The 571992-nt window shown below is 41.4% G+C and overlaps 8 protein-coding genes and 5 pseudogenes across 66 annotated transcripts; 6 read left to right on the top strand and 7 right to left on the bottom strand.

Annotated features, from left to right (window-relative positions):
- Positions 1 to 1356: 1356 nt before the first annotated feature.
- Positions 1357 to 81685, top strand: GTF2E2 (general transcription factor IIE subunit 2). 2 transcript variants are annotated; one of them, XM_072776333.1, is made up of 8 exons: positions 1383 to 1553; positions 11126 to 11295; positions 34198 to 34289; positions 47654 to 47761; positions 49333 to 49515; positions 57458 to 57551; positions 79796 to 79911; positions 81168 to 81685. In XM_072776333.1, exons 2-8 carry the CDS (start codon positions 11130 to 11132, stop codon positions 81282 to 81284), a joined length of 876 nt encoding a protein of 291 aa, XP_072632434.1. In that variant the 5' UTR covers positions 1383 to 1553; positions 11126 to 11129; the 3' UTR covers positions 81285 to 81685. The 2 variants fall into 2 exon arrangements, with proteins under 2 accessions (XP_072632435.1, XP_072632434.1); XM_072776334.1 differs by lacking the exons at positions 79796 to 79911; positions 81168 to 81685 and adding an exon at positions 60823 to 65413 and having other exon boundaries at positions 1357 to 1553.
- LOC140604501 (large ribosomal subunit protein eL32-like) lies at positions 5731 to 6284 on the top strand (annotated as a pseudogene).
- On the bottom strand, positions 19972 to 29571 carry SMIM18 (small integral membrane protein 18). The gene is made up of 3 exons (XM_072776335.1): positions 29472 to 29571; positions 20894 to 20949; positions 19972 to 20503 (listed from the first exon to the last, which is right to left on the bottom strand). Exon 3 carries the CDS (start codon positions 20464 to 20466, stop codon positions 20170 to 20172), a length of 297 nt encoding a protein of 98 aa, XP_072632436.1. The 5' UTR covers positions 20467 to 20503; positions 20894 to 20949; positions 29472 to 29571; the 3' UTR covers positions 19972 to 20169.
- LOC140605361 (tetraspanin-17 pseudogene) lies at positions 68208 to 79851 on the top strand (annotated as a pseudogene).
- On the bottom strand, positions 69223 to 69300 carry LOC140605552 (U4 spliceosomal RNA; annotated as a pseudogene).
- A 10423-nt stretch (positions 81686 to 92108) lies between the features above and the next one.
- Positions 92109 to 265317, bottom strand: RBPMS (RNA binding protein, mRNA processing factor). Of its 50 annotated transcripts, XM_072776299.1 has the most exons (16): positions 265038 to 265317; positions 264801 to 264939; positions 263394 to 263720; positions 189754 to 189831; positions 186764 to 186802; positions 186394 to 186425; positions 185840 to 185893; positions 185429 to 185491; positions 177286 to 177328; positions 155896 to 156046; positions 116658 to 116788; positions 106001 to 106134; positions 104690 to 104810; positions 104107 to 104176; positions 97788 to 97891; positions 92109 to 92326 (listed from the first exon to the last, which is right to left on the bottom strand). In XM_072776299.1, coding segments are annotated over exons 8-14 (645 nt in total). In that variant the 5' UTR covers positions 185431 to 185491; positions 185840 to 185893; positions 186394 to 186425; positions 186764 to 186802; positions 189754 to 189831; positions 263394 to 263720; positions 264801 to 264939; positions 265038 to 265317; the 3' UTR covers positions 92109 to 92326; positions 97788 to 97891; positions 104107 to 104113. The 50 variants fall into 50 exon arrangements, with proteins under 50 accessions (XP_072632400.1, XP_072632424.1, XP_072632380.1 ...); XM_072776323.1 differs by lacking the exon at positions 177286 to 177328 and having other exon boundaries at positions 265038 to 265315; XM_072776279.1 differs by lacking the exons at positions 177286 to 177328; positions 185840 to 185893; positions 186394 to 186425 and adding an exon at positions 257379 to 257441 and having other exon boundaries at positions 265038 to 265315.
- LOC140604785 (uncharacterized) lies at positions 217853 to 414770 on the top strand. 7 transcript variants are annotated; one of them, XR_012007595.1, is made up of 7 exons: positions 217853 to 218006; positions 227820 to 227908; positions 231204 to 231300; positions 356146 to 356263; positions 367038 to 367152; positions 404312 to 404430; positions 414668 to 414770. XR_012007595.1 is itself a non-coding variant. In XM_072776329.1 (5 exons), the coding sequence occupies exons 1-5, from the start codon at positions 217853 to 217855 to the stop codon at positions 367060 to 367062; spliced, it is 483 nt and encodes a 160-aa protein (XP_072632430.1). In that variant the 3' UTR covers positions 367063 to 367571. The 7 variants fall into 7 exon arrangements, 3 of the variants coding, with proteins under 3 accessions (XP_072632430.1, XP_072632429.1, XP_072632431.1); XR_012007596.1 differs by lacking the exons at positions 404312 to 404430; positions 414668 to 414770 and adding an exon at positions 376908 to 377681; XM_072776329.1 differs by lacking the exons at positions 404312 to 404430; positions 414668 to 414770 and having other exon boundaries at positions 367038 to 367571.
- LOC140605360 (spermine synthase-like) lies at positions 359881 to 362023 on the bottom strand (annotated as a pseudogene).
- Positions 414771 to 423810: 9040 nt separating the features above from the next.
- DCTN6 (dynactin subunit 6) lies at positions 423811 to 448573 on the bottom strand. Its single transcript, XM_072776331.1, has 7 exons — positions 448460 to 448573; positions 440337 to 440401; positions 431653 to 431758; positions 429720 to 429808; positions 428627 to 428674; positions 426587 to 426729; positions 423811 to 424291 (listed from the first exon to the last, which is right to left on the bottom strand). Exons 1-7 carry the CDS (start codon positions 448480 to 448482, stop codon positions 424193 to 424195), a joined length of 573 nt encoding a protein of 190 aa, XP_072632432.1. The 5' UTR covers positions 448483 to 448573; the 3' UTR covers positions 423811 to 424192.
- Positions 448574 to 454158: 5585 nt separating this feature from the next.
- On the top strand, positions 454159 to 461662 carry MBOAT4 (membrane bound ghrelin O-acyltransferase MBOAT4). Its single transcript, XM_072776270.1, has 3 exons — positions 454159 to 454327; positions 457398 to 457622; positions 459788 to 461662. The coding sequence occupies exons 1-3, from the start codon at positions 454209 to 454211 to the stop codon at positions 460749 to 460751; spliced, it is 1308 nt and encodes a 435-aa protein (XP_072632371.1). The 5' UTR covers positions 454159 to 454208; the 3' UTR covers positions 460752 to 461662.
- A 19962-nt stretch (positions 461663 to 481624) lies between these two features.
- On the bottom strand, positions 481625 to 492844 carry LEPROTL1 (leptin receptor overlapping transcript like 1). Its single transcript, XM_072776269.1, has 4 exons — positions 492691 to 492844; positions 486863 to 486938; positions 484744 to 484930; positions 481625 to 483903 (listed from the first exon to the last, which is right to left on the bottom strand). Exons 1-4 carry the CDS (start codon positions 492704 to 492706, stop codon positions 483787 to 483789), a joined length of 396 nt encoding a protein of 131 aa, XP_072632370.1. The 5' UTR covers positions 492707 to 492844; the 3' UTR covers positions 481625 to 483786.
- A 5662-nt stretch (positions 492845 to 498506) lies between these two features.
- SARAF (store-operated calcium entry associated regulatory factor) lies at positions 498507 to 517045 on the top strand. Of its 3 annotated transcripts, XM_072776267.1 has the most exons (7): positions 499459 to 499484; positions 504063 to 504142; positions 505760 to 505938; positions 508261 to 508678; positions 510897 to 511026; positions 512120 to 512274; positions 514095 to 517045. In XM_072776267.1, exons 2-7 carry the CDS (start codon positions 504133 to 504135, stop codon positions 514118 to 514120), a joined length of 918 nt encoding a protein of 305 aa, XP_072632368.1. In that variant the 5' UTR covers positions 499459 to 499484; positions 504063 to 504132; the 3' UTR covers positions 514121 to 517045. The 3 variants fall into 3 exon arrangements, with proteins under 3 accessions (XP_072632366.1, XP_072632367.1, XP_072632368.1); XM_072776265.1 differs by lacking the exons at positions 499459 to 499484; positions 504063 to 504142 and adding an exon at positions 498507 to 498847; XM_072776266.1 differs by lacking the exons at positions 499459 to 499484; positions 504063 to 504142 and adding an exon at positions 498560 to 498847 and having other exon boundaries at positions 512180 to 512274.
- An 18742-nt stretch (positions 517046 to 535787) lies between these two features.
- LOC140605504 (PIN2/TERF1-interacting telomerase inhibitor 1 pseudogene) lies at positions 535788 to 537000 on the bottom strand (annotated as a pseudogene).
- Between the last annotated feature and the right edge of the window lie 34992 nt (positions 537001 to 571992).

The following is a 571992-nucleotide window of genomic DNA, read 5'->3' as shown; positions in this document are numbered from 1 at the left end:
CTAATTATTGGGAGAACTTAACATGGATAGAGGGGAAAAAAGACCTTTTTTTCTTTATGGGATGAATGCCTGAGAAGGAAGCAGGGTCCTGGAAAGATATTTACAGAATTGGGTAGGCTACCTAAGAAGTCTGGGGAAAGGCTCTAAGGGAGCAGAGAGCATCAATGCTAGGGAATAAATTGATACAAAACTGGCTCCTATTTCTCAGGACAGGGTAATTTTAACTTTTGGGTTAGTATTTTTCATTTGCTGCCTGCCCCTTCTCCCCATTACACTTCATCAGTTTTTTTTTTTTTTTAACCAATTTCTGACTTTACCGGGTTGTAAATATTCCAGCAAAGTTACATTTCCTGAAGGTGTCACATGAACATCAAGTGAGTTTATTAGGAAATCCTCCAGAATGAAACTAATTTCAAAAAGGTACACATCAAAAAAAAAAAAAAAAAAGCCACACATCAGTTATCTTTTGGCTTTATTTCCAAGTTTTGAATAAAAATTTATTATTTCATCTAATCTGCACAACAGCCCAATGCAAATACCTTATTTTGGTAGTACAATTATTCCCATTTCTCAAATGCAAAAACCGAAGCACAGGTTAAGTAACTTGACCAACCAGCACTAAGTAATTAAATAACAGCGTTGAGCACTGGCTTTGCTGCCACCTCCGGTAGTAAGAGAAAGGACAGCCGCGGGAAATATGACACCCTCCAATACCCTGCAGGCGGTGGGCCACGCCAGTTATCTGTTTCGTAGCATTCATTCATTACTCCTATCTCTTCATGCTGCCTTTTAAGTCTAAATCCTCGTCTAAGGGGGTTCACAGGTGTGGTGGTTGGGGATTTAAGCTGGGCTCCACGCCCGTAACTGGTTGCGCGCTGTGCCGTCTTGAGCAGGTCATGGCGCTTCACCCGACTTCTGTTTCTTTTAAAGATTTTATTTATTTATTCATGAGAGACACAAAGAGAGGCAGAGACAGAGGCAGAAGCAGGTTCCACGCGGGGAGCCCGACGTGGGACTCGATCCCAGGTCTCCAGGATCACGCCCTGGGCCGAAGGCGGCACCAAACCGCTGAGCCACCCAGGGAAAGGACAGATTTTTGTGTTCCATTTTAGCAACCGCTCCTCTTCCTACGTAAGCCTCATTCTCCGCCTCCCCCCTTTCCCGCCCGCCCGCCCGCCCGCCGTTGTCATGGAAATCCGGGACGCCCCTGCCGGCCGACTCCCCTCCCGCGGGACCCCGGGCGGGGCACGTGACGGCGCACGCGCGTTCTCGCGGGCGGGGGCGCCGCGGTGCCTGCCGGGACGGAGCTCCTCGTAGCCTGATCAGGAAGTGGCGGGCGGAGTTCCCGGCCGAGTCGCGCCGCCTCAGCCGCCGCCGCCGCCGCCAGTGCCGAGACCCCGACCTGGCGGGGCTGCGCTGGGCGTGCGTGCGGGCAGGCGGGGGCGCTGCTGACGAGGAGCAGGGAGCGGCGGCCACGCGGGCGTGGGCGGCTGGTGGAGGTGGAGGCGCTGGGAGGCGGCGGCCGGTCGCGTGGGGCGGCCCTCCTCGCTCAGGTAGGGGCCGCGGCCGCCGGGTGTGGGGAGCGGAGCCCCGGCCTGTGGTTCCTCGGGAGCGCCTCCTCCTGCGGGGCGAGCCTGTCTTCCGTCGGTCTCTCGGGGACGCGGGGTCTGCGGTTCTCTGCGCGAAACGCCAAACAGTACCAACTTCTGGGGCGCATTGTCTTTTAGGCCGGAGGTCCACTGAGCAAACTTTTGGGTTGGAAAGGGGGAAATTCGCCGTCAGGATGCTGACTGCCTGTCTTCCTGGCCCCCGACCTCACAGGAGCCGTAACTGAGCGGGACGTGTGTGGAGTTGAGGGAACCACGGGGTCCAGCTAAAGGCGGTGATTTAGATGCACCTCCGAGGGCTCTTTTTTTTTTTTTATTATTTTTTTTTAAGCCGCGTTTTGGAGACTCGGTTTGTACTGATTCCCGAACTTTAGTTATTATAGTCGATGTCTGCAAAGTCTTAAGACCTGCTCCAAATCCAAACACTGGGGTGTACCTTTTCGTCCATCTCCCCGGTCCTGAGATTTAGGAGGTAAGCGGTGTCGTTTCCTACCTTGCCGGCTGTTCCTGGCAATGTTCTTGGGCTTATGCAGAGAAGGAAGCAAAGGAGAAGTAGAAAGGTTGAAAAATAAAAGGCGAATGGTAGAGGGGGAAGAACGTGTGCTCTGGAGCTAGATTTTGATTTAATTTTTGGCTGCTCAGTGACCATGGAAGAACACGTGAACTCCCTGAGTTGTGATGATTTTTTTTTTTTTTTTTTTTTTAAGTGGGAAATGGGCATAGGTCTCCTGCGTAGGTCAGTATATGTGAAACTGCAGATTTCTGAGTAGTCTGAAAAAAGAGGTGGAAAAGTTAAGCGGAGCATGCGATGGTGGGAGAGAGAGAGAGAGAGGGAGACCTTCAGCCTTCTGCTCCTGGGTGCCATTGAACGTTACCGGTATCGCACAGGTCGCCTTTGTTTTATTAGAGGCCTTGACCAGCATTTCAGGTCTGGAGTAAGGAAGCTTTTGATTGAGGAGGCCGAGTATTCGTGTCCTGACCTAGGTACTTAACAGCTGTGTGACCCTAAGGGTCCCTCCTCACTTCAGATTTCACGTATTAAAATAAGGAATAAAACTAATACCTATCATTTCAGAGAGTTGTGAGGCTCAAATGCTGTAAGCATTTAGGTTTTTGTAAATTGTAAGGCTTTTGTTTAAGCCTGTGTTAAAATCATGGTTAAAAGCCTGGTTTGATTACCTGTCTTAACACGATGACTTAAACAGCTACAGATGTTTCCTGTTTTAGGTGTGTTGCCCCCATTTAATCACTTGTGATTTCTACCCCCCCACACACTTACCCTCCCCCCACGTCTGCTATCTTTCCAATACCCTAGCATAATCCTCCTGTTATTTTTTCTTTTCAGATCCAACTCAGAATAGTAGCAGTGAGGTAACATTTGTATATAGCTTTATTACTCAGAAAATTGCTTTTCACAAATATTGTCTCATTTTAAAGTTGGGCTAGATGGAGATAGCATTGACAGTATCTTCATTTTGTTTATAATAAAATTGGATTTAGTGAGGTCTATGGATTGCCTAGGTCATGTTGCAGTTACAGATTAGTACTGAGGATTCCAGAAGTCAGGTCTTTGATAACAGTGCCAGTGGCTCTTACTCATTCAAGTTTACTCTGATTATTTTTTTTTTATCAGTGCTTATATTTTTGACTTTTAGCACTCTGAGTCATATTTTATTCATTTTTTAAAAGATTTTATTCATTTATTAATGAGAGACAGAGGGGGTGTGGGCAGAGACACAGGCAGAGGGAGAAGCAGGCTCCATGCAGGGAGCCCATGGGGGACTCGATCCCTGGTCTCCAGGATCACGCCCTGGGCTTGAAGGCTTCGCTAAACTGCTGAGCCACCCGGGCCGCCCTTATTCATTTCTTTTTTTTTTTTTTTTTTAAATTTTTTTTAGATTTTTATTTATTTATGATAGTCACACAGAGAGAGAGAGAGAGAGAGGCAGAGACACAGGCAGAGGGAGAAGCAGGCTCCATGCACCGGGAGCCCGACGTGGGATTCGATCCCGGGTGTCCAGGATCGCGCCCCGGGCCAAAGGCAGGCGCTAAACCGCTGCGCCACCCAGGGTTCCCTATTCATTTCTTTTTAAGCAAGATGCTCAGTTCTTTCAGATTTTTCAAATGTAAGCTGCTTGAAGGCAAGGGTTTATCTTCTCGAATTCTTCAAAACCTGGAGTACATGAACACAAGACAACTATACAAAGCTTAGAGTCACAAACACAAGACATTTAATAAAGATTTGTGAAACCTGTAACAAGGCTAAAGCCACTTAAAGATGTTTTTGTGTTCGTTATTCATTTAACAAATATTGAGCTATTCTCTGCATGAAGGCTTTCAAAGTTCAGATAGGGGCCCCCCGGGTGGCTCAGTTGGTTAAGTGTCTGACTTGAGCTCAGCTCTGGTCTTGATCTCAGGGTGGGTGAGTTCAAACCCCATGTTGGGCTCCACACAGTGCAGGGAACCTACTTAGAAGCAAAACAAAACAAGAGCAAAGATAGGATCTTTTTCCTCCCAGACCTTCCTTCCCTGCTTGTGAAGAATGCAAAAATCATTTACATGGTCAGCTTGTTGTGCTTCCTAGACTTTCCACATATTCTGGGAGAGTTCAAACAAGAGGGGAACTTTTTTCTTTTTTGGAGTGTATTTTACACACAATTTTACATTAGTTTCAAGTATACAAAATAGTGATTTTACAACTCTATACCTTATGCTATGCTTATCAGAAGTATAGCTACCATTTGTCACTGTACAATGCTATTATGATACCATTGACTTTATTTTATTCCCTGTGCTAAATCTTTAATCCCCATGACTTATTCATTCCATAACTGGAGGCCTGTATATCCCACTCCCTTTCATCCATTTTGCCCATCCCCATGTCCCCTATATTCCCCTCATCCACCTCCTCTCTGGCAACCATTAGTTTATTCTGTGCTTACTGGTATGAAGAGAGGAATTTAAAAAAAAAATTTAATTCCAGTGTAGTTAATGTACAGTGTTGTATTAGTTTCAGGTGTGTAATACAGTGGTTCACCAATTCGATACTCCTTGCTCATCAAGATAAGTGTACTCTTAATCCCCATTACCTATTTCACCCATCTCTCTCACCTCTCCCCTGGTAACCATCAGTTCTCTATAGCTAAGGGTCTGTTTTTGCTTTGTTTTGTTTCTTAAATTCCACATATGAATGAAATTATATGGTATTTGTCTTTCTCTGATTTATTTCGCTTAACATTATACTCTCCAGATCCATCCATATTGTTGCAAATGGCAAGATAGCATTCTTTTTATGGCTGAATCATTCTGTTGTGTATATATTCCACATCTTCTCTATCCATTCCTTTATCGGTGGATACTTGGGCTGCTTCCATAATTTGACTCTTGTAAATAATCCTGCAGTCAACATGGGGGTGAATATATCTTTTCGAATTAGTTTTTGTAATTTTTCTTTCTTTTTTTTTTTTTTAAAGATTTTATTTTTTTATTCATGTGAGAGAGTGAGAGAGAGGCAGAGACACCAGCAGATGGAGAAGCAGGCTCCTTGCCGGGAGTCTGTTGCAGGACTCAATCCCAGACCAGGATCACGCCCTCAGCCCAAGGCGGATATCAACAGCTGAGCCACGTAGGCATCCCGAGTTTCTGTTTTCCTTGGTTGAATACCCTGTAGTATGATTATTGGATTGTAAAAGAAAAGAGGAACATATTCAAATACTTGTTGAGGGTCACCTGGGTGGCTTAGTTGGTTAAATATCCGACTCTTGATATCAGCACAGGTCTCAATATCATGATTCTGAGTTCAAGCCCCTACTTAAAAACAAATGAATAAAATAAAATCCATGAATGATCTGTGGCTCTTGGTTGTACTGAAGTTGCTTAGAACTGGAGTTTTAGGGCAACCTGGGTGGCTCAGTGGTTTAGTGCCGCTGTTGGCTCAGGGCGTGATCCTGGAGACCCAGGATCAAGTCCCACATCAGGCTCCTTGCATGGAGCCTGCTTCTCCGTCTGCCTGTGTCTCTGCCTCTCTCTCTCTCTCTCTTTCTGTGAGTGTGTCTCTCGTGAATAAATAAATAAAATCTAAAAAAAAAAAAACAAAAAAAAAACTGGAGTTTTAGGGCAGCCATTGATGCTGGGCATCATGGCTGCCCTCAGACCTCTGGTGAAGCCCAAGATTGTTAAAAAGAGGACCAAGAAGTTCATCCAGCACCAATATGTTCATAAGTTCATTCAGTCAGACCGATATGTCAAATTTAAGCACAACTGGTGGAAACCCAGAGGCATTGACAATAGGGTATGCAGAAGATTCAAGGGCCAGATCTTGATGCCCAACATTGGTTGTGGGAGCAACAAGAAAACAAAGCACATGCACATGAAGCACCCAGTGGCTTCAGGAAGTTCCTAGTCCACAATGTCAAGGAGCTTGAAGTGCTGCTGATGTGCAACCAGTCTTACTGTGCAGAGATTGCTCACAATGTATCCTCCAAGAACCCTAAAGCCATTGTGGAAAGAGCAACTCAGCTGGCCATCAGAGTCACCAATCCCAATGCCAGGCTGCTTAGCAAAGAAAATGAATTGACATTATGTGCATGTCATATTTGTGTTAGTAAAACCATAAAACTACAAAAAAAAAAAAAACCTGGAGTTTTAGGACTGGGGAAAAAAACAAAAGAGGTCTAGTCTCACCACCTTCTGAATCAGGAATTTTCTGTAGATATTTTTAACTAATTTTAATCCAATTTTTTTAATTGGAGTAAAATTTTTGATTTTACTTAATAGAGTTCACCAGTTTTTTTTTTTTTTTTTTTTTTTTTTTTAAGATTTTATTTAAGAGAGAGAGAAAAGCAGAGACACAGGCAGAGGGAGAAGCAGGCTCCATGCAGGCAGCCTGATGTGGGACTTGATCCCAGGACCCCGGGATCAAGACCTGAGCCAAAGGCAGACACTCAACCACTGAGCCACCCAGGCATCCTGAGAGTTCACCAGTTTTAAACCACACCTTTTCGGGGCCTTCTTTGAAAAAAAAAAAAAAAATATATATATATATATATATATATATAATCGACTCTAGGTGTCTACAATGTTTTATTAGGTTTAGGTGTACAACATATTGAGTCAACAATTATATACATTACTCAGTGCTCACCATAAGTATAGTCCCCATTTGTCACCATGCAACATTATTATTGAGTATATTTGGTAATGTACTTTTCATCTGCATAACTTAGGTATTTTAAAATTGGAAGTCTGTATCTCTTTATTGTCTTTACCTATTTTGCCTATCTCCCCACCAACCTCTCCTTTGGCAACCATGAGTTCTCTGTATTTGAGTCTGTTCATTTGTTTTTTTTTAGGTTATACATGTAAATGAAATCATACAGTATTTGTCTCTCTGGTTATTTCACTTAGCATTGTATCCTCTAGGTTTAGCAGTGTTGTCTCAAATGGCAAGAACTCTTTTTTATGGCTAATATCCCTTGTGAGTGTGTATCACAGTTTATCTGTTGACAGATGCTTGGGTTGCCTCCATATCTTGGCTATTGTAAATAATGCTGCAATACACATAGGGCTGCATATATTTCCTTGAATTAGTGTTTTTGTTTTCTTTGGGTAAATGCCAGTAGTGGAATTATTGGATCATATGGTATTTCTAGTTTTAATTTTTTGGAACTTCTGTACTGTTTTCCACAGTGGCTGCACCAGTTTGCATTCCTATCAACAGTGCATGAGGGTTGCCTTTCTCCACATTCTTGTCAACACTTGTTCTTTCTTTTTTTTGATATTAGCCATTCTGATTAATGTGGGGTGATATCTTTTTTTTTTTTTTTAAGATTTTTATTTATTCATGAGAGAGAGAGGCAGAGACACAGGCAGAGGGAGAAGCAGGCTCCATGCAGGGAGCCTAATGTGGGACTCGATCCGGGTCTCCAGGATCACACCCTGGGCTGACGGCAGGCGCTAAACCACTGAGCTACCCGGGCTGCCCACGTTGGGTGATAATCTTACTGTGGTTTTTGATTTGCATTTCCCTGGATTAAGTAATGTTAAGCATCTTTTCATATATCTGTTGGCCACTTGTATGTCGTCTTTGGAAAAATGTCTATTCAGATCCTCTACCCATTTTTTTAATCAGAGTGGTTGTGGATTAAAATTTATTAAAAATATCTACAGAAAATTTCTAATTTAGAAGGAGGTGGAACTAGAGCTCTTTAAAAAAAAAAAGATTTTATTTATTCATGAGAAACAGAGAAGCAGAGACACAGGCAGAGGGAGAAGCAGGCTCCCTGTAGGGAGCCCGACTCGAGACTCATTGGGGTCTCCAGGATCACACCCTGGGCGGAAGGCGGCGATAAACCACTGAGCAACCCAGGTTGTCCAGGACTCTTGTTTTTTTCTTTTTTCCCCCAGTTGTAAAACACCAGTTCTGAGCAGCTTCAGTATAACCAGGGAAGCCACAGATCATTCAACAAGTATTTTATTTTATTTATTTGTTTTTAAATAGGGGCTTGAACTCCATGGTTGTGGGTTTTTGTTTTTTTGCCTTTGGTGTTAAATTATATAAGTTCTTTTTTTTTTTTTTTTTAAATATTTTATTTATTTATTCATGAGAGACACACAGAGCGAGGCAGAGACACAGGCAGAGGGAGAAGCAGGCTCCATGCATCGGGAGCCCAATGTGGGATTCGATCCCGGGTCTCCAGGATCGTGCCCTGGGCCAAAGGCAGGCGCCAAACTGCTGCGCCACCCAGGGATCCCTATAAGTTCTTTATATATTTTGGATATTAACCCCTTATCGGGTATATAATTTACAAATATCTTCTGTCGTTCAGTAGGTTATCTTTTTGTTGGTGGTTTCTTTTGCTGTGCACAAGCTTTTTATTTTGATGAAGCCCCAGTAGTTTATTTTTGCTTTTGTCTCCCTTGCCTGAGAAGACCTATCTAGAAAAAATGTTGCTAAGGCCAATGTCCAAGAGATTACTGTCTATGTTTTCTTTTAGGAGTTTTATTAAAGTTTCACATCTCACATCTGGTCTTGAATCCATTTTGAGTTTATATTTGTGTGTGGTGTAAGAAAATGGTCCCGTTTCATCGTGGTTTTTTTTTTTTTTTTTTTTTTTTGCATGTAGCTGTCCAGTTTTCCCCAACACCATTTGTTGAAGAGCCTATCTTTTCCCTGTTGTATGTTCTTTCCTCCTTTGTCATGGATTCATTGACCACATAGGTATGGATTTGTTTTTGGGATCTCTGTTCTGTTGATCTAGGTGTCTCTTTTTGTGAGAGAGCCATACTACATAGCTTTGTAGTATATCTTGAAATCTGGGATTGTGATACCTCCAGCTTTGTGCTGCTTTTTCAAGAATACTTTGGCTACTCAGGGTCTTTTGTGTTGTTTTCTTTTTGAGATTTTGTTAAGAGAGAAAGACAGACACCAAGCGGGGGGAGAGGCAGAGGGAGAGAGAGAGAGAGCAGGCTCCTTGATGAGCAGAGAGCCTGACATGGGGCTTGATCCCAGGATCTCGGATCATGACCTGAGCCAAAGGCAGATGCTTAAGGGACTGAGCCACCCAGGTACCCCTCTTTTGTGATTTTATACAAATTTTAGGATTATGTGTTCTAGTTCTGTGAAAAATGCTATTGGTATTTTGATTGGGATTGCATTGAATCTGAAGATTGCTTTGAGAAGTAAGGACATTTTAATGATACTCTTTTAATCCATGAATGTGGAATATCTTTCCATTTATGTCATCTTCAGTTTCTTTCATCAATGTTTTATAGTTTTTAGAGTGTAGGTCTTTGTGGTTAAATTTATTCTTGGGTATTTTATTCTTCTGGTGCAGTTGTAAATGGGGTTGTTTTTCTTAATTTCTCTTTCTGCTACTTTGTTATTAGAGTATAGGAACAGAACAAATTCCTGTATATTGATTTTTATATCCTGCAACTTTACTGAATTCATGTACTATATTTTTTGGTGGCTTCTTTAGGGTTTTCTGTATATTAAGTTATGTCTTCTGCAAATAGTAACAGTTTTATGTGTTCATTACTAGTTTGCCTTTTAAAAATATGTATATTTTTTAAGATTTTATTTACTTATTTGACAGCACAAGCAGGGGGGAAGGGTAGAGAGAAGGAGAGGGAGAAGCAGAAGCAGGCTCCTTCTGAGCATGAAGGTTGATGTGGGACTTAATCCCAGGACTCTGAGATGGCGACCTGATCCAAAGTCAGACACTTAATTGACCCAGGTGCCCCACAAGTTTGGATGCTTTTTCTTTTCTGATTACTACATCTAGTACTTCCACTGCTGTGTTGAATAAAAGTAGATATCCCTGTCTTATTCCTCATCTTAGAGGAAAAGCTTTTACCACTGAGTATGATGTTAACTTTGAGTTTTTCATATTTGGTTTTAATTATGTTGAAGTATGTTCCCTATAAACCCACTTGGTTGAGAATTTTTATCCTGAACAGATTTTTATTTTGTCAAATGCTTTTTATGTATTAGATGATCATATTGTTTGGGGAAATTTTTTTTTTTTTTAAGATTTTATTTATTCGAGAGAGAGGCAGAGACCTAGGCAGAGGGAGAAGCAGGCTCCATGCAGGGAGCCTGATGTGGGACTCATCCTGGGACTCCAGGATCACACCCTGGGCCGAAGGCAGGCACTAAACCGCTGAACCATCCAGGTGACCTAATTTTAATATTTTATTTAACCTAGTGTATCCAAAAAATTATCACATCAACATGTAATCTAAAATATCTCATCAGGAATGCCTGGGTGGCTCAGTGGTTGAGTGTCTGCCTTTGGCTCCCAGGGTGTGATTGTGGAGTCCCAGGATCGAGTCTTGTATCGGGCTCCTCGCGAGGGGCCTGCTTATCCCTCTACCTATGTCTCTGCCTCTCTCTGTGTCTCTCATGAATGAGTTAATAAAATCTTAAAAAAAAAAAAAAATCATCAGTAATTCCAAAAGTTCTTTGTACTATGTTTTAAATCTGATTTGTATTTTATACCTAACGTACATCTCAATTCTAGCCCCATTTCAGGTGTTCCATAGGCACATGTGGCCAGTGGCTATCATATTGGACAGTGTAGTTCTGGAGCTTTAGAGAAGAATAATTCTTTTTACTAGTGTCTAGCATAGTGCCTGGCACACAATAGGCACTAATTAAAGATTTTTTTTTTTTTAAAGATTTTATTTATTTATTCATAGAGACACAGCTAGAGAGAGAGGCAGAGACACAGGCAGAGGGAGGAGCAGGCTCCATGCAGGGAGCCTGATGTGGGACTTGATCCGGGGTCTCGAGGATCACGCCCTGGGCTGCAGGCGGCGCTAAACCGCTGCACCACCGGGGCTGCCCTAATTAAAGATTTTTAAGTGAGTGACTAAATGAATAAATACAAATGCTGGAGAGCTGGTAATAAAAGGTAATTTTGTTTGGAAGTAATTCTTCTTGGGAACTAGAGATTTGGTCTATATGTTTGAATGATTAGATCCTGTATTAAAGATACTTACTTATATCTTTGCAGAATTATGGATCCAAGCCTGTTGAGAGAACGGGAGCTGTTCAAAAAACGAGCTCTCTCCACTCCTGTAGTAGAAAAACGTTCAGTATCTTCTGAATCATCATCATCATCATCAAAGAAGAAGAAAGCAAAGCTAGAACATGGAGGATCATCAGGCTCTAAACAGAATTCTGGTTAGTAAAATTGACTTTAGGATTGTTTAGTTTTTATTTTTCAGAAAACCATTTAGTCATGGCAAGTTCATTTTTTAGTCCAACATCCATCCGTATTTATTGTTAAACACTGTTAAGTATAAGGGAATGTAATGATAAGAGAATATATAGCTTTTAAGATGTTAATAGTCTTGTATTAAAGGTAGAATTTAGGTTATTACCTTTTCAGAAATTAACTTTAATTTGTATACTGTTTAGTTCACTCGTTTAAAGTGTACAATTAAAAAATTTTTAGTAAATTTACAGAATTGTGCAATCATTACTATAATTGAATTTTAGAACATTTCCATCATCTCCAAAAGATCCTTTGCACCCATTTGCAGTCGCTTCTTGTCTCCACCCCTGCCCCAGATAAACAAGTCTTTTTTTTTAATAAACAATAGTCTACTTTCTGTCTCTGTATATTTGCCTTTTCTGGATATTTCATATAAATGGAATTGAACAATATGTAGTCTTTAGTGTATGGCTTCTTTTATATAGCATTTATTGAGATGATTGTGTTCTTTTTTGTTGTTTATGCAATTAACATGATATATATCACATTAGTTGGTTTTTCAGATGTTAAACCAGTCCTTGCATTCTTGCAATAAATCCTACTTGGTTGTGGTGTATAATTCTTTTTATTTATTGTGGGATTCAGTTTGCTGGTATTTTTTTGGTCCAGGATTCATCTATATGTAGCATGTGTCAGTATTTCATTCTATTTTATTGCTGGCAAGTAATCCATTGTATGGGTATACTACAATTTGTTTATCCCTTCATCAGTCAATGGACATTTTGATTATTTCTTTTTGACTGTTATGAATAGTGCTGCTGCTATGAACATTAATGTACAAGCTTTTTTGTGCACTTTTTTTCCCTCTTGGATAGAGTACCTAAGAGTGGAACTTCTGAGTCATGTGGTATATTTATGTTTAACTGATATTTTATTTTATTTTATTTTATTTTATTTTATTTTATTTTATTTATTTTATTTATTTTATTTAATTTTATTATTTTATTTTATTTTATTTTATTTTATTTTATTTTATTTTTTATATGTTTAACTTTTTAAGAAACTACCAAAATGACTATACCATTTTACATTTTACATTCTCACCATCAGTGCATGAGGGTTCTATTTTTTTCATTCTTGTAAATCTTGTTATTACTTGTCTTTTTGATTACATTCTCACCATCAGTGCATGAGGGTTCTATTTTTTTCATTCTTGTAAATCTTGTTATTACTTGTCTTTTTGATTATAGGTATTTTAGTAGTTATAAAGTGATATCATTGTGTGTATATGGTTTTAAAAATATTTTTAATTTTTTTTAAAAATTTATTTATGATAGTCACAGAGAGAGAGAGAGAGAGAGAGAGGCAGAGACACAGGCAGAGGGAGAAGCAGGCTCCATGCACCGGGAGCCCGACGTGGGATTTGATCCTGGGTCTCCAGGATCGCACCCTGGGCCAAAGGCAGGCGCCAAACCGCTGCACCACCCAGGGATCCCTAAAAATATTTTTAAATTTATTTTTATTTTTATTTTTATTTTTTTTTTTAAATTTTAATTTTTATTTATTCATGATAGGCACACAGTGAGAGAGAGAGGCAGAGACACAGGCAGAGGGAGAAGCAGGCTCCATGCACCGGGAGCCCGACGTGGGATTCGATCCCGGGTCTCCAGGATCGCGCCCTGGGCCAAAGGCAGGCGCCAAACCGCTGTGCCACCCAGGGATCCCTATTTTTATTTTTTTAAATATTTTATTTAGACAGGCGGAGAAACAGGCTCCATGCAGGGAGCCTGATGGTGGGTCTCGATCCCGGGACCCCAGGATCATGCCCTGAGCCAAAGGCAGATGCTCAACTGCTGAGCCACACAGGCATCCATGTTTTTTTTTTTATTTTTATTTAATTATTAGTATTTTTTAAAAAGATTTATTCATGAGAGAGAGAGAGAGAGAGAGAGGCAGAGACACAGGCAGAGGGAGAAGCAGGCTCCATGCAGGGAGCCTGATGGGGAACTTGATCCTGGACTCCAGGAGCACGCCCTGGGTCGAAGGCAGGCGCTAAACCGCTGAGCTACCCAGGGATCCCCTATTTGTGATTTTTATAGGGATTGCATTGAATCTATAAATCAATTTGGGGAGAATTGCTATCTTAACAATACTAAGTCTTCCAGGCAATGAACATGGATATCTTCTCATCAATTTAGGTTTTTAATTTCTTTTTTTATAGTTTTATAGTTTTTATATATAAGTGTTACATTTATGTTAATTTTTTATTTTTTAAGATTTTATTTATTCGTGAGAGACAGAAGCAGAGATACAGGCAGAGGGAGAAGCAGGCTCCATTCAGGGAGCCGGATGTGGGACTCAATCCCCGGTCTCCAGGATCCTGCCCTGGACTAAACTGCTGAGCCACCGGGGCTGCCCTATGTTTATGTTATTAAATTTATTCCTAAGTAGTTTATTCTTTTTAATATTATTGTTGATGAAATTATTTTCTCACTTTGATTTTTGGATTATTCATTAGTTAGTATATAGAAATACAATAGATTTTTTTTTTTTTAAAGATTTTACTTATTTATTCATGATAGACATAGAGCGAGGGAGAGAGAGGCAGAGATACAGGCAGAGCGGGGAGAAGCAGGCTTCATGCCAGGAGCCTGACGCGGGAATCGATCCCAGGACTCCAGGATCAGACCCGGACCAAAGGCAGGTGCTAAACTGCTGAGCTGCCCAGGGATCCCCTCAATAGATTTTTATTTATTTTTTTTTTTTTAAATTTTTATTTATTTATGATAGTCACAGAGAGAGAGAGAGAGAGAGGCAGAGACACAGGCAGAGGGAGAAGCAGGCTCCATGCACCGGGAGCCTGACGTGGGATTCGATCCCGGGTCTCCAGGATCGCGCCCTGGGCCAAAGGCAGGCGCTAAACCACTGCGCCACCCAGGGATCCCTAGATTTTTAAAATAATTTTTTTAATGAGATTTGAGAGAGAGCGTATGAATGGGGGAGGGGCATATGGCAAAACAGATACTCTGCTGAACAACACCCTGGGATTATGACCAGAGTGAGGCAGATATTTAGCCACCCAGGTCCCCCAGAAATACAATAGTTTTTTGTACATTGATCTCGTATTCTACAACCTTGCTGAACTTGTTCATTGTTTCTAGTTCTGTGTGTAAATTCTGTAGGATCTTTTTATGTACAAGATTATGTCATATGTGAAGAAGGACAGATTTACTTTGTCCTTTCCAAATGACTTTTTTTTTTTTTTTTAAGATTTATTTTTTCATGAAAGATAGAGACAGAGACACAGGCAGTGGGAGAAGCAGGCTCGATGCAGGGAGCCTGATGCGGGACCCGATCCTGGGACCCCAGGACCACACCCTGAGCCACCCAGGGATCTCCAAATGCCTTTGGAATGCCCTTCCTTCTTTTCCTCCTTTCCTCCTTGGACTATATGATGTTGACTACAGATGGTGAGCGTGAACATCTTTCCCTTGTTCCTGATCTTAGGGGAAAGGCATTCAATCTTCCACCTTTATGTATGATCTTAGCTGCATAGATTTTGTAGATGTCCATTATCAGGTTGAAGTTTCTGTCTACGTCTTGTTTGTTGAGAGTTTCTAATCTTAAATGGATATTGGATGTTGTCAAATGCTTTTTCTGCATTTATTGAGAAGATCATGTTGCTCTTGTTCTTTATTAATATTACATTAATTGATTTTCAGATGTTAAGCCAATCTGGCATTCTTAGAATAAATCCTACTTCGTTATGATATGAGGTATGGAATTCAGATTGCTGGTATTTTGTATAGGAATTTTGTGTTTATATTCATGAGGTTTATGATTTGTATAGTTTTCTTGTGGTGCCCACTAGGGTATTTCTGGCCTAATGATTGGTAAAGTGTTCCCTTTTCTACTGTTTTCTGGAAGAGTTTGTGAAGGTTTGATATAATTTTCCCTTTAAATGTTTGGTAGAGTTCACGAGTAAAGCTATTTTGGCTAGAACTTTCCTTTGTGGGAAGCTCTTGTAGAAATTCGGGTTATCTGTTATCTTCTTGAGTTAATTTTGGTGTTTTGTATCCTCTTAGGAGTTTGCCCATTTCATTATCTACATTGTCTAAAGTTTTCCAATATTTTCTTGGAATCCTTTGATTTCTGTGAGGTTGGTAATGATAATTCCTCTCGACCTTCATTTCTGATGAAGGAGTTTGTGTTTTATTTGTTCTTTTCAAAAAGCCAACTTTGGTTTCATTTATTTTTCTTTTGTGTTTTTCTATTTTTTATTTTATTTATTTCTATGTCACCATTATTTCCTTTTTTTCTTATTTTGAGTTTAGTCTTAGACTGTTACCTTTTTTTTTTAAAGATTTTATTTATACATTCATAGAGATGCAGAGAGAGGGGGGGGGGGCAGAGACACAGGCAGAGGGAGAAGCAGGCTACATGCAAAGAGCCCGATGTGGGACTTGATCCCAGGACCCCAGGATCACACCCTGAACCGAAGGCATACACTCAACTGCTGAGCCACCTAGGTGTGCCTACTTTTCTGAGGGAGTTTGGAACTGTAACTATTGTGTTATATTAAGCACCAATTTTTAAAAATAAATTTATTTTTTATTGGTGTTCAATTTGCCAACATACAGAATAACACCCAGTGCTCATCCCTCCAACCAGTCACCCCCACCCTCCGCCCTCCTCCCCTTCCACCACCCCTAGTTCGTTTCCCAGAGTTAGGAGTTTAAGCACCAATTTTGGAACTTGGTCAAAGTGACATGAATTTGGGTCTGTGGGTTTCTTTTTTTTTAAACACTACAAAATTTCAGTGGCTTAAAGACGAAGATTTGTTTCTCTTTCATACCACGTGTTTATCATCTGTTGGCAAAGATGTTAGCTCCTTATAATCACTGAAAGGACCCAGACTCATAGAGTATCTGATATTTCAAAAGTTGTTGGTTTCAGTGCCAGCAGGAAAAAGAACTTGAAGATCTTGCCTGGCAGTTCACATCCTCTTGCCTGGAGAGGAGACACCACTATCTCTCACAACTCATTTTCTAGAGCTAGTCACAGGGCTGTACCCAGACACAAGGAGTTCCAAGTTCTCTAAAAAGGGAGAGCTGGAAATACTGGATATAAACACTGAAGATTGCCGTACTACCCTAGATTGATTGGGTCACTATCAGTGGATTGATTGCCTGATTAGGTACTTACAGGGTTTCCTCGCTTAACTTCTTGATATCTCTCTACAGCAGTGATTTTTCTTTTTAAAAAATTTTTTAAAAGATTTTATTTATTTATTCATGAGAGACATAGAGAGGCAGAGACACAGGCAGAGGAAGAAGCAGGCTCCATGCAGGGAGCCTGACTTGGGACTCCATCCCAGTTCTCCAGGATCACACCCTGGACCGCAGGCAGTGCTAAACCGCTGCGCCATCGGGGCTGCCTAGCAGTGATTTTTCTAATCCACAGTCTGATGATGTGACTGTTTAAAGCTGATCGTCATTCCTTTTCCTTTCCTTTTTCCTTTTTCCTTTTTCCTTTTTCCTTTATCCTTTTTCCTTTCCCTCCCCTCCCCTCCCCTCCCCTCCCCTCCCCTCCCCTCCCCTCCCCTCCTCTCCTCCTTTTTTTTTTTTTTTTTTATTTATTCATGAGAGACACAGAGAGAGGCAGAGACACAGGCAGAGGAAGAGGAGCCTGATATGGGGACTCGATCCCAGGACCCTGGGATCACGCCCTGGGCCAAAGGCATATGCTCAACCACTGAGCCGCCCATGCATCCCTGATCATCATTACTTTTCACATGAAGTCCATCTTTTCCTGCTGTCTGCATGCCCTGCATGATCTAGTCTCCAGTTCCTTTTATACCCATATCTCACTTTTTTCTTATACTCTGTCCTGCGACACTGGCCTGGAGATCCTTTAACATGCTTTACTCCCTTTGGCCTCTTGACCTTTGCCCACATTATGTCCTCTTGATGGAATATTGTTTCTTAGCTTCTCTTTCCTTAGGCTAACTTCTAATCCTCTTTTAGGTTGGAGCTTAAAAGTCCTATTATTTCTACTTTCCTATTTGAATTCAGAGCTTAGCCTTTGATTCCCATAGCACTCATTATTTCTGACAAAGCTATTGTGTGTCATTGTAATTACATGATTACTTGTTTGCCATTGTAACCTAATCTCTCACACATAGAAGGACTTGATACATGTTTGTTGAGTGGTTAAATTACAGCCTACATAGGGAAAAGTTAGTAGTGTCCATTATCAAGAAATTTAGTAATTAAAGGATCTGTATGCTTCTCATTTATGGCAAGGACTCCAAAGTTTGCCATTTATGAAAATGTGTTATTTTTTTTTAAGATTTTATTTATTCATGAGAGACACAGATACAGGCAGAGGGAGAAGTAGGAGGGAAGCCTAATGGAGGACTCGATCCCGGGACCCTGGGATCATGACCCGAGCCAAAGGCAGACGCTCAACCACGTAGCCACCAGGCGTTCCTGAAAATGTGGTTTTAACAGTGCTTGGAATATCTCCTGTTACCAAAAATATTTTGTATACCACATTTCACAAGTACTTTGAAAATTGGTTACATTATCTTTTTTTTTTTTTTAAGATTTTATTTATTTATTCATGAGAGAGAGAGAGAGAGAGAGAGAGGCAGAGTTAGAGGGAGAAGCAGGTTACATGCAGGAGCCTGATGTGGGACTGGATCCTGAGAGAGAGAGGCAGACACACAGAGAGAAGCAGGCTACATGCGGGAGCCTGACATGGGACTGGATCCTGGGACTCTAGGATCACGCCCTAGGCCGAAGGCAGGCATTAAACTACTGAGCCACCCAAGGATCCCCTGACAAGGTTCTCTAAGTTTAAAATGATGGATATGTATTTTTCTTTTTAAGATTTATTTATCTGAGAGAGAAAGAGAGGGAGAGCTGGGGGAAGGGTAGAAGAGAGAATATTTCAAGCAGACTCCCTGCTGAGCCCCACGTGGGGTTCCACCTCACAACCTGTGAAATCAAGTCCTGAGACCCAAGAGATCAAAGCCTGGGCTGAAACCAGAGTCAGACAGCCAATTGACTAAGCCACCCATGCGCCCCTAGATATGTATTTTTTTTTTAAGATTTTATTTATTTATTCATGAGAGACAGACAGAGAGAGAGAGAGAGAGAGAGAGAGAGAGAGATAGGCAGAGACACAGGCAGAAGGAGAAGCAGGCTCCATGCCGGGAGCCTGACATGGGATTCGATCCCAGGACTCCAGGATCACGCCCTGGGCCAAAGGCGGGTACTAAACCGCTGAGCCACTGAGGGATCCCCATAGATATGTATTTTTCACTTCATATATCAGATATTTTTTATTGTGCCTTAATTTTCAGTAGCTTCTTAATAATCTACATTGTTATATTTAAAGGCTGTTATTTCCATTTTTGGTTATTTTTGAGTAATGCTTTTAGATATCTCTTTGTATCTTGAGCCTTTTCCTTTCGAACTAGTTTCTCAGGGTGAATTCCCAGGAATGATATTTCTGGTTAAGGGCAGTTGTAGTGGTTAAGAGCATGCTTAGTTTTGTTCATGGATGGTAGCAAAATAGCATTAGGATTATAAACTATATCTGCACAGCCCTTGTTATTCCAAGAAATAAAACTGCAGTGTTTAACATGTTTTGTGGTCCTGTTTTTCACTTTTTTGTTATTGTTGTTATCTTTTCTGCGTTGGGTACCTTAGCCCTTGAGAATATGAATATGAGCAGCAAAATGAAAGAATAGGCTCAGGAAATATAATTTAGGGAGTATACTAGTTAAGTTTTTTTTTTTTTAAGATTTATTCATGATGGGGGGGCGGGGCAGAGAGGCAGAGACACAGGCAGAGGGAGAAGCAGGCTCTATGCCAGGAGCCCAGTGTGGGACTTGATCCTGGGACTCCAGGAACATGCCCTGGGCCAAAGGCAGGCACCAAACCGCTGAGCCACCCAGGGATCCCATAGTTAAGTTTTATTTTGAAAATAGCCTTGCTGGGGATCCCTGGGTGGCTCAGCGGTTTAGTGCCTGCCTTTGGCCCAGGGTGTGATCCTGAAGTCCCGGGATAAAGTCCCACGTCAGGCTTCCTGCATGGGGCCTGCTTCTCCCTCTGCCTGTGTCTCTGCCTCTCTCTCTCTGTGTCTCTCATGAATAAATAAATAAAATCTTTAAAAAAAAAAGAAAAAGAAAAAGAAAATAGCCTTGCCCTTCTTATACCATGTGTTTCGTATTAAACAGTAAGTCAGTTTTATGAGATTTATATGCAAGTATACTTACTACCTTTCTATTTTGAGATTTTTTCCCCCACACTAATCCCCACATAAAACTAAATTTTCAAAAAAATGTATAAGTTGTCCTGTAAACTAGAAAATAACTGCTTTTTAATAAGTAGGGATTTTACGTATAAGGGGAATTATTTTATTTTGGATTTAGGTAGTCCTTTTAAATAGCATTTTTATTACCAAAATACGGAGGGTAATTCATTTTTTAGTCCACATGGTTTGTTTAGGTCAGAGTTATTTGATCTCGCTTATGTTTTCTGGCTTACCTTTTGTTGTTTACTATTGAAATCTAGGGATCTTTTATTTAGTTTTTGAATTGTCATTTTAAGTAAATTGGTAACTTATTCACATTTGTAAAGTTTTACTGTACATTTAATGAAAGGGATACACACACAGAAAGTGCATATTTGACTTGTTTTTCCCTTCGTTTAGAAATCTTTTAATCATTCAGAGTCAATTTTCATAACAACAGTTTGTCTCAGAAAATTTTCCTTTTTTCTCAGTAGTTGAAAGCTGTTTCCAGAGATTTGTTCATCCTAGGTAGAGTTCTAGACCACTTCAATTTCACGTTTTCTGATGTTATCCATCATACTTCTAAGAGGGTTAGGTTCACTTTTCAAGTCTTTCACAGTTTTGTTTTTTACACAGCAGCAACAGTCAAGCACTTCATAAAGGAAAGCCAACACCACTAAAGATACCACTGTAAATATAAATAAAAGCAGAATGACAAAGCAGGCAGTGTTCCAGTTATCATGAAAAGGGTAAATTTTTTGAACTTGAAAACCAAGGTACTGATAAACAGATGTAGTGGTTTCATTCCAGAGGCTGGAGCTTAGGGAGGCCATTCTTAGGGATTCTACTTCTTTTATTTCTCTTTTGAATCTGTACAAAGGTAGAAAATGAATAAATGTAACCAAAGTCTAAAGATTTGTCAATTCAAGTCTCAGTACAAAGGTTTGTTATTAAATTTTTATAGGTAATGTGAGTTGTTTTCTGCCAGAATTAATGCCCAAATGGTATTTTGAATTTTTCTGTATCTTATGGCAGTGTACCCTATAAACTGTACTATATATTTTTATGTGTATCATTTGTTAGACAAATATGTAAGTTTAAGATTTCTGAACAGAAATTAATGCTAATAGAAGCAGAAAAAGAAGCTGAATTGGGTTACAAAAAAATCTTAGTGTTTTAAGGTGGTGTTCTTCACACTATTCTACCCCCCCCCCCCCCCCCCACAAGGCTTTTCTCATTACCTTTGTGGATCCTTCTTACCTTGTTGGCTCGGTGTATTTTTATTTCCAGTCCTTAAAACTTCGAGGACAGGTGACCTAAATCAGGAAATAGTGGCTAAGTGAAAAACCTTAGAGAAAGAAAAGCTAAATAATGACAGTTTTCAGAGTAAGTTCAAGTTGCCTATGAAAAGACCTTAATCTTAGGATTTTTTTGTTATGTATATGATAGTATTAACTGTTTTATATAGATGAATGGGGTATGGAGATGTTTTAAAGATTGATTTATTCATCAGAGAGACAGAGAGGCAGAGACATACGCAGAGGCAGAAGGAGAAGCAGGCTCCTCACAGGGAGCCTGATGCTGGACTCGGTCCCAGATTCTGGGATCACGCCCTGACCCGAAGGCAGATGCTCAACCACTGAGCCACCCAGGCATCCCGTAGATGAATTTTTTAAAAAATAATTAATTAATTAATTAATTAATTTATTCATGGGAGACAGAGAGAGGCAGAGACACAGGCAGAGGGAGAAGTAGGTTCCACGCGCAGGGAGCCCGACGTGGGACTCAATCCCGGGTCTCCAGAATCACACCCCGGGCTGCAGGCGGCGCTAAACCGCTGCGCCACCAGGGCTGCCCCCGGAAATGAGTATTTTAAATCAGTATATTTATCTCAGGTATATTGATTATTAAATTATCATTCCATTTTACAAAATTAACCAGTGAGTTAAGATTTTAGTATTCTTTTTTTTTTTTTTTTTTTTAAGGATTTTATTTATTTATTCATGAGAGAGACAGAGAGGCAGAGACACAGGCCGAGGGAGAAGTAGGCTCCATGCAGGGAGCCCAACGTGGGACTTGATCCCAGATCTCCAGGATCACACCCTGGGCTGCAGGCGGCGCTAAACTGCTTGCCCAAGTTTTAGTATTCTTGCATTAAGATTTACTCTTTTGACCTCATGCTTGTTAGCCTTTAAATGAGATTGAAGATTTTATTATCTTGATCTTTCAAAAATATCCTTTAAACTTAAGAAATTATAAGATGCTTTTATACTAAGAAATTTTTGGAAATAAGAGGAAGAAGTTCCACTTCCTTAATTCAATGACTGTTGTCAGTTTGCTTTACTAGGTTTTCATTCATTCTTATAAATGTGTATCAAATAGTTTTCTAAATGGCGATATTTGTGTGTGTATATTTCAATTAAAGGAAACTTAAAGGTAGTTGAAGAGTATGAGTATAATGAGGGGCACCTGGGTGGCTCAGTCAGTTGGCCGTCTGACTCTTGGTTTTGGGTGGGGAGACTGAGCCCCATGTGGAGACTATGTTGAGCAAGGAGTGTGCTTGAGATTCTCTCCCTCTCAATCTCCCTTTGCCCCTCCCCCTGCTTGCACATGCATAGTCTCGCTCTCTCTAGAATAAATCTTTAAAAAAAAAAGTGGGATGTTTGGGTGGTCTATCAGTTAAGCATCTGACTCTTGATTGTGGCTCAGATATTGATTTCACGATTGTGAGATTGAGAGCCCTGCATATTGGGCTTTGTGCTTAGTGCGCAGAGTCTGCTTGGGATTTTTTTCTCCCTCTGTTCCTCCTATTTGTGCTTTCTCTCTCTTCCCACAAAGTAAGTAAATAAATCTTTATAGTGTATGTTAATGAAATTGAATTTAAATTAAAATATTTAAAAATAAAAAAATGGGGGATCCCTGGGTGGCTCAATGGTTTAGCGCCGCCTTCAGCCCAGGGTGTGATCCTGGAGACCCAGGATCCAGTCCCACATCAGGCTCCCTGCATGGAGTCTGCTTCTCTCTCTGCCTCTCTCTCTCTCTCTCTGTCTCTCTCTCATGAATAAATAAATAAAATCTTAAAAAAAAAAAAAATGAAGAGCTGAGAAGGCCTGAGTAGAAGCCAAATCAAAACAGAAATAAATAAATCAACCTTTAAAAGATAAGAGTATGATGAGCCCTTCCCTATATGGTCAAAACATAGCTTCACTTATTAATTCATCTATACATCCACCCATTTGCTTCCACCTGTAGATTATTTTGAAGCAAATCCTAGACATCATCACTTCATCTAGACATAACTCAGTGTATATCTCTTAAAAGGTAGAATTCTGTTTTTAAATATAACCACAGTATCATTTTCACACCAAAAATGAAAAAGTGACTTAAGAAAACCAAAGCCATAACAGTATAATTCCTTCAATTTGTCTTCTTTATAAATGTAATTTTAAAACTTTGATGTCGGTAAGTTAATATTTTCTAAGGTTTTTGTTTTCTGTGTTATTTTTTAAGTATAAACTGCCCGACAATGGGGCCTGAAACTCAAAATCCTAAGACCAAGAGTCACATGCTCTACTGGTTGAGCCACCCAGGCTCTCCAAAGGTTTTTGTTTTCTATCTTAAATCACATTTGCTTGGCAAGTAACTTCACCTCTCCGGATGGACTTGGTTTCTTCTTTGTATTTTGAGGGTTAAATTAATGCTCTGAGGCCAGAAGTAAGGCTTAAATTCATTTTTTCTTTTTGAATTTAAGAATCCTTCAGTTTCATGGTTTGTGGTGATCCTTCATCTTGAAATGAGGGACAACAGACTAATGGACAGTAATTGAATCAATTGCTTTTATTAGTTCTGGGACATATAAAAATATATTGTCCGGAACACTGGTATGTGAGGAACTTCCCAGTATATTACAGTGTTTTCAAACTGTTTGGGGATCTAGCCTTTTAGAGTTACCCTTTTCTTTCCTAAACATTTTCTCTTCCTAGTGCATTTTTATAGAAAGAAGGGCTGCTATGTTGCATCCTTCGAGGGAGCACCATTCATATTGTATTGTAAGGTGCCATTCACGTAGAATACACTGTAAGTGGTGCCCCTTCAAGTCTAATGTGGATGTCCTGATAGTCCACTTGTCCAGCTTCTGCAGTGTTTCTGCCTCTGATTTTAATCACCACACACCCAAGTAGTCATGTAACCCTTAGTAACCAACTCAAATGGAGAGAATGTTAGTTCCTTTTGACCAGCCTTCATCACAGGGTAGTGATGGGTGTGTACACACTTGCAAATGCCTAAAAAATACTCAGCTTTGGAACTCCTTTAAAATTTTTTAGTACAACAAAAATACGCTACTCCTGGAAAGGGTAGCACACATTGTTAGTTATTTTTACTTCAGTGTGAATGAGTTTCAGGTCCTTTTTGAGAGACCAAGCACATAGAGGAGGAGAGGAAGAATAGGATCTTGAGGAATGTGAGAACAGTGCCATTTATTATATTGGTAGGTAGAAAGCATGGGAAGAATCACTGGAGGGCGTACCTTATAATTTTACCTGGACTAACCTAGGACCTCTCCAGCATTAATGCTTAATATTCGTTAGACTTTCTGTTAAGGCTTTTCAGGTTGATTCTTTTGTTGTTTTGTTTTATAGTAATCTCTCCACCCAGTGTGGAGCTTGAACTCACAAGCCTGAGATCAAGAGTCACATGCTCTACTGACTGAGCCAGCCACGCAGGTGCCCTAGGTTGATTCCTTTTTAAAATCTGGGGATTTCCTCCCACATTATGTCCTTTAATTTAATGTAGGGGCACCTGGATGGCTAAGTGGGTTTAGTGTCTTGACTTGGTTTTGGGTCAGGTCATGATACCTGGTTCTTAGGTTGTGAGATTTTGCCTCTAGTGGGGCTGTGTGCTCAGTGGGGAGTCTGCTTGGGATTCTCACTACCTACCCCGTCATGTGTGCACTTGTGTGCTCTCTCTCAAATAAATCTTAAAAATTAGTTTAATGTGCCTTATTAATTAATGTTAACTTAAAATGTCATTTCATTATTGATTTCAGAAACTTGTAATTTTATTTTCTTTACATTATGATTTTAAATAAAAATTAAAAGCTTCATTAATACTGTCTCCCTAACATATCAAACTTTTGTTTCTTTTCTCATGGTAATTGGCTATATAAATCTATAACTCATACTTCGTTGAAATTATATTGGAGTTATTACTTTGTATTTTAGCTTTTTATGAGTAGGGATTTCTCATTTGTATTGACTTTATTTTTTTTTATTTTATTTTATTTTTTTTTATTCATTTGTATTGACTTTAAAACTGAGGAGAAATTGTAAAGACTAAGTTTCGATTTCAAAATAAAAGTTTAAAATTACCAGAAAGTTGGTTTAAGAAACTTTGTTCTATTTATTTTTGAGGTGCAAGTGAATTAGTTAAAATTTTAACTTTACATTCTATTTATTTTTTTAAAAAGATGTATTTGAGAGAGTGCACAAGTGTGAGCATTGGGTGGGGGAGGGACAGAGGAAGAGAGAGTCCCAAGGAGACTCCCCACTGACCATGGAGCCCTCTCTCTGGTCGATCCCATGACCCTGAGATCACCCAAGCTAAAACAAGGAGTCAGTGTTTAACCAACTGAGCTACCTACGTGCCCCAGTATTCTATTTATTTTTTTGGGAAATCAAGTGAACTTTTTAAAAATTTTCAAGCCCTCTCATGCCTCACTCCCCCCCTCCCCCAGAAAAAATGGAGGGGGAAGGGAGAAGGTGGACAGACACAAACAAAAATTCAGTTATTTGAAGTTAACTTGTACCTATCAATGAACTATTCTGGTTAAAATTAGTATAGTGTATCCATACAATTGATTATTACTGTGAGATAACTGTGTAATGATACTGAAAGATTTCTAGGAGGGCAGCCTGGGGTGGCTCAGTGGTTTAGTGCTGCCTTTGGCCCAGGGTGTGATCCTGGAGACCCCGGGATCAAGTTCCACGGTCAGGCTCCCTGCATCGAGCCTGTTTCTCTCTCTGCCTGTGTCTCTGCCTCTCTCTCTGTCTCTGTGTCTCAGATGAATAATAAATAAAATCTTAAAAAAAAATATTTCTAGGATCTGTTAAGTGAAAGACCCAAGACACAGGACAGTTTGTATAAGAAAGGGGGGAAATATATACCTTTTTATTTGCTGTATCTGCACAAAAGTTTTGGAAGAAGATATACAAGAAACTAATAACAATGATTACTTGTGGCGTTTGGTTGGAGAGTAGAGCTGGGAAGCAGGGAATCTGTGTGAGATTTCTCAAGATATATCTTGTTATATTTTAGTTTTTGAACTATTTGAATATAGTACTTACCCAAAATCCAGACTAATATATTTTATTTTATTTTTTAAGATTTTATTTATTTATTCATGAGAGACAGAGAGAGAGAGAGGCAGAGAGACACAGGCAGAGGGAGAAGGAGGCTCCATGCAGGGAGCCTGACATGGGACTCTATCCCGGGTCTCCAGGATCATGCCCTGGCTGAAGGCGGCGCTAAACTGGTGAGCCACCACCCAGGCTGCCCTGGACTAATATATTTTTAAAAGTATTTGTTGCCTTGGTTTTATGTACCTATTGTGTTATATATCTATTTGTGTTAAATATCTATTAAAACATTTATTGAGTTTTCTGGATACTTCTAAAAAATTAAAACTAGAATCTGTAAACACTGTCATTTTGATTAGAAATGTTTAAGCAAAAAAAAAAAAAAGCAAAAAAATGTTTAAGCAGTTTAGGAAGAGTATATACACATGTCGTAAATGACAGTTTGGGTTGTAAATGATGACAGTTTGCCTTTTATGTGAGTGTATTGATAACTGATAAACAACTCAAAACATTCACTCTTTAGTTAGCTTCTGGGCATATCTGAAAAAAGTAAACCCTGCAATATGGAGTCATTTTGTACCTTAGATTTAACGTGATTTATTCTTTTTATGTACAGTGAGCTAGCAATTTTTTGTGCTAAATTAAGGGTAAAATCTAAAACTTAATTTGATGGAGTAGACACAATTAGACATGCAGGAAGATGATATTAGGATTTTCTCATATTCTAAGACTATTTTTGAAATTAAGTTGTAAGTTTCTGTCAAATACCTGCTATAAGCATGCTTTATGAAAAAAAGACTGGTAAAAAAAAATAGATTGTATACTGTTTTTGGATCACCATCCCCTTTAAACTTTCAGTACAGGGGCACCTGGGTGACTCAGTTGGTGAAGTGTCCACCTTTGGTTCAGGTCAGGATCCTAGGATCCTGGGATCGAGCCCCGAATTGGGCACCCTGCTCAAAGCAGTCTGCTTTTCCCTCTCCTGTCCTTCACTCTCCACTCGTGCTCTCACTCTCTCACTTGTGCTCTCAAATCTTAAAAAAAAAAAAAAAAATTTCATTACAGAAATGGGGAGTGTTAAATACCATATATATAATATATATATATAAATATATATAATTATATTTTTAAAAATTTTTTTACTTATTCATGACAGAGAGAGGGGCAGAAACACAGGCAGAGGAAGAAGCAGGCTCTATGCAGATCGATGTGGGACTTGATCTCAGGTCTCCAGGATCAGGCCCTGGGCCAAAAGCAGCGCCAAACCGCTGAGCCACCTGGGCTGCCCCTATATATATATTTTAAAGTTTATTTTTGATATATTCTCTTCACCTATTTTTCCTCCCATTTCAGAAGGCCCTAGTGAAATATTTATGGAGACAGAACTTAAAACTGTTTTGGGGGCAGCCTGGGTGGCTCATCGGTTTAGCGCCACCTTCAGCCCGGGCATGATCCTGGAGACTCGGGATGGAGTCCCACGTCAGGCTCCCTGCGTGGAGCCTGCTTCTCCCTCTGCCTGTGTTCTCTGTCTCTCTCTCTCTCTCTCTCTCATGAATAAATAAATAAAACCTTAAAAAAAAAACAAACTTCTGGAACAAAAAAACTTCTGGAACCTTGAATTGTCAGATCAGAATAAAATTATGCTTTTGCTCTAATTAAGGTAAAAGCCCTTGAGTTGAATTCTCTAGTGCTTTTTTAAACACACCACTTTGAAATATGATCAATTAATGATATTGGCCTTTAAATATAGAGCAGCTCACCCGGCCCTGGAACTGAGATGCACCAAGCGTTTAGTCAGGTGAAAAAGCAATGAACCTACTACATCTGTGCTAACTCTACATATATCAGAAAGATGTAGCCTGATTATAGTGCTAATAATGGGGGTGGTAGAGGTTTTTCTGTTTAGAGTTTACCTGAAATTTCAGTTCCAAGTTAACAGTTTTATTTGACAAGGTTGTTTTTATCTGAGACTTTTTTTTGGCTCCCATACTTTGTACAGCAAGCAGGAATATTTTCTAGGTAATTAGCCTCATTGTTCTGAACTTGGAGAGCTCTAATATCTTCTTACAGCAACCTTTGGGCTTTGTAAGGTATGCTTTGGTCATGCTGACTTAATGCTGAATAAGAAATAGAAGGAATAAAAGTTTTGAAAATAATCTTTTAAAATTTAAATAGATTTATCAGCAAAGAAAAGGTCTGAAGTTGGATCTTTAGGTTGATATGTCTGAGTAATACCCTGGAACTCTAGGATCTTCTACATAATTATATTTTTATGCTCAACTCTTTATAAAATTAGAGATTTGGCCAGTAGTTGTACAATTTTTAGTGGACATGAATAGTTACTCTGAGCCATGAAAGTGATCTTACTACCTACGTTGAAAGGTACTATACCTTCTTCCCTAACCAGTTCTTCTTAAAACCTATTTTTATTTTAAAATGCAATTTATCAAAAAGACTTAATCGGTGTTTATTTTGAGGAATCAGTTGGAGAATAATTTTAACATTATATTGAAATATGGTTAGGGGATCCCTGGGTGGCTCAGCGGTTTAGTGCCTGCCTTCAGCCCAGGGTGTGATCCTGGAGTCCCGGGATCCAGTCCTGCGTCGGGCTCCCTGCATGGAGCCTCCTTCTCCCTCTGCCTGTGTCTCTGCCTCTCTCTCTGTCTCTCATGAATAAATAAATAAAATCTTTAAAAATATATATGCTTATAGGCATTTCTGTGGCATATAAAAAATGAAAGGCTATTTAAGAAGGTTATCATTTAATAATAGGATGACTTGTATATTACAGAAATACAGGTTTTAATATTTATAAGAAATTATTTTAGGTAAAATGTTAGGAAAGTCTGAAGCTCTGCAAATGATCTCTCTGGTTATAGGATAATGCAGCCTATATAACGGTACCTTTATGGTCTTTTTATAAATCACAGTCATTAAAATTTCTCGGCATTCTTTGCATCTACACTCAAAGTCAAATAAACCGTTTTGAACTATTTTCTGTATTTGTTAAAAAATATAACAAACTTTCCTCTAAGTAACTGCTTTTTACCAGCCAATACAATTTGCACATATAATCAGAAAGCTTTAGTCCAGGATTCGTTTTTAGTCTAGATTTTTCTTTAAGAAAAATCCTTTGTTAAGGCAGACCAATTTGCTGAAATGAAATAGCTCAGAGAAAATAAATTAGCAAGTAACCACTTAACATTAAATGCTTATGGCTTACTCTGAGGTCTGGATATAGATCAGGTTCATAGAAAATCTCATGAATTTTCCATAAGGCACAGATGGCAAGGGTGCTTATCAAATAGCACAGGCAGTCTTCACATTTTCATAATAAAATCCTACCAAGCAGTGAAATGAATACATTGCTTTTTTTGATCTTTATAGGAACAAAGCTTTCTGCTTGGTTTTTATGGTAAAATATTTTTATATTACATCATAAGGACATGTATTACTAAATGAAAAAGATTGTATAAACCTACCTCTTGTCTGAAGGCTGCTGTTGAAGCGATGGTATCGTCTGTTTGTAATGCAGTCCAGTGCACATCCAAGATGGAGCTGTGCTTCTATTGGTTGAACCACAGTGCAGCTGACAGTTTCCTCTTCGTTCATTTGCATTAAGTCCTGCCACCCTTAAATGTAAATCATTCATAAACTTGAATAGAGCTGTCTGGGATATCAACTGTCACCTCTTTTTCTTGCCTTATTTTTTGTCCTTAAGCTAAATTTCTGTAAAGGAGTTTGAATTAGTAACAAACTGATGATTCCTTAATGTTTAATGGTAAGGTTTTGGATCCTTCAGTGAATATTTCACTGCTCAGGCTAAAAGGTAATGTCGAGAGAGGTAGTAACCTAGGAAACAAACAGTCCAGGTTTACCAGCTTGATACTTCCTTTAGGAAGTGGGCATAAAATCTCATAAATGATATTTTCTTTCCATACTTGTGTTGTATAAATCTTGCCCTCTGGAAGTGATTATTTCTATGTGGTGGTTTGATTTAAGAGAAATTCTAAGGGAAAAGAAGGTTTTCAGTTCTACTAGTAGGGAGAGGGTTAGTTTTGGTAGATATACTATTGACATTAAAAAGCAGTGTGTGAAATTTAAATGGTAAAAAAGAGAATAAAAGGTATAGCATAGGGAATATAGTTAATAATGTTATAATCAGGGACGCCTGGGTGGCTCAGTGGTTGAGTGTCTGCCTTTGGCTCAGGTCATGATCCTAGGGTCCTGAGATGGAGCCCTGCATCAAGCTCCCAAATGGGAGCCTGCTCCTTCCTCTGCCTATGTCTCTCCCTCTCTCTGTGTCTCTTGTGAATAAATAAATAAAATCTTTAAAAAAAAATGTTATAATCGTGTATGATGACAGATAGCAGCTACGTTTGTGGTGAACATAGCATAGTCTATAGAGAAGTTGAATTCTGTGTTGTATACTGGAAACTAACATAAATTTTTTTTATAAAGATTTATTTGAGAGAGAGAGAGAGACAGAGGATGAGTGGGAGGGACGAAGGGAGAGGGAGAGATGATGTCAGGCAGAGCCCACACGGAGCCCGAGGGCTCTCCAACCCTGAGATCATTGTTTGACCTAAGCTGAAACTAAGAATTGGCACTCAACTGACTCTGCCACTTAGGCACCCCTCAAAAAAAATTTTAAAAATATTTTTAAAAATGACAAGAATCCTCAATGAATGTTTGAAACTAGAATATTTTTTATTCTGTCTTCTATTATTTAGAGTTGTTTGTGGTTCAAGATAACAGAATCGAGGTTTTAAATTATAAAGTGGCTATTAGAGCAACAGTAGACTGAGTAAATGCTTGCTGTGCAGACTTTATTTTATAGTTTTTTTTTTTTTTTTTTTTTTTTTTAAGACTGAGAGAGTGCAAGCAGGGGAGGAGCAGAGGGGTAGGGAGGGGGAAAGAATCTCAAGCTAACTCCATGCTGAACCAGGAGCCCAGTGTGGGGCTCGATCCCAGGACCCCAAGATCATGACCTTAGCCAAAATCAAGAGTCCCACACTTAACCGACTGAGCCACCCAGTGCTACTACATTATTTTAAAAAAATTACAAATTAGCATATTGTTTCTAGGCCCATAAAGGGGTACATAGGAATATTCTTACTATCTTCATTTATTCATTCAGCTAGTACTTACTGAGTATTTACTCTGCCTGTCATTGAAATAAATGTTCAAGACTCCATGATACCTAAAACTGCATGTAGTTCATGATTGAGCATTTGTATAGTGCCTATCCTTAACATAGTGTCATCTGCTTTTCATAGTTTTTCCAGTTGGTTGTTTATATAAGAGTATAGGATAAACAATATTTTACTAAATTAAACAAGAAAACATTAAATCTGCATTTATGAATTTTTATACTCTGACAAAATAGTAGCCAGTTTCAGATGAAATAGTCTGTATTATATTAAAGACTAATGATTCTTATACAGGCAGTATCACACTGTTTACAAACGAATTTGAAACTGTATTCCTCTACTTAGTGCTCTCACTTTCTTTTTAGTATATGTGTTGCCGAAGCGAGCACTGCTCTCACTTTTCTTAGGTTTAAAAGGGGACAACGATACTTCCTAAGTAGGATTTTTTGGAGGAATTAAATGAGAAAATCAGATATTTAGCATGACACTTAGCAAATAATAAATGTTCAGTAAGTGTTATTTTTTAAAAAGATTTTATTTATTCATTAGAGACACAAAAGGAGAGGCAGAGACATAGGCAGAGGGAGAAGCAAGGCTCCACCCAATGCAGGACTGCATCCCAGGACCCCAGGATCACCACCTGAGCAGAGGCAGAGGCTCAGATACTAAGCCAGCCACCCAGGCCTCCCCAGTGTTACTTTTATTTACTTATTTTTAAAATTTTTATTTTTTAAAGATTTATTTATTTGTTCATGAGAGACGCACAGACAGGCAGAGGGAGAAGCAGGCTTCCTGCAAGGAGCCCGATGGTGGGACTCGATCCCAAACTCTGGGATCACACCCTGTGCCAAAGGCAGACGCTCAACCACTGAGCCACCTAGGAGTCTCTTTTAGTTACTTTTATTGTTGAAATGTCCTGAACACCTTGGGAAAATGAACCATGTAGGTAGTATTTCATAATTGAAATAATGAATATGAAAGCATACTTGTAAGGCATCCATAATATTATTTTTGGAAACGTAGTAAGCTATAATGTGCCAGTTCAGGTGTCAAAATTGTAACAGTGCTTTTTGAAGGAAAATTGCAAATCAAATCTCATTTTAGTCTCAAGAGAAAGCATATAGTGAAGCCTTTTCACAAACTAATCTCTAAGAAGTATTATGTTGCCATCTAAAAGCTATTCTTTTGGATCTCTGACAATTGTTACATTTGACTGCATTGTTCTAATGCATTCTTTTGTTATTACCAAACTGGTGCCAGAGATTACTCTCCCTCACCCCCACCTTTTATTTAACCTCTTCCTTTGTGGATCAGCAGCTGCATGGGAACTTTATAATAATCTGAGTTGATGATTTGCTAATAGGATGTATACTTCAGAAATATTTTTCTTTCTTTTTTTTAAAGATTTTATTTATTTTTATTTATTTATTTATTTTTAAAGATTTTATTTATTTATTTATTCATGATAGAGACAGAGACATAGGCAGAGGGAGAAGCAGGCTCCATGCAGGGAGCCTGACGTGGGACTCGATCTCGGGTCTCCAGGATCACGCCCCGGGCCGAAGACAGGCGCTTAAACCGTTGAGCCACCCAGGCTGCCCTAAGATTTTATTTATTTATTAATGAGAGACACACAGAGAGAGAGGGGCAGACTCAGGCAGAGGGAGAAGCAGGCTCCATGCAGGGAGCCTGACGTGGGACTCAATCCTGGGACTCCAGGATCAGGCGCTGGGCTGAAGGCGGCGCTAAACCGCTGAGCCACCTGGGCTGCCCCTGAAATACTTTTCTAGTATTATGAGGTTTTTTTTTTTTAAACTGTTCCTCCTTCTGACTAATAGAATGCTTTTGTTATTCATGGTAGCATTAGGATTTCTGCCTATAAAATGCAACAAAATGATACAAGTTCTGAAACAAATTATCTTCTGTTCAGATTGCTCCTTGTTTCACACTCTTATCCCTTTTTAGCATCCATGTTTATGTAGTGGAAGTGCCTATGAATTTTTTCCTTTTTTTAAATGAATTTTTACACTAATCTTTAAAGTTTAATTAGTTATGATATTTCTTTTACTAATTCCCATTAGTTCTCATTTGTTTTAAGTTGTAAGGCAGAAATTGATGTAGTAGGTGATAAATGGAACTTTTTATTCCTTGGAAGTAATTGACTCATTTCTCATGGTTTAGCTTTCACAAAAGCTCTGTATTATCAGTTTGAGATTTGTATTGTCCTCTTGTTTAAAAAGCATGCCTTAATCTTGGAGATAAATCTAATGATAATTAAGGGAACACTGAAGCAAAGGTACTTAAGAAATGTATTTTATCTATTTTTTTTAAAGCAGGCTCCACACCCAATGTGTGGCTTGAACTCTTAACCCTGAAATCGAGTTGGAATCTCCACGGACTGAGCCACCCCGGTGCCCCCAGAAAAAGAAAAAGTATTTTAATACTGTGTATTTAAGTTTATTTATTCATGAGGGAGACAGAGGGAAGGGTAGAGACATAGGCAGAGGGAGAAGCAGGCACTAACAGGGAGCCTGATGTGGGACTTGATCCCAGAACCCCTAGATCATGACCTGAGGCCAAAGCAGACACTCAACCAGTGAGCCACCCAGGCGTCCCTGTTTCAGTACTTTTTTTTTTTAAGTTTTTTTTTTTTAAATTTGTTTATTCATAGAGACATAGAGAAAGAGGCAGAGATACAGGCAGAGGGAGAAGCGGGCTCCATGCAGGGAGCCCGATGTGGGACTCGATCCTGAGTCTCCAGGATTACGCCTGGGGCCGCAGGCAGCGCTAAACTGCTGCGCCACTGGGGCTGCCCTGTTTCAGTACTTTTGAATTATTTAGACTTTATTCCTATCCATGGTGGAGAAAATTGTTAAGTTTATTATATACTTAAAGATTTGAAGTTTCACCAAAATTTTACAGGGTAGGATTCACTAGATGTAAAACTCAAAACAAGAAATACTTTACTAAAGTTAAAAATTATTTTAGCTGCTTAAAAGTCATAATCAAATCTAATATGACAATGTTATAATTGTTTTTTGGACCTCATTTCCAGATCATAGCAATGGATCATTTAACTTGAAAGCTCTATCAGGAGGCTCTGGATATAAGTTTGGCGTTCTTGCTAAGATTGTGAATTACATGAAGGTAAGTATTTTTCTTAAATAACACACATCCTATTTAACTTTTTGGCAGAGGAAGAGGATTGGGGTTTCAGGAGTAAGTTTGTATATACATGTCAAAATATATCAAATTGTGTGTTTCAATATGTGCAGTCTGTTGTATCCCTATTACATCTCAGTAAAACCAAAAAATACTTAGTATTTCAAGCCTTTTATGTTATATCATATTAGCACTACAGTGAGTCACCTAAGTATGTTTTTATTCAAGTATATAATTTTAGTCCACCATTTCACTTATAAATTATTCCAGTAGGTACAGTCACTTCTTAATTACTCAGTACTTGTTGGGAAAACCAATGGGAAGAGGTGAATGATTTGCAGGCTGTTATTCTCACTATATAGTTGAGGCATATGGTGGTGATGGCTTTTCTGGATCTTTGGAGGAGAAAACTAGAAAATTACTGAGGGTCTTAGGAAAACGTTGACTCACAAATGACTTAGAATTTAAGATTTGATAGAAGATTTACTATTTTTTGAAGTAAGATTTAAAATTTTGAGATATGGCATTTTGGCTTTACCAAAGACTTTGAATAATCCTAACCTATTAAAGTGAAATTTCATTTATAGTTAAATGGCTAAATGATTTCAGATTTGTTCCCTTCTTCTGCCAAACTCATTCCTGTTTTGTTACTAGTTGTATCTTTTGAAAAAAGTCAAAATGCTGTATATGTTATTTCAAATTTCAGCTATATATTGCTTAAAATGTAAATTAAGTTTTTATGTTAGGGCTTTTTTTATTTTTTTATTTTTTATTTTTTAAAAAGATTTTATTTATTTATTCATCAGAGACACACACAGAGAGGCAGAGACACAGGCAGAGGGAGAAGCAGGCTCCACGCAGGGAGCCCGATATGGGACTCGAATCTGGGTCTCCAGGATCAGGCCTTGGGGGCACTAAACCGCTGAGCGACCGGGGTTACCCCTGTTAGGGCTTTTTTAATTTAAGAGACTTAATGTCTGGCTATGTCTGAAATCTTGTAGTTTGATTTGTAGAAGAAATCTGTTAGTTTATAATTTCCCATTATCAAATAATACACTTTGACACATATTCCCAGTTCATTCATTCCATCCACCCATTCCCCCATATTGTAAACAATTATTAAAACCTACTATATGCTATTTATTATAGCACTATTGGTGGGACTACTCAGAAAAGCGTTTGCCCTCATAGCTGTTAGTCTGTTGAGGGAGATTGACACTCAAATGTCATGTTTTTGCTATGCTACTAGTACAGTCTTCACTTACTCTAGATGATCCTTAACTTTCTTTAGGACTGGGGGCACCTTGGTGGCTCAGTAGTTGAGCATCTGCCTTCAGCTCAGGGTGTGATCCTGGGGGTCCTGGGGTTGAGTCTTGCATCAGGCTCCCCTCAGGGAGCCTGCTTCTCCCTCTGCCTGTGTCTCTGTCTCTCATGAATAAATAAATAAAATCTTTAAGAAAAAAAACAACCCTCCCCCCCAAAAAAAACCCAAAAAATCTTTCTTTAGGACTGTAATCTTTAAATTTGTGCTCAATTATTTCCTAGAACAATTTTGAGAAATTGTATATCCTTTTGCACATGTTTAAATGACAATTACAGTTTTTTTTGACAATTACAGTTTTTTAGCAAAAGTTGAAATAGTGACAAAGAATGGAATTTCTGACATTGTAATATTTCAACCAAATACCTCACTCTTTTTCATTTATCTGAGGGGATCTAATAAATGCCATTATTAATTAAAAATATAAAAAATTGCTCCTGGGTGGCATAATCTGTTGGGCAACCGACTCTTGGTTTTGGCTCAGGTTGTGATTTTAGGGTCATGAGATTGAGCCCAGCGTTGGGCTCTATGCTCAGTGTGGAGTTGGCTTAAGGCCAGCTCTCCTCCTCCCCACCACGACATGTGTGCATGCTGTCTGTCTAGAATAAATAAATCTTAAAAATTTATATATAAATACAAACATATGTTTGGAAATTTTAATTATTTTCCTTTTGAACTTGTATGTCTGTTCTGTTACTCCTATGGCATTTTAGCTAATGTTACATATTTTTATGCTTGAAACTATTTTAGTCCTCATCTATCAAACTTCTTTGCCACAATAATATATATAAGTTGGAAATAGAACTGTTTTTCTTGTGACCATAAGCTTCTAAGTACTATCACAATTATTATTATCAGCATACAGCTGATTAGAACAACTCACATTAAAATTTTGATAAAATTCACTTTGTATATAATAATTACTCCACAGAGGTCCATTTTAATTCATTTTTTAAAAAAGATTTATTTATTTAGAGAGAGTGCATAAGCAGGGGGGAGGGGCAGAGGAAGAGAATCTTCAAGCAGACTCCCTACTGAATGCAGACCCCCCCCCCCCCCCCCCCGCCCGGCCCGAACCACCGCCACACAGTGCTGATCCCACTGCCCATGAGATTATAACCTGAGCTGAAACTGAGAGCCAGATGCTTACCTGACTGAGGCACCCAGGCACCCCAACAGATGTTCTTTTTTTTTTTTTTTTAAGATTTTATTTAATTATTCATGAGAGAGAGAGAGAGAGAGAGAGAGGCAGAGGGAGAAACAGGCTCCATGCAGGGAGCCCGACGTGGGACTTGATCCCAGGACTCCAGGGTCAGGCCTGGGCCAAAGGCAGGTGCTAAACTGCTGAGCCACCTGGAAATCCCCAGATGTTCATTTTTTAATGAAGTGAATGCAATTGTCCCATCTCTTCCTTTAGAAGTTTTTGTATCTGGATATACAGTGTATATTATGTACTGATGGAATGAAACAACTTTTGGTACCAATTACTGGCATTTTTAAGTTTTATAGGTAGATTTATTAAGAAATGAATGTGCATTTAAGTTCATTCTACTGGAATTTTTGTGGTAGTGAGAAAATTAAAGATTTTTCATCAGGTGTCCATCAATTGACAGTTGTATTATGTTCTCCTTCAGTTTTGTTGAAAGTGAAAGAACAAGAACCACCTAACTTGCCAAGGATTTGTTACCTGGTCCTTGCTTTTTAGTTTCTGGGAAGTATGTCATAAAGGCTTTACCAAGACTTTGCAAATGTCTGTCAGTTCCCCCTTCTTCCTCTTTTTTTTTTTTTTTTAATATTTCATTTATTTATTTTTTTTTTTTTAAATTTTTATTTATTTATGATAGAGAGAGAGAGAGAGAGAGAGAGGCAGAGACACAGGCAGAGGGAGAAGCAGGCTCCATGCACCGGGAGCCCGACGTGGGATTCGATCCCGGGTCTCCAGGATCGCGCCCTGGGCCAAAGGCAGGCGCCAAACCGCTGCGCCACCCAGGGATCCCAATATTTCATTTATTTATTCCTGAGAGACACACAGAGAGAGGCAGAGACACAGGCAGAGGGAGAAGCACGCTCCATACAGGGAGCCTCATGTAGGACTCGATCCCGGGTTTCCAGGATCAGGCCCTGGGCTGAAGGCAGCGCTAAACCGCTGAGCCATCCAGGCTGCCCAAGCACTTCAAAATCCTAATACTGACGACATATGGCACAGGGACAAACTGCCTGACACATCTCACTAACTCCTGGGATGATTATTATTATACCATAGCCTAGTAGCTTACAGTATAACTGTAACTGGGACTTCAAAATGATTAAGTTTAGGAGGCCTGCTTGAGAAGATAAAAGAATTTCATGGTCCATTTTAGAAGGATTTTAATAGAAACAATTTATGTAAAACAAATTTCATTGCTTAAAAAAATAAGTCTAAAAAAAACCCACTCCAAATTATTCCTTTATGAAGGATGCCTTTTTCTCCTTATGAGACGCTGGTAGTCCTGGTATAGTATTTCAGTTGTATACTTTTTTTTTTGATAGAATGATTTTTCTCTTGATTCTTACTATTAGCCCTTTCTGTGGTTTTATTTATTTTTTTTAAAGATTTTATTTATTCATGACACAGAGAGAGAGAGAGAGAGAGAGGCAGAGACACAAGCAGAGACACAGGCATAGACACAGGCAGAGAGAGAAGCAGGCTCCATGTAGGGAGCCTGACATGGGACTTGATCCTGGGACTCCAGGATTACATCCTGGGCTGAAGGCAGGCGCTAAACCGCTGAGCCACCGGGGCTGCCCCTTTTCTGTGGTTTTATGTGGATGTATCTCAGTTATTTAAAACATCATGTTAAAAAATTTGGTTAGTTTGGTTTTGCCTAGCTCTGTGGTCTTCAGAGTGTCATTCTCCAATGAGTGACATCAGCAGCACGTGGGTAGTTACTTAATTTTTTTAACCTGGGAGCTTGTTAAGAGTGAAATTTTCAGGGCCCCTTCCTGTATCTGTTCAGGCTGAAACTCTGGGAGAGCAGCTCAGCAGTCTGGTTTAATAGCCCTTCATGTGTTTCTGATTGATGCAAGCTAAAATTTGGGAATTAACTGGCTTACCTCCTGTCTGATTTCTTTAAAGATTTTTTTTTATTTATTAGAGCAGGGGCAGAGGGAGAAGGAGCAGTAGGCTCCCTGCTGAGCAGAGAGCCCAGATGAGGGGCTCTTTCCCAGGACCCTGAGCTTATGGCCCAAGCTGAAGGCAAATACTTAATCAACTGAGGCACTCTGGTGCCCCTCCTTCCTATCTGAATTAATTCTAACAATTATATTTGAATTTAGAAACTCTGAAGTCCGGAGAAATTAAATGACTGGCCTATAGGCACAGTTCTGTTTGATAGCCGGGATGGGTCAAGAACCTGAATTATTTTATTTTATTTTTTAAAATATTTATGAGAGACGCAGAGACATAGGCAGAGGAAGAAGCAGGCTCCCCACAAGCAGCATGATGCAGGACTCCATCCCAGGACCCCAGGATCATGACCTGAGCCAAAGGCAGATGCTCAACCACTGAGGCACCCAGGTGCCCCTATTTAGTTTGTAAACAAATTTTTTTTTAATTTACAGTTTTAAATTATTTAAATTATATATCAATATTTCTCATAAATTCAGACATAAAAATCCTTACAATGTATGAACAAGTGGAAATTACTCATGAGAAGGATAATATATTATGATGAAGTATAGTGAATTTTAGGAATGTAGGGCAGCCCAGGTGGCTCAGTGGTTTAGCGCCTGCCTTAGGCCCAGGGTGTGATCCTAGAGACCTGGGATCGAGTCCCATGTCGGGCTCCCTGCATGGAGCCTGCTCCTCCCTCTGCCTGTGTCTCTGCCTCTCTCTCTCTCTCTCTCTCTGTCTCTCAATAATAAATAGATAAAATCTTTAAAAAAATTTTTAGGAATGTAGTGGTTAATATCTGAACATCAGTGTAAGTCATATTGACAGAATAAAGAAAATCATAAGATCATTTCAGATACAAAAAAAAGCTTCTGAAAAAATATTTTTTTAAGATTTTATTCATTTATTCATGCTAGACACACACACACACACACACACACACACACACACACACACACACAGGCAGAGACACACAGGCAGAGGGAGGAGCAGGCTCCATGCAGGGAGTCTGATGTGGGACTTGATCTGGAGACTCCAGGATCATGCCCTGGGCAGAAGGTAGGCGCTTAAACCGCTGAACTGCTCAGGCTGCCCGCTTCTGAAAAAATTTAACACCAATTCATGATGAAAACTTCTAACAGACGAGTAGTAGAAGCAAACTGCCTTAAACCAGTAGAAGAGCCTTTTGTCAGTCATATTACCCTGAAAGAACCCTTGAAATATTTTCTTTTTATTTAGGTCTCAGAGGACCTTTGTAATAATTGTTATATCTAAAGTTCAGGTATATTATTTAATCAATAAGTTGTAGATATAATAAGCCAGTAATTGTCAGTTTTCTTTTGAGGAGAAAATAACATTTTTCTGTCTTTGTAGGTATTTTGCCCAGGGTCTGTCTGTCTGTCTTTCTTTCTTTTCTTTCTTTTTTTTTTTTTTTTTTTTTTGCCTATTCTTTGTGTGTGGTTCCTCCTCCCCAGAAAAGTGTATCAGTTATAATGCAAATCAGTAGTATAGGTAAAATTCAGTTTTTTCTATGGTTAAAGATTTTAAGTAGTCCTCACACCCAACGTGGGGCTCGAACTCATAACCCTGAGATCAGGAGTTGCATGCTTCACCAACTCAGCCATTCAGGCGCCCCATCTATGATTTTTTTTTTTTTTTTAACCTTATTTAAGTAGGAAACTTGTTCTCTGATGAACAGAAGAATCAGAGGAAGGGGCCTTCATCCAAGGTGTACCTTTGTGTTGAAAGGGAGGGGAAACATTGTTTAAATTTGTTTTCTTTCATGTTCTTCTAGATAGTTTTCAGTAAGGCTTGAGACTTGCTGGTATCCTTTCTCACTCTCAAGACCAAATAGCATTACAAAATTTTCTTTTGTCACATGATTTCCCAGAGATTGTGTTTTCCTTTGGAATCTAGAAGTCTTGTCACTAAAAGCATTGTTTCATAGGATTTAAAAAATGTCTGCTAAGAAAGCTAGCTTCTGCAGTCATTCTTCATTTTCAAAGCATTCAGTATAGTGTGGCCTACTATTTTCTTGAAAGCACTTTGGTAATTCACCTTTCAGCATAAATGTTCTTTGAAGGACTCCTCTGCTAAGCCTCTGAATTTCCGTACGTAGCAGATTTCTGTGGTGATGTGCACTGGTCTCTGTTTAATAAAGCAGATCATTTTTATAGCATCGTTTGGGACATTTTTCATTTCATTTCCAAGGGTTTTTGATACTAGTACCTCTCTGAAGAAAGCAGTGTTTTGTGACCTAAGAATGTTCTTTTTTTCACAAGAGTTAAAACTTTGTATTGAGCCATTCATTGATGGGGCACATATATCAGTGAAGAGAACAGAGCAGTTCCTCCAAGACAGACCTTTGTTTCCAGATATGAAGGCACAACATTAAATATGCCCTACTCTTTGCTTTTTTGTGGCAGTTCTTTGCAGAAGTGTTTCTTGAAATTAATCATTTAAAAATTCTGATATTGCTACATGACATTTATTAGTGAAATTTGTTAGTCAACCTGGATAGACAAGCTTTTGTTTCTCAGTTCATTAAACCTCTTGCAGCATCTTGTGACATATCATCAGTTTGTCGACTTATAATTCTCAATACTTTTCAATTTCTTATGCTGTGCATTTTACTCACTATCTTTTGACATTTGACATTATTAGGTTCCTACCAGCTGTGATTTCCCTCCACTCAGCCCCCTCTTTTCTGGATAATAAGTTCTATCAATAACTTGCTTCCTGGGCTTTTTTACTGAATGTGACTTTTTTTTTTTTTTTTTTTTAAAACAAAAGCTTACTCTGGATTGACATTCCAATAGCTATTTAAAATACTGTATGTACGTTGATTGTGTCCAGTGCCTGTGATTTATATTTAAGAGTCTTTTCAGTTTTGCTGGAACCATTTTATGTTGTTTGCCACAGACAGTGTACAGTGGAATAGGACATCTTGGATAACCAGCCCATATAAAATTGGTGAGTAGCTTTCATTGTAATGGTAGGCTTCTTTTTTTTTTTTTCTTCTAAATTTCTTGTTGCACTGGTATAGTGAAATGGCTCAGACTGTTACAGCGTTTTGTTTTTTAAAATATTTTATTTTTGAGTAATCTCTGTACCCGACATGGTGCTGAAAATTACAATCCCGTGATCAAGTCACATGCTTACTGACTGAGCCAGCCAGGCACCCCTAGTTTTTTTATTAAGTTTTTAATTCCAGTGTAAACATACAGTGTTATATTAGCTTCAGGTATACAGTATAGTGATTTAACAAGGGATTACAGGTTTTTGTTTTTGTTTTTGTTTTTACTAACCTTATTAGAATTGTTTGTGGGTCTAGGCTTAGAATCGTTTTCTGTCACTAATCTCATCCTAAATCATTGCACTGCATTGTCAGACATGTGTATGCAACAAATGTTAACAAATTATAAAACCCTGGGGAATTACTCAATAGAATATTGCAAAAAACACAAACACTTCACATTGTATTTTACTTTTTTTGCTACGTGATCTGTATTTTACAACATTTACAACAGAGCAGCCTGGGGCAGTTGAGTCCTGGTGTGTAAAAATTCCTTGTTTAGATTGAATGTTTCCCTCAGATTTCCTTTTTTGCCAGAAGAGCTTCTTTATTCCCTAAGTCAGTTGGCGGCATGGTATAATGGAAGATTGGGGGAGATAATTCGGAAGAGAATTGCTGACATTGTCAGCCTACTATGCTTCCATTGTGCAATATAGAGCTTACCAGTTATTGATGGCTTCTCTATTTCATCGAAAACTAGTAATGGACTTAGCCAAATGAACATAGTCCTACTTACTACATGGTGCCAAGACTTCTAATGAAAACGTTAGCGTGGCAGCTTGGTAGTTGCCTGTTACTGGGAGCATTCAGGTTACAGGGTATATGCAGTTGAAAAATTGAAGTTTGTTTTTAGAGTCATAATTTCTTTTTTTTTTTTTTAATTTTTTTAAATTTTTATTTATTTATGATAGTCACAGAGAGAGAGAGAGAGGCAGAGACACAGGCAGAGGGAGAAGCAGGCTCCATGCACCGGGAGCCCGACATGGGATTCGATCCCGGGTCTCCAGGATCGTGCCCCGGGCCAAAGGCAGGCGCCAAACCGCTGCGCCACCCAGGGATCCCTAGAGTCATAATTTCTTATAATGCCCCTAGTGACCTCTTATGGAACCCTAGGGTTCTGTGGAAAACTGGTCGAGAGACCCTGTGATAAGAAGGTATCTATGAAAATGAGGCTACTTAGGGTAAAATGTTGAATGTTTTTCTCTTGAGATCAGAAAAAGACAATGATATTGTCACACCAATTCTGTGTTACACTGGAAGTTCCACCTAGTGCAGTAAAGCGAGAAAGAAGTAACATAAAAATTGTAGAGGAAGAAGTAAAACTATAGATGACATGATTAAGTACATAGGAAAGCCAGGAAAATCTGCAAACTATTAGAATTAAGGTGTATTGAGTAAAGTTGCTAAAAATAAGGCCAATATAAAAAAAAAAAACAGTTTTCGTAGACTTAAAAAATTAGAGAATGAAATAACATGTGAAGTGCCATATACAAAAATCATCCAATGACCAGGAAGAAAATTAACAAAGATGTGTAATTTGTTTTTCACTGAAGACTGGGTAAAGTCTTTAGCTTTAGAGTATTATGTATTCTCTCTGTCATCCTCCATTTTTTTTTTTTTTTAAGTCTTCCTGATTCTTTTTATTTTTAAAGATTTTATTTATTCATGAGAGACACAGAGAGGCAGAGACATAGGCAGAGGAAAAAGCAGGCACTCTGCGGGAGCCCAATGTGGGACTCCATCCTGGGAACCCCGGATCACACCCTGGGCCAAAGGCAGGCTCTAAACCACTGAGCCACTCAGGCATCCCAAATCTTCCTGATCTAAGAGCAAGAAATAAGGAAGTAATTTCAAGTTTCTCAGGTTTATCTCTTTTTCTTTCTTTCTTTTTTTTTTTTTTTTTTTTTACTCATTTTGTTTATAAGAGCTTTTCACTTGACAATTTGACAGCTGTATTTTTGGCTTCTCTGTTTACATAGTTCAGTGAAAATGATGAAGCTTTCATACGTTGAATATTGTTTTTGAGCTTGTCCTGATTCTAAAAATCCCACTTTTAAAATTAAAAACTAATAAAGACAGAGCTAGTGCTTTTTTATTTTTCTTGAGCTGTATTCTTTTTGCTTTTATTTCCTGATAAATTGACCTTTTGATAATCTTATATTTAACCTAATGAGGGAAAAGTTGTGTTTTTTTTTTTTTGTTTTGTTTTTTTAAGGAGAGGGATGGAGGGGAGGGGCAGAGGGGAAACAGAGAGATTGAGTGAGGCATGAGTCTTTTTCTAGCAGGCTTCAGGCCCAGTGTGGAGCAGGACTTGGGGCTTAATCGCACAATCCTGAGATCATGCATGACCTGAGTGGAAACCAAGAGTTGGATGTTCAGGGCAGCCCCCGTGGCTCAGCGGTTTAGCGCTGCCTGCAGCCCAGGGCCTGATCCTGGAGACTCGGGATCGAGTCCCACGTCGGGCTCCCTGCATGAAGCCTGCTTCTCCCTCTGTCTGTATCTCTGCCTCTCTCTGGGTCTCTCATGAATAGATAAATAAAATCTTAAAAAAAAAAAAAATTGGACATTCAATCGACTGAACCACTCAGTTGCCCCATAATAATTTTCTCTTTCTTTTTTTTTTTTTTTTTTCTCCTTTTTAAGAGAAAGGTAGAGAGTGGTGGGGGAGAGACAAAGGGAGAAGAGAATCTTTTTTTTTTTTTTTTTTTTTAAAGAGAGAGAGTGGAGGTGCGGGTAGGGGGTAGGGTGCAGAGAGAGAAATTTAAGCAGGCTGCACACCCAATGCAGAGCCCAACATGGAGCCCAATGCCAGGCTTGATCCTACAACACGAAGATCATGACCTAAGCCAAAATCAAGAGCTCGACACTTAATCGACTCGGCCACCTGGGCACCCCAGAAAAGTTTTTAACAAGAAAACTAAGACCTATATGTTAGATTTGATAATCAGTGATAATGAAGGATACAATAAGTATTTTGAAGACTTGATTTGGCTGTCCCTAGACAAGTAAAACTAAACTCCTTTTTTCCTTCAGTTTAGGTTGTGCTCTTCTCAGGTCTATATATCTAAAATTTGCATAAATATATTGTGTATTTCCAAAATGAGCAGAATACCAGACAGAGGGAGCACAAGTGGGGTGGAGGGGCAGAAGGAAAGGGATAAGCTGCCTCCTCGATCAGTGTGGATCCCAGAACCTTGAGATCATGACCTGAGCCAAAGTCAGATGTTTAACTGACTGAGCCACCCAGATGCCCCATGGCTCTAATTTTTTTAAAATCCATCTCACAAATTAGCAGTTTGGTGAGGTAAATTTCCATTTGTCCTTATGCCAGTCAGTTCATGCAAATGTATCAAAAGGTTTTATAATTTTTAATTTTTTTAATGAATTGATTTTAAACTTACAGGAGGGGTTTACTTGGAAGACTTTTAAGAATAAAAGATTATTTCTGAATTTCCTTTTTTTTTTTTAGAGAAAGCACAAGAAGGGGGGGGAGAGAGAATCTTAAGCAGATATCAGGAGTCAGATGCTTTTTTTTTTTTTTTTTTTAAAGATTTTATTCATTCATGAGAGACATGGAGAGAGAGGCAGAGACACAGGCAGAGGGAGAAGCAGGTTCCTTGTGGGGAACCCAATGCGGGACTTGATCCCAGAATCACTAACCAGGATGAAGACAGATGCTCAACCACTGAGCTACCCAGGCATCCCAAGAGTCCGATGCTTAACCCACTGAGCCAACCAGGCTCCTCTCTAAATTTTTTAACATAGAAGTGAGAGTTTTTATTGTATTTTAAAACTTAAAATATTTTCAAAATACTCTTTTCATAGCATAAACTTTTTTAAAAAAAACAATTTGTAACTGACACTTAATATTCTAGTTTGACTTTGAAGGAATAGTTTTCTTTTAGAGATTTATTTTATTTGAGAGAGTGAGCACTTGTGAGTAGGGGGCAGAGGGAGAGAATCCTCAAGCAAACTCCATGCTAATTGAAGAGCCTGACTTGGGGCTTGATCTCTTGAGTTCATGACCTTGAGCTGAAACCAAATAAAAATATATATTCATACATTGTTTCTCCATAAGGAATCACTAGAAACAGAAAAAAGAGATTGTAGGAAACAGGGCAGGGGAGAAAATAAGTAGAATTAGATGTGAGAACAAGACTTCTTCATTTATATCTTCTTCTATTGTTTTTATACCTAGAGATACAGTACACTTACTCTAAACTCCATGCCTCTATTTCTATTTGTAAATTTGTAAATTTGTTTTGATTTCACATATGAGATTCTGTCTGACTTGTACTTAGGGTAATTCCTTCAAGGTCTGACCATGTTGTTATAAATGGCAGAATTTCCTTTCTTTTTATGGCTAAATAAGGTTCCGTGTGTTTGTGTGTGTACACCACATCTGTCCATCTATCTATGGATGGACACTTGGGTTGCTTCCCTGTCTTAGCTGTTATAAATAATGCTGCAGTAAATATAAGGTGCATGTATCCTTTTGAATTAACATTTTTGTTTTCTTTGGGTAAGTATAATTCCTGGCAGTGGAATTACTGGATTATATGGTATTGCTAACTTTTTGAGGAACCTCCATGTTGTTTTCACAGTGGCTGCACATCTGCATATGTTTTTTAACTCAATACTTTGTCCTGGACATCTTTCCCTATTAGCACGTAGAGAACATTTGCATTTTATTTTTTTAAGACAATATTTATTTTGGAGAGCGAGAGTGCATGCGCACTGGCACAAGTGGGATGAGGGTGGGAGGGAGAGAATCTTCAAGCAGACTTCCTGCTGAGGGCAGAGCCCGATTTGAGTGAGGTTCAATCCCACAAGATTATGACCTGAGCTGAAACCAAGAGTTGAATACTCAACTGACTGAGCCACCCAGGCGCCCCTGCATTTTCTTTTTAAACATCTGTATAGTATTGTAGTGGTGCTATAGTTTATTAATTAGTCCTCTGTTGATGACCATGGGTCATTTCTAATGTTTTCTTTTTGCAACCAGGGCTGCTGTGACTGTGTCACTAATTGTGAGTTGTGTGGGCATATCTATCTGTAAGGTACATTCCTAGAAATGGATTGCTGGGCCAAAGGGTTAAATGCATTCTTATTGGCAAATTGTGTTCCCTAGGAGTTGTATTAATTTGCGTTTTTACCAGCAGTGTGTTGGGAGGGCGTGTTTCCTTATAACTGACAGAGTCATCAAACATGGATTTTGCCAGTGTAATAGGTTTGAAATATTTTGGTGGAAATTGAGTATCTTTTCATATGTTTATTTCCATTCATTTTCTGTGATTTTTTTTTTTTTTTAAGATTTATTTATCTTAGAGAAAAAGAGAGGGCTGGGGGTGGGGTCAGAGGAAGAGAGTCCTAAACAGTCTCCACACTGAGCACAGAGCCCAATGCGGGGCTCAGTCACCACCCTGAGATCATGACCTGAGTTGAAACCAAGAGTTGGACACTTAACTGAGTCACCCAGTGCCTCTTCCTTTTCTGTGATTTATGTATGTTCTGGTCCGTGGGTCATTTTCCTGTTAGGGTTTTGGGACTTTTAAAATATTAGGAGGATTAGCTCTTTGTGATACAAGTTGAGAATATTTTCTCTCAGTTTATCATTTGATTTTAAAGAGCTACAAGTTTGAACCTGGTTCTGATTTTATAGTCCCATTTTCTTCATCACTATAATTGTATTGTCTCAAATAATACATGTTCTACATTCCTGAAAGATTCATTTACTTCTATTACTTAATGCATCTAGCAGTTTAAAACTGTCTCCTAATAACAGTTTCTTCTCTCAATAGACACGGCATCAGCGAGGAGATACACACCCTCTCACTTTAGAAGAAATTTTGGATGAAACACAACATTTAGATATAGGACTCAAGCAGAAACAGTGGCTAATGACTGAGGTAAGAATAGGCTTAAAATGGAGTTAAAAAAATTAGTTGGTTACCATGAAATATTTATTACAACTAAGGTTTTTAATATACTGAAATCTGATAATTATTTTTACTTATTCTTAAAAGAATTGGTATAGGGTCTTTGTTTTTTAAACATACACATTTTTTAAGGTGGTTTGATTTGTTGATTTTCTTAAAAATTTATGTATCTAAAATGTCAAAGACCTTTAGCATGGAATTATAAAGAAGTCAGTCATTGTACTGGTTCCATTTAAGTTTTTACAGATAATTGATATTTTTTTAATTGCTAAATTTAGAATTATATTGTTTTTATATATGTTTTAGAACATTTGAATTATGAGGTAGTGTAGGGCTAGGGAAATATTTGTTATGTTCTGACTACTATTATGAGTTGATAGTGATGTTACTCTGACAGATTACTTGGAAAACTCATCCTTACATTGTGTATGTACACACATTATTGGAAAAAAAGAAACCCCACAATAATCACTGGCCCTACTAATTTGGAAATAGCATTTTTAAAAATTCACACATTTCAGTCTTTTCTTTTTCAGTATGAAATGAAAATTAGGATTACTTTCTGTGACCCATGTTGTATTCTAAAGATCAAATGTAAAATTCCTAAAGTATAATTCAGTAATTTTACTGAGCAAAGTATTGTTCTTAATTTTTATAATATAAAATCAATGGCTAATCAGTAACATTATAGCTTGTTGTGGTTGTGATATACAAATAGTTGTCATCCACATTTGAATTCAGTTGCTTTACCTAATCTTGAAATTTCATAGGCTACCAATAATTAGTTAAAAATTATTTTTATTACTATTCTGTTCTCCCTCCTTTCTTCTATGTTTCTTTTCTTTCTCCTTTTCAGGGTCAGGCTGGCAGCTGCAGAAGAAAATAAATAGGGTAGCTCTTCCTTGAAGAGCTTTCCTTCTGGTAGTAGCTGTACAGCAGAACTGACTAGGAATATAATTATATTCAATAATTCCTGCATTCCTACTCAGTTTCATTCTCAAGCTGCCATTATAGGTAAATTTCTTGTATGCACTAGTCTGGTGCTTTTCCGTTCCTTCCACACCTGTAATTGCCATCTGATACCAGGTGGGGCAGACTGTTGGTATATTCATCCCAGGGTGATGTTTACACATAATGTCAATATATAATAAACTGTACTTTGAGGGTGGGATAGGCAGTACCCAGTTCACTTTGTCTATTAATGTTAATTGGCATTTATTGATTCTTTATCTTCTTTTATCTTCCAAAAAATATGGGTACAGTTTCTTCACATCAGTTGTGATGAAATGGTTTTTCTCCTTTAAAGAATTAATGTAATAATAAAAAGTATCATCATAAAAAGTGAGTAACATGCTGCTCTCTGCCTATTGGTTTTTGGATCCTGGATGTCCAGTATTTTAGATCTGCTAGTTGATATTCATAATATACTTTTTAATTTACAATTGTATTGGGTATCGGTATTTTTTAAATAGTAGAATTTAAGAATGTGTATATGAGGTTTCTCCTTTTATTAATATATCCAAATTGTGTCACTGTTACAGGCATTAGTCAATAATCCCAAAATTGAAGTAATAGATGGGAAGTATGCCTTCAAGCCCAAATACAACTTGAAAGATAAGAAAGCCCTACTTAGGCTGTTAGATAAACATGACCAGCGAGGCTTAGGAGGAATTCTTTTAGAAGACATAGAGGAAGGACTGCCCAATTCCCAGAAAGCTGTCAAGGTAACTTCTCTTTTCTTTCTAAGCCTTAGTATAATTTGAATTAATAATGTCTTGTTTTAAAAGAAACAGCAAGTGTTTTTAAATTTTTTTTTAAAGCTTCCATTATAGGGAATCCCTGGGTGGCTCAGCGGTTTAGTACCTGCCTTTGGCCCAGGGCGTGATCCTTGGAGTCCTAGGATCGAGTCCCACATTGGGCTCCCTGCATAGAGTCTGTTTCTCCCTCTGCCTGTGTCTCTGCCTCTCTGTCTCTGTGTCTCTCATGAATAAATAAATAAAATCTAAAAAAAAAAAAAAAAAAGCTTCCATTATATATATTTGGGGTTGCGGTGAGCCAGCTGAAGATTTGATATTTGGGTTCTGTGCTACAGAGCAGGACAGAGCATACACATTTTTGTATAACTTTGACAGCTCCTTTTTGTATCATTTTTGAGTATGATTGTGTTTTCAGAATATTTCTGGTAAGTTTTCCTCAAAGACATTAGTCTTTTTCTCAGAAATTACGTTTGTATAGAGGAACTGCTTCAGCAATGCTTGCGGACACTGCTAACCTGAGGAACCAGAGGTATTAGACACAAAACCATTGACTAATAACCTGGCTGTTTTGAATTCCTAAAAGGCTATCTAGTGAAAGCCATAGATTACATTTCCAGTTTAAATTTGGAGCTCACTTGGAAAGACTGCTCATCTCTGTTCCCTACAGTTGCTAATGATTGATTGCTAATCATTGATAGTTCATTTGTTTTGCTACCTATGGAGTAAAACTTGCCCCTTTCCTATACTTCTTGATAATGAAGTTACACTTGTTATCCTACAGGTCATTGAGGCTCTGTTTATTTTTTTCAAGGTGTTTTTGTTTTGTTGTAATCTGTTGTCAGGTTCATGGATTTTTTTCCTTTACATCTAATTTGTTGTGAATTCCTGTTGGTGAGTTTCTTATTTTAGGGATGGTGTTTTTCAGTTCTAGGTTTTTCATTCTTTTTTTATGGTTTCTGTTCCTTTGCTGAGTTTTTGTTTTTTTGTTTTTATTCATTATAAGCCTGTTTTCCGGTATACTCTTGAGTATAATTTCTTGCAACTGCTTTAAAAATCTTCCTTTTCTAATTCAACAGCTGGGTCATTTTGAGACTGATCTGTACTGACCCTCTTTGTCTCTTGAGTATGGATCATGTTTTCCTGTTTCTTTGTAGGTCTAATAAATTTCTGTTGAGTCTTAAATATTGTGAATTATATGTGTAATAAAGACTCAGGATTTTGTTATATTCCTCCAGAAAGTTTTTGTTGGTTTTATGTTTTTTTTTTTTTTTTTTTTTTAAGATTTTATTTATTTATTCATGAGAGACACAGAGACATAGGCAGAAGCAGGCTTCCTGCAGGGAGCCCAGTGCGGAACGCGATCCCAGGACTTCAGGATCCTGACCTGAGCCAAAGGCAGACACTCAACTACTGAGCCACCCAGGCACCCTGGTTTTATGTTTAAATGGGTAGTTAACTTGGCTAGACTCAAACTCCAAACTTTCTCTTCTTTGCAGTGGGTGGCATATAATACATCTTCTTTCTTCTTTTAATGCTTTTAAAAATATCCAGAGTTTACAGTTAAGTTTTCTGTGAGAGAATTGGTTCCTTAGGAGGGACTTGGCCATTATCCGAAGCAGAACCTTATTCAGATTTGAAATAGGATTTATTTTAAAGTACATATTGAACGAGCAACTCCTCGGGTTGTTTTTTAGTTTAAAAAAAGTTTTTTTTTTTAGATTGCAGTAAAAACCACATAAGGTAAAGTTGGAGATATTAAGCATGTCTTAAGAATACACCATCAGTGTTAAGTATGTTCACATTTTTGTGCAAAAGATAATCCAGAACTTCTATATTTTGTAAAACAGAAACTCTAAATCCATTAAACACTTTTCTTCATCCTGCTTCCTAATCCCTAGCAAGTAACATTCTACTTTATATGATTTAGACTACTCTAACTCAGCGAAGTAGAATTATACCTTATTGATTTATAATTGGCTTATTATACTTAGCACAGTATCTGAATTTCCTCTGTGTTGCAGCATTTATAAGAATTTCCTTCCTTTTTGAGGTTGATATACTGCATTATGTGTACACACCAGTTTGCTTATCATTTTGGTTGCTTCCATTTTTAGCTATTGGGAATAATGCTACTGTGGATATGGTTGTAAAAATCTTCAAGACTGCTTTCATTTTTTTTTTTTTAAGATTTTATTTATTTATTCATGAGAGAGACACAGAGAGAGAGAGGCAGAGACACTGGCAGAGGGAGAAGCAGGCTCCATGCAGGGAGCCTGACATGGGACTCGATCCTGGGACTCCAGGGTCACGCCCTGGGCGAAGGCAGGCGCTAAACCGCTGAGCCACCCAGGGATCCCCTTTGAATTTTTTAAAAATTTATTTTATTAAAAAGCCAAAATTTGGGGATCCCTGGGTGGCACAGCGGTTTGGCGCCTGCCTTTGGCCCAGGGCGCAATCCTGGAGACCCGGGATCGAGTCCCACGTTGGGCTCCCGGTGCATGGAGCCTGCTTCTCCCTCTGCCTGTATCTCTGCCTCTCTCTCTCTCTCTCTCTATCATAAGTAAATAAAAATTAAAAAAAAAAAAAGCAAAAATTTATTTTTGCTTTTGCCCTAAGTTTTCTTCTAGATTTTTATAGTTTCACATTTTACATTTAGGTCTTTAATCCATTTCAAGTTAATGTTTGTTTATATATGGTGTTAGGTAAGGGTCAGATTTCATTCTTTTGTATGTATATCCAGTTTCCTAGCATTTTTTGTTGAAAAGATTGTCTTTCCCCATTGAATGTCCTGGCACTCTTGTCATAAGTTGTTTGACCATAATATGTGTGATGATTTATTTTTGGACACTCTCTTCAACAGTGTTTTTTTGTTTTGTTTTGTTTTGTTTTTTAAGGTTTTATTTATTTATTCATGAGAGACCCAGAGAAAAGGCAGAGACATAGGGAGAGGGAGAAGCAGGCTCTTCGCAGGGAGCCCAATGTGGGACTAGATCCCAGGACCCTGGGATCACTCCCTGGGCCTAAGGCAGACACTCAACTGCTGAGCCACCCAGATGCCCCTCTTCAACAGTCTTTATGCCAGTATTACACTTTTAATTACTATAGATTTGTAGGAAGTTTATTGTAAAGATTTTATTTATTGAGAGAGAGCATGAGCAGGGGGAGGGGCAGAGGAAGTGGAAGAAGCAGAGTACCCTCTGAGACTGGACCCCAGCGCCCTTGATCATGCAAAGGCAGATGCTTAAATGACAGCCTACCCAGGTGCCCCCTTTCAGCAACATTTTACAATCTTCATGGTGCAAGTCCTTCACCTCTTTGTTTTAGTTAATTCCTAAATATTTTATTCTATTTGATGCTTTTGTGAATGGAATTGTTCTTGTAATTTCCATTTCAGATTGTTCATTGTTAGTATATAGAAATGCAACTGATTTTTGTGTGTTGACTTTGTATCCTGCTACTTTGATGAATTCTTTTATTCAAACAGTTCTTCTGTTTTTTAAACATGTAACGTTAGGGACGCCTGGGTAGCTTAGCAGTTGGGCATCTGCCTTTGGCTCAGGACGTGGTCCCATGGTCCCAGGATCGATTCCCACATCGGGCTTCTGCATGGAGTCTGCTTCTCCCTCTGCCTGTGTCTCTGCCTCTCTTTGTGTGTGTCTCATGAATGAATAAATAAAATAAATAAGAATAAACACATAACATATTTTAGGTGTATAACCTAATGGTTCAATATTTGTATACATTGTGAAAATGTTCACCACAGTAAGTCTGATTAACACCTGTCACCATACATAGCACCAAATTTTTTTAGTGATGAGAACTTTTAAGATTTATTCTTTCAATAGCATTTAAATCTGCAATGTAATATTATTAACATGTGGTTACCATGCTGAACCTTACATTTCTATGACTTATAACTTGATAGTATGTACTTTTTGACTACTTAATGCATTTTCCCTATCCCACACCTGTTGTGCTGGCAACCTCCAAGGCTTTGTTTTTTCTTTTTTTTTAGATTCCACATAAAGATGAAATAATACAAATACAGTATTAGTCTTTCTCCATCTCACTTATTTCACTTAGCATAATGCCCTCAAGATCCATCCATTTTATTACAGAGGCAAGATTTCACTCTTTTATAGCTAGATAATATTCCATTTGTGTATGTATATCATATTTTTTATCCAATTATCCATCAGTGGACACTTAGGTTGTTTTTGTTTCTTGGCAATTGTGAATAATGCTGCTGTATACAAGGGGATGTATATATCTTTTTAAGTTAGTGTTTTTGCTTTCTTTGGATAAGTACCAGAACTGGATTATTGGAGCATATGGTGGTTCTATTTTTGATATTTTGAGGGGCCTCTGTATTGTTTTCCACAGTGGTTTACCAGTTTACATTCCCAGCAATAGTACTTGAGAGTTCCCTTTTCTCCACATTTTATCCAATAGTCCTATCCTAGCTTTTTAATAATGGCTGTTCTGACAGGTGTGAGATGATATCTCATTGTGATTTTTGCATTTCCCTGACTGTGATGTTGAGTATATTGGTGGCCATCTGTAGGTCTTCTTGGGAAACATGTCTGTTGAGATCCTCTACCAATTTTTAAATTAGATTGTTTTTTATTATTAAGTTCCATGAGTTCTTTATATATTTGGGATATTAACCGCTAATCAGATATTTGAGTTGTTTTTCTTTTTGTTATTCCAACTGGGTGATTTCCACTATCCTGTTCTGATCCATTCTTCTGTATCATCTGCTCTGTAATTAATTCCCTGTATTGTATTTTTCCTGTCAATTGTATTCTTTAGCTCTGATTCTTCAGGTCTCTTTTTAAATTTCCTCTTTGTTGAAGTTCTGTGTTCCCCTATTATTCTTCTGAATTTGGCGAGCATTTCATTGAATTTATAATCTGGTAGATTGCTTATCTCTATTTTGTTTAGGGTTTTTTGTTTTTGTTGTTTTTAGGTTTTGTTTTGTTCCTCTGAAATCTATTCCTGTGTCCCCTTACTTTGCCTAGCTGCGTTTCTATATATTAGATCAATTGCATGTCCTTGTTTTGAAGGAGTGGCTTTATGCAAAAGGTGTCCTGTGGGGCTCAGCTGTACAAACCCAAGGCAGGTACCCTGGGGGTATCCCCTTTGTGAGTTGTATATATGTACTCTTCTTTTGTGTCTGGGCTACAATTGGGGTGAACTTGTTGATGTGCAGGACTGTCCTTTGTGAGGCCCAGTGGCAGCTGCTAGTGGTTTACTGGTGAATAGAGCTGGCCTCTGACCTATCTGGCTGAGAGACCTGCCTGCAAATAGCTGCAGGCACTCTCTACTGTGCATGGCTGGAATCCCCAGAGTACGGGCCATTTGAGAGTGGATTGCTGGTGCTATTGGAAGCTGCCTACTGGGTGGTGGGTAGATGTGTTGTGGAAGGGCTCCAATGCATGCAGAGGCTGCTTGGAACTTCTTTCTTTAGATTGCAGAGTTTAATCTTTTTATATTTTAATTACTTCAAGGGGATGTCATTTTGCTATTAGTTTTCTATATGCCTTCTTGCATTTTTGTTCTTTTATTGCATTATTTTTTCTTTTTAAAGATTTTATTTGAGAGAGAGCAAGAAAGCACAAGCAGGGGGAGTGGCAGAGGGGGAGAGAGAAGCAGGCTACCCTCTGAGCAGGGAACCCCATATGGGGCTTGATCCCAGGACTCTGGGGTCACGACCAGAGCTGAAGGCAGGCAGTCAACCAACTGAGCCACCCAGGTGCCCTTCATTACTGTTATGTTTTGTGTTTATTTATTTTTGTGGGGGAGAGAGAATCTTAAGCAGGCTCCACACTCAATGTGGAGCCTGATGTGGGACTCTATCTCATGACCCCAAGATCTTGGCCTGAGCAGAAATCAAGAGTCTGATGCTTAACTGACTGAGCCACCCAGGTGCCCCTTGGTGCTTTTTAAATACTGAAATGTTTAAGTTCTTTTCTCTTTTCCTTCATGTATATTCTATAGCTATTTTCCTTGTGGTTACTATGGGGATTATATTTAACCTCTTAAAGTTATAACATTTTTATTGGTTTGTATTTATATTAGCCTAACTTCAGTAGCATATTAAAGGTTTACTGCTTTACAGCTGCATTCCCACCCTTTTTTTTTGTTGTAAGTCATAAAATTACATTTTCACACATTGCTTGAAAACATAAACTAATAATTCTTTTATTATTTATTTATTTAAAGATGTATTTATTTATTTAAAGATGTATTTATTTATTTATTCATAGACACAGAGAGAGAGAGGCAGAGACACAGGCGGAGGGAGAAGCAAGCTCCATGCAAGGAGCCGGATGTGGGACTCGATCCCAGGTCTCCAGGATCACACCGTAGGCTGCAGGTGGCGCCAAACTGCTGTGCCACCGGGGCTGCCCCCTAATAATTCTTTTAAATCTATTCACTTTAGCAAAGTGAAATGGTAAAGGCTCTTATCACACAGTATTCTATGGCGACTTCCTTCCTGTTGAATAACTTAATGAAAATACCTCAATTTTTTCCATTCTTAGAAATAGGTCATTAAGTCATTGATTTTTTTTTTTTTTTTTAAGATTTTATTTATTTATTCGTGAAAGACACACAGAGAGAGGGAGAGACACAGGGAGAAGCAGGCTCCATGTAGGGAGCCTGATGTGGGACTTGATCCGGGACTCCAGGATCTCGCCCTGGGCCAAAGGCAGGTGCTAAACTGCTGAGCCACCCAGGGATCCTAAGTCATTGATTCTTAAGCTTGAGATTGTTTCATCTGAGCTATTATCTAAAGACTCATAGTTTTAGACTTTATTCCTGTGATGCATTTCACCGTTAGAGTCTAGAGTGAGTGCTACTATCTGGCTTTTTGCATTTTTTTTTTTTTTTAAGAATTTATTTATTTATTCGTGAGAGACAGAGACATAGGCGGGAGAAGCAGGCTCCATGCGGAACTCCAGGATCATGTCCTGGGCCGAAGGCAGGTGCTCAACCGCTGAGCCACCCAGGCATCCCAGGCTTTTTGCATTCTTGTTTTCATTTATTAATAATAGTGAAGTATCCTTTGTCAGTTTTCTTGTCATTGCTCTGAGAAGCAGGAAATAAAAAATTTAGAATTGTCTACTGTATATAATGAAAGCTAAAAGACAACAAAGATCACTCTGTGGTCTTTTATGTCTTCTTGAAAGATGATACAACAGTTTGGGCAATGCAGTAAGAAAATTGAAAGGTGGCTTTTCACTGTTGCGTCACACTTCTAGGTGATTTAATCATTCTCTCATTTTTAAAAAAAATACTATTTTAGGGCAGCCCCGGTGGCACAGCGGTTTAGTGCCGCCTGCGGCTCAGGGTGTGATCCTGGGAACCTGGGGTTGAGTCCCACATCGGGCTCCTTGCAGGGAGCCTGCTTCTCCCTCTGCCTGTGTCTCTGCCTCTCTTTCTCTCTGTGTGTCTCTCATGAATAAATAAATAAAATCTTAAAAAAATATATTATTTTAGTTTTATTTTAAAGCCTAATGGAAATAATTGATGGATAACGATAAATAAGTGGCACAGTATTTTAAGGTAGAGGAAAAGAACACTAAGATCACACAATTTTTCTTAGATTTTTAGACACCAGTGCACTCAAATCATAATTGCAACATAGATTGGGTTTTGTTTTTCAAAAATAAGTAATTTTTTTTTGTACTTTGGAAGATGTCTAAGATTTAGTCTTGAAATATCAATCCATAAAAGTAGTAAGACTGCTCATGAAAGAAACTCAAGAATTAAAATTGGGTGCAGTAGACCCTAACAGTATACTGAAGGTTAAAAGAAGTGGGAGTCCTTTGTTGTTTAACAAAAAATCTTTTGGGGTGATGTAATTTTGGAATTGACTGAAAAAAATTTTTTTTTATCATTTAAGGCTTTAGGGGACCAGATAATATTTGTAAATCGTCCTGATAAGAAGAAAATTCTTTTCTTCAATGATAAGAGCTGTCAGTTTTCCGTGGATGAAGGTGAGCCTTTCTGTTATTTTTCAAGTATGTTACAAATATAGGATGACACAATTTATAATCCAATTATAACTTAAATTTTATAGTAGTGCTCATTAGCTTTATCATCTCTTAGAGCGTAGCTAATAATCTTAGCACTAACAGTGTTTCTCAATGCAATTTGAAATACATAATTTGAAAGATTTTAGGTTAATTGTAATCGTATAGTAGGTTATGATATCTTATGCTTATAGCTCAGCTGTACTAGTTTATTTCTAATATTCTACAAGTATTACATCATATCTTGATGTGAAAGCTTGATACAGGATGGGAAAAAAACCTTTTTCTTGATGACTGATATTCTCAAGTAATTTTTGAGTCTTTTGATTATCAGATTGGATAGGGAAAATGACTTTTTTCTGACTCTTGTCGAGTCAGATGCTAATAAGCTTCTGAGGAGTCTTGTACTAAATGTGTGATGCCTGTATTTTGGATTTTAGTTAAAAAGTATTTCAGGGGCACCTGGATGACTCAGTTGATGAATGTCTGACTCTTGATTTTGGTTCAGGTCATGATTTCAGTTCCTCCTCTTATGCCCCTCTCTTCCCCCTTGTGTGCAGGCCCTCTGTCGCTCTCTTTCTTTCAAATCTTTAAAAAATATTTCATCAGTATTTGTCAGATAAAATAGTAAACAAGAGTTTAGTCTTGGGAAATCTCTAGCATACAAGTAGAAATTCTCAATTAGAAAAATGTGATATTGTACTGTAAATCTGTAGTAATTTTAAACTGAAAGGCAAGAAAATAATTAAATGCCGTATTAATTATAAAATTTGAAAAGTAGTACAAACTCATACCAAAAATTTCTAACAGTATAGAATTACATAAAGTAAAAAAGTGACACTAGATTGCAAATAGTGAAACTAATTGCTATAACTGGTAGTGCTAGTGACTCTTGTTTATTGTATCGAATAAAAGAGATTCTATTGCAGAAATAATGTGTTAAAAATGCACATAGAATTCTTGTCCCTTTAGTAGCCCATACATGTCTTGATTATGACTTTGTAATTTGTACAATAGCTCTGAGATTTTTTTTTTTTTTTAATATGTTATCTGGCTGTAGATATTTGGGCTTGTGGTGCTTGTAGATAGGAGTTCAGTCAACCTGAAGTCACTTTAGATGACCATGATTTGTTTTAGGAAATAGAATGTTGTGTTTTGGTGGAAAATTGTGCTTGAGAGTACTTTGCGTGTAGTTGGTTCTCAGTAAATGTTTGTTACTTTAGAAAATTTTTTTCAAAGTATTCCAGTTATTCTGTATTGTACTATGTAATAAGGTAAGCTTTTTGTATGTAAATTAGGTAGAAGTGAACTTCTTTAAAAATTTAAGTTTGGGCAGCCCAGGTGGCTCAGCGGTTTAGCGCTGCCTTCAGCCCAGGGCATGATCCTGGAGACCCAGGATCGAGTCCCACATCAGGCTCCCTGCATGGAGCCTGCTTCTCCCTTTGCCTGTGTCTCTGCCTCTTTCTCTCTGTGTGTCTCTTGTGAATAAGTAAATAAAATCTTTAAAAAATTTTTTGAAAGTTTAAAAAAAGTTAATTCCTTTATTCTTTGACATAGTTAATCCATTTGAAAAAAAATGTACAGTTTTAAAGAACATTGAGTATCACCTATTCAGGTGGGAAGATCTTACAGTGAAAAGTGTATATATTTTTTCCTTTCACTAATTTGAGTCCCATTTGTGGCAGTACTTAACTGGTTTAATTTTTTTTTTTTTTAAAGATTTTACTTATTTATTCATGAGAGACACACAGAGGCAGAGACATAGGCAGAGGGAGAAGCAGGCTCCATGCAGGGAGCCCGATATGGGACTTGTTCCTGGAACTCCGGGATCACGCCCTGAGCCAAAGGCAGATGCTCAACTGCTGAGCCATCCAGGTGTCCCTATTTTAATTCTTTGGGTGGTTTTTCCCTTAATGTATTAAATAATATGCTTGTATTTTTAGTTCTTGATTTTTCAGCTTGAAGTATTAGAATGACTTACTCTTTTATTGCTGATTAAACCTTCTGTCTCTCCACTTTCTAATACAGTATAGCACTTGTTTTAGTTTCTCTACCATTTTTCTGGTATCTTTAACAATCAAAATAATTGTTCTTTGGGAAGTTTTAGCATTAAGTCTGCTCTTCAGATGGCAGCATAGTGTAACTTATCTGTTCTGTTACATAGATGTTCAAATTGAAGCAAATATTGAGGTTACAGTAGCTCTTTAGGAGTAGTATGGAACTCTAGGATTTCTTGATAATATTTATTGGAGAAATTTTAAGAGTATACTTTCTGGTCTGTAATTCTCACACTAATCATTATACCAAATCATTAGTATTTTCTGTCCCCAGTGTGATTTTTCTGTGGATATCTGTGTTTTAACTTTGCTCAGCCTTTTCCTGTTTGTGCATCTTTTTCTGTATTTCTATTTCTTAATATTACCCCTGTTTTCATTTGCCATTTTTTACGGGCTTTGTTGGCTTAAACTTTTCCCATCTCCTCATTACTTGGTTTATAAGGACAGGATGAGGATTAATTTTCTTTCTTTCCCTCCATCTCTCCCTTTCTTTCTTTAATTTATTTGAGGGAGAGAGTGGGATGGGAAGGAGCAGTAGGAGAGGGAGAGAGGATTTTAAGCAGACTCTGGGCTGAACAGGAGTCCAATGCAGGGCATGACCCTGAAATCATGACCTGAGGTGCAACCAGGAGTCAGACGCTTACCTGACTGTACCACCCAAGTGCCCCAAGATGAGGATTTTCACTTTTTTCCACTCAGATGATAAGTAACCATATATGCTTGTTAGTAAAATCCCACATATCTGGAAATAAATTATATAAGTTGATGTTTATTTTTTTTTCTATTAGAGATATTCTATAATGCTATGTGGCTACTTAGTATTCCATTATGTGTGTGTACCTGATGAATGGATATTTTAAGTACTTAATGCTGCAGCAAATATTCTTAAACCCTTTACATGCTGCATGTGTGTATGCATTCTTTATGTTAATGAAATAGCTATATATATCAGAAGGTATTGGGAAGGGAAATTGATAAGTTATTTTTGCATCTATTAAGTCTTTGTTATTAGCTTATTTAATAGGTGTTGAAATGTATTACTAAGATTTCCTAAGACTGGCTGTCCTTATATGCCTAGAATAACCCTTTTTTAACTTTATATATCTCTGGACTCTTTTTCTATGTATTTAAGGTCTTTTGCTTTAGTATCCAGTTTCTTTTTTTGTTTACTTTCTCAGGGTTTGGTTTGTGTGTGATGCTGGATACATCAAAAGAGAAGTACAGTTTTCCCTTCCTCTCTTCCTTCCTACCCTTTGCCCTCCCTTTCCATTTTTATGAGAATATGCAATTACTTGGAAGATTTGAACACAGATACCCATGCGTAGTATATTTGTCTTTGTTGCCTCTTTGACAGTATTCTTTATCTCTTCTTTGGTTATTATTATATATATATATAACTTTCCCACCTTGTGAATTAATTTTGGTAATTTTTGTTTTCCTAAAATCATCCATTTTTAATTTCAAATTTAATAACATGTTTTTTGGAGAGTATGGCCCTATAATTTAATTTTTTTCTCTAGTTTTCCCTTTTTATTGCTAATTTTTTGTATTTGGACTTTCTTTTCCTTATTATACTGTTGGTTTATCTATTTTACTTTTGTTTTTTTTTGTTTTAAAGGAAAATACAATCTGTCAAATCACCCTTTATGTACTAGTTTTTGACTATTTGGTATGAGTAGTGACTGAGCAAACATTAAAATCTGCCATTACTTTTTTGTTATGTTAATTTTGCTATTCCTTCCTGTATATGTTTTCCTGCAGAGTTTTTGGTTTGTTAAGATTTTTGACATTCATAGTGTAAGGATTGTGTTTAAAATCATTGTAAAGCATCCCTCTTGGTTGTATTTAATGTTCTTTTACTTTGTTTTTTTTTTTTTATTTATTTATTTGAGACACACAGAGAGAGAGATAGAGAGAGGCAGAGACACAGGGAGAGGGAGAAGCAGGCTCCATGCAGGGAGCCTGATGTGGGACTCGATCCCGGGTCTCCAGGATCACACCCTGGGCTGCATGTGGCGCTAAACCACTGCGCTACCGGGGCTGCCCTGTTCTTTTACTTTGAAATCTCTCATATTATTCTTTTAATCCCTTGCCCTTTTTTTGGGACTCCTATATTTTTCCCATTCTTTTACTGTATACCCTGTCATCTTTTGTTTAAATAATTACTTTGTAATTGGCAGAAAGTTGGTTTTAACATTCCGAAGCGTCATTTTATATTTATTATCTTTATTACATGATATATTCTCCTCATTATTTGGTAAGTGTATAATTTTGGGAGGTTCTCATATACAAAGTGATTCTCTATATCTCTAAGTAATTTGCTTAAACTTCTAGGTATAATTTTATCAACTTCATTTTTATTTCCTAGTTAACACTTTCTGGGGACTTTGGTAACAATTTATTATTGTGTATTCATGAATTCACTTATTCAGCACAAATTGAGATGTCCTGTTATATGCCCCAGTCATTTTGCTAAATGCAGGGGATACAGTAATGAAGGAGGTATGCAACTCTCTGCCTTTGTGGAGTTTATTACATAGTTTTGAAGGATAAAATAGACAACATAAAAAATAAAAAATGATGACAGATTGTATCAAATTCTAGGAAAGAGACAAATAAAGTAGTGCAAGATAGTAAATCCGTAGGAGGGGTGGAACTCAGAGAAGACTGCTGTGGAAAAATGAGATGGAACTAACCTTGCAAAGTACCAGAGTGGTGTCCATGTATGTGCCATTGTGGAGTTCAAGCAGAGAGTAGTAAAGGCGAAGGCTATAGTAAAGATTCTGATTTTTTTCATAGGTTAGTGGTTTTTAATCATTAAATCTGATTCAGTGCAGCCTGAGAACAAATATTTTGTAATCTGTTCGTTAGTCATATATAATTTCTGGATGATATAGCCTACTTTGAGACATAATTTCTTAAGTCAGTATAATGCAGGGAGGCCTGGCTGGCTTAGTCAATAGAGCATGTAACTCTTGATCTCCAGGTGGTGAATTAAGTGCCACATTGGGTGTAGAGCTTACTTAAAAAAAAGTGGGGCCCCTGGGTGGCTCAGTCAGTTAAATGTCTAACTCTTGATTTTGGTTCAGTTCATAGTCTCAGGGTTGTGAGACCCCACACCCGGTTCTGCACTGAGTTTGGACCCTGCTTAAGATTCTTTCTCTCCCTCTTCCTCTGCCCCCCACCCCCCCCGGAAGTATAATACTCTAACTGTAATAGAAGGAGAAATAAAAGGAAATTGATTTATTTTTTAAAAATGTATTTTAGTATTTGTAATTATTCAAGCATGTTTATATTAGAATATAAAAGATATAAATAACAATTGTTTACATTAATATGTAGAGTCACCATTGAATGTGATAGCTACAAATGGATCAGTACAGGTGTGATGCATTGGCAACCTATATAGCATAATTGGTGTTTTCCATAAGTGATAAAGAATTCTTGGCAGAGGTCTGCAAAATACACAGTGAAGTTTTTCTGAGGTTTTCAAAGGTTAATCATACTGTATTCTCTCTATATTATACATTGTATGTTCCTAGAAAATCATGTGTGTATTAAACCAGTATAAAAAGTCGTTTGTATATGTAAACAGAATTTGGTTCTAGGCTCAGTTTTTCTTTTCTTTTTTCTTTTCTTTTTTTTTTCTTTCTCTTTTTTTTCTTTTCTTTTCTTTCTTTCATAGGACTTTTAAAGATTTTATTTATTCATGAGAGACAGAGAGAGAGGGAGAGGCACAGACACAGGCAGAGGGAGAAGCAGGCTCCATACAGGGAACCTGACATGGGACTTGATCTCGGGTCTCCAGGATCAGCTGAAGGCGGCACTAAACCATGAGCCACCCAGGCTGCCCTCTTTGTTTCTTTTAAGGATTTTATTTATTTATTTATTCATGAGAGACACAGAGAGAGGTAGAGACATAGGCAGAGGGAGAAGCAGTCTCCCTGCAGTAAGCCTGATGCAGGACTTGATCCCAGGACCCCGGGATCACGACCTGAGCCCAAAGGTAGATGCTCAACTACTGAGCCATGCAGGTGTCCCCTAGGCTCAGTTTCTTCTCATCAGCTGGTGTTTTTTCATTAATATCTTTACTTTCTAAGAAAGATGGCTGGGAGGAAGAAAGATTTTTCAACAATGACAATATTGATTTGGAGCTGGATATATATATATATATTTTTTTGGTGTTGGGGTTGTCACTATTTATTGTAGATGTTTAACAGAATCCCTGGCTTCTTCAGATGCCAGTAGCGTACCTTTCCCCACAGTGTGTCACAACCAGAATGTATCCAGACATTTCCAAATGTTCCCCATAAAACGAACTATCTGGGTTGAAAATTATTTTAAAGATACGATTTATGTTTATAAAATAGACAACAGTTAATTAAGACATGTTGTCTTCATGCTTCTTTTCTTGAATTCTTTCATTCAACACATTCAGTGATGCAAGAATGTCAAAGTGAATAAGGTCTCTGTTCTTGAGCTTACCTAAGACTGAGGGAAGATTGACACAGGAACACAGTGGTTCTTGCATACTATCATTGTGCTGTTTGTACACTATAGACACTGAGGGAACAGTCACAACCTATAGGAACTTTAAGGTTGGGACACTATTGTAGTTGAAATGGTCAGTATGGCATAAATCACTAGTTTTTAAAAAATGAGTTTTTGCTAATGATATAAATTGTGTTTCCAGAGAATATCCACTGAAATTGATTCATATTCTAACATTTGTCTTCTCTCACTTTCTTTGTTCATATTTTACTCAAAATGCTTTGTCCTGATTGCATTGATGAAGATGTTTGTTTTAGCCCAGTAGGTGGCAGTCTTAGCTAAAGAGGAATTACTGAGTGATGAAGCTTTCCATCAGGCTGAGGATAGCCTTCATTTTATCTGTAATAGAAGCAAATCTTCTAAAATGAGATATAGCACAAAACGAGAGAGTTTATTTGTAATAATTTAGAAAGTCAAATAGGGTAAGTGAACACAGTAGTTGAATTTAGGTATATATCTTACTTCACAAAGCCATTTATTTCCTTTTATCAGGATCTTATTCATTTAGAGGCAGTATAAATGCAGTGGTCAAGAGGATGATTTGAATAGTTAATCTGTAGGTGTATATGTTACCTTTGCTCCTTATTAGCTTAGGTGAGGTACTTCTGAGATTTCTCATTTATAAAATAGGAGTAATGGTATCTGTCTCATGGTCCTTATGAGAATTAAATGAGTTAAAAATAAATGTGCATAGAGCTTGGAACAGAGCCTGGCACATAGTAAGAGTAATAGTAATATTAGCTATTATTAGTAGAATTCAAAATATCAAATAGTATCAAAATACTAGGTGTTTAAATCTTAAATCTATTCTAGTTATTTATTCACATTTACTGAGCTCTCTGGTTATTGACTAAGTGGATCTGTAGTTTTGTGTGTTGTTAGATAGCAAAGAACCAGAGCCAGTTTAGCCATGTGAGGTCACATTTGCAGTGATCTTTTGCAGTTTTGTCAAGTTTGTGGGCATTCCTGGTGAGAAGTCCAATAACAGTCTGACTTTTCTTTCATTGCTGCTAATGATTTCAACTTTATCCTTAGAATACGGGCTTCTCCCAGAGCTCCTTTTCATGGGGCTCTGATGCTGTTTTAGTTAGTTAATTTTTTAATGGCTTTCTATTTTATGGATGTACCTTAAAACAATTTTTTTGATGCTCTCTCTAAGAAATGCAATTTTTGGTTTTGTTTTGCTATATGCTATTAAAAATAATACTTGCACATAAATATGTGTGTCCTTGCCTGATTATTTCCTTATTGTAATTCTTTAAGTAGAATTGCAAGATCAGAAGAGAAGGCGTATTTTAAAATTTTTCAACACTTTGCCTTTTATGCCTTTTGTAAAGTTTGCACCAATATTTTGGGACCCATTTACCCTTTACAGCAGTATATGAAAAAGTATCCAATTATTTACCATCACCAGTACCAGATATTTTTAGTTGACTTTGCCAGATTCATAGAAAATAGAGATTATCTTGAATTTGTATTTTCTTGCACTGACTTTATGAAATTACAGAAAATCAGATGATTTTGTACCTCTTTCAACTCTACATTTTTTGTTCCTGCATACATTAAAATGTAATTAAATTTGGGATCCTGTGAGATCATGCCTCTAAAATTAGGCACTGCTTTTCATTGTTCATCTTAAAGTATTTATGCAGCTGTGATACATTTATATAGTACATGTAATATTTAAATACTGTAATAGCACTAAGCTAAGGAAAGGCAGGGATTAATGTAGAAATGTTTTATCGCAAAACAATGATATTTAAAAAAGATTTTGGGGAGGGTGGGGGATAGAGGGAGAGGGGAAGAGAGAATCTTAAGCAGGCTGCATACCCAGTGTAGAGCCCTATGTGGGGCCCAATCTCCCAACCCTGAGATCATGACCTGAAGTCAAGAATTAGATGCTTAACTGACTGAACCATCCAGGCGTCCCCATTGAAGAGTTCTTTTTTCATGGATTTTCCTCAGAAAATAGTTTTAGCAAAAGAAAGTAGTTAAATTTAATTTTAATCTACTTTCAGTTCCATTGTGCCGTTACAATTTATATTGTGTATTGTTTTGGTGGTACTAGTATACATATTCTTACTAGACCATTCTGTCACTATTCCAATAGGTATTATTGCTTCTGTGATTGTATCATAAGAGGCTTGAAGTCTATAAGCTTTCTACATGTCAAGTAGAAAGTCACAGTAGTTTCAGTCTTCAAGGAACTGAAATTTTGGGCAGCCCCAGTGGCGCAGCGGTTTAGCTCTAGCTGTGTCTCTCTGAATAAATAAATTAAAAAAAAAAAAAGGAACTGAAATTTTGCGGTGCTACTAATACAGATGCTTGATAAAGAGTGTATTGACTGAAGTTACCTCTGAATAAAAGATGTCTTTATCATATATGTACTTTTATTCTTTTTGCTTATACAGAGAAAAGTATACAGTTGTTATACTGTATCATAGTATCATGTTCTATTATGTGATGCTTATTCTAGATACAGTTATATCATGTGATACTTAACTCTAGATAAACGAAGAATAGTTAGAATTTAACAAGCCATGGGTTAAAATGCCTGAACTATTCTTTTTGGTGTGACATACTTCAACAACTGTGGTAAATTTGACGAATAAAATTCTGGTTTGGTATATATTTTACTTATTTACCTATTTGTGTTTAAAGATTTATTTATTGGGCTGCCCAGGTGGCTCAGGGGTTTAGTGCTACCTTCAGCCCCGGGGCATGATCCTGGGGACACAGGATGGCGTCCCACGTTGGGTTCCCTGCATGGAGCCTGCTTCTCCCTCTGCCTGTGTCTCTGCCCCCCTTCCCCGTCTCATGAATAAATAAATAAAATCTTTTAAAAATATATTTATTTTAGAGGGAGAAAGTGAGCAGGGGGAAGGGCAGAGGAGAGGGGGAGAGAAAATCTCCAGCAGACTCCCCACAGAGCATAGAGCCTGACACAGGGCTGGATCTCACGACCTTGAGATCATGACCTGAGCTGAAATCAAGTTGGATGCTTAACCAGCTGAGCCACCCAAGGCTCCTCTGATACATATTTTTTAAAAATATTCTGTGTTTTCTTGGAATTAGAGTCATGTTATTATTGCTGACTTGGAAGTTTGACCTGAAACTATTTTCTCTCACACAAGCCCAAAGTGAGCAGAGCTAGTTGCATTAATCCCATGGTTCTTTTTTTTTTTTTTTTTAAGATTTTATTTATTTATTCATGAGAATACACAGGAGAGAGAGAGAGAGAGGCAGAGGCACAGGCAGAGGGAGAAGCAGACTCCATGCAGGGAGCCTGATGTGGGACTCGATCCCAGATCTCCAGGATCAGGCCCTGGGCTGAAGGCGGTGCTAAACCTCTGAGCCACCTGGGCTGCCCAATCCCATTGTTCTTTAGCCAAAAAGTGGGGATAGTTGGGGACTTCTGGCTTCCACTTAAAATGGAGAAAGCTGGTCAAGTATTGTTCTACTCTTAGAGTAATAATAATAAGCCCTAAACAGCTGCAAATTTACAGTTTTCTTGAATCTGTCAGAGACCTGAGGTTGCAGCTCTTTCCTGAAATCTAAGGAAAAACCGGCACCTCTGAAAAGATGGGATGCAAGCACTTGTTTACCTGGGACAGACAAAATGAACACCACTCGACAATTATAAAGAACTGCTAAGGGCTTAAATTGTATTAGTAAGAAGATGCAGAATCCTTGGGAGCTGAGAACCCATAGGAGAGAATTCATACCTACTTGCAGGCTATCTTCCATAAATTTTCACTGGATGCTTATGGAAAAGATATAGGGCTGGGTACTGTTGTCTTTAGGCAAGTCTGGAGGAAGGGAATGGTAGATGCTTCTATAAAGACATGAAGCCCTGTCTGAGTCCTTCTGCCTGTCTGCTGTGAGACAGAAACCTTAAACTGCAGAGGTAATGGAACAGAAAGAAAGCCTTCCACCCTGGGGAAGGGGCAGAAATATGTGCTCGACCCCGAACTTTAGCTTAGGGGGTGGGCAGGAACATGGAGAAGGCTACATGCCAGATACCAAGAACATAGTACTTGTCTGTGACCAAGGCTTGATCAGAATTTCAGAGAATCCCACTCCATACCAGGGGAAGAGATGGAGAGGAATGGGTAACTGGAATTCTGTGAGAGTCACAGGAGCTTGGAGGCAGAGAGACCGTATGAGATGCAGCCTAAGTGGAAGACCTAAAACCATAGATTGAGTAGACACTGAGAAAAAAAAAACTCTGTGGCAAACAAGCCTCTTCCCTAAACACAAGGTATGGCTAGAGCAATTTGACCCTGTGGTGCATTATGGGTATCCACAGCAGCAACAGATTCCAGACCAAGCTCATATTCTGACAATAGAATGACTCTACATCCACACACTAAAGGCCTAGCATAAGGAAAGATATGGTCATATCCAGACACAAAGACTATTTATCTCAGTCTCAGCTGTCCTACAGAGGATGTCCTGCGTGCACACATTTACACTCTCTCTCCATGAGGTGTAAAAACAAGGAGAAAAGTGATATAGTATTGAGATGGGAGTTAGAATCCTCAGGACCCAGTTACTGGAAATTGTTAGACATGGAATTTACGATAACTGATTTATATGTTAAGGCCTCTGGTAGAAAAGGCAGGTAACATGCACAATCAGGTAAGATATTTCAAAGGTAGACATTCTAAGAAAATGAAATGAAATTTTTATTTCCTTTTTTTTTATGTCAAAAGACTTTAAAAAAAAATTATTTATTCATGAAGGACACAGAGGGAGAGGCAGACTCCCTGCCAGGAGCTGGATGTGGGACTCGATTCCAGGACCCCAGGATCACACCCTGAGCCAAAGGGAGATGCTCAACTGCTGAGCCACCTGGGAGTTCCTATTTTAAAAGATTTTTATTTATTTAGAGCGAGCACAGAGGGAGAAGGAGGGGGAGAAACAGACTCCTTGCTGAGCAGGGAGCCTGCTGTGGGTTTGATCCCAGGACCCCGAGACTGGGAGCTGAAGGCAGATAGTTAACTGACCGAGCCACCCAGGTGCTCCTGAATGAAGTTTTCAATTAGCAATAATCACGCCTCGGGTAAACCTCATTGGCTACGATACTGCCACTGCACAAAGCTGGTGCTCCTGAATGAAAATTTTAGAAGTGAACAACACTGTAATAGACAAAGAATCCCTTCAATAAGCTCATCATATACTTGGCATAACCAAAGAAAGAATCTGTCAACGTTAACATAGGCCCATTGCAAATTATCTGAACTAAAATGCAAAGAGAAAACTGAATAATAGAACACCCATTGTCTATGAGGGAATAATATCACATGTTCTGAATGTGTAATTCAAATCTTAGAAGGAGAAAAGAAAGAATAGGACAAAAGAAATAATGGTCAAGGATTTTGAAAAAGTAATGGTAGATACCACACTAATAGTCCCCCAAAACAAATAGCAAATAGAAACACCCATGTGTTAATATTCGAACTGGCTGAAAGTTGATGATTAGAAAATACTGAAAGTATAGAGGAAAAAAAGAATTGCTGCAGACTTGTCACTTAAACCTACGGAAACCAAAAGACAGTGCAGGATCAAAAGAGAAAAACTTTCAACCTAGAATTTTCTACCCAGCAAAATCAGTTTTTTTCTTTTTTTTTAAACATTTTATTTATTAGGGAGAATGAACAGGTGAAGGGAAGGGCAGAGGGAGAGGGAGAAGCAGACTCCCCACTGAGCAGAGAGCCCGATGTGTGGCTCTATCCAGGACCCTGAGGTCATGACCTGAGCTGAAGGCAGTTGCTTAACCAATTGAGCCACCCAGGTGCTCCACAAAACCAGTCTTTTAAAAATGAAGGAGAAATGGTTTTTCAGAGTAATATTCTCTGGGTATCACAGAAACGGAGTTAATTCATTGTCATTAGACCTGCGTCACCAGATTCACTAAGGAAATTCTTTCAAGCAAAAGGGATATGATATTAGATAGTAGCCTGAATCTATATAGATAAGTAGGTGTGCTGTAAGTAGAAGATGAATATAAAATTCATGTTTTTCTAATTAAAACTCTTAAAAAATATAATAAAATTTTTTTCTTATCAGTTGAGCTCAAGGGACACCTGAGTGGGTCAGTTGGTTAGGTGTCCCACTCTTTTTTTTTTTTTTTTTTTTAATGATAGGCATACACAGAGAGAGGGGCAGAGACACAGGCAGAGGGAGAAGCAGGCTCCATGCACCGGGAGCCTGACGTGGGATTCGATCCCGGGTCTCCAGGATCGCACCCTGGGCCAAAGGCAGGCGCTAAACTGCTGCGCCACCCAGGGATCCCTTTTTTTAATTTTTTTTAATTTTTATTTATTTATGATAAGTGTCCCACTCTTGATCTCCGCTCAGGTCTTGATCTCAGGGTTCTGAGCTTGAGCTTCGCATTGGGTTCTGGAGCCTACTTAAGAAAAAAGAAAAAGGGTGCTTGGGTGGCTGAGTCAGTTAAGCATCTGCCTTAGGCTTAGGTCATGATCCCAGGGTACTGGGATCAAGCCCCATGTCATTTCCTGTTCAGTGGGGACTCTACTTCTCCTTCTGTGCCGCCCCTACCCCTTGTGCTGTCTCTCTTGCTCTCTCTCTCTGAAATAAATTTTAAAATCTTTAAAAATAAAAAGATAGCAGTATAAAGGAAAAGTAATAGAAATGTATTTTATGTTTACAGCAAATATAGAAGTAAAATTTATGATAGCTGAAAGGTCAGAGGGAAAGATACTATTATAACATCTTTTTATTTTTAAAGATTTATTTATGTTTTAAAATTTTTTTTCTCCAAGATTTTATTTATTTATGAGAGGCACAGAGAGAGAGAGAGGCAGAGACACAGGAAGAGGGAGAAGCAGGCTCCATGCAGGAAGCCCGATGCAAGACTCGATCCCGAATCCCAGATCACGTCTCAGGCCAAAGGCAGACGCTCAACTGCTGAGCCACCCAGGCGTCCCTGTTTTTAAAGATTTTTATTTATTTGAGAAAGAGGAGGAGAAGCAGAGCCCCTGCTGAGTGGAGATTCCCCTCCCCCCCATGCAGGGTCCATCCTACAACCTCTGAGATCACCTGAGCCAAAGGCAGACACTTGACTGAGTCACCCAGGTGCCCCAAGGTTGATTTATTTTAGAGAGGGGGTGTGTGAGTAGGACTGGGGTGGAGGGAGAGGGAGAGAATCTCAAGCAGAGTCCCCACCCACCAAGCATGGAGCCCAACATGGGGATCAGTCTCATGACCTGAGCCAAAATGAAGAGTCAGACACTTAATCAGCTGTGCCACTGAGGTGCCCCCAGTATTGTATATAGCATGTTTACATTATATGTGAACTGGTATAATTTACTTGCGACTAGGCTCTGATTAATTATATATGTATTATAAACCATAGGACAACCACTAAAATTGTTTTCAAAAAAGAAGGAACTATACTTAAAAGTACTGTATTATACATTGGAAAGAGAGTAGATCTTAAAAGTTCTCAACACACAAAAAAAAACTGTGTGTGATGGGTATTACTTTGGTAATCATTTTTTTATATATGTCTATATCAAATGATTGTGTTTTACACCTAAACCTAATACAGTGTTAAATGTCAGTTGTATCTCAATAAAAAAGTATAGTGTGCCAATAGCAAGTATAAAATGTAATCAGAAAAAATAATCCAAATGAACACAGAAATGGAAGGAAAAAAGCAGAAGAGTACCTGGAACAAATAGAAATGGTAAGATGATAGATTTTATTCCAACCATTATTAATAATTATGTTAAATCATTTAACATACTAATTAAGACTTTAATCTGTTTAAACATCCAAAATCATCTGAATACTTTAAATTGTTCAAACATAATAATTGAGACAGATGTAAATTGTCTAAACATAATAATTATGACAGATTTGCAGATTAGAAACAAAAGCAGGCCCTAGTATATACTGTCTATTAGAAACTCTCTTTAAATATGAAGAAGACCTGGGTTAAAAGTAATGTGCTAGCACAGCCCCTGTGGAAAGCAGTATGGATGTTCCTCACAAAGTTAAAAACAGAACTATGTTAGGATCCAGCAATTGCACTACTGGATATTTACCCAGAAGATACAAAAACACTGACTCAGGGGTACATGCACCCCTCTGTTTATAGCAAGATTATTTTTACAATATGGAAGCAGCCCAAATATCCATGGATTTTTTTAAAAAATTTATTCATTCATGAGAGATAGAGAGAGGCAGAGACACAGGCTGAGGGAGAAGCAGGCCCCATGCAGGGAGCCCAACGTGGGACTCGATCCCAGGACTCCAGGGTCACGCCCTGGGCCAAAGGCAGGCGCCAAGCTGCTGAGGCACCCAGGGATCCCCACATACATGGATTGATGAATGGATAAAGAGGATGTGGTATAGCCTGGGCAGCTCTACCCCAGGGTGGCTCATGGAGGGCTGACCAACCCCAGTTCCGGTTGCCGGGCAAGCAGCATCACTTCAAGAACCAGAGGTCGATTGCTATGGGAACTACTTCCTTTTTGGCTTTGACATCTTCTGGGTGCTGGGAGGCCCTGTTCCTGGCCACTGGCCTCTGGGCCTGGGGTGAGAAGGGTGTTCTCCCAACATCTCAGCACTGACCCATCTGGGAGCCCGTGACCCCACGTGGCTGTTTGTAGTGGTTGGAGGCTTTGTGTTGGTGCTGCGCTTTGATGGCTATCTTGGGCTCTCTGGGAGAACACCTTCTTGCTCAAGTTCCTCAGCCTCATTTTCTTCCTGGAGTTTGGCAACAGGGATCCTGTCCTTTGTATTCAAGGACTGGATTTGAGGCCAGCTCAGTTTCTTCCATCAGTAACAGTGTCAAGCCCTGTCAGGAAGACGTTAACCTCTACTGTCTCTTTGCTCCAGAATATTGGTTTTGCTCTGGAGCCAAAGGGCCTAATGGCACTTCAATATCTGTTTCAACTGCACTGACTTGAACCTGAGCGGGGAGCACTGCAGGATCCCCTTCTGCTGCGTCAGGGACACAGCAGAAGAAGTGCTCAGCACCCAGTGTGGTTGCAGGAACCAGCTCAGGCTGGAGTTGGAGCAGCAGGGCTCCACCCACACCATAGGCTGCACGGGCCAGTTTGAGAAGTGGCTGCAGGACAGCCTCCGTGTTGGGGCCGGGCTCTTTGTGGGCATCGCCCTCCCCCAGATCTTTGGTATCTGCCTGGCCCAGAACCTCATGAGTGACATCAAGGCAGTGAAGGCCAACTGGTGAGGCTGCCACACTAGTGCACAGGGAGCTGCCATCTCAGCTATTGTTGGGTGGTAGCTCCTAAGGGCACCAGGAATGCTACAGCTAGGAGGGTGCAGGCCAGACAGAGTGGGAGCTGTCTGCCGTATCCCTGCCCAGGCTGGGACACACTTCTCTGTGCTGGCTGTGTGGGGCAGGCGTGGGGCCTGCTGTTGCCTGGGACATGGCTTCACACAGCTGCAGAGCTGTCTACTCTATTACCTCTGACCTTGGCCCTACCTGGAGCCCACTTTGGCTTCACTGCTTTAGACTTAGACTCTAAAGTGGGCCCAACGTGATCCTGGAGTCCTGGGATCGAGTCCCACATCGGGCTCCCTGCATGGAGCCTGCTTCTCCCTCTGCCTGTGTCTCTGCCCCCACGCCCCTGTGTCTTTCATGAAAAAAATCTTTAGGGGCGCAGCTCCAAGGCGGCTCCAGCAGAGGAAGAGACCCCACGCGGAGGGGACTGCGTGGCTCTGGGAGCAACTCTGAGGGGCTCGGGCGGCGGCTCCGCGGAGGGGGCTGCGCGGCCAGGAGCGCGAATCCAACAGCGCAGCCCCGGGAGCATTGGGCACCGGGGACACAGCCCAGGATCTGGCCTCCCCTCGGGACAGGCAGAGGCCAGGAGGAGGGCCCAGGACAGCGAGGACACTCCTGCCCCGAGCTGAGCAGATCAGTGGTCCCGCCGCCCCCGGAGCATCCAGGCCTCTGCAGACCGAGAGCTCTGGAGCTACTGTGGGAGCTGAATCCGGGGCTCTAGAGCTGGCCGCCGCCACTGCGGTTGTTCCTCCTGGGGCCTCACGGGGTAAACAACCCCCACTGAGCCCTGCACCAGGCAGGGGGCAGAGCAGCTCCCCCAAGTGCTAACACCTGAAAATCAGCACAACAGGCCCCTCCCCCAGAAGACCAGCTAGACGGACAAGTTCCAGGGGAAGTCAAGGGACTTAAAGTATACAGAATCAGAAGATACTCCCCCGTGGTTTCTTTTTTTTTTATTTTTTATTTCTGTTTGCTTCCCCACCCTTTTTTTTTTCCTTTCTTTCTTTTTCTTTCCATTTTCTTCTTTTTTTCTTTTTTTCTTCCTTTTTTCCTTTTTCTTTTTTCTTTCCTTCTCTCCTCTCTTTTTCTCCTTTTCCCAATACAACTTGTTTTTGGCCACTCTGCACTGAGCAAAATGACTAGAAGGAAAACCTCCCCTCAAAAGAAAGAATCAGAAATAGTCCTCTCTCCCACAGAGTTACAAAATTTGGATTACAATTCAATGTCAGAAAGCCAATTCAGAAGCATTATTATAAAGATACTCGTGGCTCTAGAAAAAAGCATAAAGGACTCAAGAGACTTCATGACTGCAGAATTTAGATCTAATCAGGCAGAAATAAAAAAATCAATTGAATGAGATGCAATCCAAACTAGAAGTCCTAACGACGAGGGTTAACGAGGTGGAAGAACGAGTGAATGACATAGAAGACAAGTTGATGGCAAAGAAGGAAACTGAGGAAAAAAGACACAATTAAAAGACCATGAGGATAGACTAAGGGAAATAAATGACAGCCCGAGGAAGAAAAACCTACGTTTAATTGGGGTTCCTGAAGATGCCGAAAGGGACAGAGGTCCAGAATATGTATTTGAACAAATTATAGCTGAAAACTTTCCTAATCTGGGAAGGGAAACAGGCATTCAGATCCAGGAAATAGATCCCCCCTAAAATCAATAAAAACCGTTCAACACCTCGACATTTAATAGTGAAGCCTGCAAATTCCAAAGATAAAGAGAAGATCCTTAAAGCAGCAAGAGACAAGAAATCCCTGACTTTTATGGGGAGGAGTATTAGGGTAACAGCAGACCTCTCCACAGAGACCTGGCAGGCCAGAAAGGGCTGGCAGGATATATTCAGGGTCCTAAATGAGAAGAACATGCAACCCAGAATACTTTATCCAGCAAGGCTCTCATTCAGAATGGAAGGAGAGAGAAGGAGAGAATGGAAGGAGAGCTTCCAAGACAGGCAGGAACTGAAAGAATATGTGACCTCCAAACCAGCTCTGCAAGAAATTTTAAGGGGGACTCTTAAAATTCCCCTTTAAGAAGAAGTTCAGTGGAACAATCCACAAAAACAAGGACTGAATAGATATCATGATGACACTAAACTCATATCTTTCAATAGTAACTCTGAACATGAACGGCTTAATGACCCCATCAAAAGGTGCAGGGTTTCAGACTGGGTAAAAAAGCAGGACCCATCTATTTGCTGTCTACAAGAGACTCATTTTAGACAGAAGGACACCTACAGCCTGAAAATAAAAGGTTGGAGAACGATTTACCATTCAAATGGTCCTCAAAAGAAAGCAGGGGTAGGGGATCCCTGAGTGGCTCAGTGGTTTGGCTCCTGCCTTTGGCCCGGGGCGTGATCTTGGAGTCCCGGGATCAAGTCCCGCATCGGGCTCCCTGCATGGAGCCTGCTTTTCCCTCTGCCTATATCTCTGCTTCTCTCTGTGTCTCTCATGAATAAATAAATAAAATATTAAAAAAAAAAAAAGAAAGGGGTAGCCATCCTTATATCAGATAAACTAAAATTTACCCCGAAGACTGTAGTGAGAGATGAAGAGGGACACTATCTCATACTTAAAAGATCTATCCAACAAGAGGACTTAACAATCCTCAATATGTATGCCCCGAATGTGGGAGCTGCCAAATAAATCAATCAATTAATAACCAAAGTTAAGACATACTTAGATAATAATACACTTATACTTGGTGACTTCAATCTAGCGCTTTCTACACTTGATAGGTCTTCTAAACACAACATCTCCAAAGAAACGAGAGCTTTAAATGATACACTGGACCAGATGGATTTCACAGATATCTGTAGAACTTTACATCCAAACTCAGCTGAATACACATTCTTCTCAAGTGCGCATGGAACTTCTCCAGAATAGACCACATACTGGGTCACAAATCGAGTCTGAACCGATACCAAAAGATTGGGATCATCCCCTGCATATTCTCAGACCATAATGCCTTGAAATTAGAACTAAATCACAACAAGAAGTTTGGAAGGACTTCAAACACGTGGAGGTTAAGGACCATCCTGCTAAAAGAGGAAAGGGTCAACCAGGAAATTAAGGAAGAATTAAAAAGATTCATGGAAACTAATGAGAATGAAGATACAACCGTTCAAAATCTTTGGGATACAGCAAAAGCAGTCCGGAGGGGGAAATACATCGCAATACAAGCATCCATCCAAAAACTGGAAAGAACTCAAATACAAAAGCTAACCTTACACCTAAAGGAGCTAGAGGAAAAAACAGCAAATAGATCCTGCACCCAGCAGAAGAAGAGAGTTAATAAAGATTCGAGCAGAACTTAACGAAATCGAGACCAGAAGAACTGTGGAACAGATCAACAAAACTAGGAGTTGGTTCTTTGAAAGAATTAATAAGATAGATAAACCATTAGCCAGCCTTATTAAAAAGGAGAGAGAAGACTCAAATTAATAAAATCATGAATGAGAAAGGAGAGATCACTACCAACACCAAGGAAATACAAACGATTTTAAAAACATATTATGAACAGCTATACGCCAATAAATTAGGCAATCTAGAAGAAATGGACGCATTTCTGGAAAGCCACAAACTACCAAAGCTGGATCAGGAAGAAATAGAAAACCTGAACAGGCCAATAACCAGGGAGGAAATTGAAGCAGTCATCAAAAACCTCCCAAGACACAAGAGTCCAGGGCCAGATGGCTTCCCTGGGGAATTCTATCAAACATTGAAAGAAGAAACCATACCTATTCTCCTAAAGCTGTTTGGAAAGATAGAGATGGAGTACTTCCAAATTCGTTCTATGAGGCCAGCATCACCTTAATTCCAAAACCCCACCAAAAGGGAGAATTACAGACCAATATCCCTGATGAACATGGATGCAAAAATTCTCAACAAGATACTGGCCAATAGGATCCAACAGTACATTAAGAAAATTATTCACCATGACCAAGTAGGATTTATCCCCGGGACACAAGGCTGGTTCAACACTCGTAAAACAATCAATGTGATTCATCATATCAGCAAGAGAAAAACCAAGAACCATATGATCCTCTCATTAGATGCAGAGAAAGCATTTGGCAAAATACAGCATCCATTCCTGATCAAAACTCTTCAGAGTGTAGGGATAGAGGGAACTTTCCTCAAAATCTTAAAAGCCATCTACGAAAAGCCCACAGCAAAGATCATTCTCAATGGGGAAGCACTGGGAGCCTTTCCCCTAAGATCAGGAACAAGACAGGGATGTCCACTCTCACCACTGCTATTTAACATAGTACTGGAAGTCCTAGCCTCAGCAATCAGACAACAAAAAGACATTAAAGGCATTCAAATTGGCAAAGAAGAAGTCAAACTCTCCCTCTTCGCCGATGACATGATACTCTACATAGAAAACCCAAAAGCCTTCACCCGAAGATTGCTAGAACTCATACAGCAATTTGGCAGCGTGGCAGGATACAAAATCAATGCCCAGAAGTCAGTGGCATTTCTATACACAATGAGACTGAAGAAAGAGAAATTAAGGAATCAATCCCATTTACAATTGCACCCAAAAGCATAAGATACCTAGGAATAAACCTCACCAAAGAGGTAAAGGACCTATACCCTAAAAACTATAGAACACTTCTGAAAGAAATTGAGGAAGACACAAAGAGATGGAAAAATATTCCATGCTCATGGATCGGCAGAACTAATACTGTGAAAATGTCAGTGTTACCCACGGCAATATATACGTTTAATGCAATCCCTATCAAAATACCATGGACTTTCTTCAGAGAGTTAGAACAAATTATTTTAAGATTTGTGTGGAATCAGAAAAGACCCTGAATAGCCAGGGGAATTGTAAAAAAGAAAACCAGAGCTGGGGGCATCACAATGCCAGATTTCAGGTTGTACTACAAAGCTGTGGTCATCAAGACAGTGTGGTACTGGCACAAAAACAGACACATAGATCAATGGAACAGAATAGAGAACCCAGAAGTGGACCCTGAACTTTATGGTCAACTAATATTTGATAAAGGAGGAAAGACTATCGATTGGAAGAAAGACCGTCTCTTCAATAAATGGTGCTGGGAAAATTGGACATCCACATGCAGAAGAATGAAACTAGACCACTCTCTTGCACCATACACAAAGATAAACTCAAAATGGATGAAAGATCTAAATGTGAGACAAGATTCCATCAAAATCCTAGAGGATAACACAGGTACACCATTTTTGAACTCGGCCACAGTAACTTCTTACAAGATACATCCACGAAGGCAAAAGAAACAAAAGCAAAAATGAACTACTGGGACTTCATCAAGATAAGAAGCTTTTGCACAGCAAAGGATACAGTCAACAAAACTCAAAGACAACCTACAGAATGGGAGAAGATATTTGCAAATGACGTATCAGATAAAGGGCTAGTTTCCAAGATCCTCATTAATTACACGGGGAAAAGAATAGCTTCCCGATGGAGAAATCTGAGAGATACCAGCTTAATCGCAACCAGTTTATCAGCCTCAGTTAATGAGACCTTGACATCATGTACCCTTTGGGCTGAGAAGGGCGGAATGTCATTTCTGTGGCCTTATTGTCAAAAATTTATAACCTCAGTTTAATCATGAAGAAGTATTAGACAACCCCAAACTGAAGGCCATTCTTTAAAATGACTGACCCCGGGCAGCCCAGGTGGCTCAGCAGTTTAGTGCCGCCTTCAGCCCAGGGCATGATCCTGGAGACCTGGGATCGAGTCCCATGTCAGGCTCTCTGCATGGAGCCTGCTTCTCCCTCTGCCTGTGTCTCTGCCTCTCTCTCTCTCTCTATGTGTGTCTCATGAAAAAAATCTTAAAAAAAAAAAAAAAGCCCAAACTGTGTAAGAGTTTTTTTGACGCCTCAGTCACTCATCTCCAGATTATTTGGTTTCAAAAGTCTCGTTAACTCTTACAGCTTCTTATCTCCATATACATCTTCGGTCCCTGTCTCCCTTCATGTTGTTCAGAGAATGAACAGGAATTTGTAACTATTTCATTGGAGAGAATGGAGTTTTGGACTAAAAAGAGAATGGCCACTGCAGGGAGTTCTCAGGGACCTGGGCCGGCATCACTAGACTAAGATTAGAATATGACGCTCTGGTCCGTGATGACGTAGTTTGTAGTCTCAGGCCCTCCTGCTGCTCACTGTCCAGCCTTTGAGTGTTCTTTTCTCACTGCCTGTGATTTTAGAACGAAATCTTAAATGTGCTACTTCAGACCAGAGATCATCGTGAGTCCTGGATTCAGTCACAGACGCTATAGCTTGTAAACATCTGTTGTAAAATAACTGCTGTCTTGTTGGTAGAGTTTCAGAAACTCTGGAGGAGTGTCACTGTGGATTCAATGGATGAGGAGAAAATTGAAGAATATCTGAAGCGACAGGGTATTTCTTCCATGCAGGAATCCGGACCAAAGAAAGTGGTATGTAGTCTCTTGGGGGGAAAAAAAAGTGATCCTCTATTCTTTGAACTGTGAGCCTCTCTGAAGAGGAGGTAGTCAGTTCTCCCTTCTAGTTTTTTCTGTGTCCTAATCAGTGATCTTGGTCAGATGTAAACCAGTTCCTGTCTGATGTGTTGGGGGCCAGTGGATCTCTGCCCCCGGATGCTGCTACCCAGGCACGTGGGAGCGTTCCTCGTTACCCCTCCAGCCCTTGTCCCAGCAGTGAGTACTCAAGTCATACTGACTGTCCTCTAGTGCCCATTTGTTCCCTCCTGGTTTCTATTCTAAAAGGACTTTGTTTCATCATCTTGGCCTTAATGGCACTCCCTTCCCCCTCGATCTACCACCCCTGTGGCCTCTATGCCTGGCTCTGCCTTAGCCCCTATCACAACCCCTGTTGTCCTTGTCGGCTTTTAGATTCCTTAGGAACCAGTTACCACGTAGTCCGAAAGCCCCATCAGTGGAGGGATTTATAATGGAAAAACTCGGGAATTGCCTTGTACCTGCTAATTGGTTGTCTGTAGTCCAAGGACGAACCTGGTTTGGGGAACACCCTAACTGTAGCTGCTCTTCCCCTCTCCCTTTCCCTTTTCTACTCTCAGTCTTTGGAACTTGCCTTCTTTGTGATTTTGTGTGTGTATGTGTGTTTATTTAATGAATTTGTAGGACTTCTTAAAAGGCAAGGTGTATTGCCCAGTGATCTCCTTGAATTCGTGGAGTTGTAGCACTTTATGAGCTCTTTTCCTGTTATTGCTTAGTTTGTTGATGTTTTTTTAATCATGTGACTTTAAATTTCAAGTACACAGAAAAGAATGGGGAATAATATTTAACAAATCTTTGTGTGCCCATCCACTCCCCCATTTGGTGTAACTCTGTGTTTAGCCATATTTATGTCCGGTCTTTTTTATTGGTAATGGAGGATGTATTTTTAAGCCTAATGATAGAAATGAAAAAGAACTTTATTGCCTCTTTTGAATCCACTTAGTGTCAAGGATAGTTGTGGGAGGTTTTTGTGTCTGCCTAGTTATCCCAGTGGAGCTGTGCTCGGCACTGTCACTCTGGCCTCGTTTGTGGCTGGGAAGCATACTGGGGAGAGTGGGGAGGCTGGGGTGCATGGGAGGGATTGGCACATGAAGCTGGTCCACCAAGCAGGAAAAAAGGTTTCTGCTCATTGTTAATAACATCCTCACTATTCTGCCCTTCTGAGTAGCTGTTTCTGTTTTTACCTTTTCTTATAGGCCCCTATTCAGAGAAGGAAAAAGCCTGCTTCACAGAAAAAGCGCCGGTTTAAGACCCACAACGAACACCTGGCTGGAGTGCTGAAGGACTACTCTGACATTGCTCCTGGCAAATAGGGAACAGTTTTGTTCATGAGCCAGGAGTTAATAAGTACAAAGTCAAGATCTTTCTTGTTGATGCTGGGCTCTGAGGACGTCTCCCCATGCTACTTAGGACTGAGGGGAGAAGCTGTTCAGTTTACAGAACAAGAGCAAATTACCAAACTCAAAGCTTTCTTTAATTGAATGGGCTAATGAGATATGTGATATTCCCTGTTAACCTTCTGTTACTTCTGGGGGAAAGGCGCTTAGCATGGCATGCAGGTGTCTTTGCTACTTCTATTTCTAAGTGGTTCCTGGTTCCATTTTTCTTCCTTTATTACTTTAGAACAAGTTGGCAGATAAATAGTCTTGAATGCAATATTTGTTTATTCCAAAAGAACATATTTATAATAAAATCATTGTAGAAGGAACTCTAAGATGTTCGTGAATTCAGTTTGTTTCTTTCTGTCCTTGTCAATGGCAGACGGCAGCTCCGGTCTTTAACTCCCACAGGATGCATGTTTGGGATGTTGTTGGAAGACTGATTTGTGCTGTGGTGCCAAGCATGTGGATCTCACAATTGGAACAAAAGACGTGCCTCTTGTTAGCAAATGTGATAATAAAGATACACTATATGTAATTTTTAATATTTATTTTTAAAAGCATAAATTAGTATTTAGCTTCTTGGATTTTGCAAGTCATGGGCTCAAGCCATCTCCAGCAAAGATGGATAGAGTCATCTTGCCAACTTGAACATCATCTGTACACCCTGCGCCAACCCTCATGGAATTTGACCCTGATTTTTTTGCGGGGGAGACTCCCTCTGTCTTCACCTGCTGAACTCATGAGAGCCATTATCAAATATGTGGGTTCTTAGCAGTCATGGTGATTTACAGGAGGGAGGTCTGTGTGGTTATTCCAGCCTTCTATGGCAAACTACAAACTACTTGTTTTCCTTATCTCTGCTTGTCACTTGGGATGGTGGTCCTTTGGGTTGATTCTTACAGTCCTCATATCATAAATTGAAATTGCAGAGGATTATAAAAAAAAAAGATTCAGTGTTCTCAAGAAAGGTGTGATGGTAACCCAGAGCAGGAAGTACTTTATGTAAATGAGCTTTTTTGCTGTTTTAGTTCTTTTTATCCTTTTGATTTATTTCTCATCCATTTATATAGTCCTGTCTTTGTCTCCTCTTTCTTACATCCCAGCCCCCAGACATGGCCCCAGAAGATGTAAAACTGAGGCTCCCCACAGTAATTTAGATTATGGAATGTTCAGTGTGTCTTTGTATCAGGGTTTTGTTTTTTTGGTTTTTTGGTTTTGTTTTTTGCTTGTAAGGAGGAACTTTTAATGTCTAATGACATAAGACTAGTTTTCTTTCTTTAAAAAAAAAAAAAAGGATTTAATTTATTTATTCATGAGAGACACAGAATGAGAGAGAGAGAGGCAGGCTCCATGCAGGGAGGCTGATGTGGGACTCGATCCCGGGTCTCCAGGATCACAATCTGGGCCGAACGTAGTGCTAAACCGCTGAGCCACCCGGGCTGCCCCAAGACTAGTTTTCTTGTAAAAATTCTGAAGCTAGCTTATCTCTAAGTATGCCTACTTTTTGGTCTATAAACACCATTCTGTTGTATTTCCCTGTTATATTAGGTATAGTTGACATAAAGCAGGAGTTTATTTTTTAAGATTTTATTTATTCATGAGAGACAGAGAGGGGGAGTGGCAGAGACACAGGCAGAGAAGCAGGCTCCCCACAAGGAGCCTGATAGGGGACTCGATCCCAGACCACAGGATCATGCCGAGCCAAAGACAGACACTCAGCTGCTGAGTGTCCAGCGTAATGATTTCACTTAAAATATATTAGGAAATGATAACCGCAGTAAGTTTAGTTACCACCCATCATCTCATATAAAAAAATAGAAAATTTTATCCATATGGTGAGAACTCTTAGAATTTGCTCTTAATATATACCATATACATCTTTCATATATACCACAGAGCAGGGTTAACTATCATCATGCTGTACATTACATCCCAGTACTTACTTGGAACTGAAATTTGTACCTTTTAACCACCTCTGTCCAATTTCCGCTGGCCCAAACCTGCCTTTGGTAACCACAAATGTGATCTCTTCTGTGAGTTTCCGGGGTTTTTTTGTTTCGTTTCCCCTCATCTCTCTTTTTTTTTTTTTTAAGATTTTATTTATTCATTCAGAGAGAGAGAGAGAGGGGGGCAGAGACACAGGCAGAGGGAGAAGCAGGCTCCATGCAGGGAGCCCGATGTAGGACTCGATCCCAAGACTCCAGGGCCACGCCCTGGGTCGAAGGCAGGCACCAAATCGCTGAGCCATCCAGGGATTCCCTCCACTCATCTCTTAATAGACGTTTAAGTTATTTCCGTAGGGATGCAGATAGCTCTTACACATACTATTCTCTTTTACTTCAGCTATATTACCAAAAGTGAAATTGCTAGATCACTTGGTAGTTCTACTTTTTTTTTTTTTTTTATTTTGAGAAACTTCCATGTTTTCTATAGTGGCTGTACCAGTTTCCAATCCCACCATTAGTGCACAAGGGTTCCCTTTCTTCCACATCCTTGCCGGCATTTGTTCATTTTTTTCTGATGCTAGCCATTCTATTAGCTAATAGTAATTTTAATTTGCATTCCCCTAATGATTAGTGATGTTGAGCATCTTTTTCATGTGCCAGTTGGCCATTTGTATATTTTCTTGAGAAAATACAGGTTTTAGGGATGCCTGGGTGGCTCAGCAGTTGAGCATCTGCCTTTGGCTCAGGGCGTGATCCTGGAGTCCCGGGATCGAGTCTCACATCAGGCTCCCTACATGGAGCCTGCTTCTCCCTCTGCCTATGTCTCTGTATCTATCTTAAAAAAAAAAAAAAATACAGTTTTTAGTTGGATTTTTCTTTTTTTTTTTTGCTGTTGTAGTTTAATATTTTTGAATGTTAACCTCGGGCATCCCTGGGTGGCTCAGCGGTTTAGTGCCTGCCTTCGGCCCAGGGTGGGATTCTGGAGTCCTGGGGTCGAGTCCCCCGTCGGGCTCCCTGCAGGGAGCCTGCTTCTCCCTCTGCCTGTGTCTCTGCCTCTCTCTCTGTGTATCTCTCATGAATAAATAAGTAAAATCTTAAAAAAAAATGCTTTTGCTGTATCCCATAAGTTTTGGTAGATTGGGTTTCCCTTTTGTTTGTCTCAAGATACTTTCTGATTTCTCATTTAATTTTTTTCTTTGATCCATTGGTTGTTCAGGAGCGTGTTCAACTTCCATGTATCTGTGGTTTTTCCAGTTTTCTTTTATTGATTTCTAGTTTCATACCATTGTGGTCAGAGAAGATAACTTACCATGATTTCAGCCTTCTTAAATTTACTGACACTTATTATTTGGCCTACCATGTGGTTTATCCTAGAAAATGTTACATGTGTGCCTGAGATGAACGTGTAGCTTGCTATTGTCAGATAGAATGTTCTATATGTGGTTGTTGGGTCCATTTGGTCTATAAGTATTGTTCAGATCTGTTTTCTGTTGGTTCTCTGTCCGAATGATCCATTCATTGTCGAGAGTGGAGTGTTAAACCCCCAACTATTCATGTATTGCTCTTTATTTTACCTTTTAGCTGTTAGTTTTTGCTTTACATATTTGAGGGCTCTGATACTGGTGCATAAATATTTTTTTAAAAATATTTTTGAAGATTTTTATTTATTCATGAGAGAGAGAGGCAGAGACACAGGCAGAGGGAGAAGCAGGCTCCCTGTAGGGAGCCTGACGCGGGACTCGATCCTGGGTCTCCAGGATCATGTCCTGGGCTAGAAGGCAGGCGCCAAACCGCTGAGCCACCCAGGGATCCCCTGGTGCATAAATATTTACAGTTGTCATATCTTCCTGAAGGATTGACCTTTATCATTATATATTGACCTTTGTATGTTTTTACCATTTTTATTTCAGGTTTATTTTGTCTGAGATATATGTAGCTACTCCTTTTTTGGGGGATATCATTTCTTTGAAGTATCTTTTATCGTCCCTTCAATCTTAGTCTGTGTATGTCTTTAAGGCTAAAGTGAGTGTCTTGTAGGCAGCATTTCATTGGATCTTATTTTTTAATACAGTCAAGGTGTTTTCTGTATTTCAATTTTTTGATTTAAAAAAAAATTTATTCATGAGAGACAGACACAGAAGGAGAATCAGGCTCCCCGTGGGGAGCTCAGTGTGGGACTCAATCCCAGGACCCTGGGATCACGACCTGAGCAGAAAGCAGATGCTCACCTGCTGAACCACCCAGGTACCCCAAAAAAGTCCTCTAGTATTCTTATGTGGGTTCCTTTGCATGTAATTTCTTTTGCTGCTTTCAAAATTCTTTCTTTGATTTTTTAAAAAAGATTTTATTTATTCATGAGAGACACAGAGAGAGAGGCAGAGATACAGGTAGAGGGAGAAGCAGGCTACGTGGGACTCAATCCCGGGTCTCCAGGATCATGCTCCGGGCTGCAGGTGGCGCTAAACTGCTGTGCCACTGGGGCTGCCCTCTTTCTTTGATTTTTAACAACTTTTTTTTTTTTTTTTTTAATGTGTCTTGGTGTATCCCTATTTGGGTCCAACCTAATTGGGGCCTTTTCTTTTGGGCCTCAGGGTCTGAATGTCCCTTTTCTCTCCCAGGTTTGGGAAGTCTTTTGCCAGTATTGCTTTACATATACTTTCTCCCTTTCTCTTCTGGAATTCTCATACCATGAGTATTGTTTCTTTTGATTGTCCAGTAAATCCCACAGGTTTTCTTAATTCTTTTTCATTCTTTTTTCATTTTGCAACTCTGACTGGATGATTTTTTTTTTTTGACTGGATGATTTTTAATCCCCAGGTTGCTGATTCCTCTACTTTTGAAACTCTTTATTAAAAATTTTTAGTGCAAAAAAATAAAATTTTTCAGTGTAGTCATTGTATTTTCAGCTTTCGAATTTTTTTTTTAGTGGTTTCTATTTCTTTGTTGAACTTCTCATTTTGTTCATTTATTGTTTTTTGACATTGTTGTCTGTGTAATTCACTAAACCTGAAAAGGATTATTTTGAATTTTTTGACAAAGGTCATAGATCTCCTTTTCTTTCAGACTGTGCACGTTTACTTTAGCAGAGACATTCATTTGTGAGCTTACTTTGGGTTTCTGGAGCTGTCTGCTAGTAACATCATTGGGCAGGTAGGGTTTCCTATCAGGTCTGTATTTTGATGAAGCCACTGCCCAAGTTCCGAGGTCAGGGGTTGGGGGGTAGGTATTACTGGCTGAGAGCAGTTGGATAGGACCACTGGCTTGGTTCCTTGCCAGAGTGAGTCTGTAGGGTGGACTCTCCAATTGCCTGGGTTCTCTGGTCAGGTTTTCTAGATGGTCAGGACTTGGTACCGTACTCAGTAGGTGGGGCTATGAATTAGCCTCTCTACCATGGTTGGGCAGCAGGACAGGCCTCAGGGCCTGCATGGCTCATTGTCTGGGTACCCACATCCGGCATGACTGTACATTGAATTCTCTGCTTAGTTAGAACCCATGATTTTGCGCTACACGTGGAGAGTATGTGTTCTGTTCAGGTGCTACCATAAGCAGGGCTGTTAGGTGATCCACGCAGCTCCCTGTGTGCTCTGGTGAGGCTCCCTGGCTGGCGGGGCTGAAAGCCGTATTCAGCAGTGGGGGAGCTACAGGTCAGTCTCCCTGCCCAGGCTCAGCAGAACCAGCTTCAAGGTCAGTAAGACTTGCCTTGATCTAAGCCAACCCACATCCCAGATTCTCTTGCTGAACTGGGCCACTGGCTTTGCTCTACAGACTACTGAAGTCTTCCTGCCACTCTGCTTGAGCGTCTTGGGCTACGCCGCTCTCCAGATGTTCTGGCCAGGCTTTCTGGTCAGGCAGGGGCCTGAGCTATACTCCTTCCAGGGCTGGAAAACCTCTTCACTTGAGGACTAAAATCAGGCAGCTCTACACCCCACTGGGTTCCCTGGTCAGACTGGATCACCTACTGACTTCTGCAGATGAACAAAGCCACTGGTTGGAGCTGCTGCTTGGGTGCTACGGGTCAGAACCCAGGCCACTGCGGTCTGCGTGCTGGCTCCTGCGAGCCCTTCCTGCCTTCTCTGTCACGGTCAGATTCCTAGTGGTCAAGCTCCGCAGATTCCCCTGAAATCCTGGTGCGGCCACACCAGAGTTGGGGCTCCTGAGAAGTGACCCACAATGTTGGGAAGCTTGATGGCCACCCTGGCTGTTCTTCCCACTGGAGGAGCTGTAGGCCAAGGGGGGCAGTGCAGTCAGTGAGTTGCTGCTCCTTTTATTCTACTGATAGGGTGTGTCTTGGTCTCCGTGGCACAGGAGGGTGCTTCAACCTCCCCTTGTGTTCCAGAATTTTCTCTGTAGTCTTGGCCTTGTATAGTTGTTCTTGTGAGGGGAGCAAAGTCAGGAATGACCTAGGTTGCCATTTTGGTGGTATCACTTGTCACCATCCTGTTGTATTGATTAGGTCTGGAAATGCATTTCAGACATCTCAAACACTTCATCTGGTTTTGCAAGGAGAAATACCTGAAGGCCGCCGTCAGATTCTCAGGTGAGCTACCCTGCTTCCAGGTATGTGCTATTAGTAGTTTCTAGCTAGGCCTGTGCTCCCGGTATTGTAAACCGGCTTGTTGATTTCTTTTGTCTAAGCTCCTTTCAGAACTAAAGAGATTGAGATGTAGAGAAATGCAGTATTTTGCTAAATGGTCATGCTTGCAAATTCTGTAGCTTTACCTCATTTACTTGCATTTTTTAAAAAAGATTTTATTTATTTATTCATGAGGGGGGTGGCAGGAGACACAGGCAGAGGGAGAAGCAGGCTCCATGCAGGGAGCCCAACATGGGACTCGATCCCGGGTCTCCAGGATCAGGCCCTGGGCTGAAGGCGCCGCTAAACCGCTAAGCCACCCGGGCTGCCCAGTTGCTTTTTTTTTTTTTTTTTTTTAATGTTATGCCTTGATCGCCTCTGCCCAGTATGTGGGAGAGAGATTTCTCTATCTACCTGTTCTTGTGGTATCGGGATTGGGGCACCTGGTGACACATGGGGAGAGATACACCTTTGTGGGAAGTTGTGAGAGGGACCCAATTGTGTCACAACAAGAAGGCTTTTACCTTCTTGGTCTAAAAACAGCCACTAGAAATTCAAGTTCAAGGTGGAGTCCCGCTCTTGCCTCAGCCCATTTCTGCTGGGCCTGCTGGCCATCTAGAAGCAAGTGGGAGTGGGCATGGCTGGGTGATTTAAGATGTGAAGACAACCCGCAGTGCATTTTATTCTATAATTGATGACATTTGAGGCTTTTAGGGGATAGAGAAGAGGCAGGTGGCTGTGCCTGGGCAAAACGTAACGAACATACGGCTGCTGCTGTCACACCCTAGATGACGGAGGGGCACCTGTTGCCCGAGCAGCAGAGGCCCAGCTGGAAGGCAGTGCGGGGGACACCCACCGTGTCCAGTCCGTGTTCGTGGGGAGGGCACTATGAATACGCCGTCCGTGATTTGTTCGGTGAGCTGTTTGAAATCACCAGCACACATGTTCTGAGTGTGGGATGATGGCATTTGGATTTGTAAATTCCCCATTTCCTACCAGCTAGTGACGATTTTCTGAGGCCGGAGGGTGAGACTCAGTGTCCCCTCTTCCTTGTAGCTGCTGATTAGGTTTCATTTGCCAGGAAGATAGGGGGTTTTGTGAGGCTTTTCCAGATTGTTCTGAACAAGCCAGGACCAGCAGTCAACGGCGTAGCAAGGCTGGAGTGGCGCTGCGGGGACAGCAGTGACAGGCCGGCCTGTCGTCAGCGTAGTGCTGTCCCTGGGGCTTCATGTAGGACATTATGTTCTTGCCCAGCGTGTCTTTTGTGAGCCCGTCCTGAGCTTGTCCTAATAGGTGTTCTGTGGGAGCAGAGGGTGGGCTGCAGATCCTAGGTCCTCTAGGAACCCCCCTTGCACTAACTGGACCTTGGAACGTGCCGCCTGGCCTGTCGTGGGAGTGTCGTGTTGAGTGAGTGCAAATTGTTTAATCTGTATGCCCTACTTGGGGCTCAGACTCAGAACCCAAGATGAGCACAGTGGGTTTTAGTGTAGGCGTCTTGAGGGCAGTTTCAGGTAATATCTCACCAGTAACAAGTATTCTAGGGCCTTCTGAGGATGTTGGAAGTGTGTGGCAAGAGAGGGTGCGGGATTTAGAGCTGGAGCTTCAGGGCAGCCACATGCCGCCGCTCTTCAGGCCGGTAGGAATGCCCTTTTCACCCAACTTTCAGATACCCCAGTGGTGTGGAGCACGGGGAAATCTGAACGTACTCCTCGGGCTCAGCGTTCCCTGCTCAGAGCCCCCAGGAACAGCTAGCGGATTGGTCACCCCAAAACCAGCTGAGTAGATACGGAATTCAGAGATGAGCCACACCTCCTCACGCTCAAGAATGTTCTTTATGCCACACAAGTCAGGACCCGAAGATGCCATGGGGTCCTAGGCTTTGGGTGAACCTCAGAGGTGAAGGCCGGGATCGCCCAGTTGGTCCAGCATCTGTGCGGTGAATCTGAAGCCCATGAATGATCACCTGGAAGCGTACCTTTCATTTTGCAAGTGTTAGGGTTCTTTTCCAAATTAATTTGTAGTTTTGTCTCAGAGATGGAAGGCATAGTATTCAATTTCAGGTGTCAGCTTTATAGCCAGCCCTGTGCTCACAAGTGGCCCAAGTGAACACGAAGGGTCACTTGGCAACCAGACAAAACCAATGACTGAGTGGCCGTGTTCCAGGGTGACAGAGAATATGGATTTTCATACCGGTCAGTGGGGACATACTTGATACTCCCACTACATCAGTAAATACCATCCAGTGTGGCACGTGTGTGTCTCGATGGTCACCAGCAGAGCGCTGCCCGGGCCCGGGGGACACAGTGTATGGACGTGCTGGTGCTGAGCTGCTGGCTGGGATGGCGCGTCCCAGAGCAGCACCTTTGGGGCCAGCTGCCCTCCATTCCCAGACCGCCCAGTGCCCCCCGCCTGTGGTCATACTGATGCTCCAGGGCGTGCGCAGGCGGGACTGGGACCTGCTTTGGGTGGGTGGTCCCTCCGCAGAGGGAGCACTGAAGGACACTGGGCCCTCTGCGTCAGCGCCCACCAGACTACTGGATAGGTACTCCTGGTTGTTGCGGTTACTCAGAATGGAGCACTGTGGGTTCCTCCGCCCCTGGGGTGGGGGGGGCAGAAGCGGTGGCTAAATGGGTCTATGAGTCACTGGCCTCAGGCTGTCCCTGCTTTGGCTTGCCACTTAAAAGCTTCGCAGGCTGACTGGGTGCGAGGTCTGTTGGGTGTGATAAAAGGCATCCAGGAGGGAGCGGACCTACCTGGAGATCCTCCTCCAGGGTCTAGGGCATCAGCGGGTCACCCCGTGCCCCCAGCTGAGCAGTGGCAGAGGCTGCTCTCTGGCTGTCCCATCCCATCCCCTTTCCTCAGGCCTTCTGGCCTCAGCTTTGTCAGCACCGAGAATGGGAAAGAACCTGCTGGGCTGCAGGGTGGGAGGCTCTTGCTTGATCTTGCAGAAAATAATTGGCCAAGCAATGGTGTGACAGCTGGAAAAAGCACTTTATTTAAAAATGACAATAGAAAAGTACCTTTAAACAGTTTATAAAAGTATAGTAGGCTGTGTGGCAGTGTGTTTTCCTTAGAAACAAGAGTATAGAAGTCTCCCCAGGAGCCGTGTGGTGTGGAAGGCATAAGCAGGCTTTGAAGGGGCCCCCCTCGCCACCCCAAGTGTCGTTCCCCGCCCCCCAGCTCTTTTGTTGTCTCTTTTGTGAGGACCTTTAGAAGCCGCTTGATCTCTTTATTTCTAGTGGAAAATAGCCAGCTCCCCACCCCAGAACCAACCATGTCATGGTTCAAACACGGAAGTCTTCAGCCCAGCGGGAGAATAAGCCGCCAGCCAACTGATGAGCTCCATCAGCAGATGAAAATTCTTAGGTCAGTTTATTTTTACACAGGCTCTTCCACCACAAGGGGGGGAGGGGGAGACTGAGCTGTCACCGACTCTGGGAAGGCATCCGCTTCCAGCACCAGACTGGTTTTGAAGCAAGCTGAACAGTGTTCCCTGCAAAGGCCCGGGGGCCGCGCCCTCTCTCTCTCCGGCCGGTGCAGTGGGTGGTGTCACCGTGGGCGCACAGCCTTCGAGAGAGTGCTGTGACGAGGCTTCATCTGGTGTGGTGCTGCCCCAAGCCAGGACCAGCAGCTCAGTTCAACCAAGGTTTTGAAAAATCACTTGGGCGATAGGAGCTGCCTGTAGCAGCCAGCTAGCTGTGTACGTGTGTGCCTCCCCTGGGGGAGGTGTGCGCAGGTGCGTCTCGCACGCAGGGTGAGCCAGTGGCAGGATAACTCACCTCAGACCATAGCAAAACCCACCAAGGCAGTTTGCATGGGCTCCTCGGGAGCTGCCAGGGCTAACGGCGCATGTGGATCTGGAGCGCGAACCGATGAAAGGCTCGTCTAGCTATCAGCGTGTCATCGTGGGAACAGCTCCTGCAGAGTGTCCTCGTAGACCTGGGGGTGCGTACCCAGCCGGGCCGCAGGTCGCCTGCTCCTAACCTCTGACACGGCTTTCTTACATTACCCCGGATCTAGCCAGGCAGGCAGACTGCCAGACGTTCACCATACGATTCCAGAAATTTCATAATATTTAAAGACATGCTTCGAACATGCATCTTGGAGGAGAAAAAATAGATATTTTTAATTACAAGCATTCAAAAGTCAAGCACAAAAATTGTGATCCAAACCAGTGTAAGATCATCCATCCTCTCATACTTAAAATGTTTGGTATAAAAATACTCACTCTCTTGGTTTATTGTTGACATCTTTTATGTTTTGTTTGAAAATATCTCCAAACTGTACAGAAATGTCAGACCATGCGTTCACAAATAACACACTATTTCTTAAAATTATACAGTGTAAAAGAGTAAAACATTTTTATTATATTTTTTCTTCGAGAAAAACAGATGTGTGATAGAGGCTGTGGCAAAGTCTTGAAGGGACCAAAACTGGGCAAGGTGTTTTCAAGCCTGAAACAGAAAGAGAACGTGTGAGGGGAGAGCTCACCTCCCGGGGAGCGGCTGGGAGCTTCCCTAACCCAGCAGGACGCGTGGACGCCCGTAGGACGCACCAACTGACCCTCCAGAGACCCCTCCTGGGAGCAGGGTTCTCACCGTGGACACACGGGCAGTGTATGTATTTCTCGCCACAGACGTTTCAGGAGCTGCTTCCTGGCATCTGCAAGGAAGTGCTCACGTGTGTTTTGCTTGGTGGCAAACAAAACAAGCCTCTGACTCCTCCCTGAGATTTTTCCTGCCACGTGCACGGTCCCAGTGTGGTTCTACGGTTTTCCTAACTTCCATCACGGCTGCACAGTGAACCTCTACTGTTCCTCTGTCCCTGTTTTCCTGCCGTCTCACCAACACGCTGGACTCATAAAGGTGTGGAAAGGTCTCGGCAGGAGTAACGGCAGGCACCAGAATGCTGTGCAGGGCAGTGCTTATTTGGGCGCGGGAGGAAGCTATGAAGACAGCGTTAGTAACACCCATCTAACTCTCCCAAGTGAGCCTTATTTGGGACGATGTGTATTTAGCCGTGAATCTCGAGGTGAGACACCTCCCGCGAACAGTCCGGAACATCACAAACGGGACGATGCTGGGAAATCCTCCTCCTAAGCCAAGCCTGCACTAGTGCTGTGACCCGCTACACCGTGGCACAGCCTGTGAGCAGGTGCAGCAGAAAGATCGGACCACGAGTCGGAAGATTCAGTATCATCACCACAAACCTATGGTTCATGGAACACTCTGCCTCGGGAGAAACTGGGGTGCGCTTTCGAGCACAGGATCTGGACATTCAGAGTCTCACCTGTGACGTCAGTGACACTTAACCGGTCCCTTGAGCCTGTTGCCACTATTCGCTAGCTCATCAGTTTAACTCTGCTGCTCCTAGCGAGGCCCGGCCGGAGTGCCCCGGGGTGGGAGACGCGCTCCCGGGTCAAGGTCAGGGAGGCCCGGTGCACACAGCACCCCGGTGACCCCCGCCCGCCTCACTCTCAGCAGAGCTCTCTGAAATGCCAGGACAGAGATTCCGCCTGGGAATCTCCCCTCGGACTGTGTTGCCTCCCTCTGGTGCCCAGCTAAGGACAGGGTCCTGGTCGGCCTGGCAGGTGCCCGGACCCATGCACAGCGCGTCCCGGGCACGCGCCGCACAGCCGAGATGCTCTGAGCGGGGTCGGGCCGGGGGCCCACTCCTGAGCGGCATCTTTTTGCCACACCTGGACTCGGACCCAGCGGGACGCCGGGGGTGGCAGGGCCGGGGCTCTGGGCGTCGTCTCGGGCTGGCACAGCCCACCCTCCCGTCGAACCCAGGCCCCATCGGTCCCTTAGACGCCTGAGCTGCTGCCCTTGAACCACCAAAGGAGCCTCCACCCTGGTGCCCCCAGGAAACCCGCTGCCACGCGGGGGCCACAAGCCACCTGCCCCCACCGTCCGGGCTCGTCGGGCCCCGAACGACAAGTCCCACATCGCCCAAACCCGGCCACAGCCAGCATCGCGAGCTGGGTGCCAACTGCAGGAGCTGGGCTCCGAGGACCCGCAGCCCCTGCGGCTGCTCCCAGTCGGGCACAGGTCACGGACGGGCTCGTGTGGGGACACAGAGGAGAAGGGGCTGGCTGCTGTGAGGGCCCCTGCCCGCGGGCTCAGGGGGGACGCAGTCCCTGTGTCACCCAACCCCCTCCCGGGCATCTGCTCTCTTCCTGGGGCAGGCACACGTCGCTACCCGGGCCCTTCTGGCTCCACAGCCAGTTCCTGGACGGTCGTCCCCGTGCCTATCAGCTCTGCCCCGGCCATTTCTGCTGGGACCCCAAAGGCACAACAGTCTAAACCCCGGCTCACACCTGCCCTTCCCACGGCTCCAGCCCTCCCGCAGCCCCTGGTGACGCGGACACGGCCCACTCCCTCAGGTGACGCTTCCCACCAGGCACCTCCGGCCCCATCTTGGGCTCACCTCGCCCAAGGTGGACTCACCTAATCCGAGTCTTCACTTTGCTGGGGCAGCAAGAGGACAAAGATTCTGAAAACACCTGCCCTGCCCGCACCGCCCCCCCCCCACCCGCCGAGACCCAGATCCCCAGCACATCCCTCCAGGCTCTCGGCGGCTTGGTCATGATCCGCTTACGCCGCGACGCCGGTACATACCCTTCCTCCTCCTGTTCCTGCAAACCCTGAGCCCCGGCCAAGAGTCCTCCCCGGCCAGGCCACAATTTGGGTTTCCCAAAGAGCATCTTGGACGACTTTTGTCCCTCACGCTACCTTCTCCAGCCCAGACACAGTCCCTTGTGTGTAGCAGAAATTCCGACACCTGCACCCTGCTGCACCCTGGGGCAGTAACGGAAATGGGGGCCACGGACAGCCCGGGGCACATGGCACCGAGGCTCGGTTCCGTAGTCTGGATAAGGCCCCTGGCTGAGCCTGGGACACCCTCAGCACCCGCCGGGGGCCTTCTAGAGAAGCACGGATGGGGGAACAGGAAGGTGCCCAGCAGCCCCCCTGACCTCCCAGTACCCTGTCCCCTTCCCTGGACTCCAGAGCAGGGAGCAAGGTGCATGAGGCTGGCCAACTGTGGCTGATCAGAAAGGCTTTGAAGTGGAAACCGTGGAGAGGAGTGGAGAGAGAAGGGGGGACGAGAGTGGACGGTTTCCCGAGCTTTGCCGTAACTGCGCTCTGTAGATAGAACTCTCACATGGGAAAAGAATGCGTCCACATGGCCATAGAGGTTCCCAGACTGAACAGAAGGTCAGAATGTGGCTATTTCAGTCCCTGTAAACAAGGAAGGGGTTTAGTTAAGAACGGAGTTCAAACCTTGGAATGTATTAACAAGGACATTTTAAACAGAATACGGAGACATCCGGGAACACATAGCACCGTGGGGGTGGGGTGGGGGGTGGGGAGGGTGGGGGGCCCCGTTCGCAGATCGGCTCCTCCTCACAGCCTTTCCTGACGGCGGTGGACGGACAGACCGGGGAACACAGATACAAAAACAGCTAGTCGGAGGTAGGTCACAACCATCCCGCTGGAGACCATGGACACTGTCGCCGTCTGAAAGGATATTCTACGATTCTAAAACATGTCAGTTGTCCTTGATCAAAAGATCAGCCTGTGGCCCTGGGGACTGGGCACAGCTGCTGCTGCGTATGGGGCGGGAACCCTGCCAGGCCTGGCCGGTCTTTCTCCACTCAGCTCCGGCAGGAAGAAAGTCCTGTTTCCCCCATCCTACTCCATACACTTGACCTGTTTACTAGTGTAGTCATTTATACCCAAGTCAGATAAGGAATATTCCCCTCTCCTCAGCTTCCAATACACACGTAACATATAGTTTTCATATTATGCCTGTTAGCTTGATCTTTTTAAAAATCAAATACCGATATTAATTTGTAATAAAAGGCCTACTTAACAGTTTAAAAGGTTCACAGGCAAGAGTCTCCAGGGAAACAGTCTTCTGTAGTTGGAAACTGCTCCCCCCTGTTCTATATACACACCCCCACCTGCCCCTTTATGTGCGTGCCCATTGGCCCCAGATGCTAGCACAGCATTGGCAGCAGGCCACTGCCCTGCGTGGGTTCCAGCTCCCACTCCTGGCCAGAGAAGGCTCGGCCTCCTCACAGTCCAGGCCCATGTCCACCCTCCAGGGGCAGGCCAGAAGCAGTGCTGAGAGTAGGCCTCCTCCAAACCCGTTCCTGTACCCCATGGATGGCCCCAGAACTGGTGAGCCCCAAGCTGGGCATGGCTAGTGCCAAGGTGCCCACCACCTTGTCTGGCCCATGCTGGCCGGCCACCTGTTACCAGATTCTCAGCTGCCCCAAGTCCCAAGGTTGGCCCCTACCCCTTTTTTGCTCCAGGTCCCCAGGCCATTGTCTAAATGAAGTCACCGCATGCTCTAGCTGCTACTGCTTCCTGACTGGGCTCATCTGCATTTGCCCTGGATTACTGATGTTTGGGTCAATTTATTACATTAAAAAAAAAATCCTTATTTTAACCTGCTTCCAAAAAATTATATGGGTAGCTTTCAACTGGTCTTTTTAATTTATTTTTAAAAGATTTTATTTATTTATTTATTTATTCATGAGAGACACACAGGGAGAGGCAGAGACAGAGGGAGAAGCAGGCTCCCTTCACAGAGCTTGATATGGGGACTCTGGGGCCACAACCTGAGCCAAAGGCAGATGCTCAACCACTGAGCCAGCCAGGCGTCCCCCTAATTGGCCTTTAAAAAAAAAAAACAAAAAAAAAACAAAAAAAAAGATCTTATTTACTTATTTGAGAGCGAGTGAGTGCACACACAAGCAGGTGGAGGGAGAGGGAGACTGACCTGGGGCTCAGTCCCAGGACCCTGGGACCCTGACACCTGAGCTGCAGACAGATGCCCAACTGACTGAGTGCCCAGGTGCCACTTAATTGGTCTTTAAAATGTGCCAGAGGGGGAGGAGAAAAAAAAACAAAATCTTGTCCTTTAAGAAAATTTTACCAGGGGACGCCTGGGTGGCTCAGCGGTTGAGCATCTGTCTTTGGCTCAGGGCGTGAGCAAGAAATTACCTAAGTCCCAAAAATGTGGTAATGACCTCCTTGGCTAGATCTGCCTGGTTCTCTGTCCTTAGCAGGAATCTTGCCCTCTGACTCATCTTTTCTTCATAGGCCCCTTAGCGATGAAATTCGCCACCTTATTTGGGCCGAGACCTAACTGCTATGGGCCGAGTTTTCCAGAGAGATTGGAAGCCCCTCTGTGTGGCAGCCCGCAGGCTGGTCACCTGTAGTAGTAAGACTATGCTTACTACTACAAGCTGGAGGAAGACCAAAGAGATGAACAAATCACCAAAACAATACCCAGCAGGAAGGCCCAGGGTCTGGAGGAATTCAGTGAGAACCCTGCGTCATTCGGCTACGCTCAAGGGTAACCATGCTTATTCCAAGAGGCTTGTGAAGATGTCTGCATCATCGAGACACAGCTAAGGTATGTGCAGTACGACTGGATTGGCAAGTCAGAAGGAATATACATACTGCATCTAAAAGATTCTCACCAAAACAGTTAATTTCCAAAAAAGGCTGACGGGTTCAAAGGGGAAAGTGTCATGTATGTGTAAGTTCCTGTCCGTGGAGTAGTCCTTTGGGTGTTGTGGCACGAGCAGGTACTGGGCCACGTGCTCCGAGGGCCTGCAGAGCCCCCGGTCCTCCCAGGACACCCTGACCTCAGGAGCACGCTGTGGCTGGAGGAGGTAAGGAGGAGCAAGCCCCGGACTCCGGCACGTCTCACCTAGAGCGCCCCCTGGAGTCATCGGGGAGACGCTAACAGCTAGACAGCGGGGCCCCAGCCCCAGAGGCCCAGGACTTCCTCCCACGGGATGCTGGGATGCTGGTGGGACCTCCCTACCTACATCATGGTGCCCTGGTGCCCTGCCCAGAGCGCAGAGGGCCTGCTCGGCCTCTGACTGGAACTCACCAGCACGCTCCAGTTTTGCAGAACAGCTCGAGAACAGTAGCCACCACTGAAGATTGCATTAATACCCACAAGACAGATTGCAGCCACCATCACACACCTGGAACCTGGGATGGAGAAAGAAATCGCCCATTAACAGCATGCAGGAATTTCCAACCCCCAGGGCCAGTCTGCTGCTGGGGTTCCCTGGGTCCCAAAGGGCAGCCTGTTCTGCGAGCAAAGAACAGAGACTCAATGGCAAAGGGACCAAGGCCTCCCCTGCAGAGCTAAGGACAAGTGCCCAGGGCACGAAGCAGTCCACGGGGACCACGAGCCTAGGGCCTGGTCGACAGGAAGGACCCTGGCCGCATAGTGTGGCTCCCAGGGGCTCCCTGGCCCTGGGGCAGGTAAGGGTCGGGGTTGGGAAGGGTATCTGGAGAAAAGGGGGCTGTGCGAGACGTCAAGCCGTCTTCACTCGGTCTCCCGAGTAGGCGTGAGTCGGTCATTGGGGCAGGGCTGCACAAGAGGAGGCCGCCTGGCCAACGAGGCAAGGCAGCCGTGCAGAGTTCCAAGGGCTGGATCCCCAGGGCTGTTTGAAAGTCCTGTCAGGAAAGGCACAAGACCTGAAGCCGCCCCCAAAAGAGGAAAAGCCCCGAACCTAACACCTCCAGGAGCTGCCTCCCACCACAGTAACAACTTTGGTCAGCGCAAGGCCACAAAAGCAATTATCTGGGAGGATCCTGTGCTGTCACGTGCACCCACGAGCTAAACTTTGCTCCAACCACCTTCTGGAAAACAAAAACTAAAAGGAACATCTGTGACGAAATCCCATTCCCTAGGGTCTGAGAATTTTGAAATATGAAGGTGCCGAGACCCAGCAAGTCATGAATTTTTTATATTCTTTTGCAGGCACAACTGCCTCTGAGCCAGCTGGTTTTCATGAGAACTCCCGGAGCCAAGGAGGGAAGCCTGCGTCCCTGCACATGCCTGCCAGTGGCCCTGGGCCCTGTGGACATCTCTTCTAGGTGTAGCCCCGGCCGTGCTGCTCTGCTGCCTGCAGACAGGGTCACGGACTCGGGCATGTGGGGCTGCGTGAACAGGAGACCACAGGGTGCTCTGCGAACCCCGAGGTCCCCAGAGGCCCCACTGGTCTGCTGGTATGGGAAGATGCCCCCTGGGGTTCAGCAGGGAGGCTAGGCCTGAGTTCAAACCCTCTGCCGGGATTATGGGTGAGGCTGAAGGCAAGACCACCTGCCTAGGACATCTCTGTTCTCAGAATTAAGGAAAAAGAAAGTTTCTCCCAGATTTTCATTTTAAAAACATCAAAGGATGAGTACATGTAATCCTATTTTCCTAGTAAAAGTTGGGTCATTTGAGGGCAGGAAAAGAAATAATTGTCTTTGCAATAAAACTTGTCAGCTCACCCGACTTCTCCCCATCCCACCCACTCCTGCCAAGAGCTCTTGGGGATGGGAGCGCCCACCGTGCGCCTTCCTGGGATGGCCAGGCCAGTGCAGCACGTCCCACCCATATGGCCACATCCCTCCAGACTGGGCTGAACCCCTTTGGGATGACTCAAGACCAGTGGATGAAGAGCATGGGGACCATGTGGCACCCACCCTGGGTCCTGGGAGTAGGGTGCATGGTCACCGGACTGCTCTTTGCTGCTCTGACAGCAGCAGCAGCAGCAGCAGCAGCAGCAGCACCTGTCTGCGCACTAGGGCGGCCCCCATGAGATGACTCCCCAAACTACAGAAAACACAGAGGCAAGTCCGAACGTGCTCATCTTTAACCTTATAGCGAGCACACAGGCCTTCTGAACTTCCCTTTCCAGCCGGTTGCATGGGGTGTGGGGTGGGGCAGAGGGAAGGCGCTCAGACCCCACAGCCTGGTCTTCATACTTGGCCACCCTCTTCTACTTCTTCCAGGGACCAGCTAGCAATTCTCCTGGTGCATCAGCTCGGGGATCTCGAAGGCTCCCTGCCAGACCCACAGAAAACATGACAGGCAAATCCCAGCCTGGACGGCCCTGGGGTGCCATACCAGTGTGCTTGTGTGGCCAGCAGGTGTCTGTGGTGTTTCACCCAAGGAGCGTGGAGGGCACAAGAGTGGCTGCAAGAGGTGCCCCCCACAGTGCTGACACGGTGCAGGTGTCAGGCCCATCTCCACCTTTACAACTCATCCAGGAGCCTAACGGACCGGGGTTCAGGGAATCCGAACTGGGGCTTGTGGCTCAGCTCTGGGGAAACCTGACAGGTGCTCCTGAGGAAGCATCAGCACCCAGGGTGAAGCTGTGCTGGCTGCCTGGGCGCGCTGTGCTCCCCTAGCGCCTCGCCCAGTCTAGGCCTGCTGCACCGCAAGTTTGTTTACTGTGACTTGGCAAAGGGGAAGGCAAGACGATGACTGGAGAACTTCAATTATCCTCTAAGCTCGAAAGGGAGTCTGTTCTGAAAAAGGAAGCCCGTACGGATCTGGGAAGCTTTGGGTTTCTGCTTGAATGGGAGGTGCCAAGTTGATGCCGACCCCTCTGCTCCCCCATGTCACTCATGTCACAAGAAGCGCCTGCTAGCCCCGAACACCTAACCCACCTACCTTGCTTTGCTCTTTTTCCCTTAGCGCTTCTCACTGCCCTACCTCTCGTGTTTTATTATCCATATTCTCCCTGTTATAGACAAGGCTTTTTGTCTGCTTTTCTTACTCTTGTATCCTTAGCAGCCAAAACAGTCTCTTGCTGATGTTCATGGGATAAAGACGGTGCCAATGAACTTGAGACACAGAGACTGTGGTTAACAGGAAACCGGGAGTGGCAATTCAGGTGCAAGCACCGCCCAGGGCTTTTTTTTTTTTTTTTTTTAAGATTTTATTTGAGAGCGAGCCAGTGAGAGAATACACGTGGATAAGGGCAGAGGGAGAAGGAAGCTCCTGGTTGAGCAGGGAGCTCGATGCGGGGCTCAATCCCAGGACCCTGGGGTCATGACCTGAGCCGAAGGCAGAAGCTTAATTGACTAAGCCACCAGGCGCCCCTCTCAGGGCCCTTCTAAAGACAAGGCAGGGGTGCCTGTAGGAGCCACCACCATCTGAGCTCCCAGCTCTGCCTGACATACAGCATGAGGGGGTCCCCGAAAAATGGCTGCACCCCAAGGCCCTTGTATTCATAGCCAGAGACAGACGAGGCTGTTCTCGCCCAAAACAAAACATGGGGAGTACATGGCTTTACATTCCGGCCTTATTATCGCCTGCTGTGTCCTTCTCCCATTCGGTGACGCTGTTAACTGCATGTGCTTATAACTGCTGTTGCAGTCTTGGTCCATGGCCAGGGAAATTTTCGGAGTTCTTAAAGAACGTCCTCCCATGTCAACCCTTGCTCCTAACTTTTTTAAATTTAACTACATTTGGATACCCAACAAGGAAGGCTGTGTAACTCTCATTCCCTGTAAAGAGTTACTAGAAACTTGCTCATGCTTTCCTGTTTTCCACGCGTCTGGGAAATGGATCATTTTCAACGATTATCATGTAATCTGGGGTTGTCTGCCCCCTGGCAGGACTGTTAGCAAAACTCCAGTGATACACAGAGCTTGTAGCCAGACTAAACACCATCAAGCAAGATGCTGAACAAATTAAAACTCCAATGACACCCACCCCTCTGATGGTCTTACTTATGCCACCGATGATGGTAAATACACCCACACTCCCACCTGCCTCTGGGGCTTTCCTCACAGGCTCATCCTGTGAAGGTAGGATGCATCCTGAGTGGTAGGCTCTTTGTCTTAAAATATGTATCCATGACTCCCACTCATAGAACTGGAGTTTTAGGGGCACAGGCCTGGTCTGCACATTTCTGTATTTAGCAACAGCAGACACATGATATAGTTTTACTTAAATAAAGAGCTTGCTGACTTTTCTAATCTAGTCACTGATTTCCCAATAGGAATTCAAAGTGAGTAAATGAAAATCCCCTGGAGGGCCCCAAGGAAACCGGCCCCGACTATTCAGAATTCGGATGGGTGGCACCCCAGAGCTCCACATGTTGGAAGGGACGGCCAGTCTGGATCTGCGTATGGGTCATCATGTCGGGACACCAGACAGCACTCCTGTTCTTGTCTTCTATCCAGGTGCCATCTTTTCAGAGAGGAAGGAAACCCCCCCACAATGAACAGAGGAAGGCCACGCCACGTGAGCTGGTGATGCCACTGGTGGCACCTAACGTACATTTGGCCTTTTTGAACTAAAGTGTTTTGTTTGTTTTAATTCGTGAAAAACAGAGAGAGACAGAGAGAGAGAGAGAGAGAGAGAGAGAGAGGCAGAGACTTAGAGGGAAAAGCACACTCCTTGCAGGGAGCCTGATGTGGGACTCAATCGTTGGACCCCAGGATCATGACCTGAGCCGAAGGCAGATGCTCAACCACTGAACCACCCAGGCGTCCCTGCACTAAACTGTTTATTATTTCACCAGAACCACTGTTCTCAATTCTGATTTACATTTCCCTAGGATTACATAGCCTGGATCATTAGCTCAAGGACCTGATCCAAGAGACTAGAAGGAGCCAGAGTAATGGATCCACACTTGAACTGGTCTAAATTCAGGCAGGACGGAGACCACAGTCATCCATCCTCCTGCCTAGCTACCCCTCCTCTGCTTCCTCCAGACCCCGAGCAAGGAGTCTGGCTCATGGCTTAAGTTGCGCTCAGAACAAGTGGTGCATCTACAGGAGGTGTTCCATCTGCATGGGATCCTATAGCTTCACAAGCCACACTTCGGAAGGGGGAAACTGCTACCCCTCCTTTGGTAGCCAGGGCTGCCTCTAGTCCCTGGTGGATAGGTCTGTGGGGAAGGAAGGATGATCTGGAACAACTTAGGAGAGCAGATATAAACAAAGCGCAGGATCTGACCGGCTGGAACCATGCAACTGCTTAATGATCATGCCTTCCTTTAGGCCTATGTAAATGCTTAAAAAAAAAAATCCTTCCTTAGGCCCTATGCCACCACCATCCTCGGTCAAGTGAGACTGCCAAATTCGGAGGTCTTCTCTCATCTTACTCAACTTTCCTATACCATTTGATACTGCTGAACCCAGCAACTCACCACTGCCCTTCAGGCTCCAGCCCTCACCCACCCCTCCGGGCACCGTGCCTTCTCCACAGGCTGCTCGTCCTCTGCGGACTCTTTATGTCTAGGTGAGCCTCAAGGCTGCGTCCCACTCACCGCTCTTCCACTTTCAACTTTCTCAGCTACCCCCTTATGCCAAGTGCCCAGATCTACCTGCATCAACTCTTCTATGAGCTTCAGAATATCCCACTTACCCAATCCTAGGTACCTTGGGGTGAACACCACCAGCCTCTGGAAACAGGAGCACACTGTCGTGGGAGGCAGAGTACATCGACCATTCTCCCAGTCCTTCCCCCATGAATGGTCTGAAACTGTTCCCCCATTTAAGCTGAGCCTAAGTCAACCGGAGGCCAGTTTTCCCGATATACCTCCTTCAAAAGATCAGCATCAAGTAGAGGCAGGCACATAACTCTATATGACCTCTCTAGCATCTCTAAAGGGATGAAGGTCTGGTCCCTCCCTATTCTCATTTCTCTTCCTGTCTTGTGAAGGAATGATATAAACCAAGAGAAGACCATAGGAGCAGAACACCTCAAAGACTTTCCACCACATTAGAGTTCAGAGTAACAGAGCTTTCTTTGTATTTAACAGAAATCCAGTCAAGATACTGAATTAAGGCATTTAGAATTTTACACATATTATACATTTATAGAAAAAAGATCCACTCAGTGGTTCCCTGAAGCAAGGTTAAGTCTAAAATCAAATGGCGCAGAGATGCCAATGTAGCATATTGTTTCCTTTGAGATGAGAAAGTCTAAGGAAAGCCTGCTAGAAACAGCGCTCTGTCTGCCTTCAATTGAAGGATTAGGGGGATACACAGATCAGAGCTTACCTAAAGTTCTAATGTGTTCGCACGCAGGAAGTTAATTCTGCTAAATGGCTAGGACTCCCGTGACATTGCCCCCCCTACGTGTGCTGGCGGGTGCTGTCCACCTGGAGCCAGAGGATGGTGGCAGTTTCATGCTGGCTGCACCTGACACGGAAGCTGGCACTAGCTGCTGATTTAGGAAGTGTAAGACCACGATCTGGGGTCTCAAGTTAGACTTGGACAGAGCACCATCCCCTGCTTCTCCCTTAGTCCCAGGTGACAATCTCCCTGGAGCGATGCACCACCTCAGAGGAGTTCCTCAAGTGACAGGCAGTGACGGGACACGAGCCGCCCACATCCCGGACATCTGCTTTGTACTGGGCCCGTTAAGGCACCTGATGCAGCCGTCCCTCGAGCCAAGTACTTACGTAGTATTCAGCAGAACTGACGGGACTTCCAGCCCTGAGAAGTAGCCTCGGAGGGAGGGAGCCAGCGCATCTGGAAAGACATGTGGAGAGAAGGTTGTGAACCAGGGCTCCCACTGGCCATCCTCATCCTGGGAGTATCCCAACGGCTGATGGAGCCGGCTCACACATGCTCTCGAGTGCTGGCGGGGGGCAGCTCCCCCAGGGCCTCCCATGGTCCCGACAGAACGCCAAACCAAGCCCCCAGCAAAGCTACCCCTGGGAGAGCACACCAGGCCCAGCAGCTCCCTCGCTCCCGCCCTCCTGCCAAGGTGATGGCCAGCCACTACTGCGGCCCACCTGGCCCAGCGAGTCCCTTTTTCTGCGCTCACTCAGTGACGCCTAGGCTAGGCAACAGGCCGCCTCGTGGTTTTCTAAGCAGGTATGGAAACATGCATCTCCTTTGACAAAGAAGGGACAGCTCAGGACCCATCTGTGCCAGTAAGCTGGCCAGGAGAGCTTTGAGATCCTGCTCCTATTCTTTTACAAGAGGAGTTCTGGCTTCTTGGCACTGTGGGGTCTCCGGTACCCCAAGCCCTCTGCTCACTCTGCTGAGGAGGACCTGTAGCCCCATCTTTTTCATTAGGTTTCCAAAGTGGAAGGCCAGTGACAAAACAAATGGATTGAGTGATGCTTTGTCCACTTGATTGAAGGTTCCCAGTTCTGCGCTGAGGAAACGTGAAGACACAAACCAAAGAGCAAATGTGCTTTGGCTTTAAGAAATGTCCGCCCGTCGGCAATGTTGGTTTTGCCTCTTAGCCTTTGGATGGAAGAAAGAAATGCCCATTTACCACTGCTCCTCTCATTTTCATGGAGGAGGGATGGCCCCATCACCCCAAGGGCAACATGGGAAGCTGGGAGTGCGGGAGGGAGAGCAAACTACATCAAAGGGAATCCTGCTCAAGAGAGCTGGATGGCTCCACGGGGACTGGCATCCCCCCAGTGTGGCAGGAGGACAAAGATGGATCTTTTACCTGGGGCTGGCCCGAAGTGCTTCTAGAGTAGAATGCAATGCTGGAAGGAATTTTACCCTGGCACACCTACTTTGATAGTTTAATAAAATAGATGTTACAGGTGAGGAAATCCACTGAGATCTGGGTATTGTGAATGACATCCCCATGGGCACAGAACCCCACCGGGTCAGGCAGGATCCAGGGCCCAGGCTCTACTTGCTCTCGTAACATGTCTAGGAGGGGGCCCCAGACGGAGCTCACACAGGATCCCAGCCTTCGGTCTTGGCGCACATGCAGAAGTCCTCAGCATTTCCTTGTACTCCATGGGCCTCCTTCACAGGGTGGCTCCAGGGTAAGGGGATACACTGGGGCACTCTATCTCAACCTCCTTACTTCCTCAGGAAATGAAGACTTAAAAGGACCACAGATTCGTTTTGAGCTTCTGCCCATACCAGGAATGCGGCTCAGGGACCTTGGGCCAGCCTCCCATGAGGGATCTCTGGTGGGGCGGGGCCCACACTGGATATTCCTAGAAATCAGATCACCAGCATGAAGGGGTCCCCTGCATTGAGAGGGCGAAGCTATATTCCTCGGTAGCTGGTGGTGGCTGAAGTTCACCACACTTCTGGTACTGAAGTTCATTTAAGGCAGGGTCAGCTTCGTCTTCAGCATTCAATAGCAATTAAGGGAAGGAGGGACCAGAAACTCTTTGCAAGCAGGGAGGCTACCAAACATGTCACTTGGGGAATTTAGGAGTATATGCAGGATAAAGAAGAGAAAAACAAAGAAGGTACGTGTGGGAGAAAGGGAAGGAAGAGGGAGAGAGGAGTACAGATGCTTAGGGGGAGGGGCAAAAGTGAGGAGAGGGTGGGTAAGAGAAAGACAAAGAAAAATTTCATACCTACCCATGGCTTATGGCTTTGTGCATCTGAATCCACTTGCTCACTAAGCAAAGGGCAGAGTTGGAGCTGCCTTCCTGGGACAGGTGGTAAAGGAGGGGACGGGGGCACAGCCTCACGGCAGGTGAGGGGCTGGGAACCTAAACACACAGCAGGAGGGGATGGGTCTGTGTGCACTGGAGTCGCAGGGAGCGCAGTGGTGGCGACTGGTGCTGCCTGGGTGTAGGGCTGGGGCACTGAGCCCCAAGAGGCCAAGACATGTTGGTGTTTCAGAGACACAGGAAGAGGGGGTCTGACCAGGGGGTGGGGGCGCAGTGGATGGCATGACTTTCAGTGACAGTGACTGAGAGAAGGAAGCCCTTCATCTCCCACACCTACCCCAGCCTCAGCCAACCTCTTGCACATGCTGGCCTCTTCACCCACACCGTCCTCACACCCAAGCCCTGCAGTCAGCCTGGTCTAGGACACCCGAGCACCCCAGGGCGAGAAGCAGGCTGACTGGGCTGTGGGGTCCAGGGTAAGTCGTACTTAGTTCAGCTGAGCTGAACCTGGCCCGCTGGCTAATTCCTGGGGATGATGTGGTGGTAATGGAATAAACAGAGGCCCTGAAATTCATCACTCTGCGCCCCGTGGCTTGGACACCACTGCCCCTGCCAACAGGGTGGCTCCTCTCACTGCATTCCACAGAACTCCAAGCCTGCCTAGCCACCTCTTTCAGGTCTGAGAGGTGCAGTGGAACCCACTGCCAGCAGAGGGCAGTGCCCCCCCAAGACCAAGCCTGAGCTCCTCCCACACATTTCTGCTCAGCAGAGCAGATCAGTAGAGCTCCTGGGCAAAACAGAGTTCAAGCAGCAAGCAGCTGGTCCGGGTGAACAAGCAGTTTTGTGCTAACTACTGCTGACCTCCAGGGTGTGGGGGGTATGTGACACCCCACTTGGGCTGCTTGTTCTGCTGTGCTTTCTGGCCCCAGGTCACCCACAGCCACTCGTGCCCATTGCCCAAGGGGCTGCTTTAGTGCATCATAAACACTGGGGAAACCTGTGGTTCTCTTAACTCCTCCACAATTCAGCAGGGATCAATCTAGCCAGTTGACTTTCATGTAAGACATGATCCTGTCTGTAGAAAAATGCACGAGCTGGCCGGTACCCTCACACACGCACACACTGCATACCTACAATCCTGCATACAGTGTCAGGAGCTTCTGAAGTCCCTATAAGAACCTCTAACAACATATGTGACCCAAACCAAAACTGATACTTAGGAAGACCCTGAATGAGCAGCACAGTGTAGAGCACTAAGAGACGAATTATCTGTGCTGTGCCCCCCACCCCTCCCTTCTAGTGGCTGCCTGTCATCACTACACTGGCCCTTAGAAACAGGCATGGGAAGTGCCTGCCAGGTGCCTGCCTCAGTTAATGGCAGCAGTTATTAGTAAATGCTCCTTGGTTCAGCTATTTTCTTCTCCATGAAATAAAGGGATCAGTCTAGACCAGTGGTTCTCAGAGTGTGGTCCGTGGCCCATGGTGTCACTGAACTTGTCAGAAATGCAGAAGCTCTGGGAGAGAAACCCAAGCCTCCCTGCATGTCCCAAGCCCTTCCAGAGATGATGATGCACATGTCCAAGTTTGAGAAACACTGCTTCCATATGAGGTTTCCAAAATGTGGCAAGTACGCTGTCTAGAGATGCTCTGTGGTCAAGGAGGTTGGAGAGAAATGCAGTCTCTGCCCCTCTGGTGGATGCATGTTAGACTCTGAGAAGTTCAACACTGTCTGACTTAATTTAACTCTGGGTTTCCCAAGTGTATCTGCCCACAGAATCTTTTTATTATGTTCACCTGTAGGTGCTGAGAAACACTGGTGTGGAAGGCCCCTTCCAGTGGTGATTCTGGGAGGTTGTCTGTCATCACCTGGGAGGCTCAGGCATGTGAACGTGGCATCCAACTTTCTAGCTCTTAACAAAAGTAATCAGAGCTGGAAGATCACCAGACCAGCTGGTGCCCTGGATGTCTGATCTAATCTATAAGCAGCAGTGAAGATTTTCTTACCTTTCCTGATGCAGGTGCTGTACCTGAATACAGATTTCCCCAGCACCATCTATTCAGAGGCGGGCTCCCCCTTTAAGGCATGGATATTCAGGTTTCTATACGTAGGGTCCCTGACCTGAGATGGGGGCACTGTCTACCCTGCAGGGGCTTTCCCAGCACTGAAACAATAGCAACCAGCCACTCACACATTCTTTAGTTATAACCAAACCGGGCCCACTCACTCCAGGCCTAAGGATTCACTCTGAGCAGCAGAACCAAATAAAGCATGCCAGATCCTATGGCAAACTTTGCTGAAGGCTGCCAGGCTAAGGAGAGGCTGCTAAGCCAGAAGCACACTATGGTCCAAGAAATTCCAAACTCACCAAAGAGACTAGATTGATCTGCAATACAAAAATGATCTTTATGGGACGATCCTGCAGTTCTTTAAAATTGCACCCCTGCCCCATCTAATACAGTGTTCACCAACACGGGAGAAACACTTTTCAGGAATTTCTGTTTCATGAAATGAGGCCCACTGAGGATCACTTTGAAGGAACATCTGCTCTCCTGTTCCCAACCCCACCCTCAAACTGCCAGCCCACCCCCTCGCTCAGCAGACATAGGGCACAAAATATAATCACCATTCTCTCCTCTTTGGCATCTAATACTCCTTGTTTGGGGCAATTAAACAAGTTGCCATTACGTAGGCAAAACATCAAGATCTATGTGAACTGGTCCAAAGGTTATGTCGGCCATCTGACCTACCCCAATTGCCAGAAAGGAAGGGAGCTAGTCAGTCCTGGCCAGAGAAAGTTATGCTCCGACGCGGCCTTCTGCCCCTACAAGATCTCCCTCTCTGGATAGTGGCACACCACTGAGGCCTGAGCCCAGGAAGTGACCAGGTCTAGACCCTGTAAACACTTCCTGCTAAGATTGGTTAAAGCGGGGCTTAATTAACCATAAGCCTTCAGGGATAATTTTCTCTCCTGGGCTCTTAACACTCTGTCTGTCCTAAGCACAAGCCAGGTTCTTGCTTCCAAACAGGCATGTGAAATGTGCTCAGACATCCCAGAAGTTCACTCAAGACGCCACTTGGGTTGAGGGCACCCAAGCATGTAACATCCTGTGTCAGATTAAGTCCATAGTGGCTGCTTGTCATCCATATTTAATTCTGTCAGTCTGTTAATTTTTAACTATGTTTGCTATCAAGGACCATTAGAGGTCCCCAGGAGCCGAGCCCAGTGAAGCGCAAAGTACTTCATGGCAGAGTGGATGAGGCTTGAGGTTGGGGCGTCCCACTTTCCCATCCTGTCACCGAGCTCTGGCCTTCCCCACCGACAGCACAAATCCTGAATAAAACATGATCCCATTTGGAGTTGATTTGCCTTTTTTTCCCCTGTCAGAATTGCTTTTCTTCAAGGAGAAGTTCACTTTCTTTTTATGAAGGCTACATTTTATATTTCCCAACTTTCTTTGTAGCCTTGGTTTTGTCTCCAAAGCAGTTAGTGAATTCTGACACACTTTTAGATGGTATCTGGGTGCCGGTTCCTAGGAAAGAGGCCCAACCCCGGGTGGATGGCCAGCTGGCTGAACCAGAGCCTCACCTCAGCACACACCATAGCCATGGGCCACCATTCTTGCAGTGCCACCAGCGGCACTCTTCACTGAAGAACAGAGGCTGGGCCCTTGGTGTTCTCTCGGTGGCTGCTGGTCTTAAGTCCCTATAACTGCTTCTAATGCTACAGAGGGAGGGCTCAGGAGCCTGTGGGCCATGCTAGATCATGTTCTAACAAAAAGGAGGAAACAGAAGAGCTAGGTTAATAATTATGACTCCATGCTAATAAGCATTTTACTGTTTCCCTCCAAATGACCCCATCAAGTAGGTACTCATTCTTCCTACTTATAGGTAAAGAAAGTGAGCTTCAATGAGGTTAAAATAAACTTGCTTAAAATCCCAAACGTAGCACAGTGGGTGGAAACTGTTATTAAAACTGGCCTGTTTGAATTTAAAACATCGAGGCCCAATTCCGTGCCACACCCTCTACACCATCCTACTCTGACAGTCAGACCACCTATTTTTAATCTCAAGGGCAAGGCAGGTCCGTGGACTCAGGAAGGGGCTCTCATTGCGAATGAGGTGGGGGTGGGGGTGGGGGTGGAGAGGGAGTCCTAGGCTCTAGGAAGTTTAGCCTTACAAAGGACAGAATGAAACATGCTTAAAAGACCTGAAAGACTGCGCCAAATGAAGGAAACCCTGTGGCCCCCCTCCCCCCAGCCAGAAGAGGCCAGCTATGAGCCGCTCTCAGTCACAGCAATGGGGAATTTGAGAAATCCTGTTGGGATCCACAAGCAATGGCTAGGGCCACAGCACTAAGGCTCAGCAGTAGCAGCCCTGACCCCTGGGGAACGCTGGCTGAAGGATTTGGGACTGAAGACGCCAGTGAGGGCGGGCCCAACGTTTCGGGCTCTCACTGCCTTATAAGAGCTCCCTCATTCTCCAGATACCAAAGAGCAGAGGAGGAGAGGAGGTGATAGAAAAGGTAAAGAGGTCATTTGCTTGGTCAGGGTGGGACCCCCAGGGCTCAGCTACAGGACTATGCAAAGAGTAACTTCCCAAGGCACAAGAGGTACCGGTGCCACCTGAAGTAAGGCTGCAGAGAATTCTAGCAGATGGACTGTGGGAAGAATGAGCCCAAGAGTCTGGGCAGGAATGGGCAGGATGACTCACGGGTCTTTCTCTCTCCTCCAGTTTCTCTGATAGGGAAGCAAGATAAGGCAGCAGCTGGAAAGTTCGGGGACAACGGGTTTGAGTAAAAGCACACACAGGAACCATTTGGTCTCTCTGGGAATTCAGCTGTTTCCCACTCTTGATCTACTTCCTGTCAGGGAGAGGTTTTCTCCTGACAGGCGTGTCCGGGCCTGGCTGTGGGGGGAGACTTTCTAAGGGGACAAGTCCTCCCGGTACTGGCACAGGCTGCAGAGACCTCGCTGGTGGGTATAGGGCAGGTGCTGTCACTCTGGGGGCTGTCCCCTGATGCCTCATCTTGCTCATCTGTCCCTCATTTATTCTTTCCAACCTCTAGCCCTCCATTTGGCTGCAGCCATGAGGACTCTGCAGCCGCCTCAGTGTTGTCAAGACAGTGCTGGATGCCCGTAGCACCGGAACCATCACAGCCGCGTGGGTAGCTAGTCCTAGGTTGCCTTCTCCTTGTTAAAAACTCACATGGCTCCTTAAAAGGCTAACGTCTGAAGCCCTTCCTATGTGCCAGGCACGCTTTCTTGCTCTACATGAAGGATTATTAGGCTCACTTTACTGAAGCCCAGAGTTTAAGGAACTTGTTCTGTTGTGGTCACGCAGCTTGAAAGTGGCAGAGCCAATGTCTGACCAAGTAGCTCGCGGCCTGCACTTCCAACCCTATACTACAGCCAGGCTCAGTTCTTCTGAAGGACTCGAGTTCCAGCACAGGCCAAGCCTTATGACTCATGAGGCAGACACAGAGACAGCCCAGAGATGGTGCTGGAAAGGGAGAGGGGTCTCTGTGCTCCCTGCTAAGTGGGAGACACATGCCCAGGGCACACAGGAGGCCGGCGTTGAGAGCACAAGGCCTGGCTGGCCTGCCCTGACCTGGCCTCCTATGGGAGTTAAGCCAGGTGGCTCCCCGACCCGAAAGCTGAGCAAAATCAGGAACTAGACGGGACTAGCACGCTCAGGAGACAAGAGCACCCAGGGGCAGTTTCTCCTCACAGTCTGACCTTCACGGAGCTATAGGTTTAAAGGGAAAGGTACATATCAGAGGATTAACAGTTTCACAGATGTCTAGAGCCTTGAGCCTACAAAGGCAAGCTCTGGAGCCCCTCAAAGCTATGTGCTTCCAGAATGTCACAAGCCCTGGGCTGCAGGGAGACAGTAGCTACTGGACAAAGCCAGGCCTCAAGGACCAGGTCTCAGGCGGTAAGAGCTGATGCCATCCAGGAGGCACAGAAGCAAAGGTCCCAGGTCTCCCAAATCTTCTTCCCTTACTTTTGCAAGGCTGTGGTGCTGAACCCCCCTGCCCAACCTGGCTTTCATCCACCCGACTGGCTGCAGGACCTGCCACTTCCAGCACTGGCTGGAAGCTGAAGTGGTCTTACTGTGTGAGTCCCACCACGTGCCTGGGCAGGAGGCATCACTGCCTTGCTGCTGGGGGCTGTGTGCTCCCTCGAGTCCACACTCACACCTGCCCTGCTTCCCGCCTCCCTCAAGACACTCCCTTGAGCCAGGAGCTTCAATTATACCCCGTGCCAAACCAGATGCTCTTGTGTCTTATTCTCTATGGGACAGAGTTAGTGACATAGGAGACACTTGGTGAAATTAGTTTTTAAAACAAAGTTTAAAGATTCAGTTTGCAGTTGCCTTTTGCTGCTGGGTCAATGCCTGGATGTGGTGGGTGGGTGTGTGGCTCTGCTGTGGGCCCCCACATGCCGTTCCTGGCCCTTCCCTGCCCCATGACCTCTCTTGCTTCCTCATGTGGGATCACAGTTCTCATGGTCCATTTCTATGCTGATTGTAGGTTTAGCCTTCACAGTTTTTCCACTGTGTCACAAGGCACTTCTCAAGGGGCAAGACTTGCCCTGGGGAGTCTCTCAGGCTTTTAAGACCTTCTGTCCTCTCACAGGTAATGGGCTCTGGCCGGAAGCTGGGCAGCATCCCTGGAAGATCGTCTGCTGTCACTCAGGGCAAATGAGGCCTTTGAGAAAGAGATAGGTGCCCAGGACTTGCTCTCAGGACTACTTACCTTTATAAGATTTGGGCCTAACAAGCTGGCTCTGGTCAAGGGTAAATGGCATTCTGCTTCTAGAATGTGATGAGAACAGTGCACTTTATTGGTTTTCTCTCTGCATCGTCAGCAACAAGACTAAATGGCAACAAGTAGCACTGAAGGGGCTGGAAACGGCTGAGATGTGTGGGTACAACCTGGCAGGACTGCTGCTCTCTGCTCGAGAGGACGACTTTCCTAAAAGCCACGGGTGAAACCTTCCCTCCTGTTCACAGGGACTCACAGAATATATGCAATAAATTTCAAATACCAATGACCTGGAGAGTAAACAGGATGACCAGGTCTAAACATGTTCACGATCTTCTTGGAAATCAGCTGTTTGCTGCATCAGATATTTCCTTCATCTTTACGAATGACACAGCAGTAGTGCAGTCTTCAATCCCACTGCCTCAGGCGATAATGTCTCAGAGATAGGATGTGGTGTCAAATAAGCATCTTCAATTTAGAGATGGAGGCACCAGGCTGGAGCTGAGCTACAAGACGAAACTCCTGATCTTCAATGACAGTCTCTGCCCCCTGGGTCCTCTCTGGATCAGGGTGGATAGACTGGAAAACACATCTAATTTGCTTCAAATGGGCTTCTGATGGCGAGTCACACTATCTCTGCTGAAGCAAGATCTCCTGGGAGCGGTGACCCACAGACACTAGACAGAGAATCTTCCAACGTGCAGCTCTTGATGGTTTGGGAGCCCAAGAAGAGACCAGCAGCAGTAGTGAGGCCTCAGCTCCAGGCCGGGTCTCCCCTGGAGACTCTGAGGCCACCTCCCATGTGGTATGTGCTCAGCGTCACAGACCCAATTATCCCATAATCTCAGAGATAACCTCTCAGCTCCAAACTCGCATCACCATGAAAACAAAACGCTGCAGTCTACTTGAGATAATTTTTGCTCTGATTAAAATTTTTATTGAAATCTCTCAAATGTTACCAAGAAATAATTTTTGCAAAATGGGGGAAAAATAGCTAACAAGCAAATTCAACATGGGAGCTCCCTCTGCTGGTCTGCAGTAGGTTGGTATGTTACAAACACATTCCCAGAGACAAATCTAATTTGCTGGAGAAGTGGACAAAAGACAGGTGTGTTGGGCTTTGCCTCAGGAGAGAAACACTAGAAGAAAAAAAAAATCCAAGTCTCAAAACAGAGCACAACATTGCTAAGAAAAGCAAAATAATATAAACACTTCTCCAAAAACATACAGTAAGCTCTCCAAACAAAACCAGAATCATCCACTAAAGGGATGCTCCATTTTAGTCTTCCCCACTGCTCTATTCTCTCAGGCCCTTTAGGTGAAGGTTAAGCTCTGATTCCCTTGTCTTTGCCTCCAAGTCTCTTCTCACAGGCTTCTCATCTACTTAAAGAAGAAAGATCCAAGGAGTCAGTAGAGCGAGGCCTTTCCAAAATTCCAACAAAGAATAAGTCTTTGGTGAGCCAGCACTGAGGTGTGGAAACAGCAAGGCCTCGGATCAGGTGACCTGGCTCCAGTCACAGTAGAGCCACTCACGACTTTTGAGAACTCTCCATCTTCTTTGGTCTGTCTCCTCAACTGTAAAATGGGCCAGACCTGCTGATCGGGAAAGCCTCTACCAGTTCATTCTAGGAGTCTCATCTTGGACAAAGAAATTTAAATAACCATATCTGTTCATGAGCCTTTAGAATACAGAACCCAAGCTTGCGCTGGGAATGACTCCAAACAAGCTGTGGGGTTGAGCACAAGGATCTCTCTGATTTCAGATGAAAGTTCCACCAACTCTAGGACCGATGTGGCGGAGCCAAGTGGATTCCAGGTTGAGAAAGTCTCAAGATCAAGGAAGAACTCACAGGGGAGGGTGCCACCATGGGCAATACATCCCACCAAGTTCTTGGTTGAGTCCATCTAATCTTGGCACTGTCTCTAACCTTTCTCACAATGGGCATGGGTTTTCTAATCCCTTAAGACTCTTCAATTCCTTTTTCCACCTACCCCCAGACATACTTTGGATTTCACCCACCATATGAAACAAGAGTAATGTTATTAAGGCCCAAAAGCCATCATTCCCGATCCTTTATGGCCACTGTTAATTCTTGCTTTTCCAGGGCAATAGTGAAAAGCTTTACTGATTAACAAAGCCACCAACACTCAAAATACACGGCACACTTGGCACTGTTCCACGGTACTAGCAACATTTGCCTCAAGTGTCTGTTAATCTGTATTTAGGCAGTCTAGGAAGAGGAAAGGAAGACCAATCCATGGATGGCGGGGGCGGGCCCAACAACAGGGAGGGCCTCTCTGAGTCATTCCCCACCATCTATGAAGTTACCCCCAAGGCCACCGCAAACATTTCAATGACTCAGCAGAAGATATTCATGGGCTCATATTTTGTCCCTTCTCCCTCCCCCTTGCCACCTACAAGGACACTGAGCCCTGACAAGGACTGAGGTGGAAGCAGCAGTGAGGGAAGGGAAAGCAGAAAGCACAGCTGATATGGTCACTGGGCATCAGGCTCTGAATCCTGCTGCTACCATAGGTCACGTTCTGTGCTAGGTGCTCTCAACCACCATCATCTACTTTTCCCTCACCATTGATTCGACTTTCTACCTCTTTCTGCCAACACCAGGGGTCATCACTTCAGGGGCCTAGGCACCAAGGCCCTCTCTTTGTAGTTTGCCTGTGCAGCAGCAGGGAAGCTGGGCTGTCCGTGTGTGCAAAGAGCAATGACAACTCAGCTGGAACAGAATGGAAGCATACACAGCCAGCACCACACCTGACCCCACAGCCTATAAGGATGTTAGCCAGGGGGCTGCCTGGCCGTGTTTTATAAAACCCTGTGTGTTCTGTACAACATGAAAGAGTTTTAAGTCAGAAGGAAGAGTTTTCTGGGAAACTATATTTCATCCAGCCTTGTAAATAAACACTAAGCAAAAAAGACAAAAATCCCCAACCTGCCTGTCTAGGCCAACTGTTTTTTTCAGAAATGAGGCTTTCCTGCTTTTAGAGGAATTTCACGTGCATTAAGACGAATGAAATTTCATGCTTTCTTATTTGCTATTGATCATCACTCTGAACCCTAATGGTTATCACTACTGTTTGTATTAAGAGCAACGTTTTTCTTTTCACAGGGAGAGGAGGGGCTGCTATGTAGATCGTAATCTTTGTGAAGAAACCAGGGAGTTTATAAAACTCAGGCTATTATTAACTCAGAAGGAAAGTAAGTCCAGAGGCCCTCAGCTCAACCTGTAATTACATTCTCCACACTACACTGTCCCTCCTTTTTCTACAGGGCTTCCTTGAGGTGGCAGAAAGGAACCCCTAATCTCTCCTGTAACAAGTGTAAGCTATCCTGGAAACTTCCAACTTTCCCCCAATTTTTCCAGTTTCCCCCAACTTTTTCAGTCACTGAATCTCCTAGAACACGAGAGCAGCAATCTCTCAGTACACAGGTACACACAGAGACATGTAACTCCCGCACAAGTGCACACCTTCCTCCGCAGCCCTTGCACACGACCAGGCACACACACACGACCGTGTTCTAGTGACGCCCTCTGGCTGGCTGGGGGCTGGGGAGGGAACCTGTGCCCAATCTCTCGTGTGTGACATGAGGGTGAGATCATTAAGGAGGAGAGAGGTGTCATCTGGGGCAAACATCAGGCAGTGGGTGATATCATTGCTGTCAGACGGTCCTCAAGTCCCGGAGGAGTGTCAGCTTGATTTAGAGGGGATCATTAATCTCCTGAAGGTGGGTCTGTTAGCTGGATAGGTGTTAGTTGTACGGTGTGCTCTGGGGAACCGAGTTGGAAAGGACTGGTGATGGGGTGAGTGAAGTCGTGGCCGATGGGTATAAATTACCTGGGCATGCAGTGAAGCGGGATAGGTGAAAGCAGGAGGAGGTAGAGCAGGCGCTAACTCCGCTGGGTACAGAGGGTACGGGGCCCACACTTCAGGGCTACTGGGGTAAAGTGCAGGCACTGTGAGCTCGTCTGCAAGAAAAGAATAAGGGAAGAGTTAGTGGTTACAAACAGCTACTTTCAAATCAGAAACAAACCACCACAAATAACCCCACACCCCAAACAATGTCAGAAGTCAAATTACTCTCATTCTTTTAATAACCTGTTGGTTTGGGTCCTGAAACTCTAAGCAAGGGAACGGTAAATACAAAGTGAAAAAAAGCAACAGGCATCTGCTGCCTGTCTGGCCTGCTGGGACCTCAGGCCTGGGATCTGCCCTGGACACTCTGATGTCTTTCCAACTACAGTCGGGGGAACATAAGAACAGTGGGGATTTCCTGCACAAAACCGCACACGTGGCCCTCTAAGAAAAAGAGGAAGAAAGAGGACGGGTAGGAGATATCCCATGAAAATCCACTGCAGAGAGAATTGGGAGAACAATGGTTTATTGGCAGGGCCATGACAGGCCAGAACGACTATAGGACTTCTGTGATTATCAGAGTAATTACTACTGACAAATAGATCATGGTCACCAAGCACTTCCCATTTAGCCCACGGAAGCACAGGGCCAGACACTGTGCCTACAGGGCATTTAAGATGTCAAAAATGCAGAGAACAGAAGTGAAAAAGCCTGGAGTATCTTGATTAAAGTTAAGCTCCACAAAGATGCAATTTAGAACATTCCGTAGTTGCTGCTTACACTGGTCTAAATTTGATTCCATTCAGGTCAAGCTGCAGTTTGCCAGATTGAAGGGCAAGTCCCCAAGGCTCAGAATGTATCAGGAAGCAATCCATTAAAGTAACAGAAAACACATGAGGGAGCGTCTCCGCAAAGAAAAAAAAATCATCAATCGATAGTTATGAATCTGGACTCTGTGAAGCAGCAATCTCAATATGTGCTTTTATCACCTGTCAAAATCTGAAATCAAGTAGGCCAAGGATGCTAGCTGGGACTGCTGAAGGAGTCAGGAAAAGGCGACTGTCATAAAGCCATTAGTGACTCTGCCATTCAGGACTTTCCAGAAGTCCAGAGTGCATGTGACCCAAGGTCAACAGAGTCATTTCACTCCTTCCCACATGTAAGAAGCCACCCCAGGGCTGCTCATTCTGGGTCTTCCTCATGCTCCCAGCCTCCCCCCCTCCCAAACTGTGGCTGTGGGCAGGGGGCTAGAAACAGAAAACCTATCCTGAGTGTGATGTGGGGAGTGCTCTACGGGGCAACCGGAAAGAAGCTGAGCCTGTGGGTGCCTGTGGACCCCTGGTGAGTTTTTCCCACAGTCAGTCAGCATGGCAAGAGCTTCTGAGAAGATGGTGGGAGTCCTGGGCTGATTGAGGACTATCCCTTCAGAGGGCTACACTGTGGCTGGATGGACTCCCTGACTCCCTCCCTCAACAAGGCAGTTCAAATGTCCTCTTCAGACCTGGTGAGGGGAGTGCAGCCTGCTTGTAGATTAGGCTGGAGAGTGTAGCCCAAAGAGGAGACTCACAATTATTATTTGAACAGGTACACACAGTAACATCCTAAGTTTCTTCAAATGATCAGGTCTATACCATCTACCTCCAGTTCTAGGGTGTGTAGGTGTTTCTAGTTTCGGTCAGAAAATTCCTTATGGAGGGGTCAGGAGAACACTTCACAGACCCCTATGTTTCCGGTTATGACAAGACCAGACCATATGATTTCTATTAGAGCAAATCTTGTGGGAGCCCCGCTCGTGGAAACTAACTGCTGCCAGAACCCAGGCCTCGGATTTTAAACAAACAACCGTTCTCAGGAATGGCAAGCTATTACTGTTGTTGTTGGTACTATTATTTCAGCTACCGTGCTATTTTAAGACCTTCTGAGTCTTAAAAAAAAAAAAAAAAAGTCAAGAGAGTCTCAGGACCTAGCATGTGAATGTCTCAGTCCAAGCTCGCTCAGCCCTACTGTGACAGCAGAGGACTCTAACTGCCATCAATGGGGGTGCTATGCAGCACTATGAGGGGGCCTGCAGCCTGATGGTGGCACTTCCTCATCCTGTTACCTCACAACAACTGGCCAAGATGGGGGTACTCTTATCTGATAGATTTTTCTCTAGCAAGTTTTAGAAATGAAATGAGAGGTTTTTTTAAAGATATCTGATCCTAAAGAAATAAATAATAGAGACAGGTGGAATCAGGGTTTCAATCTCAGCCTCAACTGATAGGATTTACAATTTCCAGATATTTCCAAATTTCTATCCTAAAGCATCAGTTCCCATTGGGTCTAGACTGACACTTGGAAACTATTCACTAACATGCACAAACCTAGCCCAGCAAGATGGGGCATCTGCTTCCAAATCTCCCACACCCAAAGCTGCTGAGTTAACAGCAGAAGTCAGATAGTGAAGTGGAAGCCTAAGAGAGATTGGAGTGAAATGAGACTTGATCAGTTCTTTCATACCTCTCATCATCTCTCCTGTCTCCCCTTGAGAAGGAATTTAGAGTTACCACAAATGTCAAGAGACATGCAACATATAGTGGGCTCGTCAGGAGGAGAAGTGGAGGATGAACTCAAAATGTACCAGTGGAGATGTTCTAAGCTGGAGAGTACTAGTTTAGAGGAGGGCAGTTGAGGAGGATTTCTCACAACCAAGTTCCCAAGGGTTGGCTAGTGAGAGCCCAGGAAGGGAAGATCCAGGTCTTAAGTCTGCACCCCTGGGGCCACCTCTGAGACTAGCATTTAGTGTTTAATAATGTTTCTTGGATTAAATAGTACCTGGTGGAAAATTCTAAAAATTGTTTAAAGATATACCACTGTTTTGTTAAAGGAGTTTAAACTATCCATAGGAACCAGATCTAAAATTTCCCAATCCTTTCAGTATTTATCACACTAAAACAAAAATGAAACAAAAAGCAAAAAGGAGGCGCAAACCAGAAGAGTGACTTTCAAAGTTCAAAATAAAAGCAATGCAACCCTTTCTCTTCAAATGAATTTTTCTCAGAATCCCTTTTTAAGTAGAAGTGTAGCAAAATTTGGTTGCTTTGATGGCAGTGGTGGTGGTTGTGGTGGCGACGGTGGGGTAGCTGGAAGATCTCAACCCCTACAACAGTCCCAAAGGTCTGCCAGGGTTCCAGAGAATAGTCTGAAAACTGTGTTTACAGCTGCGCTCACCCACAGACCGGTTTTTAAAGTAAGCTCCTCTTCCACGTCCTCTGAAGGAGCGCATTCCTCCGGCTCCGGCTCCGGGAACCCCACCTGGGGGCAGGGGTGTGAGCTGCTAGAGCAGGGGGAAGAGACAAAGAACCCTGGACCTGGGATAGAAGCAGACAGGCTCTCCTGACACAGGCTTCAGTGCCCAGAGTACCATGGACTGCAGAGGCAGTCCTCCAGGGAGTGTTTAGGGCCTCAAAAAGTATAGAAAAATCTAAGCCAGAAAATACAGCAGGTGACATGAAAGGAAGAAACGTGAGTAAACCAGGGCAAGCTATTTACTCCTTCCTCCACACTCCTGGATCCTGGCCCTACCTTCGCATCTGCACTGTAGCCCTGAAGAGTCCCTTACAGTACGGCGTGTCCTGAGCAGCATCAGCATCCTAGCTCCACTGAAGACCTACTGAGTCAGAATTCGGCCCTCTAGGTGAATCTGATGTATGCCTCAGTTTGAGAACCACTGCTTTAAGTTGTCTTCTTGTCTATCTTACTGTATTATTTGATGCTTGTGCAAATTATGCATTTTGCCTTCAGAGAGCTTACAGTATGTTGTTACCTGCTATATAGCAGTTTGTTCAATGAGTGGACGAAACACCCTAGGAAAGAAAATGCAAATGAAAGCAATAATTCTAGATTTGTTTTGTGAGAGAAATTGGAGGGGACGAGCAGACCCAACCTGACATCCTTTGTTTGGCTCAGAACCCCTAGTAACAGAGCACTACAGGCACAATGGGGACCGGCAGACCAGGTAAGGATCACATCTGTGGTAAAGCAGCCCTCAGAGACACCTACATTTCACTAGGAAGCTGAGGACACTCTGAAGAGTCACATACTTTCCTTTGACAGAAGAGGATAGTGAGGTGAATGAGCTTTTGCATTTGCATACTCCTTCCTGGTTGCCAATATGGTCTTAAGAAAATTATAGCAGCTGAAGGGACAGGCTTTCCCTAACTCAGGACCTTCACACAGATTCCCAACTGAAGGAGCAAGCCACAGCAGGGGAGCAGCATGGCTCAGGTGGGCTTCTGGCTTCCTCAGTTGGCCTATCCTGCTAAAAACTTCCTAAGATGGAAAAGCTGAAGAAAGAGAAAGTTTGCTGCCCTGGGCCCATTAGAATGAGTAGAGTTCAAGGAGGGGGTGAGACTCCCCCTGACAAGAGAGGCTCCTGACCACCCAGAGTGAGCCAGGCCTCAGTGAGCAGAGGGATCAGCAGGCCAGAGCTTTTTGTCTAGGCCTAATCCGACCCTCTCCTGAGAGGGTGGGTCAGGCCTTTCCCACTGCCCTAGATCTGGCTACATCCTCTCTCCTTTAGCATGTCTGAGGATGTTTTTGAGGGCTCCCAATATACATCTGAATAAGCCTTTTTCTTAGCATAAGAATATGCAATCAGAAGAGCTCAAACTAAATTCTGACAAACAAGACTAGAAACTTCCCCAACTCCACCTTTCAATCCCTTTGGAAAGGAAAAAAACTGCAGTGTCTGATGAAGGTTTAAACTGCAAGAGCTCACTAAGATCAGCCAGTCTGCCTTTTCATTTTGGATGAGAAAACAAACATGCAGAAAGGTGAAGGTTCCAGTCTAACGTCACACTGAAACAGATAAACGACTCTCAGAAACGAGAGCAAGAGGAACAAGGACAATCTTTAATGGACTTAACCTGTGTACAGCTGAGAACACAAGGTCTAAGAACTTTAAAGTCAGTATTTACTTTGCTTGCCTCTTGGATATTTTTATTTGGAAATATTCCACAGCAATCTCATACTCAATATGTCTGAAACTAAACAAAGTCCCTCCAATGGCCTTTGTTTTCTCTTTGGTTCCTGATTTCGCCAAGCCATGGTGACCTGGTAGTTTTTCACCAAGGTCCTACCAAATTCGGCCATCATCCACTTTGATCTTAATTACCATTGCAGGATTACCGAAAATGCCTCTCTTTACAGTCCTCCTGGCAGCCATGCTTCAGCCAGGACAACTTTTAAAGTACACAATTTTGCAATGTCACTCTCCTGCTTAAAACCCTTCTATGATTTTGCCTTGCTCTCAGGACAGCGTCTGAACTCCAGGTATCATGCCCAAGAAGACTACACATGATCCTGCCCCTCATCTCAACCTTTGCAGACCTGCCTCTCACCTGGTTCCCCATCATGGTCTAGGATTAAGTCCTTTTAATTGCTTGACTGTGCCTGGTTCTTTTCTTTCAACTGGCTTAACCCTTGCTCATTCTTCAAAGGACTCCATTTAGATGTCATATCCTTGGGTAGAGGGGAGGGGGCAGGGAGAACCTTCTCCATGCTCTACTGGGTCTTTTATCTCCTGGCCATAGCACTTATCTCCAGGACTGTAAGTTCTCACTCTTAGCTCATCATATGCCTAGCATAGTGTATCAGAAAGTATCAACAAGTTTCAGAAAGTATCATTTGCTCCATACTGGATAAAACCAAGGGAGAAAGAAGGTAACTTCTATCTTGCCCTTCAGAGGAGGAAATGATCAAATTGTAGGTTAATTCAATTCTATGTGGGAGAAAAATATACACAAAAAGGATAGATGTGAGAGCATGGAAATGTGACTTCTTAAATAAGATTACATCTCAACTCAGTCTTAATAACACATATTTGCATACATTTTTTATCTACAGCTAAGACCATGTATATCCATTATCATTCTGGACACTCCTTAGAAGCTGTGGAGAAAAGGGTAAGAATGGGTGGTCTCATTTTAACAATAAGAAAAAAAAACCTATCCAAGGTCTCATAGTTAACTGGTCTGAACTGGGACCAGAACCCTTGTCTGTTGTCTCATGGTTCAGGGTCCCTTCCATACACCATCCTGTCCCCCCACTACCCACTACTTGTGGTGGGGACAGGCCTTAAGAGTGCAGATGGTCTTCATCTCTAGTTTTTAGCATACTCAGTTTACTAGAATAAATCTAGGGACAAAAGTCCTTCAGAAGAGCTTGCCTGACAGAAAAAAGAACTTGACCAGAAAACACAAAAAGCCCAAACGTAATGAAAAATTCCATTTTTAATGAAAATCAATTTTGAAACAAGAAAAATAAATCAAAGGCTGTTCAACAACCAACTCCCACTCACATACCTCACAAGTAGCTGATCCATGTCTGTTAAGTAAACCCCTCAAAAATCAGTGTTATGAGGCCAATTCTTCGGAGGACTATCCAATCAGGACACACTATCTTCTAATATCAGGGCTAAGAATGCAGCACATGCCAGCTTCTGTGGCACAGCACACAATGAGTGGGACAGTATCCTCCCCCAATTCACATTCCTCTGGAAACTTTTTTGAAAACAGCAATTTTGCCAGTCTACTCTGATTATTTAAGGATCTTGAGATGAAATCATCCTGAATTTAGTGAGGACACTAAATCCAATGACTGGTGTCCTTCTGAGAACAGAGGGCACAGAGGAGAAGGTGATGTGAAGATGGAGAAAGAGACTAGAATGACGTGTCTACAAACCAAGGAATGCCGAGGATGGCTGGCAGCCATCAGAGTTAAGAGAGGCACGAGATATTTTCCCTCTTGGAGCCTCCACAAAGAACAAGCACTGATGACACCTTGATTTCAGACTTCTGTCCTCCTAAACTACGAGAAAACATATTTGTTTTCAGCCACTCACTGGTGGTAATTTATTACGGTAGCCCTAGGAAAGGACCGGTCCCAGGGAAGGCCACACACTTCACTGGCTCCCCAAGAAAAGAAGTGTAAGCGAAGAATCAAAAGGTTTGTGAAAAGCTCAAAGGACGTCCTCAGCACCACCCAGCACAAATCACAAAGGCAATTTCTGCATTCTACACATTCTGCTAATTGTAGCAAATGCTGCAGACATCATGAGAAATCAAGTCTGTGCTCGGCTCTCCTCCACTCCTACTTTTTTAAAAAAATATTTTATTTATTCATGGGGGGGGGGGCGGGGAGGGCCACGTAGAGACATAGGCAGAGGGAGAAGCAGGCTCCACACAGGGAGCCCGACGTGGGACTCGATCCCGGTCTCCAGGATCAGGCCCTGGGCTGAAGGCGGCGCTAAACTGCCAAGCCACCCGGGCTGCCCCATCTCCTACCTACTCCTTATGATAGCCCTTGGCCACTTCCACTGTTTCAGTTATGAATTCTGTCTACAATAACTCATTAAACTACAGCTTTGGTTTCTACTCCAATGTCAATATTCCCAACTCCTCCAACTCATCTACAAGCAAACTGTCACTCACAACCAAGTCCTCTTCTCACTTCCCCTCATTTGCCTTTATCCCATGTTTTCAGGTTCAGAGTTTCCTTCATTTCCCATATCCAAACAGCTGCTAAAGCCTATTAATAGTAAAGATGACAAAGATACTGATAACAATGACTGTAATCAGTAGTAACAGAGCAGGTTTACCAAGCACGGAAAGTGTGCCACACGCTGCGCTAGTGGCTCCTCCTGGGAAATATGAACATTTGCTCCTCCTACACAGCGAGGAAGCAGAGGCACACAGAGGTTAGTAAAGAACTAGTACATGACTCACGGAAAGTGACAGAACCAGGATGTGAATCAGTCCTCTCAGTCCAGAATCCAGCCCCTCACTTCCCTGCCTCTCCACACCGATTATGTTTCCTCCAGGCCTTTCTCACCATCTTTTCCTTTCCACTTCTACTTCTACCACCCAATTGCAGGTTCTCGTCACCTACACTGATTTCACAGCTGCCTGACTTTTGAACTGGCTTCCTGCTAACTTCCACCCTCTCTCCACTCCCTTTTTTCCTCCTGGAGCAACCCTTCAAATCTGCAGGAAGGCCAATCCAGACCCACAAATTAAGTATGCCAAGGAAATTCCAAAACCAACTTGGTCTTGATTCAGCTGGCCCAGAGTCACTTCCTCTCTAGTTAATGGTTTTTTTTTCCGTCAAGCCTGAGCCGTCACTGCTCTTAAGGGTCCCCCTTCTTTTGTTACTGTCCAGCTGTTCCAGGCCAAAAAACCAGCCAATACAATCCGTGATTTTAAATGGATTTGATTCCTGATCTGAGAGCTAAAGGGTACCCAGAGCATAGGCTGGAAGAAAACTGCTCCTCTGGGGACTTAATTCAAGTCACTACTATTATGCTTCTCACCACCCGACACATTCATTCCTTTTCTGTCCCAAGACCCACAATTACAGGGGTGAGGGTTCCCCAGCCCTTCTCTTGTCAGTTCCTTTCCTAGACACGGGCAATTGAACTTGGAGGGTATTTTGCCAGCCTCTCTGAGACCTTGGATTTCTTAACAACTGCAATCAAATCGAGATGTTTAACAGGAGCTACATTTCCAGAAAGTGCTGGCTTTATATTAACAATACAAAAACATGTGCCCAGCTCCGCTCTGCTCAAGACCTGGCTAAGCTTCACAAGGCTGGACTCACAAGTGTGCCTTTTCAGTGTCTGACACGAAGTAGGCACTCAACAAATATTTCCTGAATGAATATACATACCGTCCCTTTTGCCTAACATATCCACTTCCCCCTCTTCTTCTGTTCTATAACTGTATGGTCAGTTAAAGCGTGTCTTCTGCCTCTTTGTGGCCCAAATGGCCTTTCCATCTGTAGTAGAGAATTTAAATTGTAAAGGAATTTCAGTACTGTACATATGAGTGGTAACATGGCTAGCCTATGGGGCTATTCACATACCAAACATCAATAGTAAGGATATTTGTAGGGCACATACTTTGTGCAAAAACACTTCACAGACTTTAACCTATTTATTCTCCACAACCTCCTTCTGAGGTAGGTACTGCTAGTATTATCTCCCTGTCCTGAATGGAGGATGTTAGGGGCTTGGAGAGATTAAATGACAGGCCCAAGGCCATGCAGCTGGAAGCCAAGCCATGGCTCCAGAGCTCATGCATTACCCACCAGGTTAAGATGGTGATTTTGTCCAGCCAAACGCCTTCCCTCAAAACGCTAAGGTTTAACTTCTTAACCCAGTTAGAAAAGATAGGTCACTAACTTCAAAACCAAAACAAAACAAATATTACTTTAGGATAGTGAGTAACATAAGAGGTTATTTTGAAAACATGACAATTCTGATCTGCTTTTCTGAACCATGATGATTTTTAATACTTAAGTTTAATAAGAAAAACGTGCCCACAGGTGATTTTCATATATGTTTTACAAAAACTAGTTAAAAGACCTAATGGTCTATGAACATGGAATAAAAGAAAGAGGAGGCATGAGAAATTGCAGGTTCAGATCCCAGAGAGGATAGACTAGAAATGTCAACAAGCTGTGCTGTACTGAGAATCCTAGAGGCAACAGAAAAGAAGAAACTTCTTCCTTATCTAAACAACATTTAGCCTTTTCCTAAAACTTCCAGTTGCCACTCACCTTTTTTTTTTTTTTCCATTAAGGAGGAAAGCTAAAAAGGGGAGAGGGGAGGTGTTTTCAAGAACAGGGAGAGGCACAGGTGTCTTTTTAATGAAACTGCTACTTGAATAGATCTCTATCTAGTCCATTAAAATGGATCATCAACAAAACCATTTATTAAACTAGAAGCTGCTTGAGTGGGTAGCCCGTGTCTATTTTCCTCACCATTAGATTCTTAGTGCCTAGTGTAGTACCTGTTACAGAGCAGACATTCATAATTTTTAATAAGTGCTGTGTTAGGCATAAATCTTTCAGTACATCTTTTTTTCCTCCTTTGAGATAAATTATAAAAGTAGAAAAACTATGTCTAAAAAAAAAAGAAAAGAAAAACTATGTCTAAGGTGATAAACGTTTTTAAAAAAAGATTAGAGAGAGTGCATGCATGCAGGAGAGCATGTGGGGGGAGGGGCAGAGAAAAGGGGAATCTCCAGCAGACTCCCTACTGAGGGCCTAAGAACTCAGGACCTTGAGATCACGACCTGAGCCAAAATCAAGAGTGGGACCTCAACCAACTGAGGTGATGAGCATTTTAAAGACCCTGATACATCTTACTTATTGTGTTGAACTGCTTCCCTATTACATTCCCAACAAAAATAGATACATTTATACCAACTTTTATACACGACAACATTGGGAATCATCCTTAAACACAAAACTAAACAAAACCTAACAATTCCATAAGCAAACCATCTTTCCATTATTTTAATGTATATTTCTTTCATAGTTAACAAAGCTGAAGTGATTCTCTGAGTCAGAACAGGTGCTGCCTAGAGAAGTCTTCATTAAGGCCTGTTGATCTCTTGAAAACCCAGAACGGACAACTTTTTTTAAGATTTTTTTTTTTTTTTTTTAAGATTTTTAAGATTATTTATGAAAGACGGGTGGGGGGGGAGAGAGGGAGAGAGAGGGGGAGAGAGGCAGACACACAGGCAGAGGGAGAAGCAGGCTCCATGCAGGGAGGCTGATGCGGGACTCGATCCCGGGTCTCCAGGATCACAACCTGGGCTGAAGGCGGTGTTAAAGCGCTGAGCCACCAGGGCTGCCCTTTATGTACCATTCTTATTTCCTAAATTGTAATCTCCTACTCCTAGCACCTGGATTTAGCACATAGAAGATATTCAATGAAAGTTTATTAAATTTAACTGATATTACCAAGTGGCTGCAACTTCTTATGCTATCAAAAGCATGTAAAATTGAGAAACATTTAATCGATCCAGTGATTTCTAGTCTACCACCTTTTCTTGACTTTTATGAAACTGTCAGTCTAAATCTGTACAGGTTCCAGTCTGGATAAAAAGGCAGAAACTTTAATAACTTGTCACAATTATCAGGTTTAAAGAGATTGAAACTTAGGGAACTGAGGAGTCAGAACCTCAAAACATGCCTTGCAGTACAAATAACAAAAATCCAGACATACAGAAGTATGGCAGCCTTACGGGCCCTGTGGAGTGTGTGTCTTCACTGAGCTCCTGCTCTAGGAGCTCAGCAACCGTCCTCATTTTGTCTCCCCAATTCCCAATCTATGTTCACTGGCTGCCCCCTACTATTTACACCTTTGCTTCATGGACAGGTAATGTCAAGAATATTCACAAGCCATTGGTAGACAATAATATACTGGCTGCAGAACCTGCAAAGATGAGAGGTGGATGGACCACATGGACAAACCTGTCACCCTTGCTTCCCACCTTCTTGGTTTTCTCTCATGCCAGTTTAACCCTGGTCTATATATAGTCTGTTCCTAAAAGAATTCTGAGATAAATAGGAGCGGCTATGTCAAAAAGTTCTATGCATACATTCTTCAACTCAGGAAAATTTATCAAGCTTCATGGAAATAACAACAACAAATAGGCACCAGCTTATGCTAATATTCTGTAACCCAAGAGGCCTTTCCAGTCACCAATAAGAAAGAGCCTATAGATTAAAAAGTGTCAGTCCTATGTAGATGATAAAGACCTAATACAGTAAAATGTCATCTCTAGAGTTGAATAGCTGAGAAGTTTTACTCTTCTTTCTAGCTTCTCAGGTGGTCCTGTAATTTGGACTCCTAGAAATTCAAACTAAAATTTCAACTGTAACATTGAACAAATCCATTAACATAGAGGAGTTGTATGTATCATTTATCATCTTCTTGAGGGAGTGTGGGCACTCCATCCTCCTGTCTGTCCATGCACTGAGAATGATGTACTCAGAGAATGCACCATAGCCACAACCGGGATCCATCAGTGGCCCAACTGCATGTGTCCCAAAGCATTAACATGCTTTTCCCAACTATCCCTGCCCTAGCCTCTAAATGGTACTTGGGGAATAGGAGGAAGACACAAATAACGAGGACATCTATCCCTCATGGCATTGTAGTGATCGTTATTTGAAACAGTATTTCAGTATTTCATTTTTATTTAAAAGATTTTATTTATTCAGGAGATACACAGAGAGAGGCAGAGACACAGGCCAAGGGAGAAGCAGGTCCCCTAAGGGGAGCCTGATGCGGTACTCGATCCCAGGACCTAGGGATCACGACCTGAGCCGAAGGCAGACACTCAACTGCTGAGCTACCCAGGTATTTTATTTATTTTATTTTTTTTTAAAGATTTTATTTATTTATTCATAGACAGAGAGAGAGGCAGAGACACAGGCAGAGGGAGAGGGAGAAGGAGGCTCCATGCAGGTAGCCCGATGCGGGACTCAATCCCAGGTCTCCAGGATCACACCCCAGGCTGCAGGTGGTACCAAACCACTGCGCCACCAGGGCTGCCCTACCCAGGTATTTTAAACAGTATTTTAAAACTGTCCTGAATGTCTGATCATCATCACCATCCTAAAGAAAGTCTTCCTAAGCATATCGAATGCCTCAGCACCACAATGCTGACAGCTATGGCAGAGGCTGCTAAATGTTGCCCTGTGCTGAGGTGTTTTAAACATGTCTTTCAGGGAGGCTAAACAGCCAACACCTAAGTACAGAAGTCTCACATTGCCAACCACTGGGGATACAAAAAACGATAGGAACAGAGCCATCAGGAGACCTGGAACCTCCGTCTGCAGGTAACAAGGTTGCTAGCACCCAGAAAACTCAGAAACTTTCCCCTTTCCATCTTCTCCAAACTCCTCCCTTGCTTTATTCATTCAGTTCTACCATATGGTGGGGCAGATTAAACTCTGAGTACGCAGCCAAACTCCACTTGTAGAAACATCTGTTGCTGTCTCTGAGCTGCTTCCCTTCGTCCCTCTAGGCTCTCAGAGACAACACAGGCTTCAGATTACCACCGAAGGACAACTCTACCTGCATACTCTGTGACGGCACCAAACAAAATGTTTTTTGAGGGTACTGAACCATGAGGCCACGAGATGGATGAAGAAACTCGGCAGTCACCACTTAGAATAATGAAAAGAGAAGGAGTTAGGTTCTTAAATTAGGCAGCTCAGGGCCAGCATGAATGAAGCAAGGCCACAGTATCCAAAGACTTAGTCAAGACTACTTTCTCCCAAATCTTACTTCTCTGTCACAATGTTTGTAATGAATATTTACTAAGTACCTACTGTAGGCTGATGCTGGATGAATACCAACATCTTTTATTTCTCCAGCCCAAATTTGGGGCAGTGATACAGAGCCACAGAAGGACCCCATTCTCTATAGACTTAAAAGAAATTCCTATTTAATTGAATGTATCTGGGCAAGCCCAGGGTAGGGTGGGGAGAAGAATGTACTTGAGAAAAACTGTGTGGAAATGGAACTCCTTATTAATTTCATAATGGCAGGCTGTTAAGGAAGATGTGATCTGTCATCCGGAAAGGGCTAGAAGAGCCATAAACTCTGCAGGGAGCCAGCAAATGGTCACTGAAAAGAAAACAGACAAGAGAATAATGACTGGCCTTCTTGTGCATTACACATGAGGTAATTCCAGAAATGTGGTGAAAAGTGACTCAGTAAACATCTCACCCAAAAGTCAAACTGGTGTTTCTCATCTTTACATCTTTTAGTAGTACAATGCAGCTAGCTGGAGAACCTCGGACAACCTGCACAATCTAATTTCTTTGCGCCTTGGTTTCCTCAGGTAAAAATACAGACTACTGCATAGTTTTATTATGAAAAGTAAACGAGGGCAGCCCGGGTGGCTCAGCAGTTTAGTGCCACCTTCGGCCCAGGGTGTGATCCTGGAGACCCAGGATTGAGTCCCACATTGGGCTCCCCGTATGTAGCCTGCTTCTTCCTCTGCCTGTCTCTGCCTCTCTCTCTTTCTCTGTGTTTCTCATGAATAAATAACTAAAATCTTAAAAAAAAAAAAAAAAAAGAAAAGAAAAGAAAAGTAAATGAGAATCTGAGAGGCAGAATGAGTGCGTGGTATCACAACAGTGTCTGTTAGCGAACAGCAGCAGTGACCAATGCTTATGTACAAAAGCCGAGGACACAATCTGGGGGTGTAAATAATGTGATCTTTGTGACAGGCAATCTATCCTTTCTAAAAGAAAATTCCTTGTCTCACCAAATGTCTGGGGCCGTACCTGCGTGGAGGCGGCAGCAGGGAGTGGAGCTTTGGAATGTATGCCCTCAGCCACTTCTCCAGTTTAACCCTGTTTCTTCCTCATTCTTCTGTGCCTCATACTTATTGTTCAGTTTTTTTTTTTTAAAACTAGGAATGAATTGAAGACCACAGGAAGATAAAGCTTTGTTAATTACATGGGATTTTATATTTTTAAAACAATACTCTTTTAAGAACAGAAGGCTTTCTTTAAAAGAAGTCTCACTGCCCTTCAGCTTCTCTAAGGGAATCTGATCTGTTCAAAAGGCCCGTTTAACTTCCTAAACACAAGCAGCCAAGTACCTTTGCAGCTGATCTACACTTCCCTGACCACCCAATTCCACAGATTACCAGACTTCCAAGTTACAACAGCAACTCCACGTGTTGATCCATTTTAGCCCCTGACTGGCCAGATTTTCCCATTTTCTCCCCATCTCTTTGCCTCATAAAAATCAGGTTTAACCACAAAGTTTAAGAACAACCATAACAAAAAGCCTAGATGTTAACTGTGTAGGAGGTTAACAGTCACACTGTTGACTTTCCAGTAAGATAAACAGTGCAAACTTGGCCAGCACTAATGTATACAACCCACCCTCTCATTCCTACTGAAGACTGTACTCATTCTTGGGATGTGAATGACAGCAAAGGGTTCACTGGTGAGAACAGGGCATCCTAACCTGTGAGAAGCACTGAAATACCAAAAGAAAACCAGAGGAGTTTAGGCTGAGCTTCTCGATTTTGGGGAATGATAAGTAATTCTATCTTACGAAGATCTTGGGTCTGTGATGAACAAATTACTCTCAAACTCTAAAAGACTGCCTGTTGGGATAAGGCTTTTTCCAGTCCTCTGCCTTGCAACACCAGGGAGATCTGCATGACAGAGTAGGAAGGCTGGATAGCTCTGGCAGGACTTCTCACCCTCAGTGGCACCAGGGGTTTGTGGGGGTGGTTTAACTCCCCAAAGCCAGATATGAGAACATCTTAGAGTAGAAAGGGCATGCCCAAGTCATCCTATGTCAGCAAGATCCCTCAAAAATCTAGAACTGGCAGCTTGTTAAGCATTATAAAGATGGTTATACAAGGTTTTTAAAAGAAGAATCACAGAGGAGAACCTTACTGTTCAAATCTACAGACTGGTTAAATAGTTACAAAACATGGGATGCCTGGGTGGCTCAGTGGCTGAGCATCTGCCTTTGGCTCAGGGCATGATCCTGGGGTCCCAGGATTGAGTTCCATATAGAGTTCCCCACAGTAAGCCTGCTTCTCCCTCTGCCTGTGTCTCTGCCTCTCTGTGTCTCTAGGAATAAATAAAATCTAAAACAACAACAACACTACAAAACAGCATCATAATATAGCCACCAAAAGGGATAATATAGGAGATCTGTATGAATATGGGAGTTAACGAAACACTCAGTGAAAAAGTGAATAGGTTACTGAACACTATGTTTAAGTACAATCCCATCAGTACAAAGACACAGACACACAGACGCTTTGCATGAGTGACTGCCATAATGCTCTGGTTGGTGGCCCTAGGTTTAAGCCAATCATCGGCTATGTGACCTGGGGTAAGTTTGTAACTTAAGGCCAAATTTCTTCATCTAAAAACTGTTAAAGAGGAAGAAGGGGAAGAAGAAGGGGAAGAGGAAGAGGAGGAGGAGGGGAGGACGTGTTCTTATAGGCTATCATGAAAATTTAATGAGATATATAAACAATTTTTTAAAACTCCTTGTGATAGGGGTGCCTGGGTGGCTCAATTAAGCCTCCGATTTCTTGATCTCAGCTCAGGTCTTGATCCCAGGGTTGTGAGTTCAAACCTTGTGTTGGGCTCCAGGTTGACTGTGGAGCCTACTTAAAACAAAAAGCTCCCCCAAAACCAACCCCCCCCCAAAACGCACAACTCTCAAAACGCAACAATTGCCCCCACCCTGCAAAAAAAAAACCCTTGTGATGAAACACATTAAAGATTTTATTTTGAGAGAGAGAGAGAGAGAGAGAACACACATGACTGGGAAGGGGCAGAGGAAGAGGGTGGCAAGTGTGGGGCTCATTTTCATGGCCTGAGCTGAAATCAAGAGTTGGATGCTTAACCGACTGAGCCATCCAGGCTCCCGCTGTGATATCACACATTTAATAATATTACTATGATTTATCTCTGGATGGCAGATTCTGTGGATAAATATATCTCTGGATTCTTTTTTGCTCATTATGCTTTCTGAATTTCTAGCATACGTATGTATTTTACCCATAGTGATTTTGTTTTTTTAAACGGATAAAAATATGGGGCACTTGGGTGGCTCAGTTGATCAAGCATCTCCCTTTGGCTCAAGCCATGATTCTGGGTTCTTGGGATGGAGCCTGGTGTTGGGCTCCCTGCTTAGCAGGAAGTCTGCTTCTCCCTCTCCCTCTGCCCCACCCCCACTTGTGCTTTCTCTCTCAAGTAAATAAAATTATAAATAAATGAATAGATAAATAAGTAAAAATACAAAGAGACATAAGGACCACTTGGGGAATGAAAAAAAAAAATCCCACATTGTTCCAATGTTATAACAACACACATAGGAAATGGAGTATGAAAACCAAAGATTTTCTTCATTTCATACTTGTGAAATTTCTTGTCAGTAAAAGCATACAGAAGAAAAAATATCTAAACCCCAGCACAGGAGCCATTGAAAAAAGTCCTAACACATGTTATACAACATGGATCCCAGGGCTGGGAGTTCAACCTGAAAATATAAAGAGAAAGAAGCCAGACATTAAAGGACACGTGTTGTATGATTCCACTTTTATGAAATACCTAGAATAGACGAACTCACAGAGATAGAAAGCCAATTATAGACTACTGGGGAGTGTAGCAGGAAGGGAGCAGGGAGTTACTGGCAATGAAAAAGTTATGGAAATAGCAGTGATGGTTGCAAAACACTGTAGATATAAGTAATGCCATTGAACTGTACACTTAAAATGGTTAAAGTGCCAAAATTTATGTCATATATACTTTACCACAAAAAAAGAAGATTGACAATATACAAAAAAACACGATTTGTATAAATTGTACAGTATGTGAAAAAATTTTAAATTATATACATATATTTTTAAAGATTTATTTATTTATTCATTCATTCATGAGACACACAGAGAGAGAGAGAGAGAGAGGCAGAGACACAGGCAGAGGGAGAAGCAGGCTCCATATATAGGGAGCCTGACGTGGGACTCAGTCCTGGGTCTCCAGGATCACACCCTGGACTGAAGGCAGTGCTAAATCACTGAGCCACCGGGGCTGCCCTAAATTATATCTTAATTAAGTTAAAAACCCAAAACCACTTTGGGTTCTGTGGCCAGACAGAACGACCTGGCTTTTGAATCCTAGATGGGCAGCTTATCAACTGTGACCCTAGACATATTTTTAGACTGTGAGCCTGATTCCTCATTTGTGAAATAAGGAGAATAACTATAAATATACTACAGATTGTTTGGAAGAGTGAGGAAAGAGAGTTGAATAAAATGCCCCAAATGAGAAACAGTTGCTATCATCATCTTTAAACTTTTCATACTTCAAGATTCCCAAGAGTCAAACATGCCCTACCCATTGACTTCAGGTTTTACCAGCTCTCAGAATGACGTAAAACCTAATGACCCACCATTGCAGCAAGAAAGAATCTGGATGTCTGTCCTGGTTCTGCATCTGGGACCGTCAGGCAAACGCTTTAGGAGTCTTGCCCTCTGCATCCCACCAGTTCCATGTAGTGTCCGCTACCCCTCTCAAAATCAAAACCTCACAGCAAATCAGAGGGACAGAAAACACTCGAAGCAATGTCTCACTGCAGAGACTGAGCACTCGGATCACTCATCCTAAGCAATGGAACATTCTCCACAAGGAGAATCCATCACTAGCAAGGATTTAAAAAATTAAAAACATCATTATGAGGGGGCCCCCCTGGGTGGCTCAGTAGGTTGGGTGTCTGCTTTTGGCTCAGGTCACGACCCCAGGGTCCTGGGATGGAGCCCTGCATTGGGCTCTGTGCTCAGCAGGGAGTCTGCTTCTCCCTCTCCCTCTGCTCCTGCGCACGCTCTCTCAAATAAAATCTTTTTTTTTTTTTAAAGATTTTATTTATTTGTTCATAGACACACAGAGAGAGAGAGAGAGAGGCAGAGACACAGGCAGAGGGAGAAGCAGGCTCCATGCAGGGAGCCCGATGTGAGACTCGATCCTGGGTCTCTAGGATCACACCCCAGGCTGCAGGCGGCGCCAAACCGCTGCGCCACCGGGACTGCCCTCAAATAAAATCTTAAAGAAAAAAAGTAAGTATTATTACAGGTAATATTATTAATTGTGAGGAACATGAAGAAAGGCAAGGGACCTTCTCTCTCAACCTCTCTCTCCCTATCTCTTTCCCAGAGCTAAACCTACCCAGTTCCTTTATCCTTTTCTCACAGGAATGCCTCTTTCCAATCTTTCAATCATTTCCCTCAGGCTGGATCCCGTCCAAGTTTTCCTTTTCTCACACAGCACTGAGGCCCAGCACGGGATGCAGGGGCTGGGAACGGTCTGGTAAACAGATCATAGAGCCTGCAGTACATTCAGCCTGGGGCTTGGTCAATTCTGAAAAGATTAGGTTGTGTATGTAACCAATGGCTGTGAGCCAGCTAGTGGGTAACGTGACAGCAGTTTACAAACATCCCACAGAGGGATGAGAAACTGAAGAGCTGTCTCTGGACCTTTCATGAGAAGTGATGAAAAAAGAGAGGAGCACAGGAAGTTTAGCTCAGAGACCTGGAGAACTGGTGGTTGGGGGAAAGGAGGACAAGTCTCATCCAGAGTGAGGCTAGGAGCCCCAGAAAAGACCTCCCAGGACAGCAGTGAGATCAGGGCCAGGGCAAGGCTTCCACAGTGTGGAGACTATAACACTGGCTCCCAGGGCTGCTCCATATGCTAATTTCTGCCCCAGCTGCAAATATAGAATGAGAAGCCTGCCTGAGGGTTTAGAGAAACTTATCTCAAGGTTCTGTTGGAAAAGTTACTTTTCCCACACTCAAATATCTTTAGAGGAAAATCAGGTTCAAAGAGGTAAATGGTGCTGGAAACAGAGGTGGGGGGTAGTACTGGGAAAGTTTATTGGGAGTATGTGTCTGAAAAACAGGCTAACGTGCCCTTTTTAGGATGGAGCCACAGAGCACCATCTGAATCATCATCCTGGCACTTTTGGTGATGCATTTGTAATCCTTCATTTAATTTTTATGGGAAGAGAAAATAGCTAAAACAAAGCCACATCTCCCTTAAGATCCATTGCTAAGTTCTTTCTGATAATGTAATTCTTCTTCTTCTAAATCTCCAATAGTTTCCAATTCCTTCTGAATTAAAGAGCTAGCCTAACTGTAATAAGGGTTGTGATACCTTCCTTCCTTCCTTCTCATACCCATCCAATACACCAACAACTCACCTCTAGTTATGATTTTTGTGAATGGAGTTACTTTAAGACTTGTTCTTCCTCTGGCCTGGTGTGCAATTTGTCTAAATCAAGGGGTAGCCATATAGCTTAGAATGGTTTCCCCAAGGCTATGTGGGCTTCAAGAGCCAACTTCAGGGCTTTCCAGCCTTCAAAGTTATTAACATAAAATCAAGCCCCCAAATTTGATCACGGAGGAATGTCTTCACTTTAAGAACTTCTCACACTTATTCTTAAGTGTAGTCATTATCTATGCTATGAACAAAAATTCTAAGATCTCTGCCTACCATTTTTAAAAAAGATTATTTATTCATGAGAAACACAGAGAGAGGCAGAGACAAAGGCAGAGGGAGAAGCAGGGTCCCTGCAGGGAGCCCGATGGGGACTCGTTCCCGGATCCCAGGATCCTGACCCCAGCCGAAGGCAGACACCTAACTGTGAGCCACCCAGGCACCCCTGCCTACCATTCTTTGAAAGGAAAGCTTTAGTCTTCTCCTCATGACAGATGGTCCATAAGCAAATAAGCATGCTCTGACCAGGGATAAGAACTCACTCGTTCTGGACTATCACATTCTTTCTGGGGAACCATCCCTCAGAAATCTAGATTCTGAGGGGCTAGCACATAAAAATCAGATCAGACTTGTTCCATGAGGTCCAGAGAGTAAAAAGAGGTGAGGGGAATTTTCAGGGTATATAGATTTTGACTATATTATACTAATCTCCACTAGATTTTGGAGCAAGAATGAATTTATTCAGCAAGCATTTATTAAACACCTACTAGGTGTCTAACTATGCAAAGCCCAGTCTTAGAGACTTCTGCAAGAAGCTAAAAGGAGACACAGCAGTAACTGGCAATTTCAACAGTGTAGCAAAGAAGAGAGTTCTACAGCAGCTACCAACCCAGTAGGGCAATTAATCTACTTTAAAAAATTTTATTTATTCATGAGAGAGACAGATAGAAAGGCAGAGACACAGGCAGAGGGAGAAGCAGGCTCCTCACAGGGAGCCTGATATGCAAGGCTTGATCCCGGGTCCCAGGATCACGCCCTGAGCCAAAGGCAGACCTCAACCACTGAGCCACCCAGGCACCATGCATTTAATCTACCTTAGGAGAGTCAGACAGACAAGCTTTCTGGGTGATGAGACAGTTAAAGTGCCTTCTGAAGACAAGCAGCTAGTTTGCCAAAGGACTGAATTCATAGTCATGGGCACTATGAGTGGAAAGGTCAGAGGCAAAGAGGGCACATGACATGCCAGCAAAGACTCCCCTGCAGCAGAGTGCGCTGCTGGAGGCTACTGTTGAGGAGGTCTCTGGCGGGGAAGAACACAGGTACAGATCACAAAAGGCCTGTACACCATACTAAGGAGGTGAGACTCTAGCCAAAAGGCAATGGAGCTTTTCTCAGCCACTTGCATCTATTTAAAATATCTTTTCATCAAAATGTCTGTTATCGTAACTGCCACTAATCTGGGATTTACATGCATCAAATATTTTAAAATAAATCAGCAGATTTTGCACAAGCAATAAGGAACTCTTTCATACACCGTGTAATGCTATTCAGGGGAGAATTCAAGAGAGCGCGCCAGAGGCTGGGAAGTCTCAGGGAGGCAGGGCTGTGAAAAATCAGCTGGAGGGGCTGTCCTCAGGGGTAGAGGTGGGAGCTCTATCCGGTTGGTCCTAAGACTGGCGACCTGGACTGGCGACCTATCTGGCCTTAGGGTCTTTGCCTCATCAAACACCTTTCTATATCCCAGGATTTACCTACCTGTAGTACCCTCAAGGAGTTTCCATTCTCCTCAACACTTCACTTAAACAAGTAACAATTCTTTCTAAAAACTGGAAAAAAAATGGCTCTTGTAGTTCCACTTCATCATTTTAAGGCACTTAATGTTTCTCAAGTATAGTCTCACACTTTTATCTGATGGTTTGTATTATGGCTCCAGAATTTTAGATGACTTCAGAGAGGAAACCCGTGAACTTTGAAAGGACATAATTTACATTTGTTTGCCATATCAGGTAGCACTTAAAATATATAAATGGGGAGATGTGGGGAAGAAAAACAGATTTCTAAGGTTTCCACAAGATTACTGTAGATCTTTTTATTTTGTGGGGGGTAGGAGGATCAAGTGGAAAAATGATTACAGAACTTAAAACATTTTTAAAAAGGATCACATAGTTTCCTGTTTGCACATCTCTTTTGGCATTTGTTAATATCAGAGTCTAGGTCTTGGGAGAGGCCAATATATTTTAGACTTTTAAAAGTTCACTTGAGTTTAAACTAGAAGTGGGAGACTGCTAATTGCTAAATTTAGCTTCTATACAAAATTACCACATTCAAAACTTAGCTCAACCTTTGAGGGGTAACTATTTGCCAGAAGTCAAATTAAATTGGTAAAGTTCTTTTCTTAGGAAAAGAACTTAAATTAAACAAGCTTGAGAAACTTTTACTATATAATAAAATGGCTTTTGAAATACCTTATAACGACAAGGTTTATCAAACACATCCAGATTGAGTTTCTTCATGAATATACCACTGATAAATTAAGAGAAGTGCCAGGAAAAATGGTATGTTTGGGTGAATGATGGACTCAGTTTAGAATGTTCCCACAGGATCCCAGCTTTGGTACTTTTTATAGTGTTAATAAATGGTCTTTAAAGGGCGCAGAAGAAAGTGCTACAAAAAGGCAAGTCTTCTGGGAAAAGTTGGAAATTAAGATGCAATGATGTTTGGTCAGTGTATTTTGCATAGGATCAGGTAATGACCTAAGTAATGATAATCGACGGCTGAATCATTATAAGCATCAGCGAGTCAAAATGAGAAGAAACTGGGGAATAGTCTGGAAATCATTTTTATGTCCTGAACTCTTATCTGAACTGTAAAATTCCTTCCTTTTAATCTCTCAACTCACCTTCTTTATTTCCTCCCTTCTGCAGTTTCTACGTGAAGATGAGCAACTGTCTGGGGCTATGCTGCAAGGGAAGGAAGCTGCTGTTTTCCTGTACCAGACTGAGCACTCCCTATACTGTGTGGAAAACTAGAACCCTCCTTAATCTTCAGATGCCACCTATATAAGAACACTGAAGTGCTCTACTATGTGCCTATTGGCTATGTAAATTGGTATAATCTTTATACAAAGCTATTTGGCAAATGTATAAATTTTTTTTTTAGTTTCATGAAATATAATGAAAAAGCTGAATAACAAAACATAAAAAGGAACGGATAATTAACCAACAGATCTAGGTAGAGACTTTTGATGGATGTTAACATTACACAGGGTGAGAGAACTAATCATTATGTGTCTTCTGATGGAAGTACATACTGCCTTCCATTCCTGATTCTAACCTGAATCTGCAACTCTTTGTAACTTACAGAGAATTCAGAAACAGGACCATGCTAAGCACTACCACAGAGATGCAGTCAGCAACATCCATACTATAGGAAATTACGGGACAAACAATCTGGGTTCTTCAGCAAATACACGGCAAAGAAAAAAAAAGAATGAGAACACAAAGATCACTGTAAGAGATGGACCAAATGTAGAGATGCTACAGATTTGGACCTTGATTCAACCAACTGTCAAAAAAACCCAAAATATTATGCTAAGAATCTATTTCTTTATGGTTGAAATTTTCCATATTAAAGGTTCAAAAATCAGGAGATTACTACTAAAAATGGTAACCTGGAAAGATAACAATCAAGTTGTAAACGTGAACTCTCTTTTCTTATTTAGCCTCTTGGTTATTGATTATTCCTCCACTCACCAGAAAGTAACAGACCAAGAGACAGATTCTACAATTTCTGTCTATATTAAGTGTAATGCAATCTACGGACTTCGTTAAGAGCCCAGGAACCAAGAAAAGAAAAAGGTACTTATAGAGGGATCGGATTCCAAATGACAATCCAAATGATGCTACATGTAAGCCTTGAGCTTCATGTCCTTCTGGTACCATTTGTAATGTGCCATTATGAAATGCTTAATATATTTCAAAGCACATTATCTCATTTTACTCCTACTACAGCTCAGTGAGGTCAAACAAAACAGAGAGTTCATCATTATTTTAAAGAGAAACCACCAGCTGTGAGGGATGCTCACATTATTAATTTTGAGGGGGAGGAAAAAAGAAAGCTCCGAACTATCAGCCTCCCTCCCTTTCAACCAAATGATGAAAAAAATGGCCACTGAAAACAAACCACATGAGTCAAGAAAGCACTGTTCTTACATAGACACATCAATAAAGAAAATAAGAAACAGATAAATGGAGGTGGGGGCTGGCTCAGTTGGTAAAACATGTGACTCTTGATCTTGGGATTGTAAATTTGAGCTCCACACTAGGTGTAGAGGTTACTTAATAATAGAATCTTAAAAAAAAAAAAAAAAAAGGAATAGACAATGGAAAAATACCTCAAATTAAGTGACCAATGACAATAAATTAACTTTATTAATAAACCAATAAAACACCATGCCATTTTTGCCTATCAGACAGAATGAATCCATTTATATACAATAATATTCCCCAGCTAAGGGGGAGAGACAGGAAAATAGGCATTCTTATACAAAGTGCCTACAAAGTTTCCATGTTTGTACTAGGCACCATACTTCCTGAAGGAAGTCTACTCCTCATGAACAAAAAACGAAAAGGGCAGTGAACCCAATTTGGATCATAATGGAATGATAGATCCATACTGTCTTGATTCTATAGAGCCACCAAACTTTCAACAGTATGGAGACTGCAAAGAAACAACTAAAGGGCTTATACAAAGAGAAAATGTCAAACAAACCCACCCATATCACTGAGTATCTTCCCATCTATACATTCCATTCCAGAGACCGAGGTCAGGTGTTAAAACAAGCAGAGGAGACACGTTCCAGGAATACTCCCATCAATGGCACACTGCTACAAAGCGAACATTTCACACTAATCTAAATATTTAACTTTCTGTTCCCTGAGCTTATTTTTAAAGTGTCTAGTTAAAATAATTGGTCAGTCTGTTTTACGTTTATTTTATGTGCATAGTTCAAAAACACTTTTTATGAAATTTCATTTCTTTTTGATGAGCATTCTGTTACATGTCCCACCTTTCCATTTTTAGTTTAATTTAATTGGGGGATGGGATGCCTGGGTGGCTTAGCAGTTGAGCGTCTGCCTTTGGCTCCAGGTGTGATCCCCGGATCCTGGGATTGAGTCCTGAGTATCGGGCTCCCTGCGAGGAGCCTGCTTCTCCGCCCCCTGCCTATGTCTCTGTCTCTCATGAATAAATAAAATCTTTAAAAAAAAAAAAAAATTGGGGGAAATTACTGGGTGCGTAGAACTATTTTTCATTACTTTTCTGTCCACATATTCTTAAAATTAAGAAGGAAATTACCAATCCTTTATAACCACTAATAATCTCAGTGTTCTACTGCAGTTCCTAATTAGAATTAGAATTTTAAAAACTCCAAAATACAACAATCTATTTTCTAAAACTCAACCTCAGCAAGGTTGTAAAAGTGGCAATTTGTTATCCAAAAATGAATAAAAAGTTGCTTTGGCCAGATAAATAGCCAAAGAAACTCATTATATTCCAAGAACATAGGTCCTATCCAAGCACTTGGAAAACACCCAAACAAAGGCGCAATGCACAGAGCCTAAACCACCAGCAGGAAAACCCCATCACTATATGAAAGATGGAGATTCCAAAGCTCCACCTACCCAAGGCAATCCTGGGATTTCCTTCCTTCAAAAAGATGCCTCGGGTTCCCTGCCCCCACACATCACAAGTAATGACTCGAACTCCCTGAAACACAGAAACCTGAGTTCATTACAATGCTCAAAAGCAGGGAAAGTGAAAGAAAAAGTGATCACCAGGAACCAATCCCTTATGTTCAGAAGTGGCAATGAAAGGGAAAGAATCACTTGTCTTGCCCTCAACCTTTTTTTTTTTTAAAAACTACTTTAGGTTAAACATATAGGATTAGGAATGTGGTCAAGATCAAAGGATAAAGCCATGAAAATGAAGCTGACCGGAACCTTTACAAAGGAGGCATCACACCATTACTACCTCAACACAGCCCATCTTCATCCACACAGAATGACCCAAACACTGGTTACTTCATATGGAGTGCCACGGGAAGCACAGGGCACTACCCAGGATTCTTGACCAAAAAGGTGACCCTGAATTTAACCAAACTTTCCAAATCTAATCAAGCTTTTTTAATCTGCAGTAAATAGAGGGGACGCCGGAAAGTGCAGACAGATACACCTAAAGAAAGCAAACGACAAAAAAATAACCAGGAGGGTTTTTTCTCAGGAAGGCAGATCCTTTTTCTTTTCTCAACAAAACACTGGCATTGAAAAGGGACAGGAGGGGGAAGGGGACTGCTCTGGTAGAAAAAACACCTGAGAGACATAACTAAATGCAATATATGGCCCTAGTTTGAACAATTAGACTAAAAAGCCTGAGGAGGCAGAGAAAAGCTAGAGATTTTAAAAAGCAAACAAATTGTGGTGTAATCCTGATAACACTTAAATATGAATGATGAGTTTCTGGGGTTGATTATAGGATTCTCTCAATGTTTTGGTATGTTGAAAACAATAGAGAGGGATACATACTCCCCCCCCCCCCCAAACAGAAATAAAACAAACCTTCAAGACACCAATCTTTTCTGTATTGTGGCCAAAAAACAAGTTCCTTCTGTAAAGTTGCCAAGTAGACACAGAGTCCATGGAGATGGGATCCTAAGTGGTAGGTGATTTAAGTTATCCAGGAGATGTTTTCATCAGAGTTTTGTTGTGCAAACATGCCTACCCCTGCCTTAAAGTCACAGAGAAATGAGATTTTTTTAAAAGATTTATTTATTCATAGACACACAGAGAGAGAAGCAGAGACACAGGCAGAGGGAGAAGCAGGCTCCATACAGGGAGCTCGATGTGGGACTCGATCCCGGGTCTTCAGGATCACACCCCAGGCTGCAGGCGGTGCCAAACCGCTGCGCCACCAAGGCTGCCTGAGAAATGAGAATAAAGGTTTTCCTTTTCAAATAAATTCAGCCTTCTAAAGCCAAAACAAAACAGCATTCCACTCCTTCTCTGCAGGCTTTTCTCCATCTGTCAAATGGAGACAATGCTGCCTTGAAGTTTTTACAAGGGTTAGCAATAATGCACACATGTGCCTTCACTTGGCCCATGGCAGTGACTCAATTAAATGACAGATTAAAAAAAAATCATACTCCTAACCAATTACTCATGACCTCAAGACTCTGAAATCTACCAAACCATGTGGGCATAGAAGGTAAGGTGCAACTGCAGACCAGCCAACACATTTATTTCAGCTTTGTGAGACCATGACCAGGGGACCCATCCAGGAAACCTGTGCCTGGAATTCTAACCTATAGCATCTGTGAAACAGTAAGTGCATGTCATTTTAACCCCCGCCCCTAATCCAGCCTCCTTTATCAGCTTGCTTAAACCATAAATGTATATCTGGGACGACTAAAGCATTGTGCTGGTAAGATGCCTTCTGTGAAGGACTAAATAACCAGAAACAGTCTCATCCTGTTCACCTGGTACCTATGGTTTTCCTGAATTTGGCACAATAGCCCACTCCAGTCCAGTGTGGTCACCCTCTATTTCCTTCTGTGTACCTCTCTGGCCTCACCAGACCGCAAGCTCTTCTTCAATCCCTTCCTTCCTACACTTTCTGGTCTGATCTGCACAGAAGCCATTCCTTCAGTCTGCAGATTACTTCTGCATAATCTCTTACTGAGATGTTGCTCATCTTCAGATACAAGGTTAACACACCTCCAGATCATTCCCTTCTCCCTAATTACCAGCATTATCAAGACCTTCAGAACAGTTTAGCACTTGCTCTGCCTTCCACTGCAGTCATTTACAGGCCTGTCTCCATTACTAAAGCGTGAACACCTCGAGAGCGAACTGTACCTTATTCAGCTTTTTATCTCTCACCTCCAAGTGTTTGCTAAACTCAAGTGAGAAAACTGAAACAGGAACTCACCATAATTTCCTGCACTGAGCTGTTAATGTTTGACCAGCTTGATCTCCTTGACCTCTGGAGAGATATTTAATTAAAGGATAGAAAGACACTCCTTCACCCTCAGCCACTAATTAGATTATTTTGTTCAAACCAAGATGCTGCTTCTGGCTCTAACTCCATAGTTTCTCAGGATAGCTCAAATTCTAGTGGCTACACATTGTGGAATGTAAAGATGATAGAGGACATGCATTTGCACCACAAGCCTGGATTTTCACTTCTCTTACTCTCCAAACCACCACCACTTTTGCCAGACTTTTCCCCAAGGAAAAGAACTTGGTTTCATGTTACAGTCAATTCAGCTATCCGTCTACTGATACACAAAAATGAGGCCTTGAGTGGAGAATGAAAGCAGGTATAAGAGCAGCATGTAATGTATAAACCCAGTCAAATATATAAAATGTGCATTTTTTTTTCTCAAAGATTTTATTTATTTATTCATGAGAGACAGAGAGAGAAAAGAGAGAGAGAGAGAGAGAGAGGCAGAGGGAGAAGCAGGCTCCCTTCTGGGAGCTCCATGTGGGAGCTGATCCTGGGACTCCAGGATCATACCCTAAGCTGAAGGCAGATGCTCAACAGCTGAGCCACCCAAGCTTCCCAAACATGTGTATCTTTGTATGGCTATTCATCACAAATGTTAAAATGCTTATCTCTGGGGTGCAATGTGAAATAATGTTTTGCATTCCATTAAAAAATACACATACTAGTGTCCTGGCTGGCTCAGTTAGTTAAGCATCTGACTCGATTTCAGTTGGGGTATAGATCTCAGGGTCATGAGTTCAAGTCCCTGGGCTCCAGGCTCAGGCCAAACAGATATTATGTTACATTAAAAGTTATATTATTAAAAAACCAATGAGGGCAGCCCAGGTGGCTCAGCGGTTTAGCACCGCCTTCAGCCCAGGGCCTGATCCTGAAGACCCGGAATTGAGTCCCATGTCGGGCTCTCTGCATGGAGCCTGCTTCTCCCTCTGCCTGTGTCTCTGCCTCCCTCTCTGTCTCTCATGAATAAATAAAATCTTTAATAAAAAATAAAAAAAAAAAAACAATGACTGTTAAGGTGCCTTAAACCTCTATTTAAAAATATATCTCATCTGTAAAATTGCATGTTAAAAAAAACACAATGCAAATACAATAGAATAGCACGTGTCTTTAGGTTTAGAAACTTAGAAACATTAATCTGTCCTGTTTTTCATCTTTTCCAAGTTTCTTGAAGTGAACTTGCATTCCAGTTGGTAATGGGGTTGGGGGAGGGTTAGACAGTTTTGAAAGGTACTCAGTCCAGATCCATTTCCCCAAGGAAGTTCTCTGAGAAATGAATGGGAAGCATATCATCCAGCTCTTCAAACCACCACACATGCAGCTATTCTTGAGATGGTCTCCAGAGAGTAAGTGGCATAAATAGAAGCCTGCAGTCTAGTTCTGAATGGCTTCAGCTGCTGTAAACTTAAGTCACCTGTCCCACAGCTATAGTAGCCATTCCATGACTGCAGGTTCTCCATGCCCAAAAACTATTAAAGACCCAAAAGAACTTTTATGTGGCTTCTATCATATTAAAAATTCAAACAATTTTTAAAAACATTTATCAATTCATTTAAAAAACCCCATTACCTATTAAGATAAATAGGGTATGTTTTGTGAAAAAAACTACGTACACCAAAACAAATAAGCAAACACTTCAGTCCTACATTATTGCGAACCTCTTTAATATCTGGTGTAATAGAAGACAACTGGATTCTTTGATTGGCTTTTAATTCAATCTGTTGCAAGGTATTGTATAGGTTGTAGTGTATTAAAAAGAAACCATGGCTTTACAGGTGAGATCAGTGGTGATTATTAGTGAATGAGTAGACATCTGGAGTATCAGCAAAATTCAGTGAACAAATACTTTCCAAATGACCAATGTGTTATATTATAAAATCAAGCATGGGTAAAAGATCCATCTAAAATAGAATTTAGGGGCAGCCCCGGTGGCGCAGCGGTTTAGCACCGCCTGTAGCCCAGGGCGTGATCCTGGAGACCCTGGATCGAGTCCCAGTCAGGATCTCTGCATGGAGCCTGCTTCTCCTTCTGCCTGTGTCTCTGCTACTGTCTCTCTCTCTCTGCATCTCTATGAGTAAATAAATAAAATCTTTAAAAAAATAAATTAAAAAAATAGAATTTAATGTAACTATACAAACAGCTCAAAGTTTCAGATTTCACTGTGTAACAAATCTTTTGGTGTAATGTAAAAAAGGAGTATCTGCAATTACCTGTAAAAGATATTAAAATACCCCTTCCTTTACAACCTACCTAGCTCCATGAGGCTATATTTTTTAAATGAATTAGTAAATATTTCAAAATTTTGTTTTAATTTTTAATATGGTAATATGTATCCTTCCCATTTTGTCAAAAAAAAAAAACCAAAAAAAAAACACAAAAGGACTTGTGATCAAGAATTGAGATTGAATAAAAATATTTTTTACTTCCTCATCAAGGACATTCTTAGGTGAAACTTTTTTTTTTTTTTTAAGCAGAGAGCATGGGACAGTGAAGAATACAATAGCCATTAGTTTGCTGCCACTGTCTTGACATGGGCTATGGTGCCAGTCGTTGTGCCCACTGTTATGCAGTAAGAAAAATCAACTATTTTCATGAAAACAACTTGGACCTTGGGGACTCCCTGAAAGGGTCTTGGAGATCAACCAAAGGTTGGCAGACAAATACTTTGAAAACTGCTGTACAAGAAAAGGCACCTCTTTATCTGAGGATTTACAAATGTGTGAAAAGGAAGAAGGGAAGAAACAGGGAATCTGCATCAAACTTTAACAAAAGTTAAGAAATGCCTTCCTTTTAATGAGTGAGTAGAGTACATGGCTTTAAAAGAATTAAGTCTATGGTAGCTGTTTCTTCTGGAATGTCCCAGTAAATTAACTCCTTTATTCTTTCATTTCTCTGCAGATGTAATGAATAATTTGAGTTTACAAAACATGAAAGTTGAGGCAGTTATTTGCATTACAGAAGAATTCTGTGATTTCCAAGGAGATTTGACTTCCTGAGTTCTTAAGGCCTTTGTTTATAGCTAATCAATGATTAAACAAGAAACAAATTCAAAGCAAAATGTTAATAGCCATTGCTAATCAAAGATAGGCTCCTCATTAAACTGTAATGTAAATAATTGGATCAGACTCGCTGATCTGCACAGTGCTGCAATAACTCACCTCCCACATAAAACCGTATTTATCTATATGGAAACCATTCCTGGGCAGCCCAGTTGGCTCAGCGGTTTAGCGCCGCCTTCAGCCAGGGCCTGATCCTGGAGACCTGGGATGGAGACCTGGGATGGAGTCCTACATTGGGCTCCCTGCATGGAGCCTGCTTCTCCCTCTGCCTGTGTCTCTGCCCCTCTCTCTCTCTCTCATGAATAAATAAAATCTTTAAAAAAAAAAAAAATTCTTACCACATCCATTACCTAGGTATTATTTTAATACTATTGTTAAATTTGGTTATTAAAAATTATTCACACTGAGCAAAAACTAGGAATGTGTGCAGGTTCAAAGAGAAGATCAAGGCAAATGTGGGCTGTCAACATTGGTGCAGTAATTTTTTTTTTTTTAAAGGAAAACAATAGTTTTGCTTTGTCAGAACGGGTCATATGTGGAAACAAACATTAGTTAAGGTATCTTGGTGTCTAAGAGTATTTTGCTGTCCTCATAGACTGCAGTTTTATTTCATGTTTCTATTTCTCAGGATGTCCAGGGACCTAATCACCCGGCACCCTTACACACACCCTGAGTGTTAAATTCATGTCCTGATTCTTGACAGTGGGCCTTTCTCAATCATGGGAGAATCGGGCCTGCAAACACCCGGTGGTGGTGGGGGTGAGAGAATGCTCAGTGGGTCACTCAATCATAATGACGTGATATCCAGAAGGGAAACCACTGGTATGTTTCTATGAACATCATTTCTGGTAGCTTCAAACGGATGCACAGCCAAAGACAGAGTCCCTCCACAGGCCTACTGTGGAGCCACTTCAGAGGGAATGGGGCACATGATCTAAGCAAACACGATCCTGCAAGCTCAGCTTCCATACTTTTTTTTTTTTTTCCAGCTTCCATACTTTGATGCCCTGGTTTCTTTTCTAGTTAACAGGCAACTGCCTCCTGGTTTCTTCCCTGTGTCCATCTCCTGGCCCCTCTTCCTTATTCCACTTCCCAATGCCTCTGACCACCCAAAGACTCCCCATTACTGCCATCATCCACAACTTCCTTTTCACATTTGGGCTCTCCCTCCCATCAAAACCCTTACCAGCAAGGACTGGGTAAGAAAAATAGGTGAAATAATAACTTGTGACTTCACTACCATGGATTTCTTTTCCCAAAACTTGGCAGAAGTGAGGTGGGGGCTTGGGGAAGAGGGAAGCTTCCTTCCTAGCAGCACCACATCCCTATGGTACTTCCTAATGACATTTCAAGTCACTTAGGGTATACAGCCCTGGATGGAAAACTGGTCATGAGATAAGTGAGGTATGAGGACAGTGTGATTGTCTGTTGTAACCAAACTAAACCAAAGATAACCTGACACACACTTTATTTTTTATACACATCTGTATAAAAGGATAGAAACGTATGTAGAAAGATAAATGACAGAACATTAACAGTAGTTATTTCTAGATGGTAGGAAAGTGTGTACTTTTAACCCATTAAATTTATGTATTCCTCCACTAACACCACAATGGGATTAAGTATGGTCACTTTACAAAGTGAAATGAAACTATTTTGCAAAGAGAAGATTCAAGGGAAAAAAAGGATATTGAGCCTATTTCTCAAATGCAGATAAACCCAGATTGTGATTCACATGGTCAACATACCTGTCTCCAAGGATTTTCCTTAAAAGGGACTCAAACCTTTTATCTCCCTAAATAAGAGACCCAATACCAGTCAGACAATCCCTCCTATTTCTGTTTTAGTTTTACTTTCAAACAATTGCAGGACCAGGCCTCTCAATCCCATCCTTTATATAAAGAGCAGGTGAGGTCTGATTTGTGTGAAAATTTTATGTGGACTGCTCATCAGTCTTTTGGGACTTTACAAAGGGGGACCACCTAGTGAATACACGGTCTACTTAACCATAAATTAGTAGGGATATATGCTGATTTCATACTATCACTGTTTCAAGAAGGTTGAGCAGATGAAGTCTTAGGATCTGAAACAATATAAAACAGAGCTGAATTGTTGCCTGTTTCCATTCATGCCCATTTCCATTCCATTTCTATCTGAATGATGTGAAACACTTGAGTAAACGGCATGTCATTCAACTATAGATTAAAGTCAAATATCCTCATCTTTGCTGATGATGCAATTATTCATTAAACTAAAATACCTCAACTGTTGAAAACGGTCACTCATTTTCTGAAATAACTCAGAATGAATTACACCAAACTAAAAGCCATCAGTAGTTCAATTTGGTCAACTTTACAGTTAATGCATGTTGGCCATCAAAATCTTATGCTTTACAGGGATGCCTGGGTGGCTCAGCCTTTGAGTGTTTGCCTTGGCTCAGAGTGTGATCCTAGAGTCCTGGGATAGAGTCCTGCATCAGGCTCCCTGCACAGAGCCTGATTCTCCCTCTATGTCTCTGCCGCTCTCTCTCATGAATAAATAAAATCTTAAAAAAAAAAACAAACAAACTTATGCTTTACAGAGTTATATGGAAGCTTGACTTTCACTGAGTAGTGACGTGATCTGAAATCTTTTCCTTATAATCTCTTGCAGGCCTCAGGGGTCTCTAATACGATCTTCTCTAAAGACTTAAGTGAGCTATTTGTTTTAGAGAGAGCATGGTCAAGGAGGGCCGGTGGGGAGGGAGAAGGCAAGGGACAACTCCAAGCAGGCTCCATACTCAGTGTGGATCCTGATTGGAGGCTTGATATCTCATGACCCTGAGAATAGGACCTGGGCTTAAATCGAGAATCAGGCACTTAACCAACTGAGCTGAGCCACCCAGATGCCCTTCTGTATTGTATTTTAAAGAAAAATTTCAATTAGTTACTGACATTTGAAAATGAGGAAACTTTATTTATGCATTCATTTTTTAGTAGGCTCCACGCCCAGTGTGAGGCCCAACATGTGGCCTGAACTCATGACCCTGAGATCATGACCTGAGCTGAAATCAAGAGTTGGAGGCTTAAACGACAAGTCACCTGGGTGCTCCAAGGCTGGGGTGAGTTTAAAACACCCCCTAAGGAATACCTTAAAAACAAATAGAGCCGAAAGCACCTGTGGGCTCTAAGTCAGAAAGTGGTGCAGTGAGACCAGCAATTAGGCCTAAAATGAGCTGTGTGATTTGGGGGAAGTTAGAATAGTAGCTCAATAAATAGCTATTTCCTTTCTTCCTATCCACTTAATAAAATCCCAGTTTATTCATTCAACCACCTGAACTCCAGGAGCTAGCTGGCTGTGCTCACCTGGGACATTAGATAATCTACCAGTGGTCTACCACCACTCCTCCTGCTCTAATTCTAGCAAAGGATCTGTGTCACTGTGAATTAGTATCCTCCAGCAAAGGCAACACAGAACCTGTGGCAACAGACCATGAGAGTCCAGGTACTATTTTTGGCCCTACAGGCCATTTAATCTCACTGAATTTTATCTTAAAAGGATAAGTTAAATGATTCTGAAATTCAAAAACTGGATAGAAATCCATTATTTTATTGAATGCATACTAAAAGTTGTGGAAGGATATACACCAAATTGTTAATGGTGGTTATCTCTGGTAGAATTTGATGAATTTTCTTCTTTGTATTTTTCTGAACTTCAAGAAATGTTTCCCTTGAGAAGCAAGTACAATTTCTATCTTCAGAGAAAACAAACTATTTTGCATCGTGTAATATGAAACACAAACATCTAAGGAACTTGCTTTTCATAAAAACAGTCTTGCCCTCACGCCCACAGAACACCTACAACTTTGTCTTCACCTTGCCTCCCTCTAACCAGCTTGATCAAGCCAGCCAGTCGCTGGCTTTCTAAACGACCTCACTTGAGGAAGGCAGGTATGGGATACATAGCACCTGCTGCTGGGGCAGGGTTGTGGGGGGAGGGAGGGAGACACGACACAGGACCCCAGACCTGCACATTTTTGAGCAGAGCCAGGGACTGGACAGGCACCTGAGTCTTTCAGATGGCTCATGCTGTGTATGCTTCTTAGAAAAAGGCAGGTACCCCAACTCTGTTTCAGGGGCACATGGAGTTTCAGATAAGGCCCTGAATGGCCTTATCCCACAGAAATGAAAGTTATCACATTTCAGGCTTACAGAGTGTTGTCCCCAGGAGGCCCTTGCCCTGGTACTTTACGTAGTTTTCTAAACATTCAGATAGAAAATTCACTTCCACATAGCCAGGGTCAGTACTGGATAAATGGGAAATTCCAGTGGTATGGCAGGAAAACAAGGAAGTGATTTGATTATTCACCAAGAGGTGTGTGCTTACCAGGTATTTAATAAGAGTATTAGTTAAATTTTTTTTTAAAGATTTGAGAGAGAGAGAGATTAAGTAACTAGACCAAATACACAAAACTAAAAGTAATAGATCGGAATTTCAATCCAGGCTCTATCACTTGACATATTAGTCTGCTCAGGCTACCATAACAAAATGTCACAGACTGGGTGATTTAAACAATAAAAATTAATTTTCTCACAGTTCTAGAGGCTACAAGTTCTAAGACCAAGGTGGGGACAGGTCTGGTTTCTCCTGAGTCCTCTGTACCTTGGCTTGCAGTTGGCCCTCCTTCTTGCCATATCCTCACCTGGCTTTTTCTGTGTAAACACATCCCTGCTCATCTTTAAGGAACCTAGTCATATTGAATTAGGGCCCACCCTAATGGCCTTGCTTAATTTGATCATGTCTTTAAAGACTTTATCTTCAGATACACTTACATCTAGATCCACTGGCAGCTGGGATTTCAATATCATATATAACATCCGATGACCAGGTAACCTTAAAATTACTGGATTTTCCAAGGCCTGCTTTTCAACTGTAAAATAGTGCTATTGAGAATCCAATTCACATAAAATGTTGCAGTGTCTGGCACAGAGTATCGTCATTTTATAGATGAGAAAAATAAAACTCAAAGATACAGTCACTTGCTCGGTTTTCATCTCTAGAGTAGAGTTCAACTACAGAACACTACTCTGCTGTATCAGCAAAGGCATAATTGAGAATTTTATATAATTTACAATTTTTCTAAATCTCTTACTTCCTACTTTTTCCACAGTATTTTTCTTCATTATATACAAGGGAACAAGAAGTTGAAACTAAAAAAAAAAACTTCGTTAGAAAAGTATAACACTTTCCTGAGACTGCGTATGACAGTTTCATTCATCCTTTCTCCTAATTTGCAAAGACAACTGACTACAGTCACAGTGATGAAGCCTCAGAAGGTCAATGCCTACTTTTAACTATTAGGAGAAAAAAGCAACTTTTTTTTTTTTTTAATTAAGATTTTACTTTACGTCTGACTGGTGCTCTACCTATATCCATTACAGCCACTTACTCCTCAACACAACCTTAGGATCTTACTTTATTTAGCTCTCATAAGAAGCATGTGAAGAAGGTATTATTCCCGTATTATAGCGGAGAGAACAGGAGCATGGCAAAGGTTCAATGTGTTTCTTTAAGGTCAAATTTGACAATGATTTGACAAGCATGATAATGACTGGCAGGAGCAGAATTCTGACATCTTCAAGTCTAAAGCCAAGGTTCTCCACTCTAAGTCATCATTTCCCTTGGCAAGTACAATCCCTAGTTTTCTCATTTGTCATGCTCTGCAGAAACAGAGCAGGTGTGTGGCAAGTAAGACAGTCTGATCTGCGGGACAAGCTGCAAAAAAAAGCTTTTACATCCTTTATATGGGCTAAGTTAGCTGACAACTTTGACCACTACCAATCCCTTGGACTGCCAGCTCTTTTAAGGCAGCAACCAGTTCCCTTCTTCCCCAGTTTCTAGCACACTGAGAGCTCAGCAGAGTTCAACAGGTATCTGAGAAATGAGAGTTCAAGTATTTGTTGTATAACTGAATCTTAGCACATTCTTCCTTTAGTGACAGCAAATAGGTTTCAGCTACAACTGTATAAAAACATCAACAAAATGAAATATTAAAAACCTCTACAATAGAAAAGTCCATAGGGTTTTTTTCTTTTTAGAAGTATTTTAAAGAAAGACAGCATGAGCGAGTGAGAGAAGGGACAGAGGGAGGGAGGGAAAGAATCCTCAAGCAGAGTATGGTGTATGGAGCTTTGAGGGGCTCAATCTCAGGACCCCTGAGATCAAGACCTGAGCTGAAATCCAGAGTTGGACACTTAACTGACTGAGCCAACCAGGCAGTCCTATAGGGTTTTTTCAATCCCAAAAATTGAAGATTCCACTGCAGTCTACTCCTACCGGTGATTGAACTACCACCTTGAACACCGATCAACTGGAATTGCCAGTAAAGAACCACCAGTGTTCTTAGTCTGCAGTGTGCTTTCAGGAAAACAATTCTGCATATGTGACAGGGAAGTTTATAATTCCCAAAGGGAACTGTAATGGATGATAAAGTCAATATGAGTGAGAGTGCAATTGCTGTTCTTCAAGACCCCTATGCCGTAAAAAGGAGCTATGTTAAGAGAAATCATGCTTTTATTTTCTCAAGAATATACTGCTGTTTTTGTTTGTTTTACACTTCGTTTGTTTTGCCACGAGCAGCCCAGGCGAGTTTTGACTATGCCATGGAAATTATCTGACCACTTCTGAGCTGTTCTGTGCACAGGGAAGGGAGGTGGGTAGAGCTGGCCAGAGCTGTGTTCTAATAAATGTTGCTCTAAGCTCTCCTACAACTCTAGAGACTTATGGATTCCAGTTTGTTCATCTCTGTTGCTTTTGTGTACCCTGTTGTGAACTGGCTATCACTTCCCAGACTACCAATTTCAGAGCTTCCCAGATTACCAATTTCAGAGCTTTTGAAACAGATTTAAAAAAAAAAATTGAGGACCCAGAACAAAAGTATTCAATAAAGAATTGAAAGGATCAAGTATTTTCAGCATTATACTTGATGTCTAAATTAATCTTTTTAAAATACTCTCAGATCTGAGTCAGAAAATTCACTAGAAAACTAAAGAGGTACTCTAGGTTGCCTTTTCTAAATCAAGGTATCTTACAAATACTCTTTTCTGATGTCTTAAGAGCGAAGACATTTCAGAGGGAAATGAAGAGGCATACAAATGGAGCAATTCTGCAAATAACCAAATTAAAATATTAATCTATCTACTTATCACTATTATTTATTAAATATATGCAATATACAAAAGGTACTGTCCTAGATGCTTTAAGGATACAGAATTATGTAAGGAATGTCCACTCATCTTCCTGTAGTGCAACTGTACCATAAAATGAAACTTCTGTTTAGAAAAGGTTTCAAGTTTCCCTAGACCTAGAAGAACAAATATTTTTTTCTCTATTATGACTTCTGGCTTCACAGAAAAATTTTAGAAAATGCTGGGGGAGAAAACTCTTATCTGTTAGTTTCCACTGACAAGCAGCAGCTTTCTCAAGAGTTATAGGGCTACATAATGGCTCTAACTTCCACAATAACCTGATTAAATCTGACACACACATGACATGGGGGAAGAAAGAAACTCATGTGCCCTTCAATTTCAGTACGAAAAGTTGAACATACTGCATTGTCAAGGAAAGCAGGAAGATGATCAAGATCATGTGGTTTGGAAAGAAGATCAAGAACGAAAGAGCAAAAATATTCCAAATAACAGCAAATCACTTGGGATTCCTTGAATCCCCTGCCATATTAAATCACATATAGCTATGCAATGAAAGGAAAAGTTAAGGCCTATCTCACGCCTCACTTATGCTGATTGAGCTTAAGAAAGAAAATTAAGACAACCTTTTCAAGTTATTCAATCAAAGGCAAAACCATAGCCTGGCCATTTAAGGGAATAAGCTCATTAGGTGGGGTAAAACACTTGTTTAGCAATTAGTCAGTATCCTTACCCAATTACTTTAAAACACAAAGCCCTAGATTTCCTTAAATTCACCAGTATTAGTTTGCTAGAACTGATTGTTCCAACATACAAATTCTTCGTGTATGTTTACTTTTCTCTCTAGATTTATAGGCTCAATTCTTCTCAAAAACAGAACTTAGTATCTGCTTCTTTCACTTTTAATATTTTCTTTTCCCAAGCCACAGAATTGATGTTCTTCAACAAATGGAGTAGATGTTGAGAACCAGCCTTCCTGTCCAGGGATGGGGGAATAAAGGAGGATTCGTACCCCAGGCAAACAGAACACCCTCATGATAAGGTCAAGATGACATTAAGAAAATCTACAAAACATCAAACGAAATTCTGTAGTAGTTACAGATTTAATCTAACCGAACCACCTTTCGGGACAGTCAATCATCAACAAGATTACTGTATTTGGAATTCAGACAGCAAGAATCCACAGCCTCTTCACAGAAACGGAAAATGACACTCAGCCAGCTCTATGTCCTGTGGTGTAATTTCACGTGCAGCACACAAACAATTCTCAGTTATTCTTTTATTTTTTTTTTTTAAATGAAAAGTAGATCAACTTACATGGCTCTCTGGCAATGAACTGAGGTACAGTGTTGGGAAGAGGAGTACTGGGGTTTGGAGTCCCTACTAATTTGTTCTTGGCCATCTTCGTGTTTGCCTTAGCAAACTCTAGTCGTAGTGTTTGCGGAATTTCAGGATCGAAGCGGATGCCCTTTGGAAATAAAGAACAAATGGAAGATGTTTTCATTTCCTTAGAGTCAAACCGGAATGGTGACAAAATAAACACACCAGTAAATCCTGGTCTTTCAGAAAAAAGGTCAGCAAGAGCCCTGGTTCTCACTACTTACACAGAATACATGAAAACCTGTAATATGACATGTCCAGAAAGTTAGGGGAGATTTTGTTTACTTAAAACATTGTTACATGTTTAATTATTTTTCTTCTTGAACAAAAACATTCAGGTTCAAGTTTTCAATATGGACCAGCAAATTCTTAGCATAGCGAAAAACTTCAATGAATGATTACCAATGAGAATAAAATAATTCCTGTAAAGCTCTGTGCAATACTGGAAATTATGGACATCTAGGTCCCACCCAATGTTCTGACACTGGCCTGAAACAATGTCATTCTTCAATGCCTTAGTGTCATCACCTAGAAATGGAGGGAGAAAATCACCTCCTCTTTTAAAGATTTTATGTATTCTTCTGATAGAGCATGCAGAAACAAGGAGGAGAGGGAAAAGCAGACTCCTCACATTACCAGGGAGCCTGACATGGGGCTCAATCTCAGGACCCTAGAATCATGACCTGAGCTGAGGGCAGATGCTAACCCACTGAGCCACCAAGGTGCCCCTTTCCCCTCCCTTTCTAACTGGAGAGTTTTCTTAATGGTGATACATGTATTGAGTTAGTAAAATAGGAACCAAGATTTAAGATTTCAATGAACAAGTATTTAATTCTAATTAGCTTATAAGTTTATATAAAAATCTTAAAATCCTGATGTGGTAAAGTCCTGGTTTTGATTACAGCTGGCCTATTAGCTACACAGTTAGGCAACAGGTTATATGGGCAAACGCAAAGACTGGGTAGTAATTTTAATTACTCTTGACCCTATTATTGCAGTTTACTTAAACATATTCAATAACAAACATTATAACACCACAAGATTTAGGGCAAGATAAGTCTATTTTGAAACCTTCTCACCATTCAAAAATGCCTCCACTGGGGCGCCTGCCTGGCTCAGTCAGTTAAGCATCTGCCTTTGGCTCAGGTCATGGTATCAGGATCCTAAGATCTAGCCCTGAGTTTGGCTCTCTGCTCAGAGGGGAGTCTGCATCTCCGTCTCCCCCACCTCCACCCCACTTGTGCTTGCTCCCTCAAATAAGTAAAAAAAAAAAAAAAAAAAAAAAGCCTCCATTACTAAATGTAATGAAAAATCTCATGATACCTATTTTCCAATGCTATGTGTTCCAACAACGGCAGCAAAAAAATATCCCAGTATAGTGCATAAGTGTGCTCCAAAATGGCTCGGATCCTATGTTTGTCTGTATGGTATGTTCCGAAAAGGGGGTGGGGTTCTGAAAAGGAGTATCCTAAGAACACAGGTTTTCCATTTAGTGCTCATGTGGGCCTATGGGCCCCAAAGTCCCCGTTTGACTTAATTAGCTTGACGAAAAGAGCAATTTTCATAAGAAATTAGTAAGACTCTCTCTGTAGAGCAGGATGAACAACTCTGAACTTTACAGGCTCAGCTCCAAAGATGGGAAGAAGAGCCTGTGACTAGATGATAGCAGCAATGAAAAAATATGGGGGGGGGGGGGGGGGGGAAGGAAAGAAGTCCTTGGGGAGCTACAACGAACACCACAGAGCCCTGACCTACACACATCCTGGAGTGGGTGGAATTTCTTTGTGAGCCTGATTTATCCATTCTCTGAGCAGAAACCAGCTGAAGGTGGCAAACGGGTGGGTAGGAAGAGAAGGAAGCCACTTTGTACAGCCCTAACTGACAATAAGCAGCAAAAAGGGGGGTGCCAGTTATAAGAAATGCAAAAAAAAAAAAATTCTTTCCCTGGTATCAAGTGTTTGTTTCAACTTATGAAACTTCAGTATTATCTTGCCAAAGATGAGGAAAAAGAACAAAGCAGCATTCTGAAGCGGAGTCTACTTCCATCCGCTTCCACTTAAGAGCATTTCACTCTATCAACGAGAATATCACAACAGAATAAATATTCCCAAATATGAACCCAGAGAGCTGTGGTCTTTGCTGGGAGACAAAAGCAGACAGTCTCTAGCTATCATTTAGAAGGTATGCTGTGAATGGACTTGCGTATTCACATACCCATCAGCTACACAGAGTAACAATCTGCCATCAATTTCAAGGTGTCCTCCCTGGCACTAAACTCCCACCAAACCTGTGAAGAAGCAGCTTTCCTAAACCTGAGCCCACATCAACTTGGTGACTGTCGTCCAGCCTGTTGTAATCTGAGAAGAGCATCCTGGGACTTGTTAGTGGTCCTCTGGAGCTTCTAGCCTCAGATGATAATTAGGTGGCACATCTGATTTCTGTGCCTCAGCTCTTTCCACTGGTGTTCCAGAGTCGAAGAGGCTGCATACAACATGCTGCGTCTTTATACCGCCTGGCCTGGTGGCTCAGGGCCTAAAACATGCTGAATTAAGTCTCCCCCCACTCTCGACCCCCCTCTTCACATCCCTCCTCCCTATGTGAGCTAAAATACCACCACCATGTTCCAAATCAAAGTTCCAGTTCCTTATTAAAAAAAAAAAAAAAAAAAAAAAAAAAGGGCAAGCTCAGAAGTTAAAATGACCTAATTTGTTTGGCAGCTTATTCAGAGGCCGGAGGCTTAGAATACAAGCCACATTCCTCTAACATCTTTAGCAGCAATACCATATTTGGTAATCAATATCCTGCTCAGCTCAGTTTCTATCCAGAGGGATCAGCCAAGCCAAAAACGTTTTAAATGTTAAAGGATGGTGAAGGGACGGGCAGGGGAGGGGGAAGGGCACAGGAGGGTGATCATGGGAGTAGAAGGAAAGAGGAAGATAGATAAGGAGACATTTAAAAAAAAATCCAACACCTTGTGCTTTTAGTTAAAGCCCTAATAAGATTATTCTCTGGCCAAAGTGATTTCACATTAAACTTTGATAGGATAAGATTACTGTTAAGTGAAGGGGGGAAACTCCGTGCCTTTCAAAATCAATTTTCCTTTTTTGCCTGTAATTCACCAAAACTCCTCCTACAATGAAGAGAAACCCTTCTTTTATACCTGTAAATAGTATTTTATTTACATGGTGATCAGAAAGGACAGTTTCTGGCTATTAGTATGATGTCAAGTTAAAAATAAAATTATTTAGAAGCAACCCAATCTGACAGACCACAGGGACAGCCAACAGTTTCTTCAAGGTGGCCTGAAACACTGTGGCCAAACCAATACAGGTTCACTGTGATCTACAAAGACTAAAACCCCTACCCAGGACAAACTCTGGGAGGTATAAAGATAGTGTTGATGAACAATGTACCTTAATAGTCTCATATTCTTAAGAATGTACCAGGACAGTTCCATATCCTATACTTCAGTGTCATGGACTGAACGTTCATGTTCTCCCCGAAGTCCTATACTGAAGCCCTAACCCCCAACACGACGGTATTTGGAGGTGGGGTCTTGGGAGGCAATTAGGTTCAGATGAGGTCATGAGGGTGAGCCTCTAAAATGGATTAGTCTACCCTCAGAGATGAGGAGGAAGAGACAAAAGAGATTGCTCTCCAAAAGTGCACATGGAGGAAAGGTCACATGAGCACACAGTGAGGTGGTTACAAGCAAGAAAGAGGAGTTCTCACCAGATACTGAAACGGTTGGTAATGTGATCTTGGACTCTAGCCTCCAGAGCTGAGAGAATTAAATATCTGTTGTTTAAACCATTCCAGTCTATGGTATTTTGTTATGGCTGTCCCAGCTAGTCTTGCTAACATGCTAACACAGTTTTCTTTCCCAGGCCACAGTTTCTAAAATAATTCACAGTACTTTTTTCTGAACCTTCTGTAGCCTCATTTAGGTAAGTTTCCCCCTTTTCACCAGCCCCATCTCCAATCTTACCTCTATCCACATCACAGGTGACTCAATCCACAGAACAGTCTTACTCAACTGGTATATGGCTTGGTATTGTAATCACTAGAAATGCTAATAATTCTATCTCAAAAGCTACCAAGAGCAATTAGCAACTCCTAAAAGAACTTCAGACTCTGCATTTACATACTGTAGTGCTTTAAACTGAGTTACTACATTCAGGACTCTGCTGAAGAATTTTTAAAATCCTCTTTTCCCTTTTCTCCTCTATATAAATAAAGGTTAAAAAAGATTTTTCTGAATTCTAGGCTTAAACCTCCAAATGCAAATTTGTATGTCCTATTGATATTAACATTCTAACTTAGAGAGCTTAAAAATGCCATTTTATTGCTCAAAAACCCTACCAAAGCCCAGAGTCCTAAAAGGATAAGAAAAAAGCTAGTAAAGAATGAAATACAATGAAAGGGCAAGTTGAAATTACCAAATCCCGAACACTCAAGTCTACAGAGATCCAGAGTCACTGTTAAATGAATTCTAGCTCTTCCAGTGACTTTCTGAAGAGAAGATGGAGAAGCTATTAAGCGAATATGCACAAAGTCCAGATCCTAAATAGCTCTCCTGTTTCTCTAGCACTTGTGGCACTGGCTTCTTCTGCATTCTGGCTGGTGCTGGAATGATTGATTTACTGGCTGCAAATCATGGATTTGAGACCTTACAAGCCTGAATTATTCTGAACAGAAAGAACATTCCAACTCCTTAGTAGCAAACTAGTCTTGGACTTCTGTTATCCCACATAAGAATAAAGATTAGCTAGGAGTTTATTCACTGAATAAGGGAAAAAAGAGGAAAAGGACTATTCTAGAATGACTAAAACATCCTCAAGGGCCTACCCTCACATGAGATGTGTGGTCCTTGATAGAACAAACCACATGTGAAAGGCCTTTTGTGGAAAAATGGAGAAAACCAAATACAGCATGGGCAGAGGCGATTTTGGGGAATTGTCAATTTTATTAAGTGTAGTATTATGGTAACCCAGGAAATATCTTTAGCTTTTGGCACTAAGATACAAAGACTGTAATGAGGGCAGCCCCGGTGGCTAAGCAGTTTAGCACTGCCTTCAGCCCAGGGTGTGATCCTGGAGACCCAGGATCGAGTCCCATGTCAGCCTCCCTGCATGGAGCCTGCTTCTCCCTCCGCCTGTCTCTGCCTCTGTGTTTCTCATAAATAAATAAATAAATCTTAAAGAAAAAAAAAAAAAGACTATAATGATGAAATGTCATGATATAACATCATGTATTTAAAACACTTAGGGGAAAAAAAAGATGCAGCAAATGTGGCAAGATATTAAGTTGGCAAATTCTGGTGATGGGTTAATGGATGTTCGTTACTATATTCTCTATTTTTTGCTTGGCTTGAAGTTGCATAATAGAAAGTAAAAGGGGGGGGGCAGTGGGCTGGGCAGCTCACATCATGATCCCCCCAGGACCCTGGGATCAAGAGCCAGAGAGCGGCCTGTCAGGTTCCCTGCTCAGCAAGGAATGTGCCTCTCCCTCTGCCCCTTCCTCCTGCTCCTGTTCTCTCCTGCTCTCAAATAAGATCTTTAAAACAAAACAAAAACACCACTACCAAAATTTAACCAAGCATATAATTCTTGTGTGTCAGAGACATAAGAACCAATGAAATCCCTACCCTGAGGAGCTCAGAGCCCATACTCTAGCGGCCGAGCTATACAGGTAAACTAATGGTTAAACGGATCAACACAATACTTAGGACTTTGTGAGAAACCTATCCAAGGCAGAAAAGGGACTGGGGAAGAGGGGAGGCGGAGGCATCACAGAGGAAGTGACAGAAGAGCAGAAATTGACCAGGTGGCAGTCCAGGAAAGAGCTCAGCAAAATTGTGTGTGACAGGATGTAGAGGAGGGAGAGTGCACACAAGTACACACACACACACATGCTGGGGAGGTGGGTAAATGACTGTACAAGCAGGCTGTGGTGAGATCACAGGACTTTTTATACCATGAGGAAGGACTATGGAATATGCGCATAGCTGAGCTATTAAAAAATTTCAAACTGTATAATATGATCAGGTTTAGCAGGGCTGAGATTCTCAAATGTTAGCATGCATCAGAATCATCTGGTTGACTTCCCACATAGAGTGCGGAGCACCACACACCCAACTTCCTGATTCAGGAGGTCTAGGATGGGACCTGAGAACGGGCATTATTAACAAGTTCCCAAGCTGATGCTAACACCATTGAGACTCACTATAGTGAGGTTATCTCTGGTAGCACAAGGGCAGCTGGACTGCAAGGAGACACACAACAGACCAGACACGAAGCAGGTAGGGGAGACCTGGAAAGAGAAGTTGTTTGGGATGGCTGCTCTGCTGATCCTCCTTCTCTGGGAGGGCACTCAGGGGCCTGTGTCTACCTTCCAAGCCCTTACTTCCCTAGCGACAGCTCTCACTATTCAAGGGACTATGCTGCTCCAAATGACCAAATGGTTTTTTTTTTTTTTTAATTTTTATTTATTTATGATAGTCACGGGGGGGGGGGGGAGGTGGGTGGGCGGCAGAGACATAGGCAGAGGGAGAAGCAGGCTCCATGCACTGGGAGCCCGACGTGGGATTTGATCCCGGGTCTCCAGGATCACACCCTGGGCCAAAGGCAGGCGCCAAACCGCTGCACCACCCAGGGATCCCCTAAATGGGGTCTTGTATTCTGAGGATTTCAACCTCAAGTTTTGGAGACACAGAAAATGGAGGTGGTTGGCAATAAGTCACTGGAACAGTCTCCTACCCCAGAAAAGGTCCCCCAGTTCCTGTGACCGCGGTTTTCAGAGGTGTCCCAATGCCTGATGGAGGCTGTTCATTTGGTACATTCTTCAAGCCTGTGAGCTAGCAGCTACCCCAGTGTCTTTACAATTTAAGTAGCTGGGTTTGTCAGTCCTTGCCAACTCATTTTATGGACAATGAAAGCCTTCATTTAGAGAAAATTCTGGTAAAGAACAAAAGCAAAGCTATACACACACATGTCCACAGCAACATGAGGCTAAGAAAAAAAGATCATCAATGATGCTCAATAGTCTGGCAGGGAGAGGAGACTTACAAGTATGACCATACATACTGGTCAGTGAGCACTACCTGGGCAAGCCCAGCAATGTTCATGGTGGGACCAATTAACCTGTAAATAGTGGTAACTTTGGTGGTGATAGTAGGGAAGGGGGAGAGAACTTGTGTTTTGTATAGTTCTGTATTGAGTTTCTTACAAATAAGTTTACTTTGTAAAGTTTTAATTTATAAAATCTGATTAAAAAGGAGAAAGGGAGAGAGCTAGTGTAAGTGGTTCCCTATGGAGCACCAGAAGACGACCACCTAGCACACAACCAGCTGTATCAGGATGTTCTGTTCAGTTTTTTAAAAATATTTTGAAGTAACTTCAGATTCCTAGAAAGGCTGCAGATGCAGTACAAAGAATTGCTACATGCCCTCTGCTCAGCTTTCCACCATGCACACTTTTTCCTCCCTGAACTGTGGAAGAGTAAGTTGAAGCATGATGCGCCCCTTTAGCCTTTATACTTTGATTTCCCAAAAGCAAAGACATCCGTTTTCCTGATCCAGGATCTAATCCTGAATCGTACATAGCATTTAGCTGTCACCTCTTTAGTCTCCTGGAGTACCTCCTCTGTCCTTGTCTTCGGTGACCTTGACATTTTTTTTTTTTTTTTTTTTTTAGGAGTACAGGCTACTTTGCAGAATGTCCCTCAATTTGGGTTTATCTGATTTGTTTCTTGATTAGATTCAGGTTATGCATTTTTGGCAGCAATATCACAGGAGAGATGTGTCATTCTCAGTGTACCATATCAGGAGGCACATGATGTCATCTCTGTCCCATTACTAGTGATAACTTTGATCACTTGCCAAGTTTCTCCACTATAAGGTTACTTTTTTTCTTTTTTCTTTTTTTTTAAATAAAGATCTCATAGGAGATACTTTGGACTATATAAATATCTGGGGGATCCCTGGGTGGCGCAGCGGTTTGGTGCCTGCCTTTGGCCCAGGGCGCGATCCTGGAGACCCGGGATCGAATCCCACGTCGGGCTCCCAGTGTATGGAGCCTGCTTCTCCCTCTGCCTATGTCTCTGCTTCTCTCTCTCTCTCTCTCTGTGTGACTATCATAAATAAATAAAGAATTTAAAAAAAAAAAAAATAAATAAATAAATATCTGGTTTCTCATCAAACTTTCACCCACTAATTTTAACATCTATTAAACATTCTTTCCTGAAGCAATCACAACTATTGTGGCTGTCAAATGGTGATTTGCTAATCCCATCATTCCTTCTATATTTGTTTTCTACTCTAAGGAAAAGCTTACTTTTCTGCTCCATTTATTATTCATTCATTTGTTCATTTATGCATCAGTACTGATTCATAGCTTATTTGATTCGATTTATAATTATTAGTTCTTTTAGTACTCAGATGGTCCCAGGTCTGTATTCTGTATGTACATGCACACACACTTCCACATTTGTATCTATTTCCCTACATCTTTTTAGATATGTTAAAAACAATAACAGTAAGTATGTATTGACAGCTCCAATTCCAATCTAACACCACTGGCTTAATTTTAGTCTTCCCGTTCCATATTTCTAACTCCTCATCTGCATACTAGAAACATTATCCATTTTACATTTACTTATTTCTCAACTAAGCAGTTATGGAATTGCTACAACAGTATCAACATAAACTTATTAATAACTAAAGTTCAATATTTACAGTTTTTTTCTTAGCCTAAAAGAATACAGCCAGTATACTGGAGAATAATTTAGGTTAGTTCTCCCCACTTCACTCCCCTCCGCTTCAGTGTGGTTATATTACTCACCTGAAATACAGTCAGATTCACTTGTTTTGGTTTGTATTCCATTTGGGTCCCTCCCCAACCTATGTATTCATAGCAGGTAAAACTGTTTTACCACTTAAAAAGTTAAAGTTGATTCAACAACCCATTCATCAGTTTTATGTATGGTGACTAAAAAAGTTGAGGACCTAGAATTTTAACATCCCTTGCTACCTGTTGTGACTAAGATACTGAACCTTTAAAAGGAAGCATCTAAATAACCAAAAGTTTCTAATCAAATTTATTGTAGTTCATTTTTACTTTTCAACTTCTTACTCGAAATATGTTGAAAATTTTTTTAAAAGGGGGCAAGAGATGGGTAAAGATAATTGAACTGCTCTAGTAAACTTTTTTTTTAAAGATTTCATTTATTCATGAGACACAGAAAGAGAGGCAGAGACAAGGCAGAGGGAGAAGCAGGCTCCATGCCGGGAGCCTGATGCGGGAGACGATCCCAGGACCTCAGGATCAGGCTCTGAGCCTAAGGCAGATGCTCAATCACTGAGCCACCCAGGTGTCCCTAAACACTGCTTTTATAAAGGATCAATAAAGTTCATGGCCTGAAGCTGGGGAGGAAGCATTCTCAAGGCTGAATTGTTCTTGATGCTTGGTTTCTCCCATTAAGTACCAGATCGAAAGCTTCACAAAGTCCCAATATGGGCAAATTCAAATGTTTAATATTATTCCATTTGGATGATATGAAGCTACTGGAAAATAATAGGCTGCCTCTACCACTTATCCCAAGGTCAGCAGACTCTGCTCTCCTCTGGGAGACGGTCACAAGCCATCCGGTAAGCCACTCAGTACTTTTAGGCGTTTCACATACATCTTTTCTGATAAAGCAATCCAGTAGGTCTGTAATGGATGTACTAGATCAGATGAAACTTTTTTTGGGGGGGTGGGGGTGCCTAATAAAGCAGCAGCCATTTCATAAGATTCAACATCATATGTTGAGTTTCCTAGTTGATTTTTTTTTTTTAAGGTTTTATTCATTTGACAGAGAAAGGGGGCGGCAGGCAGAGGGAGAAGTAGGCTCCTCCCTAAGCAGGGAGCCCTATGTGGGGTTTGATCCCAGGATCACGAGCTAAAGGCAAACGCTTAACCGACTGAGACACCCAGGTGCCCCTCCTGGTTGATTCTAATAAGCTTTTTACTGCCCCTTTCACCATGGCCCAACTCCAAATGAAAACCCACTCTTACTCCAAAGTAACGTGAGGATTCCAGAAAACCCTGCCTATCCAGGTGTCTAGGCTGAAGAGGAGAAATAAATGCCCTTTAAGTTATAGGTTTTAACCAATTCGTTCATGAGAGTGAACGGTCACCAGCAACTAAATATATACAATAAAATCTCAGTGTATAAAAATCCATTTTCTTTTGTAATAATCTGTTCACTGTTCTTCCTCAGCCTTGAGAATCTTCTAACCTTTACAAACGAAGTCAATGAAACCATTCTGTGTCCAGGAAATAAACCTGAGGCAAGGAGCTCAAGTCAAGGTCAAACGAAGTAGTGACCGCTCTCTGACCTCATAATCTAATCTCAGTACCTGGATCTTGTCTTCTCCCCACTCCACACCTCCCGCCCTTTTCTTGGTTTCTGGTACTAAACCACAGATCTTTTGAGAGCTGGAGTTCTGATGTGCCTCTTCAGATTTATCGAGGCAGAGACCCCCAATAAATCTCCAGGGCTACTTCATAACCTGCTGTAATAAACTCTAAGCCTCAGAGCTCCACCAGGTGGTAGCTGATCTACCTGGTGTCCACTGCTGGACTTATCACTCACTGAGCCTAATAAGTCAAAACTTTTAATGCTTTTAACTTCTCTAAGGTCACGGTTATGATCCCACAAAACAAAAATCTGTGTGGCAGGACTGGGGTATGGGGCAGCAGGGGGTGGGTAAGCACTGATTTCGTTCTAAATTTTCAAGGATCAAACATTAAAGTTGAACTAATATTGCTAATTTCTGTCAACAGTGGTACATTAAACAGTAGTTATGGGTAAGAAAGAAGGCATTCAAATATCAGGAGTAGAAAGACTGGTATACTTTTTTTTTAAGATTTTATTTATTCATGAGAGACACAGAGAGACAGACAGACAGACAGAGGGAGAAGCAGGCTCCATGCAAGGAGCCTGACCTGGAACTCAATCCCGGGGCTCCAGAATCACACCCTGGGCTGAAGGCAGCACTAAACCGCTGGGCCACCAGGGCTGCCCAAAAGACTGGTATACTCTTGATGGCATGCACGTTTGTAAAACATTTATATTTTAAATTATTGAGTTATTGAGATCAAGACTTCGGTTGAGTTTTAACAACTATCCATTTTCTCAGCAACCTCTTCCTAATAAATCAGAGAATGATTCTTATTACCTGTATTTTGTACTTCAAAGATTTCTAGTCACAATAGTATTGGGGGGGGGGGGGGGAGTGTTGGCTCTTGATCCAGAAATTGGAAGTGGCTTAATTACACTACCCTCTATTCAGAAGATTTTTTTCATCCCACCATAAAAATGCATTTAAGTTCTTTCTTGCTAAATGATCAAATATAAAAACCTGCTTAGGACTTCGGTTTCTATTTAATGTTGACTTACCTAAAAATTAAATGTTATTCTTAAAGTTGCTAGAATACCATATGTTTTTAATAGCTTTATGAAATGTGCTTTACATAACCTAAAATCCACCCTTTTGGGTACAATGGTTTCTGTAGTCACTGAGTTGTACAACCATCACCAACAGAGCTTAGTCCATTTTCACAGCCCTCAAAAGAAACTCTGGACCCAGTAGCAGTCTCTCAAACCCCCCACTTTCCCCTCTCCAACTTATCCCTCCAACCAATAATCTGCTTTTTATTATTCCTTCCTCTGTGCCTATTTATTCTGCATATTTCCTAAAACAGATTCATACAGTACACGGTCCTTTGTGACTGGCTTCTTTCACCCAGAGTAACATTTTCAAAGTTCACTCATACCACATAGGAGAACTTCACTATTTTTATCAAATAATCATCCATTGTACAGTTGTATCACATTTTGTCTATCCTTTCATCAGTTCATGGACATTGTTTTCATTTTTTCTGGCTGCTATGAACATTTGTGTACAAGTTTTTGTGTGAACACAACTCTCTAGGAGTGAAATTACTGAATTCTAGGTTTACATTTTGGAAGAACAGTAAAACTGTTTTCCAAAGTGGCTATATCATTTCAAACCTACTATCATTGTAGGGGTATCTCAATTTTTTCACATCCTCATCAACACTTGTTAATGCCTTTTTTATTTTAGCCATCCTAATAGGTGTGAAGTGGTATCCTCCCTGTGGTTTTGATTCACATTTCTCTACACTTTTTTTTTTTTTTTTTTTTAAGATTCTATTCATTTATTCATGAGAGACAGAGAGAGACACAGGCAAAGGGAGAAGCAGGTTTCATGCAGGGAGCCCGATGCGGGACTCGATCCCGGGACCCCAGGATCACGCCCTGGGCTGAAAACACTGAGCCACCCAGAGATGCCCTATGCTGTTACCTTTCCAATTTTCAATGAGCATTTTGGCTACATGAAAGTAAAACCTTGGGAGCACAAATCTTGATATATAAAAAATGAAGTTGAAAGAATTTAACCTTCTAGAAGTTAAAAACAAAAGTTAGAAATGCAAATAGTTTTCTGAAAATTGATAGACATGTCATTTCCATCAGAAACTAGGAGGTAAATACATACTTTATAGAGATATTCTGAAGTCTGAGGGGACCAAGATTTATTTACAGCTTTCTGAGTATTGTCAAGCTTTCTCTTCCACAAGCAGCATAAAATATTCAGATTAGAAACAGACTCTAGGCAAGGTACATGTAAGAATTTCCCTAGTAGTCTGAAAACAATTGTTACATTCAGTTGGAGCTTTAAAATGACTCAAGACAAGCCAAAAAGAAACCTGCATCAGGGAATCTGTTCCGGTTGGGAGAGGGGGCTCAGAAACAATATGTGGAGAGAAGTTAGAAGACCTGCATATTATATATAGAAAAGATGATATAAAGGGAATAGTATGAGGGGGAAATCAATACCACAATTTCGAAAATTTCTTCCTACATACTATTTCTGAAAATGAATGAGCAAAAATGTTCTATTAACATTTATAGAATGTGGGGGGAGAACCCCAAAACTGAGTAAAGATCACAAAAGCACGCTGACAGAGAGGTCTGGGTTAGGTTCTCTGACACTATGTTGTAAAGGGCTATCTACAGAAGGCATAAAATTCACAGAAATTTCAGGGTTTAGTTTTTGGGACCACCTAGCCTAGTAGTTTTCAATTGTAAGTAGTACTCCACTGGCCCTGGCCCCCAACTTCCCCCGCCCCACTCCATAGGGATATTTGGAAATGTGTGAGGGTGTTTTCGGGATCTCAGAAGACCATACTAGCATTCAGTGGGCAGGAGGCAAGGATATTAGAATCCTGATATAAGGGTAGTCTGATACAATATAAATATAAAAGGCCAATGACTTCTGCAATATAGACAGAGAAATTAAGACCCACCTAAATTCACAATTGACTGGGAGAATCCAGAAAGTAATCCACCTAAATTCACAATTGACTGGGAGAATCCAGAATTCAATTTTGATTCTCATGATTGTGTGCGCGTGTACATTACAGTCCTTTGAAATTCTTTTAGCTGACAAAGACTACATTATATTCTGAAAATAATGGAGGTGGTTGTTCATTTTCCACTGTGTTGAAATTTAGGTAGACGGGGGATCCCACAAGGAACGAACAAGTGCGAAGAAGCTGTCACATGTAAACCATATTTCATATTTTCTCTAAATAAAGACATTGCTTGCAGAAACATCAGGATTGTTAACACAATAGCCTGTGCTTCTGGGTCACTGTCCACTGAGAAACTATCAAAGCAGTTATGCCTTGTTTTTTTTCTTAATCCAACTACCTCAAAATCCTTGCTCTGGATTTACCTAAGAAGAATCTGATTTACTACTCATTATCCTCCTTCCCTAAACAATCATTTGAAAAGAATGTGTCTCTCTCTATTGGTAATATATCTCAATTATACTTGAAGAAACCCCTTTCCAAGGGCTCTGTAGATATAAGTGGCTCTTGGGTTGAAGTCAAGCTATAGACTCAGGTACAATTCCCTGCTCTGTTGCCTAATATAACAGTCTTCAAGGGAATATTAAGTTTTTAGAGGCCACCCATTCTTGTTTTTAACCCCTTGAAAAAAAATGTTTTTGTTTCTAAACCAGATGTTCCATAAAACACAATGAAACTAACCTTTGAAAGTTTTAGTGACAAAGGAATATGCATCCATACCCAACCTGGAAGGTCTCTAGAGGTTTATCCTTGATTTTTAGCCTATGTAATTTCTCCTCTGATAACACTGTGCCAAGCTCAATTCTCGGTGTTCTAACAGCCTGGACACAATAGAGAAACACCTATTATCATCCTTCACTAGCCATCCTGGGTCTGGAATAAAAGCATTTTGATCATATGCTAAGCCTAGTGACTAGGCCACTTCCTAGAATATAGTTTTTATCCTCGGCTTCACTTTTATTCAGATCAACGAACTACAGCACTCAAATTCATACCCTCTTACCACCATCCCATACTCTTACGGTGAAACTTACAAAGTAGTTAAAATAGGATATTAAGCACTCCAACAACAAAGTTAGAAAAACCTTGTTTCTGTCCTCCAAGTCCAGGACTAGAAAAGAAACTAGAAGATGGTCCCAGTGGATTCCCCGTCCACTTACTGGTAGGGGGGTGGAGATTTGGTTCTCCTGAAACATCAGCTAGAGTTATAATGACAGTTACAAAGGAGACCTCCCGATTCAAGGTCACAACCAATTTTGGATGAAACGTCCTCCCAAAGAGGTTGTAACTGACAATTAGGAGCGTGTCCTTTGGAGTCTGCCTACATTCAAATCTACCTTCGCTGCTAATCCTGGGAACTTTTTTTTTTTTTTTTTAAGATTTTATTTATTTATTCATAGAGATGCAGAGAGAGAGGCAGAGACACAGGCAGGGGGAGAAGCAGGCTCCATGCAAAGAGCCTGACGTGGGACTCGATCCAGGGTCTCCAGGGTCTCCAGGATCACACCCTGGGCTGCAGGTGGCGCTAAACCGCTGCACCACCGGGGCTGCCCGTGGGAACGTTATTTAACCTTTCTGTGCCTCAGTTTCTTTAGCTATCAACTGGAAATGAAAACAGTCCACATCTCAGAGTTGCTTTTATGAGAATAGTTCACGTCAATGGTTAATGTTTGGCATATTATAAACATTCTTGTGGCCCAGTGTTTATTATTAGTAGCTGTAGCTACCACTCCTAAGTATGGACTGCTGAGGATTTCTTCTCTTGGCTTTTCTGAGAAGGTGCTTCTACCACTTGTAAAAGAGGAGGAGATTCATAACCCAACTGTGGGATTCTCACACAACTGGAGAAGGCAGCAGGATTATCTGAGCTGTTGTCCAAACCGGTGCTGTGCAGTTTCAAATTATTCTCTTATTCCACCTGGCTTCATTTCTCCCAAACACCAACACCCCCATCCAACCCCCTTTTTCAAGGAGCTGATGTTGTATGTCCTCCTCCTATTGCTCCTTTTCTGTTAGTTCACACGGTCTGAGTAGCTCTTGAGGGCACTGTCTGCTAACTGCAGAGACTGGATCCACCTCCTGGGAGATTTAGATGGAAGTACTTCAGAGATATCTGGGGCTCCATTTGACTCGGCCATCCACCCCAGCTTAATTTAGTTCTTTTCTACTAAAGCACACTTTTTGTTAGCCAGCCCCCCTCTGTGTACATAACCATGCCCTAGGAGAATCTGCTTTGTATAGGATGACTATAAAGTCATGACACGGTCTTTGAAGAAGCTATAAACCCAATCTTAAACATGTCAACAGAATCCGAGTCAAACAGAGTTTATTTTCCAAAGGGCTGAGAGGGCTTGATTGTTTGAACTTTTGCCACTATGTTCTCAAACTGTCCTAAAAAAGATGATTGAAAGACCTGGGCCCTGACCATGTTAGGAAAAGGGTGTCTCCACTTCAAGCATGGTCAGTTACCCATTAAAGCAGTATTTTACAGGGACGCTTTGAAAAAGATAGTATTATGTGGAAAGAAACAGAGGCCAGAGAGCAGATAGTATTCTTTCATTCAGGAATCCTGACATTAACATTTCTACTCTGAGGATTTTGAAGGTAAACGGAGGTCAGCTGTTCCGGTAGTGACCAAGGCTTTCTTAGAATCCTTAACACCAGATGTGGCTGGTGCTGCCAGCTGTGCTGTTCACTGTGTAGTCCTAGCGTGGCCTCCTCTCGGGTTTTCACTGCTGGGACGACTATGCCATAAGCATTCTCCTTTCCCCTTTCCAGGGGGAATGGTCATAGCTACAGGACCATCTTTTACCTTTTGGTCCCGTTCCCTACTGAATGGCACTACCAATGAAAGCTTAAAAGGAAGCAGATCCTAGGCAGGATCTTCATTTAGTTAAGGTTTTGACCCTAACGAGATATTGAGGGGATATCAAAACAAACTTGTTGACGGCCTACATTTGCTTAATGTTGACCTGTGACAATCTCATCTGATGTTCATTGCTCTACTGGACGCTGAAAACCCTCAGACTTCTAATGGCTAACTGCACATATTTGGGAAATACAGAAAGACAAAGAGAGGCTCTCTGGTTACCAGTACCTCCCTGTACTGGTCTAGAGCCTTACGGGTGCCATGACAAACATTTCTGAGTGACAGAAAGTAACGTGTATCAATGTAAGGGATTTCTAGGTTATATGCTTTATTGCTATAAAGCCTGATCATGGGCTTAAATCAGTGTTTGGCATAAAGGGAAGAAAACAAAGAAACCACAACCCTATTCCTAGCCATAGTTTGTATTACTAAACCATCGATCTAGACAATATACTTCTTTGGTTACGTAGTATATCTGATGAGACAGCAAGGGTGTTTATGTTTGAATTTATCAGTTTTAACACAAAAAGATTAAATCCCTAATGAGAATTAGGAGCATCACTTTTATAAAGGCCACACATGTGCTTCTACAGCTTTTGCCAAGGATAGAACACCCAGGATAAAACAGGGAAGGGAGTAGTTTCTAAAAATCTGATTTCCAATGTATTATTAATAGATGACTGTATGGGTCCTTCAAGATAAAAGGACTACTGGTGCTGAGACTAATTTCAAGGATAGTTTCAGCTTTTTAAGGAAAAAACTAATTATACTCATTACAAACTCATTTTCTAATTATCAAAAAGGAGACCAATCTGCTGCCTCTGTATCTAACACATATTAGGCACACACCAGGCAAAATAGAGGTGTGTGGGTCTGCATGAAAATATACTATGAATCCTGAGATATGTTAGACAATTAACGCTGTGCCATATAAGGAGTCTTAGAATTATAAAAACTAAATATTCTGGGTCTATGTAGAAAAGCATATGAAGAGTAAGTCCCACTTGTAAGGCAGGCAGACAACAAAGAAAATGCATTTAACACTCTCAGGTTCACCTAAGGTGCTTGTTGGATCATCTGAGGTACCCTCAATTTTCTGTATCTCCTTTAAGGATATTCCTGCAAATTTCCTTTGAGCCTTTATTAGTGGCTGATGTAGAAGAAAAAAAGACGAAGGAGATAAAAACAAGTGCTGATGTAAACAAATTCTACAATTGAAAAAAGGTGCCTCAACTTTCCAAAACCATTTTGGAAAGACTTCCATTTAAAGATCAGACACAACAGCCCACAAACAGGCCTCCATGCACATTTTTACAGCCCAGCCCTGTGTCTGTTTCCCAGTTTTTCAGCAATGACCACCCCTCCTCTAAACAAGAATCAGGGGAGTCTCCTACACGGTGTATGCATAACTTATGCATAACCAAGTTTAGGTCATCTTAAAGCCAAATACCAAGAGGAAGCAGAACACATGTATAAACTCGTTACTGATTTTTAGGCTTTACAACAGGATAATGGCAATTCTTTAGGAAGGCAGACTGTATTATGTTTAAAAATAAGTATTAAGGGGATCCCTGGGTGGCTCAGCGGTTCAGCGCCTGCCTTTGGCCCAAGGCGTGATCCTGGAGTCCCGGGATCGAGTCCAGTGTCAGGCTCCCGGCATGGAGCCTGCCTCTCCCTCTGCCTCTCTATGTCTATCATGAATAAATAAATAAAATCTTTTTTAAGAAGTATTAAAAATATTTTTGAAGTCAAAAATTTTATACCCTCAACTTTACTGAGGATAAAAATGAGTGCCTTCTACACCAATAAATTATTTGGCTTTCAAAGTCACTTATTAATACCACTACAGATCAATCAATCCGTGGGTTGGGAGAAACTGTTCTCTGATGAATATGGTAAAAATACAGAAATAAGGAAAGAGGTATCATTTGCTCCTTAAACCTGTTTTTAAAAACCTATGCGAACTCCTTCCAACCAAGAGTTTGGGGCTTAGGCAGAAATTAGTTGTAAAGAATGTAAACAGTGAAGTCTAAGTTTCAGAATCTCATTGCAAAGTACTTCCTGTGCTGCACAGAGCACCAAAGAAGAAAGGAGTCAAAACGGATCTCACTGCTGAGCAACTTAAATCATAGTGCTGCCTCCATTCTGATGCATCACCTCAAGGCCACTTACTGGTGACCTGCCAGGGCTGAAGCTAAACTTCTCCCTACAAAAAGGGTTGTCTGACAATCAACTCAGGAATCTCACTGGGTGCTAAATAAAAGACTTTTTATATGGAATGGACGTGGGGTCTTTGGCTTTAAACAGATTCAAATGGAACATGAAATGGACAAAGGAATATGCATGATTAGTTTGATAGAATAAAAGGAAGAAGAGGGGGTGTTTGTTGGACTTACTATATCTTGGAAGGCTGAAAAATATTAAGGACAACGCTGCAACTTTGTTTCCCAAAAAAGCTCCAATAAAGGACTGATGAATCAATTTACCATTAATTACACTGTAATATAAAGTTCATGAGTACTCTGAATCCAGTGGAATTTGGAATTCCACATTTTAAAACCAGACTGCAGCAAAGTGGTCTTAAGGAATAAAAACCAGTCCTTTGTGAAGATCACCCCAATTACCACAATTTTTACATTAAAAATTGAGTACTTAAAAACCTATCTATCTCATTTACTTTGGTCCTTATGCCCTTTGAAATACGTATTATCAACAAAATATTAATGGGAAGAAAACAATGGTCCAGAGAAGGGGTCTTCAAACAATAAGCAGCAAAATCTGGATTTTGAACCAGGTCAGCTTGATTGACACCTTTATTACGGTGCGTCTGACTAGAAAGCCTCCCAGACAGGATAACTGGTTACCAAGAAACTTTCTCTGTTCTCTCTCACCCTCAATGTAGAGATTTAGTACCTTTACACAGGTACCAACACAGTAACGTCCAATGTTCTGCACAGACAGAACTACCCTAATATATCAAACATACAGTATGTATTTAATATTAATGAATTTCATTTTTAAGATTGTTTTAAGGACGGTTTTAGAATTTGGTGAACACCCATACAGATAAGCGAAGATGAGGTGGTAAAGTGTTGGAAAAAATCAGCATCTTCCTACCATATAGTTACCTAGGCCCTTTTTAAACCTAAAAACCTTCATTAGTTTTGTCATTCATTTATTTAGCATTCTAAGATTTGTAAACAGCCTGATTTTCTTTCATAACACCTTGTTAATTGCCCTTTTTTTTCCCATTGAGGTGTATCCATAACCTGTAACCTTGAAGAGTTTTTTCTGCCTTAATGTTCCTTTGCGCATTACACTGGTCTTCTATATAAATACTAAAATTCTATGAAAAATTGTAGTATTGTGTGAATTCTAACTTTTATTCCTATGTTTGAAAGTATAGAAACACTTTTATACTTTGCCTGGTTTTGCTCCATTATAAACTAACCTTCTGCTTGAGAACATGATGTGAATTCCATTCCATTTAAATTTATTTTCATTTCCCATAATACGTTTCCAAATTTACTTTTTAAGTTCTGTGTATTTATTCATCCATTTACTTTTGAGTGATGTCTTATATAAGGCAAACAAAGGACAAAATGGACTAAAGTGATTCAAAATAAAAGAGAACCACTGGTTACCAGTTTATAGTAGGAATTTTCTACCCAACTGCATTCTCTAGGGGAATTATTTAGATCTTTTAATTTGAAAACTTTAGTCTTTAAAATTAACTTCCCCACCTGGGTGGCTCAGTGGCTGAGCATCTGCCTTCGCCTTGGGTTGTGATCCTAGGGTCCTGGGATTGAGTGCTATATCCTACTCCCCACAGGGAAGCCTGCTTCTCCCTCTGCCTATGTCTCTGCCTGTGTCGCTCATGAATAAATAAAATCTTTTAAAAAATAAAATAAAATTACCTTGCCCCACAACGGCTAGAAGACAAAAACTTAGAACCTTTTATTCAATGTCCAGGTAAACTCAAGGTCCCACTTAATTTTTCATTAATTCTCTACTGAAACTTCATTTTTAGAAATATTAGTCCTAAAAATGTATTTCATAGTTTCTCTATAAATATCAGCCTGTAGACAGTATTATTTTTAAGACTGTTGATTATTAAGTATAATCATGTTTATTATAACTGTTGTATTTCTGGGGCACCTGAGTGGCTCTTCGTTTCAGCTCAGGTCATGATCTCAGGGTTGTGAGATCGAGCTGCCCTCATTGGGCTCCACCCTGGGCATGGAGGCTGCTTAGGATTCTATCCCCACACCTCTGACCCCACTGCTCATACGCAAGCATAAGCTCTTTCCCTCTATCAAAGAAAAAAAAAAGAAAAAAAAAAAACACAAAAAATTTATTCCCAATCCCGTATTTACCATGCAGATATATATATGTTCATATTTCAGAAGCATTTACTGTTTCTTCTCCCCTACTTATTTTTATGTATATAAAAATCCTGGACTATTGTGGTTCTGTAATTTAAGTTTTTTATATTTCTATGTAATAATTATAAAGTATCCATTAAAAATCGCATGAAAAGTTTACACTAAAGAATGAAAATACCTCATACTGTATATTCTTGTAAGAAAATAAGAATACAATCATTGACAAATGTCAAAACACCCTACTCCATTTTAAGAGAGGAAGGTCAAGTCCCATCCCTATTCCCCAATTCTTCAAAATGTTCTAAAGCATTCCAGTTAAAAAATAAGATAAAAGCTTTGTGGACTGAAAGTTAAAATCTGTGCAGATTACCAGAAACACAAAGCCAGTGTGGAAGGGAGGTGTGTGACCCCTAGTCATTAGGATGGTATGATCATTCACTAAAAAATAAAAGTGATTTTACAATAGTGATTTAAGGGGCCATAATGTGCTGCCCTGCAAAACAATCAGCAATGTGAATGGCCTAGAGAGCTTTCATTCTAAAACTGGCCTGGCTTCTTAGCAAAAAGAGTTCTAGCAAATAACTTACTCTTTGCACTTCATGTTCCACAAACACTAACTACATTTTCTACTTACATTTACAATAGAGGCAAATAGATTCTCAGCATTTCTGAAATACCTGAAGAACCATGGAGAAAGGTCAAGGTCAATACAAGATAACATTTTTAAAAGGAAGTTTAAGTTTAAATATGTTAGAGCCTCAAAAAAAGGCCACAATGCAAAGTCTGAGGGCTTTTTCACATAGCCATGTAATATCTGAACTTGAGAGTTCCACATATACTTTTTTCCCCCCCTACATATACTTATCATGGAATACAAACCAGTTTATTTGGGAGAATCCACGGCTCTTCCTGCTTGTTTTCTTGGGGAAAGGATGATGCTAACTAACATTACTGGCTACTTTTCTTTCTTTAAACCTCTTTAGGATTTCTTTTAGTAGCATTATGTTTTCAGTTTCTCATGTGAGTGCTTAGATTTAAATAAACTACTTTTCTTCAGGCCAAGACTCTCATTAGAAATTTAACATTCCTTGCATTCATCTTCATGAGTTGTTTTTCATAATTACTTTTAAATTATGTGCTGCACCATCCTAGGAAGGTTGTAGAACCATTCAAAAATGCAGGACCATCATAGAGAAAAGCACAGAAAAATAATCTAACAGATCCTAGAACTTATTAAACAATCATACACTGGGCATTTACTACTTTTATTTTTTTACATTGTATTTGGGTTGTGAGTCAGTTTTGGTAGTGTAACTCATGGAAGTCTACTTCAAATTTCATTGAGGGGGGCTAGCTTGATTGAGCTGTTTGTCAAGCCCCAAACATGTAGTCGTTGAGGGAGAAAAAAAAAAAAAAGAGTCCAGTAACTGCATCATGGCAGCTCTATACTGACTGGCACAAGCATAGACCCCAGCTCAGTGACGTCAAATGGCTGCTTTAGAACTTTGCAAATCAAGAGTAAGCAGTTATAAACAGATTTAACAGATAAACATTAGATCGGACTCATGATCTCATCTGGCAGCCTTGCATATTTCCCATCCAAAAGTCCCAGCTGGGATCACACTAATTGGGCCTCTTCAACCGCATTGAGCAATAGGCTAAGAGAAATTTAGGGAGAAAAATTTAAAACTGATAAGAAACATATTGACATAGTGCTTGGTGAGGGGGGAGCTGAAATAGGCCATCTGGATCCTTGTGTTTGTGAAAACTTTTGTTTAGTGGAAATAATTCACCTAACTCACAAGCTGTACAAATATTAAGATCAAAAGTCCCAACTTGCACAACCTGTCAGGAAAACCTGTGATACAGGAAACAGAGACTGCTGTGCAGACTTCTGTCAAACCAAAGCCAAAATGTCTTTGTGTTGTCAATGCCTATCTTGACTGCCCTGGTATTGTTCTCTACTCAGTAAGTTTGTACCAGTACCTTATGGCCACACCTTTTGACTAAGAAAATATACCTCATGGTAGAGGTTCACATTTAGAACACTTACAAGTGTTTTTGTTTGGGGATTCCCTTTGAACACTTTTGGAAATAAACAGTACCCTTACCTGTGATGAGGAACCTAGTATAGAACTAACTAATTACACCATACTGTTCCGCGCTTCCATAGTTAGAGAGCTCAGGCTATTCAACAAAATTCAAGTTACGCATAAGGCTGGAATCATTGTGATGTAAATAACCATACTGTTTACTACAATGCCAGGAATTTATGGAGTTGGAAAAGCCAAAGTTTCCCTGATTGCCTATTTTTACAACATGTTTATACTATCAAGTACCTTTTCAGCATGCTTTATGAATTATTTAAAGATTTTTCTAAAAATTCTTATAATTGACAAAATTCTGATACCTGAAATTGATAATTTTTCTCAATCATAAAGAATTTAATACTACATATCTTCAATTTCTCTTCATTTTCTACTTAAGGCTTCTTGGCATTGCAAGTGTACATGACTGCCACTTTTTCCTCTTAAAAACCAAACTCCCTTTCAATCTCTATTCCAAAGTCTTTTTAGACCTTGAGAAAATACCTTTCCTTCATATGTTGCATATTATATATAAAAAGAATACAAAACAGTCATATTAAATGAATTACCCAATGGTTGGCTTTTTTCCTTTTTTTAAAAAAAGAAAGATTTTATTTATTTGAGAGAGAGAGAGAGATAGCAACAGAGATAGTGAGAGACAACAAGAGTGGGAGAAGAGGGAGAAGCAGGCTCCTCGTGGAGCAGGGAGCCTAGACACAGGGCTTGATCCCAGAATCCCCAGAATCTGAGATCATGACCTAAACTGAAGACAGATGGGCTTAAATGACTGAGCCACTCAGGTGTGCCCTCCACCTTCATTTTATTAGCAGGTAAACTATTTAATGGTAACAGTTCTATTAATTAGAATTGCCATCACACACAGAAAAGTGTTCCTAATCCCTGTTAAAAGAAACATTTAAGTCATGTGGGATTCCAAAAGAACCCAGATCTACTACTGCAATCAAAGTATTTATCAAGATCTCAATGATGGCTTCATACCTACTAGGATGATCATAATTTTAAAAATAGTAAGTATTAGTGAGGATGTGGAAAATTTGGAACCTTGAATATCTTCCTGGTAGGAATGTAAAATGGTACAGCCTCTATGGAAAGGTCTGGAAGTTCCAAAAAGCTCAAGTTCCCTGTCCTAGGTACATAACTAAAGTAACTGAAGACAGGAACTCAAACAGAAATTTGTACACCAATGTTCATCGAAGCATTATTCACAAGAGCAAAAAGGTAGAAATAACCCGTGTCCATCAACAGATGAATGGATAAACAAAAGAGGGGAATGGAATATCAGCCAAAAAAGGAATGATACATGCTACAACACTGATGCATCTCGAAAGCACTACACTAAAGAAGCCAGACACAAAAGGACAAACATTTCAATATTCAGAATAAGTGAATTAATAGAGACTGAAAATAGACTAGAGGTTACCAGGGGCTAAAGGAAGAAATTGGGAAGTTCTGATTAATAGTTACAAAGTTTGTTTGGGATGATGAAAAACTTTTGGAAAGACATAGTGGTGATGGTTGCACAACATGGTGAATGTAGTTCATGCCACTGAATTATGCACTTAATCATTAAAATGGCAGATTTTTTTAGTATATAATTTAAAAAATAATACTAAAATCATTAAATTGCACACTTTAAATGGGTTATATGATATGTGAGTTGAAACTCAAAGTTTTAAAAAGAATCCAGTGGAGTAGGGGTTGCAATGATAGATTTATATCAAAGAGTCTATCGAATTTGAGAGTAAAGCAAATCACTGTGCTTATGCAGGCAATGTTTAGTTGTGAAGGCAACTTGTAGTGATGTACATAGTTTGATTACATCAGACTTTTCAAGCACCTGGGTAGCTTAGTGGTTGAACGTTTGCCTTTGGCTCAGGTTATGATTCCGGGGTCCTGGGATCAAGTCCCTCATCAGGCTCCCTGCAGGGGAGCCTACTTCTCCCTCTGCCTATGTCTCTGGCCTCTCTCTGTAGGTGTCTCATGAATAAATAAAATCCTTAAAAAAACAAACATCAGACTTCTCTAATTCTGATAATTTACAATACAGTGTATGATAAAACCTAGCCCAATAACAACTATTTAAAATTAGGGGAAGAAGGATCGCAAACAAAACGGCACATATACTCACTCCAGAGATCATACATAACCTTTCAAAGTACAGCTGATGCTTGAACATGGATCTGAACAATGCTGTCCATAAAGATTTTTTAAATAAATGCAGTACTGTAAATGTACTTTCTCAAGATTTTTAACATTTTTTTCTCTAGCTTACTTTATTGTAAAAATACAATATACAACATATATAAGGAGTTAAATATGCATTAATTGACTAGCTTCTGGTCAACAGCAGGCTATTAAGTTCAGGGGGAATTAAAAGTTTTATGTATTTTGACTGGAATCCACCACCCCCCTCACTTCAGGGAGTAGTTAGCCCCCCTGCAACATTCAAGGGTCAACTGGACTTTAGATGAGTGATTCCCAAATGCCAAGGTAAGACAATGCCTACAATGGAAACTTAAACAAGGACCATGACAAGCCTGTTAATTTGAAGAGTTAACTACAAATCACTCTTATTTATTACAAGATTTCAGCTAGGCAACAGTAGCAATATTAGGGTCTTCACTGTTGGTAGGAAGCCAAGGGTGGTTTATTCTTACTTCTACTCAGGGTCTTTACCCTTATATCTACTCTATTTCCTTTGTCTCTTTTGAAAATTTCCACAAATTTTTACTAAACCAGGCTAACTCTCATTATCACTCATCATATTTGATTTACATTCCAAAATTATAAACAAATCCTAAAAATTGGATTCTTTGCATAATGAACACCCCCTTCTGTTAGCATGGAAAATAGAAAACTGCCAGTATGGAAATTACAAATGTGTATGAAGGGTGAAGGATAGGCCAGATATTTTGTTGTCAGGTTAAAGAATGAATGAGGTTTCTAATCATGTGGATTAATGGGACCATAGATAACCTGAAGGGAAGTCTGGTTGGGGCTATTTTTAATTTGGGAGGTTTTGCTGAAAAAACAAAATATACTGTATTTACTTTAGAAGATTTAAGTAACCTCGTGATAAAAGTTCAATGTTACCACTTAATTCAATCTGAGCAGGTTTTTCCATAAAATTATCAAATAGACTGAAGCATAATACAAAAATGGAAAACAAACAAACAAAAAGCAGTAATTTAGGAAGAGACTAATTATTAATACTAATAACTGAACCAGTAACCCAAGACAGAGAAATAACAAAAAGCAGCATGGAGAAGTGGTTCATAACATAACATGTCAACTATTCTATACAGAGGGACTTACTGGATTGAGGCTTTAGTTTCTCAATAGCAGAATAAAACAAAACATTACAACATGGAAATTTTTCCCAAAGGAATGTGAGGAAAAGCTTTTAAAAGAACCCTGGAGGGCAGCCCGAGTGGCTCAGCAGTTTGGCACTGCCTTCAGCCCAGGGCAGGATCCTAGAGACCGGGGATCGGGTCCCACGTCGGGCTCCCTGCATGGGGCCTGCTTCTCCCTCTGCCTGTGTCTCTGCCTCTCTTTGTGTGTGTCTCTCATGAATAAATAAAATCTTTTTAAAAATAAATAAATAAATAAATAGATAAATAAATAAATATAAAAGCAGCCTGGAAAAATGATATTGAGGAGCAAATTTTGTAATGGCTATGAGCATCGTATGTTTTCAATTCACCAATTAAAAAATATGACCCTGAAAAGAGCTTACTTAGTATGTTGGGTCATAGAGAAAATGTGTCAGCTTCATGTTTAAGTACATTATCCTGAACAGGCCCATTTTCTCTAGAGAGAAAAGAAACTCTGCTCCATTGTTACATACACCAAACTTTATCATGCATGGCCATTTGTCTTGGACAATATGAATTAAGTATCTGTCACTGCCACCAGGAAAAATGCAGCAACATTCCATGGACCAAGCAAATAGCGAGACATTGTACAAAATAGGCATGCAAAAAAATGCAAAAGGCTTACTTCTTAGTTGTAGCTTTAAACCCATGCTTCCTGAGCCATCCAAACTTTCCAGCTCTCTGTTCCCAGAATTTTAATAGCATGGTTTCTAATAAGGTACAAAGACCTGTAATATCTTATATATTAAAGTTAAAAATGTCAAGCAAGAAATCAACCATGAGCCAACAAATGCCCAACAACCATGGGTCAGCCTCTGAGCAGAAGCTCAGTTTCAATAATTCACGGATAAATATTAAGAGTTACCCTTAAGTCCACAGACTAGAACAGAATTTGAATGGTTTCACCTGGAGTTCTTCCCAAGTTATTAGTACATGAGCAACAAAGAACAATAATGATTAAGGAAGGGGATGCTGCTAAAGGAAAGCTCACTGCTAGTGAAAAAGAAGAGCTGAACCTAAAACCAGATACCAGATGTCAGGACACGAAAACAATGATCTGGGGCTAACCGGCATAGAGATGGACATAAACACCTCTAATGTTATGGTACTGTGGGCTCAAAATCTGATCATTGGTACTGATATAAATCCCTTGGGCACCAAGAAAAATGGAAATTGTTTGCTATATCTTGCTTACTGAAGCAAGGAAACACAGTTTAGGACTTGACCATTTAAACAGTTTAAAGGGATCCCTGGGTGGCGCAGCGGTTTGGCGCCTGCCTTTGGCCCAGGGCGCGATCCTGGAGACCCGGGATCGAATCCCACGTCGGGCTCCCGGTGCATGGAGCCTGCTTCTCCCTCTGCCTATGTCTCTGCCTCTCTTTCTCTCTCTGTGACTATCATAAATAAATAAAACTTAAAAAAATAAACAGTTTAAAAACAAACTTCTATAAAACCAACACAAACCCTAGCCCATAGGGAAAGTTGACTTCATCGGCTGAGAGAAGTCGCTATAAAAGCCTAGTGTTTTTCAGACAGTCAAGGCAGGCCAGGGAGAGCCCATTCTGTAAACAAGTTTCAATTGCTGCTACTTCCTTTAGAAGAACAATGAAAAAAGAACATGGTGAAAACTTCACCTAACATAACTCTGAAAAACCCAGAATAGTTCTGCAGTTAGAAACCTGCTATCTAGTATGGATGAAAGAAAACCACTATCTGAATAGAATCCTAGGGAGTTTTTTGTTTTGTTTTAAGATTTTATTAGAGAGAGAGAGAAAAGAGAGAGAGAGAGATAGCACACAAGCAAGGAGAGGGGGTACAGGCAGAAGCGGACATCCTGCTGCACAGGGAGCTGGACATAGGGCCTGGGATCATGACCTAAACTGAAGGCAGACGCTTAGCTAAATGAGCCACCCAGGTGCCCCTGAATCCTAGTTTTATTGATAGTTTAAAATTTGGTTACACTGAGAAAATTCTGGCTAGATCTGTGTAATGATTAAAAAAAAAAAATCAAAATTTTTATATCAAAATATTCAATTATAACTGTGCTTCAGAGTATACAACTGGTACACAAATAAATGATTTATATTCTGTTCCATGGAAGAGAAAGAGTAAGAAAAGTAGTTTTTCTAACCAGAAGGCTATTTATCCAAATCTAGGAAAATCCTGAGCTCTTTCAAGCTCCAGGATTCCAAAGATATTCATGAAAAACCAACCGTAACAAGCAAATCATTTCTTCTGAGAGTGTGTACTTTTTTTTTCTCCCCTCTAAACCAAAAACCTTTCAAGATTGTGTCACAATTACACCATTATGCTGAATAAACAGACCCCTCTGGAGAGGCCCTTTCCTTTGGGCCTCCAAGTCTCCAGGATACCAGGTCTCTCCTATAGCCCTCCGTAGCATGGTCAGCCTTAGCAGCGGCTCAAAGGAGCAGCCAGGAGGGGTACCTATCGGTTCCATAGCAACACAAAGGCCTACACCATGACACTCAGATTGCAACCAGTCAAGTGGCCCCTTGCCTTTTGGGAAGTACCCTAAACCCTTTTGGCCACTTTCATCAATCCTTATTCATAGCCACTTAGGCTGACTGCCTGGAGCAAGATGGAGCCCAACTTTTCACTAAGACCCTTCACCTCAGGTCAGCCCTCAATATCTGGAGCTCAAATTCTGCTTCCCTTCGCCTTCTCTCAGTCTTGGTTCTCCTTAAATTATTTTGCTTTTCATTTTCAATATACTAAAAAGGGAAAATATCTTCTAAAATGAAGCTGGCAACATATGGCAGACAAGTTGCCTACAAACCAAATACATTGATCTACACTCAATGAGAGTTGAGAACTATTTATTATAGGCACAATGCAGAATGTCTTTGGGGAAAACAAGGAGAATGAAAACTATAACCTTAAATAAATAACCCAAACAAACCCACATACCTAAATGGAAGACTCATGAGAGAAGGAAAGCCAAATTTTGATCTAGTCTTGGGTTAGACTTAGCCTTTGAGAGTATAATGATGGCCAAACTAAGCTTCACATTACCATGGGTGGTGAATAGGCTGAATTAGAATAAGACATTGTTAGTTATTTTGAACATTACAGTAAAAGCTGGAGAAGACCAAAGCAGTATTCAGTAGTTTGCACATCTGACCGTAATTCAAGGAAAAATCTCTTTAGATGGCAAATTGATGAATCCCTATGAGAATGAGCAGTCATATTCCCTCCATATGATTTCCGGTCCAAAAAGGTTCTATTGCCTCCCACCACCTCACAAGGAAACATGAATGATTATATCACTACTTACATTCAAAGCATTCTTTGCAGCTTCTGCTTCTGAACGACTGTCAAAACTGACAAAACCTACGGGCTGAGGAAAGAAAAAAATATGAAGAAAAAAAACCAATCAGGAGAGATCTATTTTTCTGGATCAAAGGTGATGTCAAACTGAAGAGCTAAGATAAAGAAATGACCACAGGCAATGGGTAGAAATAAGAAAGCCAGTTTAAAAGAATCATGACGCAGTGGCTTAGCCAAATTTCTAACATGAATCAAAAGGGATTGTGAGGGTGGTTCTTCAAGGGCACAGCTGGGGATTTAGAGAATCATAAAAAAAAAAAAAATCTAGAAGGGGTTGGAAGGTGAGCAGCAGTGAACAAGAGAATAGAGGAAAACTTGGGTCGAGAGGCTCTACTTTCCTAAATCAAATTCACTGTACCTCAGTTTCTTCATCTTTTAAAATGGAAAGAGAACCGAATCACCTTTTGGTACACTGTAAGTGCAAGGAATACAATGACACAATGATAAAAGCCCTGTACTCTCACTGCATGATCAAAATTATAAAATGAACATTTCCATCTCAACTCCCAAAGGATACCTTTAAAAAGTCCTGTGTTTAACTAGGTATGTAAACCAAATTGTTCTAAACAGAGAGAGGTGATAATCCCTTTGGACTCCATCTTTTAATCCAGAAAGATGCTTGCAACCTAGCTTACTCCTGATGAATCAGAGAACACCTTACTGAGAGATGAAAAGTAACTGAGATGTGAGCATGCTAGATATTCAGCATTGGGGGGGGGGGGGGGGGTAGGGTGGCGCGGGCGGGAAGGAAGCATACAGCCAAAAAACTTCAAGAAACTTGTAGAAACTATCAGGGTCATGGATTACCACTCTCCATTCTGCACATTTTGTGCTCCACTCTAGACTTGGCACTTGGCCTATGGTTATTAGAAGTTTGAAACACAGCATGATTCTTCAGCAACAGATACTTACATTGATTGTGAAAGTTTGTCTGTTTAACCTTACTTTAAAAAAAAAAAAAAAAAAAAAGGAAGAATCAGGAAGGGGGTTAGATAATTTCTGTTGAATATACAGAGCAATCCCAATATAATCCTATTGGATGCACTACGTTTGCTGTTTGCCTTCCTCAGGGACAGTCTCAGACATCCTGGCTGGACACAATAGAATTATGAATCATTTTCCTGTGATAATTCCTATCCAACCTCACAATTTTAAATCAACAAAAATCAAATCCTAATGAGAATTTAAAAAGAGAATGCTGAGACCCAGTAACATTCTTGAAGAAAGTCAATTCAAATTTATTATGGAAGTGATCATTTATATTCAAGTTTGAGGTTCTTACCTGCTTAGATGTGAGCTTTATAAGAGAACCCTCGTAGCCCTGAAAATTAAGAACCAAATTTAGAACAAAAAACAATTACTAGGAAAAAAAAGCAATTGTAATAGTATCTTAAGTAAAAATGGGTCTGTTAGGACTACTAACTCTTCTTACAAATGCCATAACCGAGAAAGCAAATTTTATACACGCATGCACATATGCACCTATGCTTCCTTACTTAAGGCCTAAAACAAATCATACCTTGAAATTTATATATATATATATATATCTAGCTTTATTTTCCTTATTTGTAAATGGTAGGAAAATGGGTTCTTCTTAACAGATCTTTTTCATTTTTACAGAACTAGGAGAATGGAGTAAACTTATTAATAAGATAGATAAGTGTGTAATGACTTAGTCATGTACTTGCTATAAAATAACATTAAATCATTAAGAATGTACTACGTAGAACTTATTACTCAAAAACCTCAAAATCGCCAGGCAAAGTTATCCAGGTATTGATGCTAGATTCTATTGAGTTATTTTGCTTACTTATTAAAGCAGTTTTCATGTTTACTCTAATGGAAACATAAAAGAATTCCTTGTTGGGTTCTTACTCCAGCTCATCCTTAAGGAGGATAGAAACCCTCCCTTTTCACTCCCTCCTTTGACCCCTCCTGGTTCCTCAGGATAATAAAATGTGTTTATTTCTGAAAATAATCAATGGCTGGTGGCTTGCATTGATGGATGACACAAGGGGAAAAAACACTAAAAACACTACTTGACATGATTGACCACTGCACATATCAGTGCTAAGACAGATTTGCAGACTAGGGTCAGCCTCCGGGGACTTTAATTAAAGAGGGTGGTTAGGAATGTACCAGGGTCCTGACTCTAGTGTTGAGATTTCTAGGCAGGATGCTGGGATTGATTCATCCTCATATTTTCCCAGCAGAGAACTATGTTACCAATTAGCTACTGTAAACATTTTACCTCAAAGGCCTTGAGCTCTTCTGGCCAGAAAGGTCATGATTCACAGCCCTGTCTCTTTCTTTTTCAAGGTGTGCGCTCTTTCCCTCTGAAAAACCTGGAGGTTTAAACATCCTGATGGCCTCAGAGGCAAAGGACAAATGGATATTTCACTCAAGTACACCACCAATGGTAGTAATATACTGTGTTCTCGAGTCACAAACAGAAAAGTAGTATCACAGTCTAGTTCAGAACACAGATGACAAAGTCAGATTGCTTGGGTTTGAACCCTAGCCTTGCCATTTATTATGCTTGAACTTGAGCAAAATTTATTCAGTTGCTCCAAGTTTCTTTTTTTCTCATTTGAAAAATGGAGGCCAACTGACTTCAAAGGGTTCTGAGAATTAAATGGGATAATTCATGAGGGGCTTGCTGGCTAAATCTCTCTATATACATACAGAAACATCACAGTATTTTGTCCATCAGTAAGATCAATTTGCTTATAAATTCCTCATCCTATGAAAGGGACAGACAGTACAAATGGCAACCCTGCAGCAGATACTCAGGAAATTCTATGAGGCTGACACGCCCCCACAACATCTTCTTTCTTTCCCACTTCCTCTCAGCTGACCTCATGTCTAACCCTTCTGTTTCCCTCTGTACTGTCATCATTGTTACTGTAAGGGTATGGCTGTTAGAACAGAGGTAGGTCTATTATTACATGGTGCCTTCCTGGCACATAAGCTAGACTCCTGTCTCTGTTGGCTTTTAACTGGCTGCCCCTTCAACCTTCTTTCTTCCTCCTACCCAGCTGTTTTCAGCTGTCACCGCTTTCTCTCCCTCTGCCTGAAAAGCTAGTTCCTGTCCCTCAACTGGTCTTGCCTCTGTGGCTGGGGTACTGCTTCAACAGGATGAATCTTTAGTCATCAAGATGGTCTGCCACCTAATCCTAAGGGTGCCCTTGGCCAGGCATTGCTGTTATCCTGTTCCAGGGACCAGCTCAGACACTAGCCCTTAATTTATCATGACTTCCGGGTACTCTCCAGAGGGCCTAGACCTCCTGCCCACAATCTACCAAATCCCAGCTTTCTTGTATTCTCCACAGGCTGGCCTTCAACCATCCTTGGCAGCATGGTAATTTCAGCTTTAGTCCAATTTCCCATGAAGTTTCCCATTCTAGCAACATCAACCATCTCTAAAGTGATTTTTACCTCAACAGTTCTTGACAGGCAGCTGAATTAAGTATTGTATTATGTACCAGCATAACTCCTTAAAATTTTGTTTTACTTTGTTTGAAATTTAGGACATTCTTCCCACAGAGAAAGTAATGGTGGTTGGGTTCTTAGTCTAGTTCATGAAAGTGTAATTATACATATGCAAAGAAGAATATATATGCTTATTATATATGCAAAGAAGAATATTAATAATACTTCAATAAGAAACCCTGTAGGAACAGGCCTTGTTATTTCACTAGAAATCTAAATAATGGTAATTGGTAAGTATTTTTGGTGAGCTGTCCTCAGAATACTCCCACTGGCAAATGATAAACAGGGGGGACCCCAAAGCTGTTCTACATGGAACAAAGCCAGGTGCATGTCCCCACTAGTAAGGAAAGAGACTTTTCTAGCTTAGCACTGGGGAGGACAAAAGGCAATTTCAGTTTTTTCTGAGACTGCACACTGGAATTAAACTGTTAAATCTCCTTTACTAACTAATTTTTTTTTTTAAAGATTTTATTTATTTATTCATGAGAATGCACAGGGAGGAGAGAGAGAGAGGCAGAGACAGGCAGAGGGAGAAGCAGGCTTCGTGCAGGGAGCCTGACGTGGGACTTGATCCATGGTCTCCAGGATCACACCCTGGGCTGCAGGCGGCGCTAAACCGCTGAGCCACCGGGGCTGCCCCTAATTTTTTTTTTTTTTAAAGGTCATTTTATAAGATGCTTTCTCAAACATACCATTACTTCCTGCAAGAGGCCCCTATGAAGCTTATTTATACATACATTTTTTGATCTCCTTTTATAATTTCTGAAAGGAAAAAGGTACCTTAAATGGTCTGAAAAGCAGGTAGAGTTCCCGAGGTTTGATATCCAGAGGGAGACCACTGACAAATAGGGTCCGGACCTGGAAAATAAATATGAAAAGTGATCAAGAGACTGTACCATCTGGAGATCAGCTCTCACTTGTAATCTCAAAAATACACATCTTCACATATTTCACAAACCGTATCTAATTCATGTTTTTTTCCGTAACCCAATGTACACTCATGTTAAGATGTTATTAGACCAACTCCTGGATATTTCCATAGGATTACTCAGAGTGAATTACCTCTAGCTGATTTAAATTTAATTGATTCTCCCTTCCCCATTACCTGGTTCTGACACAATGAAGGGAAGAGAAGGTCTACAGTTAAAATATCAACTTAAGAAAAAAAAGTTATGAGAACAGTAAATCTACCACTTTTCTGTTCTAAATCAAATGAACACAGAACATGGTTCAAAAATAAAATCAGAACAATTTGTTTTTCCTGCTTATTTTGTCTTTGCCTCCCTCGTCGGCATATTTTTAGAAAACATTTTTAAGGAATCTCTACACCCAACGTGGGGCTCAGACTTACAACCCTGAGATCAAGAGTCACAGGCTCTACTAAGCCAGCCAGGCACTGTTAATTAATTTTAATACATGTAAAAGTTCAATAAACCGAAACACACCAAAACAGTAGCCAAAATGCATAACTGTTCATCTGCTCAGTTCCAGAATAGCAGAGAAAACCTCACTGACCCATACCCATAAGACCTAAGACACCAATTATGCGATTAGGGTCTACTAAAATACAGAACACAGATGACACACTTCCATTTGGGAGGATCAAAGAAAACATGTTAGCATTCGATTGGGAACTTAAATACTAGGATGAATTTCACTACAAATATATAAAGGTTGAAGGGAAATGGAAAAGACTCAGAGGCACAGAAAAGCATTAACCAAAGCAGTGAAGAGGGGGAGATAGTATGGTGTATTCTGGGAGAAGGGGGAACCAAGACAGAACAAGCAGTTGAGGATCCAACGACATCACAAGTCACTGGCTCAGGAATCTCGTCTTCATTCAATAGGCAAGGAGAAATCACTGAGTTATCACCATGTTTTCTTTCTACTTATTTTAGCATGTTTCGTGTGCATTTAGTCAAAATTTCCACCCTCCCCTCCCCAAACTTTTAAATATAATGGACACATAACACTAAGATGTACAACATATTGATTCATTACTTATACACTGCAAAATGATTACCACCATAGTGTTAGCTACTGCCTTCACTATGTCACATAACTAACCATTTATTTTTTGTGGTGAGAACATTTAAGATCCACCTTCAGTGACTTTTTTTTTTTTTTTTTTTTTAAAGATTTTTAAAATTTATTTATTCATGAGAGACAGAGAGGCAGAGGGAGAAGCAGGCTCCATGCGGAAAGCCTGACGTGGGACTCGATCCCGGGTCTCCAGGATCACACCCTGGGCTGAAGGCATTGCTAAACCGCTGAGCCACCAGGACTGCCGTCTCAGTGACTTTTGAGTGTATATAATACAGTATTGTTACCTATAAACACAATGTTGTGCATTAGATTCCCCCTAGGTTTTTCAACTTCTAACTGGAAATTTGTAATCTTTGACCAACATCTCATTTCCTCTATCCTGATCCCCTGGTAACCACCATTCTACTGTTTCTCTGAGCTTGACTTTACCCCCTCATTTTCTATTCCTCTTCTCTACTCCAGGCTAATACACGATTGAGTTCCTCATTAGAAATTATACTGCTACTTAAAGAAAAATTGAATGCTCAATTGTTAACCATCTATAAATCTAGAAGAATTTTACTCAGTGTGAAAAGGGAGATTTTCTAGAACCCTAATGCTTTCAAGTTGATTCTAGTCGTAAAGAAACACAAATAAGCAAGGCGCTTTTATTGATGCAGCATAGAGTAAAAGGTCATGCCATTTACATACAGGTGTATAACCAATACTATGATATAAACAGCCTCAGAATCATGAAAGCCTTACTGTTGTTCATAATTTTAGATAACTTTATTGTGCTATAATTGATAAACAATCAATCCCTAAATACAGTTTAGAATTACATGGGTCCACTTACAGGTAGCTTTTCCCAATACAGTACTGTATTTCTCTTCCTTATGATTTTAATAACTTTTCTTTAGCTTATTTTATTTTAAGAATATTGTATGATACAAAATATGTGCTAATCAAGCATTTATGTTAACAGTAAGGCTTCCAGTCAACAGTAGGCTATTATAAGTATTAAGGGAGTCCAAAGTTATATGTGGATTTTTGACTATGCAGGGGATCAATGCTTCCTAGGTCCCATGTGGGTCAAGTCAAATGTGTTAAGAAACTGCACTTTGTTTACATGTAACTTTTGAGATATTTAGTCTGTGAAACCATCACAACCATCACAATAATCAAATCAACCTGTCTACCATCTCCCAAAGTTTCCTGCCACCGTAGTTCTACCATCCACATTCCCAGGGCAATCACTGATCTGACTTCTGCCACTATAATTGGTATATATGTTCTAAAGGTTTATACAAATGGAGCCATAAAGTATGTATCTTTTCTGTCTGGCTTTTAGCCCTTTTTTTAGTAACTATTTTGAGATTCATTCAACATTGTATTAATTATCTATTCCTTTTTTATTATACTTTGTATTCTATTATATGGATACACCACAGTTCATTTATCCATTAACTTAATAGGACATTTGGGTTATTCCTAGTTTTTGGCTTTTCCAAGTAAAATAGCTAGGAGCATTCCTTTCATCAATCTGTCAAAGTCTTTGTAGGGATGTAGGTTTTCTTCTTAAATACCTAGCAGTGAAAGGACTGAATGATATGGGTAGGTATATGCTTAAGTTCTAAACAAAACAAAAAAGGCCCTTCATTTACTTGTTTTATGGCCCAGAACATGGTAAATGCTGTGTACTTAAAAACAAATATGTGTTCTGTTGCTCCTGGATAGAGTTTTTTGTCGTTGTTTGTTTTTTACACAAATGTCCATTAGGTCAAGTTTGTTGTTCAATCTATCCTTTGCCTTCTCCCATTCTCCCTCAACTTTGCCAGGGATAAAGCCTCTTTCCAGAACTTCATTTTATCAAAGCTAAAGCCGAATTATGGAGAACTGCCAAAGATATAGATGATGAGGGAATCCTGCTATGCAATGTGCCCTCCCTGCCATCCACAACTCTCTTCCCACTCAGTCCAAAAAAAGTAAACACCATCTGTCCTTGGACACTCTAGCCAGAACAACCTGAGCCGAGAGGGAATCCCAACTCCCATTCAGATTTTGCTGGGTACCCAATATGTCTGACACCATGCCAGGTGCTGACTGGATTACAGAGACTTCCAAGGAAGTAATGCAATAAGCAGATCCTATGGTTTAAACACTGGAGTACTATTTGTCCATCAGGGAAGCTTAGCTGCCTAACAGGTTATCAATTAAAATTTAGGGAGTTCACTTAGAAAACAACCTACCATTTACAGTATTGTTCTAAAGAAAAAAACTCCAAACTTGCATGTCAAACAATTTACTAATACAATAGCAATCTGAAGGTTATCAACACAATATTACTTGATATAAATTAAGATTCAACATCAATAAAATGTATTATGCAACCAGTAAAAATTATGCTGAAAAAAATTATTCAAACATTTGATGATTTTAATATTTGCTTATTTGTATTTTTTATAATATACATGGTATTGCATACTGTATTTTGTTAGATTGAGAATTGCCTTTTATTGTTTTCTTTAGGAAACTATAAATGTCAATGTATACATTAATAAAAACTTTAAAGTTTATATAGGAAACAATATAAATATTTCAGAAATAAAAGTGATTCTTATTTTAGTATCTCAAACTATTATACATGAAAAAAATTGAGCTCCTATTAGCCCTAGGTTAGCCATTTACTCATAGATAACAAGAGGCTCAAGGCAACTATTGGTTTTATCAAACTGGAGGAAACCACAATGTCTGGCATTTTATTTACACATAGACATGAGTTAATTTCCCATGATCTAGTGAATCTCATGATCTCAAAAACCTGCTGGGATCTCTCATCTCTCACTGAAAAGATTCTCTCCTCTGACAACAGGATGACTAGGAGAAATAATTTTTAAGTACTTATGTGTTTATAAATACAACCAAGGGTCACGTAAATCCAAGTGTTTGGAATCTATGTACTTTGAATCCCTCCTCAGACTAGGAAATTTCATTAAGTCAAAAAAAATCATGGATAATATATGGGAAAATCCTCTTCCTGAATACCTAATTCATATTTTTCTATGGTGACTGCGACCTAGGTTATGAAGATATTTGAAAACATTTAGTTTCCTCAGTCTTCTCACCCCCACACTTCTTATCTTAGCCATTAAATGGAGAAACACTTGCAAGTTTTGTCTTGCTATGTCTGTGGAAATCATAAACGTAGGGAAGTTTCAGTGAAGGAAACAATATCCAAATGACCTTCTATGAGAACAGAAAGCTTAGTTCATTCACAAAATAATCAGTAGAGAGAAAAATTTGAGACAGGTAAATAAATAATCAAATACCCAGGAAAAAAATATCCCCCCAAATAAAATGAATGACACCAAATGAACTTTGTGGCAGGTCAATCATTATCCAGAGCAGCCCTTAATTTACCAGCATTGTCTATGGACACAGATGTGCCTGGCACTATGCCTTTAGCATCACAGATGTTTACTTTATCAGACACATGGGGAAACACATTTCTTAGTCAAGGACACAACATGCCTCATAAAAGATCAAGACGTGAAGCTGCTGACAGCTCTATTCCAAAGGGACTCTAATGGATTCCGTGAATGTACCTCCAACTTCATTTTTACCACAACAGAACTGAAAGAATAAATGCTAGGGGAAATTTCCAGGGCTAGACAGAAAGAGCAAGGAGAAGTCTTTGCTCAGTCATTTATCTGGCATCCCCTACAGAGGCTGCAGTTACATTTTGGATAAAACTAACCATGTGTTATTCCGCGGCACTGCCAGGTACCACCGAAAAAGTTGAGCCACGTTTCAGTGATTTTTTTTTTAAGATTTTTGAAAGTAATCTATACCTAACATGGGGCTCAAATTCATAACCCTGAGATCAAGAGCTCACATACTCTACCAACTGGTAGCCAGCCAGGCACCCCTCAGTGACTGACTTCTAAATTTAATAAACTCTAAAGTCATTGAGTTAGTCTTGAGTTTTCTTGGAAAGGTCAAAACAGGCTTTGAAATGGAAAGATCCAACCGTTTCCCCCCCCCCCCCAAGATTTTACTTATCCATTTTATTTGACAGAGAACACTAGCGTGTGTGCACATGCGCACGAAAACACACACACACAAACAAGGAGAGGGGGTAAACAGAGAGGGAGAAAATCCTAAGCAGATTCCACCATGGGCACAGAGACCAACATGAGGCTCAATCTGACAACCCTTAGACCACAACAATCTGAGCCAAAACCAAGAGTGAGACGCCCAACTGACTGAGCCACTCAGGTGCCCCCAGAAAGGTCCTACCTTCAACAAAGAATACACATTATCTTGTAGGTAATCTAGACATGAAAACATAAACCAAATAGATAGATACATGCTTAGTTTCAATAGAGAATAATCACACTTTTCAGCCAGTGGTTGTATCTGGTAAACACCACAGTGTCCAAACACTATTGGCCTATCTATGGGCATTTTCTGTGCTTTAGTTGTTATAAAAATATGTTGGAGATCACTTCTAGCTGCTCTGAGCTGACTTCTTGAGGTTCATGTTAAATTCACAGGATTGGGAAAGGCTATTTCTCATGTTCTAAGGACTCAAGAATAACTATGTAAGTGACTCATTTGAAACATTCTAATGAGTAAAGCCCATGGACCTGCTTCCATGATAATCTATCCTCTGCAAGTTTTCTCTCCATCCACTCACTTTCCTAAACCTATAAATAAGTGTAAACTCCAAAAGGAGCTTTCAAACATGCTATATGTTTAAGTCATTCTTTTGGAGTAACTATTCTTTGAATCATACAGATATATTCACAGGTAAGAGCTTTAAGAGTGTTTTAGAGTTTGAAGTCTCTTCTTTGGTACTGTGTAAGCATAATCCTAGGCAGAGTGTACAGTCTATAAATCTTTATTTAGAAATCTAAGTAACATTGTGTGTTCATGGAAGGCAGTGTTTGCTTGTCAACACCTCTGGTGACAATATGGCAAACAAAATGAGGCAACCAAATTTCCAAGAACCATCATATCAGCAACACCAAATGATAAATAGGACAAAAAGGCAAGAAAGGTTAACATAAGACACAGAAATTTAGAAGAAATGTGACAAAAACTGATCAGAATCAAGGGAGAAAAAAGACTGAAATTCATGTAGACCGAAAGATCACAAAAAAATTAAGGACTATACGCTCATTAACATAGCAAGAAGGATCAATATATAGTTACTAGTAAAAATCACATTTCAATTCAGAAGGACTTAAACATATTTATGTAAAATCCAAAATTAACAACTACGAATGAGTAATCCAAAGTTTTTTGAAAAGCTACTCAAACTCATTAGTTTGTACACTTAAAATGCCAAGTAGATATCCATGTCTATTGACAACAAGGTTCCTATTAAGTCCAACACAAAGCACCAGAATTTGCCCATAACCCCAGTTTAATTCTTTCAAGTGGTTTTATAAGTTAGTATATGCTCCCAAAAAGGGGGAGGGGGGGTGAGTAGTATTGAAAGAATATTTACCAAATTACTGTTGTATTAATAGCAGGGAGGGAAGGCAGAATTAGAGAACTTTCATTTTATATATTTATACATGTAAGTATTTAAATATCCATAAGGGGGATCCCTGGGTGGCGCAGCGGTTTGGAGCCTGCCTTTGGCCCAGGGCGCGATCCTGGAGACCCGGGATCGAATCCCACATCGGGCTCCCGGTGCATGGAGCCTGCTTCTCCCTCTGCCTGTGTCTCTGCCCACCACCCCCACCCGTGACTATCATAAATAAATAAAAATTAAAAATAAATAAATAAATAAATATCCATAAGGATAAACCATTTCTTAAAGAACCCAAATCCAAATAGATCTCATTCATCTGAAAATGTGACCTTGGGTCCAGTCTCCTCTTCTTTGGTGCTTTAGAGTATCTCATTTTTCTGCCTATTGCTCCATAGGGACAAGCTTGACCTAGCAGAAATATATAATAATGTAATTTGCTTCATATTTCAATTCTGACTATGAATCTGTTTCTTTGTACCTTATACCAAAAATAGGCATCAATGACTAAGGCCCTAAGGGCAAGACCATCCTGGTTTCAGTCTAAGGGATCTTCTTGCTTTGTGACCAACCTAACTCCCCACCTAAGAACAGAGGGATCACACACTATCCAACCCCCAAGGAAGTGCCATCCTTTTTCTGATAGACCATGTAATACAAACTTGGTTTCAGGGACAGAAAAGTGAAAGAGCTCCACATATCTGTGGGAGCATAAACCCCATAGCACTAGATTTCTTTATTTTTATTTTTAAAAGATTTTATTTATTCATGAGACGGGGGGGGGAGGGGGGGCAGAGACACAGGCAGAGGGAGAAGCAGGCTCCATGCAGGGAGCCCAATGTGGGACTTGATCCCGGGACCCCAGGACCACACCCTGAGCCAAAGACAGACACTCAACCACTGAGCCACCCAGGCGTCCCTAGCACTGGGTTGTTTTTAACACAAAAGGCAATGGGCGTGGGTTGGGGGTGGTTCAGAGCCCTATTTGTAAGTTTTACACCCTGATTACTCTTTTTAAATTAAGTATGGATGGATTTTGTTCTTTGCTCATTCTGTAAGCATCACCTAAAACATCAAACTGCAGCAACGAACCTGAGGATAGTCCATCAACTCACTCCCAAAGATGGCTTTATTGCATTTGTGATTTGTGTCTTGCCACTATGAAAATGGATTACAAAAAAAAAAAAAAAAGAAAAAGAAAGAAAGAAAGAAAATGGATTACCACAATTATTAAAATGGTCTGCTGCCAGGAATTTAATTCTGGTTGCAGCTTAACAAACTGACCAGCGTTTGGTCAAGCCCCAGTTTCTTGTTGGCACTGATTTCAAGATGTAATAGGTAGTTGAGTTCCACTCTCCTGGCCACTTACTGAACTTGAAGACACTCCATTTCCAGCTCAGGAAAGAGAGGTTATGTTTCAGAAGGCCAGGTTGCTACAGACACTATTGGCTAACTATAGGATAAAAAGGGGTCACTTACCTTGTTATGAACTCCTAGGTTTAAGTTTTAAATTGATAATCTAAAACATAATTATCCACAAGTAGGCCTTCTTAGTTCTGAGAAATCTAACTATTATCTGCCCTAAGTGATATTCAGTTGTAGAATATCACCATCTGTAGGATAACCAAATTTATACTCTTATTTAGGGCCCCTGGATACCAGACTGACTTTGCCAAAGTCATTAGAAAGTTTTCCGTAGGAGTAGGGGAAGAAGCTAGAAGACTCATGGGAGCACGGATAGAAGAGGGGCCGCCATGGTTCCATAAATTCATATGTGCAGGGCTCAGAATGTGCATAGGAAGTAAGAACAGCAAGTTAGTACTGGGTATATATACCACACTGCTATAGTCACTGAGACAGCTCAACCCAACCTAATGTCATTTTATAATCCATCTCCTATCTCCCAGTTTCATAGAAATGCTTTAGACCAAAGTCCAACGTAGTCCATACCTCAATGTCTGCTATAGATCTAAAGGATAAGAGACAAATTGAGAATTTCTAGGATGTGAAACCACTCAAGAATAGGCAGATGTGCCTGTACATGTGGGCCCTTAGCCTCATTATTAAATTTCCTTAGTGCTTAGTGCCAGATACAAAGGGAGGTGGGTACCAGAGGCAAATCAGGAATTTAGGGTTTGAATTAGCCTACATAAGAAACTAGATACATAAACATGTGCATGTAAGAACTTAAGTTCATTATTAGGAAGTTAACCAAACACTGCCAAACATAGTACATGGCTGTCAAGTTCTTAGAATTCAGTAAGAAGCTCCCTATAAGAAGGACATTTTACCCCCTTAACTCTAGTCCTTATCTACCCTGGTTTCCCTTAGTCCTGTTAAGTCAACTTCTGATGGTTTACTCTGTTTCAACCCTGGATAGCCCATGGAATCCTACTCTTCATTCAATTACATTGCCTGTATTGCTAAAACAAAGATTTTAAAATGTATTCATTAATGCAGTGTATTGTAAACAGAAGTTTGCATTCTAATCTCCTAAAGTGCATTTGCCCTTAGGATTTTAATCCTATAGCGTACCCTGAAGTTGAATGTCCAAAAGATTATCTGAGCTATCCACATAGACTTCTCCATGCACTGACAAAATGAAACACAAGCAGAAAAAGAGCGTATCAAAATCTCAAGTCTTTTCTTTCTCCTTCTGCAGATTTTGGGTGATTGAATAGATCTGCTTCACAAAATAAGAAAAAAAAAAAGTCATTCCACTTCTCCTGACTACACAGGAGGAAAAAAAAAAAAAAAACTATCCCCAACAGTACAGTTTTTCATAGTCCTACAGGATACCTTTAAAAAAATTAGACATTGGCAGATTATGGTCCCAACATTGTCCAGGGCTCTAACGTTATGTTTGTGTGTGTGTGTGTGTGTGTGTGTGTGTGTTTTTGATATTAATAGTGGATAAAGTTTATCTGAGGAACTTCATCACACTGCAAGTTTCACACTGCAAGTCTGCAATGTATTCTAAATAACCATCCACAATGGACCATAGCTAACATAACTAGAAAGCTGTGGTGAAAATGTTTGTTTCCAAATATTTAGCTGTGGGAGATAACCCAACAAACATGTTCAAATTCTTTGATGGTAGGTCAGCTCACCTTCAAACTGAATATTCTTCCCCAAGATTACTGGTGAGCATCTTAGTACTACACAGCAGTAGATGCTAAGTATCCTACAATGAACTATTTGAGTGAATAAAAATTGAGTCACAGTACTAGGATTGAGGCATAAAAGACAACCATAAAATTTATGAACATCCAGATCTGAAGGAGTAAGAAGAAATAAAGTCATTGTGATTTTTATATGCATTCAAAAAGGTTAAGTACTCAAGGCAATAAAAATGATACATAGTAAAAAATAAATAAGCATTCATGTGGAACCAGGCTGCTGGGATTCAAATCCCAGTTCTGTAACTTACTAGCTACGAATCTTGAACAAGTCCTTTAACCAGCCCATTCAGAAGTTTCTGCAGTCTGGGAAATGGAGATAACATTTTTGGCAGCTACTTATGGCAGTTTTTAAGTATGTCCACAAAATTTCTTGTACTCTTCCCTTCAAGAAGTGGAGCTTAATTCCTGTCCCCTTCAGGGTGGGCTTCACTTAGTGATTCACTTCTAACACACACACAAGGGATAGTGTGTAACTTTCTAACCCTAGGTTGCAAAAGGCATGGTGTCTTCTTCAGCAGAAGCAGGCCCTCTTGGATCATTTGCTCTGGGGGAAGCCAGCTACTATGTCACACTGATACTCAAGAAACAATATGGAGAAGTCCACATGATAGGAACTCATAGGTATCTGGCCAAAAGCCATGTGAGGCAGCCATCTTGGAAGGTCTTCCAGCACCAGTCAGTTCTTCAGATAACTGCATCTCTTGAGACCCTGACTGAGCTAGATCAGATCCACCTAGCAAAGCTTCTCCTAAATTCTTGATCCTCAGAAACTATGAAATAATTTTGTTTAAGCTGCTAAATTCTGGGGTAATTTCTTACAGATTTGTTGGAAGGATTAAATAAATTAATAGATGTGAAATGCCTCAAGTTCAGGACCAGGTTCCTAGAGTAAGGGCTCAGCAAACGCTGAAATGGCTTACCACATTCAAAAGATACATTTTCATGCTCCAAAGGCAATCCTACGAGGCTGCAACTGATAATATTATCATGCAACTTTTATACAAAGGCTTAAAATGGGCAAAAGAAAAAGTTTGCATAATAAAAAGAATATTAACATGCCTAAGTATTTTCCATATTATGAACCTCAAAAGTGTACCTCGGAGTCCCTCCATTACTATTTCTCTACTTCTTTAGAAGGCCAGGAGCAAATCCCACTCTAGCCAGGACCCCACCCTCCTGCTGCTCATGCATCCTCCTCATCTTTTTTCTCATGTGACAAGAGTTGAATAAAAAAAAGGGAAAATCTCTTTATTCTTCTTGATATTTAAAAAAAAAAGGCAAATGGTTTAGTATTCCTAATCAAGGAGAGTAACAAATGTTGAAGTGATATTAGGCAAGTTATCAATCCCTAAAATAGCTAAGTAAATTTGGACATAACATCTGCCCTCTTTTAAACAATAATTAAAAGCATGGATTAACTTCTTAAGCATCATTCAAGGTACATGAAAAGTATATTTTACTCAATTTGACATTTCTGATTTGTTTAATCACTACTTTTTATTGTATATATTTTAGCTACATTATACATTGATTGGTACCCCATAACTCAATTAAATCACCCACTTGATTAATATCCATTTTGGATTGTAGGATCTTATAGGATACATAAATAATGAGAATACCAACACTGGAAAGGATGTGAAGAAATTAAATCTCTTATATACACTGCTGGCAGGAATTTAAGAAAGATACAACACTCTAGAAAGCAGTTTGGCATTTTCTCATAAAAAAATCCAGTTACCGGGGGCGGGGCACCTGGGTGGCTCACTGCTTGAGCATCTGCCTTTGGCTTAGGTCATGATCCTGGGGTCCGGAATGGAGTCCCACATCAGGTTCCTTGCAGGGAGCCTGCTTCTCCCTCTGCCTAGGTCTCTGCCTCTCTGGGTCTCTCATAAATACATACATAAAACAAGAAAGGACAAAAGAAATGATGGGACGGAAAGAAGGGAAAAAAAAGAAAAAAGAAAAATACAATTACCATACAACCGAGCAATTGTACTCTTGAGCACTTATCCCAGAGAAATGAGTTTATAATCACAGAAAAATATGTACACAAATATTCAGAAATGTCTGATTCATAATCACCAAACATTGGAAGTAAGCAACTGTCCTTCAATGGGTGAATGGTTAACAAACTGTGGTATACCGCTACCATGGAATATCACTCAGCAACAAAAAACTATTAATACAAAAAACATGGATAAATCTCAAGGGAATTATGGTGAGTAAATAACAAAACAATTCTGAAAGATTACATACTGTACAATTCCTTTTATAGGACATTCTTGAAGTGATGAAATTATAGAGATGAAAAGCAAATGAGGGGTTTACAAGTGTTATGGACAAAGGAGGAGTGAGGAGTGGAAGAGAATACACCTTTGTACAAAGGCAATGACAAGGATCCTGGTGGTAATGGGATTCCTTCTATAGCTTCCTCTCGCCCCAGAGAGTGGGTGTGGAATCAGAAGCTTGATCTCACAACCCTAAGATCACAAACTGAGCCAAAATCAAGAATGGAGGGCTTAACTACTGAGCTACCCAGGCGCCCCCAAGGGACTGCTCTAGGTCTTAATTGTGGTATATATACAAGCCTGTATATGTAATAAAATTATACAGAACACCACACATGCAAAACTGGGGAAATCTTAACAAAGTGGGTAGATTCTCAGTATTCATTTCTTGACTGTGATATTGCACTAATTTTACAAGATGCTACCATTAAGGGAAACTAGGTAAAGGGAACAGGATCTCTCTGTTACTTCTTTTAATTGTAATATGAACCTACAATTATCTCAAAGTGAAGTTTAGTCAAAGTGTATACTTAAAAATAAACCTGACAAATAATTACATAAACATTAAGACATTTATATCAGCCGGCAAAACTGGAATGAAAAACTATACTAGTTATGGGTTAGTATGCATTTCTATCATAAAGCCCTGCCAGAAGATTAGTCATTTTCCCATTAAGTTTTTAATTGGTAAGATTCAGAATTATAAGAGACATTAGAACAAAATAAATCCAATTTTTAAAAAGGTAAGTATGTTTTACTTAGATTATAATTTTCTTGATTTAGTCAATCACTACCTTTTATTATAGTATAGGATATCTTAGTTATGTTCCACTTTAATATCTATAGCTCACTCCAGACAGAGCTCACACGATACAGGAAATTAAAAAATATTTTAAGTTTGGGCAGGCTGGGTGGCTCAGTGGTTTAGCACCACCTTCGGCCCAGGGTGATCCTGGAGACCCGGGATCGAGTCCCACATGTCGGGCTTCCTCCATGGAGCCTGCTTCTCCCTCTACCTGTGTCTCTGCCTCTCTCCCTCTCTGTGTCTTTCATGAATAAATAAATAAAAATCTTTTAAAAAAATCTTTAAAAAAGGTATTTTAAGTATGTATTGGCTATTTTTCACTACCATCAGAGAAAAGACTAAGAGGGTCAAGCCCAAGGAAATTCAGAGGACAGACATCTATGCAGGCTACATTTTGTATTAACCGGGACTTGGTAAGCTCACTACTTAATAACCACCCACTTTTCTAAACCTGTGTTTATGTGAAAATTCATTCAGCCAAAATTTGTTTGGCTGAAATACTTAAAATACTACATGACTGAAAGATGAATATTTGGAATACCACCTACTTTAAGTTGGCTATTTCCTGTAATTCATAAACTAGTTACTTCCTTTAAACACTGCAAAGCCTACTGCTTATAACATGTTCTTCCAGTAAAAGAGCAAACTTCCATTTTTAAATTTAGATTATCACAGCTTTTCCAATTATAGGAATTTCCAAATCCAGAATAACTTCAATGTATTTAAGCTACAACTAATAATCCCCCAGCCTACCAGAGGCACTACCTCTCCAGCAAGACATGGTTTTGATAGCTACCAATGTCTGTAAAATTTATGTGGTCATTCGAATCAAGTCAGTACTTAAGGTTATATGTTACTCATATGTGTATGTACTTATGCAAAGGGATGCAGGTCTCAAAAGTTGGCATGACTCACAAGTAGGACTATATGTGTTAACCTAGGCATAATAAAAGTATAACCGGTGTCAGAAAAAAAAGGAGTGAAGTTTGAGGAACTACCTACATTAACAAAAGTATTATAAATATGCTTTATAAATGGATCTAAAATATTTAAGAACAGGTTAGATATTTAACAGCATTCTAACTTTTCAACTACTATAATGGATGGAAAATACTGCTACATTCAACCTAATGGTGTAAATTCCATTTCTGCTTCAACACTAGCTGTTGAGGGCTTGGGCACTAACCTCTCTTGAGCTTCCATTTTCTTATGTATAATGTGGAGGTGTGGAAGAGTTGGTCTCCAGGTTTCCTCCCGACTCCAAAAGTATAGTGAAAGGACAGGTTTTTGGTAAAGGCATACCAGAGTCAAAAGACATCAAGTCAAGATGATCTAGAGTTCTTGCCACTGAGAACCTCTCAATCAAGCCATTGAAATCTATTTCACTAGAGATATTTACATATTTATGATCCTTATAGTAAAACATAGTGACATCTTAAACTACAAACTTAAAGAATCTGGCAGAGTTGTCAGTGCAAAACAAGGTAAACAGGCTCCAGAGTTACTAATGTGCAATCAGATCATCATAAACCCTGACCTAACTGTCACAATTAAATCTATTTGCATTGGATTTTCTCCCTTGCAAGCAAGAATTACTTCACAGAGCAGCAGAGTGCTTAAGCACACAAACTCCAGACCCAGGTTGCTTAGATTTGAACTGTAGCTCCAACATTATCTGATTAATCTTGGACAACTTATGAATAAACAGAGCCTCAGTTTCCTCATTTATAAAATGGGAGACATAATACCTACCCAATAGGCTTGCTAAGAGGTTTAAGTAAGTGTTGGTAAAGCATTTAGAAAAGTACCGCACATATTAAACACACAAGTTTTTATTAAATAAACAGAGCCCTTCAATTGCTGATAACACTTCTTGCTGATGAATACTATACTGAATGAATACTATAGAATGAAATTATTCAAGTCCTAAAACCTGGGCCTTTACTTAGCCACCTAAAGAGAATTTGAAAAGTTACCCATATTAAAATATTGTACTCCAAAATATCTATTAAATAAAAAGCATGGCCACTGAACTGCGTATCACTTAAGAGAAATATTTTATTATTAATCCTGGATTTCCAGAGTGAAATGTTACTCACACTACCTCAACCACTTTCACTCCCCTTCAGAAACTTGGAATTCCTCTGCAAGTTTAACATGTGAACGAGAATATACATTTGTAACATAACATACTCAGAGTACACAACAGAATATTTTACAGAAACCAGCTCATTATTTTCCATTTTGTAAATTTCAAACAGCTAAGGCAATTTCCAAAACGGTTCCTCTCCAACCGACGAAAAATTCTCAAAAATTTTCAGAGAACCTGGGGCATGTGAAGGATCTTTCATAGTGGACATGACTCAACTTGTCAGTGATCTCCCTGGAACCTGGCTGTGCCAGCCCAGCTCTAGCCAGAACACAGACTAAGATATGCACATCCACAACAGTTACTGCAGTGCCAGAGAGTCTGTGTTCTAATATGACCAAATAAAGATACAACCAACATCCCAGATATGCTGCTCTGTTGTGCCAAAACTTCTCGATCATTCTTCCAAATGGCCCCATCTAAGCTATTTATTAAAATGTAATTTATTTGGAGCCTCATGAAGAATTTCCAAATGTTCTGAATACAAGAGAATATAAAACCTCATCACAAGGTTTTACATTCTAAGACAATGTATGTATATATTGAACTACAACATACCCGTGACTTTTCTTTTGAGAGAGCGCACAAGCGAGTGAACACAAGTGCACAAGCATGAGGGTGCATGCGAGGAGACAGGGACGGGGGTGCAATGGCGGGGAGGGTGGAGAGAGATTCTCAAGCAGGCTCCACACTCAGTGCAAAGCCCAACAAGGGTCTCGATCTCAGGACCGTGAAATCATGAGCTGAAATCAAGAGTTGGTGACTTAACCAAGTGAGCCACCCAGGTGCCCCTGACTTAAAAAATCTTTTAAGTATGGTTGACACCACATACAATATACTTATTTTGCTAAATTAAATTGTAGCACAGGTACCACGGACCCAGGGAAGATGCACATGTATCCCTGACCTCATACTTCCTCTGACATGGTACCATCCAGGTGTAAGCAGCACTTGGATAGCAGGCCCATAACCTTCTGCTAGCACAGGCATCATTTTTTTCCCCTCTGAATGTCTTAATCAGTGCTGGAGAGTATATCATTCATCACAAATTTTAGATTTATGAAATTAACCTTATGGCTCAAAGATTTTTAAAAACAGTAAATGGACATACACAATTTTGGAAATGCAATTAAACACATCCCTGAAACTACGAAATCAGCGCTGCTAACATGCATTAGTTTCCTCCTACCACATAACAAAATTCCAGAGTCCCTCACCTTCAAATGTTCCATAATTATGATGCCCTTCTCTTCTGCCACTTTTCTTCCTTGGGGTCTAATGGGTCAGTCTTAACACCACGCTTTGCTTAATTTCAAGCTAAAAACCTTTCCTTTTATACTTCCTCTTTACTTGTGTAGAAAGCTCACTTCTGGACTTAGAAGCCCAAATCAAGTCTACTTTTTCTCCAAGGAAGCAGCCTCCTACAATTGCTCCAATTCTTTCCCTCCTTTGAACTCCTGTTGCACTGTTGGTACTACAGTCACAGGTCTTATTCTGTTCCCTATCTCATAGGCTGTAGTTAAGTTCTTTCCAATTAAAGCATAAATTCCTTGAGAACATGTACTGTACCTATCACTATCATCTTGAATTAGGGATCTAAATCGTCTTAGATTAGGGATCGAGCTTTCCTCCTTGCATCTGACATTTAAAAATGACATTCACCTGGAAAAAGGCATGACTGGATAGTATTTAAAGTTGCACAGAAATGTCAGGTTTTATCTCTAAGAGGCCAAGGTTCCTTTTCCTATCTATCCATCAAAAACAATTAAGAATTTAAAACCATGAAAAGATTGATAAAATACAAGAATTTGAGATCCCAAACTAGGTAACACTATCTAGTTATGGATTTACACAAATAATAGATTCTAAAAGTTCTCATAGCTATTATCTTTTCATGTTAACACACAAGATACAAATATGACTCTAATCCTAAATTAGAGGTCAACACCATTTCTAAAAACCAGGTTTCTTCTGCAAAATTCAGAAAAGATGGCCCATGAACGGTTTAATTACAAGGAAAGGGAAGCATAATTTATTTCTCTAAATAGTAAATTATTATTTACAAGTTTTACCTCTGAAGTTGAAGCACATTCTAGCATTAAATGTGAAGGAGTTTTAGAGATGGCAAAGCACACATTTAATCCCTCATCTCCTCCATGCAATAGGCGTGTGTATGTACAACACAAACACACCCCTCAAGTATCTCTAGATGCTGGTCATCTCACCATGTTAGATCTGTTTCCTCCCTTTACATATGGAAGAGACAATACTCCCAACTTTAAGAGATTTTTAAAGGAATATAGAAAGTTTGAAGTAACTAATCAACTATTTTTAAATGCCTGACAAACAGTATCCTGCAGTACTTAGTGATCTCCATTTCTGGTTTTCAGTACTCAATTCACAAATCCTGAACTACCTCTCTACTGCTCTTGGGGCACTGTATGCCCAAGAAAACCAAAAGGGATGAGGTTATGAGCTCCTAAAAATCTATTCAGAAAGTTAATCTTCTGGAGAAAAGATCACATAATTCAGCGTTTCTTAAATATGCCTGATAGCAAGAAAGTCTAGGGCGTTGATCAAAAAATAGACTGCACTCTTCAGAAATTCTGATTCAGGCTTAGGACTCTGAATTTTTTTTACAAGCAACAGATGATTTTCATGATCAGACATATTTGGGAAATAGTAATATAGCATATTACCAAATCCACAGGAAGGTTTTCTAGTTTTGAAAGAACATACAAATAACATTCAATTGTACTTACTCCCACTGAGATGAGGCTGTGGCCCCTGAAAGCTCCTCACTGCCAAATGCCATAGGGCCTGGTGCGAAGACTTTGCTTGATCTTGGAGCAGAGGCCTTTGAGCCAGACCCAGAGTGAATCTCACACAGGCAGAGAGGATTAGACCCTTTCGTATGAGAAACAGATTTGCAATTATATTTTATGAGGTACTTCTGCATTTATTTAGGAGGAAATCACTAAGGCTGCGCTTAAATTGTGACACAATGAATTCTTACTATGATTCTTCATTGAAAATGAGAATAATTCTCCAGACACACTCCCTAAAGTTCTGAGAAGCTAAAAGCTTGTGGGTGGTTTGTTTGTTTTTTAAAAAAAGAATATCCAAGATGCAGATCAATGAACAGGCAATACTGATTAACAAGAACTTACTACTTGTAAGAACTTGAAAAGCAGTGTTCAAACTTGAATGTGCATAATGATCACATAGAAATTTGTTAAAATGTAGATTGATTCAGTAGATCGAGTGTGGGGCCTGAGATTCTGCATTTCTAGCTAGCTGCTAGGTTCACAGACCACACTAGAGACATTCTACAGGAACAATCACCCAAACTTTAACATGCCTAAGGAAGGATAAAAAAAGAGAACATGATTATTTAAAATGAAGATCCTTGGTCTCCATTCCTGAATAGTCTGATTAACTAAGGCCAAGACTCTGGAATTTGCAATTTTATCAAGGGCTTTACAGGATATGGATACAGGAAACACACAGAACCCACACTGAGAAATACTACTATAGAGGTCACATAGATTTGGTAAAGCTTGGTATCTCTGAGGAACGTACATGGTAGGGGGAAGAAGATACCCAAACCAAACAGCCATGCTTCAAAGGCAGTATGATATGTTTAAGAAGAGTACTAATAATTTTTTCTAAAAGGAGATACTGACATTTTGGAAGGGAGATTTTGAAGTTTTAATTAACAAACAATAACTATTAAATATGAAAAAGATAGTTTTTAGATGAAAAGAGTAAGTATCCCTCACATAACATCAACAAATGCCAGAAGTCAGCCTCCCACAATCGGATATAAATAAATGATTTGATGCTAAAAGCTATTTGTCCTGGTATATGTCCCACAGTAAATACTATAAACATCCCATTGACTGGCAGAAATTTGTGGAAGAACCATTTGGCATCTTTACCCAGCCATCACCACAGAAGCTAAAGATGACAGAATTACAGGAACGATGTAGAAAGAAACAAGAGAAGGATTATTCCTAGGCACTAAAAGAATAGAAAATTCTTCAGGGCGGGTGGAGCCACAAAGAAAAGCTAATAAATTTTAGATGCCAACACAGTCATGTTTATCTAGTATCTGCACAAAATGCCAGTGATGAACATTTAACTCTAACCTAGAGATTCTCCATCTCTCCTTCCTCTGCATGACAGCTAATGTTTTGTTTATTATGGTTTGGATGAATTCTTTGTCAACTATGATGCTCAGTACAATCATGTCGGCACATCAAACATCAACTACTCATTCCTTCTTGCTTTCCCTAAGCTGAAACTTGCTGGAACTTGTTTCCTATATTCTAGAACATGTAGATTTTTCATATCTAAGCACTGTTGACCATAAAACACATTCTCATTATCACCTTTAAGTTCAACCTATAGTGAGTTAGCAGGAATGCAGCCTTGTTGAGGCAACTCACAAAAGAGGAAGATCACTATATTGTACACCTACTATTAATAAAACATTGTATGTTAACTATACTGCAATTAAACTTAAAAAAAAAGTTACGAAGGAAAAAGCACGTAAGAATAAGTTCTGTATTTTAGCACTAATAACCTTTGACCACTATTTCACTCCTAGAAGCTGAACAGAGAGATGGGACATCTGAGAAAGCCTGAACTACTACTGTAACTAAATGATGAAAAAGAAACAGAACCAAATACTTTATAGTAGTTATAGAATAATGAGTGACTGTTCCTAAACTAACACCACAAGCAGCAAACTATTCTGTGGTACCCAGGACATATATTTATAGAATTAACTATTTGATTTTAAAAAACAAGCAGGGGGATCCCTGGGTGGCCCAGCGGTTTGGCGCCTGCTTTGGCCCAGGGCGCGATCCTGGAGACCCGGGATCGAATCCCAGGTCGGGCTCCCGGTGCATGGAGCCTGCTTCTCCCTCTGCCTGTGTCTCTGCCTCTCTCTCTCTGTGTGACTATCATAAATAAATAAAAATTAAAAAATAAAAAATAAAAAACAAGCAGGTAAGTATTTCCAGGAATAAAATTAGCCTCCAAACTCTGCAAAAATCTCTAGTTTTCCCACTTGTTTTTCATTCTCCTCAGTCTATATCCATCACCGACACTGTTTCTTGCTGGGAGACATTAGTAACATGGCAGCTTTCCCTGAGAAAGGACCCTAGCCTTATTCACACTTCTAGAGAGTCTGAGATAATGGGAGCTAATCATCTACATCTATCAGACTCTCAACTTAATTCCTGTGCAAAGCAATCTTGCTTTGCTTGACAGCCTCCTCAAAACCATTACAAAAGCACTCACAAAATAATGGAGAAACAGTTCACTCTTGCTAATCAACAAAACCCCAGGAGTTAAAGACCCTGTGTCAGTGGCTAAAAACCTGATGGATATCATTTTATATATGAAATCTATCACACATTAGCTTAGGAAAGTATGGGGGGAAAAAAATCTTCTGAGGCTTAGGGCCCTGGGATGGCAGGTGTGAATTTGAAGATCTCAGGAGGCTAGGCCAGTGAAATGTGTTGTGGCCTGCCTACTTCTGCTACAGAGCTGGTTAAGAGAAAAAATTGCTACATTCAAGCACCCAGGGCCTGTTCAAGACCCAGACTGGAACCTTTCTTTTGGCAAGCAAGTGATTAAATATTCTACCTCCAGGACTTTTAAAGCAGTAGACTTTTAAAAAAATATTAAATGATGGCTAGTTATGCTTATTGATGTTTCTTCTTATTTTAATATATGTAGTAGGATTTTTACTAAAGAAATACACCTGGGCAGCCCTGGTGGCTTAGCGGTTTAGCGCTGCCTTCGGCCCAGGGTGTGATCCTGGAAACCGGGGATCCAGTCTCCCTGCATGGAGCCTGCTTCTCTCTCTGCCTCTCTGTGTCTTTCATAAATAAATAAAATACTTAAAAAAAATAATAAAGACACCTGCCTTTCATCAGTATCATAAAAGGCTAAAGAAAAATAATTTTAACTCCAAAGTTTTTCTATTTTCAAATGAAAGGTTATCTCTCAGTTTAAGAAAACATTTGGGGGTGGGAGGGGGTAGGAGGGGCTGGGTGGCTCAGTCAATTGAGTGGCCAGCTCTTGGTTTTGGTTCAGGTCATGATCTCGGGGTCCTGGATCAAGTCCCCCCACCCCCTGCCCGCCCCATTGGGTTCTGTGCTCAAAGGGGAGTCTGCTTAAGAATTCTCTCCCCTTTTCCCTGTGTTCCCCATCCCCCAACTCACGTACACGTGCTCTCTAAAATAAATACATATTTTTTAAAAATTCTAAGAAAACATTTTTATTCGCTTTCAGGCAATGAGAAACCAAATCAAACCAGAAGTGACAGATCAATAGCTACATTTACCTATATTGTTATAGAAGACTATGCCAGCATTTACAACTCCAGTTATTTTTTCATAGTCATGCAGTTCTGGAAATACTATGTGGCATTTTAGGTGATGACTTCCTATAATCCAACTATCATGAATCCCAAGGCAGTAACTAGGACTGAATTGGGTGGGACTTAAGACCTGAGCTGGTTGGAGGGAAACTACCAAAAGTTGCCATTCACTGAGCACCTTGGAGTTTCCAGCTAACATCACAGGTATGGACATGCCATCCTGCTCATACCCTGTGGCCTCTACTTACAGTGGCCACCCACGGTGTCTGTCCTACCTTCTTTGCGAAGTCTCATTCTGGGTATAAGGAATAAAAAGCCAACAGATCAGGTTGTAACCATCTAGAGTTGCCACCAGACTGAAACTAAGGCTACTCAGAAGAGAATATAAACCCCAACATTGTCCATCTATAAATTCATTTCATGCTGAATGGTTTCATTATTAAATCTCAGGAGCTACCATGCAAGTGGTTGAATATTCTACCTCCAGCGCTTTTTAAAGCAGTCTATTTTAAAACCGGTATTAAAATGCTGGCTAGAAAAAACAAAATGCTGGCTAGTCATCGTGCTTCTAGATTGTAAAATGACTAATCTAAAATTTTGTAATTTTAATCCATTCTCCCACCCCTCATTTTAAAAGGGAAAGTTATTTGGGAGAAGGAAACCGTGCATTAATTTATTCTGATGTGGCAACCTGCCTTCCATCTGTGTCTCTTATACCTCCATTTGTTTAAAAGAAAGATAAACTGTTCTTTAAAAAGGCTTGGAGCCTTGCTTCTAAACAGGACATCCTAGTTGACTTAGAGTGTAACTAAATGTAAATTGTAATTTTTCATGATTTTCTGTTGAAACCAAATTCTGCCCATAAAACTGTATATTCTGATCCTGAATGAGTTCATTCCAAAACAATGGAAAAGTACTCAGAGAAAATGCTGAAGAGACCATCAGAGGAGCAGGAATCCCCAAGAATCTGACCTCCCTGTCACATCTGAACAGTTAGGCTCCTCCCTGAGGCCCAGTTTCTACGTGTGTGGGGTAGAGGTGACAATGCTTGCTTCTGTCTCCTGAGAGGAGGTGCTATGTGAAGAGGACAGACTTGATGACCAAAGAGCTAGAGGGAGAAAGGGAACTATTCAAATTCTTTCAAGATCAGAACATTTTCTTAGTCCCATATGACCAAGTCAGAAAAGTAAAGTTATGTTAGAGATCTCCTGTTTTAACTAAAAACCTCAAGTTTAAAAATGTTAGGAAGTTGGTCTTTCACATTTTCCTTTCTCTTCCTATATTTCTTTCCATTTATTCTTCACTAGGCTCAACATATGTAAGGAATACATGCCAGAATGGTAAACTTTTCAAAAGCCTCATAATGTGAAATTAACACTGTTCTAATCATTGTTTCCCCCCCTGCAAAAGTTCTGTCCTCCTCCAGAATTACTAGCTGGGTGAATATAATATACAATGGGCCACATCCCCCAATTTCTAAGCCTAACTTCAACTCCAGAGCAAGGGCAGGCAGGATGACCTAGGATTATGGTCTCACAAAATTTTGATAAATTAGGCATGCAGAAGAAACAGTATATAGAGTTGTATATGAGACTTGCTAAATATACTATCAAGCACTTTATTCTATGCATTAATTTTATCTGAACTTCAACCAGATAAACTAGGTCTTATTTCTGCCTGTTTTATAAATGGGGAAACAGGTTCAGAAAGCTTCAATAACTTTTAACAAAACTAGAAAAGTGACAGAACCAAGACTTGACCCTTGAGTATCAAGTCCTCAGTTCAAGAGCCCTAAACAATTACATCTATTTCAACCCATTGCTCACTCTCTATACTCTTCCAAATCCTACTAGCCACCCTTTTCCTTCAATGTACTTCTACTTCCATTTCAAATTCTATACTTGATAGATAAGGTACCCTGACTTGGAAAGGCAACATAGAAAAGAGAAGGAATGGAAAAGAGTGGGAGTGCTGATCTCATGTCAATGACAGGGCACAGAGGCCAAATACTCAGAATGCATCAGCTTGCAAGCATCCTGAAATCTTCCACCAAGAACATTACACTGTACACTAGGCTATGCAAAGGAGGACTTCACACATGCTCAATACTACAGCATAAAACGGTATGTGAGAAACAAGTACAGGTTAGTCTTCTGCCTTACTGACATGCAGCCAATTAGTTAAGTCCTAGTGTTCTAATTAACAGAAAAGAATTATGCAAAAATTATCTATAATCAGAAAACATCGGGACACCTGGGTGGCTCAGCAGTTGAGCATCTGCCTTCAGCTCAGAGCGTGATCTTGGGATCCAGGATAGAGTCCTGCATTGGGCTCCCTGGATGGAGCCTGCTTTTCTCTCTCTCTCTCTCTCTCTGCATTGGGCTCCCTGGATGGAGCCTGCTTCTCTCTCTCTCTCTCGTGAAAAAATAAAATCTTTAAAAAACAACATCTTTTTAACGTTTCATTCTGAAGTTAGTAGTGGGCACTGTAGTTGTAAACCATTTCATTTGTTTGTTCCTTCTTCTTGGCAGAGCCCACTTACTTCTAATAGCACATGTGTATGCTCAGAGAAAACTTAGGAACACCAGAAGACTATAGGTTTCTGAGGCAAGAGGACAAAATGAACTAAGAGGCTTTTCAAATCTCCTGTTTATACCAGGGAGCTATCTATAATTCATCATCTGGCAAAAAAATGTAATCACAAATGAAGTATGTGACAGTTATATTAATAGCAACATTAAAAAATTCCCCCAAATAAATGCTTCATAATTCTTTTTTAAATGAGGTCGATCTATATTGAGGATATAGAGAAGGGTCTAAGACACATTACTTAGTTGAAAACACCATGCAGGTGCAATTTTGTATACTTGACACAATAAACTTGTAGAAGTAGCCCAATGAAAGCTGGATACAGGACTTTTATTTTCTAACCTTTTTGTTTTTTAACCATCTGTTTCACTTTTTAAATAGTAATTTATCCTTACAAAGTCTTCCTTAAACTAAGAATTAGGAAATATCTCTCCATATGTGACAGATTGGAAGGAAATTTTTTTAGGGCTACCCAAGGCTAGTAATTTATGGATCCCAATGGCTGAAGAGAAGGTGAATCTTTCCTTCTTTGGGTAAATATTGATAACGATAACTATTCACAGTTAACTAAACACTGCATTTAATATACAGTTTAGCAACAAGTGCCCATATTCTCCAGTATCTATTCTTCCTATTTTACATTTTAGCTGGGCACACAATTTCTCAAACTCGCTTACTAGTTAGGACTATATTGCAAAAGTCTGGCCTGTGATGTGGGGAGTGACGCCTTCAAGTTCTAAGTTGTGCCTATATAAAGGGAGTACATCTTCCCTCTCCCATGCTGTCAAGATGACATGATGGTGGAAACTGGAGCAGCCATCTTAGACCAGAAGATGAAAGCTACCTTTTCAAGATGGCAGAGCAACAAACCTACCACCAACTCCGGGTTTTCACGTGAGAAAGGTGTTGTGTTTAAGCCACATCTTGTTTTTTGTTGCTGCAGTTTAATATCCTGCTGCATGCATGTACACATACACACCAGAAGTTATTCTTATAACTACATATCATCCCCTTTTAAGCTTAAGTTTATTAAACTGACTGAAAAATTAGTCTACCTGTACTAAATCTTTAAATAGAAACTAGAAACAGAAGCACCTAAGATATCTTACTTTCTTCCAGAATAACCTCTTTGGTTTCTGAGTAGCAATCAAACAAAAATAGCTCCACCTTATCAATTGCTGTTCCTGTTTCTTGTTATAGGACTAGAAGATTTTTAGCAGTCTCCTATTTTCAATGTACTAAATGACCTAAATCTACCTCACTAATTAACCATAATGAATGAAAAAGTGAACTAGAAGGAGTTACTAAAAATAAAGTCACTTTCAAAATTAATACACCAAATTACTATAATGTAAGGCAGTAATAGATTAATTATATGAAAAAACAAGACTTACTTCAAGTGGGTGATCTTTGATAATTCTGACCTAACTTTCCAAGTAATGCTTAGTACACCACATTGGTATGTCTTAACTGATTTCACTGCCTCTTTAACAAAGTCCTCACACAAATACAGTTACAGACAAACTGAAAATAAATTATAAATATTAGGGAGAAAGAAGGAAAAGTGAAAATCTTAAGGATGTTTAAGTTAGGGGCTCCTGGGTGGCTCAGCAGTTAAACATCTGCCTTTAACTCAGGTCGTGATCCCGGGGTCCTGGGATCGAGTTCTGCATCTGGTTCCCCAGAGGGAGCCTGCTTCTCCTTCTGTGTCTCTTATGAATTTAAAAAAAAAAAAAAAAAAAAAAAAAAGAGTGCTTAAGTTACTTAAAACTTTAGACTTTTCTATACCAACAAATATTCCAGAAATGATCCATCAACAGCAAAATAGATCAAAGGATTAAGATCCACAGGATAGCTTTCAGTGTGTGCATAACTTAATGTGTGTGTATAAGAAAGGCAAGTCAAGGCAAAAGTCACAACAAAACATTTCAGAAGTTATATGAAATCTTAGAAGTAGATGGTCTTAAAAAGTTCTATGAGGAGGTGCCTGGATGGCTCAGTCAGTTGAGGATCTGCCTCCATGTAGAGTCATGATCTCCGGGTTCTGGGACCCAGCCCAGAGTTAGGAGTCCCACTCAGCAGAGTCTGCCTCTCCTGCTCCCACCTCCATTCCTCTCTCTGCCTGTGTTGTCTCTGTCAAATAAGTAGGTAAAAATCTTTAAAAACAAAAGCAAACGTTCCATAAGGAGGTAGGAAAGGCCAGATGGAGTTAAGAGGAACAGAACTTTTATGCCCCACTTTATCCTTCTTGTCCTTTCACAACTAGAAAGAGTGGTCTTGAAACCCAAATAAAACAGCGATACGTGAAAAATACCTACAGTTACGTGTGGCTTGCACTGTGTCCACTTTAAACCACAAAGATTTAACATTCGCATAAACGACAAACCAAAAGTCATAAAGTATAGAAAGAAATCAGTTTTGCACACAACTAAAATTTATGTGGTGTTTACAAATGCTTCCATCCACAGATCCACAGATCCTAAATCCACAACTCCAAAACCTAAAAGCTCTCAAATCCTAGTTTGTGATGAGCGAGGAGGGGTCGTAGGTGCAAACTCACTGGGCAGTAGAGCACAACTCTAAATGATGTTTACTTGTTAATAGTCTTGATTTATCCCACTCCATGTAACTTTCACTAGACTATGCTTAATTATCAAGGTGCTGCTACCTTAGACCCTACAGAGCCTGCTGTCTCATCTGTGGGTTACAGGCTGTGTTACCTTCTAAAATCTGAAAGACTCTGAAGCACGTCTGGTCCCAAGGTTTTCAGGTAAGAAGTATAGAACTCTCTCAACTCAATTACCCACACCACAACCCTATGAGAAAAGAGCTCTTTTGCAAAAGAGGAAACAAAGGTTCAAGGGAGTCTAGGGTTCAAAAAAAAAAAAAAAATTTTTTTTTAAAAAGCAACTCAAGCAGTTCATAGTCTGGACTCTTAATCATTACCTATGCAGACTTTTTTTTTTTTTTTTTTTACATCACATATTATGAGGTTTTTGGTTTTCCAGCTATGATTACCAAAATTAACCTGAGTCCTCTTATTACCCTTTCCAATTTTTTAAAAACCACAGTCAGGCTTCAGAAAAAGAAAGTAACGCATTTTTAGGAAAAATAAGACTTTGGGCAAAGTCGGGCTATTATTTTTAAATATCCGACATCCGGGGCAGCCCGGGGGGGCTCAGCGGTTTAGCACCTGCCTTCGGCCCAGGTCCTGATCCTAGAGACCCGGAATCGAGTCCCACGTCGGGCTCCCTGCGTAGAGCCTGCTTCTCCCTCTGCCTGTGTCTCTGCCTCTCTCTCTCTCATGAATAAATCTCAAAAAAAAAAAAAAAAAAAGACTGGGGAGCTCTGCTACCATTACGAACAAAGGCGTCCAAGGACATGCCGTTTTCACCGTTCTTACGGTCACAAGGGGACGTTTCAAGGAACATACTAATACCAGGGTTAAAAAAAAAAGTTATAGTGTGTGTGTGGGGGGGATAATTAAGAATAACATACCAGTATGGTGAGCTAATCGCCAAATCTTTCCTTGGAAGCCCACAGTTCAGTCACTAGTATCCCCCAAAAGGCCACCCTCTGCCTCGTCCCTCCTCCCGCGGAACAAAGTTCCAACAGAACGTTTCCAGGTATCCGGGCTCTTCCGGTGATGGCGGCGGGCGCAGGCCACGCTACCGGAAGTGAGGCTGCGCACCAGGCCCCACTTCCGCTCCCGCTGGAGCGCGGGCCCGCAGAGCGTCGGCCGGAAAGCACGGAAGCAGCCAGGGAGATGAAGACCTAGGAACAGGCCTCCCCGCAGGACAGGAAGCTTTCCAGGAGGACGCAGGGCTGGGAGGGGGGAGGGGGAAACGTAATTAAAATGGACAAGGCTGTGACTGGCCAAGAAGGTTCGGAGAAACAAGATGAAGCACCACAAAACCCGCTGTCTGGAGCTGTCAGGGTCCGAGGAGACAGGGCGAGGGAGGAAAACCTTCCAGGGACGCGGTGCTGCGAAATGGGGGATAAAGGCGACAAGTGACTGCGACCTGGAGAGGAGGAGGAGAAGAAAAATGGAATGTAAGGAATCTGAAATTTGTTGGCATATTTTTGGCTTACTCTGCCTGTATCACCAGAGGGAACTTCCATTTGATGTAGGTAAAGGCCCAAAAAAGTAGTGTTTAAAATGGTTAGTCCCTGCATGCTCTTAGGTCAGACCTTTCCTGGGGGCATCTGGGTGGCTCGGTGGTGGTGGAGCGTCTGCCTTCGGGTAGGGCGTGATCCCGGGGTCCCGGGATGGAGTCCCGCACGGGGCTCCCTGTGCCTAGGTCTTTGCCTCGCTTGTGTCTCTCATAAATAAAATCTGAGCAGCCCTGGTGGCGCAGTGGTTTAGCGCCGCCTGCAGCCCAGGGCGTGATCCTGGAGACCCTGGATGAGTCCCACGTCAGGCTCCCTGCATGGAGCCTGCTTCTCCCAATGCCTGTGTCTCTCCCTCTCCCTCCCTTCTCTCTTTCTGTCTCTATGAATAAATAAAAATTTTTGAAAAAATAAGTAAATAAATAAAATCGCAAAAAAAAAAAAAAACCCGCAGAAACCAAAACTTTCCAGCGCCTTTCTATATAAATTCACTTGATTCTCTTACACACACGGTCTGCAGGAGGCAGATTACAAGGTTATTTCTGATACAATTTATTAAGAGGATACAAACTATTGATGACATATCAAACATAAAACATTTGATTTTTCGCCCTCATTTTTTTGGAGGGTTCATCGCTCAGATCTTATTTGAGAGAGAGAGAACACACAAGGGGCGGGGTGGCCAGAGGGAGTGGGACAAGCAGATTCCCTGGGCAGGGAACCACTGGTGCTGGATCCTAGGACCCTGGGAGGAAGACCAGAGCTGAAGGCAGATGTTTAACCAACTGAGCCACCCAGGTTTCCTAATCGCTCAGATTTACCAGCAAGGAAACATTTTGCTACTACCTAGATTATGAAACAGAAAGGACGGAAATTAGGCATTATGACAGAAAAAGTGAAATACTACAGAGTCGAAAAGATTCACCACCTTATCCATCTTCCTTGATTATACAGTCTCTGGAGCATTTCCATTAATGGGCAAGAAACATCCCAGTGCGTTGAGTAGGTTCACCTGTTATTTGTGAACTCTTAGGACATGAATAATGCTATCACCACAATCTGTTCTACTGAACTTTTTTTTTTCTATCAGCCTAATAGTTGTGCCAAGTTTGAGATCTGCAACTTTAGCTACCATAATGTTCCAGTTTTTTCTACCTAGGTTAAAAATTCCCATACTGGCTGTGCTGAACATCAAGAAACAATGATAGTCTACAGCAAACCTATTAAAAAAGTGAAAAAACCATTTAAAACTCTAGCTTTTTAGATTGCACACAAATCTATCTGTGCACCCCTGGGCACTTAAATTATTTAATCATTACAGTTAGTGTTAAAAAACTAACAGTTACTTTATAACAATAATAAAACCAGAAAACAAGGGTAGCTGGAGAGAAATGGGAACCCTTATGCAGTGTTAGTGGGAATGTAAAATGGTGCAGCCACTATAGAAAAACAGTATGGCAATTCTTAAAATTGAACCTAGAATAACCCTATGATCCAGCAATTTCACTTCTGGGTGTACATATGAAAGAAATGAAAGCACAATCTCAAGGAGATATTTGCACATTAATGTTTACAGCAGCATAATTCACACTAGCCAGGAGATGGAAGCAACCCAAATGCCCATCAACGAATGAACAAAGAAAATGTGGTATATACATACAATGGAGTACTATTCAGCCTTAAAAATTTAGGAAGGAAATTGACATATGCAGGGCATTATGCTGAAATTAACCAGTCACAAAAAGGTATACTGTATAACACCACTTTGATATTTACAGTAGACAAATTGATAGAAACAAAAAGTAGAATGATGGTTGCCAGGGGCCGCGTGGGAAGGGAAATGGGGAGTTAATAAGTATAGAGTTTCACTTTTGCAAGAAAAAGTTCTGGAGATGTTGCACAATGTGAATACACTTAGTACTAAACTGTACACTTAAAAATTGTTAAAGATGGCAAATTTTTTAAATCCTAATTTTAAAATTTTAAGTTATATTTTAAAAAAGGAACTGACAATTAACAAGATAGAAATAAATGGGAGATTAAGGAAGAACTTTTTTCTGTTTTTACAAAACCAGATTGGGGACCTGGGTGGCTCAGGGCATCTGGCTCTTGATTTCAGCTCAGGTCGTGTTTTCAGGGTCACGGGATCAAGCACCATGTCAGGCATGGAGCCTGTTTAAGATTGTCTCTCCTCTCCCTCAAAAAAAAAAAAAACAAAAACAAAAACAAAAACAAAAACAAAAAAAAAACAGATCTTCAGAATGTCAGATGATTTTCTTACCACTACATTCTTTGAGACAATCACTACAAAGTCAGCCTACTTAAGGGTCTCTTTCTCAGGTGCTACAAGATTCTTTGTAAATCAAAGGTCAGTGCTTCCACATCATTATGCTACCCTGAGAAAGGTCTCTTCAAAGGAAAAGATTTTGCTTTATGATCAAAATTATTCTTCATTTCTTGGAATTTGCCAATTCATGACTCCTCCAACTCCGTTTTAAGATTCAACAGGAAACATGGAAAAAAGAACACATCCTTTCCTTTTGGCTTTATGATTAAAGAGATTTGCTTTGAAATGATGCAAACAAAGTTTATCCTCCAAACATTTCCTTGAGGATGGTGACTATACCTCATGTTAACTTCATCTAAAATAAGAAAGGCCAAAAAGTCTTTGGCATCAGACTATTTTTGATACTTCTAAGTAAATTCAGATATTCCTCTGGGGAAGAGAAAAAAAAAACAAACAAACATTTAAAATAAGACCACATCTTCCTAAGCTCTAGCCCTGGCCTACACAAACTTAACCTAAATTGTGACACATCCAAGCTATCTAACACAACTAATGCAAAGGGAACAAAAAAGATAGGCTAATACACACAGTATCTGTACTTAAAATGCCACACCTTTTACCCTCCCATGTGTTAGGGATTAAGAACTAAGTAATTTCAATTGCCAAAATAAATAGTTATTCTCGTATTCCTCCATAAGAGATAATCGAACTTCTGCTTGAGCAAGAGTATGATCAACCAATTCATTTACTTAAAAGTTTCAGGTAAAATGGTATTCTCATTTCAAAAATGACATTTACCTGAATGTCATTCAGCTAACATGACTGCTCTCATTTTCCTTAATCTTTGCAATAATGACCATCACCAACTTCTGGTTCTACATACAGTATCAGTCAACCTCACAGCACAGGTAGGACAAAAGAGACGAATCTAATTATATTCTGTACCTGATAAAGGTTATAATAACCATCCTAAAACTTCGAAAGAAAAATTGTAAGACTAGCAGTTGGGTTAGAAATTTTACAGACTGTTAAAGAATTCTGTTAATTAACTATTTTACCAAAAGCCATCAGACTATCAGCAAGGAAAGAGGAAGATGGGAATGAAGACTATACTTGTGCTCGAAGACAGACTTGAACAGGGTAAGTCATTTCCTCAGTAAAAACAATTTTTTAAGTGCATATTCAAACAAAAACTTTAATGCAAAATTTTTCTGAAGTAAACTTGTTTATTCAAATGGCAGGCTTTGAGAAGATCAGTTTTAATGTTTGACCTATAAGCCTGGCAACTCTAGGTCAAACTGCTACACATTTAATAAGGATTGTAAACATTTAAAGGTTCATTACATACTCAATTACATTCAGGAAACATTTATGAAGTGCCCATGAGCAAGGATCTCTGCTAGTATAAAACCCAATCCTATTATCAATGTAACACCATGAATCTCTTTTTTAAAAACAAAAACACAGGCAAACTGTAACTGCATGAAAGAATGCGAGGGCATGAGGCAAAGCTGTGGCAAATCACACATATCCCAGCCTTGGAGAAGCAGGGAAACGGGGGGACATGTGCTAAAAAAATTAATGTAGTCCTAAGTAACAGTAATGTTCAAGAAACATGATAGCTGCCAATCTGTTCTGCATACGAGGGCTGTGCTCAAGACCACAAAATCCTATCTGCAGACTGGCAGAGACAAGCTGGAGCCCCAGATGTGTGCAATCAGGTCTGTTAAGAAACTTGGAAACTGGGATCCCTGGGTGGCGCAGCGGTTTGGCGCCTGCCTTTGGCCCAGGGCGCGATCCTGGAGACCCGGGATCGAATCCCACATCAGGCTCCCGGTGCATGGACCCTGCTTCTCCCTCTGCCTGTGTCTCTGCCTCTCTCTCTCTGTCTCTCTGTGACTATCACAAATAAATAAAAATTAAAAAAAAAAAATTTTTAAAGAAACTTGGAAACTGGGCAGCCTGGGTGGCTCAGCGGTTTAGCGCCGCCTTTGGCCCAGGGCATAATCCTGGAGAACCGGGATCGAATACCGCGTTGGGCTCCCTGCATGGAGCCTGCTTCTCCCTCTGCCTGTGTCTCTACCTTTCTCTGTCTCTCATGAATAAATAAATAAAAACTTGGAAACTATGGCATATGTAAATGGTTGAAGAAAGTAGAGATATTTAGCCTGAAAGGGGGGTGGGGGAGTGGGAAGCAAGGCTCAGAAGAAATTTGACAGCACATTTAAAATATTTTTAGTTTCCTTATCTAAGGAGTAAGTTTTTATGTAGTTGGCCAACTAGGGAGAAATAGTACCAAGCATAGAAGTCAAGAGGTGGTCTTGGAAGTGTATAACCATTAGGACCATCCATAGTAAAACAGGCTGCCTTACAGCATAGAAAGCTCCTGGTGCCAAAAACTGTTCAGAATTTTGGAAAAGTGAAAATATGTCCTGACTTGAGGGAGAGACTGAACTAATTAATTTTTCGAACCTCTAAACACTTCCTAGTGCCAAGAGCTTTCTATCCTCCAAGGCAGCCCATTTTACTATGGGCAATTATCTTCTTTAAAAGAAAAATAGGGATAATTATTAGAAATTCCAAAAAAGGATTCAAGGAAGTGTTGGAGAAATTGTTCCCTTCTTGTATTTATCCATGTTCCAAAAAAATTTGTCCTGGATCAATACATTACTGACTTAAATACACTCATCCAAGGTTCTTTCTTCGTCTCTTAATGACTTACCTCTGAAATCTCTTCAAGATCATTCTTGATGTGATGGTCTTCCCTAACTCATCATACCCCCCCAACACACACTCACACAGGCTGCTGTGTCCCCCCTCCGCCCCCCGCCCCCGCAGGTCTATCAACACAGTACTCTTGCTTCCTAAGGATTATTGATAACAGAATTCTAAATTCTAGGAAAGGCTTCAAATCTATGAAGTCATGTATCGTAAAATACTAGTACTACTAGATTACAAAGATCTATTATGTGTGTGGAAGAGTTAACCAAGTCAGAGAGCAACACACCTTCAAAGGCCTCCAGGGAACATATATTCTAACTTAGCACCTTGACAAGGAGTTAGCAACCACTAGGACCATATGGAGGTGTGTCCCTTAGAGGTTTTAGGACATTTTCCATTTGATAGCATCTAGTCTTGCTTAGACTATAAATTCCTTGAGGATGGAGAGGTCTTCCTTTCCCTGTTCCATAAGAGAGAGCCCTTAGTTGTTGGTTAAATGGAATTCTATAAACTACTTGCCAATAGAAAAAAAAAGTTATACTTCGAGAACTAAATTGTGTGTGTGAAAGAAAGGAGTTGTGATTCTTCTTTTGCAAATATGGTAGAATCAAACACCCAACTTCTTCTGTTTTTAGTGGACACAAAAGACCCCTACTCTCATAATAATCCTTGATACATCAACGGTTGTGGAAATTAAAAGATCCCATTTCTATTACTAGGCTTAACACCAATCACTGAGTTCTAGAGTTAGTAATTTGGAGACCATCTAATGTAGCTCCCTCATTTTACTGCTTAGACAGGTAGTGACTTACTGATTCAAGACTCAGTTTTTTTACGTTTCCTATTTTTTTAATTTTATTTATTCATGAGAGACAGAGAGAGAGAGAGAGAGAGAGAGAGAGAGAGAGAGAGAGAGAGGCAGAGACACAGGCAGAGAAGCAGGCTCCATGCAGGGAGCCCGATGTGGGACTTGATCCTGGGACTCCTGGATCATGCCCGAGCCAAAGGCAGATGCTTAACCACTGAACCACCCAGATGTCCCTACTTTTCCTTTTTTAAACTGCAGACAAAACAGGCTCAATCACCTCACAGAAGTCACTGCACTAGTCTAGGACCACCTGATATTCATGATTGCTCAGTCATTTCATTCTTGAAGTAACACACACTTGGAAGGCATCACGTATAGAATATATAACCATGACAAGACTCATGTATACAGTGACAAAAATTAGAACATGGAAGATTAGGTCAAATCAGTATTTATAATGACAATTATTAAAACAACTACTAGGGCGCGCCTGGCTGGCTCAGTTGGTAGAGCATCCGACTCGATCTCAGGGTCATGAGTTCAAGCCCCATATAGGGCATGGAGCCTACTTTAAAACAAAACTACCATTTCAGGAACTCTGTATCAGACAGTTGATCTAATCCTATGTATACACTAGCCATGCAGTCATTCCAATGATTTTGTCACTACAAATATAATTATCCCTGGTTTACAAATGAGACAAATAAGGGTCACTGTACCCAAAGAAAAAGCTTCAAAGCAGAGTGTGGATTTAAACCCAGGCCTGAAAAAAGAAAAAAAATAAATAAAAAAATAAACCCAGGCCTGTCTGACATCAAAGCCTGTGCAACATTCTGTTGTGCTACCTTAAGTACTGTCTTACGGATCCTCAAAACTGTTCTACTTATCTAGGATCACATTTCTAAATTTTTGGAAAGGTACACACAAGAAGGGAGGTGGTATGGTTCGGTGCAACAAGTGAGAGCCTAGAAGCCAAGCCCACCAGAGTTAGTCCTAGAACCATCATTCAGTGGTTCTGATAACCAGGGCACATAGAATAGAGAGATAGTAGAAAAAGCCTAACAAGGCAAATTCTAAGAAATGAAATATTACCATTATTCCTAAATCACTGCCTTTAAAATTCAGAGTATAATCCTCAAAGCCAGATCAATTATTCCAAACTATGTATGACAACCCTAGAAACAGAAAACTCACCCTCCAAAAAAAAAAAAAAAAAAAGGGGGGGGGGGGGTATTTTAAAATCCAAACACGAAGAGCTCTAGATTTTGCCTCCCTTGTACGTGTTTATTTTGTTTCACAATTAAGCAGCCATTGGAAGAATAAGTTTTTTCAAAGTTCTGGAAAGTCATCTTAAATTAGGCCCCGGAAAGAAATGGAATCTCTTTTAGTCATGACTCTTGTTTTCTTTGAAAGTTCATGTTTGGGTCAGCCAAGTTTCAAACGGTAAAATTATATTGCTGTGTTGTTAGTCAAGTTTGGGGATGGGGTGGGGGTTAAGCCGCTAGCTATTTGGATCACTGTAGGACAGCTTATCTGGTTTCTATACTGAAAGAAGCATCTGTCTATTCTTAGGCAAAAGACATCATCATTTTAGAGGAGAAGCTTGCACTGGATTTCTATTGAATGATCCACATGGGAAGACTCAAGAAAGTCTAGCTCTCCAAATAAAAGTTGTTTTCAGAGCGTGTGTGATTTTTCTTGGGTCAATGGAATGTCTAAGCTAAAGGGTTTTTCTTTTGTTTTCTTCCTGTGTTGCAATTTAGCCAAATACAAAACACTGGGTAGTGATTTTTCCCATTTATTCCTTGCCTTATAACGAGAATAAAACAGTGAATTACGAATCATGAGTTTCGACTCTTGCTATATTACAAATGAGCCAGAAGTTGTACTTGCTTTTATTATATAATAGCTATCATTCTGATTGTAAACTATCTTTCATACAAACCCGCACACCACACTCTCACTATTAATGAAACTGTCACGTTACCATCCAACTGTCACGTTACCATCTTTCTACTTTAACTGCCTTCGTGAAGATGGTCGTTGCAGTCACAGGAACTAAGGAAGTGGTTTGGTTGGTAGGAAGGCAAAACAGATCAATGACAGAAGTGAGAGCAGTAATTCCTGTGGGATAAACACATTCCACCCCAGGAAGGAATTAAGTAGCCCCCGCTACCAACACTCCCAAAGGACCCTGAAAGACGTGAGCATCTCTGTGGTCAGTACCAGAATCAGCAGAGGTCCAGCAAAGGATCTCTTGCTCTCTTGCTGAAGAGTTAAACAAAATAAAACAGGGCGCCTGCCTTCAGCCCAGGGTCTGATCCTAAAGACCCGGGATCGAGTCCCATGTCAGGCTCCCTGCATGAAGCGTGCTTCTCCTTCTGCCTGTGTCTCTGCCTCTCTCTCTCTGAATAAATAAAATCTTTAAAAATATAAAAACAAAACAATGCAGATGAGATGCAGGCAAAGGGTCTACCGTTTTCCATCCAACCAAAGACTCGGAGCATCTCATTAGATGGTAGGGGTTCTTAAAAAAAAAAAAAAAAAAAAAAAAAAAAAATTTTTTTTAATTGGAGTCAGGTTTGAAGAAGTATAAGACATTCTGTCAAATTATGTTAATGGGGCCAGTTCCCCCCGCCCCCCAAAAAAGTGATATTTGGGAAGTCTATTTAAAAAATAGTTTTAGGGACGCCTGGGTAGCTCAGTGGTTTAAGCGTCTGCCTTCCAGCTCAGGGTGTGATCCTGAAGTCCTGGGATTGAATCCTGCATCAGACTCCCTGCATGGAGCCTGCTTCTCTCTCTGCCTAGGTCTCTGCCTCTGTGTGTCTCATGAATAAATAAAATCTTAAAAAAAAAAGTTTTAACTCTTACTTGATGCAACAGAACTGTATGATCAGTAGTAAGTATACTGACAAGCACCATTACTGAAAGAGAGAAGAGAGATAAGTTAACGGGAGCAGGCCTTGGTTAATTTAAAACCACTTTTAAGGGCAGCCCCGGTGTCCCAGCGGTTTAGCGCTGCCTTCGGCCTGGGGCGTGATCCTGGAGACTCCAGGATGGAGTCCCGCGTTGGGCTCCCCGCATGGAGCCTGCTTCTCCCTCTGCCTCTCTGTGTCTCTCATTAATAAATAAAGTCTTTTAAAAATAAATAAAACCACTTTTAATTTATATATATGTATATGTAAAAAAAAAAGTCACAGCCATGAATAATTACTTACCTACTGCATTTCAATTATCTGCTCTACTTTTCACTGCTCACTTAAAGAGTCTTGTTTTGTCTTATTCTCAAGCACATATTAAAGGATTGTTGCTCGGACCACCCCACCCTAGTCAATTAATAAGAGAGCTACTCAAACTCGAGCATGAGTCTCTCAATATAGCTTTTAAACACCAGTAATTTAAAAAAAATGCTGTCACTCTAACATTTCTGTTCTTTGATGTATTTTGTAATGTACTTTGGGGGAATGGATCAAGAATTAACTCCTGGGATCCCTGGGTGGCTCAGTGGTTTAGTGCCTGCCTTTGGCCCAGGGTGTGATCCTGGATACCCAGGATTGAGTCCCACATCAGGGTCCCCTTAGGGGGCCTGCTTCTCCCTCTGCCTGTGTCTCTGCCTCTATCTCTCTGTGTCTCTCTCATGAATAAATAAAATCTTTTAAAAAAAATTAACTCATTAAAAGATTGGTTTTATTTCTAAGAGCTGAGAAGTGTAAGGACGCCTGGGTGGCTCAGTGGTTGAGAGTCTGCCTTTGGCTCAGGACGTGATCTAGGGGTCTTGGGATCACGTCCTGAGCCTGCTTCTCCCTCTTCCTATGTCTCTGCCTCTCTGTGTCTCTTATGAAGAAATGAAGTCTTAAAAAAAAAAAAAAAAAAAAAGCTGAAAAGTGTGCCCCAAAAGTACATTTCAGGGATACACATAACGAAGCTTTTTTGCTTTCAGTTCTCAAACATCTTGATTCCACAAGAGAGCAGAGAACCATGATGTGCAACTTGTTCCTCCTTCTACAGAGATACTATAGGCATATAGCGGTAAGTAAGATTCTCTCCCACGTCATCAACAGCGACAAAGGGACATGGGCAATTTCACGTTTTTTAAATTTGTCGAGTTTACACACAGGGTCCCTATATAGTTACAACCTAAAGTACTATTTTAGAAATCAAAGTGGCAAGGGCATTTAATTTATAAATTACTACTTAAAGGCACCCTTTCTCTTCCACTTTAAAAAAATAATGTAGAAAGGGGCATCTGGTTGGTGCAAGTCGGCTAAGCATCGGACTCTTGATTTCTGCTCAGGCAGTGATCTCAGGGTCCTGGGATTGAGCCCTGTGTTGGGCTCTGTGCTCAGCAAGCCTGGTGGAGATTCTCTTCCTCTCCAACTCCTCCTCACTTGCGCTAAAATAAAGGTCTTTAAAATAAAAAATAATTTAAAAAGCACAAATTGACCTTGACCTACATCTTGAAAAAGGAGACAACAGCAAATGTATGCCATTTTTAAAAAACATGGAAACCTGGAGAGAATAGTATAATTCACTGGGCTGCTAAGCTTAAAAACTTTGTAGACACCAATAAGCCAAAACCTGAAAGGCGATGACTGCAAGAAGTTGATAAATGGGATCTTGCTGACTTGAGGACCCAATTGCTTAAGGATGTACAGAGATCTACTATAACTGGTTAAACTTTGATTACAAAATGAGATTATAGGCTGTTTCTGTATTTCACTACAAAAACTGGGGGACATATATCAGTCATTAGATGGTATGTTTAAGGCTTCCAACACTGTTATTAGCTTAATTGTTTTGTTTTGTTTTTTTTTAAAGCGGGGGCGGGGGGGGGGGGGGGGGGGACTAAATACCCTTCCAGGAGGGCTGGATTTCACTGCTTTTAATTTAGGCAAAATTTCGTTTTAAAAGCACAAAGGAGATACTGCCCAGGGAATCCAAGAAGGCTTTCTAGAAGCCAACCATGTGCTTGAAGCCAGTTAGGCACTCCTGCACAGAAAGCAGGTGCAAAGGCACCCTGGTATGTGCCCCCCACCGCCCCGGTCCACATCCAGGACACAATGTGATATGGCAACTCACTCCATCGTTTCTGGACCTCATTTGTAACAGAAGAGGCTGGATGAGACGAATTCCTTCCAGTTCTAACACAGGATTCATTACATTCATGACTTCAAGCAGGATGCCTCTATCCTGCCTACAAAATAAAACACCCTGAATGGAAGAACTCCTTGAATGACCTTTTTCTTATCACCTTTGACTTGTCTTGAAAGCAGCAGCAAATGCATTTGATGGTTTCTTACAGAACTGAGTTAGCTGTCGGGCAACACACATGGTGGTGACCCCCTACTCTTCCCAAAGCTTGCTGCGGTGCTCCAAAAGGGATTTGAAAAATACAAGGTTTTTGAACACATTTAAATGGATTTAAATAGTACAAAATAACATACTTATTTCCTTTAAAAAAAAAAAAGTTCTATTCCCACAGTACCCACTTCTAAATGGCTTAAGGCCCTCAAATAGATGACAGTTAACATTAATACAGAGATGAATAATAGGCTGCAGGGAAGTATACTACACTAAGCCTCTTGGGGGGGGGGAGCTTACAAATGTTAGATTCATTTATCTGATCTATGCTGGGATTTAAACTTGGAAAACACAGAATCTACTAAACTTCTGTAAGTCTAGTGTTAAAACCTCCAATTTTGCTGGATTATTAAGAGTTTTTCCATTCACTCAATACTACTTAACATTATGATTAAATATCACAACGATTAGCACTTGAATATTTTGCTGTATGCCAAGCATGACATACATTGACTCTACCCTCTACCCCTCCCTCCCCAAGTCTCCAGCTGAGGAAGCGGAGGCACAAAAAGACCAAGTAACTTCATCACAAAGTCAGGAAGTTGGGGTCTGAATCGTGGCATCCTAACCCCATGGCCCACCTGTTTAAATGCTGGATGCCAAACCTATCTAGCACCTGACAATCCTGGGTGATCAAAGACGATTAAGACAAGCACTTGGTTTACACATGGTGGAGTCTGCCAAACATATAAAAAATAATTACAACATGATATGTGTGCTTTAACCCAGGCCTTTAAAAATTGCTGTGGCAACGGCTAGGGCGGCGTGGGCCAGGGAGACTGCCAGGGGAGTTCAGAAAGGCTTGCATTGAGCTGGGTACTGAAAGATGAGCAGGCATTCCTGGGGTGCAGGAAGAATGGAAAGGCATTCTGGGTGAAGACAGCATGTGCCAAGGTACATAAAGGTGAGTGAGCTTAGGGAATCCAGTGTGGCAGGAGGGGAGGGAAGGCAGGGCAGGAACGGGGAGCTTTTACAGGTTAGCTAACTGGACCCCCTTCAGCACTGGCTCCTATCTGGCTTATTATGGTGGCTAGAAAGCAGGATCCACTTGCCAGCTGTCTCCTACAAGGACAGTATCTGATAGGGTTTGATGGTTTTTCCTTTTCTTCTGAGATTCGCTTCCCCCAAAGTCAGGAAGACTTTAAAAGACAAATTGTCCTGGGGCGCAAGCAAGAATGTGAGTGTAATAAACTAACCAGTTAGCCAAATTTTAGAGCCAGGCTATCCAGGCAGAAGAGAGCACAGAGAAGAAAGGGTAGTTAATCGGACTCCATGATGAACTGCCATAGGCTCTACAGTCTAGGTTTGTGGCCCTTAAGGGGTTATGAACACAATACTGTGAGAGTGAGCATGTGTGTGTTTTCTAGGGAGAATACCTGTACGTTTCACCAGATTCTCAAAAGGATCAGTGGGCCGAAAAAACAATCACTGCTTTCAAGCAGGCTTAAAGCCAGACCTCCATGTAGCTTATAATACCTGCGCAACCCTTAAGACACTACAAAAACAAACAAAAAACACTCCATTGCAAGCAAAATGAGAAAGCCTTCCTTCCCTCTTGGGCCTTACTCAAACACATTTTAGTTTCAGACTGTTCAAAAGGCCTTTAATATCCAAGATCCTTATTGTTTCCCTAACATTGTTCAGGTCACATTATGCAAGCCCACCACTAATTCAGAACCCCAGTTGTTCAGGATTTACCAATAGGTTTAAAAACCCTCCACTATCTAATTTTCCTAAGGAAAACCTTCCCTATAAATGGTAAAAACAGTGAAGAAATGCCAGGAGCTGGATCCCCAGGCCAGGTACTTAATTAACTTCTCAACTAATATTTAAAAGAAACCTTAAAAATAAACCACCCTTGGTGAAACCCATTTTAATTTTCTACCACCAGATTAAAAGGATGACTGCCCCCTGAGGGGTAATCATCACCCTGGAGTCTGAACACAAGAAATCTTATTTACAGGTTGGCAATTTGGTCTCCTGGTGGAACACAAACAGCAAATCCAACATCTGTCATCATCATCATCACATGACATCACACGTCACCAGCATTTCAACAGGTAATTCTTCTGTTGTCAGAAATCACTATTGCTGTTCAACTCCCTGGCCGCCATGTGTAAAGCAGTGCTCAGGTCAAGGCAATATAGGCAACGTTATCATGAAAGAGGAGCCTTTGTGTACTTGGCATGGTAGGCAGCAAGGAGCAGAGTTGTGGGGAGCACCACCAGTGCTGGCATCAATAGCAGCCCAGGTTCAAATGCCTACCTTATCAGGAAGCTGTGTGAGCTCAGGCAAGTTACTTAGCCTCTCTGCGACTTCTTCAGGTATAAAAAGATCATAACTATGCCTCATTATAGGACTGTTAGGGTAATCTTAGTAACAACATTTGTAAAATGAACAAACATTCCAGAACAGTGTCTGGAAAAACCTAGTTCATATTTGACAAATACACTACATCTTACCAAAATTCCTTGGTTAAGGGAATTCACTATTTCAACAAAACAGAGAAAGAAAAGTCATGTTCTTTAAACAGGCAAATATCCAGAGTTAATTTAATGTTCAATGTGAAATAAGACACCAGAAATAATCACCACAGGGCAAAAATACTTTAACTGGCAATAGAACGAAAAATACTGTAAATTTGGGAAAAATTAAAGAGACATTTACGGATTCTCCTACCACACATTCATCACTGTGCTGGATGTTAGTGATAAAGAAATTAAAGTCATTCTACATATATATATGTTTATACCATAGGAGCAGAGAATACTGACAGTTAAGACTCATCTAATATATTGGGGAATGTAGTAGCCTTAACTTTGAAGGAGGACAGAAATTTCTAAAGTAATAATGGACTAAAGCATTACTATTTCATAATCGGCTGATGCTACTGTTCTGTGTCTTCTCTGGGAAAATAATGCAGGAAGGTCAAAAATTCTGTCAGCAGAACAGTCATGGTTCCAAGGACAGAGGGTGCAATAATGCAATCATTATTATAAAATAAATTGCTGCTCATTTTACCATACCTTAAGGTTTACTGAAGAGTAAAAATAAGAGCTTCCTTTCTAGATCAAATTCTGTGCCAGACACTGTGCCACATGTTTTGTATACATTACCTTATGATCCCATGAAGTAGGATTTTTTTTTTTTTTAAGATTTGAGAAAGAGATACCAACAGAGATAGAACTTGAGCAGGAAGGAGAGGGAGAAATAGGCTCCCCGCTGAGCAGGGGGCCTGAGGCAGGGCTCTATCCCAGGACCCTGAGATCATGACCTGACATGAGCCGAAGGCAGATGCTTAATGGACTGAGCCACCCAGGCATCCCACATCTTATTTTAAAAATAAAGAAACTTAAAGTTTAGAGAAGTTAAAAGGCACCAGCCAGCAAGCATCACTCTGAATCTATCGATGAATCCCACATAATCATGTACCTTAAGTAATGGATTTATAATTTGATGTCCAATGTCATAAAATCCAGGCTTATTGACTGATTTCTCAGTAATCTGTCCTCATCCACTTTTAAATGATAACTGTGCACACGCGGATCAGGATAAACCCTAGTGGGGCACGCTAATTATTGCCACAATCTGAGTACAACCCTACATTGTAGATCTTGAAATTCCCAATTTACACAGGAAGAACGGACCTCAGAGAAATAAGTAGCTTGCCCAAGATAATACAGCTCAAAGGAGAGCCAGAATAGGAAACTCGCATTCAAAACCTACACTGGCGGACTCCCAAGCTCAAAGCACCGTGAAGCAATGGAAAGAAAGCTCATCTCAATTTCCTGAATGCAGATCCAATGGACAATCTTCACCATCAGGCAGGTCTTCTCAACTGACCCACATAACTTTGTTCCTGAAAATCCAAACCTAAGATAACTCTCTTTCTGGGAAGTCCCTCACTCCTCGACCAGTTGAACGTCACAGATTCTGTGGTCCCACTGGGCACCAGTGGGCCTAAGAAGCAGAAATGAAGAACTAAAAGAAAGAAAAAAGGAAGAACGAGTGCAGAGAAGCAATGGAAGAAATGGCCCTTCCTCCAACAGTGGGTTTTCCCCTCAGCCCCTTGAAGCCTGGCTTACCCACACCGGAGAACCCCTCCTAGGCTTCCCCCAGCAGACCAGTCCTCACCAGTCCCCTCACGGGTCACCAGGCAACCAAAGGCGACATACACAAAGAGTAGAGAGGTGCCAAGCGCTGCCCTGCAGGTCTTCAAACTGAAGCAGGACTGGTGACCTATAAATATCCACAAGGTGACGGAACACATGAACAGATAAGGGACTCACTGCAGAGGTTTGAGAGTTCGGATCTGCAGGCACAGTGAGAATCGAGAGAGCCCTGGTAAAGGCCCAGGGACCAGAATGGCTGGGAAGCCAGACGGCAGAGCTCTGGACAACTCAGCCCCCAGAATAAAAAGGCAGCAAGAGAGACTGAACAGTTTTGTTTTAAAGATTTTTATTTATTTATTTATTCATGAGAGACAGAGAGAGAGGCAGAGACACAGGCAGAAGGAGAAGCAGGCTCCATGCAGGAGCCCGATGAGGGACTCGACCCTGGGCCTCCAGGATCATGCCCTGGGCCGAAGGTGGTGCTAAACCGCTGAGCCACACAGGCTGTCCCTGAACAGCTCTTAACGGCTCCAGAGGTCTAGGGCAAGGAAGGAATCATAATATATATTTCAACTGGTCTAGGGCATGGAATCATAATATACATCTCAACTGCCTGCAGGCCTTCTAGCCAGGCCCTGGTTCTCAACCCTACTCTGGCTAGTTGACATAAACAGGTAAGTCACCTCTACAGAATGAGCTGCGAATTAAAAAAGGGCTCACCACAGCAAATAGGATTCCCTGCTGTACTGAATTCACCCAGCACAAGTAGTAGGCAAACAAATATTGGAAATGTAACTGTTTCAGCAAAACATAACCAGAGAATGCCATTGAGAACCAGTGATCTAGGGGTACCTGGATGGCTCAGTCGGTTGAGTGTCTGCATTTGGCTGGGGTCATGATCCTGGGATCCAGAAGTGGCATCCTGCATGGGGTTCCCTGATCAGCGGGGAGTCTGCTTCTCCTTCTCCCTCTGCCCCCTCATTCTATCTCAAAATCTTTAAAAACAAAAACTTGTGACCTTTCAAAGCATTTCTTTTTAAAGGTACATTTTTTTTAAGTTCTTCCTACAGCTTCCTGGGTGTGTGTTTACATAAAGTGAAGACAATGAGCCCAAGTGGAAGGATTTCCAAAAATCTACCCTCAGGTGTAAATTTGTTCAGAAACATACAGGGGTTTCTTTTGTACAGGAAGTTCCTCCAAAAGGAAGTGCCAAGGAGCACTCACACTTTAGCAAAGCCTAGATTTGTGTATAATACAACAGTAGATAATCTTACACATCCCAGCCCAAATGCTACTGCTTCTAAGAATTTTTCTTCCATCTCCAACCCAGGGAGAGCTCTTTATTTTTATCTGTTATAGCAATTAGTCTCTTCTAACTTTGTGTTTCATGCTCTACCACCTGGTCCATGAGTTGTCCAGGGCAGACTACACATAGTGGGTACCCAAAAATTTCCTCAAAAAATCATCAATGTGATGTTGTGCTTTCAAATATAATACCAAACAGTATTATACCAATAGGGCATTTGTATTTCAAGGAATCCTTAATGACTAACACATATGCACACACAGAAACACAATGGAGGATTCATGAAAACATCACCTGAAAGGAGAAGCTAAATAATGCCTACAACTTAAGAAACTTACTTTAATAAACGATTGCCACAGATGTGCCTGCCCAGAACTAAAGTTAAATTAGCCTGGGAGCTGCTGTCTGGTGATAACTTTCTTACTGCCAGGAAGTTGGGGAGTATGTGATTAAACATGTTTCCGCCCTTAGCTCCACCCTAGATGGTATCAGTTCACTAACTGAAGGTTCTGCAGCTGACCAGCTCATACCACACTCAAAAAAAAAAAAAAAAAAAAAAAATCTAAAGAACAAACTGTGCCAAATTCTCACAATTAAAACTCTACATCCCCTCCCATGTGTATACTTTATACTCATCTTCACAACATAAATTTAAAACCTAGAAGGAAAATAAGTTAAAACTAGGTTCATGACTTCAAACACAAATATTTTAAACTTTTAAATCACTAAAATATTAACTAGCCTGACCATCGGTTTTAAGTTTCTAACACATTCCTACCTTACTGTCCCCTAGATAAGCCTCAGGACTCTCTTCACCTTCCACCCCTGAACTATTTGGCTACATTCACAGAGAAAAATGACAAGAGTATGAAACACACAAGCGGTTGACAGGTTTGCAGGAGCATTTTCCTTTCCTAACCTTTATTCAAGCCTTAGTCAAAGTCCCTAGGTTGTTTCCTTGAGTGCATAATTTTCCCAAAATACACTAGCTTTTTAGTTGACAAAACGAGAAATCCCCAAATGTTTTTTTGCTAAAAGTTAGACTCACAATCAGTTCAGAAACCGAGAAATACTTCTATACTTCATGAAAGCTCTATGACCTCAAACCAGTCATTTCACACCTTTCGGGCCTACAGTCTCCTCAATTAGTGATTTGTCTCTTTCAACTACAACATCATACATTTTTTTCAACATTATGTTTAAAATTGCACTATCTTAAAACATTTTTAACCTTTCTAGTTGGGCTTTGATAGCTGGTGAAGAGTCCTCCTTCATAGTTCTTTTTCAAACTTTTCTTGGCTTCATGTACATTAAGTCCAGCTGAACTTCAGAACTAGTTTATAAACTTTTTAATATTTTACAAATTTTATTGGAATTATACTTAATTTGTTAATTAATTTAGAAGAAATGGACTTTATAAATACCCATCCAAGAACATAATTTATTTACTCAGGTCTTTTACATCTTTTCAGTATTCTTCAGATAGTTCTTGTAAATTTGTGTTTACTGCAGCCAAGAATACTATGTTTTTCATTATGTTTTCTAACTGATTATGCTAGTAACGCTGTCTCCTGTGCTGGTTTTTCTTTTTTTTTTTTTTTTTTTTTTTTTTAAAGGCACTGATTTTGTTTATCTTGTCTGCCCACCTTACCGAAATTTGTCATCAGTTCTAATTTGTGTTTGCAATTGATAATCTTGGATTTTTAAGCACACAGTCCCACTGACAGCAACAATGACAATTTGGGTCTCTCCTTAAAAGATAAGCAAAAGGGATGCCTGGGTGGCACAGCGGTTGAGTGGCTGCCTTCAGCCCAGGGCATGATCCTGGAGTCCCAGGATCGAGTCCCACGTCGGGCTCCCCTCATGGAGCCTGCTTCTTTCTCTGCCTCTTTGTGTCTCTCATGAATAAATAAATCTTTAAAAAAAAAAGATAAGCAAAAAACCAGGGAAGTATTTCCAAAAATACACATATTAGACAATGTTTACAAAAAAAACTGCCTAGGAATCAATAGATACCTCTAATAGAAAAATAAGGAATTATTTGAATAAACCAAATAGTTTAAAAAACAAAAAACTGGTGAACATATTAAAATGGTAACCTCATTAATAAAAATACAAGTTAATGAAATAAATATATTCTTTCAGCCAACAATTGCCAAGTAAGCTATATAATAATATCTAATGTTGGAAAGCATATGGCAAAATGAACACTCCAGATGGGGTTATAAATTGTTAAGTCTTTTTACATGGCAACTCAGCATTACCAAAAAATTAAGTGCACATACTTTCATCCAGAAATTTTGCTTCTAGGAATCTTTACATTATACTCAAGTTCTAGAGTCAAAAGGGTAAATTATACAATACTTAACGGTTAGAAAAAAAATCTTTAATGATCCCATAAACTGTTCAAGTACATGTAGTTCATTTATTCAAATATGCATAATATACATATAAATTATATTTACTGATGTGCATATATCCTGAATACATGGACAAAATTTTAAAAAAATTTTTTAAGAGCAAGAAAATCAAGCAGGCTCCATGCCCAGGGCTGAGTCTGAGACAGGACCCAAAATCATGATCCTGAGATCACGACCTGAGCTTAAATCAAGAATTGGATGCTTAACCGACTGAGCCATCCAGGCGCCCCTAAAATTTTACAGTTTTAAATACGTTAAGAGTATATGGTTTGACAAATCAAATGCATAAAATGCAACTCTACAACTTTATTAGAAATACCAGCACACCTGTTTCTATACACAAAGAATCTCTCAATATCATTAACAGCAAAAATACTGAAAACAATTCAAAATGTCAGGAAATAAAAATTATAGTACATCCCTACAATGTAATACTATATAGTACTACACAGCTTTTTAAAAGATTGAGCTACTGCTATATATTCTGACATGGAAGATTTATGATTTATTGTCAAGTTAAAATAGAAGGAATATATCATGTATTGCATATATCTAAGCACATATTAAACCATTAACTCTGATTACACTTCTGGAATGGAAGACTGAGAATATTACATTATTTGTAGCAAGGTATATTTTTAGACCTTAAAAATTATGAGTCCTTATTACTTTGTAATTTTTTTAACAGAAAAATGGGGAGCCATGGTATTTATGGTTCCTTGCAACTGCTTTCTAAGTTTATGAGAAACAGGTGCTCTGAGGAGTTTCCATGTTGATCTCAGCTACTGATAATCAGTTATCTGGGAGTGTGTAGTGAAGATTCACTATGCTGGCCACAGAGAGCAAAAAAAGTAAAAACAGAGATGGCATCCAACAATTCCAAACATTCTGATAAATGCTTAAATACCCAGTCAACATGATCTGCTTTGTTTTGTGTCTCTATGAAAGTAAACTATCTGAACATTTTAACAGCCTTTTCAAGGATCACAAACACAAAAGATTTTATTGTATTCTTAGAAAAGGTAAAAAGATCTATGTGTTTCTTTGAAGAACAAGCTTCCCCCACTGAAGGAACAATAAATGGAAAACATCAAGAGGGCAGAATGAGGATAAAAGAGTGGATCTGGAAGACTGGAGAGGAACATCATTCTATTTCCTAGGGATTAACATTTATACAAACACTGACTACAGTAATGGAGGGCCTTTTCCACCCTTTATCATTTTGTTTAGTTTAGCTGGACAATGATGCAAAACAAACCCAAAACGAAGCAGGGGACATGGCTACTATCTATGCAACTCTTCCAACTCATAAGTCACCAGGTTATCCAGATACCACTCTATGTCCTGGCTCACAGGGATTTCCCAACTCTGAAAATCCCACATTGCAATGTAACAGGACTTGAAACCTTACAAAAAGGACTCATTGTGTCACTTTAATATTTAGCCCTATACAGTCACTTTAAGCATAAAACTAACACAAAGCCAACCTGAAAACCCTAGAAGCACTTAATTTAGATGAAGAGATCAAATGTTCTTTCCCTCCGTGCAATGTGCTTCCCACATGGTTCAATTAAGGAGCCACCCTTCAGAGTCCAGCAGAGAGGCAAGCTGAAATACTGCAGGACTTACAGGCCAAACATCAAGCAAGGTACGGTGTACATGTGCATCATCATCTAACACACCAAGGGGTTAACAACTGCATGGTCCTGGCCCAGGTTCTCCTAAAGACAAAGCCATTACATCCTCCCAGGTACACCTACTCCTACTCCCAGGTCTGTCGTCCTCCCTCCCCATCTTCTTGAAGTGGGTTCCCAGAACTTAGCTTCAGACATAGTAAGTAATAAAGCTTAGAGAAGTGAACCAAGCTCAGAATGACAAAAGCAGAGTCTCCAGGAACAAGTACTGTAGATGAGGCTATCTGGTAAGGGGGCCAGTGAAAGGTTTTAAGCAGAGGGACAGAGCACATTTCCATTTTTTCAAAGGTTACCCTGGCTGACCTGAAGAGCAAGGACTATGGGGAGGGACAGGCAGCCCAGCAGGATGAACAGCTTCATTGAGAACCTGAATAGGAGGGTAAGGGAGACAGACGGAAAAGTGCACCTGGGTGGCTCAGTGGTTGAGCATCTGCCTTCGGCTCAGGTCATGATCCCAGAGTCCTGGGATCGAGTCCCGCATCAGGCTCTCCTGCCTGCTTCTCCCTCTGTCTAGTCTCTGCCTCTCTTGTGAATTAAAAAAAAGTCAACGGATTTGAGGGAGGCAGAGTTGTTTTTAGTGAGGAACTAGTTAGGGAGGGAGCTGGAAGAGGTGGACACCTGGGTGAAGGGGGACAGATGTGGAACGCAGGAGGTTTGGAGGTGAGCATAAGGACATCAGTTACTGAACATGTTGAGTTTATTAAGGTGGATGGAAGACATCCAATTGGAAGTGGTGTGGACACTTGAATATTTGCATTTGAAGCTCAAGGCAGAACTCTGGGACAAAAGATATCTTCCATGGATATGCAGGATATGACAAAATGAAGCCACAGGACAGAGGTTCTAAGGTATACTTTGATTGGAAAGGACCAAATCAACAAAAAAAAAAGATGAAAAAGTGAATAAAGAGAAGGGGTTGGAGAGGAGGAGAAAAATCCGTAGTAACACAGAAGCCAAGTGAAGAAAATGTCAAGGACAGAAAAATCCAGAAGTAAAACTGGTCAGAAATGGGGGTAACAAGCAATTTTTCTTTCTTATATTTTACTATATTTTCTTAGGGTCTTTGATAGACATGTATTTATTACTCAAAGAAAAAAAAACTTTAAGTAGGCCCCAAGTGTAGAGTGGAGCCCAATGTGGGGCCTGAACTCATGACCCTGAGATGGACACCCAAGCAGAGATCAACAGTCAGACTCTTAAACCAACTGAGCCACCCAAGGTACCCCTCACAGAAAAGTTTTTAAAAGAAAAACTATACAAAACATCTGCTATACTATCTTATACGTTTAGGAGCTATAATCTATGATCCACAGGACATGTGTTTTGAGTTCCTCTACTGGGTCTGGTGATCTATTTGCTCCAGCTTTGTGACTAGTGACATACATTTATTTGCTCAGCTTCCTGGCTAAGGCCTGGAATCCCAGCAACGTAGAGCTGGCTGGCCTACAGAAGAGTGGTTCAGTGACCTTGGGTTCATTAGCATACTGTTCTAATCAAATGAGCTAACCAGCAACAGACCCTACCTACTTTGTCCCACTTTCTACAACTACTAAAGCCAAACCAAAGTTCCCCAGTTCTGTACCATTTCCCATCAACAAGAGATTGCCTCTAAACATTCATGTAGGGGTGCCTGGGTGGCTCGGTCTGTTGAGCATTTGCCTTCTGCTCTGGTCAGGATCTCAGGGTCCTGAGATCATGTCCTACACCAGGCTCCTTGCTCAGCGGGGAGCCTGCTTCTAAGTCTCCCGGTGCCCCTACTCCTGCTTGTGCTCTCTTGCTGTCAAATGAACCAATAAACTCTTTAAGGGAAAAAAAAAAAAAAAAAAACATTCACACAAATATAGAAGGTCCAAGGCTCACCAAAAGTATTTTTTTATTGCCTCTAAAGACGACTTATGTGACTTACAAGGTACTTGCCCCAGCAAACAAAAGTGTATCATTAATGAAAATGAGGGTAGCCCACAGAGCCAGCATTGATAGTAACCAATGACCCACTGTTCTGATTACACAAAAAAGGAAGTATGACCAAGATACTTCTAAGTAAGAAATAATAGTCTACTCCTCTCTCTTGACCCACACCACCATCCTGGCCTATTTTACAGCACTTACCTTCTCAGCCTACCCCAAGAAGGGTGCTGTTAAGATCTCTCATTCTGTCCGCTTTTTAAATTCACACAAACTACAGGAGTAATTTACTTGACACATCTGGGAGCCAGAAAGAGAGGACAGCTCTTCTTCCAGGGAGAGAAATAGTGATTAACTAGAACAATATAGTTTTGGATCTTAAAATATAGTTTAAGATTTTATGAGACAGGGCAGCCCCGGTGGCGCAGCGGTTTAATGCCGCCTGCAGCCCAGGGCGTGATCCTGGAGACCCTGGATTGAGTCCCATGTCAGGCTCTCTGCATGGAGCCTGCTTCTTTCTCCCTCTGCCTGTGTCTCTGCCTCTGTGTGTGTGTCTCTATGAATAAATAAATAAAATTTAAAAAAATTTTTTATGAGAGAAAAAAAGAAAGAGAAAGCGCGCACAAGCAGGGAGGGGAAGAGGGAGAAAGAATCTGAAGCAGACTCTGCAGGGAACCACGAAGTCACGACCTGAGCCCTGAGCCTGATCCTGAAACCAAGAGTCAGATGTTCAACTGCACCACCTCAGGTGTCCCCCTGCAGCTTCCTTCAAGAAAGGAATGGGCTCCAGGCTCAGCTGCCACACTGCTCGAAGTTAGGGTACTGAACAAAAGCAACTCCTAGGTCCCTTTCAGCTCAACAACCTAAGATAGCATAAATATCTGTGTCATTTCCCTGACAACCAGGAGAAGGAAAACTCTTTAAAACTGGATTTTGAACACGTAAATTTCCATGTTTACATGGTACGGTCTGAAAAGAAACGTCTGGTTCATGAAAGGAAGCGGAAACTTTTGTAGTCCTCTCTATATTGAATATTTATACATTTTCATTTTTTTTTTAAATGGAGCACAATTTGAATGTTGCACCTGCCTTTTTAATTAAGTAAACTCTATCCCCAATGTGGAGCTTGAACTCCCCACCCTGACATCAAGAGTCCCAGGCTCCACCGACAAAGCCAACCAGGCACCCCTGCCATTTCTTTTTTTAAATACAGCCTTTCAAAAAAGAATGCATCTACTTCAATAATTCTTCAGATAAGTAGCTTACCTTCCCAGACAATTTAAGAATTTTGGATTATTTTGTTCAAGGGGATTTTTACTATACTTGGTTTTCAGAGGGAAAGAATCACAGAGATGCGGTGGCTAAAAATAGATGCTATAAAGTGGAGGGAAAAGTACTTGTGAGAGCCGGATCAGCAATTAGCAAAAAGTGGTATCGCCAGTATTAAAATAGGAAATCTGAGCCCATTCCTGGAGCAAGGTCCTGAGCTGCCACAGCCATCGAGCCTCACAGGCTGGCCCAGCTCCCCAACACAAGTCCCTGGGCCCAGTGGACAGCCTTATAAGGCAACCATGCTCGGAGAGAAGATAACAACAACACTGAGTACTTAACATTTCCACAGGCCTCTACAAATATTAACCCGTTAGTTCTCATGGCATTCTGAGAGAACTCGGCTACTATCCTTTCCAAGAGACTGGAGAAGATGGATACCTGACGGACTACAGTATCACGCCAAAATGGGTAAGGAGGGCAGCCCCGGTGGCTCAGCGGTTTAGTGCCGCCTTCAGCCCAGGGTGTGATCCTGGAGACCCGGGATCGAGTCCCACATCAGGCTCCCTGCACGGAGCCTGCGTCTCCCTCTGCCTGTGTCTCTGCTTCTCTCTCTCCTCTCTGTGTATTCTCATGTATAAATACATAAAATTTAAAAAAATGGGTAAGGAAGCAGCAGCTCTCCTTGGGTGCTTGGTTCAGCGCCAGACAAGCCTCAAATTGTGTCAGGAACCCAGTAAACGCTTTCCTACTAAGGAACAGGAAGGAGGAGGAGGAGGATTTTTCAACTTTGACAGCAAGGAACAGGCTCCACCCGCCTCCCTCCTCCATTTCCCACAGGGTCTCCATAAGATTCCAATGCTCGGAATGATTAAGACTCCTACGTGAACAGTCTAGGCAAAAGCAGCAAGATACAGGCAAGGGTGTGAAGACATGGCTTGTGTGATAGGAGATCTGCTCTCCCTGCGGTGGTTTTCATTTTCTAAGGGGACACTTAATAAGTGAAGACATCACTTCACTTTTATGAGTAAATTTGGCAACCATAATTACAGGGCCTGTAAGAAATCAGGTAGCCATCTATACAGCTTGGACAGGATTAAGGGGTCTTGTTTTTTTTGTTTGTTTGTTTTTCTTAAAGATCTTACTAATTCATAAGAGACACACAGAGACATAGGCAGAGGGAGAAGAAGGGTCCCTGCAGGGAGCCCAATGTGGGACCTCAATCCCAGGACCCTGAGATCATGACCTAAGCCAAAGGCAGATGCTCAACCATTTTAATTTTTAATTAAGAAAATTTCAATGTAATAGTTATCAAATAAGTTTCCTGAGAATTTACACTGTAGGACATCTGATGGCCAGGTGCGGGAAATACACAATAGCAGTTAACTTTGTGTGTATAATTTTTAAATCACCTAGAATGTAAGCTCCACTAGAATCTAAAGTCTCCACAAGACCAAGGCTCTTAGCTTTGTTCACAGATTATCCCCCATACCTACTATGTATGCAGCACAAAGTCAGTGCTCCATATGTATTTGAATGGTCTTTAAAAACAGAAAAAAAAAAAGCGAGCTCAAGGTCCAAATAAACATGTATACACGAAAGGACGGAAAAACATATACTAGGTAGTACATTCAAGTAGCCAAGTCAGAGACTGACATAATAGTCCTATGGAGGGAAAGCTCTATAAGCAACTAGAAAGGCCCAGAAGGGGAAAAAAAAAAAAGAAAAAAAAAAAAAGTAAATGCAAGGAATGAATGGAAGAAAGCACTCTGCAAAAAAAAAAAAAAAAAAAAAAAAAAAAAAAAAAAACAAATCAAAGGTTTGGAGGTGGAATGCCTTTATAGGAACAGGGCATCCAAACAGTATTAGCAACTTAATATTCAACTGATGAATAAACCAACAAAATGTGGCCTATAGCCACAAAAGGGAAACACTACAGCGATCAAAAGGAACAAAGTACTAAGAGTGCCCAGTTGGCTCAGTCAGTAGAATATGCAAACTCTTGGTCTCAGGATCTTCAGTTCAAGCCCCATGCTGGGCGTGGAGCCTACTTAAGAACAAATGAACACTAGACTAGCTGCTGGATTGCAGGCTGAGGAGATAACAGGAAGATGGTAGAGGAGTTTGGAAATATGGGAAAGGGCCTGGGAGGGGCTTTGAATGTCAGCCAAAGAAATCTGGATCATGGGGCACCTGGGTGCCAGTCAGTTAAGTGTTGGGACTCTTGTTTAGGCTCAGGTGGTGATCAGAAGGCTCCACGCTCAGCACAGCCTGAGATTCTCTCTCCCTCTGCCCCACCCCATCCCTGCTCATGAGCACTCTCTAAAATAAACCTTAAAAAAAAAAAAAAAAAAAGAAATCTGAATCTTACCCACTAACAACAACAAACCGTGGCCAGTGCTCGCCTGTCTTCAGAGCACTTTCACATACATCAGACACCTTTGATCAAGGAATCTGCAAATGTTTTCAGGTGCTAGCTGATTTGTGAGAGTAACACCTCTGGAGAGTTATCTGCTCTGAGTATTGAAAGGACTAGAGGGGAGAGAAAGGCAGCAGAGATTGGTGGAGTAATTCAGAGTCCAGACAGGGGGGATGGAAAAAGAAAAGAACAGATGATGACGTGAAGTCCAAGGCAACCCAGAATTTCTGAAACTAGCATGCTATGTATAACTGGGTGACTCACCTCCTTGAAAAGAAGTTGCCACATTACTGATCCCCAAGGACCTGGGCAAGTCCCATATCTCAAATTCCTCTGTCAAAGCAGAATCCCAGGAGGCACTAGGCCCAAGAGACCTCTTGATCTCCTTGGAATATCCTTCTCTGAAGGATACTCCTCCAGACCAGCATAGAGGTTAGCATAAGAGGACAGATTTTGAACTGCCCAGGTTCAAATCCAGGCTTTGGTATTTATTAGTGACCTAGACCAAGTGACTCACCTGTCTGAGCCTCAGGTCCTCACCTGCACAGCAGGAATAATGCTGGTTGGTACTAAAGGACTTAACATACAAGAAGGGATGTAAATGATGCCTAGAACCAAGTCAACAAGGTCCCCTTGTTACTCATCAATTACAGTTCTCACATCAGCTATGCTTCTTTATAGCGCTTGGCAATTTGTGAGCTTATATTTACTTGTCCTTTTATTTGTACAATACACACTTCCACACTACACTGAAAAGTTCCAGGAAGGTCAAGGACCAAGTCTGTCTGCTGCCCATTGTGTCACCAGGGCTTAATACAGCAGGCAGGCAGTATTACCGGAATGACTCTCACCTAGGAAATATAGGTTTGGTTTCTAAAGCCAAGAGCCACTGTGACTGATAAACAGCCGTGCCATCCTGAATAGTCAGAATGGAGAAGCAAAGAAACAAATGTAGTCATGGAGTAAATAGCTTCATCAAGAAGCAAAAGGGGAGAAAACAAGGAGGAAAATATTTTTCCAGTATGCTGATGAACATTCTATGTGGCCTTGCAAGCCTAGTTTAAAAAAGAAAAAAAAAACAAAACAAAAGGCAGTTTAGCATATGGACATTGGGTTCATGCAGGTCATATATCTATCATCTGTGGAACATGCCTGGTTGGGGAAACCAATGACAACTGACAAAAAAGTCTTTAAAATATCCCTCTCTTGGTCATTCATTTACTTATTTATTCATTAAAAATTAACAGTCAGTTAGGCTTCTCCTTGCCACAGAAGGACACCCACATTTACTCCCAACTTCCAAACCTTTATGATGGGGACACTCCTACCCCAGTGCCCATTTCTACATATTTCAATCTTACAAGCTCATTAAGCCTCATTATCTTTCTTCCACAATGCTTATTTTCCACTTATCCACACTGATCTCTTTGAATTTCTAGGCCCTGTCTATATAACACAACTTGTCAATTCACCTAGGAACTCAGTATTATTTTCCCATTGTTTTCTGCGTTGACTAGGTCTTTCCAAGTAGGAAAGGAAGCAAGCAGGGAAAGTGCTTCTTGGTAACCACCTCTACATCCCTAACCGAACAGCCAACAAAACACTGGGTTCAAGGCCTGTCTTCAGCCAGGACTAATGACTGTATCCCAGGGGGAGCTGAACCTCTTCACCACTAAACAATGTTCCCCTCACAGACTCCTTCACCAGCTGTCAACTGAAATCAAGGACTCCAGGGAAAGAAGGCACGTTTTTATTTGCAGAAGAGCTTCTAGCCCCTTTGAGAAAGGCACGACGTGCATATAAATTCAGTATTTCATGACCTCCATGGGAATTTACCCTGAAAGACTGTTAGATTAAAGCTAAATGAGATGCAAATTCCATTCATATGTAAGAGTCAGGGTGAGTCAAGACTGAGGTTTCCATTACATCTGCTCGTTTCCTCGAGTCACACTCTAAGAACATGTGTGTAGGCTTTGTGGAGGGTGTGTGCTCTGCAGGAATGTTCTGTTAACAATTAAGGAGGCCTTGTGGGCTGGGGTTGCCCGCCGATACAGGGAGACCTGAGCTTTCCTTTTCAGATAGTTTGGCTCTTGCTACGCTGTGGGCACCCACCGTGAACACAGCCCCTGTGGGGAAGAGGAGGTACCCTGATGGTCTGTCACTTAGACAAAGCAATACTTGTGCCAGCTCTGACACTGGCACTCCAGGCCCTCCTCAACTCAGAAGAAAACATTTCTACTAGTAGATATACTACACAGTCCACACCTAATAAAAGGCATTGTTTTAACTTTATAAAAGCCCCTTCCATGGATGTAATTCATTAGCTGTCCTCCAAAACTGATGTCAAACTGAGCAGTGTGGCCAAGAAGATCTCTCTTCTCAAGTGCAAGCCCATGACATGACCAGAAAAGCAGAGCTAGGATATACAGGTTCTGAAGCACAGGTTTCCACAACGTAACATCTCTAAACTCGAGATACATCTTACAACTGCTTTTAATTGGCAGGGTTATTGGCTCACCTGAATACCGCTGGAACCGAGTCACTGAAACTATGTGCATGCACACAGAATACCTCAAGTATGGGTCTCCATTCCCAGTCATTAGGTTTATAGCCAACAGTGTGTGTATATATCCATATCATATATCAAGGACCTATTACACGAAGATCACAAAATCACTTTTCATCGTGTTCAACTGAACTTGCGAAAGACACCTCCTAAAATTATTTTAGGGCCAACAGCAGTACAAGAAACAACTGGGAGAGGTCTTGAAATGGGGTGGGGTTTTTTTTTGTCATTCCAGTCAATATGTAACGTCCAAGTGTTGTACAGATCGGACTGGAATATTAATTATGAATCACCGAACCCAAATGTGGCAAACTTTACAGTAGAGGAGCAACCTTTGAAAACATTTTAAAAATGGCAGTGGCAGAGGATGCAGGAAAAAGGGGCCTGCTGATAGTCTTGGTGGGAGTAGAAGTTAGCACAATGTTGCTGAGATTTGGCAATAAACATCAAATGTCTTAAAAAGAATGCATGCCCTTTGACCCAGAAATTCCAGTTCTAAGTGTTCAAGCTTAGGAAATCACTAAGGGTGTACACAACAGATTTAGCGAGGAGGATGTACAGCACTGTTTATATGCAGCTTTGGAAACAGAAGGGATGGGTAAAATATACCAAGGCACATCCCTCATGGCATAGTATGAAGAATTAAAAACGAGACAGCACAAATGTATCCACTGGCATGCAAAGATGTTCATGACATAATGCTGAGTTTCAAAAAAAAAAATTGAATGTAAACACTTGTATAGTATGATCTCATTTTTGTTAAAATAGAAGGGAGTGTGCTTGTACACAGAAAGGGAATTAAGATCCACTGCACTGGTTGCAGAGAAAGGAATTGCAGAATCATGGGTGTGTGTGTGTGTGTTTTATTTACCTATATTTCTATATTTGGGGGGGAGGGGGAAGAGAGGAAGAGATAACAGAGGTGAATTTATTCTCCAATAAGAAAAAGTGAAGAGAAACTTGAGACACAATGTGATCCAATTATGTGAACAAACTGGCTTAGGAAAACTTGGAAAGGAATCTCAATCCTAAAAAAGATAACTAAAAATCAAAGAAGTTAAAAATCCAATGGATTTATTACCATTATTTTAATCTCTAAAAATAGGAGAAATACATTACCACTCTTCCTTTGAGGAATGTTGGGAGAGAGGACCGATAGAATTAAGTGCATAATGGGACTTAAGATATGCAGAAATATCCCAGGAGGAAAGCTCTGCCACACGCTGACGCTTTGCTCCAACGTGGCCCAGCGCTGAAAGGAGTGGATACCTCTGGCATCCAATATAGCAACCAAAAATCACAATATCCCAGAGCTCCCACAAAGGCAAGCCACCTCAGGACTTCTCAATGAACAATAGGCTTCCTCCATCTCATCCCTTGTAGGAAAAATTTCATCCGAAAAATAATCCATTAGAAACGGGGGCAGCAGTATGCCTGGATGGCTCAGCGGTTGAGCCTCTGCCTTCAGCTCAGGGAGTGATCCCATGACGCGGGATCAAGTCCAGCATCGGGCTCCTTGCAGGGAGCCTGCTTCTCCCTCTGCCTAGGTCTCTGCCTCTCTCTCTCTAATAAATAAAATCTTAAAAAAAAAAAAAAGAAACAAGAAATGGGGAGGGGGGGAGGTATTTATGACAGGGTTTCCAAGGAAAAGGGCTGCAACTTCAGTTTGGAAAAGATAGTGCATATTAGTTTTGTAGAGAGCTTTCAGAGAGTACTGGAATGAGTAAGAGAACCAGGGCACACTACCAGATTTCTATACCTGGGGCTCCTGGGCTGAACAGCACCCAAGTTTTACTTGGGCTGCCTTTACTAGTGAATAAAGAAAAACCACACTTTTTTTGTTGACTTCAGGATAAGCTCCCACCAACAGGATTCCTCTGCATAATCATGCCCCTTGATTTACAACAACAGAAACAAGAGCAATTTTCATGTTGATTAAAGGCCTGTGAGGCTTACGGAATGAAGAAGGACAGTTTAATAGTTAAAACTTCTCCAATGTAAATTTGCCAAAAAAATCAGAAACTCACGATATTCCAAAGCCCCATAAGCAGTTTTGAGGCTTCACCGCCTCCCACCTCCAACTTTTGTTTTTAAGATACAGAGTCCGCAGGCTGGGCGCACTATGACCAAATGGCAACAGATGCTGGTCTTGCAAAGGGCAGGACACTTCCCTTTGATCATCCAGCATCATGGAGAGAATGAACAAACATTCCTGATCAGGGCACTTTCACTTGACTTCAAGGTTTACCAGGAGCTGCACGTGAAGAATTAGAGAAAAAAGCCGCTCCTCCACCCAGGCAAAAAAAAAAAAAAAAAAAAAAAAATTCAGATCCACGCCATTCCCGAATCCATCCAAACTATACAAACCAACCTAGGTGAGGTATACCAGGTTGGGAATGTTCCGTCTTCGTCACCATGCTTGGAAGGCTGATGGTGCAGAAACCGTTCTCAAGGCAAAGCATTCCAGCCCCATGCATTGCTTAGTTATAAGCAGCTTAAAGGCCGAGGGTAGATTATCACTGGTATTTTTATCTTTGTAAAAATAAAAGTGATGTTACTATAGATAATAACTGGAAAACAGAGGATACTTTAAAAATGAAAAACATACCAATGTATATAAGCCTCCAAAAGAATCTAAGTCAGTACATATTTCCACATGTGTAAATTAATAACACTACAACAGTAACCTTTCTCCAAAGTTTACGTATTAAGAAAATGAGAAACCCTACCAACACATCAGACGCTGGAATTCTCGATGAGAATCATTTTTCCCTGTAAGCCCTGGAATATACAATGATCAGGCCTCTTTTTAAACAGTATGGCCCCTAGTTTCATACTTAAAGATAGTCTTCCAACACATTTAATACATGAACAAAGTCCTTTCACACCGGGATCTGAGCAGCAACTTCAATCTTCTATTAAGTCTCTGGTGCCTTTCTCTCCCTCTAGCACACCAGTGTCCACCAAACACATCAGCAGGCCTTTCTAAAAATATAGTTACAACATAAAGCCTAAAAATAGTGACGCAACAATGTTCTTTGGAAAGATGTTTGTAGTTTTCAAGTGTTCTGAAAACTAAGTAAACCACAAAATCATTTTCAACAAAATGTGTGTTTCTAATTATTAGTGGGAAGATTTATATTCCTGAAAAAAAAAAAAAAAAATCATGTTCCTGGAAGAGAAGAAGTTCATTGCAGCAAGTCAGCAAGAATTCGGAAAGGCAAAATAATTCTGATAAGACATAACTACTTTGCTAGCAATATAAATTCAGCATCCTGCTGTACAAATGGTGAGAATAATAAGCAGTCACTTTAAAGTGCAGGAACATTCCAGAGCAGGGGCAGGGCCCGACATTTCTTCATATGGGCCCGCTATCTAACACAGCAATGATTACAAATCCCCTGTTAGTCAAGAGGCAGAAGTCACTAGCTATTCTTGGATCGCCCGTTTAGACTTAGAAGAATGAAAACCGTTAACACAGAAATTCAAACCTTTGATTCGTTTTTAAATCCATGTTTACTTACAGAGACCTAGATCATACAATATAGGTTTCTCCCCCTTTCCTCAGTTGTCTCTGTTTTGCTAGGGATGGGTTTTTCAAGAAGTCCAGATTAAAGATGAAGGTCACAGAGCGTGTAGTTCTGCTTGACTTGGTTCCTTCTTGCCCCCTGGGGGTACGAAGCCAGGCTATCCCAAAGGATAGGCCATACTTTTAAACCACTTTGGCACTCCCAGTGGGTTCCACCTGGTGCCTGGAACACTTGGGAGGGCAAGCAAGAAAGGTATTTTCTTTCTACCCACCCCCCATTAGGATGGCTAAACAGAGATTAATTTTGTAGCTCAGGTTTTCTGCATAACCCCTTCTCAAAACACAAAGACTCAGGATGGGCCTTAAAGAGTCCTTTTGTTTAGAGAGGGTCATTTCCTGCCGTTAGCTCACACCCAGAAACTCCCACCCATTCTCAAGGAGAAGCATTGATTTTCTTAGTTTAAAAAAAAAAAAAAAGACAAAGCAAAACAAAATTTCAGGCTTAAAACCATCCCCCCCCCCCCCCCCATGGAACTTGGCTGGCGTGCCACCACGGCAGCATCCTATACCGCATCCTATACCGCGATTCAGAAACGGAAAAATGAAGCAGAAACACGGGAGCGGGAGTGGAGTTAGGATTCTTTCCATGCACAGCAGGCATGGTCCGTCCAATCCCCACAATTTAGTTAAAGAAACCAAGCAGCTTAAATGGCATGTCCTAGGTCCCCTGGCAAAGAAATAGAGAGTATCGATGATTTGGTCAGGAACTGACAGATCAGGGGGCATATATTCCACTGTCTATAAGCCATTGCCTCAAAGACTCACGGACAATGGAGAATGGTTAAGAAGTTCACTTAAGGTCAAGTACTAGGACATAAATGCCATAAATGGGGATAAATCCAATGGCCTGCATTTTCACGAGTGCATTAGTTCGCTCAGTTAACAAGCAGTCTGATGACCAAAGTAATGACGACTTACATTCTTTTCTTCCCGAAATGTCATCTCCCCTGCTTTACGATGAATAAAAGCCGTTGGGAGTCTGTGAGGCGTACATGGAGGTAGAAACTGGGGCTGTAAGTTGCCTGCTCCATAAGGCTCACAGAGCCCGATTTAGGTACTCCCTCACAGCAGTCCGTACAGGTGCCATAAAGGCTGGATTCATCCAGCTAACTCTGGCCTTATCCAGAGTTATGCCATTTGTAGGCAAAAGGAGCAAAGCACGTTGAGCTGGGGGCTAGACTAAATCAAAAGGAGAGTGCTAAGCCTATCTCCAAATCAATTCCACCTGGGTTATTAACATTAACCCTTAGCAACCCAACCGTACGGACACATCTGCAGAACAGGAATCCAATTTATCTTGCCCTACTTTTACTAAGCACGCCAAGCCAGGGCCACACTCCTGGTTCTATGAAATTCTGTGCTAAGTTTTCATCCTAACTGGACAAAAGCAAGGATTCCTCTACACGTGCAAACTACTACGTACCCCTCCCCTCCCCCCGGGCAAAGGACCTAAACACCATCTAAAATGTCTGGCTTAGAAACTAACACTGTATGTTAATTAGCTGGAGTTAAACACTAAAAGCCAAAAAGATAAATAAAATTTCTGGCCTAACAAAGCATGTGATGATTTTACTTTCTGATGTAATTAAGGGGAGATAGGCATCCAGAAATGATCACCTCGAAGGCAGCAAGAATTGAAATGAAATCTAAGACTGCTGGAAAAGGTTTAAGACAATGTGGTATATTGCACAGGCCCCAAATTTGACAGGTTGGTTCATATTCCACTCATTTAACAAATTTATTGGGCAGTTCCAGGCATTGTTCTAGGCATTGACAGTTTCAGCCTTAAGACAGAGGTCCCGGCTGCCATGGAGTAACATTCCAAGAGGATAAGTACCATTAAGTTATGTCAGTGAGTAAGATCTATCTGGAAAATAAAGGAGGGGTGGGCCAGTGTTTGGGAATGTGGGCTTCTTTAAACCTGGAGATCAAAGATCTGAGTAATATCTGAGCCGAGATCTGAATGAGTGACGTCTGAATGAGTGACGAGGATGAGGCTGCCATGTAAATACCTGGGTGTAGGATTTTTTTTCAGGCAGACCCAATAGCACACACAAAGGCCCTGGGGCAGGAACAAGTTTGGCAAGTAGGAGATACCTAATTAAGGCCCAAGCAGCTGAAGCATAATGAATGAGGTTGTGATTCCTGGTAGATGAGGTCAGAAACCAGCTGGGCCCTGATCACATGAACCTCGTGCACCACTGGAAAAATTTTAAGCTCTTACCCACCAGCAGTAAAACTTCAGACAAATTACTTAATGTCTCAGAGGCTCCGTTTTCCGGTACCTAAACCATGGGATGATAACACCTCATCTGATTTGTTAAAGTGCAACATTTAAAGACAGAGTAGAAATTGTTCAGTAAACGCTTAAGGAATGTGCGCACAAACACACACACACACACACAAAAAAAATCCTTAAAAGTTTTCTACAAGTTTGATTACATTTGGATATGCACCTGATCTTCAACTCTCCAATTTTCTTACATGCAAGATGGAAAGGGAAATTTCTGCAACCAAAATGGTCTCAGCATTCACTAGCTCTAACAGTTCCTTATGGCGAAAGAGCTAGGAGACCCTTAAAAAAATGAGGAACTGGCTTAGAGTGGAATCAGCAAAGGCGGAATCAGAAAACAGGGACGGGGCCTGGTAGCAGCCAGCTGGACTCCAGAGGTCTCCCTCTGCTGATAAACAAGGCTCTAAAGAGAAGCGATTACCAGTGTCTTCAATCTCCAGTCACCCAGCATCCCTGGGCAGGTATAGGATGGAAGTGTGTGTGCATGAGAGACCCTGACCCAGCCCCCAAACACATCCTGTTGGCTTCGAGGGATACTGTATTTAAAAACAGATGCCTCTTTGGAAACTCACACATTTTTAAGTCCTGTAAATCACACATGCTGGGTAAAGTAATTACACTCGTATAGCACTTCCCCTCAGAGCACAAAGGAAATTCTGGTACTTCTGTAATAAGGTAGCACTTTCTGTGCTGTGCCTTCTCTCAGGAGGGCACAACTGCCCATCCTATACACAGGCATTAGAGAAATTCTAACAGAATCCTGGGGATTCAAAGAAAAGCAGCTTGTTTTTTTTTTTTTTTTTAATATTTATTTACTCATTAGAGAGAGGCAGAGACATAGGCAGAGGGAGAAGCAGGCTCCATGCAGGGAGCCTGATGTAGGACTTGATCCCAAGACTCCAGGATCACGTCCTGAGCCAAAGGCAGATGCTAAACCGCTGAGCCACCCAGGTGTCCCTTGTTTTTTAATCTCTAGGATTTCTCTTAGGATAATGTTGGCCACCTACCAGGGTATCTACCTGGTGACATTAAGAATTCAGAAAGAGCAGAGGAACATCATTTTTAAAAATCAGGGGGGACACCTGGGTGGCTCAGTGGTTGAGAGGCTGCCTTTGGCTCAGGTCCTGATCCTGGGGTCCTGGGATCAGTCCCCCATCTAGCTCCCTGCAGGGAGCCTGCTTCTCCCTCTGCCTACGTGTCTGCCTGTATCTCTCATGAATAAATAAACTTAAAAAAAAATTGACTCAGGAGAAATACACAGGAGTTGAAAGTAGAAACAGGTCTCTAACTTACTTGCATGGGTTGGTGAGATGCACCTCAATTCTCAGACTCCCAGATTTCTCATAGTCTTTGCAAAAATCCTGGGGGCCCACAGGATTGAGGCTAGGCGGCTTCCGCATTCCTTCCGCATTTTAAATTTGTGAAACAATACTGTATTACAGCCTGGAATTGGAACTATCTTCCCGGTGTGATTGGCATTCATTACTGCCATTTCCCTTTTCCCTCCAGTATTCTACATAACGCCCATCATAATGGGTGCAGCAAGGTGAAAACCTAGTAGGAATATAAATGCAGGTGGTTGTTTTTCTTAAATTCCCAGACCACCTTCCTTTCAAGGGTTGACACTTGACTGTGAGCAACAAGGGCCACAAACTTTTAGGAAAGCACTAAGTGAATCAGTGGAAAATAGGACCCACAGAATAAGAGGAGTTTGGGGTCTGGCAAAAGAGACTCCTCTTACTCCCCACCCAATAAAATAAAAAAAGAACCAAAAACCATGAGGGAATGTTTTTTTATAAAAACACTTAAGCCAAAAAAAAAAAAAAAAAAAAAACACTTAAGCCTCTCAAGGTATTCCATCTTTACCTTCCAAACTCCCTTACAAAAATCTTGTGGCAGCTTGATTTCGCCTTCTAGAGTGCAGCGTTGGGGAAAAGGGAAAAAAGCTTGAAAAGCAAAAGTCTCAGAATTAACTGCAAATAGTAGAGGAAGACAATTTCCAGAAACCGTTGATGAAAGCCAAGAAAAAAAAAAAGAAAGAAAGAAAAAGGTATATATACCTAGATTTTTCTAAGTTCCCCACCTTTCAAATAGATGAGCACACTGAACACTATTAGCTTATAAACTAGCAGATACAGAACACTCTTATATTCCTAAATTTAAAAGTGCTTTAAAAACTTTGCTTCCACTTTTCCCAAGAATTTCCAGCTCTTCCCCTTTCCTCCAAGTTCTAGGTCTCTACATACCTTCAAGTGTTAGGTAGGTTTTCTAGCTCTTTTGTTGCCTACCCTCACAAAGTTCCCTAGGAACCAGAGTCCCACGCCTCCAACTCTCCAGGCACTCACATCACCCACCTTTTCAGTTACCGGCTATAGACTCTTACACAGTTCTGAAAATTGCTTTCAAGATCAGACCTCTCCTCTCTGCATCTCAAACCCTACCATCCTCACCTCCTCATGGCCTTTTCTCCCCGTTTTCAACCATTCAGTGTGCTCTTTCTACAAACATGACCACCATTTAGCTGGCCACCCAAAGCAGAAACCCAAGAGGCTTAATGAAGGAAACTCCTAGTCTTTCCTCTGCGCTCGGCCAGTTGCCGGGGCCCTGGAATTTCTCTGGCTGAGTCGCCACCCACAGGCACTACTTTGAGACTAGGATTCTTACAATATTAGCCTCACTCTGCTCTCTCAACTCTTCCCACACCTGCTGCAACCTGCCTTTCTCGCTGGTAGAGAGTCCCAGAGCGCCAGGTCCCTGCTGCACAGCATGGCAAGGCAACTCCAATCGCAGAGTGGAGTCTGATTCCCTGGCCAAAAACAAGCTCCTCCACCTTCTCCCCCCACCAAAGCACCCCTCTCCCCCAGCCTCATCCTTAACTTCCCTTCCTCCCCTGCCATGCCTTGCTTGCTCTTCCTAGAAGTGCTCTTTTTTTGTAAGTCATTGGATTTTTTTTAATATCTTTTTTTTTATTGGTGTTCAATTTACCAACATACAGAATAACCCCCATTGCCCGTCACCCAATCACTCCCACCCCCCGCCCTCCTCCCCTTCTACCACCCCTAGTTCGTTTCCCAGAGTTAGCAGTCTTTACCTTATGTCTCCCTTTCTGATATTTCCCCACACATTTCTTCTCCCTTCCCTTATATTCCCTTTCACTATTATTTATATTCCCCACATGAATGAGAACATATAATGTTTGTCCTTCTCTGACTTACTTCACTCAGCGAGAAGTGCTCTTAAGCCTGTGTCTTCACACAGGCCAGTCTTCCACCCGTGGTATCAACCTTTTCCTCATCTGGCAAAATCTTAATCAAGAATCTTCACTCAAGGGGCACCTGGGTGGCACAGTGGTTGAGCATCTGTCTTTGGCTCAGGTCGTGATCCCGGGGTCCTGGGATCAAGTCCCCCATCAGGCTCCCTGCAGGGAGCCTGCTTCTCCCTCTGCCCCTCTGCCTGTCTCATGAATAAATAAAATCTTAAAAAAAAAAAAAAAAAAAAAAAGGACAAACCAGGCAACAACTTTACTGCGATAAGCTCAAACCTTGGGTATGCAGTCACCCCTCCAACTATGCACTGAAATTGTTTGGATTATTCTCCTTTAAATATTCTCCTCTTTAAAGATAGGGATGTGAGTGCAAGGAGTCCTAACCCAAGTCTTCCTCACACATCAGGTAAACTCATCCCCATCTATGGAGGATATTCTATCAACAGCATTAATTTAAATACCTGGTCCCAGCTGGCCTCAAGCCCACTGAGCCATGCAGCTTCTCTGCTCCAGCTATTATTAAGGTTCATTTCCCTCATTCCTTCCTAAGTTTTTTCTTTGACCAAAGCAAGCACTGTTCAAGAGGAACATTTGCATTCCCTTTCCCCTTCCCCCAGGCAGACACTAAGGTGCCAAATGAAACTGAACACAAACATTCCAAAGTGGCTGTCACACAGAGCAGGCTTGTTTGGAACACAGGGAGATCCCCGCTCTTCCACCTAACCAAAGCTTTCAGCAGCCTGCGTCCAAAAGGTCAAATGGAGTACCACGGCACAAACCAAGTGCTAATGGTGAAAACCAAAATGCACTTCAGAATGAGCAGACCTGCAGTGGGGCAACCAGATGCACTGGGCACGCTCCACCTGTGCACTTTAGGGGAGGCAGTTCATTTCCCGGCTGATCCATCCACTACTTCCCTAACTTCCTGGTGGGCAAGTAAACATTTGTTTACTGTTTACCTCAACAGTAAACAAATGGCTCCCTTTTAAACAGCCTACCTATACAAAGTCATCACCAACCCTACTAATAAGGATATTTCATGTTGAGGCACCTGGGTGGTTCAGTTGGTTGAGCATCTGCCTTCAGCTCATGTCAGGATCTCAGGGTCCTCAGACTGAGCCCCGCATGGGGCTCCCTGCTCATCGGGGAGCCTGCTTCTCCCTCTGCCCTTCACCTCATTTGTACGCACACGTGCACGCTCTCATGAATAAATATTTAAAGGGGGGTATTTTGTGTTTACAAATTATGTGTTTATAAAGAATAATACAGGTAAATATGTGTAAGTGTGTGTGGTACTCACCTGGTACTGGAGTACTACCTTTGGGTAGGAGTGTTGGGAATACTGTGATAAGATGGCATCGATCTTTAAAAAAAAAAAAAAGTTACATGAAAGAAGATAACGGGGGCAACTTGGGTGGCTGGCTCAGTGGTTGAGCGTCTGCCTTGGGCTCAGGTCCCGATCCTGGGGTCCTGGGACTGAGTCCCGCATCAGGTTCCCTGCAGGGAAGCCTGCTTCTCCCTCTGCCTAGGTCTCTGCCTCTATCTCTCACGAATAAGTAAAATCTTTAAAAAAGAGAAAGACAGACACACACACAGACACATAGACACACAGACAGAAGGTAATGATCCGGGAGTTAAATGAACAAAGCAACTTCTACTGGGATTCTGAGGACAACCATCTTTTTTGGGAGGATACCTTCGGGTGACAGGAGCCTGAACAACTTACGCTGAAACTTGGCTCCTGCCTTGAAAGGAGGCTTTAGAAAGGATCTAGCTCAAGTTAGATCAAGAGGGAAAAGATGGTTGAAGCCAATGGTGTACAGAGCAAGGGGTACAATTAAGGCAATCTTGATGTCAAGTTTGGGCTTTGTTGTACAGAGAACAGATCAGGGAAGGACCCACCAGAGGACAGAGCAGTATGGTAGAAGGATGCATTGAGAAAGCACATCAGAACAAGGTAAGCAGCTAAAGAGCACTAGAATGAGCCAGGAAAGTGATTAACATTAGGAAGAGGAAAGGCTAAAGAACAGAAGAGTCCTGGTTCCTGCAACAAGGCTTGTAAGCAAAATGAAGCGAGACCAACCTAATGGTTTTAGGACTTCTACAGATATGGCAAAGAAATTTCATGAAATACTCAGAGAGGGACGCCTGGGTGGCTCAGTGGTTGAGCATCTGCCTTTGGCTCTCCCTGCAGAGAGCCTGTTTCTCCTTCTGCTTTATGTCTCTTCCTCTCCCGAATAAAGAGAAAGACATTCGGGTTGTTGTAGGGTTTGTTTTTTTACCATTTTATTCACATGTTTATTTTAGAAAATTTAGAAAGCACAGAAAAGCACTGGAAAGTTAAAATTATCTGTAACCTACCAGATAATTTTTAACCCCAAATGGCTAATATATATATATTAATAAAAATTATCTGTAATATACCAGATAAATTACAAATAAAAAATATAGATCAATAAAAACTTTTAACCCATTTAGGGTTTTTTTTGTTGTTGTTTAAGAATTGGCATCACATAGAACTCTTAATCTGTTTTTTGGGGGTTTTTTTGTTTTGTTTTTTAATTCATGAGAGACACAGAGAGAGAGAGAGGCAGAGACACAGGCAGAGGGAGAAGCGGGCTCCATGCAGGGAGCCTGATGTGGGACTCGATCCCAGGATTCCAGGATCAGGCCCTGGACTGAAGGCGGCACTAAACCGCTGAGCCACCCGGGCTGCCCCCTTAAATCTGTTTTCATTTAATGTCATAACATTGACAATTATGCACTCAATTAAAATGTTGTCAGAAGCTGGGAAGAAAAGGTCAGATTCTCACATACAGCTTTCAGAGGCAGCGTGGCAATGTAGACACCTTGATTCTACATTTCTAGCCTCCAGAATTGTGAGAGAATGCATTTCTGTTGCTTTAAGCCAATAACAAAACAAAAAAACAAAAAAAAAAAAAAAACAAATACATATAGATCTTAAAAACATGGCTTTTCATGGCTGCCTACTATTCTCCTTCAGAAATCATAACCATGATTTACTTAGCAATTTCCCTGGTAAGACAATCTTTATGAATGTTCACGATCAGAAGTAACTAATTCATGAACATATTTTGCCATAGGTACTGCAAGGTGACACAAATTAATGCAGCCTTCTGGAGGACTCTGGTGTTCTAAGTGCCCACTTTCTTGCCCATCACCGACACTGAACTCTGTCCTCCAAGCACAAATTAATATGAACCCACAAAAACCATATGAAAGCAACTGCAAAAAAGAACTCCTACCCTACCAAACAATCCATCCAACAAATGCCATGGGAAACAGACTGCACAAGAGCACAAGGGTTCATGAGCGAAATTTTAAAACCGCTGCTGGAAAAACAGCTTAGGAGCACATGCCTTATTTGCAGTGCTCTTTTACATCTCACTAAGAAGTTACTGTGCCTTCTTTTTAAAACACTATCACCAAGGCCAAAATAGTTTTGTTGTGTTAGATTTAATTTGGAATAACAGACTCCAGACATGGTTGAGCCATATAGAACTTTCTGTACTCTGCCCAAGTCATAAGGTAGATTAAACTTAACGCCCAAGTGAAAAATCTGAGGTTGCCACATCAAAAGGACCTGGTACCCTTTCTGTGGGCCAATTGGAGGAAACCGTTTTCTTCTTGACCCCAATATTGGAGCAAGATTATGAAGCATTTTTTCAGGATTTTTTATTTTTCAGTTATCTCTAACCCAATTGAGATTGGGTTTGAGGGGCTCAAACTCATGACCCTGAGATCAAAAGTCATATGGTCTTTCAACTGAGCCAGCCAGGCGCCCCACTAAGCACTTTAAAAGAAAAGGGAGGTAAAGATTTGTATTAGCTTGTAAAGAATCAACTTTACATGATTCTTGCCCAACATCTGCCAAACATCTTTTCAGTCAATATTCCAACAATGCCAAGTTTTTTTGCTTTTCCAGTTTTAAGTACAAAAAGGCTCAAGTCAATTTAAGGAAAAGTTGCTATTTACCATTCGTGCTTCAACATAATAAAACACCTCTTAGAAAGGATTTGTGATCAACCTGAAAAATACTCAATGACCTGGATAAAAGTAAAGACAAAGCCAAACTACATATCTCCTTTCAAATAAAAAAAAAATCTATTTTGAAAAATAAGTAACCAAAAATAATTTTCTATCTACTCCCAGATAGAAAAAGTCGATATGTAAATCTCAACAAGTCTGTTATATACATATTAATATTAATAAAGTCTGGTTCAGTATAAACTGCCAAAAGCATTTAAAGAGGATACTGACTAGTCCAAAGTTAGATGAAAAATTCTAGGATTTTATCAACTAAAATGATGTTAGAAATTATCTAACACCCTATACATAAGCCCTATAAATCTCAGATCCCAGTAAGATTCTGACAACTGGTTTTTCTTTAAAGGGACATCTTGCAGAGAAACACACATGTATAGCACACTACAAGCTAGAAAGCCAGATGTATTATCTCTTACAGTTAACTAGTCAAATCTTAAAAATTTTTCCTCAAAGCTTTAAATACTCTCCAAAGCAGAAGTCTATGTCCTGTCCAAGTTCTCAAACATCCAACCCCCAAAAAGCTGCAGAAATTCTAAATCCTGGACTGTTCAGTTTGTACAGTTGGAACCAAATAAGTGTTTCAGTATCAATTATTTCAGAGTAACCTTTAAAAGCTCTCAAACAGGGCTAAAATGTACTGGAAGATAAAAGGAACCTATTTTTTAAAAATAGAGGAAAAAAAAAACCCTCAGATTCTATGAAGTGGTAGAGAAAGCCTAAATTGCCCTGATGTTCTAGGAAATAAACTATTTTCTCTTAATGATGATTGGACTTGTTTTTCCAAGTCAGCTCAATGGCCACCAGAAACTACAACAAAACACATTTTTCTGTCATTATGTGTATATACATTTTATATGTGTGTGTTCTGTTTACTGGAGTCCTCAGCCAAAGCTTTTAAATGTGTTTGAGAACAAATTGCTGATCACTGGGTGGGCAGGGAAAGGGTCCAGTGCAGTGGTTTTGTATGATGCTGAGTACATTAATGGGGACTCACCAGATACCATATTTATTTTACTTGTGGCTTTCAGAGTTAGAAGAAGAAAAAAAAAAAAAAGAGGTTAGAGTTTATCAAAAAAAAAAAAAAAAACATACTCAAAACAGGGAATTAGAGGAAAACTACCTGGATCACTCCAGGCCTATTTCCTTTCTTTTCCTGAATCTTTAACATTATAAACCCTCTCTCTTCGTGGTGTATCTGTCTTTATCCTCTACCTCTTACACGACGTGGGTTCTCAAATCTTCCTGTCCTCTTACCTTTAAAAGAGCTGTCTTGCCAAAACTGATACACCACAGAGCCACATGCCATTCCCTCCGGAAGAGGAACATTGTCAGGGCAACAGAACAGGTTAAGAAGCAGTAACTGTACTTCCAACTCCAATGGAAAGCTTCACACATTAAGGGGACCCAGGACCAGGGCCGACACCACCAGTCCTGGGGGCTATGAGGCTGAGATGGGTTAAGTAAAAGAAATGTGATTTTTCTCTAATTGTATCAAGTTAAGTAGGTTATGGTTTTGGAACGCGTACACCTCTTTTGCTACCTACAAAAGCAAAAAAAAGAAAAAAAAAAAAAAAAGCTTCTGGTTTGCCTGATTAACTTTTTCCATTTACAAGTGTTCTCAACTAGGCAAGCAGAAAAAGATGGTTTCACACAATACATTCTTACCCTTAGAAATAAATAGATTGCCCATTTAAGTAAAATAAAAAGGTTTCTGAAGCAATTGGTGTGTTAGGTGAATTAGTTAAGTATAACAAGTCCTTAAAGGAGCACACTTGTCATTTTTTTACATGTTATCTCAAGGGTAGGGAAAATAAATAGCAAAGCAGCCAGTAAGAACAAGACCAAAAGTGGAACTTGCAATTCAGGTCTCCCCCCTCTTTGAAAAGAGGCATGTCAGTGGTTGTAAAGAACTAGCATGTAAATAACCTTTTTCAAATTAGTTTATAATAAAATGCGCAATTATCTTCAGGTGTGAAGGCAATTTTCAGCTTACTGCAAGTCAGGCGGGTTGCCCCATACAAACGTGCTAGAAGTAAAATCTTGTGTTTTGCATGGACTTACATGGTCTTAGGTCCTTCCATCTTCATATAAATAGTTCCCTTTTCACAAGTGGACTATGTGCCGAGGTCTCACAGTACTAATTAAATCCTCCCCCAACGTTTGGTTTCACTATCGGAATCTTAGTTTGCACGCAACAGATTATCTCCAGAATAATCTCAACATCTTGACCGCTTTAGAATTAGTTTGCCATTCTGTTAGCCTTATATGCTGGAATACAATCCCTCTAAATAATGCCTCACAAGTCCTACTATCTAGGTGCATACTTCCTTGCACATACACACTCAAGCTCTTTTTAGGACGTTTAAGAACTCAGCTATGGGAGAACTTAAAAAGCAGGCGAAACATGTACTGTTTCTTGGACTCCAGGTAACATACCTGCAGGAACAAAGCCACTTGAAAGAATACCACAAATATCCTAACTACAAAATTCTGAAACCGTCCGTTCAGGTGTTCCCTCCCACGGATAAATGGGGTTTCTACCCCAAGGAACGCTCCGCCGCCGCAACGTTTTTAACTTTGTTACGGACGCACCACATAAAATTCACGCTCAGGAGTCAAAGTGCTATTAAAACAGCCAAGATGATCTCTTGGCGAGTTGTAAACTCTCAAACTCTTTTATTCGGCTTCCCCCACCCCACCCCAGCCGCATCGCCCCTAAAATTTACAAACCCTAATCACCCAGATTCGAGGTCTTTGACTCATCAGAGAAGAATGCAGCTGATGAGTTATCTATTAATCCAGAATGCCTCAGCTGGAAAGAGATCTCACCGAGAACTTTTAACACTGAAAAGGGAGGGGGAGGGGGCAGGGAACTGAAGGTGTCTCCCCGCCGAGAACTTTCCCCGAGTTCCTTCCTTCCTCACGCCGCACGCACAAACACCCCCCACTCCCAGCCCCGGTCGCAGACTCGGTCCCGACCCTCTGGGTCCCAGGAACCGGAGGTCACCCGGGAGTCAGCTCTCGATTCCGCTTTTAAAATCCCACGCAGACAAAGCTGAGCATTATACTTAGCAAACTCCGAAAAGTCCTCAAAGTTACGCAACTTTAGAAACGCGCTCTGCGAAGAGACCCCCCCCGCCCCCGCCCCCCCCCCCGGCCCGGGGCCACAGGTCGCGGCGAGGGCCGTGCCCAGACCCCGGACTGCGGCGCCCAGGTCGTGCCCCCGCCGCAGCGAGCCCCCCGGTACCTCTTCCTCCTGAAGGTTGGCCTCGCTCGGGGTGTTCTCCTTCTCGGCTTTGCCGCCGTTGTTCATCTTCCCGGTCCTTCCTCGCCGGGCAGGGCTGGGGCGCGGGGCTGGGGCGAGGGCGCGCTCGCCCGCTTGTCCCTTCCCCGGGCGCCGGGGCTCCCTCGGGCGGGCGCCGCGGGCTGCGGGGGCTGGAGCCGGGGCAGCGGCGGCTCGGGCTCCGCGGCGAGGCGAGGCGAGGCGAGGCGACCCAGGAAGTGCGCGGGAGACACGGGGCAGGGCGAGGCGCGGGCCGGCGGGGACGGAGACAATCGGGACCGGGAGGGAGACCTGGAGAGCGCGGGCGGGCGGGCGCGAGGGAAGGAAGGAAGGAAGGAAGAAAGGATGGGGCGCGGGCGCGCGTCCCAGGAGGGAGCCCAGAGAGTTGGGGATGTGGCCGCGTCGGGGCTGGGGGCGGCCGCTGCCCGAGCCTGGCGGGGGCCGGAGGGAGGGGGCGAGGGGTGCCCAGACCCGAGGAGGAGGAGGAGGAGGAGGAGGAGGAGGTGCGGGGCGCGGCTGGGACGCTGGGACCCGGAGAGCCGCTGAGTGCGCGCTCCAGGCAGGCTCTGAGAAGTACGGGATCCAAGCAGCTCCCTTTCTCTCGCCCTCCTCCCTCCCCTCTCTCCTCCCCCTCCCCCTCCTCCTCCTCCCCCTCCTCCCTCCGCCCTCCCTAGACGTGGGCTGCCGGCTTCAGCCCGGAGGGACGGGACGCGGGACGCAGAAGCCCCCCTCGGGAGGAGGGGCCGCCCGCGGCCGGATGGCGCGCGCCGGGGAGGGGCGGGGGGCGGCGGGCGGAAGCGGCCGACCCCAGCCCCCCGACTCGGCGGGAGGTCGGAGGGCAGGGGCCGAGGCGGACGAGGGAGGGAGGCCAGGTCCTCCCGCTTCCCCGGCCCCCGGGGGCCCCCGGAGCTGGCGAGCTCGCGCGGCGGTGCGCGCCCGCTTGGAGAGGGGCTTCGGGGCGCCGGGCCGGGCCCGCGCGACGCCCGGGACGCGCCGTGGGCTACCGCCGTGGGGATCGCGCCCCCGTCGCTCAGCCTGCCCTGCCTCTGCAGCACCGGCTCAGACCTATTTCCTCCCTTCCTACTTGGCAGCTCGAAATGACAGGATGCGAGAGAACGAGCGAGGTCCGGGGGCAGCCGGCTCGGGGCCGGCGTTTCCAGGGCGCAGCTTCAAACCCACCTCCCACGCCGGGCCCTCCCAGGCTCTCAGCCCCGGCCTTCGCCCTCTGCTAGGCTTCGCGCCCCCCTCTGCTCAGGCCCCTCTCTCGGCCCTCAGCAGACCGTCCTGGAATTGCTTACCTGCCTGCCTCCCTCACCCTTCCGGGGGAGCCTCCCCACAACGCAACGCCAGCCTCACCGTGTCCTTGTTTACCTTGATAATCCCACGGCTAGTTAAATACGCTACCGGGTATACAGTAGGCACTCAATAAATACTTGTTGGCTAAGTGACTGTTGCTCACGGCGAGCCGAGCTGGAGGCCAACCCAGATGATCTTCGGAGGGTCAAAGCCCCTTAAGGAAGAAAAAGGGCTCAGCATTCTGGGAGGGGGGCACCCAGTACCTGTTTAAGCACCACGCGCCAGAGGACTGCCTGGGTTCCGTTTCCTCACCTGCGAAATGGGAGTAGTTATAGTTACCTCCCAGGGGGGTTGTAATTAGAGGAGATTATAGGTTGGTAGAGCTAGAGCACCCAGCACTCATTCCTGCCCGGTGTAAGTTTACAGAACAGGGAAACTAGCATTATTATTAAGGAAATTTCCATTTTCCCGGGGCCATAGAGAGCTTCTCCATTCCTGTATCATAAACACATAAATTTAAAAGGGCCTCTATCAGAAGATTCTCCCTCACTTCCCACGCCCAGGAATTCTCTCACACGACATGCTGTTCCTTTCCAGCACAATACCAATCACAACTTCTATTTATTTGCTCGCTTCACTGTTTATCTTTCTCTGCTCTCCCCCCTCCCCGCCAGACATTCTTCACCCTGTACTGGTTTAAGTGCTGCTGGGGGTGGGGTGGAGGTGGGGGTGAAGATAAGGCTCCTGCTTCTAGGGAGTTTTAACTGGTGTTGTGGAGACGAGACACCCAAAACAACTCCATGGCCACATGATCAGCGATCCTGGTTCAAATTGCAGAAAGCAGAGAAAATACTTGTGTGACGAGCGTTGTGAAGAAAAACAGAGTGGTAATTCTTGCATTCACTTACTGGGGTTTTCTTGGGTTGGGGGTGGGGGAAGTCTGAAGCTTTTGATAAATAGGTTTAATTGCTGTCAGGATGTCATGTGCCTCTGTGGGGGGGATGGGAGGAAAGCGTATCCTGGATGAAAATAAACCAAGAAACTGTTGAACTTGCAATGGAAGTTCAGAAGAGGCAAAGGCCACCACGATTAATCTGGAAATTTGGAGAGCCTTTCCAATCCCAGTCCCTCCCTCAATTACGTAAAGAACCACGAGGGGGCAATGTGTTCCTGAGCAATGGCTGCGTGGTGGTCTTGGGCCCCTGCGCCACCAATAAACACAGGCCCTTTGCCCTCCTGGGCCATTGCCAGGTACTGAATACACTCCACAGAAAGATATTGTCTTGCTGGAGCCTGGCAAAGGCCCAAGAAAAGTGACAGTTGATCTAGTCATTGATGATTCCAGTCAGACTCCACTTACGAGTCGGTGGAAGGTGCTGTATGATTCCAGGATGCTGCTGCTACCTCCGTCCAGGGAAATGTGGCCTAATTCCAAATGTAGAACCTGATTCTTTTGCCAGCACTTTGTCCATTGTTAAAAGTCAAAGACATCTGGCATAAAAAAAAAAATAAGGGCTAGAAGAAGATCTTTGTCTGATTTGATCGTTGTGTCCCCAATATCTAGACAGTGCCTAACACATAGTAGGCTCTCGGTGAATATTTTTGAATAAATGAACACAGTCTTATCAGAGATTGATTTTCAGCCTTGAATGACATCACATCTTTACAAAGCCCCTGCAGGAGGGACTGAATAAGTGGAAGTGTCTCAGCATAGGGAGCCACCACAAGGACACTAGGCAGATTCATGGTAGTAGTCTTTAGGCATTATTTTGCAGGGGAGACCCACCTAGATAGAGAGCTTGCTCAGAATGAGACAACTGATGAGATTTCAAAAATAAATAAAATTGCAGGTATTTGGATGGCTCAGTGGTTGAGCATCTGTTTTTGGCTCAGGTCATGATCCTGGGGTCCTGGGATCAAGTCCCGCATCAGCTCCCCTGCCTGCTTCTCCTTCTGTCTATGTCTCTGCCTCTCTCTCCGAGTCTCTCATAAACAAATAAAAAAATCTTAAAAAAAAAAAAAAGAAAAGAAAATTGCACCACTCAGTCACCTAACATACCAGACAGTTAACAATACAGCAGGGAGGACTAGGATATGTATCAGTGATGAGCATGAAATTCAAGGTGTTTTCAGAAAAGTATATAAGGAGGAGGGTAAATACACCATGAAAAGAGGGACTCCGTTTTCTGTCCTTTCCATGAAAAATGGTGTAGGCTTACTTTGAAGAAAACAAGGCTATACATTACCAACAAACCCACTGGAAATCTGTAAATAGACTTTAGCTGTTTATAAAACCTCAGTAAAAGAAATCATTCAGGATATAAATGATCTTTATGACCTGTTTGCTACTTTAAAGAAAGAAAGTTTCAAAAGTAAGATCTCAGTAGCACTAGTTTCCAGACTACTCCTTATAAAGCAACAAAGGGATTTTTACATCCTAGAAAAATAGGGTTAATGACCATGAAACATCTGCTTTCTCCCTGCCCACCACTTGACCATACTGCTTCTAGCCTAAAAGGTCACATGCTTGAAAGGGGGAATATTGTATGCACCTGTAGTTTTATTACTTATCTCTGTTTCTCTGGCAGTATTCGTTTGGAGGCTTGCTTTAAGAAAGCTCAAACCTAGGGGCACCTGGGTGGCTCAGTGGTTAAGCATCTGCCTTTGGCTCAGGTCATGAGTAATCCTGGGGTCTAGGGATTGAGTCCCACATCCGGGCTCCCCCCAGGGAGCCTGCTTCTCCCTCTGCCTATGTCTCTGCCTCTCTCTGTGTGTCTCTCATGAATAAATAAATAACGTCTTTAAAAACAACAAAAAACCCAAACCTATAATGACATTCTCAGTGTTTGTCTCTGGGAATTGCAGACATTAAAGCTCTATTCTAAGGTAGTTTGCATGGCATGGCTTTGGTACCTGTGTTAGCCCTGCAGCACAAAGCTAAAGTATCTACTATGCGTTGTGACTACCTGTTATGACTACCTGTTAATGCTTCATCCTTTACTCAACCCAGAAAGGTCTCAGGGCCAGAGGCTATTTTGGGGGGTTTTGTCCTCTTTGACATCTGTCTCTCCAGCCCCACCCATCTCTAGGCCATCAACATCCTCCTCTGATTTTATTTATTAGGTTTTGTGGCTTAAAAAAAAAACCCAAAGCACTGTATTTACCGTTCTGCAGTGCACAGTTCAGTACCATGAAGTAACTCACATCGTTGTGCAACGTCCTCTTGATTTTTACCCCCTAAATAGTTGTGAGATGCAATCACTTCCCTCTAATCATCTGTGGAAGCCCATGCAGCCACGTGGAGAGGTCCACGTGGAAGAGAATTAGGTCCCAGACTCACAGCTCCAGCTGAGCTCTCGGCAGACAGCTGGTACCAATTGCCAGCCTTCTGAGTGAGTTCTGTTGGAAGTGGATACTCCAGCCCTAGTGGAGCTGCCCCAGCTGACGCCACACGGAAGAGACATGAGCTGCTCTCAGAGTCATGCCCAAACTGCAAAATTGTTAGCAAAAAAGTGAATGCTATTGTTTTAAAACACTAAGTTTTAGGCCGTTTTCTTATATAGCAATAGAGAACTGAAACGTAATGCATACCTAGAGGTGAGGTCCCAGTGTATAGAAACCTAGAACATGTGGCAGTGGCTTTGGACCAGGTATAAGATGGAAGCTGGGAAAACTTTGAGGAGTCTACTAGTGAAGAGCATGACTAAGGGGGCAGTGAGTATTGTTATTACAGGCTGGAGAGAGGGGGACTCCATTTATCTGTTGGAAAAACAGTTAGCTAAACTAGCTTGCCGTTTACATGAAAGATAGAAAAGATACCGAATGAACATGTGGATCTGGCTAAGGACATATCTGGATAGGTGTTAAAAAGGTTGAAGAATTTCTTTCAGATGCTTATGATATAGTACAAGAGAAGTGAGATGAGCCCCCCCAAAAGGGAATTGTTCTATTTTCAATCTGAATTTAGAGGACGCATAAAGAAGCCAGGACTTGCTGGGTATGAAATAAAACTGTTATTCCTAGCTTCTCCAGAGGACAAAACTCTCAAAAATAGAAATGGCTTTAGGGACAAGGTCAGATCCAGGGTGCTATCAGGGAAAATATGGCCTTAGGTGAAGTTCAAGACAAAAGTATAGCTGGAAGAGCCTGTGGTAGACAACCTCTACCATGGCCCCCAAAGATGCCCACTTCCTGGTATTCAAGCCCTTGTGTAATACATAGAGTATGGCAAAAGTGATGGATATCACTTTCAAGATTAGATTACAGGGACACCATGGCTCTCTTTTTACACACCCTCTCTTTGCTCTGTCACTTACTGCCTTTGGTGGAAGCCAGCTACTATGATACCGGTGGCCCTACAGAGAGGTCCATGTGACAAGGAGCAGTGGAGGCTTCCATCCAAGTGCCAGCAAGGAAATGGTACTTTCAGTCCAACAACTCACAAGGGACTGAATCCTGCCAACAACCATGTGAGCAAACTTGGAAGTGGATCTTCCCTAAGCACAGTCTTAAAGGAGACCTCTTATGGATTGAATGTTTGTATTCATAGTATGAAGCCCTTATCTCTAGTGTGATGGTGTTAGAGCCTTTGGGAGGTAATTAAGTTTAGATGAGGTCATGAGGGTAGAACCCCTAGGTTGGGATTCGTGCCCTTCTAAGAGATACAGAGGCATCAGGGTTTCTGCTTTCTACCATATGAGGATACACTGCAAAGGTAGCCATCTACAAGCCAGGAAGAAGTCCCTCGCCAAGAACAAAAATGGCTGGCAATTTGATCTTGGACTTCCCAAGAACTATCCAAAACTAGGTTATTTTGTTATGGTAGCCTGAGCTGACACCTTGGTTCCAGCCTTTGAGAGAGACCTTGAGGCAAAGGGACCCCACTAAGCAGAACCTTGGATTTCTCACCAACAGAAACTGTGAAATAATGACAGATTGCTATCTTAAGCCATTCTGTTTGGATAACTTGGTATGCAACAATAGATAAACTGATAACTCAGAAAGATTTAAGGTGGTACCTCATAGATCCTCTCAGCTAGATAGCAGAGCTTCTAAGAATCTGGATGGTATTGCCCACAAAATCTCACACTGACTCAATGCAGAGAAGGGCCTCCCATGGAAAGAAATGGGAGTATGGCTTCTCCCAAAAGGAGTTGATTAAAACCTGAAGTATAGGGATCCCTGGGTGGCGCAGCGGTTTGGCGCCTGCCTTTGGCCCAGGGCGCGATCCTGGAGATCCGGGATCGAATCCCACGTCGGGCTCCAGGTGCATGGAACCTGCCTCTCTCTCTGCCTGTGTCTCTGCCTCTCTCTCTCTCTCTCACTGCGTGCCTATCATAAATAAATAAAAAAAATTAAAAAAAAAAAACCTGAAGTATAAGAAACCTATGGCTTTTAAGGGATTTTGACTAGTTTGCACAGCCAAAGAGGCTGTGTGTGATGAAAAGAGGCCTCTGGAGCTTCAATTTCACAGGCAGAAAGCAGGTTGAGGAAGCTACTCATCTGCAATTATGGGCTGTTTCCAAAAGGGGAGATGACTGAGATGGAGCAAAAAGCCCCTGAAAATCATTTCCAAAGAGAAGGAGTGGGCCAAATTAAGGAACTGGGTAGCTCAGGTGAGTAAGCATCCAACTCTTGGTTTTAGCTCAGGTAATGATCTCAGGGTCATGAGATCAAGCCCTGCATCAGGCTCTGTGCTGAGAGTGGAGTCTGCTTGTCCCTCTCCCCCTCTGCTCCTCTCCCTGCTCACTCTCTTTCTCTCTATATATAAAATAAATAAATACATAAATCTTAAAAAAAAAAAAAAAAAGGAACTGACATCATTTGCCCAGTCTGATTTCAGAATTGCTATGGGCCACTTTCCATGTCCATCTTGTTTCATTCCCTTTTTGAATGGGGGTGTCTATTATTGGTTTTCTGTCCCTACCTTACCATTAGATGTTGGGTGTGTGAGAGAAACATATACTTTGTCTCTTTAGTTCACTGGTCTTCAGATCAAGAGGATCCATGTCTGAGGAGCCATAGTAAAGGAATGACACTCAAGGAGCCACATCTGCCCTTAGACCCCGTTTAGAAGCTCATGGTTTAGACCAGAGGTTGGCAAACCTTTTCTGTATGGGACCAGATAGTAAATATTTGAGGCTTTGCAGGTCATGTTTATAATTGTTCTCACATTTTCTTGGTTTTGTTTTTTTATAACCCTTTAAAAATATAAAACCATTCTTATCACAGGGGCTGTACAAAAGTAGTCCACAAGTCGGGTTTGGACCTCAGGCTGTGGTTAGCTCACCCCTGTCCTAGACTGTGAACTGATGTTCACAATAGGATGGATATTTTCATAACTTTGGAGAGGAGATAAATGTATTTTTCACATTGGGGTGGGGGACATGTATTGCTGTGGCTACTAGGTAAATGGCATAGCTAGTCTTCAAACACAGCCCTCCCCCCCCCATAATTTCACCTTTTTGTATGTGCATGCCCCTCTTGCCATCAAGAGTTATAGCTTATGTGCCCTCCCCTTGAATCTGAGCTGGGCCTGTTTCTGCTTTGATGAATAGAGTGTGGAGGAAATGACATTCTGGGAGCTCTGAGCCCAGGCACTAGAAAATTCTGGCAGTTTCTGCCTCCTTCCTCTTGGAACCTGTCTTTCATGTAATGAGAAATCCCAAGCAGCTACCTGGAGAGGCCTACATGGGAGAAAGTCAAGCCCTAGCCATCTCCCCAAACCCCACCACCCACAGCTTCATCTGAGCTCCCTGCAACAGCCAGCACCAGCAGCCAGCCTTATTAGTGAGCCATCTTGGAGGTAGGTCCTCCCTCCTGAGCCACCCCAGCTGACACCACATGAAACAGAGACAAGCTGTTATGTCAGAATCCTGACCAAACTGTAAACACTCTTCTGAGCAAATTAATGATTATCCTTTTAAGCCACCGGGTTTGAGGGAGGTTACTTATGTAGCAACATATAATGAAATCACTGGCATAGGGAACAAGAAAGCAAGGCTCTGGAAACCAGAAAGCCCTGGGCATTCTCAAGGATAAGCAAGGAGAGTAACCCCTGATGCAAGAGCTCTATCTATAAAACAAAAATCACAAATGCCATTCCTAGCATAAGACTCTTCCTTCTGGGAAACAGTAAAGTGGAAAAATATAGATAGTCCCTCAGAACTTTAATAAAATTTGCTGACTACAATGAGGATAAATAGAAATCAATAAGGCCAGAGTGAGGTGTGGCTGTGGGGCAGATGGCAAGGCACTCTTATAATTAAGTGACTTTTCCTGTCACCAACTTTATAGCATATGTAACTTGAAGTTGTGCTTCAGGAAAATAATAATTAGCAATGCCTCCAGCCTTTTGGAAAGTCACTTATAAACAATCAAAGGTCAAATGCTAAATTTAACATTTTTTAATGTCTACTGTAGTCTAACTTGTCTGGAATGTGGAGAGACCGTAAGTGAGGGTTAGAAGGTAAGGCTGAGGACTTCATTAGGTCATCATTAAGAATTGCCCTTTAGAAAGAGATCTTAATGGCTAATGAAGTAGATTTGAATAACGTATATTTTTTTTCCACTAGACAAGCAGTAAAAAGGATGTGGAAATGAAAGCCATTCCCAAAGGGGAAGCTACATAATTTGACAAATGATTGAATGTAGAGGGTAAAGGAATATAAGGCATTTGAACTAACAGCCAGGTTTTAAGACTTCAAGGATTTGGTGATGCCAATTCCAAAAAGAAAGAAAAAAAGAAAAAGAGATATTCAAAGGAGAAGACCTGGTTGTATGGATAGATACAGAGCTCAGTATCAGGCATATGAGATTTGTTAGTGTCAGAATTACGCTAATGGTTGGAAAATGATCAGCCAGAAGAAATAGGAGATAATGTATATATTTGGGCACCATCCAAATTGAAATCATAAGTGAGTTTTAGCTTCAGAGAGTAGAATCTTTGGAAATATTTATGCTGAGACAGGACAAGGAGAAAGACTTGCCAGAAAATAGACCAAGTAGTCAGATATAAGAGAACAAGCCCACTAATATAAATACTAGCAGTTGAAAGCATTGACCAGGGGACCGTGATCCAAATTTTACATGGATTGTCACATTTTATTGTTTTAAGATGGCAAGCTACACATACGCATTTCTTTTCTTTTTCTTTTTTAAGATTTATTTATTTTAGATTAGAGTACGTGTGTTTGTGTATGTGTGTGTGTGTGTGTGTGTGTGTGAGGAGGGGCAGAGGGAGAGACTCTCCAGGACTCCGTGCTGACTGCAGAGTCTGCCATAGGGCTCCATCCCAGGAACCTGAGATCTTGACTTGAGCTGAAATCCCAAATCCAATGCTTAATCTACTGAGCCACCCAGGCGCCCCTACACATTTCTATCCACTGTGTTCCAAAATCTCTCATAGAAACATGAAAAGTATTTGTTGTTGTCATCGTCATTATTTTAAGGCATAAACTAATAAGGATAAAGAGAATGAAAGAAAACAGCAGCCAGTTTGGGTAGCCTCAAAGCCTATAGATAAATACCGAGAAGCTCAATCCTAAGTCTGATGGGAAAAAACTGAGAAGCAACCATACACTGAGGAATCCCCCAAAGACCCAAGGCTTGACACCAGCTGGCACCTCACAGATGACAGTGAAAATGGGGCTCTTACCTGGAAGCTTGATGGAAGATGTGGTTTGCACCCAGATTCCTCTTTTTTTTCCCTACATTTTATTTTTCAGTTAACATCTTAAATTTCTCCCTTCTTTTTGGGACTATCCAACAGGAAAAAGAAAAACAAGCATTTCTTCATTTTTATTAGTTTATTTCTCTTCATATGAGAAGAATCTTATCAAATCAGCTAAAGTATAATAAATCCATAAATTTTTAAGAGGCAAAAAATAAGACTAATTCGGTGAGATAAACATTGGTGACTATAAAGTTGCAAACCAGATCTTTGTGTGTGTGTGTGTAAATTTCAGGTCCCAGTAATCCTAACCATTGCCATCATTTTACCCTAAGTGGCTCACTTTACAACTTGTGCCTTTTTTTAGTATGATTGATTGTTGTGAATGTAAAGTGAACATTCTCTGATTGAAAAGATTCAAAACTAGTGGCTGGATATGTTCATCTTGGTCCAAGGTGTTCTTTGGATGATTTGTTTCAACCGATTTATCAATTGGTTTAATGGTTTTAAATTTGATATTTAACATGTATTTTAAATGGCATTGTTATTTAATAATACTCTATACTTGCTTTTTGAATTGAACATGTCTTATGAACATTTATCCATATTGAGACAGCTCAGTTTTTCCATTTTTATTTATTTTATTTATTTTATTTTTTAAAGATTTTATTTATTTATTCATGAGAGACACACAGAGAGAGAGGCAGAGACACAGGCAGAGGGAGAAGCAGGCTCAATGAAAGGAACCTGGTGTGGGACTCGATCCCAGGTCTCCAGGATTCCAGGATCATGCCCTGGACTGAAGGCGGCGCTAAACCGCTGGGCCACGGAGGCTGCCATCTCATCTTTTTTAAAGCTTTGTAGAATTCCAGTGTGCGTGCCCAAGTTCTGTATGGGAGTCCATTTAAGCTGCTTACAGTTTTTTAGTGTTAAGCAATGCTGTGGTGAACATCCATGTACAAACATCTTTGTACATTGCCCGATTATTTTCTTATAATACATTCTCAATAAAGTACTAGGTTAGATGGTAGGTGAGTTTAAGTGTTGATATTTATGGTTAGAAAGCTTATACAATTTACACTTGCTCCTACAATGTATATGAGAGTACCTATTTCACTGCAGCCTTTCCAAAATGGGAGAAACCTTTGTCCATTTTGCCAATCTACAGGTGAAAAATATTACTTTTTTTGTACATTTGTTTGTTTACTTATTTATCTAAGCAAGAGAGAGAGCACATGTGAGTGGGGGAGAAGCAGAGGGAGACAGAACGCTAAGCAGGTTTCACGCTCAGCACAGAGCCCAACGTAGGGCTCAATCTCACTACCCTGAGTCATGACCTAAGCTGAAATCAAGAGTCTGATGCTCAACGGATTGAACCACCCAGGCACATCATTATTTATTTATTTTTTATTTTTTAAGTTTTTATTTATTTATGATAGTCACAGAGAGAGAGAGAGAGGCAGAGACACAGGCAGAGGGAGAAGCAGGCTCCATGCACCGGGAGCCCGATGTGGGACTCGATCCCGGGTCTCCAGGATCGCGCCCTGGGCCAAAGGCAGGCGCCAAACCGCTGCGCCACCCAGGGATCCCTATTTATTTGTTTTTAAATAAGTTCTACGCCCAACATGAGGCTTGAACTCATGAACCCAAGATCAAGAGTCTCATGCTCTACCAATAGCCAGCCAGGCACCCTGAAATATTATTCTTTTATTTTGTGTTTCTTGATTGTTACAGCAGCTGACCATCTTTTCATCTATTTATAGCCATTTGCCCATCATGTCTTTGTGCATTTTTCTAATCAGATGTTTGCCTTTTCTAATTTATATTTGAAATTATTTTGCTTCTAATATCCTGCACCCCATTCATGTGTTCCACAGATATGATTGCTAGGTGCCATGTAGATTCTTAAGATTCAGTAATAAACAAGAGAGACACAAACCCGACTTGCATTAGCCAATTTTTTAAGCAGTTATGATAAAGTGGAATATGTGCTCTAACTATGGAAGTTCAGATATCTAGGGACATCATAAATGTGGCAACTGCATACTCTGGGTGGTCAATAAGTAGAGGCTTCTAGGAGGATGTGACATTTCACCAAGTCCTAATAGGTAAGCAGTAAAGCAGGAATGGTAGGAGTGGAAAAGGTTCCACTAGAAACTAGCTTGAGAAGAAGAGAGAGGACGTTTGACTAGAATTAAAAAAAAAAAAAAAAAATGAAGAGGAGTGCCTGGCTGGCTCAGTCAGAAGAACATGTGACTCTTGATCTCCAGGATCATGAGTTCAAGCCCCATGTTGGGTATTGAGATTACTAAAGATGGTAAATAAACTTAAAAAAAAAAAAAAAAAAAAGGAAGAATACAAAAGTGAGAGACTAGCTTAGAAAGGTAAAGGTGCCAGATTATTCAGATTTTAAAACCTTTATAAGTTATAGGAAATAATTTCAGCTTTATCTAAGGCAATAATAAAGTATATTCATTAGAATGTTTTCAGCTACAGGTAGCAACAAAAAACTTGACTAAAAGGGACTTAAACAAGGACACCTGGGTGGCTCAGTGGTTGAGCATCTACCTTCGGCTCAGGTAGTGATTCCGGGGTCCTCAGATCGAGTCCCACATCAGGCTCCCTGCAGGAGCCTGCTTCTTCCTTTGCCTATGTCTCTGCCTCTCTCTATGTTTCTCATGAATAAATACATAAATAAATATTTTTAAAATAAAAATAAATAAAAGGGAAGTACTTAAACAGGGAAAACTTTTTAATATTTCACATAATGAGAAGTGTGGTTCTTGGGTTGGTTCATCTTTTCACTCTGCCATTCTCAATGTATTTGACACCCCTTCTTATGGTCCCATGATATCTCCTCTTCTAGCCCCCATAAAACTGCAGCAATTCCAAGCATCACATCCTTACACAGTTATATTCAATGGCCTGGAAAAGGTAGGTAGAGTCTGTGCAAATAGAGAAGAAAGTCTTTTCCAGAATCTTCTATTGGAATTCCCCAGTTCTCATTAGCCAGAACCCAGTCACAGGGAATCACATAGCTGGACTAAATGTTGGGAAACTGTGTAGTATCTGGCATTTTCACCCTTTGTGATAGTAACTTCTATTTGCAAGGAGGGAAGGGAAGAGTAACAGCTATTTGGTAGAAGACCATCGGTGGTGGTCTTAGCATTTGAAGGTTTTTGAGTGAACAAGTGATGTGACCAGGTTTACAGTTAGCTTTCTATTCCTTTAGGTCTTTTTGCTTCTTCCACTCCAGCGTCCATTTCCTCCATCCTCTACTCTCAACCACCGCTTTTCCATCTAGTTCCCCCATTTTTTTTCCAGGCATAATCATCTCACTCTTTACAACATCTCTAAACATTAATGACACTGTTTAATTTAATTCTGATAAAATTACTTAAGAGAATTTTATCTATTGCATTTGGCATGAATATTTCTTTTTTCTTAAGATTTTATTTATTTATTCATGACAGAGAGAGAGAGAGAGAGAGAGAGAGAGACAGGCAGAGGGAGAAGCAGGCTCCCCACAAGAAGCCTGATGTGGGACTAGATCCCGGACTCCAGGATCACGCCCTGAGCCAAAGGCAGATGCTCAACCGCTGAGCCACCCAGGCGTCCGTGGCATGAATATTTCTGAAAGTGCCTTAGTTGATCTAAAAAAAATGTTCTAAAACAACCAGTATTTGGGGTTTCAAGTATGCTCAGGTATGCTTGGTATTGCCACTGGTATGTTAGCCAAAACTTACTTAATTTCCATTATTAGCATAAGAAAATGATACATTCACTTAGATTGTGTGCCAGGTACATAGTGGATAAATATTTGTAGAATGAATGGTTTTTAAATAAATAATAGTCTCTAATTCACTTCCTTACTTCACCACCTTTAAAAAACAACAAACAAACAAACAAACAAAAACAAGAGTGGGGACGCCCAGGTGGCTCAGCGGTTGAGCGGCTACCTTTGGCTCAGGGCATGATCCTGGAATTCCGGAATTGAGTCCCACATTGGGCTCCCTGCATGAAGCCTGCTTCTCCCTCTGCCTGTGTCTCTGTGCCTCTTTCTGTGTCTCTCATGAATAAGTAAATAAAATCTTTTTTTAAAAAAAGATGAGCAAGTATATGAATTTTGCTGGAATATGTATTGGCTTTTTTGAGAGAGAGACAGAGAGCAAGAGTTGGGGGTGAGTGGGCACCAGGGGAGGGGCAGGGAGAGAATCATAAGCAGGTTCCACACCCAGTGCAAAACCTTCCTTGGGACTCTATCTCATCTTCCTGAAATCATGACCGGAGCAGAAATCAAGAGTCAGACACCCAACCAACCAAGCCACCCAGTTGCTTCTGCTTATTGACTTTTAAAGACTAACTAGGGAAATAGTCTCATCTGACACTTCCATTATATCTGCTTATACCTATTTAAAGCATGTGAAAATCATTATAGGCAGACTTGGCTAGATGATTCTTTTCTTAAGCCATGATGCAAATCCACTGAATGGTCTTTCAAGTTTGATGCCACTACCAGTTAAGCATTCTAGAAAATGTTTTTTTTTTTTTTTTTTTTTTTTTTAAAGCATTATTTGTTTAGAAAATGTCTGGAACTTATTTTCTGAGCACTGGTCTTGATTTTTGGCTGACTGGAGATAATCAGACGTGCTGTCACAGGTTCTGGACTACAACCAATAACCTGATCTGATTCGACAAATTTTGTCTGCATCTTGAATGTCAATTTGAACAGTACCACAGCCAGTGAAGAAATATGGAGGAGTGTCTATGTGGAGGTTACAGAAATAGCTTTATGCTTCAGCTTCTATAACATAATCACTAACAAATGCTTTAAACACTTGTTGATACTTTCAATAATAGAGTTTAGAAATGAATTATAAATGAGTTCTTTATAGGAGCTATTACTGAAGACATGAGCTTTTTTAGTTATAGGTGATAAAATATGAACAAATGATTTGAGATCACGGACTTACACCTTAGTGTTGATTTGTGTTTCTTCGGGTGAGACTGATGTCATGGAAATTCCAGCAAATTTCAAGACAAGGTATCTATGTTGAGCCCAAGCTCTGCCCCTTGTTAGGTATCAACTTTGGGAAAGGCACTTCATTTTGCTTACATGTGGTTTCCTTATTTGTAAAATTGGACTAGTGGTGATGGTTTACCTCTGACCAAGAGCTGCTGTCAAGATCCTATGAGAGACTGCACATATTCATTTTAACAGAAGTATGAGCATAAGTTAGGACATAAGTTGCCAGTCTGTAAGCTCCTTGATTGATTTGCTTGCACATGACCACATAAAATAAATTTGCCATAAGCAATGTTTCTACAACATGTGATGCAATGTCAAAATAGAACCTGCTTCTCGGGTGAGTACTCAGCCAAGGGCATGGTGTACTTCTTCCATCTTTATGATGAAATACAGACTTCCTATTAAAAGGTATCTCTGTTATTTGAAAAGGTTGAGTATGACTCTTAAAAAAAAAAAAAAGAGAGAGAGAGACAGCGTTCCAGATGGTTAAATTTAGGTCTAAAGCCCATCCTCAGAATGTCCTCTTGGCTCCAGGCCCACAGTACTATATATATTTTTTTTCAGTACTATAATTTTTATTGGATTTTGAACTACACATGCAGTTTCTTCACTTTAAACTCTTGCTTTTCAGGGCGACTGGGTGGCTCAGGAGATAAGCATCTGCTTTTGGCTCAGGTCATGGTCCCAAGGTCCTGGGATTGAGCCCCACATCAGGATCCCTGCTCAGTGGAGAGTATGCTTCTCATGTGCTCTTTCTCTCAAGTAAATAAATAAATGTAAAAATAAATAAACTCTTGCTTTTCACTATGCAGTTGTTTGTGAGGTAATGACAATGATCACATCAACCTGACGGGTCTGTCACCTTTCCTGATTGATTTATTTCTATTATATATTGTTTTTTTACAAATATTTTTTAAAAATGTATATGAGAGAGAGAGCTTGAGCAGGTGGTGGGTGGGCAGAGGGAGAAGAAAAAGTGGACTCCTTGCTGAGCAGGGAGCCCCACAAGGGGCTCTATCCCAGGACCCTGACATCATGATCCTGAGCCAAAGGTAGATGCTTGACTGACTGAGCCACTCAGGTGCCTCTGCTATATTTTTGTTAATACAAATGTTATGCACTGAAGTATTTTCACTAACAAACTGAAAAAAATCATATTTTATAGTCATATAAATCTTTTCTCCTTTCCTTTATGGGTTTTTTTTTTTCTCATTCACCACTAAGAAGAGTTTTTTTGAGGATTCTGTCCTGTTCTCACATCTGACTATAAATTCAGCACTCTTCTTTCTTTCCTCTGTTTATAACTTTTTTTTTCTTTTTCTTTTGAAATAATTTTAAACTTATGGAAAAATTACAAGAATAGTACAGAGAATTCCCATATACTGTCCATCCAGAAATGTAATCAAGTTTCACCAACTATCTCAATACACAATGTCCTTTAAAGCAAAAGGATCCAATCTAGGGTATACATATATAGCTACATGTCTTTGGTTTCCTTCAATCTGGAATAGTTCCTCAGTTATTGTGCAGAACTGGTTTTGTCTGATGTCTCTTCTTTCATGTTTAAGGTTGCATATTTTTGGCGGGTATATCACAGAAGTAGGAGATGTGCTTTTCTTACTGCATTCCTATCAGGTAACACATGATGTCAGTTTGTCCCAAACAATGTTAGTAGTATCTAATGATAAAGTGACTCTTTTTCCTCTTACAATTAATCACTATTTTGTGGGGAACTTAAGAGGCTGTGTAAATATCCTGTTCTCATCCAACTTTCACCTGCCTGTTTTAGCATCAACTGATGCTTCCTGCCTGAATAATTAATTAATAACAATTAATTGTAATGATCAACAAATGGTTATTTTCTAATTCTATCATGCCTTTTAAACTTATCAGTTGGCCTTCCACTCTAAGGAAAAATTTTTATCTTCTCCCCATGTATTTATTCATAGTCTATTTATATCAGTGTGAACTCATGGATTCCTATTCTACCCAAAGAGATATAATCTGTTCCTATCATTGTTTATTTTGATGCCCATATTGTCTCATGTTTAGCCCAGATTTGAACCCCCATTCAAGCTAAATCCTGTGTCCTTTTGATATGTCCCATTAGTCTCTGAGCACTTCCTTACTTTTTAATACAAGAATATTTATCTTGTTATTTTCCATGCTCCAGACCTAGAACCAGGCATTTCTACAAGGATTCCAAAAGTGGAATTCCATTCCACTTTTTAGAGAGAATGGAATTTAGATACCAAGATCTGGATATTACGTATGTTTATTGCCATAGGTCCTCTTAGCAGACAGAGCTAGAGAATATATAAATGTGTATACGCACATGCACATACACACTTTTTTCCCCTCATATATACAGTTGACTCTTGAACAACATGTGGGTTAGGGACACCAACTCCTCTGTACAATGGGAAATATCCATGTATAAACTTTTGACTCTCCTCAAAGGTAACTGCTAATAGCCTACTGTTGGCCAGAATTCTCAGTGATAACATAAATGATTGACTAACACATATTTTGTATGTCATACTGTAGTCTTACTATAAAGTAAGCAAGAGAAAAGAAAATATTATTAAGAAAATCATAAGGAAAATACATGTATAATAACACTATACTCACAATGGTATTAAATCCCAATAAATTCATTGTAAGTTGAAAATAACATAAGTCAAAAATGAACTGAATTCATTTAACTGATCAAACATCAAAGCTTTAGCCTAGTCTCCCTTATATGTGCTCAGAACACTTACATTAGCCTACAGTTGGGGCAAAATTATCTAACACAAAGCCTATTTCCTAGCAAAGTGTGCAATATCCTACATAATTTATTGAATACTGTACTGAGGATGAAAAACAGAATGATTGTATGGGTACAGAATGTTTGTAAGTGTATCAGTTGTTTACCCTCATGACGGCATGGCTGACTGGGAGCTACAGCTCACTGCCACAGCCTAGCATCGTGGGAGAAGATCATACCACATACCCCTAGCCTGGGAAAAGATCAAAATTCAAAATAGACCTTCGACTGAATATGTATAACTTTCATACCATCATAGAGTCAAAAAATCATTAAGTTGAACCATTGTAAGTTGGGGACCATCTGTATGTACATAAAGATATATACTTGTTTCTACATCCCTGTATTCCAAACCATCAGTTCACATCAATCCCTGTAATTCTAATCCAATACTCAAAGATCATTTGAGTTTTTTTTTTTTTCTTTTCCATATTTGAAATTCCCTTCTGTGAGAATTCTGGCTCTCCTTATCCTCAATATATTTACTTATTGCTTAAATCCCCTGTACTTTTTCTAAGGCCTGCCAGGCTGTCACCCTGCTCGGCTGCCTTCCTTGTGTGAACTCCAACCACTTTCAATGCTCAGACCTGCATAGTGTTTTTTTTACATTAAATTATAAAGAAAGAAAAGGAGGAAGAAAGGAAAGAAGGTTGCTCATGATTATTAAACATTTTAAATTAATTAAATATATTTAACATCACTTATATTTAGGGTGATTTTCAATAATTCAATAGAAGAATGGGATCCCTGGGTGGCGCAGCGGTTTGGCGCCTGCCTTTGGCCCAGGGCTCGATCCTGGAGACCCAGGATCGAATCCCACGTCGGGCTCCCGGTGCATGGAGCCTGCTTCTCCCTCCGCCTATGTCTCTGCCTCTCTCTCTCTCTCTGTGTGACTATCATAAATAAATTAAAAAATTAAAAAAAAAAAAAGAAGAATGGCCAAAGGACACAAAGGGACAATTCACTAAATCTAGAAGCACCTGGGTGGCTCAGTTGGTTAAGCATCCAACTCTTGATTTCAGCTCAGGTCATGGTCTCAGGGTGGTGAGATCAAGCCCCTCATCAGCCTCTGAGCTTGGCATAGAATCCACTCGATATTCTCTCCCTTTTCCTCCCCACATGCTCCTCCCCACCCCAGCTCACACACATGTGTTCATATGCTCTCTCTCTCTCTCAAATAAATAAAATCTTTTAAAAAAAAGAAATGTAATATGTAGATGCTACACACAACCTAAATATTTACAAGTAGGGGATTGAATAAATAAATTACATTTAACACACAATACACTGAGCAATCATTAAAAAGGATTAATATAGATCATTATTGATTTGAAAAGACTTCCATGACATATGAAAAAATTATTATAAAATATTACTTATATCATATCCTAGTTTGTGTTTGTGCATAGAAAAAAGCATGAGAAAAAAAGAAAAAAGCATGAGAAGTATAAAGGAAAATATTAATGATATTCCTGAGTCTTATAATAATGAGTATTATGAGAGATTCTTAGAAGATCCTCTGAAATCACCATTTAATGATATTTTCCCCTCCCTTTGCAAGCCACATAGATTTAATACATTTTGACTATTTAGGTAGATCTGTGTGTCCTTAGCTGAAAGTTTGTATTCTTTTACCAACCTCTCCTTATTTCCTCCCAGACCCTCAGGCCCTGGCAACCACTCTCTGTTTCTATGAATTTGACTTGTTTGTTTTAGATTCTACATGTAAGTAATACCATGTACTATTTGTTTTTCTCTGTCTGGCTTATTTCACTAAGCTTAATGTCCTAAAAATCTATCCATGTTGTCCTAAATGGCAGGATTTTCTTCTTTATTTCTTATGGCTGAATAATATTCCATTGTATATGTATGCCATATCTTTATTCATTCATCCATTGTCACTTAGGTTCTTTCTATTTCTCGCTATTGTGAATAATGCTGCAATTAACATGGAATTGCAGATATCTTTTTGATATGCTGTTTTCATTTCCTTTGGATATATACCTAGTAGTGGAATTGCTGGCTCATTTAGTAGTTCCATTTTTTATTTTTTTAGTGTGTTTACTCCTTTGATTGCATGGTCCACACCAGTGTGGAGATCCTAGACATAGGAAGAAATCCCACCCATAGCCACTCCCCCCCTTCACTCTTAAATAAATAAATAAATAAATAAATAAATAAATAAATAAATAAAATCTTTAAAAATGGTCTAAACGTTTGAACAGATACTTATGCGAAGGAGATATATGAAAGGTGATTAAGCACCTGAAAAAATTCTCAATATAATTAGTCATGGCAAAATGAAAATTAAAATCACAATGAGATAAGTTTACATACCTATCAGAATGGCTAAAATTTAAAAAACTGATAATACTAAGTACTGATGAGGCTATGGAACAACTATAACTGTCATGCATTGCTGGTTGGAAAACAATTCAACAGCTTCTTAAAAATGTACCATACAACTCAGCAGTCCCACTCCTAGGTATTTACCCAGGTGGAATAAAAACTTACATTCACTCAAAAGCCTAACAGCATTATGTATAACCTCCAAAGACTGGAAACAACCCAAATGTTCTCCAACTGGTAGATGGTTAAACACGGTGTGATATATTCATGTAATTCAATACTATTCAGCAATAAAAGGGAACAGACTACTGATCTGCTTAACAACTTGAATGAATCTCAAATACATTTTGCTAAGTGAGAGGAGCCAAACTCAAAAGGCTATATAATGCATGATTCCATTTATACGATATCCTGGAAGAAAGACAGAAAACCGATCAGTGATTATCAGGAGCTGGGTATAGAGGGAGGGTTGACCATACAGGGGTGCCAGGGAATTTCAGGGAAGGAGGAGAGTGATAGAAATGTGGTGGTATTTACTCAGTGTGTCTCTCCTTTATTTTTTAGAGTTTTTTTTTTTTTAAAGTAAGCTCTATGCCTATTGTGGGGCTCAAACTCATGACCCTGAGATCAAGAGTTGCATGACCTACTGATTGAACCAGCCAAGTGCCCGCCTTTTGCAGAATTGTTAATTTTAATTTTTACAATCTATTATATTTTATTTGAAATATAATTGACATGGGGTGCTTGGGTGGCTCAGTTGGTTGAGTGTCTGACTCTTGGTTTCAAGTCAGGTCATGATCTCAGTCAGCGTCATGAGATTGAGCCCCAGCTTGGGCTCTATGCTCAATGCGGAATCTGCTCAAGATTCTCTCTCATTTCCTCTGTCCCTCCCCTACTTGCTCATGTTCTCTCTTTGAAATAAATGTGTGAATCTTTAAAAAAATATATATATATATATTAAATTGACATATAACATTGTGTAAGTTTAAGGCGTACAGCATGTTGATCAATTATGTCTTTCAAAACTTATAGAACTATACTCCAAAAAGGTGACTTTTATTGCATTTAATCATACCTCCATCATCATCATCATCATCATCATCATCATGTTTTAGTTCCTGAGGATCTGGGTATAAGTAGTTTATTAACAAAGAAGTATGGGGCAGCTCAGGTGGCTCAGTGGTTTAGCGCCGCCTTCAGCCCGGGGTGTAGTCCTGGAGACCCAGGATTGAGACCGGGGATGGAGTCCCGTGTCAGGCTCCCTGCATGGAGCCTGCTTCTCCCTCTGCCTATGTCTCTGCCTCTCTCTCTCTCTCTCTCTCTCTCTGTGTGTGTGTGTGTGTCTCATGAATAAATAAATAAAATCTTAAAAAAAAACAAAGAAGTATGGATAGGGAATGGGGGGATTCTGGGAGGAGATGAAAGAGTATGCTAATGAGTAGTCTGTTGTTCATTCCCACTGGGGTTTCTTTAAGACAACAGAATGCACCTCAGAATTGTCCTACCAAGGGATGAGAACACTGGGGGTTGTCCTTCCCTGGTACTTCCAGCTTGCCTGGTACATAGGCTGAGCCGTATTCTGTAACCAGAGAAAGCATTCGAGAAGAGACTCAGGTGCAGCTGGTGATCTTAGGGGTGGATTGGGAGGATATTTGGTGAGCACCAATAGCATCTGCTACACTATTTCAATTAGTTAACACATTTTAAAGAGAATGCTCTCTTTCCTTGAAGCAAGACTTGAGAACTGTATAACCCTTGCTGTCTTAAGATAATCCAATTAAGCCCATTAACACCACATAATCAGCCTATTGTTCAGTTTCCTCCAGCAAGGCTAGGTTTGTGCCTTTGGGGTTCCTACCCCTTTCTTTTTCCACCCATTCTCCATGGTTCCGTGGAGCCAAACTACAAGTATCTCTTTGAAACAAAAAGGTAGAAAGTGTCTGACAAGATTATACCTGGTTGTGGATTAGAGCATCCTGTACCCTTAAAAGAACATTACCACTTGGGGGCAAACTCAGAAGCAACCATTTCTCCAAATTCCCATTATGCTGGTTTGATGATACTTCTTTTTTTTAAAGATGTCATTTATTTATTTGAGAGAGAGAGAGAGAGAGATAAACATGAGCACAAGCAGGAAGAGGGGCAGGGGAAGAGGAAGAAGCAGATTCCCCACTGAGCAGGGAGCCTGACATGGGAATCAATTCTAGGACCCTGGGAGCATAACCTGAGCCAAAGGCAGATGCTTAACCAACTGAGGTACCCAGGCACGATAATACTTCTGTAAGGGAAAGAGTAGATAGATGTCAGCTGGATTCACTAGGTTGTGGGTGACAGACAGTCAAGGGGACTTGATTCAGATGGGATTTATTGTCTCTTGGAATACAAGAAAGTTTTGGTATATCATGGTGAGTAAGCATTGACAAACAGGCCTCAGGAACAACTGGAAGCAGCACCTTAAATGTCTCTGCTTGCCTGTGTCAACTCAATCTTCTCGCAGACCTGCATTCTCCAAACATCAGAATGTGGCTGCTGGCAGCTCCCAGTTTTATATCCTAGAGCTCCAGTATATAAAACTTTATATCCAATCATTAGGAAAGTCTGAGCTGACTCTTTTGGTTCCAAGTCAAAATTAATGAGGAGGAACTCATTGACTTAGCTTGAATCAGGTGCCTTGGGTGGGTCAACTGGGAGCTGTAAGAAAAAGCCACTCCCATGGGATCATCCCTCTGGAATAGGGGGTATTGTTCAGAATATGGAGTGGTGGTGCTTGGCAGGCAAAAATAATAAGAGAAAGAAAAATAATGTTAGAGTTAAGAAACAGTACACTTCTATATTGTCTGAAGAAATGAGGTCTGCATGAAAAGGATAGGCTAATCAATGGTACAATAACAAACCAACTCTCAAATTCTAGGGTTTATTTCTCCTTCACATAAAGTTCAGTGTGGGTAGGATGGTTCCCTCCCCTATTGTAACAACCCTGTCTAGAACATAAGGTTGCCACAGCAGTGGCATCAAGCAAAGAGGAAAATGACCACTTCCTAACTGCCCTTGGCCCATTGACACATATCACTTCTCATAGTCCTCTGGCCAGAACTAGTCTCATAACCCCAACCCACTGCAAAAGTGGCTGGAAAATGTGGGGTCTCATAGCCCCAATCCACTGCAAAAGTGGCTGGAAAATGTCACATGGGTATTTGGTGAGCACTAGCTGTTCAAAAGTCATTGCTTCTACTCAATAATCAAATAGTTCACAAAAAAACAGGAATGGTCAGGGGACACTTCACAGAGAAGGGAGAATTTGTTTTGTGTCTCAGAGACATCTGGCTTGGATAATTGGAGGGAAGAAGGAAGGCAGTCGAATTTCTTGGTGCTCTTAAAGGACAATAACAAGCCCAATTTAGTAGAGTGGAAATTTGCAGAAAGGTGAGGTCAGAAAACTGGATTGGAAGACAATTGCAGCCAAAACACATGGATATTAATATGTAGACATTGGGGTACTACCGAAAGCTCATAAGCCAGAGACTAGCATGAACAAGGTGAAATTTTTAGGAAGCTTAATCTGGCAGCAATGTGTAACTTGGCTTGTATCATTCTATATACAGTCTAATTGCAAGCATTCTGTTGACCTCAAAAACATTCTTTGGAGGACTTCCATTTCTGGTAAAATGGCAGGCGAGATAACCTGAAAAAACATCCCATTACAAAACACCTCAGATATAAGGAGAGACAAGTCCAGATGGCACTGGAGGCTCATTTCCTCTCCCATTTCTGTAGCTTAGCAAGCAGCTGCCTCAGCAAATCTATGTGAGCTCAGCAGAAGGACAGCCTTGCCAGTGGCTGAGCTCCAGAGCTTCCTCCTTTAGAAAGAGCTAATTTCCTTGAAGCTCCTATTGTCATATTCTAATTTCCCTACAAATTAATTATGCCTTATTTCAGCACACCTACCCACAGGATAGTGAGAGGATGGAGGGGACCCACACACTCTGCTGATTCTTTGCCTGTAAGTTCCCCAGCAAACCTCATATTACATAGTCACCACGTGTAATTTGCTAGTGGTGTATATCTATACCCTTTACATGGCCAAATGAACATTTTAAAAAATGTATATCTAAGCTGATAACAAAGTAAGGGATATCCTCAGAAGCCAAAGTTGAATACCGCAAACTGGGAGGAGATATTTACAACCAACAAAGAATCAGTAACCAAAATATGTGACCAACTCTTAAAAATCAATAAGAAGAAGACATGCAATTCAATGGGGGAAATGTACAAAAGACAAGGACAGGCAAGAAAGTTTTTCTCTTTCACAGAAGAAAAAATGAGACATGAACATTTCATTAGTAATCAAGGAAATATAAAATTTAAGCCACAACATCATTTAATTTTTTATCTTGATAGAAATTTCAAAATCTGGCAATTTCCATACAAATTGCATCTCAAAGTAACCAAATAATGGGTGAGGGAGATCTTCCCTGCAGAGAAGTATCCTAGCTAATATATGAAAAAGGAAGCATCTCACAATTCACCCTCTAATAAATTAATGACCAGTGGTTATCAGTGATTGCTGCCTTTCCACACAAATTAGACAAAACCAAACATTATGTGCATTCTTATAGAAGAATACACCACCACTTATAAAATGTTCTTGTCAGAAACTTGATCCTGAATCTAATGAAATCTCTGGACTTACCAGACACATTAGTGTAAATAGAGAACAGAGGAACATGTGAAACAGCACCAGGAGAATGCATTCACATGAACCCAGACTGTGGGAAGCTGCTTTGTTCATCATATAAACTGCAAGGAGGGGAGAAGTATGGCTTTTATTTGGACCTTGATTTGAGCAGACAATAAGACAAGCAAAATAAAAACAAAAAACAATGTATGTTGCAATTAAAGAAATTACTGTTAAAGTTTGGGTGCGATAAGCTATTGTACTTATGTTTCTATAAGGCCCTATGAAGGAACCTTCTTGGCAGAGAGGGGCTGAAAATACTCTAGATCTTTTTTAAAAAATATTTTACTTATTTGTTGATGAGACACACACACGGGGGGGTGGGGGGCAGAGACATAGGCAGAGGGAGAAGGGGCAGAGAAGATGTGGGACTCCAGGATCACACCCTGAGCTGAAGGCAGATGCTCAACCACTGAGCCACCCAGGTGTCCCTATTCTAGATATTTTTTTTCCTAAATATTTTATTTATTTAGTTGAGGGAGAGAGAGAGGGAGAAGGAGAGAGAGAGGGACAAACAAACTCCCTGTGAGTGGGGAGCCCAATGTGGGCCTCAATGCGGGGCTTGACCCCAGGACACCAAGATCATGACCTGAGCCGAAGGCAGATGCTTAACCAACTGAGCCACCCAGGTGCCCCTGTAAATGTTCTAGATCTTGATCTAGGTAGTGGTTACACAGCTGTGGACATGTGTAAAAATTCACCATACATTGAGCTATACTTTTAAGATTTGTGTACCTGACTATGTAAGTTTTATCACAATTTTGAAAAGGTAGAGTCCATTTTTTTAAGGATATGTTCTGAAGTTTTATTTTATTTATTTTTAAAGATTTTATTTATTTGAGAGCGAGTGAGAGAGCAAGAGCGAGAGAGAGCATGAACAGAGGGTGAGAGAGAGGCAGATGAAGAGGGAGAGGCAGACTTCCTGCTGAACAGGGAGGCCAGTGTGGGGTTCGATCCCAGGACTCTGGGATCACGACCTGAGCTAAAGTCAGATGCTTAATAGACTGAGCCACTCAAAACCCTGTTCTGAAGTTTTAAAATATGAAGTGATATTGTGTCTGGGATTAGCTTTAAAATAGTCTAAGACAGGAATCCCTGGGTGGCTTAGCGGTTTAGCCCCTGCCTTTGGTCCAGAGTGCGATCCTGGAGTCCCAGGATCGAGTCCCACATCGGGCTCCCGGCATGGAGCCTGCTTCTCCCTCCTCCTGTGTCTCTGCCTCTCTCTCTCTCTCTATGTCTATCATAAAAAAAAAAAAAAAAAGTCTAAGATGGCCAATGGAAGATTGGTCAAGACTTGGTAAGCGTTGAAGCTGAAGGGTGGATCATAAGACAATTCTAGCACATGTTTGAAATTTTCCATAATATATAGTTTCTTTTTTTTTAAAGATGTATTTATTTATGATAGACACACACACAGAGAGAGAGAGAGAGAGGCAGAGACACAGGAGGAGGGAGAAGCAGGCTCCATGCTGGGAGCCCAACATGGGACTCGATCCCGGGACTCCAGAATCGTGCCCTGGGCCAAAGGCAGGTACTAAATCACTGAGCCACCCAGGGATCCCCTAAAGTTTCTTTTTAATGTCTGGCAAATAATATTGCCAAGGACATGGAACAACAGAAACCCTCATACACCACTGGTGAGAATATAAATTGTAAATTGAACAGCTATTTTATATTATTCAGTAAAACTGAAGATGAATATATCTTAAAACTCAGCAATTTGTCTCTGAGGTTATAACCTAGAGAAACACTAGCAGTGTGCTCATACACATGTGTACACATAAGGCATTCATAAACATTGCTTATGATAAACCAAAAAAAAAAAAAAAGGGAAGAAAACAACTTAAATATCAATTGACAGGAAAACAAACGAATGAATTGTGATATATTCACATAGTGGAATTCTATATGATGAATGAATGAATCTCACAGAATTAATGAGCAAATACTTCCTATGTTGCATAACTTTAGTAAAACCATTAATTAAATGTTCAAGGTAGGGATGCCTGGGTGGCTCAGTGGTTGAGTGCCTGCCTTCTGCCCAGGGCATGATCCCGGGGTCCTGGGATCGAGTCCCATGTCGGGCTCCCTGCATGGAGCCTGCTTCTCTCTCTGCCTGTGTCTCTCTCTCTCTCTCTCTCTCTCTCTCTCTGTGTGTGTGTGTCTCTCATGAATAAATAAATAAAATCTTTTAAAAAAGTGTTCAAGGTATGTACAATGTAAAGATGTATTTTCGGGGCATCTATATATGTGTTAAAACTGTAAAGAAAAGCAGATGAATGATAAACACAGGGTGGTACAATTGGGAAGAGGCCTAAAATGGCTTCATTGATTCTGATAATATTCTTCTTCTTGGGTGGGTGATGGGTGTTTGTTTCAATATTGTTTTTAACTCCACATATATATTATTGAAAACTTAGATGTGTAGAAATATTTTATAATCAAATTATTTTGGAAAGCCATTTCTGTTGCATTCAGAAAATGGGCTGATCTGCATTTCCCAACTATGTTCTTCAGAATACTAGTTCTAAGATATGTTAGGTATTTTGTGGCAAAAACAATAACAAAACTTTGTAGTCAGATTAGTCTGGGGAACTCTAGATTAAACAAAACTAGGAGGGTTTCCCCATAGCAATACAGGATTTTCCAGAGTAGTTTACCACAGAATCATGTGTATCTGTGTGTACAACAGCTCTTATTTTTTTAAAGATTTTATTTATTCATGAGAGACACACAGAGAGAGGCAGAGATATAGGCAGAGGGAGAAGTGGGTTCCCTGTGGGGAGCCTGATGTGGAACTTGATCCCAGGACCCCGGGATTGGAGCCAAAGGCAGACACTCAACCACTGAACCACTCAGGCACCCTGGTAGAACAGCTCTTAAAAGAAACATGGTTTGGGAAATCCTGGAATAGTGGCTTTCTAAGATCTCCTTCAACCCAACCTTCAGAGGTCTACAATCTCAGATAACCCTTACTGCAGGATGTACAGCAAATTATTGGAAAAGACATGGGAGCTGAGGTGTGCCCATGGGGAGATTCTTGCAATGGTCTAGGCAAGGTAGCTTGATTACCTTAATAACAGTGTGGAACAAGGATGAAGAGGGTAGGCATAGTTAGGAAACATCGTGAAGGAACCATGAGGCAGGGCTGAGCACAAGGCCACCCCTTGCCTGGTTAAACTCTATACATCAATGCTGGTCAAACAAAACCACAGTGGTTGATTGCTGCTGTAGTGACCAGTTAACTACTCGGAACCTAGCTGTGGCTTTGCAACACATGGAATATTTTTAGAATAGGAAAGTCTCTTAGAGCTCCTCAGGTCCAAATCTTGCATACACAGTGAGCATATTTAGTTCCAGAGTGACTTAAAGTGACTTCCCCAAGGTCACATAACTCAGTAGAGTCAAGAACAGAATGGCTCAGGCCTCCTAATTCCCAGACTAGCCTCGGCATCATGACACCCTGACATCCAAATATGTGCAGGGAGCATGAGTAGCCTCACCAGGACCCAACCTAGTTTCTATTCGCTTCGATTTCAAACATGATCTTATGCCACACAGCATGTATAAGGTGAGGCGAGCGTTATGAAATCAAGTGTCTCAGAACCAAGCAAGGATAATGGGTGCTTTCACCATTTCACTAGATAACCATCTCATAACTGCCATTAGTAACATTTGAGAATGTGGATATATTAAAGAAAATCTGTCATAACCACTGCTCCTACCAAAGAAAATACTGATGTCACACCTATATATAGTATTTTGAGTTTTTTTTTAAGATTTTTATTTATTTATTCATGAGAGACACAGAGAGAGAGGCAGAGACACTGGCAGAGGGAGAAGCAGATTCCATGCAGGGAGGGAGCCTGACATGGGACTTGATCCCGGGTCTCCAGGATCACACCCCAGGCTGCAGGCTGTGCTAAACCACTGCGCCACTGGGGCTGCCCTATTTTGTGTTTTTCAAAATGCTTTCACATACTTTATTTCATTTGATTCTCATAGTCCTGGATGGGAATTATTATTTTCATTTTAAATAACAAATGTATTTCTCCAAGGGTGAATAACAAATTAGTAACAGAAATAAAACCTGAATCCAGGTTTCTTTATTTTCATTCCAAGACTCTTTCCATTAAATCACACCTGAACTTCAATGTATTTATTAGTTTACCATCTTGAATCAAAATAATGATTAGGCAAAAATTTCAAATGGGCGTATGTTTTATAAACAGCAATAAGTTTCAGCTGGCTGAGATCCATAGATTTTAGAACCCCTGATTACCATCAATGTTAGCCAGATGAAACCATGTGGTTTGGAAATACAATCAAGAAGTACCATGAAGGATACTTACCATCTACCTGCATCATTGAGTAATCCTTGAGTTCCATTTCAGTCAGCCAGATTAATGGGAATGCTTAGTGTATTTTATCAAGCTGAAAGTCATGCAATCTTCCTATTCCAGCCCTTTCATCAATTATAGTACTGAGATAACACTCATTTTCAGAAGGTGGTACAAAACTTTCTTTCCGGACCACGTAGTATAGATCCATTTCCCCCTGTTCTTCATTAGGCACAATTTTAAACCCAGAAATACCACAAGAGACCAACAAAAGAGATCTATGGACAGTGGTAAGTAGAAAGTGAACTAATCTGGGACTCTGAAGCTAGAGAAACATACCTAATATATATTCACCCTACAGAAGACAAGCCAGACCTGGCATTCTCTGACTCCTTGGGCTGGTAACAGAAGGCAGCCCAGACAGGCTCATTCTTCCCTTCTGATCGACTGAAATCCTTATATTAGGTGATCCTAACACAACCAGCAAGGGGACTCACTAAGAGGGCACTAGTTTGGAGCCTCACAAAAATAAGTGGCCAGGGAAAGCATTCTTATTCCCTGATGGGCCCAAGACTCCCCCTTTCTGCCAAGAGATACCAAGACAGATGGAACTGGCTAAAGAGGTCCAACTACAGCAGGTAGATTAGTCCCAAAAGCCTTTGTTCCTGTGGGCCCCAAGTCCTTCTCTCCCACCCAGAGTCACAAAGTGTTATGGGGCTGATGTTTGTGTTCCTCACCTCTACCCCAACCAAATTCACATATTGAAGCCCTAGCCACCAATGTATTTGGAGATGGGATCTCTAAGGAAGTAATTAAGTTTCACTGAGGTCATGAGGGTGGGACCATATCCAATAGGATTATTATCCTTACAAGAAGAGGCAGAGACCCCAGAGAACAGAACCCTCTTTTCTGTGCACTAAGAAGAAAGCCATGTAAGGATATGGGGAGAAGGGAGCTGGCTATAAGCCAGGAAGAGAAGCGTCACCAGATATGGAATTTGCCCATACCCTGATCATGGACTTCTAGCATCCTATCTTGGTCTGTTCAGGCTGCTGTAACAAATTGCCACAGATTGGGTGGCTTATAAACAACAGATATTTATTCTCACAGTTCTGGAGTCTGGAAGTCTAAAATTAAGTGGCCAGTATGGCCACACTCTGGTGAGGACCCTCTTCCTCGTTCATAGCTGGTGCCTTCTACCTATGTCCTGCGGGACCTCTTTTATAAGAACTCTAATTCCATTCATGAGGGCTCCACCCTCATGGCCCAAGCATTTTCTAAAGGCTCCCCCAATACCATCATCTTTGGGAGTTAGAATTTCAACATATGAATTTTGGGGCAACACAAACATTCAGACTCTAGACTGGAGAAAATTAATTTCTGTTTGAGTCACCCAGTTTGTGGTATTTTGTTGTGGCCGACCAAGCCAACCTATTTATGGAGTCAGGGCAGAATGGACAAGAAGAACCCAGCTATAGCAAGTTGTAGCCAAAGGGGTCATGAAGCTGTCTTTTTCCCTACAGGCCAAGACTTCCTTCCTCTATCCAGAGAGTCTGGAGCAGCTGGGGAGAAACTGATAGGAGATCCTACCACAATGAGATATACCCAGAAGGGAAAATACTTTTGCCCTCTCAGGAGGCACCAGGGACCAATGGGAGTCCCAGTGACACTAGATAAACTACTGAATAACAATGCAAAGTCTCTGGAAATTAAACTGCCATTGGAACCCCAGTCCAGAACATAGGCCAGGACCATACACTAAACCTAAACAGAGGGAAGCCCAGGTGGCTCAGCGGTTTAGTGCCACCTTCAGCCCAGGGTGTGATCCTGGAGACCCAGGATCAAGTCCCACGTCGGGCTCCCTGCATGGGGCCTGCTTCTCCCTCTGCCTGTGTCTGTGCCTCTCTCTCTCTCATGAATAAATAAATAAATTCTTTAAAAAAAATACCTAAACAGAGTGACTGCTTGTTAAAATAAATTAAATAGGACATGAATCACTTACATAAGAGACAAAATATCCACAATGCAATTGAAAATCACTTGTTATACTAAGAGCCAAAAAAAAAAAAAAAAAGAAAAAGAAAAAGAAAAAGAAAACAAAAACCAGTCACAAGTTGAATGAGAAAAGACAATCAACTAATGCCATAGCAAGTTTAATCAAATGTTGAAAACGGGTGCTTGGGTAGACTCAGTCAGTTGAGGGTTTGCCCTCGGCTCAGGTTGTGATCTCGGGGTCCTAGGGTTGAGCCTTGCATTTGGCTCCCTGCTCAATGGGGAGTCTGCTTCTTACTCTTCCTTTACTTCTAACCCTCTCCCCCAACCCGTTTTGTTCTCCTTCTCTATGTCTCAAATAAATAAATATTTTTTTAAAAAAAGGCCCTCCTACAAATGTTGAAAACATCTAACAAAGATTTTTCTTAAAGATTTATTTATTTATTTTGAGAGAGAGAGTGCTCACACAAGAGGGAGGGGCAGAGGGAGAAGGAGAGAAAATCTTAAGTAAACTCCCACTGAGCACAGACCCTACAGGGGGCTCCATCTCACAACCCTGAGATCACAACCTGAGGCAAAAGTAAGAGTTGGACACATAACCGACTGCCACCCAGGTGCACCTGACACTCCCCAAATTGGACCAAAGATACAAGCCTACAGATTTAAGAAGTTAAGCAAAACCCAAACAGGCTAAAGCTAAAGAAATCCATGCCAAGACATGTCAAAATTCAATTTTTAAAAAACAAAAACAAAGAAAAAAATCCATGAAAGCAGGTGGAGAAAAACAGTCCATTATCTATAAGTGAACATTGATTCAAATGACAGCAATTTTTCATCTGAAATCATGAAAACCAGAAGGAAACGGCACATTAATTTTCAAATGCTGAAAGAAAAGATCTGTCAACTGAGAATTCTATATCTGGTGAAACTCTCCTTTAGAAACAAAAGGAAATAAAAACATTCTAAGACAAGGGAACACTGAAAGAATTTGTCATTGTCAGAACCACCCATTAAATTGGCTAGGAATGCCTGAGTCGCTCAGTTGGTTAAGTGGTTAAGCACCTGACTCTTGGTTTCAGCTTAGATCATGATCTCCTGGTCATGAGATGGAGCCCTGTTCCATCTGTGCTCAGCATGGAGTCTGCTTCAGATTCTCTCCCTCTCCCTCCAGGTTGTGTGTGTTCTCTCTCATAAATAAATAAATAAATCTTTTAAAAAATTGGCTAAAGTAAGTTCTTCAAACAGAAAGGAAATGTAAGAATGGATTTGGGTTCATCAGGAAGAAAGAAGGAACAAAGAAGAAAACAGAAATCGGGGTACATACAACAGTCAATTTTTTTCCTCATGAGTTTTATAAATCATATTTGATGATTCAAACAAAATTATAATATCATCTGATACTCAAGGTAATGAATATCATTAGGTCCCCAAAAGGGGATGGAGGTGAGGTTTCCATATTTTGCTCAAAGTGTTAAAGTGTTGATAGAAGTCTAACCTCTGCTGTGGTTTGCAGGACAACCACTGCCAAAACTATACTAAAAGACATACCCAGAAGTACTATAAATATAGTATAGGAGCACCTGGGTGGCTCAGTGGTTGAGCATCTACCTTTGGCTCAGGTCATGATCCCGGGGTCCTGTGATTGAGTCCCATATGAGGCTCCGTGCAGGCAGCCTGCTTCTCCCTCTGCCTATGTCTCTCATGAATAAATAAATAAAATCTTTAAAAAAATACTATAAAGAAATCAAGAAGGAGGAGCACCTGGGTGGCTCACTCAGCTGGGCGTCCGACTCTTGATTTCCGCTCAGGTCATGATCTCGGGATTGCAGGATCGAGCCCCACATCCCACTCCATACTCAGAGAGGACTCTGCTTGAGGTTCTGTCTCTACCTCTTCCTGTCCCCTTCCCCCTGCTTATGCACTCTCTTTTTCTAAAATAAATAAATAAATCTTAAAAAAAAAATCAAACGGGAATCCTAAAAAATATTCAAATAACTTGCAGGGAGAAAAAAAACCCCAAAAAACAACACCCCCCCCCCAAAAAAGAGAGAGAAATAGAAGAAACAAACAGAAAACAGCAAATTAGTAAACTAAGTAGTAACATCAACAGATACCTTAAATGTAATGGTCTAACTATACCATTTGAAAGACAGAGATTGGCAGAATGGATAAATTCATTCCAAATTCAACAACACAGGTAGACTGAAAGTCAAAGAGGATGGGAAAAGATGTATCATGCAAACATTAACCAATAAAAGCAAAAGTGATTCTGTTACCTGATAACATAAATGTCAGACATTTGAGACAAAAGAAAATCACCAGAAACAGGAGGGAAGCTTACATAATAATAAAAGGATAGATTCTCCCAAGAAGACACAATTATCTTAAATATATAGGACCAAACAACAGTGCCTTAAAATACACAAAGCAAAAATGGACAGAACTGAAAGGAGAAACAGACAAATTCACAATTCTAGTTCAAGACTTCAATCTTCCCCTCTCAGTAACTGATACAACTATTGGACTGATATAAAATCAGCCCAGGATATAGATTGGAACAACACGATCAACCAACAGGATTTAGCTAACATCTATGGAATACTGCATCCAGCAACAGAATCCAAATTTTTAAGATATATTTTTTGGAACATCTACTAATATTAGATTACAGCCTGGTCATAAAACAAACTTCATAAAGACTCCTAACTCTGGGAAACGAACTAGGGGTGGTGGAAGGGGAGGAGGGCAGGGGGTGGGGGTGAATGGGTGATGGGCACTGAGAAGGGCACTTGACGGGATGAGCACTGGGTGTTATTCTGTAAGTTGGCAAATTGAACACCAATAAAAAATAAATTTATTATTAAAAAAAAGAAATAAAAGAAAAAACAACAACAAACTTTAGTGAAGTTAAAAGAATTAAAATCATACAGAGTGTATTCTTTGGCCATAATAAAATCAAACCATAAACCAATAACAATGTCTTCTTTCCAAAGAGTGAAGTATAGAAAGGGGGGACAAGTAAATTTATAGTGGAGAATCCTGATAAACAATAGCTCAGTCAGGAGATTAAGGTCAACATCAACAGTAATAATTCACGTTGGTAGTTTGTCTTTGATATGATGTGATGAGAGTGGCATTTTACCTTTGTGGTCTTCCTCCCTCAAACTGTTAACCACAGTCTAATGATGAGAAAAACATCAGACACATTCCAGTGGAAGGAAATCTTGCAAAATACCTGATCAGTATTCCTCCAATCCATTAATGTCATCAAAGATAAAGGAAGTCTGAAAAACTCACAGTCAAGAGGAACCTAAGAAGATATGACAACTAAATGTAATGTGGTGTTCTGGATGATTGATTCCTGGAACAGAAAAGGGATATTAGGTAAAAACTAAGGTAATTTGAATACAATATGGACTTTAGTTGATAATAATTTATCAATGTTTTTCTTTAATTATACTAATTTAAGATGTTAATGATCCAGAAAAATAGGTACAGAATATATGGAAACACTCTGTGCCATCTTCTCAATTTTCCTGTAAATCTAAACTGTTCTAAAAAAAATAAGGCCTATTATTTTAAAAACTCCCCCCACCTCCAAAAATACCTTCAGGCTCAGATAGGTTCACTAGAGAATTCTATCAAATGCCTAAAGAATTAGTACTGATTTTACACAATATCTTCCACGAAGAGAACATATCCCAACTAATTTTATAGAGCTAGTATTACTCTGATAACAAAACCAAAGGTAGTAAAAGAAAAGAATACAATAGACCAAAGTCTCTCATAAAAAGAATTATGAACCATGATCAAGTGGGATTTACTCTATGTATACAAGTTTGGTTCAACATTCAAAAAAATCAATGTAATCCACCATATCAACAAACTGAAGAAGAAAAATCATAGAACCATATTACTTTGATGTAGAAATCCAACACTGATGTATGATAAAACTCTCAGCAAGTTACAAATAGAGGGGAAATACCTAAACTTGGTAATAGCATCTACAAAAAACTTTGGAGCTAATATCATACTTAACGATGAAAGAATGGATGTTTTCCCCCATGACTGGGAACAAGGCAAGGAAGTTATATTGTCCAACATAATACTGAAAGTTCTAGCCAGTGCAAGAGGGAAGAAAAAGAATTTAATGTAGACAGATTAGAAAGAGGAAATAAAACTATATTTATTTGCATATAACATAATTATCTATGTGGAAAATCCCAGGAAGTCTACAAAAAAATCTCCTAGAACTAATAAGTGAGTTCAGCAAGGATTTAGGGTGTAAGATCAACACACACAAAATGATTGCATTTCTACTTGACAATGAAGATACAGAAATAGAAATTAGAACATATGGCCACTTACAACACTCAAATAAAGCAAAATGTTTAGACATAAAATATGATATGTATGGTGAATATTACAAAACCTTGATGAAAGAAATCAGAGATTTAAATAAGTGGAGATAGGTTTGAAGACCCACTATAATAAAACATCAATTCTTTTCATGTTGACCTACAGATTTAATAGTATCCTATCAAAAATCCAGAAAGTTTTTTTGCATACATAGACAAGCTTATTTGCAAATTTATATAGAAAGGCAATAGCTAGAAGCATCCTGACAAAGAACAAAGTGGGAGGAATCATTCCCCCATTATTAAGGCTTACTACATAGCTATAGTAATCAAGACGTTGTGGTATTGGCAGAGAGATAGACACATACATCAATGTAACAGAAGATATTCCAGAAATAAATCCATAGAAATATGGTCAATTGATTTTTTAAAAACTAAAGGTACAAAGCAATTCAATGGAGGAAGGATAGCCTTTATGCTAAAGCAATCGGTCATCCATAGGCAAAAAATCTTGACCTAGACCTTATGCCTATACCAAAATTAGCTCAAAATGGATCACTGAGTTAATGTAAAATGTAAACACTATAAAAAGATATAAAACATAGGAGAAATTTTCACGATCTAGGGCTAGGCAAAGAGTTCTTAGATTTGACCTAAAAGCATGATCCAGGGCAGCCCAGTGGCTCACCAGTTTAGCACCGCCTTCAGCCCGGGGTGTGATCCTGGAGACTCGGGATCGAGTCCTACATCAGGCTCCCTGCATGGAGCCTGCTTCTCCCTCTACCTGAGTCTCTGCCTCTCTCTCTCTGTGTCTCTCATGAATAAATAAATTAAATCTTAAAAAAAAAAGAAAACAAAGAAAAAAAAACAAAAGCATGATCCATAAAAGGAAAAATTGATAAATTGGACTTCATCAAACTGAAAACATTTGCTCTGCAAAAGTCTATGCTAAGAGTGATGAAAAGAAAGCTAAAGACTGGGAATGAATATTTGCAAACCACATACCACATATATGACAAAAGACTGGTATCCGGAATACATAAAGAATAAGTTCAACAATAAAGAACAAGTCACTTAGAAGGGCAGCTGGGTAGCTCAGTTGGTTAAGTGTCTGCCTTCGGCTCAGGTCATGATCCCAGGGTCTAGGATTGAGCCCCACATCGGGCTCCTGCTCCACGGGAAACCTGCTTCTCCCTCTGCTACTCCCCCTGCTTGTGCTTTCTTTCTCTCTCTGCCAAATAAATAAAATCTTAAAAAAGAAAAGAAAAGAAAAACAAGGAAGAAAGAAGCTATAAGATGCCTGTTTGCACCTCTGAATTTTGCAAGAATGGATAACATTCTAAGTTGCTAAAAGTACTGAAATTCCCTCATCATGTATTGTCTACATTTGATTTTTTTAAAAAAGATTTTATTTATTCATGAGAGACAGAGACAGAGAGAGGCAGAGACATAGGCAGACTCCATGCAGGGAGCCTGATGTAGGACTTGGTCCCAGGTCTCCAGGATCAGGCCCTAGGCCGAAGGCGGCACTAAACCACTGAGCCACCTGGGCTGCCCTACATTTGATTTCTGATTCTTAAAGGAGCTGGTCTATTTGTGTTATACAGGTATAGAGCTCTAGAAGCATCTGGATCTAATTTGATGGAATTCTCTCCATTTTAAGATGGGTATATTTTATTCCCCCAACTTTCAGTGGACAACTCAAGCAGTTTTAAACATTTCTGGCAATGATTAATTGACTTTTGATTTGTCGTGTGCAATTCTGTAATTATAGATTTCCCTTCCAATCTTTTGACTGTGCTTCTTGACGTAAATGGTTTACCTTGAAAATTGTCCAGTGTTTTGTAAATGTATCCACATAAGGCATGATCAAAAAGCCATGCCTCTTAGTTTTCATCTTCCTTGTCAGTGATCAGTCATTTGCCAAAAGTTATTCTTTGATGTCCCTGAGTCTCCTGTTTCTACTTCTGAGATCTTATCAAAGGCCAATTGTTTGAAGCTGATTAGAAATAGCTCTGTGGCGAAGTGATTCCCCAGCTCAGCTGCATCTCATGATCTACACCCTCTTTTGTTTTTTATATATTTATTTTTATAAGATTTTATTTGTATATTAGTGAGAGTGCATGAGTGGGGGCAGGGGCAGAGAGCGAGAGAATCTCTCAGACTCCATGCTGAAAGTGGAGCCCAGTGTGGGGTTCAATCCTACAACCTTGAGATCATGACCTGAACCAAACCCAAGAAGAGTCAGATGTTCAACAGACGGAGCCACCCAGGTGCCCCTACAGCCTCTTTTACAACATCAGATCTAGGACCTACCTCATGCTTACTAGTAATAATAACTAATTTCATCCCATTAATAATTCTGTGAAGTAGGTCACTGTTATTATCCATAATTTTGTAGATGAAGAGACAGGGCAGAAAAGATAGGTGACTTGCCCAAGGACACACATAGTAAGCCAGCAAGCTGGAATTTGAATCCAGGCAATCTGACTCTAGAATCTCTACTCTTGACCTCTACGCCTCTTGAAGTTCTTAAATCAGAGTCTCTGAGGGGTTGGTGTTTTATAAATCAAGTGCCTCTGAGTTTATAAAACAAACAAATCTCCTCAGTGCAAGGTTTGGGGACCTCAAGGTTAAATACTATTTTGCTAGAAACACTCATGAGTTGAGGGAGGGGTGTGTGCTCAGTCAGGAGCTAAGAGCTTCTTGCTGACTGACTGGTTGTCCCAAAATAGGTACCATCTGTTGTGATTAAATATTTTACATACATCTTTGCCTTACAACTGCCCTTCCAGGCAAATATTATTATCTTTGTGTTATAGATGAAGAAACTGAGGCCCAGGTACCTAACCTGCCCAGGTCACTCTCAGCTAATAGGTGGCAGAGGCAACATTTAAACTCCAAAGCCCAAACTCTTAGCATTACTGCCTCTTCCTCGAAAGATCTACTAGTTAATCTTGATCAACTGGTTAGAGCACTTGCTCTGAGGTATCAGCAAATAAATGTTGCCAGAGGTGCTTTTCACTTTTCAAAGTAGGACCATAAATGTGATTAGGCTTCAAGACTCTCAGGGAGAATTGTAATGGTAAAGCTTCCAGCCCTGCGGTCAATCTACAGGAAAGATATGTGGGGGCTGGGAGGTGTGCTCAGCATCTCTGTGGATGTGCAGCCTGTGGGTACCTAGCTTCTCATCCCACAAAGCTGTCCTCTAGGGACACAGAGAGTAACAAGGAGTTAGCCCTATCTTGGTCTTTCTGGCTTTCTCAGAGTCAACCCTCACTCTTCCTTATCCTTCCTTGGATTTACCACGAAACTTTGCCATGTGCCATAGAGCATGGAGGAGGCTTGAAAGAAAAAATGCTCTGGGTATGATGGTTAATGTTTGCCCAATTTAAATAAAACACAGTTCATTGTATTATATATAATTATGAAACTCATTAACTGCATAATAGCTTTGTGCTCCCTGGTCTAAAATACAGAATGTGCTCAATATTAAAAATTAAAATTAATCCATCAAAAACCTAATGGCTAAGTAGGGATATTAAAAAGTAAGAGGCATTATTTGGATCCATGTAAAACTGTCATGGGATTCATGAAAATAATTGGCAAATTACCTCAGGAGAGAGACTGAGGTAAAAAAAAAAAAAAAAAAAAAATCTTTTGCAGACCAAATCACAGATTTGTGGTGTCCATCTAGTATCAGGGCTCACCTCGTTACACCCGAGTCTCAGTGTGATTGAGTCATGAGTCCCTCCCCACCTGTTGGCCAGCTCTCCCCAAGGTCACCTGAGGCATTTGCACTAATCTGAACAGCGAGCCATCCAGACTGTTACAACAGCCAAGGGCTCCTTGTGTTGACTTTGTCTCTGGCTCTTTGTAAGGTTCTAATCATTCCAAAGTCTTCCTGGTTGAGTTTCTACCTAACCTAGGGAAGCCTCTCTTACTGTTTGTTATTACAACTTGTTTCCGTTTCACAGCAGTGGCATGCCGAGTGTGTCTTTACATAACTAGACAATAAACGAAGTACTAAATATTCAATTTTGGTAGATTTACATGATGTTAGTTTCATACTAACTTCAAGGCTTAGGGTTTTCTCCTTGTTCTTCAGGGAGTTGTAGTTGATGACTCATAAATTCTTGGTCATTTATCACACTCATGCTCCTGGGACATAATAAAAAGAACATACCACTTTTGAAATTAGAAAATCTTTTCTCTTACTCCCTTGTTTGTTTGTTTGTTTGTTTATTTATTTATTTATTTATTTATTAAAGGGCAGATGCCTTTTTGTTGGAAACAATGCCTTTTTTAAAAAAATATTTTATTTATTTATTCATGAGAGACACACACAGAAAGAGAGAGAGAGAGAGAGGTAGAGACACGCAGAGGGAGAAGCAGGCTCCATGCAGGGAGCCTGATGTGGGACTCAATGCCAGGTCTCCAGGATCAGGCCCTGGGCTGCAGGCGGCGCTAAACCGCTGAGCCACCTGGGCTGCCCTTACTCCCTTGTTTAAAACAGGAATATGGATCTGGTCCTTTTCCATTAAAATTTTTATTTCAGGGGCACCTGGGTGGCTCAGTCGGTTAAGGGTTTGTCAGCCTTCAGCTCACGTCATGATCTCAGGGTCCTGGAATCGAAGTCTGAATCCTCTGCACTCAGTGGAGAGTCTGCTAGTTTCTCTACCTCTCCCTCTGCCCCTGCCATCCTTCCCCCAACTCCCCGTTTGTGCTCTTTCTCTTTCAAATAAATAAAATCTTTAAAAAAAGTTTAGAGCGCCTGGGTGGTTCAGTAGGTTGGGCATCTGCCTTTGGCTCAGGTCATGATCCCAGGGTCCTGGGATGGAGTCCCACATTGGGCTCTCTGCTCTGCAGGGAGTCTGCTTCTCCCTCTCCCTCTGCCTGGCACTCCTCTGCTTGTGCTCTCTTCTTTTTCTCTGTGTCAAATAAAAAAATAAAATATTTTAAAAATACAATAAAATAAAGTTTATTCTATTTTATAATTATACAGTAATATATGCTCACTTCAGAGTATTTGAGAAATAGGTAAAAGAGAAAAGAACTGCCACATAGAATTCCACTGCTCAAAAATAATCTCATTTGACATTTTTGGTTTATTTATTCAAAGTGACTTTTTCCTTTTGCAAACTATTTTTTTCTGAGCTGTACTCATAATGGACAGCCAGTTATATTTTATTTATTTTTAAAAAATATTTAATTTATTTATTCATGAGAGACAGAGAGAGAGGCAGAGACACAGGCAGAGGGAGAAGCAGGCTCCATGCAGCGAGCCCGACACGGGACTTGATCCTGGACCCAGGATCATGCCCTGGGCTGAAGGCTAATCCACTGAGCCACCTGGGCTGCCCTGGACTGCTAATTTTATACCCAGCTTTTAATTTTTATTAATTTTTTATTTTTGTTTTAAGATCTTATTTATTTTTTTTAAGATTTTATTTATTCATGAGAGATATATACAGAGAGAGAGAGAGAGACAGAGAGAGACAGAGACACAGGCAGAGGGAGAAGCAGGCTTCATGCAGGGAGCCCGATGTGGGACCAGATCCCGGGACTCCAAGATCATGCCCTGGACCAAAGGCAGGCGCTAAACCGCTGAGCCACCCAGGGATCCCAAGATCTTATTTATTTTTAAAGATTTTATTTATTTGAGAGAGAGAGAGTGAGCACACAAATGGGGTAGGGGGCAGAGATTTTATTTTTAAGTAATCTCTACCCAATGTGGGGCTCAGACTCACAACCCAAAAATCAAGAGTTGCTCTACTGACTGAGCCAGCCAGGCACTCCTATATCCACCATTTTAAAATTTAACGTTATAAAAAGTATTTACCCATATTCTATAAGTAATATATATATTTTAAGATTTATTTATTTATTTATTTATTTATTTATTTATTTATTTATTTATTTATGAGAGATAGAGATAGAGAGAGAGAGAGTGGAAAAAAAGAGAGAGAGAGAGAGAGAGAGAGAGGCAGACACAGGTGGAGGGAGAAGCAGGCTCAATGCAGGGATCCTGATGTGGGACTCAATTCAGGGACTCCAGGATCATGCCCTGGGCTGAAGGTGGTGCTAAACCGTTAGGTAATATTTTAAAGAAATATTAAATATATTTAATATTTAAAGTCACTGCCTATAGGTAATATTTTAAAGAAATAAGATATTCTGTTGCGTAAATAGCAGTTTGCATAAGCATTCAAAAATGGTCAGTTTGGACTAGAAACCATGGAGCCATCTTGAATTCTTCTTGCATATCACCCATCACCTCTGATCATCTAAGGAAGATCTGCTAATTCTTCCTCCATATATCTATATTTGTTCCCTCTTTATCATTTTCTCACTAGTTCAGGACCTTGTTATAATCTCCTGACTGATTTCTTTCTTTCTTTCTTTCTTTCTTTCTTTCTTTCTTTCTTTCTTTCTTTCTTTCTTTCTTTCTTTCTTTCTTTCTTTCTTTTTCCTGATTTCTATGCTCCAATTTACCCTACATACCACCAGTTGTTTAGCTCATGCCACCTCCTTGAAGACCCCTTACAGTGACTTTTTTCACTTATAGGATAAAATCCAAAATCTTCAGCATGGCCCTTTGCACCTTCCAAATCTTAAGCCAACCTAAACCTTCCAGCCTGATTTTAGCAACTTCCCCACATAGATCTTCAGTTCCAGCCAGACTGGTTTATTCAGTTTTCCACACTCACACTTTAAATGTTTTTCTGCCATTTGCTCCTTTCCTTTTGCTGTTCCCACACCCATAATGCCTTTGCTTTCATTTCTATCAAAATCTTATTCATCTACAAGGAATCCCCACATCTAGGAAGTCTGAAAGGATTCCCTAATAAATAGCATCTCTTTTCTCTGCCCAGGTTAAGAAATTTGAGAAAGAAAACAGTAAATATGGAGGCCAAGATATTGAAAACCTTACAGTGGCTTTATTGATCACGAAGGGTTGGGGCTTAATTCAACGTAAGGGCCAGATAGTAAGAAGAAAGCAGATCCACTCACCCACCTGATCTTGAGGAGTGTCACTGCCAGGGGAAGCTGAAGAGAACTCTTGCTTTCTGTGGCAGCTCACTTCGAAGAAGAACAAGAAGAGGAGGAAGGAAAAGATGAAGGGCTGAAACAAACACTTTTCATAGCTAGGAAACATCAGGACTGAGGAAATGGCTTCTGCAACCTCAACCATAGTTACTGATCTATCATAGTTACTAATACTAGCTTTTCACCACTGAGTAGCTCCCAAATGCATCAACTCTGTCCTCCAAAGCCACTGTTACCTATTGCCTGGACTGGGGCAATTGGCTAGCGTTGGTCTTCCACATCCTTTCTAGAGTCCTATCAGCAATGATTCACCACAATGAAGCCAGAATAGTGTTTTTAATAGATGAATCTGATGGTCAACCTTCTTCCTAAATCCCTTCAATTGATTCTCACTTCTCTAGGGATCAAGACTAAAGTCCTTACTCACTAGACCCTGACGGTCTGCTCCAGTCTTTTCTTGTTCTTCCTTTTCAGGTATCACTTTTTTAAAAAAAAGATTTTATTTATTTATTTTAAAGAGGAAGAGAGAGAGAGCATGAGCAGCGGGAAGAGCTGGGGGTAGAGAGAGGGGGAAAGAATCCCAAGCAAATCCTTTCCCTGAGCACAGAGCCCAGCTCGGGGCTTAATCCCATGACCTGGAGATCAGGACCTGAGCCAAAACCAAGAGTCAGTTGCTTGCTTGATGGACTGAGCCACCCAAACATCCTTTCCCCATCACTTTTGCTCCACCTACAGGGGCAGTAAAATTTTTTTAAGTTGCCATGTGTACTCCTATTTCAAGAACTTGGCTTGTGTTGTTCTCTTTGGCAGAAATGCTCACTCTCTTTTTTCTTGTTACCTTTCTTTTCTCCTAGTTGATCCGTACTCATTTAAAAATCTGAGCCACTACATCCCTGTGTCTTCCCACCTGCTCCTTTATGCCCTCATAGTTCCCGCTGTTTCCTTTATGCAACTCAAGAGGAGTAATTGTTAAAGAATTGTGTGATCACTTGACTGATGTCTGTTTCCTTCATAGGCTCCCATAGGACCCATGGGCCATGTCTGTAATGCCCACTTGTGTTTCCCCAGCAATTAACACAGTACCCAGACCTCAGAGACACCCAATAAATATTTATCGACTGAACAAAAGCCCAGCTCAACTTGAACTTCCTCTGTTAAGCCAGAAATTTTCTCTCCCTCCTCTGAAATCCTACTGCTCTTCAGATCCTTACCGCTCACCCACTTGGCATTTATGGCACACTGCCTAGTGGAGTGTCTAATTGTACTTGTCTTATCTCCCCAGCGAGATTGTGAGTGCCTGTGGGCCAGGGATCACAGCTTCCCTGCAACTGTAACTCTCCTAGTGGCTAGCCCAATTTCCAGCACTTGACATGTGCACAGTACAATTTATTCAAAGAATTAATAAAGATGTTGGCTTTTCCTTTTCTGTCTGTAGCAGTGTTGGTAGCGATGGGAGGAAGTTATAATTCCCTTATGTTTGGCAATGCAACAGAGACTGCATTTTATAGGATGGTGCTAGAAAAAGATATTAGGATGTTGTCTTTTTATTGCAAGAACATCTTCTCTGCCAATTTGCTTGGCAAAGCAAAGCCTTTTCTTGAACACAGCAACTGGTTCTAATTTTATGCAAAACAAACCCCAAAGCTGTATATTCACATGAAGCTGAAGCTGTTTTTATTTATTCGAGTTATACTCGATTATATTTGTTTGCTGATTGTCATATGTGTTCTTATCACAGCTGTGACTCCTTCCACCATCAACTTCTTACTCATCATCCCAGTGAGAGATGTGGGGGGCAAGACTGTCAGCCCTATGGAATCAATAGGCCAGAGCCCAGGGCGGACGAACCCTGCAGTGACTAGACACACTGGGCCCTGCCTGCTTGCAGGGAAATGCTGAGATTCCTGAACCGAGTCAAGCATTTACCCTGAGGCCTGGTTTTCTGAGAAAGTGCTGAGTCAAGGAGAGAGATGCAAACAGAGCCTAGAAAGACCAGAGTGCAAAGATAGTAGAGTGTGAGAAAAGCAAGTAAGCATAGGTGAGCAGTGAGGTGGTTGCCTTGTGTGATGTAGAGGAAGGTGTGAGGAAGTAAGGGGCAGTCAGGGTGATGCCCTTGGTGTCGTAAACCAAGTCACCCCAATTCATGGGAACTTGGGGCATCTGGTGGCCACCCCTTTGAATGAGAGCTAGATTGTAGAAGACCCGGACAGTTCCTAGAGGGTTCCAGGGTAGACCACGAAGTGGGGCTTCTGACACCCTTCCCTCGCCTTTGAGATGCTTATAATTTGTTTCTTTGCAGATGTTCAAACAGGCAGTTGACTTTAAGGACTTTAAATTACACACGGGAAAGTAGAGATAGGGATGCACACTCTAAAGCCTGCAATCCTGGGTAAAAAGATGAAGAGAGCTTCTGCTAGGACAGGAATATGTAAGCGGAAGGGGAGGTTAGGGAAAACTATCTCACAGTTGGCGCTGCCTCCCTGCTCCTGAAACCTTCTGTCCATCCTGTCTACTCTGCTCTACTCTACCCTCTTGTGGTCTTCCACCTGGCTTACACCTAGGTATCTTCACAATCAGGCTGGATTTTAAGTCGGTTTTGTTTGTTTGATTTTTAAAAATATTTTATTTATTTATTCATTAGAGACACAGAGAGAGGCAGAGACATAGGCAGAGGGAAAAGCAGGCTCCTTGTGGGGAACCTGATGTGGGACTCGATCCCAGGACTCCAGGATCACGACCTGAGCCGAAGGCAGACGCCCAACCACTGAGCCACCTGGGCGTCCCTAAGTCAGTTTTCTTTTACTCCAAGCTCTGTCTCTCTTCTCACCCTTGGCTTCATGCTCTGTGTTTTGGAGCCAGACATTCTCCTCCCCAAGCCCAGGCCAAACCAACTCATGTCTGGATAAGGAGTGTGCACATTGAGAGCCTACTTGCCAATGACAATGAACCGCACACTGTTGAGAGTGAGTTAGATAGACACGCTCTTGCTCTTTAGGAGTACATAAGCTAAGACAAGACAGGCATGGAGGAGTCCTAACAGCTGGCTACAAACAGAAGGAAAAGGCAGTGGTAGGATACATATCGTGAGGGACACCTGGCTGGCTCGGTAGGAGGAATGCACAACTCTTGATGTTTGGGTTGTGAGTTTGAATCCCACGCTGTGTGTGGAAATTACTAAAACAAACAAACAAACAAACAAACAGAATAAGAAAGAAATGGACATTATAGCATTTTACAGATTGTGAAACCTTGAGCTCATTACTTTTCCTAGTTGCTTGGCTTGGAGCCCATAGCATCAACATTCCTTCTCTATCCTTTTTTTCTTTCTTTTTTTTTTTTAATTTTAATTTTTAAATATTTTATTTATTTATTCATGACAGACAGAGAGAGAGACAGAGAGAGGCAGAGTGAGAAGCAAAGCAGGCTCCATGCAGGGAGCCCGATATGGGACTCGATCCCAGGTCTCCAGGATCATGCCCTGGGCTGAAGGCAGCGCTAAACCGCTGAGCCACCCAGGCTGCCCTGCCATCCCTTTTTTCAAATTTTCTACTTGTGTCCTGGTTCAATCTACAAATAATGTGATTGTCATTATTCTTTTTTACGCCCCCCTCCCTTTTTTTTAAAGAATGATCTTATTTATGTATATAGAGAGAGCCATAGGTTTTTGGAAACTGAGATATCTGCCATTGGACTTTAGGCCATGCTACAATTTTTTTTTTAAAGATTTATTTATTCGGGGATCCCTGGGTGGCGCAGCGGTTTGGCGCCTGCCTTTGGCCCAGGGCGCGATCCTGGAGACCCGGGATCGAATCCCACGTCGAGCTCCCGGTGCATGGAGCCTGCTTCTCCCTCTGTCTGTGTCTCTGCCTCTCTCTCTCTCTCTCTCTCTCTCTCTCTCTCTGTGACTATCATAAATAAATAAATTTTTTTTAAAAAATAAAGATTTATTTATTCATCTGAGAGAGAGAGATGGGGGTGGAGGGGCAAAGGGAGAGAATCTTTCAAGTAGACTCCACGCTGAGCACAGAGCCTGATGCGGAGGCTTCATCCCAGGACCTCTGAGATCATGACCTGAGCCTGAACCAAGTGTTGGACACTTGGACACTTAACGGACTGAGCCACCCAGGGCACCCTCTGCCATGCTGCAAATTTGAAATGGGGCTCCAGTGAAATGCAAGGCTTCCTAATACAATGGGACACAAACGAGTTGTTTAAAGTGGTTCTCATTTATTGATTTGATGCACAGACAACATCCACATGATAAAATCCCACCTGATTTTCAAAATAAAAACCAGCATTTTAGTAGATCCCTTTTTTACAAGTTAAATTATGCCTTTTATATTTATCCTCCTGGCAGTAGGTATGCACATACTAGACTAATTCTCTGCTCTATCTACTCCCCCCAACTTTTTCTTTTTTTTTGGTTGGGGGATGTTTTGCTGTAAGAATACTTCCAAACAGCATGAGGAGTCATGTTAAATTCAATATCCACATTTTACATCAGAGAGCTAACCAGAAGAAGAGAAAGACTAAAGGCAATAGATTTCCTGGCAGAAGAGGGAAGAACCTTGCACAAACAGAATTTTGAGAGGAAGGCAAGCCAGTGGCTAGAAGATGGATTAATTTATAGGCAACCCCATGAAAGGAGATGATTTGAAAAATATCGTGAAGTGCAGTGAAGACAGCAGCCAGGGGAAATGAGAGTGTGGGTAGCACTAAACAGGTTTAATTCATTCAAGGAGTCTGACATAAAAGGCGACCAAAGAAAGTGTTTCAAATATTTTCTTAACTGTTTCAAAAGTGCTTCAAATATTTTCTCAACTGTTTTGAATATTTTCTTAACTTGGAGGCTCTGCTTAGTGTAAAGCATGACAAGAGAAGGGCTGAGAGACAAAATTGCTGATAACAACTTCTAACAATAGAAAATTGTAATGTACTGGGTTGACAAAGGTTGTACTCTTCATCTGCCTCCACACCAGATTCACAGGACGATCGCATTCGCAATAATATAAATTGTATAACAAACCATATGTTTATCCATATATGTCAGGAGCAATTCTGAGCCCGTGGGACATGCTGTACTTTGACTTTTGGTAAACTAATCTTTGATATATTTGGACAAAATTTATTCAGGTACCCAGATTGTGTCTTTTTAACATCAGCTCACTTCCCCGTTCTTTTGCTTTTGGAAAACTCCCTAAAAATCCATTTGGCTGTTTTTGATCACTTGAAAATGGCTAAAAATGTTTCCTTTTTTGTCTGGGGGTGTGTGTGTGGGAGGAAGCAGATGCATTTTTTACACTCATAGCTAAACAATGGCTTTGTTTTTAATAACATAACTTTGGCATGTACTAAATTTGGTTGTAGATGAAGAATAAGACTGGATGGATGTAAAGAAAGCAGATTTCCAGTATCTATATTTGTGAATGTTTTTAAAATGTCTTTCTTCAGAGACCCAATGCAGTCTGCTACTTTTATTTAAATATGTTACTGTCCTTTTGCCTATGGCCATTGTATACATGATTCACTAATGACTTGATTCTATAAACAATACAATTTGAAAACAATGGGGGTGCCTGGTTGGCTCCCTTGGTAGAGCATAGGACTCGATCTCTGGGTTGAGAGTTCGAGCCCCATCTCTACATTTAAGTAGAGATTACTTTAAAAAATTGAAGACTATGTTATCTGAGTCATTATGAATTTTTAAAAATAATTAGGCTCCAGGAAGAAGTCAGTGGTGCTTCCTGATGTGAATTTATGGGACCAGGTTATAACTCTTCACCATACTTTTGGCTAAAGGAGAAGAAAGGAAAGTGCTGCCTAAATTATAAAGTTTGAATTACAGAATACTTCATTATTAAGAGATAATCCATTTTATCACTCAATAAATATACTTATGTTTCACTTCACTCATCTGGAAGTGATGACTTAATCAGTGCTGTCAAATATAGGACTTTTATTTGATAAGAACTGATCATGTGATTATATATTTGATATCACCCAACGTGGCTTAAAAGTAAGTGGAAGGTGGGGCATACATACCTTTCTAAAACTGGGACTCTGAGTCTGTTTACTTCAATTACTTGCCTGACTTTGGTGTGAAACAGAATCAGACAGTTACCCGGTGATGATGCCAGACCAGGTTTCTCAACATGGGAGGAGCTTCCTTCTTCAGGAGCCCAAGCTACTGCTGCACTGCTGCACCCACACCCAGCCCAGGCACACCGCCCTCCTGGGGAACCAGAGCCCCGCAGGAGCCCAGGAGTGAGGCCCCAAGTAGTGAGAGAGACCTTGAGTAACCTTGAATACAAGGATACTTCCTCCCACCGGGGGAGGGGGGGATGAGGAGGTGCAACTATCCCTGTGAATGAAAACAATTTTCTGTTTATTTATTTACTCATTTATTCATGACACACACACACACACAGAGGGAGAGGCAGAGACACAGGCAGAGTGAGAAGCAGGCTCCATGCAGGGAGCCCAATGTGGGACTCGATCCCGGGACTCCAGGATCACTCCCTGAGCTGAAGGCAGATGCTTAACTGCTGAGCCACCCTGGCATCCTGAAAATAATTTTCATTTACAAACAGATTTACTTCTAGAAAATGTGTCATGGTACTGAGCAAATTCCACCTGGGGGCCACACCCAGCCATGAGCCCTATTCCACACCACATCACTAGCGCTGTATCCTCAGACCGAGCATGTCTTTAAAAACAACAACAACCACCTCTTTGCTATGAACTTGTAGCTCATTACACAATTACCAGAGTTCCAAAGAAATTATTTTTTTTAAAAATTTTTTTCTAAAGATTTTATTTATTTATTTGGGAGAGAGAGAGAGGCAGAGGGAGAGGGAGAAGCAGACTCCTTATGGAGCAGGGAGCCTGACTCAGGGCTCCGTCCCAGGATGCTGAGATCATGACCTGAGCCAAAGGCAGACACCTAACCGACTGAGCCACCCATGTGCCCCTAAAAAAATCGTTTAATCAATGTTGATATGAGGTTAATTCTCCCATGGCCTACCTTTGTATACTTACATACAATAGGTGTGTGTTTGCTCTATTATATTTTATGTTTGGATTTTTAATCAATCTCAGCTGTTGAGAGACAATATTGAATCCTGGCACTTTCCTTTTTTGCTTTTTTTTTTTTTAAGGATTTTATTTATTTATTTATTTATTTATTTATTTATTTATTTGGGAGAGAGAGAGTGCGCAAGTGTATGTGTACGTGCAAGTACCGGGAGGGGCAGAGGGAGAGGGAGAGAGAGAGAATCCCAAGCCTATTCCATCCCCAGTGCAGACCCCCACCAAGGCGCTATCCTCCAACCCCGAGATCACAACCCCAAGATCATGACCCCAGCCAAAACCAAGAGTCAGATGCCCAACTGACTGAGCCACCCAGGCGCCCTGAACCCTGGCACTTTCTAAGATCAGGAGGACAATTGCATTTACAGAAGCTCTCTCTTGGGTATTTTACTTCTGTTGTGTAGTTTCCTTCTCACAAAGTCCCTATGAGTTTTTTTTTTTCACTCTACCAAGACTCAAAGAAGGAAAATGAAGCTCACAGAAGGTGCTGCAGGTGGTGAGTGGGTGAGTGGATGCCTGTGTGGCACTTTCTAGTACGTCAGCAGTCCCATATAACGTGGGGTCAATTATAAACCTGATAAACTAGTCTTCCATGTTTCCATGTGGAGCCTGGCAATACTATTGGAAGTGGACAGGACTCAGGACAGACACCTTGCAGGTCCCCGGGGATCACTATGGGCTCATCACTCAAGTTGCTCTATCACAATGGAGTCCACTCACTCCCTATAGAGGCCTCAGATCATCTTCTGGCCAAGAAGGTGCCATGAGAGATTTTGTTAGATGTCCATTGCAAATCGTGGCACATGGTACACAGCCTTTCATGTTTCTTTAAACTTACCTTTTAAAAATCTTTAGGAATAACTGTAGTTAGTTTGGTTGTATCTTTCATTTGTTCCTTTTTACAGGGCTTACGTACCATCTGCTATCTATCAATTTTTGGGTTTTGCCGGGAATTAAAATAAAAAAAATTCCAATCTGTGCTTTCTGGAAAATGTTCTTCTCTTGTTGAATTTTGGCACATTTGGTTGCTACCTGTTTTAAGTTTGTAAATGATTATTGAGAATGGCTCAAATTACATTCTTACAGTACCATGGGATGTATTTCATGTTGCTTTGAAGTTAAAGTGACAAGGTTTTTACCTTAGAAGTGTCTCTGCTATTCCTGGTTCTGTTAGGAAGATATCTTTCTCTTGTAAGACTGTTTTAATGCCCAATTTTCACTGGCTCTGGATTATCTCTCTATAAACAGAATTAAGGGACTTTCCTCCTCACTCTTTTTTTTGTCATAGATATTCGGAACTGAAATAAGCATTAACTGAACCTCTGAGCTATAGTGGTTGGGATTTGCCTTCCTCAAGACCCTAGAATGTCAGATAAGTCTGAGTTCAAGGGCAGATGTACAGTTCTTCTCTCTCTCTCTTTTTTTTTTTTTTTTTAAGATTTTATTTATTTATTTGAGTGAGAGAGCATGAGTGGGTAGAGGAGAAGGAGAAGCAGGCTCCCCACCGAGCAGGAAGCCTGATGTGGGGCTGGATCCCAGGACTCTGAGATCATGATCTGAGCCTAACGCAGATGCTTAACCTACTAAGCCACCCAGGCACCCCTATAGTTCTTATTTTTCATCTGAAGAGTGTCCTGGGTGATTTCTCTTCAAGCTTTCTTGTTACTATAAAAAGCAAGTGAAACTCCACAGCAAAGGACTGGTGGTTTGAACTCCAAACTTGTGAGGGTTGAGTGTGCATTCTACTTAGCCATGTTGGCTGGTGTGGAGCTACCAAGGGACCCACAGCCCCAGCTGGATTCACTTAAGGCACTGAGACCACTTATCTGCTCCCTGTCTTCAGCAGGCTCTTCCCCGCATTCCTGACAGCACTTAGCTTGACCTAATGGACAGAATGTGATTCCCAGATGATACCACATCATAAATCCAACCAACCTACCATATACTAACATCTTCAGTGGGCATGGGACCTACAACATGCTCATTCCAGAGTCTTACATTCTGAAATAGAGAAGTGCCCTTGCCGGGTGCTCGAACAGGTATAGAGCAAATCGACGGTTTTCTTTGTTACTTCCAGGTGTAGGATGTGGTAACCCTGCTCACTAAGAGTGCTCACCATTGGCAGGACGCGTGGGTGGTTTGTCTATGGCTGTCCATCTTCTGGCCTTTGTGTCATATGTTATAGTTGACCAGAAACTTGACCAAGGACAGCAGAGTGTATGTGAGGCATTGAATGGGGATCTGAATTGCCTGATAATAGGAAAGCTCTTCTTTGGGCCAGATGTCTGTTCACCCAGTGTATTAAGCACCGAAAATGAGCAGAACTCTGTGGCAGGTTCTGCAGAGGACACCTTACATATGCATGATGGGCCCCAAGGGCATCAGAATGACAGTTTAAGTGTGCCTTCGGGTGTAGGGGATTTGGGGTGTGGTGTCTGTGTTTGGCAATGTGCCTTCCCCCTTCCATGTGGCAGGCCCTCCTCGGTCTTCAGCAGTTGGGACAGATCACATTTCCCTGAGAGGCCTGCCTGAGCCCTGATCCAAACCAGTGATCAGTCTCCTCCCAACAGCCTGCTCACCTTGCTTATTCTCATGACATGAATCACAATTTGTAATTCGATATTTATTTGCTAGCACGTGTATTTCTGTGTCATGCTTGTTTATTATCTCACAAGTTCAGGGACCTTCTATCTGCTCTTTTTTTTTTTTTTCTTTCAGCTATATCCCCAAACCTAACATATTACTTTCTTAATAAATATTGAATTAATAAATGAGTCAATCATTAAGTGCTAGCTCTACCTAAATCAAATGAGAGCCCTTACTATTTTAAAGCTTCCTTTAAAAAAAAAATTGGTTATAAATTTGCATTTATTTTACTATAAGATTTTATCAGCCAACTACTCTTTCAAATTTAAATTCAATTAACATAAACTGTATCATTAGTTTCAGATGTAGTCAGTGATTCATCAGTTGTATTTAATACCCAGTGCTCATTACATCATGTGTCCTCCTCAATGCCCATCACCCAGGTACCCCGTACCACACCCCCCTTTCTTCCAGCTACCCTCAGTTTGTTTCCTAGAGTTAGAAGTCTTTTCTGGTTTGCCTCTTTCTCTGATTTTGTCTTGTTTTATTTTTTTCCTCCCTTCCTCTATACTCCTCTGTTTTGTTTCTTAAATTCCACATATTGAGTGAAATAATATGATACTTGTCTTTCTCTGTCAGTCAGCTACTTTGAAACTGGTTTGGGAAAAGTTGCTTAAACCTCAACTCCAAAAAAAACAAAAAAACAAAAAAACACCTCAACTCCAGTATCTACCAATAAACCTAAATTTTTTTCAGAGCTGGTGGTATTTATTAGATATCTCCATTCCCTTAGATTATTCCTATTGTGGCTTGTCCGCTATTATCAAACTACCTCTCAGTTGGTAAGAATTCTGGTCTTTAGGGCATCTGGGTGGCTCAGTCAGTTAAGCATCTGCCTTCAGCTCAGGTCATGGTCGTGGAGTCCTGGGATGGAGCCCCACATCGGGCTCCCTGCTCAGCAGGGAGTCTGCTTTTCCCTCTCCCTCTGCTTCTTCCCCTGTTCATGCTCTCTATCTCTCAAATAAACAATAAAATCCTAAAAAAAAAAAAGAAAGAACTATGGTTGGTCTCTAGAATGAACATTCACACTGAGGGCAGAGAGTGGTACGGGAGCAAAGTGAGGAGTTCAGGAAGAAAATATTGGAACTTGTGTTTATATGCTTTGATCTCTAGATAAGAAAGAAATTAAGCTTTATGAATATTTAATGTATGTTTTGACAGTACTTCATGTATAAATTTTTACATTAACATACATACATGGGAGTACATGTTTACACATTCAATTTTTTTACTGATAAGGGTTCTTAATCTAAAAAGCGTGGAAGCCACTAGACGAAGAACCTCATGTTTATGAGTTCCTTGAAGGCAGGGATCATGGCTAATACTTCTTTACATTTTCAGACAGCCTAGCATAGTGATTGGAAGACACAAAAAGGTGATGGATTGCTGTTTGCTAGATTTTTAAAATTCTGTTTGCTTGATTACTGAGGTCAAAGATCACAGGTGCTGCTCAGTTCAGGACAATTCACTTTTCACTGGGAAAAAGAAAATCAGCAGAAGGTGGTACCTCTGGCCTGTGTGTAGTTCACTGTTATCACTTTTAAACACATCATCAGTTCTAGGGAAACAACTGGAAGTAGAAATCCTATTGACAGTGAGCCAGTGGAATTATCTCAGTATATAAAGAGCAGAATATTTCATATTTACTATGTGCTCTCCCTTCAGGGCTTCATGAACCAGAGAAGCTGTGTCTGTCCGCTGAGTGAAATATAAACTCACTTAAGTTGGCAAATGTTAAACCAGAGGGCCACGGACTCACAGGCTGTTAGTTGTTACTTGTTGGGACCTTACATGCTTTGCTTACATATTTCGGGTGGTTTGCAACTCACTGCCTCTTTTTTTTTAAGATTTTATTTATTTTTTCATGGAAGACAGAGAGAGACACAGGCAGAGGGAGAAGCAGACTCCATACAGGGACCCTGATGTGGGACTCGATCCCGGGACTTTAGGATTATACCCTGGGCCGAAGGCGGCGCTAAACCGCTGAGCCACCCAGGGATCCCCCTCACTGCCTCTTTTGAATGGCTCTGTTTCTCATGTTGACTTGAACCCCGTCCTTCCCTAACTTCTGTCCATGGGTTACAGTGCTTCCCAGCTTCAAACAAGCCCAACCCTCTTTCACACAAATGTTTCTGAAGGGCTAGAGCAGTGCTTCTTGTGTCTCTGATAAATTTTTCTGCTAGAGAAGGCTAGAAATCCTTAGGCTTTTCAAGCTTCTTCCATAGCTGGGATCTTTGGTCAGTTCACATTGCTAGTTATCCTCCTTGAAATGATGTCCAGTTTGTCAATCTCCCCTGTAGAGTAGTGCCTAGAACTACATGTCATTATCAAGACATGGACTAGGGAGTATAGGCCAGGCATCCCCTGGCCTCACTGGAATGCTGCTTTTCTATTAAGTAGATGAACATGGAGTTGTGTTTCTTCTTGGAAACACATTACATGGCAGACACACATTGAGCCTTGAGATGAGGAAATCCCCTCTCCCCTCATCATGAGCAAGATCTATGTACCCCTATGTTTATTGCAGCATCATATACAATAGGCAAGATATTGAAGCAACCTGTGTCCGTTAATAGAAGAATGGATAAAGAAGAAATGGTGTGTGTATATGTGTACACACACACACACACACACACACACACTGGAATATTAGCCATAAAAAAGAATGAAATCTTGCTGCTCGAGACAATATAAATGGACCTAGAGGGTATTATGTTAAGTGAAATTAGACAGAGAAAGATAAATATCTTATGATTTCACTTGTATGTAGAATCTGAAAAAAACAAAACAAGCAAAACCAGACTCATAAATACAGAGAACAAACTGGTAGTTGCCAGTTGGGGGAGAGGGTAGCATGTGAAATAGATAAAGGGTATTAAGAAATACAACCTCTAGTTGTAAAATAAATAAGTCACAAGGATGAAAAGTACAGTGTGGGGAATATAGTCAACAATACTGTAATAATGTTGTATGGTGGCAGATGTTGACCACATTTATTGTGGTGAGCCCTGCATAATGTATAGAATTGTCAAATCACTATATTGTACACATGAAACTCATATAACATGGTTGCCAACTTAAAAAACAAAGAAAAAGGGAAGGATGGATCTTTTTTTCACTTTCTTTCCCCAAATGAAAATTCAGAATTTTCATGGTACTGTGGACTTTAGAGGGGAAAATGCCATAATTTAGAGCACCACTATTTGCAGCACCCTGTTCACTTTGAGTCCTTATCAATGAGCACACAGACTGATTTATGTTTGTAGACAGAGTACACATTCTCTTTTGTATTCTTCTCTTTTCTCTTCCCATTATCCTACATATGCATTTTGGTTTTTTGGTTTTTTTTTAAAGATTTTATTTATTTATTCATAAGAGGCACAGAGAAAGAGAGAGACAGAGACAGAGACACAGGCAGAGGGAGAATCAGGCTCCATGCAGGGAGCCCGATGTGGGACTCGATCCCAGGTCTCCAGGATCAGGCCCTGGGCCGAAGACAGCGCTAAACCGCTAAGCCACCCGGGCTGCCCCTACATATGCATTTTGGTATATCAACAGAATCTGTAAACTTAATTCCTTTTACTAGCAACATAACATTTCACTGTCTTAATGTACCATAATTTGCATAACCTTTTGTGTCATGTCTCATGTTTCCAGTTATGAATGGTGTTACCATAAACATCTTTGTGCTATTTGCTTTTTTTTTCTCTTTTGCATATTTCCTTGGGGTGTATTCAAAAAATGGGACAATTGGGTCAAAGCTTAGGAACAGTTTTATAGCTTTTTTTTTTTTAAAGGATTTTATTTCTTTATTTGACAGGGAAAGAAAGAGAGAGAGAGGGAAAGAGGGAGAGAGAGAGAGAGAGAGAGAGAGAGAGAACAAGTAGAGGAAGTGGCAGAGGGAGAAGGAAAAGCAGGCTCCCTGATGCAGGGCTTGATCCCAGGACCCTGGGATCATGACCTGAACCGAAGGCAGACACTTAACCAACTGAGCCACCCAAGTGCCCTATAATTCTCTTTACATTTGTCCAGACTGAACTCTGGAAGGGATAGATACTTTTCAAAAGTGCCAAATAATACAATGGGGCCTGGAAAAACTGTAGCTTTACTGGAAATGTTGGTCTGTGTGTTGCATCAGACCGCCTTCCAAGTCCCCCACCTTTAGCTCCAGTGGTCTACATGTGAGGGAGACAGCATTAAAGACCAGCACCCTCTGTTTTACCCAGAAGTGCAAATTGCTTCTTTGCTATGAGAGAGGAGACTGAGAGGAGACTGCACAACCTGATCCAGATTCTAATCCCAGTGTTGCCACCTCCTTGTTGTATGCCCTTGGATATATCGCCTCACCTCTCTGAGCCTGATTCCTCCCTCATTTTTTTTCTTTTTAAAAGATTTTATTCATTCATTCATGAGAATACACAGAGAGGAGAGAGAGAGAGAGAGAGAGAGAGAGAGGTGGAGACACAGACAGAGGGAGAAGCAGCCTCCATGCAGGGAGCCTGATGTGGGACTTGATCCCGGGACTCCAGGATCAGGCCCTGGGCTGAAAGCAGCGCTAAATTGCTGAGCCACCCGGGCTGCCCATGATTCCTCCCTCATTTATACATAAAGTTAAATGATAGTCCCTACTCAGGGTTTTGAGAAGATATTTATACAGTGTTGGGCTATTGTTGTTACCCAAGATCCGCTTAGTGTGAAGGGATTGTGTGTTTCTTCTTTCTCGTTTGTACTGCCAAGGATCCACCTCTGTGATTACCCCATGGTTGATTAATAGTTGTCTATTGTGGAATGCATGGATTATCTTCACCCATGATCTTGATTGATAGTGTTTGGGAACTGGAAAAAATAATAAAAAGTTTGGAAATAATATGCCTTCAACATGTGAAGAAAGGCTGTGCTTGAATGTTTGTAGGATGAGCCAAGTTTGGGGTCTGTGCTTTGGTTCATTCACCGAGTCTGATGTTCCTAAAGAAAGAGCATCTCCAGTTTTTTAAGACCTCCAAAAGGGTAAGACTTTGTAGACAAGATGGGCTGGAAGTTTAGCGATAGAGGTCAGAGTAAGCTGTTTCAGAGAAAGCTGGTTCCCAGTAAGGCTCTGGGTCTCCAAGTCTCCAGGATATACAGCATCCCATAGTCTCTGAGAGAGACTGGGATGATGTGTTCAAGACCTGCCTTGCATCTCTCCAGTATCCTTCCTACTACTGAAGAAAGACACAGAGAAGTAAAAAGATGCTTGTACAGATGACCCACTTCCACTGGGTAGCAATTTCTTCCATTCTCCAATGTCCTAGGTTAGTAATGGCCACAAATTCTTGCTACTTCTCCCACTGAGTAGTAAAGTCTAGTGCCCTACTCCTGGGAGCTGAACTGGCCTTTGTGACCTGCTTGGTTGGAAAAAATGCTACACAGGAATATTCTGGAATTTCTGAGGCAAGGACATAAGAAAAATTGTAGCTTCTACTCAGGTCTCTTGGAACCCTTTGTCTGGGAGTTCTGAGCTGCCATGTAGTACCTTGAGACTCCATGCTGTAGAGGCCAAATGAACAAGCCATTCAGTGAAGCCCACCAGGGCTCTAGACATGTGAGTGGTACTATATTGGACCTTAGAAGCTGCCATCACCTGACCACCCTGACTGAACTCAGTTAACGCCACGTGGATTCTTGACCCACAAGTCATGAGATAGAATGTTGTTTTAATCTGCTAAGTTCTGGGGCAGTTCATTATGCAGCCATAGGTAAGTGAATATCAGGGTTACCTGGGTGGTGCTGGGGCTTGGCTCTGCTGCATTTCTTTCACTCAGCACTGCTCACCCCTTCTCACTCTTTGGACTAAATATCAGAGGCCATGCAGAAATCATTGACGTCAGTTGTTCCATTTGACAGGATTCCCCAAATGTATTTTTGGACTGTGGGCTATTATTTATGATCCCTTGTTGAATTTTAGAGACAGATAGGGCAGGAGGCGTTGGCGGTATTCCAGAACCCCAGCAAAATGGACTTTTCTGTTGTGTACAAAAAGAAAAGGGCAAAGCAAAAATCTCTAGAGCTCCTCCGTTAAACTAGGTATGGAGTGACCCTGTTTTATGCCAGCCCCATCGGAGAGTCTCAAATTCTAAACGAGAACCTGTTTAGAGCACTCATATTTTTAGGACAGTCAGTCCAGTGCACCTTCTTGACTGCTTTCAATCCTCTTCAGGTGACCCAGGAGATTTTATTTAAATTTATGCTATTTGAATTTATTTAAATTCTTCAGAAGGTTAAAATGTGCATTCTCTCACTGATATTTCCATATACCACACAGTGACTCTTAGCAGGGCCCAGACACATAGGAAGAATTCAAAATGCTGAAACAACTGATATTTCAGTTTTCAGGCTTATCTTCCATGACAAAACAATTATTAACTAAGAAATTAATCAACAAGGGTATTAATGGACTTGGCCCAATTGGCCACATTGCTCCTTACACAGTGGAGCCGATTAACTTCTGGCCTTGCCCAATAGCCCTGATGAACATAGATGCAAAGATTCTCAAAAAAATACTACCAGATTGAATTCAACAATACATTAAAAAATAATTCACTGGGGTGCCTGGGTGGCTCAATCTTAACTGTCTGACATTCAGTTTTGGCTCAGGTCATGATCTCAGGGTGGTGAGTTCAAATCCTGTGTTGGGCTCCATGCAGTATGGAACCTGCTTAAGATTCTCTCTCCATCTCCTCTGCCTCTCCCCACCCTCTTGGCACATGTGTGGACTCTCTTTCTCCCTCTCAAAAAAAAAAAAAAGGAAAAAGGTCATTCGTGATCAGCAAGATTTATTTCTGGGTTGTAAAGGTGGTTCAATATTTATAAATCAAGCAATGTGATACATCACATCAATAAGACAAAGGATAAGAACCATATGATCATTTCACTAGATGAAGAAAAAGCTTTTGACAAAGCACAACATCTATTCATGATAAAAACACTCAACAAATTAGGTTTAAGGGAACATACCTCAACATAATAAAGGCCGTCTATGAAAAACCTACAGCTAACATCAGCCTTAATGGGGAAAAACCTTTTCCTCTAAGGTCAGGAACAAGACAAGGATGTTCACTCTTAACCATTTTATTCAACATACTAGTGGAAGTCCTAGCCACAGCAATCAGACAACAAAGGGAAATAAAAAGAATACAAATCAATAAGGAAGAAGTAAAACTCTCACTATTTGCAGATGACATGATACTAAATATAGAAAACCTGAAAGACTCCACCAAAAAAACCTGTTAGAATTGATAAATTCAGTAAACTTGCAGGATACAAAATCAATGTACAGAGGGGCACCTAGCTGACTCAGTTGGTGGAGCATGTGACTCGACCTTGGGGTCATGAGTTCGAGCCCCATGTTGGAGGTGGAGTTTTTTTTTTAAAGATTTTATTTATTTGAGAAAGAGAGAAAGCACAAGCAGGGGTTGCTGCAGAGGGAGAGGGAGAAGCAGGTCTCACATTTAGGTCTATAATTCCCTTCCGCAAGGATCTCGACTCAGGGCCCCATCCCAGGACCCCAAGATCATAACTTGAGCCAAAGTCTTAACCAACTGAGCCACCTGGGGGTGGAGTTTACTTTAAAACATTTCTAAGAAAAAAAATAAATGTACAGAAATCTATGACACTTCTATACACCTATAATGAAGCAGTGGAAAGAGAAATTAAGAAAATGATCCCATTTACAATTGCACCAAAAATAATAAAATACCTAGGATTAAACCTAACCAAAGAGGTGAAAGACCCATACTTTGAAAACTGCAAAACACTGATTAAAGAAATTGAAGACAACACAAAGAAATGGAAAGACATTCCATCTCATGGATTGGAAGAACAAATATTGTTAAAAAGTCTATGCTATCCAAAGCAATCTATACATTTAGTGCAATCCCTATCAAAATACCAACAGCATATTTCACAGAACTAGAAGAAACAATCCTAAAATTTGTGTAGAATCACAAAAAAGGAATGCAAACTGGTACAACCACCATGAAAAACAGTATGGAGTTTCCTCAGAAAGTTAAAAATAGAACTACCCTATGATCCAGCAATTGCACTGCTGAGTATTTACCCAAAGAATACAAGAACACTAACTCAAAGGGGTACATGGACCCCTATGTTTATAGCAGCATTATTTATAAGACCCAGGATATAGAAGCAATCCAATTGTCCATTGGTTGGTGAACGGATAAAGAAGAGGTAGCAATAAAAAGGAGTGAAATCTTGCCATTAGCAATGATACAGATGGAGCTAGACAGTAGTAATGCTAAGCAAAATAAGAAACAAAACAAACAAAGGGAAAAAGAGAGAGAGAGAGAGAAGTGTGCCTGGGTGGCTCAGTTGGTTAAGTGGCTGACTCTTGATTTTGGCTCAGGTCATGATCTCAGGGTTGTGAGGTGAATAAATAAAATCTTAAAAAAAAAAAAAAAAAAGGGATCCCTGGGTGGCGCAGCGGTTTGGCGCCTGCCTTTGGCCTAGGGCGTGATCCTGGAGACCCAGGATCGATTCCCACGTCGAGCTCCTGGTGCATGGAGCCTGCTTCTCTCTCTGCCTGTGTCTCTGCCTCTCTTTCTCTCTCTGTGACTATCATAAATAAATAAAAAAAATTTAAAAAAAAAGTTTGAGGCTTCAAATGTTCATGCTGAAAAGTTGTCTTCTGTAGTCTACCACATTATGTCTCCTTGATTCAAGGCAACACTTACTGGAGGATATCCTTGCCAATTACAGAGAATTCTCTATTATTCTGTTCTAGAAAAGCAACAGCCATACTCCAACAAAAACAGAAGATTGCTCAGGGGAAATTTTAGTTCACAGAAAATGCCAAAGTCCTTCTCAGAGAGCAAGATAAGCCAGTCTTATCTTCCTAGCTAAGTGAGTTGGTTGGCACTGAAAGCTTGCTCAGGGGCACCATCATGTAAGGAGCCTGGAAGTCTAGAAGCCCAGGGTATAACTGCACTGTGAGGAGACCTTGGAGGCCTCAGTACTGAAGGACAGCCTGAAACTCAGCTGATTCAGTAGCAATAGGACATTGCCACTAACTCCACCCTCACCCAATGTCCTATTTTAAGAATGCCCAGTCCTACCTTTAGAGCCCTTCTCCCCTTTTCCATTCTCAGCATAGACAAGGCCAATCAAAGCCAGGGTTCCAGAAGACAAGGAAATGTTTGGTGTACACCCAAGCCAATAGAATGGGTCAGTAATTGAAGCAATTCCCAAAGGCAATTACTAAAGAGTCAAACATTTATCACAGCTCACTTTCAAACTGGTTCAGCTGCCCAGGAGGCAGACAGTTATACACAAGTCCAAAGTGGCAGATGAGAAAGAAGTTTCCTGCATTTGAGAATAGAGACTGGATGCCCCATCTGGCAGACCTGCTGGACCCTCATCCTGGGTGAGTGGGGTTGACCCCGGTTTCCAGTTTAAGCGACTCTGAATCTTGGCCTGCCCTTTGCGCATGTCCTTGGCTTCTCTCTCAAGAAGCACTCAAACTTCCTTTCACCTTGGATTCCTGATCTTCACTCCGTATTCACGATCAGGTGTTAGGATGGAATGAGCATGGTTGGCCCTGTCTATGCTGGTGCTGATCTGCTCTCTCACCTAATAACTGAATTTCTACTTGTTCTTCTGCCATTTCTCTTGCTGATGTCTGTCAAGGGCTCTCTCAACCTGTTGCCTGTCTGAGGTCTTGTACCCCTCCCTATTATTCCCCCAAGCACTTGAAGTGAATCTTGCTGTAGCAGTATTGTGAGTCATCATCAATTAGTCTGAATCAAGTTCATTCAAAAATATTAGACTTGGGGATCCCTGGGTGACTTAGCAGTTTGGTGCCTGCCTTTGGCCCAGGGCATGATCCTGGAGACCCGGGATTGAGACCCATGTCGTGCCCCCTGCATTGAGCCTGCTTCTCCCTCTGACTGTGTCTCTGCCTCTCTCTCTTTGTGTGTCTCTCATGAATAAATAAATTTTAAAAATTAGACTTATGGAATAAAAAGAATTTTGCTTAGGAAAAAATCATGTTTTTAGTGAGAAAAATAGGCATAAAATTGTACAACATAGCACAAACATAGACTTAAGAAGTTGCTTAGAAGAAATAACAATCCTTAATGTGTATGTGCCTAACAACACATCATCAAAATAATAAAGCAAAACTGATAAAACTGCCCAGAGAAACTACAAAGAGATGAATTCATTGTTATAGTTGAAGACTTCGACACCCTTCTATCAGAAACAGACAGATCCAACAGGCAGAATCAATAAGAATGCAGTTGAACTTCACAGCACCATCAATCAAGTCGATGTAATTGACATCCATAGATAACTTCATCCAACAACAGTGGAATACACATTCTGCTCAATCTCACATGGAACATTTAACAAGATAGATCACATAAAACATACCTTGACAAGTATAAAAGAATAGAAATCATTCAATGACTGCCCTCAGACCATAATGGAATTCAATTAGAAGTTAAAAACAAGTAGCTAAAAAATCCCCAAATACTCAAGGTTAACCAGTACACATCTAAATAACACATAGTTCAAAGAAGAAATCTCTAGAAAACTTTTTTTTAAAAAAGATTTTATTCATCCATTCATGAGAGAGACAGAGAGAGAGAGAGAGAGAGACACGCAGACACACAGGCAGAGGGAGAAGCAGGCTGCACGCAGAAAGCTTGATGTGGGATTCCATCCTGGATCTCCAGGATCAGGCCCTGGGCTGAAGGTGGCACTAAACCGGGGAGCCACCCGGGCTACCCAAGAACTTTTATAATAGTTTGAACTAAATGAAAATGAAAGTGCAACTTATCAAAATATGTGGGATGCAGTGCAAGTGAGGCTTAGAGGGAATTTATAGCATTGAATGCATATATTAGGAAAAAAAGTTTGAGAAAGATCTAAAATCAATAATCTAAGCTTCCACCTTAGGAAACTAAAGAAAGAAGAGCAAATAAAATCCAAAGTTAGCAGAAGAAAAGAAAAATGTACAGTAGAAATTAATATTGAAAACAGGAAATCAGTAGAGAAAATCAATAAAATCAAGGCTTATTCCTTCAGAAGATCAATAAAATAAATAAACCTCTGACCAAGCTATAAGGAAAGAAAAGGGAAAAGGCAAATGACTAATATCAGAATTGAAAGAAGGGACATCACTACAGATATCATGGACTTAAAAAGAATAGTAAAGGAACACTATGAACAACTCAATGCCTACAAACTTGAAAACCTAGATGAAATGGACTAATTTATTGAAAGATAAAATCTCCCAAACTCACACAGGAAAAAATAGACAAGTAGCAATAAACCCGAATCAACAATTAATAACTTTCCAAAACAGAAAGCATCAGGCCCATATGGATTCACTGGGGAAGTCTACCAACATTTAAAGAAAAAAATACCAATTCTCTATAATCTCTTCCAGAAGGTAGAAAGAGAGGGAATACTTCTTAATCATTCTATGAGCCCAGCATTATCCTAATATTAAAACTGAACACATTACAAGAAAACTAAGACCAACATCTCTCGTGAACATAGATGTAAAAATCCTCAACACAATATTAGCAAATAAAATCCAACAATGTATAAAAATAACTATATACCACACCCAAGGGAGATTTATCTCAGATAATGTAAGGCTCATTTATTAATGTAATCTATCCCACCAACAGGGTAAAGAAGAAAAATCACATGATCATATCAGTAGTGCAGATAACGCATTTGACAAAATCCACCACCCATCCATGAAAAAGACTTTTAACAAACTATGAATAAAGGGGGAACATTCTCAACTTAAAAAAAAGTCTACAGAAAACCTATGGCTGATATCATAATTAATGGTGAGAAACTACATGCTTTTCACTAAGATCAGAAACAAGGCAAGGATATTTTCTCTCATCAATTCTTCTCAAATTGTATTACAGGTCCTAGCTATTATAATAACACAGATAAGGGATATAAAAGTTGTACAGATTGGGAGGAAATAAAACTTTGTTTGCAGATGACACAATTGTGTAGAAAATCCCAAAGAATCAACAGAAAAACTCCTGGAATTAGTAGATGATGATAGCAAGGTTGCAAGATACAAGATTAATATAACAATTCCTCCCTTATCTGCAATTCCACTTTCCATAGTCAACCACAGTCTGGAGACAGATGATTCTCCTTCTCATATATGGTCAGAAGGTCTAACCATAGTAGCCTAACACTGCATCACAATGCTCTATGTCATTCATCTTACATCTCATATAGGCATTTTATCCTCTCATATCTTCATAAGAAGAACAATGAGTACAGTACAAGATGTTTTGAGAGGGAGAGAGACCACATTCACATAACTTTTATTACAGTATATTGGTATAATTGTTTTTTAAATTACTATTGTTGGGCAGCCCGGGAGGCTCAGCGGTTTAGTGCCGCCTTCGGTCCAGGGTGTGATCCTGGAGACCCGGGATCTAATCTCACGTTGGGCTCCCTGCATGGAGCCTGCTTCCCCCTCTGCCTGTGTCTCTGCCTTTCTCTCTCTGTGTCTCTCATGAATGAATAAATAAAATATTTTTAAAAAATAAATAAATTACTATTGTTGCTAATCTCTTATGGTGCCTAATTTATAAATTAAATTTTATCATAGGTATATACGTATAAGAAAAAACATAGTATATATAAAGTTCTATACTATCTGTGGTTTTAGGCATCCATGGAGGGGCTTGGAGCGTATCTCCCATGGATAAGGGAGATATATACTTTTATATATTACCGTACATAAAAGTCAGTTACTGGGGATCCCTGGGTGGCTCAGTGGTTTAGCGCCTGCCTTCGGTCCAAGGCCTGATCCTGGAGTCCTGGGATCAAATACAACATCCGGCTCCCTGCATGGAGCCTGCTTCTCCCTCTGCCTGTGTCTCTGCCTCTCTCTCTCTCCCTCTCTCTCCCCGTGTCTCTCGTGAATAAAGAAAATCTAAAAAAAAAAAAAAATCAATTACTTTCCCGTATATTAGTAATGAACAAGTGGAATTTGGAGTTGAAAACACAATACTGGGCAGCCCGGGTGACTCAGCGGTTTAACGCTGCCTTCAGCTCAGAGCCTGATCCTGGAGATCCAGGATCGAGTCCCACGTTCGGCTCCCTGTGTGGGGCCTGCTTCTCCCTCTGCCTGTGTCTCTGCCTCTCTCTCTCTCTGCATGAATAAATAAATAAAACCTTTTTTAAAAAATTTAAAAAAAATACTATTTAAATTATCACCCCCTCCATAATGAAATACTTAGGTATAAGTCTAACAAAATATGAACAAGATCTATGTAAGGAAAACTATAAAATTCTGGTGAAAGAAATCAAAGAACTGAATAAGTGGAGAGATATTCCATGTTCATGGATAGGAACGCTCAATATTTTCAAGATGTCAGCTCTTCCCAACTTGATCTATAGATTCAATGATATCCTAATCAAAATTCCAGCAAGTTATTTTGTGGATTCAATAAACTGATTCTAAAGTTTATATGATAGAGAGGCAAAACCCAGAATAGGCAATACAATATTGAGGAGAACAATGTTGGAGGACTGACACTATCTGACCTCAAGACAGTGTGGCATTGATGAAGGAATAGACTAATAGATCAGTAGAATAGAACAGAGAACCCAGAAATAGGCCCATGTAAATATTGCCAAATGATCTTTGACAAAGGAGCAGAAGCAGTGGAATGAAGAAGATACTTTTTTCTCCAAATGATGCTGCAAGAACTGGACATTCCCATAGGAAAAAAAAAATGTAGACACAGCACATATACCCTTCACAAAAGAATAACTCAAAATGGAACAAATCTAGATATAAAGGCAAAACTACAAAACTCCAAGAAGGAGGGAATCTAGATGATCTTGGTTATGGCAATGATTTTTGAACTACAACACTGAAGGCATGACTGATGAAAGAAATAATTAAAAATTTGAATTTCATTGAAATTAAAAAATTCTGCTCTGCAACAGTCTCTGTCAAGAGAATGAGAAAACAAGCCACAGAATGGTATAAAGTATTTATGAAAGACAGCTGATAAAATAATTATTATCCAGGATATGCAAATAACTCTTAAAACTCAATAACAAGATGAACAACTCATTTAAAAATGGACAAAATATCTGAATGGATACGTCACTAAAGAAGATATACAAATGGAAAATAAGCACATGAAAAGATGCTCCATATTATGTCATTAGGGAATTGCAAATTAAAATCACAATGGGATATGACTAGGCACCTATTAGAATGGCAAAAATCCCAAACTGTAGCAACACCAAATGTTGGTGAGGATATGGAGCAACAAGAACTCTCATTCATTGCTAGTGGGAATGCAAAATGGTACAGCCACTTTGGAAGACAGTTTGGCACTTTCTTACAAAATGAAATATACTCTTGCGATATGATCCAGCAGTTTTGCTTCTTGGGATTTACTCACATGAGTTGAAAACTCATCTCCCCACAGAACCAGCACACTGATGTTTATAGAAGCTTTGTTCATAATTGCCAAGACCAGAAGCAAACAAGATGTCCTTCAGTGGGCAAATGGATAAATAAATTGTGGTATATCTAGACAATGGAATATTATTCGGCTCTAAAAAGAAATGAGCTACCAAGCCAACATATGGAGGAAGCTTAAATGCGTATGACTATGTGAAAGAAGCCAATCTGACAAGGCTACACATTGTACGATTCCAACCATATGGCATTCTGGGAAAGGCAAAACTATGGAGACAGTAAGAAGTTCAGAGGTTGGGGGATGGAGGGATGAAGAGGTGGAGTACTGGAATTTTAGGGTGGTGGAACTATTCTGTGTGATACTATTATAATGGATATATGTCTTATATATTTTTCAAAAGCCATAGACTGTACAACTCTTTCACGAGATTGACCCCTAATGTAAACTGTGGATTTTAGGGTGATAATGATGCATCGATATTGGTTCATTGATTATATCAAATACATAGCTGTGGTGCAGTTGTAACAATAGTGGGGCAGACTGTGCGTAAAAGGGAGTTGGGGAAGTACAAGAACACTTTGTACCTTTCTGTCAATTTTGCTGTGAACCTATAACTCCTCTAAAAATTAAAATCTATTTAAAAACATACAAACAGGGGCACCTGGGTGGCTGAGTAGGTTAAGTGTCTGCCTTTGACATGATCCCAGAGTCCTGGGATGGAGCCCTGCATTAGGCTCCCTGCTCAACGGGAAGTCTGCTTCTCCCTCTCCCTTTACCTGCTTCTCCACCTGCTCGTGCTCTCTCTCTCTCTGTCAAACAAATAAATAAAATATTTAAAAATATAAAAATAAATAAAAAAATAAAAACACACAAACAAAAACCCAAATATCAAAAGAAGCAGGACATACAATAGTATGATTAACATAAGCTTAGGCTGGTGGAAAGAACACTTAAATGTAAATCATGATCTCTCTGGATGGTGGAATTATTGCTTACTTTTATTTTACACTTTATTTTGCCTTTCCAAGTTTTCTGTAAAGATTATGTATTGTTTGGAGAGAGCAAATTGATAGTTGCCAGAGGGAATGGGGTGAGGGAATGGGCAAAATGGGTGAAGGAGAGATACAGGCTTCTAGTTATGGAATGAATAAGTCATGGGAATAAAATCATAGCATAGGGAACATGGTCAATGGTATTGTATGTAGCCGGGTTGTATGGCGACAGATGGCACCTATCCTTTGTGAGCATGGCATAACACATAGAGAAGTTGAACCATTATGTTGTACACATCTGAAACAAATGTGACATTTCGTATCAACTACACTCAAAAAAAATTAAAAGAGGAATGTCATTATTTAGATAAATCTGAAGAATAACCATACATTTTTTTAAAGACTATTTGAGAGAGAGAGAGAGTACGGGCATACATGAGTTGGCTGCAGGGGCAGAGGAGAGGCAGACTTCCTGCCAAGCAGGGAGCCCTACAGGCTTGCTCCCAGGACCCTGAGATCATGACCTGAGCAGAAGGCTGCTCCTTAACCAGTTGAACCACTTAGGTGCCCCTATTTATTTTTTTTCCCCTATTTATTTTTAAATAAGAAAAAAATGAAAGCATTCAGACTTTGGATGCAGAACTAAATCTGGTCTAGACTTCACCCCTTACCAGCTATGCAACCCAGCAAGGCACTTAGCATTGCACACTTCAGTTTCTGCATCTACAAATGCAGAATAATAAAAACTAATAAAAACTACCCCACAGGGATGTGTGTGTGTGTGTGTGTATGTGTGGATGAAACTATACAAGGAGTTTGAATGTGCAAGATGCCTTGAGGATGTTCAATATGGCTTAATTTATGAGCCCTTTAAGGATATTTGGGAATTTATAGGTTCCAAGGAGATTCTGTTGGGCACACACAAGGCCTTTTGTTCATTCTTCACCCTTTCCCATCCCGACATTCCTGCTGAAACAAACAAAGACGCCTAGGGCAGCCCACTCCCACATCCACCAAGCCCCTCTGTGTTGAAGTCGAGAGGGGAGCCCTAGGAAGGAAGCCACGTGAACATTTCTATTTTGAAAACCCCACAAAGTGCAAGGCTCGGGAACTAGCTGATATTTGTTCTCTCTCTCTTTCCACTACCCTTTAAACATGCTCTGTTTTCCTATCTCAGCCTCAGTGAAAGGCCAAGGGTACATAGCACCCCAAAATAGCTGCAGGGCCAGAGTCTTACATGAGGATTTGGATCCGGAAAGGCTCTTGACAGACAAGGAGGAGACTGTTGCAGGCATGGGGCAGCAAGGAAGGGTGCCCAGAGCCACAGGGAGGACGGGAACAAAGAGATTAGTCTCCAAACAAGTCTGGACAAATTAGGTGGAACTGGGGGAGTCCTGAGCAGGAAACAACCAGCCCCCTCCAGCTAAGAGTGAGGTGTGACGGGTGAAAGGAAGGAGAACTAAGGGAAGGAAAGGACTAAGGCTCTTATTCACACTCAGTTTTGCTCTGAAGCATTCCAAACACAGTGGGAACAAAGCCTGTCTGGAAAGGATTGTTATCCGAGGTCACAGCAGCATGGAAGAGATGGGGCGGGTGGCCCTCAGGGTCGGGGTGACGGCTGATGGTTCAAGAGACCATTCCAGCCTGGAGATAAGTTGAAGGCAGGAGGTCAGGGATGATTCCGTGGAAGTCTAAAAAACCACTTGTTTCACTCCTAATGGGAGTCGACAGGACGTAAATCAGAACTTTGAGAGGTGGCATTGGTACTTTCCTATTGCTGGAAAAATCAGTTTGCTGTCCCATTTTCATTAAAGGCAGGTCCCCTTGTTCTAAATTTTAATTTCAGAAAATATGCTCATTTTTTCTCACTTCTCTTATTTTTACTGGCAGGAGAGCATTGTAAAAGCTAAGAAATTTTGAATTAAAACTACTAGTGATGGTCCCATATTGAAGCTAACTGTGGAAGGAGTGATGACAAAATTCTATAGGCTGAGCAGGGAGCCCTATGGGGGCTGAATCTGAGAACCCTGAGATCATGACCTGAGTTGAAGGCAGATGCTTAACCACCCAGGCGCCCCTATAGGAAGCTTTTAATTATAAACGTGACTCTCTTGCCTTTGTCACCTTATGTACCTCCAACCAAATTCCCCATTGTCTCATGGCCTCTCCTTATGCTTCTGGGTATAAGACAGTTCCTGGAGTGGAGGTGAAGGAGAGTGTGGCAAATGCACCCCTGCATCACCCAGAAGCATTCACTGACCACCATGAGGGTCTAAAGAGGTAGGGGACTCATCCCCTGCTTTCAGTGATCTTATACTATGGTCTTGGGAAATGGAAGGGTTTTTTTGAATAAATGGACTATGAGGTTATGGAGGATACCACTGAGAGGTAGGTGGGTCATCCCTGAGCTTGGTGCTTTGTTCCACTGCAGCCTCTCTCCTTGACCTTCCAGACTCTTTATCAACTCACTGAGATGTTGTTCAGGGGTTGCAAGCAGGGCCTTTCTTTACATTTGCTGTTCCCTCTGCTGTTAATCCCCTTCCCCCAGATCACAACATGGCTCACCCCCTAAACCCTCCACCTTCAGGCTTTTGCCCAAGGGTCATCTGCACAACAAAACCTTGTTAGGGTTTGAATTGTGTCCCCACAAAAGATGTTGAAGTCCTAACCCTCAGTACCTGTGAATATGACCTTATATGGGAATGAGGTGTTTGTAGACAATCAAGGTAAGATTCATTAAAGTGGGCCCCTAATCCAATATGGCTCGTGTTGGTTTTTGTTTTTGTTTTTTTTTTAAAGATTTTATTTATTTATTTGACAGAGAGAGAATGCACATGCACAAGCAGGGGGAGTGGCAGGCAGAGGGAGAAGGAGAAGCAGACTCCCGCAGGGCTCCATCCCAAGACCCTGGAATCATGACCTGAACCAAAGGCAGACACTTAACCAACTGAGCCACCCAGGCACCCCAAAGGTAGAGATTTTTGTGCATAGGCTTCATGTATTCTTAGCACCTAGAGTCAGTTCTGCTCCTACAATGGTCAAGCTGCAAAAGCCTCTCTCCCACCTCCTTGGTGAGAGGGTAGCTCTGCCCCACTCTGCCAGGTGAGGAGTCTGTACAGCCAAGTAGATGTGCTTTCTTGATATTGGTGTTCCAACTTGGTTAATACTTACTGAATGCTCACTTTTCATAATAAAAATGTTTTACTTGTCTGGTAGAGTTCTTAATAGACTCATCAAATGTTAAAAGCTGAAAGGGGTCCTCAGTGATTACAACATCTAAACTAGGAATGTTTTGGTTGCAGGTGCCAGAAAATCCAACCCCAACTGTTCACACAATGGAGGGATTTACTGGCTCATATAACTTAAGAAGTCCAAATATATGGTGTTTTCAGGCAAACCTTCATCCCAGGCTCAGTTATCTCAACAATGGTTCAGTTTATTTTCATGTCTTTCTCTGCTTTCACACTGCCTGTTATAACTCAAGGCCAGCTTCTTTCTCTGTCACCAAAAGACAATTACCAGCAATTTCTTATGGACTTTTTCATTCATGTCCAGGTACAAAAGAACATCTCTGCACATCCATAAAAGGGTAAAAAAGTTTCTTTCCTCACAATCTCTAGCAAATGTCCCCCTCGTCTTGCATTTTGCTGGCCTAGAGTGGTACTTGCCCATCTTTGACCAATCACTGCGGCCAACAGTGGTGATTGTTTTTTTGTTTGTTTGTTTGTTTTTGTTTTTTTTTTTAGATTTTATTTATTTATTCATGACAGACAGAGAGAGAGAGAGAGGCAGAGACACAGGCAGAGGGAGAAGCAGGCTCCATGCAGGTGCCTGATGTGGGACTCAATCCCTAGTCTCCAGGATCACGCCCCAGGCTGAAGGCGGCACTAAACCGCCGGGCCACCGGAGCAGCCCTGGTGATTGGTTTAAGTCACACTGGATTTGTCCCTTGGGATGGTTAACTTGACTGGGATGGGGGCTACCAGATATTTGGTTACACATTATTCTGGGTGTATCTGTGAAGGTGTTTCTGAATGAGATTAACGTATGAATCAGTAGGCTGAATAAAGCAGATTGACCTCCTTAGTGTAGATGGGCCTCATCCAATCTGTTGGAGGCCTGACTAGAATAAAAGGTCGGGGAAGGAAGAATTTGCTGTCTACCAGATTTCAAGGTGGGACATTGGTTTCTTCCTGTATGCAGAATGGAACTTACACCATCAGCTCTCCTGGTTCCCCAGCTTGCAGACAGCAGATTGTGGGATTTCTCAGCCTCTATAACCAAATGATTAATTTCTCTCTGTTAGTTCTTTTTTTCTGGAGAATCCTGACTAATACACTTCTGGAGCCAAGAGTAGGGTCAGATTTTCTCAAAGGGCATTGACAGATTGAGCAAGGAATGGACTGATGCCCGATGAAAACTGGGATTATTTTTTTTTTAAAGATTTATTTATTTGCTTTAGAGACTGGGGGTGGGGAGCATGAGAAGGGGGAGGGGCAGAGGTAGAGACAGAATCTCAAGCTGACTCCACCTTGAGCGCAAGCCCTACAGGGGGCTCAATCTCACAACCTTGAGCTCATGACCTGAGCCAAAACCAAGAGTCAGATGCTCAACCAACTGAGCTATCCAGGCACCCCAAGAACTGGGATTCTTTCTTTTTTTCTTTTCAAAGACTTTATTTATTTATTTGAGAGAGAGAGACAGAGTGAGCATAAGCAGATAGAGGGGTAGAGGGCAAGAGACAAGCAGACTCCCCACTGAGCAGGCAGCCCGACACAGGGCTTGATCCCAGGATCCTGAGATCATGACCTGAGCCGAAGTTAGACCTTTAACAGACTGAGCCACCCAGGTGCCCAAGACTGGGATTCTTGTTTAAAAAGGAGGGAGGGTGTGTGAACAAGAACCAGTAGAGAAAAAGAACAAGCATCTGCTACACTTGAGTTTATCCTCTCTTGAGTGGCAGAGTCAGGTCTAGTACTTACATCTTTGCATTCCATCTGCCTGTTGTTATTTACTGCTGATAAAGGGCAACTCACTGAGCTAGGTGCTGTGATAAAATAACACCCAAGAAAGATCCAGAGATTTAGCACGGGACAAAAGCCATACTCAAATAGCTAGAGAGGAACATAGTATGTAATACATGCCATCACAGGGAAATAAGTCGGGCCCTGTTCCTGGTAGAAAAACTTCCCGTATGGACATATGGTGCCTCCTTCCTTGGCAGACTTGTACACCACTTTTTGCACTATGTGCCGAGAGTCCTTAGCCCATGGACAGTGGGTTTCACACAAACAGCACGTTGCACAATCTTTCCTTAAAGTTAACATGTAAGATGAACTAATATGGAGAAAATGTAAATCTCTTATGTCCAGGACTCTTACCACACTCTTTAGAAAAACCAAAGGCTTAACAGAGTAGTGTATTATTCAGACTTAAAGTTTTAAATGTGTCCTTGAGCCTCCAGGAAATATTCCTGAAATATTTTCCCCTACAAGGGATAATGTCTATTGAGAACCCTTCTTCCTTCCTTAGTCCTAAAATAGTTTATTTTTTTTTTCATCTCTCTGCTCAACACCAAAGAAGGGGTATAATTCTTTTGTTCTGATTTTAATGGATTGTGGTTTTAAAAATACCTAGCCTGTTGCCCAGGGCACAATAGGTCCTCCATAAATGCTGTTAAACCTGGCTCTATAGCTGTAAATGATGATCATCTCAGTCTTCCTTTTAAGCAACACCTGATTTCAAGGACTTCTTAGCACCAAGGAATCCCTTGTGCTATTTAAATGGAAGTTATTCATCTCTTCATTGGGGTCCTTCTCTTGGGCACCTGAAATTAATATCCTTATCAAAGGTTGCAAGCTCAAATAGCAAGAGGGGCCAAGCGGGCAAACACAGCAGTAAAGCAGTTCGGGGCAACTCTCCATGAGCAGTCTAATACCAATCTTGACATTGTATTCATTAATTTTTGAGCATTCCCCCCACCCCAAGACAATTGAACACAATTAATGAGAAATTTTAATCTATTGAAAATGTCATGGAGAGACAGGAATGAGCATTTGAATACTAAGAGCAGAAACAACCAAATTCTCCATTTCCCCCAGAAGATCTTCTTCCATCCCATCTACCTTGCTTCTCTGCTTTCTCTTGCCCACACAGGCTCTATGTGGATAGCTCAGTCTCCGAAATAAAACAAAGACAGAACTTTGCCTTTGTGAGGCACACGTGCCCATCCTTCTTCAAACAGACTCCACCCAGGAGGAATATAGTGTGGTGACCACTCTGCACATTCACCATGCTGAAAGCCAGAGACCATGGGGAAGGGACTACAGCCGTCAGGCCACCCATTGGATGTTTTCTCTTCCCAAGAGTATCGTTTAGATGTGGAGTAAGCCCTTTGAGTACGGGATGGAAGAAGTATTTAAGAGATTCCAGAATGGAAATTCTGACTATCTGTGGGTCTTTTTAGAATTATTTGCCTCAAGACAGTCATAAAACTAGTTCTCCAAAGATCATGAAACATTTGACTGACACAGAGCAGATGCCCTTGCCTCATTCTAGAGGATGCAGTTAACTCCCCAGAGAGGGGCTAAATCTACTGATGGCCTAAGGAGCATTCACTCTATGTGGCCAGATATTGTCCTTTATTGTAAGCCAGGTTATTAGGAGATACCCTTTGGCTAAGAACATCTACAAATAATGATTAAGTAAGTTTTAAGATCTTCATAAAAGCATCACATTACTGATGAGATAGGAAAGAAATATCAAGCCAAAAGCTACAATAAAGCAAAAATCCAGAGGGAAGCAGAGCACTCTGAACTACTTTTGTCCTGATGGTATTTGCCAAAATGGTCTGAGACCTGGAGTAGTGGTTTTCACAGACTCATGGGGTGAGAGGGACAGGGTCATCTAAACATAAAGATTTAATGGAAGCCTTCAGATTAAGTGGGACTCTCAACAGTGAAGCCACCTTCCTGCTTTCTCGGGCCCTCAGGGAGTGTGAGGAGATTTAACTGGACCAGAAGGAACAAAGGAGAAAACCAAAATCCACAAGAAGTTGTAACTACAGGTAGTTAACTGCTGTGGATTCAAAAGACTGGAGTGGTCTAAGAAATCTTAAATCCTGAATGAAGTTTAAAGTGGTAGCAGACAGAAAAGCACCCACACGCCTACAAGAAGCAAATTCAAATTCTCCTCAAAGAAGGGCACCTTCATTTTAGACCATAGAACATCTCCACAAATAATTTTCTAAGGGCAGTGAGCAGTGTATAATTAAAAATATTTAAAAAAATATTCAAGCACACAAGGAAACCAGCAGAAGTAACAAAGAGCTGCAAAAATACCAACATAGATGTTAGATTACTGAATTAGCAGCTATTAAGCATCCACACTTAGTGTTTAAAATAGAGTTTAGAAATATCTGCATGGTGTGGCGCCTGGGCCGCTCAGTTGGTTAAGCATCTGCCTTTAGCTCAGGTCATGATCTCAGAGTCCTGGGATTGAGCCCTACTTCCCTAGGCTCCCTGCTCAGTGGGGAGTCTGCTTCTCTCTTCCTCTGCCCCTCCACCTACTCATCTCATGCCATATCTCTCTTTCTCTGTCTTTCTCTCAAATAAATAAATAAAGTTTTAAAAAAGAAATATCTACTTTGAAGGGTAAAGTATAAAAAATGTCAGTGGGCCTAAAAAATAACTAACTTTAAGTTTTAATCAAAATTAAAAACCCTGGGGATCCCTGGGTGGTGCAGCGGTTTGGCGCCTGCCTTTGGCCCAGGGCATGATCCTGGAGACCCGGGATCGAATCCCACATCAGGCTCCCGGTGCATGGAGCCTGCTTCTCCCTCTGCCTATGTCTCTGCCTCTCTCTCTCTCTCTCTCTCTGTGACTATCATAAATAAATAAATTTTAAAAAAAATTAAAAAAATTTAAAAAAAGGAAGTTAAAAAAAAACCAAAATTAAAAACCCTGGGGGCCAATTAAACACAATTAGAGAAACAGCAAAATAATTTTTTCTAAAGGCAACACAGAATCAAAAGATGAAAAATGGGAAGGAGGGGTTGAGATATATGCAAGAGAGTGTTAAATAGGAATTCTAGAAAGTGGGAGAGAAAAAAGCTAGGCATTATTTATTTATTTACTTGTTTGTTTATTTTAGATTTTATTTATTCATGAGAGACACACAGAGAGAGGCAGAGACATAGGCAGAGGGAGAAGCAGACTCGCTGCAAGGAGCACGATGTGGGACTCCATCCCAGGACCCTGGGATCACGACCTGAGCCAAAGGCAGATGCTCAATTGCTGAACCACCCAGGCGTCCCAAGCTAGGCAACATTTAAAGTCATAATATCTAAACATTTTCAGAACTGCCAGATACTTCTGCAGAGATTCAGGAAACCCATCAAATCCCAAGCAGGATAAATAAAACATACTGAGGGGCATCATAGTGAAGTTGCAGAAAACTAAAGATAAGGAGAAAAATCTTAAAAGCATCCAGAAAAAAGGAGAGAATAGATTGTTTTTAAAGAAATAGCAGCTCTAGTGACAGCAGATTTTCACCTGCAAACAAGGGAAGCTAGAAAAACAGCGATATAGTTTCAGTGCACTGAGAGATAATAATTTGCCAACCTAGAATTTGTTGATGCAATGGAGAAAAAAGTCTTTCAAGAATAAGGACAAAATAAATATTCCAGAGAAATAAAAATGATTAGTTCATCACTAACAAAAGCTCCTAAAGGAAATGCTAAAGGATGTACTTGAGGCAGAATAAATAAATGAATGAAAAAAAAAATGAATGAATGAACGAATGAATGATCCTATATGGAATGTTTGAGATACAAAAAGAGTGAAGAGCAAAGCAAATGACAGAGGTAAATGAACATTGACAATATAACATTGTAATTCATATTTTTTGTTGTGTTTAAAGGTTGATTTAAAATATATGGAAAAAACCAGTATTAGTAGGTAAAGAGGAATGGAGTTTGAGCATTCTAAGGTTTTCACATTGCCTGGGAGGAGAGTAAAGATATTGATTAACTTAGACTTTGGTGGGTTACGGGTGCAAGTTGGAATTTTTCTAGGGTAACCACCAAAAGAGTAGAAGCAGAGTGCATATAACTTCCAAATTAGTGTGTGTCAGAGAGATGGAATAATGTAAGATTCTCAGTTAAACCAAAAGAAGGACGCACAGTATAAGCATCCAAGATTATGCCGTCTCCATCTAATTTTGAGATATGTTAAAGACATGAAAAGCGGAGACTGTCCAACTCAAATGATTCTGCTACAAAGAGTAGAGAGATTCTTGACTCCAGCTGTGCTAACCAGAGTCTCCCACAGGAACCGGAAAACATGAATAGAGATGACAAGTAAATAGGGCTAAAGCACATGGTAGCAGCAGCAAAAAAAAAAAAAAAAAAAAAAAAAATATATATATATATATATATATATATATATATATATATATATATCCGTGAGCTCTGGCCCCTGAGGTCCCTGGAGGAGCCCCCTGGTCCCTGTCCCCCTGTCTTTCTCAAGGCCTAGCTGGTCAGCTCTTCCTCACTGTAAGCTCTCCCACATGCCTCTAATACCTTCTGCCACCAACCCCTTCCCCCACATCTTCCTTTTTTTTTCTTGCCTAATTGGCCTTGGTTTGCTTAGAAACAAAAGAAACTTCACTGATGCCAAGAACCATTGCAGCTCATGCCAGAAGTATCTTCTCTCTGTTACACAAAAATCCAAATGTTTGGCATGGATGGTGAGTTGTCTTCTTAGGAACAACCTAAGATGCAGCTGGATTCCTTAACTTATATCAAATATGCAAAACGAGGATCTCCAGGATGTAACCCAAATGGGGCGGGCCTCCCAAGGGGAACCTTGGCTCTTACTTTACATTCACTTTGAGGCCCTCCTCACCACTATGTCATATCCTCTAAAACACATCTGATACTACAACATATCAATAAGAAGATTGGTGTTCTAATGAAGATTCTTTGGAATCTATGAAAGAGAGGTCGCATCCCATATGTATCAGCAAGCAGAAATTTCATCCATGACCCCATCAGACATGTTTCATCTTCCTATCAAAGAGCCCACCTCTGTCAGTTGCTTCTTTTCTCTTCTCTTCTCTATGTTCTCCCACCCAACTTTAAAAGTTCTCTTTGGTATCTTAAGAAAGTCAACCTTTAACCAGTTTGTATACACCATTCGGCAAACAAAAACCCTGGTAGTTAGGGAAACAGCATATCCCTTAGGGTTGGGGATCTTGGTTCTTTTTACCACCTTATCTGATGTGTTCTTCCTTAATGATGGGAGTCCTTCAAGAGTGGGAACTCTGTAGCACTCCTAGCACCTTGAATAACAGCCTGGCAATAATCAACTTTGCATGAAGAGTTGTTGAATGAATTTCATATATTTTTGTGCACCTTTTAGAGCTATGAAAAGCACAACACATGAAATATGTCCTTGATAAGCGGTCCTTGAGTAGATGATTGCCTCACCTCTATTTAGCTCTTACTACACCTTCTGATGCTACTAACAGAATACAGCATTAAATCAATTTGTCTATTGATTAAACTATGATGCTTTAGTGCTCCATGCTAAGAGTGTGGGCCATTTATTTATTTATTTATTTTGAGTGTGGGCCATTTAGAAGAAAGTTTGAAATTGAGACTAGTAGTCCAAATTTCCATTTCAAAAATGGTGTAAAGATAGATAAGCCAGGGGAAAGTCTTCATTTCTATGGATCAATATCTTTAAAAAGTGATTATTGGAGGGGTTCCTGGGTGGCTAAGTCAGTTAAGCATCTGTCTTTGGCTTAGGTTATGATCCCGGGGACCTGGGATTGAGCTCCGTGTTGAGCTCCCTGCTCAGCTGGGAGTCTGTTTCTTCCTCTCCCTCTGCCACTCCCCCTGCTTGCGTGGGAGTGCTCTCTCTCTCAAATAAATAAAAATCTTTTTTAAAAAAAGGATTATTGGATTAAAAATAAAATTCAGACTGTGTCTCTACATGACCAGAATATTTAATTTAAATAGAATTACCAGATAATACAAGACACCTGGTTAAATTTGAATTTCAGATAAACTACCAATAATTTTTAGTAGAGATATGTCCTATATATTGCATAGGATATATTTATTCTTAAAAAAATTCATTGTCTTTCTCAAATTTAAATTTAACTGGGCATCTTATATCTTTATTTGCTGGTGACTCCAAATCTATGGAAAAAATATTCAGTTTATTGTTTAGATATTTGATCTGCATGTCATCTGGATAAATTAATCTCCTTTTCATATAGATGTTCTATTATTGGGTAAAGCATTAAAGGCCCACTTTCTCCTGTTCTTACATCTCTTCACATCTTTCCTCCCCTAGCCATAGCATTCAGTTGAAATAAAAGACTTTTTTGTCCCCCATCCCATTACCACCCCCAGCTCTCAAGGACCTGAGAACCAGAGGTTCTGGGTAATTCAGTTATTAATGACTTTCACTGGAGATGATATTGATAAAAGGGGTTAAAATGACTACTTTGGATATTAAAGATCTCAACGTGTGGAAAAGCTCAAAGTGATAAAAATTCCTTCATTCTTAACATACTTTCCAATCTGAATCACACAGCCCAGGCCATAAGGGACCATGCCAGAAAAACCGATCTTAAGGAATATGTCCATAATTCTGCATAATGAATAATGACCAACATGAGCAAAGGAAACAAAGATGCTTTCCATATAGCAAATCCACAAATGCTGGGATTCAAGGTATGGGGTGTTGGTGAAAGTGGAGGACAGGAGATTGATCAACGTACAGAGAAATGTGTACAACAATAAAAAAGGATAGCTTGATGATATTTTTTTGTTGAGGGCCAGATGTATATACCTGGAAACTTTATCGACCCATTTTCTTTAGAGGTAAGGCCTATCTAGATTAGAGGAAAGTTTGATTTTTTTTTTTTAAGATTTTATTTATTTGAGGGCAGCCCCGGTGGCGCAGCAGAGTGGCGCCGCCTGCAGCCCGGGTGTTATTCTGGAGACCCGGGATCGAGTCCCATGTCGGGCTTCCTGCATGGAGCCTGCTTCTCCCTCTGCCTGTGTCTCTACCTCTCTCTCTCTCTGTGTCTCTCATGAATAAATAAATAAAATCTTTTTTTAAAAAAGATTTTATTTATTTGAGAGAGAGAGAGCGAGAGCACAGAGGCAGAGGGAGAGGGAGAAGCAGCTCCCTGCTGAGCAGGGAGCCCAATGCAGGGGTAAATCCCAGGACTCTGAGACCACGATCTGAGCTGAAGGCAGACACTTAACCGACTGAGCCACCCACACGTGTCCAGGAAAGTTTGATTCTAAAGGCCCTTTAAGGAAGAATCAATTTCCTGCAAGTATATATTCTTTTTTTTTTTTTTGTATTTTATATTGGGGTTTGATTTGCCAACATATAGTGTAACACTCATCCCATCAAGTGCCCCCCTCAGTGCCTGTCACCCAGTCACCTATCCCCCTGCCCACCTCCCCTTCCACTACTTCTGTTTGTTTTCCAGAGTTAGGAGTCTCTCATGTTCCGTCACCCTCTCTGATATTTCCCACTCATTTTCTCTCCTTTCCCTTTTAATCTTTTTCACTATTTTTTATATTCCCTGAATGAATGAAACCATATAATGTTCGTCCTTCTCCGATTGACTTACTTCACTCTGCATAGTACCCTCCAGTTTCATCCACATCGAAGCAAATGGTGGGTATTCGTCGTTTCCAATGGCTGAGTAACATTCCATTGTATACATGGACCACATCTTCTTTATCCATTCATCTTTCGATGGACACCAAGGCTCCTTCCACAGTTTGGCTATTGTGGACATTGCTGCTATAAACATTGGGGTGCAGGTGTCCTGCCGTTTCACTGCATCTGTATCTTTGGGGTAAATCCCCAGCAGTGCAATTGCTGGGTCGTAGGGCACTTCTATTTTTAACTCTTTGAGGAACCTCCACACAATTTTCCAGAGTGGTTGTACCAGTTCACATTCCCACCAACAGTGCAAGAGGGTTCCTCTTTCTCCACATCCTCTCCGACGTTTGTTGTTTCCTGTGCAAGTATTTATTCTAATTGGAATTAGATTGAGCAAGTGGAACTACTTAAAAGTCTTACTTTAATGGATAAGTAAGAATAAGGTACATGGTTAAAATGACAAAAAGCCATAAGTGGTGATTGACTTTTTATGGCACTACTGCATAATTCTTATCAATTAATATAAATATGAACAACATGGGTTTTTATACATTTATTGGACACAAACCTGCTATAATTCTTGGGCTGCCTGCCTGGATCATTTTCTAAAAAGGGCTCCAGAACCCAGGAAGCAACTCCCAATAGACTGAGTCATCCAATCCCCTGGCCATCACTGATTGCTCCAGAGGCAGACACTTCCACCTGGACTGGACCAATCAGAGTACTTCTCCAAGATTTCTTTCAAACTGAAGCTTGAAACTTAGCTCTCTTTGGAGGTGGAAGCCAGTATGTGAATCTTGAGAGTCCGCACTGCCATGTGGAGGCATCCTGACTGCAGCAGGAGAATGGATCCAACATGCAGAGGGAAGTAAAGACATAGAGCACATGTTCTGTTAATTCAGGTCCTTTGTTCTAGTCGGCCCTGAAGCCTGTTGTTTCTTTGTACTGCCCACTGCTGTGTGATCTGCTGTGTGTGTTTACCTAACAATGTCTCCTTTTTGCCTCTATTAACTATGCTCCTGACATTTATAATAAAAGCATCTTAAATAGCCCAACAGAGTATGTCAGGAGCTGTGCTGTTGCTAGGGGGCTTGTACCCTGAAGGAACATACAGTTTTTGTGTGTCAACCATAATACAGGGAGGAAAGTCATAAATGTTACAAGAGTATTCAAGAGCTGTAAGAAAGCAAAGGTAGGAGACAGGAGGGTTTAAGGACAACTTCTTGTCTGAGATGGCTTTTGAGCTTGCCTCTAAGGTCAGATAAGATTGGATCATGTGGCAATGAGGGAGAGAAGTCCCCCAGGACAGGGAAGATAACATGAGCAAAGATTTAGTGTCAGACAAAAGGGGTATGTGTGGAAAACAGCCACGCCTGGCAGGTCAAATCATTAAGCAGCAATAGGGGAAACCTGAAGTTTTGGCTTTTTTTCTTTTTTTTTTTTTTTTTTTAAGATTTTATTTATTTATTCATGAGAGACACACACAGAGAGAGGCGGAGACATGGGCAGAGGGAGAAGCAGGCTTCCGGGAGCCAGATGCAGGACTCGCTCCCAGGACCCTGGGATCACGCAGGACATGAGCCAAAGGCAGACAGCTCACTGCTAAGCCACCCAGGGATCCCGAAACCTGAAGATTTTTAAGCAAGTGAGGAATGTGTTCTTTGAAATAATACATCCGACACTGGGCTGGAAAGGGGAAAGGATGGGGTTGTGCAGTTGGGAGCTTATTACAGTGCTCCGAGCTGAAAACAATAAACAGTCTAATGAGGAGAAGGCAGACAGGGAGCGGAAAGACAATGGGAAAACTCCACATCGAATAATCCCAATATTGTCAGTAAAGAAGGACCTCAGGAGAGCAGGGAGCAGAGGTGGCAGGGACACCCCAGGAGTGAAACGAAGGCTGCAAGGGGCACCATGGGCATAGGAGAAGGAGTCCAAAGTGAGTGAGACCCTGCCAAGGCCCACTGAAGTCTTCCTTGAGGTTAGATAATGGGAAGGATGTCCAAAACCAGCGACCAGCCTCCACAGTTGATGGGCTCGCAGCAGAGAAGTGAAAGAGCAAGTGCAGGTGCGCAGAGTAGGGACCTCTGGAGTTAGTGAAAGGGAAGTACTGCAGGGGAAACCTCAGAGGAATGAAACCAGGGAGCGGCCCCCTCCACCAGTAGATGGCCGGAGCTTGAAAGTGGGCAATCCCACCTGGGCCAGGATGCAAGTAAAGCCAGGAGGACACTCAGGAAACAGAAAGGAAGTGATAGGTTCATTGACCGAGGAGGATCAAGGAGATGTGAGATCCTGTAGAACTGAAAGGAGGATTTCAGGGCTCTAGAGAGAGCCGGGGCCTGGGGCGGTTCTGTATGATGATCTACTTGTGTCCTGATAACATCAAATCAATGCAGATAAAAGGTCTCCAGACCTGAGGAAGCTGAGGAACTGTCGGAAGAGGATATCTATGGATGTTTCTAGAAGGAGGAGGAGCAAGAGATGAGGACATGTGAAGATCATGCTAGGCAGTGGGAAACAGGAAGGATTGGGGAAGGGGAGACAGAATGGTGTGGACTTGCCCAGAGCTCATGAGGGCCTTCGAGGGAAGACAGGGTCAGGAAAGAGAACTGAGGGAGGAGGGAGGAGGAGAGGCACCTCGTGGCCTGCTGGCGTGGAATGGCCAAGTGGGAGATGGGAGCTATGTGTTGGAATGCTGTGCCGGGAGAGGACAGTGTCAGCCTGCAGATAAAATCAGTTTTCAATAAGGTGAGGTAATGAAGGGAGCATCCCAAGTAAAGACGAAGGATATGGGACAGTTTATTTCCAAGAGATGACTGGGCTCCCTGGGTGCCCGGAGGAGAGCTCACACCAAGCTGTAGAGAAACAAGAATGCAGAGCAAAGATGAGCACGGTTGATAATTGTCCACAGTGAGCAGAACAAAGTGAGAGGTAGCTCAAGACTCACATGAATGGCAAGGATGCAGCTCCAGCAAGAGGGATTCTCCCAAAATTCTTTTAAAGATTATTTTCAATAAGTGGGTACATGTGTCCCCTCCCACCCTTGAGACGTATATTTGCTTAGCAAATCAAGCCTCTGTGTATGTGTGTGTGAGAATGCAAGGTAACAAGGGCTTACTGGAGCTTTGCTCTGTTTGAAGATAGAAAGCCAGTGTCCCCCATTTTGATCAGTGCAGTAGGTGGTGGAGTGTAAAAGATTCCAGAGCAAAGAGATGCTTCCTTGACTCTTACTCAACCGGCTAGGGAGAAAAAAGTAGTGTCAGGTCTGATTAAGAGCTGAAAGTGGAAGCAGAGGTTATCTGAGGAGCACCTTACGAGATAAGCCCCTTTTCCTTTTATGGCTTATTCTTTCCAAAGCCTCATGATCTGAAGATTATTGCTCCTTTTGTCTTCTCCCTGCAGCATGGATGTAAGATAACCCTGCTCCACTCATTTTCAAACCAACATGGCAGGGCTTTAAGGGTGGCCCCAGCGCCAGTTCCCCAGAGGCATGGAGTCCTGTTTGGTAAGGGTAGACTCATAGGACTTGGAGAATTAGGTACTGGTTCCAGAGCTGTGCCAAGAGGGAAGGCAGCCTACTCTTCGGATCCCTCATGGCACTTGTGCCCCGTGTCACTAATGGACCAGCAGCATGGTGCACTGATTAGGATCTGCAGCTCTATCACCCATTGGCTGTGTGATCTTTGGCAAGTTCTTTGACTTCTCAGAGCCTTGCTGTTCTCACCTGGATCACTGGTACGGTGATCAGATACCTCATTTGTGACGATTAATGGACAGGGAGTACCTAATTAGCCTAATACCTGCCACAGAGTTGGGCGAGGTACTAATACTATTGTTGTAGATTCAATAAGCTTCAGTGGGAAACATGAGGAAGGCAGTGTGCATGGTGTCACTCAGTCCCTGAGTAGTATGAAGATAGGGTTATAGACCAGGATCGCCAGGGTTGGGGGAGAGCCCAAGTCTTTGGAGCAGAAGAGGAGCCTTACAAAGCCAAATTGGGGTGGCGGGGTGAGGTGGCTGGGTTACTCTGTGTTTCTCTAACAAAGTCTCCTGGGGCCTTGCTACTGAAAGTGTTGTCTGGACTACAGTGCTGGCATTTCCTAGAATCCAGGCAGAAATGCTGGCTCTCAGGCACATATATCCCAACCTAGCCACCAAAATCAGAACCTGGATTTTTAATGAGATGTTCAGGTAATTTGAACATCTTGCTATGCGTGTTGGACTTGGAGAAGCCCTGCTGTTGGGAACTGGGGAGTTCTACTGACTCGATTTACTTAACCAGCACAACCTCGGGTTGCTTCTGTGGAGTGACTGAAAGGAGGTGATGGTCAAGGAAGAAACCTCTGGGCTGGCCTCCCCTTGCCGGGAAGGCCACCAATATGAAAAAAGAGTAGGGCAGACCTTTCTGAACACTCAGCAGTGCCTTGTGACCTGAGCCCTCAGGAAAGCAGTTGAAACGCTTTAGGGAAACAAATTAACGTAGTTGCCAGGAGCAAAGCATCATAACCTAAGTCAGCCCCATACAGGCTGGGTTTGCAAAATGCCTAGGCTGTCCTTGAAAATGAGTGTATGAGTGTGTGCATGTGTGTGTGTGTGCACAATCGTCTCCCATAAAATGCATGGTCAGGAAAAATGTCTGCTTTCTTTCATAAACAGAACCACTGTGCCCACATTCAAGGGAACAGTATGTTGTTAAGACCTCTTCTGAGGGTACAAAGCCCTCTGTCCAAAGATAGGGAAGGCGTTTTTTCCTTTCCTGGGAAATAGGACTGGTCTCCGGATCCAGCTCTCCCTTCACTGCACCCCGTCCCCAACAGCTTTTCTTTCTGTTGTTCTTTTTCAACAGAGAACAGAAGTTTCCAGTTGACAGAGTCCATGCTCAGCCCCTTGGTGGTACATTGCACAAGTGGCACAGGCCTCTGGCTGCCCCTGGAAAGAAACAGGGCAGGGGACATGGAAATGTTCCAGCAGCAGCCCCAGCCTCTGTCCTCCCAACGCCCCTGTAGGCGGCGCAGCCTTGTCTGGGGCCCCACTGGAGGGATGAGGCACATTGGTCCTGGACCCCAAACCTGGGGGGGCCCTGAGCCTGGGGGCCCCCTGAGCCGGTGGGGGCCCTAAGCCTGGGGCCCCCTGAGCCTGGGGGGCAGCCCTGCCTGGTGGGGGCCCTGAGCCTGGGGTGGGCCCTGTGCGGCCGGCCCCTCTGTCCACATCAGCACTCCTCTGGAATCTGCCCCTTGTTAGTCAGGAATGTTCTTCAGATAAGGAACTGAGCAGAGCGCAGGCCCTCAATCAGTCATCCCAGGCCAGCCTGGATCTTTATCTCGAGGAGCAAGGGCAGGCCTGCTCCTCAGACCCCTTGGCGGCCTGAAACCGGTGAAACCCGAAAACCCAGAGGACCTGGAACTCAGAGGGAACTGCAGAGGAACGTGGCCACGGTGCTTTCTCCCGGATACCTCTGACCTGGAGCTGCAAACACTTATTTCCCCGCCGAGCTCCTCCGAGGAGATTGACCCCAGGGACGCAGATTACTTAACAGCTATATTTACCAAGTCAATGGAAGGGAGCCGGTACCAGCCAACTAGCTTTCCTTCAGCGCGTTCCTTCGTCTACTCCCTTGGCTTCCCCTCCTGCTCCTTCCTGGCCCTGACTTTTAACCCTTTCGTAGCTGGAGGAGTCCCCCGCTGGCCTCAGATCCCCAGGCAGACAGAAGGTGAGGGGGATGCCACCCAAGTGCCCAGATCCCCCAGCATCCCTCTTGGCAGCCCAAAATTCTGCTTTACAAACTTCTTTCTTGCAGCCTGACCATTCTTTGTCCTCCAGTGTTTCCTAATAAAATGATGCAAGTACCCTTGGGAAGGGAAATGACTCCAGCTTTTCTTTTATGGGCTGGCAGACTGAAGAATGGGCACATGTCATGGCTGTGGAGGAGAGAAGGCTGGCTGCAGGCTGGAGGAGATGACTTCTGGCCAAACCGAGGAGATTGGTGACTTCCCTAAGTCCACAAGTGGAGCAGAAGGAATGAAAAAGGGGGCACAAACCCACAAGGACCGAGATAGAGACGATAGAAGGATAGAGAACACAGAGAGTCCCTGACTTTGCCTGAGCTGTGCAGTAAGGATCACTATCGATAATGGAAATCCTGACTATCTGTTTAATCAAAATCTGCACCAGGGAGGAGGGGGCGCCTATGGGCCCCGGATCCCCATCTTCCATCCTGGAGAGGCGACAGTCAACTCTAGAATGGAAACATGGAGAAATTGCTGAGCAGGTTGCATTTTTAGGGCAAAGTAGGGATGTCAGGGTGGCTCAGTGGTTGAGCGTCTGCCTTTGGCTCAGGTAACGATCCTGGGGTCCTGGGATCAAGTTCTGCATCAGACTCCAGAGGGAGCCTGCTTCTCCCTCTGCCTCTGTGTCTGTGTCTCTCATGAATAAATAAATACAATCTTAAAAAAAAAAAAAAAAAGGCAGAGTAAGTCCCAGGGGGAAAAAAAATACACAACAAAAACAACTGAAAAGTGGAGGATGAGAAGCCAAAGGAAATGAAGCAGTGAGGGCTCTTTCTTTTCTTTCAAATTCTAGCAGTGTTTAGATTTTTAGACTATGTGATGCACGTGTCTTGTTTTCATGAAAAAAAGTCAAATGTAAAAAACGTGAGAGAAAAGAGATGGGGTGGAAGAGGATGCTTGGGATTTCAGGTTGCTCCCCAGGGCTGGCTCCGAGGGGTGCTCCAAACCCTGAGCCACACAGTCCACACCCTGGTGAGAGCAGGCCAGGAAGTCCTGCCGGTGCTTTTCCAGAGAATCGGTGCTTTTCCAGAGAATCGTGACTGAGAAGATGGAATTCTCCTCTGCGCTTGTTTGGCTTGAAAGGGGGCACCCCTGGGGTGAATCCGTGGGGCTGGGAGCTGCAGGTCTGCGGGGTAGGTGAGGCCGAGAGAGGGCTGGCAAAAGGCCAGTGCCAGCTGAAGAATTTGCATCTTCCTTTCTTCCCAGGGATTTCTGTTTTCCAGGTTCTCTGAAGCCACTTCTGCAGGCCCACCTGGCCTTCCAGGGTGCTCCCCACCGCCCCGGGGACTGCATTCGGGGGCTCAGGGGTACTAGCAGCAGGCACTGCAGGGTGGGAAGGGCCAAGGCATCTCTGAGCCTCAGCGACCCCCCACAGGGCCCTTTGCTGGGATATTTGGGGATCTCTGCCTGAGTGAGTGAGCAGGTGAGCAGGGCATTGACTCTGCAAACCCAGCTCCCTGCTTTGGCCTGCACCCTGCTTCTTGTTAAAGCCAGGAAGCGCAGGAAAACCCAAAACCTGGCTGCTGGGATGCCCAGACTAAAACTCAGAAGCCCCCACCCCTCAACCTCGGACCCACTGGCAGGTGGAATGGGAGGAAAACAGGTTGCAACACTGTGTATGGGCAGGCCTTGCAAAATGTACAAATGAGAAGAAAATGAGATAGTATAAAGTACTTAGCGAAGCCCCCCAAAGAGCACTGAAGAAAACATTAGTTATGGTGATGACAATAATAATTAGCACCTCCTGTGGCAGGAAATGTGCTAGAAACTGTGAACCTTTTACATTGAATTCTCCTACCACAATACACGCTTTTCATCTTTTAATTAATTTTTAAAAGCCTAATAAGTCCATTGTTTGATTATAAACAAATCCCCGGATTCCAGAGCTTTCAGCTTTGTGACGCATGAGAAATGAAACATGAAACAGCCAACACTGCCCAGACAAGCTGAGAGGAGAGTTACAAACCTTCTCCAACTGGCTCTTTGTCCTACAGCTAACTAGATGTTGTGGCTGCTGATCCTTTAAGATAATATAATATCCTACTGAACGAACCTGTCACATTTTTTATAATCATTCCCTAAATGCTGAATCTTTAGATTGCTTCCTTTTTAAAATTTATTTAGATTGTTTCTTACTTTTTAGATGATTTAGGATGCTGGATGAACATTTTTGTTCAAAAATTTTTTCTATATTTGAGATTATTTCCTATGTTGCAGTCACTATGGGAAAATATTAAAGGGCAGTAAAGATTGTAAAAGACTCTTTTTTAAAAAAATTTTTATTTATTTACTCATGAGGGACAGAGAGAGAGAGAGGCAGAGACACAGGCAGAGGGAGAAGCAGGCTCCATGTAGGGAGCCCGATGTGGGACTCGATCCTGGATCTCCAGGATCAGGCCCTGGACTGAAGGCAGCGCTAAAAAGCTGAGCCATCCAGGCTGCCCTGTAAAAGACTCTTGAGTTTATTCCTATGAGTTGTACTAATTTATAGTCTTACCGAGAGTATTCCACTTTATTGAACTTTTGCTACATCAAATACTATCACTTTAAAAGTAATTATTTGAAAAAGAAAATGGCCTTTTCCCTTTAACTTATATTTCTTAAATTACTAGTGAGATTGGACATTTTCTTAAATGCCTGTTAATTTGTTGTGAATTTTCTGTTTATATCCTTAAAGTAATTGTGCCTACTTGGGACCCAATATGATAAATATGAATATTGATTATCCTGATCCTAAAACCTCGTACTTTTAATTAGCTGGAGTTTTTGCCATTTTTTTCATTCAGGAAAAAGTGGTAAATTGTAGAGTAAAATCTATTGACATGGATGAGCTGACAAACATGATGTTGAGGCAATGCAGAAGCCAGACGCAGAAGAACACATACGGTATGTATCCTTACAAGCTTCTAGAACAGAAAGAACTAATCTCTGGCAATGGAGTTCCTAGTAGTAAGTCCTTGACAGGCACATTGGTTGGGAGGGAACAGGAGATAGCATTTTAGGAACCTGAACTTATTCTATGTTTTGATCTGTGCAATAGAGATATATATTATCATATATGATATCTATTATATCATATATCTATATGATATATATGATATCTATACTTATCTACTTAATTCCTCTAAGATTAATACAATTTACTATGTCTCCATTCTCTATTTCATATATATATACATACATGCATACACTTTCCCCCCATAAATTTGCTCCTAGAATTTGCATGAACCAGCATGCCTGGGTTGCTCAGTTGGTTAAGCATCTGACTTTAGCTCAAGTCATGAACTCAGGGTCCTGGGATCCAGCCCCGTGTTAGGCTCCCTGCTCAGCCGAGAGCCTGCTTCTCCTTCTCCCTGCCCCCACCCCACTCATTCTCTCTCTCTCTCAAATAAATAAACAAAAATCTTTAAAAGAGAAAAAAAAGAAAAGAACTTCCATGAACCATCCTAGGGTCAGAGCTCTAAGCATCCTGAAGTTGCTGAGGGGCTTGGTAGTTCCACTGGAGAATTTAAGAAAGAGGCAGCAGACAGGCTCTTGGGGTTCTCCCCCTTGTGAGAAACTAAGAGCAACACAGAAGAGAAACTTCTGTAAACACAGAAGAGAAAAAAGCTAGATTTTTCACAGATCTATTATTTGTGAAACAGTTCCAAAATATAATGAGGTCTACTGGTCTACTAGATTCCAGTGATCACAGACCTCAGACAACATAGATCAAGGTCCGGAGAGAATGTGATGTCAGAGAATACTAGAAACGGCTAGGAAGAGAGTTGGGAGCCAGGCTGTGCTGACGTGTTGAGGGTGTGTATGTTTGGACGTCTAGGGTGGGGGTTTATCTATGGAAAATCTCCAGTTGGTCTTCAAGGATCCCTCTGGAATGGATGTAGCCAAGACTCAGACACTCCTCCAGGACACAGGAATGACTGTTTAGAATAACAACCCTTCAACTCTGCAAGATCCTCCATTAGAAGAAAAGATGTACTTTGCTGGATTTAGGCAGGAAAAGTAATATAAATACTGTATGTGGGTGGGCAGCCCGGGTGGCTCAGTGGTTTAGCGCCACCTTCAGTCCGGGGCGGGATCCTGGAGACCCGGGATAGAGTCCCAAGTCAGGCTTCCTGCATGGAGCCTGTTCTCCCTCTGCTTGTGTCTCTGCCTCTCTCTCTCTCTCTCTCTCTCTCTCTCTGTCTCTCTCTCTCTTTCTCTCTCTGTCTCTCATGAATAAATAAATAAAATCTTTAACAACAACAACAAAAATACTGTATGGGTTTTCATTCCCCCCCCCCCCGGGTTTTCATTAATAAATATTGAAATCGAGGTTAACCTTACATAGATATTCAGAAGATGCTTTCCTGAAAGAATTTGGATCACCAAAATCTGGGTCTATGCTTCTTCAGCCATTAGCAGTGTAGTCCTGAGCAGCTGCTTCTCACGTGGGCCTTCCCATCTTCATGTGTAAAATGACTGGACCACATATCTCTCAGATTTTCTCCATCCCTTGCCATTCTATGATTTTATGCAACACATTCCCGGTGAGTATACAAATACTTAGATATAATGGGTACTGACTTTTTGTCCCTGGGTTGGGGTGTATTTTATAACTGTAATCCAAGTTGTTCTAAAAGTTCAATGTGGTGAAGGCAGGGGCAAAATTGTCTTGGCTCCCAATGACATATTTTTCTGGTAGTCTCCAGTTTAACTTGTTCTTTAAAAATAAAAGCGAGAGGGGAAATTGCAGTTCTTAGATTTGATGAAAACCCTAGATCCACTCCATAAATAAAAGCTAACATTCACATACTCCACGTTTTTGCCTAAAATTTCAGCAATTCATTGATTCCTAGAGGTCTGTCCATGGAACCAGGTTAAAAAAAAAACCGTTGGACCTGGTGACAGGTGTTGGAATTTATTAATCTCGGATTCTATTTACATCAGTTCCTGCTCTGTGTATCAATTAGAGGTCAGAAAATAATACTAAGTTTCAAGACACATACTGTCAGATGCGTCTTTAGAGAGATTATTTATTTATTTATTTGAGACAGGGGGAGAGAGATAGAGAAAGAGAGGCAGAGGGAGAAGCAGGCTCCATGCAGGGAGCCTGTGGGACTCCATCCCGGGTCTCCAGGATCACGCCCTGGGCTGAAGGCAGCGCTAAACCGCTGAGCCACCTGGGCTGCCCTAGAGATATTACTTTATATACACAAATTAAACACGCTGGCGGGAGGACAAATTACTATATTGTTCCTTGGCAGTATGAGAATAAGAAGCAAAATCCTTAAAAATCTTTAAAAATTTTTAACATTCTTTTAAGGCTTTTTTTTTTTTTTTTTTCCAGTTTATTTTTTTGACAGAGCACATGCTGGGGGAGCAGCACGCAGAGGGAGAGGGAGAAGCAGGCTCCTCACTGAGCAGGGATCCTGATGTGTGGCTCCATTCCAGGACTCTGGGATCATGACCTGAGCTGAAGGCAGATGCTTAACTGACTGAGCCACCCAGGTGCCCCAGTTTTTGACATTCGAATGCAGAGCAAAAGGGACCCTCGTGCACTGTTGGTAGGAATGCAAACTGGTGCAGTCACTATGGAAAATAGTATGGAAGTTCCTCAAAAAATTAAAAATAGAACTACTTTAGTATCCAGTAATTCCACCACTGGGTATTTACCTAAAGAATACAGAAATATGAATTCAAAAAGATGTATGCACCCCTATGTTTACTGCACATTATTTACAATACCCAAATTATGGAAGCAGCTGAAGTGTCCATCAATGGATGAAGATGTGGTATATAAATACACAATAGAATATTAGCCATAAGAAAGAATGAAATCTTGCCATTTGCAGCAACATGGATGGATCCAGAGAACAGGATGCTAAGTAAAATAAGTCAGTTGGAGAAGGACAAATACCACATGACTTCACTCATATGTGGAATTTAAGAAATAAAACAGAAAAAAAGGGACAAACAAAAAAAATCAAACTGTTAACTATAGAGAGCAAACTGATAGTTACCAGAGGGGTGGTGGGTGGGTGAAACAGGTGAAGGGGATTAAGAGTACATTTCTCTTGATGAACACTGAGTAATGTAGAGAATTGCTGAATCACTATATTATATACCTGAAACTAATATGACACTGTATGTTAACTCTACTGGACATTTGTCCCAATATTCCTTTCCTGGGGAATTTACCCTAAAGGTAAATGCTTACAGATGTGGCCAATGGTTTATCTACAAATGGTTTTATTCTTTAAAATCTTGAAAAACTGGAAGTAATATATATGTGTAAAAACAATAGAGTAGTTAATGAAATTATGAAGTCTTCATTGACAGAGTATAATGCTGTGATGAAAAGTCATACCAAAGGCTTTCAAACTCTTCCCTTTGGGGTCCTTTTAGAAGATGACTGTGGGAGAAGGGGCAGAAGTAGAAGAACTAGAGAACTTGCAGACAAAGCTCTGACCTCCATAAACCTGTGTTCATCAGATAAGCTTCACTGTCCTGTGCTTCAAATATTGTAAGTTTGTGTAAGATTTTATTAGAAAAAAAAGAAAGGATTTTGTAGTTTAAAAAAGATATTAAAAATACAAAGTAATAGAATATTTCATGATGTGGGAGAATGATACACTGATAAATGAAAAAGTAGGTCTTTTTTTTTTTAAAGATTTTATTTATTTATTCATGAGAGACACAGAGAGAGAGAGGCAGAGACATAGGCAGAGGGAGAAGCAGGCTCATCATAGGGAGCCTGGTGTTGAACTTGATCCCGGGACCCCAGGACCATGACCTGAGCCAAAAGCAGACTCTCAACCACGGAGCCAACCAGGTGCCCCCCAAAGGCAGGTCTTTAAACAGCGGTATGAAATTCTAGCAAACTGAATTCAGCAGCATATTTAAAGAATCATGCACTATCACCAAATGCAATCTATCCCTGGAATTCATGGATTGTTACCATATGAAAATCAACCATTGTTATATGACACATTAAGAGAATGAAGGGAAAAAACACCACATGATCATCTCAATTGATGGAAAAAATTGAGAAAATTCAATACTTTTTCATGATTAAAAAAAAAACCCCACAAACTAAGAATAAAAAGGAACTTCCTCAACATACTAAAGGCTATGTATGGAAATTCCACAGCTAACATCATACTTAATGGTGAAAGACTGAAAACTTTTCTTTTAACATCAGGAATAAGCCCACTTTTATCACTTCTATTTAACATATGACTAGAAGTTCTAGCCAGAGCAATTAGGTAAGAAAAAGGAGGAAAAATGTATTTGAATTGGAAAGTAAGAAGCCAAATTATCTGTGATTACAGATGACATCATCTTACATGTAGGAAACCAGAAAGATTCTACAACAACAATAGCAAAAACCCCTTGAGAGCTGTTAGACAAATTTAGCAGAATTGCAAGATGTAATTTCAACATAAAAATCAGCTGCATTTCTATATAATAGCAATGAGCAATCTGAAAAGGAAGTTAAGAAAACAATTCCATTTACAATAGTATCAAAAAGAATAAAATACTTAGGAAAAAATTTAAACAAGGAGCTGAACAAATTGTATGCTGAACACTGCAAAACACTGCTGAAAGAAATTAAAGAAGACATAAATAAATAGAAAGACATCCATTAGTCGTGGTTTGGAAGACTTAATATCATTAAGATAACAATACTACCCAAAGAAATCTACACATTCAATGAAATCCCTATCAAAATCACAATGATAGTTTTGTGGAAGTAGAAAAATCCATTCTAATATTCACACGGAATCTCTACTCCCTGAGTAGCCAGAACACAAAGGTGGAGGATTCACACTCAAAACTTACTGTAAAGCTACAATAGTGAAAATTGTGTGGTATTGGCATATGACAGACATATAGACAACGGAATAGAGATCCAGGAATAAGCCCTCATATCTATGGTTAACTGATTTTCCCCAAGACCATTAAATAGGAAAGGATAGTCATTTCAGCAAATAGTGTTGGAAAACTGGCTATTCACATGCAAAAGAATGACACTGGGGAAGCCTGGGTGGCTCAGCCTTTGATCACCTGCCTTCAGCCCAGGGCATGATCCTGGAGTCCCTGGATGGAGTCCCACATTAGGCTCCCTGCATGGAGCCTGCTTCTCCTTCTGCCTGTATCTCTGCCTCTCTCTCTCTCTCTCTCTCTCTCTCTCTGTGTGCGTTTCTCATAAATAAATAAATAAATAAATAAAATCTTAAAAAAAAAAGAATAACATTAGACTGTACCTTATACTGCATACAAAAATTAACTCAAAATGGATCAGACTTAAAAATAAGAGCTAAAACTATAAAACCCTTAGAAGAAAATGTAGGGGAAAATCTTCATGACATTGTATTTGGCAGTGGTTTCTTGAATACAGTACCGAAAGCTTAGGCAGCAAAGAAAAAATAGATAATTGGAGTTCATTAAAATTGAAACCTTTTGTGTATCAAAGAACACTATTGACAGAATGGAAAGACAACCAAAAGAGTGGAAGAAAATTTTTGCAAATAATATATCCAACAAAGATTAATATCTAGAATATACAAAGAACTCCTACAGCTCAACAACAACAAAAAAAAACCCTAATAATTCAAAAATGGGCAGAGGGCTTGAATAGATATTTCTCCAAAGAAGATACACAGTCAATTAACACATGAAAAGATACTAAATGCCATTAGTCATGAAGGAAACGCAAATCAAGATAATATTTTACACCCATTAGGATGGCTATTATCATAAAAAAAAAATGGAAAATGACAAGTGTTTATAAGGATGTGGAGAAATTAGAGCCCTTGTTTATTGCTGGTGGGAATGTAAAATGGTGCAGCTACCATGGAAAACAGTCTAGTGGTTCCTCAAAATATTAAAAATAGAACTGTCAGATGATCCATCAATTCTATTCCTAGGCATATACCCCAAAAAGTTGAAAACGGACTCAAACAGATACCTGTAAATTAGCATTATTCACATTAGCCAATAGGTAGAAGCAATGCAAGAGTCCATTAACAAATGAATAGGTAAACAAAATGTGGTGTATCTACAAAATGAGGAATAGTATTCAGCATTAAAAAGGAATAAAATTCTGACACATGCTATAACATGGCTGGACCTTGAATACATTATGCTAGTGAAGTAAGCCATACAGAAAAGGACAAATCTTGTATGATTCTACCTATAGGGATGCCTAAAAGAGGCAAATTCATAGAGATAGCAAGTAGAATATATTTACTAGGATCTGGCGTGACAGGGGAAGGAGAAGTTAATGTTTAATAGTTAGGGTTTCTGGGGGCACCTGGGTGGCTCAGTGGTTGAGCATCTGCAGTGATCCCAGGATCCTGGGACCGAGTCCCGCATCAGGCTCCACAAAGGGAGCCTGCTTCTCCCTCTGCCTATGTCTCGGCCTCTCTCTCTGTGTTTCTCACGAATAAATAAATAAAATCTTAAAAAAAAAAAAAAAAGAGTTAAGGTTTCTGGGTGCACCTGGCTAGCTCAGTAAGGAGAGCATGCAACTTTTGGTCTTAGGGTTGTGGGTTCAAGCACTGTGCTGGGTGTAAATGCTTAAAAATGAAATCTTAAAAAAAAAAAAGAGGGAGGAGTGCCTGGGTGGTACAGTTGGTTAAATGTTGGACTCTTGGTTTCTGCTCAGGGCATGATCTCAGGGTTGTGAGATTGAGCCCCACGTTGGGTTCTGTGCTCAGCGCAGTCTGCTTTGGGGTTCTCTCATTTCTCCCTACCCTTCCGGCTCATGCTTTCTTTCTCTCTCTCTCTCTCTAAAATAATTTTTTTTTTTTTTTAAAGAGGGTTTCTGTTTGGGATGATGAAAAAGTTCTGGAAATAGATATTGGTAATGGTTGTACAGCATTATGAATGGATTTAATGCCACTTAATTATATACTTAAACATGGTTAAAATGGTAAAGTTCATGTTATATATACAGATATTTTACCACAATAAAAAAATGTTAAAAAACAGCATTGTGTAAAATAATGCTAAGTTTAAAAATTAATATGTGTGGAGAAAAGATTGGGACAACTTAATGCGTCAAATTATTAATAATAATTTTCTCTGGAGGTGAGACTATAATAATTTTTATTTTGTTTTTTGCATTATTTCCCTACTGGACCTCAACAAGCTCTTTTTTTTTTCTCATTTATAATTTTAATCGAAGCATTGCTATTCATTTTTTCTTAACTCTTTCTTATAAGCACCAAATTTTAATATCTAGGTCAATTTTTTGGGAAAGAAACACCATCAAATAACTTCCCTCCAGAATAAAACAATGATGTTCATTCCTCCAAACAACCGAATTTGAAGTCTACTGAAACAAAACAAAAACGCCCCCCCCCACACACACACAGAAAAGTAAAAAAAATCACATTTTAGGAGTTAGCGCATTTAGCAGCCTTCGCTGTGCTGTCTAATCATCCTTCAGCTGACTTTCAAAAAAATTAACACCCTAGCGCATCAAAATATACATTTTCCACTTGCTCTGCTTACATTAAAAATAATAATTAAAAAAAAGAAAACTTGAAGGAATTCACAATCAATTGCCTGACTCTTTTTTTTTTTTTTTGCCTGACTCATTTCAATGTCATGTACAGCAAATGAAGGTCAGGAAGGCTATTTGCAGCACACATGATTAGGAGAGAATTGGTCTTCAAGGTTTAGCTTTCTTCCAAACAGTGTAAAATACCCACAATTCCAAGTATGGGGGAACACAGACGATCTCCTTTGAGAATTCAACAGGACAATACAGGCACCCAAGCTGTTCTTCATAGAGCGACAAGGCTTCCGTCAAATTCACACAGTTACCCTGTGTAAAATATTTCCCATCCTGTTTCAGTACTTTCATTGAGAGGTCAAGAATCAGTCTGAGAAACTCCCATGTGGAATCTTCTTCTGGAGACGTGGAGATGGGAACAGCTGTCAAATCATTAATCACGTAATCAAACTCTCTCCCTTCTTTGGGCGTACCTCTTCAGTACTGGGATACAGTCTTCTATTAGAACCTTCTATTAGAACCTGATAGGTGCCTGGGTGGCTCAGTTGCTTAAGCGTCTGCCTTTGGCTCAGGTCATGATCCCGGGGTCCTGGGATCGAGCCCTGCATCGGGCTCCCTGCTCTGGGGGGTAGCCTGCTTCTCTCTCCTCTGCCTCTGCTTGCTTGCTCACTCTGTCAAATAAATAAATAAAATCTTAAAAAAAAAAATAACCTGATAGCAGTCTCCTTTAAGATTGTCTAAGACGTCGCCACATGTTTTCCGCATGTATTTCTTACATCCATCAATCACCCTTTGGTCGATCTCTACCATAGTGACCATCTTTGCTTTCAGTTTGACTGTTTCACATAATATGCCCCCATCTCCACCCCCGAGAATCAGTACATCTTTGCCACCGTAGTCTTCTTTTCCACTGCCCATGATGGCCTGGGTATATGCCAAATCACTCTCCGCCAGATTAACATCCCCACTAAGGATGAGAATATTTCCAAACTGCTTCGAGTGTAGAATTTTAATGTTCTGATAAGGTGAATCTTCGTCATACACCACTTCATCTATGTCATACTCAACCAGGCGACCATCAGCAGTGGGCCAGATCTGTCCACCGCCCCTCCTCCAACTATGGGTGGTAATTGCTTCACCGGCCCAGTAGTGTCCTGACTCAATTCTTTCATTCTTTCTTCTACTTTGTTCAAAAGACTGTCAACTTCTTGGCCTTGCGAATCACCATCATAACTCTGAAGATCCAGCAACACCAATCCATGTGGGTAAATTCTCAAATTGGCAAAGCTGCCATTTTTGCTTATGTAGGTCGCTAGATAACCATGGTCTTGCCGGTGTGCACCGACTCCGTCGTCCCTTGCTCCTGGAAAATGGACCGGAGGCCTTTTAGAATGGTCTCGCCCTCAGCTCTGGTGCTGAGCTCGAAGTCGAGGTGCTGTGCCCTGCTGCTGCCATAGCGAGGCGAGGCCCTGGGCCATGCCTGGAGCAGGCGGCCGCGGGGAGTGCGGCACCTCAACAAGCCCTTACAGCTTGTTGGTCACAATTTTTAAAATTATGAAACAGTCCCTGTATCCAAAAGAATATATTATATACGTGAATGTATACAGATTAATTTTAAAATAAGATAATTAAAATATGAGATAATATAATTTCACTTATTGCTATGATGGAACCAGAGTTCAGATTTGCCATCCTACCTTAACCACTTAAAACCATGGGAGAAGATATATGGAAAAAAACAAACCAGTTTTTGGGCATTGGAATACAGTGCCTTGACAGTGATCTTGGAGAGAATGCAAAGGAATGAGATGAGCCCTAAAATGGCCCTCCTTATGATCTGGAGAGAATTTTCAGGCCATAGCATAGGGAGAAGTAACCTAAATCTAACCTGAGCTGAAGAAACAGAATTGAGAATTTGAGGAGGCCAAGGCAGCTGGAATTTGCAGGGTGGAGGACTGCAGAGGACAGAGTTGCCTAGAGAGGGCGCTCTAGAACCTGTCAAAGGTTCTTTTGGATTTCTGCTGTATGCTGATCATGGGAGGATAACACTTGTCAATAATCACAGAGTAGATTTCAGAACAAAGGCTGTTATCAAAGATAAAGTATATTTATAATAGCAATGGAGTCAATTCAACAAGAGCATATTATAATCCCAACCATTTGTGCACCTATGGATATTTAAGTTTTTTCCAATATCCTTATATTATAAATATGGAGGGTACAGATTTTTTCAGATGACAAAATTCACGTGTGCAATAAAAGGCAATTTTTTTTAATGGGTGAATTTTGCGTCTCTCTTGAATCTCCATTCTCTGTGATTTCAAGAAACAGAACAATCAAATCTAGATGTTTTCAGTCATTTCAGGTTTACACTTGGCCACTTTATATTTTCTTTCACCCTCAATCTCTACAGAGATGTTTCAAGTTCTAGGGGTTGATGTGGTGGCGGCACCTGGTCCTACATCATCATCATGGGTCCACCCAGGTCACTGCTGAGGAGTAGCAATTCTCATCTGGTCTTGTTATCAGCATCTGCTGTCCTGGCATGCACCTCTGATGTCCATGTCTTAACGATGGTCTCTGGTGGTGGTTCACACACCCTACAACCTTATAATCATGCCTACAGGCTACTGGTGCTGGAGAAAAATGGAAAGTTTACCTTAGGCTGTTTCTGCCTAAGCAGACTCCATTGGCTCCTGGGGTTCCAGTAGAAAGCAGGGCATAAAATCCATCTACTCTTCGATTCCCATAATATATATGTTGTCATGTGAGTAAGAAAGAAGCAATAGGGTACAAAGACCAAGTTAAGAGGTGAGCAGCTTCTTATTCTCTTGGGGACTCTTCAATTCTCTTCTCCCAGCCTAGGAAATCCTTGGCTTCCCAGGGGACAATATAGTCCAATTCTCTATCTGCTCTCTTTTCAGTCAATTGTTAATGGCATGAATTGTAGCTTCTTTCATAGTTTCATTTTGATACTTAAAAGCCAAGTTTTGAAACTAAAAACTCCTTTATGTCTCAGAATGTCCATGAAAAATTTGAGTTTCTATTCTTTCCATGCACCTCAGGGGTAGATCACTGATTTAGTTTTCTTAGTGGCTTAGATCAATACATATTTATTTTCTTATAGTTCTGGAGATCAGGTATCCAATGCAGGTCTCACTGGGCTAAAGGCAAGGGGTTGGCAGGGGTGTGTTTCTTCTAGAGGCTCTAGGTGATGACTTGTTTCTTACTTTGGCAGCTTCTAGAGCACCCCACATTCACTGGCTTGTGGTCCCTTCCTCTTCTCTAAAGCCAGCAGCACAGAGCCGCGTCCTGCTCATGCTGCCATCTCTCTGGTTCTTTCTTCTGGCTCCCTCTCTCACTTATAAGGATCTTTGTAATTACACTGGGCCCAGCAGGACAATATCATCTCAAGTTCAATTCATTAGAAAACTCAATTCCATATGCAACTTCACTTCCCCTTTGCTATGTTACCTAATATGTTCACAGTTCAGGAACTAGGGCATGGACATCTATGAGGGGGGGCATTATTCTGCTCACCACAGTCAGGCCTACCTTCAGCCATTTAGCACAGTCCCTTCTGCTGGCTATAGTCTTTGGTGTATAGTTACAGGCGTACAGCCTAATCCTGGTGTACAGTCATTGGTATAGTCACAGGTGTACAGCCTAATCCAGTCCAATCAGAGTGAATGTCAACTCTAGCCAGGAACGCTGGGACAGGACTCTCTCTCTCCTTCTAGACCTGTCCTGCCCAGTATAGTAGCCAGTAGCTACTTAGGCAATTGAGCACTTGAAATGCAAGCAGTGTGACTGGGATGTTCTGTAATGTAAAATATGCCCTGAGTATTAAAGACAGTACAAAAGAAAACATGTAAAATATGTTATCAATAATTTTTAAGTGATTTTATATTGTATGTATTGGGTTAAATAGAACATATTACTGGAATTAATTTCACTCTTCTTGCTCTTTAAATTTTTACAAGATTTTATTTATTTGAGAGAGAGAGTTAGTGAGAGACAGCGTGAATGTGAGCATGGGAGAAGCAGAAGGAGAGGGGCAAGCAGATTGCACACTGAGCACAGAGTCTGAGGGACTCAGTTCCAAGACCACAAGATCATGACCTAAACTGCAAACAAGAGTCAAATGCTCAGGGCACTTGCATGACTCAGTGGGTTAAGTGCCTGCCTTCAGCTCAGGTTGTGATCCTGGGGTCCTGGGATTGAACCCCATGTCGGGCTCCCTGCTCAGGGGGAGTCTGCTTCTCCTTCTCCCTGCCTTCTGTTTGTGTTCACTCTCACTACCTCTCCCTCTTTCTCAAACAAATAAAATCTTTAAAAAAATAAAGAGTTGGACACTTAACTGACTGAGTCACCCAGAAGCACCTCTTCTTGATTTAAAATTTTTTAAAAATATTTTCAAAAATATTTTCTTTTTTTTTCAAAAATATTTTCAAAAAATTTTATTTATTTTTCATGAGAGACAGAGAGAGAGAGAGAGAGAACGAGGCAGAGGGAGAAGCAGGCTCCATGCAGGGAGCCCGATGTGGGACTCAATCCTGGGGTCCCAGGATTATACCCTGGGCTGAAGGCAGACGCTTAACTGCTGAGCCACCCAGGCATCCCACTTCTTGATTTTTTTAAAGCATAACTACCAGGCAGCCCCGGTGGCCCAGCGGTTTAGCACCGCCTTCAACCTGGGGTGTGATCCTGGAGACCCAGGATTGAGTCCTGCATCGGGCTCCCTGCATGGAGCCTGCTTCTCTCTCTGTGAGTCTGTCATGAATAAATAAATAGAACCTTTACAAAAAAAAAAAAAAAGTGTGACTACCAGAAAGTTTTAAATCACACCTATGGCTTGCATTATATTTCTATTGGACTGTATAGTATTGTTCTAGATGGTGTAGGGAATAGAAGTGAAGCTTGGGGCTACTGTAGCAATTTTCATCAGTATGTGAGCAGTCAGCTTGGGATGAAGCCACTACTGAAGAAGACAGAGCAGAAAGAGAAAGAAATTGGCTACTTGATAACATCATGGGGCATCCAACCTGGAACCATCCAACCATAATCTTTCCATTCTAATGTTCTCCCAGACTTTGTACCCCCTCCTCTTCAGCCCTACAAGTCAACACTTCCCCTTCCACTCACAGATTGCCTGTGCTAATGTTTATTCTTCCTAACTTAAGCCAAATTCTATTCTGGAATGTGTAACTCAAATTAAGTCAAAAAGTACAACAATCATTACATCATCCAGTGAGCAGCGTCCAGAATGTGTTTGCTTGCAAGACAGAGCAGAGGGAAGGGTGACTTCCCACTTCCTTCTTCTGGCACCTTCTTGATTTCACAGTCCCTCCGTTCATCTTCAAGACTTTGGAGGATTTGATCTCTCTCCTCAACTGCCACTGCCAACTCATTCTCACAGCACAGCTCCTTGGAGATGAAGCTCTGTGGCTTCCCTTGTAGTTCTGCATTTCCTGACTCTTTTGACCCTTTCAGCTTTGGTCTGTTGCAACTTCTGCTGTGTAGAATTGTTTTCCATGCTCAGAGCCTGGACAAGTTCACAGTCAGTTCCAGCAGCTCAAACTGCTCTGTGAGCCTCCTTCCATTCCAAAGGCCTTAAAGCTGGGTCTGCCTGCACCTAAGCAAAGTTTAGGATGCCTTAGAAAACGGTAGATCGTTTTTCAAAATCAGAATAAGACTTTGCCAATGATAATACAGAAATCTCATAGGCATAAGATGAGAATCTCACAAGTACAGACAGAACTGAAAAGGCTGAAAGCAAAGGTCCACTGGAGCAGTCATGTGCTCTTGTTTATAAAATAGTCTGTGCCTGCAAGCTTTGTGTCCCCAAACATAATGCAAAATTTTCTGTGCCTCTAATGTTGTATTGTGCAGCAGACTAACATTGCCCCAGTTTGACTTTTTATCTAGGGTTTTTTTTTTTTTTAAAGATTTATTTATTTATTTGTGTGAGAGAGAGAGAGAGAGAGTATGCGTGAGTGTCGGGGAGGAGCAGAGGGAGAGGGAGAAAGAATCTCAAGCTGACTCTGTACTTAGTGTGGAGCCAGATGCAGGGCTTAATCTCACAACCCTGAGATCACAACCTGAGCTGAAACTGAGAATTGGATGCTTAATGGACTGTGCCACCCAGGTGCACCTCTAGGGTGGCTTTTTTTTATGGGAGTGGGGGCAGGTAGGAATCACAGATCTAAAATAAGGATATTCTAGGTTATTTTTCTATTTAATTACATGTTATTTTTTTACTAAGAACTTTAAATTGCTTTTTAACAATTCAAAGGTCATTTCATTTATGAATAAATTTAAGATTAAAGTTATTCAAAGACTTCATAAAGACTCTATATTACGTAACCAGAGATTGTATTAGAAGTTAGAAATGAGATTTTGCCAGTGTTTGATTGTATTATGGCCAGAGGCACAGGACTTGATCCGTGTGGCCCACACCTCCAAGGGGTTTATATGCTGGGAAGAATAGTCAAATGGGAAACAAAGCATGACTTGGTAACATTTGGCCAAGTCCTCCACACTCCCAAGTGTGGGTCTTGTTGTTGGACATGGGTTGGAGAATGTGGCTTAGGCCAGGAAGACATAGCAGAACTTTCTCTTCTCTGCCCTCTGGCATCCAAGATGCCATCTGGAGAGCAGCCTCAAGCTAACAGACCCACCCAATTGCAAGGAGAGAGTAACAAGAACAGAGAGACTCAGCCATGCTTGACCACGCACCCACTTTGATCCTTTCTTCTGCTTATTATCTCAGGATGGAGAAGGCAGAAAGGGCCTAAAGTTTCCTGAAAGATGAAGCCACTACAGAGGGTGCTCACCACAGGGGAGCAGAACGTGAGGGGGAAGCCAGGATGCTGCTGATGGTTAAGGTATACATGACAACTTCTAAAGTGCTTCACAATAAAACAGCGTTTTCCCCTCCCTTTGCATAAAGCAGAGCTGGGGAGGGGTACATAGAGGAGCAGAAATGCGAGTTTCCCCTCTTAAGAGCAATACCTAGCGTAGGATCTCATACCTAGTAGCAAGCAAGCAGCTCTGCCACTTGTTTGCTGCAATGGAGTGAGCATCTTTATTCTTATTTATTATGGACTCACCAACTTGTACCTTCATGTAATGCTTTACTGAGCCTTTGTAATTTTTAAACTATAATATCTAGCTCCTCCCTTCAAAGCGCTTGTAATCTAATTGAGACAATACATAAGCACAAAAAAATTGTATCCATAAAGATGGACTTAAATGCTGAAAATAATAATAAAGGACACAAAGCAGTCAATGGTTAATTGCCCTGTGAGTTATAAGGACGATTCTTTACACACCAGGTTAAGGTATTTGAACTTCATTTATAAGCAATGGGAAGCCATTCAAGGCTTCTAAGCAGAGTATCAACAAGATCAAAGTGGAGTTAAAACCTAGTTTTTGGAACCTAATGCTCAGAAGTAATGACTTCGTAATTTTTCCTTCTCTAGTTTTAAAAGTATTTTATTTATTTATTTGAGAGAGAGACAGAGAGCGCATGAGTGGGCAGAGGGGCAGAGGGACAAGCAGGCTTCCTACTGAGCAGGGAGCCTGACATGGGGCTTAGTCCCAGGACCTTGAGATCATGACCTGAGCTGAAGTCAGATGCTTAACCGATTGAACCACCCAGGCTCCCCTACTATTTTTTTTTAATATTTTATTTATTTTGAGAGAGAGAGAGTGAGAGAGCGAGAGAGCGAGAGAGCGAGCGCACATGCAAGTTGAGGGAGAGGCAGAGGGAGAGAGAGAGAATCCCAAGCCAACTCCACGTGGAGCACAGAGTCTGACGCCGGGCTCAGCCCCACAACCTCCAGACCACAACCTAAGCCAAAATCAAGAGTAGGACCCAACCAACTGAGCCACCCAGGCACCCTGCCTTCTCTATTTTACAAACATTCTACAGTCGCTTAATTTTTATAATTCAAAACTATAATCAAGCCTTTTCTTACTGAAAAGCAGAAGTAATTTTCTTCCTGGTCTTTTTATGCTGTTTCCTCCTCCAGAGCTTTCTAGGTTTTAGACATTTGTTTTTGATTTGCAGTAAGTTGAGGTGTCAAACTGACTTCCTGTCCCTCTTGCGATTCAGAGTGTGGACGTCCCCTTACCATGGACATAATATCTCCACTGCACTTGGCTAGGGATTCCTTTGCCATAAGAGATCCTGAGTTGCTCCTCCAAACACCTAAATAGAAAACTTTGTTTTTATTCCTCCATAATCTCATCAAAGGAAAAGAGTAGATGTTTTTAATTCAGTTCATTTAATTCAGTTCATTTCCTTCCGCCCCAAAAACATAGAGAGGACTCATTGGCTTCTTACTGGACTCCTTTCCCAGCATGCAGCATAAGGTCCCCTCCTAGATGCTGTGCTTGGTGCCTTTCTACCCAGCTCAGCCTCATTCTTTTTATCCCCCTGCGCTAATAGGAAAACAGCCTCACAGACACACCCCAGAAATGTTTTTTTTTTTTAAGATTTTATTTATTTATTCATGAGAGACACAGAAAGAGAGAGAGAGAGGCAGAGACACAGGCAGAAGGAGAAGCAGGCTCCATGCAGGGAGCCCCACGTGGGACTCGATCCTAGGACTCCAGGATCACACCTTGGGCTGAAGGCAGACGCCCAACCGCGGAGCCACCCAGGCGTCCCCCCGAAATAATGTTTTGCCAGCTCTCTGCACTTAGTGAGCCCAGTCGGGCTGACACATAAAATGACACCATCACACCCTCGGTGGCTCAGTGATACACTCATTCCCTCTCCCTATGCTCCCTGACCCTGTTTCCGCCTTCTAGCAACCGGGACCCCCAAATGATTCTGGGCTTTTCTGTGAGAATCAGGCGGCTGCATTCCCTTCTTCACCCCCTTTCACGTGGCCCCACCTCGGGCATCCAGTTTTCTGTTGTTTGGCCACCGCTTTGCAAAGGACAGAAGATGGGGCAGGCTGGTTTCTACAGAAAACTCATCTGTTCTCCCATCTGTCTCCCTCCCAGCTGACAAGCACCTTTCTCCAGCTGACCTTGAGCCGGTGTTCCTAAACAGTAGGAGTTTTAGGGTCTGGGAGGCCCCAAGGAAAAAGTATGAAATGGAATGTTAAGGAGGACTTCTCCTGCCAGACTAGAAGTGGAGCTAAAGGCTGAAAGCTGAGGACGTGTGTGTGCTGACACTGAGAGGTCCTCCCAATAGCTGCCCCCACCCCCCCAGGGCTGACCAAGAAGGGGAAGAACTGGCTCTGCTCCCATCACCGTCCCACCAGAAGACTGGGCAGGGGTTCAGGCTTCCTAATGAACGGGGATGGTCTCCCGCCCTCCAAAGGAAGCAGGTGCTTCTGTTCTGTGAGCCCAAAGGAACAGGGGTGCCTCCCACAGCCTCACTCACAGGCAGGCCCCGCTTTGGGTGTCTTTCTTTTTTTTTCTATAAGATTTATGTATTTATAAGAGAGAGAGCGAGAGAGCAGGAGAGCACGAGCCTGGGGGAGGGGCAGAGGGAGAAGCCGACTCCCCCCTGAGCAGGGAGCCTGATGCGCGCTGGATCCAGGGATCCTGAGATCCTGACCTGAGCTGAAGGCAGATGCTTACCCGGCCGAGCACCGGTGCTGGGGTGAGCTTCTGTCACAAGGGACGTGCGAAGAAAGGCTGGGCTCGGGGCATGGGCAGGCGCCGCGGCGGCCTGGACGCGCGGCTTTGCACGGTCAGCCCGGCGGAGCTGCCCACGTCCCCACCACGGCCCCCGTCCCGGGTTTCTCGGCGGGCTCGGCCACGCCAGGGAGCTCGGAGGGTGCCGGCGAGGGCGTCCGGCGGGCGCGCGCACGGCTGCGGTAGGGACGCGGGGAGGGACGCGGGGAGGGACGCGGGGAGGGCGCCGACTGGCCAGGCCCGGCTCCCGCGGGCTCGCGCCTCGGCTCTGCCGCGTCCTGGGCCGAGGCCCCGTGCGAGCGCGGCGCCCCGCCCGGCAGCGGCCCCGCCTGCAGGGGGCGCCCCTCGGCGGCCGCCGCGGAGTCAGCGGCGCGGAGACCCGGCCGGGTGAGCTGCCTGATTCCCGAGCTTTCCCCAAAGCCAGTCCTGAGACCTCTAAACTGCGGGGGGACACTGGGGCGCCTTGGGCGGCCCCGCCCGTAAGCGGCTGAGTCTCGATCTCAGCTCAGGTCGTGAGTTCAAGCTCCGCGTCGAGCTCCACACTGGGTATGGGGCCTGCTTTAAAAAGGTATAATTAATAAGGGCAGCCCGGGTGGCCCCGCGGTGTAGCGCCACCTGCAGCCCGGGCCTGATCCTGGAGACCCGGCATCGAGTCCCACGTCGGGCTCCCTGCATGGAGCCTGCTTCTCCCTCTGCCTCTCTCTCTCCCTCTCTCTCTCTCTCTCATGAATAAATAAATAAAATCTTTTTAAAAAATTATAATAAGTAAATAAATAAATAAAATGGAGAAGCTGAGCACAGGTTGGGAAGTCAGGTAAGTATTCCAATTTCATCTTTTCAACCAACTTGCAATTTTAGTCATGCCACTTAACGCTCCAAATCTCACTTTTATCCCCTAGTTAACTAAAGGGGGTTTAGGGGATCCCTGGGTGGCGCAGTGGTTTGGCGCCTGCCTTTGGCCCAGGGCGCGATCCTGGAGACCCGGGATCGAATCCCACGTCAGGCTCCCTGCATGGAACCTGCTTCTCCCTCTGCCTGTGTTTCTGCCCCTCTCTCTCTCTCTCTCTCTGTGACTATCATGAATAAATAAATAAAATCTTAAAAAAAAAATAAAGGGGGTTTAGAGTAGGTGGTCTCTAAAGCTGTGCCCAGATTTGAACATATAAGTGAATACATGATATTAAAGTTTATTTGTGGGGCGCCTGGGGGTGGGGCTCAGTCGGTTAAACATCTGCCTTCAGCTCAGGTCATGATCCCAGGGTCCTGGATGGAGCCCGGCATCCGGACCCCTGCTCAGTGGAGAGCCCCTCCCACTCCTCCCCACTCGTGCTCTCTCTCACTATTTCTGTCGCTATTTCTGTCTCTCTCCCTCTCAAATTCATAAATAAAATCTTTTTAAAAATAAAGTTTATTTTTAAGCGTTTCTGAACTGTTTAAAAGTAGTTATGAAGGGGCGCCTGGGTGGCTCAGTCAGTTGGGTGTCTGCCTTCAGCACATGTCATGATCTCAGAGTCCTGGAGTTGAGTCTCACATCAGGCTCCCTGCTCAGTGGGGAGCCTGCTTCTCCCTCTCCTCTCTGCTCATGCTCTCTTTTGCTACCTCTGTCTCTCACTCTCAATAAATAAAATCTTTAAAAACAATACGTTTTATTTTTAAGAGTTTCTGAACCCCTTAAAAGCAGTTGTGAAAATTAAATTGTAACAGAACTATTACTGACTGGTTAATTCCAAATTTTATGTCGATCTTTCTGCTACTCAGTTATGGTAAACACTTTCTGGGGGCACATGCAAACTGACAGTTCCTCGTTCTTTGGGAACTGCCCCTGGTGCACTAAGGTAAGTCCTGGCAGCCACATTACTGTTATATGAACACCCCCTCCCCTTGGCTATTGCTAACTAGACTAGAAGTGAACATCTGACCCAAGATGGGCCCAGATACTCTCTCCTGGGAATTGAGAGTTGGGACCAGGAAACCAGAGTGGCCATTTTCCCACATTCCTCCATGAAGTCCAGAGAGGTGGGGAAAACGTGTCTGAGTCGAGAAAGACAGAGAGGCACATGCCCACAGAGAAGCAAAGATGAGAGCTATCGGGAAAGAGTCCTGTTGGTTTCTGGTCCTAAACTGGCTGCATTCCTGCCCTGGGTTCCTTGAGACAAACTATGATTTTATTTTTTCTTTCAGGTTCATCTTTACTATCTATGCCTGAAGAACTTTAGTTGATAAACCAGTAGGAAAGATCTATTTTTCTTTCTCTCTTTCTTTCTTTCTTTCTTTCTTTCTTTCTTTCTTTCTTTTTTCTTTCTTTCTTTCTTTCTTTCTTTCTTTCTTTCTTTCTTTCTTTCTTTCTTTCTTCTTTCTTTTAATTATTTACTTAATTATTTATTTTAATTATTATTAATTAATTTATATATTAATGATCCCAGGGTCATGATCCCAGGGTCCTGGATGGAGCCCGGCATCCGGATCCCTGCTCTAATTTATATATTAATTATTATTAATTAATTTATAATTTAATTAATTATTCTTCTTATTTATTTATTCATGAGCGACACAGAGGGAGAGGCAGAAGCAGGCTCCCTGCAGGGATCCCAACGTGGGACTTGATCCCAGGTCTCCAGGATCAGGCCCTGGGCTTAAGGCAGCGCTGAACTGTGGAGCCCCCCGGGCGGCCCAATATCTATTTTTCTTAATAAAAATTAGTTAACAACTGCATATTCTTTAAAAAAAAAAAGATTTATTTATTTTAGAGAGAGAGAGTGTGTGCACAAGATGGGGAGGGGGAGAGGCAGAGGGAGAGAGACGCAGACTCCCCACCTAGCACAAGCCCCATCGATGCAGGGCTGGATCCTCAGGACCCTGAGATCATGAATTGAGCCGAAGCCAAGAGTGGGACGCCTAACCGACTGAGCCACCCAGACTCCTTGTTCATTGATTCTTTAGCATTAGGCTTTTTCATCCAAAGCAGAAACTTTTGTTTTGAATAATGGCACAGCTCTGTTAGAAAATGGATAGTTTTGAACGGCTAATGATATTTGATGGCAACAGTAAAAACGACTTCCTTAGCATCAGTCTTTCCATGGCAAATAAGCTTTAGCTCTCTGACTGAACATTCACATACAAAGACGTAACTGATCATTAATTGTCTCACACCGGAGCACTGGGCTTGGCACATAAAGGTAGCATTCAAGGCGCATTACTATCTCTGTGTGCCTGTGGATAAGTGTATAAAAGCTCTGGCCCTCAGATACCCCGTCTGTTACATAGAAACCATTCCTTCCAGACAATGTTGTTGTGACATTTGAATGAGCTGCTACTGGCCAAAGTGCTCTATAAATCATAAAGCTCTTCCAAATGTGAATTCTGAACACTGAATCTTTGAACGGCTATGCTGAATATAGTAGAAAACACAAGGAAGAGAAGGAAGAAAAGGAAATACTGTCAGACAATGGGCTTTCAAGTGGAGTGCCAAAACCTCGATGGAAAATCCCCTTCTCCACCCAGTTCATCTAAATTCAGAATGACTGGAATAACAGAAGTAAACTCCTTCTTCACATTGACACCAAGGTAGAGATGTAATCTTGCTCTTCCCTACAGTCCAATCGTGCAAACGGGGGCGTAAACAGAAATTCCAGCATGCGGACCAAAAACATGTTTCTATGGTTTTAGCTCAAGGATATGTGGCACATCATCTATATATACAAACACTTCTGTGGATGTGCATAACACCCTATATATGGTATACACATATTTACGTAGACTATGAGGATGCCAGAGTAAAGGCTGAGTGGGATATCCCTGGGAACTCAGGCACGTTCAGGCATGTCTGAAGAGACACGATGGGAGACCACCCAGGATCTCTTTACGTGAGGACCTGAGATGGCGCACACAAGGGTCAGTGATGGGACATGGTGGACAGAGAATAGATCCCCAAGAGTAAGATCAGAAGCCTTCAGGAATCAGAAATTCGTTAAGCCCTCCTTGCCCCAGACAGGTGTGTCTGAGAGGAAGAGGGGAGCCTGGTGGCCCTGGAACTGCAGTTTAGGGAACAAGGGAGAGCCAATGCCCTACAGTGTCACCCAGATGTCCTCCGTAGCTCTCTCTTGTGAGCAAGAGGACAGCTATATCCCTAGAGTCTCTGTGGGCCAAGTAAGAGTATAAGAAAATACTGGTGGAAGTCACTTCCTCCTCACCTCCATATGGTGCCCATTTATGAAGAGCCAATAAGGTGGGACGCCTGGCTGGCTCAGCCAGAAGAGGATGTAGCTCTTGATCTTAGGGTTGTGATTTCAAGCCCCATGTTGGGTGTAGAGATTACTTAAATAAAACTTTAAAAAAATAAATAAAAGGGGATCCCTGGGTGGCGCAGCGGTTTGGCGCCTGCCTTTGGCCCAGGGCGCGATCCTGGAGACCCGGGATCGAATCCCACGTCAGGCTCCCGGTGCATGGAGCCTGCTTCTCCCTCTGCCTGTGTCTCTGCCTCTCTCTCTCTGTGACTATCATAAATAAATAAAAAAAATTAAAAAAAATAAATAAAAGCCAATAATAATGTCCATGGAAATAAGAGACAATTGGGGTGGCACCTACCCATGGCGATGTGGCCTGCTGACCCCTCCAGCTCACATCCACCTACCTCTTCTCAACTCTGTGTATCTGGCCTGTGCCCATTGCCACTTCCTCCCTACCCAAAGGTGAAGCTGCTTGGACCCTCTCAAAAACCCTGCAGAAGGTTCCATTCACTGTGTCACAGCCTCCTAGTGTACTGTGACCCCTCACCAGGGCAATGTGGTCTTCACAGGGCAGAAAGAGCGATCCTTTAGCGCATAAGTCAGGTCACTTCTCTGCTTAAAACTCTCTAATGTCTTCCTGTCACATTCAGAGGAGAGTCCCTGCTGTCCCCTGTCCTCATCTCCTTCTACTTCTCCTACCTTCAGAGGGCAGCCAGGTTCTGTGGGGCCTGGATGGAGGGCTTTTTAAGAGATATCATACAAAATTATGTATGAGCACGAGTATTCAATCATGATGTGAAAACAAATCACAACAGATTAAAAAATCTTCCCAACTCCATTTCCCCTTAGCTGGATCCCCAAAATGCTGAATGTCAAGTGTCCAACATGGCCCCGCTTTGCAGGGCGAACATGTTGGAGAGGACAAAGGGCTGGAGGAGATAGCAGTCCTAATCAACTACAGTTGAAATTACTTATATATGTAAATTTTACAAAATGTGTGACCATGTGAACACATTGCTAGGCTTCTCTCAAGCAACCTCTGCCTGGGCCCTTTCCTGATCTGGCCGTGTTGGCTTCCTTTGTATGGAATCACCAAGGCTCAGCCTTCTGAAGACTTTGTCCTTGCCGTTGGCTCAGCCTGAGATCTCTGAATGGTTTCCTTGCTCATTTACATCAGGTCTCTACTCAAATGCCATGTGTCAGCGAGTCCTTCACAGATGTTCTATATGAAAAATCACCTCAAATCCATTTTCTATCCTTCTTGGCTTCCTTTATTCTTCTCCTTGCACACATCACCTCCAGATACGATATCTAGTTGTTTGCTGGCTGTCTCCTCCAACTAGAATGTGAGAACACAGACTCTGTTTACTACTTTATCCCCAGCACTCATCAGAGTGCCTGGCACATAGTAGATGATCAGCAAATCCTTGTTGACTCAGTAAATTTTTTAAAAAGATTTTATTGTTTTAAGCAATGTCTATGCCCAGTATGGGGCTCGAACTCACAACCCTGAGATCAAGAATCACATGCTCTACTGACTGAGCCAGCCAGGCGCCTCTGAATCAGTAAATATTTTAATAATTACAAGAATTACGTTGCAAGTACTTGTTGACAGGCCTCTTTTAGCTGGTATGATTCTTGAGAGCAGGGGACTTATCATCCCTCCATTTATTTATTCAACAAAGGTTTCTGAGCACTCTATGTGTATTATTAGTCTGCTAGAGCTGCCATAACAAAATATCACAGACAAGGCAGCTTAAACAACAGAAATTTATTTTCTCACTGTTCTGAAGTCTGGAATTCCAAGATCAACATGCTGTGAGGGTTAGTTTCTGGTGAGAGTTCTTTCCAGCTTGCAAATGGTGCCTTCTCACTGTGCACTCACATGGCTTTTCCTCTGTGTGTACCTATGGAAGCGATCTCTGTCTCCCCCCATGTCTCTTTCTCTCTCTCTTTTTAAAGTTTTTACTTTATGTAGGCTCCATGTGTGGCATGGAGCCTGACGCGGGGCTTGAACTCATGACCCTGAGATCAAGACCTCAGCTGAGATCAAGAGCTGGACACTTAACTGACTGAGCCACCCAGGCGCCCATCTTTCTCTTATAGAGATACCAATCCCATCAGATCAGAGCCCCACCATCATGATTCATTTATGACTCAACCTTAGTTATCTCCCTAGAGGCCCTATCTCCAAATACAGTCACACTGGCGGTCAGGACTTCAACATGAATTTTGAGGGGACACAATTTAGTCTGTAACACCATGTCAGGCACTGGGGGTGCAATGTGACCAAACCAGTCGTGACTCCGCCCACCCCCTCGCTCCCCCCCCTATGGAATCTGTAGCACGTACTACAAAAAGTAAAATCTGGTAAAAATGCTCAAGATGAGGGTGTGCTGAAGGCTGAGTCAGAAAGGACTATAGAGGGATGCCTGGCTCAATCAATTGAGCAGCATCTGACTCTTGGCTTCAGCTCAGGTCATGATCTCAGGGTCGTGAGATCAAGCCCTGTGTTGGGCTGGAGATTCTCTCCCCCACCCCCATCCTCCCTCCTTCCCTTGGCTCTCTCATTCTCTCTTTCTCTAAGTAAATGAATAAATAAAATCTTAAAAAAAAAAAAAAAAGAAAAGAAAGGACTATAGGAAGCAGGAAATACTGATCACAGTAATAATAGCAACACTATTTCATACTTCTATGTGCCAAGCATCATTACAAACAAGAAACAAAAGGTAATTACTATCATCTTCACTTTACAGCTGAGTTACAGAGAGGATGCACATCTTGCCAAGTTCACACAACCAGGACATGGCAGAGATAGGATTCAAACCCAGGCAGCCTGCTCCCAGAGCTACTGTGTTAATGGAAGCTTTGAGAAATGCCCCATAACCCCTCACCTTACAGAGGAAGACCACAAGACAATAACAACTATGTGGCAAGCTGATGTCAGTATTAGTGACAACATATGTAAAATTACGGACTGTAACACTGACCACTCCCGGTGAGTCAGGACCACTGGTTATCATGGCATTTATGCCTTTGGGTTGTCTCCTCCCACACTGACTCTAGGCTTGGCCTACTTTTTTTTCTTTTTATGGGCTTGGCCTTTTTTTCCCCTTTTTTTCTTTTTATGGATTTGGCCTTCTGACTTGCTTGGCTAATGAGACATAATTGTGACACAAGCAAGATGCTTGATATACTTACATATTGAGCTTACCCTGTTGAAACCCAGATGCTGTGTAAAGAAGTTTACACTGTGTAAAAAGAGAGGTTACCATCTTCCAGGTATCCTTGTCAACTAAGCCTTGTCAACTGAGGCTAGCTTAGACCTCCAGCTCCAGCCAACCCACCAGCTAAATGCAGTTTCCTCTTTTTGGTTTTTAAACCAAATATTTATTATTATTATCATTCTTTTTTTATTATCATTCTTATTATTATAACCCCTATGCCCAATGTGGGGCTTAAACCACAACCCCAAGATCAAGAATCACATGCTCTACAGACCCTAACTGCAGCTTCTTGAGTGAGCCCAAGCAAGACCAGCAAAAGAACCATCCAGCCAAACCACAAAATCATGAGAAATAATAAATGGTTTTGTTTTAAGCTACTAAGTTTTGGGCTGGCTTGTTCAGCAGTAATTCATAATGGATACATTAATTCCTATTACTAAGATCATCTGTTTTTACTTAGAATACTTCTGATACCAAATGTATGGGCTTTTCCTCCCTACACTAACCAGTTCTCCAACTCTCCATACAGCAACTGGCTTTCCTAAAATTTAATTCAATTCTGACCCTAACTACCCAGATTTAGCACAGACCTGGCAGGTTAAGGACTCAGTCCCACAAGAGTGCTCCAACTTCGGAGGTGGATTATAAGTTCAGGCCTCCTATAATGGACTGATCAGCTAAAAAGTCAGGGGTAGAGTAGGAGGATGCTCCCACAACCCAATTCAAAGGTTTGATAATTTCCTAGAATGGCTCAAAGAACTCAGGAAAATTGGTTTACTTACTATTTCCAGTTTATTATAAAGGATACAACTCAGGAATAGCCAAATGGAAGAAATGCATAGAGTAAGATATGGGGTGGGGAGCAGCATGGAGCATCTGTGCTGTCTCTGGGCAGTCGACCCTCCCAGCACCTCACTTTGCTCACCAAACCCAGAAGCTCTCCTAAGCCTGTGGTTCAGAGATTTCATGGAGGCATCACATAGGTACGATTGATTAAATACTGGTGTTTAACTCAGTCTCATCAGAGGTCACATGGTTGGTCCCCCTGGCAACCACCCCCCCATCCTAAAGATATCTAGGGCCCCACCAAGAGTCACCTCATTAGCATAAACTCAGGCATGGTTGAGGGTGCTTGAGTGGCTCAGTTGGATCGGTGTTTGACTCATGGTTTTGGCTTGGGTCGTGATCTCTGGGTCATGAAATTGAGCTCTGCACTGGGGTCCTCACTCGGGGAAGTCTACTTGAGTTTCTTTCTCTCTCTGCCTCAACTCCCTGCACTTTCTCTCTCTCTCTCTCTCTCTCTCTCTCTCAAATGAATAAATAAACTTAAAAAAAAGAGGTTTATTATGAAAAAGAACAGACATTTCTCTTATTATCACTAAGGAAACCCAAAGGGTTTTTGAAACTCTTGTGCCAGGAACCAGGAACAAAGACCAAATATGTATATTTCTTACTATATCACAATGTCATACTCCTATTTTATTTTATTTTCATTAAAGATTTTATTTACTTATTCATGAGAGACACAGAGAGAGGCAGAGACACAGGTAGAGGGAGAAGCCAGCTCCCTGCGAGAAGCCCGATGTGGGACTTGATCCCGGAGCCCTGAGCCAAAGGCAGACGCTCAACCGCTGAGCCACCCAGGCATCCCTCATACTCCTATTTTAAAAATACTTATGTGTGCCTACTATGAGTCAAGCACCATGCTAGGATTTAGGGATACAATGGTGAACATGGCCAATATGGGCCTTCCTTTCACATTCTGATGGAGAAAACAGATTAAAAAAAATTAAAATCACTGCATATTGTTTTGTGTACAATAACAGGGAAACTTTAGGAGGTAAGGTAGAGAATAATGGAATGATACCTGTTCTTGGTAAGATGATCAGTGAAAACCTCCCTAAGATGAAATTCAAGTGGAAACTTAAAAAATGAGAAGAAAGTAGCCATACAGAATTATATAACAGGTCCTCAAAAAGTGAGAGTTATTTTTTTAAGCTATATATACATATTAGGGTTTTTTTGTATATTTTTTTTTATTGGAGTTCAATTTGCCAACATACAGTATAACACCCAGTGCTCATCCAGTCAAGTGCCCCCAAAAGTGATAGTTCTTTACTAACAGACATAAAATTATTGATATTTTAAAATTATTATGCACTTGGTACATAGTAGGAGCTCAATATATATTAGTTCTCTGCCCTTCCCCTTCCTGGCACCATTACCATCACTCAGGGTCCAGTCAAGAAAATAGAAGTAACATGAGGTATATCAACAGTGGAGATTTAATATAGAGAATTTATTATAGGTGTTGGAAGGCTGAAAGAGCAAAAAGGAATACCAAGGTCATTTAGAGGGTTGCAGGAAACACTAACATTTCTAGTGCTAGAAAAACAAAAGGGAAGGGGTGGGGGATACCAGAATCCAGAAATGTGGAGGAGTGGCTTATGGAGAGAAAACATCACTCAGATGTTATTGATATTTCTGAGGGGGCTTCATGAGGTTGGTTCTCAAGGAGAACCCAATGAGATAGAAGCTGGAACCAACTGCTACTCCTGAAGCAAGATGCTGTTGCTGGAAGAGCAAGTCATCACAAAGAAGGAAGTCCTTCCCTCACTTCTGTGTCCTCCAAGTCTTGCCCTAGAGCCCACTATTGGCAGAGCCAACCAGGAAACCAGTGGGCAAGGGAGACCATGAAAGGTTCAATGCGGAGTCCAGACACAGCATAATAGAGAAGAGCATTCAAGGGTGGATTTGGAGCTGAGAAACAATAGGCAAAGGGCTAAGATTGTCCAAAATTGTCCTACTCACATCATGTTTTTTTCCCCAGCATATGACCCAATATAGCATTTGTCCTGATTATCTGTTATTATTTTTTTAAGAAAGCATTTTTATTTTTGAAGTTTTTGAATATAACTGTTATTTATATTTTAGAAATAAAATAAAACTGTGACCAAGTATGCTTATGTAATATAGTACCTTAGAGCAACCACTAAAAAGCGAATTCAGAGATAAACTAAAAAAACAATAATAAATACAAAATGGAATTCTGAAAAATGTTCAAGTAGAGGAAAATAGGAAAAGAAAATAGAAAAATAAAATAGGGAGAAGAAACAAAACAAAAAATAACACATATAATTTCAAACATATCAATAATCAATAATTATATTAAATATAAATGGTCTTAATTCACCCACTAAAAGATGGAAATTGGCAGAGAATATACAAAATGTTGAACTCTATAATGTCTACAAGAAACACACTTCAAATATAATGATACAGGTAGATTTAAAGTAAAAGGATGGATATAATATATCATGCAAACAACAAAACATAGCAAGAAAAGAAAAAAATTGACATTAGTAAGTGTTGGTGAGAATATAGAAAAATTGGATTCCTCACACATTGTTGGTGGGATTATAAAACAGTACATTCATATTGTAGAAACAGTTTGGAAATTCCTCAAAAATGTAAACATAGAGTTATCATATAACTTAATTCCACTCCTAGGGTTATATCTAGTGAGAGTGGAAACATATGTCCACACAAAAATCTGTATTCAGATTCAAATCAAACCAGCATTATTCATATTATTATATTGTTCTTAGTGTTCATAACAGCTAAGAAGCAGAGACATCTGAAATGCCCATCAAATAATAAATGGATAAACAAAATATGAACATCCAGACAATGGAGTATATAAAAAGGAAAAAAAGCCATGAAAAGGAATAAAGTATTAGTAAATGCTACAAACGGATGATGAACCTTGAAAAGATCATGTTAAGAACATACATTCTGTTCCAGTGCACATGGAACATTCTCCAGAATAGGTTACACGTTAGGCAACAAAACAAGTCTCAATAAATTAAAAAAGATTGAAGTCATACAATGCATCTTTTCTTTTTTTTTTTAATAATGTCTCTCTCTTTTTTAAGATCTTATTTATTTATTAATTTGAGAGAGAGAACACAAGTGGGGGACAGTGGGAGAGGGAGAAGCAGTGTTCCCACTAAGCAGGGAGCCCAACATGGGGCTCAATCCCAGGAACCCCAAATCATGACCTGAGCTGAAGGCAGATGTTCAACTGACTGAGCCACCCAGGCACCCATTTCTTCTGACCACAATGCTATGAAGCTAGAAATCAAATACAAGAAAATAATCTGGAAAGAACACAAATACATGGAAGTTAAATAACATGCTATTAAATAATGAACGGGCCAACTAAGAAATCAAAGAGGAAATTTAAAAAGACAAATGAAAATGAAAACACAATCGTCCAAAATCTTTGAGATATAGCAAAAGCTGTTCTAAAAGAGAAGTTTATAGCAATACAAACCTACCTCAAGAAACAAGAAAAATCTCCAATAACTGTATACCTTAAGGACCTGGAAAAAGAAGAATAAACAAAACCCAAAACCATAGAAGGAAGGAAATAAAAAGATTAGAGCAGAAATAAAATAGAAAATAAAAAAATAATAGAGCAGATCAGTGAAATCAGGAGCTGATTCTTTGAAAGATCAACAAAATTGATAAACCGCTAGCCAGACTCATCAAAGAGAGAGGGGGAGGGAGAGTGGACTCAAAATCAGAAATGAAAGGGGAGAAATAACAATTGACACCACAGAAATACGAGCAATCATAAGAGAATATGATGAAAGCTATATGACAACAAATTGGATAAATTCCTAGAAACATATAACTTCCCAAAACAGAAATAGGAAGAAATAGAAAATTTGAACAGACCAATTACCAGCAATGAAATTGAACCAGTAATTAAAAAGCTCTCAATAAACAAAAGTTCAAGACCAGACAGCTTCACAGGTGAATTCTACCAAACATTTAAAGAAAAGTTAATACCTATTCTCATCAAACTATTCCAAAAAATAGAAGAGGAAGGAAAGCTTCCAAATTCATTCCATGAGGCCAGCGTTACTACAAAAAAAAAAAAAAAAAAAAAAAAAAGAGAGAGAGACAGAACTACAAGCCAATATCTCTGATGAATATGGATGTACAACTCCTCAACAAAATATTAGCAAACCAAATCCAACAATATGTTAAAAAAGATCATCCATCATGATCAAGGGACATTTATTCCTGGGTTGCCAAGGTGGCTCAATATTCACAAATCAATCAATATCACATCAACAAGAAAGGATTAAAAACCATATGATGGGCAGCCCGGGTGGTTTAGCGGCTTAGCGCCGCCTTCAGCCCAGGGCATGATCCTGCAGACCCGGGATGGAGTCCTACGTTGGGCTCCCTGCAGGGAGCCTGCTTCTCCCTCTGCCTGTGTCTCTGCCTCTCTCTCTCTCTCTCTCTCTCTGTGTGTGTGTGTGTCTCTAATAAATAAAATCTAAAAACAAAAACAAAAACCCATATGATGATTTCAATAGATGCAGAGAAAAAGCATTTGACAAAGTACAACATCCATGCTTGATTTTTTTTAAGATTTTATTTATTTATTCATGAGAGAGAGAGGCATCCAAATTAATAAGGAAGAAGTCAGACTTTCAGTAATTGCAGATGACATGATACTGTATATAGAAAAACTTAAAGACTCTACCAAAAACCTATAAGACTGATAAATGAATTCAGTAAAGTCTCAGATATAAAATCAATGTACAGAAATCTATTGCATTTCTATACACTAATAATGGAGTAGAAGAAAGAAAAATTAAGAAAACAATCCCTTTTACCAAAAATAATAAAATACCTACGAATAAATTTAACCTAGGAAGCAAAAGACCTGAAAACTATAAAATGTTGATGAAAGAAATTGAAGAAAACGCAAACAAATGAAAAGACATTCTATCTCATGGTTTGGAAGAACAAATACTGTTAAAATGTCTATACTACCCAAAGAATTGGGTAGTACACTACATTTAATGCTACTTTCAAGATTCTCTCTTTGGCTTTAGCTTTCAATAGCTGAATTATGATGTGCCTAGGTATTGATATTTTTGCATTTATCCCATTTGGAGTTTGGTAAGGTTCTTGGATTTTAATGTTTCCCATCAAATTTGGCAAATTTTTGGTCATTACTTCTTCAAATATTCTCTTTTCTCTCTCTCACCTCTCATTTGGGATTTCTATTATGTGCATGTTGGTTTACTTGATGGTAGCTCACAGTTCTTTGAGGCTCTATTTTTCTTAATTTTTTTTTTTCTGTTCTTCAGATCAGATTATCTCAATTCACCTCTCTTCAAGATTGCTGATTCTTCTATCTGCTCAAACTTGCTATTGTGCCTCTTAATGAATTTTTTTTTACTGCAGTTATTACACTTTTCAAATTCAGAATTTCTATTTGGTTCTTTTTTTATAATTTCTGTATCTTAAATCTATATTGCCCATATGGTGAGACATTGCTTTCAAAGTTTTCATTAGTTGTTTAGACATAGTTTCCCTTATTTTTATTTTTAAAAAAGATTTTACTTATTTGCAAGAGAGTACAAGTAAGGAAGGACAGAGACAGAGTGGGAGAGTGAGAAGCAGATTTCCTGCTGAGCATGGAGCCTGGTGCAGGGCTTGATCCCAGGACCCCAAGATCATGACCTGAAACAAAATCCAGTCAGATGCTTAGCCGACTGAGCCACCCAGGTGCCCCTATTTTTTTAAACATATTTATCATGGCTGATTTAAAATATTTTCCTAGTAAGTCCAACATCTGGACTTTCTCAGAAGCAGTTTTTATTAACTGCTTTTCTTTCTCTATATGAGCCATACTTTTCTGTTTCTTTCATGTCTCCTGAGTTTTTTGTTGAAAACTAGATATTTTAAAGAATATAATCAGCAACCCTAGATATCAGACTCCCTCTCCCTAGCATTTTGTTTTGTTGCAATTTGTTTTGCTATTTGTTTAGTGATTTTCCTAAACTAGATTTGCAAAATCTGTATTTTTTGTCATGTGTGGCCACTGAATTCTTTGCCCACTTAGCTTAGTGGTCAAGTGGTGATTGAACAGCTATTTCTATAAATTCTCTAGACCAATATATCTTTCAGACTTTGCTGAGGGGTTCTGTGTGCATGTTGGGGCTCACTATCAATGCTCCAGGAGTTTACATCTCTGCCTTAGCCTTCATTACCTGCTTTCAAAAAGCCTCAAGATCAGCCAAAGTGAGAGATTCGGGCCTTCTCAGACATTTAGGCATGCTCACAGCCCTGCACATGCTTGTGGCCTTCTAGATTCCTGTGAATATGTCAGGGCTTTCTAAATCTCCCTATGGACATCTCATTCTGCAGCTCTTCAAGTTTTTGGTTAACCTGTTGTTTGCCCCAATTATCACCACCTCAGGCATCTGTGATATTAAACAATTGCTGCTGATTATTTTTGACAAATACTCCAGAAAAAAGGCTGTTCACGCTGAGTGAGCTCTGACTTGGAGAGCTATGTATTCCAGGGAGCCAGACAAGTCAGACAATTCTTTGGGAATGGAGCTTTTAGGAGATCTCCAAACCCATTCTGACCCCTCCATTTGCTATTAGATTGCTTGTTTCCACAATTAAAACAGTTAACAAAACAAAACCAAAGCCAAAACCAAAACAACCTCAAAACCAAACCAAACAAAACCAAAACAAAACAAAAAAAACCGCCCAGTTACTCTTTTTCAGGACTACTGCAGAGCTGTGAAGAAGAGATGGAACTAGGACAAGTTAAAATGCCATAAAGCTCACTGTTCTTACCAGGATTCAGCTGTTTTTCTTGAATAAATGCTCTTAGAATTGTTGCAAGATTTTGCTTAATTTCCAAACTGTGACAAAGTTGATTTTAACAGTTTATTTTTCCAGTGTTCTTATTGCTTTTATGGAGAAGTGGATTTTCAGAGGTCCTTACTCTACCATTCCAAAAACTGTCATCATACCACTATTTTATGAACATCACTTGATGGGGCACTGTCAAGGCTCTGGAAGAGGATGTGGGACTCAAAATGAGCTACATTTACTATTTTGGAAAATCATGTCACCAATGGCAGTTCTGCATGTAGTATTCAAGTCACCAGTTCAACACACTTGAATCAGTCTATATTTGTACTGTCACATTTATGGAGATGTTTTTTCTAAGTGTGAGCCTGCAGTTACATTAGGTCTTCTGGAGGTGTAGCGGCCAAGGATTTTTATGTCAAACTATTTTTCGTAAATTTCTTTTCCTTTTTATTTCCCTTTTATATTGCAGTTAAGGTATTATATTATTATTCTGCATTAAGTTGATTGTTAAACTAAAAATGTTTTAATTGAGGCATTATATATGGTAAAGTACATAAATCTTCGTGTATGACTCAGTGAATTTTTTAAAAAGATTTTATTTATTTATTCATGAGAGTCACAGAGAGAGGGAGAGACATAGGCAGAGGGAGAAGCAGGCTTTCTGTGGGGAACCTGATGTAGGACTTGATCCCAGGGATCACAACCTGAGCCAAAGGCAGATGATCAACCACTGAGTCACCCAGGTCCTCTCAATGAATTTTTTTAAGCAACAGTACTCATTTAATATTTCTCACAGTTTCTATTAGTCAAGAATTCAAGAGCAGTTTGGTTGGGTGGCTCTGGCTCAGAGTTCCTTGTAAGTTGTAGTCAGAAATCATCTGGGACTGCAGTCATTTGCAAGATTGGGGCTAGGGGATTTACTTTCTTTTTTTTTTCAGCTCTATTGAGGTGTAATTGGTATACAAAAAACCTGGACATAATACATACAATTTGGTGATAGGATTCACTTCTAACAGTCACTTCTAGCTCCTCAGAGCTGTGCTTTCCTTAGTGTCTTCAAGAGCAGAGAACACTGTTTATAATTAGCCAAGCAGTAACCCCCACCACTGAGCTAACTCCAAGCCTCATCTGCTTGCTTCTCTGGAGGTTTTTAAATAGACAGAGATGTGTTAATGGCATAGGACATTATCTATCTCTCACAGTTTTGGCAGGAATATGGAAATGTGATTTAAAAAAATAATACTTGTATTCTTAAACAACCACAATTACTTATTAATGGTATGTGTGTACCTGTTGGGCACTGCACAATTTCTCAAACCATGGAATGAAACTAGACATTTCCATCCGCATTTCCTGTTCTATGTTGACTTTTGCACAGTACTTCCTTTTTATTTTTAACAAAAGAAAAAAAAGAACACTTTGCTTTCAGTTTTGTACATTACTAACAATATTCCAAAGGATGCCTCATCCATATATTCTTGTTCATGTGTGGGATTGTTTCTCAACAGTATATTAGAATCAGAATTTCTGGCTCACAGGGCATTTACATTTCCATTCTTACTGGGTAACACTGAATGGTTCTGCAAGTCACCGTACTAATTTATACTCCTACCAGGCTCACGACCTCAGGCAGATCCCTCCCCTGCTGGAAGAGATGGCTCTTTCACATCTACAAGTTGTCTTCCATCTCAAATCAAATAACACATGTGACGGGGTTATAGTCAGTGAAACGAACATATGTAATATTATCGATCATTTAAAAATCTCTAAAATAGGGACGCCTGGGTGGTTCAGTGGTTGAGCGTCTGCCTTTGGCTCAGGGCATGATCCTGGAGTCCCAGGATCGAGTCCCGCATCGGGCTCCCTGCATGGCACCTGCTTCTCCTCCCTCTGCCTGTGTCTCTGCCTGTCTTTCTGTGTCCCTCATGAATAAATAAATAAAATCTTTAAAAAAAATCTCTAAAATACATGGCAGCTGGGTGGCTCAGTTGGTTAGGCGTCTGCCTTCAGCTCAGGTCAGATCCTAGAGTCCTAGGATGGAGCTCTGTGTAGGGCTCCCTGTCTCAGTGGGGAGTCTGCTTCTCCTGTCCCTCCCCCTGCTCATGCGCTCTCTTTCTCTCTCTCTCTCTCTCTCTCTCTCAAATAAATAAAACCTTTAACAATAAATAAATTAATTAAATAACACTCTCTAAAATTCATCTTACTGGAGGCCTAGCAAGAGGGGTTTGGCTTCCAGACTCGCTATGTGAGTAGAACCCCCGGCTCCAGAAATAAAAGCTTCTGGAGATGGAAGCAACGTGGGCCCAACTTCAGTCCCATCCTCCGTGTTGCCCTCCTCCTCACCAACACAGCCTAGGCCGTGAAGACAGACACTCTCCGCTGCACAGAACTGCCTACCTGGCAACACTGCCTTGACGACCTGCTGCAATTCGGTGGTGAGAAAGGCTAAGAAGAAGCTAGTGCTCATCATCATCGTAACATTCCAGGTGTAGCAGAGCCCCACTACATGGTGGGGACCCTGCCTGCGTGGGTTCACCTGTCCAGCTCTGCTTAGCTATCCATGATGGGGAGAGAGCATGTCCATAGTATAAATATGTTCAAAGGCAAACCAGAGCAAAATGGTGCAATAAGCTTCAGAACTTCCTTTCCTCTGTTAATGACTCTCCCTTCTTCCTCCTCCCCCTGGGGCACTCTTCTGGATCAGAACACCTGAGTCAAAGGAGGATGTCCACACTCACTTTACCCTAGAGGATTTCAGTTTGGTAGCTCATTCCCTAGAGGGCCTGCTCAGCTCTCCATTGGCCTGTGTCCCTCTTTCCTCTGGGCCCTCAGAGTCTTAATCACAGTGACGTCACAGTGCGTTCTTCTCTTCCATGATTTGAAGAAACTTGTCCTTAACCAGGGCCTCAAACTTTTTCATATTGCTCCTTTGAGTTCACTGATAAAGCCACTCTCACTAGGCACACATAGCCTATTTGCTGCAAGGCTTGCCTGGATTTCAGCTTAGGCGCCTTCCTCACTGCACCTTTATGCAGTGCACAACCTGTACAACTGTACAGAGAAGCCCCATCATCAGCTGCTCTGTTTTATTCACCTCGATGCTGCCCATTGCCTTCTTTTCTGCCTGATAGCAATGAACATTTGTTGACTGAATGCAATGTGGGCATGCATAGATGGATGGATGAACCACATGTTCGTGTGAGTCACTGCGGTGACTTATAGGCTAATAGGCAGCTACCTAAACCACCTAGATACACCATGAGCCAGGAGCATTGGAATCACACACACAAGAATATGTGGTTTCATTAAGGAGAGAATCTGTGTTATTCGTATGTAAACCCACACTCTTGTGAAAAGGGGCTTAGAATCTACCAACTATTCCGATCACGACTAGGCACTGGCAATAGGCTAAGCCCTCTGAGGGAGATGAGTGATGTAAGATATGCCCCTGCCTTCACGGGTGGCTCATCTAGCTGAGGAAGAAGACTCACTCGGGGGATGCAGCTGTCCGTCAGGACATCTATCAGCGAATCGCACAAACTAAGGGCAGGTGGCACCTGTGGCTGCTGGAATGGGCAGGACACTTACACATGCGAGTAATTATGGGCACGGACCCAGCCAGAGGTCAGGGCAGGCTTTCCTGAGAAAGTGACCCATGAACACCCATCAAGGGCTCTCCAGGTGGAGTGGGAAGGGAAGCGCTTTCCACACAGAGGGTGTGACTCATGCCAGTGCTCGGTGCTGGAGGGCGTCATGGCAAGTCTGGAGTCATACTTGGGGTGTAGGGGAGGAGCCTGGCATGCGGGGATGCTGGAGAAGCAGGGAGAAACAGACCATGAAGATCCCTGTTGGCCATTTAGGGCACTGGCCGTTCTCAATCCTCCGAGCAGTGGGACCCTAATGCAGGGTTCTAAACAAGAAGGCGCTATGCTCAGACTTGTGTTCTGAAACTCTCACTTTTACTCTTGCATGGTATTAAAAACAAGGCAACAGGCACAAATGGAGTCGATTATGCTGAGGCCTCCTGGTGTCACCAATTGGAGACTTAACTAATTAGTTTCAGTTCTCCCAGGAACGGAGTCTGAAATCAGTCAGCCAGGAATCACCTGGTCAGTAGAGTTAGGTAATCTCCCTGATAGACCGCTGCCATCCCCTAAAGGGAAGTAACTTTTCAAATAACAACCAGCTCTTCTGCCTGGCATCACTCCCTTGTTCCTGATCCCCTCTGCCCCTAAAAGACTCGCTTTGTACAGCTCCTCAGAGCTCCTTCCCCTCTGCTAGGTTGGATGCTGCTCCATTAGAATCGAATTTTGCCCAAGTAAACTCTCGAAATTTGTACTATGCCTCAGTTTACCGTTAACAGTGCTAGGGGCAGGGGAGGGAACTGAAGGGGACCCTGAGAGTCCCCAGACACAAGGAGCAACCAGACGTGGGTATCTGCTCAGCCCCTGGAACTCTCCGCTCTGGCGCTGCCTCTGGAGGTGGTGGGTAGGTCCCTCTGGGTCCTGGCTGTGCAGCTTCCTAGTCCTGAGCTTTCAGACTTCATTTGAGCAGTTCCTCTCTTGGGACTGGGTCCCAAAAAGCACCAGAGTCAAACTGGGTCCCACTTAGAAACTGGACTGGATCCCACTTAGAAACCAGACTGGGTCTGGGAACAGGCTGGATTGGATTTAGAAGCCAGACTGGGTTTGGGGTCTGACTGGATCCAACTTAGGCTGGACTGAGTCCAGTGCGAGGCCTTGGGGACATAAGGCAGGTAAACCTTACCAAAGAGAATCCAGAATTTCGGTGTCCAATGTGGAGAACTTTTAACCTACGCAACAGCTTATTGATTTACGAACTGGCCTAGAGCAAAAGGGGTCTCAGCCAAGCATTCACCATAAGGAGAAGCGGGAAAATTATTTTTCCTTCGCTATAGTTTCTGGGAACCAGGGGGACCAGGGTGAGAGCTGCGGGGACACTGCCCTCACTGCAGAGCCTGCAGACGGGATCCTGGGAAACCTGGCAGGAGCCCTCAAAGGGTGAGGATCCTTACCAAAGTCGGCTTTCCCAGGTCCCTATCTGAAGTGCCTGCATGAGAGGGGAAAGTGAAATTTCACAGGGTCCCTTCCTTTCCAAATTCAGATTGGAAGGTAAACGACAGGTGTAAGAATTCAGTCTTTGGATTGTGATCCATCCATCTGTTTCCAGGTATCCACCAACCGTTGGTCTTTCTCTTTTCAGGGACACTATTGCTTTCTCGTGGGTCTCCTCTTGTGTTCTGAGAACTTGCCTTGGCAACCTTTGGGTTGGGAGCCCCCAAAATGGGGCAGATGGAAATGTGGGCTGTATTCCACTTGCAGCTGGTCCTAGAGAGGGTCACCAGCTCTCAGGAGAATTGTCTAAATCTTTCTTCTGCTTATATTAGGGAGGGGGGTTGCATCTTGGGAGGGTAGTATCTTTTGTACTCTCTGGGTGCCCCACTGCATCTGCTCTGCAGGGTAAAATCTACCTTCCTTCGTTTAGAGTATGAAGCTTAATACAATCTGACTCCACTCCATTTCTGTGATTTCTCTCCTGCCTCTCTTCCCCATGCACATACCCACGTCCCATAATGAATGTATGAATATACCTAACCCTGCGTGACAGCTTTGACCGCGCAACCATGCAACCAAGGACAATATCCTATGGATGATGATGTAATGGGATGGGAAGAAGCCAGGTCCCCAGCTGACCTGATACAACTGGGCAGCCCCGGCAGTCTGGGCTCCTCACCTCTACAATCATCTCTTGTGTGAAAAATAAAGTGAATCTTCTTTAAGCTGCTCTGTGTGTGTGTGTGTGTGTAGATATCTCTTTGCTTAAATAGCAGCTTAGCCTTTTCCTAGGCAGACTAGGCAATGAGCTTCTCCAGAGCAGAGATGAAAGCTCTGTCATCTTCTTACCTCCAGCACTCAGCACTGCACCTTCTAAAAATATTAATATTCAATAAACCTCTCTGATTAAGGGGGCGCTTGAACTGGGAAGAACTAAAGCCATAAAAAAGTGAATTGGATCAAATCAGAAGTGCCTGGGATGTCCTAGCCAGGGACTGGGATTTCACACTGTCCACATTTTGGTTCTGTGGAAAGCTGTAAAGTAGGGGGAAAACTCTGCACGTCCAGGCTTCTCTGATGGGTGTTCAACACAGCAGCTCAACTTCTCAGACACAGGAAGGAATCCAGGAGGCAGCCCTTAAATACTGCAGGTTACAAGCAGGAGGTGCTAACCACACTGGATACGTGACATCAGCTGCAACTCCTCTGGGCCGATCACTGTGATGAGCTCTGTGGCGCCGATACAGCAAATTTCAGACACGGTTCCCCATGTGGGAGTTGTAGGTTTTGTGTTTTTTGCAGCTATGTTTCTGTCCTTTGATCTTGATAAGCCGTAAAAATGCCTCTCCGACCCTTTCCCTCTTCCTGTGATTCTCTCTTGTCCATTTGCATGACTTACGGTTCTCTCTTTCCACCAAAGGAGTTAGTTACCATGGCAATGTTGAGTTATCTGAGCCAACTTGTGACTTTGAGTTTTAAAAACAACAACACATTGGGGTTGGGGGGTAAACCACAATCATACGCAAACTAAACCCAAACAAAACAAAAGCCTCAAACTATCATGAAAAATCAGCAGTCCTCCCAGATGAGATGGTGCAGCGGTGAGGGGGGGCATGGGGGCGGGAGGGATTTTTCGCAGTTCTCCGTTTTGAGAGAAGACGTTCTAGTTTTCCGACCCCGTCTGATCATACCCGAGGGCCCTGTGTGGCCCCTGCAATGATCGTTTGCCCTTTAGCTTTGGCTTCCAGGAGACAATACTAGTTCCCTTTAGCGACTGCATAAGACTGTGCTTTTCTGTGTGCTGATGCTATATCTGAGTTACTTATCTTTATTTTATGCTTTTGTAAGCCACCTCAAATCTCTAGCACAGATATAACCATTGGAATGAATGACCCAAATAAAATCATAGAAAGGGGAGCTCCCTCTGCCTGTGTCTCTGCCTCTCTCTCTCTGTGTATGTCTCTCATGAATAAATAAATAAAATCTTTAAAAAAAAAGAAAAGAGAAAGGGGAGCTCTAAATGAGTGCGGGCCCTTAGGGAAGGGTCTGTACATGGACTCTGTCACCCTTTCCTTAGAACTCCTGCCTGGGTCTGGAAATAACAAAAGGACTATTTTTTGCGTTGGCTTTCAAAATACCTGGTGGCCTCTCCTGGTCGCTAGCCACCCCCTTCCCTCTACCCTACATTGGTCTAACAGGGCACCAGCACTCCTCCTCCACACGGCACACCAGCAGGAAACCCAATTGTGTGAATGTCTGAAATACAGGCACCTGGCACCCTGGAAGCAGGAGGGTGGCCTTTACTAGAATGGATTGTGCAGAGCTTTTTAAGGTGAGGGGGAGGGTCTCCCACAGTGAATTAAGTTACAAATTGCAGGCAGTGCAGCTAGGAAGGGGCTGGGGTTTTCTGCCCAAATGTTGAGATCTGTTTTGATGGCCGCAAAGTTGCTTTTCTGATTCCCTGCTTCCAACCGCTAGACAGGGAAGCAGAAGGAGCTGCTGCCACTGGTTCACGAGGCCAGGCTTTCAGACATGGGCATAAGGCTAGAATGAGGTCTTCCAAGTAGACGTCCAGCTCCTTTCATGGATTCCCAGACTGTTCCTGGGCAGGCAAGCAGGGCTGCTCTAGGAGATGGTCCAGGCCCCCAGGGTGCAGGGTGCCGCTGGCTCTGGGGGCTCCATGCATGGGCCTCTCACCTCCTGCTCAGCTGCAGCAAGCAGCTCAGCACTGCAGGTCGGCAATGCCCTAATGCAGGGGGCTGTGGCAGAACCAAACAAATATTTAGAAAGACCAATAATGAGAATGATCAATTACTGTCTGGAGCATGGTGTCTGTCTATTTGGGCCCTGAGGCCACGTGAGCAATGAGGTTGGGAGGGATAATGGGGCTTTGGGGTTGAGTAGGAGGCCCCAGTAGTTTGCCAGGGGCTCAGAGCAATGCTGCAGAGCTGGAGGACCGTGGTTGTGCATGTCAATATGGCATTGACCTGGCTGGGCCTCCATAGGCCCTGCCTCACCCTGATGGAGATTCCAAGGGTTGTGCTGGTGGTGGGGAGAATCAGACCCAAGTGTGAGGCTGCTGGTGTTGTGTATGTGCAGATGTATGTGTGTGTGTTAGAAAGATGTGTTTACTCTTAGTCCAGGAAAACTTCCCTGTCCCTTGTTGTTGGGGGAGAGAACTGAGAGGAGGGAGGTTTAGTTAAGCAGTTAGACTCGAACACAAAAACATGAGGAAGGGGGATTATTTCCCAATGTCTATGGTACTTCGACGAATGGATAAGAACTCTTTCCTGTCTATCACAGAGGTTGATCCCTGGGGAGGGGTGCATGTGAGCATGTGGGGGTACACTATGGAGGGATTGACAATCAAAGAGAATGAAGGGAAGTTCCTATAAATAGGGCTGAAGTAAACTGCCCAGGAAAGGGCCCCAAGCCAGGGCCCAGTACATGCTGGATGGCCATAGAGAATTGAGTGGCAGAGAGACAAGAGGAACGGTCAAGGTCAGGACAGCTAACCCTCTATTTCCAGATCTCACCACATGTCCTGAGACATGGGCCTGCTCTCCTCTAAGCAGAATGAGAGAAATTGAATATGGATTGTATATTGGATAATATTGTATCAATGCCAAATGTCTTGGCCATGACAATGGTATGGTGATGGTGCAGGAGAATGTCTTTGTTCTTAGGAGCTCATGCTGAAGTATTGAGGGCTGGAATTTTCTGATATCTGCAACTTTCCAGGGGTTCAATAAAAAGAAAGGAAGAGATATGGGAAGTATTAATGCAAATATGGCGAAACAACAATTGGTGGATCTCAGTCAAGGGCATAGAGAGGTTCGTTGTATCATCTTTCAGTTCTTCTGTACACTTGAAATTTTTAAAAATAATGTTAAGGGACATGAATTATTGGTGCATGACAACATGAATTAATCAATATGCTCACTAAAGGTGAAACTAGACACAAAAGAGTACACACTATATGATTTTATTTGAAATTCTAGAACATGTACAACTCTATGGTGGGAAGATGTCAGAACAGTGGTTGCCTGAGTGTGTGTGTGGGGGGGAGGAGGTTTGACCAGGAAGGATCATGAAGGGACTTTCTATATTTCTGCAGGGGTTTGTGTTATGCAGATATGAGGTATTATTTGAAACTGGGCAGATGTACACCTAAGATTTGTGCATTTAACGATATGTAAAATTCATATGAAGAAGGGAAAAATGGTTTAAAAAGAGTTGGGGAAAATACTGAATAAGGGTAGAGTGTGGTTTGCCTTGGATTTCTTACCTTTTGGGATAATCCTCGGCATCTTTCCCAGTTTCCCAATATGGTTGGGCATATTTTGAATGCTTCATCTTGAGGGTTCAGGAAGAAGGTATCATTGCTCCAGTTTTGGAAGTTCCCAGGCTCAGAGTTGGTCCCCAGGTACTCAGTCAGCCATGGGTCCAATGATGTAGTCACACTGGTGACTTAGCTCTGTGTGGTGTGGTAGCCAGCCTCCAAGATGGCACCCAGTGATCCTCACCTCTCAGTTTTTGTGGTTCTCTTTCACGCTGAATAGGGCCAATTGTGTAACCAATAGGATATCACGGATATAGTCTGTGACTTCTGGGACCAGATCATAAAGGACACTGCAATGTCAGCCTTGCTCTCTCTTGGATCGCTTTCTCGGGGGTGGGAGGACACAACCCTATGGTGGCTAGCAAGGAACCGAGGCCTCCTGCCAACAGCTAGGATCAGTACTCCAGCTGTTCAAGTGAGCTTTTTGGAAAGTGGATCCTTCCGTCCCAGTCAATCCTATGACTGCAGCCCTGGTGGACGTCTGGACTGCAACGTCATGAGAGATCCTAAGCCCGAATTATCGTGAAAATTCCCTCCTAAATTCCTTACCCACAGAATCTCTGAGGTCATAAATGTTTATCATTGTGTCAAGCCACTAAATTTTGAGGTTACGCACCAACAGATAACTAATATAGAAAGTGACACTGGGATCTTCAGAGAACACGCAGGCACCTCTAGGCAGGTGTGGCCTGCCTTCCTGTGGTGAACCACAGGAGCTTTCCCTTCCGCCCACAAACCTCATCCTTCTTCCCGTTTTCATTCACAGCAGCCCAGGGGGAGACTGAGAAGCATTTTCTCTTGCCATTCTGCCCCATAGTTGTACTAAGAGTCATTAAACTTCTTCAAGACTCTGCTCTCTAGCACCGTCTCCACCCTCGTTCCACCCCACCTCCACAAGAGAAATCATCCCTCACCACACACTCCCCTGAGGACCTCATGGCACTTCATGGCACCACCAAAACCATTACCTGCTTGGACTTGAGAGGTCCCCAGGTCTCCCACATTGGAAAGTTATTGCCAACATCCCACCTACATTTTCCTCACCATCCTTGAGCCTCTCATCTGAGAAGAATCTCTGCATTACAGTTTTTATGGCAGATGCAATATTCTCCTTTTTTTTTTAACGTTTTATTTATTCATGAGAGACAGAGAGAGAGAGAGGCAGAGACACAGGCAGAGGGAGAAGCAGGCTCCACGCAGGGAGCCTGACGTGGGACTCGATCCCGGGTCTCCAGGATCACGCCTGGGCCAAAGGCAAGTGCTAAACCGCTGAGCCACCCAGGGATCCCCAATATTCTCCTTTTAAAGGAAATTTTAGTAAAATATTTTCTTCATAAAAGTTATATAAGGTCATTTTAGAAAAATAGTAAAATACATACAACAATCCCTGTGAAGAAGGGTGGCCATGTGTGTGTCCTCAAAGCAAATCCGTATTAAATAATTTAAAAGAAATGAGGTGCTGAAGTAACTTATTTTGTCATAGCCAAAGCTTTGAAATCAATGTAGTTCAACCTGGAGACTTTGTGTATTAAAAGCATATTTAAAAAAAAAAGCATATTCCCACAAACAACAACTTAAACCTTCTGGAAATAATATGGACACAGATAAAAGGGGGAGAAAGTGTTCCTCGCAGTCTTCTTTCTGACTGGCCTGTCTGATTGGACTACTTTTGCCCTCTGCCTTGAACATGTGATCTCGGTGGACACCCCTGGACACCTCATTGCCCCTCACAGTGAGAACTATCGCCCCTTTCCTCATACAAGCGCCAGAGCTCTGCTCAGACCCTCTGAGGCCACAGCCCACTGTATGTAGTTTACAGGGGCTGCCATAACAGAACCCTACAAACTGGGTGGCCTAAAACCCAGAGATGTATTCTCTCACATTTCTGGAAAGCAGAAGTCCCAAATCAAGGTGTTGGCAAGGATGGGTTCCTTCTTTGGGGCTCTGGGGAGAGTCTGTTCCATGCCTCTTTCCTAGTCTCTGGTGGCTGCCAGCAATCCTCGGTGTTCCTTGGCTTGTAGGTGCATTCCTCCAATTTCTGTATCTTCTCATGGCATTCTCTCTCTCTGTCTCTGTGTCTTCTCATGGCCTTCTTACAAGGACACCAGTCATTAGATTTGAGGCCTGCCCTAATCTAGTATGACCTTGTTTCCCTGAATTACATCTGCAAAGAAACTGCTGGGAAATAAGGTCTCATCCCGAGGTTCTGGGTGGATATGAATTTGGGGGGATATTATTCAATCCCATGCACAAAGGTTCAAACATCACACATTTTAACCATCAGCAAGGATAGCACTTGGGTTATCACCAGTGGATTAGAAATCCCTACATCATGAGAAATAAAGGCAAAGAAAGAGATCAAGAAAATAAAAGCTTTAAATTCAGTCTCTGCTGAAACATTAAATAAATTTTATGGCACTCCCAGGAGAGCATGGATGAAATTGTTGCTGTCTCGCTGCTTGGAGAAATCAGAGGAAGAGTTCTTTGCAGGAGGATACATTCTAAGACATGGGTAATGAAAGCAAATCTCCTGGAAGCATAAGGGCTAGATCACAGCTAATTTAGGCAAGAAAAAAGTGCAATGAATATTACGCAACCTATAAAATTGTCTTTAGGAAGAGTTCTTCAGGACACGGAGAAAGGCTTATGCTCTAAAGCTAACAAAAAACCTCCAGCATTCAAAATTGCATTGGCAGCATGAGCTCAACTATGCAATAAAGAGGAGACATTTCCAGAGAATAAGGCTGGTGCCAACTGTGAGGTGGAGACATGGACACAGAGGGCGATTGCCTTTTATTTCACACAATTCTGCACTGTCTGAATTCCTTTCCCCAGTGATCATGTACTTTAAAAAAAAACAGACTTTTAATTTGAAAACAGGGTTAGATCCACACACAATCTGCAAGAGTAACGCAGACAGTTCCATATATCCTGTATCTGGTTCCCCTATTCGCTAACATCTTACATTTGCCATAAATAACGAACCAATACTAATGCATGATTATTATCTAATATCATTCTTTAATGGGATTTTAAAAGTTGTTTCAGCATATCCCCTTTCTGTTCCAGGATCCCATCCAGGAGACTAGGTTACATTTAGTGATCACATCTTAGGCTCCTCTAGACTATAACATTTTGTCAGACTCGTTTTTGATGATCTCGACCGTTTGTGGAGTTCGGGTCAGATATTTCACAGAGCGTCCCTCGGTTTGGGTTTGTCTGATGTTTTTTTCGTGAGACTGAGGTTTTAAGTTTGTGGGAACAAGACACATAGAACAAGACACACAGAAGTTAAGTGCCATTCTCAGTGTGTCACATCAAAAGATAAATTACTTTTTTAATGAAACAGACCATAAAATGTATTTTCCATGAGGATCACACTAGAAAAAGAACAGTGCTGGACTCTAGAGTGTGGATTATGAGGGTTTTCTTAATAGTTTTCTTTATGGTCTTCTATAAAAAGTACAAAATACATTTTATAATTAGAAAAAGAATTAACAAAAAATCTGGCCGCAAATAGCCAGGAAGGTCCGCAGTGGCTGTGGGGACAGGGGAGGGAGGGAGGGGGCCGGGCCTTGTCTGGCAGGGGAACAGAGAGTGTCAGCGTGATGGGGAACACACCAGGGCCTGGCTGCGTGCTGGGAGCAGTCAAGATTACTAATGGCAGGACAGAAAGTAACAGCAACAAAAGGAAGGCGAGGGCCAGGCTAGGAAGACAGCACTAATGAGAACATTGAGATGCATTCCAGGCGAAAGGGTAACCCAAAAAATGTAAGCAAGCCTGGAGCTGAGATTAGTTATAGCCAAATAAGTCATGCAGGATTCAGAGGGTGCAGGCGGCCGGTGGAAGCTCGGCACCTCCGCGTCTCTGAATCCGGCAACGTAATGCTTTGTATAAATACTGACTTTTTAGGGAAGACAGAGAGGAGCCTCCCTCTCTTTTCCACGGTAGGGATTAAGAAAAGTTTATTGATTTTTAAACAGGCTGTTTCTAATCAGGGTTTATTTTAGATCTAATAAAGCTGTTATTATTTTTTTCAATTAGGTGCGGAGAGGGGAATTCAATGTCAATCTGCATAAAGTATTCTAAATTGCTTTGGAAGATGTTATGGTGAAACTAAGATTGTAGATCGCATGTAAATCCCAGGGCACTGGTCCCATAGGGATATTGTACTAGAACCCTTATGTTGCCCCAGCTCTTGGTTCAGCGTTAAAATAGCAGGGCTGGGGCGCCTGGGTGGCTCAGTGAGTTAAGCATCTGCCTCCAGCTCAGGTCATGATCCTGGGGTCCTGGAATAGAGCCTGAGTTGGGCTCCCTGCTCAGTGGGGAGTCTGTTTCTCCCTCTCCCTTTGCTCCTTCCCCTGCTCTTGCTCTCTCACTCAAATAAATTAAAAAAAAATTTTTTTTAATGTCTGGGCTGGGGTGCTCGGCTGGCTCAATCGGTGGAGCATGTGAACTCTTGTGAATTAGAGCTCCACCTTGGGTGTAAAGATTGCTTAAAAATAAAATCTTTTGGGGGCACCTGGGTGGCTCAGTTGGTTAAGCATCTGCCTTCAGCTCAGGTCATGATCACAGGGTCCTGGGATTGAGCCCTGAGCTGAACAGGGAGCCTGCTTCTCCCTTTCCCTCTGCCCCTTCCCCCTCACCCCTGCTTGTGCTCTCTCTCCCTTAAATAAATAGATAAATCTTTAAAAAAAAAATCTTTTTGAAAAAATAAAATAGGGCAGCCCTGGTGGCTCAGCGGGTTTAGCGCCACCTTCAGTCCAGGGTGTGATCCCGGGGATCGGGATCGAGTCCCATAGAGGGCTCCCTGCATGGAGCCTGCTTCTCCCTCTGCCTGTGTCTCTGCATCTCTCTCTCTCTCTCTCTGTGTCTCTATGAATAAATAAATAAAACGTTTAAAAAAAAAAGAAAAAAGAAAATAAAAATAAATAAATGAAATGGCTGGGCAGACGGGTTGGTGTCCATATAATGGGGTATATGACCATAACTTTCATGGAAAGCAATCTTTCAGTTATGATTGGCAAACTTCTATTCATGTTTCAGGACCCAAATCAAGGGTTCTGTGAAGTCTTCTTAAGTTCTCTCAGGCATAACAGGGACTTTGTCCTCTGTTTCCACTATGTACTGTTGGTAGTAGTTTTCATCATTGCATTGATCATGTTGCACCACCTCATTAGTTTCTGTCCTGGTCCCCCAGTAGACCGTGCAGCATAGAGACTAGAGACAGTAATATATTCTCATTCTGTAGTCCTTTCTCTTCCAAAGTAGCTCAGTTACTAAAATATAGTAGGCACTTAGATCCACTTTTTACCCCTGAGTCACAGACCAGCTATATACCTCTGTAGATCTGATTTGCCTAGTTCTACCTTCATACGTGCATGTAGCTGATTCTTGATTTGCTAAATTTGTAAGGGTTTGTTGAGCATGTCCTATGGGCTTACTTTCTGCCCTAGGATATCTAAGGGTTATAAAAGAATGATGTAATCTTGCTGCTGTGTAGCCCTTAGACTTTAAAGAGTTCAATAGACTAAAATATTGCAAAGAGAACAATAGAAGGATGTATAATTATAGAAAAGTGATTCTAAGTGGCCCAGTGCATGATAAAGGTACCTCCTGGTATGGAAGTGAAGAAGAGAAGAGTTGGCATTATTAGGACGGACTTGGCCAAGGCACAGAAGATGGAGAGAGTTGACCAGATGGAAGAAATGAGGGAGTGTGCTTCAGATTTGCAGAACAACTGCCCAGGTGGGGCTGAGCTCCAAAGAGAGCAGACGGTAAGGAGACCAGCCTGGAATTTCCCATTAGATTTTGGAGCTGTTGGGGTGAGCATGTTCCTGACTCACCAAGAAGCTGGGCACTGAAGCCAGAAGCTGGGAATGAACCAAGTCAAGCTGAGGTGAGGGATGGAGCATCAGCGTGCAAGCTGAGGATGGTCTCAGAAGCAGGATCTGGATACACAGAGGGGATGGATTCAGGACCATGCGCATTGAGAGGATCTGGCCTCACAGGTATCAGAGGCCCAGGAAGCCATGGAATTCCGTGGATTGATGTGTCCCTGCTACACTGACCTTCCTTCCTGCTCCTTTCTCTGAGAAAGAGTTCTGTTCACTAAAATGCTTAAAGGCCCCACGCCACTCCTGACAACTAGGAAGGGGCAGTAGGAGAGGAAAGGAGAAATAATTCTGAACGGAGGGAATCAGGGCAGCAGTATGGCCCTCGGAGAAGACTTTGATGAGAACTGTTAGCATTAGCACTGTGCATTTCGGCAAGTTGCCTGACCTCCCTGAAACTTAATCTCATTTGTAAGACCCGGATGCCCATCTGTATCTTACAGTTGTTCTTAGGACATAAAGCATAGCAGGCACTTTTGGCTGCAAGAAATCACGACTCCCTGGGATCACCTCAAGTGTGTGGAGGGTGGTGGGCAGACACAGCTGGGACTCTCAGAGCACCTGGAAGTGAGCCTGGGACCAAGAGCAGCTCTGGAGGAAGGGGCACCTCTGCCCATTCAAGAGAGGTTCAGCGGCCCGCCTCTCTGCTGTTTATTCACCACATCTGTCTTGAACACCAACTGTGTGCCAGTGTGGGTGCTGGGGATGCAGCCTTTCCACACCTCGCTTGGTCTCTGCCCTTGAACGTACCCAGTTCTCTATCTGTGGATAAACCAGTATTCTTTATATGCAAATGACTGAAACCCAACTCAAAGTAGCTGAAGGAAAGGGAGGCTTTAGTGGGTCATAGTGTAAACAAATCCCAGAGAGGCAGGGGTGCGAAGGGAGGAGAGGGGGAGGTAAGGGAAGAATGAGCTGGTCTCAGGGTCACCTGATCAAGTTCACCAGAGAGTAGGCTGAGATTTAAAAATAGCTGCAAATATCCTCCAAAGAGATAGTGCTTTAGGCCGGAGTAGTGGGAGGGACACTCACAGGAATCAAGATACCTTTTTCTTTCTATTTTTCTTTTTTTTTTAAAGATTTATTTATTTATTTGAGAGAGAGAGTTGGGGCAGAGGGAGAGGGAGAGAATCCCAAGCAGGCTCCATGCCCAGTGCAGAGCCCACTCAACACAGGACTTGATCTCAGAACCCTGAGATCATGACCTGAGCTGAAAACAAGAGTTGGATGCTTAACCGACTGAGCCACCCAGACACCCCTCATTTTTTTAACATCCCTTTTCTTTTCCAGTTTAATTGAGGTATGTCTGATTAAAAATTGTACATATTTAGGTCGTATAACATGATTTTTTAAGCGTGTACAATGTGATGCTCTAATATACTGTACGTATGCATTATGAAAGGATTATCGCAATCACGGAACACATCCATCATTCACATAGTTACCGTTTTTGTGTGAGTGATGAGAACACTGAAGATTTACTTTCTTGGCAGATTTCAAGTGTTTAGTACAGTATTATTAACTATAATCACCATGCTGTACAGTAGATTCTCAGACTTACTCATCTTACAACTGAAGGTTCATTAACCTAACCAACATCTCCCCATTTCCTCCACCCCTAGCCCCTGGCAACTCTATTCTGTCCTCTGGTTCTATAAGTTTGACTTTGCCAGATTCCACATATAAGTGAGAGCATATAGCATTTGTCCTTCTGTGATTGGCTTGTTTCACTTGGCATAATGTTCTCCTGGTTCATCCATGTTGTTGCAAATGATAAGATTTCCTTCTTTTCATAGCCGAATAATATTCCATTGTGTATATGCCACATTTTCTTTATCCATTTATCCTTTGAAGAGGATTCCTTTCTCTACTCCCAGATCTGCCACTGATTAATTACGTGATAGCGTTTATAACATTGTTAGGGCTTCATCTGTTAAATGGGCATAACGATCACCTCGCTTTCTAGCATACAAATGCCATTTAAGTGCTGGGTGATATTATTCTAAAAATATCTGCAAATTAGCAGTATGTGCCCCTCAGCATACTAAATACCTCTGTACAAAGACTCACATGGGAAGAAAAACACTGATCAATATTGACACCTGATAATTTAACCTATTTGAATTCAGGATCATAGCTGGGACCACTGACTTCACTGACCCCTGGCCCTCAATGCAGGTTCCTGAGCCAGTGCTCAGGCAGCAAGTCATTAAAGAGTTTAAGCAATTCCCTCCCTTCCTGTGGGGTTTAGGGATTCTGCACCCCCAGATGACCCTGGGTTCCCATCTTGGTCCCACCTGTGCTTGGTAGCCAACCCCATGGGATGGAGGAAGAGGGTGTCCAGAGCCTCAGAAGAAGCCCAGAGATCCATCACCATAGGACAGGGCTTCTGAGTGGTTCTTGCTAATACAACTGCTCAGGAACCATAATTCTGGACAGGGGTCTAAGATCCACGCTCAGGATCATCAGATGGCCAGATTTCTGGGCTGTTTCCTCCTCTCCAGGTGGGAACCTGCTACCACCTAGAACCTAAATGAGGGCTGGGAGCTGACCCTCTGTCAGTGGCCCAAAACATCCTCCCTCTCCTATTTCACATGGTGGGCTGAGCCTAGACCCTCTTCTCCTCATCTGCTATTTTGCCAGAAAAAAAGTCCTGCCTAGGGGCAGCCCCGGTGGCTCAGCGGTTTAGCGCCACCTGCAGCCCAGGGTGTGATCCTGGAGACCCAGGATGGAGTCCCATGTCAGGCTCCCTGCATGGAGCCTGCTTCTCCCTCTGCCTGTGTCTCTGTCTCTCTCATGAATAAATAAATAAAATCTTAAAAAAAAAAAAAGTCCTGCATTGGCCTTGGGTTTTAACAAGTTGCTTTACATATTTGTTTTTTTTGTCTATACTTATATTCAGATGTGATTTCTCCCATCATACCTCTCCAAAGTGCCAGACCCACTAGTATTTTAATAGTGTTCTCTAATTTAGAATCCCTGCTCTCATTTTAAATTTACTGAGGATCCACATAACAATAAAAACAATAAAGCAGACCATATCCGTAGGGCACCTGGCTGGCCCAGTCGGTAGAACATAGGAGTGTTGGAGCAGTGTGAAGAAGAGGTGAGAGCAACCTCCAGACCGGCCAAAGCCTGCACACTGCTGTGTCCCCGCATCCAGTACCTACATCCCACTGCCAATGCCACCAGGCTCAAAAGAAAGGCTGAAGGGGAGGCTAAAAGAGATAAAGCCAAGGTGAAGAAAGAGCCACAGAGAAGATCCGCAAAGTTATCTGCTAAACCTGCTCCTCCATAGCCAGAGCCCACACCTAAAAAAAGACCGCTGCAAAGAAGGGAGAGAAGGTACTCGAAGGAAAATCAGGAAAAGTTGATGCTGACAAGGATGGAAAAACTGCAGAAAATGGAGATGCCCAAACACACCAGGCACAGAAAGGTGAAGCCGCTGGACATGCCACATGAAGCGTGCATCTTTGTGGTGACTGTACAGTTTAAAATACTGCTTTTGGGGATCCCTGGGTGGCGCAGTGGTTTGGTTCCTGCCTTTGGCCCAGGGCGTGATCCTGGAGACCCGGGATCGAATCCCACGTCGGGCTCCCAGTGCATGGAGCCTGCTTCTCCCTCTGCCTATATCTGCCTCTCTCTCTCTCTCTCTCTCTCTGTGTGACTATCATAAATAAATTTAAAAAAAAATTAAAAAATAAAATAAAATACTGCTTTTTATCAAGTTCGATTATACATGAAAAAGGAACATATGAGTCTTGATCTTCTTGTTGTAAGTTCAAGCCCTGCATTAGGTGTAGAGATTACTTAAAAATAAACTCTTAAAAAAAAAAAAAAAGACCACTTCCCGTGTGCCCAGCACCGACCTAAGTGCTTGACACCCTTCCTTGAGGCCCATGATCTCTTCCTCTTGACAGGTGAGGACACTGAGATGCAAGAGGTTAATCCAGGATGGGCAGCTGGTGCATGACAGAACTGGGATTCTGACTACAGTGGCCTGATCCCAATGCCTGTGTTCATGACTCTGATGTGACAGGTGAGTGGCCCACAGAGGTAAGCAGATGTGTGGAGCGAGCAGAATCACAGCCGAGTTCCCACTGTGTCATGTATTTTTGAAGGTTTTATTAAATTTCCCAGTTACATGTGAGTTTTTTCCTCTAGAAACCAAAGGGCCATTCTATTCCATCTTCCCCTTTGCCATCCATACTTGACAAAGTTCTGCTAGGAACCATGGGAAATATAAAGCATAAGTAGACACAGCTCTTGCCTTCAAAGGGTTTTAATACAGAAGATGGGTGGGGGATGAAGTCAGTGCTGAATGAGGCTTTAAGCACGTTTCTTGGCTGTTTCCTCTTGTTGCCAGAAGTAGCCCAGCTCAGGTTATTCTGCTCAATAGCTCAAATTGTGGAAAGGCCTCGAATTCAACAGCTGATGGCTAGGTTTTAGGAGTACACGGTCTTTGTGTGTTTTAAGGGGCAAGGATAAGACTTGAGAGTAGGGTGATGCTGTTCCTCTCAATCACCGTGAAACATTGCAATCTGCCCCTGCCCAGGGATAAGTTCTCCTTAAAACTCCTCCACGGAGGAGACTAAATTTTAGCTCTGGTCACCAGAGAAGCCATTCCACATCCCAGTCCCTCTGACCTGCCTCAGAGCTGTTGTTAGGCCCAGTGTAGTAAACCTCTATTGAGGACCCACTGTGAACTAGAGAGGATGTGAAGGAAGGCGGGGGGTGTGGTGAGGGTGGTGTTGAAGGTCCAAAGGGCATGGTGTCTGACTTGGAAGGATTTGTCACTGAAATGGGACAGTTTGTGTATTTTTTAAAGATTTTATTTACCAAAAAAAAAAAAGATTTTATTTACTCATTCATGAGAGACACACAGAGAGAGGCAGAGACATAGGCAGAGGGAGAAGCAGTCTCCTTCCGGGGAGCTTGATGCAGGACTCAATCCCAGGACCCTGGAATCATGACCTGAGCCAAAGGCAGACACTCAACCTCTGAGCCACCCAGGTGCCCCAGAAGGACAGATTTGTCAGTAAAAGCTGCTCAGTGCAGTGGCAGAGGTCCAGAGAAGACCCTGTGAGAGCTCAGAGAGGGGGTTTAAACCAGTTTTGGAGTGTGGTATTAGTAATGTGTGTATATGTATGTGCATGTACAGGTCTCTCTCTGTTTCTATGTTATGCATCTATGCGTGTCTGTGCATGTCTGAGTGTGTCTGTGTGTGTATCTTCCTTGAAGACAAGATACCTGACCTAAATCTTGGAAGGAGATTCCAAACCAAGAGAAGTCATGAGCAAGTGCACAGAGGTAACAGGTGACATGCAAAGACCCATAAACTGGGCTGTGAGGTGGGGAGGTCAGGAGACAAGGCCTGTCAAGCTTAAGCTTAATGGACCTACACAACTTAAGATACCTATGAGGGGTTAAGTTATGCTGTTAGGGAGCCAGGGGTCCTAACTCTGAGAGGTTTTACATCACCATTTTTTTTTATGATTTTATTTTTAAGTAATCTCCACACCCAGTGTGGGCTTGAACTCACAACCCCAAGATAAGAGTCCCATGCTCTAAGGACAGAGCCAGCCAGGCACCCCACAATATTTCTTTTTCCTTCTAATGGAAACATGTTTTCCTCGGCCCTCTCCCATGACCCATCTCCTGCCGCTCGGTTGTCCAGGTGAAGACCCTGTATCCACTCAGTGGGGGGTTCCTGTTATCTCAGGAACAGACTTCCACTATGACAGTTTCTTTATAAAAGCTTATTTTTTGCTTCTAGAAGTCATTTCAATAAATAGCTGTCAGATTAGACTCTCATTTAAACAGTATCTGTGGTGGGGAGAGGAGTAATTAAAATGTAATGAGATGGTTAGCAAATGGATCTGGGACTTTTTAGCTTTCTTATTCTAGGGAAATCAGAACCAAAAGGCATTTTTAAGCGCCTGATCTGCCAAAGCATCGCACTAGGGAGAGGGGCCGGTATGTGGATGAGCAAGAGAACAGCCTGTCCTGTCCTCCATGACAAAGGTCCACGCTCCCAGGGGAGCAGAGGGGAGAGCAGCTGACTGTGTCCAAGGAAGTGGAGGGTGCTTGTGTCTGAACTGAATTTCTAATTAATTGGATGTTTGACAGGCAAAGACAAGGGCATTTGGAGCTGAAGAGACAGCGGAGGAGACAGTGTGACCAGTGTGGCCTGGGAGGAAATGGTTCTGGGGCCGAGGAGAAGTCAGGGCTGGCTGAAGGCCTGTGTCCTTGCGGAGCAGTAAGGGGAGGCAGCTGGTAAGGTGGCCCCAGGGCTGACCCCAAAGGCCGTGGGGCACCAGGCTCTGGAGCTGGGCTGTACCTACAAGCAACCAGAAGTCATCGAATGTGTGCAGGCCTGATGCATTTCATGTTTTAGGAAGGCAACTGGATGAACGAGAGAGAGGAAATGGTGAGAATCAATCTGGAAGCTGTTAGAGGAATAGATGATGAAGCCTGCTTTAGGCAGAGGGATGCACGGAAAGGGACACGTCAAGAGATATTTAGGATGCAGACCTGCGCTGAGCTGGGTCCTGACGGTATGGGAAGGAGTAAAGTATGGTTAGAAAGCTTGCTGGTTTGGGAAAATAGGTGCCTACCACACACGGTGCCAGGATACCTGAGAAGAGCGAATGCTTTTATAAACTGCCTTCTGGTATCATCTCAAGCGAATCTAAGAATGGAATCACCTAAATATATGGCAGAAGGCAAAAGGAAGAGCTAAAGGAGGGCATGCTGAGAGGTTTGTTCTTTGGGCCCAGATGGAATCTGCCAGTTTTTCTAAGGTCTGCAATTGTACTGTTGGTGCCAACCACTGTCTGCTGTATAAAGTGGGACTCACTCCAGACTCCCACATGAGACATTTCTGGGAGACCGTTGGATGAGAGCACATGACGAATGCAATGCTGGAAGGACATCGACGGGGAGCTCTCTAGAAAGTCACTGGAGCTCAGATATGAGGAGACACACGGGCTGGAAATCCAGGCTGCAAAATAATTAGCACACCAGAGCCAGCTGGAGCTAGCAGAGGGGAAGGGGCACAGGTGAAACCACCCAAGGAGGGCCCAGGACAGGAACCCAAGGAGCTTCAGCATTCAGGGAGCAGCTGAGGAGGGGTGGTGGTAGAAATGAGACGCGAAGAGGACAAGGAGAGAGTGGCGGCTAGGAATCTGCCATAAGAAGGACCAGGCTGGTCAAGGGCAAGGAAAACCTGTGAGGGGACAACTTCACAGTGGGAGTAAGGGGATTGGGCAGCAGGTGCTGTGTGGGCCTAAGTGATGCTGGGCATATTGCAAGTCAGGCCATTCCCTCTGGACTGTTGTGCCTGCCCATGTGCTAACTTCTCTCAATCCAGACCCGGCGCTTGGCCCACCACTCATGCCTTGACCTTTTGGGGCTCAGGCCGCTGGGATCAGTGGTAAAGTCTCATGACTTCCCTTCACTCATCTGTGGGATAAGAGCTTTTGGGCCACTGGGCCAACGCCACTCTTTCTTGTTTTGCACTGAGAAAAACCATCAGTGTAGATACCGTGCAAAGATATTTTTGGAGCATGGCTTTGATCATGCGGTAGCAACATTCCAGAAGAAAAAAGCTTCTTAAGAATCTGCTGCTTGTTGGCTGAGAGATTGGGTGTCGTGCTGATTGATGAAGGTCCCAATGCTCAGCAGTTCGGGGGAGAAAGCAGGCCTTCGCTATCAGAGGAACCGCATTGCATGTTCTCATCGTGGCAAGCCAGCTGCTATCTTCATGGTTAAGCAGCTCTAATGGCTACCATGTGTCAGCTGGAAATTGTACTTAACCAAAGGGATAAACAGCACTGCATCACAGAGCCACGAAGCTTCTGTGCCTATCTGCACATCATGAGCGAATCACGTCTGTTAGAATCCCATACTTTGTGTCAACAGACTTTTTAATACATGTATGACGTTTTATAGTCAGCTCTGAAGATTTTTAATGTGGGAATGTGATGCAATAGGATTGGAGAACTTAACGATGATGTAAAGGTTCTACAAGTCAAACCGTTCTACTTTTCATAATCATGCTGCAACAAGACATATATTAGTATTAATATGTGCATATATTAGCAAGTTATTTCTTTGGTTAAACAAAGATCCCAATGGACAGGAGGTTGATTTTAGAAGTTTTTAACAACGAATGAAGCAAGATAGGGTAATTATTAGACTGAGATAAATCCAAGAAAATTCTATTCCTTTTGATAGATTGGGACCAAATGCAGGTTTTTCAAGAAAAGGTAAAAAGGCATTTAACCCACAGTTTTTCCTTTTAGAAAATTAGTATTTTTTTTTATTTGATTAATGATGGGAATTGGTCATGTCCATATTCTGGCCTTTCCTCTTGTCAATTCAGAAAATAGAATATATTCCATCTGCTGTTGCTCCCCTCACCCCACATCTTAATCTCATTAAGGCAGAGTTGCGGGATCCCTGGGTGGCTCGGTGGTTTAGTGCCTGCCTTCAGCCTTCAGCCCGGGACGTGATCCTGGGGTCCTGGGATGGAGTCCCACGTCGGGCTCCCTGCATGGAGCCTGCTTCTCCCTCTGCCTGTGTCTCTGCCCACTCCCCCCTCTCTGTGTCTCTCAAGAATAAATAACTCTTTAAGAAAAAAAGGCAGAGTTGCTAAATACTAATAGTTTATGATAGTTTTCAATGAGAATTGGATAATTATAGATGTTGAGGAACATCCAACACTCATGATCAAAGAAGGAGGCTATGTACATGAGGAAATCCATGAGGTCTCATTTTGACAATTTTATTTTGACAACTTATTCCCCTTGTTAAGTTTTTTTTTTTTTTCCTGGCCTGAACTTGAACCATTAAGGTCATTTTTGTTCTGGATGGGTTTGGTTCTCATTCATTTATTTACTAGTGCCTAAGATCTGCAATTGTGCTACTGGTACCCACCATCATCTGCCTTAGACGTGGGACTCACTCCAGACCCCCCGACCTGTGCCATTTCTGGGAGACTTTCAGGGACTGCACTGGGCCATGGGCTATACAAGTGGGTTCTTGAGGGCAGGGATCTCAGATCCCCAAGAGGGATAATAGGAGAATCCTGTCTGGCTAGATTCTCCAATCTCTCTGACCAGCACTAGAAATATGTTTTAAGAGTCTTCTAGTTGAAATCGTCTATTACATGCGACGTGAACAATGTCATTTACTCTTTTTATTTGTCATGGCTCCCAAGAATCATGATGTTTTTCAGACCAAAATATTGGGGACCTTATTGCCTCAAACTTTCCAGTGAGAGATGAAGGAACTAAACATATGGCAAAAGAACATTGCTAGTTTAATCATTCCTTTTTATTTCCTAAAAGACAAGACTCAAATGATTCTGAGTTAGAGTAAGCGCCCACACAGTCCAGTAGAGCTTGGTGCTGGAATGTTCTAGAAGATTCTGATCCTGTGGTGTCTCATTACGAAAGCCTGAAAAATCAACGTAGCTTCAAATTCATGCGGTGAAATAACATGGGCATGTGAGGAATGTAATACTATAAAATATAACATTAACCATGTATCAGCCCTATCAGTCTATCAGAAATACACAACAAAGCAAGTGGTCCTGAGAATCTGAAGAAGGCCACTCAAAGTGGCTAAATGGCTTTGTTATTAAAAGAGCCCTGATATGGTAAGGCTCTGAGGTAAAACCCCTAAATCCTGACTTGGGTGTTCTTGTGTTTTAATGTTTGTTCTGCTGAGGTACTATTTTTCACCCAGCGTGGGTAAGAGTGAGTGGGAAGGATGGACCTTAAAGCAATGGAAGGATTTTTACTTCTTATTTTCTACCTATACTGCCTAGAAAATGTTTCCGTTGTTATGTCAAGTAGTACAAAATAAAACCAAGCAGTCTTGTGTATTTACACTGGGGCCTTAGTTATGCAAAAATGTGGTAGGTGAAGCATTAGTAAAAAATGTAGTAAAATGGTACCAGTTATGTTGGGGTTGTAAATGTGTCCTTTTGCTTTTCTTTTTTCTAAATATCAGTACTAAATAAAACATGTACTAAATATTTATAATGAAATTGAAATCTGGAAAAAAATCCTAATCTTATTTCACAATTAGTACCACACATTCTTGTCTGAAAAATCCCATCAAATGTAATTAATAGTCTTCTACCTTGGGGTAATGTCATCTGGGAAGCTTTTCAAGTTTTGAAAAGGAATGACTGGGTGGCTCAGTGTGAGTATCTGCCTTTGGCTTGGGTGGTGATCCTAGGGTCCTGGGATCGAGTCCTGCGTCGATCCTTCCTGCAGGGAGGAATCTCCCTCTGCCTATGTCTCTGTCTCTCTCTGTCTCTCATGAATAAATAAATAAAATCTTTAAAAAATAATATTAGTTTTCAGGGACTGTGAAGTCTGCGTGGGGAGCTGATGCACAGCCAAGGTTGAGGACCATGACAAATAGGACTCTAGACTAGATCACTGAAGCTGAAGGGAGTGTCTGCAGCCACTCACTATTATGAATAGTGGGTAACAGAGTGTGAGCCTCCTGGGTGGATCCCTTTGAACAAGATTCCCTACTGAGGTTTCCATGTCACTATTAGCTTAATGGGACCTGGAAAATAGTCAAAGTTAATTCTTTTTTAAATTATTTATTTGAGAGAGAGACAGGAGGAGGAGGAGATAGCATGAGCAGGAGGGGAGAGGGAGAAGCAGGCTTCCCGCTGAGCCGGGAGCCCAACATTGGCTTGACCCCAGGACCCAGGGATCATGACCTGAGCGGAAGGCAGATGCTTAGCTGACTGAGCCACCCAGGTGACCCTCAAAGTTAATTCTTAACGCAATTTTCATTTAAATTCATTTTTTTAAAAAAGCACAGATCTCCTAGCACTCAGAACTGGGAGAGGATTTGTGAAACAAACTATATATAGGACACTACAGGTTGGAATTCACCTCCTCAGATGATTGGTACTAACCAATAGGTCAATCATGACAACTTTTTTTCCTTTTTAAACATTTATTTGAGAGAGCACAAGCAGGGGGAGCAACAAAAGGAGGGAGAAGCAGGCTTCCCGCTGAGCAGGAAGCTTGATGTGGGGCTGGATCCCAGGATCCCGGGACCATGACCGGAGCCCAAGGCTTAACCAACTGGCCACCCAGGTGCCCCAACCATGGCACGTTTTAAGCTAAAAATTCAGGAAGACATCTGTCTTTTTAGCTAAATGTGTGTGTGTTGGGGGGGGGGGTAGATGGTAGTGTGGCAGCTGTAGTGATGGTGACTGGAATCTGAAACTGTAATATGGGAAGTGACACAAACTCCTCAAGGCTTGGACTGCAATAAAAATAAGAGATGTAAACCAACATAATGGAGATTCTGATCTAAAGGCAAGATCATTGTGTATGTAAAGTCTTCTCAATTATCTCCATAGGAAAAGAGAATATTTTCAGATTCTAGAGACTATTATAAATGAAAATTTCTTGAAATCCAGGCAGGCATACAGACATTTTCAATTGAGTGGAACAGGAGACACTGATGGGGTGTCTCTCAGCCTCTGCTCCCCTTTCCAGGAGTTGCCCATGGTCAGACCCAGCGGCTGCCATCACACTTGCCTTCTTGGCTCTCGATGATAATGGGACTTGGCATCAGATCAAGCAAAGTCTACATCCTGGGAGTTCTGAACTGGGACTGTGAGATGCTAGGTTGTTATTTCTGCAGGTCATGTAAACCAGGGAGTGAAGGCAACCACAGTGGGTCACGATGCACATGTAAGCAGTGACTGGTTTGCTGAGACCAATGGAGCGGACGATGGAAGAGGGAACTCAAGGGAGGGAAGCTGACTGCTGGCTTCTTGGTCCTGTCCTCTGTGGGTCTCAGCTCTGCTTGATGAACTTGGATTCCATTAGCCATCTCGAGAGCCTTCCATAAATGCCTTTTTGCTTAAACTAGTTTGAAGTGATGGTTTTGCCTTGTGACCCAAAATGCCTTGACTAGAAAAAATGGTAACCAAAATAAAATGTGTAACCTAACCAGTAATTAACACTGAGAAAGGAATGTAAATGGAAGCAACATTAAGAATGTATTAGTCATTTCTCTCTGCTGAAAATTTTAGTACAGTCATTCTTACCTTTTTGGGGGTGGTAGCAGTTAGAATTCCTTAAGAAGCTGATGATGGAAGCTATAGAGCTTCTCTTTAGTGAATCCCTCCCCCCTGTTTTTGCATATAATCCATGTATCACATGATAAGTATCTAGGTAACTGATGTTTTGATTTGAACTGTAATAAATGTACACAGATGTCAGTCATTCTCATTCTATCATTTAGGTTATAATCTTCTTTCTATAGGAGGAAACCAGTTTTCTCTATAAATTTTAGTTCCTTTACCTTGATGGCTCAATCAGAATTATTCAATTAAGTTATTATCATCTGTTAAATTATGGGATCTATATGGTATCAAAATACCTTTTTATAATATTAAAATACTTTTTGAATGCAAATCATGGTCTGTGCCCCAAACATGAATGTCTTATTAAGGTGGATTAAGGGTACTTCACATTGAAATTGAATGCCCTCTTCTGTAGGCTAGGCTTTTCTTCCCTCTATCGAACTTGAACTTATTGAAGGGCCCCAGCAGCTACAAGTCAGTCTGTATCTGAATCCAGTCTCTACTACTTGTCAGATAAGCGTGGGCAAGTTCTCTAATCCTTTGAGACTACATTTTCTCATTGGCAAATGAGGTCAACAGTAGTACCTAATCATTAGGTTTTTGTGAGGTTTTAGTAAGATAATCCATTTAAAGCACTTGGCAAAATGCCTAGCACAAGACAATAAATATTACTTTATTATCTAGATGAATAGACATAGAAATTCAGTCACAATATACTGTGAACTTGCTTCTCTTGAAAAGCCTTTTCTCCTGACTTGTCCTGCAGACTTATACTGATAGAGAAAGGGCTAGGACTGGGTCAGGGTCAGGTCCATTCAGAGCTTTCCTCCTCTGTGAAACTCCCTCCCTCTTCTAGACAGAAGGAGGGACCTCTTCAGGCTTCCCTGGGTATTCCTCCACATTGAGTTGGAATCAACTGTGTAGATGGGCTCCATCTCCAGACTCTGAGACAGGAACTGTTTGATTCTCCTCCTCTGTATCCCATAAGACAATTTGTTGAATAAATACATGCATAAAGAAGCACAGAGCCAGTAGCACTTCCTGCCCTTTCCCTCTCATTAATCAGATCCTGAGGGAGAGCATGGAAGAGGTTACAGAAGTGAAGAGGTTGGTATGAGAATAAGAAGGATCCCTACAAACTTAGGGAAAGACTGATTGTTCAGTAGCCATGGTAACAAGGAGCCACCCGAACTGGTTTTAAGTCTTTTCAATCTATCCGTGACAACTAGCTGAAGTGAACATGCTTTTGCAAACCAACTGGTGTTGGCTCTTGCATACGAAGATCAGTCAATAAATTAGAATGGATCTGTGCCAGTAAAAAGCATCCAAGCACCAGCCAATTGATAGGTCTCGCATGAGCAACCACACTTCCACAGATGTCAACCCACTCTCACTAAGTTCACCAATCCATGAATTCCACACTTCTCAAAAACCCTACATGAGATTAGCCGTCTGCTCTGTTCTTGGGAGACTATGCCTGACAAGCACAGTTTTCCCTTATTAGAGCCAATAATAAATTCAGTTTTGCACTTTTACTTCAGAATATTGGGAAATTGTCTCATCATTTTCCCAATCCTGATATAGAAAATTTTTGTATTTAGATAAATTTCATGTAACATAATTCACCATCTTAAACATTTTAGTGTACAATTTAGTGATTTTTAGTATATTCACAATGCTATGCAATCGTCATCCCTATTCAATTACTGAATATACCCTTTTATCCTCAAAGGAAACCGTGTACTTCCCATTGACCTTCTCTTCATCACTTGCCAACCACTAGTCTACTTTTTGTCTCTGTATGCTTGTCTATTCTTGACACATCAGATGAATGAAATCATACATCATGTGGCCTTTTGGGTCTGGCTTCTTTAACTTCAGCATGTTTCATGATTCATCCATGTTGGAGGATGGATCCATGCTTCATTCCTTTTTATGGCCAAATAATATTCTACTGTATGGACATAATACATATTTTTAGCCATTCTTCTGTAAATAGATACTTGGGTTGTTTCTACCTTTTGGCTATTGTGAATAATGCTGCTATGAACACTGGTGTACTTTGGTGTACAACTATCTGTTTGTGAATACCTGTTTTCAATTGGTTGACAATTTTTTTTTTTTTTTTTTTTTTTAGGACTCTGACTATATCACCTTAGGGTGCCCTGCCTGGCTAGGTCAGAGAAACATGTGATTCCTGATTTCGGGATTGTGAGTTTGAGCCCCACACTGGGTGTGGAGATTACTTTAAAATAAAATCTGAAAAATAAATAAATGAACCACCCTACTGTCTTCCAGCTTCCATGATTTATTTCTAAAAAATTTTTTATTAATTAAAAAAATTTCAGTTTTCTATTTAGCTTTCTAACTGTGCTTGTGCCTTCAACACTTTCGCAGTGATTTTCTGCTCCTCAATTGGGAAAGCACACTTGATCCTGTCACAAACACAACACACATGGAACCACTGTAGGCCCTGCTGACATGTTTTCTTTCTTATAGACAACTTCATAAGAACTATAGGTCTCATAGCATGAACTCCTCAAATCACCATGTGTGGATTCTGTGCTTTCCCAACCTTCTCAGTATAAAGTTAAATGATCCTACTACCAGGGGTTTCAGACAGCGTAGTTTTGTTAGAAGCTGTATCATATATAGGACAGTCTATGACAGTGTGTCAAATGCTGGGCTATTCTGAATGTCTATGGATGTCATCCCCATAAAAGGAAAAAGCTGTATGATTCCTGATAAGAAATCAGCCATTAACTTCATTGAGGATCCATCTTATGTGATGAGGTGCTTGTCAGAACAGGCAAATCCAGACACAGAGAGTAGATTAGTGGTTGCCAGGGTTAGGAAGAAGAAGGAATGAAAAATAACTGCACACAGGTATGGGGTTTTGTTTTTGTTTTTGTTTTTTTTTTTTGAGTGATGAAAACATTAGAAAAGAAATTAGTAATGATGATTGCATAGATCTGTGAATGTATTAAAATCCCCCCAATTAAAAAAAATCCCCCAAATTGTACATTTTTAAAAGGATAAATTATGTCTTGAGCTGCTATAGAAAATCTAAATTGGATATCTCAAAGGCATCTCAAAATCATTGTGTCCAACAACATATTTTTGTTCTTTAATATCAAACCTTGTCTTCTTTCTGTGCTCTCTAGAGCTCAGTGATTGGACCACCATGCATCTACTTCCACAACAGAAACCCTAGGTCATGCTTGCCACCTTGCTACTCCCTTCCCTCAATATTTAGTCCATCCCTGAATCCTATCAATTTCACCTCCTAAATGTCTCTTTAATTTTTCCATTTGTCCCTATCTTGAAGATTCCATCCCAAAGCCACCATCTCTCATTAACAATGCTTCTTATCTGGCCTCCTTATGTATGCACTACTGCCCCTCTTCAATTTGCCATCCCTGCAGCAGCTGGCAGGGCTGGAATGCTCAACAGATAGACCAGGTGCATACTAATTACATCAGCAAAGCAGACCACTTAACAAATCGAGGCAAAATTTCTTGGAAAATTTTGATATTTTTTAGAATATAAAATTTCTGTAAGTAACAGAACACCCAGCTCACACTTGCTGAGATAGTGGGAATGTATTTTCTCACCTAACAAGTCCAGAGTTAGGTAGGCTCTAAGTTAAGCTCAGCCATGTCTTGAAGCACCTACACTTTTTTCCATACTGCCATTCTACTGCCTCCCCGATGGTGGTAAGATGGCTGCGAAGCAGCAAATTGGCAGCATGTTCCTCTGTTCGCATCCAGTGACAGAAGAAAAAATCCCTCAAGGATAGGTTCTTCCTTTAGCTTGTATCAGGCAAATTTAAGTTATAGGCACACATGTGGACCAGGAAAAGGCCAAATACTCATTGGTATGGACTGATTATGGTCTACTTGTGGATTGGATGGGCAGTGGAATAAAATTTGATAATCTGCAGAGGAGGAAGACAGGGACGGATGCTTGCCCTTGATGCAATAATATGGCCCTTCTTTTAGGCAAGACTTGAAATATAGGGAAGGGGCCCTAATATATTGCAGAAAGAGGAAGCTAACTTTAGCTAAATCTCATTTACAGCATGAGTTTTCCCCCTTTGTATTTCAATATTCTAAACTCAAATGCATTTTCTGTCATCTGGCACAAACAAAATTCAGTAATTTATCTGTAATTCAGTAAAGACCTTTCCAATTTTTCTTATTGCACTATGATAAAGTTAAAATTTAAAGATTATCATATGGATTCAAAGGTGGATCATTCTTTTTCCAGTTATAAAATATATTGAGCACAATGACAGAGATTCACTAACCACGGGGTAAATACAAGTCAAACACTTCCCTTTTGGGCTCTATGCATTTAAGCAATATATATCACACATTTACAATTGTGCCAGGCAGCTTTAAGTAAAAAGAAAACATACTTTAGGAACAGTTATAGGATAAGCCAAAAGACCTAGAAACCACTCTTTTAGCTAATAGACCTAGATACATAATAGGTAATCAAATTATAAAAATCTGCTGTATTAAGAATCAAGTGCATTTAACTCAGAAATCAGGGGTTCTATGTGTAATCTTTATAAAAATGAGGTGTTATTCATTTGACAGTATACATAAGTCACTAGCAAGCATTGAGATGCGTTATTCCCCTACCTATGTGTGGTTGGCAGCTCCTGGAAATCTATAGTAGAAGCTCTCTTCCCTAAGTAGCCAGGATCTGTAGCTGGTCAGTTAAAAACAAAAGTCAGTTAAAGTGGAGAATCACAAAATTACAATAAATATCTTTAAAATGTTGTTTTAAATTAAAAACATACAAGTCTATTCATTCATCACTCCTTTGATAACAGGCCTTTTCTTGTGGCATCTGGGTGGCTCAGAGGTTGAGCGTCTGCCTTTGGCTCAGGTCGTGATCCCAGGATTCTGGGATCGAGTCCTACATCAGGCTCCTTGCAGGGAGGCTGCTTCTCCCTCTGCCTTTATCTCTGCCTCTCTTTGTGTCTCTCATGAATAAATAAATAAAATCTTTAAAAAATAAAATAAATAAAAAAAAGGCTTTTCCTTGGAGTAGAGTCTACAGAAGGGGGCTGTACATAAGACATGCATTAATGCAAGCAAGTAGCACTACCAATTTTAGTTTCAAGTGAAGACTCAAGGCACCTGTGGAAAAAAACTGAGGGCAGAATTCCGCTGGATTTGGACAACCTTTCTTTCCCCCTAAACTTACATGTTTTTCCCATACCTAATTCCATAGCATTTTTTCTTAAGACCCGATAAAGACCTATCTTTAGAGATAGGTGCTGATATCAGATAGCTCTTTATCAGGTCTTCCCAAGAATTTGGCTTATTTTCACAGAGATCACAACTCTCTTCACGCTCCTATTTGTTTGCTTTGGGTAATATTGAATTAACTTATGTAATTACTCAGTATAACTTGCATAAACAAGTTTGGGAACAAATGACTGACTTTTGGAATGCATACAACTCACGAAGAAGTGATTAGCCCATCAGGGGTTAGCCTACTTACTAGTTTTAAAAATTGCATGATGGGTCTTCAGCATTAGGAAAGTTTTTCACACAGAACAGGCACTGGTTCAAAGGTCTAAACCAAAGGAAAGCTGAGTTGGTTTTAGAAAGAGAAAAATCTAAATTCAGAAACAGCATTGAAATTTATATGAACTTATGAAACTCCTTTGAGAAGAATGCTAAGGAGTAAGATTTGAGCAGACCTTTCTTTACAAAGCTTCCAGTAGGGCCAGCAATGCTTCTCTGTGGAAGGGCATGATGCCTGAGCCTCCCGTTGGATGTGTTTACTATCACTGGGTCTACTCTTGATGAATGCTCTAAAATATTAGAATATGTCTCTCTTTGAAGAAGGCAGGAAAGGAGCTCTTCCCAGTTCATGTTTAAGGAAATCTTAAAGTCTAGCTTTTGGCTTTCAGCTTGGAGGAGGCCAAGGTGTAACCGGCTTCAGTTATCTAGAAATCTGGCCAGGTTCACCCAACACCAGGCACCCACTTCCAACCATGCCGCCTACATTCGGCCCCAACAAGATCAAAGTTGTATACCTGAGGTGCACCAGTGGGGAAGTTGATGCCACATCTGCCCTGGGGTGAAGATCAGCTCCCTGGGTTTTTTCTCCAAAAAATGTTGGTGATGACATTACCAAGGCAACAGGTGATTAGTAAGGGTCTGAGGATTATAGTGAAACTAACATTTAGAACAGACAGGCCCAGATTGAAGTGGTACCATCTGCTCTGCCCTGATTATCAAAGCCCTCAAAGGACCACCAAGAGATAGAAACTGAAGCAGAAAAACATTATGGACAGAGAAAATGTCACTTTTGATGGGATTGTCAATACTGCCCGACAGATGCAACATCAATCTTGAGCCAGAGAACTCTCCTCTCTGGAACCATTAAAGAGATCCATCCTGGGGACTGGCCAGTCTATGGGCTGCAATGTTGATGACCGCCACCCTAATGATATCACAGATGACAACAATAGTGGTGCAGTGGAATCCCCAGCTAGTTAAGAACTACATAGGAAAATATTTCAATAATCATTGACAACCAAAAAAAACAAAACAAAAACAAAAACAAAAAAAACAACACAGCATTGAAGTCTAAAGTACCCTTAATATGGGTCACATTACTAAGGATAATAAAATTCTCCAAGGGAACCAATTTGCTAATCACTAGGGGAATATCTATCCCGTTTCCTGGTGCCCTCTTGTGATAAAACAGCAGGTCTACAGTGGGGTTCATAAAGCTTTGAGATTCAAGTATCTGAAAGAGATACTCGTTTACCTTCATTACCTTCATACCTACCTTCATTCAGTTGGACTGCACACTAGGAATTAGCTACCAAAATGATAAAAGTGGTGGTGTTTGAAGGTGGGCCTTAAGATTAGAAGTATTTCCTCCCCACCCCCTAAATTACCTAAAATGAAATTACACTAATTTTATAAGTAAAACAACAAAAAACACCACAGTTGACCACCACAGTTAGTTTAATAAGCAGAACCACCTTAAAGCTTTGGACAAAATGACCAATAGCCTTAACATGAAGGCTTTTAGTACTTGTACTTTTTGTTTTTTGATTTTAAATTTATTTTTTTAAAGATTTTATTTATTTACTCATGAGAGACAGAGAGAGGCAAAGATATGGGCAGAGGAAGAAGCAGGCTCTCCGCTGAGCAGGGAGACAGATGTGGGACTCAATCCCAGAACCCTGGGATCGCGACCTGGGCCAAAGGCTTTATATATATATATAAATTTTTTTTTTTTTAAGTAATCTCTCCAACCGGGGACACGGGACACCTGGATGGCTCAGCAGTTGAGAGCCTGCCTTCGGCTCAGAGTGTGATCCTGGAGTCCCAGGATGGAGTCCCACATCAGGCTCCCTGCATGGAGCCTGCTTCTCTCTCTGCCTGTCTCTGCCTGTGTCTCTCATGAATAAATAAAATCTTTAAATAAAAAAAAATCTCTACACGTAATGTGGGGCTCAGACTCACAACTCAGAGATCAAGAGTCGTACACTCTACCAACTGAACCAGCCAGGCATCCCTCTCTTCTAGTAATTCTTACTGAATTCAGGGGAAGACCAATAAGTCTTTTTAAGTTTTCCTATTGTTTTGTCTCACACTGTTTAAGAACTCAAAAATAACAAAAACTAAGCAAGGCAAATCCTCAGCTGTTTTCCTAGTTAGCATTTAGGAAGCCCACTGTATTATGCAATTTCTAAAAGGCAGTACTGAATTGGGTTACGATCATGAACTCTGGAATCAAATGCCATTTACTAGCCGGTGACAGTGACCTTGCAACAGTTACTTAGCCTGTCTGTGCCTCAATTTCTACATCTGTAAGAGAGTGATATTACCTGTTAAGATAATTAAATGACTTCATGTGTAGTTATATGTAAACTGCTTTTAACAGTGCCTGGCCTGTAGTAAGTTCTATACACATTTAATAAACAAATGCAAATTTTAAAAATGTTGATGAGTTTACGAAGTATATATTAGAATATTTTTTGTGGAGGCACCTGGCTGGCTCAGTTGTTAGAGCAGGTAGGTGACTCTTGATCTCAGGGCCAAGAGTTTGAGTCCCACATTGGGTGTAGAGATCACTTAAAAAGTTTTTGTATTATTTTCAACACTTTTTTAAAAAAGATTTTATTCATTTATTCATGAGAGACAGAGAGAGAGAGAGAGAGGAAGCAGAGACACAGGCAGAGGGAGAAGCAGGCTCCATGCAGGGAGCCCGATATGGGACTTGATCCCGGGTCTCCAAGATCATGGCCTGGGCCGAAGGCACGCACTAAACTGCTGAGCCACCCAGGGATCCCCTCAACACTCTTATTCAACATTCTTACTCTTCTAGATTTTTATTAATAATTTTCACTAAACCTAGAAAAGTTAAATTTATGCTTAATGAAAAATAAGTATATTTAGGAACAGGTAATCTAAATTTCCAAGATGAAGACCCCTGATGTCACGTGCCATGCCCATTAATAGAAGTTCTTCCTGAACCCATCTTCCCCAATGTGGAGACCCTTAAGAGATGCTGACCATGCACTAGTAAGGAACCCAGTCATAAATGGATGTGTCTGTGTGGTTTTAGAACATAAACATGAATTCTTAGATGCTCCCCCTTCAAAAGGTGGAGCATAATCCCCTCTTCCTTGAATGTGAGATAAATGTAGTAACTTGCTTCCAAGAAATAAAATGACCTAGGTAGCTCAGTAAGTTAAGTGTCTGCCTTCAGCTCAGGTCATGATCTTGGAGTCTTGGGATTAAGACTGTGTAGAGATTTCTACTCAATGGGGAATCTGCTTCTCCCTCTGCCCCACCCCCTGGCTTGTGTGCACTCTCTCTCAAATAAATAGATAAATTCTTAAAAAAAAAAAAAAAAAGAAAAGAAGAAAAGAAAAGAAAAGAAAAGAGAAAAGAAAAGAAAAGAAAAGAAAAGAAAAGAAAAGAAAAGAAAAGAAAAAAAAGAAGTGGAAGTGGAAATGATGATGTGTGACTTCAGAGACAAGGTCATTCCTCACTTGGATCCGAAGGAAGCTGAGAGAAGCCAGCTGCCATATCATGAGGATACCAACAGCCCAGTGGAGAGGCTCACACTGTACAGGACTGAGGCCTCTTGCCAACAACCCTATGAGGCAACCATCTTGCAAGTGGACCAACCAGCCCCAGTCAAGTCTTCAGATGACTGCAGGTCTGATTGCTTGAGAAACATCATGAGGTACACTGAGCCAGAATCACCCATTAAGCCACTCCTAGAGCTGGCCTGCAGAAACCATGTAAGATAATATATGTTCACTGTACTAAGCTGCTATATTTTGGGGTAATTCTCTTCACAGCACAGACAACTATTAGTGTGTGTTCATGGGTAAATGAGAGCAGTGTAAAGTACCCTTTCTAGATCAGATACTACCCAACTGGTGAAAATCTATCGTTTTGACCCAAGAGCTATCGCCACCTGGCAGTCAGATGTTGTGATAAAATGGTTTCTTTCTTCTCCCTGCCCAGTGGCTGCTTTTATGTCACAAGCATGACAGAGTTAGCATAACTGCTCAGAATGCCTGAGATGAAGTTCGAGTGCAGTCTCAGTGAGATAGAGACTATTAGTAAAAGGTGATAGCCTGGCTATGGAGAAGCCCCAAAGAGTGAAATTTGCACAATACACTGTGTGGGCTTTCGTTCTTTGTCCTAAAGGGTCAGAAACTGTATTTTATAAGAATGTTAGAACTAAAAAAAAAAAAGAAGAATATTAGAACTCATAAACTAAACTGACAGACTTGGGGGCTGAACTATACAAAGTAAATCCATAGGAGACTAATGTCTAAATCAGAAAGCTTCTCTGAATTTGCTATGTATAGAATGGAATTCTGGTCTTTAATCCAGAGTTCCTCCTTTTCCTGAATGATAGCTTGGAGGTCATATTAGCAAATCAGAAGGTGGTTCAGTTAAGCTTGCAATGAGAGCGCAAAGTGGCAAGTCCCAAGCCACAGCAAGTCTTAATAAACTGATACTACCTGAAGAAGAGAATACTGCTAGTCACTAAACTACTCACATGCCATGGATTCAGTACCTCTCTTCCATGGATAACAGTGTAGGTGCACTATTATATATTGTTTCTCCAAACTCTTGGCAAACTGTTTCTGTTCACAATTTCTTTCCTCAAATGAGTTAGTACCACTTAAAAACCACAGTGTACCTAGGAAACATTGGGGCTCACCTCACCACATGCTGACTTAATTAGTTTAAAATCTCTGGAGGTATCTTATTACCATGTCCTTGGAGGTGCCTCACTGTTGTCTTCACACATTACTTGTATAGTTTGGAACACAGGACATTAATCAGCATATCAGAGCTTGTCCAGAGATAATATTTTGGAATTGGCAAAGCCTCTGCAAGGCAGTTTTGTAATTTCTGATCTTTTATCTAGAAAATTTCCATGATCAACAAAATTCTAAGTTGAGATCACCAGGGGCAGAATAATAAACAAATAGCGGTTATCAAAATAGGGCATTTATGTGATACTAGCCCTTTTTCAACCCACTATATGTAGCAGTACAGTTTTCTAACTTGAGTCATGAGTGTACTTACCAAAACTGAATCATTCAACTTTGGAACAAAGGCTAGTTTGTACCTGTCAGTTTTATAACTTCAAAAATTATTTTTACCATCTAATTAAATATTTAATTTCAAGAGAAAATATTTTAGAATTTAATGTCTTAGTATTAATCAATAGCTGATTTAGTTGAAAAGTATATTCTATCAAATGTATATGCACTTGAATTATTAAAACTTAGAATTACAATAAAATCCTCAATATGTTGCTATTATATAATTAGATACATTATAACATCATTAGTAATGTGCCAAAATAATTTCAGAAATTTATAAATATATCAAAATCTCTTTTAGTTTCATTGTCCTCAGAAACCCAGGACCATTCAATGGTTATTTACGTGTCATTTTCATCAGCGATCATTCTTACTGATTTTGTATGCTACTGAATACATCTTTCCCTAATTATTTGTTTTACTAAAATGAAAATGATTTTTTTTCTTGGAAACAAAATGAAGTTAATTCAACAGCTGCTGCTACTTCACCTGAAATTTTAAATAGCTCCAAAGCCACAAAAGGAAAAGGTAAATACATTAGCACGTGCTAGAGCACGTGCTAGAATCTTTAACCTAGCTAGTATGCAATAAAAATTAAAAAATCTACTTTGGGAAAGTTAACACAAGTGGAAAAATTGATTAAAGTATGTTCATTAAGGGTCCTGTCATTAGCACTTTTATTTAGTACAATATATGCTAGAATATAAATACATAACAATATGCCCTTTCTTATCACGGAGTCTTTTATACAACTAAAATTCATTTTATATGACAACATTTTATATGACAAAAGAAAAATAAATCAAACCTGGAAATTCTCAGAAAAGGAGCAAGGATATAGGAAAATAATGCATTTTATATAAATTATAGAGGACAGTTACAAAGAAAATCCATTACCTTCCTCTCTGACTCAATTTTACAAAATAAAATCAACACATATTATTCTGTGAATTGCTAAGAGTACGTGAACAACTGTGGCCCTTTCAAAAGACAGTAGTCAAAGACAAACTGTTATCTTGATGTCATATATTGTTCTTAGTTCTTAACTGGAGTTGAGCTTCCTTTCATAGTCTTCTTTAGGTGGTGGTAGTTTGGCAAGATTTTCATCAGGAAATCCAGCTGTAGTGTCTGGGGCTAAAATGATAAGATAATTAAGGACTGATAAGCAGAAAGCAAAGTTAAGAGTACCAGGCAGAAATAATTACCACCAGGCCAGGGAAGTATACGTGATTTTCACTGGCTTATTTTCACTTAAGTGTTTAGGTTTTTAAAATTTTTTTTTTTAATTTACAATGAATATATATTCAGTTTGGTAATAAGAAAAAGTCAAATGATTTTACATATAAAAATAGACATGATTCAGTTTTCAACCCTGCTTCTGAAGACTTTATCATGGCCTCCAAAAAGTTAAACGTTTCTAATCACAATACCTGGAGCACAGCACAGTGAATGTAGTACAGTTCTAATCAGAATACACGGAGTACACTGCTTTCCACAGGACCTACACAGCACATAGCTATATTCCTCACCTGCTCTTCACCCTTCATGTATCAGCTCTGCCCAAACTTCCCTCGTGAAGCTCAGGAGGGGTACTTGTGACAAGCAAGGAGTTTTGGCCCTTCGTATCATGATTCAATAAGCCTGGGGAATCCTTCATTTAAAAAGGACCTCTATGTGATCACTGTGATCAGTAAAATGTGGAAAACAGTATGTACTAAACTTCAGATATTCTTACTCACTTAATTCTAATCTCCTTTAACCCAATTCATTTCATTTCTCCCTCTTCAATCATTTTTGCTGTTATGCAGAAAGAAAGAAAAGAAAAGCTGGATTTGTCCTTATTGCCTTTTTAGTCTATAGAAGTAATACTCATTTATAATTGTAATAAAAGCCAAACATCAGAGAAACAATAATCCAAAGAAAACTGGAGTTTTAATTTCTGATAAAATATGGCTAAGAATGAACTGCAAAGTGATCAATGGCTTGAAAAATATTTTCTTTTGGGAGAGGGGAGAGAAACTGGGTAACTAAAACACTATACTAAAAAAAAAAAAAAAAAACACTATACTGTGTGCCAAGCAATGAGGCTCAAAACCTTAATCAGTATGTCTTCTGTCCAAAGAAAGCCTCAATTGCCCTATCTTATTTACCTCCTTCATAAAACTCTAAATACATATTCTTCATTATTGTTGGTTCTTAGGAGGAGAAGATAATTTCTCATAAGACAGGAAAATATCCAAGCATATTTGCATATTCACAAACTGTGTTTATTTTCAAGTCATCTATGTTGGTAAACTAATAGATGAATCCAAGTTGACTTTCCAATATAAATTTGGCACAGTCATTCCTTACCCTGGAAGGGTAATTGATATTTTAAGACTGAATCAACATTTTATAAAGTTTGGTGACACAGCTTCAGTAAAAACATGTAAGACCAGGAATAACATCTCTGGATTTTCTTTTCTTACCATCAACTTGTCATTGTCACCTTTGTTTACATTTTTGATAATAACTGAAAGACTGAATAATTTCATTGCAAATAAATTCTAGCGTTAGTAATGTTTCTGTAATGTTTTACTTTAATCATTTACTTTTCCTTTTTTAAAGATTTTATTTATTTATTCACAAGAGAGACAGAGAGAGAGACACACAGACACAGGGAGAAACAGGCTCCATGCAGATAGCCCGTCACGGGACTCGATCCCAGGTCTCCAGGATCACACCCTAGGCTGAAAGTAGCACTCAACAGCTGAGCCACCTGGGCTGCCCAATCATTTACTTTTTAAATAGCAGACTTGCGGCCCCAATAGAAAAATAATGTGATATTTTGGAGAAAATCTATAGCCCTAGAAAGAACTTTTTTTTAAACTACAATTAATATACAATGTTTTATTGGTTTCAATTAGAACATACTGACTCAACAATTTGATAAGTTACTCAGTGCTCACCATGATAAATGTAGTTGCCATCAGCAACCATACAACATTATTACAATATTACTGACTACCTACCCTGTGCTGTACTCTTCATTTCTGATTTATTTATTTGTTTTTTGATTTATTTATTTTTAATAACTGGAAGCTTGTACCTCTTAATCCTCTTTATCTATTTCACCCATCCCCCACCACCTCTTCTGTGGCAACCACCAGTTTGTTCTCTGTATTAAAACCTTTGTTTCTTAAAAAAAAATTTTTTTTATTTATTTGAGAGAAAGAGAGCAGAGCAAGAGAGAGAGCATAGGGGAGTGGCAGAGGGAGAGGAAGAAGCAGGCTCCTCACTGAGCAGGGAGCCCAACGTGGAGCTCGATCCCAGCACCCTGGGATCATGACCTGAGCCAAAGGCAGACGCTTAAGTGATTGAGCCACCTAGGTGCCCCAGAAAGAACTTTTTTAAAAGACAGGTTCTAAAAAAAAAGACACGTTCTAATACCTGTGGTCGCTCAGTCTGTACCCGACGAAGGCAGTCTGCACCGTAAATCACTGTATTCTCAGGGATGACCTCAAACGTATTCAGGCTGCAGCAAGCCCCAATGATGCAACCACTGGTCAGTATTACATTTCTGCCCACATATGCTGCAGAAAAAAAAGAAAGAACTGAAAGTTAAGACAAATGATTAGAATGTTAACTTTTTTCCTAAAATGATCTGAGTATAAAAATGCAAACTAGTCTTAAAAAAATTAAAGGAGGGCAGCCTGGGTGGCTCAGTGGTTTAGCACCGCCCTCAGCCCAGGGTGTGATCCTGGAGACCCGGGATCGAGTCCCACGTCGGGCTCCCTGTATGGAGCTTGCTTCTCCCTCTGCCTGTGTCTCTGCCTCTCTCTCTCTCTCTGTGTCTCTCATGAATAAATAAGTAAAATCTTTAAAAAGAATTAAAGGAAATATTTCAGTTCAGTGTAAAGCATAGAGGTAGACGCCAGACTAGTGTTAGATGAATTAAAAACAGAGCTTTGCTGACTGGCTGTGTCACCTTGGGCAAGTCACTGTAAATTCTCTGAGTGAGTTTATCTGTAGGACGGAAAGACCAATCTACTTACAGTTTGTTGTAAGGAATAAATGAGGTAAGTGCTAAGTACAGGTTTGACACATAGTAAGTATATAATTAGAAAATAACAGTAATAATTGGTAATCCAAATTAAAATAAAAACCATTAAATAAATTAACAAGAAACATTTTAGGGGTGCATGGATAGCTCAGTCAGTTAAGCATCTGCCTTCAGCTCAGGTCATAATCCCAGGGTCCTGGAATCCGGTCTTATATTGGGCTCCCTGCTCAGCAGGGAGGCTACTTCTCCCTCTCCCACTCCCCTGGCTTGTGCTCTTTCTCTCTGTCCAATACACAAAATCTTTAAAAAAACCAACAAACCAACCATTGTCTTTCAAGTCAATCAGGACCATCAAAGATAAGTCATTATTCTAAAGATGTCTAATCGTTCAGGTTTTCTGGACTGTAGTGCGACGGACACACTCTTGGAGCTGCTTTCTAGTAGTGGAGGTGACTTTATATGACCTCCAGCCTAGCTCCATTTATGATAAGTAGCTTCCATTTGTTCCTGACTGGCTATGGTAAAGTAGTCCTGATATTAAAGAAAACCAACTTCAGGACACCTGGGTGGCTCAGCGGTTGAGCATCTGTCTTTGGCTCAGGGCATGATCCCGGGGTTCTGGGATCAAGTCCTGAATCGGGCTCCCTACAAGGAGCCTGCTTCTCCCTCTGCCTATGTCTCTGCCTCTCTCTCTGTCTCTCATGAATACATAAATAAAATCTTTAAAATAAATAAATAAAGCAAACTGCTACAAAAAAAAAAGATTTTCTTTAATTCTGCAATTATATTAATCAATTATCACCTTAACATTTTAATTTAATTCAATTCTGATTTAAATGTACACAGCTGAATGTTTTTTAAGAAAGGAAGGAGGGAGGGGAAAGAGAGAATCTTAAGCAGGCTCCACGCTGGACATGGGGCTCAGTTTCACAACCCTGAGATCATGACCTGAACCCAAATCAAGAGTTGGACACTTAACCAACTAAGCTACCCAGTCAGATCCACTGCTGAATTTTTAATTCAATGTATTAAATACATTATTAAGTTCCTTATAGCAAAGAATTAGTCTCATAACTATTTTAGTCCACTTTCAACCATACTTTCCTTCTACTTTGCCATAGTTTGTCCTTAGGTTATTTTCTAGGACACAATAAAGAGAAAGGAGGTAATCACATTCTTTTTTCTTAATATTTTATTTATTTATTTGAGAGAGAACGAGAGAGAGCAAGACAATGAGAGAGAGCATGAGTGGGGATGGGGGGTTGGGGAGGCAAAGGGAGAAGCAGACTCCCCACTGAGCAGGGAGCCCCATCCAGGGCTTGATCCCAGGACTCTGGATCATGCTGAAGGCAGACACTTAACCAACTAAGCCACCCAGGCACCCCATGGTAATCACTTTTCACAATACAATTCCAACTATAGCTTACCTTTTGATTCAATAACATTATTATCTCCCATTTTCATGGCTTGGGAATCTGTAAGCCAGAGTTAAGTAAACACTGTAAATATGTTCATCTTATTTTTTCCCTCTACTAATTCACTATATCCTTACCAGGCACTGGGGCAGAGGACAAAGGCATGGAAAGGGCCATGCAGACCCAGTCTGGCCAGAACTTTTTGCTCAGGGTAGCCTGAAAGTAAAGTTTTAATTGTTAAATACAAGTATCTCTAAGTATATATAAATGCCTTCTATGTTTTTTAAAGAAATGAGCATCTTTTACCCCAATTCTATGAGTAACATATTTTTACTCATAGACTGTTTTAAGAAAATTAAAATTATCACCAAATCACTTAAAGATAACACTGTTAACAGTGTGATATATCTTTATATTATACATATAATTCCCATTATATAACTGGGAATCAAACTGTATAAATTTCTACAGCTCACTTTATTTGGTTTAATTAAATCCACAAGCAAGCATTATCCCATAGCATTAAAATCTTCAAAAACGTAATTTAAAATGACTGCTTTATGGCCCTAATAGTCCATTCTGTGTACTTACAGCTTAATTTATTTCAATATTTTGTTATTGTTAAACATTTAGATTTTTTTCCATCGAGTTTTCCTATAATAAAATAATGTCTAGTGACACCATGAGAAGATTTTTCTATCTTTTTAAAGCAAAAGAACTGGTAGCACTCTGGGGGGGAACAAACAAACAATGGAATATTTCCATCCCCATCGACCAATTTCTTTGCATCAGGCAACTCAGACAACACACTGTTAACCTAAGCTATACAGGAATCAAATGGACAGAGCTGAGGTTCTTTAACCAGGATAGAAGCCAGGATTCCTGTTTCTATATCTACTGCCACTCAATCATTGCTATCTGTCAATAAGTTGTAGCAACAGGAGCAAGATGCTACCTAAAGATACGTATGTGTGTACATGCACGAATGCATACTTATAATCTATCTGATATACTGATAGATAAAATATGACAATTTCTATGGAATGGATTTGGATACTAAAGACAGCTGTGAAGAAGAGGTTACTTAAGTTATTGTAAAGGATACAACAGCCAACTTCAAACACATTATTGGTGCCAATGATCATAGGTTTTGGTTCTGGATCCTCAGCATCAGGGGTGATATTATCAGGGTGACTATAAAAAGAAGAGACAAATCATTGAAGTCAATAATGCAATAAACACTTCTCTTGTTTTAGAATTTGGGTTCATTCTTTCAGTTTACCTCCATCAAGCTTAAAATGTGTAACTACATAAGTAATTTCTTAGTCCAAGTGAATTGTTTATCCTTTATGCTGAAGAATTGATTTTGAGTTGAAAAAGAACTACTGAAATGTAAAGAAGCCATAGGCAGATACCTAAAGAATCAAAGACGAACTTTCCTTTGCTTGTTTTTAAAGCTCAAAGTCCAGAGGGCCTTTTCCAGGACAAGGTAAACATGTTGCCGGCTATCATTTTTAGTTTCTTAAATTGTAATCAAAATCATGCGCAGCTTGAAAAATTTCCATTCTTAATAATCATTTGAGATTGTGAAAAGCAAACAGATATTCACATAAAATAATTATTTTATGCTGTTAGGTAGTTTGAAATACTTGGAACATAAAATGTTTGCGGTCTAAGAGGAAGCCATTTTTTAAATGGAGCTTTATCTCTGACAGTTGAGTTACTACAGAATATGGCTGTTGTCAACTGACTTACACTAAAGGTGCCAAAATGAATTTTAAAAAGAAACTGCTTAATATAGTAAGAAACTCCCAAATTCTAAGTAAGCATTAAGACAAATCAATCTCTTTATCACAGTTAAATATTTTCCCAAGGTCTTTCTTACAAATTCCATACATTGTTGCTATAAATTAGGTATAAGCTTGAATTTCCTGCCAAAATTTTATCTAGAAAGCTTTACAAATGCTTAAGAAAACTTCACAGGTATTAGAGTCTCGTTCACTAAAATCATGTACATGTTTAACATTTTATTATTTTTTTAATCTTTAAAGTTAAAAATTGCCTCTAGAACCCCCAAATTTTCAAACAGAACTCTGGGTGTTACCCCCACAAGGCATATGAAAAAGTACATCAGAGTTAATTAAGTCCATGTGTCTGGGTATAAGAAATAACATTTCAGCCAGAACTGAGAAATCCAATCAAGACACTCTCTTCAGGGTGGTCAGCACAGTACTTGGTCGCTGGAGTCAGGAAACGTTTGCTTCAGGCACAGAAGAGGTAGTGACATGTAAGGGGGAGGTTATCAGACCAAGAGGGGGAGACTCTAGTCAGCTACCAATGAGTTCTCTCACCTCAGACAAATCTCTTCACCACCCATTTGGCCTCTGGTTTCCTCATTTACGAATTACCTGTGTTGAAAAGATCCTTAATGTTTCTCTAGTTTTGCACCCTGATGTTTATAGCAGCAATGGCCACGATAGCCAAACTGTGGAAGGAGCCTCGGTGTCCAACGAAAGATGAATGGATGAAGAAGATGTGGTTTATGTACACAATGGAATATTACTCAGCTATTAGAAATGACAAATACCCACCATTTGCTTCAACGTGGATGGAACTGGAGGGTATTATGCTGAGTGAAGTAAGTCAGTCGGAGAAGGACAAACATTATATGTTCTCATTCATTTGGGGAATATAAATAATAGTGAAAGGGAATATAAGGGAAGGGAGAAGAAATGTGTGGGAAATATCAGAAAGGGAGACAGAACGTAAAGACTGCTAACTCTGGGAAACGAACTAGGGGTGGTAGAAGGGGAGGAGGGCGGGGGGTGGGAGTGAATGGGTGACGGGCACTGGGGGTTATTCTGTATGTTAGTAAATTGAACACCAATAAAAAATAAATTAAAAAAAAATGTTTCTCTAGTTTTAATATAGTAGACTTGCCAGATGTCTGCTGTAAACATTCCTATAGATAGCTGAAATTAATTAAAAAAAAAAATCTGTGGTACTTTGTTCAGAGTGTCTGTAAGGGTCTTACTCACGCATTTATGATAAGTGCCTGTTCTTCTATGAGGTTACCCTCACCGATCACTATCGGCCCGGCTTCTGCAATAATTCGTGCTTTAGGGTGTATTACCGTCCTAGGTCCTGTTAAAAAGATGATGAAACGAAATTACCGGGAGGCTATGTTTCCAATGCTTCCAATTGGAGGGGAGAAGGTGACAGGGGGCGGAGGGGGCGGGGGGATGCCGAAGCTATTGGGAGGAACATTTCCTAAAGTATGTGCCAGGCACCACACCAGGCACTTTGCAAACGTTATCTCTTCAGCTATTATCAATAGTAGTTGGTGCCAAATCTCAAGCCAAGGTGAGTGGAGACAGCACAGGCCTTGGAGCCAACAGCCCTGGCTTACTGGCTATTTGGAAGCCTTTGCTATCTCGGCAGTGAAATGGGGGTGTGAGGATACCAGTCTCCCTGAGTCGTTATAAGGATTAGATGAGATAATGTTCGTGGACAGGGTATTTTGCCACATTTTTGGCAATAAAAATCAGTTCCTTTCCTTGTTTTGCTTTTCCTATAAAAGTGAGGCTCTCTGCTTACAACGCTGGTGCTTTCTCATGCTAGTGGGCCACGGAGCACTGTCTTACGCTGCTGCACTAGAATTAGACTTTTTATTAAGTGGCTGAGAGGAAACACAGGTGGAAGGGGGGGACAGGAAACATGGAAACCTTACCTTTGTTACTTTGTCACCATCCCTACAGCAAGCCCCACCCCTGGAAGGAGGCAGAGCTTCTGCTGTGTCTGGTGGAAGACATGATTTTAACCAGGTAAAGGTTGGAAAAGGTTACAAGGAGGCAGTGCAAGGAGTCAAATGTGATTACTGGAGTCCTAAGACTCTGAAATAGGCTAGCTGAGGCAACATGTTCTTCCTCAAATTGAAGGGGGCAGGAAGGGGTCTTAGTCTCAGCACATCCACTTCGAGATCACAGCAGAGGAGAGGCACTGACTGCTTTAACAGGGATAGGATTCTGGAGTGCTAACACATTCCCTCCCCTGGTTCTTCATTTCCTAAGGGCCCAGTGCTTACGTGATAATGAAACCACTTGTGAGAAAATATACCCTCACTTTCACCACTCCCTGAAGCCCCAGCCCCAACCACCCCAAGGCCAAGGCTATTTTTATTGGTAAACAAGCAGACATGAGGTAACTGACTGAAAGGAAGAGAGCAGTGTGGACAGAAGGTAGAGAGGCAGTCAGGAAGATGACACTGTCCATGTAACCCAATATTCGACTGTGTAAATTAATTTATCAAATAATCATTATCTGCTTTTGACAGGCAAGATGCAGGGCTATATACATTACAGGAAAGCAAAATGGAATACCTGTTACTTTTGCTCTTTTGAGCTTGCATATCTTTTGTTTTTTTTATTTGAAAACTGGAAATATTTAACCTACTCACACAGATGTATTAAAATAAATAAGGAGGTGTTCTGGGGCCTAGAGAATTGTTAAGGAACCTCTGTGCAGCTTTGTTTTTCCCCTAACAATGAAGAGCTGAGGACTGATAAGGAGGGTGGGGCCCAAGACAGGATGCACAGTCAAAGGACCGCACAGTCTGATAAGAAATAACATGAGAGTGGCTTTGTTATTTCTGTCACCTCTGGCTCCCCAAATCCTCAGCTGCGAAAGTAAAATTTCTCTGGCAGCTTCTCCTATTCAGGATGGAAGATGGGATCTCCCGGATCTCTGGGAAGGTTCTCAGGTGGCCCATGATTGGGAATAGGTGTGCCTTTTCTTCTTTGTTAAAAAATACATTTATAAAAGTAATATGTGCCCATTATAAAAATTCAAACAAAGCAAAAAGCGGAAGGGCCTTTCTTTTTGCTAATCCTATTCCCTAGAGGTAACTATTCTTAAAAAGTTTGGGGTATATTATTCCAGGCTTAAGTTCTACTGTATACTTAAGACCTGTAAAAAAAAAAAAAAAAAAAAAAAAAAAAAAAAAGGGACACCTGGGTGGCTCAGCGGTTGGGCATCAGCCCAGGGCGTGATCCTGGAGACCCGGAATCGAGTCCCACGTCAGGCTCCCTGCATGGAGCCTGCTTCTCTCTGTGCCTGTGTCTCTGCCTCTCTCTCTCTCTGTTTCTCATGAATAAATGAATAAAATATTAAAAAAAAAAAAGACCTGTAAACATCACTATACATAAAATACATTTCATCATAAAGTTAAAAAATAAAATAATTTGAAGGTGGAAAATATGAACTATAAGCACATAGTTTTTTTTAAAAAATCAAGGAATAGGGGATCCCTGGGTGGTGCAGCGGTTTAGCGCCTGCCTTTGGCCCAGGGCGGGATCCTGGAGACCCGGGATCGAATCCCACATCGGGCTCGCGGTGCATGGAGCCTGCTTCTCCCTCTGCCTGTGTCTCTGCCTCTCTCTCTCTCTCTGTGTGTGACTATCATAAATAAATAAAAAATTAAAAAAAAAAAATCTGGTCAGTTTCAGGACCCAATGTAGCTACATTAAAAAAAAAAAAAATCAAGGAATAGTACTTAGTATTTTGCAATTTACTTTTATTCACCTGAAAAGTCATGGTCATTTTTCCATATAAGTACATTTAGCTAGCTGTTCTTTTCAATGGCTGAACAGGACTTCATATCATATCAACACACCATAATTTACTCAGCCAAGCCCTTAATGATGGGCATTTAGATGTTACCATGTTTGGGGGAGAGGTGCTAAATAATATTGAAACAAACACTGGATTCCTTTGAAATGAGAAATTTTTTTACAGGTCTTCCAGCTGTGTGAACCAATTTAAACCCACAGTTTGCACAATACCAGATTTGCATTTTACTTTAAAATGTTCTATGATAAAAGACACAAATCATTCAATGTTAGGTTCTTTATAATTAAAGCCCCTGCCAGCACCCCACCCCTTATCTAGAAAGTCCAGACTCTGGCCTCTACCACTTAAAAGCTATATGCTTAATCTCTCAAATACTTGTTTTTTCACCTACAAAAAAGATTTGATTTAGAACAACCTACTTCATTGTGCTGAAGTAAGGATTATACAAAATAATGTCTGAAAGGGAGATCACAGGGTCTGGCCCATAGTTGTTACAAATGGGAGGTTTGTCACTATCTGACATCAGAAGCTATTTGTATAACTATCATAATAAGCAAAACAACTCCTTCTGGTCTGAGAAACAGAAAAAAAGAGTATACTTTACTCCTCTACTCAGGTTTCTAGGGTGGTAACTCCTTTCAACCAGCAGGGGGAAATGTACATATGACTGTAAAATAGTAAAATAAATTAATAGAGATGCCTGGGTGGCTCAGCAGTTAAGCATCTGCCTTTGGCTCAGGGCATGATCCCAGAGTCCCTGCATGCAGCCTGCTTCTCCCTCTGCCTGTATCTCTGCCTCTCTCATGAATAAATAAATTAAATCTTAAAAAAAAAAAGGAAATTAATAAAAGTATTTTCCATACTCGTATTAAAATCTTAGACGAGGAAGAGATTAGTATGCTGTGATAGAAAGCAGATCCTTTGCCACTGCTAGATAAGAAGCTAGAGGCACTAGATATTCTGCTGGTCCTCAAACTGTAGCTTTTGACAAGCAGACTTGCAAGAAGCTACCTGAGAATGGACTAGTATTGACAAGGTCATCACTAAATTTCTTTAAAAGTTCATCTGAAGGAAAAAAAAAAAAAAAAGTTCCTCTGAAGGGATGCCCGGGTGGCTCAGCGGTTGAGCATCTGCCTTCTGGTCAGGGCGTGATCCTGGAGTCCCCAGATCAAGTCCGACATTAGGCTCCCTCCGCCTGTGTGTGACTCTGCCTGTGTCTTTCATGAATAAATAAATAGGACAGTCCGGCTGGTCAGCGGAATAGCTCCACCTTCGTCCCAGGGCCTGATCCTAGAGACCTGGGATATCAAGTCCCATGTCAGGCTCCCTGAATGGAACCTGCTGCTCCCTCTGCCTGTGTCTCTGCCGTGCGCTCTCTCTCTCGCTCTCTGTCTCTTATTAATAAATAAATAAAATCTTTAAGTAAATAAAGTTTCTATGAAGTTCCTTTAAGTAAATAAATAAATAAAAGTTTCTATGAAGTTCCTTTAAAAATAATTGATATTTTCATTTTTCCCTTTCAGAAATGATATAATAAATGTGAATTATACAAACACAAATTTAAAAAAATTAACCCAAACCCCACGTCTTATACAATTTTTAAACATAATGTCTGAGCTATTTTAACCAGGCACTGCACTTTAGTACTGTTATTATCATTTTTATCGTTATTCAGTTAGCTAGAGAATGACTGGAAAACTGGTTATAAATCTGAGGGCCCTGAGTTACAAAGCAAGATCACCAGCTTACTGGAGACCTGTTCTTAGGACACCACCGCCACCTGGTGGCAGCACTGCCAAACTACAAGTCCCAGTGTTTCGGGGCTGAAGTAATTTAAAAGGTGAGTATCAACTTTGAATTGTGAAGGAACGACAAAAATCATGGGTGATGATAAACTGAACAGTCCCATAAACCTCTTGTAGGTCTTGGGGCAGAGACGAGAGGAGTCAGTATACATGTATTTCAGCATGTGACCGCTAAGATTTTGGTTTGGAGAGCTTGTTAAGGGGATGTGCTGATGCAGGTGTGTGGTCCGCACAGTGGGCTTCACCTCTGCATGGTTTTGTGCAGGAGGCTGGCACCAGAGAGCCCAGGAATTCAAGTGCTATTCCAAGTCCTGGGCAGCAGCAGCAGCAGCAGCAGCAGACTATAGTGTGGGCACAGATTGTTCCACACTCTTCTACATGCAAGAAGCACTTTTACCTAGAATGGGTCTGATTTCAAACCAAGTTTAAGGGTCTTGAGGTTAAAATGCTTTAAAAATAAAAATCTGTCACCATGGAAAGATTTTTTTTTAAAGGTTGTTGTGAATTTCTTTGGAGCTATCGCTGGCAGGGTAGTTTGTATATTTTCTTACCAAATGTGCTGAAACCCTATTTGGCTTATCTCCTTGTTTGGATAAATGTGTCTAGAGTTGGAGTTGCCTTACCGGCTGATGGATTATTTTTTTAAATGGTTGGCTGGGCTTGATGTAACATAGCCAAAAAGGCATTCCTTGCATCAAATTTCCCTTCCCCTCATTTGGTAAAGGACATTTTTCCTGTCTATCTTTGCCACAGAAAGCAATCTTTGTGCACATTTTCCTATGTCAATAAATAGTTCAAAAAGACACAAGCTTTTTCTCTTGAAAATTAAAACAATTCTTTTGACCTGTAAACTGAAGTACCTGTAAGAACTGCTTTACATGTGATGAATTTCAAGTCAAAGCCACTGTTCTGCCTTATTGAAAAAGATTTCCATGGTAAACGGAAGCTTTTGATCTGCATTAAAAACTCTGATGGGGCAGCCAGGGTGGCTCAGCGGTTTAGCGCATGCCTTCAGCCCAGGGCCTGATCCTGGAGACCCAGGATCGAGTCCCACATCAGGCTACCTGCATGGAGCCTGCTTCTCCCTCTGCCTGTGTCTCTGCCTCTGTCTCTCAAGAATAAATAAAATCTTTAAAAAATTTTTTGAAATTAAAAGCTCTGATGGACAGAAAGAATAAGTGGGACGAAGGGCATCCATTTCAAAGTTTTACCACTGTGTGGGGTTTGGCCTTCCTAGTACAATGGCCTAAGGAAGCCCTGTCCTAAGACCAGGAGGCTATCACCCCATAATAGGACTACAGAATAACTTTCTGAAATGTTTCAAAGCACAATTTAAGGAAATAATGCATGGCCCAAGAAGCAAGGCAGCCTAATTAAAAGCAGGCTTGATACTATGAAACCTTGTTTATTCCACACTGTAATTAACAAGAGAGCTGTTATTTTTCCCAAGGTCGGTTTCCTAGCAGCCTCTAATGAAAGGGGTCAGGCTCCAGCAGAGCCTCAAGTCATAGGGTTTCTGCTTAAGGACAATACTTCAAAGCTTCAGACTCTTCTCTTTGATAAACCAAATACCTGATTTTCAAGGGGAATACAAGATCAGGTTTAAAGTTCTATTACACCACTGAAACATAGAGAAGGAAAAAATTACTTTCCTTCTGAATATTTCAGAATGGAATAATTTGTTAAGAGTATAACCAACGAGGGGATGGAAAATTATGCATAACATCCTGAAAAATCCATCAATTCAACTACAGTTAAGTTTACTGCTACGTGACCCAGTTAAAAAATTATGACTTCTTATGCTATAATCTTTCATTGAAAAAATCTATGTTGAACTGTCATTTTACATTTTAACCATAGAATTGTGTACTATCAGCGAGGGGAAAAACCTATATGGAAAGTTCTATTTAAACACTGTTTCCTTATAAAAGCTCAACATTTAGGGAAGGTCAGTTGATAATCAGGATAAAGAAAGGAGAGGAGCACAAAGTAGTGGAAGGCAGCAGGAAAACAATAAAGTGAGTGCTGACTCCTGATACCCTCATGCCCCAATCCTATGCAGTGGCCAGCGGCCCACCTTTCTTTTTCATGATAAAGCCTTTACTGCTATTCTATAAAAGCTTCTACAAATAACAGGAGTTTTTTTTTCCAAATCTGAAATACACATACACACAAACATGTATATACACCTTTGTGTACATTTATGCTAGCAGAGAGATCTATACTCCCTATGTATCTATTATATAGTAGGTAGAATACAGTTTAAAACAGGGAAGAAGGGATCCCTGGGTGGCGTAGCGGTTTAGCGCTGCCTTTGGCCCAGGGCGCGATCCTGGAGACCCGGGATTGGGTCCCATGTCGGGCTCCCGGTGCATGGAGCCTGCTTCTCCCTCTGCCTGTGTCTCTGCCTCTCTCTCTCTCTCTCTCTCTCTCTCTGTGACTTACATAAAAACAAAAACAAAAACAAAAACAAAACAAAACAGGGAAGAAGTACAAATGAAAGGGAAAATCTGTGTAATTAGCTATACTATTTTAGTCTTACTTTCCTTCTAGTTATAGAATACCTTTGAGTTAATGAGAGGGTTATTCCTTCAATCATGATGAAACCATAAAAATATTAGATTAAGAATAATGTAGAACAGCACTCTGATAAACATGTGGCCATCATGATTTCTTCTCATAAAAAGTTTGCAAGTGGTTTAGGAACTAATAGAGAGCACAGACTGAACAGAAATTGAGTCATCTTCTACACTTTGAAATTCTGTCTAAAATTAAGTATAAATCCAACCTGGCAAATTCGTAATAATGTTCCATAAGACAGGTACAATTTTCACTTGTTTTCTAAGACATGATGCCTAACTGGCTAAAGGCTTGGACTTAATAAAATTCACAATTTTTTTTCCTATTAAAGATACTGTTAGTATAATGGAACAGGACATATTTTCTCTCTGAAAGTGTACTTAATTCACCAAAAGCTCTACCCTGGTAACATGCAGCTGCTAGTAAGGATAGACTCACATTAGTAAAGCTACAAGGGCACAATATGCAATGAAAACATACATAAAAGAAAGAACAAGTGGCTAAAATGTAAGTTTGGGAAAACTGAATCATGTCCATATAAGCAAGGTGCCACAGGTTCAATGGTTCATTTGATTTCAATGTTGGATCTCACCTGTAACTAGGCTACACTCTGTTAAGATTTAACAGTGCAATTAGCTGGTGTTAGGATTTGGTCAATGACTTTCGTAAATATTCTCTCATTGAAACCTTCAAAAACCCCTTCAGAACCCTACTGGCTGGGGGCAGCAATGCGCCCAGTTCAGACTATGACCTCCCAGCCTTCCCTGAAGCTAGATGTGCCTAAGTCCAAGGCGTCAGACATACAAAGAGAGACTGTGTGGAGCTTTCAGGAAGACTATTTAAAGGAAGCTGACTCAACAGGGAGGTACACCCTTTTGTCTCCACTCTTCCCCTTTCTTATCCAAGATCACTCTTGGCACTTTAGCTATCGCATCCTGGCCTACAAGGCTGGAGCTCCTGGACAATCAACTGACCAGCCCTGAATTGCCTACCTCGATCCTTATTTATATAAGAAAATAAACTTTTGCATGTTTAAGCCAATACTATATGCAGCTGCACCTAATTCTAATACATACAATTACACACAGATGGGGAAAATGAAAGTTGGTGAGGTTAAGTAGTACAGCTGAGGCAAATCAGCAAGTAAAGAGCAAGGATGCTAATCCAGGTCTGTCAGCCTCCATGGTCCACATTCCTAGTAACTAACAAGTAGTATATGAACTCCATGAAGGCAGTACCTTTGTCTGCTGTGTCCACTGCTATGTTCCTAGTGTTAGCACAGTGCCTGTCACATAGTAGGTACACAATTGATGTTTCTCAAGTAAATGAATGGCTTTATTGTCTCATTAGCTTATCAGGAGTTTATTTTTTATTTTTATTTTTTTCAGATAGGAGTTTAAATATAGAGTGCATCAGGGTGCCTGGCTGGCTCAGTTGGTGGAGCATGTGACTCTCGATCTCAGGGTTTTGAGTTTGAGCCCCACATTGGGTGTAGTAGATTGCTTAAAAATAAAATCTTAGAAATGTATCCATCACACTTAATTCTTTGAGAAATATTAAACACTTACAGGAGAAATACATTATTTTGTCAATAAAATTAGGACACTAGTGAAACAGACAAATATGTAATACCTAACAATTGTAAAGCATCACAATAAATTAAATTACATCAATTTTTGAGAAACAACACTAATAAACTATTTTCTTACCTATGGTTACATCACCTCGAATTTCACTTTCTACACACACAACTGCTCCAGGAGCAATCTTCACACTGTAGAAAGAAAAAGATAACTTTACCACAGGTTAAGTCTTTAAAACATTGTTATAGAAGCTATCTTGACACTACAATAAGAAAAAAGGTTTAAAAATGGGTTAAAAAAAAAAAACCTAAGAGAGGGACACCTGGGTGGCTCAGTGGTTGAGTGTCTGCCTTTAGCTCAGGGCATGGTCCTGGGGTCCTGGGATGGAGTCACACATAGGGCTCCCCATGGGGAGCCTGCTTCTCCCTCTGCTTATATCTTTGCCTCTCTGTTTCTCACAAGTTAAAAAAAAAAAAAAAAAACAAACCTAAGAGAATAGGGTATTTAATATACTATAAAATTCTCAGGAGGCATACTATCCATCAGGCTAAAATCAATAATGATACCTTTTAAAAATGCTTGAAGGAGTGCCTAGGTAGCTTAGTTTAAGTGACCGACTCTTAATATATGCTCAGGTCATGATCTCGGGGTCATGGGATTAAGCCCCTAGTCAGCCTCTGTGCTCAGCAGGGAGTTGGCTTGAAATTCTGTCTCTCCCTCTGCCCTTGCCCTCTCCCATGTATACTCTTTCTAAAATAAATAAATAAATCTTTTCAAAAATAATAAAATAAAAATAAAATGCTTGAGAAAAGAGGATTTGGATTCTTTTAACATCAGTATTGTTTCCGAATAGGAAAAAGCTCAGTACAATCTAACAATCCATCAGTAAGGGACTGGTTAATAACCTATGGCACACCACAGTCTAATACACAGTCATAAAAAAGAAAGAATAATCCTTCATGTAAAGTAATACACATTCATAAAAAAGAAAGAATAACCTTTTATGTAAAGATTTGGAATGATTTCCAAGCTATATTAAGTCAAAAAAAGTCAAAGCCAGAAAATAGTTTTATAATACACCGTTATTTTTGTAAAAAGGAAGAAAAAGAATGTACATTCAAAATATTTAACAATCAGCAAGGTTATATTAATACAGAAATCAACATAGAAATTCATAATTTATAAAGATTTCTACTTATTCTCTATGTATTATAAAACTGCTTATCAACGGATATAAATTGGGAGTGCAAACTGTCCCCAAATTACTTACTTCCAAATAATGTATTGATGCTTTTTGACATTGTGACATCCTGTTTGACACAGCTGAATCTAGCTAAATGCTGCCTCAGCTGAGCCATGAGCTGACATGAAGAACTGTGCCAAACAAATTCCCCATTAAATTGATAATCATTTGGTAAGTTCTTCTCATTAAGTATTTTTCTTAGTAGTAATGATATTATTCATGGTGTTAAATATGCACCCAGCTCTATAAAATAACAGCAATATAATTTTAGATATTTTGACTTTTAATACTATTTGGATTTTTCAAAATATTGATTTCTAGTTATTCACCACAAATATACAGAAATACAGTAAGTCTGGGGGCACCTGAATGGCTCAGTTGGTTAAGCATGGGACTCTTGATTTCATTTTTTTTTTTTTAATTTTTTTTTTTTTTAATTTTTATTTATTTATGATAGTCATACAGAGAGAGAGAGAGAGGCAGAGACACAGGCAGAGGGAGAAGCAGGCTCCATGCACCGGGAGCCCGATGTGGGATTCGATCCTGGGTCTCCAGGATCGCGCCCTGGGCCAAAGGCAGGCGCTAAACCGCTGCGCCACCCAGGGATCCCGGGACTCTTGATTTCAGCTCAGGTCTTGATCTCAGGGCTGTGAGTTCAAGTCCCACACTGGGCTCCATGCTTAGAGCCTACTTAGAAAAAAAAATGAAAGAAAAATGTTATACAATAATTTTTGTATACTGACTTTGTTTCCTAAAGCCTTGTTTTAGTTCAGTTCAAGAAGATTCTCTGGGATTTCTAACATAAACTATTTTGTTATCTGTGAATAGGGGCAGTTTTATTTCTTCTTTTCCAATCTGTATGCATATTATTTCTATTTCTTGCCTTACTGCCCTGGCTAAGACTCCCAGTATGATGTTTAACATACTTAACCTGTTCTAGCTCCATAAGATCAACAAAACTTATCAAACTATCTAAGCCATAAATGCATTTTAAATAAAATATTAAAATCTGGTATGTAGAACAGTTGAAACTTTCCTGACCAAAATGTTAACGCTTTGGTTTATAAATTTTCTGAAAACTTGCCTTATTTTAGCATATGTTTTTCAACCAGTAAGAACCAGAAATATACAGTGTAATGGTTCACTCATACTAATATTATTTTTTAAGTTCTACAAATATTCATGTATGAAAAATACTAATTTTTAACTTATAGTAAATAGTATAAAAATGTTAATAGTACGTTCTATTTGTTTTTCACATCTTTTTTGGACATTTCTTTGATAAAAATAATTGTTATTGCCAGGTTTTTTTTCCCCCCTAAATTTTTATTGTAGACAGGTTCATGTTTTTAAATTTGTCTTCCTAAATGAATGCAAATTTTCATTATATGTAACATGAACTTTAGTAAATAGGTAAATTGGACATGCTATTTTGGTAAATAGGACATGCTTGCCATTCTTACAAAGTATTTAAGCACTAGATATTTGTATTTGCTTGACTATTTCCAAACTCTCCCTGGAGGAATACATAAGGTACTAGTAATATTCATTATTCAATATTCATAGAGAGGAGCTGTATAGCAGGGACATAATGATAGGGAGAAAACTTTTTTCATTACCTGCCCATTTTTTAACTGTTTGCATTCTGAATCTCACAAATGCACTGCCTATTCAATATATAAATAAATAAAGAAGACAAAAAAGAGTGTGATAACATTTTCTTAACACCAAGGGCCAAGGAGGTCCTGGATGCATTTCCATAATCAAGGTGAAATTTTATTCCTATCTCTTTAAAAAAATCTACCTCAAATCAGACTCCCTATATGCCCTCTCCTACTTTATTTATTTTACCTAAAAATACTCTCTTGCAACTCTTAAGTATCATTCAGTGAATTTTAGACTTCTTAGTTCCCCATTAAGACCAGTTTTTTTTAAAAGATTTATTTAATTATTTGGGGTGGGGGCACGAGTGGGAGGGGTGGAGGGAGAGAGAGAATCTCAAAAGCAGATTCTGCATTTGAGTCCTTGACCCTGATGCAGGGCTTGATCTCACAACCCTGGGAGCACAACCTGAGCCAAAATAAAGAGCTGGATGCTTAACCCACTGCAACACACAGGTCCCCCAAGACTAGTTTTTTTGTTCTAAATTTAAAACATTGTTCCCATGGCTTCAGCAACAATCCTTTTTAATAAAGGATAAAATCATTATTCACTAGTATCACTTCTCATTACTTCCAGTCTTTAAATAAATATCTATCATAAATATAACTCTATTATGCCATATTCACAATGGGATTAGTTATAGTATTTCTAGACTACTGTCTACAACTGTTCTGTGTCATTTTATATCCAGGATGCTTGATACTCTACTAGCAGAAACAGGACACATGTCAATGTAAGTAAGAAATAAAAGATTATGTTATGAAATAAATATGAATACTTGGGATATTCAATATAACCATATTTAGATCCATTTTTTACATTAGTTTGTTCAGGGTAATGAAGTGTTTTTGGTTTTCTATTTATGCTGGCTATCAAATGATGATGTACCTATAATTTAAGTGAGACACCTGGGACACTTTTGTTGACGGTATCAGGGCATTTATTGGAGAATACTGTACCAATATGAACCAGGAATCATCAACACAATCACAAGGTTTGACCTAGAAATCTATTTCTGGGGTTCCAGCATCAAAAATTCAATAGGAAGAAAATATATGCACAAACTGGCAATGTTTTTAGAATAATGAAACCGTAAAAGGGGAAGGCTAATAAAATAAAATGTAATCATCAATTTACTGGAATACTATATAATTCCTTAACTATAAAAAAAAAGATAAAACTATCTTTTTATCGAATAAGTTTGCTCCTCTCTGAGGCACTGCACTCAAGAAATCAGGCCCAGAGATAGGTAATGATGAAAGGCAGAGCAAGAGTAAGCCCACCAGCTTCCCTTCCCCTGTTTGCCTTGCTGACCCTCATACAGAATTTTAGGCAACAAGGGGAATAGATGGGGATTCTTTTCCAGAGAAACTATCAGACAACATTTCTTCAATGAAAAGTTCAACTTCCTGCCTGACTTCACCCTAAAGCATATCAGAAGTAAGCCTAATGCACATACCTGGAGCTTCCAGTTGCTTAGTTCTCATTCTTAATAATGGACAGACAGCCAAAGATTATCAGATATACCAGGAAAGCCTCCAAGTAAAAAAGGAAAAAAGCAAGAAGAGGAAAGAAATAGTCTGAGGAAACACAGACAATTCAGATAGTAAAAGAAAACTTAAAAAAAAAAAAAAAACCACCTTATAATTCAGAGAAATAAGAGATACTGCTGCATAAAACCAGATAGAAGTCTATGAAAAAGGAAGTCTAAGAAAGAGCTTCTAGAGATTAAAAACATGACCAAAATTTGAAATCGTAGGAGTGAGGTTAAAAAAAGAGCTCTTTCAGAAAATAGAACAAAGTGAAAAAAAAAAAAAAAAGAAAAAAGTGTACAGAAAAAAATGAGAAAATTAGAGAAGCAATATATGAGGCATAAAATCCAAATAAAATAATTTTTTAAAAATTTTTATTCATTTATGATAGTCACAGAGAGAGAAAGAGAGGCAGAGACACAGGCAGAGGGAGAAGCAGGCTCCACGCACCGGGAGCCCGACGTGGGAATCGATCCTGGGTCTCCAGGATCGCGCCCTAGGCCAAAGGCAGGGGCCAAACCGCTGCACCACCCAGGGATCCCAATAAATTTTAAGGGGTGCCTGGGTGGCACAGTCAGTTGAGCATCCAACTCTTGGTTTTAGCTCAGGTGATGCTCTCATGGGATAGGATAGGGCCCCACATTGTGTTGCACTGGACTCCTTGCTCATCAAGGAATCTACTTCTCTCTCTCTCCCTCTGCTCCTTCCCCTGCTCTTGCTTTTTCGCTCAAAAAAATAATTTTTTTTAAATCTCAAAAGGAGAAAAGAATTTGCAGAAAAAACTGTTAAAGAACAATACAAGAAAATTTCCCACAAATAAAGGATATTAAATCTCAACTCTAAAAGGATGTGAATGCAAAGGACCCACGCCAAATAACACCATCTTGAAATTTCTGAATGCTATGGAAAAGATCCTTACAGTTTTTAGAACAAAAGAACAAAAACAAGAAATAAAAAAAATCTCACAGAGGAGTTAAAATAATCAGAACAGCATAGCGTCCTGAATACCAATACTGGAGGCTAGAAGACCAGAAAACAATCCCTATAGAATTCTAAGCGAAAACTATGTTCAAACTAGAGCTATCTATCCAGCCAGAAATATAGCTCTCAGAGTCAGGGTACAAACTCTTTAATATGTCTCTCCATCATTCACATTCTAGAATCCCCCTAAATACTCCCTTATAGAAGTGCAAAGTAACACCGAATTTATTATTCTTAAATCACATCAATTTGGGGCACCTGGGTGGCTCAGTGGTTGGGTGTCTGCCTTTGGCTCAGGTCATGATCCCTGATCCCGGGGTCCTGGGAAGAGTCCTGAGTCAGGTTCCCCACAGGGAGTCTGCTTCTCCCTCTGCCTCTGTGTCTCTCGTGAATAAATAAATAAAATCATTAAAAAAAAAAAAAAGAAAATCACACTATTGTAGCTACTAATAGGGAAAACTGAAAAAAGGAGACATACACAATTTTTTCTTCTACAAATTTCAGTGAACAAACCTTCCTACAAAGTATTTTTAAAGTTCTAAGTAAAAAGATGGCTTTTTACCCAGCCGGGTGGCTCAGCCAGTTAAGCAGCTGGGCTCCCAGCTCAACAGGGAGTCTGCTTCTCCTTGCCCCTCCCCCTGCTCATTTTCTCTCTCAAATAAGTAAATAAAATCTTTTTTAAAAAGTATATATACATGGGGGATCCCTGGATGGCTCAGCGGTTTAGCGCCTGCCTTTGGCCCAGGGCGCGATCCTGCAGTCCCGGGATCAAGTCCCACGTCAGGCTCATGGAGCCTGCTTCTCCCTCCTCCTGTGTCTCTGCCTCTCTCTCTATCATAAATAAATAAACCTTTAAAAAAAAAAGTATATATACATATATCAAACAAAAACTAGTAATCTGAGTCTTTCTTGAAGAAATATTTATGGCATTAGACACAGCTACACCTGTTTCCATCATTTTGACATACACTGACTTTCTACAAGGTAGACAAATTAATGAAATTCTAGAAATGATGAATCTGAGTTATGTGTTCCACTCTGAAGTCACAGAAAAAAATATATATATAATCTTTCTACCAACTACATGAAAAACTTGAGAAAAGCAGAACATAGTCCAACCGTTTCATCTTACAGATGAGGCAACTGAAGCCCAGAGACTAGAAATTTCCTGAGGCAGTTCATCCCTGGGGCATCATTATCTTAACACCAAACAAGTCTTTTTCTGCTAGCTGAAAGTTTCCTGGAAACATCCTGAGGTGTTGGGTAGTTTTCCTGTGAGAGCTGAATAAGGCTGTCCTTGAATACATCACCATCTGTAAATGCTAGTCCTCTGATGCTTTTCATTTAGAGTGAGTTTGTGTGTCAAAGCAATTTTATTAGGCCCTGGTCAGAGAAATTAGGCTTTATAAAATACCTCTTGTCTTAGACCTTATTTCCAGGTTTCCATTTCCATAGTCTCCCTCTATGATTTTTTTTTTAAAGATTTTATTTATTCATGAGAGAGAGGCAGAGGCAGAGGGGAGAAGCAGGGTCCCGCGGAGAGCCTGGTGCAGGACTCGACCCCGGGACCCCGGGATCACGCCCTGAGCCAAAGGCAGACGCTCAACCGCTGAGCCACCCAGGCGTACCCCCCTCCGTGATTATTTATGAAAAGAGCATTAGGGAAGATTTAACTTGTCCTGGACAGACGAGGGGAGCAATCCCAGATGTCCCCCTGTCCAGTGTCATGCCTCAGGGAGATGACCTCTGGCAGCGTTTGTGTCCTCATCAACACACTTCTCCCTGAAGCAGAAAATAATTCACCACGAGACCAACCAAAACGAGGTCCAAACATCCCTGTGCGGACTCCACTGCACCCCAGGGTGGTGAGGCTGGGGGCTGCACTGGGAGGAAAAGGCCATGAGACGAACAAGCCAACAATATCCTCTCCATTACTATACACGACTTCTTTTTCTAAAAACATTTTATTTATTCATGAGAGACACAGAAAGAGGCCGAGACACAGGCAGAGGGAGAAGCAGGCTCCCTGCAGGGAGCCGGATGGGGGACTCGATCCCGGGACCCCAGGATCCCGCCCCGGGCCGAAGGCAGGGGCTCAACCTGCACACGATTTTCATAGGAGATCTGGTCCTCTCTCGCTTGTGAAAAAAGATTACGGTTGCCTGCCTCCGTAGAGGAAAGCCCTCAATTTTAATTCCTTACGATAGAACCAAGAGCTGGGCGGTTTTCCAAGTTCAAAGAAGAGCCCGCAGAGGGTGCTCAACGCGGCCGCCTTCCGAAAGCGCGAGCGTCGGCATTTCTCTCCAACCCGGTTCCTTCCCACCACCGGTCCCCGGCGGCGTAGACGGCTGGGGGGGCCGCCGCCAATCCTCAGGGGCCACAAAGGCGCTAACCCAGGGCGAGCGGGCCGCGGGGGGGCGGGAGGGGCCTGGGGCGTGGCCAGCACTTCCCGGGCGGGGGGCAGCGGGCGGGACGGCCGGACCGCGCAGGGGTCACAGGGGCTGGGGGCGCGGGGGCCTCTGTGTCCCGGGGCAGTGGGCGGCCACACTGGAGACCCCGGAGACCCGGGAGACCCTTTCCGCGCAGGCGCGCTGCGGCGGGATCGAAGGCCAAAAGCCGTCCGGCCCCAATGCCGCATCCGCTCCCCATCCTCCCTGATGGCCACCTCGTCGTCTCCTCCCTCGGCGGCCGCCAGGTCTGGGCTGTGAGGAACCATCCAGGCCGAGCACCCCGGATGAGACAATCCCTACCACGGGCGACCAGGAGCAGATTTTCGACTCCTAGGGAGCAGAGAAATAGGCTGTTTGGCTTTTCTCAAACAGCGGACTCACCTCTTTTGGGCCTTCTCCGCCATGGTTTGGACCCGGTCTCCAGTTGGAGCGGAGATCGATACAACCGCCTGGCTCCAGCGATGATCTCTACAAGCGATTGGAGCGCCTGGCGGGGCCGGGGGCGGGGCCTGCTGGGCGGGGCCGGAGCCGGGGGCGGGGCCTGCTGCGGCGCCCTGCTGCGGGGAGGAGAGACCGCCGGTGCCGGCCTCCCCGCGTCCCCGTCCTGGGATTTTTTATTTTTTTAAATTTGTTTATGAGAGAGAGCGAGCAGCACAGACACAGGCAGAGGGAGAAGCAGGCTCCATGCAGGGAGCCCGACGCGGGACTCGATCCCGGGTCCCCAGGATCACCCCCGGGCTGCCCTAGACAGGGATTGAAACAGGCACAGCCCAGGCCGGCACACATCAGGACGACCCCATTATACCCCACCGTCCTTTTTCTGTCTGTTTTCCGATCTCTGCTCTTAGGATTCCTGCCAGGCTCTTGCACCCTTTTCGGTGGGGCGTGAGCTCACCTCTTCCTGGGTGAGCTCAGCATTCCCGTAAGCGAAGTACCTTCCTCCCTGCCGGCTTTCTCGGGTTAATAATATCTCTAGTTCCGCCCTCCTTGCCGAGCTTCATACCTGGTTACTCCATTGCCTGCTTGGCCTCTCCACTTGGATGCCTCAAAGTTGTATCAAACCTAAAAGGGATCGAGCTGAGCTTTTGATTTACGCCCTCAATTGGTGCTTGATCTCCGCCTGGGTAGAGGGATCCGCCGTTCGCGTAGCTGCTCAAGCTGCAAACTCAGTAGGCATCCGAGGCTTTCCTCACCCCCCTGTATGTAATTCACCGCAAGGATCTGCCACTTCTCTTTTTTTTTTTTTTAAAGATTTTTTTTTTTTATTGGATGTTATGCTATATGCTGGCAAGTTGAATTTAAATAAAAATTTTTAAAGGGGGAAGATTCTATCATCTATTTATTTATTATTTATCAGAGAGAGCATGCACAAGCAGGAGGAGCAGCAGACAGAGAGGGAGAAGTAGGCTCCCGGAGGTGGGTCTGGATCCCGGGACCCTAGGATTATGAGCTGAAGGCAGAAGCCTAACGGCCGAGGCACCCAGGCGCCCCTGCCACCTCTCTAATGTAATCCCTCCCGGTAGTCTGCTCCCTCCACCCTTGACCTCCAGAGTGAAGACCCCATCCCTGCCCTCCACCCCCTCCCCTATCCGGGCCAATCTCCTTTAGCCAAAATCATCCTTTAAAAATCAATCCTTTAAAAATCAATCCAGGTTTAGCGCCGCCTTTAGCCCAGGGTGTGATCCTGGAGACCTGGGATCGAGTCCCACATCGGGCTCCCTGCATGGAGCCTGCTTCTCCCTCTGCCTGTCTCTCCCTCTCTGTGTCTGTCATGAATAAATAAATTTTAAAAATCTTAAAGAAAAATGCAAACCAATCCAGTTATTTTACTTCCCATTCTTTATAAAACCCAAACTCCTTTCCATAATCTACCTCTCGGCTAGATCCAGCCCCTGCCTACTTTCTCTTCCTTCATGTCATGTTCCTCTTCCTCTGATCACACTTTCATCCTCCATGAAGCCAAGCTAACTGTCTGTCCCAGAGGGCTTCCAACTGCTTCACTCCCTGCCCTAACCCCCGTCTGAGGGTTCGAGTCTCAGATGTCCTATCTCGGGTGCATTAAGGTTCAGCCAGAGAAACAACCACTAGGAGATATAAGTTAAGAGGTTTATTGCAAGGAATCGGTTTACATGATTGTGGAGTCTGCATAGCCAAGAAGTCTGTAGGGCAGGCTTGAATTCTCATGCATGCGGTGAAGCTGCTGTCTATGGGTGGAATATCTTCAGGGAAGCTCCAGGTTTGCTCTTAAAGCCTTTTAACTGATTGGGTCAGGCCCACCCAGATTATCTAGGGTAATCTCTCTTCTTTTTTTTTTTTTTTTTTTTTTTTTTTTTTTTTATGATAGGCACACAGTGAGAGAGAGAGAGGCAGAGACACAGGCAGAGGGAGAAGCAGGCTCCATGCACCGGCAGCCCGACGTGGGACTCGATCCCGGGTCCCCAGGATCGCGCCCTGGGCCAAAGGCAGGCGTCAAACCGCTGCGCCACCCAGGGATCCCAGTAATCTCTCTTCTTTAAAGTCAATTGGATATGAACTTTACTCACATCTATGAAATACCTTCAAAATGTCACTTAGGCTGGTGTTGGATTGAATAACTGGGAATCGTATTCTAGCTAAATTGATAGAAAAAACTGACCACCACCCTCAGAGAAACCATCTCTAACCACCCAATCAGGTCATTCTTGCTATATTGTTGGTTTTCTCCATGGAATAAGAAGAGGACCCCTCATTCAGGTGCCTGGTTGGCTCATTCAGTAGAGCATGAGACTCTTGATGTTGGGGTCTCAAGTTTGAGCCCCACATTGGGTATAGAGTTTACATAAGAAAAATGCAAGGATCCCTGGGTGGCTCAGCTGTTTAGCTTCAGCCCAGGCATGGTCCTGGAGTCCCAGGATCGAACCCCACATTGGGCTCCCTGTATGGAGCCTGCTTCTCTGCCTATGTCTCTGCCTATGTCTCTGCCTCTCTGTCTCTCTCATGAATAAATAAAATCTTTAAAAAAAAGAAAAGGAAAAAAAAGGACCATTCAGCTGCTGTAATTTTTTTATTTTATTATCTCCCCCAAATACTAAGTTCCTTGAAAGTAGACACATAAAGTTGTCACCACTCTTTACTCAATACTGACCACAGTACCTGAAATATAGTTGATACTCAAAAAAATTATTGAGGGCAGCCCTGGTGGCTCAGCGGTTTAGCGCCGCCTTCAGCCCAGGGTGTGATCCTGGAGACCTGGGATCGAGTCCCACATCGGGCTCCCTGCATGGAGCCTGCTTCTCCCTCTGCCTGTGTCTCTGCCTCTCTCTCTCTCTGTATGTCTCTCATGAATAAATAAATAAATAACATCTTTTAAAAATTACTGAATAAATATATGGACAAATTTAGAACCATTCTATGGTCCCCAAGCATATAAGCACTTACCCCTTTTCAAGCAATGTCTGTCTAAATTAATTTGAAAGACTTCTAAGGCATGTGTATTAGAGTTCTCCAGAGAAACAGAACCATGGGAGATTACACACGCACATTTATTTTAGAAGTTGGCTTATGTGATTATGGGAGCTAGCAAATCTGAAATTCATAGAAGCAGACCTATGGGCTGGAAATTCAGGGAAGAGTTGATTTTGCAGTCTCAAATCCAAAATCTACATGCTGGAAACTCAGGGTTTCTATGTCCCAATTTGGAGGTAGAATTGCTGCTTCTTTAGGAAACCTCAGTCTTTGTTCTTATGGACTGATTGGAAGCCTGAGTCGATACAATACAATACGATACAATAATTAACCATGATAACATGCGAGAAGGACCATTTTATCAACATTAGGTACAGTGTCTAGAGCCTATAAGCTTTTTTGGGACCTACGAACTGAGACCTGAAAATAAAATGTACTGATTTCAGGGGTGCCTGGGTGGCTCAGTCAGTTAAGTGTCTGCCTTTGGCTAAAGCATGACCCTGGGGGCCTGGGATTGAGCTCCATGTGGGGCTCCCTGCTCGGTGGGGAGTCTGTTTCTCCCTCTCCCTCTGCCTCTCCCCCCTGCTCATGCATTCACTTTCTAATAAAATCTTTTTAAAAAATGTACTGATTCCAAAACACAAAAAGAAAACGACAAGTAGGACTTAATAAATATTTAAAACAAACACAAAAGGAGTAACTTTTTTCCCAACAAATTAACTGCAACTCAATTCTTCTGTACCTAACAATTATATTTCATGGGGGATGTGATTGCATTTTAATATGTTTAATATTATGTGAGCTTATTCATTGTTCTACTGTCGTCTAGATCTTTGTGCTACCTGTGGCGTGGAATAAGCCGTCCATCTGTTTGGAAACCTCCCTCCAGTGCCATTTTAAGCATTTCTGTTTCTCTTGCTTTTTAAAAATGCCCTATCTTCGCAGATAATTGCTTCTTTATTTACCACTACTGGATACCCATGGTATACAGCTCCTGTAGTTCTTGGATGAAAGTATTCATTGCCATTTCCATCTCTCTAGTAGATGGAGAGCTGCTTGAAGGCAGGGGCCATGTCTTATTCATCTTTATATTCCTAGTGCCTGGCACCAATCTATCATAAAATGGTAGCCCAATAATGCTGCCATTTTTATTGTTATCCAATTGTTTTACTTTCAACTACAGTCATCAACCAGCTTTAGACTCCATGCTTTTACATACTTTATCTAATCTTCATAATGATTCTGTTGAGACAGGCTTTATTATATCTCATTTAAAAAAAAGATTTTATTTATTTGAGAGAGAGGGAATGAGAGAATACAACTGAGGGCAGGGCAGAGGGAGAGGAAGAAGTAGGCTCCCCACTGAGCAGGGAGCCTGATGTGGGAGTTCTGTCCCAGGACCCTGAGATCATGACCCCAGCCCAAGGTAGACATTTAACTGGCTGGTCCACCCAGATGCTCCTAATTTTTTTTTTAAGATTTTATTTGTTTATTCATGAGAGACACAGAGAGAGAGGTAGAGACATAGGCAGGGAGAGAAGTAGGGTCCCTGTGAGGAACCTGATGTGGGACTCAATCCCAGATCCCTGCGATCATGAAGGAAGAGGCTCAACCACTGAGCAACCCAGCCATCCTATTCCTAATTTTTTAATCAAGGAGTTCAGTGTCAGATGAGATTTAGCTTAGAGTCCCTTAGTTAATAGGAGATTCTCTCTCTGCTTTTCCTTCTTTGCATAGCTATCTCTCACTAAGAGGTGGTCCTGGCCCTTAAGATGCTTTTGTATCAGGCTGTACTCTCCTGTCCTTTATTTAAGGCTGCTTGCTGTTGCATGTGTCTTCAGAGATGAAAAATGGCCAGTCAGGTACATCACTCTAATACTCTGGGCTCAGTAGATGGACTCTACTAGCCAAGAGATGATTTGTTTTTGTCTTGCTTCTAGGGAGTCTCTTGTATTTCTTGACCATGCTCTGGAGAAAAGCATCTTAAATGTTCCTCTCTACACTTTACTTCCTTAAACCCTTTTAAAGTTTCATATGTATTTACTGAGTATAAAGCATATGCCCAGTACGGTTCTATATGCGGGGGATACAGCAATAAACAAAACAAAATTTCTCCCTTTTAGAGCTTACATTATAGCTGGGGACAGACAACAAAGTAGTTGAGAAATAGATACGTAAGAGGTGGTGATAGGTACTATGAAAAAAAAGAGAAAGAAATAGCAGAAGGAGGACAGCGATGGTTGGGAGGAGGAATCCTGCTCTTTGAGAACCTGCCTCCCTTCCTCATGCTCATGTCCTTGCTCCCCTTTGCCAGCCGACTGGTTATCTGTTCACAACTGGAAAATAAGATTTTTCATGAGCTTAGTGAAGAAAATATGACAGTCAGATGACTGGAAAGGCAAACAATGCAGTATGTAAACTAAACAAAACGAGAACTTCTGAAAGCAATGTTTTCTGTACATTCTTAATATAATACCCAAATGTGTTTTGGTTTCTATAGTGCAGTTCCCTTTATCAGAAAGTCAACTTTTATACTGCTTCCTGCCAGCCCTTTTGTTTGCTCTGTACTCACCCAGGCCTTCCTGAGCCATATAAAAAGATCATAGAGAGCCTGCTTGAGGTTTCTCTTACAGAAAGGCACCTGTTAAGGACTCTGAAAAGGACAGTATCTTTGTCCCGGTTCATAATGGATTGGCTTCAGCTGTTTTTCCTTCATCCTGTATCACTTTATCAAGGGGCTGCTTTTCCTTTTGCACTTCTGTTTAATTATCTCTGCATTATGGATTCATTTTCCATCCATGCCAGGTAGGCTTAAGGACTAATTTTACTCTTACATTTATGAATACCATAGTAGATCAAAAAGCACAGATTGGGATGCAGACATGAAGATTCAATAATTAATTATATGGTTGTTTTTAAGTGATTATCACTATCACTGATTATTGATTGCTTGGTTATAAGTATCCCTGATAGAGTGAAATGGAACTGGAAATTGACATCATGACTGCATTGACTCAAAGTTTGGTAGGTTTACATTAAATGGGAAAAGGATAAAAATAAACTCTAGGGAGAGATAGATATTGAGATGGTACAAGAATTCCCCAAACAGATACATCTATATCCCTACCATATGTCCTCCATATTCTTGAACAGTCCTAAGTTCATGGAATTTTATCATTTTCAACAAAATTAAATTTTGTTAAATATATAACTAAGTGATTTTAAAAATGCCTTTGTATGGTTTCTCAGAGAAATGGAATAAGTCAAAAAATATGTTAGATTAACTATATCTCAATCTGGGATTTAAAAATTATTGTCACTAGAGATTTGATAACTTGATTGAAATGATTTTTGTATAGCTAGTAGATTCTATACATGAGAGACAGTCCCGTTTTAAAGACTTATTTTATTTTAGAGAGAGAGAGAGAGAGCAGGGAGGAGGGGCAGAGGGATAAGAAGAGATAATTTTAAGCAGACACCCTGCTGAGCATGGAGCCCAAATTGGGGCTTGATCTCATGACCCCAGATCAAACATGAGCTGGAACCAAGAGTCAGATGCTCAATGGACTGTGCCACCCAGGCGCTCAAGATAGTCTCTGTTTTTAAAGAAGTTTGCGGAATATCCTTTTGTAAAGTGAAAATCCATTGCCAAAGGGCTACCTCCTAATAATTCACTTGTTTTAGAAATTAAATTTTTTTAAAAAAGATTTTATTAAAAAAATATTTTATTTATCTACTGATTAGAGACAAAGAGAGAGAGGCAGAGACATAGGCAGAGGGAGAACCAGGCTCCCTGTAGGGAACCTGATGTGGGACTCAATCCTAGGACCCCGGGATCATGACCTTAGCTAAAGGCAGACGCTTAACCACTGAGCTACCCAGACATCCCAGAAATTAACATTTTAATACATTGGGGGTTTTAAGTAAAATCTAGCTGTATCTAATAATCAGTTAGAATTTCTGAATTTGGTATGTTATTACATACACAATCTGTAGTTACTACAAGTTCACAACTGGTCAATAGCCTTTCCTTCATTTAGGAGATGGGAGGGTGGTTGTAAAAAAGTTTCCTATTGAGAAAGAATCACAAACAATAAAGCAAAACAAGTGCAAAAACAAAAGTTAACTCCCAGAGGGTTAAGATTTCTGGCTTTGGAGTCAGCCTAATGGGTCCTGGGTCCCTCCCTTCCTGAGTGTCCTTGTGTATGTGAATAAATTCTCTCCAAGTTGATCTGTGAAATGGAAATAATAATGCCTATGTCATGAGTGTATTTTAAGGATAAATAAAGATATTTCTTAGAAAGGGATTATTAGCACAATGCCTAGAATAAAATAAGCACTCAACATACCATGTAGCCTACATTGTACGTGTGTAAACATTTTAATGTTTACAAAGCCTTAGGGCAGTTGCTACTTCCAGCTTCCACTTCTGCTGGGTAAGAAATATGTGTACCCCTTATTTTTCCATGGCAGGGAGGTGAAGGTTTGGCCCACAGCATTGATTGGGGTGGGTTAGCTCAAAGAGAAGCACAGAAATGGCCCCTGCCTTGTGTGATAGAGCTTCTCACACTGGGGAGCCTACTAGTCCCTCCCAAGAATGACACTCTCACCACTGTGTGTGTGTCACTGTGCCACGGAGCCATGGAATATACCCAGTGATGGTCAACAAAACATAGGCCTCTTTGACTCAATTTTCCTATCCCTGAGTAGTCAGTACCTATTTTCACACCTCTTCATTCAGATTTATTAATTTGGTACCAATTAAAACAAACGGGGGCACCTGGCTGACCCATTTGGGAGAGCCTATGACTCTTAATCTCAGGTCATGAGTTTAAGCCCCATGTCGGGTATAGTGATTACTAAAAACAAAAACAAAAACAAAACAGCAAACTTTGTAAAACCAGCCAACCAACCAACCTCCATATACTATGGACAGAACTGAGTCCTTATAATGTGAAGTCCCCCAGGTCTCTGCACATTCTCAGGTCATCTACCAGCTTCCGAGGGAGGAAGTTTCCACAAACAACATTAAAAAACCCACCAACTCATATGATCTTAAAGCGCAGTCAGGAGGGTAAAGAGCACCTATAAAGATTTTCTAATTGAGTTTTCAAACACTTAGAGAGTGGCATGGCGTCACCTTTCCCACTGTCTGTGGAATGGTTCAGGGCAATGTAACCCAGCAAAAAAAGGGAAGAGCCAGCCTCATCTCGATGAAGTGATGTCTAGAGAGCTTTCCTAGATCCTCAGCTGGCTAGGTTCACAACACTTTTCATTCAGGCAATAAGCCACTAGATTTTTAAGATATCCCCATCAGGAAACCTTCTGGAGCTGTGACCCACAGGATTATCAGGGGCAGGTATTGTTCCCACTTGAGTGGTGGACATCAAAGAGAGGTTTGCAGGATCACTAAGGTGGGAATCAAAATTTGTCTCCTGAGAGGGGCGCCTGGGTGACTCAGTTCGTTAAGTGTCTGCCGTCAGCTCAGGTCATGATCCTGGGGTCCTGGGATCGAGCCCCTCATTGGGCTCCCTGCTCAGTGGGAAGTCTGCTTGTCCCTCTCCCCTTGCTCCTCCCCCTGCTCATGCTCTCTCTCTCTCTGTCAAATAAATAAAATAAATAAATAAATAAATAAATAAATAAATAAGATCTTTAAAAAAAATTATCTCCTGAGATAGTCATTTCGAATGGACTCTGGCTTTTTCTCCCTTGGTTCTTTCCTTCAGAAAAACAAAAAGACTTTGGGGTGATAACAGTATGGCTTCTTTAGGTGCTACATGGGGCTTAGCTCCTTTGGAGTATCCAGAATGATATCGGGAGTGACTCATTTGTCACACCATTCCAAATCAGTCTCACACATGTCCTTTTCTTTCAGATACCTCTTTCTCTTGGCTGGGGGGGCCGCCCTGGCCTTGGCTGCTATGGGTCCCTTTGCTATGCTGGTCTTCATCCCTGCTCTGTGTGCCACGGTTCTGATTTGCTCGCTGGGCCCACAGGATGTCCACAGGTGGGCTTTCCTCTTTCAGATGGGCTGGCAGACGCTGTGTCACCTGGGGCTGCACTATACTGAGTATTATCTGCAAGAACGTCCTTCCGTGAGGTAAAGCAGCCTGTTCATTCGGCTATACGAAAGCAACCAAGGCTTAGCTTGCACCATGGTGGAGGTGGAAAGAACTTGGGTATTGAGTTTAAATCCGAAATCTTGCCCATTTGAGCGGTGCAACCTTAAGCAAGTCATTTAACCTCTCAGCCTCAATTTCTTTTCGTAAAAAAAATAATGTGTGTGCATGTGTATATGTGTGTGTGTGTGTGTGTGACAATAGCTGTCTTGCAAGACTCATGTTCGAGATAATATAAGTGTAATTATATGACTATAAATAACTACCATGTGTTGCCTGTGTAGCACAGTGTCTCGCACTTAGCTTTAGTTATCGTTGTGCCTGAAAAAGGCGCTGAAGCAGGAGTCCCAGTGCCCACAGATGAGGCCTGCCTGGAGGTGACTAAGCACAGTTTGCTCAGCTCAGAGTGGGTGGTTTGGACACACAGCCAGTAGCTCTCCTCCCCGTTAGCAGGACCAGGAAGGACCACTGTAAACCTTTGCTGCCTTCCCATGGAAGTTGCTGAGCAAGAGTTTTGCTTTCATTGAGACTCAGCTGTTCCAGTCTCCCAGAGGAAGGGTGGTTACCCAGTCTAGGAAAGAGAATCAGACACTAATTATAGTCTAGAGAACTGTTTTCATAAGTCGGTAACATCACCAAGGTTAGGGGAAATCAGGTATCTCTGCAATCTTGGGGCCTGTGGTCAATGGCTTCCTCTATTATCACAAGTGGTTGTGGGTCCATGGTCACTCAGAGAACAAGGGCTGAGACCTGTTGAGGAGGGTCACCTCTCTGATTTCAGTTTGCCACTGGTTTGCTCATTTTGCCATCCTTACCACAGCCGGAATTCTTTTCTTTATCTTCATCGTTTTACCAGAGGCTTTAGGGTTTGCTTCTTGGAAGAAGAGGCAAGATGGCAAGTGGGTAGGGAGTGGGGATTACTAACTAGGGTGTGGTGAATTAGGATTTCTGTAGGAAGCTGGGACCTGATAGGGGCCAGAGGAGCAAGCTGAACAGGATCTGGCCGATGGGAAGAGGGCTGAGCCAGAGCTAAAATGGGAAGATGGATTAGTTTGCTCTGGCTGTCTTAACAAAGTACCGAAGACCGGGTGGCTCACACAACAGAAATTTACTTCCTCTGGAGCCTGGAAGTTTGAGGTCAAGGTGTTGGCAGGTTCACCTTCTTCCGAGGTCTCTCTCCTTGCCTTGTAGACAGCTGTCTTTCCCTGTGTCCTCATCTGGTTTTCTCTCTGCGGGTGTCTGGGTCCTAATCCCCTCTTCTTATAAGGACACCAGTCATATATGATTAGGGTTTACCCCAGTGACCTCATTTTAACTTCATCATCCTATCTCCAAATACAGTCATATTCTGAGGTACTGGGGGTTATGGCTTCAATATATGAATTTGGAGGGGAACACATTCAGCCCATGACAGCAGGTGTACAAACAAGGGTTGGTGGCGTTTGGAGGCTACCTTGCTAACTGCTTGGATAAGTCAGGTGAGGAGATGAGTTGTCCTCAGACTCACAGAAACAGCAGCAGGTGGGAAACAGTGCAATTTTCTCTCCACAGGGGAGCGTTCCTGATTGTAGAAGGCATCTTATAATTTTCATTAATTTTCTCCATAATAGCCTTGCCAGCAGGATCTTCTCTACCTTGTGACACTGAAGCAGAAGCAGTTCAGGTGATTGGTTAAGAACACAACTCAAACTGCTAATGACTCAGTGCACACCCTGAACCCCTAGCTTGACTCACCGTTCCTGAGCACAGATCCCAAAGCCTGCAGAATCTTACTATCAGGGACTGGTTCATATTTAAAATCTTCATCTTCTTAGAGTCCCTTCAATAATAAATTTTTGTTTCTTCTATGGCAAATTTCTCCCGGGTCTCTGATCCTAATCCGTATAAGCCACTCTTAGGAATATTAGAATATTTCCCCATAATATTCCTTGTCATTTTTTTAGTTGCCTGACTAATGATTTACCTTTTGATCCTGACCAGAGTAGCCTGTGGTCTGAATTACTCCAAGAGTCTTTGTGGGGACACTGCAGGGCAGGACATCGGTCTTCATTGTTCAGAGCTATTTGCTGTAGGGTCATGTGGGAGGGATTGGAATGGGATGAAAGGAATATGGAACATTTTTACATTTTAAATAAATCTCTTTCAGGTTCTGCATCACTCTTTCTTCCCTCATGCTCTTGACCCAGAGGGTCACATCCCTCTCTCTGGACATTTGTGAGGGAAAAGTGGAGGGAGCATCAAGAGGCCTCAGGGACAGAAGCTCTCTGTCTGAGCATCTGTGTAAGGCACTCCCCTATTTCAGCTACTTGCTCTTTTTCCCAGCTCTCCTAGGAGGCCCCCTGTGTTCCTTCCAGAAATTTCAGGCTTGCGTTCAAAGGTCCAGGAATTTGTGTCCCAGGCGCTCTGTCTGGGTTCTTCCCTGGAGGGGTCTGCAGATGCTGGGCCTCGAGTGCCTAAAGGTAATCCTGAGGATTACCTTGACCGCAGGAGCAGGTCTGACCCACTGCCAGCAGCTCCAGTGCATCTTTGTCATGTGGTCCACAGCCGGGCTCTTCAAACTCACCTACTACTCCTGCTGGATCCTGGATGACGCCCTCCTACATGCAGCGGGCTTTGGACCTGGTTTTGGTCAGAGCCCTGGTGAGGAGGGATCCATCTCCGATGCGGACATCTGGACACTGGAAACAACCCACAGGATATCCCTGTTCACGAGAAAGTGGAACCAAAGCACAGCACGGTGGCTCAGACGCCTGGTATTCCAGCAGGGCGGGGCCTGGCCACTGCTGCAGACATTCGCCTTCTCCGCCTGGTGGCATGGACTCCATCCAGGACAGGTGTTTGGTTTCCTCTGCTGGGCTCTGATGGTGGAAGCTGATTACCTGATTCACACCTTTGCCAGCTTGTTTATCAGATCTTGGCCGATGCGGCTGTTCTATAGAGCTCTCACCTGGGCCCACGCCCAGCTCATCATTGCTTATATCATGCTGGCCGTGGAGGCCAGGAGCCTCTCCTCTCTCTGGCTGCTGTGTAATTCTTACAACAGTGTCTTCCCCGTGGTGTATTGTATTTTGCTTTTTCTATTAGGAAAGAGGAAGCATACATTTAACTGATATCTTTCCCCAGCCTTCCTATACATCCACGAAACAGGGTTTAGGAAGTTCTAGATGGTGTGTTCATGATGCATATGCTTGGACTTTTCCATACTAGGGTTTTTCTTTCAAGTATTGGATGTATACACCTGATGTCTGCCCATAGATATTTGTATGTCTACTTTAACAAGCTATTATACTGGTACTGAAGATTTAAGAAAAGAAAAAAAAAGACAAAGACATGGTTTCTTCCCTTGGGACTTCCCTTAGGACTTAGTTTAGGTGTGGAAGCAAAATAAGGTGATAAAAACATAAGGTACTATGAGCCAAATGGCACACCCAAATACACACATGGACACCCAAATATTGAATGTCCAACAGGTCCATTTGATCCTGGACTGTGAGTTTAGAAAGACAAAAACAAAAACCTAAATCAGGGGCATGTGGGCTCACTCAGTAGAACGTGTGACTCTTGATCTTGGGGTCATGAGTTCTATCCCCATTTTGGGTGTAGAGATGACTTAAAAAACCGTCTCAATTGGGATGCCTGGGTGGCTCAGTGTCTGATTCTCTGCCTTTGGTTCAGATCGTGATCCTGGGGAACCTGGGATCAAGTCCTGCATTGGGCTCCCAAGAGGGAGCCTGCTTCTCCCTCTACTTATGTCTCTGCCTCTCTCTCTCTCTCTCTCTCTCTCTCTCTCTCTGTGTGTGTGTGTCTCTCATGAATAAATAAATAAAACCTTAAAAAAAAACCTCTAAATCTTATCATTATATAACGTAACAAAGAGAGTTTGTTACATGAACTCATGTTCACATAACAAAGAGACTCATCCTCATCCACAAGTAATTTGAAAAATTTGGTCTCAAAATGGAAAGGCTGCTATTATCTCAGAATATGTTAATAAACTGAAAATCTGGCTGACACATGATAACTGCTTCCATAATAACTGCTTTGCACAAAACTGACCCAGGAGATAATGTCACACAAAGAGGCCAAGAACATGAAGTAAGCCCTATTTTCGTACAGCTTTGAGGGTCTGGTTCTCTTTTCTTGGCATAGTCTAGATAACTCTGTTTCTTCCTCTATTAGGACCCCAAGAGAAAGCTGTCAAGACCGCTAAGTGGTAGTGAAGTCGTGTCATTTCATGGCCGCTTTCACAGTGCATCTGTGGGCCACCCGGCCTGTTACATAATTACAGTTTTTCTTTAAATTGACTTTAACTCAGCTTACTTTTAAAAACTTATTCTATTTCTAAGCAATGGCATCGGAGAGAATTCAGTTTACTGTATTAACTATATTTTATTCTCAGACTCACTAAAAGAAATATGTACAAAATGTTTGTGTCCCACTTAAAATCATCCACTCACCCCATCTATTCCACCATAGGAAGCATTATACAAGCATCTAAGCTTCCAAAACCAACCATTTGCATTCTTTTCAAAATATAAAATTGCAAATGAGCTTCTAATCTTTAAAACCTGACAAAGATAATACTAAGAAGTTGTACATCACTTAGAATATTTTGTCAATACTATTCACTAACATGAAGGCAAACAAACAACCCAATCTTCACACACAGAACATACCACAACAGTGAGGGCCTTGAACGGATGGCATGAATTTGTAGTGGCCTTCGCTGGAATGGTTCTGTACTTTCTCTCACCACACTCAATAGCCTAGAGGAGATAACATGGACAGACAGGATTTTCCAGGGTTGGGGATGGTCAAGGTTAAACAGTCGCTAGCCAACGGGATGTTAAAGTAATCTAAGACCATTATAAGCACTGGAAGGACATCGTTAGTATCCAACCCAGAGGGGCACCGGGGATGGTGGCAGTGGTGTTACAGTTTGGGAGGAAAGATAAAATATTGTTTCAGCATGATTGATCATAAAAAATGGTCAGGATTAGAAATGGTTAAGCAAATTATGATGGATTATGATAGAGCTATTAAAAATCACTGCTTCTGCAGAGCTAGCCATGTAGATGTATCTGTTCAGTTTATGAAAATCCTTCAAACTGTACACTTAACTTATGTACAAGTTTCTGAGTGTATATTACACTTCAATAATTTTCTTATGTGAACGTTTTTATTGATTAGGAAAATGCTTATGACAGAATGTTTTAAAGGTAGTCGTGGGGCACCAGGGTGGCTTAGTTGGTTAAGCCCTCCATCAGGCTCTGTGCTGGGTGTGGAGCCTGCTTAAGAAATTCTCTTTTTCCCTCTTCCTCTGCCCCTTCCCTACTTCTCTTCTTCTCTAAAAATTTTTTTCAAAATAAAAGTAGTTAATAAAATATTTTATAGTGCAGTTTGGTCTCCAAATCTATCTCCTCATTGATGGCCAGGGGTAATTTCTCCTCCTCTGGTTAAAACCAGGACATCTACTTCCTTCCTTTTCTATTGGCATCCTACAGAAGTGTTTCGTTTATACTGGACAGTTTAAAGAACAATGTGATGTAAAGGTTTTTTTTTTATTTTTTTTTTTTTATTTTTTTTTTTAAAGGTTTTAATTAAGGAAAAAAGTCACAGCCAGAGATTTAGACCCAGGGGCCATCTGCGCAGAAGAGATCTCAGGATCCAAGAGCAGACAACAGAGAATGTATCTTCTTTCAATCTTCATTTCCTTTGTTAGGACTTAATTTTTGAGTCCCTGACTCCTGCCCCAGCTGCTCCCTCAACAATTGGCAACTTTGGTTTCCCTTTCCTTCAATTACTGATGTCACTCCCAAGACCTTGCCCTTTGCCTCTCAAATCCCCTTTGACACATGACCAATAGCACCTACTTACCTCTCTCATTTTTCTCATTTTTTAAGAGAAAGAGTGCATGTGGTGGGGAGGAACAGAGGGAGAGAGAGAGAGAATCTTTTTTTTTTTTTTTTGACAGAGAGAGAGAATCTTAAGCAGGCTCCATGCCCAGTGTGGAGCCTGATGTGAGGCTCAGTCTCACGACCCTGAGATCATGACCTGAACCAAAATCAAGAGTCGGATGCTTAACGGACTGAGCCACCCAGCTGTCCCCTGGCATCTACCTTTTATCAGTCAAATTACTCTAACAAGGTTGGTAGGAGCTTTTACAGATCACCCATGGGACCTCATCCAGTTGTTGGAAAGTATCTTTGTGTGAGATTTATTAAGAAATCCCTAAAAATGGGATAAGTCATGATAACTGTAAAGCTCAGAATGCTAGCAAAGCTTAGTTTGAAAATATTTAACAAAAAACTGTAAAGTTTTCCTTCCTAAGAGGACCAAAGAACTGTAGATGCCATCATTTGTCTCTTGAAATGGCATTGCCTAGGAAATGTTCTGTGGAAACTCCATTTCACCTTTCAACCTATTATTTTGGGTAAGGTAGGCTCACAGGGCAGCCTTGTCCCCCTGAAGCATATGCAGCCACTCACCCATGCTGGCCCCCTTTTAAATTTCTTGGCAGCTGCCATGACCAATAGGCAGCCAGTGGCTCTAAATGGGTATCTCAGGTTTAGCAATCCAACCTAATTGTTAAACTTCTCCAAAGGATACAATCCATTTTGGTTTAGTTTTGTTTTCTATCCATGTAGTTTTTTATAAAGCAAACTACAGGGAGACTTCACTGACAAACATCCACCCAGTTGATTTATCAATCCTTGATTCATCAATTCTATGAGAACATGGCAAAGGAGTCCCAGATGAAGAATTTTGAGGAGTTTGGGCAAGAAGTAGTAAATATTTCAAACGAGGAAAGTACCAAGAAAGCCAAGTTCTATCTCTGCCTATAGGATGCTACTCAGCCCACGTGAATGATCTCTTGCAGGCAATGAACTCTCTCTCTCAGGTCACCTAAGAGGCTCTGGTGGCCAGCCTGCCAAGCCTGAGTAAAAGAGAAGGGATCTAACAATGAGGAGCAGGTTGGTGGTGAAGCAGGTTCAGTAGGTGTGAAAGAATAGATTTGGCCACTGTATTCATACAAGCACATAGAGACCAATAGATTATGAGCATTGTAATGACTGATTGCTATAAAAGAATAAAGTGATCACTAGTAACAATCCTGATTAAAATGCCAGCTATTAGACTATAGATTCAAGTCACTTCCAACAGATTTTTCTCTATATGTTTTAACATAGCAGATAGTGCAGGAAACTTGGTTCCCAGTAATCCCAGGGTTCAGCCCTGAGAGGTGAAGTGTTAGTAGTTATATTTTATGTGAGCTTTGTCAATTGCAGCTGTTTCCAAAACAATAAAAAGGGGAAAATAAAATTTAACACTTCACAAAAGAAAAAACCAAGATACTTTATTCTTTGGCTATTATGAATGATGCTATTATGAACTTTTGTGTTCAAATTTTTTTGTAGATGTAAGTTTTCAATTCTCTTAGGTATATATCTATGAGCAGAATTTCTGGTCATATGGTAACTATGTTTAGCTTTTTGAGGAACTGTCAAACTGTTTTCCACATCAGCTCTACCATTGTATATTTCCATTCCCAATGTATGAGGATTCCAATTTCTTCATATCCTTGTCAACACTTGCTTATCTTTTTCATTCTAGCCATTCTAGTGGGTTTGAGGTAGTATCTCATTGAGATTTCTTAAAAGGATTTTATTTATTTGAGAAAGAGAGTTGGGGGAGGAGCAGAGGGGAGAATCTTCAAGCAGACTCTGCTCAGCATGGAGCCCAATGCGGGACTCTATCCTACAACCCATGAGATCAGATCTGAGCCAAAACCAAGAGCCAGATGCTCAACCACCTGAGCCAGATGCTCAACCACCTGAGCCACACAAGCCACCCCTCTCATTGTGGTTTTGATTTGCATTTCCCTAATGACCAATAATGTTGAACACCTTTTCATATGATTGTTAGCATTTGTATCTTTTTAAAAGAGAAGTGTCTATTTAGATGCTTTGCCCAGTTTTGAATTCGGTTATTTAGCTCTTTCTGCTGTTGAGTTGTTAAGAGTTATTTAAGTATTTTGGATACTTGGGGCACCTGGGTGGCTTAGTTTTTCAAGCAGCTGCCTTCAGCTCAGGTTATGATCCCGGGGTTCTGGGATGAAGCCCTGCATTAGGCTCTCTGCTCAGTGAGGAGTCTGCTTCTCCCTCTGCCTGTTGCCTCCCCTGCTGTGCTCTTTCTCTGTCAAATAAATAAAATCTTTAAAGAAATAAATATTTTGGATACTTAATCTTTATCAGATATATAATTTACAAATATTTTCTTCCATTCTGTGGGTTGTATTTTCACTTTCTCAATAGTATCCTTTGAAGCACAAAAGTTTTTAATTTTAATGAGCACAATTTGTATTTTTCCCTTGGTTGGTTGTTGCTTGTCATATCTATGAAACCACTGCCTAATCCAAGGTCATGAAGATTTACACTTATGTAAATCCTAGACTTTTATAGTTTAGCTCTTACATTTAGGTCTATGATATATTTTGATTTAACTTCTGAAGATAGAGTGAAGTAGGAGTCCAATTTCATTCCCTTGTATGTGTTTATCCAGTTGTTCCAGCACCATTGCTAGACTGTTCTTTCCCTTTGAATCGTCTTGACACCTAACGTTGATTCTTTTTTTAAGATAAGACCCCTCCCCGCAAATCACTGAGACACCTGGGGGAGCAAAATCTTAGATCTCCACCAGAAACTCCATACCTTAATCCAGAGGTCAGAAAGTTTCCAATAACACCACAGGTCAGGAAACCACTGCCAAAGTCACAAATTCCTTGCATCTGCTTAAAAGCAGTGGAATGCAGAGTCTTGTGAACCCTTGAGAAAACTCACATCTGCTTAAGCCTCCACACCACTGTTGGCAGAGGAAGAACATCTTTTGCTCTCCTTAGGTTTCTGAAAGCATGGTGAAAGATTATAGAGATCAAACACAGGACCCTGGAGGCAAGGGAATCTGAAAAATAGAGTTTCAAGACCCCTGTAATGGAAGGTGGTGGGAATGAATGCTGGTCACCATTGAACAGTATACAGCTTATCCACCAGTCACCGACAAATACTGTACGATTCCACTTCTAAGAGGTTCTAAGGTAGTCCAACTCATAGAGACAGAAAGCAGAATGGTGGTTGCTAGTGGCTGGAGGAGAGGGGGAAATGAGGAGTGGCTGTTCAATGGGTATAGAGCTTCAGTTAATGCAAGATGAAAAAGTTCTAGACATCTGCTGTCCAACAATGTGCATATAGCTAACAATACTGTACTGCACACTGAAAAATTCATTAAGACAGTAAATCTCGGGGATCCCTGGGTGGCTCAGCGGTTTGGCGCCTGCCTTTGGCCAGGGGCGCAATCCTGGAGTCCGGGGATGGAGTCCCGTGTTGGGCTCCCAGCATGGAGCCTGCTTCTCCCTCTGCCTGTGTCTCTGCCTCTCTCTCTCTATGTCTATCATAAATAAATAAAAATAAATCTTAAAAAAGAAGACAGTAAATCTCATTTCTTTTTACATCTATCTTATTGCAAAATCATTCAAAGGGTTATTTTGCCCTCTTTATATTCTACAACCAAAATAATACCACATAATCCCTGTTGCAGTCTTATGATATTTCTTATTCTTCTATTTTTTCCCAAATGTCTGGGGAGATCTGAATCCACCCTATTCTCTTTTATTTGTTATGAAGTAGGCATCAATGAACAGATTTTCCCTCACTCAGAATCTGCTTCAAGGGGGTGAACTATTTGGACCCTTTTTATAACCCTGCCTGGGACAAAAGCAATTGGTAATAATGACAATTATTTATAATTTTATTATCTCATTTGAACTGGCTTCATATACAACATTAAAAGTAAAGTGGCATGATTGCCTCAAGAAATTGCAAGTATATTACATATTTGCAACAATGCAAAATTTAATTTTCTGAACAAGTTGCACACATATCTTACCTTACTTATAAAAAACAATGATTAATAGTCATCACTTTTTAAGACTGTTTTCGTTGTGGTAAAGTACACATAATGTAAAAGTTACCATTTTGACCATTTTTAAGTGTACACTTCAGTGGTATTAAGAACATTCATGGAATTCCTGGGTGGCTCAGTGGTTGAGCATCTGCCTTTGGCTCAGGGTGTGATCCCAGGGTTCTGGGATTGAGTCCTGCATCAGGCTCCCCGCAGGGAGCCTGATTCTCCCTCTGCCTGTGTCTCTGCCTCACTCTCTGTGTCTCTCATGAATAAATAAAATCTTAAAACAAACAAAAAAAAGAACATTCACATAGCTGGAACCATTATCACCATCCATATCCAGAATGTTTCTATCCTAAATGGAAACCCTGTACTCACTAGATAGTAACTCCCCATTTCCCATCCCCCCAGTTCCTGGTAACCACTGTTCTGTTCTATCTTTTGTCTCTGACTTTCCCTATTCTGGGTACTTGATATAATATTTGCTCTTTGTGTCTGGATTTTTCACTGAGGTTCTGGTCATCAAGGTTCATCTGTGCTGTACCATGAATTAGAATTTCATCTTTTGGGATGCCTGGGTGGCTCAGCGGTTGAGTGTCTGCCTTTGGCTCAGGGCCTGATCCCGGAGTCCCTGAATCGAGTCCCCGGATCTGAGTCCTACATCGGGCTCCCCATGGGGGATTTCATTTTTTTAAAAAGTTGAACATTAAAAAAAAAAAAAGTTGAACATTTGTACTGTTTCCACCTTTTGGCTACTGTGCATAATGATGCTATGAATGTTGGCGTAAAAATAACAGTTTGAGTTCCTCCTTTCAGTTCTTGTGGTCGTATACCTAGAAGTGAATTTCTGGATCATATGGTAATTCTATGTCTAACTTTTTAAGGAACTGCCACATCATGGCACCATTTCACATTCCCACTAATAGTGCACAAGCATTTCAGTTTCCCACATCCTCGTCAACGCTTGCTTTTCCTGGTTTTGTTTAAATAGTCATTCTAGGGGTGTCTGGTTGCTCAGTTGGTAGAACATGTGACTCTTAACCTCAAGGTTATGAGTTCAAGCCCCATGTTGGATATATATACATATATGTATATATTTTATATATATGTCATTCTAATGGGTGTGAGGTGGTATTTCATTGTATTTTTCCTAAAGATTTTTATTTTTTCTAAAAGATTTTATTTATTCATTCATGAGAGAGACAGAGAGGCAGAGACATGGGCATAGGGAGAAGGAGCCTGCTTCTTTTATGGAGGAGGAGCCTGATGGGGGACTCATCCCAGTACCTTGGGATCACTCCCTGAGCAGAAGACAGATGCTCAACCGCTCAACTGCTGAGCCACCCAGGCATCCCAAAAGATTTTTATTTTAGGTAATCTCTACACTCAACGTGGGGCTGTAACTCACAACACAAAGACAAAAGCTGCATGCTCCATCAACTAAGCCGGCCGGCTGCCCTTCATTGTGGTTTTGATTGGCATCTCCCTTCTGATAATTGATGTTGAGCAGTTTTTTCATATGCTTATTGAATTTTTGTATATCTTCTTTGGAAAATGTCTGTTTAAGCCTTTGCCCATTTTTAAATTGGGCTGTTTGTTTTTTTTATAGTTGAATTATCAGAGTTCTTAAATCATTATGAATGGTATGGTGAATACCATGGGCTTAGTCTCATATTGGGCAATTTGATGAAGATCTCTTCAAACAGTCTTACCCTGGAATTACTAATCTGCAGGGAAAGAGAAAGATCTTTTTAAGGTGTTCAGGTAAAATTAGTGAATCATTCTTTAAACGATCATGATTCATTCCCTGTAACTACCCGCACACATAGTCCCCAAAACAAAATGTGTTTCTGCTGGCAATAATTAAGAGAAAGAGCTGTGGGGTAAACAGACAACAGCGTCTGCCTCCAGTAGTTTGTCTTCATTGTTAAAAAAATTTTTTTAGGCTAAGAATTTAAATCTTGAGCATAACAACAGAATGAAAAATTCCCGGGGCTTATTTATCTGATCATTAACATCTGTTCCACAGACTCTGGCAGCTGCCCTAGTTTTTGTCCTTTTCAAGACCAGATTTGCAGCTTTTCCATAGATTCTATGAACTAGTTCATAGTCTTCCTAAATGTTCCTTTTGTTGTTATTCTCATGGCTTAAATTATAGAGAGTTTTCTGTTTTATTTGTAACCAAAAACATATGATAGATGGACATATAGAAAGATGCCTGGAATGATAGTCATCTAATGTTAATATTGGTCATTTCTGGGTAGTAAATGGGGATGGATGTGATTGCATGCTTTGAATTCTTTATGACACTGCTGTATTCAAGGAGTCGGACTCAATAGGGTATAGATGTAAGCAGAAAGATTTAGGGGGTCCATAAAAGAATTCATTTTAGGTCCCCAGCTATTTTCTGTGATCTATGCCCCAATTGGCTCTACTCACCCAAGCATGCTTATTGCAGAATTTCCTAGGAGGTGTCATGATTACAAGAAATGCAAAGATCTCAGCAGTTCAGGATTTTTTTTTTTTTAAGATTTAATTTACTTATTTATGAGAGAGAGAGGAAAAGACATAGGCAGAGTGGAGAAGCAGGCTCCCTCTAGGGAGCCGGATGCGGGACTCAATCCCAGGACCCCAGGATCACCACCTGAGCTGAAGGCAGACACTCAACCACTGAGCCACCCAGGTGCCCCTCCATGTTCTGGGATTTAAAAGCCTAGTTTAGGGATGCCTGGGTGGCTCAGTGGTTTAGCGCCTGCCTTTGGCCCAGGACATGATCCTGGAGTCCCAGGATGGAGTCCCACATCGGGCTCCTTGCATGGAGCCTGCTTCTCCCTCTGCCTGTGTCTCTGCCCCTCTCTCTGTGTCTCTCATGAATAAATAAAAATAAATAAAATCTTAAAAATAAAATAAAATAAAATAAAATAAAAGCCTAGTTTACCCCAAGGTGACCGTCAGATGCTGATCTACATTCTACTTGCTGAGATGCCCGCAGAGAGGGAGGGGAGAGCTCTTTCTTTATTCACCCATCTTCCTTCCCTAGTAATTGCTTTTAATTCCATTAGGTTGGGCCCAGAGGACAGGGGATTACATGAAAGACTGGGGCTGGTCTTAGGTGCCCAGGACTTTTGAGATCTGTCACTGGCATTCTCTGGGCTTAGTGGATGTTCCAAGCTCTTTCTTGGGCACTTCTATGAGTTCCTCAGTTCTGTCTGTCCAGTTCTTGGTGGAACATCAATGCATTCTTCTGCTAGCTACTTTCAACTCATACCTCAGTCTCTGAGCTTCCAGCAGGCCATCTCTTTGCTGGGTTACTTTCCAGGTGGCCCACTTGGGAAGAGTCCATTCCAGACAGCTCCAGGCTGGCTTTTTCCTCCACAGACCACATCTGGTCCATAGATATGTCCCCGTCTTTGCCCGTGGAAACAGCTCATTTTCTTTGTTTTTTTTTTTTTTAATTTTTTATTTATTTATGATAGTCACACACAGAGAGAGAGAGAGAGAGGCAGAGACACAGGCAGAGGGAGAAGCAGGCTCCATGCACCAGGAGCCCGACGTGGGATTCGATCCCGGGTCTCCAGGATCGTGCCCTGGGCCAAAGGCAGGCGCCAAACCGCTGCGCCACCCAGGGATCCCAACAGCTCATTTTCTATGCAACCCTGATTATCTCTTCCTCTGCTTTTCTAGCTCAGGATGATGTAACCAAAGCTCTCATACTAGGACATGTGCTGCCCAAGCTCAGACGACACATGTCAAGTTCCCTGAGTGGTTCCCTTAAATTGCTTCTCACTTGGCTCGAGGGAGGAGGAAGCAATTTCCCTTCATGCCCTTGGAGGGGAGAAATGCTACAGTGCTCCAAAGTGGGTCTCTTCAATGGGTCACCTTCTCTACTCTTTGACCTCCACATTTTACTTCTACAGGAAGGAAGTGGGTGCATGTTGAATAGATGTGTCTTAGCACCACATTTCAGGACAAGAAGAAAGAAATTGCCACCTTTGTACCATTCTTGGTTCGGGGGACCTCAACTGAGATTGAAAGAGTCCTATTTATCATTTAGTCCAGTAAGATCCCATTTTAATAAAAAAGCATTCTTAAAATTACTGAGACTTACCTAGTTAATAATTTTGACATATAGGTATTATGGGCAGAATTATGTTCCATCAAAATTCAGATGTTAAACTCCTAACTCCCAGTACCTCAGAATGTAACTGTACTTGGAGATGGGACCTTTAAAGAAGTGATAAAGGTTAAATGAAGTCACAGGATAGGTCCTAGTCCAATAGGACTGATATCCTTATAATAAGAGGTGATCAGGACACAGACAACATAGACTGCATAGACCAGGGGTGGGGTGGGGTGGGAGGTGACACAGTGAGAAAGAAGGTGGCTTTTTGCAAATCAAAGAGAGGCCTCAAAGGAAACCAACCCTGCTGATCCCATAATCTTGGACCAGCCTCCAGAACGATAAGAAAATAAATTTCTGTTATTCATTTTTTTTTAAGTAAGCTCTATGCCCAATGGGGTAAGACTTGTGACCCTGAGATCAAGAGACGCATGCTCTGGATTCTACATTCAGCCAGCCAGGTGCTCTGAGGTTTCTACTGGTTAAAATACCCAGGTTGTGGGACTTTGTTATGGCAGCCTAACCAAACTAATACAAATCTTCCAACCTTCTCCACATATGCATTCCTATGTATTTACATATGTGCACTTAGTCTCAAAAATTAGGATTATAATCATTTGTATTTTCTAGCCTCCTTATTCAATTTAATATATTATAAAGTGTTCTTAAGTCTGCATTTTTACAATGTATTTTTTTAAATTTTATTTTAAGATTTTATTTATTTATTCATGAGAGACACAGAGAGAGCAAGGCAGAGACATAGGCAGAGGGAGAAGCAGGCTCCATGCAGGGAGCCCAATGTGGGACTCGATCCCGGGACTCCAGGATCATGCCCTGGGCGGAAGGCAGATGCCCAACTGCTGAGCCACCCAGGCGTCCCTACAATGTAATTTTTAATAAATGATACATTCATCACTTATTTAATCAAACGTCTGCTACATGACCTTAACATTGTTTTAATTTTTCACTGCTATAACCAATAAGGTGATGACTATCTTCTAGCTCTAAGTAATTCCCAGGGATTACTATTCAGGTAGTTAATAGGTTAAAGAGTATGCATACTTAGAGGATTTTAGTGTTTATCACCAAATTACATTTGAGACTTTTTTTTTTTTTTTTAATGTAAGCTCTACACCTAACATGGGGCTTGAACTCATGACACCGAGATCAAGAGTCACATGCTCCACCAACTGAGCCAGCCAAGTGCCCCACATTTGAGGATGTTTGTACCATTTACACTCCTACCTAAAATCTGTGAGAGTGATCATCATTTCATGTGCCTTGCCTGGGTATTATAATTTCGTAAAAGTCTTTGTCATATTTATAAGTGGTATAAAGCATCATATTGAAGATTACATTTCATTGAGTCGATTACTAACAAGAATAATGCCCCCTCCATACATTCCTTATTGACCATCTATTTACAGATCTTTTTTTGTTTGTTTGTTTGTTTTATTTACAGATCTTTATTCAGAAATTGTGTGCTCATATATTTTGCTTTTTCTTTTTAAACCTTCAATCTGTTTGTAAGACTTCCCTATAAGACATTCTTCTATCTTTAAAAGTAATTGTCAAAAAAAAAGGTTAAGTATGGGCGTCTGGGTGGCTCAGTCAGTTAAGCGTCTGCCTTCAGCTCAGGTTATGATCCTAGGATTCTGGAATGGCCCTGCATTGGGGCTCCATGCTCAACGGCGAGTCTCCCTCTCCCTTTGCCCCTCCCCCTGTTCCTTCTCTCATTCTCTCAAATAAATAAAATATTTTTTTTCAAAGGTAAAGTATAATATAATAAAATATCTGTGGGATAAAGATTTTTATTTATTTATTCATGAGAGACACAGAGAGAGAGGTGGAGACATACGCAGAGGGAGAAGGAGGCTCCATGCAGGAAGCCCGATGTGGGACTCGATCCCAGGTCTCCAGGATCATGCCCTGAGCCAAAGGCAGCACTAAACCGCTAAGCCATCCAGGCTGCCCAAAACTTTATATAAATGGTATTATCATCTAGTATTATTTTGTGACTTGAATTTTCATTCACAATCCTTGATAGGTTCATCCATGATGGTGCATAGAGACCTAATCCCTTCCTTTTATCACTGTTGTATACTGTTCCACTATGTGAATGTACTATAATTTATTTATCCAGTCTCCGTTTCCCTCCAAGTATTTATTAAAATAATTAGCAATGGACATTCTTACAAGTTTCCTTGAGTGCATGTATGAGGGTTTCCAAACATTCCTACTCATAGAGTAACTTGGTTATGATGTTTACATATCTCCATTTTTGCTAGATGTTGTCAAATATTCCTATATGTTCTCCGAGGTGGTTGTACCAATGGATACTTACACTAGCAGTATTTGAGGGTTTAATTTGCTACATGTCCATTCCAGTTATTGATACTGTCAAGACTCATACTTTTGCTGATCTGATGGGCGCTAACAGTACTTTAAAAATCTTTTAAAATAGTTTGACTTACAGAAAGTTGCAAAAAATAGTACAGAGAATTCATATATATCTTTTCCCCAGATTTCCTTAAAGTTATCAATTTACATAACCATGAAATTAGTATCAGTACAATATTAACTACTAAACTACTGATCTTACTCAAATTTCACCAATTTTCCCCCAATGTCTCTGTTCCGTTCCAGATTCAATAAAGGATTCCATTTCCATTTAATTGTTGTGTCTCCATAGTTTCTTCCCATCTGTGAGTTAATCAGCTTTTCCTTGCCTTTCCTGACCTTGATGACTTTTGATGAATACCAGTTGTTTTGTAGAATGTCTCTCAAAGTGTGTTTATCTGATGTTTTCTCAGGATTCAAAACAAAATCTTCCTTTTAGATTAAAATGGCTGAAAGAATAATGTGCTTAATTATGAAGAACCCTGTCTTCTGTGGACAGAGATGTATTACTGTGATCATGCTGTTTTGGAGCAAGGGGTCTGGACTCACGTAAGGGGACCTCATGAGTCCTTTCACAAGGGATTCAAGAATCCTTCCTTTCTACGGGAGGTAAAATGCTACCTGCAACTTGGCAAAAGTTAGAGCTAGGGAAGACTTGGGGCAACCTTCAAGCAAGTACATGGCCAACAGACTGTAGAAGACAGTGAGTATGATGATCAGTTTTTGATTTTTGGGGGGTAGGGGAGCAGTAAGGGTTGTGTAGCAATTCCTATCTCTTTCCCTCAGGCCTTTGGTAAAAGGTTTGTTTAAAGTTATAGCTTGATTTTAGATGTGCCTTGCAGAATCAAGAGAGAGAGCTTTATCTGTGGTTGGAATGCAGGATATAGGGAGAAAGGAAAAGGCAATTTTAAAGTAAAAGATGGCTACAGAGAAGTGGAATCCAGTCCAGTGCCAGTCTGGCTGAGCTACAAGCAACAATCACGACCAATTTGTGTAACATACGCATTCCGAGGATTCCCAGAAATACTTTGGAGGAGAAATATGAAAATATGAACATTGTCGCACTGGTTGAGGGCTTGAATGGTTCCTTATTATCATCCTAGACCAAGATCAACCACCATTTTTCTTTTTCTTCTTTTAAAGATTTTATTTATTCATTCATGAGAGAGAGAGAGAGAGAGGCAGAGACACAGGCAGAGGGAGAAGCGGGTTCCATACAGGGAGCCCAATGTGGGACTCGATCCCGAGACTCCAGGATCATACCCTGGGCCAAAGGCAGGCGCTAAATGGCTGAGCCACCCAGGGATCCCCCCACTGTTTTTCTTTCTTAAAAATAATCTCTGCACCCAACATGTGGTTCAAATGCACGATCCTGAGATCGAGTCGCATGCTCTACTGACTGAGCCAGCCAGAAGTCCCAACAACCATGTTCTTTGTGAAGCATTCTATATCCTCCCTTTGCTATTGTTACTACTTCCTCTGTAGTCACACAACTACTTGGTAGGTATAATGTAGTGGGGATCTCCAAGATACTTTCATTTGTTCTCATCTCACTTTCCATTTTATTTGGTAGTCCTGGTGTTGGATTCCAAAAATGTTTGTGGAATAAATGCCTATGGTGGGCTATGCAGTGTTTCAGGTGGGAATCCAAAACATCATATAAGATGTGTTATACCAGGTATAGCTTTTCCCTTCCTTGCCATCCAAGCAGATAGCGGGTTCCAGGTTCACAGCCACAGGACAGGATGTTACAGGGAGAATATGCTGGGGGAAAAGTTTTATCCATAAGATTATACTATGTGTCTCTGAATCAAATCCATTGGGATATGATGAAGAACCTCTGAGGAAAAAGGAAAATAGTTGTCCTGGGTAAACTAGTTGGATTTGGATGCAATATGTGTAAGATATTCTGTAACTTCTTCAGCCTGATTTTGCACACCACTTGGTATGGTCTTTGGAGGCTTCAATTCTCAAAACTGTAAACATGGAGCTTTTTTTTTTTTTTTTGGTTCTGTTATCTGTTTCCTCAGTGGTCAGTTCTGGCAGTTTGTCTTCTTCCAGTGGGTGCTCATCTTTGCTACTGAGAACCCCTGGCTAGACCATTTGCTCTTGCTTGTGCAGCCTTACTAAAGGGAAGAGGTAGTGTTTTCAGCAAGTTAGGGAGAAGAAAGATGTGCCACTGAGCAGGGTACCCAGGTGGCTGGCCTTCTGGACTTGTGTATTCCCATTTTTGCTACTTCAGGAAACATGTTCTCCGACTCAAACTGGAAGGTGTGAAATGGGGCTGGGTGTGTACGTGGGATGCATAAAGATCTGCTGGCTTGACTGCTCCACTGCAGCACTTTAAATAATCCCTCAGTAAATTGCCTGTGTTTTGCCTCTCTGAGCCCCCTCCTGCCTCTGGATGCTACCACTTGTGGTGATCAAGACCTCCTTGGCATGGCTCCCATATTTTATGGTAGTATCCTCTCATGTGCTTGACATTAGCATCCTAGGCTACAGTTTTATTCTTCAATTTGATCATGTATGTTTCCTTTTTCTCAGGGATTTCTTAGTTTCAGATCTACCAAGACTTCCCCCTTCATGTTTTAAGCTCGGCAATATTTTTCTCTGTTCTTTAAAAACAAAAAAAATGTATCGTCTTTCAGGTTTGGTGCAGGAGTGGGGTAGGGAGGATCATGTATACATAACCCATCAGAAGCATGTTATGGCACCCTGGCAGCATTTATCAGATAATCAATGGGTCATCCTGATTACCTTGAAGTACTGCAATGAAGGACCTGAAACCAGGAAGGTGGAGCATTTCCAAGAGATACTATGAGGCTGATGGGGTGACTCCTGTTAGCAATATATACTATTAAGACTGGACTGCTAAAATGTTTTGTTTGCTTTTTAGTTTGTCTACTTCCATGAGAAGAGGGAACTGCTTAGCAGTACAGAGAATTGGTAAGAAACAGTAATAACAGCTAACGTTAACAATCTCAATCACTGTACACCCTCTGCATGTCCCTTTTAAACATGACAGCCACATTATGCAGTATAGGCAGGCTGACTTAAGAACTCACTGTGTAACCACTAGGCCAAGATGTGTGCTACAGTGTCAGCCCTCGGGAATTTATAAAGTAGTGACAAGGATGAAGTGTAGATAGTATTGTTTTGTCTGGTAAAGGTCTGAAATAAGACAATGATGTCACTTCCAGATAATGTGGTTATGACGAACCAGCAGTTTGGACATACGGTCTAGACCTTGTTGTTGTGTGTGTGTTTTTAAAGATTTATTTATTTATTTATTTATTTATTTATTTATTTATTTATTTATTCACGAGCGATACATGGAAAGAAGCAGAGACACAGGCAGAGGTAAAAGCAGGCTTCCCGAGAGGAACCTAATGTGAGACTCCATCCCAGGACCCCCGGATCACAACCTGAGCCAAAGGCAGACGCTCAACCACTGACCTAGACATTACTGTTTTCAAACATTTCCTCACTACCTCTTCTTCCCCTAATCCCGATATGACAATCAAAAACTTGGTAGTCACCCCTGACTCCTCTTTTTTCCCCAACACAGATCATCAGCAAATCTGTTTGATTATTCCTTTAAAATACAATCTAAATCTCACCACCTCTCATGTCTCTGTTGTATCTGGGATCCAGAGTGAGAACGTCAGAATCAAGAAGTGCCCCCCACCATTTCTGTTGCTCCAACTTCCCTGGAGTCCCAGGAAGCCTAAGAGACACCACCACACACAATGATGCGCCAGAGAAAGGTTCATGCTGCCAAGACCCTTCCTGCCATCAAGAAACAAGCCAAAGCAGAACAGGAAATGACCCTCTACCTCCTTTTTGCTTCCTAAATCTCCTCCTGTGAACCCCCACACTTCCCTTTTGGCATAGTATAGGAATCAGCTTCCTTTGATATTTTGAGTCTCTATCTAGTTCAGAGAGGGACTGTGCTCCTATTTTTCTTCTATTCCCCAATAGTACCTAGAATGTTGTCATGTGGGATACAGCTGCCACTGGGAACAAAGAACTTCTCTAGATAAAAAGCTTGAACCAAACACAGAGTTTCAGCATAATTATCTCAGTGACATACTAAGGTGAAGTATAAGCCATTTCTATCTAATTAGTTGGACCCTCTGCTCAGTGTCTGGAAGATGTTTTTATAAGTGTACATATATATGTGTGTATGTATGTGTGTGTGTGTGTATATATATACATACACATACATATATATACACATATATATTATATGTATGTATTTTGTTTAAGGTAAGCTCTAAGCCCACCACAGGGCTCAAACTTGCAACCCTGAGATCAAGAGTCACATGTTCTACCAATTGAGCCAGCCAGGTGCCCCTATAATAATCTATTTTTTGAAGACAATTTTAAGCACTAGATTAATAAGGCCACTTATGCTTGTAAATGACAAATGTCCTTTCTAGTATGGACAGCTCAAAACCATTAAAAAAATTTTTTTTATTTATTTATGATAGTCACGGGGGGGGGGGGGGGCAGAGACACAGGCAGAGGGAGAAGCAGGCTCCATGCACCAGGAGCCCGACGTGGGATTCGATCCTGGGTCTTCAGGATCGCGCCCTGGGCCAAAGGCAGGCGCCAAACCGCTGTGCCACCCAGGGATCCCTCAAAACCATTTTTAAAAAAAAATCCTTGAGAGACTAATACTCTCCTCTTCACTGATATACTCATTAACTAGGTATTAGAGCTGATTCTTTATTTGGGAAGTTGACAGTTTAGAGCATGACAAAAATGAATTTAAATCCATCCATCTTAATTTAATCCTAGAAAGTTGTTCAAAAGTGAACACTTTTAGAGACAATCCTCAAATGTTCTATGTAAGTACACCTAGCTTTCAGGGAAATATGTTTTATTTTGGATGTTCGCAGATCTACAAAAGTTCACTGACTTTTATGTCATAACTATATTTACATATTATATAATATATAGATTAGCCAAGAGAAAAAGATACTTCTGATATTAAAATGCCAGACACAGTATAAATCAAGATAACTAAATTATTAAATAGTAATGCTCTTATAAACAGAGATGGAAACACTCAGTCTCATTCTATATTATTCTTTGGATGGTTTCTATGGCTGTAAGCTGCCACAAAGTTTCTCTTTCTTAGTATTATCTACTCTACTGGTTTCTGAAACAAAAGCTCTTGATCTCCCCCTGTGAGTACTCCCTCTAAATGCAAACAAAAAAACAACTATAATTGAAAAAGGAATGTTTCATGGTCCTAGTTTCTCACTTGTGAAAACATTTTTGACTTTGATGTTTTATTCCCTCTGATAGGAATTTACAAGGTTAACAATTAATATCCGAATTGTTGTGACTACAGAGTATAGTCCTAAGCCCAAGGATGGATTCAAATAATCTTCAAGAGACTGGATCAAAATATTCAGTGAAAGTGAACTGTAAAACTGTCTTCATATCTAGACTTTCTACAACTGAAAACAAATGGTGAAGAGAGATAGAAACTCTCTTAAATCAGTTAGAGGCCTAGGAGTATCTATGTTCAGGGTAACTCCTCGAGTTTAGCAAGAGGACTCGAAGCAGTCACTCCTTCCTTATCTGTGTTTCCTCTCACAGCCTCCCACTGTCTGGTATATACAGTTTAACAGCTACAGTTTATTTTTTTTTTTAAAGCCCTTTCAGCAGGAAGAAGATTCATCACAAAGCATTTATTTCATTTGTAGAAGAGGTGGGAGCACCTAGTTAGGCCCACTGAGGTATTGTGAATAGAAATATTACATAATTGATTCAGTATGCTTGGTTACCTCATTTTTTCCCCTGGCAACTTTCCATTCCTCCCAATGTACTATAGTTTATTTATTTATTTTTAAAGATTTATCCACCCATTTGAGAGAGAGGGAAGGAGAAAGTGCCTGCACACACGAGTGGAGAGAGGGGCAGAGGAGACAGGAAAGGGAGAGAGAACCCCCCAGCAGACTCCCTGCCTACCACAGAGCCCAACGTGGGGCTCAGTCCGGGCACCCAGAGATCATGACTTGAGCCAAACCAGGAGACAGATACCTAACCAACTGAGCTACCCAGATGCCCCCTAATATACTATAGTTTGGAAAATTAGAAACAGGGGATCCCTGGGTGGCTCAGCAGTTTGGCACCTGCCTTTGGCCCAGGACGTGATCCTGGAGACCCGGGATCGAGTCCCACATCGGGCTCCCTGCATGGAGCCTGCTTCTCCCTCTGCCTGTGTCTCTGCCTCTCTCTCTCTCTCTCTCTCTCTGTGTGCCTCTCATGAATGAATAAATCTTAAAATAAATAAAATTTAAAAAAAAAGAAAAAGAAAATTAGAAACAAAAGTAGTTAAGGCATGCTAGGAACAAACTGAGTTCTAAGAAAAGCCAGCAAAAACACAATTCCAGAAAGATACAGGTCTGGGGCCTTTTAAAAGAGGGAGAAATAATTCATGATAATCCTAAATTACCAAGAAAAACCCAAAATGTCTTAATATATTCTTAGAAAGTACAAAAGTATATGACTCATTTAATACTTTGACCAAAATAAATAAAACAAATGTCAGTTCTTTTTGAGATAAACTTCAGTTATCTGGAATATTTATTTTACAGGATATGTTCTCTTCTCTGGGAATGCCAGAAAATTAGGAGGCCTGTAATAAAATAAGAACTCCCTAATCTTCACCAAGAGAAAGGATAACATAGGCTTTATATGGAAGAAACATGATTTTGAATTTTCCACCAATTTTATAAACCATAAAACATCCTGAGATGTAAAATGTACATATCACTTAACAGTAATGTTGCATGACTGCTTGTTAAATTTGATGTGCTGATTTAGTTACCTGAAACTTATGAATCTCGTCACATTCAGTATAAATATTCCAGAGTTTACTGTAGAAATCTGGATTATTTTGACATTACCCCCCCAAAAATCATATTAGAGCAAACACTAAGAAACTGTGACCTAAACTTTTTAAAGTATATAATGAGATTATATAATTAGGACAGTCTGGGACAAGATTCATGTTTGACAAAAGAGAACAGTACTTTTTTCTGTTCACACTATACCACACTGATTTTTTACCTTTAACTATTGGAAATGTTTGCAAAATGCTCTAATAATAAATGGCGATAAATACACAATAAAACATACAGTCATAAAAAAGATCTGAAAATTTAAGAATAGGTACAACCTTGACTTTAGATTATCAACAGTCTTTTTATATCAACAAAATCATTTATGGCTTTTTTGTAAAGGGTTAGGTAAAAATTCTACTTCCCCAGTTTACCAATCCTTTCATCATAGCACAAAATCATAGGGCTTCACCGTAACATTACTATGGTTTCAATTCTATTTTGCAAGTGAAACTCTTTCAAGTCTAACATTAATGACTAATGTCATACTTGCTTTACATCACGTTATTAAAATGAATAAGGCACTTCAAGAGCTGAAGTGCACAGTATATTTTCACTTCAAAAACACCCACAAACTAAAATAGATATTTAAAATCTTTATTGTTTCATCATCAAAAGTTTTCTTTCCATAGAAGAATGGCAATGCAGTATCAGTGCACATTCTATGGAAAACTCATACCTCAAACTAGCCTAGAAATCAGAGACAGCACTATGTCGAGCTAGTGTGCAAGATGAAAGACACAATGCTGCCAATGCAATCCGTATACAGAAAGAATATGCAGCTGTTAGAAAAAGAGTCTATGGCCAAGTGAATAAAACAGTAGCAGTGCACTGCACTGATATTCTAGAACAGATAATGGGGAAGGGCCAGAATATGTACTTCCTGAAAAAAAAAATCAAGTAGATCACAGGCACTGAGTTCCCAACTGTATGGCCAGCTACTTCCTGTGTACCTGTACCTTCCTCTTAGGTTTATATAATTATAACACTGCAAGTTGTTTCTAGCCTACTAAGTGGGACAGCCACATGCAAATCCTTCATTCTGCTTCCCATCTCACAGCGAAAGTCACAACTTGGGTTTTGGCAATAAAACCTGTGGCCTTCAAGCATCTTTAGTAAACCCAAAATTTGTTCCCCTTTTCTTGAGAAATAAACTTCATAAAACAACAAAAGGTAGCTGTCATGATCACTCAGTTTTGTCTGAAGGCAAAATAGTTTTTATGTAAGTATACTGAATAAACACACAAATATCCTCAACAACATACTGTTGAACCAACTTGAACATTTTCATAACTAGCTCTAGAAAAAGGTACTGATAATTGTTGAGATGCAAATGACCACTATGATTTGATCATGCCTGGTTACTGGGAATTTTTTGGTCAGGTCTGTGTTTGAAGCTGCTATACAGCTGGATTTGGCTACTTTGCATTAATTCACACAATAAATGTCATTTAAAAGGAAAGAGCATATCTATCATGATGAAATAAAAATCAAAGAAGTTGAGAGGTATACAGGAAACTTGTCTTAAATATTTTTAAATTACATATGATATAACCTTAGAGAATAAGAACTACAATTACCATGGTCTAAATCTTAAATTGTTAATGCGTCACTTCTCTGCAAGACTAACAAAGTCACTTGTTAATCATGTCAAGGCCTTGCGGGGCAGGGGGCACTCGGCATGTATGGCATAGCAATTACTTTCCAGGTGAGATAAACACCTCTAATTTAAGTGTTATTAAACTATATTTGAAAAGTTATTTTACTTAATATATACAATGTATAAAATAAGTTAAAAGGAGGAAGCAGGGAAAGGTTTTCTGGTCTAGGTGACGCAAACATACAACTTTCCCTTATCAGTAGTAGTTCCACGTAAGTCCATTTCATCCATGGTAAAATATGAAAGGCTGATAGAGGATCAAACATTTCACTTATAAATAGAGGATTCAAAAAAATGGAATTTCAACGTCGTTTCTTCCCACAATGCAACTCACTCTACTTTAACTATAATAAACATAAATAAAAACCATCTCAGAAATCTGGTTTTACACGCTTACCTTTAACAATAAATTCTTCTATCAACTGAGAAGAAAAGCACTCCTTTGTAGCAATTCCATAAGATAATTTTCAATTCATAAAACACCTGCTCACTGGCAAAACCAGCAACCCTTATGGAGGGCACGGGCATTAATACTTGGCTCCTCTGAGGTATAAATGCAGCTATATTTGCACTGAGTATACAGTCTATAAGGTATACCAACAGTCTGCATGTTTGCATAAAATTGGGAGTGATGTCATCCTGATTGAAAACTTTTAACTTTTTGCAATGGAGGTTAAATAATTTTAAGACAAAAAATATCCTTTAGCCCAGTAATAGCCAGCAGAAATCTAATTCCTAACCAATGCAAATGGTTATTACATTTTAAAAAGGCTTAACATTGCATACTGATTAAAAAAAAAAAAACTAAACAGGGATACATAAATATTTAAATTCAGCAGGACACCACAAAAAGCATACTAGAGATAAGTGTGAAATCAGTCAAGCTTTTCCAAAAGAGAAAATCCTTTTAATCCTTCAGCAAGTCTCTGTGAAAATAGTATGCTTACAATAAAAGTGAGAAGGGAGCACCTAGAATACCCCCAAGAGGCTTGCTGTACCACTCAGCATTCCTGCCCCATCTTCTGTGTGCGTGGATGGCCAACAAATGACAAGAAGTCCATCTGACAATAGTTCAGTAATTCCTTTCACCACTGCTGCCAGCTGAAGTCATCATTGCTTCCAAAGACCAAGAAAAAGCCCAGTATAGTTGCAAAGATGACTGTGTTTCCTGTGAGAACAAGTGCACAAGCTCCCCACTCAATCTAGGAAAAGAAGACAAACAGTTAATAGACACATGAAAAACAAAAAGAGAATGAAAAGTAAATCAAGACTCTAGTTGAAAGCCAATCATGATCTAAAACAGATACAATTTGTAATAATAACTTTCACTCTACTGAAGACATAATGGTCTTTTCTATATTGCTGTTTTTAATTTACTTCTTTTAAAAAGACAAAGTCACGAAGATGATAATTATTCAACAGCTCGACTTCTGGACTCTGAAGAGGCAGCACAGACATATACAACTTTTGGTTTGTAAAGAAATCTGCTCCAACTCTTCTTCAGTAAATCTAATTTTATCTAGAGAGCAGATTAAAGTACTAGAGACGAAAACACATTCATGTACATTCTTTTAAAGGGGCAAAGGGGATTACCTGTCTCACCATTTGGAAGGGCCCTGGCTTTTCTACCTCCTCAGAGATGGAGGAGTGAATCTGATTGCCGAGTCTGGGAGGGAGACAAGCATATGGAGCCCAGCACCCCTTCCCCTCTTTCATACTTTCCCATTTGCAGAGAACACATAATGTCCCCTTAGGCCTTTCAACAGTTACAGAGGGGGTGGCTTGTGGTTGGGAAGCACTGGGTGAGCTGATGTGCCCAGTTCTGGGAGTGAAGTACTGGTGAGCCAACTGTTGTTGCAGACCCCAGCCATGCTCTCCAATATCATTTTTATCAGTTAATGACAACAAAAGATTATCTCTATCCTCTAGGATCTTATGTCTCTCATCTCTTTTTCATGTCATTTATCAAAATCTTTTTTCCTGAGGTAATTTTAACACACAGTCTAATGTAAAATCGTTAACAGAAAAATATATTTACTTACCAGATGTGCTCTGGCAAACACAATAGGGAGCCCAAAAGCTGAGACAACAATGCCTGTTGTAAGAAATATGGCAAGTTCCTTACAAGCGTTACTCATAGCATCTGTGTCATCCACTAATCTTCTCGCTATGCAGTATGGAATAGGTGAAAGGATGTAAAAAAACAGAACAAAGAGAGGCCAGTATTGGCTAGGAAAAAAAAAATAAGTTAATGTAGTTTTTGCTATCTATGTCATTTTTCTACACATAATACATGCTTTTCAAAAATAAGGACCAAAGAAATGTTGCAAGGTACAAAACATGATATAGATTAAAAATAAACAATAACCTGAACACTGAAAAGAAAAACATTTAGTCATGGTATTTCTAAAGCCAGTTGTGACACAATGATTAAAAATTTCTTATATTAGAAGAAAATGCTTTATAAACTAAAACAGTTGGAATCAAGGCCCAAAATTCAAAAATATTATTTAAGTTATACATAAAGAAGCATATGGAAAATAGAAATATTGGCACAGTAATTTTTAAAAGGCAAAATTCATGCCCTTAACTTTTAATGAATGACAGTTTTCTTGGCTTAAAGCTGGAACACCCCCAAACTCTGCTTCGGTCACTGTGAACTCCCAAAACACTAAAATCAAAATGTAGAAAATGAACTGAAAGTAATGTTGAAGACTTTCAGCCAGAATATAGAAAATAGGTGGCTTTTAATGTGCAATCTAGCTTTGTATTGTGCCAATGTCATTTCCGGGTTGGATAATACAAGTAAGGTTATGTAAGACAGGGCCACTGGGGGAAGCTTGTGTGAAGGGACAGGGGACCTCTCTGTACTACCTTTGCAACTTCTTCACTTGATCTTAGCCAAAAGGCAGAGAAGTGATCTTTGCAACTTCTTGATAGTATGTAATCATTTCAACATAAAAAGTTAAAAAGAAAACAAAAGCACAAAAGTGGAAACACCAAGCCGCCCATATCTCCCCTCCTTTCTCCTTCCACTCTCCTAATGACCTTCTTGTGGGTCCTTCCATATTTCCATACAGATAAATTTTAGCAACATGAATCACTGCATTTTTCCATTTAACAATGTATCTTGAGCACCTTTACCTGTTAGGATTTACAGCTCTTCCTCATTCTTTTTAAAAGTGCCTATGATTTCCATGGATGGATGGACGTACCATAGTTTAAACCATTTCTCCTTTGACAGGCCTTTAGGATGCCTCCAGGGCTTTTGTTATTAACCGGGCTGCCATGTATACCGAGAATCCCCCCCATATACATGTCTTTGCAAACATCTGCCAGGAGATTTGCATGAGAAAATTCTAAGTGGAATGACTAGTTCAAGGAATATACACATTTTGAGAGCTATAAGCAAACTGGCCTCCAAGATGACTGCACATAGCTATTCCTTCACCCCACTGCACACGGCGGTGCCTGTCTACCCATAGCTTTTATCTCTGCCAAAGGATTTCATTTAATTTTGAAAGAGGCTGAATATAACTTCATGTGCTTATTATTAGTAAATGTGCAGTTCTTTTTTCATACTTGTGCATTTTTTTTATTTAGTTGTCTGTATTTTTCTCACTTATCTATCCTTTTTTTAAAAAAGATTTTATTTCTTTATTCATGAGAGACACGGAAAGAGAGGCAGAAACATAGGAAGAGGGCAGAGAAGCAGGCTCCATGTAGAGAGCCCGATGCGGGGCTCAATCCTAGGACTTCAGGACTCCAGGATCACACCAAGCCAAAGGCAGACGTTCAACCGCTGAGCCACCCAGGCGTCCCTATCCTATTAATTTTTAAAAGTTCTTTCTACCCTATGGAAAGTAATAGCTTACATAACTTTTTCTGAGTCAACTGTCTCTTAATTCTGCTTCTGGTATTTTTTGCTGAAAAGACATTTTAAAATCTTCTCATGTTTAATTTTATCAATAGGCACTTAAAACTGAACAGTAGTGCAATAGCCAAAGCATTTTTTGCACTTTTAAAAAGGTTTGTCCTTGGTCAATGAACATTTCTCACAATTACTTCTACAGTAGAAGCTTTCATTCAAAAAATTCTTAAAGTTTTAAAAGTAGAAAAATTTTACCCTCAAACACTCAAAAACACAAAAATTTTACATACTTGTATATTGGAAGGGCACATCCAAGCATCAAAAACATCAGCCCAATTGCTCCTCCAAAGGACAAACTAATCAAAGCTGCAAAGTAAATAGAGTCAAATACAAACATTAATTAAACTTAACATTATTTTTAATATCAGTGTTAGCAGTCTGAACATTACCTGGGATCCCAGAAGCAAAAGGCAAAACAGAACACAATACAAAAAAACAAATGCATTAAAAGTGAGTTATCTTCAATTATACTCTAAGTTATCTATAGTCTCTGAATAAGTTTTTTGTGTCATCTTCAAAGCAAAATAAAGCAACACTGATTTTCAGAGCCCTGACCCATCATGAACACACTACCACATTCCCTCATTACTGGCTCTATTTCTAATAAGTATCTTAGCCTGCCAGATCGATGTTCCTCCAGTAATTAGTGTTATATTTACTCCACAGATCATTACAGTTTGAAAAGCAGGATGTTCAGAAACTGCATTCTCAGCTTTACTGGACTTTAGAACTTTATTTTTTGGGAAAGTCTCTCATGATCAGTTCCTGCTTCTTGCATATACACCCAATGTGCTCAAAACTAGTAAGAAAAAAGTGTCCAAGGATATCTGGAGTTAATAATTTTAATCAACTAATTTTGATATAGACCTTTAAATAGCTTACAAAACTATAGTTGGGTTTCCTCCCCTAACCTTCTACACATTGGAAAATGCACAAGATAATGGGTATAAATCCTTCTTTGGTATCACTATTTTAAGATATTAACACAAGCAATAGATGCATTCTACAGATAAAACATAGTTTCTAAAGTTATACACACACAAAACATATTTTATAAAATGTTTTCACATATTATTAGTGAGTAGAAAAAACTTTCTTCAATAGGCATAGTTAATTGATGGCCTAGAATTAAGCAAAGATACAAATGATCTATTTATTTATTTAGAGTTCTATATAACTTGTATTTTTCTGTAACTGCATTGGCTAAGAGAATAACTTAGGTGTTTTTTGTTTTAAATGAGGCAGTACATTAACCTTAACAGAAATCTTATTTTTCAAAAGAGTTGCAGAAGGTCTAAAAGTTACCAAAAGAAAAGCTAACATATACAAACCAAAACTAACAGTAAAGGGGTTAAATCCTGCCCAGTACTACTGACAGATTTCTCTGGATTAAAATGGTTATAATTACAGACACCCACTCACATGGTATGGTAAGATAGTAGATTTGGTTTTCATTTAGATCACCGATGTAGATCATGTCAACTCTGAACACATTTCCCTAGTCCTTAGTGCCATTATATTTTCAGTTACAGAAAAAAGAAAGAAAAAGAGTTGCATTTTTATTTTACAGCAAGTAACTTCAAGTTTACAATGAAATGCAATGTAAACTGTGAGAAAAATACTGAGTTTACCACTTGTTTTGTTCATAGACCCTCAAAATGTGACCCTGCTCACTCTCCTAACACCAGCCTATATTATTACTATGCCTTGCTCTCTGCACTTTGGTTACACTGGCCTTTCCTCTCCCAGAAATTAGCAGGCTCCTCACCCACATGGCCCTTATACATGTCCCTTCTATCTCGGAAACTTTTTCATTCATTCATTTCATTCAAGAAATATTTACTGAGAGTTAAATACATAACAAGTGCTGGAGATATGTTAAGAAACCAGACAAGGTCCTTCCACATGCAGGGAGCTTGCATTATTCTTCCATTCCCTTCCTCTTTCTTCCAAGTGAATTCCTCTATGTCCTTCAGATGTCAGCTCAATCATTTCTTCCTCACTGAAGTTTTTTTCAAATCTCCTGCTAGACCAATTCCTCCTATTAGATATATTCATTCATTATTCAACAAATATCTCCTGAGCACCTAATACGTTTTCACACACTGTTCTTGATAAGGCAATGAAAAAAAAATTAAAGCTCTTGCTCTCACGAAGCTTATACTCTAGCAGGGAACAAAATCATAAAAATAAAGTTAGAAAATTAATGTTAAGTGCTATGAAAGAAATCAAGTAAGGTACGACGATGGGAGTGGTATTTCAGACAGAGCGGCCTCGGAAGACATCTCTGATGAGGTGACATCTGAACAGAGATTTATATGAAATGAGGGAGCAAATCACGTGGATATCTGCAGGGGAGTATCCCAGGCAGAGGATTATGCATGTGCAGAGGCCCTCCTTGCACTGTATACATTCTCTTTGCTCAGTTACGATAGCTGTAATTTTATAATGACTTATACCTGTTTTTCCTTTTTAAAATACAGATTTAATTTATTTTAGAGAGAGAGAGAGATTGGAAGACAGAGAGTGTACGTGCAAGTGGGGTAAGGAGCATAGGGAAAGGGACAAGCAGACTCCGTGCTGAGCACAAAGCACGATGTGGGGCTTGATTCCATGACTCTGAGATCGTGACCTGAGCCAAAATCAAGAGTATGATGCTTAACTGACTAAGCCATCCAGGCACCCCTGTATCTGTTTTTCCTTATAATCTGTTTGGTCCACCACAGCAGGGAAAAAGTTTTTCTGTTCATGCTCACACCCCAGCTCTTAACACTGCATAATAAATATTTTAGAATGAGTAAAAAACCCAAGGGGAAAAAAAGAGAGAAAGGAACAGAAGGGAAGAGGATAGGAAGATCATTCCAAAGTAGCAGGGTAAAAACAGCACATAAATGAAAGTCAGGAGACAATGGGTCCCTAGCCCCTACTAGCCACTTAACTAGCTGCCTACATAATAGTAGCTGAGTGTCAGTTCTTTCTTCTATAAAATGAGACTTGGGGGTGCCTGGGTGGCTCAGTCAGTTAAGTGTCTGCCTTGGGCTCAGGTCATGATCCCAGGACTCTGGGATGGAACCCTGCATCGGGCTCCCTGGTCAGTGGGGAGTCTGCTTCTCCCTCTCCCTCTGCCCCTCTCCTGCTTGTGTTCTCTTGCTCTCAAATAAACAAATAAAATCTTTTTAAAAAATGAGACTTGGACTAGAACTAAAATGCAAATAATTCTCTGAACACTAAAGATACTTGTAACAAGACATGCTGAAGAAGTAAAATGTCATCTTCGCTTAAAAATTTTTTTTTATTTCCGTATAACTAACATACAGTGTTATATTAGTTTCAGGGAACCATCTTCACTTTTTGAATGTAGTTGCCCAACAGCTAAATTCACCACTATAAATACTATATAATAACAACTTATTTATTCAGAAGCCATTTATCCAGAATATAATTTAGAATCCTGGAAGAAACAAGGGTCACTACAGAGCACAACAGATGTCACAAAGCCCATACACTAAAGCTACCATTCTTTATAAACAGACCCTTAGGCTCTTAGGCTCTTATTCAGTCAACAACTGTTGTGTGAGAATTTCAGCAGAATAAAAAAAATTAAAGAGCTACCTATGTTCATTTATACATATTTTTTCAATAGCAATTCATGTAGCCAGAACAAAATTGAGTAGTCACTTTCTCTACCCAGAAATGATCATTGTTACCTGTAACTCGTAACATAAAATTTTCTAAGTTTAAAAATCTTGCTTCCCATAAGCAAATGACAAATAGGAGGTAGAACTGCACATAAGCAAGATCTGCCCTCTCAGAAGAGAATGGTAACTGAAAAAAATTCTTGAATCAGGCAGAAAAATCTCAAAAAGCATACTGGTTTGTGGTAATCTTGGCCAAAAGGCAATAGCTTTAGGGCTCGATGGTGTCTGAGGGTAACTCTTCTATGACAGAGAACAATCATGTTCTTACCAAAAAAGAAAGTCTAAATTCTTTGAGTACACTCTGAAAAAGTCAATAAAAGATGATCTCTTAAAAAATTAAAAATGAAAACAAGGTAAGATTTAAGTATTAAAAAATAGCTTTCTGTGACATCCCACCTCCCAGTCACACTGAATATGATAAAAATCAGTGGGGTTAAACATATCACTCTAAAGTGTTCTCAAAACTTACAAAGTTTCTCCAGTCTTATGAAATCAGCAACTAGGCTGGTTTATATAGAAATTTCATCATTTGTGTATGAATGGTTGTCCCATATGACACATCAACAAGGCAAGAATTTATACTGTAACTGAGTGATGAAACATTTGGAGGGAAAAACTTAGATATCTGAGTCTGGTTTCTACTCCCAAAGCCTCTAGGCTAGGGATGGAACAGCCCAATTATCTAAACTCTCCAGAGACGGGGTGCTGATTCTGTGACTACAAAGAAATTAGCCTAGCAGGGGCCAGTTCCCTAACCTGGGAGTTCCCAGAAAAATCTAACATATGACCAAATATTAGCAAATGGCTTAAGAAATAAATGATGGTCTCCAATTACAGCAGCACTCCTGCCTAATACAAAGACAGGCCAACGAAAGAAAATGTCCTGATAAAAGTCCTAACAATCAGAAAAATCTTCTGGAAACCGAAAGTTTATTAGCACAATTCCATCTGAGATACTTCCGCCTGGTTAATATTTTCCTAAATTTGGAAAAGGAAACTACAAAGCTATTTTCTTCAGAGGGAGACTTCCGTTGATGACACTGAAGAAATTGGGAAGAATCGGGAAACTGGCAACATTCTTAAAAACCACAGCATTCTACCCAAACTACCTTTCCATACAGAGATTTAAAGAGGTCTATCACAGTTCAAAAAAATAAATAAATAAATAAAAGTTGAAAATGATCTTTGTTGCTTATCTAATGACAAAGCTTTACATCGATAATGAAATGTTTTCAGACATTAAATTATAAACCAGATACAGCAAAAATGTGACTCTGGCAAAGAAGCTCAATAAAAGTTGTCCTGAAGGAAAGAAGTTACACAGAAACACACACACAAACACACACACACACACACAAAACCAAAAAAACCCAACACTACTATCAGAGCTCTCCTGCTTGCTTCCCTGCCCCTTGTACCAAGCCGTCAGGTCAGGAAATCAATGCAATTGGTGGTCAAAGAGTTGAAAAGGCTGTCAACGGTATCTCCTTCTAATCACATCAACAAAAACTACCAAATAATACGAAAGAGTGCAAGCTGCCGTAATTCCTAAAGAAAATATGTGAATAAGCGAGCAATTTCCCATTAAGCCGTAACACGGTTTTAGTCCTTCAACGAACCCAACTACAGAGCGTCAACGTGCAGCCGCGGAGGACAGGAGCACTTCGGGGTCCCTTACAGGCTCTACCTGCTCGGACGGACCCCACAAACCAACACGCACCAGTTTCGGAAGCCTGTGAAAGCGGGGAGCGCAGGTCCCAAGAGGGGGAGGTGGCGGCCAAGGTCCAGGAAAGGGCCGTCCCTAAGTCCTTCCAGGGCGCTCCGGAGGGACTCGGCTCGGCTCGGCACCCCAAGCCGAGCGGGAGACGACACCTGACTTCCCGTAACTGGCATCCCCTGGGGCCTCAAGCCCCGCAAAACCAGTGCCCGCTCGCCTCTCTCGGACGCAAACTCCTGCAAAACGCGAGCGACGGCCCGAGGCGCTGCGGGGCTCCCGCACGCCCAGGACCCCTCGGTTCTCCGTAGCGGGGCCGACGCGCGCTGGGAGGGAGGCTTCCGAGACGAGCAGCGAGCGGGGGCCGACGCAGAAGCCGCCCACCGCGCCGGCCTTTCGGGGGACGGGGACGGGGACCGGGGACGCGGGCGGGGGCGGAGGGGGCGCCGCGCCCAGCTCGGCTCGCGGGCTGCGAGGGCGGAGGCGGGGGCCGCGGGGCGGGCGGCGGGCGGCGGCCAAGCGCAGGGACCCCCCGCGTCGCGCGCGCCCGGGCCGAGGCGGCGGCGTGCGGGGACCCGCGACGGACCCCCTCCCCCTCTCCCGGGCGGCCAAGCCCGCCCTCCGGCGCCCTGCGCCCCAGGCCCACCTTTGATGCCGGCCATGGCGGTGACGTCGCTCCTGGCTCCAGGACGCGAGGCGGCGGCGGCGGCGGCGGCCGGGAGACGGGACACGGGAGACGCGCGGCGGCGGCGGCGGCGGCGGCGGCGGCCAGACAACACCCGGAAGTGCGCGACGCAGCACTTCCGCCGGCGACTCGCGCTCGCGCGGGGGCGCGGGGGGCGCGCCGGGCTGGGGGCGGTGGGGCCGAGCCCTCCGTGGCCCGCCGTGCGGCCGCGCGGCCCCCCGCCCTCCCCGGCTCGGCGGCGTCGCCTCGCTTCGGTTCCCAGCTTCCCACGTCCGTAGATGGAGAGGAGACGAATACCGATCTGAATACAAATCCCAACAGCGCTGCTTGTTTTTCGTTTTGGGCCGTAGCAAAGCTGGGCGGCGGGGGGCGGCGGGGGGAGAAAGCAGAGGCACAAACACAGTTACTAAAGTCACCCTGCAAATGTGTTCAACGTTCATTGTTTGGGGAACGGGGCGAGGTACCGAGGTGCACAAAACTGGGTGCGGGGGATCCCTGGGTGGCGCAGCGGTTTGGCGCCTGCCTTTGGCCCAGGGCGCGACCCTGGAGTCTTGGGATCGAGTCCCGCGTCGGGCTCCCTGCATGGAGCCTGCTTCTCCCTCCGCCTGTGTCTCTGCCTCTCTCTCTCTCTATGTCTATCATAAAAAAAAAAAAAAAAAAAAAAAAAAAAAAAAAAAACTGGGTGCAGCTTCTGCCCTGGAGGAGCTTGCACACGCACACAAAATCTAAAATTGTAACAATGATCATTGCTAGGGAGATGGGTAGATAGTCCTTTGAAAACCTTTGATTTAAATCAGATTTTCCCGAGGGAGGGGACAACAGAGGGATGAACAGGGGTGTAACTAGAAGACATAAGGGGGAAACCGTTATGGGGGAAGAGAGTGTGTTGAAGGGCACAGGTGGGATGCTGAGCTTGGGAGGCAAACTGGGCCCCAGGAGTTCGGTCTGTTGGCGAGAGGAGAGGCTAGTGGGATTGTTCTGGCTTATAGGGTAGGACAACAGAGTCCTATATTAGGATTTTCCTCCTCTCCTGAGCCATGAGAATCTTTCAAAGGGTTAAAAAAAAAAAAATCCGAGTGTAGGTTCTTGATGTGAGATTTGAATTTTTCAATCTTTTCAGTCACCAGGCTAAGATGAACTGCCATGTAAAACTTGGTTGAGTGAATGGTTAGAAGAGAGATTTCCAAAACGTTTTAAAATGAGAGGTACTGGGAACTAAAGTTTTTTTTTTTTTTTTAAGATTTTATTTATTTATTCATGAGAGATACACAGAGAGAGACAGACACAGGCAGAGGGAGAAGCATGCTCCATGCAGGGAGCCTGATGCGGGACTCAATCCTGGGACTCCTGGATCAGGCCCTGGGCTGAAGGCAGGTGCTAAACCGCTGAGCCACCCAGGGCTCCCCCCGAAGGCATCATCCTACCCTGCTGCTCTCCACTACCTTCAGGGTTGAATCATAATTAAAAAAAAAAAAACAGATCTCTTGAGGCTTAATGCCCCCAATAAATCTATCGATATTTTGTGGAGGAGTAGAATTTTTTTTTCCTTTTCAAGTTAGTGCAAAAAATTCTGGAGCCTTCTGAATCATGAAGAGTTTCCATTTAAGGATTGTAGTAGCAAAAACACAAGGCACACTTGAACATATGCTGTAGAAATGTTGCCGCTTGAGACAGTCTGTGAACCACCAGCTCTTCTCCAAACTGAAGCAGGTATATGCATCCTTCTTCCCAACCATCTTGAAAGGAGGTGAAATTCTTGGAGAAGTAAATGCTTTCATCCCAAATAGCATTAGCATCTTTCTCATTTTGTTCCACAGTATTCATCCTTGAAAGCAGGATGATTGAGGGAACATAACAGAGATACCTCATCAGCAGTGATGGTATTGGTGGTGGTGAGAGTGATCGGTTCTTATCTCACAGACTTATAGCTTGGCTCATAGGGAGAAAGATCACATTTGAGGAAGCCTTTTGGGGCTTCCACAAGTCCCAGTAGCTGAGTTAAGTGCTAGTTTCCTCTTGTGACAGTTGGGTTGGGTATTGCAGATACTCATCCTAGATGATAGTAACAGGCAACTGGGATTGTTCTTCCGGTTAGAAGGGTCTATGTTCTTTTGCTTCCATGTTCATGGAATCTTATGAGATTATGTTCCTTTGACTTTTCTATGAGAACCACAGTGTTACTAGCAAGAAAACCCTCACTACCCTAAGGACTAATTTTGGTCTACAGATAATGTCTAGAGGCACTTGAGACTTGAAAAACAGTTTCCAAATGTATCTCAAAAGCTACCTACGACAGAATTCTTTGGAATGTTTCCTAAAAATGCAAATTCCTGAGACCCACTCCAGACCCAGAAGTTCTGAATCAGAACTTTTGTGGGCAGAGCCCAGGAATCTAAAATTTTATCAAGCACCCTGCATGGAGCTTGCTTCTCCCTCTGCCTGTGTCTCTGCCTCTCTCTCTCTCTCTGTCTCATAAATAAGTAAATAAAATCTTTAAAAAATAAATAAGTAAATTCAATTTGCCAACTACAGGATGATACCCAGTTACTCATCCCATCAATGTTAAGGCGAATCCTTAACGTTAGTTGATGTTATATCCTTTAAAGGTTCCCTAAGTATTCTAACAAAATAGTTAATCAGTGTTACCTTACATAGTTTCAAAAGTTACTCAGAATAGCTTCTTATCCTCCAAAGTTAACTCACAAGATGGGGATGGGGGTGAGAGGAACAGAACTGTTGTTTGTTGTGAAACTGGTATGTGCCTGTGCTTTAAACATCCGATTTCATCCTTTCCACAACTTTGTGTACTGGGAATTACTAATTCTTACAGATCAAGTCAGAGAAACTTCAGGGAAGCTTTTAGTTTTAGTTTTGAAAAGTTCTGGAAAAATTAAATATATAAAAAGGAGTCAGAATGGTATAATTAATTCCCAGGTACCATCAACTACCTTCAAAGCTTAACACATGTTCAATGTTATATTGTCTATACTTCCCATCCTCTTCCCCGACCTCCCATATTATTTTCCTCAAAATTATTTTGAAGGAAATTCCAGAAATAATTTCATCTCTAATATTTTAGTATGTTTCTAAAAGAACCATTGAATAACATAACCATAGTACATTTATGAAACCTAAAAAACAGTTCTTTAAAATCATATACCTAGTCAGTGTTAGAATTTCCAATTGTCTCATAAATGTGATTTATTTTCTAGTTTCTTTGACTCAGGACCCAAATCAGGTTCACATATTCCTATTGATGTGTCACAGAGATGATTTAAGAAGCTGACTCTTATTATGTAGGTCTCAGGTCAAATGGTAGTTTCTTAGTACCCTTTCTGGACATCCTATTTATTATAGCACTTCATTTTATGATGTTTTCTTCTTCTTTAAAAATTGAAGTATGGGGCATCTGGGTAGCTCAGTCAGTTAAGTGACTGACTCTTGGTTTCAGCTCAGGTCATGATCTCAGGTTAGTGGGGTAGAGCCCTGCCTGGGGCTCCAAGCTCAGCATGGAGTCTTCTTGTCCCTCTGTTTCTGCTTTTCCCCCTGTCCCTCACACACTCTTTCATAAATAAATCAATAACATCTTTAAAAATCAAAGTATAATTAACATACTAGTTTCAGACATACAACATATTGATTCAACAATTCTACACGTAAGTCAGTGCTCACATTGATAAGTGTAGTGACTATTTGCCACCAAACAGCATTATTACAATATTACTGACTAATAATCCCTATGCTGTACTTTCATCTCTGTGACTTATTTATTTTATAACCGGAAACCTCTTAATCCCCTTTATTTCACCCATCCTCCCAGTCACCTCCCCTCTGGTAAGCACCAGTTTGTTTTCTGCATTTAAGAGAGTGTGTGTGTGTGTGTGTGTGTGTGTGTGTGTGTGTGTGTTACTCTGGTTTGTTCTTCAATGTGCTTATTATTTAACTGAACTATATTATCTGTTGACTCTCTTTCCTACCAGAATGTAAGTTGGTTGACTTTAATGTTTTGTTCATCACTGTCTATAACTATACTTGGCAAATCATGTGATTTCAAATAACAGCAATTCTCTTAAGGTAATTAATGACCTTTACATTGCAAAATCCAAAGGTGACTTTTTTGATTCAACCTTTCAACAACAGTGGACACTGTTGATCATCCTCTTTCTCCCGGCAGCTATACAGCTAGTCTCCTGGCTTTTCTCATGCCTTGCCAGAGGTTACTTTTCAGACTCTTCCTAGGATGGTCTTCTGCCCAGTGTTCAAATAATAGTGTTCTCTTAGTTTAGTTCTGGGCCTCCTTCTTTGCCTATCTAAATTCTCTTCCCATGCATTCCTATGTACTTTTTCCTGAGCATTAAATACCATCTTCATTTTGATAACATGACTACCAAGCTCACTTTAGCTTCGAAATGCAGACTTGTATATTCAAGTGTCTGTTTGACGTGGCCTTCTGGATGCTTAATAGTCGCTGCCAACTTAACATGTTGAGAATAGAATTTTCTATGATCTTTCTTCCAGTCTCCCTTGGTCCCACTCCAAGCCCCCACTGTTCCCCCAGCCTCCTCTTGTTCTGCTCTTCCCTTAATTTACTTTGCTTCAGTCATAAGTGGGCTCGTTTGCCTCTCCCACCTCCTGAATTTTGTATTTTCACTACTGTATCCCCAGTGCCTACAACAATGCCTGGCAGGTACTTGTAGGTATTGGTGGATGCTCCCTATATAAAGTTACTGGCTGACTTAAAAGAATGACTGTTCCTCAAAACACATGGTTAGGCTTGTGCACCCACGGTTCTCCAAGCCGTGAAGGATCTTCCCCTGACCTTTATATGACTGGTTCTTTCTCATTCAGGTCTCAAACTTCAAAATCACTTCCTCAGGAAGGAGATGCCTCCCTGAAGTTGCCTCTCCGTCTCTAATGTAACACCGTTTGATTTTCATCACTGCATTTATCGCTGCCTATTACCTTTGCCTACTGATTATTTAATGTTGTTTTTCTATCCCACTTCAGTGTAAGGTCCACAAGTACTGGGACATTGTATCCTCCATGCCCTAAGACAGTGCCTGGCGCTGTTAGACATTCAACCTTCATTTGTTGAATGAATGAGGGAAACCCAGGGCCGTCAGACCTCAAACATAAGATAACACTCTTAGAACTGTTTTCTCTGGCTCTTTAGCTGGTAGTTTCTCCTCCTGGTATTTTGTAAGTTCTTACTGCCTCCACGTACCAGGAGATAGGTAAAAGTTCTGGGCTTCTGAAACTAGACAGCCTATCTCCTTGCTACCTTTCACCCAAATCTTAGCAAACAGTAGCGGGACACGAGTCATGTGCCAGGCCCTATGTTGGGTCCTGAAGACAAAGTTTTATGATGCAGAGGAACTTCTCTCAGGAAGGTTATGGAGGTTTCAGCACGTTGGTTTCTTTTTTTTTTTACGATTTTATTATGAGAGACACACACACACAGAGAGAGAGAGAGAGAGAGAGAGAGAGAGAGGCAGAGACACAGGCAGGGGGAGAAGCAGGCTCCGTGCAGGGAGCCCGACGTGGGACTCGATCCCGGGTCTCTAGGGTCAGGTCCTGGGCCGAAGGCGGCGCGAAACCGCTGAGGCACCGAGGTTCCTCCGCACGCAGGTTTCACTCTCAACAACCGCGGCACCTTCCCTCGGAACCTTTCGGAGCCGCAGACCAGACGCAACACGGTCGCGTCCCTCGTTCCCACCCCAGCGCCCAGCGTCCCGCTTCTGCATCCGCCCCCGGCGGGAGCGTCCTGCCCTTGGCCCCGCCCCCAGCCGGCCTAGGCCCAGGGGCGGGGCCTGCAGCGTCCCCTCGCGTTCTCCCGCGCGACGCAGTGGCAGTGACGTGACTCTTGCGCACGGACTTTCGCTGCGGCTGTGCGGGGAGACATCCCCCCGCGGCGGCCCGAGCTCCCGGCGTCGCGGTGCGGTTGCGCGCGGACTTCCGCCGCAGGCTTCCGGCCCTGGAGCGCCTGGCAGCCGCCCTCTACCTTCCCCTGGAGCCATGGCCGCAGGCGGTGGGCCGGAAGCTGCTGGACGCCGCGCTCTTGTCCTCCTCCTCTGGCTTCTGCCGCTCGCGGGCCCTGCCCTCGGCTGGAATGACCCTGGTGAGTGCTGTCCTCACCCGGCCCTCTCTGTCGCCCGCGGCTAGCGCCCCGAGGCCCGGCGGCCGATCCTTGCCGTTCGCCCCTAACTGCTCCCTTCCGTCGTCCTCTCTGTTCACCTGCGCCTCTAACGCTCACTTCCATCTTCATCTCTGTTCATCTGCGCCCTGCCTGGCCCTTGTGCTTTCCCTAGACGTCCTCCGGGACAAGCGGGGACTGTTAGGGAGTCGGCGGGGCGGACGGCTCTGTATTCTTTCGGTCCCCTTTCTCCCTCCCCTGGACTCCCAACATTTGTCTGCCGGCCCCTTTCTCGGACTGCAGTCCTCATCCCTAAGATGAACTGGAAAGTTCGACACTCACCTGCTCTTCTTGCTTTGTTGTCATGGCTGTCTGATGTCATGTTCGCTGCCTGTTGTCATGGCTGCCGGTTGCTACGGCTGACCGTTGCCACAGCACCGGGAGTCTGTGAGTCATGCTTAGTGGGCAGGGATGCAAACCTTGCAGGTCGGTTAGCAGAACCGTAGACTGTACTCCTGCTGTGAGCAGAACCCAAGCTGCTTATTCTGACCACTGGAGTGAAGTTCATCTCGTTATGCGTCGGCTTTTCCATTGCTTTTCACCGCACACTGGATTTTAAAAAGTGATACATGATGAGTGGTTTCTGGAGAAAAGTTTTTTTTTACTATGTTATTAGAATTTTCTTTTTTTTTTTTTTAAAGGATTTTATTTATTTATTTATTTATTCATGAGAGACAGAGAGAGAGAGAGAGGCAGAGACACGGGCAGAGGGAGAAGCAGGCTCCATGCAGGGAGCCCGATGCGGGATTTGATCCCGGGTCTCCAGGATCACACCCTGAGCTGCAGGCGGCACTAAACCGCTGCGCCACCCGGGCTGCCCTGTTATTAGAATTTTCTTAAGAATTTTTACAGGATAAATAATATTCCGTGTAATTTTATTTCTTAAAGATTTTATTTATTTATTCATGAGAGACACGGAGAGGGGGAGGGGTCAGAGACACAGGCAGAGGGAGGAGCAGGCTCCATGCAGGGAGCCGAATGTGGGACCTGATCCTAGGTGTCCAGGATCAGGCCCTGGGCTGAAGGTGGCGCTAAACCGCTGAGCCACCGGGGCTGCCCTAAATTATGTATGTATATGTACACAAACATACAGATTTCCATTTAATGATGTATGTTGTCAAATTGGAATTACATAAAAATGACTCTTGAATAGTTAAAACATTTTTTTGTTGTTTGGAGAATGAAAATGTAAAAGCATGAGAAGTATCAATATTGTATTTGTGACTTGGGTGATAGGAAATGACCATGTTTCTTAAGCAACAGATTTACTTCTGTAATATCCTATTTTATTTCTGAATGCTGAAATGGAAGAGAAGCTGCTGTTTGCAAATACTTGACTTTGAGTAACTCATTTTATGTGGATGTTTTATTAGTAATAAAAGCCAAATTGGATTTAAATGTCCATGTATTTATGTATTCCTAGAAAGTTGTACCTAAAGAGGACACTGTGATCAGAATTATAGTTTGAAAACTGGATTGAAACATTAGTTGAACCCTCAATTCTTTTTAAAATTTTTTGTAGGTTTATTTATTTGAGAGTGTGTGTTCTCCTGTAAGCACAAGTGCAGGGGGAGGAGATGAAGGAGAGAGAGGGAGAGAATCTCAAGCAGGAACCTGAGCAGGGAGCCCAGCCCTGAGGCTCTGTCCCCACCACAAGATCATGACCTGAGCCAAGATCAAGAGTGGTAGGCTTAACCAACTGAGCGACCCAGGCGCCTCAAACCCTCAATTCTTAAGTAAAGAAAAGGATGTTTACAGATGAAGAGTCGTGGGGGGGGGGGGGGATTTTAAAAGAGGAACCAAATTTAAATTAATGCTGAACCACTTCTTGGTAGCCCTTAGTCTATCTACTCTATAAGCTATTGTTCTGGAACAAAAAGCACCAAAATATTTTGCGGAGTAAATTCTGCTTTACCTTAATTTACTTTGAGGAACTTTTCTGTGAAAGTATTTTATTAGGTTAAGTTTTATCAAGCCTTATAGTAAAAAAATAATCGTTCCCTAATTTGTATTTTTTTTCCTTTTTTTTTTTTTTTTTGACTTTGGATGCACTTACTTTGCTTTTAGCTAACATAGAGGAATAGTTTGCCTGGAAAAAAAAAAAGTGTATCAGTTCTAAAGCGATTACCTGGCTTTTCAGAATTCTTTATGGAATTATTTTATATTTAAGTCACTTTTCTGGGTGTTGGGAATATAGCAGTGAACAAAACTGAGCATCTTAGTTTACATTTATTGAGGAGAAATAGATAATACACAAATTGGTAGGTACCATGTCATATCTTGAAAAGCAGTATGGGCAATGATAACACAGGAAGGAAGACAGGGTGTACAGGCAGAAGTGGGACTTTCAAATTATACATTGGTCAGGGAAAAGGTGACCTTTGAGGTGACATTTGATCAGAAACTTGAAGGGAGAGGAAGTGTAAATGACCTGCTGTGACATTTTATTTTATTTTATTTTATTTTATTTTATTTTATTTTATTTATTTTATATCTTATTTATTTACTTAAAATTCTTTTATTTTTATTTTTATTTATTTTTTTTTAATTCATGAGAGACAGAGAGAGGCAGAGACACAGGCAGAGGGAAAAGCAGGCTCAGTGCAGGGAGCCTGACGTGGGACTCGATCCCGAATCTCCAGGATCACGCCCTGGGCTGAAGGCCGCGCAGAGCCACCTGGGCTGCCCGACTTTTATTTTATTTTATTATTTTTTTAAATTTTTATTTACTTATAATAGTCACACACAGAGAGAGAGAGAGAGGCAGAGACACAGGCAGAGGGAGAAGCAGGCTCCATGCACCGGGAGCCCGACGTGGGATTCGATCCCGGGTCTTCAGGATCACGCCCTGGGCCAAAGGCAGGCGCCAAACCGCTGCGCCACCCAGGGATCCCTAAAGATTTTTTTTACTTATTTGAGAGACAGGGAACACACACCCACATGAGCAGGGGGAGGGCTGAGGGAGAGGGAGAGAGAGAATCTCAATCTGTCTCCAGCTGAGCTTGGAGCCCCATACAGAGCCCTGTGCAGAGCCCCGTGGGGGGCTTGATCCTACCACCTAGAGATCATGACCTGAAGTGAAATCAAGAGTTGGATGCTTACTTACTGAACCACCCATGTACTCCAAAAAAGTTCATTTATCTCCTATTGAATTCCCACATGTATCTGGATTTATTTCTGGGCTTTCTTTTGTTTTATAGTTCCCTTGTCTATTTCTTTTTATTATTATTATTATTATTTAAAAAAATTTAAATTCAAGTTAGTTAACATACAGTGTATTATTAGTTTCAGGGGTAGAATTTGGTGATTCATCAGTTGCATTTAACACCCAGTGCTCATTACATCAATTACCCTCCTTAATGCCCATCACCCAATTACTCCATCCCCTCCTCCTTTGCCTATTTCTGTTCTAATTCCATATTATCTTGATTATAGTAATTTTATGGTAAGTTTTATTGTCTGGTAAAGCAGTTTTGTTTTTTTTTTTTTTCAAAAAATTTTTGGTTATTTATAGACATCTGTTTTTCCACAGGACCTTTAACATAATTTCTTCCTGGTTCCAAAAATCCCAGTTTGGTTCCTGGTGGGAAGTGTATTGTATTTATTTAGATCTTATTACATATGTATTTTTAATATAGATCACATATTGATCCTAAGTTTATTTCCAGATATTTTATGTATGTATGTAGTTTGACACTAATTTGAGATAGGTTTCCTATTTTCATTTTTAATTGGATATTACAGGTTTAGAAAAAACTTTAAAAGAAAAGAAAAGAAAAAACTTTTGACTTTTGGTAATTGATAAAATATCTAGCTGTTTTATCACATTCTCTTATTATACCATGATTGTATTTTGGGAATTTCTCTGGATTTTGTAGGCCCAGAAACTCTAAATAAAATTCTTCTGTTTGCACTAAGTGTGATAGATACTATTGGAAGATCACTTAGAAGTCATGGTCTACCTTCTCCTTGTCTACCTCCTTGTAAATACTGGGAAAGCCAAATACTCATTTTGCTAGAATTACTGGGTGCTAAGTCATTCTAGTCAGTCTACTGAAGGAATTATGGGAAAGATATTTTAAATTTTGGTGGAAAGTTGTCTTCTTTACATATTCCTGTTTTCTTTCAACTCTGTATTTAAGGTTCAGGTATGTCAGTGCAGTTTTAGGCATCATGAGAGGCCATCACTAAATCCTTCAATATAACCTATCCCCGCCCTTTATTAAAAAGGAACTTTCCCCCACAGGTAAAAGTAACATTACCCCTGACAAAATGAATCTTAATTTCTTAATATCAACTAATTATCCATTCCATATTCAGATGTCACAATTGTGCCTGAAATGTCTAAACTGTCTTAAAACAAGATCCAGTCCTGGCCTGTGCATCCCATCTGATTGTATTCTCCCTTAAGTTTTCTTAAATGTAGAACAGTCTTTTTTTTTTAAGATACTGCTTTGCTGAGGGGATGGACCCAGTTGTTCTTTAGAATATCCTACCTTCTGGATTCTGTTTTCTCGTGGTGTTTTATCTTGTTTTTTTCTTTTCTGTTTTTCTTGTAGACAGGATGTTAAGTTTAAAGGATTGATAAAATTCACGTTAAACACTTTTGGGGATTACATCATAGTAGATGGTGTAATATCAATTTGTTCTACCATTATTGATGCTAAGATTAAGTAGTAGATTAAAAATGGCTTTATAACCCTTATGAAATTACATTTTTACAGAAAGCACTCTTGTAATGTTACTTGGCACCATACCAATATCCAGTCTCTTAATGATTTTAAAACTAATAAATCCTTGTCTGAATCAGTTTCTTTGGGCATTACAAAATGATGACTTTTTCTAGTTCTGTCATTTCTTCTGCATTTATTAGGTGTCATTCTTCAGTGAAGTTGAAATTTCCGTTTTCCCTGAGGCTATTTAAGATTACAGTTCCTAGGGGAAAGAATAAAAATTTAATTTTTAATCTTTAATTACTGATTTTCAGAGTAAGGGCTTAGGTAGTAACTTTTAGTGACAAATGAGGTTTTGGCATTCTCTTTGAGTATCGTTATGGATTCTGGATTTTCATACATTGAACATAATTTGATCAATTATAGTCTTTATCTTGCTGGTGAATCTTTTATTTTTGGTCTCTTAGGAAGAATTCTCCGTACCGGGATCATAAACATATTCTATTGTGCTTTCTTCCAGTACTTTTTATTTGTAGTATGTTTTATGGTAAGTTTTTAGCCATCATGGATTAATTTTTATACATTGTGTATGATGATCAATTTTTCTAATCCTCTGCCAATACTATATTGTTTAGACTACTATAGGTTTAATAGTATATTTTGGTATATGTAGTCGAAATTTACTTTCTTTGTTGCTACTGATATTCAACTGTTTTTTCATTATTGGTTATATATGTTATTATATGTTCTATGTCATATTTCTAGTTTTATTACATTTTGGTGAGAATGCGGCTGATAATCTCAGCTTAGTTGCATCTATTAAGTCCTTTTTTGGTAAATAAGTATAAATACTATCTATATCTGCTGATAGGAGGGAATGTCCACAATGTATGATTAAGTGGAAAAACCATGCGAAGAATGATGTGGACTGTATGTTTCAGTTTTTATAAAAATAAACTAATAAACAAAACAACCCCTGTATATGTGTCTGGGTAAGCAAGAAAAAAGTATTTATTAGGTTGTTAATTTGGGTTATCACAGAAATGTGAAATTGGAGGAAGAGTGGGTTTCACTATTAAAAGAAAATCTTGAAATATATCATATATAAAAATGAATAAATTAAAAATACGTGAATAGTTTAAAGAAGAATAAAACAAACATCAATGTAGTCCCATTCAGTTAAGAGAAAGAACGTTAGAAGAATTCTGCATGTTCCTTCCTAAGTACATTTCCTTTCCTGGAGGTAGCTACTTAACTGATTTTTGAATGAATAATTTTTTTATTCTGATTTTTTGACCCACGTTTGTGGTAAAACCCTAAAAGTTTTTGAGAAACTGACAACTGTTTTTTTAGCAGTGTGAAAAAAGTTTCTGGCTTCAGGTTTCCTGAGATTTTAAGTGCTGCTTTTGGGGAAATCACTGCGGAAAGATATGGGAAACACAGGACTCCCCATAATTAGGGCATCTTTTGAAAGCTCTAGTAGTCCAATATTGTACATCTGGCAGAAGTATGGTCAGAAGGAGTAGGATGCTCTTTATCTTTTGCTTCTCAGGTTACCGTGGTTTATCTGTGGCAGTCAGGAATAGGTTAAAGCCAGAATGCTTCTATGGAGTGATACGAGTGTCCTTCATCTGATCCCAGGTAGTAGGACACGGGGTGGGGGGGGGGGAAGAGGAGGAACTTCCATCAACTCAAAGTCAAGACAAACCAAATACAGATAAAAACCAAAGCTGGGTTCACCTGGACATTCTTTCCGTAGGTTTTAAAAAAGATGGTATGGTAGCAACAGGGAATTTTGTTGGTAGCCTTTTTGAGCAGTACTCTTACTCTCTGCCTGGCCTATGGTTGTCATCCTGCTGTCTTTGTTTATCATTCTCCTTGGGGTTTCCTTGTCCCTCAGTATGCCATTATTCTTTCTTTAGTCCTCTGGTGTTTATGTCTTTCTCTGTTTTATTTTCTCTTGGTGGTGAATATCTTTCATTATCTTACTGAGAATTGATACCTGGGAGGTAAATATTTTGAAATCAAGACATCCCTCTTGCTTGAGTAACAATATAGAATTGTACACCCACTTATTTTTGAAAGTTTTCCTATGACGGGTTTTATTAGGATGACTTTCTATGACAGTATGCTTACTACCTGTTTATCTATGTTCTTGTTTTAGACAGAATATTGTTGCGGGACATAAAAGCTCTTACCCTCCATCATGACCGCTATACCACCTCTCGTAGGCTGGATCCAATCCCACAGTTGAAATGTGTTGGAGGCACAGCTGGATGTGATTCTTACACCCCAAAAGTCATACAATGTCAGAACAAAGGTTGGGATGGTTATGATGTACAGGTAATGTTCATTATGTTGATTAAGTCTAACTCGAATTTTTATTCAATAAAGTGTTTATTGGGATATTACTTGTATATTTTGGAAAGACATGTAGAAAAATCTCAAGTTAAATATATAAATATAAATCAGTTATTCATTTTCTGGAAGAACATACTCCAAAAGAAATGAATTGATATTAAAGCCTGGAAATATTCACTGGAATTTTCTTCTTAGATAGTAAATTTTTAAAACTATACATACTTGGGAGTAGGGGTCAGCGATCTCTGCTAGTTGTCATTTTACTGTCATTCCTCAAAGAATACCAACCTACTTTTGAGAAATAATGTTAACATGATTGGGAATTGTGGACTCTTAGGAATATAAGATGGTACAGCTACTTTGGACTGGCAGTTCCTCAAAAGGTTAAGCATAGAATTACTATATGCTCTAGTCATTCCACTATGAGGTATAAAACCAAAAGAATTAAAAACATGTCCACACAAAAATTTGTACATAAATGTTTCTAGCAGCATTATTCATAATAGCCAAAAAACAGAAACATCCTAAATGTCCATTATTGATGAATGAATAAACAAAATGTGGTATATCCATACAATGGAATATTATTCTGCCATAAAAAGAGTGAAGGGCAGATACATGCTATACATGTGTGAAAACATTGTGCTAAGTCAAAGAAGCGCAGTCACATATTATATGATTGCATTTGTATGAAATGTCCAGGATAGGGAAATCCATAGAAACAGATTTGTAGGACAGCCCGGATGGCGCAGCAGTTTAGCGCCACCTTCAGCTTAGGGCCTGATCCTGGAGACCTGGGATAGAGTCCAGAGGCATAGGCAGAGGGAGAAGCAGGCTCCTGCTTCTCCCTCTGCCTCTGCCTCTGCCTCTCTCTCTCTCTCTCTGTCTCTCTCATGAAAAAATAAATAAAATCTTAAAAACAAAAACAAAATATTAAAAAAAAAGATTTGTAGTTGCCTAGGGCTGGGAGGTTTGGGAGGAAATGAGTGACTGCTAATGGATAAGAGATTTCTTTTTGCGGTGATGAAAATATCCTAAAGTTGGTTGGGCTTATGGTTGCACAACTGTGGATATACTAAAAACCATCAAAATGGGTGAATGTATGATAGGTGAATAATATTTCAATAAAGCTGTTATAAAAAAATACAATAGCATATCTGAAATTTGGGAGAGGAAGATAATTTGGCCAAAAAGTTAAAGAAATGCAGAAGATCTATTTTAGCTTGTGTCTCTTTAAATGCTATTAAAGAAATATATTACTTATTTAGCTCAAAATAAACTCAGACTTTTTTTTTTTTAAAGATTTTTATCTATTTAAGAGAGAGCAAGAGAGGGAGTAAACAGGTAAGGGTAGTGGACTTTAAGGTAGAAATTTTTGAGGATAGCATGAATTCTTTTTGCATTTTTCTAAATATCGTAAATATTTTTTTTTTTTTTTTTTTTTTAAGAAATGGGGCACCTCGCTGGCTCAGTTGGTAGAACATGTGGTTCTTGATTTTGGGATTGTGAGGTTCAGGCCCCATGCTGGGAGTAGAGATTACTTAAAAAAATTTTTTTAAGAGAATTGACTTACAGGATTGGACCATGGAAAGTTAGTTGATAGTATTATAAAATTTGTGCAGAAAGTTTTTCTCAGAAGGTTATATAATCTCTCGGATACTATATGTAGTTACCAGATACTCATATATGATGCTGAGTTTTGAGTCTTAACTTAAAAAAAAAGTCTATTTTTACTTTTATTTATTTATTTTTTAAAGATTTATTTCAGAGAGAGAAAGAAAGCACTCATGGGGTGCTGGTAGGGCAGAGACAGAGGGAGAGAGAGTCTTAAGCGGAGTGTGTTCAGTGCAGAGTGCAGAGCCTACTATGGCGGGGTTCAATTAATGACCCTGAGATCATGACTTGAGTGGAAACCAGGAGTTGGTTGGTTGCTTAATTGACTGTGCCACCCAGGTGCCCCCCAAACCTTTATTTTTAAAGAAAACATCTTGAAAAACAGTGCAAAAAGTTGACATTTAAAAATTTTGCTTAACATTTAAAATTGTGAAGTGTTTAATATGTACAAAAGAATTGCTTACATATATATGTAAAGATTAAGGAATAGTAATAAACACTCAGGTACTTAGTATCTAGCTTTGAAATCCCGAGGTTACTTTTCCCTGACACAGAAGGACTCACTGTTTTAAATTTTGTCATTCCCTGACTTTGTTTTGCAGTTTTATGACAGCTATATAGCCCAAGTAGTACATATTAAATGAAAAAAAATTTTTGATTCTAATAACCTATTTCTGTTTTTCTTCACAGTGGGAATGTAAGACCGATTTAGATATTGCGTATAAATTTGGAAAAACTATGGTGAGCTGTGAAGGCTATGAATTCTCTGAAGACCAGTATGTACTAAGAGGTTCCTGTGGCTTGGAGTATAACTTAGATTACACAGAACTTGGCCTGAAGAAATTGAGAGAGTCTGGGAAAAACCATGGCTTTAACTCTTTCTCTAATTATTATGACAAGCTGTACTCCCCAGATTCTAGTGGCATCCGTGGATTGATTACCATTCTGGTACTACTTGCTATTGCTTATGGAGTTTATAAATTGTTCCTTAGTGATGGTCAAGATTCTCCTCCACCTTATTCTGAGTATCCTCCAAATTCCTATCATTATCAGAGATTCACCAACTCAGCAGGACCCCCTCCCTCGGGCTTTAAGTCTGAATACACAGGTATGTTTCTCTAATGGCATTAAATAGGGTAGATGGGAGATAGTGAATCTTGTGCTGGTTTCTGAAATACAAAGTAGTTGGATTGGGAAACCAAAGCAGATATGTCGTCTTCTTCTTTTTTTTTTTTTAATTTTTTTAAAGATTTTATTTATTCATGAGAGACACAGAGAGAGGGAGAGAGGCAGAGACACAGGCAGAGGGAGAAGTAGAAGTAGTAGATCCTGAGACTCCAGGATCACGCCCTGGGCTGAAGGCAGGCGCTAAACCGCTGCGCCACCCAGGGATCCCCCATTCTTAATGTTTATGGACATTCTACTTCCAGTTTTTGACTGTTATGAATAAAACTGTTGTAAGTATTCCGTATATGTCTTTCTGTATACAAATGCATACATTTCTCTTAGGTATATATTGAGGAATGGAACTGCTGGGTCATAGGGGAGGAGGAGGTTTAATTTTAGTAGGCAGTGATAGTTTTCCAAAGTATTTTCTATTTTAACTCCTACCATCAAGTACCATTCAACTCCTACATCCTTGCCATTACTTGCTACTCTGTCTTTTTAAAGTTAGCTGATATGGTGGTTATATGGTGGTTAATAATGAACTAACTCAGTGTGGTTTAATTTGCATTTTCCTGAAGACTAATGATACCAGGCACCTTTTCATATTGTTACTGGACATCTGGATATCTTCTATAATAAAATGGCTGTTCAAGTCTCTGTCCATTTTAAAAATTGGGTTGTGTGTCTTTCCTCAGATTTGTAGGAGAGTTCTTTACATATTCTAGTGCTTATTTGGGCAGCACATATTGTAGATAAATACCTGGTGTTGGAAATAACATTTTACAAATACTGTCTCCCAGTCTGTGGCTTGCCTTCCCACTCTGCTAATGTTGTCTTTTGATGTCTCTCTCTCTCTCTCTCTCTCTGTGTGTGTGTGTGTTTCTCATGAATAAATAAATAAAATCTTAAAAAAAAAGACAACAAAACATTAAGAATGGGACAAATTGTGATTTTTTTTACACAATGGAATACTATAGATTAATTAAAAAAAACAAAACAAAAAACTGATGTAATGCAGTAATGGGGGTTGACTCTCAAAGATATAATTTTGTGCCAGACACAGAAGAGTAGTATATGATTACATTTATATAAAGTTCAGGAATGGTTACACTAAAGTATGGTAAGAGAATTCAGGGTAATGCTTATCTCTAATGTGGGTAGGTATCGGGAATTGTAATGAAGGAGCCTTCTGGGGTCCTAGAAATGTTTTATCGATGTAGGTAGTGATTACATGCATGGGTACATATGTACAAATTTATTATGTTCATGTGAGATTAGCACACTTTCCTTTATGTATGCTATACCTCAATTAAAAAAAAAAGAAAAATTTCTTCTAAGCAGAAGATACTTTCTTGGTCTCTTTAAGTTCTGACTTCCCAAAATATCTGGCTGCTGCTTCCACTTGGATTCATCCATTAGACACTCAAGTACAGCCAACACCTGAAGCTTTTACAGATGTTCATAATGCAAATGAAGGAACTCAGGGGGGGGCGTCATCTTCAGTAGCTGATCCTGAGCAGGACAAACGTAACTTTACAGGAGGGAACTATCCCCCCCTCCTTCTAAAATATATCCCTCTTTTGCCATGTCTGTGGGAAAGGTGCTCCTTAGTTATAGATCAGTATTGTATGAATGCCCTTTAAAAAAAAAGATTTATTTGGGATGCCTGGGTGGCTTGGCAGTTGAGCATCTGCCTTTGGCTCAGGGTGTGATCCCAGTTTAGGAATTGAGTCCCACATCAGGATCCCTGTGAGGAGCCTGCTTCTCCCTCTGCCTATGTCTCTGCCTCTCTCTGTGTCTCTCATGAATAAATAAATAAAATATTTTTTAAAAGAATAAAAAAGATTTGTTTCAGAGAGAGAGTATGTGGCAGGGAACAAGGGGCAGATGGAGAGAGAGAAAACCTCAAGAAGACTCCCTGCTGAGCAGGGAGCCTGATGTGGGGCTCAATCCCACAATCCTGAGATCATTACCCAAGCCGAAATCAAGAGTCACCCCCTCTTTAAAAAAATACACTTTTTGACTGTAACTTGTTTATGAGTTGAGGGCTGAGTATTAATAATAAATAGCACAAATAAGATATTTTAAATGCCATGGTTTTTTTTGGTTTTGTGGGCTGTGTTTTAAGTGAGGATATATAATCATTTTTTTATTTCTAGGACCACATGGTGCAACTTCTGGTTTTGGCAGTGCTTTCACAGGACAACAAGGATTTGACAATTCAGGACCAGGGTTCTGGACTGGCTTGGGAACTGGAGGAATATTAGGATATTTGTTTGGCAGCAATAGGTATGCTTTGCATTGATCTCACTAGCCCTTTAATTCCACTTTTCTTTAGAGGCTTCTTTGGTTTGCAGGTTGACTGGATTTGGTTTTGTTAAGGAAAATAAATTATGGTGACATTATCCTATTAAATCAGATTCTCTGCTGTACGGACTTCATCAGTACTGTTGTCTGTGTTGGGTTTTTTTTTTTTTTTTTTTTTTTTTCATTATATTTCTTCTTCCCAATGTCATCCTTAAAGATATTATGAGATAGGAAAAAGACTGTTTACTTAAACATCTGAGAAAATGAGAAGACAGGAAAGAACATAGTATTTGAGGAGCAGTTAGCAGTCTGGCTTGGTAGGAGAATGATAAGAGAAAAAAAGCTGAAACAGGGCCTGGAGCCAGATTTTGGGATGTCTTCATTTTTTTTTTTTTTTTTTTAGATTTTATTCATTTATTCATGAGAGACACAGAGAGAAAGAGAGAGGGGTGGGGTGGGGTGGGGGGTAGAGACACAGGCAGAGGGAGAAGCAGGCTTCATGTAGGGAGCCTGATGTGGGACTTGATCCCGGGTCCCCAGGATCATGTCCCGGGCCAAAGGCGGTGCTAAACTGCTGAGCCACCCAGACTGCCCGGGATGTCTTCATTATTATTGGTAGTAATTTTAGATTTTATCTGAATGAATTCTGGAAGAAAGAATCTTTTCTTCCTGTCACTTTGCCCCCCATGGCAGTGACTATACAATATCAGAAATACAAATAGTATGTATTTATTTCATATTATACCAGAACAATGAGGAAAAACACTTTTTATTTATTTATTTATTTATTTATTTATTTATTTATTTATTTATTTATTATAGTCACAGAGAGAGAGAGGGAGGCAGAGACACAGGCAGAGGGAGAAGCAGGCTCCATGCACCGGGAGCCTGATGTGGGATTCGATCCTGGGTCTCCAGGATCGCACCCTGGGCCAAAGGCAGGTGCCAAACCACTGCGCCACCCAGGGATCCCCGAAAAACACTTGTTAAAGGTATTTTTTTCTGAGAATATAGGAATAGGAAGATATTTAAAAGTCACAAGAAAAATGCCTGATATGTGTCTATGTCTTAATAGAGCAGCAACACCCTTTTCAGACTCATGGTACTACCCATCTCATCCTCCTTCCTACTCCAGCACATGGAATAGCCGTGCTTACTCACCACTTCGGGGAACCTCGGGTAGCTATTCGGCATCATCAAGCTCAGAGACAAGAACCAGAACAGCGTCAGGTAAGAGTGAAAACACAGAAATTCCTATTATGTAGCAGTGAAGTACAGAGATAGTTTTGAAACTTAAGAAGATGGTTATTAACTATATATTAGCAATAATAGTTTTATTTGGCATACTCATCAGAAATATTAATAGCACAATTAACTGAGATTAAAATATAGATCAGATTCGTTCTTTCCTCTCACATCTAAACATTCTTTAAAAATCAAACAGGGATTTGGTTTAGACTTACTTTTGCTGCTAAGCGGGGTTTTACCTTAAACCTTCCTGAACGTTGGTTTCCACAGATGTTTAATTCTATGACCTCTAGGTTTCTTTTTTTTAAGCTCTAAGATGGAATTTTCTAGGTAGAAGTTTGAACTTTTAAAATTCGGTAAAATCCAGTAAATAAATAAATCCATCCTTTAATTTAAATAATTGTCAAAAATAACAGTGGTAATGTTTATTGCTATATGCTAAGAGGGAATTTTGTAAAAAGCAAAGATATAATATAAAAAATTTAAAAATAACTATTTGTTTTTAAACATCCAGCTAATTAACAGAGGATGGGAGGACATGAGTAATGAAGTAGTAATAGATTGCTGTGGATTTCGTTCGTCCTCTTCAGCAGGGGAAAGTTATAGAATAGATATTCATTCTTGATAATGACTGAAGACTTACTTAAATATGTTTTAAAGTATAAGAGTGAATTTCTCATAGTACTAGTGTGAATATAAATTGATACAATCACTTTGAAAGACTGTTTGAAAAAAAAAGAAGAATGTTTGGCATTACCTACTAAAATTGAGCATAAATATACTCAAGACTCAGCATTTTCACTCTCAGATATATGTCAACAGAAATGCATACATTTGTACACTGAAGGATAAGTACGAGAATGTTCATAGCATCTTTATTCCAAATAGCCTCCAACTAGAAAAAACCCATGTAGCCAACAGCAGCAAACTGGATGAATAAATTGAGTCATGGCCATATAGTGGAATGCAACAGGGAGAGAGAATAAATGCTGTATGAAATAATGTAGATAGATCTACCAAATATAAAAAGAAAAGAAAGAAGCCAGACACAAAGGAATATATTTGAATATGATTACAACATTCATATTTTATATACATCTTTAAAAATAAGCAAAGCTAACCTATGGTGTTAGATGTTAAGGTAGTGGTTACTTTGAAGGAGAAGAAGGGGACATAGTGATTGGGAGGATATATAAAAATACAGCTACATAGTACATAACACAACAAGAAAACTCATTCTTAGTGGGAACAAAAATTGTAAAAACAACCCCATAAATATCAACTAGAAGTCTTTGGGACTTATATGAAGAAAATCATTAAACATTACCAAATAGCCTAAAGGAAAACCTGAAAAAAATTTGACTTTCCAGATGGGAACACTTGTCATCTTGTAAACTGTTAGTGCATTTGAGTATGTGTGTGTGTGGGGGGGAGGTGGACTAAGTAACATTTACGTTTGGAAGCCTAAAATTTGCCCCCAGAGTATTTCTCTTGTCCCTGGAGTTGTGATAGGAACAGGGCATGGCTGGCTCCATTGGCCTCTCTGCTTTTTGGCTTAGACATTGAGTATTGCCCATACCATGTTGGTCCTACCATAGGATACCTGTTCTTTGGTTTCCCAAAAGCAGCATGTTGGAGTCTAGTCAACTTGATGCCTGGGTGACTGGGAGGGTCCCCACTTGCTCCCTCATTCCCTCATGTTTTTTTATTCATTTGTTAACAAATGTATTCCTATAGTAGTTTTATAAGCAATGCCAGTGCATCTTTAAAAGTGAATATAAATTTTACTCTTCTCATTTTAGGATATGGTGGTACCAGAAGACGATAAGAAAGTAAACAGTTGAAGTCAAACGCTGGAAGCAAAATTTCTGATTTTTTTCATCACTTTCTTTAAAAAACAAAAAACAAAAAACAAAAAAACCAAGTACTACCTGCTAACAACCGGGGAAGGGGAGTTTGTTTTTGGTCCTTATTGCTTTCTATGCTCTATAACTTGAGACGTAAGAGCTACTAGATGAGAAGATGCTTCTGTAGAGAATCGTATGTTAGTGTAATGTGCACTTGTGTGTATAGTTTATGAAAGCGATGACTACTTTGGAAAGCTTTCAAAAAATGTTAATTTCTAAAACCTGATATCATTAAGAATGAAGGCTTTATGACTATTACACCCTGGGTACAGAAAGTGTCAGTCTTACAGGGTTTTAATCGTTACTTTATAAAAACGATAATAATCAATTTGGTATTTGTTGTGTAGTGTTTACTGTTCTTCAGACATTTCAAACAAGCTTGGGACTACCAGTTATACTTACCTGTGTGTTCTTACCACTTTTGAGTCCAGGAGCTTTGAATCCTTCAGTGGTGGTGGGGTTCAAGTAAGTGAGAATGACACCCCTCCCCTTTTTTTTTTGGAAAAGGTAGAAAATAAGTATCTTAGAAGGTGGTTGTGAATGATTTGTGTGCTGACAAAAATGCTTGAAACCCCCATATTCATTAAGTTCAAATGTGTTAACAAAGGTGTCTTACTTGCAAAAGCATGCAGCCCTCTGTGGGACCTCCAATGTTGTTGTCGCTGACTGTTTCAATCTTACATTAAAATGACAGGAAAAATAAAAACAAATAAGGGGTTTAATTCTTATTCTTTCTACCAGCTTTGACACAAAATGGTGTAACCCTTTTGACCTTTTTTTCCAAAGGAAAAGGGGTTCACGCAGTAATGCTATCTCCCTAATTTCCCATGGTACTCTTGCCTTAGCTACCAGTCCTCAGTAAGTGTCTTCAAAAAAGTAATTCAGAAATGGTGTGGAAGGAATCCTCTGTGAAAAAATGGCTTAAAAAAAAAAGAAGAAATCTCCAAGCCTCCCAACTCACAAAGGTTGCACCATTTGTCCTAGTTGAGCTCTGCAACCTGAAAGGCTTATTTTTACCTTTTAGGAATCATTTAAAAACAAAACTTTGTTTATTCTTTAAAATATGATTTAGGGGCTAAATAAACTGCCCTTTCCTTTCATCAGGAAAACTCGGTAGAAATCTTCAATTATGTCACAGAGGAAAAAAATATTTAACTATGTTGCACTAAATCCTTACTCCATTTCTCCTTATAAAAGGAGATGGAATAAAAGAAAATCCAGTTTATTACCATTTTCCCCATTTGCTTATTAGTATTTTGGATTTTAATTTACTTTTTGCTATAGGAATCAATAATCTTGAACTGAGTATGTTTTACTTGGAGAGCAAAGTAAAAATTTGTTAATTTAAAACTGCTGTAGATTGTGCCAGTGATAGTGATCTGCACATTAAATTTGCTGTTCATTTTTTAATGAAGTGATTTTTTTAATTGGAGTATAGTTGCCAGACAATGTTACATTAGTTTCAGGTTCAATTTCTACTTTTGGACGCATTATTTGAGGTCCATTGGAATTTTAAGAAAATAATGAGTGAATAGTGGCTTTAGATTACTCTCAGGAACACTAGCGGTGTTCTTTGAGGCTCTTTCAAAGACTGGAGGGAAGGAAGGGAAAGAAACTGGGCAGTGGGGCTCAAGATCGTCCACCCCCAACCCCCACTCCTCCTTTATTATATGTTTACATTTCTTTGTTACTTGTGGAAATCTAAGACTCAGAATGAAAGACAATACAACTGGGCTTCATTAGTGGGTTGATAGTCCCCAGTAGGGATGGCACCAAGGGAAAGAAAGGTACTGAAGTTGGGAGCTTGGTGGGCCTTCCTTGGTGGGTGGGCATGAAAAAGAGAAAGAGGTGAAACTTTATAGTTTTACTCACAAGATGGTTCGGCAGGACTTCAGATATTAGGATGGGATTGCTGGCAATTTAACCAGTTAGATGTGTTTCTGTAGTTTCATGAATGCTTCTCTCTGAAGCTCCTTGATCTCTTGGATTCTGACCCCAGTCCTCCAAGACTGTCTTAAGTTTATCTATGGTTTTTCCATAACACATTGTACACACTTTCACTATTTGTACTTAGTACATTTTGCTGTAATTGTCTCTTAAGTGTAGATCTTTCTTACTACTCTAAGCTTTTTAGGGAAGAAGGCCAAATACTACTTCTTCCTGCCTTTTGCAGCTAGGGCATGGTCATGTGACTAAATTCTGTCAATATTTCTGTCAGATGCTTCCTCCAAGTCTTTGGAGACAATGGCACAAAGACCTTAGAGGAGTTCAGAGATTATTCCCAGCAGTGATAGTCAAAGATTTAGTGGAGGTATTGGTGAGTGTCTGGTGATACTTCCTTGGGAGATGTACTTTTTAAAAAGATTTTATTTGTTTGAGAGAGAGTGAGCAGGAGAGAGCACAAGCCAGGGGGCGAGGCAGAGGGAGAGGGAGAAGCAGACTCCCTGCTGAGCAGGGAGCCCAACATGGGGCTCCATGCCAGGACCCTGAGATCATGACCTGAGCTGAAGGCAGACACTTAACTGACTCAGCCACCCAGGTTCCCCTCCTAGGAAGACATATTAACTGGATAATTGCTGTGGTATGTGTTGGCTGGGTTGTGAGCTACCTAGATGCCCATGCCCGAAAACCTGCCGCTTCCTAAGCCTGGTTTTTCAGCCTTCCCGTTGGTTCTTTGAACTATTTAATACAAATGTTAATAAATTCCTTTTTTGCCCAATTCAGTAGAGTTATTTTCTGTTGTTTGCTACTAAGAACCTTTAATGTATGATGAATCTCCTAAGATTCTTTCATTGTAAGCAACATATACTGGCTAATTGTAATAAAACATTGTGGTTGACTCCCAACTGCTGTTCCTCCCTGTTGATCTGTTCTGTTGAATCAGTGGTTCTTAGACTTGAAGGAGCATCAGAATCACTAGAGGGCTTTAAATACAGATTGCTTGGCCCAACCCTGAGAGTTTCTGATTTAGCATTTAAAATGGTCAGTTTTTAATTTAACATATAGTTCAATATTGGTTTCTGGAGTAGAATTCAGTGATTCATTACTTATATATAACACCCTTTGCTCATCACAAGTGCCCTCCTTCATACCCATCACCCATCTAACCCATCCCACTGTCCACCTTCCTCCATCAACCCTCAGTTCTCTATCTTATGGTTTGTTTCCCTCTTTCCTTCTTGCTCTGCCCTTCCCATATGTTCATCTGTTTTCTTTCTTAAATTCCACATATGACTGAGATCATATGGTATTTGTCTTTCTCTGACTTATTCCACTTAGCATAATACACTTTAGCTCCATCCACGTACTTGCAAATGGCAAGATTTCATTTTTTGATGACTAATATTCCACTGTGTATATGTATGCCACATAAAAAAAGATTTTATTTATATATAGAGAAAGCATGAGCAAGAAGAAGAGCAGAGGGAGAGGGACAAGTAGCTCCCTGCTGAGCACAGAGCCTGATGTGAGGCTTGATCCCATAACCCTGAGATCATGACCTGAGCCAAGTCAAGAGTCAGATGATTGACTGAGCCACCCAGGTGCCCCCAATATACCATATCATCTTTATTCATTCATCAGTCAGTGGACGTTTGGGCTCTTTCCATAGTTTGGCTATTGTTGATAATGCTGCTATAAACATTGGGGTGCATATACCCCTTCAAATCTGACCTTAGAGCATTTTAGTCAAGCAAGGTTCGACCAAAATGGATGGGACTGGCTGGTTGCTCCCAACTGAGCTGGACAAAGAAGAAAAAGTCTGAGTTCAGTGCTTTAAATTCCCAGCTGAAGCTTCACATTAATGACCTGAAAGCTTTTTATATTTTATCTGAAAGAAACCCTTACCTCCTTAACCATAGGACTGAGACTTCTGAAAATCAAACCCACAGTCTCATCCTGTAAATGGCTGAATTAACAACATGAATTCCCAACCTCAAGCAATGTCTCCTGTTAAAGTGAGGGCACTGGCTAGGACAGAATGGGAGCCTGAAAAGTGGAATGGGGACATATGGGGAGATGCCAATAAAGTTTGGGCTGTTGAACTCTTAAATTCTGCTGAATCCTTTTTGCCAGTAGAAGTAACACTTCCACCCTTGTCTGAGAATGTTAATCCCACTTTGCCTGGAACACCTGTTGTGGTCCTTTCTAGAGGTGTTCCTTGCAAGGCATTACTGATTCTCCTCACCACCCTATTTTGCTTCTTCAACTGTAAGTGGACTCCTGTCCCAGCAGGTACCAAAGGGTGAAGTACAAAGTATAATCCACAAGGTGCACTGCATACCAAAAGAACTGCATAATTTTTCAAATCTTTAGATAGAAATCTGGTGACTATGTGGGAATGTATCTTAAGGATGTAGGATAATTGTGGAAAAATATGAAGTTGAATTAGGCCAAATTTATTGATACGGGCCCACAAAACAGATTCTGGATTCAGTATCTTAGTTCAAGGGATTTGAGAGGGCTCTAACAGTTTGGTTAGTTGGCTGGATATGAATTCAAAGGTGGCCCACACTAAGGTCAAAATGCCACAACTGCCTTGGTAGGTATATTGTAGAGGATAGGATCCAAAGGCTTAATGGGATTGGGATGTTAGGGTGGATTTATCATGTAAGACCCACTCTAGGAGAGTCTAGAGGAAGACACCTTTCAGAAATAAATTTGAGGGGGCAGGCCCGGTGGCTCAGTGGTTTAGCTCTGCCTTCAGCCCGGGGTGTGATCCTGGAGTCCTGGGATCGAGTCCCATGTTGGGCTCCCTGCTTGGAGCCTGCTTCTCCCTCTGCCTGTCTCTGCCTCCCTCTCTCTCTCTCTCTCTCTGTCTCTCTCTCTGTGTGTGTGTCTCTCATGAATAAATAAATACAAATCTTAAAAAAAATAAATTGAGTGTGGGGCCCCACCTACCTTGAGCTCTGTGGTTGCTCTTTGTAGGTCAGAAAATACAGTGGGGAGTGCTTCCATCAAGGGGGGATCCCTAAATGCAGTGAGGTTAATGTGATCCCATGGTAACAGGGGGCCAAGTAATGACACTTAGTTGCCAAAGACAACATTGCTTGGTTATAGTAATAAACAGCAGAGTCAGAGTAACTGAATTCTCTAACTCACAGAGACTTAGGCATTGGTGTTGATTATAGTGTACCTAGAAAAGAAATAGGTGAGGAGTCCATGAAATTCTTGCTTGAGCTGTAGAAGTGGAAGAGTTCCAGGCTGAGTGAACAGAAGCCTAACTCTGCTTCAACTGCTGAAATTTATATTGTTAAATCTTTTCCCCAACCTGCCCCAAAGGACCTATGACCATTTACGAGGGAGATTGTGTATTGTGGAAAGGGAAATATTCAGATATTTGGGGGATTACTGGCCACAGTCCCTGAGCTGACACTAATTCTAGGAGGTCCAAAATGCTACTGTGGTCCACTGGCCAGAGCAGGTGATTACTGGAGTTTTAGCTTAGATCCCTTAGTGAGTCTAGTGGGTCCCTGCGTGTGTTGTGGAACCATTTCCCCAGTGCTGGAATGCAGAGTTGGAACAGACCTACTCTGTAGCTGGGAGAATCTGCACATCGATTCCCTGAGCTGGGGAGTGAACAATGTCATGGTAGGAAAGGCCCAAGTGGAAATTCTAGAACTGCCTCTACCTGCACAATGGAAAGACATTGGTGGCTGCAATGTGGACACTGGATTAAAGGCCCCACGAGGGTGTGTGTGTGTGGGGCCCTAGTGGGAAGGAAAAACATCTCAGTTAGAAATGACAGTGGCTAGGAGGAGAGTAGAAATAAGATGAAATGGAGGGACACAGAAAGCTCCCAGAAAATGTGTTTAACATGTGTCATGAGCTGAATTGTGTTTCCCAAAATATCGTATGTTGAAACCCTAACACCCAATACCTCAGAAAGTGAACTTAATTGGAAATAGTGTTATTGCAGGTGTAATTAGTTAAATTAACATGAGGTTATACTGGGGATGCCTGGGTGGCTCGGCGGTTGAGTGTCTGCCTTTGGTTGAGGCGGTTGAGTCCTGGGATCGAGTCCCACATCGGGCTCCCTGCATGGAGCCTGCTTCTCCCTCTGCCTATGTCTCTGCCTCTCTCTCTCTGTGTCTCTTCTGAATAAATAAAATATTAAAAAAAAACATGAGGTTATACGGGGTTGGGTGAGCCCCTAATCTAACATGGCTCATGTCATCATAAAAAGGAGAAATGTGGGCACAAGAGTTGCACACACAGGGAGGCTCCAGTCTTCATTGGAGTCATGCTGCCATATGCCAAGGAACACCAGAGATTGCCAGCAAAGCCCCAGAAATGAGGAAAGAGGCCTGAGAATGATTTTTCCCTAGCACCTTTGGAGGGGCTTGTAGCCTTTAGAACTGAGAGACAAATTCCTCAGTTTTAAAGGGGAATAAAAACAGTAAACCAAAGAAATACCACATTTCTGGAGGGACTGCAGAGATTAGTGCCACCATCAAGGATTTAAAGGATTCAGGTCTGGTGATTCCTACCACATTCCTATTCAACTTGCATATTTGGCCTGTACAGAAAAGGGGCAGCTCTTGGAGAATAATAGTGAATCATCATATTTATAACTAGATGGTGACTCCAATTGCAACTACTATGTGGTTTCATTACTTGAGTCCATGGATACATTTCCTGGCACCTGCTATGCAGCGCTTGATCTGGTAAATACTTTTCCTTGGTACCCTGATAGCCACCACCAGAAGCAGTTTGCAAGACTAGCAACACACTTGCACTGCCCTACCTCAGAGGTATGTCCATGCTCCAGCCCCACGTCATAATTGAGTCTGCAGGATCCTTGATCACTTTTCCCTTCCATAAGATCACATTAATCTGTGGCAGTGATGATATTATGCTGATTGGACCTGGTAAGTAAGAAGTAATGACTATTCTAAATGTTTTAGTAAGAGATGTGTGTGTCAGAGGGTGAGAAAAAAATCAACAGCGACATTTCTGGGGTTCCTTTGGGTGTGGAAAGCTGCTTGATTGGTCTCCTTCATTTGACTGTTAGCTCTATGAGGGCAGGAATTTTTTTTATTTTTTCATTTTTTCCCCCTACTTCTGTTCATGGTTCTATCTCCAGTGCCTAGAATAGTACATAGAGTCCCAGGAGGAAATAGATGGGCTTAATAAAGGGACTATCTACAAAGGTGTGGACAGATGGAGGGAAACCACAAGAGTGGTATAATACAACAGGACAAGTACCAATTGGGCTGTTGCACCCATAGGCCTGAAGAACTAGTGCATAAGGAGTGCAAAGAGGCATAGTGCCCCTCATCATCAGTGAGTAGCAGCAACCCAATTTTTCCTTGGTAGTTTAGATGAATTACCCAAGTCAATATCGTGATCCTCTCCTTTGCCTGTTTGTTCAGTAGCATGGGAGCCCAAACTGGTGAGAGAACAGTTTCAGGTTTCAGTTCACCATGACAGTGTTTTCTGGTGAAGCATTCCTTTCTTGGGCACCAGAACTCCCAAATCACTGGACTGGTACCATCTTGTGTGTCTTCTCAGGTTTGTCTCCTGTCCTCTTTTTTTCCTTGGTTGATGTCTCACCCACACCGGGTCATTCCACTTTGAGATTGGAATGAAACACAATACTGCTGGGTGTGGGATATAGCTTCCTGAGTGGCAATGAGGAGACAGTTCACAGAAGTTCAGAAAATCAACTCAGTGGTGAATGGTCCTCCCTGAACAGACAACAACAACAACAAATACAATTTTTCGGTCCATTATAAATGCTCACAAAAGACCAACCTGAGCAGCGGAGGCTCTTCTATGACATTTTCTATGGCCATGACTCAGCCTCTTTATTCAGCAAGCCCTATTCTTGCTCAAACGGTTCATGAACAAAGTGATGATGGGGGGTTATGGGGATGAAGGTTATGTATAGACTTAGCAACAGAGGCTATTGCTCATCAAAATTCATCTGGCCACAGTCAGTGCCGAGTGCCTAGTCTTCAAAAGCAGAGATCAATACTGAGCTCTGGATATGGTTCCATTTCCAGGGGGGACCAGCCAGCCCCCTGGTGACACCTTGATTACATTAGACCACCCCTGTTACGGTTTGTTCTCATTAGAATAAACATTTACTCTAGATTTGGATTTCCCTTTGCCACTCACAATGATTCTTGGAAAACCACACTACGTGGGCTTACAGAATGCTCTATTCAGCATCACAGCAGTCCACACTACATTGTTTCTAAGGAATGCATTTCATAGTGGATGAAATGCAACTAGAGTACTATAGCCACATAATTTACAGAGGCCTCTGTCCTCTCTTGGATCCAGAAGGAGTAAATGTTCATGATTTTGTTAGCTCTATGATGCCTTCAAGAAGAAGTCTTTTCATATTTTGTTCAGTATTACTAGTTTCCCTGTGTGATGACATTGGTCCAAATCATCTATTTCCTGATTACTTGAGAGTCGAATTCCTTTACTTTACATATTTGAAGATAGCTCTTTGACCAAGGTAAACATCCCAAACACATTCAATTAATTCTTACTCTCCCTAGTTTTCAGGTTCTCCTACCATGTGGTCATTGTTCTAGGTTTGATGATATTTATCTTTTCTCAGCACAATCTTTTCTAGTTTTCCTTATAATACCAGTGGAGAAAAGACAATTTTTCTCCTTACCTTAAAATATTCGGTATTATGAATATTTATTAAGCTAAATTATTTAAATAAAGTTATATTTACTTAGGTTAAATAATATAGGTAAATTAATTTGTAATGAATACTTTTAGGTTATAATCATAATATAAATAAGTTATAATCATAACATAATTTAGGTTATAACATATTCCATAACTAAGAAATAAAAGTAATACAAAATCTTTATAAAACATTCAGTTTAGAAGGATATAAAGAGAAAAGCAAAAGAAGTCTGCATCTGCCCTAATTCACACAGCCCTTCCTGTGCTCCCCTCAGTGTGGCCTCTTTACCTAGAAGTATCTCTGTTGACAGGGTTTTGGTTATTCTAGAAATAACACATGATATCAATAATTTTTTCTCCTAAAGAATAGATCTCTTTGCTTTTAATAGCTGCATAGTGTTATTACATTGTGTAGTTATAGCATAATTTAATCTGCCCATTCCTTTATTTTTATTATTTTATTTTATTTTTCAAAGATCTTATTTATTTATTCATGAGACACACACACACACACAGAGGTAGAGATATAGGCAGAGGGAGAAGCAGGCTCCCTGAGGGAAGCCTGATGCAGAACTCGATCCTACGACCCCCCGGAATCACGACCTGAGCCAAAGGCAGATGCTCAACCACTGAACCACCCAGGCGTCCCCCATTCCTTTATTTTATTTTTATTTTTTTTTATTTTTTTATTTTTTTTCATTCCTTTATTTTTAAACATTTAAAATTTTTTTCCTATTTTCAACAATGCAATAATGAACATACAGAGATCTCTGTAGCATATGTTTATTTATTTACTTATTTATTTACTTTTAAATATTTTTCCTGAGAGACACACAGAGAGAGGCAGACACATAGGCAGAGGGAGAAGTATGCTCCCTGCAGGGAGCCGGATGAGGGACTCAATCCCAGGCCCCCGGATCATGACCTGAGCCAAAGGTAGATATTCAAACATTAAGCCACTCAGGTGCCCCCCCAATTTTTTTTTGAGAGAAAGCATGAGTAGGGAGAGGGAGCATAGGGAGGAGAAGAGAGAATCTTAAGCAAGCTCCATGTCCAGCAAGGAGCCCTACACAAGGCTCTGATCCCAGGACCCTGAGATCACCACCCAAGCGGAAATCAAGAGTCAGAGACTCAACTGACTGAGCCACTCAGGTGCTCTGGGCATAGAAATTACTTTTCTTTCTTTCTTTTTCTTTCTTTCTTTCTTTTTTACTTTATTTATTTAAAAAAAGTTTTATTTATTTATTCATGAGAGACACAGAGCGAGGCAGAGACATAGGTAGAGGGAGATGCAGGCTCCCTGTGAGGATCCTGATGTGGGACTTGATCCCAGGACCCCGGGACCACGACCTTAGCCAAAAGCAGATTGCTCAACCACTGAGCCACCCAGGCGCCCCTAGAGATTACTTTAAAAAATAATCTAAAATATTGGGTTCTGGCCCAGTTTAATTAGGGAAAATAAAAGATAAAACCATATTTGTTCCTCAACTGGATTATATAAATCATGCTGGTTATACCAGTACAAAGTTAAGTGGATATGCTACTTCCTTTTTGGCAGCTACATCTCTCTACTACTTCATATTCAGCTTATGAGGAGGATAAGAAAAAAAATTCCACTCTGTTTCACATGAACTGCAGACAAGAAGTTTGTTACCATTCTGCACTTATGCAATTGACAAAAAACAAAAAACAAAAAACTCAATTCAGGAATTTCCAGTTGTATTCATTAAATTGCATAATCTTTCTTTACAGAATACAAGAAAAGGTTTTGTATGGTTGTTATTACTGTAGACACTACTACTTTGTACACCTGCAATAGTCCTGGTACTCTAACCAATGGGTTTCAGGAAGATTTTGTGCTTTCTTGAAGATTATGGATAACTTTGCCAAACAATGACAGATTTTATCTTCCCTGATATGTAATTTCTTATGGTATTTCTCATCAATAAGTTGTTTTAAAGTAGCCTGTCATGGCACAAAGAGAGCTCATAATTTCAAAATATGTATTTCTCGCCAGCATTGGTTGCCACATACAGGCTTTTTCGAAGTCCATTTTTTTTTCATCACTAGAGGGCAATAATGCTCCACTAATCAAAGTATAGTGGGCGGTGAACTCTCTCTTTTAACTTTTGTTATTTAATGGACTGTCTATGCTATTGCAGACCTGCTAGATAATTTATTTCCTCCCAGACCATTACCAGAATATAAGGCTTGCTTATAATAGAGTTGTTTTTCACACACTACGTGCCTGACATACTATTAGAACCAATGTGGTCTGCTGTCACTGGTCTCACATATTCAGTCATATAGGATTGAACTCTTTTCTCTGTGTAAAAATACACCCAGATTCTGATGACTTCTCGTCCTTTCCACTATTGCCACTCAGATTCAAGCTACTACTCAGGTTCAAGACCTCAGTGAGGTCTATGCTAACTACTCGCAGCAGTTAGGCTAGGATGTTCTGCAGTAACAAACAATTCCTGCCTGAATCTCACTTCCTCCATCAACACATAGCTTGCACTAAGTGTCTTACACGGGTTGGCAGGGCTTCTGCTCATTACAGTTACTCAAGAATTCTGGCTGATGGAAGCTTCCATTTGGCATGTTCTTGCTGCAGCAGAGGGAAGGGCATGTGGGGAATCATGTACTATTCTTAAAGCTTCTGTCTAGGGATAACACATGTCATTTCTGTTCTGCACTGGCCAAAGAGAGTCATGTGGCTATACCTAATGTGTATATGATAGGGAAGTACAGTCCTAGCATGGGTCCAAATACATTTGGGGATCAGTAATAACGAAGCCAAATAACTTTATTTAAAATTTCTTAAGTACCTATTTTTGCCCTGGGACTTTGCATCTTCCTTACTCTGTTGAATTCCCCCACACCACCCCACCACGAGCATGTATTACTTCCTAACTTACTAATTAATTTACCTTATTATTTTTCCTATTATATATTTTCTATTTTTGTCTGTATTGTTCTGTATCTACATTGCTTAGAACAGCGATTGTCTTACAGTAGGTGTTCACATTTTTCTTCTTAGCTAACTAGAAGTTATGTATTCAAGTTCTATTACTTTTAACTTGCGTCTTGATTTCAGCAAGTCTGAAATTGGGGCACCTGGCTGGTTCAATCAGAAGAGCACATGACTCTTGATCTTGGGGTTGTGAGTTTGAGCCCCACATTGGGTGTAGAGATTATTTAAATAAGTAAAAATTAATTGAGATAACCAACCTCCTCCAGAACTATGTATGTAAAGAAACTTTCATCTTTTTTTAAAGAACCTTTCATCTTAAATCATTCCCAATTATATGTTAGACTTACTTAATATTCTAGTTCTACAAAGATTTGTTCCCCTGCAAATTTATCACTTTTTATTATTGTTTTATGTAGATTACTTAGCCAAGGTTTTCCAGGGAAACAGAATCAGGAGGAGATAGATACATTCATATATATATATATATGCATCTATATATATAAATGTAAATATATATATGTAAATATATGATATATATATACACACACACATAAATATATGTATATATGTGTGCTTGTATCTATCTATATCTATATATCTTTCACCATTGCATATGTTTTGAGGACACAGATTTCTTATAGTTTCCATTTGGGGGGCTTAAGGATTTTTTTCTTCAAAAATTGAGGAATTGAGGAGTTGGCTCCTTATGAAGAGTTGGCTCATACAATTGTGAGGAATTGGCCCACACAATTATGGACTCTGAGAAGTCCCAAGATCTGTCTGCAAGCTGGAGACCTAGGAAAGTCATTTGTGTAATTCAGTCTGAATCTGAAGGCCTGAGAGCCAAGGGAGCAGATGGTTTAAATCTCAGTCTGAGGGCTGGAAAAGATGAAATGAGAAGTCCCAACTCATCCAAGGAGGCAGAAAGCATAAAGGGGCAAATTCCTTTCTTTTCCTCCGTTCTATTCAGGTCTTCAATGGGTTGGGTGTTGCCTACTTATACTGGGGAAGGCAATCCACATTCAAATGATAATCTCATCTAGAAACACCCTCACAGACAAATCCAGAAGTAATGATTTACCTGGGCACCCCGTGGCCAGTCTAGCTGACACCATCATGCTGTTTAGATTTATCCACATTTAGCCACATTTTGCATTTTACTTCTTTCCTCTAGTTTCTTTTCCTTTTTTCTAAATTATAGCCTTCGGAATTCATTTCAGTCAATGTTTGGTAGATGTCAACTCTCTCATTCTTTGTCTTAAAATGTCTTTCATTTGCCTCCCTTTTTTATTGATTGTTTAGCTTCTCTGTATGGAGTTCTAGGTAACAATGATTTTCTTTTTCCCTTTGGAGAAATACGCTTTTCTTTCTTTCTTTCTTTCTTTCTTTCTTTCTTTCTTTCTTTCTTTCTTTCTTTCTTTCTTTCTTTCTTCTTCTTTCTTTCTTTCTTTCTTTCTTTCTTTCTTTCTTTCTTTCTTTCTTTCTTCTTTCTTTCTTTCTTTTTCTTTTTTTTTTTTTTTTAAGATTTTATTTATTCATGAGAGACACAGAGAGAGAGGGGGAGAGAGAGAGGCAGAGACACAGGCAGAGGGAGAAGCAGGCTCCATGCAGGGAGCCTGACGAGGGACTGGATCCCCGGTCTCCAGGATCATGCCCTGGGCTGAAGGCAGCGCTAAACCGCTGAGCCACCCAGGCTGCCCCTACACTTTTGTTTCGACTGTTGTTGAAAAGCCTACTTTTCGTCATTCCTTTGTAGGTAATCTCTTCTTTTTCTTGGTGTTTAAAATATTTTCTTTGTCTTGGTGTTTTGCAGTTTATTATAACATGATGAGGTATTAAGATTTATATCCATATTAACCGCTTGATACTTTTTTGTGGTTCCTGAGTCTGAAGACTCATGTGTTTCATTAATTCTAGAAAGTTCTCAGCCATCTCTATCATCTTTCACATCTATTTTTTCTGGAATTCCTATTAGACATATGTTTATCTTCTCATTTATCCTCTGTGTCTCTTAAACTCTCTAATACTTTCCATCTTCTATCTTGGTTACATTTTGAGTTATGTTCTTTGCTCTGTTTCCTTCTTCATCTGTGTCTAATCTGCTGCCTAATTTGACTAATGGGTTTTTTAGTTTCGGTGATCACATTTTCATTTCATTTTTCCATAGTCTTATCCTCGCTTATGTTTTAATTCCTTTCTGAAATGTCATTAATCATTTTATAGTCTTCATGTGATCAATTATTTGAGTATCTGAAGCTCAGGGCTTGATTTCCTTCTACCTGAACTTTATTACATACTTGTTATCTCTGGTGGCTCTTGCTCATGATGGGTTATTAAGTACTGAATTGTGTAATTTTATATTATGAGCTCATCTTCAGCAGGGCTTTTTTTGGGAATAGTGGTGTGTGCATGTCCCTCTTGTGTAGATTTCTTCTGCCAAGTGCTCCAGTGATGGAACCATCCTACAAGCTATTTATGTATTGATTTTGGCCTGAGAGTTCCTGGACTCTGATGTAACATTGATCCATAATTGAGTTTCCAATGAGGAAATGACTTTTAGGTCCCCCTGCTTAGAATCTAGGCCAAAAGAAACAAGCTTCCACACCATCTCCTTATGCTGGTAGAAAGAGATTTTCTAGTCCACTATTAAGGGAGGGAGAGTAGGCAGGGCCCAGTTTCAACTCTCTATTTGAGAGTTTCAAGACTTTTTGCTTTGTTACCAAGTGCACATCAAAACCCCATTCTCTAGATTAGTCAAAGTGTAAATAAAGCCCACCAATCCAGAGTAGCTGCCACAGCAGCTTAATCATATACTGCTCTGGTTTTTAGTAACCTCCTCCTTTCTGGCCTTTGGGAATTTCTATTACTTTCCTGTGAGCTTAGCTATCTATCCAAAATGATGTTTCACCTGGCATTCTTCTGTGTTAATGGTGGGAGGTGTTTTCAGAATATTTGAGTCTGTCCTATTAATAAAACTAGAAATTTTCAGTATTATATTTGATCTATCAAAGCACTTTATACCATTCATCACAGACTAATTTACATCAATAGCACACACTTACACAGATGCATGGTGCATGACACACATGTACTTATGCATGTGCTCTTTTTTTCTCTCCATCTTCTGTTGTCTGGTCTCTTAACCCTATGAAGATCTCAGTAGATTCTTTTTTAAAAAAAATATTTTATTTATTTATTCATGAAAGACACAGAGACAGGCAGAGACAGGCAGAGGGAGAAACAGGCTCCTTCTGAGGAGCCTGATACGGAACTCAACCCCAGGACCCCAGGACCACGACTTGAGCCAAAGGCAGATGCTCAACGACTGAGCCACCCAGGAGCCCTAGATTTTTCATTATAAGCAATACTGCTGAACTGAGTTTATCAAATCTGCAAATCCAGAATTTAAGAAGTCTGTTGCAAGTGACAGACTCACCATTAGTATCTGTATGTAACTTTATTCTTTAGAGGCTCTAAGTGAAAAAGAAGTTTGAATGGTTAGGAAAGTTTATGGAAGCATTAGGAGCTTTTTACTTTATTTCCCCATTTATCATCAATAGAAACTTTGCAGGAAGTCTGTGCAGGGGTTGATATCTGCGCAGTCAGAAAGCCTCTGTTTGAATCTAGCCTTTGCCAGTCTATGACACTTAACAACTTACTTGATCTCTTTTTGCTTCAGTCTTCACATCTGTGAAATTAGTGTTCAAATATTGTGAGCAGTGAATGAGTGGGTATATATATCAGCATAGTGCTTGGCATGTAGAAAGATCTCAATAATATGTTAGTTATTATAATTATTATTATCATTACTTATCTCTCTGCTTGAAAAAACTCAACTGCCTCCAAAAGACCTCCGAAGGCCTGTGCATTAGGCTGAACTATATGAAGTTGCCATGATTTTAGGTCAAAAATCATCAAAGATTGGTAATTTCACATGGTTCATTTCAGAGTATGAATACTAATTTGAAGTTGTTAGAGGAAGTAATGTCAGAAGGAAGACATTTTGATAACAGAATTACAGATGCGGGCTCATTCTCTGGGGACATACAGAAAAATTCCTAGGTGTTGAATTGTGCCCATCTGAATTCCTCGTTGGCTGGGCATTTCCTTAATTTTATTTTAATTTAGTTACTCAATTTTAACTTTGCCTAATTTAGTTAAAGTTTTGCTAGAAAGTTGCAGGAAAGTTATACATTTCAGTGTATTGAACTGGCCCGTGTATCTGAAAGAAAAAAAAAAATTCCATTTTGGAAGTGATCATTAAGAATAGCAGCTGGCCAGCTTGTTAGTTATTTGGCTGGGCACTTTGTTAGTGAGCTCCGAAGGTGTCCTGCTGAGTGATTAGGAGAAAGAATTGAGAGTGAATTTACATACTTCGAGATCTGATCTTCTGGTTAACTGTGGATAGCTGATTAGTAACGGTGGAGAAAATAAAGGTCCTGTTGGGTGGCCCACAGGGAGCAATGTGTAATTAGAAGCAGCATCCCTTGCCAAACAGAGAGCTGATACTGTAGGGTTGATGAAGAACCTCCTGACACTGGGACTTGGAATTTAGCCTAATTTCTGTCACTTCCTCCTATAATTTGACTGTGTGATTCACTGACAAGAAAAGCAGCTCTGCGAGGCAAACCCTCCCACACTAGAGCCTCTCAAATACTGTCTGCCTTCTTTTAAATTCACTCCTCGCTTAGAGATCAGTGATTAGGTAACCTCTCCAACTCAGTTTTTATGATTAAGGTAAATTAGAAAATTAGTGACAATTAAATCAGCTATGGGAGAGGCTTGAAATATATGGCCTGTCAAGACATCGTTATTACATTCTGTAGCACTTGATATGATCTCAAGACTTTGCCTCCTCTAGCATCATGGCTGGCAAGATTTAGTTTCTGTTCCTACCCCAAACTGAATGGAGGCTGAATGCTGACTTGAAGCACAGAGGGGGCATTACCACATCTCTAAACCTGTCAGAACTTTTAGGTGACAATTTCTCTTAAATACTTCTTAAGAAAATTATATAAGTTATCCATCATAATGTCTGTAATAGAGATAAACAAAAGGATAAAAACAAAACCAGATCACCCATGATGGCTCAGAAATAGTTGTATTAACATCTAGGTATAGAGTAAGGCTTTGAGCAGAGAGATGATTCAGTCCAGAGAAGCTGTGGAGAAGTACGTATTTTTTATTAACAGAAAGGCACTCCTTCCATGTAACAGAAGGAAAAAGAAAGTAGTTGTAAAGGGACGATTGGTGGTTGAAACACAAGACTTGGCCAGTGGGTTCTGTATTCTTCATGAAGTATGAGGAATGATCACCAGTTGAGGGCGGAACACAGGAGAAAGTCAGAGTTTTAGTGGAGTGGAAAGGTATGAAATAGTAACAGAAAACCCTTCATACATGAGAAGTCGCTTCCCACTTTCCCTTCCCACAAGCCTTTGGCAACTACTAATTAGCCCTTCCAACTAATTTCCCTATTCTGGATATCTCATATAAACGGAACCATGTAATACAAACCAGGTCGTCATTTGTGTCTGGCTTCTTTCCTTAGTTTTCAAGGCTTATCATGTTGTAGCATGCATGCACCAGTATTTCACACCTTCATATGGCTAAATAATACTCCATTGTATGGATATGCCACATTTTGTTTATCCATTCACTAATTGTTTTTTACGATTTTTAATTTATTTCTTTATGAGAGACCCTGAGAGAGAGAGACAGAGACATAGGCAGAGGGAGAAGCAGGTTCCCTGTGGGGTGTCTGATCTGGGACTCTGATTCCCAGACCCCGGGATCATGACCTGAGCCAAAGGCAGATGCTCAAGCACTGAGCCACCCAGGCGTCCCTATCCATTCATTAATTAATGATATTTGAATTGTTCTCACCTTTTGGCTATTATGAATAATGCCACTATGAACACGTGTACAATTTTTATTTCGACATACATTTTTAATTCTCTTAGGCATATACCTAGGGGAGGAATTGTTGGGTTGTATGGTAATTCTATGTTTAACCTTTTCTTTTCTTTTAATATTTTTTTAATATATATATTTTTTAATTTTTATTTATTTATGATAGTCACAGAGAGAGAGAGAGAGGCGCAGAGACACAGGCAGAGGGAGAAGCAGGCTCCATGCACCGGGAGCCCGATGTGGGATTCGATCCCGGGTCTCCAGGATCACGCCCTGGGCCAAAGGCAGGCGCCAAACCGCTGCGCCACCCAGGGATCCCTTTTCTTTTCTTTTTAAAGATTTTATTTATTTATTCACGAGAGACACACAGAGAGAGATGCAGAGACACAGGCAGAGGGAGAAGCAGGCTCCATGCAGTGAACCCGACGTGGGACTTGATTCTGGGTCTCCAGGATCAGGCCCTGGGCTGGAGGCGGTGCTAAATGCTGAGCCACCCCGGCCGCCCTATGTTTAACCTTTTGAAGAATTGCCGAACTTATCTACCGTGGCTGCACCATTTTACATTTATTTTTCATTCTTCTTCTTTTTTTTAAAAAAATATTTATTTATTTATTTTAGAAAGAGAAAGAGAAAGCATGAGCAGGGGGAGGGGCAGAGTGTGAGAGCCCAACACAGGACTCAATCTCATAACACTGGGATCATGACCACCAGCCAGAGCCAAGAGTTAGACTTGCTTCACTGACTGAGCCACACAGGCGCTGCCCACCAGCAGTGCATAAGGGTTTCACTTTCTCTACATTCTTGCCAAAACTTGGCATTTTCCATTTTTTAAAAAAAATCACAGCTATCCTAGGAGGTATAAGGAGTATCTAATTGTGGTTTCGATTTTTCATTTCCTTAGTAGTGATACTGGATTTTTCATTTCATTATTGTACTTTATTTTTTAAAAAATTTCTATTCATGAATTTCTATTCATCTTTTTATAATTTCTGGCTGTTTACTGGGGTGTCTGGGTGGCTCAGTCAGTAAAATGTCTAACTCTTGGTTTCAGCTCAGGTCAGGATCTCAGGATCCTGGGATTGGGCCCCGCACATTGGTGCTCCACACTCAGAATGGAGTCTGCTTAAGGATTCTCCCTCTCTCTCTCTCTCTCCCTCCCCCTGCTCATGCACACATTCTCAAATAAATAAATAAATAAATAAATAAATAAATATCAAGAAAATAGTTTCTGTTTATTGATATTTTCTATTTGGTAAGGTATCATTCTCATGGTTTCCTTGAGTTCTTTGACATTATTTCTTTTGCCTGTTTAAGTGTTTTTAAAATAGTTAATCTAAAGTTTCTGTCTAGTAAGTCCAATGCCTAGGTTTCCTCAGGGACAGCTTCTTTAATTTCCTTATGTCCTATTTTTTTACTCTCTTACTTCTTTTCGTGCCTTGTAATTTTTTATTGAGAGCGGAACATGTTGAATATTAGAACATGGCAACTCCACTCAGTAGATTCTCCCCTATTATTCTCTCTACTCCCCCGTAGGGTATTTTGTTGCTGCTTATTGTACTGGTTGTTTGTTTAGTGATTTTCCTGAACTAATTTTAGAGAGTCTGTATTCTTGGTCACGCATGGCTACTGAAATTTCTACTCTGCTAGTTTAGTGGTCGATCAGCAATTCTACAGAGATGTCTTATGTCTTTAAATGCTGAGAACCTGAACAAAATCTCTCCCTCTTAGAGGTGGGTTCTGAACGTGCTGGGCATGCCATCAACGCTTGGCCAGATAGTTTACAACTCTGCTTTAGCCTTCCTCTCCTGCCTGTGCAGAGCCTGAACATCAGCCACAGGTGAGAGCTTGGAGCTTTCTCAGGTCTTTTTTGAGCATGTGTTCAGCCCTGAGCATGTGTGTAGCCTTCTAGATTCCTAGGAATATGTGGTTCCTTTCCTTCCTTCCTTCCTTCCTTCCTTCCTTCCTTCCTTCCTTCCTTCCTTCCTTCCTTCCTTCCCTCTCTCCCTCCCTCCCTTTTTCTTTCTTTCTTTCTTTCTTTCTTTCTTTCTTTCTTTCTTTCTTTCTTTCTTCCTTCCTTCCTTCCTTCCTTCCTTCCTTCCTTCCTTCCTTCCTTCCTTCCTTCCTTCCTTTCTTTCTTTCTTTCTTTCTTTCTTTCTTTCTTTCTTCTTTCTTTCTTTCTTCTTTTTCTTTCTTTCTTTCCTTTTTTCTTCTTAAAAGATTTATTTATTTATTTGAGAGAGAGAGAGTGAGAGAGAGAGAGAGAGTGCATGAACAGGGAAAGGAGCAGAGCAAGAGGGAGAGAATCTCAAGTAGATTCCTCACTGAGGGTGGAGCCCGACATGGGGCTCCATCTCACAACCCTGAGATTATGATCTGAGCAGAAATCAAGAGTCAGATACTTAACCAACTGAGCCACCCAGGTGCCTCCTGTGGGACTTTTCAAAGCCCTTATTCTTCAAAGCATTTTATATACGAGCCTTTGCTCCCAAGGTTTTGTTGTTTATTGTTCATTCCAAATTTTATCCTTTACTCTAGGTGGCATCAGGTAATATGTTTTCCTTGAAATATTCTTAACAAACATGCCCTCCCTCCCCCACCCAACAACCTCCTCCCTCTAGGTAACTGTCTCAGCTCTGGGAAAGTTCTGACTTCTGTGAGATCGTGGCAAGCCCTTTGAGCTAGTCCTTCAGGGCACTACCAGACTGGTCAAAATAACCACAATCTTCAAGAATAAGGCCTGCCCTGCTCCCTCTAGTACTAGCAGACTGAACTGGGAATGTGGGCTGTTGTCTTCAAGACATTGCCAAGCTGGGGTGGAGGATAGAGCCAGGGTAAGTTACAAATGCCACAATGTGCACTTCCCAGGATTCAGCTGTTTTTTCCTCGATTAAGCACCCCTATTTCCCATGTGCTGATTAAATTCTAGTATTCTGAGAAAGTTGATTCTAACAAATTTTGCCAGTTTATTCATCACTTTTATGGAGAGATGGACTTGTAGATTTCCCTCCTTTGCCATTTTCACCGATGTCACTTCATAGCGGAATCCTGTGGTATATTGCCTCTTTCATGAAACTAAATTAATACCAGATGGTTGCCTAATCTGTAAAGTCAGAGTCAGGATTTGGATGACTTAGGGGATTCAGTCACTGTACTGTGAGGGCTGTGGTAATTCCTTTATTACACAGACCCCAGTTCAGGAAGGAACCTCTATTCCTTGCAGATAAAACAGACACATTCTTAATGTTTCAACCTCTTTTCTAAATGTTCTGCAGACTACAACTCAACCAGTGATAAATGTGCATCATTAGTATGTGATGAATACTTCAGTTAACTTTGTATGATGCCCTTCTATGGGGCAGGGAAAAATATTTTTTTGCAGTCTATAAGCTTGGGGTATTTCAGTTGATAACTACTATCATCCATTTTTTGGTTAATGTTTGCTCGCTCAATTTTTAGAATACAATGTTCTCTGGTTCTGTTTTTTTTTTTTTAAGATTTTATTTATTCACAAGAGACATAGGCAGAGGGAGAAGCAGGCTCCCTGTGGGGAGCCTGATGCTGGACTTGATCCCAAGACCCCAGGATCATAACCTGAGCCAATGGCAGACATTCACTCAATCACTGAGCCACCCAGGCATCCCTTCTCTGATTCTGTTTTAAATTCTGTGTACTGAAAAAATAAAAATAAATAAATTCTGTGTGCTGGTAGTTTCAACTCAGCTTCTTTCCTCCTTTATTCTCTCTTTCAGCATTTTATTTGAGAAGAATTCTAATATATTATAAAGCAATACGTTTTAAAATCCTATAACCATCTAACTTCAGTAGTTAGATCTACTTTGGCCAATGCTACTTCATCTGTTACCACCCTCAAGATTATATAGGCATCTGGAAATATTTTAGTGGATGTCACTAAATGAGTAAGAACTTATTTTATTTTATTTTATTTTATTTTATTTTATTTTATTTATTATTATTATTATTTTTTGCAGTCTAACAAGAAATATATTTGTTTATGAGAGCCATGATTTGGGACATTAGAAAGTTCTCCAGAGATGTGGTAGGAAAACTGTGGTAAGAGGGCGAGACTCAGCAACCCCCCGGGCATGTCAAAAGATGTGCACAAACTCTCTCGGGTGAACTCTGCTCTGACTTCAATCCAAAAGGGTTTGCACACAGGGCCCGACAGCTTTAGTGGCTGGAAGGCCCCAGCTCGAGAGAATTTATTTGGAACCTTTCTTCTTTTTCTTCTTCTTCTTCACAGGTGTGTCATGTAATGTAGCGTCCATAGCTACTTCAACTTGGTTTTTCTTTTCTCTCCTTTTCTTGGACTTTAGGGTAATGTCCTGGACATGAGGTGGCCACACACAATCTTCTCCATTTTCAGCAGAAACACCAGAATTCTTGTCCCAACAAGGGTCTCCAAGCTGCCACTCAACTTGGTGTCTCTTCTTCTTGGCCTTGGGTACGGTGTATATCTCCACTTTTCTATCTTTTGCCTCTTTCTTTCTTTTCTTTCCATTTTTTCTTTCCGTTTGGGTCTCTGCAAAGTCAGGCCCTGCTGCTATGACCTGTGGCTTGTTCTTTAGCTCTGCCTTCCTCTTGGCAAAGTACTCCTGGATGGTGAAGGCACTGGTCGTTGTAGTGGAGGATGAGTTCCCATCTGGAGTGGCAGGGCTGGAATCATCCTCAGGAATCTTCTTACTCTGTCTTTTTCCAAAAATGCAGTCAAGATCTGTTTTGCTCCGACATGATAGATCATTCCCTTTTGTGAATTTCATATAATGAACACTGTTTTTTGGAGATTTTGGACTTTTCTTCGAGGCTGAAAGTTTTCTTCTCTTTGTTGTGTGAGGAATCTGTTGTTTCCTGCCCATGGCAAGTGTTCAGGTCAGCCAAAAGCTGGTTAAAATCATCCTGATGAGCAATCCAGTTATCTTCATTATTGATTGTAGCTCCAAGTCCCAGGTGGTTATTTTTAACTTGAACTTTAATATGATCTGTTGCTCCTTGCTCCTGAGCCCCTAAACCCTTTCCTTTAGACCACCCCATTTTTTCTAGCATCCTCTGGCCAAACTTGGAATCATCATTGCTCCACGCAGTGTTTCTTGGATCCACAGCCCACTTCTGCTTCCTCTGATGCTCAGCCAGCATAGACATGTCGACAGCCTGGAACGCTGCGAGCCTCCGGACCTGAGCGGTGGCGGCTACCGAGCAGCCGGCTCGCGGAGAAGCGAGAAGCGTGGGGCCGGCAGACCAGGTGGACCCAATAACTCATTTTAGAAAACAAAACCCCCAACATGGGGTGGTGGTCTTTCAAAGTGCAAATGCACTGGGGAAGGATAATAGTCAATTCCTGGACGTGGGAATGAGAATGGAGTACCTGATATGACCTTTAAGAGAGAACAGCTGAGGGCACCTGGGTGGCTCAGTTAGTTAAGTATCTGCCTTTGGCTCAGGTCATGATCCTGGGGTCCTGGGGTCCTGGGATCGAGCCAGGCATCGAGCTCCTTGCTCAGCAGAGAGCCTGCTTCTCCTTCTCCCTCTGTCTGCCACTCTGAGCCCTTGCTTGTGCACGTGCTTTCTCTCTCAGTCTGTCAAATAAATATATATATATATTTAAAGACAGAAGAGCTGAGGTATAGCTATACACTTTCCTTGCTCTGTGAGCTCAAATCCTTGAATTCTCCAGCAAACATCTTTGAGTCTCAGCTCCCTCATCTGTTAAAAGGGAATAATGATGTTTCTCTTGGAATGGGGGGGTGTGAAGAGAGATGTAATGTAAAACACTAGCACAGTGTCTGGCACATAGTAAGTGCTTCGGAGGTGGTAGCTATAATAATATGAATTATTTTTAGCTGACTGCGAGTGAGGAAATCTCTAATAGCATAAAATCTAGAGCCAGGAGAAGGGGAACCTGAACTATAGATTAAGAGAGGGTAAAAGGTGAGAAGAAGGCATCTGAGAAGAAATTTGGGTTACTAGACACTTGTGTAGCTGTCATCTGAATTGAGTGGGGATATACCCAGGATCCTCTCTTTGCTGTTTATCATAGCAACAGCTTTTCTTGCCTGTATCCTTCTAGGGCAGTTACTCATTAATATCTAGGTAATTCTGCTTGGCTATGATCCTTCCACAGTCTTGTGAAAACTTTGTTCAGAGACTACTTCCTTCAAAGATCAAGATGGATCTGGACTTCAATCACTGAGACCTTGGGGGGTATATGTGCTTTATACAGGTAAATTTGTAATTTCTCATCTGGATGGATTTTTACCTCAACTTACAAGTGAAGCAGGAAAATTGGGCATTTCAAGCTGAGATCCTAGTACTCAGCCAGAAAAGCTCTTCCTTCCTGCATGCTTGGGAAGCTGATGAGAACTTCAGTTCCCTCTGTCTCGCATTGCTTATTAAAGACAGAAAAACAGGAACACAGAATAATGATTCACTTCAGTCATTCATGAGGAGAGTTGGGATGAAATCTCTCAGCCTCTGAATTCACTGAATTGGCACAAAGATCCATTTCTGCCTCCGTGCTTCCTTTGGCAGTGGGGTATATCAAGCTGTGCCAGCTGGGATATTTCCCATCTTCCTCCTCCATCTCCCCTTGGCATTTGGACAAAAATCCTTGTACATATACAACCATTTAGCTTTGGTAGTGATTTTATTGGCTGTGTGTTTATCCTGGAATTTAGTTTGTAGACCAGATACCAATGGTATGCATATGATTATCCAGGTTGATTGATGGATTGATCCATTTATTTAACAAAGTGTCTGTGTGCCAAGTGGGTATTAAGCTAGGTGCTGGTGTGAGAACCAAGTATGAAAACATCACCTTAATTTGAATTTTAATTGAGGTGGAAGGCAGTTGATTTTGCAGATTTGTTAGCTTAAATTGTCTAGGAGATTGTGTGGATTCAATAGTACAGACCTGTCTAAGCTTGGACTATCTATATGATCGTATCTATAGACTTCATAGGCCCAATCACTGCTACCTGTTGGCTGCTTTTCAACATATGGATATCAAGATGCCTTCCTGGGATGGACCACTTCAAACAAGACACTGCTAGTATTGATCAAGAATTCTTTTTTAAAAAAATATATTTATTTATTTATATAGAGAGAGTGTGCTCAAGTACAAGCAGGGGGAAGTGGCAGGCAGAGGGAGAGGGAGAAGCAGACTCCCCAGGGAGCAGAGAGCCTGATGTGGGACTCAATTCCAGGACACTTGGATTGTGACCTAAGCCAAAGGCAGACACTTAACTGACTGAGCCACCCAAGTGCCTTTGATCAAGAATTCTTGAGAATTGGTTTTACGTGTAGGTTACTGGGACACTCAGATGCAACAGAGGACAGGATGTTATCAGAGACTGGGTTTACAGGATGGGCAAGGGATGAATCACTCTGATCTCATCACTGGAATTTACTTTTTACCTTTCTTATATTTAGCTGTACAAAAATGTCCTTTTCATCAACTATGGGTTCTGTTTCAATAAAAATTCTTGCAACCCTTCAATAACAACAAGTCTTAGCATTGTGAGAAGGTATTGTAGTTAGGCTTTCTTTGCAGATGAGAAAAGATGCAAGAAAGGCTTCAACACTCATGTGTTTTGAAAAGTGTGGTAGAGATTTCTAGTGTGGGTTTATCTCCAGTTTTCTTCCCCCTCTGGATATGTGAGAGGAATATCTTCCCTTGCCCCTTGTGTGTGATTAGTTCTGGCCAAAGAATATGAAAAAAAGCAATATATGTCATTTCTGAGCTGAAGCACTTATCTGTTGATGTGACACTCCATTGCTAAGATATATGTCTAGAAGCAGACCTCTTGGGTAGCGTTGTTTGTACATCTTCAACTTTATTATATAATGTCTGCTTTGCTTGGGATAATTTACACTTTGACCAGGTGATAAGAAAGAACCCATTTCTCCACAATTGGAGAAATTCCAAATTACCCAATTTGTAAATAAATAAAACATTCTTGTAATGTAATGATTATACAATGGTCTATTTTTGGTATAAAATTGGATTTCCATAATGACTAGTGAAATTGACAATCCTTTCATATATATATACTGGCAATTTGGGCTTCATTTCCTGTGGACTATTTGGTCCTTTCTATAGGGATTGCGCTTCATTTATAATTTCTCTAAGTAATCTCTCTACATCTTGGTAACTGTACACATTCAGAATCCTGCTTTCACAAGAATGATGTCAGAAAATTTGCATCCCAAGGCTCTTTTGCAGTTAGGATATAGCATATAACCTGGGCTGATGTAAGACTTAATTTAGAAGTGAGCAATGTGAGTGGTATCCTTAGGGTAACAGTAGCTACTATATCAGATAAATCTCATCCTTAGCATCAAAACAATATACACTTAGTTTTTACTCCTATCAAAATCTGGGAGTTCTTGGTGGAGCAGCCTTCCATGTAGTCTCTCAGGGACTTAGACAATGGAAGAGGCAAGAGAGGACCATTTCAGGAGGTTTTTACAAACTTTTCCTGGAAGCAGTATACCTCTTATCTACTTACATTCCATTGGCCAGAGTTCATGCACATGCCACACCTAATAGTAAAAGAAATATAATCTAGTCATGAGTTTTGGTGAATGCATAGTAGTTCTGCTACATGGGACAAAGATCTTTTGGTTAGAATGGTGAGAGCTGGCTGGTTCCTTAGGGAAAGTGAAACCTCAGAGCAGTGTGGCAATGGTACCTCACTAAAGCCTCCACAGCATAGTTGGATGCTGTTCCTGCTCATGCAGCTTCCGTGCTTGGCCTTCCACCTCACCCAGTAATTCTGCTGACTGTCTGATATCCTTCAGCAAGTTCCTTTACTGCTTAGGCTAGCCTGAATGGATTTTATGGGTTGTGGCTAAGAATCATGAGTTTTTTAGTTTCTTACTGTCTTGTTCTTTTGGTTATTTGTCTTTGAGATTGGGCCTCAGAGAGTATCTCCACTGAAATAAGTAATAATGTTTATTCCTTTCTGCACAGTAATCTGTAGGACCTACTGATGTTAACAACAAATCTATGACCACATGTGTACAAAAACATGTTCACAATGGACCCATTTTGCAAGTGTCAGGCCCATAGACATCTAAACTAAGTAAGAACCTTCCCTCAACTAAATGAGAACAAGGTAAAATACTTGTAACTCTTCTGAAGTTGGGATAGGACTGCCTCATTTGGAATCTCATCATTACCACTAGTGGCAAGAGGTGGTGTTGAGTGTACAAACCTAACCCTAGATGGGGTGCTTCCCTCCCTATGGGGGGTCCTTTAGTGTGGGCAGTGAAGCTGTGATTCATAGCTGGGAATCTGGCTGTGTGATCTCCAAGATCCATCAGGTAGAGAATCGACCACCTAGGAGATCCTGATGGATCCTTTTAGATTCCCGGCTTAAGAAGGAAGCAAGAGTTGAAAGGTTTTAGGGTAGTGTACAAATCCCGTGATAATCAAGCTTCTTCAAAACCAGTTTCTCCACTTTTTGATGCACACTGGGCTTTTACATCATATCCAAGGATGACCAGTTTAATAATGCCACTATCTAAATCTTTCAGCTTTAAGCAAGGCACTTAAATTTGCTGGGTCTCGATTTCATCATATGTAAAAAATAAAGGTCCTTTCCAGTCACCATTTCAGGTATTAGATTTCATTAGCAGATTTGCACTGATTATTATTCTTAGTTGCTTTCAATATTTTCCACCAGATGGCTCTATGCAAACTCCTATCCACAGCCTCCCTTTGAACTAGGCTTGCTTTTGTGGTTTATTCTTCTCTGCACACTCAATTTCTATTATTCTCCAAGGTTTTTTTTTTTTTTTTTTTTTTTTTTTTACTATTTTTATTTATTTATTTTTGTATATTTTTTATTGGAGTTCAATTTGCCAACATATAGCATAACACCCAGTGCTAATCCTGTCAAGCGCCCCCTCAGTGCCGTCACCCACTCACCCCATCCCCCTGCCCACCTCCCTTTCCACTACCCCTTGTTTGTTTCCCAGAGTTAGGAGTCTCTCATGTTCTGTCACCCTCACTAATATTTCCCACTCATTTTCTCTCCTTTCCCCTTTATTCCCTTTCACTATTTTTTATATTCCTCAAATGAATGAGACCATATAATGTCTGTCCTTCTCTGACTGACTTCACTCAGCATAATACCCTCCAGTTCCATCCACGTTGAAGCAAATGGTGGGTATTGGTCATTTCTAATGGCTGAGGAATATTCCATTGTATCCATAGACCACATCTTCTTTATCCATTCAGCTTTCGATGGACACCGAGGCTCCTTCCACAGTTTGGCTATTGTGGACATTGCTGCTAGAAACATTGGGGTGCAGGTATCCTGGCGTTTCACCACATCTGTATCTTTGGGGTAAATCCCCAGCAGTGCAATTGCTGGGTCGTAGGGCAGGTCTATTTTTAACTCTTTGAGGAACCTCCACACAGTTTTCCAGAGTGGCTGTACTAGTTCACATTCCCACCAACAGTGCAAGAGTGTTCCCCTTTCTCCACATCCTCTCTAGCCATTTGTTGTTTCCTGTCTTGTTAATTTTACCCATTCTCACTGGTGTGAGGTAGTATCTCATCGTGGTTTTGATTTGTATTTCCCTGATGGCCAGTGATGTGGAGCATTTTCTCATGTGCGTGTTGGCCATGTCTGTGTCTTCCTCTGTGAGATTTCTGTTCATGTCTTTTGCCCATTTCATGATTGGATTGTTTGTTTCTTTGCTGTTGAGTTGAATAAGTTCTTTATAGATCTTGGATACTAGCCCTTTATCTGATAGGTCATTTGCAAATACCTTCTCCCATTCTGTAGGTTGTCTTTTAGTTTTGTTGACTGTTTCTTTTGCTGTGTAGAAGCTTTTTATCTTAAGTCCCAATAATTCATTTTTGCTTTTGTTTCCCTTGTCTTCATGGATGTATCTTGCAAGAAGTTGCTGTGGCCAAGTTCAAAAAGGGTGTTGCCTGTGTTCTCCTCTAGGATTTTGATGGATTCTTGTCTCACATTTAGATCTTTCATCCATTTTGAGTTTATCTTTGTGGATGGTGTAAGAGAATGGTCTAGTTTCATTCTTCTGCACGTGGCTGTCCAATTTTCCCAGCACCATTTATGGAAGAGACTGTCCTTTTTCCAGTGAATAGTCTTTCCTGCTTTGTTGAATATTAGTTGACCATAGAGTTGAGGGCCCATTTCTGGGTTCTCTATTCTGTTCCATTGATCTATGTGTCTGTTTTTGTGCCAGTACCTCACCGTCTTGATGACCACAGCTTTGTAGTACAACCTGAAATCTGGTATTGTGATGCCCCCAGCTCTGGTTTTCTTTTTCAATATTCCCCTGGCTATTCAGGGTCTTTTCTGATTCCACACAAATCTTAAGATGATTTGTTCCAATTCTGAAGAAAGTCCACGGTATTTTGATAGGGATTGCATTAAATGTGTAAATTGCCCTGGGTAGCATTGACATTTTCACAATATTAATTCTTCCAATCCATGAGCATGGAATATTTTTCCATCTCTTTGTGTCTTCCTCAATTTCTTTCAGAAGTGTTCTGTAGTTTTTAGGGTATAGATCCTTTACCTCTTTGGTTAGGTTTATTCCTAGGTATCTTATGCTTTTGGGTGCAATTGTAAATGGGATTGACTCCTTAATTTCTCTTTCTTTAGTCTCATTGTTAGTGTATAGAAATGCCACTGATTTCTGGGCATTGATTTTGTATCCTGCCACACTGCCAAATTGCTGTATGAGTTCTAGCAATCTTGGGGTGGAGTCTTTTGGGTTTTCTATGTACAGTATCATGTCATCTGCAAAGAGGGAGAGTTTGACTTCTTCTTTGCCAATTTGAATGCCTTTTATTTCTTAAAAATTTTTTTTAAAAAGATTTTATTTATCCATTCATGAGAGACACAGAGAAAGAGAGGCAGAGACACAGGCAGAGGGAGAAGCAGGCTCCACGCAAGAAGCCTGACGTAGGACTCGATCTTGGGTCTCCAGGATCACGCCCCGGGCTGAAGGTAGCACCAAAGCACTGAGCCACCCAGGCTGCCCTGCTTTTTATTTCTTTTTGTTGCCTAATTGCTGAGGCTAGGACTTCTAGTTCTATGTTGAATAGCAGTGGTGAGAGTGGACATCCCTGTCGCGTTCCTGATCTTAGGGGAAAGGCTCCCAGCATTTCCCCATTGAGAATGATATTTGCTGTCGGCTTTTTGTAGATGGCTTTTAAGATACTGAGGAATGTTCCCTCTATCCCTACACTCTGAAAAGTTTTGATCAGGAATGGATGCTGTATTTTGTCAAATGCTTTTTCTGCATCTATTGAGAGGATCATATGGTTCTTATTTTTTTTTCTTGTTGATATGATCTATCACGTTGATTGCTTTATGAATGTTGAACCAGCCTTACATCCCGGGGATAAATCCCACTTGATCATGGTGAATAATCTTCTTAATATACTGTTGGATCCTATTGGCTAGTATCTTGTTGATAATTTTTGCATCTGTGTTCATCAGAGATATTGGTCTATAATTCTCCTTTTTGGTAGGGTCTTTGTCTGGTTTTGGAATTAAGGTGATGCTGGCCTCAGAGATTGAGTTTGGAAGTACTCCATCCCTTTCTATCTTTCAGAACAGCTTTAGTAGAATAGGTATTGTTTCTTCTTTAAACGTTTGATAGAATTCCTCTGAGAAGCCATCTGGCCCTGGACTTCTGTGTCGTGGGAGGTTTTTGATGACTGCTTCAATTTCCTCCCTGGTTATTGGCCTGTTCAGGTTTTCTATTTCTTTCTGTTCCAGTTTTGGTAGTTTGTGGTTTTCCAGAAATGCGTCCATTTCTCTAGATTGCCTAATTTATTGGCGTATAGCTGTTCATTACATGTTTTTAAAATCATTTTTTATTTCCTTGATATTGGTTGTGCTCTCTCCTTTTTCATTCGTGATTTTATTAATTAGAGTCTTTTCTCTTTTGTTTTTAATAAGGTTGGCTAATGGTATATCTATTTTATTAATTCTTTCAAAGAACCAACTCCTGGTTTTGTTGATCTGTTCTACAGTTCTTCTGGTCTCTATTTCATTGAGTTCTGCTCGAATCTTTATTAACTCTCTTCTTCTGCTTGGTGGAGGTTTTATTTGCTGTTCTTTCTCCAGTTCCTTTACGTGCAAGGTTAGCTTGTGTATTTGAGTTTTTTCTAATTTTTTGAGGGATGCTTGTATTGCGATGTATTTCCCTCTCAGGACTGCTTTTGCTGTATCCCCAAGATTTTAAATGGTTGTATCTTCATTCTCACTAGTTTCCATGAATCTTTTTAATTCTTCTCTAATTTCCTGGTTGACCCTTTCCTCTTTTAGCAGGATTGTCTTTAACCTCCACATGTTTGAATTCCTTCCAAATTTCTTCTTGTGATTGAGTTCAAGTTTCAAAGCATTGTGGTGTGAAAATATGCAGGGGACAATCCCAATCTTTTGGTATCGGTTAAGACCTGATTTGTGACCCAGTATGTGGTCTATTCTGGAGAAAGTTCCAGGTGCACTTGAGAAGAACGTGTATTCAGCTGCATTTGGATGTAAAGTTCTGTAAATATCTGTGAAATCCATCTGGTCCAGTGTATCATTTAAAGCTCTTGTTTCTTTGGAGATGTTGTGCTTAGAAGATCTGTCATTTGCACAAAGCGCCATATTGAAGTCTCCCAGTATTAGTGTATTATTATCTAAGTATGTCTTTACTTTGGTTATTAATTGATTGATATACTTGGAAGATCCCACATTCGGGGCATAAATATTCATGATTGTTAGGTCCTCTTGTTGGATAGATCCTTTAAGTATGATATAGTGTCCCTCTTCATTTCTTACTAGTCTTTGGGATTAACTTTAATTTACCTGATATGAGGCTTGCTACCCCTGCTTTCTTTTGAGGACCATTTGAATGGTAAATGGTTTTCCAACCTTTCATTTTCAGGCTGGAGGTGTCCTTAGGTCTAAAATGAGTCTCTTGTAGACAGCAAATAGATGGATCCTGCTTTTTTATCCAGTCTGAAACCCTGTGTCTTTTGATGGGATCATTAAGCCCATTCTCGCTCAGAGTTACTATTGAAAGATATGAATTTAGTGTCATCATAATACCTATTCAGTCCCTGTTTTTGTGGCTTATTTCTTTGGGCTCCCTCTTTCTTTTATAGAGTCCCCCTTTATATTTCTTGCAGAGCTGGTTTGGTGGTCACATGTTCTTTCAGTTTCTGCCTATCTTGGAAGCTCTTTATCTCTCCTTCTATTCTGAATGAGAGCCTTGCTGGATAAAGTATTCTTGACTGAATGTTCTTCTCATGTAGGATCCTGAATATATCCTGCCAGCCCTTTCTGGCCTGCCAGGTCTCTGTGGAGAGGTCTGCTGTTAATTTAATACTTCTTTCCATATAAGTTAGGGATCTCTTGTCTCTTGCTGCTTTAAGGATTTTCTCTTTATCTTTGGAATTTGCAAATTTCACTATTAAACGTCGAGGTGTGGAACAGTTTTATTGATTTTAGAGGGGGATCTCTCTATCTCCCGGATCTAAATGCCTGTTTTCCTCCCCAAGTTAGGGATGTTCTTGGCTATGATTTGTTCAAATATGCTTTCTGGTCCTCTGTCCCTTTCGGTGCCCTCTGGAACCCCAATTAAATGTAGATTTTTCCTTGTGAGGCTGCCATTTATTTCCCTTAACCTTTCCTCATGGTCTTTTAATTGTGTTTCTTTTTCCTCAGCTTCCTTCCTTGCCATCAACTTGTCTTCTATGTCACTCACTCTTTCTTCTACTTCAGTAACCCTCGTTGTTAGGACCTCCAGTTTGGATTGCATCTCATTTAAGTGATTTTTAATTTTGGCCTGATTAGATCTAAATTCTGCAGTCATGAAGTCTCTTGAATCCTTTATGCTTTTTTCCAGAGCCACCAGTAGCTTTATAATTGTGCTTCTGAATTGGTTTTCTGACATCAAATTGTAATCCAAATTCTGTAACTCTGTGGCAGAGAGTACTGTTTCTGATTCTTTCTTTTGTGGTGAGTTCTTCTTTCTAGTATTTTACTCAGTGCAGAGTGGCTAAAAACGAACTGTACTTGTTAGAAACTTCTCTCTGTAGCATTCTAGCTGTTCTCTCCTTAAATCTCAGGTCGAATTTGTACATTTTCAGGATGATTTAAAAGTTATCTAGGTAAATTGGTGGGGTGACTTGGGGACACTACTCCTCTGCCATCTTGCCCCATCCCCCACTATGTTTTATTCTAAAGTAATTTCTACATCTAATGTAGGGCACAAACTTACAACCTTGATATCAGAAGTCACATGCCCTACTGATAAGCCAGCCAGGGGCCGTATCTTCTCCAAGTTTTTAAACAAAACCACTTCATAGGTTTGAAAGCATCTTCTTCTTCCTATACTCCATGTCACATTACTCAAGACTCAAAGAATAATCCGATAGTTAGATGGATACCAAGCTATTCTCTACTGTAATCCCTACAGTGGGTTGTGGCCAGGCCAACTGGTCCACACCTGAACTGGCCCACAGATACTGTTGGAAATAGAATGTAGATGTATATAACCATGCAGCAGAAGTTGTTCCATATGGTTTAGAAAGTTCCTATGAAAGTCAATGAATGATTCTAGGTTCTTCTGCCTTGCTCAACTTGACCTGATGAAACCACTCAATTGTGGGGCGTTAGTGTGGGGCATTAGGAAGGCAACAGAAAGTATTCTACTCATCTGTATATTTATGCTCATGTATATTCTTTTTGCTGCTTGTTGGCTAGTTGGATAGCAAACATAGGTGAAAGCAACCTTAAGGCCAATCTGAATCACCTTTCAGCAAATTGTTGAATTCAGATCAGTTTTGTGATGTGGTCCAGCTCAGTCCCTAATTAATCCTATTTCCTAAAAATAATCCTGACATTATAGGTATATCTGTATGAATATGTGTAATAAGTGAGTTTTCTTCTGCTATGGATTCAGTTTGAAAGAATGGAAAGACTCCCATTTTTCCATCCCCGAGTTATGCTGTGTTTGAAGATCTAGATCCATTAGGGGTAGAGTTTATTGGCAGAAGAATGTTGGATAGTATAGGAAAAGGAAGAGGTTGAAGACCTGGCATATTCAATTATTCATTCAACAGATACTTATTGACACATGCCAGGCACTTTTCTAAGTATTAGATATATATTAGCAAATAGGATTGATAAGGTTCCTTCCTCTCATAGAATTTATGCTCTTCTGAAGAACACAGACAACTGACACATACTCAATAAATCCATTGGTTTCAGATAGTCATCAGTGCTATGAAGAAGACATATGACATAGAAGTGAGGTGCTATTTGAGCTGAGGACTGGAAGTTTGGGAGGCAGTGGCTAAGTCCCCTAGGGTTTGAAAGAGGATTGTGGGTTCTATAAACAGGGAAGAGCTGAATTACTTGAATTGAACATCTCAGAGATGGAAAGACATACAAAGGCAATGGCTGCTAGACTGTCTGAATACTGGTTATTAAGAGATTCCCCTTCATGGTTGAACTTGGCATAGAGGAGGGAATAAAACTGCCCCGCCCTTCAATAAAATGGAAGACATGTAGTATACATCCTGGATTAGGAGCAAAGCATCATCTTGAGGATGATCAAGGACCTCTGTTTCTTCGGATCCTATAAGGTTCATAGGTTCTTATAAGACAAACACTAGATTTTTTACCACCTTTGGAAAGTAGGGTCTCATTAGATTTAATCTAATTTTAAAAAAAGGTGTAGGTGCATGAACCAACTACACCTACGTTACCTATAGTAACGTTTTTCCTATGAGAACCCAGATGTCTTGAGATCAGGCACTTGACCTCACACACAGAAAGTTCCAGTGACTTGAAATCTAATATTCAATAGCCATTTCAACAATAAAATCTTTTTTTTTTTTTTTAACCAGACAGCTGATGAATGTGGGGAGAGCTGTGTGAAAATGGGCATCATTTGGTGTGTCCAGGGTGGGACAAGTGGTTAGATCTGGAGACATCAGAGGGGTGCATAGTCTTCCTTTTGGCTGTTGCCATTGCTCTGGGATGTTCATTTTCCTCCTCAAGCCCTCCATGAGCTGGGCCTCTCTCTCCCTGTCCTTCATGTCTCTTTGACCTGGCAGCAGCTATAGGCAGTGAGGTGTAGGCAGAGGCTCCTGTGACCTAGAAAGCACAGGCCGTTAGTTCTTGCGGGGTGAGTGACACATCCTGGACAATTATACTGAAGGGGCTGAATCCCGCACCAGGAAGCAAGCTCCTGTGAGGTGCTGGCTCATGAAGGGCCAGAAGGTGCCAAGAAACCTGCAAGGAAAGTGACGTTGCATCTGCTGTGGGCGCATGGTGCATCTGCCAGAGTCCATGCTTGCCACCTGTTTCTGTGCGCTCCACTGACTGGGGCAGGGGATGGGGGACCTGGGAAAGCAAATGCAAATGAGAGTTTATGAGGCGACCATGTTGCCAGGAGCCAGCCCACTGAGCTCTTTCTTTCTCTCAAACATCTTGGCTTCAGCGGAAGATGCTGTGTCAAAATAGTAGATTCTGTGCCGGTCCCTTGATGGCACGCCAGGTTTTTGAGTGGGCAGGTGTTGTTAGCTGTTGGAGCTAGTTGCTAAGGTTTGAACCCAAACCGGGAAAAGGTGGGAGTGGAGCGAGCAGAGTAAGAGAGGGAGAGCAGCTGTAGGGGGAGGAGGTGAGTCAGCGGAAAGAGCCTCCTCCTTCCTTGCCTGCCCACACCTCTGGCACTAGACCCCGGAGGCCAACCTCCTGGTCCTGCCCCTGCCAGCACTTGACTGCCCAAACCTACTCTGGGTTTGCCTGGGCTGCTGAGATGCTCTTCCGTGTGCTCAAGCACTTGGCCCTGCCAGACCTTGGAGGTGTAGACGGAGCATTCCCAAACCCTCCTCCTTTCTGGGAGCTCCTCTTTCCCTACCATCCGTAGAAGGAAACCTTAAACCAAAGCCTGGACTGCTCCCTTGCTTGGATGGTACCTTCCCTTGGCTCCTTTAGCTCTGGGCTCTGTGCACGGAGACAGTGATCCCATGAGTGCAGGTTTCCTACCTGACATCCTCTGTCTCCTTGAGAAGTGATTTTCACTCACTAGAAGTCATTTAGTTTCTTTTCTACTAGTGAACAAGTTTTACTGGGCCCCCAGCAGGGCTGAAAATATTGTCATAACAAGGCTGTGGGGCTCACTCTCATTTTTGTGACCTTCCTTCCAAAAGAAGGAAGATTGGAGAGACCGAGTTTGGGCTGCAGGGGGCATGGAGGCTTCTCCTATCTGACTTCCAGGAGGGGTGGCTTTAGCTCTGTGACCTTAAATCACTGGGTGTTTGTTCCTCTACCTGTAAAATGAGGAGGTCTCTGAAAGGTGAAATGATGATAACAATCTCTTCCATTTTAGAACTGCATGGCCCTCTCTGAGCAGGTGGGACTGGCCACAGCTCCCAAGTAGCTAGCTGTCCATGACTTAGGAGAGGTCACCAAGTTGGCTGCTCTGGGTGTGGCTGGGGCAGGTTTGGTCAGAGGAATGAGCATTTCTGGCCCTGGAAGCAGAGGAGATTGATCAAAACGACAAGAAGCTGGAGGTATCCTCTACCTCTAGGTCAACCGAAAAATTCATATAAATCCTAAAATGGCTCATTATTTTCTTTCCTTTTCAGAGGGTTTTCAGTGACAGAAAAATAATTAGGGCAGCTTAGAGGATTTTTTTTTCATTATTATAGTTAAAAAACATTTATTGAGAACCTGTTTTGGTCTGGAAATACAGACAGAAAACAAATTGTGGTGTTCTTTTAAATCAACGTTTTTCTTCCTAGTGATGCTGAACTGGATCTTGCTGGTGAAGTGTTGAAGGTCCTGGGGGAGACAGAGTAGCAGTGGTTGTGGCTGGGTGGTACTGAGGCTTTCAGGTTCTAAGGCTTGAGTAAGTAAAAAATATCTGAGTTTTCACAGTACCAACTATGGTAACTTCCCACAATACCCAATTCACCCATAGCAACAAAATTTAGTAATCCCTCAAAAGAAAAGATGAATATATTTTTTGCCTCATATTCACAGAGGTACACAATAGGTTTTTTGTTTAAGTCAAGGAGCGTGTTTGAGATTTTTCAGAGTGGCACTTTTCTCATCTTTGATATTTCTTTTTGAAATAGAGTAGTTGGTTTTGCTAAAAGTGGTGATTGATACAGTAATGGAACCAACTGGCTAGTATAGAAACAGTTTTAAATCATTTTAGTTGTAATTTCATGATTGCCAGGAAAACCCTAAGTAATCTATAGCTCTGTGCTATATCAAAATCACCTGAGATTTTTCTTTAAAAGAACATAAGCCTACTCCAGAACCACTAGATAGAATTTTTTTTTAATGGTTTGGATTTGCTTTTTATTTTTTCTAAATAGAAATTTTAATAAGTTTCTAAATAAGTTTTTCAGCTGCTCTGATATGTACTAAAGAAACACTGATTTACAGACTACACCATGCAGTTCTGTGCTGTTATATGTCCTCATGCTATTCATTCTTTTCTTGATTTTATGTGTGCTACTTTTGCCTCTTTTTTTTTTTTAATTTTTTTTTATTTATAATAGTCACAGAGAGAGAGAGAGAGGCAGAGACACAGGCAGAGGGAGAAGCAGGCTCCATGCACCGGGAGCCCGACGTGGGATTCGATCCCGGGTGTCCAGGATCGCGCCCCGGGCCAAAGGCAGGCGCCAAACCGCTGCGCCACCCAGGGATCCCTACTTTTGCCTCTTTAACTTGATTGTGAGATTTTTGGAAGACGATTTATTTTTCTGTGGCGTGGTGTTTAGCACATATTTGTCCATTCATCTATGAGATTTAAATCAAATTCTAATCTGTGACCCGAAGGTTTGGCACACTCAGGGATTTTGGGAGTAGCTGCTGGTTCTGGGAAGGAGGATATGAGGAGGGGAAGGAAGGCGGTCAGCAGGCTTGACTGCTCTAGATGGATCTGTGCGTTCTCCTTCGTTTCTTGGAAAGCAGCTGGTACAAGGCATTCTGCTTCTCCTGGAATCGTGGGTCATAGGTGTTTTGGCACCAGATAAATGGTCTGTCAGGACCAAATTCTGGGGGTATGTGAGCGTGGAGGAGGGCAGAGGTGGAAATGCGGGGTACAGGGCCTTGCAGTCCCGTTGGCTCCCAGCTTCCCAGGTGAAATCTGACACCGGCCCCCCGGCACAGGGGAGGCAAGGGGAGACCCAGGAAAGGGGAAGAGCACCCTCGATGGGGAGGTGGCAGGCACAACAAGCGAGGGCGCTTACCTAGGAGACGTGTCCTGGGCGCTGCAAGCTGGGGGGCTGTCCACAGTGCCCGCCGAGCTCCCGAGGCTACCCGCAGGCCCTCACTGGGTGCAGTCCTGCGCAGGCCCCAGACGCTCTAGGGCGGCGCCCCGAGGAATGCGCCGGCGGTGGGGAGAGTGGCCCCGAGGTACATTCCGGGGCCCCGGGGGGGGGGGGGCGGGGAGGAACCCCCAGCGGCCCGGGGCGGCGTGCGGGTCAGCCGGAGGTCACATCCTCTCCGTGACCTCCTCCGACCAGCCCCGGGCAGGTGACCACAGTGCGCTGGCGCGGCCCTTGCGGCGAGGTGGTGCGGCTAAGGGTGACTCCCCGCGGAGGCCGCGAGGCCGCGGAGGCGGGAAGGCGCTGGCACCAGGGAGCCTCGGCCCGCGGGAGCGCCGGCTTGCTTAGGAAGGTCGCGCTGCGCATGGCAGAGAAGTCGTGGTGGCACCGGAGGCCGTGGGGACCACTGGGTGAGGGAGGCCGAGCAGGAGGCGCGGGAGGGAGCTCGGGCCGGGCCGGGCGGGGGAGGGGGGGATGGGCGGGAGGCCAGCACCGGGCCGGCGCACGCGCGCTTAGGGCGGCCGCGGCCCTGGGGAGAGCACCAGCACACGCCGAGGGTGTCTGGGAGGCCCGGCCACTGCAGTTGCAGACGTGCGTGCGTCTGTAATGGCAGGCTCAGGGGTTGCACCGCTCGGCAAGGTCACAGCCCCCCTCCCCCCTCCACGGCAGCGGCCTCAGGGGTTGCATTACTCGGCAAGGTCACAGGCCCCCCCCCCACAGCAGCAGGCCTCAGGGGTTGCACTACTCGGCAAGGTCACAGGCCCCCCCCCACAGCAGCAGGCTTCAGGGGTTGCATTACTTGCAAGGTCACAGGCCCCCCCACGGCAGCAGGCCTCAGGGGTTGCATTACTTGCAAGGTCACAGGCCCCCCCACGGCAGCAGGCCTCAGGGGTTGCATTACTTGCAAGGTCACAGGCCCCCCCCACGGCAGCAGGCCTCAGGGGTTGCACTACTTGGTAAGGTCACAGGCCCCCCATGGCAGCAGCGGCGACCGGGCCTGGCGGGGAAGCAGCTGGCGCGCATCTACACGGTGCCTTGCAGGAGCCCTTAGCTTTTGCAGGACAGCTTAGTTTGTGGCGTAAGCCTTCCTTCCGAGGGAATGTGCGTGGCGGGGAAGTCGAGCTGTGGGCCGCCAACGGGAGCGCGGAACTGCTGAAGCTGGAGAGGGCCTCCTAGCGTGTGGTGAAGGGCCAAGGGGAGGGAAGGTGTAGGATTCCTTCGCGTTTTCTCCTCTGCCTCCAACTTTTCTATTAGACCTAGTTTTTGTCACGGATAAGTGGAAACCATGAAAACTATATAATATATAAAAACAGATTGGATATTGGATATTACATATGATAAATACAAAAAATATATATTATATCCCATAGTTTAATGTTTATATAAATAGAAATGATATATTAATGCACAATATATATTTCGTATGTGTATATATAGATATTATATGATAGTTTTATTATTATAATTCAATAAATTATTATATAACTACATAATATAATTACATCATATATAAAATAGGTATTATGTAACTGTATAATATCTATATATTATATATGCAAGTCTCTCTATGAAACTATCTATCTAACCCATCTATCTATCTCCAAGAAACTTAAGTTTTACCCTTCCCGTGACTAAGATGACCACAGGGCAGAAATGTTATTCCTGCTTAATCAGTAGGAAAAGGTCGGTTAGAGAATGTAGGAGACTTCATTGAAGATTACAACAGGAATAAGACCTTGCATGTGGTCCACAGTTGGTTGTGACCATAGGACCACTCTGTCCTGCCATGGTAGCCTTAGTCAAACTGGGCTTGCTCTTTAGGTCTTGACATCTTTTGTTGGCTTACCTCAAGGATGAGGACTGGCATTGAGGCCACTGGATGTAGCTTCTGGAAGGTAAGGATGCCAGAGGTGGAGCTTAAAATTGATGGGGTATCAGCAACCCAAAACACTTGGAGAGGTTTTATGGTGGTACAAACATGATGATGTTGGCTTTTGAGGTCTGCTAACCTTCCCTTCCTCGCTTCTCTCTATCCTCCAGAAGCCTGTCTTCTCAGGTTTCCAGCATCTCACTGCTGCTCCCTTGCTGCTTCCTCTTCTCCTCACCACTCTCCTGCTGCTATGTAGTAGCCAAACGAGAAACTTTTCTTCAAAAAGGTTGATTCTTGGTCTACATTAGTCATTAAAATCACAACATACATGAACCGAATCTCTAAGCTTCTGTTTGGGCCCTGATGTTCTAAAGTCAACACGTGCTGCTGTACGTTTATTTTTGTTCTCCCTCCCCTCTTCCATCTGGATAATGGTAGGCCTTAATGGCCAATTTTCTCCCACTGTTTGTTCTCTCCTTCTGTAGTAGTAGAACTCCTGATTTTTAGTTCAGCATATGGCTGTCTGGAATGAACACTGCATTTGGCCTTGGGTATGGCCTTGTGACCAAATTCTAGCCAAAGGAATGTAAGTGGAATTATTGTGCAATAGATTTTGAGGACCTTTCCTCGTCTTCTTGCCTGGGAGGAAGAGGCTGCCGTCTTGGATCATGAGGTCAAGCCTCTATCTGGTGGAGCAACAAGATAGAAGGAGGCTGGCTTCCTGTCACTGTGAAGCAACTTTATGAAGTTTGGGTTTCTTGCCTGGATTTATTGAAGCCTCTGTTATCATTTTTAAAAAATTTGATTTCTTTGTTGATTACTCTGAGCTAACTTCTAACTAGTAGAGTGCAATCTGACAGCAGCCCATATAAATTGTTTCTAACCCAGGCCAATTACACAGGACCCTGAGAGAATGATCTTCCACTATTTCCCAGACTATGGTTCCTTCTATTCTGATGATTAGAACAGGGAGAGGATGTGGATGCATAATTACACGATTTATTCCTTGGTTGACCGGTAGGAGAAGCAATAAATCAACAGCCCCAGAAGTCTCACTTCTGCCTTTAGTTCACAAATCAGTCTTCATGTTCATTCTTTGCCCAAAGTACAAGTTCCCCCAAATTTCTCTTTTTTCTTCCCCACTCCAAGGTGGAGCCAATAGGTCTGCATGTAGCCAATTAATCAGCACAAAGTCTGAATGTATGATGTAGTTTTTGAAAATAGGTGAGGTTTGGTGGGATCTGGAGCTGATGGCCAAGAAAGAATTCTTGAGATGTCTTTGGTGCAAAATGGTCGTTTTGGTAAAGCAGCATGGAGATAGGACTCGGGGACGGAAAGAGCTGCAGCTCCCTGTGGCTCCCTGCGGCTCTCTGAGGCTCTCTGAGGCTTCCCACAGCTCCCGGCTGCCCACTGATTGTAGGGGGGAGAGGGGAGGGCAACTGATTTTATACTTTGGGATGGGAGGACGTAAAGATGAGGGAAGTTCCAAAAGGATTTTCATATGCTAAAGAAGACTCACCAGATATAGGAGGCCTTGCTATTGTCAAACTAAGGTTGGTTATCCCTCTAGCAAGGCACTAACATCAAGACAGGAGCTTCCTGGAAGAACATTATACTCTGCCTGCCTCAAGTATTAGTCAGTGGGCTGCAGTTTGTATGGACATTTAATTTTATCTACATTTCTTTCTGTCTTTATTTCCTACACCATTTAGACTTACATCACTGTTTTCCTCTTTGGAATGTATTCTCTTACCATAAAGTCACTTCCAAAAGCAGGCGGATGCATCACCAGGTCAATTAGCAGTGGGCATATGTGGATCCAGCTTAGTTGGATATTATTCTGACTTTTGAAGTCACAGATGCAAAGCATCCCACAGTTCTACTTTTAATCTTTTCCTTTTCCCCACCCTGTCTCTTGCTACAAGGTCTGGCTGTTCTGTTCAATTTCTTCTACATTTGCTAATTTAGCCCAATTTATTTCTGCTGGCTACCTTGATGCCTTTTTCTTTTTCTACAAAAAGAGATTTCCTTTTAAACCCTCCCTCTGATTAACACTCATGTTTCAGCTTGGGGCCACCTGCTTCCCCATTTACCCCACCTCCCCTATTGCTATCCACTCCCTAGGTGAGCCATTTAAAGTGAGCTTTAGGATCCCAGGGAGCTTTCAGTGGTGTATTTACAGGCGATGAAAAGAGCTTTGAAAAGAAAAGATACAGGCTTTTGCATAATACTGAAGCCTGCCCAGAAACACCCCCATCTGTTAGTCCCTACTCTTAAAGGTGGAGATGTCAGAAGGAAGAAAGAAATCAGGGAAAGGAAGCTAGAGTGTAAGAGGGTATAAGAAACAGCCTAGAACTCTGAACAGTGTGGTTCTGAAGTCGAAGAGTAGAATTTATTCCAGCAAAAGAAAATGAAGCTCTATTCTCTCCTGAGTCTAAGTCACAGGGAATTTTACACCATGAAAGTAAAGGGAACTCCAGCTCAGCTATTAGCCGAGTCTGCAGTGATGGGTGCATATTGCACTCACCACAACTATAGTGTGTGGAATGCATATTGTTCAGTGCTGAACCATTCATATTCCCTCAGGAGTTTCTTTGTTAGTATAATAAGTTTATCTTTGTGAAGGGTTTTGTTTATTTTGAATATGAACAATCTCCATTTTCCCCCCTTATCTTTCTACTCTTAAATTGATTTGCATATGAGTTTCAGCCAGGAAAGCATCTATAAGAACATTAATTTTTTGTGCCAAAATTGATTTATTTGTTCTGAACCACAGTCTGACCTGCTTCAAGGACATACCTTACTTTTTTTTTTTTTTTGTTTTTTTTTGTTTTTTTTGTTCTGCCTTTGATTGGCTTGGTTGTTTCTGAAACATTCACTAGGCATTCAAGTGGATCTCTGTCCCCATTTCATGTTTCTAGAGATATTTGGATAGCTGAGCTGTGTCATTTGTTTTAGATTGTATGACCTTGAGCCTGATATGTAATTTCATATCTGTCCCATTACCATTCCAGTGGCTTAAACTGAACTTTTAGGGAACCAAAACTTGTCTGGGATTTTTATCTTTGTCACAAATCTTGAACTGGATATTGCTACTTCTCTCCAAAAGGCCCATCCTAAAGCTGCCTTTTAGACAATGGTCTTGCTTTGGCTACTGCTTCCCCACTTTTGAAAATACTTCTGGGTCATGTGGGAAATTGCTGAGACCACAGGAATTTATCCTGAGTCGTGAGCCAGGAGCAAGCTCAAGTCTGCTTGACCCCACTCTTTTTAATATTTAAGCTTAGTTTGTAAAAATCCTGGACCACAGAAACATTTAAAAAAAAGTATTACTTAAGTAACGTCCACACCCAACATGGGCCTTGAACTCACAACCCTGAGATCAAAAGTCACAGGCTCCTTTGACTGAGCCAGCCAGGAACCCCAGAATCACAGGAATTTTATAGCAAAAATTAACAATTTCCTCGATACGAAACCCTTCAAATGTACCTCTGATCCATGCACCTATACCAGGGATTAAACTGTTGTTAAGAGATGTGAATGTACAATTTTGTATTCTCAAGATACAATACAATTTTGTATTTTTCTCAAGAATTTTATTCCAACTTATTTGTACCAACCTTACGTTCATTGTGCCATTTGTGTAATTCATATAATGTGGCTTTATTGATAAGTTGTTTTGCTTTTATTCTTTTTTATGTGTATTTATTATTTTCAGTTAATAGGCTTCTTGGCCTTTAGAAACAAAAGCCTTGAAATGATCATTTGGCCTCAGACTACAAGCCGAGAGTTAGTTAACAACTAAGCCTTGACTGGAGAAGGATTTTGTAGACCTGAAAAATTCACTTTAAGCTAGATATCTATTAACAAGCAGTTAAAAAAAAGCTTTATTTTAAAAAAGATTTTATTTATCCATTCATGAGAGACACAGAGAGGCAGAGTCATAGGCAGAGGGAGAAGCAGGCTCCCTGCAGGGAGCCTGATGCAGAACTCATCCAAGGACTCTGGGATCACGACCTGAGCTGAAGGCAGATGCTGAACCACTGAGCCACCCAAGTGCCCCGAAAAACAGTTTAAACAACAACAACAAAAAACTAACAGTCATTCATTACATCAACACAACTATGTTCAAATTTCATTACTTCATATTCTAATCCAGTAATAGTACCTTTTCACACAATATACACATTTTACAACGTGTAATTATCCTGTACATTGCAGTTTATAAACAGCGCTTTTCATTTCATATCAAACACATAGAGAGGTTTTAAAGTCATTATTATAAGTGGATAACATAATAGTGAAAAGCAATTGCAAATAAAGTTGTGGCCCACAACTTTTCTGTCTATGTAATTAAAAAAAAAATCCTGTTGTGTTATTTCCTGGAGTCAGGATCAAAAAGTAATATATTTCATGATGCTTAAACTTATTGTCACTTTGCTTTCCAGCATACGGTGACGCCAGCACAGTATGAGTTTATGTTTTTCCACCATTTTGACAGTACTGGGTGTTACCATAGAAACGTTTCTGGGTTTATGTAGAATGATAACTCGACTCAGGGTTCAAACATGGTGACTCCTGCTAGTGGATGGTGAATTTTTTTAAAAAAGATTTTATTTATTTATTAGAGAACAGGAACAGGGGCAGAGGGAGGGGGAGAAGCAGGCTCCCTACTGAACAAGGAGCTGGATGTGGGGCTCAATCCCAGGACCCTGAGATCATGACCTGAGCAGATGGCAGATGCTCAACCGACTGAGCCACCCAGGCGCCCAATAGTGAATTAAATGACCCATGTTTCCCTTAAAAACATCTTTTATTCACTGAATAATTTGTCAAAAGAACACACAGCTTTTCGCTGTGTGACCTAGACTGGGAATAGTAACGCAATGCAAAATCAGGATATTGTGAGATGGCCATCCCCTGCGTAGCAGTGAGTTGCTTCAAAGGTCATTAAAAATTGTGGTAGTGTCGTTGACATACAGCATTACATTAGTTTCAGTTGTGGCTTCGTAGTGTTTTTATTCCTCTTGTCGGGTTGTAGGGGGAGTAAAGGCCTCCGATTGGACACTAGAGGGCGCTCGTGGCTGCCGAATAGCGCGGCCTCGCCTCCCATTCATTTTTCTTCAGCATTGTCTCCGGGAAACTGGCGAGGCCACCAGTGCACGTGGCCTCATAAATGCTGCTACATTTACTCCCGGGCATGAAAGTCTCAGACAATCAGATATGCAAGGGGATGTTTGCCCTTTGGAGACTTGTTTCCCTTTCCTTCTGGTGATGCACTACTTGGTTGGTTTTAAAAACAAAGATACCAAGAGTTTTTGGTGGAGGATACGCTGATGCTCAAATAAAACCCCAGCTGGGGTTTGCTCAAACAGAACCTCTGCGGAGGGAATCCGGTCACCAAACCACAGAGCATGGGTTGCTCTGGTGCGTGAGCGTTGAACTCAGAAGTTGGCATTCAGAGGCCTTTTTTTTTTTTTAATTAAAAATTTTATTTATTTATTCATGAGAGACCCAGAGAGAGAAGCAGAGACACAGGCAGAGGGAGAAGCAGGCTCCCTGCTGCGAGCTGGATGCAGGACTCCATCCCAGGACCCCAGGATCACACCCTGAGTGGAAGGCAGATGCTCAACCAACCACTGAGCCACCCAGGTGTCCCGCATTCGAAGGTCTTAATTAATGGTGCTTTGAAACAGGGTAGGAACCAGGCTGGGAGCGGACCACAGGAAAGCCAGGGAGGCAAGGAAAGAACAGACCCAAGGCTCCTGTGAGGGACAGAAAATGAGGGAAAAGGAAATAGGCTGGAGCCCCTGGAGCCTGGATTGATCGTCCTACGGGAAGTGAGGAAGCAATGTGGCCCTTAATTATTTTGCTTCTATCAAAATAATTAGGACAGTATTTTTTCCTGAATCTAAGTAGTCTCTTTCTCCAAGGAGCTCAGAAGAGGTGATCTCATTAGCCCTAAGGGCAGCTTTGTGAGGATCACTCCCCCAGTGCCCCCTGGTTTCCTGAGCAGGATATGGAGCCCTCAGGAGAGGAGGCCAGAGAGATTGGAGGGAGGCAGGGCTATGTTTCTGTCCTCTGCAGCCCGGTGACCAGTTCTGTAGCTTCTTACTGGGTTGTTATCCATGGGGTGGGGAAAAGCTCACCAGCACCCACCTTCCCATAAATACACACCTTGTCCAGAGATTTCCTCTTTAAAGCGTCCTGCCTCAAATTTTCTTGGATAGGTCTTCAAACAAATTCAGGTTTCTCTTACTTTAAAAAACAAACAAAACCCCTCAAATCACTCTTCCCTCCCAGGAGCAAACTTTCTGTCTTTATTTTTCTTTCCATCATCGAGAGAGATGGATCTTTACAACAGTGAGAGATTTGAAACGACCTCAACTATCCTAGCTGCTTATATAAATTTTGGCTGAGGCAAAAGAGGTTTTTAATCTCCAAGATTAAAAACAGAATTTGAGAACTATTGAATTACATAGGAAAATTCTCTAGGTATAATGTAAATGAAGCAATCAGGTGTACAAAACTTGGATATAAAAGGTCTGATTTGGATAAAAAATACAAACCACCCTAATAGATGCATAGAAAAATGTCTGGAGGGAACTGTCTCAAGATGTTAATGGTGGTGATTCTCTGTGGGCTGGGAGTATGGGAAATTTAAATATTCTTCTTTATACATTCTTAAAATTTAAAAAAAATGGCATTAATTTTTATAATCAGAAAAAGGGCTGTATTGTTTTTGTCTTGTTTTTCCTACTTCCTCTGACTATGTCCTTAACTAATGCTTGAATTTCACCTTCCATCCCCTCATCTCTCCTGAAGCTGTTCTCTCCAGGGTCAAAATGGTTATCTGATGATTTATTTAGTGTCCCCCCCCCCACCCCCTGATTTCAGCCTATTCCAGTGGAGATCACTTCTACCTTCCTCACCATCTACTAGATGTTTCCAGCTGGGTGTCTACCAGGACCTCAATCTCAGAATGTCCAAAATGGAATTAGCATTCTTTATTTACCTGTCTCAGTCCTTCCCTGCTCACGTCCCCCAATGTAAATCTCTTTCTCATTTTGAAGTTTCTCATGATGACATTGCATTGCTCCCATAGTCCCTGAATGGAAATAGCAGGTCCAGTCTGACTCCTTCCTCTTCCTGGTTCCCTTGCCCCATCCACTCAGTCCCTGGGGTTAAGAATCCTCGTTCTCTACTATCTCTTTCATCAAATTCTTTTTGTTTTTTTTTTTTGTTGTTGTTCTCATTGTGCCTTATCTAGTTCAGATGCTCTCCCGTCTGATCCCTGGGGGCATTTTGATAACAGGAGCTAGGGGACTGGCGGAGGGGGGGGGGGTGTTAGGGTGGGTGGAGGTTGTTGTGTGGGAGCTGGTGGTTCTGGTTATATAGATGACAGTGGTAATATTTCCAGGCACAGGCAGCTTTACCCTCTGCAGGGAACATTCTCTGTTCACTGGAAAAAAAAAAAATCATAGCTCCATAAGGATGAGAGACTGGCCATGGTGGAAATTTCCTCTGCAATTTTTTTTTAAAGATTTTATTTATTTATACATGACAGACACACAGAGAGAGGCAGAGACACAGGCAGAGGAAGAAGCAGGCTCCACACAGGGACCCCGACATGGGACTTGATCCAGGGTCTCCAGGATCACACCCCAGGGCTAAAGGCAGCACTAAACCGCTGGGCCACCGGGGCTGCCCTCCTCTGCAATTAGTACTAAGGCCATTGGTTGTATAGTCTGGCTTCTTGGGCTTAGTATAAATTCCCATTTTCCTGCCAAGAAGTGAGAAAAAAAGTCAGAGTGCATTGTGGACAATTATAAACATTTCTGGAGACTTGGAAATATCTAGGGCAAGGATTCCTAGGAAAAATTAGCCCAATCCTAGGATAGGTTGTGTCTGTCTCTTAACTGTAGTAAATCCAGTGTCTGACTCTTAATAGGCACTTATCAAAACTTGATGAATGAATGAATAAATAGGAAATTGGATCTATGTAGAGTAGAAAGTATGATCACCTTTATTTTATAGTCTATATCTCTATTAATGCAGCCCAAGACTATATTGATGTTCATGGGTGCCACATGACATGTGACTGACCCTGATCTTGCTATAGACTGGGGGTCCTCAAATTGGAGTATAACCCTGAGTCACTTGTGACATTTAAAAGGTGCACAGATATCTGGGCCTAACTGAATCAGAATCTCTTGAATGAGAGGTTGGGGCTCAGGATTGTGTATACCATCGGGTTCCTCTGGTTAAACCTCTGCTGTGGCCTACAGTTTTTGTACTCATTGCTGCCATGTCATATTTCCTTCCTATGTTTTTGTAGTTAATTTTTTTGCTAAATTTTATCTTGTCAGTTTGGGCTCTTTGCTCTTGCTCATCAACATCTTTTTGATTATGGTTCTGTTATTCATGATATTAGCTATGCTCCCCCAGATTCGTGTCACATGCAAATTAGATAAGCTTGCCTTCTTTTTTTTCATGCAGGTTGTTGAAAACCCTTTTCAACATAAAAGGGTTAGGGTTGAAATGGATTAATCAATTAACACCCAGAAATGAAATAAGCTTATGTTTTTTTTTTTTTTTTTGACAACAATTTTTTTCACCCTTCATAAGTGCAATTTAAAGGGAAATAACACTAGGACACAGAGAGGAGATTTCATTAGTATTTCCAGCTCTGCTAACACATATGTCTGTTACCTTAGGCAAGTTGCTTACTCTTTCTGGGTCTAATTTTAAGAGGAAAACCACACGAGGAGACACTAGTGCTCTGAGCTAACCTGAGTCCTCTCTTATTTTTCCCTCTGGATCTGCCTCCATTTCCATTCGATCCTTCTAGAATCCCAGGCTGGTGTCGCCCCTGCTGTCACCATCACTACTGCCCAGGGCCTAATTTCCCTGCTCTCATGCCTAGTATAGACAGATCACCTGTTCCACTAGCCCAACTTGGATCGAGTAGACATTTTTCAAGATGACTTTTCTAGTGGATAAAAACAAATCACCCTAAGAAAATAACAAGGAAACTATATAGACAGAGAAATGGGAGATACTATTCACTCATCAAAGATTTGTTGAGTTTCTATGATGCATCAATCATTGTTCGGGGTGCTGGGGATTTAGCAGTAAAACAAAGTACTTATCCTGATGAAACTCACTGTTCTATAGTGGGGGAGGCAGATAAGAAACACAGATTCACTAGGTGGTGAGAATGCTTTGGAAAAAAATAAAGACTGGTAAAGCTTTGGGATAGGCAGCGTAGGTGGAGGTTACTATTTTATATCCAGTGTTAAAGGACCGTCTCTCTACTAAGCTGGCATATAATCAGGGATCTCTGGAGAATTCGAAGGAGTGTTGGGGGATGAGCAAAGGCCTGGAGGCAGGAGAAGGGGTCTAGGAACACCCAGGAGGTTTGGGAAGGGGAAGGTGAATAACTTGGTTGGAGATGAGATAGAGGCAGTTGGGGGCCCATGCTAGGACTTGGTGTCCGAGGTAGAGACTTTGGATTTTACTGAATGATGGAGAAGCCAGTGGAGAGACTTTGAACGGAGAAATAACCTGATCTGACTTAGATTTTTAAAGGATCATCAGGCAGCTGTGCAATCAATAGACTCTGGTGAGCAAGTGTGGAAGAAAGGATACCAGTTGGGTTCGGAGGGGTGATGGGTTGGTGATGAAGAATGTCAGGGAACTTGGAAGGTCAGCTAGCAGGATGTGCTGGTGGGTTAGATGTAGGGTGTGTGTTTGTGTGTGTGTGTTTGTGTGTGTGTGTGTGGAGTGGGAGGAGGTGGGAGTCAAGGGAGAGACTCCAAGATTTTTCATCTGAACAACTGGAATGGCAGCATTGCCTTTTGTTGAGAAGAGAAGGCTTTGGGATGGTGAACATGAATTAGATGGTGGACATGAAGTTTGAGATGACTTTTTAGCCTCTGAATGAGTCAGGGAGTTGTTTGGAAAATAGAAACCATTCTATTTTCCATGTCAGGAAGGATTGTTATTGGGGACCTGGGTGGCTCAGTAGTTGAGCATCCACCTTTGGCTCAGGTTGTAATATCAGGGTCCAGGGATCGAGTCCCACATTGGGCTCCCCATGGGGAGCCTGCTTCTCCCTCTGCCTATGTCTCTGCCTCTCTGTGTCTCTCATGAATAAATAAATAAAATATTTAAAAAAAAGAGAAGGATTGGGAAAAGGGATGTTATCAGGAAAAGGGATGCTTCAAAACTAAACATACATGTGTCCATATCCCCGGGTCCTGAGCTCGTCCTTGACCCTGCCTCTTCGGTAGGTCTCATTCATTTTGCACAAGTATCCTCATTTACTACATGCTAAGGCTGGTCTTCCCTTTGAAGAAGCCTGACTTTCTTCAGCTGTGATTTTCAGAAACTAGTTTCTATCATGAGGATTCCTGGCATAGGCTGGGCCAGTCGATGGCCGATGGAAGACTTCGGGGCTTTCTCCTAATTCAGAACTGCCCTCCCGCTAAGTTTTTGTTTCCCCATAGAGGGGGGACTGCACCACTACCTCATTTGCAGAGTGGAGATGACTAAGACACCATGGGCTGGGTATCTTTCCAGAAGTAACCACTTCCCCATGTTTCCTGTGGTGACTCAGAAAAGTGTCCCCCTCATCTCTCCAGCCCCTTCCATTGCCCACAAGAACCTGAATGCTGCAGGTTTCCCATAGAAAAATCTCTTTAAACAAAGCCAGTCTCAAGAAGAGAATGTTCATTCATGTTTCTTTCTGTAAATTTGGGAATTAGCTTATCATGAAGATACAGGGTACCTCAAGATTCTGAATATAAAGGGTCATAACACCAACATTTAAGAAAAAAGAGAAAGAAAACGAAAAGAAAAGCAAAAAGTAGGGAACATTATTTCTGACCTTGAGTCTAGGGAGGATTGGATGGTTAGAACGAAAGTATTCTTATTTTATAGATCATCTTGGATGATGCCTAAGACATCAACCCAACCATTTCTCTGGCTCAGGTCAGGTTGGGACTCATAGCATTTCACTCCCACCACTTTTCAGTTTTATTCCTTTTATTTTCCATGAAAGTGTTAATTGCTTAAGGATGGGCTTGCTGACAAAGGAGTAAGAATAAGGCAGTAAACCAATGGCAACAGGACATTTCAAAAGCTGTTAATAGCAAATTATTGGTGCTATTGGGAGACCTGCAGATTGAACAGGTAAGAGCAGACCTGCTTTGCCCCTGGCCCCCACTACATCTACCCCATTCCTCTCTGTAGAGTTTTTATCTTTTTAAAGATTTTATTTATTTATTCATGAAAGACACAGAGAGAGAGGAGAGACATGGGCAGAGGGAGAAGCAGGCTCCCTGTGGGGAGCCGGATGCGGGACTCCATCCCAGGACTCCAGGATCACGACTTGAGCTGAAGGTAGACGCTCAACCACTGAGCCACCCAGGCATCCCTTGTAGAGTTTTTGCAGTCATGTTGGCGTTTTTGTTACAGACATCCTCCCCCCCCGCCCCCCGCCCACCACACCAGAGAAGAAAGCTCTGGGTTCTCTAGAGGGTGATTATAAAGAGGAGAGAGACTTATGGGTAATCCTGGAGGTGTATTTCTTTGTTTAGAAGAGCTTCCCTCAGAGAGAGAGCCTATAATTGAGAGACTGAGAGCAAGGTAGAGAAGCTGTACTAATGCTACACCTTGGTTTAATAGCTGTGCACCCCAAAGCATGCTTTTTGTGTACCAAGTTGAGAGTGAGAGTTTGAGGTTCCATTCACCTTGGGACTGAGAGAAAGGCACTGCAAAGAAGGGGAGGGAATGTTTGCTCTCTACCTGCGACCTTTGCAGAAGGCCTTGACTTCTTCCTCTCTTAACTCCCCAGAGTCTCCTGTCTTCATGCCCATCCGCTCAGACTCATCATTCTAGTTATTTTTACTCTGAAAGCACATGCTCCTCCCAGACGGTGGTTTGGGCTTCAGAGAGACACAGTGGCCCCACAGTGATGGGTTCATCTCCGAGTGGTGAGAAGCACGACAGACCGTGTGACTCACTCTAAGGGTTTCCATCATCTGTGTGGGTCGGCCAGCCCATCCATTATCTGTGGTTTGTCTCATCCTTCCTAAGTCTATTAACTCATCTCTTTTTTACCAAGTTGACTTTTGGTTTTCTTCCTTTGTTCGAGCCCCCAGACTGTGTGCCACATTACCTTGTTATATGCTCATTGTCCCATACAGCATGATTTGCAGATACTATTAACATGCCATTTACACTCTCCTGGATCACTAATAAAAATGTTAAATGACTCAGAACCTGACACTGTGCTTTTACCATCTGCAGCATGTTGACATTTGTCATTACCACAGTGTGTGCCCTTTGAAGGCAGAAGAACTCAGACCCTACGTTGATAGCAGTCAGAACTAGACCCAGTTGAACTTGGCTTTTAGCATTTGCAGTGATAAACATCCCAATTAAGCATGATCATTAGCAGCATGCACCCACAGTGGTGGCTCATGGGGCACCCAAATAGCTGACCAGGGCGGGGAGCAGGGAGCAAAGAGAGTGAAGATCAGCTCATATTGCCAGAGTTGAGAATCAGTGGGCTCCATCTCTGGGTTTGTGAAGTCTGCAGGCGCCTGCCAGCTATGTGTCACCACTGGGATCAGGTAGGGAAGGGAGTGCTGACGCAGGGCTAGCTCACCTGGGTCATTGGATGTGCAAAGCAGATTATTTTTTTGGTTTGGATTATTGGCTGTTCTGACTGCTGTGATGGCATTGACATTTTAGCATACATACACAGATTTATAGAGTATTAATTGCCTTATTTCCTTGGCTGAATTATTAAACACCAGTCTATCCATTTTTCCTTTTCAGTTTTGTGGTTTGACTTTTCTCTTTTTTATGTTATTCTGGTTATTTAAAAAAATTATTTTTGAATCTTCTCATTAATTCACTACTTTCCTCACTTATTAGCTTGATTTTATTTCTAGATAAGAAATTGTTTCTTTTTTTTCCTGGAAAATTGACCTTATTTTGTGTGTGTGTGTGTGTGTGTGTGTGTGTGTGGACTGCACACTTTGGTAAACACAATCATATATCTTCCATTTTTGGAGTGGGTTATTCTTTTTTCCATATAGGCTTAAGTGATCTTTTAAGAGTCTGTGCTGCAGCTGTTATTTCTCAGGAGAATTGAAATTTCTTTTTTTTTAAATATTATTTATTTATTAGAGATACAGAGAGAGAGAGAGAGAGAGAGAGAGAAGCAGGCTCCATGCTGGGAGCCTGACTCAGAACTCCATCCCGGGTCTCCAGGATCACACCCTGTGCTGAAGGCAGCGCTAAACCGCTAAGCCACCGGGGCTGCCTGAGAATTGAAATTTCACTTCAAATTTTCCTAGTTTGGTTTCTACACTTTTAATATTGTCTAAGATGGATTCTTCTGTTTTTGATTAAAGGAAAAAAGGAGATCTGGGTATAAATGATACATATTAAGGGGCAAAAGGATGAGTGACATCACACCGGTGCTGACGCAGTGGCAGTGAGCCAGTCCCTACCCCAGGAGATGCTGACAAGCCATCGTTGTCACAGAGGGTCTTGCAGTGGGAAGGAGAAGCCAGAGACATTCTGTAATCAAAGACTCTCTTATTCAGAGCAGTGGGACTTGGAATGTCTGTGTTGGAACTCTGAAAGCAGGAAAGAGAATTTTGGAATTAGCAACTGTACGTATCATTTTTTGGGAACAGTTTTCTAGAAAGGCAGTAGCACAGGCAGGAAGAGTGTGAAGCATCAGGCTTTGTGAACTTTCAACCATTTATTTAACTCTGTGCCAGATGCTGAATTAAATGCTCTACTTGCATTAATAATATTATTATGATTATCTTGATAATTTTTGAGAATAATGCTTCTCAATAATCTTCCCATCAATGAAACCAACTTAGAGAGGTTAAGTAATGAAAGCTTTCCAAGGTCACACAGTTCGTAAGAGGAAGGGCTGGAAAATCATCCTATCTAATCCCAAACTCTGAGCTCCTAACTATTGCTCTAAATGTTAGCAATGCAGACACGAACCAAATGGTGCCTGCCCTCAAGAGTCTTACAAATCAAACAGAAGGAAGTGGGATTCATATAAGTAAATGTAAATAACAGTGATAGGTATGGTGATGGAAACAAGCCCAGGGATCATTGGGGTACAAAGAAGGGCATGTTCGATTCTATGTAATAGGGATGTTGAATCACAATCAACAGCAGTGATGAGGAGCTGAGTCTTGAAAGAAGAGTTGGTCAGAAATTTCCCTCAGACCAACTTTCGACTTTTTTTGGGGGGGCTCCTGAGTCACCAGCAATCTTGGATTCAATTGAACTTTCAGGACAATGCCTTTAATTCAACAAGTGTTTACTGAACACCTGCTGCATGAAAAGCACCTTGTTAGAAGTCGAGCAGAAATACAAACAAAATAGAAGACTTCGTCTCAGCTGTGCAGTAGATAATGAGAGAAAACGAGGGGTACAGACACACATCACTCAAGCAATTTAGAGCAGAGGGAAGTGGGTAGGTCTGTCCTGGGATCATCCATGGAGAAGGCAGACTTGGGGGTCCTGAAACAAGAGGTCCTGAAACTTCCCCTGGAATTGGTGAAGTGATGTTATTCCTGGCACGAAGCGGAGAGACGTGAGGAAAGGCTTGGAGTTATGACTGAGCATGATGTAGTCAGAGAGGTGAGCTGGTCTGATGCAGAGGATTCTGATACTGTTAATAGGAGGCTAGCAATATGAATAGGCGGGGTGAAGCCTGCTTCGAGAAATTCTTTCCTGATGGTAGGTTGAGGATGTTGTCCTTTCTAACACTGCATTTTCCTTCAGCTGCAGAGCTCACTGCCCTGTGGCTCTCTTTTACTCCCCACTCAGCCTGTGATTGACTGGTTCCTCCACTGCTAGGAGTGGACAGTCAGCTCCCTGCTACCCAGGTTGCCTTGTCATTGTCTTCTTAGCTTATTCCAGTGGGGCTTCAACTTCTGGGGTTAACACTATTTTAAGATCATAAATCTTTACAGTTTAGAGAATGACTTTGAAGGGTCTCCCAGCTTTATACAGTCACAGCTTCCCCTGGCCTTGGACACTGCGTTGGACACTGTTGTTAAGTGCCCCCCCCGTCTGTGGACATATACTCTGTGTGCTTTGCACCTAGTTCATCACTGGCTATAAACATGTGAAGCTGTAAATTCCTGATGGTGCTCTCTTTTGGTACCTCTGTTATAATGGAGGGTACGTGGGTTTTCCTACTGGGAGGAGTTGCTCTAAATACTAAGTTTTCCAAAGTCACCTATCTGCAAATTTGTGGTAGTTTCTCTTACTTTCACACACAGTTTGGAGCTCATTATTATTACATACTAGTAGGTCTTTTTATATGACCACATTTTTCTCCTCCATCCGCCAGTGGTCTCAAGTCTCCTCTGAAAGTGACCTTTGAGAAAGGATAGAAAGGAAAAGACCGTCTTCGGCAGTGTTGTGGGAAGTGGTTTTGTTTTCCTGCTGGTCCAGTCTTAGACTTTCAGATGAATTTACTGAACTCAGGTTCAATGGCCTTCTGGACAATGTCCTGTTCTGGGCATGGGGGGCGATGCCAGTGTGTATGAGCCAAGTCTCTGCTTTAACCTACTGTAAGACAAAAAACAAATCACATTAATAAGGCAAGGTAGTAGACTGAATGGTGGTCCCCCTCATTCTACATTCTAATCCTGGAACCTATGATTTTTACCTTATGAGGCAAAAAGGAATTTACACACATAGTTAAGGATTTTGAGATGAGGCAATCATCCTGGATTGTCCAGCTATCCCTCAACCCAGAGACAAGTGTTCTTGTAAGAGAAAGGCAGATATTTGAAAGAAACACAGAGAACAAGGTCATGTGAAGACAGATGTGAGATTGGAGAGATGTGGGGATAAGCCAAGGAACGTTGGCAGCCACCAGCAGCTGGAAGAGGCAGGAATGGAATCTTCCCTAGAAACTTTGCAAGGAGTATGGCCCTGAAGACTCCTTTATTTGGACTTCTGGCCTCTAGAACTGCAAGAATAAATTTTTATTTCTTTAAGCCACTAGATTTGTGGTAATTTGTTACAGCAGCCACAAGAGACTGATGCAGGCAGAGTTTAGAAAGTATTATCAGAGTATAAAAACATGTTATGGTGGTTCTAGTATTTAAGGCAGCCAAAAATTTACTATATTAGATCTATTTATTCCATTGAGTTTGACATTTTTTTCCTCTTCAAGTTATATCATCCTGAATTTTAACAAATGACAAAAGTTTTTTTTTAATTTTTGTTTTTTGACAGCTTAAGAGGTAGGGCCTTCAAAATCAAAATCAATATTTTCTTGATATGATTTGGACCTCAAAAATCATAGGTCTTGGGGTGGCCAGTTTTTTTGGTAAGCCTTAACACTTAGGTTGTGTGTAGTATTTGAATAACATCATGGTGTCTTATGTGGCCAAGAGAAGACTCTTGGGCTGTGGAAATTGTCTCTGGTTGAATGACTCTATGCTCAAAAGGAATGTGTATGAATGAAGGGGAGGAAGAAGATCTCTTCCCTTGTGAAAGGAGAGAGAAAGACACGTGTGAAGTTGAGATCTGATAATTTGTTTGCCATGAAGTAGTTCTCCCTTTCTTCTCACCCCTGTGCTTTACCTTTCATTCAGAAATAGCTGTTTATATAGACAAACGTGTGAGATGCAAGCTGTATGCCCTCCCATTGGCTGGAAGCGTGTATTTGTGGGCAGCAGGGTGTGGTTTGCGTTTGTCGGAGTGAGAAGATGTACAGGGATGATGGCCAGCTGAGGGATTATTACTGCTTCTCCTGGCACTTTCCAGAGATTCACAGATCAACAAAAGGCCCAAGCGGATCTCAAGAGTCAAATTTAACATCAGGGCCGCAGACTTCTTGCACTTGAGAACTGATTTCTGTGATTTGAGGCTGAAAAGAAAGATGGCTGAGGAGTTAACTCTTGCTGGGATGATTATTTTATGCCTTAGCCTGCTCAGTAGTCTGGCACATTTTGGGAAAAAAGACTTTTATAAATGAGTTTGACCACATTCTTCTAAACTATTACAAAATAGTGGCTATGATGTTGGTTCTGGAAGAAATTCGGTAACTGGCTTTGGAATGAGCACTTCTGAGGAAGGCAGTTGCTTGCATCTGAACTTGAAAGTGAGGAAGTCTCCATGAGGACTGCAGTCACTGCTGCCTGCTGTTTGGAATGGCAAAGAGATGAAGACTTTAGCGGCAAGGCCTGCTTTTCTTTCAGCTGCCCCTGGGCAAGGTGGTTTCTCAGAGCTGGGCCTCCACACAAGGGCCAGGTTCTGGCAGGTGAGTGTTCTGACTTGTGAAACCAGAGACTTTGTTCTTGACAACTGCCAGAGGTAAAGAGTGTCCGGAGGGAAAAGGAAACGTGCCCTCTGCAAAGGCATCCCTGCAACTGTTTATATGACCTACATATAAAATAAATTATTTAAAATTGTCAACTGTCTTGATTTAAAACTGGCTACTGAAGGAAGTGCAGTTAATCTAATGCATGCAGGAAAGATCTGTGCCATCCCAGCTGCAGGTGTCCTCTTCCCTGTACTTCACCTGCAGGAGGTACGGCCAAGAACCATCTATCCTCAGAGACGGAAGGCCACATTTTGCTTCCTGGGAGCCAAGCTCGTCAGAAGAGCCAATCCAGATCTGTATCTACTCTACTCTGTCTCTGGGCACCTTTTCTCTGGAATGTAAACCCGTAAACATCTGATTTGTATCACCTCTAGGTAAAGGCTGAATTTCTAGGCCAGAGGTGACTATTGAGAGTGGGTTCTTTCCTTCTGACATGGAGAGCACAGACTCAACGTACTTTATCCCTTTGTGTTAGCCTGTATCCGGTGGGGGAGGGTTCCCAGTCCACGGGAAGGTAAGGGTCATAGCTCTTACCATGCAGGCTGGGGACAGATGGTACAGAGGGAGCAGGTGACTGCTGTGCCAGCTTCCTCTGGTCAGGGGAGGGCTCAGACTGTGGGGTCCAGC

Source organism: Canis lupus, chromosome 15, assembly GCF_048164855.1.
Source record: "Canis lupus baileyi chromosome 15, mCanLup2.hap1, whole genome shotgun sequence".
Lineage (NCBI taxonomy): Eukaryota > Metazoa > Chordata > Mammalia > Carnivora > Canidae > Canis > Canis lupus.
The sequence above is the reverse complement of the archived record's forward strand: the minus strand, read 5'-3'. Positions and strand labels throughout refer to the sequence as shown.

What these genes read in the sequence shown, in the direction of transcription:
- DCTN6 (XM_072776331.1), bottom strand. Translation starts at nt 448,482, where the DNA reads ATGGCGGAGAAGGCCCAAAAGAG. An exon ending in GCGGAGAAGGCCCAAAAGAG is followed by an intron (nt 440,402 to 448,459) that starts GTGAGTCCGCTG and finishes TTCTTTCTACAG; the next exon opens with TGTGAAGATTGCTCCTGGAG. An exon ending in CAGGCACTTATCATAAATGC is followed by an intron (nt 429,809 to 431,652) that starts GTGAGTAAGACC and finishes TTCTTTTTATAG; the next exon opens with TCACCCTGATAATATCACCC.
- GTF2E2 (XM_072776333.1), top strand. Translation starts at nt 11,130, where the DNA reads ATGGATCCAAGCCTGTTGAGAGAACGGGAGCTGTTCAAAAAACGAGCT. An exon ending in AGGCTCTAAACAGAATTCTG is followed by an intron (nt 11,296 to 34,197) that starts GTTAGTAAAATT and finishes CCTCATTTCCAG; the next exon opens with ATCATAGCAATGGATCATTT. An exon ending in ATTCCCAGAAAGCTGTCAAG is followed by an intron (nt 49,516 to 57,457) that starts GTAACTTCTCTT and finishes TTATCATTTAAG; the next exon opens with GCTTTAGGGGACCAGATAAT.
- RBPMS (XM_072776279.1), bottom strand. Translation starts at nt 263,459, where the DNA reads ATGAACAACGGCGGCAAAGCCGAGAAGGAGAACACCCCGAGCGAGGCC. An exon ending in GTTCATTGCCAGAGAGCCAT is followed by an intron (nt 116,789 to 155,895) that starts GTAAGTTGATCT and finishes CTTTTCTTGCAG; the next exon opens with ACGAGCTCACAGTGCCTGCA. An exon ending in CCGCTTCACTGCATGCCCAG is followed by an intron (nt 106,135 to 116,657) that starts GTAATTTATACC and finishes CTGTGTGTTTAG; the next exon opens with GTTCCCAGCCCCTCACCTGC.
- LEPROTL1 (XM_072776269.1), bottom strand. An exon ending in TGTGCCCTTCCAATATACAA is followed by an intron (nt 484,931 to 486,862) that starts GTATGTAAAATT and finishes TTTTTTTCCTAG; the next exon opens with CCAATACTGGCCTCTCTTTG. An exon ending in TGTTTGCCAGAGCACATCTG is followed by an intron (nt 483,904 to 484,743) that starts GTAAGTAAATAT and finishes TTCTTTTCCTAG; the next exon opens with ATTGAGTGGGGAGCTTGTGC.
- SARAF (XM_072776265.1), top strand. Translation starts at nt 498,745, where the DNA reads ATGGCCGCAGGCGGTGGGCCGGAAGCTGCTGGACGCCGCGCTCTTGTC. An exon ending in CCTCGGCTGGAATGACCCTG is followed by an intron (nt 498,848 to 505,759) that starts GTGAGTGCTGTC and finishes TTCTTGTTTTAG; the next exon opens with ACAGAATATTGTTGCGGGAC. An exon ending in GGGATGGTTATGATGTACAG is followed by an intron (nt 505,939 to 508,260) that starts GTAATGTTCATT and finishes TTTTCTTCACAG; the next exon opens with TGGGAATGTAAGACCGATTT.
- SMIM18 (XM_072776335.1), bottom strand. Translation starts at nt 20,466, where the DNA reads ATGGCCTCCCTAAGCTCCAGCCTCTGGAATGAAACCACTACATCTGTT.
- LOC140604785 (XM_072776328.1), top strand. Translation starts at nt 217,853, where the DNA reads ATGAAGCACCACAAAACCCGCTGTCTGGAGCTGTCAGGGTCCGAGGAG. An exon ending in GATACTATAGGCATATAGCG is followed by an intron (nt 227,909 to 231,203) that starts GTAAGTAAGATT and finishes TCTTATTTACAG; the next exon opens with GTTGGCAATTTGGTCTCCTG. An exon ending in CGTCACCAGCATTTCAACAG is followed by an intron (nt 231,301 to 348,818) that starts GTAATTCTTCTG and finishes CTTTTTCAACAG; the next exon opens with AGAACAGAAGTTTCCAGTTG.
- MBOAT4 (XM_072776270.1), top strand. Translation starts at nt 454,209, where the DNA reads ATGGATTGGCTTCAGCTGTTTTTCCTTCATCCTGTATCACTTTATCAA. An exon ending in TCATTTTCCATCCATGCCAG is followed by an intron (nt 454,328 to 457,397) that starts GTAGGCTTAAGG and finishes CTTTTCTTTCAG; the next exon opens with ATACCTCTTTCTCTTGGCTG. An exon ending in CAAGAACGTCCTTCCGTGAG is followed by an intron (nt 457,623 to 459,787) that starts GTAAAGCAGCCT and finishes AATCTCTTTCAG; the next exon opens with GTTCTGCATCACTCTTTCTT.